The sequence below is a fragment of the Podarcis vaucheri genome (genome assembly GCF_965113315.1).
Source record: "Podarcis vaucheri genome assembly, chromosome: 10".
NCBI lineage: Eukaryota > Metazoa > Chordata > Lepidosauria > Squamata > Lacertidae > Podarcis > Podarcis vaucheri.
In genome coordinates, this window is record NC_138748.1 from 12,634,948 (window position 1) to 13,211,663 (window position 576,716).

Genomic DNA, 576,716 nt, shown 5'->3' on the forward strand with positions numbered 1-576,716 from the left:
TGTGGCGTCTTTATTCTTTTAAGGGGGATTCAAGGAAGGATATTAATAAACAATATATCCTCTTCTGCCACCCTGAACACTCCCACAAATTCCACAGTCAGGGTAACACTAGAGAAGACGGTTTCCTGCATCACTGCATATCAATAATGGCCACACATGTGACAACAAGCAGCCTTTCCCCTGCTGATCTCAGAACATGTGTTTGTCCTCAGACAAGCATAAGTCCCAGGCCACTTAGGGCTTCGTAAGTTAGAGAACTAAGACCTTGAATTGGGCTCAGTAATATAGAGGCAGCCAGTGCAAGACCTGCAAAATGGGTGTTATATGACTTACTAAGACTGCAATCCCATACACATGCCTTGAGTGAGTAACTCCTATTGAACTCAATTGAATTTGCTTCTGACTAGACGTGTATAGACCGTAAAGAAGGCTGATCGCCGAAGAATTAATGCTTTTGAATTATGGTGCTGGAGGAGACTCTTGAGAGTCCCATGGACTGCAAGAAGATCAAACCTATCCATTCTGAAGGAAATCAGCCCTGAGTGCTCACTGGAAGGACAGATCCTGAAGCTGAGGCTCCAATACTTTGGCAACCTCATGAGAAGAGAAGATTCCCTGGAAAAGACCCTGATGTTGGGAAAGATGGAGGGCACAAGGAGAAGGGGACGACAGAGGATGAGATGGTTGGACAGTGTTCTCGAAGCTACCAGCATGAGTTTGACCAAGCTGTGGGAGGCAGTGGAAGACTGGAGTGCCTGGCGTGCTCTGGTTCATGGGGTCACGAAGAGTCAGACACGACTAAACAACAACAACAGACGTGTATAGTATTATACAATAGATCACCCTTTCACACACAAGGAAGAGTCCATTTCTGGAGGTTTATTTCCATCTGGAGAAAAATTCATATATGTTAATACAAATCAATGCTGTTTTTCATATACAAGAGCATATTTGAAGTGCTATTTAACCCTGTTTAGGGAAGTTTTTAATGCTTGATGTTTTATCATGTTTTTAATATTCTGTTGGGAGCCGTCCAGAGTGGCTGGGGAAACCCAGCCAGATGGGCGGGGTATAAATAATAAATTGTTATTATTAGAACCACATGTCCCTTGTAAAATATTTTTAAAGTCTTGCTCCTTAAAAAAAAAAGATAGAAAGTTCACCAGTTCAAAGAGACTTCTGATTTCTACTCTTTCCTCTTTTTTTGCCTCATTTGCTTGTCTTTATCTCTGAAAGAATAATGGCAATATCTTAATTCAATTGCAATCATTTGAAGTGAAAAACTGCTCATCATTAATCTTTTAGTGACAGGCCTTTTGCAATTAAACTCCAAAGATATATAATTTCTTATTAAGTAAGATTCTTTTATTGTACAAATCACAAGTCAAATTTATCTTTTCTTGGGGCACTTCATGGTAATAAATTTGTATCTAATTTTATTTGAGTGTTTCAAATGTGTGGATATTCTGATTCATATTTGTGTCTAAAATTGCCATAATGAAATTAATTCACCTTGCTAATGAATTAACAACAAAATGGAAAGGTGTTTTTTGATTTATTCTTGAATACTCCAGGAATAATGCCAAGAGACAGCAAAGGGTACATGGTTACTCTCAAAACATATTTAAAACCCAGGAATTTCATGCACTAGAGATGCACAACAGCTTTATGGCGAATTGCAAAAAGCAGGATACAGTTCTTGAAATTTATTACTGGGAGTAAGTCTCATTGAACTCAACAAGACTTACTCCTGAGTAAACATGCCTACAGGGGTATCCAACTCCCAAGAGACTGCGATATAATTACAGAGTTAAAAAAAAACTGGCAGTGATCTACCCCCTTTTGGGGGGTTCAGGTCAAAGTCGTTGAGCTTTTTTTTAGGGAGGAGAAAAGCCCTGTTTTTTGGGTTCACGTCAAAGTTGTTGAGTTATTCTTAGGAGGGAAAGCCCTGGTTTTTTTAAGGGGAACCAAAGATGCTGAGCTTCTTGTTAGAATTCCTGCTCCATGATTGCAGTCATGGGATTGTTGTCTTTCACATGATGTGGTATGTTTTGACTCCACAGAGTGGGAAGTGACGGAGACAGGATGTTTGTGTTACTGTGTTCCGTGAAGTGGGACTATTGTCCTTTGTTCTTTCTCTCTTTGCTGTCTGATGCTGGAGAGAGGGGAAGCCATGTTGCAGTCTCCGTGTGTGTTTATATGCAAATAAAGTAGATTAGCCAAAATGCTGAGTTGCTGAGGTCTGTCATGCAAGCTGCGAAGACTCTGCAAATCCCTAAGTGTGTAGATGTCTGTTGGCATCGGTCGCTGTGATGTTCAGGCAGAAGAAAGCTTTTGAAGCTCCCGAGCAATCGACCAGGAGGGAGGGAACATGCCAGTCGGGCATGTGTCTCTACCAGGGTCCTATTCGAGTGTAGGACAAGCTCCTGATGCTTCTTGGGTGGGGAGCCAGTGATCGACCACAGGCGTCCAGTGATCTACCGGTAGATCACGATATACCTGTTGGACATGCCTGGCATACATCATAGCAGCAACAAGGGTAGTAAAGCCCTCTTACTGGTGGGATGGGCTGTATTATGAAAGGGAAGAGCTCAGTGAAAGAGGATCTATTTTGCATGCAAAAGGGCCCTGGTTCAATCTCTGGTGTCTCCAAGTAGGGCTGGAGAGAGTCCAGCCTGAAAGACTACTGCCAATCAACGTCAACAATACTGAACTAGATGAACTATGGTCTGACTTGGTATGCTCCTTTATGGGACGCGGGTGGCGTTTTGGTCTAAACCACTGAGCCTCTTGGGCTTGCCAATCAGAAGGTCACGGTTTGAATGGGGAGTGAACTCCCTTTGCTCTGTCCCAGCTGCCAACCTAACAGTTCAAAAGCATGCCAGTGCAAGTAGATAAATAGGTACCACTGCGATGGGAAGGTAAATTGTGTTTCTGTGCGCTCTGCTTTCCGTCATGGTGTTCCATTGTGCCAGAAGCTGTTTAGCCACGCTGGCCACATGACGTGGAAAGCTGTCTGTGGACAAACGCTGGCCCCATCGGCCTGAAAGCGAGATGAGTGCCACGCCCCATATTTGCCTTTGACTGGACTTAACGGTACAGGGGTCCTTTACCTTTACCTTTTACCTTACAGTAGTTTTCTATGCTCCTATGAAATATACCTTACATACTGAAATCACATGCTGACTCAACTTGCACATTTTGTGTGTGTGTTTTTAGTAAGAGGGTGAATAGGGGGCATGATAGTGACATATCAAAGCATTCACAAATCTCCAGTCCAAAATTAACCCAACCGTGCCTTCCCTATCTAATTGATCTACTTTTCCTGAAAAGTTCCACAAGGGAATATCAGCTCACCCTAAGAATGAGTCTGAAGGATATCTGTATACATGACCACCTGGTCATTCTGTGCACAATGGAAGCACACTACTCTGCACAAAATTCATATTCATTTATATATATTCTGTTGCTGAACAATAGGCGCTGAATAGGAACCACACACACAGCGATCACCTCAGTTGCAACACACATTAGCTTTTCAAACAGCTATGTTGAGTCCAGGTTCACATGTGATTGGACCTTGATTCAATGAATGGTGCTTTAATTAAAATGCCACCTTACAAGACTGCTGCTAAAATTGCACACAGACCTTTCCAGCCGTCCTCTCATTACATCGTAACAATCTGACAAACAGAACATTGTTGGACAATAAATCAAAGAAAAGAAATTCACAAGGCAACACGGTTCTTATTGTATTCAGTTATTCGGAGCCAGCAGGACTGCAGTCTGAAAAGAGAAAATGAACAATGTTGTCTATGATACATATTGCTGTGATATTTACTTTTCTAAGGTTATCACTGCTTTCAGGTAGCTTGATTCCGCACATTACAAAACAAAAGAGGCACAAAGGACAGCCCAGCCATTTCTTGTTTCTCTAACAGACTGGAAAAATGCAGGGAACTAAAGAGTCTCATGCTTCCTTGTTCCTAACAGGCAGTTCCACCTTTCAGAAATTAAAGTACAGTCATACCTCGGGTTAAATATGCTTCAGGTTGAGCATTTTCAGGTTATGCTCTGCGGCAACCCAGAAGTAAAAATCAAAATGATGTCATGTGCATGCATGGAAGTGCTGAAACACGACCCGCGCACGCACGGACGCACAGACGCATGTTACGTTCTACTCAGGATGTGAACGGGGCTCCGGAACGAATCCCGTTCACATACAGAGGTACCATTGTTTAAATCCCTCAAAGAATTTCTGCCTCTCAATAGACAATGCTGAGCTAGAAGGACTATTTATGGTCCTACTAGGTACAATTTAATCTCCTGCTGGCCACATGACCCAGAAAAAACTGTCTGTGGACAAACGCCGACTCCCTCGGCCACTAAAGCGAGATGAGCGCCGCAACCCCAGAGTTGTTTGCGACTGGACTTAACTGTCAGGAGTCCTTTAGCTTTTTTCTCCAGTCCAAGAGACCTGCATCCAAAGATCTGGTGATATATTCTGAATAAATATTACACACCTGATATCTTGGTTTGTTCTCCCCACATTCCACCTGAAGGGCATATGTTTATCATCTTTTAGGTTCAATATGAAGTTTTCCTGAATCCCAATTGATCTACCATTTGCAGCTGTCCTTAATACCAGTTTACCCTTGATCTGCTTTCCGTCCTTCTTGGTCAGACAGTTTATGAATATTCCTCAGCAGCACAGTGGTTACTAGGAACCACTGAGCTAGATCCTTCTTTTGATGAACGAATGCAAGTGGAATGTAACGGTCAATAGCGCTATTACAGCATGAATGAGAATACCATAAATGCTATACTAGTAAGAGTCCTAGCATCAAATGTACATGTACCTTAGCCAATGTCATTCTCTCAAAGACCCGATTTGATTTTGGGAACAGGGCTGGATTAACCATTAAGCAAAATAAGCACATGCTTAGGGCATCAAGGGAAGCCCCACCACCACAGAAATTCTCCATTGCCAGATTTAGCATAGACCATATGTGTCAGGGAACTGCCATCAGAGGGAAGAGGAGAGGAAAGTCGCTCCCGTGATGCAGGGGAGGGAACTAGCAAGGAGAGAGAGAGGGTTCCCACGGGGGAAGGAAATCCAGGGGACACCAGGGCGGAGGGGAGGCTCGGAGACTCTTCCAGTGAAATCAGCGGAGAGAGCACAGGACCTCCGCTTGGCACGCCCACGCTGCGCAGAAAGCTTCCACGCAGGGAATCTAGGAGGAGACTTGGAGTCAAACAACTCCTATGTTGGCGCAAATTTAGGTCCCGCCCACTGACGGATACTGCCAGTGACTAAGACAGTCGCGTTTCAAGGGCTGTCAACCGGGGGAAAGTTTTAGCTACACGGCTAGCTTGGAGCAGTTTGCAGTTTACGCACAAGCAACCCCAATTCCCATTACAATATGGCTCATCTGAACAAAAACAAACATCATTTATGCAAAAATAAACATTATTTTCCATCTTACTGTAGGTTTTGTTTCATTTTGAATTTTTTTATTTTATATTGCAGTTTATTGTTGTTTATATTTTGAGTTAGATACATATGGGGACACCCAAATCTTTTAAGTGCTTGGGGCCGCTAAAGGTCTGAATCCAGCCCTGTATGGGAGATTTGGGATTTATACTACTGGAACAGAACAGGCAGGAGAAAAAATAATGTCTTGCCATTCATATCATATGCGAAGCTTTTCTTAAGCAATAATCCCAGGACTGCTAATGTGAGTGATTTGCAAGCTAAGACAGCACAGCAGACACGATCGCAACTCCAGGATAGTCCCAGAATGAAGGATCTCGTTTTTTAGAAGGGTGAAATGCTTTACTTAAAAACACACACGCTAAGAATAAATTTAATTCTGTTTTAGTAGAGCAGTATGCAGTTAAGACAAGCTCTACAGTATTTAATCCTGTAGCAGATTCATATTCAAAATAGCATTTTGTGTCATATATATGGTTTTAACAGCCTCATCTTGCCAAATTTTCCATACCTTCATATTTAGCAGCAAAAATTATTTAAAGCCTCTAACAGATGATCTATAAATAGGGTTTTTTAATGTTAACGGGGTACATTCTCCGGTAATAACTACAGAAGAGGAGCTGCAACGAATTCTGAAGAGGAAGCTCAGTTCTAGGGATGGCACAATATTAAGCATATCGGTTTCTTAAAAACAACAAATGTACATTGTTTCCCATTTATTTCACACACTCAAGGTTCGCACTTCTGTGCAGGGTTATCATACAGTGGTACCTCGGGTTACATACGCTTCAGGTTACATACGCTTCAGGTTACAGACTCCGCTAACCCAGAAATAGTGCTTCAGGTTAAGAACTTTGCTTCAGGATAAGAACAGAAATTGGGCTCCGGAGACGCGGCAGCAGCGGGAGGCCCCATTAGCTAAAGTGGTGCTTCAGGTTAAGAACCGTTTCAGGTTAAGTACGGACCTCCGGAACCAATTAAGTACTTAACCTGAGGTACCACTGTATTTCCCCCAGCTTTCAAATTACAATACTTTGTAACTAAAAAAATGTATGCCGCCCCTTAGAGAATGTGCAGGACATCATTATTGAGACTGCTACTTGGGTTTTGTGTTGAGGGAAAGGGAACGGTATCTGTTGCACATTTTCTCTGATAACTAATGATGAGCAGCACAAATACACACACACACACACACACACACACACACACTGGGCCAGCTCAATTTTGTGATTTTTTTCTTATTCAAAAGTTTGATCTTGGCATTTTTATTATTATTATTAAACACAAAATTCATTCATTGTACCTAAATTTAAAAAGAAGAGAGCCCCAAAATGGAAACAACAGGACTTACCAACAAAAGAAGAGTGGCAGATGAAAATGATGGACTTTGCAGAACTGGCAAAACTGATGGGAAGAATCTGGAACCAGCGAGATCAAGCATTCCAAAAAGACTGGAATAAATTTGTTTTATATTTGAAAGACAACTGTAAGCAATTAACATCACTAGCAGGGTTGGTTGAAGACATGTAAGATGAAATTGCTACCTATTCAGGTTGAGTAATTTAATATTTTAGGTAATGATAAAACAAGGATAGGAAACGAAGTGAGATGTAAAGATGCAAAATTTAATTTTGTAAACCATTAGTCGGGAGGGAAGGAAGTCGATAGGCTCAGCGGAGCCAAAGAGTTATTATGAGAAGATATGTTACTGTGTAATGTGATTATATGTAAAACTAATAAAAATTATTATTTAAAAAAAATTAAAAAGAAGAGAAACAGCAAGCACCCTTCCTCTTTTGGAATCTTCAGACTGCAATCCTATGCACACCTACCTAGTCTAGGAGCAAATTCCATTAGACTTAATGGGCTTGCTTCCAAGTTGATATAGGATTGCACTGCCAGGCTGCAATGTTGTAGCAAGCTCTCTACACACATTCAGAGCAGCTGCATGCAATGACGAGAATTCATGAGTTCATTGGTCCCATACCTTCCACTATGTCCCTGGTGCTGGCTCTGTCGCCTTCCAAATATTGGGAAAGGAATGTTTGCAGTGGGGAGCCACCATTCTGTACTTGAGGGGTCTCCCTCGGAGAGACAAGTGTCATAATACATGTGGCACTTACATTGAGTACAGCAGGTTCCCATTGCAGAAGTTCCTTTCCCAATACAGTGGTACCTTGGTTCTGAAATGCCTTGGTACTAAAACAACTTGGAACCCAAACACTGCAAACCTGGAAGTAAGTGTTCCGGTCTGTGAACTTTTTTCGGAAGTCGAACATGCTCCATTTTGAGTGTTATGCTTCCGTTTTGAGTGCCACACTTCCGTTTTGAGTGTTACGCTGAGGTCCGTCTGTTTTTGCTATTTATTTTGCCTTTTTGTTTTTGCGGCTCTTTTTGTTTTGTTTTTGTGACTGTGTGAAACCCAGTTCAGCTACTGATTGATTGATAGTGTGACTGCAATGCACTGTTTATTGCTTTCATTTTATGGATTAATGGTCTCGCTAGATAGTAAAAGTCATGCAAAACTGCTGTTTTAGGGGTTGTTTTTCAAAGTCTGGAATGGATTAATCCATTTTTCATTACTTTCTATGGGAAAGTGCACCTTGGTTTTGGAACGCTTTGGTTTTGGAACAGACTTCTGGAACGGATTATGTTTGAGAATCAAGGTACTACTGTACACAGAAGATGGTGAATTGAGAGACCAGGATGCAAGGAGCAGACAGGATGAATGGACTTGTCCCCAGTCTCCTCCTAACATGAGGGAGAATGGCTACAGAGGGATTTGCTTGGGAGTAAGTCCCTTGGAACCAAATGAAATTAGAAGTGAAACAGAATTCTAATAGAATTAAGCATTGGAAGACCCAAGATCTACCCACTTTGGAAGAATGGCAGATGAAGGTGATAGACTATATGGGACTGGCTGAAATGACTGGCAGAATCCGTGATCAGGGGAAAGAGACGGCGGAAGAAGATTGGAAGAAATTTAAAGTTTATCTTAAGAAACATTGTGAAATTAATGAATGCTAAAATGTCGAGATTTTAAGGGGGAAAAGGTGACTACAGCGGTTAAAGATTAAGTAAAAGAAAAGAATAATGGGAAAATCTGATCAAACCAAGTTTTAGGATTTGCCGAAATAATTTTGAAAATTGGGATGTAGAAAGGGGAGGTACGGGGAAGTCGGCGAAGTAAGGTTTAAGAAAAAGGGATATGAAATTATACATGTTTGTTTGTGTGCTTGTTTGTTTGTTTGTGTGTATAAAAATTTTGAAAAACCAATAAAATTTTTATAAAAAAACAAAACAGAATTCTAATAGAATTAGGCGCACATAGGATTGCAATATTAGGATTTTGTTTTTAATTCCTTGGGGGCTGCACTGTTGTCCTCTTCCGTACATGTAATCAGCTGTCTCCTTACAAAGAATAGTAAGCAGCAATATGAATTCCATGCAGCAAAGCTGCAACTGATTTTATCCAATTGCTTTATTACCTTAAAGGCAGGTTCAAAGAATCATAGAATGATCTCATCTTCTAAAAAATCATACCCTAAAGGAAGCCTACATCTGTCTTCGGAGAATGTTAAGTTCACCTGTGGGAGTCATAGCCATGGTAAAGGCTTGTAATATTGCAGGGTGCCCCCTGACCTCGGCTGACCAGCACTCTGAGCTTTACAATGTATTGGAATGCATGACCTCATATGGAGTTATGTCCCCCCCCCTTCTGGGCAGTGTAACCCTATATCGTTTGTGGGTGGGTTAAAGCCTTGACCGGATGTAGGTAACGTGAGACATTGGAATGCAGCCATGCGGCTGGAGAGGACAAAGGAGAAAAAAACGGACTGGAGGAAGGGGAAGAAGTCTGAATTTAGCTGCCCTCTGTCCATGGAAATATTTGCCTTTGTGTGTGTTTTTCTTTGCCTTGCACCCCAAAATGACGGCTGGTTTCCATCAATTGGTTCCCACATTCACCCAGCTTTTATATGCTTGGAAATATTTTTGTTTCATGAATGTAAAGCTCTAAATCAGGGGTGAGGAAACTGCTGCCCTCCAGATGTTGCTGGATTCTGACCATCCCTTATCTTTGGCCATGCTGGAGGGCACTGATGGGAGTTCAAATCCAACAAAAACATCTGGAGGGGCACAGGTTCCCTACCCCTACTTAAATGCTAAGCTGGGGAACCACAAATTAGAGATTTTACTTTCTTGGGCTCCATGATCACTGCAGATGGTGACAGCAGCCATGGAATTAAAAGACGCCTGCTTCTTGGGAGAAGAGCAATGACAAACCGAGACAGCATCTTAAAAAGCAGCGACATCACCTTGCCGACAAAGGTCCGTATAGTTAAAGCTATGGTTTTCCCAGTAGTGATGTATGGAAGTGAAAGCTGGACCATAAAGAAGGCTGATCGGCGAAGAATTGATGCTTTTGAATTATGGTGCTGGAGGAGACTCTGGAGAGTCCCATGGACTGCAAGAAGATCAAACCTATCCATTCTGAAGGAAATCAGCCCTGAGTGCTCACTGGAAGGACAGCTGAGGCCCCAATACTTTGGCCACCTCATGAGAAGAGAAGACTCCCTGGAAAAGACCCTGATGTTGGGAAAGATTGAGGGCACAAGGAGAAGGGGACGACAGAGGACGAGATGGTTGGATAGTGTTCTTGAAGCTACCAGCATGAGTTTGACCAAACTGTGGGAGGCAGTGGAAGACAGAAGTGCCTGGCGTGCTCTGGTCCATGGGGTCACGAAGAGTCGGACATGACTAAATGACTAAACAACAACAAAGCGTCGTCTTAAGGTTGCAATCTTGCATATGTATGTTTATCCAGGAATAAGCCCCATTGAACACAACGAGAGATTTCTCAGCAAACAGGCATAGAATAGGTCCTGTTTCACCCACATAGCTGCCACAATTTTAGTGAATCCATGATGATATCCGTCTGCACCACTGTGTCCAATGTTGCTTATGCACAACATTCCCGTGGGCAGGAATGTGATTAATGTATTTCTGTTTCCTCTTGCCTTTAATCTATCTACGTGGGGTTGATTGTCTATTTGTTTGGTTGTAGCAAAAGCCAATCGTCTTATTACAGAGGAAGTCCATGAAAAAAGTCATACATAACAGAGAATAACATATGACTTTTTTCATGGACTTCCTCTGTAATAAGACGATTGGCTTTTGCTACCCAGTTTCAATCCGTCGAAACACTGGGTTGCCGTCAGGTCACAAAAGATCATCTGTGCCAAGCCACGCAAAGTCAGCACTGGTTCACTTGAAAACCAAGACTTCCACTGGTTTAAAGGTTCACATTGATAAACCTTAGGTTGTATTTTATCCCTCCAGTTTCTCTCGTGTTTGCCCCATACTCCATGCAGTGTTTCCCAAGCTTGGGTCTCCAGCTGTTTTTGGACTACAATTCCCAGCATCCCTGTCTACTGGACCTGCTAGCTTGGGATGATGGGAGTTGTGGTCTGAAAACAGCTGGAGACCCAAGTTTGGGAAACTCTGCTCCAAAGCAAGAATTTGATTAATCTGTTGGCCAATATTAAATGCATGCTTTACAGTTAAACTTCTACTTGTGAATTAAAGACTTCTCCTGGTTTTTAGTATGCCTTTTGAAATTGCTGGCAGCTCTTGTTTCTTTTTTAGCATTCTCTCTCTGCAAAGCATGCCAACACCCTACAGCTTCGTAAGCAATTGACTATATATATCACAGCGATAGGGCTGTTTGTCAGCACCCTTAGTGTCATAGGGAAAGTCAAAAGCAAATATTGTTTTTGGAAGGCAAGACGCTAGTAGCATCAAGTGAGCTCCTGCTGAAACAGCAGCGGCTGCTGGAGAAGCGAATTTCCTGCAGAGAGCACCATGTGTGGCTCTATGTGGAATAAAAGCGTGTAGACAGCTGTCCCAAATCTCAGAAGCCCTGGCTAAAATAAGGCTTAGGGTCCATATGCTAGGAGTTGTGAAGTCATCCCATTGTGTACAGTGGCTAGTGATGGCTCAAAAATTCATAATTACATGGTTGAGCACATCAATTTGCCCAGCTTGTGATACTCAGATGTATGAATGGATCCCCAGTTTCCAAAAAAAAGGAGATGTTTTCTCACTTGGAATATAAATTGACATTCTGGGCCTTCACTGTCAACAAACTAAAGAGCCTCATGGCAGTTGGTTTATAGGAACATGCACAGAAGTCATTTAACGTTAGTGTCTTATACTTGAGTTGTGTACACATGACATTTTCTTCAGAATCATTGGAGACTGAATACTTGGTGGGTTGTTGTTTATTTACATACACCACACACAATCTAGATCTACTGCAGATTGTTTGCCCCAGAAAAGCGTCTCCAGAGAAACTGGTTTCAATCTGAAAATAAACCTTATACGGTATACCGGTATATCTACTCACAGAAATAAAAACTGCCTGTGATCTACCGGGGGTGGGGGTGGTTCGGGGCAAAGTTGTTGAGCTTTTTTGGGGGGGGAGGAAAGAGCTACTGTGATCTACCAGTGATCTACCACAGATGTCCAGTGATCTACCAGTAGATCAAGATGTACCTGTTGGACATGCCTGCAGACAATACTAAAGTGAGCTCCCGTTGTTCAGTCCCTGCTCTTGCCAACCTAGCAGTTCGAAAGCACGGCAAAGTGCAAGTAGATAAATAGGTACCACTCCGGCGGGAAGGTAAACGGCGTTTCCGTGTGCTGCTCTGGTTTGCCAGAAGCAGCTTAGTCATGACCCGGAAGCTGTACGCCGGCTCCTTCAGCCAAAAAGTGAGATGAGCGCCACAACCCCAGAGTCGTCTGCAACTGGACCTAATGGTCAGGGGTCCCTTTACCTTTATCTACTTTTGTATCTCCGCCAACAATTCTTAGACCACCTATGTATCCCAACATGGAAACCAGAGACAGAGGTTATACGCTTCTTATTACAGGGGAGAGACCAGGAGCTCACCAAGACAGTAACCAAGTTCCCCAATTTGATTTTCTGCCTCCGAAGTACGCTACAGGACCCTGCCCTTGCTGGAGTCCCACAGAGGTGAAATAGATAGCTTGCCTCTTCTTCCCTTTGGCAAATGACTGTATTGTTGAAATGGCGACGAGATCGCATTGGCCTCTTTATTCTGAATGTTTGCAAGTGATGCCAATAAAGGTTTGATGATGGTGGTGATGGTCTACTTTTGTAACCAAATAAAATATTTAATAAAAACCATTAAAAAAAAAAACTTAGCCAATTCCAGTTTTAGTCAAGGGAGTTGTCCCATAACCAAATACAGTACAAAGTTGGTGTTAATATAAGTCATCAGTGTCAATATAAGTCAGCCAGTGTGGTGTAGTGGTTAAGAGCGGTAGTCTCGTAATCTGGGGAACCGGGTTCGCGTCTCCGCTCCTCCACATGCAGCTGCTGGGTGACCTTGGGCCAGTCACACTTCTTTGAAGTCTCTCAGCCCCACTCACCTCACAGAGTGTTTGTTGTGGGGGAGGAAGGGAAAGGAGATTGTTAGCCGCTTTGAGACTCCTTCGGGTAGTGATAAAGCGGGATATCAAATCCAAACTCTTCTTCAAACTCTTCTTCATCATGGTGCCTCTCAGGTTTTTTTGGACTATAACTCCAATCATACCTAACTAAGCTGGCTGTGGCTAATGTATATTGTAGTCCAGCAACATTTATAGATGGGGTGGGGGAGCTATTTGTACTAGTTACAGAATTCTGCCCGTAAATATGCATTGGAGGATTAAAGAACACAAATTGAAACCCAACAATTATATAGTTGATTGCTCCTTCTTTTAGACCAGATGAAGGGAAAAGCTCCTAAAAATAAAGAAAGAGTACAGAAAGGACAATTTAAAAAAACCAAACCCTAATGATTTAATATAATGATCTCTCTGAGATAGTTGATTACAATCCACATGCTCTTGAAATCTCACATGTGGCTGCCGAGACCATATAACACCGGTCCTGAAAGACCTACATTGGCTCCCAGTACGTTTCCGAGCACAATTCAAAGTGCTGGTGCTGACCTTTAAAGCCCTAAACGGCCTCGGTCCAGTATACCTGAAGGAGCGTCTCCACCCCCATCATTCAGCCCGGACACTGAGGTCCAGCTCCGAGGGCCTTCTGACGGTTCCCTCACTGCGAGAAGCAAAGCTACAGGGAACCAGGCAGAGGGCCTTCTCAGTAGTGGCGCCCGCCCTGTGGAATGCCCTCCTATCAGATGTCAAAGAGATAAACAACTACCTGACATTCAGAAGACATCTTAAGGCAGCCCTGTTCAGGGAAGTCTTTAATGTGTGACATTTTAAAGTATTTTTAATCTTTGTTGGAAGCCGCCCAGAGTGGCTGGGGAAACCCAACCAGATGGGCGGGGTACAAATAACAACAACAACAACAACTGAGTTTCCATTCCCACACTTCCAGCAGCTTAGAATGTAAATAAGGATGACATGATCCAGCAATGAGAGAAGGAATTACTGACAGTTGTGTCCTTCTCACCTGCCCCCCAGCTGGAGGATGCCATGAGATGGACACAAAAGGCATGTGCCCTGCCAGCCCCCCACAGTTTATGCCAGTCTCGCAAAGCAACACTGGGCTTGCAGGATGTTGTGAGTGTTTCCCTCAAAGTAGGGCAGCATTGGCCAGCCGGGCTCCCCACTGTGTGGTTGGGCAAGTAGTACAGCACAAATGTGCTTTGTTCCAGTGGGCAGAGGTTGCTCTGGCAGTGTGCGCCCCCCAGCCCCCATGGTGCACCATGCGCACCCACCGCAAACAACAGCGGGGCACGCTCCACCAATGATTCTGATTCCAGCTGATTGCAGAATATCAATACTTTACCTGTGCTAAAGGGTCCTGGCATGGAAAGGGCAAAGGTCAACTGGACACAGATCACTTTGGGGGCAGGAGGAATGTTCAGATAGATATGTCATGAACCCTGTGTTGCAGTCATGGGATTGTTTATATCACATGACGGTGCATGTTTTCATTCCACATTGTGGAAAGTGATGGAGACAGGATGTTTATATTACAGTGGTACCTCGGGTTAAGTACTTAATTCCTTCCGGAGGTCCGTTCTTAACCTGAAACTGTTCTTAACCTGAAGCACCACTTTAGTTAATGGGGCCTCCTGCTGCTGCCATGCCACTGGAGCCCAATTTCTGTTCTTATCCTGAAGCAAAGTTCTTAACCTGAAGCACTATTTCTGGGTTAGCAGAGTCTGTAACCTGAAGCGTATGTAACCCAAGGTACCACTGTACTGTGTTTCCGTGGTGTACGACATTTGACCTTTGTTCTTTCTCTCTCTGCTGTCTGATGCTGAAGAGGAAGGAGCCGAGTTATGATGCTCCGAGTGTGTATATAAACATAGTATATATGTAAATGTACACGTCCAAAAAGATTTGGAACGTATGTAAATAAACGTAGTTTAGTCAAAAAGCTGCGCTACTGAGTCTGAACGCCGACTGCCTATACTCTGCTGATCCTGAAGTGTCCTAATGCCTCTTGATATCAGTTGCTGTGATGTTCAGGCTGGAGAAAGATTTTGAATCTCCCGAACGAACAACCAGGAGGGAGAGAACATGCTAGTCGGGCATGTGTCTCTATCAGACCCCTACTCGTGTGTAGGACCTCCTGACACTTGGAACAGTTTTTCAGAAAAAAGTGATGTCCTGTTGCAACTGCTTTAAAAGTTGCTTCATTTGTTTTGGCAAACAACATTAAAAGCCCAAAGGTACCTTTTCAAACAGGATGGGAACATTTTGCTTGAATAACCTTGTTGATTGCCCACATGTTCAATACACAATGCACTAATGAAGCCCATCCCAATCTCTTTTCATCTTTGGAGTTTCAGTGTGTCTCCCTTGTTTGGAATAAATGTTGCTAAACATTCTGTGCACAGCACCGTTCACACACTTCTCAGTCTTCCACCGCAGCATATGCTACCAGTAACACCAACACTCATTACAATGTACAAGAGCTGCTTATTATGCTCCCCATCCTGCCCCCAGTCCTCAAATAACTATTTTCTGGAAAGATTTTGGCTTTCTTAAAAGATAAAGGACCCCTGACAGTTAAGTCCACTCGCGAACAACTCTAGGGTTGCGTGCTCATCTCGCTCTATAGGCCGAGAGAGCCAGCGTTTGTCTGCAGACAATTTTTCCGGGTCATGTGGCCAGCATGACTAAGCTGCTTCTGGCGAACCAGAGCAGTGCGTGGAAATGCCGTTTACCTTCCCGCTGGAGCGGTACCTATTTATCTACTTGCACTTTGACATGCTTTCGAACTGCTAGATTGGCAGGAGCTGGGACCAAGGAACAGGAGCTTACCCCGTTGCGGGGATTCGAACTGCCAGCCTTCTGACTGGCAAGCCCTAGGCTCAGTGGTTTAGACCACAGTGCCACTTTCTTACTAGAGTCTTATTTGCTTACTAACGTAGGCAAATAAACTATTACATGGGCAGGGCTAAAAGTAGTAGGCCAAACAGGCATCAATATAAATCAGTGGTTCACAAACTTTCTTTTTCTCTGGCCACCCTTTCAGAATAAAAATTTGCTCATGCCAATTTTTTTACTGATAAGAAATACGTTGGAAAAGCAGGAAAAAAAACTCCTAGCAGTGCTTGATTTATAATATAGAACTCAACTACTTTATAATAGGACCATGGGACATCCAGAATATATAAAACAATGCAGCTACATAAGAACATGAATCAAAATAATCTTATATATATATATTTTATTTCGCATACCATTATAAATATGAGCCTTTTGCATACGTACCTTACGTATTATATAAACTCAATGAGAGGTGTGTTTTTGCCAGGTAATATCATTTATGTTCGGTCTAATTTGAGACAGACGAACTCTCATCTCATCAACACAAACAAGCCTTTCTCTTTTCTGATCTTTCATATTTGTCAGAGCTGAAAATCCCTTGCTTTTCGCAACAATAAGTCATGGCGAACTGTAGCATAATGGCCTTGAAGACATGCGGATAGTTTCTGGTTGTATATCCATTTTTGTTTTTTGCTACTATACTGCACTACACTGAAATGTTTAAATGTTTCTTCGATTGTCCTTGAATCTTCCTGCAAAACTTGCCATCCCTTTGAGAACCGCTGATATAAATGAAGTAGTGTAAATAAGTTATTTGCGGACCTAGCATGTTAAGTCTTTAAGGTTGCAATCCTACACATCCCTGAGAGAAAGACCCATTCAACATTGTGGAACTTAATACTGAATAAACATGCATAGGATTACAGTGGAGATGTGCTCTCTTAAACCAACTCCTTTATCCCACGTATCCCTGCTGCAGCCCTTATGAGATAGGCGGTCATTCTCTTTATTCTGTGCACAACCATTAATCACATTTAAATAAATGTTCTATCCAGCAACACTTCATAGTATAAATGTCAAACTATCTTTCTGGCAGAAACTGGTCCTTTGAGAATATCAGAGCCAATGCACAAAGACACACCAAAACTTGCTAGAAGGGGATTTATTTATGACGACATACCCATCCCATGTTGGGAAGATGTTTGTGTTCTTTTTACATTTCATTGTTCTTTCTTGTTCTTATATCTTTGAAAATCTAATAAAAATATTTTTTTTAAAAAAATACAACACCAATCATACGTCTGGGTAACTTACATTAAAAAGAGAGAGAAGGAATTCATAACAGTAAGTACCTTATTGGCCCAAATATAAGCCACACCTGAATACAACACAAGACGTAACCGGCTGTACGTTTGAAAAAATAGTATATACTATTCATTATATTGAGATTACAATATTGTATTTATTTGTATTACCTAGAGTTTGCACTACTGATGAAGCCCAGGATGGCGAAACAAGGCTAATAGTCCGGAAATCCGGTACGTTGGTCCATTGGGGGGGGGGAATCTAGACAGGGACAGTTAAGCAATAACTTTACAATGGTACCTCAGGTTACAGACCCTTCAGGCTACAGACGCTTCAGGTTACAGACTCCGCTAACCCAGAAATAGTACCTTGGGTTAAGAACTTTGCTTCAGGATGAGAACAGAAATCGTGCGGTGGCAGCAGGAGGCCCCATTAGCTAAAGTGGTACCTCAGGTTAAGAACAGTTTCAGGTTAAGAATGGACCTCCAGAATGAATTAAGTTCTTAACCCGAGGTACCACTGTACTACAACCAATTTTAAATCAAAAACTGTGAAGTAACTTTCAGGTTACACAGCTTGCTTCCTCAGCTTTGATGTGAACCAAAAAGAGACAGGAAGTGACACGTGAAGTGTTTTCCTTGGTAGATAGAATGGTGGAAGTCCAGATAGTGATCTTTTTTTATATAAAAAAAGTTGCAAACCTGAAAGAGTATCTGCCTAAGTTACTTCCATGCTAACAGTGCAATCCTAACCATGTCTACTCTGGAGGAGGCCCGGAGTGCTGTCTCATGGTGTACAAGAGGGAGGGACGGCCGGCAAGGGAGCTGATGCAGTGATCTGCAAAGCCTGTGCCATGTCTGTCTTCCTGCCTGAGAACATGCAAAACTAAATTTTCAGGAAGTGCAAGCTTGTTGCCTTGCTGGAAGAGATTGGTCTGTGAGCTCCAGCTGCGTGTTCAGACCCAGAAACCTCCCCCTTAAATAAATTCAGACAAGACTCAAATTTTGGTTTGGTTTTTGGCAGAATTTAGGCCACAACTTTATTGATTACAGAAAAGTGAGTGGTTGCATAGGCTCTGGTTTGACTAGCTCCCTATACCCTTACAGGTAGCGCTGGCCCAGGGCACCAGCATAGGTCAGCCTGGGGTGAACACCTGGATAAGTGGAAAGCCAGGAACAGGCTATCTCCGCCACCCAAATGCCCCCCTGGACTCAGGCACAGGCACAACCCCCTCACAGGGGTTGACCAAACTATGGAGTCCCTGAATTCCTTTAACGAAATACCCTTCACATAGGGATGGTGAGAGCGTTCTCCCATCCCTATCACCTGAACCAGAGCCTGCCCGCAACCTCACAAGTTGTGATGATTTGCTATGTGGCAGGCGAAACCCAAATGGCACCAGCCAATCAGCCAAGTGGGGAAAATTCCTGCCGTGCCCCTGTCCCAATGACAGACGACACACGACGGCATAGCAAGGTCAAGCACACAGCCCTAAAAGTAGGCAGAGGTGGGCAGGTGTTCCGATACATGAGCTGAAAGAGGAAGCTCTGAGTCATGTGCATAGGTATATATAGATCCCTTGATCCATTTAGCATGAGTCCCATTGGTCTGATTAAACCCAATGGACCTACCAACTGGGTGCTGTGGCTATTCAATTGAACCAACCCAGAACACAGGGTTTGGTTGCCAGGTCTCACCGCAACACTCTTTAAGGGAAGACCTGATTTTCCATCAGCCCCAGCCAGCATTGTCAATGGTCAGAGAAGAAGCTGTTTGCTGTCCAATGACATTCAGAGTGATACAGATGCCCCATCCTTGGATTAAATAAACACACAAAAAAACCCTGCCTTCACAAGTCTAGGTGCAACAAGATGAAGAGGAAAACAAACCACATACTGGTACTGTACATTTTGTTTTATCTTCATAACACAATGGAGGGTTCTGATATTTTTCAGTTAAGTGCTCATTTGTTTGAGAAGAAAACAAAATATGCATGCTTCTTGTTCAAAAATATGAACAGCACATTTTTTTTTTCTACTTGCAGGTACAAAAACAATCGTTTGAACCTTAAAACTGTTGACTGTAGTTTGGCTCTTTTGCAAGTACTAGAGCTACCCCATAGTGATTGATCTGATAAATGTCACCCAAGAGCCTTTTCATCCCATAGTATTACTAAGTACATTCCTTGGGAGTGTAAAAGCAATAAATCTGTTTGACCCCAAAGAAAAGAACCATCTGATTTTTATAAGTAACCATCTTCTGCTGACTGCATCTGTGACCTTTTCGACTTGTAGGTGTAGCAAAGAAAAGTTAAAAGGCATCTCTTCTCATCTCTGCCTTCAAGAAAAATAATAAGCTCTGGCCCACAGTCAGCTTTGAGTTTTGAGGCTTTCGAGAGTATGATTTCAAGCACATTGTTTCAAAGCCCTTATCACCTCCACCAAAATACTTTTGGCAAAGAGATTCTAAGTCATTACTAACAGCACGGTCCTAAACAGGTCTGTGCAGAAGTAGTCCCATTGAGTTCCAGGCAAGAGGCTATATAGGACTGCAGCTTAAAAGATTCACTCATCACTTGTGAAATTGATTTGTGTTCAATAAAATGGTGACTGCCATAGAATCATAGAATCATAGAGTTGGAAGACACCACAAGGGCCATCGAGTCCAACCCCCTGCCAAGCAGGAAACATGTTGCACACCAAATGATGCCCAACTCAGAACCGTTCTGGAGCAGTCATGTATGAATCAACCTCTCATCGAAAGATATTAGAAATTAGGTGAATATTTATTTGAGAAGTTGTAAACCACTAGTTCATTTTTATAAAATTAAACCAGTGAATATACAAAATCACATAATAAATACATAAAAACGACAGAAGAACATACAAAATTCTTTCATTGTTGACAATGTATAAACACCTTCAACTTTTATGTCCATTGACTTTAAGGCTATAGGTTCATTGTAATACCCTTAGAATCACAATACATAGAACTGGTAATGACAAAAAATCTTAGTCCATAGAAGTGACTGTTTATGGGCTTAAATACTAACTAATGCATAGTAATAGCAGGTCAGGGAAGACTAGTAAGTGTTTTTACTGATAATTCCTTCATAATGTCCAAAGCAGGGAGTGTCCTATCTTTTCTGTGGATGTATGTGTAAGCTCAAGCTGCAAGCAGTGGTTTTCATCATTTTATTGTGGAGAAAATGCAGTGCCCCACTCTTTGGACATGCCCATTATGGTTTGAGAACCTTTGTTTATGCGTCAAAATAAAAAAATTCCTTCCAGTAGCACCTTAAAGACCAACTAAGTTAGTTCTTGGTATGAGCTTTCGTGTGCATGCACACTTCTTCAGAGAGACTGAAACAGAAGTTGCCAGATCCTTCTATATAGTGAGAAGGTGGGGAGGGGTATTACTCAGAAGGGTGGTGGGAATGGGAGATAGGCAGATAGCTGAGATGAGCCTGTTGACGACTCTTTGTTTATGCGTGTGTGTTTTTTGGAGTCTTTATAATAGCCATCTTGCAACTGGGACTTGGATTTGTGGTTTTCACTATGGTGGCCAGACATAAGATTACCCATGCTTAGGAAAAAGCACTAGCTCTTTGCCCTGCTTGGAAAAACTTCACCCGGTCCACTCAACCTCATTCATGCTCATGGGAACATAGGAAGCTGTCTTACACAGCATCATAACATCAATCCATCCTGCTCAGTATCATCTATGCTGACTTGCAGAGGCTGCCCAGGCAGAGGTGGATTTAGGGGAGCACAACCAGTTCGGGCGCACTGGGTGCAGAGCCTTGGGGGCACCACATCTATAATTTGGAATGGTCTGTGATAGGTGGAAGGGTACTGAATTTTGGCGTCACACAGGGCACCACTGAAATTTGAGACCCCAAGATGCGGCACTGGTCCAGAGTTTCAGACAGGAGTCTCTCCCAGCCCTACCATTGGCTAATTAAACAATCTATGGCCTTTTAAACTGTGTGTTTGTGGAAGGGGGTATTGTTTGTTACTATGGTTTGTATTTTTGTGTTTTTTGTACAGTGGTACCTCGGGTTACAAACACTTCGGGTTACAAACGCTTCAGGTTACAAACTCCGCTAACCCAGAAGTAGTACCTCAGGCTGAGAACTTTGCCCCAGGGTGAGAACAGAAATCGTGTGGTGGTGGCGCGGCGGCAGCAGGAGGCCCCATTAGCAAAAGCGCACCTCAGGTTAAGAACGGTTTCAGGTTAAGAACGGAACACCGGAACAAATTAAGTTCATATCCCAAGGTACCACTGTATTGTAAACCATCCTGTGATCCTCAGATGAAGGGTGGTATAGAAATGTAAAATAATAATAATAATAATAATAATAATAATAATAATAATACCCAGATTGAACCTGGGACCTACTGCATGCTAAACAGATGCTCTATCCCTCAGTCACAACCCTTTTCCACTCACCTACAATTGATGCAATGGCCAGACAGGAATTCAAAGGATACTGAACTTACGCATAATGGATGTATAGTTTCCATATCCATACCCATGTATGGAAGCAAACATAGCACAAGTGCAGTGATGCCAGCCAGTTAATGTTAATCCTTTTCATTTTCCAGTAGGAAGTGTACTCATGGTCTTCTGCATAACGGTGCAGTGACCAAACAATAAAGCAACTTGATTTGATTTGACAACTTTGGTGATTTAGCCTTCAAACTGCCTTGTTTTGTTTTGGTGGTGTTTGTTTTTGCCAATAAAAAGAAGAACATATATAACACTGGGCTAGTGAGCTCATTCCTATAAGAGGACTTTACATTTGAAACAGACTGTGTCCTGCTTCGCTTTTTGCCAAATGAAGACCTAATGAGCTGAATCCATAAAAGATAGTTTGACTTTCATCCCAATGGGACATGTTTGTCAGACTTTAAATCCAATTTATTTCAGTGGGACTAACTTGTTCTTGATTCACCCAAATATGTTTTATTCTTATCAAGTTGGGCACTGGGTTTATGGTTTATAGTACATTTTATCTACATTTTGCTCACACAGTCCTTGTCCCCCCCCCCATTTCTTCATTTCATAATAAAGAAATCTTACTTTGCTTTGGATTTACCAGTTCCTCATAGTTCTAACATTTTATAATCTATTTGCTGATGAGAAATAGATGCAAAACAGTATCCTAACTTATTTCACTGGGATGTTTCAGAACAAGGAGAAGAAGAAGAAATGAACCACAATATTTGTTAAAATTGCATTGTCTGTACAAACACACTTCAGAGGGAAAGAAATCCTTACTTTTTTAAAAGCATAAGAAAAAGACAGAATGAATTCCTTCAGGTAATTACTATTTTCAGTTGTCACAAATTCTTGTTGAAATTTTGGAATAATTAAGAATGAGGCAAATGCTGTTTGGATAGGCAGAAGAATAATGTGAGACTCAGCTGAAGGAGAGTTCAGAGAAATTAATAATAATTCCATGTGGATTCTGAATCTCTTTGAATCTGTTCAAATTATAGTACTGTGAGTATTGATGTTAATATTCTTTTGTTCAACGATATCTACCCTGGATATAACTATTCTGGAAAATTAGCAGTGTATTTGTAAGGGAGTGATTCATCAGAGACACAGATCCATGAGTAACCTTATTATATAGAAACTTATACTAAATTAGTCACAAATGCCACATACCTAAGAGAGGCAACACCTAATTTAGAGGATAGAAAACACCCATAAACTTGAAATATGAACTAGAGGTAGCTGGAACACCTTTGTTTGATGTCTCCAATGTTCAGCATATTAGAAATCCATTTCATAAAACTCGTAGGAGTTGGAGCTCTTTACATCAGCACTATTCACTGATAACCATGAATAATGATGATGATTTTATAATTTATACCCCGCCCATCTGGCTGGGTTTCCCCAGCAACAAGTTATCCAACAAGTTAGTTAGTTAGTTATCCAACGAGTAATCCAGCAAGTTAGTTAGTTAGTCCAATCATTTCCATTTGCTCAACAGAACTTCCCATTCCTGTCCTCTCTTCTCATGCCCTCTCCAAATCCCCTTTGGGGGATTGAGAGAATCCGCAGAACAGATTCAGGGGGCATAGGAGTGCATGGGGAAAACGTAAGGAGAGAAAGTTCTGTTGTGCAGCTGGAAGATCTCATGGAGCTACCGTACTTGGCTGGATATCACCCAACAAAGCTGGCAATAGGCTCCTCAGCAAAGCAACCTCTTGTCAGAACGGATAAAATGAACATAAGTCTTTCTCCCCATTTCTTCCAAAAACCTGCTGCTGCCCAGGTGGTTGCCCTGTGGCTGCAGGTTATTGTCTGTGTTTTTAATGGATCTTTTAATAGTATTTTAATTCTGTTAGTGTTTAATTATATTTTAATGATAGTCTTTTTAGTTTGTCCTATTTTATGTGTGTAAGCTGGTGGAAAGGCGTGATATAAAATAGCAATAACAATAATAGAAAGGGCAGTCTGACCCCAGTACAGTGGAACCTTGAGTTGCAGACGTAATCCATCCCGTAGGCACGTCCGCAACTCGAAGCGTTCGCATCCAGAAGCGCCGCGTCTGTGCATGTGCATAGCGTGATTTAGCACTTCTGTGCATGTGCCAGTAGCAGAACCGGAAGTAACCGTCCCGGACGCAACCTGAAAGGGCATAACCGGAAGCAGACACAACGTGAGGTATGACTGCAATGCAAAACTGATCTGTACTCAGAAACACAAGCATAGGGCAATACAGTGGTACCTCGGGTTACAGACACTTCAGGTTACAGATGCTTCAGGTTACAGACTCCGCTAACCCAGAAATAGTGCCTTGAATTAAGAACTTTGCTTCAGGATGAGAACAGAAATCGTGCGCCGGCGGCTGCAGGAGGCCCCATTAGCTAAAGTGGTACCTCAGGTTAAGAACAGTTTCAGGTTAAGAACGGACCTCCAGAATGAATTAAGTTCTTAACCCCACGTACAGTTGTACCTCGGTTTTCGAGCGTCTCGGAAGCGAACATTTCGGTTTTTGAATGCCAAAACCCCGGAAGTAAATGCTTCCTTTTTCGAACGCACATTGGCAGTTGAATTGCTTCTGCTGTGTGTTTTTCCATTTTCCCTGTTGAAATTGAAATTTTCCCTTTGCACTTTGGTTTTCAAATATTTCAGAAGCCAAACGATTTTCTGGAATGGATTATGTTCAAAAACCAAGGTACCACTGTAGGTGCTTTGTTGGTGGTTATATATTCGGTAAATCAATCTCACTGTTCTCTTAATCAGGCCGCTGGCAGTGAAGACTTAGACCTGCCCAAATTTATTCCTAGGTCTCTCTCTATTCCAACACAGAAATTCTCTTTATTTTAGGTTAGGGGTGGAGGATTAGATTGATTCAGTTCACACTTAAACCTGAATCTGTTGAATTCACGATATCCAAAAGAATACAGTGGTACCTCGGGTTACATATGCTTCAGGTTACATACGCTTCAGGTTACAGACTCCGCTAACCCAGAAATAGTGCTTCAGGTTAAGAACTTTGCTCCAGGATGAGAACAGAAATCGTGCTCCAGTGGCGCGGTAGCAGCAGGAGGCCCCATTAGCTAAAGTGGTACCTCAGGTTAAGAACAGTTTCAGGTTAAGTACAGACCTCCGGAACGAATTAAGTACTTAACCCAAGGTACCACTGTATAAGGAATGAAAGTAGCCATCATTTGAAATTTGCACTTATTAAAATTTAGCAATGAAGTTCTCCTACCAATGTTTACATATATATATATATATATATATGGAAAAAGTGTGCATAAAAGTAAGTGTACTAGTCAAAACAAAATAAATAAATGCATTAAAGTAGGAGAAATTTCTTGAAAAATGTGTACATTAGTGAAATACCAAAATGACAGAACCTTCCATCCCTATTTTAGGTGTAAATTTTGCTATCCTTCCTAGATCCTAATCACTCACTGAAATAAAGGCATTTTTGTGTGTTTGTCGTTCTTTCAATCACATTTGCAATAGTATTGGCTTAAATTAATATATTATTTACTTTAGGGTCAAACTAGATATATTCTAGCCTTAGCATGCATGATTTAAAAAATGAACAAATAACTAGCATGTGGGGAGGAGCTAGATTAGGACTATGGTGTAGGGTGTCACTGTGAATTTTTCTCCCATTGCAAATAGCAAATGTGGGAGGCCTAAGTTTGACGAGGGAACTTGGCAAAGAGAAAAGGTAGAATACCCTTCCCCCATGCCATGGTTCCAATCTAACTGGGTCCCACTAGGGTACCTATTTTGAAAAAAACCAGGGGTAAAAAATGTGAATAACACCATGTGTCGTTTGGATTTTAATATAATGATCTACCAGTGAACAGATTCGTAGCTGCTTAACTACTTAATTCTGTTTGTGTGTCAGGTCAAATTCATGCTATCATCCAGACTGAAGCAGTGACTCACTTCAGAATGAACAGGCAATTTGCTAAACTCTAGGCATCTTTTTCAGAATAGAATGTCAGGTACAAAAGAAACAAACCCTTAATTTTCAAAAGCAACTAAGGTTGCTAAGTGATGTACTCACCCATCACTTCACCTACAAAATCGAAGTGCTCGTTGCACAAAGAAAATAAAAAAATATATTAAGTTATTTAAATCTTAAACAGTTTCTCAAAATAAACACATCCAGAGCTTTCTCATTAACAGGAGGTGAGCAAGGATAGTCAGCTTTATACATGTACCTTATGTTGTATCACAGAGATAATGACTCCAATCCAGAAAGGAGTGGTTTAGGCAGTGCTTTTTTTTCCTTAAAAAATATATATTTAGGGGTACTCTCATTTTCCTACTCATATTGAAATAATGCCCCTCAATGAGGCCAAACTTAGATTCACAAAATGTTTAGGGGTATTCATCCCCCCGCATCCCCCCAGAAAAAAAAGAACTGGGTTTAGGTGTATAAAGAGTCTTCTAACACTGGCCAGTTTCCAGAGATTGCGGAACAGGTTGCCATGATGAGGTAAGAAAGGCCTCAGCATCAGAAGTACAATTTACACATGCTATTTTATATGTATAGCTTCAAATTTAGAAATAATTACTATCGTTTGAAAAAGAAATGCATTTCATAATATTGGGAAGACTATATAACTAGGTAACCTGTGCACTTGCTCTGTCTTCTGTCCAGTGCTAACAGCTGATGGGCTATTTCAAGACCTCTGCTCTGCCCTTTCATTATCCTTTATCTTTAAACCAGACTGTCTGTCACGTGTATTGCTATTGGAAGAAGAAGAAGAGTTTGGATTTGATATCCTGCTTTATCACTACCCGAAGGAGTCTCAAAGCGGCTAACATTCTCCTTTCCCTTCCTCCCCCACAACAAACACTCTGTGAGGTGAGTGGGGCTGAGAGACTTCAGAGCAATGGGAGCTCACCCCGTAGTGGGGATTCGAACCGCCGACATTCTGATTGGCAAGCCCAAGAGGCTCAGTGGTTTAGACCACAGCGCCACTGGCGTCCCATAAGTGAGAATCGCTTCCTACTAATATGTTTCATGAATATAATGCACACTTATTAGGTCCAATCTAAATCAATAGCACTCAGTTCCCAAAATGTTTATGATCTGGCTAGCCCAGAGATGTTACTAGCCCAGAGGTAGAAAGAAGACAGAGTCCCTACCAGAGAAGAATGGAAGATTAAGTTGATGGACTATGTCGAAATGGCAAAAAAAGACCAGAAGAATCAGAAATCAGGAAGACCAAAACTTTAAAAAGGAATGGGAAAAATATATTATTTACCTTAAAAACCATTGTAAACAATTAAAATTATTAGTATGATTGGAATAACACTTGTAGCTTAATGTTGACTTTTGGTTATAATGGATATTTAATAGATTTGGCTTAATAGACAAGATGCAGGAGGAATAGGTTAATATAAGGACCCACAAAGAACAGGGGGGAGACTCTTCAGAATTCCCTTTCTGTGTGGGTTGTTTGATAATTGTTTGTAAATTTCAAAATCGGAAAAAACTAAAAAAACATTTAAAAAATGTTTATGATCTGGCAGGCCTTTCCAACAGGACTTAGCCTCATCCCCACTCTATTTAAAAATGTATTACCAATTGCTGTTCTTAAATTTAAGCTACATTGTGCATGCTTTCTGCAATGTAGGCTCTACAGAGTTGATCATAATTTGCTCCAAGTAAATGTACATAGGACTGAAGGCTTGAGCATGTTTCTGGCCCATTAATAATAATATGAATAATAATAATAATTTTATTATTTATACCCCACCCATCTGTCTGGGTTTCCCCAGCCACTGGGTGGCTATTAAATCTCTATATTAATTTCCCATGACCCAGTGGTGTTAACCCAGCTTTCTGTTTTCCATTAACCAAAGAATCCTTTCCTGAAGGTTGAAGTTGTATCCAATTGTATCCACACATACAATTAAAGTCCTGTCAAACTCCCTGGTTTTCTCCTGTTTCCCCTATCCTCTGGCAGGAGCTGTGAAGGAGTGGAGGGTGGGTGCTCACTCCCCAGGAGGGCTCTGCTGTGCCACCCACCCCTGTAGTGCCTTGTCCTCTGCTACTGTCTAGGAGGGGAAGTGTGCAAGCAACTGAAGACAGTGCCCTATCCTATCTCCTTCTTTTTGCTCACCATGCCACCACAGTGGGGAGGAACTGGCCTGTTGTGCTGCCTTGGAAGAGAGTGAAGACGGTCACCAGTGTGGTGTAGTGGTTAAGAGCGGTGGACTCGTAATCTGGTGAACCGGGTTCGCGTCTCCGCTCCTCCACATGCAGCTGCTGGGTGACCTTGGGCCAGTCACACTTCTCTGAAGTCTCTCAGCCCCACTCACCTCACAGAGTGTTTGTTGTGGGGGAGGAAGGGAAAGGAGATTGTTAGCCGCTTTGAGACTCCTTCGGGTAGTGATAAAGCGGGATATCAAATCCAAACTCCTCCTCCTCCTCCTCCTCCTCCTCCTCCTCCTCCTCATCCTCCTCCTCTTCTCTACCCACTTGCCCTCTCTGCTCTTTCTGCATCCTGTGGCACAAAGAGTTGGCCACCTCATCATCTCAATGGTCCACTTGAGTTCGCCCTCTGGGCATCACAGCAGGGAGAGATTCAATCCAGTGTGAGCCAAATTCTTCCTGCCACATCCCCAAGTGTGGCAAGTGAGACAGCATGAGGAGTCCACATTTGTTCCCTCCCTTTCTTACTCCCAGATGGACAAATCCTGCAACCACCATGGCTTCCTGGGCACAGGACCAATCCAGCCTGAGGGTTCTGCCCAGAGAGGACAAGCCAGAGAAAGGAAGCAAGGAGCCTTCTCTTGCTTGCACGTTCCAAAGTGTACCTCCAAGTGTACCTATTTTCTAGGGACAGTCCTGGATTTACAGAAGCCGGTTTCCAATTAAATCCCAGAGTGCCCCACTTTTCCTTAGGATGCCCCTATTTTCACTGGAAAAATGTTGGGTGGTATGGTAGGACGTCCCTGCTTTCGTAGAAGGGTATGGCGTTATGCAACCCCAAGCAAAGGAGATAAGTAACTATACAACCTTCAGAAGACATCTGAAGTCTGCCTTGTATAGGGAAGGGGTTTTGTTGTTGTTTTTAAATCTTTAATGTTCTATTATGTTTTTATACAGTATAGGAAGCCTCCTAGAGTGGGGCAACCTACTCAATCACATTATCATGGAACAGGACGTCTCTATTTTCAGCAGAGAAATGTTGGAAGGGTATGTAAGCGGCAGGCGAGGTGGGGCCGCTGGTTCGATGGACTTCATTTGGGGACCCCCCCCCCTTTAACCAACCCCTCTTTTCCAGTGCTAGGAGGAAAAACTGCTATGCTGGGCGGATCTTTCACTAGCAGCAGCCCCTTTTTCTGCGGCAGGCAGAAAGTGGCAGCGTTGGAGCAGACTTTTTTTAAAACAACAACAAACAGGTTCTTTAAAACGTGCGCCCCGGCACCGAATGCGTCGCGACGCGCGCTTTTGCAAAGGCGCGTTCAACTTTGCGCGCAGTTCGGCCTCCAGGGAGGAGGGGGCCGCTTCCCCATCCGCGCGCACACGCGGTGTGATTCTTTTGAGGCGCCCACCCCCGCCAAAAAAGCCGCAGCCGGGAGAGGAGGAGAAGGAGGGGACGCAGCGCGCGAGGCGAAGCCGACGACAAGCAGCCGCGTGCAGTCCGAATTTGGAGCGCGCGCGCGCGGCGCTTGGCGTCTCTCCCACTCGCGCTCCAGCCGTCGCCAAAGCGGGCGGGAAAAGACAAGAAACACACAGAGACAGAGAGAGAGAGAGAGAGAGAGAGAGAGAGAGAGAGAGAGAGAGAGAAGAGGGCGGGAACGGGACGCAGGCTTCGCCCTCGGAGCCCCCTCCTCACTATATATATATAAAGCAAAACAGTAGCAGAGGAGGGAGAGGCGCCGCCGGGCAAGCGCTCGGTCGACGGAGCTGCCAGCTACGAGGGCAGAAGGAGCGGATAGCTGTAGGAGGACGGGGATTTTCCCACTGCGGATTGAAGACGGAGCGAAGAAGGGCAAGGCGCCCGGGAGAAGGCGGCGGCCAGGGGGCTCCGTCGCGCGCGCCCTGACTTGACCCAAAAGGGGGAGGGAGGGAGGGAGGATACGCGTCCTCGTCGTCTGTTGCGGAGGGCGAGCCAGCACCTGTGGGCGCGGCCGCCCCACCTCCTCCTCCTCCTCCTCACCGAGGACAGCTGCGGCCGCTACAGCCGCCACCGGGATCCGCGACGAGGCTGACGACTCTACAAGTGCCGAAGGGAGGCGGCGAGGGAACGCTGCCGCCCCTCGGATAATACCTCCCGGAGGGGTTTCGAGCAGCTCCGCCAGGTTCGCAGGAAGGATGCGCCCGCTTCTTCTCTTCGCCTCGTGGAGTTACGACGTCTCTTCCCCGGTCTTGGCGTAGGGAGACGCCGCTGGCTGGCTGGTTTGCGCGCGCGCGCGTGTGAATGTGTTCGAGGCGTTTGCGTGTCGGCGTGGGTCCCGTTCCCCCGTCGCAGGACTCGCGAAGACGTGCCTCTCGCTGACGGGGAGGCTGGACCGCGAGGCATCCCCGGCGCACAGGGGAGTCGCCTCGCCGATCTGTTCTGCTCGAGCCTCCCTGGATTCTCGGTAAAGGGGCGAATGATTAAAAATAACGAGAAGATGCTGATTTTGGACACCGAAGCGAAATAACTTTGCCCTTCCCGCGAAACCAGTGCTCGCCCCTTCGAAAGAGAAGGAGGAAAGTTGCAGTGTTTCCACCCCCCGCTTCCTCGCTTCCCAATGAATCGGAGAAAGAGGTAAAAAAATGTGCCATGGCTTCGCTGGGCTGAAGATGCTCCTCGCTGCTTGTGGATGCTGAAGCCGAGATCGGCCTGGAAGATGTTTCTCTTTGGGATTACACGTGGCGAAAGGCGGTCACTCCGAGGGAGAGCTGGCTAGTGGTGAGACTCACCTGACCCGCCTTGCCCTCCTTGTTTTGTATCTGTTTTGGGCTTTTTTTCTGCACTGGGGGACGCAGTGGCTTCAATGGCTCCATCTCCCAGGAGAAGCAGCAGGAAAGATGCCAATGCTTTGCCAAGCGCGTCCTCAACTTTCTGGGCAATTATGATCTTGGTTGGCCTCCTCATCGCCTACTGCAGTAAGTAACAGCCGCAGCCAGATGGCAAATCCACTTCCTTTTTGGCTTGGGCAGTTGGTGGGTTTTTCCTCTTCTTTGGCAGGTGGGGATAACATTATGCTTGAGAGGCCAAGTTGTCAAAACACACACAATGTGTTAATATTAAACTATGGTGCCAAGCAGTCCATCCCACAGAGAGGAAGCTCTGCGAGATTCTCTTCCTTCTCTTTGAAACACTTTAATGCTAGTAATAAGAAATGTGGAAAGCCCGTGTTTCCTATTGGAGGATGTGAGCACACCAGCAGAATTCTTGCCTAGATGGTACTTTGTTTACTCCTGTAATTGCAAGCCTGTTTTCCTTTCACCTGCCTTGGTCCAGCCCCCCACCTGTGCTTCATTGTAGATCGATACCTGCGCTGAGTTTCACTTGCTCTTGTGACATATGTCTTGGTACCACTAGCATCATTTATGGCTCGACACATAGCAATGGAATTATCTGGCTGTAAAACTGCAATAGGACAAAACTAGAATGTCCTTAGCATCATTCTGGAAAGACCAGTGTTCTAACAATTTTTTAAAACATGACTTCTTAAAACTAGGAGCAGTGGCGTAGCATGGGTTGTCAGCACCCAGGGCAAGGCAAGTAATTTGCGCCCCCTAACCTGTGGATTTGCGCCCCCTAACCCTAACCCCCAGATGTTGCGCCCGGTGCGGACGGCCCCCCCTGCACCCCCCCACGCTACACCACTGACTAGGAGCTGAGTATCTGTAAGTGAAGGGTTGTGCATTGTTGATAGATAAGATGTGCTTCATTTATAAAGGCCAGTCTAAGGCTGCAGTCATACACTGTAAAGATTACAGTTCTGACCTGTGACAGTTTTTCTACAAATATGAACATATTTGGTATGGCTGGAGGGGGGAAGCTGTATTTGATCTGAATTGAAATTGATTTGAAATGCAGTTTCTTTGGTGTCTCAGGAAATGATGCAGTTGAGCACTTGTGTCATTCTAAGGCTTTAATCCTGTACACTTACCTGAAAGTAAGTAAGTACTGTGGAACTTAATAGGACTTATTTTTGAGAAGGTAGGAATAGGATTGCTCTGTTGGTCTTCCTTATATTCCCCCCCCCTTAATATTAGCTTTTACAGTATTTTTAATCCATGGTGGTTGCAAAACTCACTCAGTACAGTATGTTACTGAGATCCTTTCATGGAATAATTCTTAGGTTGAAGTACAATGCAGAGTACAAAAGTCATGCTGCAGCCTATGCTTAGGTTATCGGGAATAGAAATAGTGTTGACTTTCAGAAGTGTGTCTATTGTATCCCATACACTTTTCATTTTGTGCACTCTCTCTCTCTGAACCTTTTGTGGGATACGTCATCCAGTGCTGTAAGGAAACTGAAGTGAGCTGTGATGCTTCATGTCTTTGTGATGAATTCCATTACAGTTGGAATCTTCTGTCATTGGCTCTATAAAACAGACTCATCCTAATTTCCAAACATTCTAGTAGCACTTGACATTTCATGTTTTAAAACCATAATGTTCATTCAGTATGCTGATTTCCCTCTAGGCTTTCAGGTAAAAAATTACATTTCCATTTGTAAGCATTCAGCGGCATGATTTCCTGTGTGTTTTCCTGGATTTTCATTGGGACTTACTTCATACTTAGAGTTTATGGGATTGTAGCTCAAGTGTCCTTTGGGACCAATAAATATATTGGAAACTGCAAAGAGTACTCTGCAACACTTTAAATTACACTGTTTAAATATTATGCTAAACATATGTTAGAGAAGCATGGTAAGAAGTGTGGGGGGGGGAATGTAGTATGTAGGCATGATATTTCTAAATACCATTGACCAGGATTTTTTCCTGCGCCAGCAGAAGGAAAAACTTCAATAACTGTGAGAGAGATATTTCCTAGAGATTTGATCTAGATATTATGAGTTTTCTTCCCTTAAAATGTGTAACAATAACATTATTGTTTTCATGTCTTTTCCCAGCACATAGATATAAACTACAGATGCAGTCTCATTTGTTTTTTTGTAAAGGAACAATTCCTGAATAACTTAATTGCAAACAAAACCTACCTTAGTCAACAGGCAGTATATATATTGTGCCATTCAACTCTGAGCGAACACCAAGCAGTCTAAAATATATAGCATTGCAACAGTCTGCCACTTATATTCTTCACTGACTTGAATGCACAACTTTGGAATGTTGAAGCATAATTTGCATATCACCTGACTGCTATAGTGCTTGAAGTACGTTTTTAGCTTGTCTTTATCCAGGAATAATAATAATAATCCTGTGCATATCTACTTAGGAGCAAGCTACTTCTTTCTGTGTAAACATGAATGACTATTCCTCTGTAAAAGTGTAAATAGGGGAAAGGTGTGCTAATTTAACTTCAATAAAGCCCCATCACTGTAATAGTATACATGTTTGAAGATTCCCTTCAATAAGTGAAACAGAGGCAGTTTGTTTTAAATGTCTCTTATTCAAATCATTTAAGAATTAGTCATTGGTTATTACTTTTGTGATGCTTGTAATGAAGAAGTGTAAACAATATGAACATTTGCAGCATCCTTAATGTTATGTTCATTAATATAAACACATCAATGCATTTTAAATTGGACAGCTTTAGTCCAAAGTACACAGGCAGTTAAATTACAGCAAATTACCCAAAATACAGACTTCATATGATGGATAAGTAAAAGATTGAAGTAACCTTTCAACATAATTCAAAGTGTTGCTTCTCTTATTCCTTTCTCTTTTCTCCTATATTAAGATATGTTCCTTTTTTGGGTATTTTTAATGAAGAAGTGCAGTAGATAAATTTAGCTTGTAAAAAAGCATTTAGATCAACACACCACTAATTATAATGCTATTTATTGTTTAATTTATTGACAAGATAGCTGTTACTTGTATACCCTAAGATGATAATCTTATCGTTTCTCTTCTCCCACCCCCTTAAAATTTTGGCTTATAGTTAAGGATAGTGGCTCCACCCAATGGCTGAAGCAGAGACCTGTACTAGACCAATTAGGTTAGTTGCTATAGTGATAAAGCTTTGTCAGGCATTTCCTCTGGAGGGAAAAAGATCCAGAGTTAAGGCGGCTCTAAGTGGGAGGCAGTGGCAGAAACTAGGGAAAAAAATAACTGTGATAAAATATTTTAAAATGTGCTTGCTTGTGAAAGATCCTGTAATATTCCATTTTCAAAAAGCAAAACAATGCACTTAAAACCCTACTCTGTTAATGTGTTGAGTAGCTTATCAGACTCTTAAAGATGTCTGATCTTGCCATGATTAACATATGTTGTAATTGCATCTTGTCTGGGCTTCTGCAATGTGCTTTATGTTGGACTACCTTTGAAGCACTGTTTGGAAACTTCAGCTGCTACAGCCTGATTTTTGACCAGGAACAGTTATAGGGAACATGCTGTTCACTGGCTACTGAATCATTTTAGGGCACAATTTAAAGTGGCTTAACATAGGAAAGCCTAAGCATCTTGGGACCAGGGTACTTTAAAGACCATCTTCTCCCTTCTGAGCCCATCTGAGTATGGAGATCTTCCAAAGGGGCTTTTTCTTCTGTTCTACTATATCTTGAGTTGTGGAATGAGAGGATTTCATCAGTGGCTGTACCCTTGCTTTTGTATCTCTTTTTCCATATGGAGATTTGTTTAGCTCTCTTTGTTTTGTTTTGTTTCTTCCAGCAGAAAAACAATTTTTATTTAGAGAACAAATAAACTATTTTTATTTAGAGAAGGCTTTTGACTGTTGGTTTAATTTGCCTCATTTATTGCTCAGCATATTTTAATCAACTGATATTTTATATGATGACGATTATTGTTCTGAGTAGACTTATCTGCTTCTTATGTTCATGTTTCTATACATCCTGCATTGACTGCATTTTTACTGTATTGTTAGCGGCCTTGAGTGCCATGCATAGAAAAGCAGAATATAAATTGAAATTATAAACATATTAATGTAGATCTTGTGTAGCTCCAGCAACAGATTGCAAGGTGATTGGCAACTGCCCTCTTAAAATAATCTAATTCTACAAGTTCATTAAATTGTAGTGGCTGGAGAGAAATACTTAATTTGGGCTTGTGGTGCAACAGATCAGATATGTTAATAGTGTGATAAAGTACATGTTTGTAAGTAAAACATATCTACATTGTCAATATTTCCCATTAGCCTAGATAATTGACGTTGAACTATATAATCAAATAATATAAACTACTTAATTTACAGTTACATTGCTGATATATTTTTAAGTCCTATCTAGTAAATAAATATTCTGCGTGAGAACAACAGCAATGCTCCAGGAGACAAGACCTGTATGCAACTATCTTTAGAATGCTATAATATTCATCTGCCATGATAGATACTCGTCGAGGGATGCTACAAATCAGTCCTAAAATGAAAGCCCATATTGTTAGATCTGTATCACTGAAGCTCCACCCCATATAGCTGTTTTAACTGGTCTTTTTAATTTTTTCTTATTAGTTTTTATTTATCCATTATTTATGCTTAATCAAGTATTCTATGTATATGTTTTAATCTAAGGCTGGTTTTTGCTCCCATTTATTTAATAATTATTCGCTTAGATTCATACTGTTATGCTGTTTATTTAGATGTTTTGCTTATGCTGGTCTGTGACTGAATAAAGTAAGTTCATTCATTCATCAATCAATCTATCAACCTTTTTATTCGACCGTCAGTCAGAAAAAAGTACATTTGTCAATACACAGTTAAAAGCTCCAGGAAGATTTTAGAACTTAGCCAACACTAAAATGGCTAAACAGATAGCCCCATATCAATACAATCATTCATTCATAATGTTCACAATAAAGTTGCTGCATATAATTAGTTTTAATTGCCCCTGCACTAGTTCTTACAACTTCTACAGCGTAGTTTCTGCAGCTTGCATGAAGTTCAGGATGCTGGTGCTACACACAGGCAGCCATGTGGAGGCAGACATCATGCATAGAACTTAAAACATGATGTTCTTAAAACACATCATTGCATGGGGGGTGAGGAATTCCTTCCTTCCATCATAACTCCAATGTATCCCTCCTATTTTCATCAGACAACAGAAACTGCTAATCACCTACAGTGTTAGAAACTGAAATATGAAAGCTGGGAGCTAAATGGCACCTTAAGCCTAGGTTAGGTGCACAACAACAGAATGTTTAGACGTGCTTTTTTATAACAAGAATACAAAGCTGAAAATGTATGAACGGCAGCTAAAATATTATGTTCTTTTTTCACATGGTCTAGTTCTTCCCCTGCCCATCCCCCTAATATTCTTAGAAAGGTGTCTTTTCCAGTCTTCGGAGAGTAGCTGGAAGTGGGGAGGCAGAAAAAGGTCCTCCTTTCTTTCCCCCTCTGCAGTTTTAATCTGAAATCTTAGGCGCAGTACTGCTCCCAGAGCTCAGAAACTGTTTGCGCTAAGGAAATTCCCGGTCAAAAATGTGCCTAGAACAATGGGAGTTTCGAGCACTGATCATCTAGGAATTGTGGAACTGAACCATCAATTTCCGTGGAATTTTACGCTGTTCTAGATTATAGTGTTTTCATATTTATGGACACTCTGCGGAGCATCTTAATTTCTGGAGTTTCCAAAAAAACCTGTACACACATGCATTTTCTACTTTTGGAAAGCTGCTTCTGTTTCCTGCTTCCCACTTGCTGCAACAATACAGTACTTCACTGCATTATTTATTCCCCGTGAAGATCAGTGATGAAGCTGCAAATTTTATCCCACAGAAGCTCCTTCACCATAGAGATGAAATGGAGAGATTTCGAACCTTTATAGAGCTGGAATTCAGACTCACTGCCATTTCATTGCTATCAGCTGAAGTCTTTGTGCAGATTGTATGTCCAACTGCATCTATTTTCCCTCTTGAAGCATGAATGAAAGTTCGCTACACCCAGCTCATCTTATTTTTTTTTTAAAATGCAGGACGGGAAATTAAATTGGACAGGATCAGACATAAAACAGCTCTAGTATACTTGTTTATACAAGCAACCCTACAGTTGCAACACTGGAAATAAAAACTGGTAATGACCGTAGAGTGAGATTTCCCTTTGTACAATAGTTAAGTGGTGCAGACATTACCAGAGTGGTGTGGGAGCAATGAACACAGAAGCATCTAATTGTTTGGCCTTAAATGGAGCATTCCAAACAAATGTTTAAAAAGGTTCATTTTTATTTTATTTTTTTGAGTTTTCAAAATGAAAAGTAGCAAAAAGCTTGGGAGATGTTAACAGAATGTTCCGTATCTCCACTTTCTTCTCCCAAGACCTGGAAACATATTGGAGCCTGGAAAGCTTAGTTGGTTAGAGTGTGGTGCTGAGAACACCAAGGTTGCAAGTTCCCTGATGGCTCCATATGGAAGTTAGACTAGATGATCGTCAAGGTCCCTTCCAACACTACAATTCTATGGAGCAAGTCAGAGACCATATCTTGCTTGTGACTGAAACAAGTATTACCCTTTTTAGAATCTGTTGCAATTTGGGACTGGATAAAAATGGAGTCACCTTACCTCCCACATTCTTTTGTAGATTACTTGGTCCAAAACTGCAGGCACCACAGGGGTGCCTTTGGGTAAGAAACATGGCAGATTCCAGACAAATCCCTCCAGGGGCTTTTATACCAGACACCTTTAGCATTGATTTTGGGGTGGAAAGTTGTAAAAGAATGCAAGAGCCCTTCCAGATCAGGCCAAAGGCCCATGTAGTTCAGTATCCTGTTCTCAAGGTGGTTATTCGTATTCCCATGGAAAATCTGCAAGGAATTTGCTATCTCAAATAAAACAATTCCCTCTTTGCAAGCTAGACCTGTGAGTTGCAAATGAGGTCTTAATCTCCCCCGTCCCCATCCTAGCATATCTCTTAAGTTTAGAGGCATATTTCAAGTTTTGCTCTTGAAAGCTACCCCTGCCAAAGCATTGGGATTTGAGAGTGCCAGTAAAACAATTCCCTCTGATTACAATCTAGGCCAGCCCATCACAATGGAGCTCTTCCTCTGCACCCTCTCCCTACTCTGTGTTCATTCTCCCTTCCCCATCATCTCAACCTGGCATGATGTCTGGGTTGCTGAGCAGCCACAAAGCTGTCCCTCCTTTCAGTTGTGCTGCCATATAGAGATCCTACTTCACTTCTGGGAAGTACAAAACATTGCTGAGGCATGCCATTATTTTGCGATTCATCTGTATCACCTCTGGGGCAAACAGTAGCTTTCCTGTATTGTACCATGATTCCAGTCCAGAAGAGGCCTCCCAGCTTTCTGTTAAGGAAAATATGAAAACTCCTAAACATTCTATTTTAAACAGGGAAAACTGAAGTTAAGCGTGTTCTCCTTCATGGTGAGCACGTGTTGCGGTGGGGGCTGACAAGTCACCCCACTGTTGCCGGGCGGGCAAAAGAAGTAGTTGGCCACTGTTGTGATTGGGCTTCCCTTGTTGTTGGGGAGAAGTTAATGTTGCCATTTTATGACTGACAGCCTGAAGTTTTAAAACCCCTGCACGCAGCATTGAGCTTCCTCTTTCCGCTGCGGATTGCCTGCCCCCCTCCCTATATTTAGGGTTGTTCATGTTGACCTTGCTATGCCTGTCATGCGGTCGTCTGCTCTTGGGGTAAAGGTAAAGGGACCCCTGACCATTAGGTCCAGTCGTGACCGACTCTGGGGTTGCTGTGCTCATCTCGCTTTATTGGCTGAGGGAGCCAGTGTACAGCTTCTGGGTCATGTGGCCAGCATGACTAAGCTGCTTCTGGCGAAACCAGAGCAGCGCACAGAAACACCGTTTACCTTCCCACCTATTTATATACTTGCACTTTGACATGCTTTCAAACTGCTAGGTTGGCAGGAGCTGGGACCGAGCAATGGGAGCTCACCCCGTCGTAGGGATTCGAACCGCCGACCTTCTGATCGGCAAGTCCTAGGCTCTGTGGTTTAACCCACAGTGCCACCCACGTCCCAAGGTTGTGGTTAGGCATTGGTTTTTTGATTTGGTTGGTGTAGGGCAGGGGTCTGCAACCTTTAAGACAAAAAGAGCCACTTGGACCCTTTTTCCGAAGAAAAAAAAACTGGGAGCCGCAAAACCGGGAAGGTGACGTCGGGACAGTGCGTGACTAATGCACGCACCGCCCCCATGCGACGTCACAGCCAGTACAGCTCCCACCACAGTGGGGAGTTTCGGGGCGCACAATGCACCTCCTCCCCTCGCTAGTATCCGCTCCGGAGCCGCGGCAAAGGTGTAAAAGAGCCACATGCGGCTCCCGAGCCGCAGGTTGCAGACCCCTGGTGTAGGGGCATGGATTGGCTGTGCCTGCCCCTCTAATTGCTGCTGCTGCAAGGGTATTCCATTAAAGGAATACAGGGGCTCGCCATTGCTTTTGTCGGAATCCTGTCAAGGGGCTAGGGTCATGCAGGAGCCCCTGGGAGCATTTGGGGAAGGCTGAGGGCAGGTTCCCTGCTCTGTCGCTATCCCCCAAATATTTTCCCTTTTTCTGACTTTCGTGGCCATGCGAAATGTCAGTCTGTCCCCATCCGGGGTCAGATAGTTGCAACCAATGCCTAAGCAACCACTCACATTTCTTTATATTTTAATAAAGTTGTGGCCAAAATTATGCCGAAAACCTTACACAAAAATTCTGAGTGAATTGTGTGTTTATTTGAGGTGGCTTGGGGACCTCGACATGCAATGCTCTTAGATGTATAATATTGCCAGATTGGCATTGGAAGGGAGTCTGCAGCACTAATTCCCATGTCGCTGAGATGTTGCTTTGGGGGACAGTATGAACGGCCAAGGGATACTGTTATATCTTGTTAGATTTAAGCAAGGCTCAGTTTTGGAAAAGGTGTGGGAAAGGCATAGCATTGACATAGTATATAATGAAATGTGAACATTTGCCGTTTCCAATAAGCTGCACTGAAACTACTAGTGTCCTTTGTGTAGTTTGTTGAAAGGCTTTCTTGATACAAGGTCACCGTTGTCTTATGCCAAATACAAGAAAGTGCTCTAGGAATAAAAGATTGGGCACATAAATCTCTCTTTTTTTTAAGTAACATTTTTGCCTTCTTCTGTGCTACTACCTTTCTACGGGGGAACCCTATTACAATACTTTTGCTATATACATATCCATATTTTTCTTCTCTTTCTCTCTTTCTCCCCTGCCAGTTTTTCCTTTTCAGTCTGTTTCTCAGTCAAGCTTATTATAGATATTATGATGATGATCATTTTATCATATTAGAAAAGCAAATCATAAAAATGCCCATATCTTTTATGAGACATCCCAGCTGCTCTTTTTAAAAATAAAAATAAAAAGGGGGCATACTTTTGAATTAGAAAAGGTACTTTAAAATTAATGACCTCTGCAAAATGCCACCTGTCAGGCACAGCATCCAAACTGACATTCAAAATATTCTGGGGAGAAAGGGCGAAGCAGTTGATTATGTGTTAATGTATAGTATGATAACCAAAGCTTAATTTAAAGAATTCCTTTTGCACATGCCCTCAGTCCTCATCCATCTAATCTTCAGTAGTCGGAAAGGCATTATCTTTAAACAGGTGCACAATGTTTGCTCTTTCCCCCTCAATTACCAAAACTGTTCTTGCAAACATGGCTAAAGAAGGAAGGTTGTGGTTCGAGGACCCGATCCCCGCTTTGTGGAATGAAGACACACGGACACAGTGTATAAGGTTAATGGGCAAGAAAAGGCCACGACTTTATTGATTGTGCTTAGGCATTGGACCACAACAGATTGACTTGCGATGAGAAGGTGAAAAGTGAGGCGGAATATCTGGCGCAGCGGTACCTTAAACCGCAAACCACGCCCCCTCCAAGCCGCCTGTTTGGGCGCTTACCTGTGGGCGTGGTGTGCCAGCCAGGAGAGTGGGGCAGGGGCATAATGCCCCCTGCGTGACGCAGAAATTGCATCGCACCCACAACACCTCCCCTCTTGGAGGAGGAGAGGCTTTTCCAGGGGTCAGGGACAGACTGGCCACTGAGAAGGGGGAATCATTAGGGAGAATCATAGGCATAAAATCCACACAGAAACACATCATTGCTTGTTTTAACTTGCTTGTGGGAACGACTCAGAGGCTGTGAAAGAAGGAAGGTTAACAACAGAAAGAATTGGAGGAACCATCGGAAGTGACTATGAAAAGCAGTATGAGATGATCAGAACCCTCCGAACTTGAAACATGGGAAGTCCTATTAAAATTTTATAATTTGGCAGAATATTCAGATTATTTTATCTGTACAGTGGTACCTCGGGTTAAGTACTTAATTCGTTCCGGAGGTCCGTTCTTAACCTGAAACTGTTCTTAACCTGGAGCACCACTTTAGCTAATGGGGCCTGCTGCTGCTGACGTGCCGCCAGAGCACAATTTCTGTTCTTATCCTGAAGCAAAGTTCTAACCTGAAGCACTATTTCTGGGTTAGCAGAGTCTGTAACCTGAAGCGTATGTAACCTGAAGTGTATGTAACCCGAGGTACCACTGTATATGTATAATTTGGAATATTTCATGTGATTTGATTGGATTGTTAAAGTGGGAAATTTAATAAAAATGATTTTTTTAAAAAGAGAGAAGTGGTGGCATTATAAATACTTTTTAGAACATCTGCTCATAAGCAAAACCATCTATCCTGCTCATCATTTTTTGCTTACATTTGTTTCATGGTCCCATTGTTTCTGCCCTACCTAGAGTAGGTTTAGGAAGTCTTGCCTTCACTCCAATTTGGCTTCAGAAGTGATCCATGCAGAATATATATAAAAAAATGGAGACAAATCAAAATGAGAATCCACCCCTCACTCTTGTTTTGGAATCCTTTGTGTTTTAAAAAGAATGCCACCAAACAGCTGCTGGGAATACAATTGCTGTAAGTAAGCTTGCCTCAGATTTCACCTTTGTTCAGGCTCTTCAATCATTGAAATGTCTCCAACTTTGCACCTTCCAAACAAGGGCTTTTCAGCTGAGCAGTAGCCTGCATAAAATTATAGGGCTTGGGTTTTCTATTTCTGTTCTAGAAGACTGTGTGTTGGTGTTTCTGGATAACTGTACCGTTACCATTTTCCAGACTGTCCTTGCATGAGAATAGGACTTGTTCTACAGCATTGAATAATAGTTAAACATTTTTGTGTGTGAACTGACCTTACATTGTACTGTCACTGTACATCTTACCTTGTATATTTCTATTTTGTGTAGGATTTCATTGCTAATGGGAATTAAGGAATGGTTCACAATGTATGGTCATTATTTGATGCGTACAGTGTCACGTATGAACGAGCGGTTTCCGAATTTGAATAGCTATTTCTGAATCTGAGATGCCTCATTCAGATGTGCAATTTATAACACCAAAGTCATCACTTTAATTTCATTCCATGTGTCCAATTCAGTGCTTTCTTAGAGCATTTTAGCTCACACATTCAGCTGCCACCTCAGTGGTCCTGTGAAGGAAGATCAAGTGATATATGTTCATCTCGCCTTTATAATATTGGTGTGTGTGTGTAAACACTGATGATAGTAGAGAAAATGATTTTTTTAAAAAAGATAAGACTTGTGACATGTTGTAGTACTCTTTTAAAACTTTGCTATATTTATTATAGGCCTATAAATAACGTCTTCATGACACATAGAGGAAAAATTATATAGCCAACCATAGTATTTCTGTTTCTATTTAGGGTTGTGATGAGAAACGAAGCAGTCATACCAGATGGCATTTGAGGTTGTGTGTGCATGAATGACACCATATATGAATTAATCATTTCCACCCCCATTTATATTGAGCCAAATACCTAGGACTGACAATTTAGTTCATTATATGATCATTCTTGCTTCCATGGAAACTGATGCTCCACAGTCTAAGAATGCCACCGTGTGTGTGTGTGTGTGTGTGCGCGCGCATGTTTAGAGATACCTCTTTATTCCTTTTCTATTATCTATATTTATAACATTCCTCACTATCCTATTGCAAGATGTGCATGCACCAATTAATATCAATTTTATAAAAATCACTTGGAAGTATACAGCTTGGTTGCTTAAGCTTATTTTAATTTTTTTTGGAGTGGCTAAGTGAGGGTTGGGTCAAATGTAGACTGAACCTACTACATAGGAAGTCAGGCCATTGGTCCACCCAGCACAGTGATTGGCAGCTGTTCTCCAGGGTTGCAGACAAGTGTTTTCCACAGTCTTTCCTGGACATGCTAGAGATTGTATCTGGGACTTTCTGCATGCAAGCCAGATACTCTACTACTGATGTTCTCCTCAAACTTGGGATTACACACTCCTGGTGTACTGATTAAGAGCAGTTGACTCGTAATCTGGTGAACCGGGTTTGATTCCCCACTCGTCCACATGCAGCTGCTGTGTGGCCTTGGGCTAGTCACACTTCTCTGAAGTCTCTCAGCCCCACTCACCTCACAGAGTGTTTGTTGTGGGGGAGGAAGGGAAAGGAGATTGTTAGCCGCTTTGAGACTCCTTAGGGTAGTGATAAAGCGGGATATCAAATCCAAACTCCTCCTCCTCCTCCTCCTCTTCTTCCATTGTCTTCTGTAAAGCAGTTTCTTGTGGGTGAAACCGCAAGCTATGCTTTGCCTCAAGCCTGGATGAGGAGGAGCAAATTGTTAATATATGAACCTGAGGCTCCTTGCAAGCTCATCAACAGAGCACCATCAGAGCACCGGGCATTATGTCTACACCAGCCCAGAGTGTTTGTCTCACTAAATTTTTTTATAAAGGATGTTACATTCAATTTAAGTGTGCATTTAATCTGGAAATTGAATTTCACCATGGTATCCTATTACCTCTATGTGCTAGTATGACTATTTAGGTTATGGTGTCCTGAGCTTATTGTAGACCCTATTTCATTTTATGTACCACTGCTCTGTATGTTCAGACTGTTAAGTTTTGAAAACTAATCTTATGTTGTAGTTGAATTCAAAGCCTCAACCCTCTTTTTTGCTAAACCCGCTAAGGACTTCGTCTTAATCATGTAGTCTGAGCTTTTCATAAATCCTGGTTTGATCCTATCTAGTAGGAGGGAAAACGCTTCCTCCAGTTTATGCTGTTGAAAATTATTTCCACGGGTAAATCAATGGGCTAAGTATCACTACCCTACATATCTGTGAAATCCTGTGGAAGCTCAGCGCCAGGACCCAAACATAAAAATGAATAGGTCAGAACATACTTTAGGCTTGTTGTTGATCTTTCTTTCTGCCTTGGAAAACTTCCTGTTTCCCTCCAGAATGAAACTTATGTCATTGGCATGTAGGAGAACGTTACGTTTTTGTTTGTAACTTTGTTGTTGTTTACTGTAGTCATTTAGTCGTGTCCGACTCTTCATGACCCCATGGACCAGAGCACATCAGGCACTCCTGTCTTCCACTGCCTCCCGCAGTTTGGTCAAACTCATGCTGGTAGCTTCAAGAACACTATCCAACCATCTCGTCCTCTGTTGTCCCCTTCTCCTTGTGCTCTCAATCTTTCCCAACATCAGGGTCTTTTCCAGGGAGTCTTCTCTTCTCATGAGGTGGCCAAAGTATTGGAGCCTCAGCTTCAGGAGCTGTCCTTCCAGTGAGCACTCAGGGCTGATTTCCTTAAGAATAGATAGGTTTGATCTTCTTGCAGTCCATGGGACTCTCAAGAGTCTCCTCCAGCACCATAATTCAAAAGCATCAGTTCTTCTGCGATCATTCTTCTTTATGGTCCAGCTCTCACTTCCATACATCACTACTGGGAAAACCATAGCTTTAACTATATGAACCTTTGATGGCAAGGTGATGTCTCTGCTTTTTAAGATACTGAAACTCAAAATAGAATCTATACTGAATGTAATGACTAGCTAAAAGAAAAGGCAGTAAATTATTATCTGTTTCTCACTTACTGTACCTTGAACAACTAAATAAAATATACTGAAGTCTGCAGTTGACTGACCTTTTGATAGTTCAGGATTTGCCCACATGTGTGACTAACAGGTCCATGCTATAGATTATAGAGAGAAGTGAGGAGGAATAACAATATTTAGCCTGGTTGGCAGTAACTAACAGGCTTCAAAAGTGACACTTGTGTGCTAAGGCACAGTGAGCCTGTCACTGTGCGTGCTTGCACGCACGCACGCACACACACACACACACACAGCACAACAATCTTTGATCAAAACAGAACACAACATAAGTTGGTCCATGCGACGGTCACCTCCAGACTGGATTATTGTAACTCGCTCTACGTGGGGCTGCCCTTGAGACTGACCCAGAAACTCCAGCGGGTGCAGAATGCTGCAGCGAGACTCCTTACGAGGTCTTCGCTGCGAGATCACATTCACCCAGTGCTATACCAGCTGCACTGGCTCCCGGTGGAGTACAGGATCAGGTTTAAGGTGCTGGTTTTAACCTTTAAAGCCTATATGGCTTAGGACCCTCGTACCTACGGGACCGCCTCTCCTGGTATGCCCCACAGAGAAACCTACGGTCTTCAAATAAAAACATCTTGAAGGTCCCAGGCCACAGAGAAGTTAGGCTGGCCTCAACTAGAGCCAGGGCTTTTTCGGCTGTGGCTCCGATCTGGTGGAACACTCTGTCACAAGAGACCAGGGCCCTGCGGGACTTGACATCCTTCCGCAGGGCCTGCAAGACAGAGCTGTTCCACCAGGCCTTTGGCCAGGGCACAGCCTGACTCCCTCCCTCGGCAATCTTCGCAGAGCTCTGGCCCAATGGTTGCTAGTGGCTTGAATTAATTAATTTTTACAATGAATGATTTTAGAATGTTGTTTATGTTGTACTTTTGTACTGTTTTATTGTTGTTAGCCGCCCTGAGCCCGGCTTCGGCTGGGGAGGGCGGGATATAAATAAAATTTATTATTATTATTATTATTATTGGTGTTCCAAGGTATTCCCTTTGTTTGGGATGGGTTCAGGGTGTGCACTGAGTGACTGGAATGGTTTCATTTCCAAAATGTTGTTCTCATGTGCATCTAAGCCAGGGGTCAGCAAACCTTTTCAGCAGGGGGCTGGTCCACTGTCCCTCAGACCTTGTGGGGGGGGCGGACTGTATTTTTTTGGGGGAAATGAACAAATTCCTATACCCCACAAATAACCCAGAGATGCATCTTAAATAAAAGGACACATTCTACTTACGTAAAAACACGCTGATTCCTGGACTGTCTGTGGGCCGGATTTAGAAGGTGATTGGGCCAGATCCAGCCCCCGGGCCTTAGTTTGCCTACTCATGATCTAAGCCATCCAACTGTTTTGACATCATTTTTATTTATAAATCCACTGCAGCTTTTGCTCCATCCCCTCTTGATTTCTTCTTCACCACAACCTCTTTGATTTCAGCCTGGCTTCTTAGCTTTGTCTTTCCTTACCTGTCTGCTACCATCTTGAGTTTGTGGTCCCAATCCTGTGTGTTTCTCAGGTTCTTTTCTCTCTCTTCATCTTCAATATGTTTGCATTTTCACTTCATTTTTAAAAATCCAAGTATGTATTTTCACCTGATTGCAATTAGTCCAGAGACAATCTCCTATCTCCTATACAAAGCACAATGTGTGTTTTCTCCCTATTTGTGTCAGCACCAATGTTTGGCTAAGTAGGTGCTGTATCCCTTCTGCTTTCCATGTTAAATCTAAGCAGGCTGCATCTTTGTAGAGGCTAAAGGGCCAAGCACTACTGGCTGATTCATTTCTCAGGTGAGCTGCAATTGTCATCAGTTGTTTGTTTCTGAGTTTGTCAAACCCGGCATCTTAATGTTCTCATCTTTTCAATTCATTTTCTACCGTTTAGTATTGGGAAGACAACGCTTTAACGGTCTTGATTATTTTTATTCCAAATATGCATTTACATACAGGTTCATAACTAAAATATCTAAATATTGCAGAAATTAAGGTTTGTTTTCTTTTTAAAAAAATCAGTAGCTGCTGGCAACATGTTAGCTGCAAATTATCAACAGCAGTTACCCCTGCTCAAAGCATTTGGTTCACCCTCTATACCTTTTTCTTTTTATACTGTCAAACTAGGATTATATCTACCTAGTAAATATACAAGTTTTGCTTGTTTCTATTTATAAAAACAAAGCTGCCGGTTATTTAGCAGGAAAAATGCCTATAAAATTGTTGGGAACAAATTCAAATTTTCTCTGAATCCTGCAATGCGTGATCTTGTAATTGTTCATCTCATAATTGCTACCAACCTTGTGGCTAATCAGAAATGTTCTGTTCTTTCCCAAGGTTCTAAATTGCTCGATGTGATTTTTGGGGATGTATGGTTTTTGTGCTGCTGCTTGGGAAGTGTGGCAAATTGTGGGGATGATGAAGGCAGTGTGTTACCTAGTCAGCAACCCAAGATTCTTTCATTCTACAGATGTTATGCTGGGAGGATGAGATAAGTGGAGGAAACCACCCAGCCCCACGATTCAAGACGAGATAATCCACCCACAGAATAAAGACATGCATTACCGTATACATGAGTCTGACTAAAACCACACCTAAGAAGAACCTTGGGGGAGGAAAAAAAATTGCATTGGCAAGATATAGCGCTTACAAAACATTACTGGTTTTTTTTTGCGTGTGTCCAAATGCTCTGGAACTAGTGTACAGTCAAACATGCTGTCAGGGAACTGCCATCGGCTAAGAGGCGAGAGGTGGATGGGTTACAGGGAGTCTCCGAAGATCGTGAGAAGCAGCTCTTCCTCCGGCGAGGAGGGATGCCCCACCTCCAGTGCGGAAGGGATGCAGGGATCGGAAGATGCTTGAGAGAGCCGCAACACGGAGCCTGAGCAAAGCGCAGAGATGGGAGGAGAAGGATGGGGGTCAAAAGACTGTTATGCTGGGGAAAGTTTAAGGACCGCCCACTCCCAGATTCTGCTAGTGACTGAGCAGACATGGACTTGAGATGCTCTGCACTGTAAATGTTTTTGTACAGATAATAAAGCCTGGAAAAGACCGGTGGGAGTCTTGCCTGTTCGTTCTCGAGCAACCACGCCGGCACATAACACATGTTTGTTTGTTTCTCAGCTATCTGCATTTGCTTTTGTAAATATCTCCCTGCTTACATGGCACAGCTACACTCCTTGCTGTTGGGGTGTGTGCAACATTCCCAGCCTTCCATGGGAGGGAAATCAGCAAGGCCTTTCTTCTGTACATTTCAGAAATGAAGCCTTGTCTAAAAGTTGGCCATAGAGAATTAAAGGAAATAAATACAAAACAGCTAATAATTAATTACAAGTGGTTTGCAGGGCAGAGGTGCTTGCCATTCAATACATTCAATATTGCAATCATATCTGCAGTACTAAGCCCTGTGCAAAATGCAACACACAAAAGCTCTGATTTCACCTTTCAGTTTGCATTTAAAGGAGAACCTACCTAATTCACATATTTTTGAATCAACACACAAATCAAAACACAACCATCCTTTCAATTTTGCAGTGCTGTTCTCCAGCCAAGTAATTTGCACTAAGATTCATATACATAAACAAAACAAATAAATTAAAATAAAAAAATCCTTCCAGTAGCACCTTGGAGACCAACTAAGTTTGTTATTGGTATGAGCTTTCGTGTGCATGCACACTTCTTCAGATACACTGAAACAGAAGTCAGGTAAAGGTAAAGGTAAAGGTACCCCTGCCCGAACGGGCCAGTCTTGACAGACTGTGGGGTTTGTGCGCCCATCTCACATTTATTGGCCGGGGGCCAGCGCTGTCCGGGGACACTTCCGGGTCACGTGGCCAGCGTGACATCGCTGCTCTGGCGAGCCAGAGCCGCACACGGAACGCCGTTTACCTTCCCGCTGGTAAGCGGTACCTATTTATCTACTTGCCCCCGGGGGTGCTTTCGAACTGCTAGGTGGGCAGGCGCTGGGACCGAACAGCGGGAGCGCACCCCGCCGCGGGGATTCGAACCGCCGACCTTTCGATCGGCAAGCCCTAGGCGTTGAGGCTTTAGCCCACAGCGCCACCCGCGTCCCGTGAAACAGAAGTCACCAGGCCCTTATATATAGTGAGAAGGTGGGGAGGGGTATTACTCAGAAGGGTGGTGGGAATGGGTGATTGACTGATAGGTGTGGTAAACCTGTTGATGACTGTTAACGACCGCAATTGGTCTTACAGGAAAAAGCAAGGGGTGAGATGGCTAGAAAGAGCTTTATCATGTATAATGAGATAAGAATCCAATGTCTCTATTCAGACCAGGTCTCTCCTTGGTTTTAAGTTTGGTAATAAGTTGCAATTCAGCAACTTCTCTTTCCAGACTGTTTCTGAAATTCTTTTGTAATAAGACATCTACTTTGAGGTGGACCCCGCCTCCCCCAGTCCTCTGTGGTTGGTGACATCTACAGTTAATAGCTAAGTCATCAAGTCAAATTTTGCTCTATACATGTTTAGCTTTTTTGCTTCATATTAAAAACTCACAATTTTATTAAACATTCATAATTCATTCCATCTCATAGGCTTGCAGCAGGGGAACAACTGACAGAATCTGTAAGTCGACTGCAGACTACTTGCCTTGCTGGCTTCTAGTTTAAAACTGCTACATTACATATTGAAATTTCAAAACATTCACTTGTAAAGATAATGAAGTTTTTAAAGGTGACAGTTCAGAGGCAGCATTTACTAAGCAATAGCAGCAATGGGACACAGACACAGAAGGTTGTTACGCTGATCCCAGAGTCAATGGGTTTAGAAGTAATAGCCTTCATTGAATATTGCGATGGAAACATTCATCCTCATGGCTTAGCAACATCATTGCTATTAACTTTATAGCATCGTACCTAAGGAATAATTAAACCAGATGGCATGTTAAACCCTACTGAAAGCATATAGGCATTTTTACTTTTAAGTTGATAAAAATTAAGTAAAACAACATATGTTCTTACACATCCAAGTTCCTTTAACAACATATTAACTGCTTTCTTTAATATTCTTCTTGGTGATCAGAGACACTATGGTTCCTTCTCTAATCTTTCCACTCTCATAACGTGTTACTAAACTGCTCTTCTCTTGATATTCAAGGAATCAGTAGGAAATGTTTAGAACAATTATTTTTAGGCAATATTCAGGTTTTAGAAACCAATGGATTCATTTGCATTCAAAATAATACTTAATTGACTCATAGGAGATACAGCGTGTACAACCAAGCAAATTATATTTTATGCAACAGATGTTTAGAAGAGAATAACAAACATCCTATTTCCTGTTATTGGTAGTGACCTGTCACTTTTAATGCCATAACACACAATAATGCTATGCTGAAATTCTAATTATACTTCGAGTTCTTCCGGATTGCAAAAGAGGGAATGTTGCTCAGTAGTAGACCATATGTTTCCCATGGAGTTAGGAGAGGCTAAGATACAGTAAAACATTTTATTTGTACAAAGATGGTCTAACATGAAGGATTGGAAGTAGACAACATTTTCTGAAAAGCAAGCCTATAACCCTTTGACCCCTTCAATGGCATATACTCTCTCTCTCTCTCTCTCTCTGGTTTGGAATGCCTGTTGCTTTATTTTGTGTCATAAACCAAGTCGAGACTACATTGATATCTTTTCACATTGCAAGCTCGTTCTAAAGTGTGGTGCAGAATTCATCAACAACATGCAAAGGCTGTTCTACCTGTTCACAAAGAATTTTGCTGTGGAATTATTCAGGGATGCCCCCATTTTAGAATGTGTGTAACACCTTTGAAAGTTCCTTAAACTCGTTGAAGATAGAAAGGTAGTATATTTGGATAAAAGACTCAATCTTACATGCATGTTTTCATCCTGGAGTGAGTTTGAATGAAGCATCTTTTCCATTCTCCACCTGCATTTTGAAAAGGATACAGTCCACAGCTAACTGGCTTTCCTGCTGGCTCCTATTTCCCAGCTTTCCCTGGCCCAATGCATTCCTGTCAGCTGAGAAGCATGTTGCCTGTGCTCAAATGGGGTTGGGAGGCTTTTGATGAAATCCACAAGTCTTTCCCCTGCTCCCTGGTAACCTGCTAAAATAGTAGCTGGTTGGAGGGGTCTTTTCAGCTCCCTTTAATTAACTATATACAGCAGTACCTCAGGTTAAGAACTTAATTTGTTCTGGAGGTCCGTTCTTAACCTGAAACTGTTTTAACCTGAGGTGCCACTTTAGCTAATGGGGCCTCCCGGTGCCGGAGTCTGTAACCTGAAGCGTCTGTAACCTGAGGTACCACTGTAGTTCATGACACAACTTGGCTGAGTTGGTTGTTCTGTCCTCTAGGTGCTCTGAGCTTGGTCTGCCTTGATACAGGTGCAGCTGAGAAGATTGTAGAAGGCTATTAGGTCCATGAAGTGCCTGAATTTCTCCCCAGAAGGGAAAGGAAGAGGAGTGTAACTAGAGTAAAGGTATTCTGTGGGGTCTGGAACAAGAAAAAACATCCTCCTTGATTGTTAATCACACCGATGGCTTTTGGGGAAGCAAGTTGTGGTTCGAGGACCCAAACCCCGCAAACCCCGCACAGTGGAATGAAACACAAGGACACGTGATATAAGGTTAATGGGCAAGAAAAGGCCACAACTTTATTGATTACAGCAAGTGAAAAGGTATTGGCTTAGGCATTGGATTACGTCAGCTGACTCCACCCCACTCGGAGAGAGGTGAGTCTAAAAAACAATGGGGGTTTATTCACCAGTAGGTGGAGCCTGTTGATGCTAATCCAACTATAAGCTCTCCCCTGATGTCACCAAGGGTCGTGCCATGGCCTCCCGCCAAGCAGGCATCGGACAGAATACACGACCGCCGGATTCCTTTAACGGAATACCCAAAAATTGAAGGCGCAGGCGATGGCCACACCTAGCCCTTCGACACACCACAACACATTAATCCAATGCCTAACCTACCCACCAATACCACGAAAGTTGTGACGATTGCTACGAGGTAGGCGAAAAAAACAAAAGGCCTAATGTCAAATGGAAAAATTCCTACCAGGCCCCCTAGACAACCAGGGCAACCAACCTAAGTTCCATAGCAAGGCAAAAAAGTGAGGGCTGGAGGCTGGCGCCGCAGCAATTTAGGCTGCAGTACACGCCCCCTTGAAGGCACCTGGTTGGGTGCCTGGCCAAGGGCGTGGGCGCCAGCCAGGTGGGTGGGAGGCAGGGGGCAAACGCCCTCTGCTTGAGGCGGAGTTCGGCTCCTGGCCACAACCACTCCCCTCTCTTGCAGGGAGGGGAGTCTTTCTCATAAACCCAAAACAGTAACTTTATGTGTCAGCATTTGTCTATGTATAGGAACATCACCATTCTGTTGCTTTAAAAATATTATGTGTGCAATTGTTAATCAGTATATAGTTTGTTTCCTCATTGTTGATGAAATCTGAAAGCCCTATCTGTAGAATTGGATCAGGGCTAGTTGAGTAGTTATGTGTTTATACTTCTTAATGGAAATGACATTTAATTCTGCAGTGCTTGCTATATCAAATATCATCCTGGAACTACAAAAAAACCTGAATTGCTCATTGGAAAGGAACCGAAACAAAAGGATAATATACCTTTTTTAATTTTCCTCTGGGCGGTATCCAGAAGGAATTTAAAAGATGAACAGGTTTTGTTGAAATCCCCAATGCTGAAGTAAACTTCAACATGCAGGGTAAATTCAAAGTATCACTTTTGCCCACTTGCTTAATGGTGTCTCAAGGCATAAAGGAGTCTGTGGAAAAAATGATATGTGCTCAAATACTGAAAGTACAGATTTAAAATACTACAGATTACCCACACAGAGCTTGATGCCATCAAAAACCAGTTTACCATAGTGCCCTAAATAAAATGACCACAGGCTACTTTCTTAAAATGGGAAAATTAACATTAAATCAAAAGAGACAGAGTAATTTTTAATGCAGCTTGAGAGGCCATCCATATTCTGAACTGATGGTAAGTATGCTTTTGCGCAGTGACAAAAGGTAAATGATTTTGAATTATATTGAATTTAAATTTCATTACATATTTGCTGGAGACAGGAGGCTTCACTATTCCTCTTTTCTCTCACTTTCACTTCTAATAATTCTAATGCCCTAATGTATTTATTACACTATGATTTAAAAATAACCAAGGGTGCTTCTATTCAAAAATAAACAGATTTGGTTTGTCTGTGAAATAGACTTATGTGTAGACGGAAGCCTTTTAACAATTCCAGAAAGCTCTTGAGTTTCGCATTGCTTATGAAATGATAATGCAAGTGGATTTAGCATTTGTATATCTGCAGGCTCAAGCTTTCTCAGTTGTACCAAGGCAGCTTAAACTAATATCTAATCTTCTTATGGAATTGTTTCGCTATAACAACAGGATAGCTTACAACGGGCTTGAACCACCAGATGGTTGTTTGGGAAGAGCTGAATGGAAGATGGGAGTCGCACAACTTAAGGAATATCTAATTATATTCCTCCATGTGCTTATCATTTTTATGTTTGAAATGGCATGGCAAGAAAGAACGAAGAAACCAGAATTTTCACAGTTGTCCATCTTAGTAGTTTAAAAGCACATTGTCAGGGAACTGACATCGGAGGGAGAGGCGAAGGGGAGGCTCCCAGATGATGCTGGCGAAGGACCCAGCAGCAGGGGGAGAAACAGCTCAGTAGAGGGGGAAGCCAATCAGCGCAACGCCAGGGATAAAGGGGGGCAGACGGGGGAATTGGAGAGAGGGCTCCAGAACTCTTCACTGGACATCAGTGAGGAGAGCCCAGGTCCTCCGCTACCCACGCCTCCCTGCGCAGAGGACTCCCGCGCAGTGAGAGGAGGAGGAGACTGGCTGTCAAACAACTTTTATGTTGGAAGAGGTTCAAGAAACGCCACTGACGGATTCTGCCAGTGACTGAGACAGCCACGATGAGAAGGGGCTGTGCAGTCAGAAAGGTTTAACAAGGCAAATTAACCGAGAAAGGCACCAGCTTACGCACGAGTAACTCATACCTATTACACACATCTTCTGTAATTGTTTGTAGGAAGCTGCAAGGGGAGAAAGAACAGTACTTCAAAGTAAGTACTTTAACACTTTATCAGCATCGCTATGAGTATGGAATAATGATGTGGAAACATAATTTGCTCTTAGTAACAAAAAAGCTTGAATATTAGTGTATTCAGCTAGCATTTCCTGAACTTTATTCTGCTTTTACAATTAAAACTAAAGGTAAAGGACCCCTGACAGTTAAGTCCAGTCGTGAACGACTCTGGGGTTGCAGCGCTCATCTCGCTTTACTGGCCGAGGGAGCCGTTTGTCCGCAGACAGTTTTTTCGGGTCATGTGGCCAGTATGACTAAGCCGCTTCTGGCAAAACCAGAGCAGCGCATGGAAACGCTGTTTACCTTCCCGCCGGAGCGGTGCCTATTGATCTACTTGCACTTTGATGTGCTTTCGAACTGCTAGGTGGGCAGGAGCAGGGACCGAGCAATGGGAGCTCACCCCGTCGCGGGGATTTGACCCGCCGACCTTCTGATCGGCAAGCCCTAGGCTCAGTGGTTTAGACCACAGTGCCATCCATGTCCCGGTACAATTAAAACTAGCAAACCCTAAACAAATCGTTTAAAAAACAAAACATGAAAATAATGACTCTGTTTTTTAAAAAAAATAATTGTAGAAGAAAACATTTAATAATCATACATTAAACTTTCCCAAATCTGGAAATATTTATTTAACCATTTATAATCATTAAAAAAATTGTATATATTAAGATGGTTATAATGTGTAATATGCTAAAACAAAACAGCATACTGACAAAACATGAATACGGTTATGTTTAGTATGTTCTGCTTGATACTTTAATAATGTTGGTACTACGCAAGTCTTCTGGGGAGTAAATTCCACATTTGAGAAATATGTGTTCCTCATTTACATCTGCCTCAAATGCCTTTGCATAAGCCCCTTTGTAATGCACATTGTGACCGTCATACGTACAAGTTATACGTACAAGTTATACAAATTACAATATCTTAGATTATGAAAATGCTATACAGATGGCATCATACCCCAGCAAAACTTGCAAAAATGTATAAAAACAGATCACCAACTTGCTGGAGATATAAGAAAGAGACTGGGTCTTATTTACATATGTGGTAGAATTGTTGAGCTATCCAAGATTTCTGGAATAACATCTATGATGAACTTAAAAAGTTATTTAAAATTAATTTTAAAAAGAGACCAGAAGACTTCCTTCTAGGCATATTGCCATCAGAGATGAGTAAAAATATCAGTCCTCTATTTATGTTATGCATCAACGGCAGCCAGAATATTAGTGGCAACGAACTGGAAGAACGAAACTGTTCCCACAATAGTAGAGTGGCAAGCTCCAATGAGAGAATACCTTCAGTTGTCAGGAAGAGTAAGAAACAACATGAATCAGAGAGTCTACAAGGAATGGAGAATATTTAAAGAATACTTTAAAAAATCATTATAAGAGTGAAATTCTCTTGGCAGAACTAGACTGATCTTGTAAAACAAAAAATGTAAATAATATTATGTTAGGACATATGAAGATAACTGAATGTAATATGAGGCTGTGCGTTATAAAGGAAAGAATAGACACAGTAAACGACAATTTTTGGAAGTCTTTTTAAAGTTTATAGAAATCTTTTCTTGTCTTTTTTCCTTCTTTTTACAAAATTGTATTTGTATGAACATAAAGGACAATTTGTTATTATATTCGTACAGAAAAATTGTATAAAATTATGTACTTGTTTATCCTTATTTTCCTTTTTCTTCTTCATTCCAGCTTTTGTACTGAATACTGTTGTATATATAAACTTCCTTTTTTAAAATTGAAATGAATAAAGATTATTTTAAAAAACCAAAACCAAAAAAACTCAACCAATACAGTGGTACCTCAGGTTACATACGCTTCAGGTTACAGCTCACCCCGTCGCGGGGATTTGACCCGCCGACCTTCTGATCGGCAAGCCCTAGGCTCAGTGGTTTAGACCACAGTGCCATCCATGTCCCGGTACAATTAAAACTAGCAAACCCTAAACAGACTCTGCTAACCCAGAAATAGTACCTCGGGTTAAGAACTTTGCTTCAGGATGAGAACAGAAATTGTGCTCCGGCGGCGCAGCGGCAACAGGAGACCCCATTAGCTAAAGTGGTGCTTCAGGTTAAGAACAGTTTCAGGTTAAGAACGGACCTCTGGAACGACTTAAGTACTTAACCTGAGGTACCACTGTACCGGGGGGGGGGGGGCTGGACTAGACCAGGCTTCCTCAAACTCAACCCTCCAAATGTTTTGAGACTACAGTTCCCATCATCCCTGATCACTGGTCCTGCTAGCTAGAGATCATGGGAGTTGTAGGCCAAACACATCTGGAGGGCGGAGTTTGAGGAAGCCTAGACTAGATGATCCAACTCTACAATTGTACGATTCTATGGCTCTTTATATAGACCCCTTTCAAAACAAACCCCAGTGATTTTTGTGTGAAAGAGACAGTACTCACCAGTAAAGATCACCCTCACCTCTTTTCTTGCTGCCTATGGCAACCATTTTTATAGGCATTCATAAGACAATAAGTTGCAGATGATGTATTGTAACACAAAATATGTATTGTATGTAAACAAAAAAGCCCAAATGTTCCCAAGAGATGTATCCACAATAGAGTTAATTTCATGAAAATCTGTATCAAACTGCAATTATTTATATGATACATTGGAAGCCAATTTACACTTTTTCCAAAAAAAAAGGATAAAGCTAAATTTATCAGAAAATAGGATACTGGAGTCTAGCTCGTTAAGAACAGCTTGGCATAATTTTTGTAGTTAAGCCTGTCAGTAACAAACTAATACATCCCCCCCCCGACTTCAGCATGATGATAATTTTGAGTGAAATATTCATCTACGATAACTGGATCCAGTATCATGAGGAATAGATCAATTGTGAATGATTGCTAATTTAGTGGGAGACATTTAATACTTTTTGTATGCAATATATCTTTACATTTTATCATGTGGTGGTCTGCAGCTTAGTACGAGGGATATTCTAGAGCGATGGTTCTCAACATGTGGGATCCCAGATGTTGTTGGACTACAACTCCCATCATCCCTGAGCTCTGGCCTTGCTAGCTAGGGAAGATGGGAGTTGTAGTTCACAACATCTGGGGACCCACAGGTTGAGAAAGGCTGTTCTAGAACATTTTTGCACATAGGATGGTTTTAAACCTGCAGTATACACCAGTCCTGTACATTTAAATCTAAACATGAAATTTAACTGCTAAGTACAGGCAACTCTCATTTTAGGTGCAGCTGATATGTGCACAATTGCACACACGCACACAGCGGCAAACCCCGAATTGCCCTGGAAATTTAATCAAGCTGTCACCGAAACGTCACTAAAAGGCTGGCTGGGGGTGGGGCGGAGGTTGGGCGGTGATGGAACAGGGTGTTTGCATGTTTTTTCAGTGGGCTTCTGATTTCACGCAAGTGCGCAATGACCTCAGATGCAACCCCCACAAATGCAACTCCCTTGCAAATGGGGAGTTGCCTGTACAGAAAGAGAAAAACCTAAAAGAACTGTCAAATGTGGAAACAGAAGGCAAAAGATAAAAATATTTATCTGACGAGCACGTCTTGGGTGGCATGATGTTAAGCTGATTAAAATAACCGCAGTTGCTAGGTTCAGGAGTTTCTAATATTTCCATCTTGACATTGCAAAATCTGGCATTTTTCTATAGACACCCTCCCCCCACCCTTACTGGGTTCCTAGAGAGGGAAAAGTTGGCATCTTAAGTTAGTTCAGCTTTATGGGAGTTGATTAAAGCAGCCCCCAGAAGCTAATTTGGGTTATGAGAACCTAATAATAATAATAATAATAATAATAATTTATTTATACCCCACCCATCTGGCTGGGCTTCCCCAGCCACTCTGGGTGGCTTCCAACAAAATATTAAAATACCGTAATGCATCAAACATTAAAAGCTTCCCTAAACAGGCTTCTACCGTACGTCGAGAGGTCATCATTGCATCAACGCCCAATGCCTGAGCCAGGGTCTACCCACATCTGAAATATAATAAAGTTGTGGCCAATTTAACCCCATAGCACATTGTCTTGAGTCGTTATTCCACATGACGGGGGGGGGACCGCCTGGGATCTGGGGGACTGCGCCTGTCCACGCAATAGTTGTGTAGAACAGATTGTGTAGATTAGGGAGTGTCAGCAGGTGTGTATTGCTTGGCAAGCTGCATCTGCTTAAATGTCCTCTTTTCCATAACTATCAATGGTGTAGAATCAATGGTATAAAATTTCCAGAAATTTTAAGCCATTCTGAAGCTTTTGCCTCTAAAGCGTTTTTTTTGCGGGGAGAGGGAAAAGGAAAATTTGGGGGGAGGGGGAATGCAATACTTGTTTTTCAGAGTGCTCTTTATATATTGGAAGTCACTTTGTTATGATTAAGAAGCATACAATTCATGATGTACAATTTGGTCTAATGTGTTTCCAGCATATTAAGAGTACAATTTTATGTTACGAATGGAGCCACAAGCTGCTGACTGTAAGGAACCTAGCATTGTTTTGGTTTTGGCAGTTTATGAGGAGTAGGCAAAAAACAATAAAAACAGAAACCATCAACATTCTAGTAAAATTTTTATTTATTCTGAAAATTCTTATGTCTTCACTAGTCCTCCACAGTCTCAAGCAGACAAAGAAAGAGAGACAGAAAGAGCCGAGTGGAAGCAAAACTCATGAACACTATGTAAAATTTAATCCGTCTCATTTTCTAAGCTTTCACTACCAGTTTCTGTTTATTCATATTTTTCTTTGTAGTAATATGGAATTCTAAGAACTGAAGGTTAGCCCAGACTGAAACAAGCTTCTATCCTTTCACAGTTTATTTCTTAATTTTGTGCATTTTAAAACATAGACCAGTTTTTTTCACATGCTGCAAAATATGGAGGAATCTGAAATAAACAAGAGGGAATGGGAAAAAGGACAAGATATTAGAGAAGATAAGAGATGGAGAGAAAAAATTAAGACTGAATCCAAAATCAAAAGAGACTTTAAGAGAAATTAAATTCCACCAGTCACAATATACGAAATTGATCAACCAAGAAGTGGAATGGAAAATCAAACAAATGAAACAAAGATCTTTTGAATCTGCGAATAAATGTGGGAAACTGCTAGCTTGGCAGTTGAAAAAGAGACAAAAATTTAATTATGTTACCAATCTAGAAGTTGAAGGGAAAAATATTCAGAAACCGGGAGAAATTAGAAAGTGCTTCCAGAAATATTTTAAAAAATTGTATACACAAGTGTCCGAGGAAGAAACTGAGATAGAACAATTCTTGAAAGACAATGGCCTACCAGAACTATCTCAGGAGAAGAGATCAATCTTGAATTGTAAAATAACACAACAGGAAATCGAGGATGCCATTCAGAATATGCAGCTAGGCAAATCTCCAGGCCCTGATGGACTTACCTCCAAGTACTACAGGATGTTAAAAGACTACTTGACACAACCGTTAATGGAGGTTTGCAACCAGATTATGGGGGGAGGGAGGGCACCAGATACGTGGAAAGAAGCATTCATCACACTGATACCTAAAGTGGAAACTGAAAAGACTCAACTTAAGAACTACCGTCCCATCTCACTCCTAAACGTGGATTGCTGCTTAAATGGAACACTCAGGATGAGACAGTTAAATCAGCTATGATAAAATGGGCTCAGGACATTGGTTATAATATCATGTCTGAAGACTGGGAGAGGTTATGGACCACCGGTATGAAGTTTACAGCATGCAATGCTTTGAAAGAAAATATTATGAAAATGGTATACAGGTGGTACATGACCCCGGTCAAGCTGGCTAAGATATACCATTTGTCCGATAATAAATGTTGGAAGTGTAAGGAAGCTGAGGGGACATTCTTTCACCTTTGGTGGACTTGTCCAAGATTGAAGGCCTTCTGGGAAATGATTTATAACGAGTTAAAAATGGTGTTTAAATACACCCTCCCCAAGAAACCGGAGGCCTTCCTTCTGGGCATTGTCGGCCAGAAGGTGTTAAAGAAGGATAGAACTTTTTTCATGTATGCTACTACAGCAGCAAGAATTCTTATTGCTAAGCATTGGAAGACTCAAGATTTGCCCACACTGGAGGACTGGCAGACGCAATTGATGAACTACATGGAACTAGCCGAGATGACTGCAAGGATCCGAGATTTGGGAGAAGAAGCAATGGAGGAGGATTGGAAAAAATTTAAGGACTATTTGCAAAAGTATTATAAGTTATATGAATCTTAAGATGCCGTATGACTTGGAATGTTAGCCCCAGCAACGAAAGTGGATTATATATGAAATTGGATAATATTTATGAAAAAATCAAGTTTAAATGGGTAAAAAAGACAATATGTTATATCTTTAGAGTAAATGGAAAACATGAGATTTAAACTTAAACTGCAATTGAAAGTACAAAGAAACACATGAAACAAGGTTATAATTTGCTGATAACTTTATTGTCAAGAATGCATTATGTGGGAGATGTGGGGAAGTCCGATAGAAATCTGAAATAAGTTGTTGAAATGGCTGTGATTCTCTGTTTTTTCCTTCTTTCTATTTTCTATGTTCTTTCTTTTTTCTGTTTTATCTGTAATTTGGAAAAAAATGCAATAAAAATTATTATAAAAAAAATGAAATAAACAAGAGGAGTCAGAGACCATGTTAGGCTAAGACCTTACCACTACGTTGCAGAATGAATATCCTTCACAGAATCCCGTATTGCATTCTTTGGCCAAAGACTTGAAGATGTTATGTACTCTGTAACATTTGAAAATGCATTTCAAATATCCGGGTCCTAAGCATCCTGCTTGTTTTGTAATCCAGTCAAATGACGAAGCAGTTCTAGAATCACTTACATTTTTGGCTTTGAAGCTTGGATCCAGCAAATTTGCAACAACAACAACAACAATTTATTATTTATACCCCACCTATCTAGCTGGGCCTCCCCAGCTACTCTGGGTGGCTCCCAACAGAATATTAACAATATAATCAAACATTTAAAAACTTCCCTAAAAAGGGCTGCCTGCAGAAGTCTTCTAAAAGTAGATATGTAGTTGTTTATTTCCTGACATCTGATGGGAGGGCATTCCACAGGGCGGGCGCCACTACCAAAAAGGCCCTCTGCATGATTTGGATGGGAACAAAATTACATTGCTCTGTATTTCATGCCACTTCTAGTCCTTTGAGGCATAGTTAACAGAACAGAAACAGATCCACCAAGTATGCCACCAAGAGGAAGACCACAAACAAAGAAGGCATTGACTCATTCTATTGTGACAATGAAAGTTCAGTGAACATTGATGACATATCATGGAAATGTATATGACCTCTATCACTTCAGAGGAAATCTTATAATGTACTTCAGAGGAAATCTTATAATGTATTTGCAAAAAGAATATTTGCATGGCCACCACACATCTTATAGCCACCCTTCTATACCCATAAGCACAATAGTGAACATACAAATAATTAGTGAAGTATTAGAATTTCCTTGTTGCAAAGTGTTTTGTTCTTTAGTACAGAGTATATGCATGCTATGTATGTCAGTTGAAAAGTGAATAGATGCGAAAGGCTGGATTGCCAGAAGAAATATCAACAATCTCAGATGCAGATGAAACAACTTCGATGGCAGAAAGTGAGGAGGAATTAAAGAACCTCTTAATGAGAGTGAAAGAGGAGAGTGCAAAATATGGTCTAAAGCTCAACATCAAAAAAACTAAGATCATGGCCACTGGTCCCATCAACTCCTGGCAAATAGAAGGGGAAGAAATGGAGGCAGTAAGAGATTTTACTTTCTTGGGCTCCATGATCACTGCAGATGGTGACAGCAGTCACGAAATTAAAAGACGCCTGCTTCTTGGGAGAAAAGCAATGAGAAACCTAGACAGCATCTTAAAAAGCAGAGACATCACCTTGACTACAAAGGTCTGTATAGTTAAAGCTATGGTTTTCCCAGTAGTGATGTATGGAAGTGAGAACTGGACCATAAAGAAGGCTGATCGCCAAAGAATTGATGCTTTTGAATTATGGTGCTGGAGTACTGCAAGAAGATCAAACTTATCCATTCTGAAGGAAATCAGCCCTGAGTGCTCGCTGATAGGACAGATCCTGAAGCTGAGGCTCCAATACTTTGGCCACCTCATGAGAAGAGAAGACTCCCTGGAAAAAGACCCTGATGTTGGGAAAGATTGAGGGCACAAGGAGAAGGGGACGACAGAGGACGAGATGGTTGGACAGTGTTCTCAAAGCTACCAGCATGAGTTTGACCAAACTGTGGGAGGCAGTGGAAGACAGGAGTGCCTGGCATGCTCTGGTCCATGGAGTCACGAAGAGTTGGACATGACTAAACAACTAAACAACAACCTGCTGTTTGTACCTTATAAAAAGCAACTTCCAGGAAAACATAATAGCCCTCCTTTCAATATTTTCTGTGGACAAAACACTACTGTGCTACATGACTATTTTGGACTTGTGCTTACATCAGAATACCACACTTTGCATAAGAAACTGTGCTAATGCACACCGGTGATAATTCTGCATTAATTAACATGGACATATGCATATGTGGCATATCACTGTGGAATTTACAAACCTCTATTGGTCATTACTCCTCAGCTAAGGTTTTGTTAATGTGTCCGTTAGAAGACATTTCTGCTGTCTATTTATCTTGTAATATGTATGGCGCCATTAGATAAGCTTATAATAGACAATGAAGTGAAGTGTGGGTGGAATAGAAATGGATCGTTTACTGCAGGTATTATCTAGGTTTGTAGCTTATCCTGGGAAGGGGGGAAATAAGTAACTGGAAACTAGAAAATGATTTACTTATATGCTAAACAAGCTATAGCTTAGGGCCCCACTCTTTTGGGGCCCCCCAAAAAATGTAAAGGAAAAAACCAACTGGATGTACATTTCCAAAATATAATACAGTGGTACCTCGGGTTAAGTACTTAATTTGTTCCAGAGGTCCGTACTTAACCTGAAACTGTTCTTAACCTGAAACACCACTTTAGCTAATGGGGCCACCCGCTGCTGCTGCGCTGCTTGAGCACAATTTCTGTTCTCATCCTGAAGCAAAGTTCTTAACCCGAGGTAATATTTCTGGGTTAGTGGATTCTGTAACCTGAAGCATCTGTAACCCGAGGTATCACTGTATAAAAAACAAATAAAATAAAACCGACGTGCAGCAACAGTGTTTTGTGTTGTGTAGGCTCCTATGATGTACATATTTTGTGAGGTCAAATGGCTTTAGATACCTATGAGGTCCATAAATTACAATATAGCATATATTCAACACACCAAAAAACCCAGCACCAATTTGTTGTTGACAAAGGGCAGCTGGACATATAAAGGGCCCCATTACCTTCAATAGATTAGGGCCTCATCAAACCTAAATCCAGTCCTGGCTGGATCCCTCCTGATTTTAATTAATCTTTACATGTAGGGAGTAGACAGGTATAGTTATTTTATCATAGGCTGCTTAATCCAATGCTAGTAGGACATACTCCCCAAGAAAGCATATATTGAATTGCAGTCTTAGAAGTCACAACTTTTTCCTACTGGTCCCATGCCTGTGCCTTCAATAGCAGCCAGGGTTGATGACATGTCTATCAGTAGCAGGGAAAGCAGGTTCCAACCCAGCGTTCATTGGCTTATTGTTTACATATCAGTCTACTACCAAACAGAGGAAAATATTACATTAAGGTGCCTTAAATAATTTCTATGTATAGGTGTAAATTTAGAAAGAACAGTTAATTTTCATAGAATGCAATATGATTTTCCATCCAAATAACCCTGGATAGATGCCCTGTACAAAAAAATAAAAATAAACCCTCACTAGTCCTTCCTACTAGGGATACAGGTGGCGCTGTGGGTTAAACCACAGAGCCTAGGACTTGCCGATCAGAAGGTCGGCGGTTCGAATCCCTGCGACGGGGTGAGCTCCTGTTGCTCGGTCCTTGCTCCTGCCAACCTAGCAGTTTGAAAGCATGCCAAAGTGCAAGTAGATAAATAGGTACTGCTCTGGTGGGAAGGTAAACGGCATTTCCATGCGCTGCTCTGGTTTGCCAGGAGCGGCTTAGTCATGCTGGCCACATGATCCGGAAGCTGTACGCCGGCTCCCTCGGCCAATAAAGCGAGATGAGCGTCGCAACCCCAGAGTCGGTCACGACTGGACCTAATGGTCAGGGGCCCCTTTACCTTTACCTAGTCCTTCCTACTAGTCCCACTTGAGGGACGCGGGTGGTGCTGTGGTTAAACCACAGAGCCTAGGGCTTGCCAATCAGAAGGTCGGCGGTTCGAATCCCCGCAACGGGGTGAGCTCCCGTTGCTCGGTCCCTGCTCCTGCCAACCTAGCAGTTCGAAAGCACATCAAAGTGCAAGTAGATAAATAGGTACCGCTCCAGCGGGAAGGTAAACGGCGTTTCCGTGCGAAGCTCTGGTTTGCCAGAAGCGGCTTAGTCATGCTGGCCACATGACCCGGAAGTTGTACACCGGCTCCCCCGGCCAATAAAGCGAGATGAGCGCCGCAACCCAAGAGTCGGTCACGACTGGACCTAATGGTCAGGGGTCCCTTTACCGAGTCCTTCCCACCAGTCTGATACATATGTTTTTCATTTGTTGAAAATATAATTATTCAATGAAGAATTTTACTTTAAACAAGCAAAACAGAATGGTAGAACATTGGCTGTGAGCCTTGAACCATTCCAAATGTTTTTTTAAAAAATATTTGTTGAATGCTGTCAAAATGGCACTTAGGTTCCGATAGATGGAACATTCTTATTATAGGCATCCTAGAGGTATAGGTCATGTTCACATCGGCATACAAATTAACCTGTAGAAAGTTGCCCTATAAAGAAATCTTCAATGTCAAGACAGTCAATTTGTGCGGGAACACTTGCTATCTAAAAGTTCCAAATCCATACTTGGCTTTCCCAGTTTTTCCATCTCTCACGGTAGAGGTTTTTTATCTTTTTATCATAATTGAAATTATTGCCTCCTGACCTGGCAAAGAGGATTTCAGTAGAGACATTCTTAAATCTACGCTCTGTGTTAATATTTGTACTTCCACTCCTCCCCTCCCTTTCCTGTGGTGTTCTGAAATGCTTGCTCAGTGTCTGAATGCTTTTGTAGAGAGTCTGTACTTACAGAAGTTGCAGTGCGGAGTTTAGCAAGGTTTGTCTGTGAATGTGCTTCCCCTGTGAAATGAATGTTGACAGAGTTGCAGAGGTGATGGTACTTTCCTGTTGCTGTTGGGCTGTGTTTTTTTACAATGCAGTTGAAAGGTATCATGGAGAACACAGGACGCCTTTTGAATATTCTCTCTTGCAGGCAGTCACTCCAGATTAATTCCTGCACTTTAGTTTTCCACTAAAAGCTGAGGCAGTTAAGACACACTTGTTGCTCTGAAGCTAGCCTGTAAGGGAAAGCAAATCAGGGAAATACTTTGGAAGAACAAAACAAAAGCCTACCTCAGGTAACATGACCTGTTTTCTTTTTGTATTCAATTGCCGTACATTTCCAAAAGTCCATTCCAGTTGATATTCTTAGTCTATCGGGAGAAAATAAATGCAAATCAGGGCTGGAGTAGTCAGGAAGCATTTTAACGCTGCGAAACATACATTTTAAAATTAGCTAACCCAGCAGTGTTAGAAAAGAAGAATTCAGTAGTTTCAAATAAAAAAATGATTATATGACATCCTGGGAGCTGAGCTAGACTTGAATGAATAATCCTTCATAGACTGAATATTTAGAGGAGTTCATAATGGTACAGAATAAATGCAGCTCCTTCATGCATGTTTTCTCTAATATTATTCTTTCAGAGAGGTACACAGCGTGTTTTTCCTTGACTTATAAACTGCTTCTTTCAGAAGAAAGCTCTACTTCCAAATCCAGTGTTTCACTCAAAATGTGCAAAAAGTGCTGTATATATCACTGGAAAACTGTTCACAAAGTCATGTGTGAACATGGCACAATATCATTCCGTACACATGTTCAAAAAGCATCATGAGGTGGATCAGTGTTTTTTGTACTAGGTATGGATGTCAGACATACCAGGCTCACTTTATGTTTGGACCAGTCATCTGGCTAGTCCATGAATACATGTTTGGTAGGGAGAATTTACAATTTAGGACCAGAATACATGAAGATTTGCTTCTCCCTGTATGTACATACCTCGAGCTTCCAAGACCATTCTCTAGATGAGAGGTTGCAAGTGGCTATGGGTGAAAGGGTCTTTTTGGTGATGGCACTGTAGTTGAGGAAAAGCCTTTTAAGAAAGTCTCACTGGGCTGGCATGCACTTCAGTGCTTTTTTTGGTGCTAGCCAAAAATATTTTCCCAAGACTTTTAAAACCAAGCTTAAAAAAATAATAATCACCGTAGCTTTCTCAGTCTGTGGTGGTATGGCAAACCTGTTGCATTTACTTTTTATTCTCTGTTGACTTTTTGTGTTGCATTATGTTTTACTGTTTGGTTGTTGTCCTTGGGTTTTAAAATTTTATTTTATGTTATAATCAACTCAGAGATCTTCTTGATATAAATGCTGTAAATAAAATGCAAAAACAAAAATGGCTACAAATCGCAACAAGCTTTCTTCTCCTTATTAGATTCATTACTGCCAAACTCTGTTAACAATCCACCACGTACAGTGGTGCCCCACAAGACGAATGCCTCGCAAGACAGAAAACTCGCTAGACGAAAGAGTTTTCCGTTTTGGAGGTGCTTTGCAAAACGAATTTCCTATGGGCTTGCTTCGCAAGACGACAATGTCTTGCGAGTTCCTGCTGGTTTCCCCCCCCCTTTTCTAAGCCTCTAAGCCGCTTATCAGCTGATCCGATCAGCAGATAAGCCGCTAAAAGCCGCTAAAAGCCGCTAATAGCGCTAATCCGCTAATCCGTCAATGGGCTTGCTTCGCAAGACGAAAAAACCGCTAGACGAAGAGAATCACAGAACGGATTCTTTTCGTCTTGCGAGGCACCACTGTATTCCACTTTCTATCATGGAGTTGTCTAAAAGCAGTTCACCTGTATGCTTTTTAAAAGCTCTGTCTCTCATTTTTTATCACAGTTCAATAATTGCACCTTGAGCTGGGTGAAAATTCCACACCTTCAAAATCTATGCTAAATTTGAGTGGGCCATTTCACTGAACTTTTTTCACTGAACTCTTTTTTTGGGGGGAGGGGGGTCCTTGTTTATTGTGACACCACAAATATTGGCGGTGTTCCTCTTAGTGACCACCCCTTGGCCATTTCTACCCCTGGACTGGTTGCCAGTGGGTGATTCTTCTGAATACTATGAACATGAAAGTGTTTTCACAGAAGCAATGTATCATGTGCTGTGCATGATCTAATCCGAACCAGGAACTTAACCTTCAAAGCATTATTTGGTATGTAGCGCAGAAGATTTGCGTGTCGAGGTCCCCAGGTCCACCCCAATAACTCACACATCACACAGAATTTTTGTTTAAGGTTTTTGGCATAATTTTGGCCACAACTTTATTAAAATACAAATTTGTGAGTGGTTGCTTAGGCATTGGTTGCGACTATCTGTCACCACCATGGGGGACAGACTGACATTCTGCACAATGCGAAAGTTCGGAATGGGGGAATACACTTGGGGGTTACGCGGAGCAGGGAATCTGCCCTCACCCCAAATGCAACCAAGAGCTCATTGCTATGGCCCGAGCCCCCTTGACAGAGTGGACAAGCAATAGTTAGCCCCAATTCCTTTAATGGAATCCCTTGCAGCAGCAGCATTAGAGGGACAGGCACAGCCAATCCATGCCCCTCAACCAACCAACCAAACCATAAACCAATGCCTAACCGCAACCTTACAAGTTGTAACGATTTGCTACGCAGTAGGCAAAAACCAAATGGCCCCAGCCAATCAGCCAGATGGACAAAGTTCCTACCAGGCTCCCGCTCCAAAGCAGACGACCCCATGACAGGCATAGCAAGGTCAAAGCGAACAACCCTATTCTAGGGAGGGAGGGACGGGAAATCTGATGCACGGGCGAAAAGAGGAAGCCCTAGCCTCGTGCAAGGAGTTTTAGCATTTCTGGCTGTCAATCAATAAATGGCAACATTAATTTCTTCCCAACAACAAGGGAAGCCCCAATCGCATCAGTGGCCAACAATCAGTTAGCCCGCCCCCAACTTTGGAGTGTCCTGGCGGCCCCCACCACAACACGTGCTCTCCATGAAGGAGAACACGCTTTACCAGGCTTTCTGAGAGCACAAAAATGATATGAATTTCGATGCTTGATTTTACGATTGTTGTATCTCTGGTTTCTCACAAACAGGCAGACTCCATCTTGTCTTTGAAACAACTTTTATTTAGCCTTTCAGAACTGTACTTCCTTTACAACAGGATAGTCTCTGCCCTTTGGTAGTTTATATATTACAGCAGCCATAATCAAGCAATTTAGATACTTAGTTTGTGAGAATAAAAAGGCAAAGCAGTTGAACAAAAGAAGAGTGCTGACAAACTATTTGGTGCTCTCTGCCAAGAAAAAAACAACACAAAACCCCAACAACCCATAACCACTATTCTTCTTCTTTTGAAAATTCCTAAATGGTAGAACATTCTGACGTGTAGGTGATTGAATTCTTTGTTTCTTTCCAATTAGTCAGGGCCTCAAAAACATGCAATCACTGCTTGTTAAAATACTGCACATAGCACACAGTTTTATCGCTAAGATATTTCGATTGCCAAAAGTTAATAACAGTTATTTCCTCTGCATGCAAAACAGGAATTCAATATAAGTTGTGCTGACATTCCAAGGAAATGAGCAGCTAAAAAAAAAAAAGGCAGGGGGGGCATTTCTTATCTTTTTAAAAAGCCACACACCCCCCCCAAAAAAGTTTGTAATAACTAATGCTGAGTTCCTAGGATAATATCCAAGGAAGATGTTGAACTTATATATCCCCGCTCAGCTGTGTTTATGTTAGTACAGTGGTACCTTGGGTTACATACGCTTCAGGTTACAGACTCCGCTAACCCAGAAATAGTACCTCGGGTTAAGAACTTTGCTTCAGGATAAGAACAGAAATCGTGCTGCAGTGGCACGGCGGCAGCAGGAGGCCCCATTAGCTAAAGTGGTGCTTCAGGTTAAGAACAGTTTCAGGTTAAGAACGGACCTCCAGAACGAATTAAGTGCATAACCAGAGGTACCACTGTACTGCCCCCAGGCAGAAGAGGTTTGACACCGCCCCTTTCCCCCTCTATTTCAGGCTAGGTGAGGGGGGAAGTCAAAGGGGAGTGGGGAAGAGGAAAGTATCCCATATCTTGTAGAGCTGCCTCCCTATCCTCTGGCTGTCTCCTCAGTAGCTGTCACCCATGCCCCTCACTCACGCTCAACCCAACCACCCCTGCATCACACCGCTGGTTTCGGCATCTTGTCTTCCCCGCACCTCTGGTTCAGAATAAGGAAGGATATCCTGCCACCCTTGAAGCTATCCAGTGGCTGGAGTGGACCAAAAGAAAACAAACCCCCATACAGCAAAGAGACAAGCTCACATATCACCTTTTCTGGCCTGGGGCCCTGCAGTAGTGGCAGACCTTTGAGGGTCTCAAATTTCAGCAGCGTCCTGTGCAGTGCCAAAATCCCCCCCCCACTTCTGCACTTCATTCTAGCTCAAGGGTCAGTAAACTTTTTCAGCAGGGGTCCCTCAGACCTTGTGGGGGGCTGGACTATATTTTGAAAAATATAGATCACACTAGACAAGAGTTTCAAAAAGCATGGGGAAAATGCAGAGGAATACTTCACAAAACAGTGCCTTAAAATACATACCTGGACTTGTTTCGATTAATGTCTGCAGGAGACTTTGTGGATATTTTATAATTAGAAAAATATTAAACATTACTCATAAAGGAAACAGTTTATAAGAAGTAAATAAGGAGGCCAGATACAGGATAAAGGAAGTCTTTTATTTCATTGTTTGTATTGTCGTATGTTATGCTCACTGTATGTTATGTTCACGTTTAATGAGGGTGGATTGTGTATTGGGGGGTGGGGGTTATGTTGTAAATAAAATTCCAATAAAAGTTTTTAAAAATATATTTAGAAAATAATAATGAACCAATTCCAATGCCCCACAAATAACCCAGAGATGCATTTTAAATAAAAGCACACATTTTACTCATGTAAAAACACCAGGCAGGCCCCACAAATAACCCAGAGATGGATTTTAAACAAAAGGACACATTCTACTCATGTAAAAACATGCTAATTCCCGGGCCGTCTGTGGGCCGGATTTAGAAGGCGATTGGGCTGGATCCGGCCCCCGGGTCTTAGTTTGCCTACCCATGTTCTAAATCATAGTTGTGGCAACCGCAAGATGCGGCACCCAGTTCCCCTAAATCCAGCTCTGAGCCCTGCCACATGCTCATTGGCCAGAAAAGTGCCACCAGCCAGCCAATGGGACAGGAATTCCCTTTATCATCATCACCTCCTTCTCTTGCAGGTTTCTTTCCTTCTCTGAGCCCGCAAAAAGAAAGGCCTATTGCACAACTCAAAAACAAGCTCCTGTTCAGCTATCTAAGATGTGATGTTGTCAAAAAAATCATGCCCATGCTTGTTTTTTCCAAACATTTTACTAAGAAGCAACCTGGTTATCAAAATCTGACATTTTGACACAGCAGGTAGATTTTTTTTTTAACTATTTAGTTTGCTCGTCAATAGCCTGCTTCTCTCAATTTATCCAGTCTTTGCTACGTTAAGCAAAAGGTTGACATTTGTGTGCTAGCTATTAATGATTTCCCCCCTTATCTGCATTGTAGAAATCTCTCAGTCACAAGTACTCAACTGTATAAATTGTATCGGACGTAAACTATCTGAAAATAATGTATGTGCTGACTTGAGTGCAAATTTTGATGTAATAAGCATTATTAAACTTGTAATCAGGTTTTTACTTGTATTCTGCTGGGTCAACAGCAGATCAGTTAAGATTTAATGCTTCTGATTAAGGCTCAGCATTTGTTATTAAGCAATTATGCTTTAATTTTTTTCCTGTTGTCTAAGACTTTGTGTCTGTAACCTTGAGGATGTCATTCTGATTTTTCAAAACTGTTACAATGGTACCTCCGTTTACGAACAGTCCTGTTTACGAACTTTTCGGTTAACGAACTTGGCAAAACCGGAAGTAGTGTTTTGCAAACTTTACCTCGGTCTAGGAACAGAAACCGAATGGTGGAAGGGCACCGGACTTCCGGAACGGATTAAGTTCGTAAACTGAGGTACCACTGTATTGTTATTTTGTTAGCTTATTGGGGGGGGGGGGCAAACAGATTGGAACCCCAATGGAGTGAGTGAATTATATTCCACAGATTAATCAAGGAATACTCCCCCCCAGCCCGTATATCATCCCTTACTGATCTATATTTTTAGATATGCAAGTGACTTGGGGAGACCATGTTAAAAATTTATACAGGCCTGAGAATCAGTGGAACACAGAAGCAGTTCTAGTAAGGCCATATGCTTTATGTTTCCATCTCAGCTGGTCTATTGGGAACAATGGAAATAACGGCTGTGATAGAAAACAAAGGTAAACCCTAAATTACTTAGTTCCCTGTGCCCATACTGATCACCTCTCATTTATGTGTGTTGCCCAATCAAGAGAGTGTGGTGGGTAAAAGGCTCAGGCCAGAATGAGAATGCGGTGGGTAAACTCCTGATTATTTTCCTTCCCCTTCAGGCACTTATCAATTAATTTGTATAATCTGAAAATTTCCCCTGATAGATGCCACATAATTGGCAACTGATGTTCTCCAGGAGGATGGCATTGGCGCTTGCTTGTCAAACTCTGTTCCCCACTACAGTCAACCCTGAAAAAAAATGTTCTTCTTGGCAGTGCTTTACATGGCAGTGGGATGGCAATGTTTCCTGCTCTCGGGTTGTAAGCTATGCTGCAACTGACACATTGTTAGCTCAGATGCCAGTCATGAAGCACCACCGTTCTTCTACTTTTCAAATTAGATTTTTCCAGGAGGAAGGAGCATGGCATGATAGGATCACAGTGGCTGGCAGATGACTGAGTTCTAAAGCACACAGATGGGCTCCTCATTTCTGCTTAGCCCTCGTATGTGCCCTGTCTCTGGCAGATGACATGAGAAAGCCACGGGGACACATCTGCATACTAATGTGATTATTTTAAAAAGGTAATTTTCCATTCCACCTCTCCCCCCTCCCCTTCCTCTCCTTTTTCCATGACGGATCATACTTCATTTATATAAACTGGTACATCGAAAGCCAATGGCCTTGATCACATCTTTGCACATCACAGTAATAGATTTAGAATAAAAAGGGAGCCGTAATTGGGGCATAAAAAATAATAATCCAAAAGTAGCAATATAGTAGTAGCTTCATTAGAACCAAGCTGCTTCACTTCTTTATGACCCAGTTCCTAATAAACTTGTTACTGTTTTGGATGTTTTAGAATTAGAATAGATTTAGTATTATTAATTTTATTTATATATCCAATTGAAATGTCTTTAGGTCATTTTTTCAGGGTCAAACCTTCTCAAAACAGCTTTAAACATATAAAAAACCCCCATAGAATATTCAATTGAAACCTAATAACTATAAAACAAGAATGGTGGCACACCAGCTCAAACATGTAGGCAATTTTCTCTAGTGTTTTTATGTAGATGTGAAATAGTGTGGTTCAAAACAGAGTGAGGCACCCTGGAAACAGAAGGCTCTAGACTAAAATAAAACTCCCTCAGTACTACCTTCTGGAACTGATTCTGCCAAAAAGAGTAGGGCCACTATACCCATGTTTTCTAAGTTCAACCCAGCAAGGCAGACCAGAAGGATAACATGGTTGAAAGGAGAAGCAATAGGTTGTACAGTGGTGCCCTGCAAGATGAATGCCTCGCAAGACGGAAAACCCGCAAGATGAAAGGGTTTTCCGTTTGTGAGTTGCTTCGCAAGACGAATTTCCCTATGGGCTTGCTTCGCAAGAAGAAAGCCCATAGGGAAATCTCCGGGGACCTCTTTTAAATGCTGGCGGTGGGGAGCAAAGCCTTTCCCCCCCTCCGGCCTTCAGAAGAGGTCCAGGAAGGCCGGCGGGGGCCGAAAGGCTTTGCTCCCCACCGCCAGCATTTTAAAAGCAGTCCGGGATAGCAGAGAAGCGCTTCCCGCTATCCCGGATGGCTTTTGAAGGCCGGCGGGGGGCAAAAGTCTTTGCTCCCCCCTGCCTGCCTTCCCAGAGGCTTTTAAATCACCCCGGGACAGCGGAGAAGTCCTCCGCTGTCCTGGGGCGATTTTAAAATGCCGCCCGCCAGCATTTTAAGATCGCCCCGGACAGCAGAGAAGTCCTCCGCTGTCCCGGGGTTTTTTAAAATGCTGGGGGTGGGAAGAAAAGCCCTTGCCCCCCCCAGCCTTCAGAAGAGGTCGGGGGACAGACTGTCCCCGGACCTGGTCTGAAGGCGGTTTCCATAGGAACGCATTGATTGATTTTCAATGCATTCCTATGGGAAACGGTGCTTCGCAAGACGAAAAACTCGCAAGAAGAAAAAACTTGCGGAACGAATTAATTTCGTCTTGCGAGGCACCACTGTACTTCCTGTATTCACTTCCTGGTGTAAGTTAGCCACCTGGATGGCCAAAGCTGGTAGATTCCTCCTGTGTTTCTTTTGCTTCGGGTTGCCTGCTTAGTGATGCCTATTGCTAATCATTAGAATTTCAATGAATAAATGGTTGGGAATTCTGAGATAGAAAAAATTATACCTGAATAAACTAGCCTAGATTTGTCTCTAGCAGTGGAGTGCATTATCTTCAGCTAAGTCCATTTGCGTACAGTTGTGCTTACTCATAGGTAAATAGATATAGGATTCCAGTCTAAATCAAGAAGTAACATTATTTTAATCTTACTCTTTCCCCTATATAGATTTCCATCTATATAGCTGAGAGTTATAAACCACTAGCGGGTTACATCAAATTTTAGATGTCTGTGACTTCCCCTTAGTTCTATAAGGATGGTGTTCTAGGTATATTTGGAAATTAATGTAAATTTGGGAATGATTAATGTTCCCATATGGGGTTAAACCACAGAGCCTAGGGATTGCCGATCAGAAGGTCGGCGGTTCGAATCCCCGCGACGGGTGAGCTCCTGTTGCTCGGTCCTTGCTCCTGCCAACAGTTTGAAAGCACGTCAAAGTGCAAGTAGATAAATAGGTACCACACCGGCGGGAGGGTAAATGGCGTTTCCGTGCGCTGCTCTGGTTTCACCAGAAGCGGCTTAGTCATGCTGGCCACATGACCCAGAAGCTGTACGCCGGCTCCCTCGGCCAATAAAGTGAGATGAGCGCCACAACCCCAGAGTCGGCCACGACTGGACCTAATGCTCAGGGGCCCCTTTACCTTTACCTTTAATGTTTCTATGTTCCAAGTAGCAAACAGTTCCAAATAGTATGGGATGGGATGGACTTTGATGGTGGTAAGCAAACAGTAATAGTTCAAACAGAGAAATGTTTGGTTTTCCTTGAACAAAAACTTTCTTTCTGGGAACATGTTTGAAATCATATTTAGTTGGTTTTGTTCCCTAGTTTTCCACCCAGATATGACGAGCCTCATTTTTAGAAAACACACACACAAAACCTTCTACCAGTTCTTTTTTTTTCTTCCATATTTCCCCTGCTGGGCAAATGCCGTAGCAGGGATTTTAAAGGTTTTAATAACTTTCCATATATGTTCTTTAGATAATGAGTAAATAAGGATTCCAATTAAAGTAAATAAAATGCAGACTTCAATATACAAATTGCTTGCCCCAGTACATCTACCATATTGCTTCTATTTAATGCTTTTAAAAAATTGCTTGGGCTGGGTCAGTATATTTCACATACTCCCAAGTATTGTGTCTGCTAGATTCAGCAGGATATTAAGGTTAAGAACTATTTCAAAAGCTGCTATAGCTGCAGATCACAATGGAAAGCTTCCTTGGTGTTCAGACCAATAAATAAATTAGAAGAAGGGCTTTAAGCTCTGCATGATAAAACGAACTGAAAGTAGGGCAGAGAAAGAGCAACCTTTGTAACGAGCCTTGCCTGGGGCTAAGAAGAATCAGAAGTTCATTGTGCATTGCTGCACATGGTGCAACAGTGTTGCAAAGAGTTGGTGACTGAGGTTTTGCAGAGCCTTGGGGTACCAGCATTTCAGCTGTATGTAATGATGGTGAATGCCTGGGATGTACTAAATAAATCTTGTTTCTGCAGTTCACATTTCCAAGCTGTAGTTTAAGAAGAGGATGGGAAACCTGAACATGATATGTCCCTAGCTGCCAAGATGAGACGAGGCTCTGTTATTCTACATTTGCCAGAGTATTAGAAATATAAACAGTTAATGATGATGATGATGATGATAATAATAATAATAATAATAATAATATAGGTAAGTTTTTGAGTTACATAAAGTGGTAGAATTAAAACAACAGAATTTATTTTTATTTACAGTGGTACCTCGGGTTAAGTACTTAATTCGTTCCGGAGGTCCGTACTTAACCTGAAACTGTTCTTAACCTGAAGCACCACTTTAGCTAATGGGGCCTCCCGCTGCCGCCGCACCGCCGCAACACGATTTCTGTTCTCATCCTGAAGCAAAGTTCTTAACCTGAAGCACTATTTCTGGGTTAGCTGAGTCTGTAACCTGAAGCGTATGTAACCTGAAGAGTATATGTAACCCGAGGTACCACTGTATAGGGCAACTTCAGGATTGCCCTCATTAAGAACAAGGACTGAATGTAACAAGGTTGACTAGCTTCTGTCTCAATGAAGTTCCTAATCTTCATTAGCCTTCATTGTCTTGTATAGACAGAGCACTTATTGATCTCTCAAACATACTTTGCCCCTTGTACTCTTGCTGGTTCCTGTCTCTCAAACAGTAATTTCCCCCATTTTACAGTTTGCAAAACTCCTGAACATATTGCCTAACTACGTTTACTTCCTCACCACACCATTTTTGTTGCTTTCCCCATCCAAAATTCCTTGATGTTCTGTCCTTTGAAACATCTCATCTTCTAGCTGTTGTTGTTGCTAGTTTCATACCTCCCAGCTTTTTCTCTCCCCATTTTCCCCCCTGTCTACTAAAGCCTGTTTTGGAACTAAACTATTACAGTAGTTTATTTGTAAGGTAAACCAAGGATTGCTCATGCATATGTTACCATGAATAGAACACACATGGGCCAGCCTTGAAACACAATAGGCAGAATTCTGTGTTGTACAGTGGTATCTCGGTTTAAGAACAGCCCTGTTTAAGAACTATTCAGTTTACGAACTCCGCAAAACCGGAAGTAGTGTCCCAGTTTGTGAACTTTACCTGGGTCTAAGAACAGAATCCGAACAATGGAAGGGCACCGGCGGAAGGAGGCCTCATTAGGGAAAGCATGTCTTGGTTTAAGAATGGTTTCAGTTTAAGAATGGACTTCCAGAACGGATTAAGTTCGAAAACCGAGGTACCACTGTATTGTTATTTTGTTAGCTTATTGGAGGGGGGGGCAAAGATTGGAGCAAGAAGAATAAGGGGGCACAATTCCAACAACCGCTTAAGTTGAAGCTCTGGAGTCTTTATTTAGTTTAATATCACACACATTTCCTCTTCGGTGTTTTTTATACTGAGACATTTTATAAAGGCAACACACAGAATGAAAAAAATATATTAGTTTGTCCTGTATTCATCTCCCAATAAGATAAAATAGAAATGTCTGCACCCCAAAATATTAGTGTATAACATTAGTCATTCATTGTTGTGCATACCCCTGATACCCATTCTTTCTTTAACTTTTTTGCTCTTATTAATATTTCAATGTACAAAGATATCTAAACATACAAAAGCTGATTCTTATTGTTTCCTCTCATCTATCCTGACTTTAAAACCTTTGGGCTAATTTCAACCAGTTTCTTTAATACAGGGCTGGTGAAAGATTTTGCTGTAGGAAGGCTTGCTGTCCAATCAGGCAAGCTGAAGAAACAAATCAGCGTTAGTAGTTATGGGGGGAAAGAAATGCAGCTAGAAATCAAATTGGACTCTTTTGTTTACTTGCTGGTTTGGAACTCTATTGGCTTAGACTTGGGTGTGTTACAAACATCTCTCTCATATTTTGTCATTTCAGATGAATTTTCTATTTTGTTGTTGCAGTAGTGCTGCTTCCTTCTTTTTCTGGATTGCCCTCTGTAAGAGCTGCAACTGATTTGATATGAATGTAGCCTCAAGTTACAGTCTATTCTACCACAGTAATGCTGCGTCTGAAAGAGGGGGAAATCCTGATTTGTGCCATTGTAAACAACCATGTAGTTTTGTACAATATCAAAACAATCCCTTTCATACATAAGATGCTTATTTAAAGTCGATTTTTCTCACTGATATTTAGGCAGTGTCAAAGGGAGGTCAAGTGTCAAGTGGGAGAACAATTTGGTACAGAGGCCTGTGTCTGCATAATTTCAGCTGTAAATTCGCAATGGGCTGAGCATATTACTTGAACCGTACACATCGAAGGATCTCCAGAAACATTTTAATATTTGTGTGCTGGAAATGTATCCTGTCCTGTGTGTCCCAGAAAGAGACAGGGGAAAAAAGATGGAAGTCTCTTTCACAGGGAAAGAGAAGTTTTGAGAAACTGGAGGACAGCTTTGGTATGGTACAACTTTCAGACATGGAACTCTTAAGCCTTTAGAAACAAAATCCTAAATTTTAATCCGCAAAATTGTGAAACTGTACTAGTATTTTGACAAGTTAATTCATCAACGGTGTCTCTGAAAAATTTTACACATCACTTGGGAAGACAGGCAAACTAATACCAGTGTACTAGAAGAAGCAAAGATGACCAGTGTTGAAGCAATCATTCTTCAACATCAACTTCGTTGGACTGGTCATGTTGTGCGGATGCCTGATTATCGTCTTCCAAAGCAACTACTCTATTCTGAACTTAAAAATGGAAAGAGTAATGCTGGTGGCCAACAAAAGAGGTTTAAAGATTCTCAAGGCAAATCTAAAAAAAAAAAAAAGTAGTCTAAACACTCACAACTGGGAAACACTGGCTTGTGAGTGCTCCAGTTGGAGAACAGCCTTTACCAAAGGTGTCATGGACTTTGAAGACACTCAAACACAGGACGCAAGGGAGAAACATGCTAAGAGGAAGGCACGTTTGGCAAATCCACACCGTGATCAACTCCTACCCAGAAACCTATGTCCCCACTGTGGAATGATGTGTGGATCCAGAATTGGCCTTCACAGTCACTTACGGACTCATTGTTAAAACTGTGTTTTTGGAAGACAATCTTACTCGGCTACGAGTGATCGCCAAAGAAGAAGATGAAATTTGCAATATTAAAACTGCTCAAATTCAAGTAGCGTGTCAGAACTGGGTTCATAGGTTAGAATATATGTTTCTAAACTAGCTAATTCCTATGATAGTGGAAGTAGACTATGCAAGTGCAAAATTCAACCAGGAGAGGACAATTGAAAAATCAGTTACAATGAACTATGCTGTCTGATAGCCAGACTGGAGATGATCTGTGATTGGAATAGTAATTCTCTCCATGTGCAAAGGAGTCTTTCTTTGGGTTTCAGTGAGAAAGTAGCAGATTCATGGCTTTCCCCTCTCTTCCCAGCATGGATGTTTTATTGGAACAGACATGCCGGTTCTCTCATGGAAATAGCAACAAGTACAGGTGTTCCTTTTGTACTGATTGTGGCAATGATAATGATCAGCTGGGTAACTCAGTGTTCTTATAAGCTATTTACTTTCCCAAAAGTCCCTTTCTTTGAACACTTTAAGGCTTCTTCCATTTCTTATTACCCTTCAGGCTAAGAACAAGAATTAGCACTTGTAGGCAAACTGTCTGCCTTTATTTTATCTTTATTTTGTCTCCGGCCACTCAAGTTCAGTTTGTTCTGGTATCGCCTTTGGCAGGTTTGCTTTGGCACAACTTTAGAACTCCTGAGTTAGGAAATGGCATGCCGAAAACATGTGTTTGGAGTGGTTTGAAAAGGCCGAATGTTCTCCCGAAACAAAATGTGACAGAAGAGTGAAAGACTACCTTGTGTGCAAGGTTTTGAGACTTTAGGGACATAATATTTCGTAGTTGTGGGATAGGCATCAGTAAGGCTTGCTGCCTTTGGTGGCCTACACCCACATGGTAGTATTGAACAATTTTATAATCAAAGTGGGTCTTATGTATATGTCATAAAATGGTCTGAAAGCACATTATGCAGCAATGTTTCAGAAGTTAAGCATATATTGGTCTAGTCTTGAATGGAAAACCAGCTGTGAACCCTATCTAAATTTTCTCACATATCAACCTCAACATGCATTGAGGTACTTTTAGCGGTCCTTCTCCAGTGCCCTCACCATTTTAGCTGAAGTGGGTGATGACCAAATAAAATCTTCTCACTTTTGACGCCCCTCCCCAAAGAGATTTGCACCATTGTGTTCGTTTTGGTGCCATGTGAATCTGTTTTTATTTCTCTGGGCTTTAGAATGTCATTTTTAATATAATCAATCCACATATTTTAGTTTGGGTTTGTACTGTATCTCATTTTTGCAAATTTCTCTGAAAGCACTTATGCTTTGTGCTTGCTGGCAGGCCTGCTCAGACTTTTTAGGCCAATTGGCCTGTTTAGTTTAAATTTATTGAGGAGCAAGTCATTTTTATTATTATTTTGTATTGTTTTTGTGGTATGTTTTGTTGTACACCACCTTGATACTTTACGTGAGAGGGTAGTTTGTAAATATTTTAAATAAATATGTGTGTACAGTGGTACCTCGCAAGACGAATGCCTCGCAAGACGAAAAACTTGCAAGACGAAAGAGTTGAGTTGCTTCGCAAGAGGAATTTCCCTATGGGCTTGCTTTGCAAGATGAAAACATCTTGCAAGTTTGTTTCCTTTTTCTTAAAACCGTTAATACCCATGGGAAACCATGCTTCGCAAGACGAAAAATTCACAAGAAAAAAAACTTGCAGAACGAATTAATTTCGTCTTGCGAGGCACCACTGTATATATGAATGATGGCAGATAAATGTGTATACACTGTATTCGGTTTCATCAGGGAAAAAATGGGGAATCCAGTTGGGTTGAGAAATAAGTTAAGATATGAATCACTTATGTGGAATCTCCAACCAGTAGGCTTAGTATTGTTCCACAGGCCTTCCAGTTTGACCTCTGTGGCTTTCTTGCCCAGGGTAAGTCTACCTGGTTTGCATTGCATTGGAAGTTAGATTAGCTTCAACCAGAGCCAGGGCCTTTTCAACTCTGGCTCCAGCCTGGTGGAACGCTCTGCCTCATGAGACCAGGGCCCTGCAGGATCTGACTTCTTTCCGCAGGGCCTGTAAGACAGAGTTGTTCCGCCTGGCCTTTGGCTTGGAGCCAATTTGATTCCCTCCCTCTCTTTCTTTTTGCTTTTCCTTCTCCTCCTGCGATGAGGCTACCTTTTAATATTTTAATGTTTCAATATTTTAATGTTGTATTTTAATTTTGTTTTTAAGTTGTAATCATTCAACTTGTTTTTATTATTGCTTGTAAGCTGCTCTGAGCCCGGCCTTGGCTGGGGAGGGCGGGGTATAAATAAAAATTATTATTATTATTATTATTATTATTATTATTATTATTATTATTATCATTATGACAATTCTAATGGGCTTTGGGAAGAATACAAAAATCAATGCAATTCATTTTTATCACAGCAACTTACTCTTGATTACTTCTTTCAGAACCACCAATTTAGCCTTTAAAATCAAAGGATTCGCAGTACTTGTGGTTAATAGGTATTAATGTTGGGATGTTAAAGAGCATGGGCTCCTCAACTGGTCATGCCATACAGGTATGGTAGAATCTGCACTGAAAATGGGAAGTATATTGGTAAAACGACTTTCAGTGTTTGCAGCTAGCAAAAAATGGTGTAAACTTTATGTGATTCACTCAGTAAGACCAATGTTAAGTTGGATAAGCTCCTTAAACTTTGCAATTTAGTGAGGAGGTTGTTTTAGCTAATTTAGCTATAAGTGGGGTGACATACTCAAATGAGAACAGAGAAAACAGCAAAAAAAAGAAAGAGATTACAAAGTTCTTTTCTCAAATAAAAGATGTAATATAGAAATAATTTTTAAAAATGCATTGCTGTTTGACCTGAATTAGACAAGGAATTAATGTTGAATTTGACCAAACAGGGCTGGGCCAAAGGTAAACCACCCATGGCTCATGAGCTATATTGTGCATTGATTTCTCAGGCTAACAGGAAAAAAAGACATTTTCTTCCTGTTTTTAGCCTGTAGCCTTTATTAAGTGAGTAAGAGAGACAGGAAGAAATCAAAGCAGCCTGCAAGCAGCACGTTCTTAACACACACTACCATCATAATTCTAATGCCTATTGCATGAAATATTTTGGCTAACTAAGTTACTCAAGTTGAAACGGGGCTACAAAGTTAGCGTTATTAAGCTTGTGTGTTTGAGATAGGCATAAAGAAGCTTCCTAACTCATGCCTTTTATTCTCCTCTACCCATTTTTATAAACCGCAAACATAGTGATGTAACATGCTTTGTGGCCAAATTAATTATAACAGAAAATAGGTAGCTTTGGATGAGCTTTTCACTTCCTTCCTCCTGTACAAACAACATTTTGCCCAACTGCCTGATAAATTTAAAACTCTCATATAGTGTTGTTAAAACTCTCATATAGTGTTGTTTCTAGTACTATGCAGAAACTGCTACTGTAAATTCAGTCTCTCCTGAGGTTTACACAGCCAGCTATCCACACAAAGCCAATCTTTCAGACTTGCTGTGCTTTAATACACCTGCAGCAGAAATTCAATTACATTCTGCTTGCTTCGCAATCACCTTGTAATTTTGTACAAAATTTGATATGCAATTTTGGTATTTATGTTTCAGATACATCCTAGTATGGATTCGGCTGAAAATTGCCGATTTGTTTCTTGCATTCAAACACTGTTGACAACCACTAATCATGAGCGTCAGTTTCTATATAGTCTCTCCTGACAGGTGGATCATCATTGGCAAGTCTTTTTTTTTTCTTCTTACTTTACACCAACCTGCATTGAAATTTCTTGACGAGTAGACTTTACTCTGCATCTAACTCATAAAAATATCATTGGGCAAAGTAAAAAAGCTGACATTAATTTTCTAATTCTCAAAGTTAAAAAGTATGCTGGATCAGAAAACTGCAACCCTAGTATAAGACAGACACTGCCAGCAGACAAGGAGAGAGGGAATAAACAAGAACAATGTGTGAGGTGCATTCATAGGGAGAGCAGCAATCCTTCTGAAAACTAGCTGCTGGAAACCACATTCCTGTTTTTGGATTAACCTTGGATTAACCTTGATGAGCTGGACCAGCTTCTAGGGGCTGATCTGGAGAAAGACTTCTCACCTTCTGATGATGAAGAACTGGCCCATGTGCTTGAAGAGGGAGATGAAGGTGAGGATGAAGAAGTTGAGTTCATGAAGATGTTGAGCTGATCCTCAACTGACAGTTCAGATAATTTGGATTTGGAAGATGACATTCTTTCCTGTATAACCAGGCCTTTGGCCTTTATCTGCGGCCTTTTAGAAGTGGGTGGATGTTTTTAATGTATCCCCCCCTTAGTTTTTTTTTTTAATAAGATATTTATTAAGATTTTCCAAAAAAATTTACAGAATAAAAAGAAAAAAGAAAAAAAGAAAAATGCAAAATAAAAATAGATAAAAAACAGTTCAATCTTTCTATCACATATTTTTCATTTGCTTATTTCCCGGACCTCCTCACGCCTTCCTTTTCTGTATTCCAGTTCCAATTGTTAATTCAGCAAATCTCTCCCCTCTTCATTCATCTTAATCTTCAATTTTTAAATATTATAACATTTATTTATTTTTTACCTATTAATAACCCTTTTCTCATATTCCCTTATAGCATTACAGCAAAAGACCACTTAGTTTCTATCCAACATCATTCTAACATTCATTAATTTTACAGTGTTTCTGTAAATAATCTTTGAACTTTTTCCAATCTTCTTCCACCGACTCTTCTCCCTGGTCTCGGATTCTGCCAGTCATTTCTGCCAGTTCCATATAGTCCACCCCCCCCTAGTTTTAATGTATCCATGTGGGGTTTTTGTCTGGTTGGTTGTAAGTTGCTTTGTGTTGCTCTGGGCAAGATAAAGTGACTAACAAATTTAATAAGTACTACTAATAATAATGGTGTAGGGACGTGGGTGGTGCTGTGGTCTAAATCACTGAGCCTAGGGCTTGGCAATCGGAAGGTCGGCGGTTTGAATCCCTGCGATAGGGTGAGCTCCCGTTGCTTGGTCCCTGCTCCTGCCAACCTAGCAGTTTGAAAGCACGTCAAAGTGCAAGTAGTTACGGTAAATATGTACCGCTCCGGCGCTGCTCTGGTTTCACCAGAAGCGACTTAGTCATGCTAGCCAGATGACCCGGAAAAACTGTCTGCGGACAAATGTCGGCTCCCTCACCCAATAAAGCGAGATGAGCGCCGCAACCCCAGAGTTGTTTGCGACTGGACTTAACTGTCAGGGGTACTTTACCTTTACCTTTACTAATAATAATGTTCTTGTGATAGCAGGCTCCATGGAATAATAGAGTGCCAAAAATCCAGAGCTAGAGTTTGCACAACAGCTAGCTCTTCCTTCCTAGAGGTCTTCAAGCTTGACAGCTGTTGAGCAGCTCTTGCTGTTCTTCTTAATGTTCCACCAAATCTACCCTACGGAAACTGAAGCCGATAGGTGATGATAATGGATAATGATGATTCGATTTATTACTCACTCTTCATCAGAAGGTGCCAGGGCGGGTTACAGCAGTATAAAATACTGCATTAAAGCAGTTTAAAACAAATTGCAATCACAACTAGAGTGGGTCGTAAAAATATATATCTCAAGGGTCAAAGTCCAAGTGTCTAGTCTACAGTAGGAGACCAAGTCTTCCCCTGCTTCTGTGTGGCAGCTCTTCAGTTATTTGACAGTTCTTTAGCTATCAGCCTTCTCTAGGAGTTTCCCTCCCTATCTTTTCTCATATGGTTTCAATCCCACTGACAGTCTCTATTGTCCTAATCATATTGTCCCTTGTTACTTGTATATATCCTTCTGCAGCAAATAATCTTTGTATTAATGTTTGGAGGGGAGTGGAAGGAGTTTGCATGGCATATGAATGTTAATGCAAATAGGTTGAAGGGGGCAATAATAATAATAATAATAATTTATTACGGCCGTAGGCCCATACAGATAAAAACAAGACATAAATAACAGCCTGTGCACGTGGGAAAAAACAGCCGCTAAAACACTACTATAACAATAAAATACTATAAGATGGAATGGCATACTACGCCTTAATTAGCTTGTGGTGCTCCTTGGCAACGCTTTTGGGTAAGGACAGCGACCAGGAAGGGGGCATTGAATAACAGTTGGGGTAGTGATGGGAATTTTGTCAGATAAAGAGAGTGTGGGTGGAAGGTAGAGTGGAAACTAGTTGGATGGGAATCAGTTTAGGAGATTACTAGTTCCAATCACATCCATCCTACACCTCAGCTTCCTCTGAATTTCTTTTCATTACAAGTACAGTGGTACCTCAGGTTAAGTACTTAATTCATTCTGGAGGTCCGTTCTTAACCTGTAACTGTTCTTAACCTGAATCACCACTTTAGCTAATGGGGCCTCCTGCTGCCGTTGCACCGCCGGAGCACGATTTCTGTTCTCATCCTGAAGCAAAGTTCTTAACCTGAAGCACTATTTCTGGGTTAGCGGAGTCTGTAACCTGAAGCGTATGTAACCTGAAGCATATGTAACCCGAGGTACCACTGTATTACTAAGATAAACATTTCTTCTTTAACCCTAAATAATGTCAGTGAAACCAGTGGTGAAGTGATTTGAGCATCTGTCCCAGTGCTTATACCATCAACTGGATACCATGCCTGTGTCCAATTCTGGATGCTACACCTTAAGAAAAATGTAGACTAATTGGAATAGGTTCACAGGAGGGCAGTGGAGATGTTCAAGAGCAAGCTTTCTCTTGTGTCATATGCATTTCTCTATATAAACTTAAGCAACTCATTTGGCCTGAATATTGCATGACGCAGAAACCAAGTATTAGAATTATGATGACTCTGTGTAATTAAAGCTCCTCTTCTTTTGACAACAGGAACGGGGATAAAGGGCGTCCTCGTTGAGTTTCGCTTGAGAGAAAGACATTCTAAATTAACAAAACCTTTCTCAGTGTCTAAACAAAATACCCCACACCCAATATATAGTTACACAAAGAGTACAGATACACATTTTTTAATCAATCAAAAAATTAACTTGAACAGAGCTCATGCATATAGACAATTCCTGATATGATATGGTAGCCCACAGTACTTCTCAATTAAATGAATCAACCTTACTGTCTTTTTTGATAACTTTCCCCCCCTCAGATTATTTTGTAAAGTAAATAATTTTTTAGAAAGAAAGAAAGAAAGAAAGAAAGAAAGAAAGGGAGGAGCTACATTGCAGCTGTAAATTGTTGATATTAATAGTATGCCCAACAGCACTGTCCTTTTTAAAAAAAAGCAGCTTACAATACAAAGATGAGTTCAAGGCCCTAAAATAAATGCTTGATAATGGAAGGTATTTGCATATATAATAATTATATTATTTCAAAGCACTTAATGCCAGTTGAATGTTTTAACTATTCAAAAGCGTGTTTCTCTTTTATAGTGCTGAAGAGAACTTATTATAATCAAAGAGCAACATTATCAGCTGAGTATTTGTGTCCATTAGTCTTTTCCTCCTGTTCCTAGTATTTGACTGCTTTCCTTTTATTAAAAATGTGTACTTATTGTGAAAAGGACAAAAGAAATCCTATTTGATGTGCTTTCAGATATAGAACCTTTTATCATGTTACTATAGAGAAAATATCTCTTTAGATGAAAGACTTGTATAGGTTTGGATAGGTTTTATTTTATTTTATTTATTTTTAATCATATTTGTAACTTGCCCTTCATTAAATGATCCCAGGGTGGGTTGCACCTATAAGACCCAAGTTCTTAAAAACATTAGTAGAGTCTGCTGGATCAACTCACTGGCACATCTAGTCTAGCACCCTTTTCTCACATTGGCAAACCATTATCCTTATATCAAGGATCACTACCTGACCTCCCATAATTACCGTATTTTTCGCTCTATAACACGCACCCGACCATAACACGCACATAGATTTTGGAGGAGGAAAAGAAGAAAAAAATATTCTAAACGAAACAGTGGATGTATGATTTTTGTGGCCACAGACATGTGATCTGACGGTGAGTTTGGGGTAGCTCAATGCAAAAATCCTGAGGATCCATGTGGATCTATGCTTTGTAACCACGTTTTTGCACCACTGCGGCCCCAGGCAACAGTGGGTGCGTGATTTTTTTGGTGCAAGCTGTAGCCATGGACATGCTATGTGATCTGATGGTGAATTTGGGGTGACCCAATGCAAAAATCCTGAGGATCTATGTGGATCCGTGCTTTGTAACCAGGCTCTCTGTCCCTCTCTTCTCCCCACTCAGCGGCTCTTCTCCCGCTTTGCTGTTTCAAAGCGAGCCATGGAGGAGGGAAGGAAGGGGAACCATGGATCCTCTGCTCACGACTGCAGAAGATCCCCCCGCCATCCGTAGGCATTCCCTCCATAACAGGCACAGACATTTCCCCTTACTTTCTAGGAGGAAAAAAGTGAGTGTTATGGAGCAAAAAATACGGTAATTGCACATTGATGCTGTTACTGTTCACCTTCAGTAGCTGCTTTCGTGTTCTATATATCTCTCTCTTTGGCAATCACTCATAGCCGAGTAAGATTGTCTTCCATAAACACAGTTTTCACAGTGAGTCTCTAAGTGACTGTAGAGGCCAATTCTGGATCCACACGTCCTTCCACAGTGGGGACATTGGCTTCCGGGCAGGAGTTGATCACGGTATGGATTTGCCAAGCTTGCCTTCCTCTTAGCTTGTTTCTCCCTTTCGTCCTGTGTTTGAGTGTCTTCAAAGCCCATAACACCTTTGGTCAAGGCTGTTCTCCAACTGGAGCGCTTGCAGGCCAATTTTTCCCAGTTGTTGGTGTTTATACTACATATTTTTACATTTGCCTTGAGAGAGTCTTTAAACCTCTTTTGTTGACCACCAGCATTACGCTTTCCATTTTTAAAATTCAGAATAGAGTAGTTGCTTTGGAAGACGGTAATCAGGCATCCGCACAACATGACCAGTCCAACGAAGTTGATGTTGAAGAATGATTGCGTCAACACTGGTGATCTTTGCTTCTTCCAGTACACTGGTATTAGTTTGCCTGTCTTCCCAAGTGATGTGTGAAATTTTCATTGACTGAACTTGCAGAAGGCAGTAGAATTGTGCCTGTTGCCCCTCCTCTCAACCTCTGCACATTCAGGGGAAGAAAATGGGCTTTACACATGCAAGCTGCATGGATGTAATGTCAGCTTATTATATGTGTGTGCAAGGAAGACAAAACATTATTAAAAAATCGAAACTCGATAACACATTTTGATTAGTTAAAAAATGTCACATACTCGAACTATTACTTATGCTTTGGATTTGTATATCTTGCAATATTCTTATTTTAAGAAATCTTCTTTGTCTTGTTAACAGAAATGGCAAAGCTGTTTTGTTTTTAAGGAAGAGTCTGCAGTGCATGGGAAGTCTTACACAAGCTAGAATCCCTCATTATGTACAGTTGTTACAGCTATATGTGTGTAGAACCCTATTTCCACCTGTTACTGGATCCATAGAAGTTCAGAGGCTTGGGGCAAGGCCAGTAGGTTTGTTACAAATGCGCTGTCTAGCTTCTACCTCCCCCTTTTGAAGCACAGGTGCCTGACATGTAATTTGCACATGGGCAGTACTGCCACCATCCATTAATAACTTAGCTTGAATGTGTGGAGATTCAAATTTGCTGTACCTTAGAGGTGAAAGACACACTTAGCCCTCCTAGCAATTCTGTAGCTTCTGTAGTCACAACAGTCAGTGTGAGATTGTCTAAGTCAAGGCTTATTACTCAATTCCAGCTTTCTAATTTAAGAGCTATATTAAAGATTAAAGAGCCAAATGAATGAGAAAAGTATTAGCTCTATGAAATAGTATTTTCTAACAGATTCCGTATGCTTGATATAAACCCCCAAATTAGTTTCAGTAACTCACCTATAAACATGGTGCGACCCTCCAGTTTGTCAAGGGCATTGGTTTTGTCCTAACAGTGAAATAGGCAGAGCTTTCTTAGGTCAAATAAGGGTGGAGACGAAAGCATATTCAAAATCATTGTTCATGCTATGTTCCAGCAGCAGGACCTAGAATGGAACGGGAGCAAGTGACCAGTCAGATAGGTCACTATCCAGGACCTTTTAGGTTCATGTACACATGGAAGGTGAAACTTACTGCTGTGAACAAAACAAGGTGTTAACTCTAAAAGATGTGTGTGAGGAGACATCTCTGTGTCTGGTTTTGTGGTAGATGCTTTTGATGACATGACTTGCTGTCTCTGCAGTCATGCTGCATTGAACTTCTGGTCAGAGATAGTATTTCTGAAAAGGAAAAAAAGGGGGAACCCAGCTATTTCATCATTGGGTATGAACCTTATACATTTCCAATCTATGCATGGCTAGATTATAATAAGTATATGGATATGGAATAATTTGCAGCTGCCTATTTTTCACAGTTTCAAAAGCTAAAGGAGTGTTTGCTATTTTAGGTTTTTTTCTCTAGATATGCTAGAAATGCAGAACTGTCCTTGAATAGTTATCAATAGATCAAAACCTATTGGCTGTGATGTGTGAAGTGGCAGCTTTCAATACATGGTTCCTTAATATTCATGTGCATGATTTGTGTCATGATCTGGGTTACAGGCAGTCGGAGTCCTGGCTTGGTATGTTGGGACCGGGGTAGAGGTCGGGAAGCAGGAAGGAGCAGTCCAGGGTCAGCAGTCCAGGGGTCAGGAAGCCAAGAGTCCAAGTGTCAGGGTACCAGGAGTCAAGAAGCTGAAGCACAGCTAGGTGGGTAGCGTGTTGCTGTGGCAAAGAGCCAGAGGGAAATGCTGGTCTTATATATCCCTCCGTGCCCTTGCCACCAGGTGCTACAAGCCTTCTGTCAAGCCTCACCTGTGCGGCCGTGCCTTGCCCTTCCAGGCCAAACTTAGGAAGGCCCCAGTCCTACCAGTCACAGGGCCTGGCTCCTGCACGCACTCCTGACAATTTGATGCTATAGAGTAGGGCCCAATTCAGCACTTCAGACCAGGCTTGACCTGGACCCTGAACTGAATTGGTGGCCTTGCACAGTGTGAAGTTGAAATAAGTTTAATTCACCTGTGTTCACCACCGCCACATTATTAAGCATGGTTTTAAACTCTCATAAAATATGTGGGTGGCAGTGAGAAGGATAGGAGACAGTCTGTGTCTGAATCTTCTTCCCTTGCTCTCCTCATGCTTAAGCACTGCATGCTTAATTTGGGTTTAAAACCATGATTAAACATGTAGTTACTATTTCTACTACTATTAATAACCATCACTCCTTTTGACAGCCCTAGAATGCTTCAGGTGGACCCAACACAGGACGTGGAGACTTGGGAGTCCCAGTATTAAATAAGACTTACATTAGGAAGATGTGCTGCGTACAAAAATGTATAACTTTGATAAAACAGCTTTGCATGTAGTGACATACAAAATCTATATATAGGCTTGCACACTCATATGTGGGTGTGGTAATTATCTTTAATGATATAGAATATTATGGAGTTGGTGGCTTGTGGGATGACTGTTTTCGTGATCACCTCTTGTAAACAAACAGAAGCAAGTGAGTTGGCATCATCTTATCTGAAGTTTTAAACTGAGTCACCAGAATGCCCCTCTACTCCCCATTTTCCCTATCGTTTCTTATTCACCAAAATATATTCTTCTCTGTTACACATTCTCCCCATACCTCCTTCTGAGCAACATCCTATGCTTTCTATGTTGTTGTTAACCACCTGGAGCCAAACGCCTTTAGAGGTCCTTTAAAAATTGGCAGAAAACTCAATGGCAGACTCCTCAATGGACACTTAATCCTCTCTTCCAGGGTTATGACTTCCAGTATGGTAACCTACAGGAACCTGTAGATGAAATAATGGAATGTGGATCAAAAGTACAAGGCAAATATGTCTGCCAACCTTTTGCCAGGCAAATCATTTGAGGATTCTCTCATGTATTAGATGTCTTGTAAAAGTCAGATACATGTTTATTTCCTTGACATTGGATGGGAGGATGTTCCATAGAGCAGGTGTGGCTACTGAGAAGGCCCTCTGTCTTGTTCCCTGTAACCTTACTTCTCGCAACGAGGGAACTGCCAGAAGGCCCTTGGAGCTGCATCTCAGTTTCTGGGCTGAACATTGTGGGTGGAGATGCTCCTTCAGGTATACAGGGCCAAAACCGTTTACGGCTTTAAAGTTCATCAGCCCTGGCCATGGGTGAAAGGCATGTCAGAATTATACGTCTCTTTCCTCAATAGAAAGGGACACAGGTGGCGCTGTGTGTTAAACCACAGAGCCTAGGACTTGCCGATCGAAAGGTTGGTGGTTTGAATCCCCGCGATGGGGTGAGCTCCCATTGCTCGGTCCCTGCTTCTGCCATCCTAGCAGTTCAAAAGCATGCCAAAGTGCAAGTGGATAAATAGTTACCACTCCGGCGGGAAGGTAAACAGCGTTTCCGTGCGCTGCTCTGGTTCGCCAGAGGTGTCTTAGTCATGCTGGCCACATGACCCGGAAGCTGTACACCGGCTCCCTCGGCCAATAAAGCGAGATGAGCGACGCAACCCCAGAGTTGGCCACAACTGGACCTAATGGTCAGGGGTCCCTTTACCTTTACCTTTTTCCTCAATAGAACCAAGTGCTCCCTATCCAGTTCAGCAACTATTATATTTGGTGAAATTCTGTACATGGATAAAATCATTTTATCCCAGGATGGGTGGAAGGGGACAATAATATGTCCTGTCTCACAACTTGACCGGCCTCACAAACCTCTCTCATCTTTAGGGTGCAATGACAGCATGTATAAACTCTGTATATCTTCATTCAAGGTCTCTCTTCCAATCCATTTCCCATTTCTTTATGTCTTTCTTCACGAGATATAGAAGACAGATAAAGAAGATTAATAATGTTTAATAACCACCTCTGAACTATTTTATCGCCTATACCAAAATATATATTTTACTGGATTTCAGTCTTATCATTTATACATGCAGTCCCCCCCGCAAGCATGGAACTATAGCTCTTCACTTTCTTTCTCTTTAGCCGTATATCTTATGCTAGATTACTGAGTTACTGAGTACATGCAATCTCTTCGTAATTGAGTCAGTCATTTTAAAACACTCTCAGCATTTTGGCCAAAGATGCTTAAAATATTTGCTGGATGTTACAATGCAGATTAATTGATATTAGTTGGCTTATTGATTTTTGCCGCCTTTCAATTCATTTCAGGAACTGACACCTCGAAAAGGTAACAAATTTAATTACCCCCTTTCTCATTTGGTGTGTTGCATTTTCAAAGTGATACCCCCCCAAAAAAAAGCCTTCACAAATTCTTAAATTTAAACGTAACTCCTATCACAAAGGAATTCATTACTCACATATTATAGGGCCTGAAGAAAGAACAAGGAAAATGGAGAAGCAAGATGGTCCCACTGCTGTGATACTAAGTGTAGAATATATGGACTTTATCCTACTAATGCCAATTCTCTGTGGAGAGGGCTATTGTTTTCATTTGTTATTATGGTATGCTTTGTTGAGTTTTTATATTGTAAACTGCCCTGTAATCTTTAGATGAAGGGCAGTATAGAAATAATAATAAATAATAATAATAATAAATAAATAAATAAAACGGATAGCTCAGTGGCGTAGCGTGGGTTGTCAGCGCCCGGGGCAAGGCAAGTAATTTGCGCCCCCTAACCCGTGGATTTGTGCCCCCTAACCCTAACCCCCAGATGTTGCACCCAGTGCGGCTGGTCCTCCCTGCACCCCCCACGCTACGCCAGTGGGATAGCTGCAATAATTGGAAGATAAACTAAAAAGGTAAAAGTAAGATCAGCTGTAATATCAACAAGCTTAACACAAAGCGGGTTCTCCTTCAGGGAGAGCACGTGTTGCGGTGGGGGAAACCATGACAACCCCCTGTTCCTGGGCGGGTTAGTTTGGATGGCCACAAATTTCTCTAACAGTTTTCCATATCTTCCTCCCCACTCCCCTGGATTTCCCTCATACTTCCATTTTGTTTTATTTCCATATTGTTCATCCTCCATATTGTTTCCCTAAAATTTTCCCAATACATATTATCTTATTTTTATTATTATATACAATTGTGATTGTTTACTCAAATCCTGCCAATGAGTCCAGTTCTTTATGTTGTTTCTTCATATATACTGTAAATGGTTCCCATTCTCTTTTGAGGTCTTTGTTGTCCTTTTCATGTAGTTTATCTGTTAGTTTTGCCAGTTCTGCATATTCCATAAGTTCTGCCATTGTTCTTTCATTGGTATTTCTTCTGTTTGTGTTAATATAATTCTTGCCACTGTTGTTGCGTACATAAATAATTTCCAATTTCCCTTTTTTATATCTTAATCTAAAATTCCTGGGAGGAATGTTTCTGTGTGTTTTTTTAAAAAAATGCTTTTTAAACTTTTTTTTTCAATTCATTATATATCATTTCCCAATAATTTCTAACCTTTTTGCATTCCCACCACATATGGTAAAATGTGCCATCTTTTTTGTTAGATTGCACCAGTTTCAAGCAAGCAAGATCTCACCCAAAATGGATGTGATCTTCCCCAAAATTGACGCAGGTGGTGACTGGGCTTTTCCATCGCTGACGAAGGTGGGCAGGCCAGCCAGAGCACCCACTGGCATGCTGCCAGGGGGCTTTTGCTGCGTGAAGCAGTAGGTTCACCCTGCCTAATGGCTGGGCCAGCTCTGATCATGGTGCAAAAAGAAAAAGGGGAAAGGCAGATGGATTACCGTATTTTTCGCTCTGTAGGATGCACCGGACCATAGGACTCACCGGACCATTGGAGGGGGAGAACGGGGGGGGGGTCTTGTTCTCCCCTCTAAAACAAGTTCTGTGCGTTCAAGGTGCGTTCCCCCAGCGGGAGTTCCCACTGGGCTCCGGAGGCTTTGGGTTCCTTTCGACATGCTCTTTGGGGATCACGGGGGGGGGGGCATTGCTTTCCCCCACCGCCAGCCCCAACGACCAGGTCGGGGAGCAGCGAGAACAGCGAGACGGAGCTAGAACAGCGAGACAGAGCGCTCCGCAGCGCGGGGACAGCCTTTGTAGCCTCTGCAGGGCAGCGGGGTGAAGGCACCCTGCTCCCCTGGGGAGGCTTTGTGCAGCTAACCCCAAGCTAGAACAGCGAGACAGAGCGTTGCACAGTGCTCCGTCTCCCTGTTCTGGCTTTGGGCTTAGCCGCGCAGCCTGCATTGGCTCTATAGGACACACACACATTTCCCCTTAATTTTTGGAGGGGGGAAAGTGTGTCCTATAGAGCGAAAAATACGGTAAGTGCACCAGATGTAGCAAGTTTAGCATTCCTTGCTGAATGAGATTAACAGAGGAGGTGGCTGGTGTTTTTTTTATAGCAACGCTTACACCTCCTACTCCCAAATCAGCCTCCCCAGCATCAGGACACCATCATGCACACAATCTCTATTCTGGCATCACATGAGGAGAGGCCAATCTACTCTTCACGAAATGCATTGGAGCAGGATCATTCTCCGTAATTATGGTCAGAGGTCATTGCAAGCATCTTGAGATGCATAGGTTTTATGCCAGTTAATCATTCGGTAACAACAAGCAAGTTGAACCCTGAAGAATCACCTTAGATATTCTTCACAATGAATGGGGATTTTAGTTTAAGTTGACAGCAAGGCTCCTAATGAAAACTTTTATTTGATTGGGCACTGGCAGTTCATACCAACATTGCTTGTCACATGACATCTCTCCCTTTAATACTGATTTCATGCAGAAGCTGAAGGTATCCAAAGACCTAGAAGAACACTAGTTTTTCTGAAAGGAAACTATATATTATCTTTCTCTAATACCACCTACATTTTTTTTGTTACTTCATCCCTTGTTGTTGTTGTTGTTGTTTAGTTGTTTAGTTGTGTCCGACTCTTCATGACCCCATGGACCAGAGCACGCCAGGCACTCCTATCTTCCACTGCCTCCCGCAGTTTGGTCAAACTCATGCTGGTAGCTTTGAGAACACTGTCCAACCATCTCGTCCTCTGTCGTCCCCTTCTCCTTCTGCCCTCCATCTTTCCCAACATCAGGGCCTTTTCCAGGGAGTCTTCTCTTCTCATGAGGTGGCCAAAGTTTTGGAGCCTCAGCTTCAGGATCTGTCCTTTCAGTGAGCACTCAGGGCTGATTTCCTTAAGAATGGATAGGTTTGATCTTCTTGCAGTGCACGGGACTCTCAAGAGTCTCCTCCAGCACCATAATTCAAAAGCATCAATTATTTGGTGATCAGCCTTTTTTATGGTCCAGCTCTCACTTCCATACATCACTACTGGGAAAACCATAGCTTATACAGGGTTAATTGTAGGGAGCACTCTCCCTTTGTAGATAGCAGAGCATTTAGCATAGAGATAGTGCTTCACTCTATCATTGTCATTTTACGAACATATGGTGGAACATATGATTTTTACTGATTCACCATATGTACTGATTTTACGAACATATCATTGTCATTTTACGAACATATGGTGTACTCCCTGGAAAAGACCCTGATGTTGGGAAAGACTGAGGGCACAAGGAGAAGGGGATGACAGAGGACGAGATGGTTGGACAGTATTCTCAAAGCTACCAACGTGAGTTTGACCAAACTGCGGGAGGCAGTGGAAGATAGGAGTGCCTGATGTGCTCTGGTCCATGGGGTCAAGAAGAAGAAGAAGAGAAGAGTTTGGATTTGATATCCCGCTTTATCACTACCCGAAGGAGTCTCAAAGCGGCTAACATTCTCCTTTCCCTTCCTCCCCCACAACAAACACTCTGTGAGGTGAGTGGGGCTGAGAGACTTCACAGAAGTGTGACTGGCCCAAGGTCACCCAGCAGCTGCATGTGGAGGAGCAGAGACGCGAACCCGGTTCCCCAGATTACGAATCTACCGCTCTTAACCACTCCACCACACTGGCTCTCTACACCACAAATATGCTATTTGTGAGACATCTTGGTGCAAATTGAATTAGTTGCATTCATTGGTAATGCACCATGCATTTAAAGTACATCTTGTATATTTTTCCATGACCTGTGCTATGCCAAGTCTTCACATTTCTACCCCAAACAACAAGCACAGTAAGCAGACCAGGGTGTTCGCCAAACCCTTTATCAAAGCACAGCAGAGCTCCTACTGCATTGTAAATGAATCCTATTCTTCTCTTCCCCCTCCCACATGCACATGAGTGCATGGTAATCCCACATCTTATGCATAAATGAAAACTGTGTACTGTATACTGAAACCCTTGGAGCCACCCAACATCTAGCGGGTGACAGCATCCCCATCACTCCCAGAGCCAAGCAGGCCTTGCCCATCAAACAAACACGAGCACTTAAGAGCTCCTTTTGCACCAGGTAACCCAAGCAGACCCGGCTCAAAAACAGTTTAAAGCTCTCTGCCTTATGGGGGGCAAGCGGGGGGGGGGTGAGTAATGCAGTACCATGAAGACCAGAAAACTGAAGCTCAACTCCAACAAGACACAGGTTGCACAAGTAACATCATTCCTAGTGTATGAGAGCTGGTGTTCAACCAGTTCTGGATAGAGTTGCATTCCCCGTTTGCAGTTTGTGAGAGTTCCTTAATCCAGCTCTGTCACTGGCAGCACAATTGTTTCAGTGACACAGAAATCCGATGGGGAGCAAATCAAGAAGAGTTGGGCATGACTAAACAACTACAACATTGAAGATGAATATGCATTAAATGGAGACGGAGGGAGGGAGAGAGAGAGAATTGTGGTTTGGGCTTGGGAAACAGGAAAGTTTGAATTGAGAATGTTAGATTTCCAGATAATGTATATAAGATTTCAGGCTTTGTCGATACAATCCAATAATATGAAATGACCAAAGGATATATTTTCACTGAAAGTTTGGGGATGTTAAAAGCTAAAGTGAAAATTAGATTGGCTGGTTCTGTGTAGCTTGCTCATACCAGGGAAAGGAAGAAGAAAATGTTTAACATTCACTCTTGGTATTATCCCTCCCATTCTTTGTGGCTGGCAGCCTATTTCTATTCATATCATGGTATGTCTGCCAGCCTTTAAGAGAACTGGGAAGGAAGGTGGCCAGCAAATTTATATCTTTCCTTCTCTGTAGTAATTTCAAAATGTTGCATAGGTAGAAGCTGGTCTGCCAAAACATAGTATAAGGACAAGAATGCTTTTTTGGGTACAGTTTTTTCTTCCTTATGACTGAGCATTTTGGTTCTTCTCCTTTGTCATCAGTCAGGTCAAACAGCCTCACTAGCAGTGGCGTAGCGTGGGTTGTCAGCACCCGGGGCAAGGCAAGTAATTTGCGCCCCCTAACCCGTGGATTTGCGCACCCTAACCCCCAGATGTTGCGCCTGGTGTGGCCGGCCCCCCCTGCACCCCCATGCTACGCCACTGCTCACTAGAGGTGCTTACACAGGTAGTAGTAGTAGTAGTAGTAGTAATAATAATAATAATAATAATAATAATAATAATAAAATGTATTATTTAACTCCCCCCCATCTGGCTGGGCTTCCCCAGCCACTCTGGGCTAAGGTTACCAGATTTTTTCAATGAATCCGGGGACACTTTTCAACTTACTAGACGGGGAACAGGGATGTTTGTTAACCTTAATCTAGGTAGGAACCAATACTATGTGGCTTATACTCTTGCTTCCAGGTTTGTGGCATTGGGGAGCCAAAACATTCAGCTCGCAATGCATTTGGGATCCAAGGTATAACTGTATATATCTAGAGAGAGAGAGAGAATATGTTTGAGGGCAGTCAGCAGTTTTCAGCTTGGTTCCGTTTCTCCTCCATTACATTCCTTATAAGTGAAATACTGTAGTGCCTGCTAAAATGGAGAAAGTTGACAAGCAACCCAATATTGTGATTGTATCATAGAATTGTAAAGTTGGCAGGGACAATGAGGATCATCCAGTCCAAACCCCTACAATGCAGAAATCTTTCCATGGGAACAATTGACAGGAAATCATGTTAAACAGCATCCTTCTGGGCCGTGTTCAGAAAGTGGTGGGGGGGGGATGAGTGTTCAGACCCTTGGGTCCTCACTTGTGGGGTGCCTCAGGGTTCCGTCCTCTCCCCCATGCTTTTTAACATCTATATGAAGCCGCTGGGAGAGATCATCAGGGGGTTTGGACTGGGTGTCCATCAATATGCAGATGATACCCAGCTCTACCTTTCTTTCAAATCAGAACCAGTGAAGGTGGTGAAGGTCCTGTGTGAGTGCCTGGAGGCGGTTGGAGGATGGATGGCGGCTAATGGATTGAAGTTGAATCCTGACAAGACAGAAGTACTGTTTTTGGGGGACAGGGGGCGGGCTGGTGTGGAGGACTCCCTGGTCCTGAATAGGGTAACTGTGCCCCTGAAGGACCAGGTGCGTAGCCTGGGAGTCATTTTGGACTCACAGCTGTCCATGGAGGCGCAGGTCAATTCTGTATCCAGGGCAGCTGTCTACCAACTCCACCTGGTACGCAGGCTGAGACCCTACCTGCCCGCGGACTGTCTGGCCAGAGTGGTGCATGCTCTAGTTATCTCCCGCTTGGACTACTGCAATGCGCTCTACGTGGGGCTACCTTTGAAGGTGACTCGGAAACTACAGCTAATCCAGAATGCGGCAGCTAGACTGGTGACTGGGGGCGGCCGCCGAGACCACATAACACCGGTCTTGAAAGACCTACATTGGCTCCCAGTACGTTTCCGAGCACAATTCAAAGTGCTGGTGTTGACCTTTAAAGCCCTAAACGGCTTCGGCCCAGTATACCTGAAGGAGCGTCTCCACCCCCATCGTTCTGCCCGGACACTGAGGTCCAGCGCCGAGGGCCTTCTGGCGGTTCCCTCATTACGAGAAGCGAAGCTACAGGGAACCAGGCAGAGGGCCTTTTCGGTGGTGGCGCCCGCCCTGTGGAATGCCCTCCCATTGGATGTCAAGGTGATGGACAACTACCTGACATTCAGAAGACATCTTAAGGCGGCCCTATTCAGGGAAGCTTTTAATGTATGATATTTTAGTGTTTTTTGGTTTCTGTGGAAGCCGCCCAGAGTGGCTGGGGAAACCCAGCCAGATGGGCGGGGTACAAATAATAAATTATTATTATTATTATTATTATTATTATTATTATTATTATTATTATTCTCTAAACAAACAGACCTGGGTAGTGCTGTGCCCCATTCATGCTTATTTTTTGCAGTTTTAGATATACTTTGTGTGTATACTTTATGCTTAAGCCATTATGGATGAAGTAGTGATGAATTTACCAAGAATAAAAGTAAAGATAAAGGGACACCTGACCATTAGGTCCAGTCATGACTGACTCTGGGGTTGCGGCGCTCATCTCGCTTTATTGGCCGAGGGAGCCGGCGTACAGCTTCCAGGTCATGTGGCCAGCATGACTAAGCCACTTCTGGCAAACCAGAGCAGCGCACGGAAACGCTGTTTACCTTCCCGCCGGAGCAGTACCTATTTATCTACTTGTACTTTGATGTGCTCTCGAACTGCTAGGTTGGCAGGAGCAGGGACCGAGCAACGGAAGCTCACACTGTCGCGGGGATTCGAACCGCCGACCTTCTGATCGGCAAGTCCTAGGCTCTGTGGTTTAACCCACAGCACCACCCGTGTCCCTTTGCCAAGAATGCAAAGGAGCTAAAACAAAAGCTGCAAAGATGGCAAAAGCATGTGTAAAATAAAGGTTAGTATATACAATTATGAAGGGAGTATGTATCTAGAAGCACTACTAGATGGGGTATAAATGTTCATTTTGACAGTTTTTTTTTTGTGTGTGTGTTACTTAGTAATTCAGACGCAAGGAAGGCAAGGTTCTAGTGATCTGCAGTTTCAGGATTCAGTACTTTGGTCACCAAAGCATGGATTTCTCATTAGCAGTTCTGTGTACCCAATTTGTGCCCAATCTAAACACATTGCCTTAGGAAGAACAGGATGGTTAGTGATTCCGTTGGCAGAGAAGCCATTTAGTTGCTTCGTTTACTGCCTTTCTAGAAATTGGCCGTGACATTTTTCATGCTTCTAAACTTGCATGCGCAGAGAGCAGCACGAAGCAGCATTTTTTAAAATGAAGCAAACGGACATCTTTAAGGAGATTGTAACCCCTGTACTTGACCATATGTCACCAGCAATGAGAAAATTAGACTAGAAAAACTGGAGCGCTGTACATGGTTGCTAAGTTTAGCCCAATAAACTGTGACATTGTAGCCTTCAGTGGTATACTGACATTGGTGGTATACAAATAGGAACCAGTGTGGTATCAGTGTAAGACTCAGTGTGGGAAAACCCAGGTTCAAATTCCCACTCAGTCATGTAAGGGTGACCTTGGGCTAATTTCTTTGTCTTGGCCTACACTCTCCCTGGGTTCCTGTGATGCTAAATAAAGTAGGCGATGCATTTGAGAATTGTTGGTTTTTTAAAATCTATATCTATAGCTATATCTATATGGGACGCGGGTGGCGCTGTGGGTTAAACCACAGAGCCTAGGACTTGCTGATCAGAAGGTCGGCGGTTCGAATCCCCGCGATGGGGTGAGCTCCCGTTGCTCGGTCCCTGCTCCTGCCAACCTAGCAGTTCGAAAGCACTTCAAAGTGCAAGTAGATAAATAGGTACCGCTCCGACGGGAAGGTAAACGGTGTTTCCATGCACTGCTCTGGTTCACCAGAAGCAGCTTAGTCATGCTGGCCACATGACCCAGAAGGTGTACGCCGACTCCCTTGGCCAGTAATGCGAGATGAGCGCCCCAACCCCAGAGTCGGTCACGACTGGACCTAATGGTCAGGGGTTCCTTTACCTTTACCTATATCTATATCGATCATCTATCTCTCTATCTGTTTATAAGTTTTCAGTATAAGATACAATAAAAACCAATCTGAAAAAGAGAAAGCGAAAATAAGAAAGAGAAGTAGATAAAAACACTGTATCTCAGTTGTATCATATCCTTTATCCATATACAGTGGTGCCTCGCAAGACGAAAATAATCCGTTCCGCGAGTCTCTTCATCTAGCGGTTTTTTCGCCTTGCGAAGCAACCCTATTAGCGGCTTAGCGGATTAGCGCTATTAGCGGTTTAGCGGTTTAGTGGCTATTAAAGGCTTAGCGGCAAAAAGGCTATTAGCGGCTTAGCGGCTTAGAAAAAGAGGGGGAAGCGAAAATAAATGGCAAGACTCGCAAGACTTTTTTGTCTTGCGAAGCAAGCCCATAGGGAAATTCGTCTAGCGAAGCAACGCAAAAACGGAAATCCCTTTCGTCTAGCGGGTTTTTTGTCTTGCGAGGCATTCGTCTTGCGGGGCACCACTGTACAGAAAAGTCGATCTTCCCAGTTCTCACCTGGGAACTTCTGTTTCTCCCCCCAGCCTCCAACTCTCAAGGGATCCTTCCTGCCTTGTCTCGCACACAGAGCCCATCATCATCCACCTGTCCCTTTTCTGTGCATGTCCTCATCGACCCAGGACAGAGGTCTTCCTGAAATTAAAAATAAAATTGAGACTATTTTAAAACTATTTTAAAAAAGGAAAGAATACAGAGAATTTTAGAAGCCTGACAGGATATAAATGTAATAAATAAATAAATTATACTTAAAGAAATATTTTTGATAAGCAGGTTTTATTTTTGAGGCAGATTTTGTGGTTCGGTGATGTGTACCATTTCGCCTTCTGACAGTGTCTATCTGCTTCATTTCGAAAGAAGAAAATCAGGAGTGCAGGGTTTGGGAGTATGTTTGCTTTTTCTGCTTCCTGGTGCCTAAGGAATGAGAATGCGCATTTGAATGTGTGTCCTATTGAAAGCAATGGACACCGTATGTGTTTGGGTTTTGTATCCGATTTTCACTTGCAGCTCCTATCAACAAGAAGTTCCATCCTGTTCCATGGGAGGGAAAAGTAGAAAACTGTAGAAATAAAGGAACATATTTTGTATTTCCCTAGTTACTGACCATATAGATTGCCCACCTCTTCTAAGCAAGATCTCAACTAGGCATAAATGGTGTTCTGACATACACTGAGTAATAAGTATGACTGAGCAAAAAGGGTCTATATCTGTTGTCCAAGAAAGGAATTACTTGGGGGGGGGGGTATACAAGTCATTTTCCCTGTTGAGTTTTAGGAATGCAGCGCATCTGTGTTCTGGGAGACTTTGGGACAGAGAAGTTTTAATTGCTGATGGAACTGTTTATTTTATATGGTAAAAAACCCCTATAAATTGCATTTTAATATATTCTTAATTTTGTAATTGCAAAATGTGTTAAGCATTATTAGTAGCCTGGAATATGATGCAGATATTCTAATAATTAGAAAAGAGAGGAGAAAAATGGAAAACCCACGGAGCTTTAATTCAGCAGAGTTAAAACTATAGCATAAAATACGCAAGAAGAACAGGCTTGGTGTCTATTACGATACGCCTCTCCTGTGATATCAGAATCAATTTATATTTAGCGCTAGGGACTGACAATATTAGGCTGCACCCTAAACTCTGAATTTAGAAAATTTGTGTAAGATCACATCCTGGGTTTTAATTTACCGTATTTTTCGCACCATAGGGCGCACCGGACCATAGGGCGCACCCAGTTTTTAGGGGGGGGGAATCAAGAAAAAAAATATCCCCCCCAGCCCCAAAGAGCAGCGTACAGGCTGCGCACAACCTCTCCCTGCCGGAGGGGTTGCGCGCGGCTATGGCACAAGCCAAGGCAGCGAGCAGGACGGATCCCGCTCGCTGTTTTGGCTTCCCCTTTAGCCCCGTGCAGCCTCTCCTTGCCGGGAGATGCTGCGCAGGGCTTTCCTGGCTTTACTGGGTGGTGGGGGGATTCCCTCACCTCTCGCAAAAGCCCGCAGAAGCCGCGCAACCCCTTTAAAGAGATAGCGGCTTCTCCTGGCTTTTCTGGGAGGTGGGAGAAGGGACTTATGCGGCCAGTCAGTCCCTTCTCCCTCCTGTGGAAAAGCCCGCAAGAGCACACAGAGCTTGTGTGCGGCTCTTGGGGGCTTTTCCCGCCTGCCTCCCCCCTGCATTCTCTCCATAGGATGCACACACATTTTCCCTTGCATTTTAGGAGGGAAAAAGTGCGTCCTATGGTGCGAAAAATACGGTATGTCTCTGCTCCCATTCCCAACTTCTTTGCTTTCTTATGGTTAAAATGTCACCACAAGGTGGAGTTCTGGAACAATTTATTTAGAATCTAAAGGTTTAGATCCAGATTGTTGATGGACATCCCTTTAAGTAGATAAAACCCAAGTATTTTTAAGCTCTCCTCTTTCAGTTGTGTCATGAACTTATCAGGGATGCAGTTCAGCATGAAATATTAGCATCTAAGGCAAGCAGGCTAAATCTTCAGAGCTCTTGTTAGAAGGTCAAGCTAGCATCTTAACACGTATTTAGACTTGGCATTAAGCCTGGACTTTTCATCTCTTACTTGTCAGATACAAACCTAGTGAAGCTCTGAAGCCCAGGACAGATTTTGATTTAGCTTTGCTCTCTGATCCTAGATGCTGCTTGGTTCCCCAGTTATTGGAATGCCACGGAGGGGGCCTAACTTTCCAGGTGTTAACACAAACAGCAAAGTTGTGGGGCTTGATAGGCATACTAAAGCACAAAACTTTAGTCTGGCTAACATGCACAGGTTCTTTAATCTTGGCTAAAATTCTAATTGAAAATCTAGAAACAAGATAATATAGAAACAAGGCAGATGCTTGGTTTTCTAGCATAGCTGTCAACTTAAAGATTTGAAAATAAGGAACCAGCAGCCTCGAAAATAAGGGCTCAGCAGCCAAAATAAGGGATTTTCCGGCCACAGGTATGTTCAACTTCTGAGCCCCTCCGAGCCAAAGGCAGAAAGCCCAGCCAGCAGCCAAACGAAGCCTCAAGTGGTGGTTCCCACAGCGCAGCAACCCAGCAAAGGGGATGCAGCAAGGAAAACCACCGTCACCTCTCTGCTGGGAAGTGCTGAGCAAAGGCGAGTCCCCAGGCAACGTGGCCGATTTGATCGGCACAGGCATGCAAGCTCCACCCCCCAGTCGTTCTTAGACTCCTTATTGGGTGAGCAACACAGCCAAGCAACACAGTTGGAGCGTCCCTCCTCCCTGGCCGACAGGGAGGGAGGGAGAGGAGCTGCTTCCTTTGAAACCCGGGAAATTTAAGGGACATCATCAATAAGGGACAGCAGCGGGACACAGCGCTGGGATAAGGGACTTTCCCACCAAATAAGGGACAGTTGACAGCTATGTTTTCTACCTGTGAGTTAAAGAGTGCTATTTTTCTGTTCAGCTTGAAGCATCTGGTGATAAACTGCAGAGTCTGAACACAATGCAGTATGCCTATAACAGCTGTTTATTTCTGGTAGAAGTGAGAGCATAGTATGGAAAATTGGGTTTGGGCTAGTTTGCCCCATACCCGCCTCCCACTTCCATTGGTTCAGGGTTTCCTTTGCACAGAAATATGGGGAAATGAAGTGTATGTGTTGTGTGTAGGTTCTTGGTGGCACATTTAATTCATGGAGGGGCCAGTGGATACAGCTTGAATCTCTCCTCCTCCGCAACCTATTCATTTCAGCCTTGGAGACCTTGGGCTAGTCACTGCCTCTCAGCCTCAACTACCTCACAGGGATGTTGTGCGGATAAAATGAGAAGGGAGAACCTTAGATGAAGAGTGGGTTACAAATGCAGTAAGAAAGGAAGTACTGTTTTGAATATATATTTTATTTTTTCCTTAGCCTTTTTTATTAGGACGGTTGCATAATGCAGAAACTTTTTTCCCCTGTGGATTCCTTTGGCCCACAATATTACATTGGTTTTCAGTGCCCTGTATCTTATTAGATTTTGTATTAAGCTCTTTTTAGACATGCATTGGGAAGGATTTCAATGAATTCATTATCTAACAGCACAATCCTAACCATGTGTACTCAAAAGTAAGTCCTATTGAATTCCCAGGGCCTTATTCCCAGGTATGTTGGATTAGAATTGCAGCCTCTGTCTGCTGGTTTTTCAGTTTAAGGCTCTCTTAAAGTTCTTAACCCTATTATTTCTAGCAAAGAAGGTTGCAGTAGATACTGCCATGATTAAGATGATACACATTTGGTTGGAATTGTTTTTATTAGTGTCTTCCTTATTGCTTTGGAAACACAGATACTAAAAATAAACTTGCTGGTATGGTTAACATTCTGAGTAGTTCACGTACCACAGTTATGTGCACTTTTCATTGTGCAGTCTACAGTGGTACCTTGAGTTAAGAACTTAATTCGTTCTGGAGGTCTGTTCTTAACCTGAAACTGTTCTTAACCTGAAGTACCACTTTAGCTAATGGGGCCTCCCACTGCCGCTGTGCCACTGCCATGCAATTTCTGTTCTCATCCTGAAGCAAAGTTCTTAACCCGGGGTACTATTTCTGGGTTAGCGGAGTCTGTAACCTGAAGTGTCTGTAACCCAAGGTACCACTGTATATTGATTTATTCCAGCATAAAGTTTCCATTTTACTTTTGCTTTTATGTCACTTATTCACAGTATCCCCTGAAGATGATTTTTAAATACGTTGTGCATATTATATATTTAGTTAATTAAAAATATGCATACCCCACCCTCTTGTTGCATAAGCACTGCACAGGGCAGCTTATAACATTTAAAGTTACAATTTCATAAAGACAACAATATAAAACAAGGAACCCAGAAGACAGGAACAGGAGGTGTTGACCCTCATTTTCTTCTGCTTGTAGGGTTAAGCATGATTCCCGGAAATAAGTACCACTGAAGTCAATCGAGCATGCCTCCAGATGAATGTGTTCTGGTTCAGCATGCTAGGAATCACACCGCTCAGTGCTGCAGGTCTAGTATGGCATCATTGTGATGCTGGAATGACAGCATACAAGTACAACACAGAGAGCACATGATAAAATATTGAGACAAGGCAGCTAGACTGTAGTCTCTGTTCAGAATGTTCCTTGTTCCACCTGACAGGAAGCAAACTGATCAGATAATACAAGGGGTTAGAATTAATCCATATTAAATGTTCAAATGGCTGTTCCAACTTTATAAACTGTAGCTGCTAATATGGAAAACAGGAACACTGTTCTGGTATGTATATAATGTGACCACCATAGCAGTTTCTTTTAATAACAATGTATTTCTTATTATTCTTGACACCCATGCTATCTTATGGAGGCATTGTCTCACCGGAGACACAAGGCTGTTTCTATTCAATTAATAACTAGTTGAAAGCTTGAAACAAAGTTATAAATCTTAATACTTGTTATTGGTATATGTAAACATATGAAACACAAATCTCTTTAAATGGGGCGGCTATCTACCCCTGTGCTTTTGTTCTGTTTTTTTGTTTTTTGCCTGTTGTGAAATCAAATATATATTATATGAAATAAGTGCCTTTAAAAGCATAGTTATCCTTTGCAATAGTGTACAAACTGAATACTGGGAGGTGGTCTTCTCATTCAGCTAAAGAATACTAAAGTAAACTAATTTGTTCAAGTTCTCTTCATTTTCCCAATCAGATATATTCATTTGTCAAAGCCACATGAAGTACTGCAAGTTCCCATTTCTCTAGCCATCCTGCTGTACAATCTTATATCCATTATTCTTCAAAAAGGGAAGAAAAGAACCCAGGCAACTACTGAATGGACAGATTGGCATCACTGCCTAAAAACAACATCTAGAACGGATAATTAATCATTCAGTCTGCGCACAGTTAGGAAAACAAACAAACCATAGATATCACAAATATCCAGCATTGATTTCTTAAGGCTAACCAAGATGATCATGCCGTGATGGAGAACTGTGCAAAAGATTAAAATGAACCTTAAAATGAATTTCAGGAGAGAAATGTACAGTTTTCTTTTGGGTTGGAAGAATCAGATGCCCAAATACAGGATGGGTGACAAGATACCTTAGCAGAAAGCAGTACAGGTGAAAAGGATCCAGAGGTTTTAGTAAAGCGTGTTCTCCTTCATGGACAGCGTGTGTTGTGGTTGGGGCCGCCAGGACACTCCAAAGTTGTGGGGCGGGCTAATTGATCGTTGGCCACTGATCCGATTGGGCTTCCCTTGTTGTTGGGAAGAAGTTAATGTTGACATTTGTTGATTGACAGCCAGACCAGAAATGCTAAAACTCTTTGCACAAGGCTAGGACTTCCTCTTTTCGCCCGTGCATCGGATTGCCCGTCCCTCCCTCCCTTCCCTGAAGCCACAGATCTGTTCTTCTGGGGAGTGCAACCGCGTCTGGAACAGGTGAACCCACTTTTTCAAGGAATTACATCCCTTGACACAGAAACTATCTACCAACAGTAAATCTGATTTGCCATGATCTATAGATGTCAGTGAGAATATTCTGGAATAAGTGTGCTGTGCACCAAATACCAATTTAACTTTATTAATTTCCTTAGTGACGCCATGCATTTGTTATACCGTTCAAGCAATCTAACGACAAAGCACTTAGAAATAAACATGTCCTGCTAAGGACTGATTGTATTGCCTTTGGTGAAGCCTTTGAGATTGAAGGTTTTTCATAGCAGAATGTTTGTGCTTAAATAGATTTGCTAGTGATAGGGTGAGGTTAAGTTTATTTTTAGAATGCTGTTTGGTGTGTCTCCTCAGAATGATGTAGAATAGCATTTCCAAAATCAATTGGAAATGGATTTCCACAGTTTCACATGTTGGAATGAGAGAGGCCACCTGGGTCATTTTTAGTTCAAATGTTTCCATGGAGAAGGGTTTACCTCTTTATTTAGAAGACTCACTTACAGAGCAATACTATTCTTGCATTACATTTGGGGTTGAGAGGCAGAGGATATATGCCGCCATTATGCTGATATAATAGCCACCCTATTCCATACATGCTCAGCCTGGGAAGCGAGGGGAAAACACCCAACACAGGGGGGGGGGCAAATTATAGATGTGCCTTGGAAAACTGCCAGTGTCCTCCAAACAGCTGTGGAATCCATGTTTTCCTAGGGAATATGATACATAAGAAGCAGTCAAGTACAACATTCCATGTTTTCCTAGAGTGGACATGCGAGGGAAAGGGCATCACATGGATTTCCAGAGGCCCTTTCCCTCCATGTTGCCAGACTTCCAATAAAGGGAGGCCAATCACTGAAAAAAAGACTGATCTTGGTCAATGGCAGTCTAAACTCAAGAACCCAGGGATGGTGAGCTCTTCATCAGTTGCTGGACTATAAATGCCATCATCCCTGACTATTGGTCGTGCTGGTTAGGATCAGTGGGAGCTGGGAGTTCCAAAAGATCTGCAGAGCCATACATTCTCTACTCCAGCCTTACTGATGGGGCACAGATTGGGGTATGATAAACATAGCTTAATTTTTCAGCAACCTTTCTTATTAATATATCTCTCTCTCTCTCTCTGCCCACTGCTCAGGAAATTTTCATAAGTTCAGGTTCAGTTTCCTTTGGATGAGAATTGGGAACTGCCTTTTATTTATAAAAATGTATTTTTTATTAAATATTTTCTTGGTTTACAAAAGTATGTGCAATCTCTCTCTCTCTCTTTTTCAAGGAACATTTTTTTACAGATCAGTTTCATTTGTTGAGACATTAGGAAGAAAAGGGGTAAAGAGGTGGAGGGGGGAAAGGTGAGGGGGGTGGGGTCGGGTGGCGATGTTTCTATTTTACGTAATATATGTGGGGTTTTGTGTCAGTATCGCTTGTACAGGTTCTCTCCTATTCACTTGTGTTCCTTTGGTGGTGAGAGAGGTTGGGGTTGGCCTAGGGTGTGGTTGTTCGTTTGTGATTGGCTGTGGGGATCTTTGTTTTCATGTGTGAGTGGGGTGGGTGGGTGTTTTGGATCAGGTTAGCCATATTGATTTGTATGCTGTTGGTGGATTGTTGTCATTGTCTTCTTGGGCTGTGTATGTGATAAAGGGGAGCAATACGGAGGTGAAGGCATCTTCTTCTGTTTGTCCCCATGTCAGTTTCAGTTTATTGGTTAATTTTTCTAGTAAGGCTGTATTCTATACTATTTGGTACCATTGGTCCATGCTTACTCCTGAAGGGTCTCTCCAGTGTCTGGCTATGGTGTTTCTGGTTGCTGAGTTATTTGTGGTGTAAATGGGCATTATTGTCTTGGAAGATGTTTAGTAGGGCCAATTCTGGGGTGATTTCTAATACTTGCTTAGTTATTTTACATATTTCTTGTATAGCTGTTGTCCAGAATAGTTGGATTTTGGGGCACTCCCACCACATGTAAATGCTGTGTTTGGGGAGGGACACTGGTTTTCAACACTTGCCCAATGGCATTGCACCTAGTGCTTTTACGTACAGATTCTCACCTTCCTAAATTCAAGGTTGTGGAATTAGTTTAAGGAGAGCTAGCCTTTCTTATTTTTTAGAACCAGGTTAGTTGGTATGTCACCCACATCTTTGACTCCTATGGCTAGAATAACTCTTCTGGGTTTTCAAATTCTAATACGTTTTTATGAAGGGTGATCTATAAATGTCTCAAATAAAATAAATGTGCATCAGAAGTGCAACATGAGAAGAATGTTGCATTTTTGTTTTGTGTGTTTGTGTTTGTTTGTGTGCGTGCACACATGCACACACAGCTTTCAGTTGGCAAATGGTGCAGTAGAAACTGTCAACAGCCTCTTTCTCTTTTCACCTTCTCACTAAGGCTTCTGATAGACTTCCTTGGTTACTTATGTTTTGAAATATAATGTGCAACATGATCTCAAAATACAGTGGCACCCCCTCCTCCATGATGGGCTCCTAACTTTGTGCAGTTGTCCTGCTTTTAATTTGTAAGTTGACTTTTGAATCCATTTCAGGTTGAAAAGTCTACTGGCCTCAATGCAGAAATGTTTCTTAACATTATTAATTTCAGTTATTTAGGACACTCTTAATTATGGTAATTATAGCTTGTTCTTCTGTTATGCCGGTGGATAGTTTCCAGGCACATATTCACATGTCTATGGCCAACATCAGAATTCAGCTTAACTCTTGCTCCTTAAAAGGTTGGAGATATGTGGCAGTTGTAAGAAGCACTTTAACAAATAAGTTACAGAAATCAAGCTCTGCTGTCCTCCTGCGATGATCATGCCAGTCATTTTGCTAAGCAATTTTTAATCCACCTGCACCGTAAACAACTCCTCTATTCCAAAGGGGGAAACAATGTGTGGAGGAAAGACTTTTGTAGTATGAATAAAACAAAACACACACACACACACACAAACATTCAATGGAAAAATGTACCTTCTGGGATATCGCTTCTTATCCTCAAAGACAGCTATTTAACATTTTAGGTCAGGCTCCTTGAATGTGCTATATTCATTCACATAGCTATAGATGGTAATATAAACAGAATATTAATGCATTTGAAAAAGCCATTTACAAAACTCGGCACACCTCTCCACAAAAAAACTCCCCTCACAGTTCTGTTAACCAGCCTATCAGGAAAGAAAACAGTCAGAAATGGATGCAAATAAAAACTGAATATTTTTAGTACAAATGTAAACTATTCCGGGGGGGGGAGGGAGTTACTATCAGCCATAATTGCAGTTTGTACACATGCCTTTGTATTCTGAGATCATACCGCACATTATATTTGAAAGTATAAGTAACCATCAGATGCCTTAGTGAGAAGGTGAAAAGAGTTTCTTATTGCAAGGTAAATTGCTGTAATTTCTCATAGTCAGAGGGTCAGGAGCTCAGATACTGATCTCATCCACTTACTCAGATAGGACAACGTTATTGATAAACACCTTGGTACTTGCAGTGTCTGCTGAGAATTGATGCCAGTCCTCCATGCTTACATCAACAGAACAGCCTCTTTCTTGCTAATCTCCTCGCTAACCTTTATACCTCAAGCAATACTCTTCAATATCGAATTAATCACAGTTTTGCCAATACCATCTGATACTTCAATTTACTACCTGACATTTTCTTTTATTCTAGAAAGGCAGACTCTGAACAAAATAAAAGTAAGTTTCCATTTAAGTGAGGCTTGCATAACTTCAATGGCAAATTAAAAATGAACAGTCATTGTTCTGACCTGCTAAGGCATATTGTAAAACAAAAAAAGAACCCCAATCTCCTAAACTAACAAAGTTCCACTTTGAGTTCTATGAAATTTCCTCCCGGGTTTATAATAATAATTATAAGCAAGTAGGCCATAGAGTAGATTAAAGGTAAAGGGACCCCTGACCATTAGGTCCAGTCATGGCCGACTCTGGTGTTGCGGCGCTCATCTCGCTTTACTGGCCGAGGGAGCCAGTATACGGCTTCCGGGTCATGTGGCCAACATGACTAAGCCGCTTCTGGCGAACCAGAGCAGCGCACGGAAACACCGTTTACCTTCCCGCCAGAGTGGTACCTATTTATCTACTTGCACTTTGACATGCTTTCGAACTGCTAGGTTGGCAGGAGCAGGGACCCTAAAAGAGAGAAATTCACCAAATCCTTTTATGCAAACCACGATTCTCAGTATGGAGGCTACTGTCATTGCCTGGCTGCAATTAACTGAGATTGTGCAATGACAGCACTTGCCAGTTATAACTATTTTTCTTTTTTTTAAGACAGTGAGAATCAAAAGTATGCATACTGTTCTGGTCCACTGCTGTATTTCTGTCTTAACCAGGAAGAGTGATAAACACTGACTCTGTGAAATGTTTCAATCCTGTATCTTCACATGTGTTGTTGCCCTGTGTCTTCTGATGTGTCAGACCCACAACAGGGCACTTGGTTCTGTTCTGTTTTCATTTCCTTGTGCATTTTCAAGAGTGATTCTGATTGAATCATGTATTCAGGATATAATAGCAATTTTGAAATAGATAACTCCCAGTAGTTAGGCAGTGTTAGCTTGCCTGAGGTGTTTTTGGATGGGTTAAGAACTACACAGAGCCTTGACATATACTCACAATTTTGTGCTGTGGATTTAAATTTCACAAAACCTGTTCAAAATCTCCCAGCGTTCCATTATTTCAGGATCATTGACACAACTGGTGGTGTAAAATGAGTTTGTACTCAGGGGGTTTATCTTATGTACCAAATGCAGACCTTGTGCCACAGGAAAATGGAATTATGGAAATAAATCAAAGGGGATGGTTGGTCTTTGTATAAAATTCAATAATAAAAGCCGTGGACTGTGATTTGAATTGCCCTTAAGAATCTAAAAATAAAAATTGGTGAATTGCATCAAAACTCGAATACAGAATACTGCTAGGCTGAAGGAACCTACAACGAGTATTTGGTTTACTGAAATCTGATTGATCTGATTTGAACTTTCCCTCAAAAATAAAGTGGGAGGGATTAGGGACACTAAGTCTTTCAACCTCAGAAACAGATGCCCACACCTCCCATTTTAGCCATGCCATTCATTTAAAAGGAATCTTTTTAGAAAACTAGAAACTTCATTGAAGTCCAAATTCTAGGGGTCATATAATTGTGTGTGTGTGTGTGTGTGTATACAAAGTGTCAAGTGTGAGTTGAGTTATCATAATATGAAGTCTTGGAGTGTGTGTTTTCCCCCCTAAAAAAAAATCAGGGCTGACTAGTTATTGGCAACTATGTGCAGTTGCTTAGAAATTGATTGCTTTTGGGAGAATTTTCACTAGTGCTTTAATTCAGGGATTACCGAGCAGTGAGTTCCTCCTTTGACCTTCTCCAGTTATAGCAACTCTGAGACAAATCTTTGTTATTGTAACTGAAAAGTAGATAAGAATCAGGATGTCTTGCAATAAATTGACTTAAGTAAAAATTACAGGATGGAGCTGAACTTAGTCTTGCCTAGAGAAGACCCATTGAAAGTATTGTGTCTGTTCTGTGCATGACTAAATCCTGATTCAACTCGCAGCAGCAAAAATAAGAACGGAAAAGCAAGTTCAAGATAGGGGACACACAGCTAGAAAAGGTTCTAGCTAACTTTAAGAATGTGCTGTTGTAGAATATGTCATATGTCTCTATATCTACTATACTATCTTTGCAAGTTGAAGCTTAATTGTATTATACCATCCTATTTGAACATGACTGGCATTTTGAAACATTCATTTCTTTTAAAATATTCTAACCATTTATTAAAAGAATATTCTAACCTGGCATATCAAAGGGATTTATTTCTAAGTAATATGGAGAGCTTAGATAATGTGTTTGCAGTTATATTTTTCTGAACTTCAAAATCTTAGATTTCAGGGAGATGAATGTATATATTAAGTCGTACTGTTAATACTATATTGTGAGAAAGGAAAGGTGGCAAATTTAGCAAAGTGGTCTTATGTAACAATGTACTAACTGGGGCTTTTATTGCAAGTGATGTCTGCAATTACAGAATGGTGGTCACATACAACATAGAGGGGGCAAAATATGTATTGGAGGGTCAGCAGTAGAGAGAAGGTAATGATTCCTAATCTTCATATTACTCTACAAGAAGAAAGTTCTTAAGAGCATTAAAATAATTCCTTATATATTAAGTCGTACTGTTAATACTATATTGTGAGAAAGGAAAGGTGGCAAATTTAGCAAAGTGGTCTTATGTAACAATGTACTAACTGGGGCTTTTATTGCAAGTGATGTCTGCAATTACAGAATGGTGGTCACATACAACATAGAGGGGGCAAAATATGTATTGGAGGGTCAGCAGTAGAGAGAAGGTAATGATTCCTAATCTTCATATTACTCTACAAGAAGAGAGTTCTTAAGAGCATTAAAATAATTCCTTAGAGCACAGGTGACTGAAATGATCCCTAGATTATCGGCTGGTAATCCATTTCATCCTGTTGGACAGAAGAAGCTTGTAATTCACCGTAATGCCTAGTCAATGAAACTTTGGGTTTTATTCATAAAAAGAACAACCCAAAGCTTCTAAACTATATTCCATATAGCTTGCTTGTAAACTTTAGCACACTGCCATTCAGAATTGCGCATTCAGTTACTAAAGTATTTGAAATGTAGTTGCTTTTTTTGTTTGCATTGTGGAAAGGAAGATATTTGCGTTACAATTCTGTAATGGATTAGAACAGCATGCTTATATTGAAATAATTTTCAAAAAATAATTTTCAGTTCACATGATCAGGATTTTATCTGTTATGCATCCTTTTTATCAAGCAATATCATCTCTTTAAAGATGTGGGGTCTCCATCTATTCTGTTTACATAATGGGAATACATTTTTGGTTATTTGACTGGCAGTGGCTTGTGTTTTTTCATAGAAGTACAAAGAGCTGCCTGTTCATTTCCTTCCGCGTCACACAGTGTGTCCATAATATTAGATCACTGTATGGCTGTAATGATGTCACAAACTGCAGAACCCGGCCTCCATACATGCATTAGTTTCCTCCTACAATTTCTTGAAAATAACAGGAAGAACTTTATCATACTATTTCCTGCAAACCCTGATCTGTTGCCATCCAATAGTCTCATCAGACGAGACTACTGCACAGCATGGTGTAGTGGTTAAGAGCGGTGGGCTCGTAATCTGGTGAACCAGGTTCGCTTCCCCACTCCTCCACATGCAGCTGCTGGGTGACCTTGGGCTAGTCACACTTCTCTGAAGTCTCTCAGTCTCACTCACCTCACAGAGTGTTTGTTGTGGGGGAGGAAGGGAAAGGAGAATGTTAGCCGCTTTGATACTCCTTAAGGAGAGTGAAAGGCGGGATATCAGGTCCAAACTCTTCTTCTTCTAATTTATTATTAAGGCAAAATATTTTCTTCTAATTTATTATTAAGGCAAATTGGCCTAAATAATATTCTCTATCTATCTATCTATCTATCTATATTAGGCCAAATGATCACTGCCAGTCAGCAAATGTTTCTGAACAGAATCGGAATTTAGATGTTTGTTTTGGAATTTCACATTTACATTATTGCCTGAAACTACTATATACTTTGTAAATGATTTGGCTGGGCATCCCCACCACCACCACCACACTTCTGACCTGCACCCTATCATCATAGCAGTGTTTTATTGCCACTTAGTAGAGCCTGAAAGAAGAAGGTTTGAAATGTAGTTGGTATGAAGTATGGCTAATTTGGCGACAGGACTGGGTGCACAGCTGTAGCTCACAATCTAGCATTCAGATACACTGAACAGTCATTCTTAGTTGACCTAAATCCACATTAGCGCTGCACTGAAAACCTATGATGGGTTCATGCACTACGTCACCCAGCCATAAGGGAATGGTAGGTGTTACATTGAGGATAAAATACTTGTAATGGAGATAGTTAATGTACATGCATATTGTCCCCCCATCCACCCTTTTCTCCTACATGGTTTTGGCTTTGTTATGCTGACTGCCTTCTAGGTCCTTGATACCACTAGACTTGGTTATCACAGAGAGCAAATGGCTTCAGTTTTGATGATGCATGGCTGTTTCTAGGGACTCCTGTCTTCAATTCTGACTTTCCCCCCCAGAGGACGTGATTAATGATGAATGCTTCTGCACTCCTGCAATTATTACTTAACTCTATTTAAGGAGATGTCAGCATGTTAGACAGATATATTCCAGATCATAGCTGTCAATGTTTTCCCCTTTTTAAGGGAAATTCCCTTATTCTGAATAGGATTCCTCACAAGAAAAGGGAAAAGTTGACAGCTATGTTCCAGATTGACAAGGAAGTGATGTTGGAAAGTATGTATGTGCATTGCAAATCTTTTATTGCTTGTAACATAGATCACACAACATATTTATATATGGTTATGAATGAGTTAATTTTGCTCACAAAATAATGAAACTTAAATCACATGACCAAAATTGGGCAGAAATGCATGTTCTTAATTTAGTATGTAACAGAGAATCATCCTACTAAAATGGTAGACAGCCATTTCCCCCCCTTATTGTTACTTTTACAAATCTATGTAAGTAAAAACAATCTATAGCTATACAAAAATCCAGATGGAGCACAGTCTATGTCTACTCAGAAGTTAGTTTTATTGAACTCTCTGGGGCTAACTCCCAGATTAAGCAGGGTTTGAATTGCAGTCTGAGTTCCCTGTTGATGACTTATGTTTCTGATAATAGGAATGGATATCCCACCTGCACATGATAGCTGATTCATTTGTTACAACTGATGTAATTCTGGTGCTATTAAAGTCATGCAGAATAAAATATTCTGTTCTTAATTTCCTTTTGTGTGTGGTTCCTCTGGTCAAGGGAAATTTCCCCCTGACACCATCGTGGCCATTACTGCATAACAAGGGGTTGGAATTGATCATATTGATTTTTCTAGTAAGAATAACAGAAATCTCTGAATAATTTTACCGATTTAAAAATAAATAAACTGTGTACAATGACAATATTAAGAAGGATATAGGCTAGATCTGACAGTTATGTGACTATATTGAATGCAGTAGTACCTCGGTTTATGAACTTAATCCATTCTGGAAGTCTGTTCTTAAACTGAAACCGTTCTTAAACCAAGGCACACTTTCTCTAATGAGGCCTCCCGCCGCCAGTGCCCTTCCACCATTCGGATTCCGTTCTTAGACCAAGGTAAAGTTCGCAAGCCAGGACACTACTTCCGGTTTTGCAGAGTTTGTAAACCGAATCGTTCGTAAACAGGGCCGTTCTTAAACCGAGATGCCACTGTATGTCATTTATGCAGTAATGTTAGAAGAGATCTGATGAGCAATCTAGGACAGCCCATTTGTACCAGTAGAGGTCCCTGTATCTAGACTGAACCAGTTCAGTTCAATTTTCTTCTTCTTTAATCTGTTTTTCAGTTAAGAAGCAATATTTGATAGCCAGGCTAAAGCTGTTTCTTTCAACTTTGGCAGTGTTCCTCAGGACAGAGAAGAGGAAGTTATGGCCATTTCTTTCATATGCTTAAAAATTGCTACTGCATCTTTCCTTCATACCTGTCCTTCATCTAAGAAGGTTTCTGCTGCACTATTTTTATATTGCATGTTACAGATTTTTCTTACTATCGTTCTCATGTTTCCTCCAACAACCAACTGAGGTTTGAACTAGAAAAACAATATGTGACTTAAGTTCACCTCCGAGAAGCTCTGTGTGTACCAACTTATTCAGTTGTATAAGAACTATGTTGTAATTTTGATTTTTCATCCTTTCATACTATACCTCACATTGGCTTTGAATAAATAGTTAACTCTTTGTTTGATTTTGTCAGATTTCAAGGTTTCCAAGTATTCACGTTTTTCACTTTTTTCTGGGGTTTGTGTTTCATTCAGTGATTGGCAATGGGGCAGTTACAAAAATTAAATAAAAATATTGCAGTCTACTCTGCCCTCCTCTTCCCCCTTCACAGAACACCTGGTTTTTAAAATTATGGATTCTACCCTATTCCATAGGTCAGCTAATACATTCTAAGGGTGTTTCTTCACAATGTGGGGGTGGAAGCAAAGGCCATGAGATGAGCTTGATGTAGCAGTTCTGTTCTTGGCTAACCTTGAGGACACTGGAACAGTTATTATGTTTTGTTTTTGGAGGAATTGCTTAGATAAAACAACAACAAAAGTTGAACTATTCTGACCAGGAAAAATTCTGTGCCAACTAGAAATCTGTTCCATCAACACCAGAGCTACTGATTTATAGGGCCTGTACAAATTAGACAGACATGGAGATTGCTTGAGACACTATTTAAGTACCCTGCATCAACTTCAAACTTCAGCTACATGTCTATGCCACAAGCACATCAATTTTATGGGAGCATGGTTCACCTTCCATGGTTCACCTGTTGAATTCTACTAGCGATCCCAATCTTGTTTCATTGCACCACAGCCAGAAACCTTAAAACTTGAGTAAATCTGTGGTGAAGATTTGTCCTGAGTACTGTATCATAAACAACCAGCCTTCCACTCAGATCCTACATATTAAGAAGAAAATCCATTCTGTTAAGCAAAAATGGACTTTCAAATAAGTTGTATAGGATTCCAGCCTTACAGCACTATGCATACCTACGTAAGTTCAGTGAGTTCAGTGGGGCTCTCTTTGTATGTTTTTGCAACACTGAAGAAACTATATACTCTTTCTCTAGCCTCGAAATGCAATTCACATTTTCCAACTCTTTCTGCACCAAAACTGTTCTGCAGTCTTGCTGGGCATAGCGGCACCACTGAAATAAGATCTTAATTATATCTAAACAGACTGAATACTGACTGCCTTGATACCACTGAACCTTCATTTACTGTTTGTTGTAGGGATGGTACTAGTACTGGACAAGCACTAAGTCTATTTTGGAAGATGGGTCAAGAGTACATCAAAAAAATGTGCATGTATGCATATAAAATAACAGAACACAATGATTTTTTTCGCAATATTTGCTTAGGCAATGGAATTGACGAAAATGGTTAGGCAAGTCCCATTAATTTCAATGAAGTAAGCCCTATTGATTTTAGTGACACTTGCTGCCAGGTAGATAGCTTGCAGTGTAAGAAATTATGATAAGGAGATGCAATGCCAATAGTAACACCCCCGGGGAGCCGCTGGATGTCAATAGGTAGTTATCAGAAACAGGTGGTATGCCTTGAGAGGGGAACTACCAGCAAGCTGCAGATGGCACAGTGACATTATCGGCAGAAAAGAAAAGTAATGGAAGTGTGATCTGCAGAGAAGTAAACGAAAGGGAGTGCTAAATAGCAGTGGCGTAGCGTGGGTTGTCAGCACCCGGGGCAAGGCAAGTAATTTGCGCCCCCTAACCCGTGGATTTGCGCCCCTAACCCCAACCCCCAGATGTTGCGCCCGGTGCGGCCGGCCCCCCTGTACCCCCCACGCTACGCCACTGCTAAATAGCAAAAAGCAGCCTGCGCCTCGCATGCCTCTAAGCTGCTCTTCTGTATTTCCCGCACCGTCCCGTGTGGCCCATGTTGCTTCCGAAATGGTCCTTCTTCCCCGTGGCATCACTTACATCACACTTCTCAGCACACAGCAAGCGTACTGTCTGGGATCTCTTGTCGGTCCCTCTGGTACTGTAAATCACACCGCCGCCGCCTCTCCCTACGCCCGTGCGCCCCTGCAGCTTACTCGCCTTTCTGTAAATCGCTACAACCTACTGACATTCAAGCGGCTCCGCTGGCATTCTGCTGGGTGGCTGAGCAGAAGCCTCCAATCTGTCACTCTGATTTTAATAAATATCACCCACATCAAAGCCCGCATTTCGAGGCGGGGTGGGGAAGGTAGCTCTGGCATTCCGAGAAGCTCCTACCCGGCTCTGGCCACCTTTCCTCCTCTGCTCTGCCTTGCGCTTTGGAGTCTCCCTCTCCACCCCTTTCCTGCCGCCAAGCTTCCAGCGGCGCAGTTCCAGCTCGGCGCTGCCAGACTGCCTACCTCCCCGCTCCGCTTGTTTTTCGTAGGGAGCTGCCTGTCGGAGCCCGAGCATCTTGCCAGAGGGGGTTCGCTTGCGCCCAGCGCGCACGCTCGCCTCTCGGGCATGCTCCTTAACAAGCGAGCCAGCCCAGCCTGCGGGGGACCGAGGCGCCGCGAAAGTTGCTCCATGGCGCTACGAGTCTTGCAATAAGACGCTGCTGGGGAAGAGCGCGCCCAAGGCGCTGCTTTCGCCGCCATCCAACGAACGCGCGCAGCCGGCCAGCCTTCCTGCCTCTCCGCGCTGCGAAGGGGGGCGGTGGGGAGGGGGGGGGGAGAGAAGCAGCAGCCCCGAGGGAGGCTGGGTCCCTGGAGTCCGTGCAGAATTGGCTCCGCCGCCTTGGCAGACGAGGAGGCACTTCGGAGCCCGAGCTGCCTTCGTCAGCCTGCAGCCGAGAAGGGAAGATTGCAGCCCCAGCGACACCCACCAGCACCCGCCAGAAGAGGAGAAGGGGAAAGCTCCGGGGGAAGCTGAGGCGGCCGTCTCCGCCCTGTGTCAGCGCACCTCGAGCAAAGCCTCCCCCAAAACCCCTCGCTGCCTGCAGCCAGCGAGCTTTCGCGAGCGGGGCTGGGGCTCCCTGCAGAAGCTACCTTCCTCCCGCCACCAGGACCGAGGAGCAGCCGCGTTTCTCCGCCCGATCCCTCCCGCAGCAGCGGCGGCGTCGCAGCCTGGGCACCGATTTCCGTGGAGAGGGGGGGGGGCAACGCGGCGATGGAAGTGTCAACCTGTGGGCTGCTGCTGCTGCGACCCCTCTCCTAAAACGCTTGCCCGTTTGCCCCAAGACGCTCTGTGGGTGCCGCGGCGGGGGGGTGCTCGGGTGCGCGCGTGTGTGCGCGGTGGAGAAGGCGAGGCGAAGGCGCACGGGGCGCGCGAGGGAAGAAGAGCGAGCCAGCCTTTCCCCGGCCAGGTTGGGAGGCGACGGGAAGGTGGCGGCGAGCAGAGGGGAGGCGGGAAGTCCCCGCGCCCTTCCCGGCTTCGCGCAGCAGCAAGCGCGCAAGAGATGCCCCAGCCGCCGCCAGCTGGCACCTGCGCTGAAAGGATTAATTGAGTTGCTTTGAACCGCGGAGGGGAAGCGGCCGGCTCTGGGGACCGAGGAAGGGAAGCCGTCGGAGGGAAGTTGGACAGCGAGGCAGCCTCCTTTGCACCCTCCCTCCTTCGCAGCCCATCCTTCCCCTCTTCTTCTTTTTTTACAGGGTCGTGCCAAGCGAACCCGGCGAGCGGCATCTGCAGGAGCTTCGTGCCCACAGGGCAGCATCAGCGCTGAGAGGACCGGCTTGTCTCCCGCATTGCTCTCCCTGCTGAACCGAAGCCGTCGCTGAGCAGCAGCAGCAGCGAAAAAACAAGCTCATCAGAGCAGGGGGAGCGATTGCGCAATTCTGCCCAGATTGTCTTCCCTCCCCTTCCTCTCAACTCCCCCCCCCACTCCACCCCAACCCCCAATGCTGCTCAACTCCCGAGGAAACAGAAAGCTGATTCATGGAGCCCAGACCCAGCTTCCTCTGTGCTGCTCTCCTTTTGAAGATCAGGATGCTTGCTCCTGCTGCTTGAGACTTTGTGTTAACCCCCTTGCTCTCCCCTCCCCCAAGCCGAGGGGAGCGAGGGGGAGGGAAAAGGCTTCCTGCGATCTCTAGCCTTTTCTCTGTTTTGGAAGTGTGGTTACTGGCTGGCTCAAACCTGGGAAACATTGATGCATCGCTCTGGAAATTCATTGTGTGACTTTCTGGGTATTTGCTGAGTTCCAACCCGAGATGCAGCTCTTGAAAGCTTTATGGGCAATAGCAGGAGCAGCTATCTGCTGTTTTCTTATATTTGTCATCCACTCCCAGTTCCTTAAAGAAGGTAATTATATCTGCATGCCTGCATACACGGGTGTTCCCCCCCCTTCCTGCTTCCGAATGCTGAGATATTCCTTATTTCTTTCCATTTATTTGCAGTGTGTCCTAGTTCCACAGATCTCTCTTATCTAGTACATTGGTGCGTTATTACCAAAACAGGTTTTTTTAAAACTTTATTTTATATGCAAGGGAGACACAGGGTTTATATTCCTGCTGAGTGCATTCTATGTGGGCAGTGTTGAAATCTCTAGCCTTAGTTCATACATTTATAAGCTGAAAACTGTTGTTTTCTTCTTGATGAATGACCTGCTCTGCTGCTATTTAGAACTTGAAATAACACTAAGCCACTGGTAAGTGTATTAATACACTGTAAATCCCAATAAGTAAAAATATGTATCATTCATATATATATATATATATATATATATATATATATATATACTCGCCAGTCATCCTCTTCTTTTTCTTCTTTTTTTAAAAAAGCAAATTCAATACATTTTCAATAGATGGCACTAAAGTTCTATGATCAGGGCAAGGAAGAGTAGAGCTTGGGCAGGCGGCTTATTCCTCCATCCTCCTTTCCTAAGAGTGGAAGAGGCCTTTCTGCCTTATTTTTAGGGGTTTTTTCATTAAGTGTTCAAATAAATTTTGTCTCAGAACAAAGCAAACAAATAAGCAATACAGCCAAAGCAAAGCAAATGTCATGATTAAATTTCAAGTGGGGAAAAAAAGAAGAATCTGATGCATTTCGTAGTTGAACATAAGATTGTTATTATTATTATTTTTTCTTAAGCCTTTCGGGGGGGGGGTTGCCACCTTACTGAGAATATTAGCGGTTAGTCGTTGGAGAAGGTTGATTTAATTAACTGAATCCTTTACAAGCCACTGCCCAAGGTGAAAGTTTAGCATGTTGTTGATTGAATGTGTGTGTGTTCAGGTGTGAGAAAAGGTGTAGCTGTTTATTTAAAAAAAGAAATGCAGCAAAGGTTTATAGTAGGTTTTTTTGCTACCAGTAGATTAAATGCAGATGATAACTTAGTTGCACTAAGGTCCCATTGAAATCAATGGAGAAAATGAGTCTGGTTTAAGTCAGGTCGCATTGATTTCAGTGGGAATGAAGTACAACTAACTTCATCTGGACCTCACCTAATACTAGCAATAAAAGAGAAAAGAATAAGTGTTCAGGTGTCTCAGGATCCATATTTATTAAAAGTAATCACTTAGTATGATATTGGCTCTTGGAAATATGGAAGAACTTTCAGTGCGTCATTGGCGAAGTGCTCTCCCCAATTGGCCACTGTAGTCTTTGCACATGTCAGTTGCTCATGAACTTTAAATATGTAAGTCATCTAGCAAAAATATTGTTATGTATCTATAAGTATTTAGCAATATATATATATATTAAAATCCCCTTTGTGCACCAGATACATGGAATGCCTTGCTAGTGTTTCCTAGGAGCTCAGTGATTTTAAGATTGTTGTTAATGATAATACTGCTAAGAACAAAGCAGTGTAAAAAAAAGTCTCAGTGCCTATCCAGTTTTAAGAATTATATATAAGTAGATATATTAACATCAGGGGGGGGGGAAATAGGGTTATCCCCCTAATAAGAATTTTCAAATTTATAGACTTCCCTAATGCATCCAGGAAGTAGTCCTCTTAAAACGCTATAGGGATTAGCAATCTGGTTTTACAAGAAGAGGAATTAAATCTCAGCTGTTTACTTTTTTTTTGAGAACAAGAGAATAATGCCTATCCATTTATTATTTTATGTCTAGAGTGTGGTTACTCTGGAAGTTGGTTGAGAGAATTTGTCCTAAGCTTCCTGTGTAGCTAGGCAACTTGAAGCTTAGTCTATTTTAGCATTTTGACTGATTTTTTTTAAGGCCATCATTCGCAGTGATGTACTTTAGCTTCTACAGAAACATCACACAATTAAATAGGTTTGGAAGGAATTCCATATTGTTTATTCCTCCATGTGCTTCAAAACACATTTTTCTTGCCTGCATGGCTGGATCTGTTTTTATATTTGAATGTAGTGATTTTCATATACTGTTCTAAGATTATTATTATTTTTTTGGGGGGGGTAAAATATACCTATGATGCACTCATTTTTAAACAGCGGGGAACTGAATTTTACTTTTTCTTTAGTTCAGTATTAGATGATGGGGTTGCATGTGTTCCCACTTGTAAATCCCTGGATAAGTCCACTTGCTTGTATATTAGACTTACATCATCAGCATAAATGTGGCAAGCAGCCATTTCTTATTGTCATATGTTTGGACCTCATAATTTGTTAGCTTGAGGATGTTAGTTCGTTGGTTGGTGGATAAACTCAGTTGTTTCAGTGCACGGTTGAAGTTAGTACACCTTGCCTTCATTTTTGGTGGCCCCATTGTATAGCCTTATTTCATGATAAAAACCAGAAATCTCCATTTAATAATCTTTTTTTCACGAAGATCTATTAGATGGACCCATAATATCAAGCAAGTTCCTTACAATTTGTTTATCTTGATCAGACTTAATTGCCAGAACTAAGATATAATGATCTGTTCAAATATCACCTGCTTCAATGTTCTTTAGCTAAGAACTGCTGGAAAATATTGTACCCTGTTGGGTGTAATCTTTGGCTAAGTTTTAAGGCACTTACTCTGAAATGGTCTTAGTCATGCTAAGAGATAGCAATGCCTTTGCTTAAATCCAGATTATCATGCATGTTGGTTTGCTAACAAATGCTAGATCTATTTATTAACTAAATGTAGCAACTGTTCAGTTTGTTGTAGCTGTTAACCCCTCCCAGAGCTATCATTTCCACCACCAGAATTCCTGGTGTGTGGGTGTGCTTTAAATATATCGTGTGTACACTGCCTATATTAACTGCAGCATAAACATAATATTTGTGCAGTCTCAGATTTTTGTGATCCTAGAGAATAAAGCAGTTAAGACTGACTTTAATATTGAAAAAAAATCTAGCAAGGTCAGTTTCCTGTGTTGGCTCTCAAAGCTGTCCAGTTAGGTACAGAATAACTATTTTGTTGCTGTGGCAATGGGCTACTCTTGAAAAACACACAGAACAACTATTTTGTTGTGGCAGTGGGCTACTCTTGGAAAATGTACAGAATCAATTCACATTAACAGTAGTACTCCATTACTGTACCATAAGTGGTAAGAAAACAGGCAACACTTGTTCTGAGATGAGTGAGAAAGAGCTGTTTAAATGGCTGTTTCCATTAATACGTTTTTTTTCCACCCAAGAAGTGAAGAATGGCTGACACAAGAGTGCCATTTTTCCACACTTTGGCTTTTGTGTGGAAATACAGGTCGTCCTGTGGCTAATCCATTCCCCTACGTCCAATCTGTCTTTCATTGTTTCAAAAAGATGAATAGAGCTGTGAACCAAGAAAAGGCTATTGTGATATATAATTGCTGTCCCATGCCTGTCTGATCTTCATACAAAGCAGTTTAACATATTCTGGTAGGTTTCTGTCAGTTTGAAGAGCTGCTAAAAATTAAAACACTTAGCAATTGCTATAGAAGATTAGAAGTAGACATGGGATATTGATTAGCTCTTGCTCATTCAAAATGTTCTATCACCTTTTTAATATTATCTTCAATGGAAAGTAGAGCTGTATAAATATTATAGGGTGCTACAACCCTTTCCCAGCAAAACAGAACATCAAATAGTCCCCCCATTGCAATCACTGAATAGTGTGTCGATGATGAAAGGGCATCTTGAATAGGTGGCTGTGTAAAGACTTTAAAGCAGCCTAATTAGATGGAAAACTTCACCGCTGTATACAAGGAGCAATATATAACCACTCTTTTCTTTATCTCAGAGAATGTTGTACAGCTTTGGAATGTCTGTTTCATAATATGGATGTAGACGTTGTAGTACATCCTTATGAATCCTTGTTATGTAAATATGAAGCAAACTTTTTTATATATAATAATTAGGATTTTGAATGCAGTGTTGGGTCAGAATAGAATGATGTGTCTCTGTAAAAGTTAAACTATGAAAAGAAAACACTTGCTTAGCTGATTGGAGCATACCCAAAACCAAAGGAAGTTAAGAACTGCCGCCAACTCTTATTGGCCTGCGGGTTTTAGAATGAAAGGAGTAAGGCGATAGATATTTTTATTTATTGTTTTTGTTGTTTTGTATAGTTAGTGGTATAATGCAGCCCAGTTTCTGGGCAATGAATCTCCTACCACCAATATCAATCTTATTTAATAGTTATATTTTTTTTCCATCATAGATTTTGATCCATTAAGGTCCAAGAACCCCAAATTTACCTTGATCTTAATCTTGAAACTTACTGTATTACCATGAAAACTATACTACAGATGGGGTACACCAAAGCTATTCCTGCAACGTTTCTCAAAGCATAGCATAGCTCAACATTGCAGTGATGTTTCAATGCAGTTATAAGCACCGGCGTTGGTTCAAAAAAGGACACAAGGCTATGGGTGAATTATCATTGTAGATACAGGCTTGTTAGTGGCTTATGTTAGAACTTGTTGAGAAGATTAGTTTTTATTTTGTGACTGAGTGCTATTTGACAAATATTTCAAAGTATATGAAACCAGGCCTGAAACTTTCCTACTGTATCAGAGGGAAGTTTGCATCATCAAACCACTGTCTTTATGGAGACTCTCACAGGACCACAAAGGTTAGAACTGCACATAGTCACAGGTAAAACAAGCATTGTTTCCCTTGAGAATTTGTCCTGCTCTGAGCTTCCCATAGGCAAATGATTGGCCACTGTGAGAAGAGATTGCTAGACCTGATGGATTTTTGATCTGCTCTAACAGAAGTGTTACATTCTTGTGAGGAGGTTATCATAACTGTCCAATATGACGACACAGCAAACAGTTTTATGCTAATATTACAGTATTTACGTGACCTACTTCAGTTCCGACTCTACGCCGTGATACTGTATTGCTGGAGCATGTGGAACTGGCAATAAGGACTCCTGAATCTAAGAGACGATACAGATAAGGAACATGGGTGTGGTCTTGGCACTGCACTGTTATAACCTTCACTTGTTTGCTGTTGCAGTGTAATATGTGCAAGGTCACAAACGGCAAGGGATGGAGATGAGGGCTGCTGTTCCCTTGGGCTGTTGAGCAGCCTTTTACTTGACAAGTCAAGCTCACAAAGACTGCTTTTGCTGCAGTACATCAAATCCTTAAAGCTGGTTTAAAGGATTCAACAACTCAGTTTTGCATATTTCAACTGGGCTAATTCCAGAGTTGGTCTTTTTCAGTTGCAACCTTAAAGTGCATGATGATATATGTGTGCCTGTATATTTCTCCCCACAAATGTAGCTAATGCTCATTTGAGACAGGGGGCATCGTTGTTGTTATTTTTTTGTATTACAATTTCCTCTATGGAGCTGAAATTGGTATGCACTGTTTTATCACCTGTTTTATCTTCACAATAGCTTTGTAAGGTAAGTTCAGATTGACAGATAGTAACTGGCTCAAGGTCGCCCAGTGAGTTCCGTGGCTGAATGGAGATTTGAACCTTTTGCTTCCTCAGTTCTAGTCTGACACTTGAACCACTGTTCCTCAGACTGAGGCATATAAATGACGGATACACATTTAGGAACATGATATATGTGCCAGCTATTAACCAACTGTGAGTTATATGAGGCTTCAAAATCTCTTGGAGCAGATCCTTGCTACTTCAAGTTTCAGGATGCTCGTATGAGGCTGCCCCTGTGGTTTTTAGAAGATAGATTGCATTGTGGAACTTCCTTAATGGGATAAAGAACAACACACCTTTATAAATTTATAAATATGTGCTATCATTGGAGTGCAATGCATGTATTTCTCAGCAGACTAACAAGTCTCTTTCTTTATCCTTAAGTTTCGTAAGTCCAGAACATTTTGCTTTCTGGAAAGGGGTGGTTTTCGCTTCTGTTACTATTTCCAGTTTTTAAAAAACCCTTTTGTATTTTGGCCCTTACTGAATATCAATAGTATGCCAGGTGCTGGATTGTGGCAAATGTTTGTGGCTACCCTGACCTGTCTTGTGCCCTGAAAGACACTGAATTTGAGCTCCCCATATTTCACTGACCACTCATTGGCTTCCATCTTTTAATCAGCATAAAAAATGTAATAGAATTCTTGAGTTGGAAGGGACCCTGAGAATCATCTAGTTTAACCCCCTGCAATGCAGAAATATGCAGGTGTTCCATACAGGGATTTAACCTGCGACCTTGGTGTTATCAGTAAAAAGGTAAAGGTACCCCTGACCATTAGGTCCAGTAATGGACGACTCTGGGGTTGCGGCGCTCATCTCACTTTACTGGCCGAGGGAGCTGGCGTACAGCTTCCGGGTCATGTGGCCAGCAGGACTAAGCCGCTTCTGGCAAACCAGAGCAGCGCACAGAAACGCCGTTTACCTTCCTGCCGGAGCGGTACCTATTTATCTACTTGCACTTTGATGTGCTTTTGAACTGCTAGGTGGGCAGGAGCTGGGACCGAACAATGGGAGCTCACCCCGTTGCGGGGATTTGAACTGCCGACCTTCTGATCGGCAAGCCCTAGGCTCTGTGGTTTAGACCACAGCGCCACCCGCATCCCTTGGTGTTATCAGTACCACACTCTAACCAACTGAGCTTTCTACCAGACTGTTGAGATCTTGAATATACTTAAAAATAAATAAATAGAAAGCGTCTAACTACAAAGCAATAGTTCTGTGCTGTTTGTAATCCAGTGAGAGGATTTTTACAAAAAAGTGTGCTGTTCTTTGTTTTCGTTTTTGGTAAAATGTTTTGGAAAACTTTTAAAAAACAAACAGTCTGCTTTTGCTAAATTTTCTCAGAAAGCACCACTGTTCTTTCAGGTGCAGTGGTGAAAACAACTCTTACTCAGGTCAGACTGAAGCATGAGAAATTTGAATGAAAATTCCAGTCTTGATTATAACTTGGGAATGGGAAGAAGTAAAGTGCACAAAAACTCTTTCATTAAGAGAATGTTGTCTACTGTGTAGTTTATTAATTGTCATGCAGCAATTGTTGTTATGGTAACGACTAGTATGGATCTGTGCTAGAGGAATAGGAAAACACAGTAGCTGAAGCTGGAGAAAATTGTTTCAGGAGAAAGTATGCTGTCTGTTGCCCGAGATGAAGCCACATCAAAAGACCATTTTTAAATTCAGCCATAAGCCCTGATGTGCTGCCATCACCACTCCTTTTACCCAATTTAGCTATTAAGTTCAGGCCACAGTCTTACTTGGAAGCAGAAAACTATTATGCACTGTGTCTAGAAAGCTTTATTCTTGCACAACCTACTTTCTTGAGCTTGGTTTTCCATAACTGCCCAATGGGTGTTAAATTTACTAAGCAAAAGTGCATGTTCAGGGTCGCCAAATAGTTAAGGCATAACTTATCAATTTCAACAATCAGGAGTTTTATATCTCCATTCTTATCTGGAGAGAAACAAATTGCAGTAACTTTAGAGGTTCAAGGCATTAAGAGCAGGGACATCAGAAGTCTCTTTTGAACCACTTAGAAGTGACAAGGTCCCCCCCCTTTATTTAAGACATTTAAATATCATGAAATTATTAGTGTTTCTAAGTGGCATACTTAAAAGTAAACCATACAGAGAATAAAACGATAAAAATCCATCATAAAAATGAACATAACCAGGCATTTAATTTAACATGTATGTTCCCTAAACTTTTACTGTTATTTATGGTTATCAGTCATGTGAAACCTTAACTGCTGACTGTTACAAAACAGCGTGTTTTTACATGAGTAGAATGTGCACTTTTATTTAAAATGCATCTCTGGGTTATTTGTGGGCCATAGGAATTCGTTCATTTATTTATTTTTCAAAATATATTCCGGTCCCCCACAAGGTCTGAGGGACAGTGGACCGGCCCCCTGCTGAAAAAGTTTGCTGATCCCTGACTTAAAATATGAACAAGAGTGTTTCACAGCGCATGCCCAATGTGAAGCATATTGTGCTATTTCTGTTACTCTTTGGAGAAGTGAAGTCAATTGTTGATACAGTACCTTGGATTTTGTTGCTTGGTCTGCATAGCATAGGAAAATGTGCACTGCATGCAGTTAATGACAGATGAATCAGTTTTTAGGCTATGCACTGACACAAGTAACCATATTTTTCTCACCTAGGCTTTCTGTGGTACTGAACACCCAAGGACAATGTATTATTTATTGCTGTAACAATCACAGTTATAAAACTAGACAAAAATAAAACCTAACTTGTATCTGCATCATTATGCTAAACATTTAACTAAAAATATCTGGTATTTAGCTTTCCAAGTAGTAATTCCTTAATAATTCTTAGCTGATCAGTGAAACAACCAGTTAAAAATAACTTCAGATTACTGACCATGTCAATCTCAAAGCTGTCTCTTAATGCTTGTTAACATACCAATTTAGTTAGAATGGTTGCTTAAAATGCTTTTTGAATGTTTTTAAAATTACCTACTTAACAAATTCAATGTTTTAAGGTAATTTGTTTCAATTACAAAAAGACTGTAGAACATAAGCAAGAAGCTACATGCATGATTGCATCAGTTGGCAGAGCCAGAAGTTGAAAAGACAAGAGTGGATTAAAAACTGTTCTTCCATTGTTGAGATGTCTGCAAAAAGAAATTTCTTGTTTGTTAATGTTTGTTTAATCACAGAGACTATCTAAGAGACAGAAGCAGAGAGGTTTGGATTTGAATAATAAATAAAAATTGGCAGGAAAGAGGGTTGCATATGATGAAGGTTGCACACTATGAATAAAGGTAAAGGTAAAGGACCCCTGACTGTTAGGTCCAGGTGCAGAAAATTCTGGGGTTGCAGCACTCATCTCGCTTTACAGGCCGAGGGAGCCAGCGTTTGTCTGTAGACAGTTTTTCCAGGTCATGCGGCCAGCATGACTAAACCGCTTCTGGCGCCACTTAACACTGAAACCAGAGCAGTGCATGGAAACACTGTTTACCTTCCCGCCGGAGCGGTACCTATTTGTCTACTTGTACTTTTTGGCGTGCTTTCAAACTACTAGGTTGGCAGGAGCTGGGACGGAGCAATGGGAGCTCACCTCATCACGGGGATTCGAACCGCCAACCTTCTTATTGGCAAGCCGAAGAGGCTCAGTGGTTTAGGCCACAGCGCCTCCCGCGTCCCACCCATACTATGAATAGGTTGCAACTATTTCTAAGCTGCTACCTAAGAATCATTTAGGGACAGGATATGGCTAAGCAGACTTCATCCTGAAAGTATGCATTCTGTTGTTAGATATGTAGCAAATCTGGAAGGATGTGCCCATCAGGTTCTGGGTGGACTTAAACTTCCTTGTAGGAACAGGATTGTAGTTCTGAAGTACAGTACTTCTGGATCTGGTCTTGATTGTTTTTTAAAGATAACCAGATGGCAGTTGTGGCAGTGATTCTGACTGGTGCACCAACTGTGGTTTTTGCTGTGAGGGGTAGACCTTGCCACAAGCTATGCATTAGTTACTTCCACTTTCATCGAGAGGTCCAGAGGGTGGCAACACAAGAACAGGGCCTTCTCTGCAGTGGCCCCCCATCTGTGGAATGCTCTCCCCAGAAGGGAAGTTCGCCTGGCGCCTTCATTATACACCAGGCCTTTGGTTGATCTTATTGATATCTGACACCCTTTTAGAATGTGGCTCTTTTTGGGGTTTGTTTATTGGGTTATTGCTTTGGGTTTGATTTTATATGTTGTGGTTTTGTGAACTGCCCTGAGACCTCTGAAGGACTATCTTCCTCCCAAAAGGAATTTTCCTCCATACTTTTGTGTAGTGGGGAGACTCTACTGTATTGTCCACTTCCATCAGAGATGTGGCCATTGGTCACAAGCAACAGGGGCTTCTTAGCAATGGAAATTTTCCATGAGGAGTTTGCTGACCCTCTCTATGTCTTCAGACTCCAGTCAAAAACGTTTCTTCCTTAGACATAGCTCCAGTGATAAATACCACAAAATGTATCTGTGGCTGTGATGCTTATGGTTTGTTTAGGTTTATTTTTTTTTTTTGTAGGGGGGAGTTGTTGATGCTCAGATTTTATATATTGGGTTTCTATTATTAAAAATAGGATAGTTTTCATTGAAACTGTTACAGTGGTACCTCGGGTTATGTACTTAATTCATTCCGGAGGTCCGTTCTTAACCTGAAACTGTTCTTAACCTGAGGTACCACTTTAGCTAATGGGGCCTCCTGTTGCTGCTGCGCCACCGTCGTGTGATTTCTGTTCTCATCCTGAAGCAAAGTTCTTAAACTGAGGTATTATTTCTGGGTTAGCGGAGTCTGTAACTTGAAGCGCATGTAACCCGAGGTACCACTGTATATATCAAGGACTGCTTTTCTCAATATGAACCTACGCCGACTGTGAGATTGTCTTCTGAGCGCCCCCTCCCCTTTGTGTGCCCCCTCCTTGAGAGGTCAGGAGGGTGGCAACACGAATACAGGCCTTTTCTGTAGTGCTCCCCATTTGTGGAACCCCAGGGAGGTTAAGCTGGCACCTTTAGGTGCCAGGCAAAAACGTTTTGACATCCAATTCCCTTTTAAATATGTCGTTGGGGGGGTGGTAATTAGTTTGTTGTTCTTATTTTTACTATGTATTTTGCGGTTTTTATATTTTATATATATATATATATATATATATATATATATATATATATATATATATTTGCTTTCGTAGATTTTCACGGGTACAGGAATGCAGGTTTTGGTGTCTTCGGGTGTCTTCCCGTGTAAGAGTCGGGGTGTCTGGGCGACGTTTCGACGAGGTCTCACTCGTCATCTTCAGGCTGGTGCTTTCGGCTTCTTGTTACTGGAACAGAGCAGAGTCTGGTGTTTGAGTTCCTATAAATACTGTTGAGGGGTGTGGTGTATATATATATATATATATAATTTATTAATATATTTGATATATTATATTTTATTTTATATTGTGATTTTTTGTGTGTGTGAATCACCCTGAGATCTGCGGATGAAGATTGGCATACAAATTTAATAAATAAACATAATAATTCTTGGCCAGCTATTGTGAAGTTGAAGACGCAAGATAAAAAAAAAAAATTAATAGAAGCTGCGGTTGGGATAAAATCTGAGTTAGAAATTTAACATTCCTGTCAGCAGCTTTGAGCACTCGGGGTTTTGTGGGAATGGATTACACATTGTTCCATGGAACAGTTGCATAGTTTTATGTAATAATAAATAATAAATTTTTATTTATACCCCGCCCTTCCCAGTTCAGGAAACAAGGCTCAGGGCGGCTAACAACAAATTTAAAACACTTAACTGATGCTACCAAAAAAACAGTAGGACAATCCAGAAAGAAGTTCCTCTTGTGTTCCATCACATCAAAGCCACTTCTTACATTGTGAAGCATGAGATATGTGTTGCAGCAGAACATCAGTTGGGGTTGCTGCTACCATTGTCATTTGGATTGATGAATGTTTGTATAAAATGCCAGCGCTTTCTCCTGGTGCTCCTTAGTTTCTTCATATAACAGCATAGGAAGAGAAATACTTACCCTTCCTCACAATATCTGCACATACCAAAGAAGTTGGGAGAGATTGGTAGCAAAAACAAATAGAAGCTTGCTAGTTGGAATCTGTCTGTCTCAGGAGACATTGGATGAATCCCCCTTTGGGCGTTAAGGAAAACTGTTGGAGAGTTGTAGCGCCTGCTCTGGTGGTAGGGACTGATACGGGAGAGACATGTTTTGTTGCAGATGGGTCAGATGAAGGCGTCCGCTTTTTTGTTGCAGGTGCACCATGGTGCTTCTTCTCTCTGTGTTCCTCCAAGCAGTCGTTCCTCCTCTGGTCACTGCTGTGTATCCACAACCTGTCTTGTCTGTCTCGAGGCACCACAGTCATCTGCAAGAGATGCCTATGTGGTGGAGTTAATGTTGCCATTCTTCATGTCTCATTTGCAGACATATTTGGTCTGGCGGACAGGCCTAGTGCCTGAAGCTAGCTCCTCGTAGAGCAATGTCCTTGGGATCCTGCCGTCCTCTATTCTGGATACATGACCAAGCCAGCATAGAAGTCATGTCTCAAGCCTGAGACGGAAGTGTGAACATACTGGGAATTTGGGCTTGGAAGAGCACATCTTTTTTTGAGACTCTGTCCTGCCATTTGATGCCCAAAATCTTCCAGACGCAGCACATATGGAAGGCATTGAAGCAGTGCTTCTGGTGGGTATAAAATGGTACACCTAGCCAATACTTGTGGGCACCTCCTGTATATTAGTTGATATTCTAAAGCTGTATGCAAAATGCTTCGCTTCACTAGTGGCATGTGGAAAGAGCACATTTTACTGTTGCTCATCATGCTGGCATAGGGAGGAGCTGGAAAAGGCTACCTCTGTGTACTTTGATTTCTGTGTTCTCACTTTATCCTAGTGTAGGGAACAGGTGGCGCTGTGGTCTAAACCACTGACCCTCGTGTGCTTGCCAGTCAGAAGGTTGGCGGTTCAAATCCGCGTAATGGGGTGAGCTCCCGTTGCTCAGTCCCTGCTCCTGCCTACCTAGCAGTTCGAAAGCACACCAACATGAGTAGATAAATAAGTACAGCTGCAGCGGGAAGGTAAATGGCATTTCTGTGTGCTCTGGTTTCCGTCACCGTGTCCCATTGCGCCAGAAGCGGTTTAGTCACGCTGGTCACATGAACTGGAAAGCTGTCTGTGGACAAACGCTGGCTCCCTTGGCCTGAAGGCGAGATGAACACCACACTCCATAGTCACCTTTGACTGGACTTCACCATCCAGGGGTGCTTTACCTTTTTACTTAATCATAGTAATGTGGGAAGGAGCTTATGTCCAATAGTTTTTAATACCAACAACATAAACAGGATGGACCTGTTAAGGTGGATTCATTGCATTTGACAGACATTCATTATTTAAGGTACTTCTGAGTAAGCGTTCCTTGGATTACACTGTGCAGAGAACCAAACTGACATTTCCTCATTGGAAGTCAAATACTCTGTTCAGTTACACCACACCAATTTTACTGGTGTAACAGTGTTAAAAACACTTCCAGTAAGCTTATTTTTAAGGAAATCAAAGTTTCTTGGGAAAGGTGGGGGTGGGGTCAGAACTTCGGATAATTGAGTACTTTCAATGCTTTTCAATAATATTTGTGGATCTATCCCCCCTTGGCTATGCCCATGTCTACTACTACAATTTGTTTGGCAATTTTTTAAAGCAGTACCTGGAACTAGTTTACAATAGTGCAATCAGAGCACCTCTGCATGTAAAGTTCTACACTCCCCAACCTGTACCTTTAAGTATTTCCACTCCTCTTTCCTCTGTAAATGGAGCTGAGGAGTGATGCTATTCTGCATCTCAATTATCTCTTGGCCCCCTATTCCCTGGGCATTCTCTTGGCTATGTAGTTGACTTGTAGTTGGCTGGATATCAATTGAAACTCACCTGAGGAAAAACCTTTACAAGTTGGACCGCAGCTCAGGGTATCCTTCAATTGACCACCTAGCCTGCTACACTTGAAGAAACCCAAAACCTGTTTATATGTAGCCAATGAACTTGAACTGAAACATTTGCTTTCTTTCTAAAGTACCATTTTGCTTTTGCTTTGTCTTCCTGATTTGATTTTTTTAAAAAATCCTAATAAACTTTATAAAATTTGGCTGCTGTGGTCCTGGCTGTAATTGTGCCAAAACGCAAAGGGTTATATCAACCTTCCATATGCTTAAGCACTTGGTTTATGCTATGTGTGTGTATGTCTAGTGGTCAACAGATTAAAGCAAAATGTGTTGGGCTCAAGAAAGAGCTCAGAATGCTATCTCTGCCTCCAGTCCTAAATACTTGCATTGGGTCTTCAGAAATCACTCCCATAGGTAGTCACATCATGAAGTCAATCCTCAAAGCACTTAAGTTGCATAGCACATTTGTGATACGTACAGGTGTTTACGGAGCTAAAATGCAAGCGAGTATCAGGGATGCGTGAAGGAGAAACTAGCTTGGCTTCTTTACAAGTTCTCTTTAAGACCAAACTGGAAGTGAGGGCAGTTGTTGTTGTTTAGTCGTTTAGTCGTGTCCGACTCTTCGTGACCCAATGGACCAGAGCATGCTAGGCACTCTTGTCTTCCACAGCCTCCCACAGCTTGGTCAAACTCATGTTGGTAGCTTCGAGAACACTGTCCAACCATCTCATCCTCTGTCGTCCTCTTCTCCTTTCCCAGCATCAGGGTCTTTTCCAGGGAGTCTTCTCTTCTCATGAGGTGGCCAAAGTATTGGAGCCTCAGCTTCAGGATCTGTCCTTCCAGTGAGCACTCAGGGCTGATTTCCTTCAGAATGGATAGGTTTGATCTCCTTGCAGTCCATGGGACTCTCAAGAGTCTCCTCCAGCACCATAATTCAAAAGCATCAATTCTTTGGTGATCAGCCTTCTTTATGGTCCAGCTCTCACTTCCATACATCACTACTGGGAAAACCATAGCTTTAACTATATGGTAGCCATGTTTATTCATGTGCTTGCACTGCTTGCGATGCACGGTTTCCCATAAGAATGCATTGAAAATCAATTAATGCGTTCCTAGGGAAACCGCCTTCAGACCAGGTCCGGGGACAGTCTGTCCCCGGACCTCTTCTGAAGGCTGGGGGGGGGGCAAGGGCTTTTCTTTCCACTCCCAGCATTTAAAAAAACCCCGGGACAGCGGAGGACTTCTCCGCTGTCCGGGGATCTTAAAATGCTGGCGGGCGGCATTTTAAAATCGCCCCGGACAGCGGAGGACTTCTCCGCTGTCCGGGGCGATTTAAAAGCCCCTGGGAAGGCAGGCAGGGGGGACAAAGACTTTTGCCCCCCGCCAGCCTTCAGAAGAGGTCCTGGACCTCTTCTGAAGGCGGGCGGGGGGCCAAAGTCTTTGCTCCCCCCCGCCTGCCTTCAAAAGGTGTCCCCGCTGCGGCGGGAGGTGTCCCCTGCCCCCCCGCCCGGCTTCGGAGCACCGGGAGAAGCCATCTCCCCGCAGCCCCTTGCTGCAAAAGACGTCGGGGGAAGCGGGGAAGCGAAGCGCTTCGCTTCCCCGCTTCCCCCGACGTCTTTTGCAGCAAGGGGCTGCAGGGAGATCGCTATCTCCCCCCAGCCCCTTGCTTCAGAAGAGGTCCGGGGGAAGCGGGAAGCGAAGCGCTTCGCTCCCCCGCTTCCCCCGACGTCTTTTGCAGCAAGGGGCTGCAGGGAGATGGCTTCTCCCCCCAGCCCCTTGCTTCAGAAGAGGTCCGGGGGAAGCGGGAAGCGAAGCGCTTCGCTTCCCCGCTTCCCCCGACGTCTTTTGCAGCAAGGGGCTGCAGGGAGATCGCTATCTCCCCCCAGCCCCTTGCTTCAAAAGAGGTCCGGGGGAAGCGGGAAGCGAAGCGCTTCGCTTCCCCGCTTCCCCCGACGTCTTTTGCAGCAAGGGGCTGCAGGGAGATTGCTATCTCCCTGCAGCCCCTTGCTTCAAAAGAGAAGACCCGCTGTCCCCGGGGCAAGCTTCGTTTTGCAAAGCAAGCCCATAGGGAAATTCGTCTTGCGAGGGAACTCGAAAACGAAAAAACCTTTCGTTTTGCGAGTTTTTCGTCTCGCGAGGCGTTCGTCTTGCGGGGTACCACTGTAGTTTGGTCCTTCACTTCGTCAAAGAAGCCCGGTGTATTTTGAGCAGGCATTGGCAAACTCAGCCCTCCAAATGTTTTTAGGACTACAATTCCCATCATCCCTAGCTAACAGGACCAGTGGTCAGGGATGATGGGAGTTGTAGTCCCAAAACATCTGGAGGGCCGAGTTTGCCCGTGCCTGGTTTTGCGCTTTACTGTGGTCTTGGAGCAGTAGAATGCATAGCAGCAATGATGCGGCCTAGAGGCAATTCCTCAAAATCACAACAAAACCCAACAAAGTGCCTTAAAAACTGAGAAGCTTGTAGTGGGTCCAGTTTCTACTGGTGTAGGATTGTTTAACCTTTCCCCTAAGCCAATAACAGCAATATATGCAGGAACAAGACTCTTTGACACAGAACCAGACCAGACTCTTTCTAATTAAAACTAGGAAACTTATGGCAACATGATCAACATTTTTAGTAGAGGGTGGTAGCAAAAATGAAGGCCTATTTTTGAGTGCCTTTGAGTGTGAAAATGTTGCATTTTTTTTTGTAAATATACATTTTGCCTCTTTTGTATGTGAGTACTTATTATTGCACTAAATGTCCCTTGTTTTATAAAGGATAATTATGAATGTCTTAAGTTCTGAGATAACAGCAATCACATTGTTCCTGATTTTATTTATTTATTCATATTCTCATGTTTTGCTGTGCTTGCCGGTTTTGGTTTGGCAACTAGATGATAAACTGCAAGAAGCTTTTGTTTCTACCCCTCCTACGCTTGTAAAAAAAAAACCAAAAAAAACCCCCACTTTACTAATCGAAGATATGAAGTGAAAAGCCCCCAGTCTGGTGTTTTTGGTTTTTGTTTTAAGATGTATTTCACAATGGTACTTATCAGTTCTATGTAAAAGCATTAGATTGTGTGAAGTATTGTTGTTTAATAAAGGGATGGTGTATCTTTCTGACATCTGTAATAACTTCTGCTCCCTCACAATCATTCCTGTGAGGTAAAGGTAAAGGGACCCCTGATCATTAGAGTCCAGTCGTGACCGACTCTGGGGTTGCGGTGCTCATCTCGCTTTATTGGCCGAGGGAGCTGGCGTTTGTCCGCAGACAGCTTCCGGGTCATGTGGCCAGCATGACTAAGCCGCTTCTGGCGAACCAGAGCAGCGCACGGAAATGCCATTTACCTTCCCGCCGGAGCAGTACCTGTTTATCTACTTGCACTTTGACGCGCTTTCAGACTGCTAGGTTGGCAGGAGCAGGGACCGAACAACGGGAGCTCACCCCGTTGCGGGGATTCGAACCGCCAACCTTCTGAACAGCAAGTCCTAGGCTCTGTGGTTTAGCCCACAACGCCACCCGTGTCCCTGTGAGGTACTGCAGATCTAATGCTTCACTTGTACCATCCCCTGCCCCACTTCAGCCCGATGCAGATTAGAAGTATAAATAAAAAGCAATGTGGAATTACTAACATTCAGCTGTTTAACCACTACATCGACACAGAGTATTAAAGTCACATTTTTCATGCTGTTGTGGGAAGTTAAGACATTCCACTTCAACACCTTGAATGTTTAGTTCATGGCTACACTATACATTTGTCTTTTTGCCTTGCTTGATGTTTATTTGATGAATAATCAAAGCTTGGCAATGGACTAAGGGATGAGCAGGGCTTTCTTTTCAGCCGGAAGTCACCGAAACTCAGTTCTGGCACCTCACTGGTGGGCGCCATTGCCGAGGGAAGGATTCATTGCTGAGGGAAGCATTTTCCTAGAAAAATAGCACTGGAGGTGCATTTGGAGCTATGTGGACCATTCCTTGTGCCATGCCTTGTTCGTACGATGCCATGTCTGCCTGTGACTCAAATGCTTAAAATAATATATGAAGCTAGTATTGTGCACTGTGGTTTAAAAGAAAGTTAAATTCTTATTAAGAAGCTGTAGCTCCCTCAAATTTTATTAATAGCAGGGGTGGGTAGAAGACCAGAGCAGTGACTATCAATAATTATGCATGGGCAGGTTTGTGGTGGATGCGCGGGGGGGGGGTGTACATTTTATTTATTGGGGTAACAACAAATCTTGCCCCCCCTGCTATAAACCTAACTGGAAAAAACCAATAATTTTCTTTTAGAAAAGCAAGGCACAGGCTTGTTGTCTTTTCTGACCTTGTAGGAATGGTTCTTTTGCTCCTTTCATCTCCTTCCTTTTCTTTATTGATCTAAATGAAGTCCTGGTTCTTAATGCGTCTTAGTTTCCATTTGATTTCATTATGTTTTCTTTTTATTGTATAGCCTCCACCGGCTTTATTGAATTCTATTATTTGAGAGACACAAAAAGTCTTGACTGATCATAATTCACAGTATTAATTATACCGCCCAAGCACTATGTACACTTAATAATTTGAATGTGATGTGTAGAATAATGAAGAAATCAGTACTCTGTACAGTTACATTAACAAGTAATTTGAAAAATGAATTTTGCTTCACGAATGGATGAGGTTTGTAGGCTTCTCTAGTACTTATGGAGATGATGAAAGTCAAATTATAAATGCAGCATCTCTCTAAGATTAATTCCAATACTATTACTTACTAACATTCTGCCTAAGGTGTCTGTTCTGTCACTCCCATGCCCACATAATGTCTATTAGCCGTAATGGGAGTTGCAGGCATGCATACATTTGTAAGAAGATAGCAATACCCATTTGGAAAATTAAGTTATCCAACATTAGACAGGCTCCTAAAAGCATAGTTTGCTACTTGGAAAATGGCACCCATGGTTTTATCCTCTGGAGTTAACACAAAAGGCCAAGCACTAAAACTTAACCACCCAGCAATCTGTGATATAGTTATTCATTTTAATAAAAATATGTAAACAGTAACTAGAAAATATTTCTAAGTCAGGCATATTCTTATTCAGAATATCAAATCCATCTTTAACTGCTTTTTGCGTTAACATGCCAGCAGATCATCAAGCTTATTGTTAAGTTGTGGGTGGACATATCAGACGACACAGCGATTCTTCAAACAGCTCTTGCTTATCCACAGGCCCAGAACAGAACTGAACTGAAGGGTTTAGCCAGCCTGCTTATATAGAGCTCAGCTACAAAGCAACAGTAACAACTTTCTCTAACTATCCAATCACTGAACGTCACTTTCAATTCCTTATTTGCATATGTGGACCTGAGTGAAAACTATCTACAGTATCCCCCTGCTGGTCCAGGGGGAGAAATGCAGTACATAACACTTATTCTACATAATGAAAAATAACACTCTGCAGTTGCATAAATTAGAAGTATTTTCGCAGCATTCGGTGAAAGGATTTGAATAAACTTCACACTATCTCGTCTTACTTTCTCTCTCTTGTCATTCACACATGCCACAAAGCATGTTCCATTCCTCCTATCAGTGCTGGGAAGAAACAAGCCAGGTTCCCTGGTTTAGTGTTAACTCCAAAGAACTGGTTGCTTTACATTTCACTCCCACAAACCGACAAACTCTGGTCCAGGTTTCCTACACACTGTAGTTCATTGGTGTGAAATAAATCACAGTCCTAACACTTAGCCAGGCATCATGGTTTGTTTCCTCAACACACTAGTCAGAAGGAGGAAATCAGCTCTGATAGACATGATCACAATAAATCATTATCCATGGTTTAATGAGATGCTCAAACACACCCCATTTGCTAGCTTGGCTATAATGGCCAGGTCCCACATTGCTTTTTATAGTCCCAAGTGTATGAAAGATTCTCCAAGTTTATATATAAGTTTGAACCTTAACAGTGCACATCAAAGACTTGTAGACAGCCTGAATTTAGATATTGTCAAAACAAGCTGTCACCAGTAACAATTTTTGGGATATATTATAGAAGGGAAAGAGGCTTGCATGTCTTCTCATTTACACCTCAGGACTTGGAATGGTATTATGACTTTTGAAGCTGTATAATTGAGACTAAATTAAATGATAAATGATACATTCCTGTTTTGCTGCTGAAATGTTTCCTGTTTTCTTTATGAGGAAAAAAATACCCAGTTAATATCGTATCCTTTGAAAATCAAGATTACACATTTGTCATCATTTTTGTCACGTACTGGAGTGCAAAATAGTTTGGATATCTAGATTCTCTTTTTTTAAATAATTTTTTTATTGATTTTGCAAATAATTTTTTAAACAATACAAACATATAAAAAGACATACAAACATGTATAATTTCCTAACCTTTCTTTCATAAGCCTCACTTCTCAGACTCCCCCATACCTCCCCTTCCTGCATCCCAATGACCAAAGTTGTTTCAGCAACTTCTAAATAATTTTGTCAAACATATATCTTACTAATCTTTCCTTCAACTTAATCTTATATCGCTATCATCTCCTTCTCTTTCTCAAAACCTCGGCATTTTAACATTCATCAACTTTATAATAGTTCTTAAGGTAGATTTTAAATTTCTTCCAGTCTTCTTCCGCTGTCTCTTTCCCCTGATCACGGATTCTGCCGGTCATCTCAGCCAGGGTCATATAGTCCATCACTTTCATCTGCCATTCTTCCAGGGTAGATCTTGTGTCTTCCAAAACTTTGTGGATATCTAGATTCTCAACTCTGCTCATAGATCATATCAGTTCACATACTGAGAATCCCTAGTAGGTTTCCCAAAACAATAATAATGGAAAAACATTACACTTTAATATCTTGGGGGGCAGGGACCTATTTGGAGAATGCAAATTTATGCAAATGGTATTTTAGTAATATGTATCTTAGCACTGTTCTTAAATGCACAATAACTCCACCTTAATACTCAAACCAGGTCAGCATCAATTCACCTATAACATAATTTATATTTTGCTTTCTGCCTCTTCCTAAGGATATTTTAAACTGGCAAGATGTGAAGGAATGGGATTGTATAACTGTCAAGCAATATTAAAACACAAAGGCAGATGGACCTTTCTTGTGCCAGAGGAAAACTGTGTGTGTAGCGATGCAAGCATTTGCCAGTTATGGGCAGTAAGCTAGGGACTGAACATGAGCCTAGTTATAGACAAAAATGTCTGCCTCCATAAGCAGCAGAGATCACATTTTCCCTGTGCAAGTACTTCCTGCTTAAGTACTGCTACATTCATTTTGCAGCATCCTGTTGAGAACTGATTTAACATCCCCCCCCAACTTGCTGAGGAATAAACTAATTTCCTAAACTGTTCTGAGATCAGAAATGATATGTAATGAAAAATCAAACATTTCCACAAAGATACTTACTAAATAGTTAATGATTTATGCAAACTCTGTGTCTGATCTGCCGGTTTCTTTAGAATCCCGCAGGATGCCCTTATAAAGTGCAAAGGATAACCATTCGGGATGAAGGGTTCTGTGACTCCAGAGCTAAAGCGCCCCGAGAATTGGTCAGAGTTTTTTGCTTCTCTTGTAAAGAACACAGCGAGCCACATTTGTTGTTCAAACAATTTGTTTATAGAGGTTCAGGAAAGCAACACTGTCATGGTTATAACCTTTTGATGTTTTGAAGCTTCTGGTTATGCCCACAGGGAGGCTACTTTCTTTTGTCAAAGAAAGCATTGGTTCTTCGAAGTTCTTAGTATCTCCCCCCGCCCCTCCGGAAAAGCTTTGAGCTCACAATTGCTGAGTGGAATATTTTTAGCCCTATCTGCCATCTCCCGTGCACTTGCTTGGATTTAAATCGCTTTGAGATGAATAATATCTTCTCCTGTGCAAGACTGAGCAGAATTGCTGGTCTTTCCCCATCTTATGAGGATAGTTTTGCTGAAAAGAACAAGATCGGAATGAAATAGGGTAAGGGAAGGGAGATGGACGCGTCTCCTGTCTTTTATGGTCTTAATCCAGTAACACTTGCACACTGCTCTTTGCTCACACTGTGTTGAATTACAAGGCATTGCGTGTCGAGGTCCCCAGGGCCACCTCAATAACTCACACATCACACAGAATTTTTTGTTTAAGGTTTTTGGCATAATTTTGGCCACAACTTTATTAAAATACAAAAATGTGAGTGGTTGCTTAGGCATTGGTTGCGACTATCTGTCCCCACCATGGGGGACAGACTGACATTCCGCACGATGTGAAAGTCAGAAAAGGGGAATATATTTGGGGGTAGCGACAGAGCAGGGAACCTGCCCTCAGCCCTCCCCAAATGCCACCAGGAGCTCATTGCTATGGCCCGAGCCCCCTTGACAGAGTGGACAAGCAATAGTTAGCCCCCGATTCCTTTAACGGAATCTCTTGCAGCAGCAGCGTTAGAGGGGCAGGCACAGCCAATCCATGCCCCTCAACCAACCAAACCATAAACCAATGCCTAACTGCAACCTTACAAGTTGTGACGATTTGCTACGCAGTAGGCAAAAACCAAATGGCCCCAGCCAATCAGCCAGATGGACAAAATTCCTACCAGGCCCCTGCCCCAAGAGCAGACGACCCCATGACAGGCATAGCAAGGTCAAAGCGAACAACCCTATTCTAGGGAGGGAGGGATGGGCAATCCGATGCACGGGCGAAAAGAGGAAGCCCTAGCCTCGTGCAAGGAGTTTTAGCATTTGTGGTTGTCAATCAACAAATGGCAACATTAACTTCTTCCCAGCAACAAGGGAAGCCCCAATCGCATCAGTGGCCAACAATCAATTAGCCCGTCCCCAACTTTGGAGTGTCCTGGCGGCCCCCACCGCAACATGCACTCTCCATGAAGGAGAAAACGCTTTCTGAAATCTGGGGAAGTTTCCTCTTGCAGTATAACATATGCACTGCTAATTTTAGGGGGGGGGGGAGAACTCAACATGAATGCTTCCCCCGCATAGCTGTCAACATTTTCCTTTTTTAAAGGGAAATTCCCTTATTCCGAATAGGATTTTCCCTTAAAAAAGGGGGAACGTTTACAGCTATGTTTCCCTGTTCTCTTAGAAGGCAACGGCACCCACCTGAGAGGTGCCGGAACTGAGTTCTGGTGAATTCCACCTGGGGAAAAAAGCCCTGAATATATGGTGGCTAACGAAAGAAAAGACAGGAAACCCGCTTCTGCAGGTTATATATAAGGTCCAACATGTTTAGAATTAGGAATCCCCCCGTTTGTTTGCAAGTATTCAGTGGTTCATGATCTGTATCATTTTAGCCCGGTTCCTTAGGTTGGGGTGCGGAACTTGTTTCAGGGCTGCACTGGCTCCTGGTGGAGTACAGGATCAGGTTTAAGGTGCTGGTTTTAACCTTTAAAGCCCTATACGGCCTAGGACCCTCATACCTACAGGACCGCCTCTCCTGGTGTGTCCCACGGAGGAACTTACGATCTTCAGACAAAAACATCTTGGAGGTCCCAGGCCACAGGGAGGTTAGGCTGGCCTCAACCAGAGCCAGGGCTTTTTCAGCCGTGGCCCCGATCTGGTGGAACGCTCTGTCACAAGAGACTAGGGCCCTGCAGGATTTGACATCTTTCCACAGGGCCAGCAAGACAGAGCTGTTCCACCAGGCCTTTGGCCAAGGCACAGCCTGACCCCCTCCTTTGGTAATCCTCACAGAACTCTGGCCCAATGGTTGCCATTAATTTGATTGAACTGATTTTAGAATGAATTGATTTGCGAATGCTGTATTATTTTACTGTTGTTAGTCGCTCTGAGCCCGGCTTTGGCTGGGGGCGGGGCGGGATATTATTATTATTATTATTATTATTATTATTATTATTATTATTATTATTATTCAGTGCTATTTTTCTAAAAAAAGGAGTGCCAGAACTCACCACAAACAGCTCCATTGTTCTCTTAGAACGACAATGGTACCCATTGCAAGTTTCCCCTGACTCTGTTACTTCATGTATAACTCTCTGGTGGTAGGTGCAATTGGTATGATTTTTTTGAGCAATATGATATCTTCCACCCAGAGGTTTGTTCTCTCTCCCCCACCTTGTCCTTCCTCATCCACGCATGTCCATTGAGGCAAACAAGAGGCATTAACAGTTAAAGGACACAACTCAGCCATGCAAAAGCAGTTGAGATCACAGAGCAGCAGGTGGGAAGCTGCTCTGGGGAGAGTTCCAAGTACCAGATAGAGAAACCCATTTGGCCCCTAAACCTACGCGTCCCAAGGTGTCACCTATGTGTAGTTAAATTTAACATTCCCACCCGCAACACACCATTAACGTTTAGTCTTGATCCATGCTGAGAGAGGAGCAGGATGGGATGGAAATGTTGTTGTTGTTGTTTAGTTGTTTAGTCATGTCCGACTCTTCGTGACCTCCTGGACCAGAGCACGCCAAGCACTCCTGTCTTCCACTGCCTCCCGCAGCTTGGTCAAACTCATGCTGGTAGCTTCGAGAACACTATCCAACCATCTCGTCCTCTATCGTCCCCTTCTCCTTGTGCCCTCCATCTTTCCCAACATCAGGGTCTTTTCCAGGGAGTCTTCTCTTCTCATGAGGTGGCCAAAGTATTGGAGCCTCAGCTTTATGATCTGTCCTTCCAGTGAGCACTCAGGGCTGATTTCCTTCAGAATGGATAGGTTTGATCTTCTTGCAGTGGGATGGAAATAACCTGGTCCTAAGCTCTTAGCGTAATTCATTCCAGAACAGCAAACCCCATGAAATGACATAAGGAAATGGACTTTGTGACTTACTTGTTGGGCAGATTATTATTTTATTTACTGTTGTACACTGGTCTATCTGGTAATGGCCAATATATATATATATATGAAAATAGCATCAGCAGAGGCTTCCCTTCTCTACTGGTGCCACAATTAATATACAGCAACGTACTCTGTGTGTAAAATATAGCATTCCTCCTGAAATTAATATGTATTTTAAAAGGAACAGTCTTAACACATGGTGTAGATCAAACTGTAAATACAATTTACAAGAAAATATACATTTCACTGCATATGTTTTTGCACCCCACATCTTATAATCTTGTTCTCAGTTCAATGACATTTTCAGACTGTAGGTAAACACTATTGTTTGGGTTTTTTTAAGGGTTTGTGTTTGAGCTGAGACACCTTTCTATCCTTTTATGTGTTTGCATTGATGTACAATAATAGGTGGTGAAAGGCTGCTGCTACACTGATGCTTTAATCATAATGTATACTTCACCAACACAAAAGTAAGAATATGAGAGCTGCTGTTGCTTTTGTGCTTTCTAACTGCAGGTCACTGTTCTGTAGTTCTTTTACGGAGAGAAAAAAATGAATGTATTAAAACACTGAAAACATGATCCCTATACAAATATGCTACATTACATTAATTTCTTACTACCTTAAGAGGGTTGTATTTGGCTGAGGTCTGAATTCAGTTAAACTACTGCTCCTGAAATGAGATTAGAGAAATTCATGTAGAATAAAGATATTATCGCTGGCTGCTAGTCTTGTCATCTATATGCTGCCTCCGGGTTCAGAGGCAAACCAGTTGCTGGAGATCAACGGACTATTTTCCACATGGCCAGGTTGTGGGCTGCTCATATGCATCTGTTTGGACACTGTGGTACTGAAATTCTGGAATATATAGCCCCATGATCTTATCCAGCAGGCCTCGTATTCTCTTTTTATTTCTTTTCTAGAAGAATTATGCACTTGAAATGGACATGCACATGCATGTCTAATTTACAGGTGGTTGTTGTTTAGTCGTTTAGTCATGTCCGACTCTTCTTGACCCCATGGACCAGAGCACACCAGGCACTCCTGTCTTCCGCTGCCTCCCGCAGTTTGCTCAAACTCATGTTAGTGGCTTCGAGAACACTGTACAACCATCTCGTCCTCTGTCTGTCGTCCCCTTCTCCTTGTGCCCTCAATCTTTCCCAACATCAGGGTCTTTTCCAGGGAGTCTTCTCTTCTCATGAAGTGGCCAAAGTATTGGAGCCTCAGCTTCAGGATCTGTCCTTCCAGTGAGCACTAAAGGCTGATTTCCTTCAGAATGGAGAGGTTTGATCTTCTTGCAGTCCATGGGACTCTCAAGAGTCTCCTCCAGCACCATAATTCAAAAGCATCAATTCTTCGGTGATCAGCCTTCTTTATGGTCCAGCTCTCACTTCCATACATCACTACTGGGAAAACCATAGCTTTCACTATACGAACCTTTGTTGGCAAGGTGATGTCTCTGCTTTTTAAGATGCTGTCTAGGTTTGTCATTGCTTTTCTCCCAAGAAGCAGGCGTCTTTTAATATACAGGTTACTATGCTCTATTATTCCACTTCCGTATACCCACTTGGCTGAAATTGCAAATATTTGGGCTCTAGCATTTATGTTAAAAACTGTGTCATGGATATTTAATTGAAGTACAACTGTGCACTAATCCTTCCAGAATTTTTGTCAGAGTGTATTTAAATCATATATTGGATTAAATCAAAATGTTCTCGAATGTTTTCTTTTATATTGCCTGATTAAACTAAAAACTAAAAGTTTGAAAAAGGGTTTGTATATCTTCTTAAATGTATCAGTTTGCATTTTTATACATATAAAGTTGTGTAATTTTACAATGCTTTATATGTAATGCTTTATAGTAAAAGCATTTTCTGCAGCTTGTGTAGTACTTTGATGTTTTGTGGATTAAGCAGTTTTAACTAGGGACAAAGCCAGAAACCTCATTATGTAGTCTTCAGAATTCGCTTGAAATTGATAACTAAAGCAATAGCTAAAGAACAGAAACACAGAACATGATTTCATGTGCTGCCACGGCAAATGTGCTGGACATCTAATCTGTCCCCTGTTCTAAAACACAATATACAATACCTAAAAGCACCATGAGGAATGCTTAACCACACATCACTTTGATCCACTGTTATTTGGACCCTAGAGTTGGTGAAGTTCAACCAAAGGTGATTTATATATAGAGCACCCCGTATTGCTTTTTGTGGGATGAATTTTACTTGTGGAATTTTGCAAATGTAAACAGCAAGCTTGGAGGTATGTGGCTACCACACTTCTGTTGAACCCATTCCCAATTTTGCTACTAACACCCAGCAGGAAAAGTTGCCGGTGTCCAGGAAGTGTTAAATGCCTCATTTTGTATGATCCTAGACACCTTGATGGAGATGGTTCCACTGAAGAAATCCTCCATAGATCCCAAGGACTTTAATAATTATCAGCTGCTTGTGAATAACCTCTTCTTGAAGAAGATCCTTGAATATGTAGTTGCTATGAAACACCAGACTCTCTGGGATAAAATTGATCATCTAAATCAATTTGAATCTGGCTTCAGGCCCTGCCCCACTTTTTAAACTTGTTTTATCTTCAACGTTTCTTTCCTTCCATTAAGTTATAAAATGGTAATTTTGATCCATTTTCATACTGCTTTCTGAATACCATACTTCCACTGAATAAAGCTTTATGTTAATATATTTGCTCACTTTTCATAATATAGAAGGTGGTCTCCGGTAAACAGGCAATATTTTTATTAGATAACTCTCAGTAAAACCATCGGAGAGGGCTAAATATTACCCAGCCATCACAAAATGATGGTGGTGTTTATTTCAGTAATTCCCAGCTGAGTATGACAGTCCTCTATTGCTCTCTAAACCCTCTGTACAATTTCCCAAAAGCTTTGCCATAGTAATTTCCTTTGGGTATTATTATTAGGAGGAACAGGGCAATAGTGAGACTAGGGTGGTTTGGGCACACCAGAGAAGCCAATCTTGTTGTTCCTGCTCATTGTCACAGTACATGGCAGCAATGCCAAGAGGCTTGATTCATGATTCTGCCCATCTGTGCCAGCTGCTACTGCAGCAAGGAGTTGCTGTCTCTTTAAGAACTCCTGAATGGAGAGAAAACATTGCTGACTCTCTGCCAGAAGCAAATAACATAAAAGTTAAGGTGGGGAAAGGCTGTAAATAAAGAATAAGCTGTGTTTTGCCTTTAAAAAATAAAGTCAGCCTAATGCCTGTTGCAATATTCATACAAGCATGTGATAATGAGAGAATCAGCTTATAATGAATCTGAATATTAAAAATAAGGTTGCAAACATCTGAAAGCTAGAAAGTACAGAATTTATACAATTCAAAAACTTGTTAAGTTCAGATTCTATTCTGATGACATGCTTGTACGGCATACATAGCAAAAATGCATTTTGCCACTGTAGTCTTTAGGTTGGCTTTATAAACAGGTGGAAAATATTCTTTATTCATAACTTATTCACGTTGACTTTTGCCTTGTTTGTTTCCTTAAGAATCCCTTCCCTGCTCCTTATGCAGTGGTACCTCGGTTTAAGAACAGCCCTGTTTATGAACTATTCGGTTTACGAACTCCGCAAAACCGGAAGTAGTGTCCTGGTTTGCAAACTTTACCTTAGTCTGAGAATGGAAGCCGAACAGTGGAAGGGCACCGGCAGTGAGAGACCTCATTAGGGAAAGCACACCTCGGTTTAAGAATGGTTTTGGTTTAAGAACGGACTTCTTTTCTGGTGCTCTATGTTGTACAATGATGATCTGATCTGAAATAAATGTAAGTTGCAGGCAATGTCCCCCTTGAATGACACTAAATTCTGCTGGCATCCATCTTTGAACAGTCAGTCTTGCAAGCAGTTACGGAGAACACTCTCTCACACACTTGGGGTGTGTGTGTGTGTGTGTGTGTGTGTGAGAGAGAGAGAGAGAGAGAGAGAGAGAGGGAGGGAGGGGCAGGCTTTAAACACATCTCAGCAAGTCCCTTAAAGCTGGCTTTTAAGCCACTCTGTCCGCACTCTGAGAAGCTATTTTTAAACTTTAATGGAAACTATTGAGCATGGTGATGAAAAACATGGAAAGTGGTATTTAGAACTCTGCTTCCAATGAGAAAACAACCATATTTCTTTCTTAGCCCCCCCCCCCGCCCCCTGCACCTACCATTTTATATAGCCAATATATCAGGGTTATAGTTTGACTGAGACCCCAGCATTTTCTATGTTTCATTTCCTATGTGAGTTAGTGTAGCACAGCAAAAAAATACTGAGTTGGGAATCAACAACTTCGGAATTTATCTGTCATGGAGTCGGTGAGTGGACTTAGAAAGTCTTTCTCCAATTGCCTTAGCCCCACGTCAGTAATAAGGCGATAAAAAGTCTGACCTGAATTATATGGTTGTTGTAAGGATTTCTTAACGTTTACGTACGTGAAGCACTTTGATGTGTTCAAAGTGCTACATAACCACTATTCACTATTACTAATACTATGACATGCTTCTCTTGAGGAAACTAAGATAGCAAATAAGAGCTTATTTCAGTCGCTCCTAACAGTCATGAATGCAACTCATCAGTTTGTTTTCTTGTCCCCTCGTTCTCTGAGGTGGTTTGTTACATATTCATTGTGTATTACCCTGATTCCATTTCTTCTTGCGATACTTTGGAGGCAAGGAGCCGCTCTTCCAGTTGTATTGAATAATGCTAAATATAAAAGTGGATTGCAGAACTGGACACCAATAAAATAATGCAAGTGTTTTGTGGTGATGAATAGAATACTCGTGATTGAAGCTTTCTAAACATATATATTAGTTATTAAAATTGTCCAATTTTCCTCTGCAGGAAAATGAAGATGTATCTTTATACAAGTACCGTATGGAAATCTAAGATTTGCATGATAGCATGTAGGATGAACATGGATTTGTGTTGTGTTTTTAGGCTGCAAATGCATTTCATTGGTGATGGTTCATGCCCTGTGCTCTCTGTCTTGTTTCCTACACCAGCTCTGAAAGTTTCTGCCTTCTTTCTGGTATGCCATTTGTGATTCACTGTGGCTGGAAGGGACTAGCCCATTTTCACAGTGCTAAATGTGCATAAATAAGGCTCCGTTTACGCTTGAGAATTCTGTGCCATAGATCTGTCTTGGACATTTCCTCAGCATTTCCTATCTGCAATATGGGATGAATATTTTCTAGATTATCTATGAGATGCCAAGTTCTCTAATAGTATGCTACATTTGAGAGAGAGAGAGAGACAGAGAGAGATTTCACCTGAGTTGAGTTCTGAGTTTGCTGTTTTGAATTATCAGCTCTTGAGGAATATGGGACAGACAGGGCCAGATTTAGGTCTGATGAGACCCTAAGCTACGGAAGGTAATGGGGCCCTTTGTATGTCCAGCTGTCCTTTGTCAACAACAAACAGTTGCTGTTTTTGTTGCTGTTGTTGAATATATGCTATATGGCAATTTATGAACCTAATAGGTATCTAAAGCCATTTGCACATGCAGAATGTAGGCACCCTATATATATAGAAATGAGCAAACCAGTGATATTTTAGGGAGCAGGCTAGCAGGCAGGGCCCATTACTTACATCATAGGAGCCTACACAATACAAAACACTGTTGCTGTATGTAGGTTTTATTTTACTTGGTTTTTAGCTTATATTTTGGAAATGTACATCCAGTTTTTTCCCCTTTAATTTTTTTTGGGGGGCCCCAAGAGAGTGGGGCCCAAAGCTATAGCTTGTTTAGCTTTTTTGTAAATCCGGCACTGAGCAGTACGAATAGCCACAAACTGCTGTTCACTGAGAGACTCTGTATATGCCTGCAACAGTGGCAGTGAAGCATCAGTTCAGTCTGGTCAAAATCAACAAAGTGTAGAGACAAATGGTTTGGTGAAAGAGCCCTTGGACAAATGATAAATGATTCCAAGCCGTGAGTGTGAGGGCATGGGCAGAAGTGATTCACCTGGTGGAGCAGAGACAAGCCAGTAGCTTCCAGGTAGATGTGCGGCTGCTTCTTACCAGGAGGGAGAAGGGGAAGGACATGGCAAGGCGGAAGATGCTCTGGTGGTACCAATCTGCTGCTTCCACCAGTGCATCATAATCGCCTCTCTGGCCCTCCCACGTTTGCTGATGAGCTGGCTTTGCCACCAGGTTGTATTGCCATTTCAAGTCTCATGTGTAGTCTTCAAAGGGCCGTGTCCTAATTGATAAAAACCTGGAGCAACTTCTTAAGTTTTCGAGGTAATTAGGTAATTCACGGTGAATCAAATATTTCGATGTTTGCCGTTTACACAGTCTGTTGGTGAATCGTTTTCGACAAAATAAATCTGGAGGGAGAACTCTTGCAAATGCCATGATGAGGTTTTGCTAAATAAAGACGACGCTTTCTAAATTTTGGAAATGGTAGTATGATGTTAATTCATAGATTTGTTTGCTTCTCTTTCCTTTTTGAATATGAGGCATTACCGAAATAGTGCTTTGCTGTGATACGGACATTCGTATATCAAACACTTTAGCTGGCACCAATTCTCACAGTTTAATTCCTACAGATCTAATGCACTCAAGTCAAAGAACGTTGCATCATGCATCAGTAAAGCTGGTGAAGCCTCCCTTTTTTTCAACTGCATGTTCTGAGGAAATATGCATTTAATTCATATTGTCTGGAAGTGATCAGAAGAAACTTGATCATCTATCATCTCCCGGCTGATGGGGAATCAAATTGGTATTTTAGTGATCTCTGTCGAAACTTTGGTTAACCACTCCCAACACATATGACATTTACATTTAAAGATAGAAAATAGTGTACAGTATAAATAGTTTGTGCATGGTAGATGTCTATGTTTTCATAGGTTTTCAGATCCGTTAGAACTCTTCATCATTGATTGCCTCTAATATTATTGCACAAATTAATGATCTGATTTGAAAATACTCGACTCAATGGGGATCTTAATCTTTCAGTCCTTCTTTTGCCTCTTACTTAAAAGTGCAAACATTGTTACCACTTCGGGTAATATAAACCTTAATTTCCCATTGCTTCTTTTATTTTCCCCCTCAGATTCAGTCTCATAGAGTATACATGCTTTTCTTCTCCTGCTCCCTCTCCACTCCACCCTAAATATATATACTGTCTTCTTTGTTCAGCGACTTTATTTTCTGAGGTAGGACTCTGTTGTGGGGGGAAAATGGTGTGAAGATAAAATGCAGGCAAAATAAAATGAAGCGCATGGAAGTGATTCGAATGACGTGCTCGCCTGAAGCTCTTCAAAGGCTAGGTGGAATTTTAGGAGGTAAATTGTAATGAACATTGTCAGGCTGACAGCCTGCAGGTTCCATCTTTTTCTCCTGGTGAAAAGGAAGACACCTGCATCTCAAGCTGTGCCCTAGCAATAATCAAATATGTTGCCACCGCCACTCACAATAATGCTTTGGGAGAAAAAGTAGAATGAGGTACTAAGGCTTTAATGTGCTAAAGGTAATTAGCACTTTATTGGGAGGCACATTGGCCTTTGGATAGGAAATCACCTTTAATTCAACATTCAGATGTCGGATAAATGTATACACAATTCCTGCTTGCTTAAAACGAGAGTTTGCAAAGGAACAGGAATACAGTTCCTTACTGTTGGCTAGTGGAAGATTACTGGTAAAGGTTTCAGTGCATTGAGATTGCTAATGCTGATATTACAAACAATGATGTGCGGTTAGTGGGATTTCCTGGCTTAGCGCAGGAAAGTTCTGTTTTATTTCCTTTTCTTTCTTTTTTTGCAATTCTTTTTTTAAAAAAAAATTTGTAAAGATTTTTTAAAAGTTTTTGTGACAGAAAAAGAAGTAAAAACTTGAAAAAAAACTTACAACCACAATCATTCAAAATAATTCAAATTACAAACACAATCATTTTACTTTTATATCACATTCTCAATAATTTTCCAAATACCACCCTCTACTGTTTTATTTCCTTTTCTTACTGGATGAGCTGTACTTCAGGTCCTTCTTGCTTTTCTCCTTCACTCCTGCTTTCTACATTGTGTTATTAATTAGAAGAAGATTTATAAACAAGAGGAAGGCAAGTGTAAGTAATTGATTGTGGCCAATTAATGTAATCAATGCAAGTGTCTCTTTCTTTGCTAACTATTAAAGGGCATCATAAGGGACAATGAATCACTGTGCTAACTTTCTTCTATTGTTTCTGTGTTAGCACTGTATATGAACTGCATTACAACGAGCCCATAGTCATAAGGTTACGGGATACACTATGTTTCTACACAATGGGCAAAACAATAGCAGAAAAATCCAATCTCCCTTAGCTATAAAACACAGCGGCAATGGATGTGAAGTTTCAAGAATGGCATTTGGTGAAGTAAAATTCCATGTGGCGTGCAGAAGGAGATACAGAGAAGGGCGCTAGCACTGAATCTTTAAATAAGCAAAGCAGTCTGCTAAAGTTGAGCATGTCATATGAGGCTACAGTAAGTGTAGAGAACAACCCTTAAGGTAATCTCTAAGTAAGTCCCCTGACTATACTCACCACCTGTATCAGCACGTCCATCTGCCTGTTTCTTCTGAAGAAGAGAGTGTGAGTCTTTTTAGAAGCTACCTACAACCCCTGTTGATTTATTCCTGTTCTCAGTATCAAAGGGAACAGCATACTCTGATCCATCCTAGCTCTGTCAGTTTCCTTCTGCTTCTCACATTTCATAAGAAAGCTGCTTGCCCTGTATGCCACATCCTCACTCTTCATACGCTTGATGTCGTGTGTACAAGCTGGCTTGCAAATTCTTGGAGTAAATTGGTTGTAGGGATTGCTGGATCACTCTGTCTCTCCTCTCAAAGGCTGTATCTTTTCAGATCGAACTTCTGATGTTGAGGATCAAAAACCCAGAATTTATCAATCGGACTTGGACAGGACACCTACTATTTCATTGCACCTCATTAATATGATTTGCTATGAGAAAGATGTTAAATCATGTCAGTGTAGACCTGTATGTAGTTGTCTTTTGGCTGTCTCCCAATTCACCATGTCTGATTGATGCAGCAAGAGTACAGACTTGAAAAGTAAGGTCCTGAGTTAAACTGAAAATGTCAAAAGTTGCTCCACCATGCACTTGCAGTTCTTCACCACAAAATCAGGTTGGAGACGGATCTCTAAGTGGCCTAACTCAGCAAAGTTTAGTGAAGATGACAATAATCAAGGAGCAAAGATGCAAAAACATGAATCAGCATGATAAAATCTCTGCCCTCCAAGAAGGAAGAAGAAGAAGAAGAGTTTGGATTTGGTATCCCGCTTTATCACTACCCTAAGGAGTCTCAAAGCAGCTAACAATCTCCTTTTCCCTTCCTCCCCCACAACAAACACTCTGTGAGGTGAGTGAGGCTGAGAAACTTCAGAGAAGTGTGACTAGCCCAAGGTCACCCAGCAGCTGCATGTGAAGGAGCGAGGACGCGAACCTGGTTCACCAGATTATGAGTCTACCGCTCTTTGCGTGTCAAGGTCCCCAAGCCACCCCCCAAATAACTCACAACGCACACTTAATTTTTGTTTAAGGTTTTTGGCATAATTTTGGCCACAACTTTATTTAAATACAAAACCGTGAGTGGTTGTTTAGGCATTGGTTAAGACTATCTGTCCCCCTGCCTGGGGACAGAACTGACTTCCGGGCACCACCGAAAGACAGTGCGGGGGAAAGCAAGTCGGGGAGAAATGGAGCTGAGTCACAGACCCTCAATTCTCATCCGCATGCTCCCTGAAGGCTTGCCGGCCGTAGTCCCATTCCAGGGATTGGATGAAAAGATGGCAACCCCCAGGATTCCTTTAACGGAATTCCCTTTCCGCAGCAACCATGGAGGGGCAGGCCCAGCCTATCCTAACCCCTCCTCCACCAATTTATAACCAATGCCTAACCGCAACCTTACAAGTTGTGACGATTTGCTACGCAGTAGGCAAAAACCAAACAGCCCAGCCAATCAGCCAGATGGACAAAATTCCTACCAGGCCCCTGCCCCACCAGCAGACGACCCCGTGACAGGCATAGCAAGGTCAATGCAACAACCCCTTACTCAAGGGCGGGTGGGCGGGTGATCCGTTGCACGCAGCAAAGAGAAAGCTCCAGGCTGTGTGCAGAGTATTTAAACATTTTACCCCTCCCACCAAAATTGCAACATAACTTTTACCCCAGCCACCCAGTGAACCAATCACTGCCCCAGGCCATCTTTAGAGACCCTGCCTGGTAACAGAGGGGTGGCTCAGCAGACCCCACCGCAACACGTGCTCTCCATGAAGGAGAACACGCTTAACCACTACACCACACTGGCTCTCTCAATTTACATAACATAAAAGGAATTTACGTAACAGAGGTAATTGAGAGAAAGCTGATCTAGAAACCACAGCAACATGCATATTAAAAACATATAAGATTCAGAATGATACCCAAGACTGTGAACCTGTGTTGATGTGGTGACAAGCACCCCACTGATAATTAGCAAAGTTAACTGATCCTTGGTACACAGATTTCTCAGCAACACTGCCTCCATTTTTTTTAAAAAAAAATGGATTTTGTTTTAGTCTGTTCAGCCTCATCTGTTCAACCACAGATTACAAACTCTAGTTAAGGGCAGAGATTATAGCTGTGCCGACTAGAAATCCAAACCTGAACATCCTGATTGATTTCCAAGAATTTCAGATGATGGCTGGTCCCTCTCTAGTTTGTGCTGTACCAAGTGGCACATCTAATGCCTCTGCAAGAATCTGGAATGCTCAATAGTGTTTAGGACCTGTTCCTCCTAGCAGAAGCTCCTTTTAAGTAGTTCATCACTGGAGGTGCTTGCTGTCAGCTCATTTTCAAGTGTAGTAGTTGAAAGAAACCAACACTGAACATGAAGTGAAACAGCATATCAATCAAAATAATAATCAGTGGTGACTGCAAATAGCTGGTTTGTAGACCCCTGACAATTGAAAGGGGAGGTCCACAACTTGCACAGACAGCGTTCAAACTGTCAGGTGATATTATCCCCAGTGGAAAGCAGATTCCATTGCAATAATAAAAAAGGCAACATCATTCGTGTGATGTAAAATTTAGTATGTGATAAGGCACATTTAACACAACCAAAGGCAGTAACATTTGATTATAGGATTACTGCCACAACTAACAATTACAGGTTATCATCATTCAATTGCTAGGTCTGTACCCTGTGAAAATAGATAGATCTTAGAGTATCAAACCACTTAGCCAACAAAATCCCTCTCTCATTTGTAGGCCCCTTGACAGCATTGCTTGTTAAAGGGCAGCAGCTGATGATTAAATCAGAATCTGAAATAATTTTCTTTTTATCTTCCATAGAGCATTTGAACCCTACAGCGCAAAATAACCTAGATATTTAAAAGCATACATTTTTAACAGTTAGGTGGGGTGCTGTTTTTTTGGTCTCTAACAAAATTATCAGCACACTTGCCAAACCTCAGTTTCTTAGATTGTTTGTGAGGAGGACAGAACTACACTAAAATAATACTAGTATAGTGCATGTTATGGTATGTACTGAGGGCATACCTTGTTGAAGTTAAGCAGGTCTGTCTGGATTGGAGATCTTTTAGTAATTCAATGCTTGCTGCTTCAAGTTTCATGATGGAAGAAAGGTGGGATATAATAAATATATCACTGGAAGTTCTCTCTTGCTAGAGAGTGTATTTAGCCCTGTGCTTTGGATCCAATTCTTTTATTGATCACCCCACATGGGTGATCTATACAATCTCATTCCCTCCCTCGCTTTTAAAGAAGATTTCTCCTCTTCTTGGCTACCAGCTGCTCATTTCCCCATCAGGAGACCAAGAGTAATACTTTGAGAAAATTGGCTGTATAGTAATATAAGAAAAAGAGACACTGAATGTTTAGAATGAAGGATACTGATAACGGCCATGACTATTAAGTATACATTGTGGCCACACCTGCATATCTGTAATTTGGACAAGAGGGCCAAAGCAGCATGTATGTAAGGTTCTTGCCATTTGCCCTAGGAAGAAGAAGAAGAGTTTGGATTTGATATCCCGCCTTTCACTCCCTTTAAGGAGTCTCAAAGCGGCTAACATTCTCCTTTCCCTTCCTCCCCCACAACAAACACTCTGTGAGGTGAGTGGGGCTGAGAGACTTCAGAGAAGTGTGACTGGCCCAAGGTCACCCAGCAGCTGCATGTGGAGGAGCGGAGACGCGAACCTGGTTCCCCAGATTACGAGACTACCGCTCTTAACCACTACACCACACTGGCTCTCTACAATTTGCCCATCTTCTTCTTCTTTGGCGATCACTCGTAGCCAAGTAAGATTGTTTTCCATAAACACGGTTTTAACGGTGAGTCTGTAAGTGACTGCGGAGGCCAATTCTGGATCCACATGTCCTCCCACAGTGGGGACGTTCGTTTCCAGGTGGGAGTTGATCACGGTGTGGATTTACCAAGTGTGCCTCCCTCTTAGCTCGTTTCTCGCTTTCACCCTGTGTTCGAGTGTCTTCAAAGCCCATGACACCTTTGGTAAAGGCTGTTCTCCAATTGGAGCGCTCGCAGGCCAATGTTTCCCAGTTCTCGGTATTTATACTACATTTTTTAAGATTTGCCTTGAGAGAGTCTTTAAACCTCTTTTGTTGACCACCAGCATTACGCTTTCCATTTTTAAGTTCGGAATAGAGTAGTTGCTTTGGAAGATGATAATCAAGCATCTGTACAACATGACCAGTCCAACGAAGTTGATGTTGAAGAATCATTGCTTCGACACTGGTGATCTTTGCTTCTTCCAGTACACTGGTAATTAGTTCACCTGTCTTCCCAAGTGATGTGTAAAAATTTTCAGAGACACCATTGATGGAATCTTTTGAGGAGTTGGAGATGGCATTTATAAGTGGTCTTTGTTTCACAAGCATACAGTAAGGTTGGTAGTACAATTTGCCCATCGAGATGATGCTGAACATGCTGCAGTTTTTATTTCAGGGGAACCCCAGCCCAAATCACTGAGGAGATACTTACTCAAGGGGACTGTGTGCACTAATCACACAACAATGACAGCTGGCATTCTTCTTCTTTTGTGCACACCCTTCCTCCTTTCTCTGTATTACTGTAGGTCTTTCTGAATCTATTTGGTAACACTTCCTCCTTTTGCCTTTCAACTCATGGAATAGGGTGTGTGCTGTTTTCTCCACTACCAAGAAGACGGTCTCCAAATAGAGTGGTGCCTCGCAAGACGAAAAGAATCCGTTCTGTGATTCTCTTTGTGTAGCGGTTTTTTCGTCTTGCGAAGCAAGCCCATTGATGGATTAGCGCTATTAGCGGCTTTTAGCGGCTTATCTGCTGATCGGATCAGCTGATAAGTGGCTTAGCGGCTTAGAAAAAGGGGGGGGGACCAGCAGGAACTCGCAAGACATTGTCATCTTGCGAAGCAAGCCCATAGGAAGTTCGTTTTGTGAAGCACCTCCAAAACGGAAAACTCTTTCGTCTAGCGAGTTTTCCGTCTTGCGAGGCATTTGTCTTGCGGGGCACCACTGTATTCACTATCTGTCACTCCCCTTTCTGTGTTTTCCCACAGATCAGTTCTCCTTGTGCCACAGTTTTTAGTAATCTGTTTCCTCACCCCATAGGTGTCACTGCACCCATCCAGTCTCAAAATCTGTCCCTCTTCTTCAGTTTCTGTGTTTGTTTTGTTAGTTGCCTCCTCACAGAAGCCCAGTCCCTGTGTTTCTGTGTGTATCACTTGTCTGGGCATTCCTGCTGCCTGCAAGGTTGCAATCTTGAAGCAGTGATTCATGCAGACCTGCTGTATTTGCCTCTTCTGGGGGTGACACATTGTGCCCCTCTCTCCATCAGGTTTAAAGGATCCACTCACACCAATGTGGACACAGGCATAATTTGTGCAGTAGTGGAAAGGGCAACTGCCTCTCTTTGTGGATACTTTAGGAGGCAGTCAAGTACAACATTCCTTGTAATGCTAGAGAAGACATGCAAGGGGATGTTTGGTCCAGCCAGTCAAAACTTCCTGTTCCTCCTGGCTGGAGCATCCTTCCTTTCCCATGTGATAGAAGGTGGGCGTGACCTAACCTGTCCAGGTAACAAAAGGACGAGTCACGCAGCACACCTTCTTCTTTTTGACTTCCTTCTTCGTTCGACCAGCTTCTAACAAGGACTGCTCTGCTAGCTCTCAGTTAGGAGAAGCACTGGGATTATTCCTCCATATGAGGTAGATTCACATGTACATATTTGTAACTAAGCCTGCCTTCAGGAATCTAACTCTGAAATGATGTGAGTAAATTTCTTTTATTGACTTTGAATAAGATTGCAGTGTCATTGTTCTTTTAAGAGGGATTCAAGGAACGTACAATTCGATCTAAGACAGACTGAATTGTATAATAGTGAGAGGCTCACACGAGCCTGCAACCAGCTGTTTGCTGTGCATATAAAAGGGGAGGGATGTAATTCTGCTACATAAAGGAACTTGCTAGCACAAGGTAGGAATGATATTAATAAACAATATATCCCCTGCCACCCTGAACATTCCCACAGATACTTGATTTTACAGGAGTCTTTCTTTCATTTATTTCCCATGCCATACCTGCAATTCTCTTGTGATACAATTTTAGAATGACTTATCTGACTCTCAATTATCCTCTCAGCTACAAACCATCAACATGTCCATGCCAGAACTTTGCCACTCGGTCACAAATATACAGAAAGCTGAAATCTACAGGCAGCAAACATTCTTTGAATGCTGACATAGCTTCATTATATCCTCTGTTTTCTCAAAGGATTGTGGGTCCTTAGTTGGCAGAAAATATGTTGTTTGATTCGTTTAGTCTGGCAAGTATTTTCTTCCTCTCCTAGCAAAGTGGATATACAGTTTCATGGCTGCTAGAATTTTCCTGTGCCCTCTACAATAAAGTAAAATGCAAAGATCTGGTTTCCTCACTGGCAAAACATTATTTGCCTTCAAGCTTATATTGAAGATCAGATTTTGTACCCAGCGCTGGGTTTTTAGTGTTCTTTTTGCTGAAAGTGGGAGTTTTATTTTGGTAGCTGGCAAGGAAACATTGTGTCCTTTAGCTGATAGTGGAGATTGGATTCTCATTGACTTTGAAAGAAATGTTTTAGTGTTCAGACTTGCCCTGAAGTGCTTAATTTGAAAACAGGCACTCAGGCGAGGAAAAGTTACCACAGTGCATAAAATAATGCAACATGCTAATAAAAACTTATTATTAATTTCAGTTCAAGCCCTGCCTTAATAAACTTTATTCCACATAATATAGTTTGTTCCTTATCTGCAGTGTACAGAAGATGCTTGGGGTGTGATTTTTCTTGAAATAAATTACTTTTCTTGTACATTATGCATTCTGTTTGTTAAAGAGATTGTTTTAGGTACAGAGAAGAGAATTAAATTTGGTTTTAAAAACTACTTAACAACTGTTTTGAAAATTACAGATCACCTATGATAACCATACTTTATAACTGGCAAATCATAGCTGTGAATTTGCTTGAAAAGCAATCGTGTATGGCATTCAAACATCATTTAACATTCTTACACTTCATTAAATGTACATGTGTTTATCTTTATAATTTGCAAGTTGCCTTATCATATTGCCATAATTGGAAATAATGACTATTTTCCTGAACATAGAGAATTTCAATGTACATAATCAAGCCATGACATAATCAAGCATCAACAAGCCAACAGCCATTTTCTTGAATTTCATAAACTCGTTTTTCCGTTTCATCAAAATGAATCAATAATAATACTTAACAGGAATAGGATGAATGTACCAAAGAGACAGCTTTTACAATCTTTTCAGTCAATTTATTAGTCTTTATGAACTATAAATTGTGAAATTCCCTAAAGAGCTTAGTGATCTGAATGTTTATGTTGCTTATTGCATATTGATTTCTAACTACTTGATTGTTAAAATTCGTGTGCATTGTTCATGTATACTATTCATTCCTTGATAGTCCCATGCATTCAACTTCGAATAATTGCATCTAGAAGCAATGTTTCACCTTTTCTGATTATCAATTTTTACCTTTCTTCCAAGTCATATAGAACTGCAGGATTTGAGGAGAGAGCAACTTCTATCAGGAAATGATAATGTAATATTTTATTCTTGGAGGGAGGAAGCACATGCTTTGTATCTTGGAAACATTTTCTCAATTTGATACTATTATACACATAACTCAAGGTTTAAACACCATCTTTATCACTAAGCATTAGATTATCTCCAGCTTATATAGTTGGATAAAAATATTATTCAATTATTCCCCAGTACAGAATGCAACATTATTTCTGTGTCTGCTGAAAATTATTCATGTTAAACTAAGCTAGGAGATATACCTGCTGAGTATCTCTTTGGCTGTTGAAAACAGAGAATGTTTCTATCTTTAGACACTTGAGGGTTTGCTTTCTATTTTGAGCAAATATCATTTTGAGTCTTAATTAATAACCAAGTCTTAAAAAGGCAGTGTCATCCTTGATTTCATCCCTGTCAAGTGTAAGCTGTGTGTGTGACTAAAAGATTTGGAAATCAAAGATGGATAAGAAGTTGGCCGTGAATCATTCTTAGTATAACAAAACAAACCAACCAGAACCAACAACATTTTTAATGTAAATGTTTACTGTAGTTATTTATTTAATTTTGTAGAAAAAGAAACCAAATGTTGTGTCCATGGCAAGCTTCTTCAAGAGTTGCCATATTACTGTTTGTTTAAGGCAGGCATGGCCAAACTTGGCCCTGCAGATGTTTTGGGACTACAATTCCCATCACCCCTGACCGCTGGTTCTGTTAGCTAGGGATGATGGGAGTTGTAGTCCCAAAACATCTGGAGGGCCAAGTTTGGCCATGCCTGGCTTAAGGGCTGCAGGCACCACTCCACCATGTAGAGACCACACCTGAACCCATCCGTCAGGTCCCCTGAGAAGCTTTCACCAGCAAGGATGGGCAGGGGTCAAGAGAACATGAAACTGTACTAAATAAGCTTTTGGACATTTGAGTTTGAAATTTACTGGGGGTACTCAATGACTCTTGGCTAAACCATCTGGGGTACTTTAGTTATAAAAACATTGATAAATCTTGCTCCATTTGGAATAAAGACAGCTTCTTCCATGCCTTGAGATCTGCGTGGAAGAAAATGCATTTGAAGAAAAACCCTTAATTGTTCAGGTGTCCCCCCCCTTGCCCTGTCTTTTAAATCACCCCGATGATCGTTTGACCAGTCAGATCATTGAAAGGATTTAAATATAGATATTAGAGGAGGTTAAAGTTTTTAAAGATGTACCGGAAGCCAGAATTTTCTCTCTGATGAGCTAGTGAAGTATTTCTACTTCATGATTGTTCTGTTCAGATTCTTTGGAGAGATATTATCCTTTCTATTTTTAAACTAAACTAAATGCACATGCAAATCAGCAGCAGATTTGCCTAATGCACACTTAACACATTTGATCATTAGGTAGAACAGTCAGTTTCAAATATTCGCAAGATCAGATTTCTCGTGCCTTTACATTTTGGTGTGTGCTGAGCGAGAGGGAGAGAGCACGCTAATGAAGCATTATCTTAATTGTGCTAATGCAATAGATTCTCATGCCGTCTCACAGTATATTTTTCAAGCTTTGTAATAATTATCAAATAGCTTTTCATATTTGACCTATTTTTTTAAAGATCTTAAAAGCTATGCTTTAAGAACAATGCCTTAGTGTTCTCTAGGCATTGAGACCAAAGTTGATTCCACTTTCCATTCACATCCTTCATACATTTTTTTCTAACATCAAAAAAAGATAATTCACATTAGCATCAGATACTTACTGGTACAATATCATTTAAAAAAATAAAATGGAATAATTACTCTTTAGAATAAAGCTTGGAGGAGAGACTCATAATTTGCACATTTTTCATGTTTTAATTTCAGGAAAAAGAGGAACACTCTCTTGCTTGATGGTCCAGTCAAGGGGTTGCATCCAGTGGTGGCCTTGCCTTTGTGGGACACTTGGTTTTGAGATGGTTCAGTAGGAAAAGCATGAGTCTCTTAATTTCAGAGTTGTGGCTTCAAGCCCCACATTGGGCAAAAGATTCCTGCACTGCAGGCAGTTGGACTATAAAGGGAAGTCTTCTTTCTGTGCACTGTTGCATTATGGGGAAGCATTGCTTCTTTTCTCTTGCATTCTGGGAACTCTTGTCTGTAAGCTTTTCCCTGCTTTTGCACACACTGCACAACCTGTTCTAAATATCAATACATTCCCTCATTGCTAAGTTCATGAAAAAACACTATGACCTGTTCTTAATGCACAGCTGACCACATCTACAGAATTCACTTATTGTATTCTTTCATGTTATGATCAATCATTAGTAATTGTTTTAGCCATATTCATCTTTAGTTACAATTTAATTAGGAGGTTTCATACCTGTCTAGTTCTAGCTTACTCGTCTGTCGTTCATTTTCAACCCAACAGGACTAGATGACCCTCGTGTTCCCTTTGATTATTTTCTTCTACTCACTTAAGCCTCCTGTCCTCCTCTAAAGCTGCTCTTGAAGCCTTCTAAATTCTGGCCCGCGGATGGTCCGGGAATCAGCATGTTTTTACATGAGTAGAATGTGTCCTTTTACAGTGGTACCTCGAGTTACAAACACCTCAGGTTACAAACTGCCGGTTACAGACTCCGCTAACCTGGAAGTGGTACCTCGGGTTAAGAACTTTACCTCAGGATGAGGAGAGAAATCGCGTGCTGGAGGCAGCGGGAGGCCCCATTAGCTAAACTGGTGCCTCAGGTTAAGAACGATTTCACGTTAAGAACCAACCTCTGGAACGAATTAAGTTCATAACCAGAGGAACCACTGTATTTAAAATGCATCTCTGGGTTATTTGTGGGGCATAGGAATTTCTTCATTTCCTCGCCCCTCAAATACAGTCCAGCCCCCCACAAGGTCTGAGGGACAGTGGACCACCCCTCTGCTGAAAACGTTTGCTGACCCCTGCTGTACACTAAGACTGTCACAGGCCAAGTAAACGTTTTGCTCACTCTCTGTTTTCCAGCGAGGGCTCCTCTCATACGCAGTGGTACCTCAGGTTAGGAACTTAATTCGTTCTGGATGTCGGTTCTTAACCTGAAACTGTTCTTAACCTGAGGTACCACTTTAGCTAATGGAGCCTCCCGCTGCTGCTGTGCCACCGCCGTGCGATTTCTGTTCTCACCCTGAAGCAAAGTTCTTAACCCGTGGTAATATTTCTGGGTTAGCGGAGTCTGTAACCTGAAGTGTCTGTAACCTGAAACATCTGTAACCCGAGGTACCACTGTACATTAGGGGCTGCCAGGCACTCCTATAGGGAAAAGTAAAAGGCTGAAGTTGAATATCCAGACACTATGCGGAAAAGCTTTCCCAATAGCGACAACATGTAATCACACGGGAAAATGCCCTGTTACCTAGGCTTCATTGCATCGACCATCATAGGAAGTGGCATTTTGCTAGTTTATGCCTACATGTGTGTATACGGCAGACTTCTAAATAGCTACTTATTGGCAGCAAACATTATTTATTTATTTATTGTTATATATTAAATTGTAGTAAAGATAAAGGTAAAGGGACCCCTGACCATTAGGTCCCGTCGTGACCGACTCTGGGGTTGCGGCGCTCATTTCGCTTTATTGGCCGAGGGAGCTGGCGTTCAGCTTCCGGGTCATGTGGCCAGCATGACTAAGCCGCTTCTGGCAAACCAGAGCAGCACACGGAAATGCCATTTACCTTCCCGCCTGAGCGGTACCTATTTATCTACTGGCACTTTGATGTGCTTTCGAACTGCTTGGTTGGCAGGAGCAGGGACCGAGCAACGGGAGCTCACCCATCACGGGGATTCGAACCGCCGACCTTCTGATCGGCAAGTCCTAGGCTCTGTGGTTTAACGCACAGCGCCATCCGTGTCCCTTTAAATTGTAACCTGCCTCAAAAGAGCTGAGGGCAACAAATACCAAAGTTGTGAAACATTACAATTTAATGTATTACAAAAATGAGGAAATGGGGGAGGGATTTTTCCTAGTGGTTGCCATACCAAAAAATGTTCCCTTGCATTGGTATGCATCGGCAAACGATCTTGGAAAAAGTTTTGTGGGCTGTTACTATTAAATGGAAGTATTTCCAGAGAAAGAGGAGTTTAATTGATTGTGGAATTGACTATGAAATTTTTGAACTGTGTTCTGAGGGACCCTGAGGTTCCTTGAAAGCTTATAAGGGTGTTCGTCAAATATGTTTATGTTTGGGTTTGTCAAGAAAATGTAATAAGTTAATTTTACGGAAGTCATCTCGAATAGCGCTGAGTGCCAATAGAATGACAAAGTGTTTACTATATTATTCCAGCAAAGTACTAATCATGTGCTAAAGAGTGACATTGAAGCCTGCAGTTTGTGATTTCTAATGCATGTCAAGATCTTCATTAATATGCACATTAATGGAGCATAATTGACTGTAAGCCAGATGGACAGTGGTAAAATACTTAATAATGAACCTCTTCAATGCAGTATTTGCTGCCTCAAGGAGAACAATAAAAGCATCCACATTTCCTTTAATGTCATTCAATAAAATGCTGGCATATTAGCAAGCAAAATGATCGCGTTGTGCAAGGTCTTTAAAGATTTGGCGAAGTGAAATCCATTAAGCCATAAATTGCTGGAGTGCAAGAGTTTACCAAGAGAGAGCAGAGAAACGTATCTATGTCTTACGACTGTGGCGTATATTTATTTATTTTTTTAAAAAGAGAAACAATTAGTACTGCAGATGGCAATGTGAGAGGATAAGGAAATAATTTCTTCAGCTAGGAAAATAACAAGTCACTATGAGCTGAGCCCAATGGTCTCCGAGTTTGAGCCTAGCTCATAAGCAGCATATCAGGAATCAGCTAATCTTAGTACTCAATCCATTATCTCGGGTGTGTTGGGGTGTGTGTGAATATATTAGAACAATATTCACTCTAATGCCAATCCTGTTAGTATCGGGATAAAGCTTTTTTACACTTTGAGAAGTATATAATTGTTATCAGCTTTCAATTTATGACCTTTACTGCTAGAGTGCATAGTAGATGTTAGCATAGAATATTATTATTATTATTATTATTATTATTATTATTATTATTATTATTACAGTGGTGCCTTGCAAGACGAAATTAATTCGTTCCGCAAGTTTTTTCTTCTTGCGAGTTTTTCGTCTTGCGAAGCACGGTTTCCAATAGGAATGCATTGAAAATCAATCAATGCGTTCCTATGGAGACCGTCCGGGGACAGAGGGGAAGCGCCGCTCTGTCTCCTCTTTTGAAGCAAGGGGCGGAGGGGAGAAGATCGCTTCTCCCCGTTGCCGCCCCTTGGTTCAAAAGGGTTCCGGGGAGAGAGGGGAAGGTGCGCGCCTTCTCCTCTGTCCCCTCTTTTGAAGCAAGGGGCGGAGGGGAGAAGATCGCGCCCGGTGCCGCCGGCACCCCCTGCACCCCCCACGCTATGCCACTGGCAGCACATGCAACAAAATGGCATCCAGCATTCAAAAAACCCCTCAGCTTGCATTAACTAGCCACACACAAGGCATGCAAGCTCCACCCCCCCGGTCATCCTTATACTTCTTATTGGGTGAGCAACGCAGCCAAGCAACACAGTTGGAGCCTCCCTCCTCCCTGGCCTGCAGAGAGAGAGGGAGAGGAGCTGCTTCCTTTGAAATTTAAGGGACATCATTTAAGGGACATCCATCAATAAGGGACAGCAGCGGGACATGGCGCTGGAATAAGGGACTGTCCCTTTAAATAAGGGACACTTGACAGCTATGAGCCATAGTATAAAAATACAGGAAAGAAACATATTACTGAAAGCTAGGAATTAAAATCAGCAGCTGTTTGACAAAAATGAAATTAACAGATGGCAAAACAATTAAGGTTGGCACCGGGTCCTGCCCACCCATGAGGCGCAAGGTGAGGCAGCTGCCTTGGATGACAGACTCTGGAAAGTTGGGAGGGGTCTTCGAACCCATCAGCTGCCACTGTCATCACTGCGTCTTGCGCTTCCCTGAGAGGGGAATGCAGAGACTGTGAGCCAACCCCCTTGTGTAAGTACTGCCCTGGCAATAAGGGGAGAGTGAAGATGGGCATGGGGAGGGGGGAAGAGTAAAGATTTCTCCCCCCGTTGCTTGTTTCCCATACTTATCTTCACCCCCTTTGTTTACCGTTTTAATGTGAACATAGCCTAAGTCATACCCAGACTAGTTCCACTGAAACCAGTGGACTTAAGACAGTAATGTCCACTGATTCTCAGCAGGTCCATTCAGAATATCACTTAGCCACATACAGCCTACTGAGATTTATTTTGAAATTTTATCATTGGGCACCTTCTTTTTTCTTTGGCGGTCTGATGCTACTGGCAGTGGTTGCTAGCTCCATGCAGTGAGTTTGTTCCACCTTGCGCCACCGAAGAAGGCAGGACCTTGTGCCTTGATAACTTTATCTGGATTAAGAGGACTCATGCCAGATAACTGAGGGCATAATCAAGTTGCATTCCTGGGTTGATGCAAGCCAATTCAGTGTGCTTTTGTGTGGTGCTGGGGATCTGTTGTTGTGGTGACTAACTACAAAGTGTATAAAATTGTGCACTGTGCCCCATGGGCAAAATTTTCAACTCCTGTGATTAAGTCTTGTGAGACTGATTCATTCCCACTTAATTTAAGTGTGTATTAAGGGCTTACATGCCCACTTGGGATTGTACCCTTGTGAGAACTAACATTCTGATATGGCAGGATTTTCATTGCCCTACCACCATATCTGTATAAAAGGGCGAGGTTAGAAGCAACACATTGCAGTTTCTGTCACAGTGCAGTGACTACGTCAGGTGTGTGATAAATAAAGCCAGTTGATCAATGATCTGGGATAAAATAGGCCACAACTTTATTGATTCCAGATGCAGGTGGATTTTGCCTCAGGAATTGGGTATATATCCATTTTACCCTTCTGCTGGAGGGCAGAGACATTTCAGGGTTGTACCAGCGATTATGGGGATGCGGGTGGCGCTGTGGCCTAAACCACAGAGCCTAGGACTTGCCGATCAGAAGGTTGGCAGTTCGAATCCCCGTGGCGGGGTGAGCTCCCGTTGCTCAGTCCCTGCTCCTGTCAACCTAGCAATTCGAAAGCACATCAAAGTGCAAGTAGATAAATAGGTACCGCTCCGGCAGGAAGGTAAACGGCGTTTCTGTGCGCTGCTCTGGTTCGCCAGAAGTGGCTTAGTTCCTCGGCCAAATCGCGAGATGAGCGTGCAACCCCAGAGTCGGCCACGACTGGACCTAATGGTCAAGGGTCCCTTTACCTTTACCTTTTGCCAGCGATTATGGCCTCTGCAAGATGCCTGACTACCATGAAGGCTACCCACAGACCATCGCTGCAAATTCTCAGACCCATCTGGGCAGAGACTTCCACCATGACCCCTTTAATAGGGTACGCTGAATATGCCACAGGTTTAGTTCAACACCAATTCACCCAACTTCTGATGACTAGGATTATAAAAGGTCATTGATAGGGGAGGGAAGGAAGATTTGCTCTTCCGCAAGGGAGGGAGTCAGGCGTGACTGGCTTTTATGCATCGCTAGCTGGCCGAGTGGGAACAGCCAATACCTGCCGGCCAGCAAGGCACTGCCCATTAGCAGGGGCTTCTGATTGGCATGTTTAAATTTGCATTTTTGGAGGCCTGGCCAGCCAGGAAAATTCTCCAATGGCCAGTTGAACACATGTTTTCTGGCTGCCGCCGCCCACTCAGGAAAAGGGTAACAGTCCATTCTAGCCATAAAAAATAACAGTTATTGTTTAAGTGGAGCATTGCTCTCAAATGCTGGAGACACTCATTGAATTGTTTTGATATATATTAAGGCACACATTGAGTTATCTTTTTTTTTTAACACGAACCATGCAGATAGCATTGCATTTTTGTGTGTAACCCTCCTACTCCATGATATTTAGAAGATCACAAATTAGTCATTGGATTTAAGAGAGTGTCATCAGATATAGTCAATCTATTCACTTACAGTCCATTAATCATCCCATCTGCACGCCTATATTATTTCTTGTCAGTTCAGTGAGAAACATCTATTTCTGTTTTGCTTATAAATGGAGTCAGTGGCCATTTACTTGTTCAGAATTCCTTGGTACATTCCCCCCCCTTCCTTTGGAAACTTGGCAGGAGAAACTTTGAAAAACATGTTTACACACAAGTATTTGACTGTGTCTAAATAAGCTGCCATTTAAAACCCTCAATTAAAATTCAATTACCAGCTTGTAAAATATTGTCCCTGCCAGGTTTATGCATTAACCTTTGGTTTCTTGGGAGATGGTAACAAATTTTCATTTCCAAGTTAGTCTATATCTCCAATAATAAGTACACTATCAGGACCCAAACTCGCATCAAAATCCCCCAGAAGAACAGTATTAGTACTAGGCTTTATCTCCAAGCTCTTATAGCAGATGTCTTGAATCCTGCCAAATGTGAAGGGGAAAAAAAGAATGAAGAGTTTTGGAAGGACAATACTTTTTTAAAAAAAAAAATTCCCACAAACTCAAAATCTGAAATAGTAGCGTCAAATTTCCTACAAGGATTTACCGTATTTTTCTGTGTATAACCCCCCTCCCACTTTGATGTTCGTAACACAGAGGTTTGCCTTCACCCCAGAAGTGCACTCTGTTGTCTCTCGAGACAGACGGATGCCAACAAAATACGCTTGTGAATTGGTTGGCACCTTTTCTCTGTGCTTTTAGGTACAGCAAAGACATTTCTGATTAGATGTGCATTTCAACGATTGCCTTTGTAATTTACTGACCTTATGACTTGGCTTTTTACTACTGCTGTTTTTATGATTGCCTTTATTCCATTGATTTGCTGCTGTTTTTGAGTGTCTTGAGAGACAGATGGGCATACGTATTTTAATAATTAACTGCAATAGATAATTTTAGAATGTGTCAAAAGAGGATATTGTACATTGATTTATAATTCTGTGCATGCTTTAGGAAGACACACAGAGGGTTGTACACCAGGCTCCCCTCCCTTCTCCTTGATTTCAACTGTTCCTTCCATCGCTTATTTTAACCTTGCAACAACGTGGACCATTTCATAGCGGTGGTTGTTTCAGCAAGATATAAATTTTGTTAAATAAAATAAATAAATAGTTTCACTTTTGCATTGGTACTAGCTGCTGTTACCACTATTTAGGATTGAGTTTGCAGAATGTGGTAACTAGAGAATCCGGCTTGCATTCAGCATGGTTATTTCAGATGTAACTTTAGCAAATGTGCCTTGGACCCAGTGGCGTCGCAACGGAGGCAGGGGGGCAGTGCGCTCCGGGTGCCATGTCTGGGGGGGTGAGAAGAAGGCACGAGCAGCCGCATGTGGAGGATCCTCCGTTTGCAGTTGTAGCCACGAGCAGAGGATCCCGGTGCTAGCGGCAAACCGCTATGTACAGTGCATGTGTGGCGTCTCATGCATGCGCTGTACGTAACGATGCCACACATGTGCTGTACATAGCGGTTTACTGCCAGCACCGCTCGAGGGCTGTACGGACAGTGGTGGGATCCCTCCGTCGCTGCTACAGCCCGGGATAATTTTTCAGGTAAAGGTAAAGGCCCGTTAAGTCCAGTCGCGGATGACTCTGGGGTTGCGGCGCTCATCTCGCTTTACTGGCCAAGGGCGCCGGCATTTGTCTGCAGACAGTTTTTCTGGGTCATGTGGCTAGCATGACTAAGCCACTTCTGGCGAACCAGAGCAGTGCACGGAAACGCCGTTTACCTTCCCGCTGGAGTGGTACCTATTTATCTACTTGCACTTTGATGTGCTTTCGAACTGCTAGGTTGGCAGGAGCTGGGACCGAGCAACAGGAGCTCACCCTGTCGGGATTCAAACCGTCGACTTTCTAATCAGCAAGTCCTAGGCTCTGTGGTTTAGGCCACAGTGCCACACACGTCCCATTTTTAAAGTACAATTCAGCAAATTTTTTTAGCGCAGTTGATGCTAGTTTACGGTAGTACTAACAAGAAGTGTATGTAAAGGGCCACAAAATAGTATTGGATTGTCTGTTGGATTTTAACAGCCTTGCTTTCAGAGTGCTGTTAGTGGGGCATGGATAGGGTCATGGTCTTTATGGTCCCATACACATGGCAGCATCAAATATATTTTGTAGCTGAATATTTACTTTGCTGTTCATGCCATAAAATTAGTGAAGAATTCTCTCTTGCTTGGGACTTGCTCATTTTATACCATAATGACTTGCACAGTCACATGCAGCCTCTTGAGAAAACTGTTGAAACTAAGATTCTTGGCAGTTTTCTGTAGCGCTGAAGAGAGTGCACAAAAGCTTTACTGCCTGTCAATTTTAGTTTCATTTTCTCTTTTCTTGGATCCTTCTACTCATCTCCTTGACAAGCCAGAAGACCACTACATTTGCCCTAATTATGCTGTAGCTCCCAGAGATTAAATAAAGTTCTGTAGACCGGTTTAAAAATCTGGCTGAGGTCATTTCTACTGTCTGCATTATCACAGATCGTATATTTGCTGCAAATGAGATTTTATTCACCTTGTATCTGTATTTGAATGTATTTAAAATATTTCAACTATTTCTCTATCCTTGGCTATTTCTTTTCTTTCCTAAAAAGTAGCACTTCCAAGTGATAGAAATTATCCTAAATGGAAATGTCAGTTTTTGTCACAAGCTCTGTCCCTGTCAATCTGCAAATTTACAAAATTAAAATTTACAAATTACCATTAACATAGAAGCAGGGTAATAGAAGGGTATAGAAATTCAACAGATAGACAACTATTATCTATTAGATAATAATTTAAGCCATACAATCTCAATGCATAAAGATTGTGAAGTGTTTGAAATTTGTTTTGGTCATTAAATTTTTGTTTTGGTCATTAAAAACTTCCCTAAACACTCAATTTAAGACAGGGTTTTGTTTTGTTTAAGTATGCAACTGGAAAATAATGTGCAGTTGAAACAGAATTGTAAGAAAATTGGACACATGGGGTGAATGTCTTTATTAAGCACTTGAATTACAGGCAGTGTTAGGGACTAACACTGTTTTTTTGTCGCTTAGGCCTATCTCGCTCACTAGGATTGTCTTGGGTCCCACTCAGCAAATTGTGGCATATTAACAAAAAAATGTCTTTGATGAACCCTATTTTCAAACTACGTTGGAGACTTGAATTCTTGAACATTTTTGCAGTTGGAAAGTTGTCTTCTAGGCTCTGTTTTGGTTTTGTGCTACTTTGCTCTGCCATCCACATTAACTTGGGGTTTGCAGTTAATTCCACCAAAAGTAATATTGCCAGATCTCCCCAAGTCTGTTGTCAGCTAGCCAGCTGCATGCGTTGCTGCACTTAGCAGAAAAACACTCCCGGCAGCCAGCCATAAATTCCTTTCTTTATTTTCTTCTGACAAGATTACATGCAGAATAAACAAAGCGACCCGTCTCTCATGACGCGTTGCTCTAACTACTTTCTCTTTTCCCTCTCTCTCGAGACCAACAGAGCCAATGGCTCAGCCCCTTCCGTTTTCCCCTGTCCTGGTCGGGGCTCTGGTTCAGTTCCCTTCCTGCCTGGCTGCTGCCCCGCCCCATTCCCAGGCAGGCACTGGCGTTTCCCTGCTTTTGGACTCCCCCCTCTCCCATCTGGGAGGAAACCCCCACCATTCCCTGCCAGTTGCGACGTGGATCCCCCTCTCTCTGAAGCACCCCTTCCTCCCCAGACTCACTATCCTCTTCTCTGTCTTCTGAGGAGGACTCAGTACTGAGCAGTGGAGATCATTCCCTCTATCCTCTAATTCTTTCCTCCCTCGCTGCCTGCAGTTCCCTGACATCTGTGCCCAACTTTTTCTGCTAGTTTTGTTCTACCTTCCACCTCTTACTTTCCTCATCTTCTATCTTTGCACAACTATTAATAACACCAGTGTGGCGATCACACAGGGTCCCCGGATGTTTAATGGTCTATTGATCCCTGTGCCATCACTGTGCTTGCTTCCTCGCTGCCACCAACCCGTTACTCTTGGGTAAAACACTGAGTCCAGACAGTTGTTAAAACTGAACCAAATAAACAAGTTTATTTTATAAGCATTAACAAGTTTATGGTTTCTCAGATAATATTCCTGTCAGTTTCTTAACTTTAGTTTCTTTACTGGCCTATACCTTCCTAATACCTTCTGACTGATTATATCAACTGTTTGACTGACTCCTCTTAACAGATTCTCTCACTCTCTCACACCAGACTAGCCCAACTCACAGACTTATCCTCTCTCTGTCCCTTCTGTAACTCCAGACTGACTTCTTAACAACTCTAACTCTAACGCCTCCCCTTGGGTTCCTATTGGTTAGTCATTTTACAATTAGTTAACCCTTTCCTTATGAACCCAGTATGATGTCACACACATAGGAGGGCAGACGCCACAACCAGTATTATCTCATCTGCAACACACACACACACACACTGGTTAAAGTACCTAGCCAGAAAAAAACCTTTGCAGTCATATTTCAAACTATGTTGGAGGGTAGTGAAAAATAGGCAGTCGAAGCTGTACTAGGAAGACTACGATAGACAAGATAAACAAAACATAAAATATATTGTATATATTTTAACATTTTTTTACATCAAAAATCATGATTCTAAAGATGGTACAAACTGAAACAGACTACAGAAGTCTTCATTTCCCCCTTCTAGAGAATTTTAAGGCGTCTAGATACGGCATCAGATGGTGAGTGAAAGATTGATTGCTCTGGTAACTTGAACTTCTCGAAAAAAGCAGAACTTGACCAGGAGAGAAGCCACCATGGGGAGAGAAAAAAGTGGAAATAGTGTGGAAATGAGCAGTTCATAGGGAGAGATGAATTGTTGGGGAGGGAAAAGCTTTCTGGCACTTTGAAATTCTTTGAAGTGGCAAATGCCTCATCCTTTTTTGTGGAAAAGTACTGATTTGAACACAATTGATAAAAGCAACAAAGATATCTAGGTCAAATATTGACTTCAGTAAAGAGGCTCTTTAGTCTTTAGGTCATCATTTAATAGCAGACAGCAACCTTTGTCGTTCACTGTTTCTGATATTTATAAGTAAGTGCAGCGCTGGATTTAGCCCAGTGAGGGTGGTTCCCTTATACAGGGTTTTGAGCCAGGGGACTACAAAATAATTGCATTGAGAAGATCCATAAAAAGGCAAAAGGCATTATAGTGGAAATAATAATTTTTTGGGGGTGGATGCACCCCATATTTTGTCCTCAGGACACCATGTTAGTCTACCCGGGTAAGTAGGCTGCTTAGACCTATGGTAAGGGATTTTATTAATCATTGTGTAGAACTAATACTGGACCATAAAGAAGGCTGATTGCCGAAGAATTGATGCTTTTGAATTATGGTGCTGGAGGAGACTCTTGAGAGTCCCATGGACTGCAAGAAGATCAAACCTATCCATTCTGAAGGAAATCAACCCTGAGTGCTCACTGGAAGGACAGATCCTGAAGCTGAGGCTCCAATACTTTGACCACCTCATGAGAGGAGAAGACTCCCTGGAAAAGACCCTGATGTTGGGAAAGATTGAGGGCACAAGGAGCAGGGGACGACGGAGGACGAGATGGTTGGATAGTGTTCTCGAAGCTATCAGCATGAGTTTGACCAAACTGCGGGAGGCAGTGGAAGACAGGAGTGTCTGGCGTGCTCTGGTTCATATAGGTCACAAAGAGTCGGACACGACTAAACGACTGAACAACAACAACAGCTAATACATGAGTTTCAGTGATATTTTAAGAAAGAAATAATTAAAATATAATTATAGCTTACTCTGGAGAAGAGAAACAAAGTCCAAAGGTGACAAACCTGCAGTTGCTCACATGTAATGGATCACAATAAGTTTATTTTATTTCTAAGATGCTCAGCCTATGCTGGACAGCGCAGGATATTGCATGGAATTATTTGGATATATATTTGACGTTTTTGTTCCGTTATGAAGAAAGCACTGCAAGTAAAGTTTTGAATAATATCTAATGGTTCTGGACGATGCTTCATTCCAAAATGATCAAGGGAAGTAATAGTGCCACTGTACTCTGCTCTGGTCAGACCACACCTGGAGTACTGTGTCCAGTTCTGGGCACCACAATTCAAGAAGGACACTGACAAACTGGAACGTGTCCAGAGGAGGGCAACCAAAATGGTCAAAGGCCTGGAAACGATGCCTTATGAGGAACGGCTAAGGGAGCTGGGCATGTTTAGCCTGGAGAAGAGGAGGTTAAGGGGTGATATGATAGCCATGTTCAAATATATAAAAGGATGTCACATAGAGAAGGGAGAAAGGTTGTTTTCTGCTGCTCCAGAGAAGCGGACACGGAGCAATGGATCCAAACTACAAGAAAGAAGATTCCACCTAAACATTAGGAAGAACTTCCTGACAGTAAGAGCTGTTTGACAGTGGAATTTGCTGCCAAGGAGTGTGGTGGAGTCTCCTACTTTGGAGGTCTTTAAGCAGAGGCTTGACAACCATATGTCAGGAGTGCTCTGATGGTGTTTCCTGCTTGGCAGGGGGTTGGGCTCGATGGCCCTTGTGGTCTCTTCCAACTCTATGATTCTATGATTCTATGAAAATGAGTTACTTTTTATGCACCCAATCACTACTAACTTCCCAATATTAATATCTGCAATATGTCAGTGTATGCTAGCATTCTGTGAGAGAAGAGGCAGTATGCCATGAGAAACAAACAAAACTAAGGGCATGTATGAAGCTGGGTACTCTGTTCTACTCTTGCTTTCTTGTAATCAGCCTCACCTGAAAGCCTCCACTGTAACTGGCCCAACCTACTTCCCATACTGCATAGAATAGTATGGCACTTAGGAGTGATCTCAAGCCAAACTATGCTTTTGATATGAGTAAGGCAACAAGCCAACCAGTTTTTGAGAAATTTATTTTAGGGGGAAAAAATATAATTTTACAGGCTGAATGGTTAGGCATTAGAGCAAATTAAGAAAATAAAATAGGGATAAAAGCTTCCAGCTATACGTATTCTAGACTAAATAAAAATTAAAAAATTAAAAAAAAATGTCCAGTAGCACCTTATAGACCAACTAAGTTTATTCTGGTGCGCATGAAAGCTTATACCAGAACAAACTTATTTGGTCTATAAGGTGCTACTGTACAATTTTTTTATTTTTTTATTTTAATTTTGACTGCGTCAGACCTACCTGTATTGTAGACTGTTTGCCTAAGAAAGCATCTGAGTTCCTTTTGATATTTTTGCTTCTACTTCGGTGCCCATCTATACTCTTAACAATTTCCAGTACTGCAGCTCCCGTAAAAGTGTTTTAGCCCTTTAATTCTGATGCAGCTCTCTACTTTTTCAGTTTTCTCTCTCCACAATTTCCTTGACTTTTCCGTATTTTTAAAATACTAAATACCCTATTTTCTAACTCATATTCAGTATTTTCAATCGCACTCTCAACCGTCTAGTCAATCAGAAGAAGAGGAAAGACCTGGTTAAATTTCTGTTTCCCCTTAATTGCCAGGTTCCTAGGATTAACCTTTGACCCTGCTGTGCACTAAGCCATCAAAAAGCAACCATTTTACTAGCCATGTTCTACAACCAAAACCCCAGCAAAAATAGCTGTAATTCCTATTCCTTCGCATCATGTCAAAAAAGAACTTTGCTGACAGCTTCTATATTTAGAGTGGGCCTCATTAATATAGCGGAAGCAGAGAAAAAATATTCTGCTGAGAAAGAACAATGGTTGTTCATTAGTTCTGATTATAAACTTTATTATAAAGAGTTACTATGGTGAGTGGTATTCTGGTGTCACCAGCAGCATGAATACCTGTGAGCTGAGGCAATTGCAAGAGCTAAAATGGCTTGCATGAAAAGGAATACATTAAATTTGAGACTGCTACAAGTAGGAATTAGGTCTCATAGTTTGTTACAGGAATTATTGAGAGGGGATGTGAATAATAACAAATGCAAACAAATTAGTCGTGGCTGAAGCTTGATATATGACTAGTAAGCTTGTATCTGTCGCTGCTCAGGAATTCTAAGAAACCAAAGATATCCGTGCAGTTTTGAAAAGTTCAGCCTCCCGTATTTATTAAAAATGGTGTCCAGTTGTATCCAAGCATAGACTAAAAACCTGCTACTTCATCTCAGGACCTATTGTGCAGAATTTGGTTATGCCATCTTAAGAGGTTTCCAAATGCATAACAAACAACTTTCCAAATTATCTAAGTTTCTGGGTTAGCGGAGTCTGTAACCTGAAGCATCTGTAACCTGAGGTACCACTGTATACAACCCATGTGTTGCTTGCTCAGGGTTGCACAGAAAACTACATCATTTACCATCATTTCTTAACTTCAAAAATGATGTGAAGTAGCATCTTTGTTAAATGGGATAGCCTTAACTTTAGGTCAGGTTAGATTTTTACCTCTCCCTTCCTCCAATCCTAAAACACCTAATATTCTATGTGAGAAAAACTTTAAACCTGTTATGTACTGAAGTTCTCACCCTGGGCCAGCAGGGGGATACTGTAGACAGTTCAGGTCCACATATGCAAATAAGGGATCAAAAGTGACATTCAGTGATTGGATAGTTACAGAAAATGGTTACTGTTGCATTCTAGTGGAGCTCTATATAAGCAGGCTGGCTGAACCCTTCAGTTCAGTTCTGTTCTGGCCTGTGAATAAACAAGAGCTGTTTGAAGAATCACTGTGTCATCTGATATGTTCACCCACAACTTAACAAAACCCACTTGTATAAATATGCTTCATTGTAACTTACACATTTATCTTACAGTGCCAATATTTAATTTTGCTCATCATATCTACCCCCAGATGTCACCAAATGTATTTCCCTCTTTTTTTGGCTATCGTTGTTGTTGTTTAGTCGTCTCAGTTGTGTTCGACTCTCCGTGACCCCTTGAACCAGAGCATGCCTTGGAAACTCTCACTTTCTTCTCAAAGCTTCTCCCTTTTTTTGTCCATGGAGTTTTCTGGGCAAAATACTGGAGTGGATTGCAAGTTCCTTCTCCAGGTGCATCACATTTAGTCTAAACTCTCGGCTATGATCTGTCCGTCTTGGGTGGCCCTGCACGACATAGCTCATAGTTCCTTCGAGTTATTCATGCCCCTTTGCCACGACAAGGCAGTGATCCATAAAGGGGTTGGCTATCATAGTTGTAGTCAAATACAAAATTAAATTGAATGAAATATTATGGACAAAAGCTACCCTCATATTATTTAAGTAACAGTTTTCAGTGATTCTGAATGAGCAGATTGTATGAGCAGATCGTCTGGTTAATGTAAAATTGTGAAAGCAATTGCTCCTTCATAGTCCCTTACAAATTAGAAGGCCAAATATAGATGCTGTTATATTTTCATTCAGAGTATACCTCCAGGGCTATTTCTATAGACCCTCATTAAATTCTTTCCAAAATGGTTTTCTTTAAATAAGGTGAAGGTCATTGTGGTTGTCTTGCAAATCTCTCATCCTACTGAATGAGAATTCAAAAATCTTTGTATTGGAAGCAAGGTAGCTCTTGATGAGTTCTTGAAATCTTGAGTACATGTAAGAGCAACTTAAATAAATAAAGGATTAGACAGTTATAGAAAATTTTATAACCTTTTGTTCAGTTGCGAATTGTTCTTAAAATAAACCCTCTAAGTGTCGTTTTTGATGGTGTATATCTTCTTAGAGCCGAGTTTTTTCAGATAATATTTTAGTCCGCTTCTCATAAATATGTGTTAAAATATATGACCTGAACAAGCTCTAGTCATGTCTTAAAAAGTACTCATGCCTAATTAGTTCTGACAGAATGCAAGTTTGAAGTGTACCTCTAAAACCCATTGTATTTATAACAGTAGATTTCCACCTATGGTCTCCTCTCTAACAAGACGCCTGCTTTATATACATGGATCTCTTTTGCTGGATGAATAATCTCTGAAGTATAATTATTATTATTATTATTATTATTATTAATATTTTTTTATTTATATCCCGCCCTCCCCAGCCGAAGCCAGGCTCAGAGCGGCTAACAACAGTAAAATAATAAAGCATTCTAAAATCAATTCATTCTAAAATCAGTTCAAATCAAATTAATGGCAACCATTACCAAAGGAGGGGGGCAGGCTGTGCCTTGGCCAAAGGCCTGGTGGAACAGCTCTTTCTTGCAGGCCCTGCGGAAAGGTGTCAAGTCCCGCAGGGCCCTAGTCTCTTGTGACAGAATGTTCCACCAGATCGGGGCCACAACCAAAAAAGCCCTGGCTCTGGTTGAGGCCAGCCTAACCTCCCTGTGGCCCAGGACCTCCAAGATGTTTTTGTTTGAAGACCGTAAGGTCCTCCGTGGGACATACCAGGAGAGGCGGTCGCGTAGATGCGAGGGTCCTAGGCTGTACAGTGGTACCTCGGGTTAAGTACTTAATTAGTTCTGGAGGTCCGTTCTTAACCTAAAACTGTTCTTAACCTGAAGCACCACTTTAGCTAATGGGGCCTCCTGCTGCTGCCGTGCCGCAGGAGCACGATTTCTGTTCTCATCCTGAAACAAAGTCCTTAACCTGAGGTAATATTTCTGGGTTAGTTGTATGTAACCTGAAGCATATGTAACCCGAGGTACCACTATATAGGGCTTTAAAAGTTAAAACCAGCACCTTAAACCTGATCCTGTACTCCACCGGGAGCCAGTGCAGTTGGTATAGCACTGGGTGAATGTGATCCCGCATACCTAAACAACTGCGGCGGTGCATTGTGTACAGAATATTTCTCTTTTTTCTCACAATAACCTTCATATGCAATCATTTTGTATTGTGATTCATTAACAAATGCCATGTACAAAATGCCAGAATGCATGTTGCTGTTGGCATCTCAAGAAACAATGGAATGCGCCTCCGGGGGGAATTCAAAATGCTTGCGAATCACAGCAGTGCAATACATTTGGTACCAGCTTGGCTGCGGGAGTTGCCAGAAGGAGGTGTACAAGACACCACCCAACTGTTTTAGGGACTCTGGATTTGTCTAGTCTTTACTCCTTAGCCTGTTCTTCTGGGTGAGAGCTACTATGGAGAAGATTCGTTTCTGTGTCATCATCAAGCAGTGTGTTATAAAATGTGGTGCCACTAAGCTTCTGGTTTCGACCTTGATTAATACAATCCTTCTTTTATTCTAATAATGTATGAATCTCATTCAGCTCATACTGTCTCCTAGTGTACGGTATGCACTAACAAGGCGACATTGACGTGTGATTCATTTTGTAACATCTGATCACTCTTTGTCCGGGCTTTTGTATGAATGGATATTTTCCATCTTCCTGTATTGTTCCTCTGTACTGCTATTCTGAATATTTTGTTATTAGTTGAATTTGTGGTTTGTAATTTAATTATTTTAATGCTTGCATATTTTGTTCTCAATTGTAACATTTTTGTAGCCATTTGTTGAAGAGTAGCTTATAAGCACAATAAGTTGTTGTTGTGTTACTCAAAAACTGATCATAGGATCAGAGAGAGAGAGGTGGATCAGGTGCCATAGTTTGTATAAAGGTAAAGGTATCCCTGACCATTAGATCCAGTTGCGGCCAACTCTGGGGTTGCGGCACTCATCTTGCTTTACTGCCCGAGGGAACCGGTGTACAGCTTCCGGGTCATGTGGCCAGCATGACTAAGCCGCTTCTGGTGAACCAGAGCAGCACACCTTCCCTTCGGAGTGGTACCTATTTATCTACTTGCACATTGTGCTTTCAAACTGCTAGGTTGGCAGGAGCAGGGACCGAGCAATGGGAGCTCACCCTGTCGCAGGGATTCGAATCGCCAACCTTCTGATCGGCAAGCCCTAGGCTTTGTGGTTTAACCCACAGCGCCACCCACCGTACATAAGAGTTTTTATACTCTTATGTAAATACATAATCATTTAACAGACTTTCTGGTCAACAGGTTGATTCTTTTGCAGTGGCCCCTAAAAACACACCATAATGTAATATATCTATTGTGCTAAATGTTTAGGTTTGGTAAATCTTATGGTTTAATTAGAACTTGCATGTTATAACTGGGATATAAGGTGGCCTCAGTGTGTATTAGAATGGGGTAATGTTACAGTTTTAGGTGTTCAGTTAGTGGTTATGTGTAAAAACCAAGAATGTTCTCAAGATCCATGTTGATTGAGATATGTGTGTGGACCTACTTCTGAGCACCAGCAATTAGCATCCGAAGAGTTAATTAACCTAGACAAATGTCCTAAGTGTGTACCAGCCTTTAATCCTAGTCAGTAAAAAAGTGTTGATGAAGTCAGGTAAACTCCTTTGTTAGGTGACGCCTGGGAGGATCAAACATTAGTATTTCAAAGTATCAACAGAACTGGCTGTTAGAATGCAAATGGTTAAAGGGGGCTTTGTATTTAGAAACAGCAGAATGTGGAGAGATGGGACCAGGAAGCAGAGAATGTTCCCTGGAGACTAAGATTGGCTGTAGAGCAAAAAGGATAAACTGGTGTAAGGATAAACTGCTGTGTTTTGGGATACTCAACAGAAGACTAAACATTGCATATGTGTGTAAAATAAATCATATATCCTGGGTGAACGCTTGGAACTCCCTGGAATTTTGCTATTTCTTGGCAGAGATTGGGGGTTGGCATCCAAGCTTTGTAACAATACATAAAGTGCTTTCTAGAGCATTTATTTTCTTTTTCTTTTTGTATATAGAACATTTAACCTACTTCTGTATATTATCGATTGGTTCTTTATAAGCAGATGTAAACATGTTGTGGGACAGGCTGCCCACAAAACCATTGTAAGATTGCAATACTGGGTTTAAGAATAGTTTTCCCGCCTTCATTTTGTTAACGGAAAATTCCGAGGGCTCTCTTGGACAAAACAAAGACACCAACCAGGATAACTTGGAGCAAAACAGCAGCCTGTAGGCTTGGCCTTTATTGAACTGTTGCAACAGGGTATTCCCTTCACTTGCAAGAGAGAGGAAAGACCCAGAACAATGGGCTGCAAGACCTTATAAAAACTTTTGAAATTCCCCTCCTCTAGGTCAAGCCCACCCCCAGAAACATCATGCATACATTACAGAAAGGAGGGGTTGAGGGAGGAGTTGTGGTGGTAACCTGAGTGTCCTGTCACCTGGCTTTCCCCCTGCCCATGAGTCACTTCCAGGAGACAAAGGAGAGTTTGCAGTTTCCTGCCCCCAGAGGGAAGATCTGATCATTGTCCTTTGTTTCAGTCTGTTCTGAATCCACTACCATATGCAAGTTCTTTGTCATTTTGATTGTCTTCTGTCTGGGATTATCAAGATTGACATAGCAACTGGGCAGGGCTCCTGTGGATGTGCTGGTATGCTGAAGAGATTATGGCTGACCAGAAACCAAGCCACCCTCCTTTGATAATAAAATAAAAATGGAACAGTGCAAATCCGATGTATGGTTGATTTTCTATGAATTCATAACAGAAATGTGGCGTATGTAGTGTGTGAGTGTGAGTGTGTGTGAAGTTTGTGCAAACAGAATGATTGGGGTGGGGGGGTTCCTGCTACAATTTAAATAGTCAAATTTTACACAAAAATTGGGTAGTATGGTTTATAACTCAGTAATCGTTTTCTAAAAAGAATCTGGCATCTGATGAATGTAAAACAAGTCTTCGTGTTGGCTTTATATTTACCTTTTCAGTATTAAGATTTTTTGTAGATGTGAAGTGAAAAGTGCCCTGATACTACATTTTTATATAAATGGAAGGTTTCCTCTTATTTATTCCAAGTATGACCACATCAGAACCTTCTGCTGCTTCTAAATATTTGTATGCGGTAATCTTTGACATATTTCTTTTACCTCTCTGCTTCGCCTCACACACACATTCCTGCTTGCTTCACCCTCCTATGGAATCTCATGACTGCTGTGTGTTTATCATACAGCTGTGCCAAAAGTAAAGGCTGAATGAATGAGATGGAGATTAAAGCCAGTAGTCTGAACCTGTATTCAATCACTGCAGTCGTGCTGTTTGCCTCCTGAATGCTGATGAAGTGTCATGAATGGTCCCATGTACTCTCATTCCAATATATTTCAGGCAGTAGTGATTATTGCTTGTACTCGGCTAAAGCTCGAGATAAATGGCAAAGCCTTGCTTAGCAACAGAAGGCTTCCTCTTATCTCTCATAGGATTGCAAACTTAAGGATGTGGCACTTCGTATAGAAGTAAAACTGACGGAGGAAAGATGCCATAGGCTCTTTGCTTTCCACGAAGATTTGAAACAGCCAACAGCAACATGAATCTTTGCACTTCAACAGGTTTACGTGTACAAATAATTTCTCTCTTTGCTAATGTAGCCCAGCCAAACACAATTTTATCATTCAATAAACAACTGCATTTTTTTAAAAAACCTTATCACTAAAATTGTTTCACTCTGATGTTTGTGTTAGGATTGTACGTATACACAACCCTCCATGCTTTGTTTTCTTTCCTCAGTGATACATAATTGGCTTGTATTTTTTAGCTGCAAAAAGTTCCATAATCTTAAAACGTTACATTATTTTGCCTGTATGCTTGTTTTACCTGCTTGCACCTACCAAAGTTTAAATAGGTGAACAATGCTAAAGCAACACATGGGAGTAAGTAGGAGATAAAAAGACATAGCTACACAACTTGGATTGCAGGTCCTCAGCAATATAACTGGAACACGGTTATTTCATTGTATTTTTAGTGCAAATTAGAAGCCTCTTTTTTGGTTTCTGTTTTCTATCTCCACAAGAGGGAGATAGGCAGAGCATGGGTTCAGTAATAATGTACTCTGCATTCCCACTTCATGTACATCAAAACAGAGCCCAGGCACGTCAGGGGTGAAAATCACTCAGTCTCTCGAAATCAAACAAACTTCCGCAATAATGGCTTTCCAGGGCTAATTGCAGACTTTTAAAAAACAAACAATTCTGTGACTTTTGCATTAGATAGAGTAAAATGTTTACACTGATTGAGCAAAATTCCACTGAGTAAATAGAATAGAATAGAATTTATTATTTATACCCCGCCCATCTGGTTGGGTTTCCCCAGCCACTCTGGGCAGCTTCCAACAGAGTATTAAAATACAGTAGTCTGTTAAACATTAAAAGCTTCTCTAAATAGGGCTGCCTTCAGATGTCTTCTAAAAATCTGGTAGTTGTTCTTCTCTTTGACATGTGGTGGGAGGGCGTTCCACAGGGCGGGTGCCACTACCAAGAAGGCCCTCTGCCTGGTTCCCTATAACTTGGCTTCTTGCAGTGAGGGAACCGCCAGAAGGCCCTCGGTGCTGGACCGCAGTGTCTGGGCAGAACAATTGGGGTGGAGACGCTCCTTCAGGTATACTGGACCGAGGCCGTTTAGGGCTTTAAAGGTCAGCAGATAGAGGCAAAGGGTTCAGATTATTAGATTACAAAACCTATTTTTTGTTGCTTATTTGCTTAACGCTCTAAGGATTCAAACAAGTATTTCCTTGACAAGGGGCTAAATCTCTGCAGGTACTAGTGAACAGTCTTTGCTTCATGATGTGTACGGTGAGGGAAAAAATTATAGGAATCCTGTATCCCCCCCCCCCCGAGTTTATATCCTGCCCCTCATGTGTTATGCTTGCAAGCATATACTACTTGGGTGAGTGGGAAAAGCAAATATGTAATCTTGAAAGCAGCAGGTGTGTGAGGAGGATTCTTGAGTGATGAGTGGCTACAAGATCCATTCAGTGAAAGGAGGATAATGCCATGTTGGCTTTCCCATATGATAAACCAGATGTTTATTGCTTCTAAGAGCCTGTTGTGGTTAAAACTTTTAGAGATTCAAGTGGAGGCAATATTATTATAAGGATAGCAAGCTCAGCAAGGCGGACAGATGATCCTTTGCTGCTTGAAGGGTGAAGTCCAATGTGAAGAAGCTTGAGTAGCTCTCCTTCTTACTTGATAAAAAGAAATCTTCAGTGCAGTAATTTAAACTGTTTTATACAGGGCTTTTTTTTTCCAGCCGCAACTCAGTTTTGACACTTCTCAGGTGGGCACCATTCCCATTCTAAGAGGTGTTCATGGTGAGTTCTAGCACCTATTTTTCTAGAAAAATAGCACTGTTGTTGTTTTTTAGATTTAAACTTCCCTTTAACTTATTGCTGTGTTTATCTGTTCTCTTGTTTCTGCTTTTAGTATCTTGTAGCCTACTTTGAAGGGAAGCAGGTGGCTATGTGGTCTAAACCACTAAGCCTCTTGGGCTTGCTGCTCAGAAGGTCAGCGGTTCGAATCCCTGCAATGGGATGAGATCCCGTTGCTCTGTCCCTGGCCCTGCCAACCTAGCAGTTCGAAAGCACATCAAAGTGCAAGTAGATAAATAGGTACCGCTCCGGCAGGAAGGTAAACAGCGTTTCTGTGCACTGCTCTGGTTTCGGTGTTCCATTGCGCCTGAAGCGGCTTAGTCATGCTGGCCACATGACCCGGAAAAACTGTCTGCGGACAAACACCGGCTCCCTCAGCCTGTAAAAGGAGATGAGTGCTGCAGCCCCAGAGTTGTCTGTGAATGGACTTACCGTAACTGTCAGGGGTCCTTTACCTTTACCTTTAACCTGCTTTGATTATGCTTGGAGAGAGGCATGGCAGAAACGAAGGAAACACTGGATTAAGCCATGGTGTCTTATACAATCACAAAGGATATTCTGGAGGGTTATATATAATCATAGGTATTTTTTGTTTTGTTTTTTTAAGGTAAAGGACCCCTGGATGGTTAGGTCCAGTCAAAGGTGACTATGGGGTACGGTGCTCAACTCGATTTAGGCCGAGGAAGCCGTCATTTGTCCACAGACAGTTTTCTGGGTCATGTGGTCAACATGACTAAACCGCTTTTGGTGCAACGGGACACTGTGATGAGTGCCAGAGCGCACAAAAACGCTGTTTACCTTCCCGCCACAGTGGTGCCTATTTATCTACGCGCACTGGTGTGCTTTCAAACTGCTAGGTTGGCAGAAGCTGGGGGACAGAGCAATGGGAGCTCACTCCGTCACGAGGATTTGAACCGCTGACCTTCTGATCGGCAAGCCCAAGAGGCTCCATGGTTTAAACCACAGCACCACCTGCTCCCCTGCCTTTATCTTTACCTATATATAGTCATATAACCATAGCAACAGCATGGGAAAGTTGGCCTTCAAGTTCCTGCTGAGGTCAGCTTTGCAAATAAGTCCACAAAATCCGTTGGCCTAGAGAAAGGTGAGGAGGAGAATCTAGCCTGCAGAAGCCAGCTGGCAGAAAATGGGTGTAGAGCTCTTCTTCTTTTGCAGCCTACTTCATTTCTGTGCTGGTCCTGGAAGAAGGAGTTTCCTTCTGACAGCCCACTTCATCTCTGCACTGAGACCAAAGAAGGGAGATATGTGGGACTTGCTCACTCACCTGCATAGAGATGAGTGAGCAAGTTGCCTATGTTATTGTTGCCTATGGCTACCAAGCTACTGCTTAAATAAGGTCTGGCTTAGATCATTTGCTTCATTTACCACAGCATATGTTTTCTCTTCTCTCTTTAGAGGATTGCTAATCTGTATGTTAACTTTCTTCCTTTTTCAAAACATGTTTTTTATTAAGTTTTACATAACAAATTTAAATTCCAACATTAAACATCAACACCATCATTTAGGATTCCCTGAATCTTTCGACTCCCCTCTGCGCTTCCATGGTTACCATTATCAATTTTTTTTTTCCAACTGCTTCCCTTATTTTCTCTATATTTATTTACCATAGTTTTTCATCCATTACAAGCATTATTCAAATCCTGTTCAAGTTTTTAGTTGTTTACTGCATCTGTATGTTAACTTTCATCTCTATGATTCAAATGTGGTTTAACCAATCAGTGAGTGATAGGTGAAACAGGTAGATTTTCTGTCAACAGTTTCGTATTTTTGCTGTCAGAATGGGTCTTTAAAACCAAATATGCACAGGACTTGTGCTCAGTCTTTTTGTATGGTATTGTTGAACTGCTACCACATTTATCACCCTGCTAGATTTCTGTTTCCAGGGCCTATGAACTTTATCAAAGAGGTGAAAGAAGCCAACAGTCTTCTTCTCCTTTTTAGTTCCATATGATTGTATCCTTCCTTTTAATCCCACTGTTATCAACTTTTATTTGAGATGGAGCATTATTCCCAATGTACATTTGATTATGCCATCATATGTAATATATCTGGCACAGGGACGTGGATGGTGCTGTGGTCTAAACCACTGAGCCTCTTGGGCTTGCCGATCAGAAGGTCAGTGGTTTGAATTCCCGCAATGGGGTGAGCTCCTGTTGCTCTGTCCCAGCTCCTGACAACCTAGCAGTTCAAAAACACGTCAAAGTGCAAGTAGCTAAATAGGTGCCACTGCAGCGGGAAGGTAAACAGTGTTTCTGTGCGCTCTGGTTTCCATCACGGTGTCCCATTGCGCCAGAAGCGGTTTAGTCATGCTGGCCACATGACCCAGAAATCTGTCTGTGGACGGCCTGAAAGCGAGATGAGCGCCGCAACCCGATAGTCGCCTTTGACTGGACTTAACTGTCCAGGGTCCTTTTACCTTTTTACCTTATCTGGTGTGGGTTAGTGTTTGTGGATGTTAGTAATAGGAGTAAATTGTTCTGTTGCTTGCCCTGAATGTATTTTTGCAGGTAGCCATTGGCAAAGGTGTGTGAATGATAAAGATTGTGTACATTTGAATGCAGCTCCCACCAAGGATTTTTGTAAGTCCTTGAGCATGTTTCCAACTAGTATGTGCAGGGCCTCTCAAAATATGACAGTGAAGTTATTTAATTTGGCCTAACATGATTGTAATTCCACTGATGGAATATTGGTAAAAAAATATAACTGAAAACCCTGTTGGAAAACTAGAAATATGTTCTTCCTTTCCATTTACCCTGTGGAAGATTTCTGTAAATGCTTTCTGACTGCTCTTTTTGAATAATGCTACTTTGGTGTTAAAATTACATCTTCGTTTTAAAAACTCTCAGTACTTTAGGTATAATAGTCTTTGCTTTTGTGTCTGGAGTGCATCTTCCTTTATTTTCTCCAGTTTTCATATAATGCTTTGATTAGGTGCAACCGTACAAGTATATTGCAGTACCTCATTTATGCTGAAACCTGTACGAGGTATGAAAATCCCTGAACAGAATTTGTAATGTATGTATTTGAGCAGTGCAAACCTACCTTTCTTTTCTGTTGCTAAATTCTAGGGAGCCTGTAGGCTTGCTTTTGCTTCCTATGATTCCAGCAGTCATCGGACTCATTTGATTAGAGATAGCTGCATTCAGTTTTAAAATGGAATGGTAATAGAATAAGCTTATCTCATATCAGCTGTGCAGTTTTGTTGGACCAAACTGACATAAATTTATGAAATCTGATGACAGTAGTAAACTGAAGCTGTCTAGCTCAAAATTGCAAAGGAAGTGATGGAGAAGCAGGCATTAATGAGCTGGGAATTTTTTCATCTGGAGCAGTAAACAAGAAACTACACATTTTAGAACTGGGCCTCAGATTTGAAAGCAAATGTTTATAAATACTGTACTGGACACTGCCAATATATTGACTGCCAGTACAGTGGTGCCCCGCAAGACGAATGCCTCGCAAGACGGAAAACCCGCTAGACGAAAGGGTTTTCCGTTTTTGAGCTGCTTCTCAAGACGATTTTCCCTATGGGCTTGCTTTGCAAGACGAAAACGTCTTGCAAGTGTTCCAATTATTTTCCACTCCCCCCTCTTTTTCTAAGCCACTAAGCCACTAATAGCCCTTTAGCCGCTAATCTGCTAAGCCTTTAATAGCTGCTAATAGCCTTTTAGCCGCTAAGCCTTTAATAGCCGTTAAACCGCTAATAGCGCTAATCTGCTAAGCCGCTAATAGGGTTGCTTTGCAAGACGAAAAAAATGCTAGACGAAGAGGCTCGCGGAACGGATTAATTTCGTCTTGCGAGGCACCACTGTAGATTGTGCTTAATGTAACAATCCTTATTCTTGCAAATAGCCACATTGTTAATGTCAAGTATGTGATATGTGGGGTACGGCATACCCCTCAACATTTCTCTGATGAAAGTTGGGACAACAACAGCAACAATTTTATTATGTATACCCTGCCCATCTGACTGGGTTGCCCCAGCCACTATGGCTTCCAACATATATAAAAGCATAATAAAATATTAAACAACTTCCCTACATAGGGCTGCCTTCCGATGTATTCTACTAAAGATTTTAAAGTTACTTATCTCCTAGGCTCGAGAGTTGCATAACTCCATACCCTCCAACATTTATCTGATGAAAATAGGAATGTTCTACCATACCCTCCAGCATTTCTCCAATGAATTTTTCCCAAGGAAAAGAGGGACATTCTTGGATCAAATAATAATAATAATAAGAGCTTGGATTTGATATCCCGCTTTATCACTACCCTAAGGAGTCTCAAAGCGGCTAACATTCTTCTTTCCCTTCCTTCCCCACAACAAACACTCTGTGAGGTGAGTGGGGCTGAGAGACTTCAAAGAAGTGTTACTAGCCCAAGGTCACCCAGCAGCTGCATGTGGAGGAGCGGGGAATCGAACCCGGTTCACCAGATTACGAGTCCACTGCTCTTAACCACTACACCACACTGGCTCTAAATAAAAAACCGGGGTGGCTTCTGTAAATCCAGGACTGTCCTTGGAAAATAGGGACACTTGGATGAGGAAATACCTAAATGTTGAAGAAGAATGGAATATTTCATCAAATTTTCATGTTACTTGTACTGCACTCAGAATGTTCAAGCATTAGAAGTCCTTGTTGTTGTTGCTCAGTCATTTAGTCGTGTCCGACTCTTCGTGACCCCATGAACAAGGGCACGCCAGACACTCCTGTCTTCCACTGCCTCCCACAATTTGATCAAACTCATGTACATAGCTTCGAGAACAATGTCCAACCATTTCTTCCTCTGTCGTCCCCTTCTCCATGTGCACTCCATCTTTCCCAACATCAGGGTCTTTTCCAGGGAGTCTTCTCTTCTCATGAGGTGGCCAAAGTATTGGAGCCTCAGCTTCAGGATCTGTCCTTCCAGTGAGCACTCAGGGCTGATTTCCTTCAGAATGGATAGGTTTGATCTTCTTGCAGTCCATGGGACTCTCAAGAGTCTCCTCCAGCACCGTCCTACTTACTCATTATCTCCACACACTTACTTTTACACAGTGGGAGAGAAACAGGGCCATAGCTACTAGCTCATCCCTGACATAATGTTCTCATGGGCCCTACCTTACATGTAGATATGTCCACAGAGGGACAGCTATGTGCATGCAACTGTTTGTGTGTATAGAATTTCTGCTGCCTGGGTGACACACTGGCTTATTATTATTATTATTTTAACAGTACCCTTCATCCTAGGATCGCAGGGTGGTTTACAATGTAAAAACACAAAAATACATAGCATAGCAACAAACAAAACAATACCAACCCACCAAACAGTTTAAAGGCCACAGATTATTTAATTAGTCAAAGGCCTAACTTAAAAAGATAGGCAAGACTACCACCAACTGGCTATCTTTCAGTACTGTGCAAACAGCGAAAGATGTCACCAAAACATGTAGAATTTGAAAATATCGGAGTGTCTGAGACCTGGCTACCCTTCCAGAGCGGTGAGCACAAACAGAAAGTATATCAAAATTTCTTATCAGGTGTTCATAAAAGCCTGAGTCAGGGCTACTAATGGAATGGTGGCTAAGTGGTTTTACTTGAAAGAGATCAGTGAGCAGAACCGGTCTACGAGATGCGGACCAGAACTTTCTGTTTTGTAGTTTCTTAGCTCTTGCATGCCCCAATTTTTCATATTTATTGTGCTGTTTGTTTATGCATTAATCAATCAATAAATTAATTAATTAATCGGTTTGGTCACTGCAAAATTCTCAACTGGTAGCCAGGGGGCTGTGAGTTGAATTTTCTTTCAGTCCATATTTGGGAGCCTACAGGATCCTTCACCTTATGATGGTGATATCTCATTGGTAAAGCCTTGCAGAAGCCTTCTTTGGTGCTCACGAGGTCCTGCCCACAGCCACTGACATTCAGCTTGAAGCATCCTTTGGTAGCCAATATATACCATATTTTTTGCTCTATAAGACTCACTTTTAAGGGAAAATGTGTATGGAGCGAATGCAGGCTGCACAGCTATCCCAGAAGCCAGAACAGCAAGAGGGATTGCTGCTTTCACTGCGCACTGATCCCTCTTGCTGTTCTGGCTTCTGAGATTCAGAATATTTTTTTTCTTGTTTTCCTCCTCCAAAAACTAGGTGCGTCTTGTGGTCTGGTGCATCTTATAGAGAAAAAATACAGTGATAGGTTGTGGGATGTGTGGGGCTCTCATAACAGTTTGTCCAGTTTGCAGATGTGCCCACAGCCTCCACACCTCAAGTTGGCAATAAGGCTGGGCAATATATCAACGTATCATCCCAAACCAGATTGAAGTCCTTATTGTGATACCAGTTTCATAATTTTTGACCTGGCAATGTATGGTGAATCATGGTGTGTGTGGGTGTGGGTGTCTGCTGTGAAAAAAATCACAATGTGGGAAAAACTGTGAAGCCAGCCAATGCTTCTCTCGATTCCTGCAGCCCCTGTTAACTCTGCTGGCTAAGCTCGCCCCAGGGGCCATCGAATCACAAGAGCAGGCGCCAGCAAAAATCACAATGTTGGGGAAAACTATGAAGTCATCCACTTGCCTCTACATAAATCCATCCTTATATCAGATGTGATGATATATCAGAATATCGTGATGTATAAAAGGTAAAGGGACCCCTGACCATTAGGTCCAGTCGTGATCGACTCTGGAGTTGCAGTGCTCATCTCGCTTTACTGGCTGAGGGAGCCGGCATACAGCTTCTGGGTCATGTGGCCAGCATGACTAAGCAACTTCTGGCGAACCAGAGCAGCGCACGGAAACGCCGTTTACCTTCCCGCCAGAGCGGTACCTATTTATCTACTTGCACTTTGATGTGCTTTCGAACTGCTAGGTTGGCAGGAGCAGGGACCGAGCAACAGGAGCTCACCCCACCGCCGGGATTTGAACCACTGTCCTTCTGATCGGCAAGTCATAGGCTCTGTGGTTTAACCCACAGCGCCACCCACGTCCCAATCATGGTAATAAATCATGATGCTGAAAAGCAGATATCGCCCAGCCCTAGTTGGCAGCCTCTGCTCTGGAGTGTATATGTTGTTCATGCACATATGATATAGGCATACTTCTTAGTCTTCCTTAGCAAATCTGCAAAAATCCTGTATACAGTGGCTACTGGGATTCACTTCTTCATAGCAGATGTGATATCTGCAGGTAAAATTTGTTAGCAGCGAATTAGTCAAATGAACCTTTGTACATTTTGAGTTATAAAAAGAGCTTGTGTTGCTAGGCATCCAAATGACGGCACATGGGGAAAAATTAGTGTGTGAGAGTGTAACATAAGGCTGCATGTGCAATTCAGAGTAATACATTTCTAGATTAATATGAAACAAAGTTGTTTTTTAAAGGCCTCTAGAATGCTAAGTTCAAACAGAACAGAACCTCTTGCTGGCATAGGATCCTGTAAGAAAATGTTTCAATGTTCATTGTGCCTTCTATGACTAAACAAAGGTACCCCTCCCTGTAACAGGACAAAACTGCTTTCAGCCATGCAGGATTGCCCTGATAGTACCTCTAAAGGTAAAGGGCCCCTGACAGTTAAGTCCAGTCTCTGGGGTTATCTCTGGCTCATCTCGCTTTACTGGCCAAGGGAGTTGGTGTTTGTCTGCAGACAGTTTTTCTGGGTCATGTGGCCAGCATGTCTAAGCCACTTCTGGCAAAACCAGAGCAGTGCACGGAAATGCCGTTTACCTTCCTACCGGAGTGGTACCTATTTATCTACTTGCACTCTGACATGCTTTCGAACTGCTAGGTTGGCAGGAGCTGCGATAGAGCAACGGGCGCTCACCCCATCGCTGGGATTCGAACCGCCGACCTTCTGATTGGCAAGCCCAAGGCTCTGTGGTTTAGACCACAGCGCCACCTTCAGCCAATTGCCAATAGGTGCCTGGGATTCACATTTTCACAGGTACAGAATGCAGCATATTCCTGATGGTTTAAAAAAGTGTTATATTTGCAACAGAAGTGCATCACTGAGAAAGTTAAGTGTTCCATAAATGGAAACCATATTTAGAATATATTTATTGGGTTACAGCAAATAGTGTCCATGAACTAGCAGAATGGGCATCCGTTTGCACAATGGAACACCCTCTCTCTCACTTCCCCAATGTCCCTTCCAGATTGCTCCGAAAGGTTAGGAAAGCATGTACTACTGACCTTGTATGTGTCATTTAATGTATTTAATGCCCCCCCACGCTGCTCAAGTATGGAGGGTTCTTATAAATGCCAGAAAGGTGGTATCTGCTCTTTCACGTTCTTGTGCAAATTCAAATTTCTGCTGCTATATAACTTTCAACATATTGCAGATATTAGCATAACTGTGTGATCCGGTCTACTTGCACCTGCACTTCATTCCTATTTTCAGATTTCCCGACGATTAAATGCATTCTGCCTGTGCAGGTTCACATAAATAAAGTTAACATTATATATTCAATCATGAGCCAATAACTGGGGGCTCTGTTCTGTCTTGCAGGAGGCAAACATAAAACACCTGTTTAGGGGGAAAGTTATGTTTTTATCGGCTCTACATTAAGAACCAGGACATAATCTACAATCTAGCAGCTGCAACAAAACAAACAGTGCCATCCTCCATTTTTGTTTTTTTAAAAAGCTTACTGGCGGGAGGGGAGTTACTTTTTTTAAAAAAATAACCTAGTTAAACAATCGCTGCTTAGCCACCATGGTTAGAGAGCTCCAGCAGAAGTGGGACTTTGTGTGCACACTGGGAACTGAGCCCAGTGTTACCCAGGCAGCATGCAGCCACACATTGTGTTGGTGTAGGGTGGGTGGAGCTGAGCAAACAGACTATGGAAGCCAGTGATGGCCAAACTTGGCCCTCTAGTTGTTTTGGGACTACAATTCCCATCATCCCTGACCACTGGTCCTGTTAGAGATTATGGGAGTTGTAGTCCCAAAACAGCTGGAGGACCAAGTTTGGCCATCACTTTCTCTTACAGTGCTGTTTTGATTCTTTGCCTTTCTGAACTAGGTTGATTGGGTTGTTCTGTTGGTTGATTGTTCCTATCATCATCGTCGTCATCATCATCATCATCATCAAACCTTTTACTGGCATCACATCCAAGCATCCAAACATCCAAAACAAATCAATACTGAATTACCACTCCCCCAGTGGCACAAAAGATTTGCTAAAAGAAAGGAGGCAGATTGGTCTATCATCACATCTCTAGGTCTCCGGGGAGATCAGACGTCTGCAGTGTATTTTGACGACAAAAAACCAAATAGAGATATTTAGCCACTAACTTGGTGAGCTCCTGATCATTCCCCAGTAATATAAAATGTATGACCTCCAACTCTAGTTTCCATTTGGGGATGCAGAGTTGATCTAGAAATTGCTGACGGAGATCAGCATATAGTTTACTATTAAGAACCATATGTGTAAGTGTTTCCACCAGGTGGTCTTCACATGGGCAAGTTCTTTCTCCTTCCACCCTGCCTGAGAACCTTCCGCAAAGGAGGTTTGATGGATTTGAATTAAACCTGTCCGGTGAAAATGACCTCCTTTCTTGAGGGTTAAGCAGAAACTCAAGGTAATTGTGGTTAGTTTCATGTGTCCAAGAAAGTTGAAAGTTGAAAATAAAGTGGAGAACATGTTTTCTCTGCTGCTACTGTTAGTTCTTGGCACTCAATATCCTAGTTTTTATTATAGCCTTGGCAGATGGTAGGGACATTGGTCACAAAAGTTCCACTGACAGCCTCAGTTGCTGTACCTTCTTGTTAAACTGTTGTAGCCCTGGGGAAAGAAAGGGGCCTAACAAAACTTCGCTGTTCCTATCATTATCCCTGTTTAGTTGGCCACTTTGGGCAGCAATGTGTTAGAATTTCACAGGGCAGAGTTTGGGCGAGCATCTTTAGGTACCTTTATGGTGAATGGCGAGACCAGGGACTAACTTTCCAGGTTTGCGGGGCCTCTTGTCTTGGTAAGGATCACCTTGGGGGCAAACCCCCCTGAGAGTGAATGGGTCAAGAAGGCCTCCCTATCTACCCTCAGGCATGGGGCTGATAAAAGGAGGTGGTAGTGGAACCTAAGGCAATTCCCCTTTTCATGTAGCAAGGCAGGCTTCACCCAAAAGTGAGGTTCCCACACAGTCACACTGCAGATAATTTGTATAAATTTAAATAAGCATGCCCCCATGTTTTACCCAAACTTTTCTTGTGTCACGCCTTTTTATTTCATAGCTGTGGCCACTACAGGCAACCCCAGTTTGTGTTGGAGTTGTGTTCTGGGTCATTGTGTGCTTGCACGAAATTGTGTGCAATTGAAATATTCTGCCTCATTCCACTCCCATCCCTCCCTGCTCCACTCTTTTAGTAACATCTTTTATGATGTTTCCAGGTGGCTTCTGTGTTCAGTGCTGTGCACATGTGCACAATCGTACACATATCCTTTGCGCCTAAAATGGGGTTTGCCTGTATAAGGTTTTCTGTCGATATAATTTTTTGCCTTAAAATTTTTTTAGAGTAGTAATCCTATTGTTTTTTTTAAAGGAGTAGTAATATAGAAATATTACGGGAAAGATCTCAAGTTGAAGGGGGCGATATTTTATTTCCTGAGTAATTCCTATTGCTTAGAATTGTTTAAAGCAATTACATATTTTATGCTGATGTTTTGTAACAGAAATAAGACTGAAGCAGAGTAATGATGAAGCTTTTAACTGGCTGCAGTTTGTTATTTTTAAACTGTACTGCGTTTCACCAAAGTTGTGGAGGTATGGATCCATAATTCCAGGTATTTTGGATAAAGGATAGGTAATTCTTAACATACCTCTATTCCCTTTGAATACTTTTGTGCTTCTTGCACAAGTGTATTTGAAATACATCTTTTATTTTAATCACTACTAAAGTAGTTCTTTCAACAAAGTAAAAGTGATTTGTTCCATGAAACCATTTATAGAAAATAGTTTTCTGACTGGTCCAGACTGAAAGTTTTCATTTGGCTAGCAAAAGGAGCATATGTTGGTTACCTCTGTTTTTATTGTATCCATAAGCTCATTTTCCATTTGTTGTGGAGTGCCTGTGTGCCTGCTACGACAATGGATTGTGACTTTTTTTTCCTGTAATAGAGTGGCTATGGTGCATTCAGTGACTATGGTACCTGTTGCTGGTTCTTTTTCCAGGTCAATTGGCTGCAGGTACATGTGAGATTGTTACGCTGGACAGAGATAGCAGTCAGCCCCGAAGGACTATAGCCCGACAAACAGCTCGTTGTGCATGTAAAAAAGGACAGATTGCCGGTACAACGAGAGCAAGGCCAGCCTGCGTCGATGGTAAGAGACAAAAGATCATTTAACTTAATATCCGCCCAGCACAGAATTGGTTATCAAGCACTTTATTTGTTCAGATTGAAAAAGGGTCTTGTCAAATATTTGTGCAATCACCAGCCAAGTGAACATGTTGACCCGAGGATTACGCTGGGAATTCTTGTACACATTAACTGTGTGCCTCTAACAGGCAATTGACTCGCTTTCTCTTCTGGTCTGGAGCCTTTGTTTTCTGTTAGCTGATGAAGTTGAGAAATGTCCGGTCATTTCTCCGTGGATCTGTATCTGTGGGATGGTTGTGTGTCAGTTCCATACCAATGGGCAACCAAGCTATGCTGTCCAGATGGCGTATTGGAACAAGCGCTGTACGTTTTCTCTGCCAGAATCCACAGACTTAGAATTGGTTTTGTAATGGTGTGGGAAATGGATGTCCTGCATTGCAGTACTATTGTGTTAAGAGAGAGATTGCTTCTCCAAAACCTTTCTATTGCTTCCTCCGAGCATCAAGAGCTGGGTTCACAGCCAGCCTAACTGGCATTGCTAGTTTAATACTCTACATCTTAATTTGAATCGTAGCCAACGTGACCACTCCTGCATGAAAGTTAATGTGGTTGGGGAAAGGTGGAAGTGCTAGTGAATATGACATTAGAATGGAACTGTTGTATTATACCTTATATTTCTGCTGCCCCTTACCTCATTAAAAACGTCATTCTGTATGATTCACTGCAGATGCAGTGTGTTGCCTGCAGCTTGCAAAAATGCTGATGTAGAGGGAGGATGAAAATATTTCACTTTGAAATCATTTTTATGTCTCAAATGAGCTGCTGTATTCCAACTAAGACACCAGTGGTGCAGTCAGCAGTGTAAGCCTGCTGATGAAAACTTGCCGACAAACATTCAGGTTGCAATTAAACTGAGATAAAACAGGACTCCTGTTATAAATAGACAGCATTAAAAATAGCATGTTTTGATTTAGGTTTTGCAAGGGAAAATACAAACGGATGCTTCTGTAAAAAAAGATAATAAATTCAGCTCTGCTTTGAAAAATGACTCACACTTGAGCCCATTAAAAAAAATAAAAATGCTGAGACTTCAGTACCATTTCATCAGAATTTGACTCCCCCACTGACTATCAAAGAAGACAGTGCAAAGGGGATTTCATTGCCTGCCCACCAAGCTAAATATAAAGCATCACATCCATTCTATTTTTGTGTTTTGCCTTCATTCTTGTTGGTACTCTAAAATCTGCTTGTTCCTTATATTTGCTCCATCATATTTTGCCATGGTATGTTTAGTTGTTTCCCCCTTCCCTTTAGATTTAAATAATGCAGTTCTAAGTCAAAGATCTTAATAGGTCTACTAATTTTGGAATTGCATTTGATTTGTCTGGCATGTTAACTTGCTTTATTTTTGCATAGTTTAAAGATTCCTATCCAACTTTTCCTCTAGTATACTCAGTTTATGATATATTTGAGTTCTTCTACCTGAAGATATAGATGTAGCTTTGGTTCAACCAAAGTCATTATGTGCATATGATTTAGATATGTATTAGTGTTGAGTGGACCCATGTTCTACATTTGCAGACTCATTTATTCTGTACCAATGAAATAAAAAATATATATTTTATTTTGATTTAGGATAGATTTTGTTATGAATCCTGTTCTTTTATTCCCATCGTGCATGTTATTTATTAATACCCTATTTGGAAGTAAACTTTATTACAACCCATATAATTTATAACCAAAAATGTGTATCAGATTCTGTGTAAGTTGTCATTATAAAATATTTATCAGCATCATTTTCTTAAATAATTCAAATAGTGAACTCAAGTGGCTTAGTGTCTATCAGGTTGGTAGTAAAGAGACTACCTCAAATTAGAATATTGATTAGTGCATTGTCAGGGAACTCCCTAGTTATTTAGAAGGATGTAAGTATGTATAAGTAACCCTGAAATGACCTGATAAGGACTTATGAATCTGAAGAATTTAGGGGTTGTTGATGCTATAAACAGTTGAGCCTGTAGCAATGATAAATTCTAGAGCAGTGTTTCCCAAACTTGGGTCTCCAGCGGTTTTTGGACTACAATTCCCATCATCCCTGACCACTAGTCTTGCTAGCTAGGGATGATGGGAGTTGTAGTCCAAAAGCAGCTGAAGACCCAAGTTTGGGAAACACTGTTCTAGAGCAACTGAACTTGTTTGATAGAGCTTCAGACTGCATGCCAAAGGCAGGGACTTCTGCCTTTATTGTTACATTTTATTTAGGCAGAGGGAGAAACCCACTGCTGCACCTCACAGCTACCATAAATTCTGAATTTAGACTTTTTTTCTCCCTTTGTACTCTTTTTGCTTCTGCCACAGGAAGAAGGGCTGTAAAGATACTCAAAGTCAGAAAGACTATAATCTAGCAGTTAATTTTGATTGAGAGCAATTGAGACAGAGAATGTCAATGCATATGTTAATTACAAGAACAAAGTAAACTGAAATGTTTTAAAATATATATTAAATTAAGGTGAAATAATGAATGTAACATTTCAAAAACCATAGTGAAGTGCTATAACTTAATAAAATTAGATAAGGTTTCTGTAACTATAGTCAATTCACTAAGCGGTTGTTCTTGCTAGGGCAGCATACTGTTAACAAAATAAATAAAATCAGAAATAAAGCAAAGTAACCAATAGTTGCTATTAACATGTCAAAGGCAAACATGTAAAGGTAACCTGCCATCTTCAGTGTATCATTCTTAGTGCCATGGGATATTTGACAAAACGTGTGGATAATGACTTTTCAGTTGACTAGCATTCCCAACCTAGATTTGTATTCATAACACTTCATAGTTCATTTCGAATCATGGTTTACCTCAGTGTTATACAACAGCCTCTTAGATACAAGACTTTTATAGGTTTGATTCCCTGTTGCATCTCTGGTTTAATATTCACATATGTTAGTGTTCACATCTGATGACTAGCATGTTTTCACTTGACACTGATTTTTATTTTTTTAGACCAGAATGTTAATCACATTACCTTCAGCTAATATTATTTTCTCTCTTCCCGTCCCACACCCAGTTATCTTTGAAAACCTACAGAGAATAGTTGGGGTCAAAACTGACTGTGAATGAATCCTAGTTCACCAGACTCTTACAAAATTATGGTGTGTGTGCTTTTCGTTGTGTCCTTGAAAGGGAGAATGTAAAATATGTTGCACTCTAAATATAGAAAATAAGAGCAATACATAATTAAATTAATGCACTGCAACTGTGATCCATGAAATAGTTACAGTTGACACTTGGATTTTAGCCATTCTAATTGCATTGACTTCAATGGGTGCAAATTGTTTTAAATTAAAGCACCGGGGCTTAAATAGCTTATCTTCAGTGAGACTAAAATGGCTGCACTCCAAATACCCTGTCTTAGTGTATTCATGAGCTGAGCTGAATAAGTACAGTTCTTATGACTATAAGAAGTTTTATGGATTGGTATCCGTTAAATTCCTGAAAATACTCTGAATGTACTGTAGGAGATCTCAGCCTTTAAATGTCATCCTACTTAAGATATAAGGCTTCTTAAGATTATAAATACTGAATTTATAGTGTGTGTTACTGCTTTCACTGGATATAAATCTAGCACAAATAAAACAAAAAAGGAAAGATCTGATGGATTTGTTACTAGCATGGTGTTGGCTGGTGTGGGGAAACTTTAGGAAGACAGGTGTTTGTTGCTAAAACCTTGGGATTATTCCATATCCGTATTCAGACGAATAGGCTTGGATAATTTATTTCAAGACAGAAGCGCGAACTAGTTTCAGTAGTTATTGGTCTTATCATATAACTGCTAATTAGGTATTGCGTGTTCAGATCCCGAGACCTCCCCAATAAATAAAGACACATTTGACTCAAATTTTTGTTCTGGTTTTTGGCAGAATTTAGGCCACAACTTTATTGATTACAGATAAGTGAGTGGTTGCATAGGCTCTGGTTTGACTAGCTCCCTACACCCTTGCAGGTAGCGCTGACCCAGAGCTCTATCATAGGTCAGTGAAAGGTGAACACCTGAGGCAGGTGAAAAGCCTGGGAACAGATTCTGTTCTCTCCCCAGATGCTTCCCTGGACTCAGGCATGGGCACAACCTCCTACCGGGGGTTGACCAAACCAATTTGAGTCCTTGGATTCCTTTAACAGAATACCCTTCACAGCTCCGCATCCCTATCCACCTTGAACCAGTGCCTATCTGCAACCTTACAAGTTGTGACTATTTGCTAGGTGGCAGGCGAAACCCAAATGGCAACAGCCAATCAGCCAAGTGGTAAAATTCCTACCGTGCCCCTGTCCCAATGACAGATGACACATGACAGTGTAGCAAGGTCAATTGCTGAAAAAACCCTAAATATAGGGAGATGTGTGCGGGTGTTCTGATGCACGAGTGAAAAGAGGAAGCTCTACGACATGTGCATGGGTATATATAGGTGCCTTGAACCGTTTGCCTTTTTTCCCATTGGCCAAATTGAACCCAGCAATGAGGGACCATGAATCGGGCGTTGTGGCTATCCAAATAACCCGACCCACAACCCTGGGTCAGTCACATTGATCTCACCGCAACATGTGCCCTCTGTGAGGAGGACACAATTTGTCAAGTTGCTAAACCAGTACACCTTTTTTTCCCATTTAGGGAAAAGAATAGTAGTATGGTCACAATTCTCACTATTGAGGAGGTGAGACATTGGTCAAAGTCTAACTTTATGCTCTTTAAAGGCTTATCGTTAATTCAACTCTTTCTTTTCACGTACTGTGAATACAGATAGACATAAGGATGCAATAACTTCATAGGTCCCTTCCACATCTGTGTACACAGAAAGATCAGCCATGCATCATAATTGCAGAAAGAAATTCTAATAATACCATAGTAATTTGGATGCTAATGCAGCTTGGCAACCTGTGACTAGTGAAGATTTATTCTAGTTGAATGGAGAACGTTACTTGGATACCACAAGTATTTAATGATTCAAATGAAACAGTCCAAATTATCTTGGAGCACAATGAAGTTCCTCAGCCATGAGGTAAAGACAGAGATACCGGCTGGTTCCAAGCTTTTAAGTTTTTTAATTGTGTTTCAGACAAGTTAGTCTGACACCGTATGTACCCGAACACAGAAGAGATAGTAGACTTTTTTGGAATGTCACTATATGCTGATCTACATGGTAAAACCTGCAAGGAGGACATGACAACACCAGTGTGACAGCTGTCTTATGCAGTGGTTATAAATGCATTGGGTTATATTTAATTATGTCACCCTGTTTTCCTTGCACAATGGAACTTTTCAGCCTTATCTCCCCGTGTCCCTCCACAGTCTGCTCCAGGGTTTGCAAGGAGAGAATAGGGAGGGGAGGTCCAACTGTACTTGCACAAATGGGTTGACTTAAATGGATACAACCAATCAGCTTGTATCACATGGAGAATCGTTGTACCAATATAATACAATAATGATAATGTATGTTAAGCAGGCTTCTTCTACTAGTTCCAGAGATTATGGCCTTAGGATAGTCAGCCATCAAGTGTTATATCCGGAGTTTCAGTGGTGCTGATGACGTCCAAAACAGCTTTCACCATCTCTCCCTCATGAGAAGAATTAATTACAGTGGTACCTTGGTTTTAGAACAGCTTAGCTTATGAACAACTCGGATTAAGAACGCTGCAAACCCAGAAGTAGATGTTTTGGTTTGTGAACTTTGCCTTGGAATAAGAACAGGTTTCACTTCCTGTTGAGTGTGTTTCATTTGTAAATTGAGTCCCCCGCTGCTATGGGAAAGCACGCTTTGGTTTAAGAGCACTTTGGTTTAAGAACGGACTTCCGGAATGGATTAAATTCATAAACCACTGTACATCAAAGGCATACTTGGCAAGCACCATCCATAATTGATGTTAAGGCTAAAGCACCAACATGTATGTGCACCGGCTGCTGTCAAAGGTTGGAAAATCTGAGTGCACTTCCTGTGTGGTGTGGTCACTGATGGTAGACGGGGGAAAAAGAAGTACCTTACAGATGATATACCAGTTATCATATGGACTTTGAAATTAGCACTGTTGGTTTCATACAGCAGTTGCTCTTCATCCATCTGACCAATGTGTTTTGCGCTATAAAGAATCCAAATGACTGCTGGTGCAACTGAGATCTTCCTTCTGTCCAGCACACTGGGTTGGTTTTCTTATCTCCTGTGAAAGTGCTTATACAGTTGTTGGGAAACGGCTGTGAGCCTCTGAATGCAAAAAAAGATTGAAACATTACTGAGGTGGGGGAGAGAAGTGTTCTCTCATGCATTTCTATGGCTCATGTCTACAGTTTCCTGTGTTTTGTGGATAATTTTAAGAGGCAGAATAAGGTATGATGTTTCTTGTGTTTTACAGAGCTGACAGGCAAAGGAAAACATAGGTCGGTTACTGTGCAATCTGTTTTAATGTGCTCTAAAGTGGATGGTGCTGTGGTCTAAACCACAGAGCCTAAGGCTTGCTGATCGGAAGGTTGGTGGTTTGAATCCCTGCAACAGGGTGAGCTCCCATTGCTTGGTCCCTGCTCCTGCCCACCTAGCAGTTCGAAAGCATGTCAAAGTGCAAGTAGATAAATAGGTACCCCTCCAGCGGGAAGGTAAACGGCATTTCCGTGCGCTGGTTTGCCAGAAGCGGCTTAGTCATGCTGGCCACATGACCCAGAAGCTGTAAGCTGGCTCCCTTGGCCAGTAAAGCGAGTTGAGCACCGTAACCCCAGAGTCGTCTGCGACTAGGTCAGGGGTCCCTTTACCTTTACCTAAAGCTGTTGAATGACAGCTACAGTCTCCCCACCTTACCCTGATCAATCTTGTTCCTTATTCAAATTCCTTAGATACTGATGGCGCCATCCTATAGCTTGTATGCACCACACCTCATATTGTGTCGCTCATAAGGGATTTCTCCAATGTTTGTTCCTTTTAAATTTGCCAGTCCTTGATATGCGTGGTCCCTTCCCCTTCCTCATCATTTTGCTTCTTCCATCACCAATCCTTTCCTTTGTGTTGTACTCATCTTTCTATTCTGTCCTATTTCTGTTGCTCCCTGAATACCATTTGGCTGTGGAGGTGATCTCTATTATGTCCTAGAAAGCATCTAGGGGGAAAAATAGGTGTCGCCAAAGCATGAAGAAAGAATTATAGGTGATGAATAGCTATTCATGTTATAGTTTGCTTCTCTTGCTTCCCTGGAAATTATATTTCATCTGTAGCATCCCCAAAGACGTGGAGATTTAACTATAAGCACAAATTACTTCATCTCTCACTTTAATGTGGTCTCCTTTGGGGTCTAACCTGGCAACAACATGGCAGCTGAGGCTGGGAAATGAAAACTGAGAGTGCTGGGAAATTTTAAGATTTAATTATTTAAACTGGAACTTCGCCAGGATGCAAGGTTTAACTCCCTCATGCATACAGACACTGCCATGGGATCTTTAATTACATCAAATGCATGCTTTATTTTACTGGGGAAATGACATGTTCAAAAAACATAGTTCATCAGAAGGGGATGTTTGTTCATTGCATACATAATTCTGCCATTTGCATTCCGTGTAGTTCCCAGGTAATTTTGCCTTAGTGATCGCTAGGGATGTGCCAAACCTGTTTCCTTATTTCTGTTGAATTTTCTGCTTGGCTTCCCTAAGCTCTCTGGTAGCCCCAGGTTCAAAGTTCAGATAGTCTTGCTTTTCTGTGTCTTAGCATGCAGGGTTCTTGTCCCATTGCCACTTAAACACACACACACACACACACACACACACACACACAGTAATTTGCACAAAGTGAAGCAGGCTTTACATCATACATACACATTTTGGCACGGGTGGCGCTGTGGGTTAAACCAAAGAGCCTAGTGCTTGCTGATCAGAAGGTCAGCAGTTCAAATCCCCGTGACGGGGTGAGCTCCCCTTGCTCAGTCCCTGCTCCTGCCAACCTAGCAGTTCGAAAGCACCTCAGAGTGCAAGTAGATAAATAGGCACCGCTCCGGCGGGAAGGTAAACGGCATTTCTGTGTGCTGCTCTGGTTCGCCAGAAGCGGCTTAGTCACGCTGGCCACATGACCTGGAAGCTGTACGCCGGCTCCCTCAGCCAATAAAGCGAGATGAGCGTCACAACCCCAGAGTCGGTCACAACTGGACCTAATGATCAGGGGTCCCTTTACCTTTACCTTTACACATTTTGAATGCACAAAGTGACACTCTGAGCTACCCAGCAAAGGCTTGCATGTGGCTGTATATGTGCTTTGAGTCTACATTCTTTGTAGTGTTTCACTAATGTATGGAAGTACAGTGGTACCTCGGGTTACATACACTTCAGGTTACATACGCTTCAGGTTACATACTCCACTAGCCCAGAAATAGTACCTCGGGTTAAGAACTTTGCTTCAGGATGAGAACAGAAATCGTGCTGCGGCAGCGTGGCAGCAACAGGAGGCCCCATTAGCTAAAGTGGTGCTTCAGGTTAAGAACAGTTTCAGGTTAAGAACGGACCTCCAGAATGAATTAAGTACTTAACTTTAGGTACCACTTTACTCAATCCATATTTTCCAGTACTGCTCCAGTACCCAACCATATTTGCTGTCTATATTCTGTAAAATGATAACAACGAGAAAGTGAACCCTAGCATTCAACTGTTCCTGAAGGCCTCTATTAGTGAGACTTTCTGTCTTTTCTTTAGTCATTGCAGAATTTCATTATCCCACTGGGAAAGAATAAATAGAATGAGTGTAGATAACTAGCAGCTTATAATGGCTGTATCAACAATAGCCATCCATACTCATGTCAAGAAAAATAAGGTAAGCCTATCTTCAAAAACCTTTACTACTTTCTGTGAGAGTTTCAGTAACTATTGAATCCAATTCTTTTCAGCTTTCATAAGAGTTCTTTATCCCCTAGAGCTTATTAACCCCAATTGTAGTCCTACAATGCAGTATTAATGATTTCTTTTTTCAGGTTGTCTTGAAGCATTGTTGACATTACATGGTCACCTTCACTGATGCTTTAACTGAATAAAAGCTTTGACTCTGAATAAAAAGTGGTTGTGGGAATATATAGCAAAATAAACATTCTTCCATTTGCACTCTGTTAACAAAGTAGCTCCTACACTTCCCGTCAAGGTACCTTTTCCATTGCATTAAGCTACAAAGTATTCACTTGGTGTCACTTGGACATGGGTGGCGCTGTGGGTTAAACCACAGAGCCTAGGGCTTGCCGATCAGAAGGTTGGCGGTTTGAATCCCCGCGATGGGGTGAGCTCCCCTTGCTCAGTCCCTTCTCCTGCCAACCTAGCAGTTCGAAAGCACATCAAAGTTTAAGTAGATAAATAGGTACCGCTCCGGCGGGAAGGTAAACGGCGTTTCCGTGCACTGCTCTGGTTCGCCAGAAGCGGCTTAGTCATGCTGGCCACATGACCCGGGAGCTGTACGCCGGCTCCCTCAGCCAAAAAGCGAGATGAGTGCCACAACCCCAGAGTCGGTCATGACTGGACCTAATAGTCAGGGGTCCCTTTACGTATTCACCTGGTAACAAACAAACAAACAAACACACAGTATCTGTGTTTGTATTTGGCCAATAAATTCATTTTCAGTGCCCTAGACAGGGGTTTCTAACACACACTTTTGTTTTGGTTACAAGTCGGTAGCCGTGTTGGTCTGCCATAGTCGAAACAAAACAAAACAAAAAAAATCCTTCCAGTAGCACCTTAGAGACCAACTAAGTTTGTTATTGGTATGAGCTTTCATGTGCATGCACACTTCTTCAGATACACTGAAACAGAAGTCACCATATATAGTGAGAGGGTGGGGAGGGGTATTACTCAGAAGGGTGGTGGGAATGGGTGATTGGCTGATAGGTGTGGTAAACCTGTTGACGGCTGTTAACGACTGCAATTGGTCTTACAGGAAAAAGCAAGGGGTGAGATGGCTAAAAAGAGCTTTATCATGTACAGTCATACCTCATGTTACGCTTGCTTCATGTTACGTTTTTTCAGGTTGTGTCCTACGGCGACCCGGAAATACCGGAAAGAGTTACTTCTGGGTTTTGCTGCTCGCATATGCACAGTAGCGTTAAATTGTGCTTTGCGCATGCGCACAAGCACCAAATCATGCCGTGCACCTGTGCAGATATGGTGCTTCACGTTGCGGGCTTTTCATGTTGTAAATGGGCCTCTGGAACGGATTCCGTTCGCAACCAGAGGTACCACTGTATAATGAGATAAGAATCTAATGTCTCTCTTCAGACCAGGTCTCTCCATGGTTTTAAGTTTGGTAATAAGTTGCAATTCAGCAACTTCTCTTTCCAGTCTATTTCTGAAATTCTTTTGTATTATGACAGCTACTTTGAGATCTTGTATAGAATGTCCTGGGAGACTGAAGTGTTCTCCTACTGGTTTCTCTGTCATTCCATTTTCTGGTATCATCCAACCCCACAGGACAATTAGGAAACAAACATTTCACCTGTTGCTTGAAAATTTCAGATCACAATTGAAATCTCAATAGTATCACACAAATATAGGTCAAGAAGTATGGAGCGTGGTGAAGTCCCCCCGAATATTTTTTATACTTTGGCATAATATTTGGACTGTTTGATTATTGAATAATATGTATAATTCAGAATTTATGATGTGGTTTGATTGGATTGTTAAAATGGAAAATTTAATAAATATAGGTTTGTTTTTTAAAAAAAGAGTATATACTCTACAACCATCAGTTATGTGTTCTCAAATCAGCCTCACTTCTGATACACAGCAACTGCCGTTTGTTCTCTTCTCTGGCAATGGAGCTGCTTGCCATAGCTTTGCACTTTGTTTAATTCCGCAACTGTTCCACAGGGGCTAAACATGCTTTTCTTTTTCCACTTTAGTGCTAGGAAAAAGGAATAAAGGTTGTGAGTGGGATTGGGGTGTGTGTGAGGATTTGAGGCTGGGATTTTTAACACTGACACTTTTAATAGCTGTTCTGTGATGAAATGCAATTTCAAGCTTGCTAAACTCACTGGCCCATTTTTAAGCGTTCTTCTTTATGACATCTGCTTATCTGTAAGTCGGAGGTTGCGTTTAAATGACTCAATCGTATAAGTGGGAGAGTTGCCGATAGGTGACAACTCTTTGGTAGTTTAGAAAGTGGAATTATTGTTATTGTTATTGTCATTGTCATTATAATTATAGCACTGTTTTACCAGTATTATCCCTCAGTGATAAAGATATCACAAAGGTTTTTTTCTGTTTTTCCACTAGGGGCTCTTTAATAGTAATAGGGAGAAAGAGATGTGTGTATTCAGCCCAGCATGAATCACCTGTGTCCCTTTCTGCTTAAGCAACTGTACATGTCCATAGTCCATTTCTAGGTCAATTGAAACTCCTGGTGCCTTTAAAGCTTTTCACAGTTTGGGACCAACCAGGGTCCTTGAAGAACATCATTTAATGTTATTTTTCAGGAGGCCCTACTGTTTGTAGATTACGTTGAGTACAAGCTATTGAAGTTTTTCAGTTACGACATCCTGGCTCATGGTAGATGTGATGGTACATGGTTTTTTTCTTCTTTCTTTTTCTTTAGAGCAATGCAATTGATAATGAAAAGATTTAGGGGGATCAGAAATTCAAGCTTACTCTAGCATATGCCCAAGAACATGAATTAAGCAACGAGAGGTTAGAATACTGAGCAATGAAGTCAAATGTTAGATCCCTCAGTGGAATTATTCATTTTATATAAAGGGAAATTGTGGATTTTAATGCTCTTGGTGGGGAAAAAGGGATCATATGCAACAAGATTTAGAAATAACTTATAAACATGCTGTGAGAGATAGTGAGCTTTTTTATAAACAGCCACCAGAAATACAGGAAGCAGCTAGAGCAACAGAATCTACTATAGAAAAGGGTCAGGATCAAAAGAATGAAGTTTGTAAGGGATATGGAGATATTCAGGATGAAATCAACCAATTTACAGCTAGGTTGTGTTAAAGGAGCTCTTTATAAACGATTTCAGAAACGTTGTTATAAATGAAACAAATAATAATGGCAAATGTATTATTTGCTTATGTTAACTTCAATGGATTAAATAACCCGGTGAAATGAAAAGGAGGTTTACTATACTAAGCAAATAATATACAAGAAACTCATATAAAACAAAAGCACTGTTATCTGTTAAGAAATTCGGGGATGATTTTTTATTGTTGCCTCTAATGTTATCTTCTGAAACTAAAAGGGTATGTGTGTGTGTAATATAGCATATATAGCATATAAAAATTTGAAATGGAAAAAGTAGAGCATGATGTACAAGGCCATTATGCCATCATTTTGGGGACGATGACAGGAACTAAATACACTATTGCAAATATACATGCCCCCAAGACAACGTGATCTATTTTCTATAAATTGTTTTTCTGATTTAATAGCTAAGTTTTCATATGGCCACATTATGCTCACTGGAGATTTTAATGCACCAATATTTATCTCATCATCATGTATTTTAAAAAGTAAACAAAGTACTCCATACTTTATGTTTAACATATATATGGCAACATAAATGTCCTTATGAGAGAGATTACACATTACTCTAAAATAGCCTTTCTCAACCTAGGGGTCCTAGATGTTGTTGGACCACAACTCCCATCATTCCTAAGCAGCCTGGTCAGTGATCAGGGATAATGGGAGTTTTAGTTCAAAAACATATGTGGACTCAAGTTTAAGAAAGGCTTTTCAAAGTATACAATTCATTTTCATGTATTGATTTTTAATTGCTATCTCCTGAGTTAATAAAAAGTTCAGTTTTGCAGATAGCCAACCAATTATGATAACCATTAGGCTTAAGAAGGAGAAAAAAAGTTCAGACTTGGAGATTGAATACTTTGGTTTTAGAAGCTGAGTTTCTTGGTATTTTTTGTAAAATCTTTTAAAGATTTTTAAATATTTTTGGAAATTAAAAATACTATTGCTGTCAAATACACTGCTGTATAGGAAATATTAAAAGCTCATATGAGGGAATATTTCAGAAAGAATTCGGCTATTTTAAAAAGAAAATCAGAATGTTAATATAAATTGGTCTGCAAATAATTATTGGAATTGGGGGGGAAAACTTTCACAATTGAAACAAATTGTTAAATTGCCGAAGTACTTAGGAGATACCAAAGATTTTTTTTGAAAAGGTGATAAATCAGATTATATATTAATTCTTTTTCTATACAGACATCCACCTATAAAGAAAGATGATGGACAATTTGCTTCAGGTAAACAAGAATGCCTGGAATAATTTAGATAGTTCTGTACAAAGCTGTGCTTGGAACAATAAAAAACAACAATATAGTCAGAGATATTTGGAAATATTTATTCGAGAACAGGAATTAAGGGATGCAGTAGCCCATCTTAGCACATGTTACAGAAATCTCCAGGACCAGATGGATTTCCAAATGAATGGGATAAACTTTTACCAAAATAAGTACTAAAGTTATTAGCAAGATATAAGTGAGTGACAAATCCCACAGTCTTGGAATGAGGCCCAGATTGTTTTTCCCCAAAAGCAAGAAAAAACTATATTGCTACTGACAATTTACAGCTTTATTTCTGTACTTAATTGCGATTACAAGACCTTCACCTTAATCTTGGCAAGACAACTGGATTCAGACATGTCTAAATTAATTTACTCAGATCAAGAATTTTTTTTCAAGAACTGAATATTTGTTCACAATATTCATAAAGTGACTAATATCATAAACTATGGAGATCAGAGGGGGGAAACCCTAAAAATGATCATACAGATTGATGAATATAAGGCCTTTGATAGGATTGAATCACCCTGTTTAAGGTTTTAGTCAAATTTAATTTTAGCCCCAAGTTTAAAAATTGAATGCATCTGATTTACCATTCAACTCAGGCATGACTTTTAGATAATTCCCCTACAAATAAGATTTTTATTAAATGCATTTAATACATTTTTAAAATTAAATGTATTCTAAGAACCATCTTACTCAGATGACATAGCTCTGATAAGTATAGACCCAGGTGATTATTTATCTGAAATCATGAGCACCATAAGAAATATATATTTCATAAAATTTATACACTGCTAGATAGTTGTTGTTTTTTTAAAAAACAAACAAACATCAAAGTGGATTACAAAAATAATACAATAAAATCAATAAAAATTTACAATCATACTTTAAAATATACAAACATTAAGATACTAAAATGGATTAAAATGCTAAAACAGATTAAAGTGACCTCTACATTCTAAGCATCTGGGTAGGTTTGTCTAAACAAGAATGTTTTTAGCAGGCACCAAAAAGTATACAGTGCTTGATATTAATAGGCAGGGTATTTCAAAGTGCATTAAACAATCAAGTTCTTACGAATGCGGAATGGATATTATGTGGCACCTGTTTTTGCAAAGTCAATACAGATTAAACAGAGTTAATTGCTCTTTACTAATCCGAAAGCAATTTCTTACTTTGATTGAAAAATAAATAATTCCAGGTTCATAAGAAAATGGTAAAATATTTAGGATTGTATCCAGTGCTACGCAGGCAGTATTGCATTCATGCAAGAGGACTTCTGTTTCCTTTTCCCTTCCTTGCAGAAAATCTCCAGAAATTCTCCAAACTCTTGACCAAATTTTGAGGGTGCATAGGGGCTGTAGGGGAGAGGAGGGGTAATTGATGCTGCACAAACAGAAGTCTGTTTCAGGAGTGGAGTGGCAGTGCTGGAAACAGCTTTTAACAATTATACCATCTAAAACTTCTTTATTGGACAAAAAAATGAGAACTGACTAAGAAAATGGGTATTCCAATTATCAGCTTCGCCACAAATATCTTCAATAAAAAAAGTTCTTTGGGGGGGGGGGAATGCTGCAGCGCTTTCCATTAGCGGCAGCAGAGTAAAAAATATATTAAATTGGCAACATCTTTAAAACAATTTCATACTGAATAATAAACCTGGAATAAAAGATAAAATAATCTACATTAACAGAAATAAGGAAGCCTGTCATTCTCTAATTTAAAATCACACTAGCAGGCTAATGGATTACTATTGATATCTGAATAGTTAGCATCAAGGCTTTCGATGACATCAAATGGATGACTATATGAATGACATCAAAAAGTTTTTGCGCAGATCCTACCAAGTGCCTTACTATGTATAAAAGCAAGGATAGAAAGTCAGAAAAAGGGGTCAAGTTGTATTTTTCTAGCCATGTGAAATAGATAGACGTAAAAATTATTTGTGCCCAGTGTTGGCTTGTTTTATTTCACCTACAATTTAGTAAAAATGGAACTATTGGCACATTTACTAATTCCGAGAAGAGATTATTTCCAATCCTTAACACAGATGAAAAGGCAAAAATGCAGAGCTGAGACATGGAGAAGGCAGGCGGTTGCTCTAAGACAGGGAAATAGGCAGGTGAGCAGAGCAGGAAGGGAATATAATCTGTTACAGTGGTGCCCCGCAAGACGAATGCCTTGCAAGATGAAAAACTCGCTAGACGAAAGGGTTTTTCGGTTTTGCGTTGCTTCGCTAGACGAATTTCCCTGTGGGCTTGCTTCACAAGACGAAAACATCTTGCGCTTTTTTTTAAAGCTGCTTGAAGAGGCGCAGTTGCGACGGACCGTGCTTCACAAGACGAAAAACATTGCAAGATGAAAAGACTCGCGGAACGAATTCTTTTCTTCTTGCGAGGCACCACTGTATTTTCATGGCTAGCTCAGATCCTGAATGTTGAATGTTTGTGAGTGGTGCAGCTATAGCTGGGCGTTGCTGCTTTTGCTGTTACTGTTACTGCTTAGAGTCATTTAGCAGTTATTTCAAGTCTAGCTCCATCCACTAGATGGGCTTCTTTGTAGCCGCATAAGATTGCCTTCCATGAATGTGGTCACACAGGCTATTAGCCAACAACCATTTTCTTTCTTTCTTTATAGACATCTTTATTGGTTTCTCAATTAGTTCACAGCCATCCTTTTCATACACGTCAATATTCACAAAAAACAACAACAATTGGACACAATGAACATTCCAACGTTTAATATGTATGCATAAACTAAAGAGAAAATAAATATTATGTTACTTATCTACTTGTTGGTACGGAGGAGCCAACAACTATTTTCTATGTGATATAATAATGATACTTTTTATACGGCATATTTGTAGGGTCAGAGTTCCTTTTGGATGTCCGGAATATTAGCCTTGTTTTGCCATCCTAGGCTTCATCAGTAGAACAGGCAACCACTACTATGCTATAAGATCCACTATCCTGTAATATTACATATGCCTGTCTTAGACTCTGTGAAAGGATTCTGTGGAATTGTAACAACTCTTCATGTGGATTATTGGACTCTATGAACAGACAGGTGGAATAGACACTTATACATGCTATGGACTGACTAGAGAATGAACTGATCCACTGGGTCTTCTACTTATTTCGTTGAACTTTATGAGACTTCCATTGAAATCTACAATTTGATACAATGAATAGTATACCTTATTTATTCAAAAGTACAGCCGGTTACGTCTTGTGTGTTTATTGAGTATGTTTTACGTAACCATAGGTTTGTTGTTGTTGTTGTGCCACACACACCCTGCAGCGGGGAACACCAGTGGTGCAGAGATATGCCTCTTATTTTCTGTGGCTTAGAATCTATGCATATTGATGTCAACAAAATCTGCTGCTTTTCCCTTATCCAAGAGCCCGTATGGAGTCCTTACATAGGTTCCCTATTGGTAGGAGAAAATAACAGAGGCCAACCAGAGAATACTGAGAAGCAAAGCAGCTAGTAAGCCTGATCTTTATTAAACTGTTGCAACAGGGCCCTCACTTACCACATGCAGGAGGGAGGAGGAACCCTGAAGAATGGTGTGCAAGATCTTATATAGACTTTTGAAATTGCCCATACATACATCACAGAAGGAGGAGGTCTACAACAGAAATCCTGTCTTCTAGGATACCTGGCAATGGCCAGTGATTGCTTACTTGGGCAGTCTGGCCATTCTTTTGTGATGGTAAATACTTTAATTCCTGAATCCAGGTCACAGGCTCGCCCTATTCATGCACAAATACACCCTAAAGACAGGTAAGCAAAAGACAATGGAGAGGCTTTCCTATTTCCTTCCTCCTTGCAGAGAAACAATTGAAGACAATTTGGGAGAGTCAAAATGGTTTCTGGATTGTTCTCCTGTACTATTTCAGACACGTGGTTTACATACTTATGTGTGTGTTTGCCTTGTAAATTTATGAACATTTAATTTATATATTTGAGACCTTAAATTCTTGTAACAGCATTAGCAGGATGCTATAGGTTTTAAAAAATGCTCCTGCCTCAGATTTTTCTGCCCTTTCCTTGCCACTCTACTCCTCTTTCTTCCCCTCATCTCTTATCTTTCTATTCAGCTGACAAAACACTCTGCAGAGCAGTGCGTCATTCTTGCAATTGGCTGGAGGAAGTGTTGGAGCCAGGCAAGAAAGGAAAGACTCTACTATTTCCTTGTTAGCCCAAGGACAATTTGCTACTCTTGCCCCTGTGAGCAAGCGAATGAATATTTGTGCTGCTGGTATGGCTAGTAACATAACAGTATTTGAAGACCTTTCTATTATTTAATGCTAGGTGTTTTTCAGCAGTACTGAAAGTCAGTAGTTCTTGATTACAAAATGTACCCTTACCCCCAAAATAGTATGCATGCACTAGGATTGTGCCATATCCTATTAGTACTAGATCTTTTGTGGCATTCTCTCTTTTCATATTATTTGTGTGCCTGAGGGCTTTTACCATTGAATTAGTGGCCCAATAAAGCTATTCATCACAAATTCTCTGAAAGATAATATGAGAGCCGCTACATTTTGCTATGATCCACAGTCACTGCTTCTGATTAACAGAGACTAAGATGAATTTTAACTTCATTTTAAGTAAGAATCAAATCAGATGAAACAGAAGAGTGGTCAAATGCACATCAAATACCATTCTTATAAAATTTATTTTCAGGTTTTACTCTGAATGTGACACTTTTTACAGCAATGATTGCCAATAATATTTGACATAGTTGACTTCTACAACACACGTAATGTCTCTGCCTTTAGGAAATGCCTGGGGCTCAGAACATTTTTAGTAAGTGACTTTCTGTCAGAATCCAGTGTCATAAATTTAAAATAATGAAAAATTAAAGTTTCTATTGTCTGTGGTTTCTCTACCTGGAAATAGTCAGCTATTTTATTTTATTCATTTTAATTCATTTCTATGCCAGTTTTCAAGAATAAAATTATTTCATGGCAGGTCACATAAAATGCAACAACAGAATGCAATATGTACATCTCCAAAATATCTCAGTAAAGCAGTCCCATATCTTTCATACTAGCAACCCAACAACAATAGTCAAGTGACTAAGACTAGGCCACACAATCAGAGCCCCTTCCCCAGTCCAGACCACACAATCAGGTTATATATTGACAAAAGTAATATACTGATGTAGCACTGGGGTGACAAAGTCCCTTGTTTTAATTTCACAAGGTGACTTTAGGCAACTCTCTATTAGGTCACAAGAGTGCCTGGTCTAAAGAATGCATTATCTATCAAAAACTTCACTCTTGTGATTTATCACCACAACAGCTACTCGCTTTGGGTTTTAGTGAAGCAAACAGTCTAATTTGTCAGCGCCTAAATGATATGGAGCGTCAGAACAACTTGGCCACAGTAAGGAAATTTTGCCCATGGTATGATTATTTTCCACCTTCCCATTTTGACTCTCTGGCACCCTATCTTCATAACCTAGCAATTCCAAAATATAGACATGCTTTTACCCTCGCAAGATTGAACATACTGCCCTCGGCTGTACTTGAGGGACGATTCCAACAGCATCCATGAGAAAAATGCTTATGTCCCTGTGGAGATGGCAGTACCAAATCAGTGGCACATGCCTTTCTGACTTGCACTCTTTATAAGGACTTGAGGAATGAGATTATCACCCCTCTTTTATTGTCAATTCCGGATCGCCCAACCACTGCCACAGTGTCTTTTCTCTTGGCAGATCAAGATGAGCAGGTGATAGCAAAGGTTGCAAGGTTTTTAGCTGGGGCAATCAGAACTATTTGACTGTTGATTCAGGACCCTAAAGTGTGTTTTATATAACTGACTTTTTATTTCTGTCCTTGTATATTGCATTGTTCTTTTGTCGCTATGGCCGATGGCTGACGCAAATAAAGACTGCCGTATTTTTCGCTCTATAAGACGCACCAGACCACAAGACGCACCTAGTTTTCGGAGGAGGAAAACAAGAAAAAAAATATTTTGAATCTCAGAAGCCAGAACAGCAAGAGGGATCGCTGCACAGTGAAAGCAGCAATCCCTCTTGCTGTTCTGGCTTCTGGGATAGCTGCGCAGCCTGCATTCGCTCCATAAGACGCACACACATTTCCCCTTACTTTTTAGGAGGGAAAAAGTGAGTCTTATAGAGCAAAAAATACGGTAATTCATTCATTCTCTGTTAGGTCAGTCTGAGTGCCCTGTATCTATAAAATATGGGGCTTCTCTTAAGACAGGACCCAAAGCTGCAGTTGGTGCAGAACCGCAGCTGTCAACGTTTCCCTTTTTTAAAGGGAAATTCCCTTATTCCAAATAGGATTCCTCGCAAGAAAAGGGAAAAGTTGACAGCTATGTGCAGAACACTGCGGTGAAGTTCTTGAGTTGTACACCTATTGCCCATGTACTTAGGGAACTGCACTCACTGGTGATCGGCCAATAGGTGATGTTCAGTATCTTTTCTTTTCTTTTCTTTACTAACCTATAAAATTCTGACCAATTTGTGACAAAGCTACCTGAAGGACAGCTTGCCCCACTGTGAACATGTACAATCACTTAGATCATCAGGGAATTTTTTACTCTGAAACTCCACCCTACAGAAACCCCACCCAAATTGGGCATCTTTCTCCTTACCTCTGCACTCTGGAATACCCTTCCCTCTGTCATACACTATCCATCGAGCACAGGTTTCACTGGGGCAACCCCACCAAAAAAACCCACTGATGTTTTGTTTAAAAATTATAATAGTTGAGTTCTGCTGTTTTCTCTGGGTTATCTAACATCCATATAATTTTCCTCAAAGGTTTCATAGGGCATTGAAATCTCCCTGACTCCCCTAAAAATAATCATTAGATTTCCTTGATATATTTACCTGCATCCCGTTTGATTTATCAAGATTTTATAACCAGAAAGATGTGTAAAGCTCCTCAATACAGAATGTGGGTCTTTCAGTATCAGAACCACTTTTCTGCATAAAGCAACACCTTTGAGAATCACGGAAATGAAATGAACCCCTTTATTTGATCATTAATTCTCAGACTTGTTGCTAAAGGTTCTACACATAAAACAGAACAACAGAGGGAACATGAGACATTCCCTGAACAAAGTAAATTCCTCTGACAAATACTATCATCACGGATCTTCAGCCAGACCCCAACCCATCTGAGGAAGGAAAATGAGGCCAGATAAAGTGTGCCCCTCTCTTTTTCCTTTCCCATCATCATCATTTTTAATTTGAATGAATGAATGAATTTTATTATTTCAGTCACAGACCAGTTCCAGCCCACATACAATATCAAGGAAGTCATAAAACACAATAGGGATGCATTTGAATTTGCAATACAGATATAGGAACAGTTTAAAAATATATAAATTAAAACTTAGATTTTTAATTTGTATACCGTCTTTCTATCTTACAATACTCAAGGCAGTTTACAAGCTGAAGAAATGTACATCTTATAACAATCTCATGCAATACAAAAATGTGATAATAAAACATAACTTTAAAATAAGCAACCTACATCAAAAAAGTAACATTCAACAATCATTAGAATAGTGTAAAATAATATCAACATATAAAAGTTAAACAGAAATCCACTCAACAATTACAATAAATAATTTCTAAACTATAATCAATAAAACAATGGCAAGCCACAGTACATAAAATAATACAATGCAAATTGAGAAGCAGAGACTAGAGGATGAAGCGAGGCAGGTGGAAGGAGGCCTTGCCTGATGAAGTCTCTCCCTTCAGCATCCTTTGATCTGTCTGTTGCCACCAAGTAGAAGTCTTTATTTTCCCCCTGGCTGCCTTTGCCAAACAGCGTAAGCTCCTTTGGGTCTTGTGAAGGTAGGGTGGGCTTTAGCTTTTAAGTGTCTGGCACATAAAACTACAGACAATGATACCACAGCTTTTTGAAACAAGTTTAAATACAGTGGTACCACGGGTTACATATGCTTCAGGTTACAGACGCTTCAGGTTACAGACTCCGCTAACCCAGAAATCGTACCGTGGGTTAAAAACTTTGCTTCAGGATGAGAATAGAAATCGTGCTCCGGCGGCGCGGTGGCAGCTGGAGGCCCCATTAGCTAAAGTGGTGCTTCAGGTTAAGAACAATTTCAGGTTAAGAATGGACCTCCGGAATGAATTAAGTACTTAACCCGAGGTACCACTGTAGAGTGAATGTGTTCTTAGGGGAAAGGTTTTAACATCTGAAAGGTTACTTGCTCACAAACATCCCTAAGGAATCCGCGCAATGAAAATAAAGCAAGTTAAATACATCTAGCAAAGGATTTCTGCGTTGCAGAAGATTGGACCAGATGACCAATAATAATAATAATAAATTTTATTTATATCCCGCCCTCCCCCAGCCGAAGCTGGGCTCAGGGCGGCTAACAACAATCAAAATGGTCCAACATTCTAAAACATTCATTATAAAATTAATTAAATTAAATCAAATTAAAATCAAATTAATGGCAACCATCAAGCAAGATCTTTATCATCCTCATGCCCTGCAAGCCAGGTTTGGCAGGTGTGTGGGACCAGCCACAAGTCAAAATTCAAGGGAGATTGTTGTAACTTCCAACCAGCTGATTGGTGGTTACAGCAATGTCCTTTGTATATGCTGAGAGCATACCTTCAAAGTGGCTCCCTGTAGCAGATGATCAGATGATCTTCGGTTACCAGAAACCCCTTTGAAGCCTCTGCAGAGCAGAAAATGCTCTTAAAATTAGAACAGTTTTCCCTCTCCAGAGAAAGTGGTTGGTATTCAAAGTGCTTCTTCTAGCACTTGGAATGAAAAATTCTTTCTGTGGAAAAAAGAAAAACACTTTTTCTTGCCACAGGACACAGTTTCCTGGAGGAAGCTTTTAAAATCCATGCTGTTTCCTCCATCCTCTTCAGCTGCAGCGGTTTATTGTGACTAAGATATAATCACATTGATCTAGTAATACTTGATTTATACTGCATAAAGTTCTGTATAAATGGTCCCGAATATAGTTGGAAAAGAGTTGACTAGTGAAGAGCAATTTCAGTTTCTAGAGTCGGGTTGAAGAACAAATCAATAGTATTCATGATATTTCTACAAAACGACTTACCAAATTGTTATTGATGCACAAACTCTTTTCTCAGAAACATACTTAAAAAATAAAATAAGGCAGCATAGATTGAAATTTGTTTGGATATCTTGTGCCTTCACAGACAATAAGTGCAATTATTATCTATGGGAGGTTTTCTGTTCCAGGAGTTTGAACATACCATTAAAAATCATTATGGTTTTGTTCTCTCAGACATTTCTGCTGGTGTCTTCCAAACATCCTCCTCTTAACAACATTTATACTGGTTTCCCCTTTCTGCAAAGTGGCTAAGAGTGAAGACAGACATGTATTCGATAGGATATAGATGTGCTTCAAGTGTTATTTTCTTGACAAAGAATGTTAATGAATGTCTGTCTATATAGCGTGTTCTCCCTAACAGAGAGCACGTGTTGCGGTTGGGGAACAGGCCGCCCAGCCATGACTAGGCAAATTAATCTGCAACCCTGGCCTTTAGGGTTAATCGGGTTGCTGGGGAAATATGATTGTTACCAATTTGGAGGAGGAGTCAGAAGTTATAAATAGAAGGGCCAGACGTAGGGACGTCCTCTTGGCCGTTTTGCATCGGATCACCCGCCCTCCCTCCCTTTAATAGGGGGGTTTTTTATTTAAGCTGATCGCTTGACCTTGCTATGCCTGTCATGGTGTCGTTCGCCTTGGTGCGGGGGCACGGTAGGAATTTTGCCATCTGGCTGATTGGCTGGTGCCATTTGGTTTTTGCCTACTGCGTAGCAAATCGTCACAACTTGTAAGGTTGGCGGTTAGGCATTGGTTAATTGGTGCTTGGAGGGGTAAGTGCCTACCCCTCCAAATGATGCGGAAAGGGAATTCCGTTAAAGGAATCCAGGGGCTTGCCATTCTTTCGTCCTGTCCGTGGAGCCGGGCTTGGGCCGTGCAAGCCCCACCGGAACATGAGGGTGAGAAGTGTTGGATTGATTCCCAGCCTCATTTCTCACCCAATACTTGTTTCCCACGCTGGCTTCCGGTGGAGTCCGGAAGTGCCAGCTCTGTCCTGTGGGGGCAAGGACAGATAGTCACCAATGCCTAAGCAACCACTCACATTTTTTGTATTTGAATAAAGTTGTGGCCAAAATTATGCCAAAAACCTTAAACAAAATTGATGTGTGAAGTGTGTAATTATTTGGGGGGTGGCACTGTGGAACTCAACACGCAATGGTTCCATAACAATGTCTTTCTGTTGGTGAAGTGCTAGTAATCCTTTAGCCCCCCCCCCCAAAAAAAAGTTGAGGGTTTTGAGCTTTTCCAGACTAACCACTTTGCATTTCTGTACTGTTCAACCACATTTTGTTTAAATTCTTACAAGAGCCTTTCTGCTAAGAAAGTGGGCTACCATGGAGCCAGTCAGCCAAATCCCACATATATAAGCATGGCAGACATCCGTTCCTAAGGAAAGCATGAGAAGGTCCTGCCAGGCACTTTAGAGAGACCTTCTCCCCTGAGTCTCTAGGAGGACAGACAATTATTTTCCAAAATAAATAAATGCATAAAAAATTGTCCGGTAACACCTTAGAGACCAACTAAGTTTGTTCTGGGTATAAGCTTTTGGTCTCTAAGGTGCTACTGGACTTATTTGTTTGTTTGTTTGTTTGTTTATTTCGACTGCGTCAGACCAACACAGCTACCTGTATACCTGAATGAGCATCTCCACCCCCATCGTTCTTCCTGGACACTGAGGTCCAGCGCCAAAGGCCTTCTGACTGTTCCCTCACTGCGAGAAGTGAGATTACAGGGAACCAGGCAGAGGGCCTTCTCGGTAGTGGCGCCTGCCCTATGGAACGCCCTCCCAGCAGATGTCAAGGCAATAAGCAACTATTTTACTTTTAAAAGACAACTGAAGGCGGCCCTGTTGAATGGTTTCTTTAAATGTAAAGGTTCATCATTGTTCCACTGCATGTGTATGTCTTTAAGGGGCCAGAGCAAGGGCCAGAGCAAAATAACGAGACCCAGCTTTACAGCTGTGAAACATAGCAGGTGCTGCTGAGTTGTATTGATTAAGCTGTGTCAGCAATTGGGTGTAGTATATAAGGAGCAGCACCTAGCTCTCCCATTACCCTGGGGGATGGGTTGGTGGTGGGGTCTGGTTTGTTGTTGATGTATTTAGTGTGTAAGGAGTTTTTGTAATTAAAACCTTGTTTAAGTTATTTTTGAGTCCCTTTTTAATGCATGGTCTCCCCAGCAAGCTCTCTGCAGCGCTACTATACTACAAATAGCCAACAGGCCCTGATTAGGGAAGTTTTAAATGTTTGATGCTGTATTGTTTTTAATATTTTGTTGGAAGCTGCCCAGAGTGGCTGGGGAAACTTATTATTATTATTATTATTATTATTATTATTATTATTATTATTATTATTTATTATACCTACCTGAATTATTTTCCACTCCTCTCATCCACAACCAACTATGGCACACTTTGGTTGCCCCTTTTGACTGGAATATTTTAGTGGTGTGGATCAGATTTGCCTTTTTATAAATATTATTGGATGAACATATTAAGGTATTGTGTTTTATGACTGATAGGGTCTTTTGTGCCACAGGTTGTTTTGGGACTCACCTCTGTGTAGGGAATGTGACAGATGTAAGTAAATAAATAAATAAATAATCTCACAATATTGATGCACCCCTAAAACCTCAAAGCAGTCTACAAGAATAATTATGACACAGAGACCAATAAAATGTGGTCCGATTAGAGCTAACCAGAGCCTACTTCTCAAAGTAACACAGGTCATGAAATGACAAAAAGTAATCATTTTCATGTATTTGAAAACAAAACCAATAGAGATATTATTGCTACAACATCATGCAAACTAATACAGCATATTCCTAGTGGCTTTTCACAATTATTCAGCTGAAAGCTTCTACAGTGTCAATGAAATATCTGTGTGCATTTCTGTTTTTCCAGGGCAGCTTTGCCAAAACCGTCCTTCTGAAACATAATAAAGAAATAACCATATTTTGTATTTTACAATGTTATATTTGTCCTAATTTCCCTTTTCTAGAATGGAAAAAAAATGTCTTTTGCTCTGCGTGATGGAGCACCAAAATGGTATTTTCAAGCATCCAATCTGAAAAATAGTAATGAATTCATGAGGGTGGAGATAACAGTGTTATTCTCACCTCTGTTGCATTTCTGCTGATGGCTTCTTAATGTAATTATTGAATACTCCAGAACAGTAAACTTGAAGAATGCATTCCTGTTCCTTCCTTCCTGTTCACTTAATTGAATTGTTGTTCAGCTTCTTGCTTCAGAACTAGAAGTGGCAACAATCAAGGTGTTGCTTCCAGTGGTGGCACCCACATGCCAAAAACATGAAGTAATATCATTTCCATAAATGAGATCATCTTAATAGATGGTCCTGGTTGCTCTCAACCTGGTTCCCCCCAATCTGGCGTGGGTGGAACTATCACCCTCACACCGGGGTAGCACCACAATCACCCAGGGCTATTGCCCAATCATGTCAAAGGGTGATAGTGGGGAAAAGTATAAAAGTGGCAGTGCGATGTGTGCTTGGCTCCTTCTTTGCACTGCTGAACATCCACCCACCCTCCCTTTAATTTAGATCCTTTGGCCTTGCATTGGACTTTGATTGGTTGCCCGGCTTGAGTCAGGGGCTGGGTAGGATTTTTTTCCATTTGGCAAATTGGCATGGGCCACTTGGTTTTTGCCTCCCTCTTAGCAATCGCCACAACTTTGTAAGGTTTGGCGGTCAGGCATTGGCTTATTGTGAATGGGGGAGGGGAGGTCAGCCATTGCCTGCCCCTCCAGTGTCAAGGGTATTCCGTTAAAGGAAACCGAGGCCTGTCCGAAGTCCGCTTGAGGGTGAGGGCCATGCCAGGCCTCTGGGAACACCAGGGGGTTCCCCCGAAGCAATTTCCCTTTGGGTGGTTTACCCTTACGGACTTCCTGCAAAGGGGGCAGGAGTCAGATATAGTCTTGCCAATGCCTAAGCCAATACTGCTCTCATTCCTGTACTCAATAAAGTTGTGGCCAAATTTTTGCGCAAAAACCTTAAACAAAATATTCGTGTCTGTGTGAATTTATTAACCCTAATGGGGGGGGGTCTGCTTGAGGGTCTTGCCACGCAACTATACATTGCAAAAGAAGAAGGATCATCATGGGGACAATGAGGTCCTGTTCTTGGGACCAACCCCAACTTTATTGTCACGGTCATGGATTCATTCTTAAATTAGAGTTAATAACAATGTGCATGCAATTTTATTTCCATTTTATTTATTTTGATGCATGCCCTAAGACAGCTTAGTAACTGCTATATTGCTACTGTTGCAGTAATATTTAAAATATCCAGTTACTGAATGTGTCATTGGAGCCTTAAATAAACCATAGTTTCAAGAATTTCCAGCTAGAGGTGAAAGAAATGTAAACCATTAGCTTGCGTTGGAAATGTCTCTATATCTTGTTGTCTTATGCACCTGGCCTTCTTTAAGTCAAGTAAGTCTTCAGTCAGGTTGAAATATATTTCTAAAAATTATTGATCTAGTTTTATTTTTACAGAATTGCCAATCAAGTGCATTCAGGAAAGGCTGTAGGGGAGTCAGATGACTGCGAGTAGAGATTAAATCAAGTATAAAAAGTCTTGCATCGCCCAGTTCAAAGATGCTGAAGGCGCTGACTGTTCTTTATCACAGTGCACTGTTTTAGTTTAAAGAACGGTAATGCAAGCGCAGCTAGCAAGACATTTGCAGCCATTTAATCAAATCTCTGCCTCATTTAGCCTTTGCCAGAGGGGGCCACATGATCAAAGCTGTGTTGTGAAGGAGGCAAAATCCCATATAAACTATTTATTTCTGAAGTCTGCTGAAATAGTTACCACTGCATTGATGGTTTTTGCCACAAGGCCTGGATGTTAAAGCACTTTGGGTATTATTTCCCCCTCTGTTAAGGTTGGAAATGTGCATTGCAAGGAGGGGAAAGTAATGTCATTGGACTAAAATAAAAATGTTTAAGTTAAGTTTAGTTCATTGTAGATGCCTCCTATCTGTTTAATTTAAAATCAAGAAGTGCAATCTGAATTATTTTTCATCCAACGCTGTAATTTGTAATATAGCCACTGTGTTAGTTTCCTTGACTGTGCTTTGAAAATAGCAATTCCTGTGATTAGGGTTTGAAATAAGTGCTGGGTGATATCAGGCAGTGAGTGGCAATTTTCATTTTGCGTTGAGGTGTAAATCAGATATGATTTTCTTTGTTCCGTCTATATTGGTGGGTCTGGATATAATGAAGCATTTATTATCTGAGCTGTGTTAGTGGAACTTGCCTGCTGAAGCATCAACATTTACCACAACTAGTATTTTTATTTAGATATTTGTAAGAAGATTACACAGATTGTATAAGGATCTTCTGAAAGACTTCTTGTAAAACCTGGCAGATTCGAAAGGCTTTTACATGATTGTTCTCTTTCTGTTTGTTTATCTTTGGTATCTTTCAGAGCCATCCTAAACTGCAGTAGGGTGCCACTCATACTGGTCAGGGTTCAATATGGGAGGCAGACATTACAGTGGTACCTCGGGTTACATACACTTCAGGTTACATACACTTCAGGTTACAGACTCCACTAACCCAGAAATAATACCTCGGGTTAAGAACTTTGCTTCAGAATGAGAACAGAAATCGTGCTCCGGCGGTACGGCAGCAGCAGGAGGCCCCATTAGCTAAATTGGTGCTTCTGGTTAAGAACAGTTTCAGGTTAAGAATGGACCTCCGGAACAAATTAAGTACTTAACCCAAGGTACCACTGTATTTCATTCACATTGCCAGCTCCAGGGTAGAATTGCTGCAGACTTGGACTGTGAACAGTGTTGTTGTTGTTTTCCATGGGGTAGGGTAAAGGTAAAGGTAAAGGTAAAGGTAAAGGGTAAAGGACTCCTGGACGGTTAAGTCCAGTCAAAGGCTCATCTCGCTTTCAGGCTGAGGGAGCCAGTGTTTGTCCACAGACAGCTTTCTGGGTCATGTGGCCAGCAGGACTAAACCGCTTCTGCTGCAGTGGGACACCGTGACAGAAATCAGAGCTCATTGAAACACCGTTTACCTTTCCACCAAAGCGGTACCTATTTGTCTACTTGTGCTGGTGTGCTTTCAAACTGCTAGGTTGGCAGAAGCGGGGACAGAGCAACGGGAGCTTATCCCGTTGTGTGGATTTGAACCACCAACCTTCTGATCGGCAAGCCAAAGAGGCTCAGTGGTTTAGACCAAAGCGCCACCCGCGTCCCTAAAGCCCTGCCACTCATACCAGTCAGGGTACAGATCTTATTTCATTCACATTGCCAGCTCCAGGCTAGCGTTGTTGCAGACGTTGACTGTGAATAATGTTGTTGTTGTTTTCTCATGGGGTACTCAAGGGCACGCAGTACTGGCACTTCTCTCTTTTTGGTTGAAAAGTGTGACACTCACTGTAACAAATTCATGGTGAGTACCGGCACCATTTTTTCTAGAAAAAAACAACACTGACTGTGACCCTCTCTGTTGTATGCCACTCCGTTAAGATCCAGTGTATCTATGATGTCATCTGTTCTGTACCTATCCTGTCATGTAATATCCCATTTCAGGACAATACATTGCCTACTACTGGGAGCAAAATGGCCTGCAGGAGCGTTTAATCTGCCACACTTTCTGCAGTTATGGGTGGGGGTTTCTGTGGTGGCAAGGCCTCGCCACTGTTGGAGGCCAGCAGACAGAGGGGTCTACTACATCCCAACCAGCCCATATAGCAAAGATTGGGGGTTAGGATCACAAAATTAGCTTTGATGACTGCTTTGCATTTTGTTATGAAGTTTTGGCTTCGATGTTAAATATTTGCTATTTTACTGGGGATTTTCTTTTTTTATATTACAGTGGTACCTCGGGTTAAGAACTTGATTTGTTCTGGAGGTCTGTTCTTAACCTGAAACTGTTCTTAACCTGAAGCGCCACTTTAGCTAACGGGGCCTCCTGCTGCCGCTGCACGATTTCTGTTCTCATCCTGAAGCAAAGTTCTTAACCCAAGGTTAAGCGGAGTCTGTAACCTGAAGCGTATGTAACCTGAAGCATATGTAACCTGAGGTACCACTGTACAGTAGTACCTCTGGTTACGTAACCCTCTGGTTACACTAACTTCAGGATGCGAAACGGCAAACCCGGAAGTATTTGGCTGGGTTTCACCGCATGTGCAGAAGCGGTCCTCAGGTTACGGAAACCTCGGGATCTGACCGGACCTCCGGAACAGATCCCGTCCGCAACCAGAGGTACCACTGTATTGTTTTGTGTGGTGAATTATAAACTGCTTTGAGCTTAAAATTAGCTAGGGTGTATGTATGTGTATGTGTATGTGTATGTGTATATATATATATATATATATATATGCAGGTTTTGGTGTCTTCGGGTGTCTTCCCGTGTAAGAGTCGGGGTGTCTGTGCGACGTTTCGACGAGGTCTCACTCGTCATCTTCAGGCTGGTGCTTTCGGCTTCTTGTTACTGGAACAGAGCAGAGTCTGGTGTTTGAGTTCCTATAAATACTGTTGAGGGGTGTGGTGTATAGCCTCCAACGTTCTGGGCAGAGAGGAAGTTCCTAGATTAGTGTGCCTTTTCTTCTTTTGTTCCTTAATTACTTGAGGGATATCTTGGGTGATTTCATGAGTGATATTCTGAATACCACTGGGTGGGTCATTAAGTGTAGATTAGTTGCTAAAGCTTTCGTGTCTTGACCTCTTGAGCTTGTGAAGAGTTTTTCTGAGAAGATGGCTGTGCTGCATTTAGTTGTGCTCTGGCTTGGCTTCGTGTATAGGGGCGAGCTGTGGTTTTGTGCCTTGTGCCAGCCAGATCTGTGTAGGGATTGCAGGGGGGTGCAGCATCCGGAGGTGCCACTATAGTTTGGCTACTGGATGGAGTCTGTAATATGTCTGTGGAGAGGGTCTGGGTTTGGGTCTGGTGTGGTTGATTGGTGACGGCGTTCTGTGTGCCTCTGGTTCTGGTGTCGGTTTTTGTGGGGAGGGCTAATTTCCAGATGTCTGGCAGGCGGGACGTGTCGTCACGCTTGTTCATGTTGTGAGGGTGTTTCTCTATCTCGATGGCTTCCATGATTATTCTCTTGTGGTGATGTTCCATGTTAAAGAGCAATTTGGAATCTGCAAAATTAATTTCGTGTCCTGTTTCTTTCATGTGTTGGAAAAGAGAGGAAGTTTTTTCTTCTTTTTTGACGGCATTCTTGTGTTCTGCGATACGTGCATTTATTCGTCTGTTTGTTTGTCCAGCCACGTACATTGGACAAACAAACAGACGAATAAATGCACGTATCGCAGAACGCAAGAATGCCGTCAAAAAAGAAGAAAAAACTTCCTCTCTTTTCCAACACATGAAAGAAACAGGACACGAAATTAATTTTGCAGATTCCAAATTGCTCTTTAACATGGAACATCACCACAAGAGAATAATCATGGAAGCCATCGAGATAGAGAAACACCCTCACAACATGAACAAGCGTGACGACACGTCCCGCCTGCCAGACATCTGGAAATTAGCCCTCCCCACAAAAACCGACACCAGAACCAGAGGCACACAGAACGCCGTCACCAATCAACCACACCAGACCCAAACCCAGACCCTCTCCACAGACATATTACAGACTCCATCCAGTAGCCAAACTATAGTGGCACCTCCGGATGCTGCACCCCCCTGCAATCCCTACACAGATCTGGCTGGCACAAGGCACAAAACCACAGCTCGCCCCTATACACGAAGCCAAGCCAGAGCACAACTAAATGCAGCACAGCCATCTTCTCAGAAAAACTCTTCACAAGCTCAAGAGGTCAAGACACGAAAGCTTTAGCAACTAATCTACACTTAATGACCCACCCAGTGGTATTCAGAATATCACTCATGAAATCACCCAAGATATCCCTCAAGTAATTAAGGAACAAAAGAAGAAAAGGCACACTAATCTAGGAACTTCCTCTCTGCCCAGAACGTTGGAGGCTATACACCACACCCCTCAACAGTATTTATAGGAACTCAAACACCAGACTCTGCTCTGTTCCAGTAACAAGAAGCCGAAAGCACCAGCCTGAAGATGACGAGTGAGACCTCGTCGAAACGTCGCACAGACACCCCGACTCTTACACGGGAAGACACCCGAAGACACCAAAACCTGCATTCCTGTACCCGTGAAAATCTACGAAAGCATATATATATATATATATATATATATATATATATATATGCAGTTCCAGTAACAAGAAGCCGAAAGCACCAGCCTGAAGATGACGAGTGAGACCTCGTCGAAACGTCGCACAGACACCCCGACTCTTACACGGGAAGACACCCGAAGACACCAAAACCTGCATTCCTGTACCCGTGAAAATCTACGAAAGCAAATTATATATATATATATATATATATATGTGTGTGTGTGTGTGTGTGTGTGTGTGTGTGTGTGTACTAAAGAAATACAATTCTGACAGTTTCTTAGAGCATAATTTATTCTGAGGTGTCAGCAGCATACCCCGGAGGTTGCCAACATTGTGCCATGTCCCTGTCTTTGAATTTAGGCTTGAAAGCAGCCTGTTATATCAAATAGAATACTTATTGTGTGTTCTTGGTTGTGAAGTGTGGGTGTGTTGCACCCACCACAGTTTCTCAGGTTTGTAAATGTGCCACAGGAGCAGAATTGCTGGCAACTTCTTATATATCCTATGGGAAACATTCTTTGTAGGAAATGCTTATCTGCATTTGAATCATATTTTATAATGTTTGAATCATATTTTATAATGTTTGCATACTGCAGAGTGCAACTTTAAGGTTGATATGGGGAGGAGGAATCTGCAACAGGAAACTGTATCAACTATCCAAGTAAATTCAGCATTATTCCCTAATTCAGGACCCATGAAGATTTTGTGATTATTGAACAGTGGTGCATTGGACTGCATCAAGATTTAGAGTAGTTGGGCTTACTTGCAGTTGAAGTCAAGGGGGCTTATGCAATGGACTAATGGTTCACATTAATTTCTGTGAGAACTAGCTGCAACTATAGAATCATAGAATAACAGAATAGTGTTAGTATGGCTGGGATCCTAAATTGTTGCTTGGCACATGTAAACAAGGATGCAATTTCTGCCAAGTCTCCCTCTATAGCAATTTCTACATCATTTCCAACTAACCTTCAGTAGAAGATTTTTGTGAATACAGGATTATAGAGGAACGCAGCAGGTGAGAAACACTTGTTAAATAAACGTGAACTATGTCACAGTTATGGAATAAATGTTGGGGTTCAGCCATTGTCTTTTATTTGCAAGCTTCTGAAAGTCACAAGGCAAGGCTTTTGCCAGAATTTGTGGGCTGGTTGTGAATTGATTGCCTCTTTAAAGTTTCATCAATGGTTGAAGATTATCGTTTCCTTCTTTGAGAGTGTAGTGGTTTTAACTCAAAATAGAGAATTGGTAGAAAGCATAATATGAAAGGAAGTTGTCTAGTGAAGTTCACATGATTTGAAGTATTTGCTCAACTACCACTATGCTGGTTTCCACTGAAATTGGAAGGAAGTGAAGAAAAATCACCTTAGTCAAAGAGTTCCCATTGCCTTCTGAGACAAGTTGCTCTGACCTTTTTTGGACATGGTTTCATTTCTATAGAAGTAACAATAACAAATGCAGCATATTATTTTATCCCAGTACAGCTCATCTTTTGTGCATGATTTAAAAAAGGATGGAACACATCTAGTATTGTTATTGTTGCAGTGTTGATTGTGATGACATACATAATTGCAACAGATGTACAGTGGTACCTTGGGTTACATACGCTTCAGGTTACAGACTCTGCTAACCCAGAAATAGTGCTTCAGGTTAAGAACTTTGCTTCAGGATGAGAACAGAAATCGTGCTCCGGCGGCGCGGCGGCAGGAGGAGGCCCCATTAGCTAAAGTGGTCTTCATGTTAAGAACAGTTTCAGGTTAAGTACGGACCTCTGGAACGAATTAAGTACTTAACTCGAGGTACCACTGTACAGACCTATGGCTCCATAAAAATGAAATTGCAAAGAACAGGACAAAATGCAAGTTTGATTTTTCAGTTTAGCTTGTTTGTGTGCTGCTTTTTCCACAGACTACAGTGGTACCTCAGGTTACAGACGTTTCAGGTTACAGACTCCGCTCACCCAGAGATAGTACCTCAGGTTAAGAACTTTGCTTCAGGATGAGAACAGAAATCGCACGATGGTGGCGCATCGGCAGCGGGAGGCCCCATTAGCTAAAGTGGTACCTCAGGTTAAGAACAGTTTAAGAACGGACCTCCAGAATGAATTAAGTTCTTAACTTGAGGTACCACTGTACTGTGTCCAAAGCAGCTCACAATGAATGTTAAATTCATATCAAAATGTACCATATTATTCGTCCCATAGGACGTTCCGTCCCATAGGATGCACCTAGTTTTTTTGGGGGGAAATAAAAGAAATTTCCCCCCTATATTTCCCCCCCCCAAAACCAGGTCGGGGAAACTGAACCAGGTCGAGGAACAGCAGGATGGCGGCGCTGCGCCTCCTTGCTGCCCCCCGAGCTTGTGGGGCTGGCCGATGTCTGTCCGGTGCGTGGGGCGCTCTGCTTCAGTGCGGCAGGCTGCTATGCGCAGCGTGGGGAGCCCTGCGGGAGTTCCCGCAGGGCTCCCCACACTGCGGATATCTGTCTGGTGTGCGGGGCGCTCTGCTTCAGGGCACCCTGCGCGCCGGGCGGCAGGCTGCTATCCGCAGCCTAGAGAGGCCTGCGGGAACTCCCGCAGGGCTGCCTAGGCTGCGGATGTCTTCCCGAAGAAGAAGAAGAAGAAGAAGAAGAAGAAGAAGAAGAAGAAGAGTTTGGATTTGATATCCCGCTTTATCACTACCCGAAGGAGTCTCAAAACGGCTAACATTCTCCTTTCCCTTCCTCCCCCACAACAAACACTCTGTGAGGTGAGTGGGGCTGAGAGACTTCAGAAAAGTGTGACTAGCCCAAGGTCACCCAGCAGCTGCATGTGGAGGAGCGGGGAAGCGAACCCGGTTCACCAGATTACGAGACTACTGCTCTTAACCACAGTGGCTCTTAACCACACTGGCTCTCAGCAAGCCTGGCACTCCGGGAAGCAGGCTGCAGATGTCTTCCTGGAGCCTGGAGAGTGAGAGGGGTCGGTGCGCACCGACCCCTCTCGCTCTCCAAGCTTCAGCGAAAGCCTGCATTCTCCCCATAGGACGCACCCAGATTTCCCCTTCATTTTTGGAGGGGGAAAAGTGCGTCCTATGGGGTGAAAAATACGGTATACTGTGTGTGTGTGTGTGTGTGTGTGTGTGTGTGTGTAATCTGTTTGTTTGTTATGAAGAATATAAAGAATTCAGATGACAAAATTCAGTACATCCATACCAGTCAAGGTGTGAGGCAAGTTCTACAAGGTAAATGCAAAAGATGTTACTAGGAAAGCTTGATGGGTTCCATCACCTCAATGCCATTTCCGTATGTTTCATAGGGCCAGTATTTTATACAAACTAACATTAGAAAGTTTGGCTAATAGACCAGAGGTTTGCCACCCCAGGGTTAAACCTTTCCAGCTGGCTCCTTTCTCTCTCCTCTCATAGACTTGCAGCCCAAATAAAAGGAGTGGGGGTGATTGGTAATGATAGCGATCACCCTTGACCAGACTCCCAAGTGTTCTACCTGCTCCTACAACAAAAAATCCAATGTGATCTTAAAATATTTACTGTCCAAAAAATAGTTTCTTCAAGCTCCATGCACCTTCAGTAAAAAACAACAACAACAGTGCTTGGAAAGTGAGCTTCATCTAGCCACTTTGAACAAATATCCAGTGGTTAAGAATGTTTTGCTTATAAATCTTACTACTAAACAACCCAGATACATATTTCACATTTTACAGTGCATATTCCAAATCTATGTCAATATGGATTAGCCCTGTGCTAAAACCGCCTCAGTTTTCCCCAAAAGATTTCTTCCTTTGTGGAAGAGATTTCTATTTTTCTCCCTTATTCTTAGGCTGCTTTAGAACTTCTTCAGGATTTTGGTGGGTGTATGGATAATGTTAATAGTATTTTTGCAAGCTGGTGTGTTTGTGGTTCCCCATTTCCATTAAACATTTCTCCAGCATTCTGCAACTTCCCTGGGTTTAAATTGAGGTGTGGGAAGCTGGCTGCTGAATGCCTGAGATGAGAGTACTTTCTGATTTATTTTTTTGTAATGGAAGTAATTGCTTTTGAATTCTGGTGCTGGAGGAGACTCTTGAGAGTCCCATGGACTGCAAGAAGATCCAACCTATCCATTCTGAAGGAAATCAGCCCTGAGTGCTCACTGGAAGGACAGATCCTGAAGCTCAGGCTCCTATACTTTGGCCACCTCATGAGAAGATTAGACTCCCTGGAAAAGACCCTGATGTTGGGAAAGATGGAGGGCACAAGGAGAAGGGGACGACAGAGGATGAGATGGTTGGACAGTGTTCTCGAAGCTACCAACATGAGTTTGACCAAACTGTGGGAGGCAGTTTGAGAGAATCCCTTGCAGATGACCACAGTGCCTGAAGACAAGACCGCAGAGAGGAACACAGAGAGAATAAATGCCATGGTGCAGCTGAACGCCTTCATCTACCCCACCTGCAACAAAACATGTCTGTCCCATATTGGTCTCTACAGCCACAGCAGGTGCTGTAACTCTCCAACTGCTTGACTTTACTCTGGATGAAGCACTCTTCCATTGTCTCTCAAGACAGATGGATGCCAGCTAATTCTTTGACTTCCTAGTGACTCTATATATCACTGAGGGGAGAGAGGAGAGTGTTAAATTCAGTTTTGAAAATGGCAGGCTTTACTTCTTTGTATTTATGAACAACACTTGGCTTTTTTGAGGTATGTTGTATACTTTGAGACTGATGCATTTTTTTCATAAAGCTTGCTTCTAGATATTAGGATCACAATCCAGTTTATTGTTATGCATAAATTCTGTTAATATCAATTCACCCATGTGACTAAACTTAAGCAAAAGGTTCCACTACTTACACCATTCCACTACTTACACACCAAGTAGTGGAACGAAGTACCGTTCCACTACTTACACACCAAGGGATGCTTTAATTTTCAAATATTTATTAGCAATTACTAAATATATAGATATTTTCCTGCCAACAAATGTTTGTACTTAAAGGTAAACATTTTAAATAGACTGTGATACACCGAAGAAAATCCCCTGTGTTGCAAAACAGAACACTCTGAAAATAGACTGTTGACAGAAGGTTTAAAGAACATTATCTTCAGTGTGAAAGAACCTCCCTTGGTCAGTATTTATTTATTTAACGCATCATATGCCACATACAAAAATGAGCGGATAAACAAAACAGCAGCTGCTTAACACCCAAACTTATTATTAAAAACAACACATTTTTAAAGTTGATTTAAAAACTAACAAAGACGGGGACCATGCTGGATTCTGTCAGGCAAGAGTTCCAAAGAAATGGGGCCCTCCCTGACAAGACCCTGACTCAATTGCTGGTGATTCTTAATAGTTCTTCTTTGACAGGGACCTGAGGATGTTCATATTGTTTTAGGAAATTCTCCAAATAACCTGTTCCTTTCAACTTGAACCTGAAAACAACTAGGCAACCAGTGCATATTGTATAGTAATGGTGCTACATTCTCTGAACATCCAACCCTTATAGGTATTGCAAGTGACTATGTTCTGCATAGGGACGCGGGTGGCCCTGTGGTCTAAACCACAGAGCCTAGGGCTTGCCGATCAGAAGGTCGGCAGTTCGAATCCCCGTGACGGGGTGAGCTCCCATTGCTCGGTCCCTGCTCCTGCCAACCTAGCAGTTCGAAAGCACGTCAAAGTGCAAGTAGATAAATAGGTACCGCTCCAGCGGGAAGGTAAACGGCATTTCCGTGCACAGCTCTGGTTCGCCAGAAGCAGCTTAGTCATGCCGGCCACATGACCCGGAAGCTGTACGCCGGCTCCCTTGGCCAACAAAGCGAGATGAGCACTGCAACCCCAGAGTCGTCTGCGACTGGACCTAACGGTCAGGGGTCCCTTTACCTTTACCTTTATGTTCTGCATTAGTTGTGAAATTAACAACCTCCCAAAGTAGAGTGGAGTTTTGTAGTCTGACCGTAACCAGGCCATGTGTAACTGACCATGGTTTGTTTTCTCTTAAGAACATGAGAAGAGCCTCCTGGGTCAATCCAGTGGCCCATCTAGTCTAGCCATCACAGGATTAAGTGGCCAGCCAGGTGCCTGTGGTAAACCCACAAGCAGGATTTAAGCTTAAGAGCACTCTCCCTCGTGTGGCTTCCATCATCTGGTATTGAGAAGCATCACTCCATCTGTGGAACCAAAGCATAGCTATGGCTAGTAGGATGTCCTGTTGGCATCCGTCCGTCTCAGGAGGCAACGGAGGAGTGAAGTCAAACTGTTGGAAATTGCAGCATCTGTTGAGAGATACAGGAGAGACATGCTTTGTTGCAGCCGGGGCAGATGAAGGCGCCCAGTTGTGCTGTTGCAGATGCACCACAACATTTCTTCTCTCTGCACTCCCTGCAGCTGTCATTCCTCCTGGGGTTGTTGCTATGGGTATATAACCTGACTGCCTGTCTCCAAGGCAATTATTTTTTAAATCTATCTAGGCTGGTGGCCGTCATGTGGGAGTGAGTTCTATAGTTTAATTATGCACTTTTTTTTTAGATAGAGTGAACCAGACTAAGCTGATAAAAGCCATCCAGGTCATCAACTCCACCTATGGATTCATAGAAACCATCAAGAGAAAGATAATGAATTTGCTTGAACTGTGAATTTGGTCTTTCATGGCAGGTCTCCATTCAGAAAAGGAAACTTCTCTACCCAGTTTTTCCATCTTAGGTGGATTAAGCTTCAGTTTGTCTGCCATCCTATAAACACCTCCAAACACCTATTCATGCTTCCTGCAGCCACATACTGGTGACACCTAAGCCCAAACTTCCAGATGATTTTTTTCCCCTATTGCATGTTAAAAAAACACAGTTGGAACTTCAGACATCCCAATGGCCATGAGGTTGAACGGAAATCCACAAGCCCTACTGTGGCGTTTGCCCATTCTTTGTGATTTTGTTTGTACAGGGGGATGGAAATGGTTAATGTAGAGTGACCAATGAGAAAGGTCAGAGGCGGAGCCTACCTGGTTTTGAGGCTCAGCCCAGGGGTTTTACCATTGGGAGTTAGAGGAGTCAGAGTCAGACAGAGTCAGACAGAGCCAGTACTACTGCAGTGCGCTCTACGTGGGGCTACCTTTGAAGGTGACTAGGAAACTGCAATTATTCCAGCATGCGGCAGCTAGACTGGTGACTGGGAGCGGCCACTTAGACCATATAACACTGGACCTGAAAGATCTTCATTGGCTCCCAGTACATTTCCAAGCACAATTCAAAGTATTGGTGCTGACCTTTAAAGCCCTAAACACCCTCAGTCCTGTATAACTGAAGGAGCATCTCCACCCCCACCGTTCTACCCGGGCACTGAGGTCCAGCGCTGAGGGTCTTCTGGCAGTTCCCTCACTGTGAGAAGTGAGGTTGCAAGGAACCAGGCAGAGGGCCTTCTCAGTAGTGGCACCCGCCCTGTGGAACGCCCTCCCAGCAGATGTCAAGGCAATAAGCAACTATTTTACTTTTAAAAGGCAGCCCTGTTTAGGGAAGTTTTTAATGTCTGATGCTGTATTGTTTTTAATATTTGGTTGGAAGCCGCCCAGAGTGGCTGGGGTATAAATATATTATTATTATTATTATTATTATTATTATTATTATTATTATTTAGTAAAAGACGAACATAGTGGTTGTGAAAGCTAGAGTGAGAGACAGGGATAGAACTGAGAGAGAAGAGTGTGAGATAGTGCCACATCTAGTTAAGGGCGCACATTTGAGAAACCGTTCTGAATATATTTAAAACTTGTTTGTTCTTCAATAAACTTTAATCTTCGTTGTTGACTTTATAACCTGACTGAGACTCACTGTTTCACCAGAAGAAACCTGGTTGGTGGCAGCAGAAGAATAAAGCAGTGGTATACAGGTCAATAAAAGGGACACGGGTGGCGCTGTGGGTTAAACCACAGAGCCTAGGACTTGTCCATCAGAAGGTCAGCAATTCGAATCTCCGCGACCGGATGTGCTCCCATTGCTCGGTCCCTGCTCCTGCCCACCTAGCTATTCAAAAGCACCTCAAAGTGCAAGAAGATAAATAGGTACCGCTCTGGCAGGAAGGTAAACAGCATTTCCATGCTCTGCTCTGGTTCGCCAGAAGCGGCTTAGTCATGCTGGCCACATGACCTGGAAGCTGTACGCCGGCTCCCTCGGCCAATAAAGTGAGATGAGCACCGCAACCCCAGAGTCAGCCATGACTGGACCTAATGGTCAGCGGTCTCTTTACCTTTACACAGGTCAATAGTCTGTGAAACGACCTGGGGCTCTGTATGAATACCACACCTACCTTCTGCAGCTATGTCTCCTGTAAGGAACTTAGCCACTGTAACACTTTTCCCCAGCTCCAGCCCAGGGCAGTGGTATAGCAGGATGTCTTGGTTGATGGTATCAAGAACCACTGAAGGGTCTAGGGGGGAACTTAACAGCGCTGCTCTTCATCAATTTCTGGCATGAGTCGGGTCCTTCCTTTGCAAAAAGCTAGCACCTTGTTCCTGATCGTTCACAGAAATTGCTGCTGTTTCCTAATGGCAACTGCTCTGCCACATTCCTCCTGGTCTGCTTCAGTTTGCTAGTTCTCAGGAGATTGGTAAATATCAGGAGAAAGCAAGGGCTGCTGTTGCAAAAGCTCTCCTTCTGATCACACTGTTCCTTTCTGCTGTTTATGTAGCAGAGAATTTGTGTGCAGACTGAAGATCATGTAAACTTATTCATTCCTAAGCAAATTGCTTAGCAACAGGTAGGGCAATACAGGGAAATTAGCCTAAATTTGGCTACGGTTTCTACACACGTTCCAGCTGACTGTTTATCTTAGGTTTTCATGCATGAGCATGAAAGGTTTTCCTTTTCTTTTTCTTCATGTGTTTATGTTTAGAAAATGTGGGTAGGAGGAATGAGGCAGTATTTGGGAGATGCTGAAACTTAAAAAAAAAAAAAACAAGCCTGAAGTTGTTGCTACTGTGACAATAAAATTCAACTATAGTGGTACCTCAGGTTACATACGCTTCAGGGTACAGACTCTGCTAACCCAGAAATAGTGCTTCAGGTTAAGAACTTTGCTTCAGGATGAGAACAGAAATCGTGCTCTGGCGGCACAGCGGCAGCAGGAGGCCCCATTAGCTAAAGTAGTGCTTCAGGTTAAGAAGAGTTTCAGGTTAAGAACAGACCTCCAGAACGAATTAAGTACTTAACCCGAGGTACCACTGTACAGTGGTTGCAGAAGACAGTCTGCTTAAGAACTCAGGGCAATTATGTTTTTAAAGGTTTTCTCTGCAGCCAGGTAGACTAGATTATATCAAACAACAAGCAGTAGTCATTTTCAACAGAATGTTAGATCAAAGTGTAAATCAAAACTGTCTTCCAAACCTAAACAGATATGTTACAGACTAGAATTCCATGTAACATATTTTTGCAATTCATTGATTGTGTTCTTTGTTGGAACAAGTAGGCACAACATTTCTATATGATGCAGATGTTGCAGTAAACCTATGGCCCATCGTCACATGTTACAACACTAAGCAAACTAAGGTTTGTTCTTGGTTACAGGTGAGAGCTTAACCACAAGCCCTGGTTTCAGATGACTCAGTAAGCCATCCCTTTGCTTAGCTTTCATGCAGAAAATGAGTGAGGATGAACAAAGAAGTTGCGAGCTCATTTCAGGAAGTCACTTGTGTGGTTTTAGCAAGCCATAGTTTGGCTTACTGTGATGTGCACCCCAGATCCTTGTAATCTTCAAGAAATTTATGCAGTTCTTCAACAATGGGGAATTAAAAAAAAACATATTTTCATATGCTTATCGTAAGAAATATATATATAGGTTCAATTTTTTCACATATTACTCTGGATTTTCCATATGCTTTCTATCTTCATAAATATGTATAAAGAAAAAGTTCCTAGCGAACATACATTTCCAGAATGCAAAAATCTGTCCCTGACTGATTTCAAACTTAACTGTACATACAATGAACATAACAAGATTCTTCAATGTTAACACTTGATTGCATTGATACGTTATCTTAGCAGCTCTTATGACTTACTTCATTCAGTTTCTTTTGTATCCTGATATTTAAAGTAAACAGTTCATTGCACACAGTAACACAAATTTGTGATGGGCAATATGGCAATAATTTATTAACCTTTTTAGCAAACTACACTGAGTTGTATCTGCATGGTACTATGATTAACTTACCTTTCCTGGTTTTCATGGAAATTCTGCTGTCAAGGAGGTCTAAAACGTTCACTATAATGGATAAGATTAAAGATAAACTGATCTGTCCAAATGTGTGTTGATTCATTTCCAGAACATTTGGAAATTAAAATCCCACAAAGTGCTGAGCACTTGTAGGTTTATCAGCATGTAAAATCCGAGACAAATTGATTCTTAAAATAGGCTGATAGATTACAGAATCGAGCACCACTTTCAAACTCGATTAGATGCGTTGCTGAAACATGCAGAAAGTCATTTCTCTCTGGGAAGATTTTTATCAAGTTCTTCTCAATAGAGTACAAGTGTTAAATGGGCTTATCACATTGACAACATGTCTGCACTGTATCAAACAAGGCAAACATCATAGAGCGTGCTCCTCAGGAATTGCTGCAGTTCTTATGTGTAGCACAAGGTCGGACACTGTCACACAGCTAAACTGAATGTTGCTCCTCCTCCCCAGGTCATTCTCTCTTTTTTTTAAAAAAAATGAATTTTATTAGTATTTTCCACACAACAACAACAGCATGAAAGATATCAAAAATAATAATACACAACACACCAAAATCAACATTCAAAAACTAAAAAAACCAACAAAAACAAGCAAACGAAAACAAATCCATATCTTACAAGTTAATATTATAAACACTAAAACAACAACAAGACATTGACTTCCACCAGTCCCACAGCACCTCCTTTATCTCTTATTGTGTCTTCCTGTTTTCCTGTTTTCTTTATCATCTCTATCCTAACATCTAGATATAAATCCTTCTTTCATATCCTTTCACTTCACAAGGTTATTCCAGACTCAGCCAGATTTCTGCCCTCGAACCTTGACTTTTGAGGTATTCATTTAGGCACTCCCATTCTTTTTTTACTTCACTTTTTGGTTTTTGTCTTATTATGTCTGTCAATTTGGCTAATTCTAAGTATTCTGAGAGCTTACATAGCCACTCTCCCCTAGTGGGTAACTGATTCCCTTTCCAGTACTTAGCCACAAGGATTCTTGCTGCAGACGTTGCGTATAAGAAAAAAAACTTATACGCTGTATAAAAACTGTAACTTGAGGACTAGGATGGCTCGTGGACCTGATGGCATTGCACAGTCACAGACCATTGGCATGTCCTGTCCTGTACACCTAATCGTATTTTATACATCTTTAACATCTACATGGAACTGCTGGTGGTGGTTGCCTGGGAATGTGGGGTTGGGTGTCAGTAACATATAGATGGCATACATTCTATCTTTGGGAGGCTATGAAGGTTCTGAATTGTTTCCTGAGCATAGTTATATATTGGATGTGCAAGGCAACACAATGACCAAGTACAACAATGCAATATCAATATAAACTGTTTATATAATCTATACAGAACATTGAACAATATGAGAATCCAAATAAACAGAAATCTTATAATTCTCTGAAAGTCACTAAATGTGCACCCTTGATGGATTCTCTTGAAAACATAGAACCAAAAAAACATAAGTCTTAAAAGTCTCTGAAAGTCTTTGTAGACTATGCAAGTCTCTGAAAGAAGCAGTGGGTCAGATTCTTATCTGATGAAAACAAGCTATAAAGCTTTGTTTTATGATGTCCAACTCTGCCGAAGTGGTCCGCAAACAGACGTAGTGAACAGTGATTCTGGATATACCCAGTGTTTCGTAGAATTCTTCTTCAGCACAGCAGAAGGATACAGAAATGCTTCATAAACTGCAAATAAATTATTGAAATGATGACCTGCATATACATGGTTAAAGGTAAAGGGACCCCTGACCATTAGGTTCAGTCGTGACCGACTCTGGGATTGCGGCGCTCATCTCGCTTTATTGGCCAAGGGAGCCGGCATACAGCTTCCGGGTCATGTGGCCAGCATGACTAAGCCGCTTCTGGCGAACCAGAGCAGAGCACGGAAACGCCGTTTACCTTCCCGCCGGAGCAGTACCTATTTATCTACTTGCACTTTGATGTGCTTTTGAACTGCTAGGTTGGCAGGAGCAGGGACCGAGCAACGGGAGCTCACCCCGTTGCGGGGATTCGAACTGCCAACCTTCTGATCGGCAAGTCCTAGGCTCTGTGGTTTAACCCACAACGCCACCCGCGTTATTCCAAACTATACGCATGAACTATAATGACAATTCAATATGAAATAAAACCAAAAGTACATACCCCATCTATATGGTGAATGGAATTGTATAACAACAATATCTGGAAGTGTTGATAGTCAGCGGAAACTGTATGACAGGGCTAGGTATACAGCTGAGGCTGAACAGGATTTTGCTCCTCTTGAAGGATTGGGTTTATAGTATGGGAGTTATTCTTGTCATACATTTGCCCCCGGATTGGATATACAGTTTGCGGCAATGCCAAGGACTGACTTTGCACAGCTTCAGCTAATGTGTCAGCTGCACCTTTTCCTGGTGAAAAGCAGATCTGTCCCAGTTACACATTCTTTGCCACATCCAACTTGGTTTACTGCATGTTTGCCATGGGGCTGCCCTTGAAATGTGTTTGAAAACTTAATCTCCTTCAAAATGCACCGGCTTAAATGAATTGCACTGGTTTCTAAATTGTTTAAGGGCACAATTTAGGGTGCTGATGATTACTCATGAAGTCCTAAATGGTTTGACACCAGACTATTTCAAGGGCTGTCTTCGCCCACATGAATCTATTGGTTTTCAAGCATTATTTCCATTCTATTTCTCCTTTATCATCACTTCCAAACACATTTTGGGCGATATCTAGCTTTATTCATACTCAGAAGAGACCCACTGAAATCAATGGACTTACTCTAAGTGTGACTTAGTTGAGCTCTAGGTGTACTCGTAGTGTTATGTACTGAAGTTCTCACCCTGGGCCAGCAGGGGGATACTGTAGATAGTTATACAAATGAAGGATCGAAAGTGACGTTCAGTGATTGGATAGTTTTAGAAAGTTGTTACAGTAACATGGTACTGGAGCTCTATATAAGCAGGCTGACTGAGCCCTTCAGTTCAGTTCTGTTCTGGCCTGTGAATAAACAAGAGCTGTTTGAAGAATCACTGTGTTGTCTGATATGTTCACCCACAACTTAACACGCAGTCCTTATTTTGCAGCTGTGGCTTGAATTCAGCATTTAAAAAAATATCAAGCTGTTCAGGGAAAGGGGGGGGGAAGGGTGTGTGCTTAAGAGTTCTCTCTCAATTATTATTAACATTTTGCAATTGCAGCTGAAAGGTTTTCCGCACCTGCTGGTGTGTTGGCCAAGGGAAAGGTGGGTGTCGGTTGCCCAAAACAGTTTCAGAGGCTTAGTAGGCCTAATTGGTTTCATGGGCCAAAGGTTCTCACCACTATTTTCACTGCCCTCTGATTGTTTTTAGTATATAATAGTTCCAGCCTACCAACCACAGTTAAATTATCCAAGTTAAGAAGAACTTACCTAAATGTGAACTGTTGATTTGAAAGAGGTTTTGTAGAGTAGGAATAGTAGTAGCAGCAGCAGCTGCAGATATTCGTAATTGTAGAACTACTACTTTGGAGTTCCATATGTTGCATTTTAAAGCTTATTGGTTTTGATATTGTAGCCTACCCTTCCAAGAAGTCTTTAATGTAGAATGGAACCATTCTGTTTAGCTAAATAGATTCTGTAGGGTGGGCATTAAAGGGGAAAAAAAGTCTGGATACTGCATTGATAGATCAGCAAGTCTCCCTCTCCCCTCCCCTCCTCACCTTTGATAATACATAAAATATGGATTGGTTACTCTACAAATATTGATCTGCATTGCTTATACAGCACTTAATTAGTTTTGCTGAAGACCATAGTACTGCATTTATAGCAATAATCTTTTAAAGAAGATGATGTATACCCAAATAATGAAGCAAGAGTTGCCAAACGGGATATCTAAGGACAATTAATTATCATTGGAAAATAAGACTCTGTAAATAATGCTGTTGAAGTTCTTTTAACTGTTCTTTTCTGGAAGTGGTTTAATTATGTTTTATTACTTCTTGTATGTTTTGTTTTTGAGTTCTTTTTGTTTTTACATATCCTTTCCCATCTATTAAGAGGCTCTTAAGGCAGAGAATAAGTAAATAAATATTAATTGAAAGCAGTATTTATTAAAGTTGCCAACATTTTTAAAAAACAAATCAAACTGAGGGCGGCAGAGAAGTTGGTAGACGAGGTCTTCAGGGACATTATAGCCGCATCCTGTTCCCAGGATTATAGCTGCGCTGTTTCTTGGAGAGTAAGATTCTTTAGGAAGGAGAGCAAGACGTTGAGGAAGAGGTAAATGCGGGACTTGACATCTTTCCGCAGGGCCTGCAAGACAAAACTGTTCCGCCTAGCTTTGGTTTGGACTCATTCTGACCCTTATGTTTCTCTCCATTATGGTTTTGATCTATGGGCTACTTTTAAAATAAGGCTGCATTTTAAATTGCATTTTAACCTGTATTTTAAATTGGTGGGGTTTTTTCCCCTATTATGTTTTTACTGTAATTTTACTGGTATTAGCTGCCCTGGGCCTGGCTCTGGCTGGCGAGGGTGGGGTATAATTAAATGTATTTATTTATTTATTTATTTATTTATTATTATTATTATTATTATTATTATTATCCCCTATCTCATAGGTATGTACACACACACAAAATTTGAACAAAATCTGAGATGTGAGACCACGGTCGAGTATTAAAATCAGGTGATTTGGTGTGGAATGACCCACCTATTATTTACAATGGCACACAAAAGGCAGAGTGTGTCTGCTGAATTTTGGCATCGCACAGGGAATTGCTGAAATTTGAGACCCCAATAGGCATTTGAATACCAGTTGTTGGAAACTGCAGGTTTTTGAGAGTGCTGTTGTGCCCAAATCCTGCTTTGTGGTATTGCCATAGGCATGTGGTTGTCTTGGGCTATGTGGTTGGCTTGGGCTAGATATATTCTTACCTGAAATCTTTGGGGAAAGAATAAAATGGAAGTTTGCAAGAATGCAGTGTTGAAATTGAAAATAAATGTGCATTTATTCTATTTTTTTAATGCTCATATAACCCCATTTTGCGTGACAACAGGCCCCAAGGTGGCTGACAATAAATGAACATTAATATGTAATGAAGACAAGCTTTTGTTTTCTTATATTGTGTGGCTTTATAAGTTCTTTTTGTGTGTGTGTGAGTTGTGATGGTAAACAAAAGGTTAATAAATAAAAAAAGGTTGCCTATGCTTGATTAGTTTAAGGCAATCCTGCTACCCCAAAGGCTGCCACAATATGTTGTGAATGGAGTCAACAGTTTGGTTTCATTCTTATTTCTTTCATTGCATTCTATCAAGGTTGCTATGGAAAACAAAGAAAGTTATCTCTGCATGGTAAGCCTTTATTTCCCTCAAAATAAGGAAAGGACAATCCCCTTCGAGCTTTTTAATTAAAGAAAATGTCCTGGTTTGGAAGCCAAGGAAATTTCTGTCAAAAGACGGTTAAGGAATTATAAATAAGGCTTTAATAAAATTCAGAAAAAGATGAATGCTTTGGCATGAAATCAAAACTTTAGTATTGAGCCCACCGTGCTGAAGTCCTGCAAAAAAGACGGCACTAATTTTAGATGCTTCCTTTCTCACCAGGAACACAATATAGGTTTCTTCTACCTTCCACTCAAATCTCATTTTCTTCCTCACTATAGATACGACAGCTTCTTTGCTGACTCTTTGGTTTGTTGTGATGGACTGCTGGCCCATTTGTAAGTTACTTCACCTCACTTAATTCAGCTTGCATAGTGCTCCATTTTGCCTTTATGTTATACGTCATCTTAAGGAATGAATGTATTTACACGGGGAAATTTAACTGCAGACAGGGAAGCTGTTGAAGAGGGAGAATGTGTGCAAACAAAACAGGATTTACCACAGGTGAACACCACATGGCACCTCTGCCTGATTATGAGAGCAATTTTGATTGCTTTTGTATGTGTTTGACGACTGAGCAGAACACAGTGACTTCTCGTTTTAATCTTACATCCCATTACCTGAACGGTGTGTTTATTTTATTGACACACACATTTTGCAACTCTGCATTTGCTTGAGCCATTGATATCTGTACTAATCCATATTAATGAAATTATATGCTGCAAACTGTAACTTAATTATGGTGAATGGAGGAGTAATGCTTTGCAAAATCATCCTAATGCATTCGCCTGGGTCTCAGATATTACTTGCAGCATCTGTAAATTAGCTGTTGTTGTGTTAGTAGTGGTTAGCATTTAAACAACAACAACAACAACAGTGCTGTAACCAGCAGCATATATTTGGGGCAAAATATGCTCTGGAGCTAGGAATAGTTATTGACTAGTAAATGTTGGTAATAATTGTAAACAGAGAAAAAATATTTGTTTCCCCTTCTTCCCCGTTCCCCTCCCTCTCCCTTTTTTGTACAAATGGGAGTTATTTATTCATTTAAAATCTTACTACAACCATCTTGTAAATAATTATTTAAATAGTTGGAATTTTGTGGATGCTGTCTAATGCTACGATATTTCCCTTATATACCCAAAAAATGTATAAGTAGATGTTTCAACTAGGCTAAACTGTGATGTTTCAGGTGTGGACTGCAGCTGTACCAAAGTCTTCTTGTACTTTAGAATTCATTCTGCAATCCTGTCTGTGATGTTAAAATCAGAATAAGCCAAGAGTCCCTAGCGTTGGAGTTAATGGATAATATGTACACAGCAGTTGCATTTAAGTCAACTCTTTGGTCGGTCCCATTGAACTCTTATCATCAGTTGATTATGCATTAATCTATGCTAGAGGTAGAGTCTGTGATTATTTTTGCCTACTACTGAAGGACTTAAATCCTGTGAACCATGAATTACATTTTGCCCATGGGGCCTTCTTCCATCACTTCCCAGCAAATCTCCTTTTTTCAAGGAGCCATTGCTGAGTGTTGGCAAACACTCCAAAACCACAGTTTACTTGCCTAGGGGGTAGGGAAAATAGAGCAGTGTGTGTGTGTGTGTGTTTGTGTGAGAGAGAGAGAGAGAGAGAGAGAGAGAGAGAGAGAAGGGGAGGGAGGGAGGGAGGGAGGGAGAGAGGGAGGGAAAGGGAGAGACAGAGAGTGGGAGTTGGTTAGTGGAAATCAAATTCCCCTAGTACAAGTGGAAGTGCCTAGCGTTATGACTGCACTGGATCAAAGCAATTGGATCAAAGCACTGGATCCACCAATTGCCACAGATGCATTTTTGCATGTGTATACAAGAATCATACGCATGCGAGGTGTTCTTCGATTAGTGTGTCTTTTGCACATGTGAAAAATCCCATCAGTTGCAATGACTGAAACATGTGCACCTTAGCAGATGAGGTTTTTTAAAAAACAAAAACGACAACTATCATGAGGTCTTCGACTAGAGTTGGGGCATGAAACGGATGAACAAACAATGCTTGCCACACAGAGATAATGTCTGTCCTATTAAAAACTGTGCTCCTCTACCTCTGGTGCCCTCTGCGATGGGCAAAACTACAACCATGCTTGGTTCCATGAGTGAAAAAATAGGGCCAGTTAAAGCAATTGCCTAAAAGACTGTGGGGCACTGGTCTGTGAGCAGACTTAAGCAAGGCTGCTCAAAGTACTGTGGTGGGAACAATAGGAAAATTATATGCTGTACATAGAATGGGCACTTGCTTCAGCTATCAGTCCCAGATCTAGTCTGTTGTTGGGATGGGTCTGTATTCCTCTTCTCTCGTCCCAGTAGAGTTAGCAGAGTGGCTGCCATTATGTTTCAGGACACTTGATGCAACAAGTATTTGGAGAGCAACGTAGACAACAGTTTTCCGTGGCAGAATTGAGTATTCAGAACCACTCCGCTTCAGCTTAGGCTAATGGAGTGCTCTGCTTCTTTCGAAACATTCGGTAGCTATGTAAGATTGTTTCCCATGGATCTCTCATTGCCATGCTGTTGCAGATAACACTCAGGCAAGCAGCTCTCCCACAAATAGCATTTAACTTATTAACTTAACTGTCAACTTTCATTCAACATGCCACCACCATGGGTACTCTTTTTATGGCACTTCTCTCCCTGACATATTAGAGCACTTCTCATTATGAACTACTGTGTTCATGTTAATGTATTCAATTTCTGCTTAATGACTATCAAATATAATTTAATTAAGGGAATGCTAATTCATACATAATAGAATAAATATAAATCTGTACAGGCAGCCTTGGCTGATGACTCTGTGTACCGTGAGAAATTTATTTATGCATATTGTAAGCTCCATATAGATGGCTGTGTCGGTGGGTGGGTAGCGATTTTAGTTCTTTAGATGCCTTAGATGTCTATAAATTGAAATAATTCGTCTTTGTATCAAGTCCTTTAAGGACTAGAAGTAGTTTACATTTTGGATGTGTGTTCCTATGGTGCTTTGTTTCACTACAGTAGCACCTCGGCTTATGTTACCCTCGAGTAACGTAAACTTCGGGTTGCGAAAGTGGCAAACCCGGACGTGTTTCACCGCATGCGCAGAAGCGGTCCCCCTGGTTGCGGAAACCCCGGGATCTGACCGGAGCTCCGGAACAGATCCCGTCAGCTACCAGAGGTACCACTGTATTTTAGCATCTACAAATTGCGAGAATTGTGCCAGTTAAAATACAGTTGCAGATGGGGGAGTTTCCTAATGATAAACTCCACTAACATCAAAACCTTGCTGTGTAGATTTGTATGAATTTATTGAGAATTTCTGTTTGCAACCGTTGGACATACCAGGAAACGTTGCTGTTAGTTTTGTTCTCTTGACATTTTTATCCAGTTGTTTTAAATGTCATTTCGCTAAACTGGAACATAAGCTGTAATCAAGGCTGCAGGCTGAAACCCACTGTTAGAATATTCCGTTCCACCTTAAGCGACAGGCATGAGACTGTTGCGGGTCACCTGTCTGTTTACACTCCAGCACGGCTTGCTGGGAACTTCTGTTTGTGTATAGCTTTTGTTTATCCAGTCTTGCTTTGGACATGAAGGAGAGAAGACGCGTTTTCCTTTTGTCCTTATGTATGCTGAATAAACTGCTTGTAAATATGCTCAGCACAGCCTCTCCATTCCACTTCCGTTGCACAGTGTTTTACTCTGCTGAGTATGCGTGCCCAGCTTCTGACGGCTTCTGAAGCTAGGGTCACAGTTTCATGCTGATCCAAGGACCAGCTGGCCCCGGAGGGCTGGGGACAGCTGGGGGCCTGCCAATTGCCCCTGATTCCTTGGCTGCATCCCAATACCCACAACTGGCTGCACTGGGGTGGGTTTGGGTGAAGAGGAGGTGTCTCTCTCCAGAACTGTTCCAGGCTGTGTCATTGGAAAACACCACCAGTTGGAGTGCTGCCAGACACCTCCCCTGACTGTGGTTAGAAACTACCACCAGCAGCACCCCCATTTGAGGTAGCCAGCAGAAATTCCATAAACAGGGCATTTGGGGGGCACAGAGGAGGTCAGCCTGTGGGTTGTTCAGTGAAAGGTTATTTCCCCTGCCCCACCTTTCCTAGCTGAAGCGAGAGGTGGGGTTCTGAAAGCAGGAGTGGCCATACTACCCTATCACGCCCTGTCAATGTCAGCAAGGGGTTTTGACAGAAGCTGGAGTGAACACATGGGATAATAAATGATTTTATGGGGAAAGACGATACAGTGGATCAGCGGCGTAGCGTGGGTTGTCAGCACCCGGGGCAAGGCGAGTAATTTGCGCCCCCTAACCCGGGGCAAGGCAAGTAATTTGCGCCCCCTAACCCCTAACCTGCTGCCGCTGCCAGCTTCTTCTTGCTGCTGCCTGGTCTGGTCTGGTGTCGTTCTCTCCCACGCTCAGCGCTGCGCTGGGTGGCCGCTGCACTGTCCCTCCCCCAGATAGTCCCTCACTCTCTCTCCGCACCGCACGCCTGGCACCCACCCCCTCCACAGTGGGCAGCGACCCGGCGGCTCGGATCAGATTCGCACAGCTAGCACTGCAGTGAGAGAGAGTGAGTGAGCCAGGTAGGGGCAGAGAGCTGCGAGTGCGAGCGCGCCCCCCCAGATGTTGCGCCCGGTGCGGCCGGTCCCCCCTGCACCCCCCACGCTACGCCACTGCAGTGGATTGACTGACTGTTCCTTTGCAGGAGCAGGAAGGAGAAATGGTTCGGAAGCAGGAAGAAGTGAAATCAAGGGGGCATACAAAAAGGTTAGATGAAGAAAACAGGAGGCAACTCAAGTAAAATGGGGGGGCAAGAAAGCATGGAAGAGAGGTGTGGGAGGAAGGTCAACAGAGAGAGGACAGAATGGAAGAGGAATCTGAAATCAGAACAGGTTGTTATATTATTCTATAACACACCCCAAAGGCCATTGAATAAGCATACTACCTGCATTTCTGGGTTTTAAATTTGACCTTATGTGCATAAAATATTTTCAATATTGAGTTTAATACAACAAACATTAAGATTTGTTAATACAAGGTTATTGACTCGATGTTATAGTTTAATACTTCAAAATCTCTGCATTATCAAAAAAGGTAGGGAGATAAAATGATAAACTGAACAACAACAAAAAAAGGTTGATAGTCCCAATTTGAACAAGCAAAATTTATGTAGGAGAGGTTTTGCATAGCTCCTAATAAAATGTTAATATTTTGTTTATATATACACAAACTGTAGCACATTGTTTTTTCCAGCTTAAAGCAAATGTCAAAGAAAACTTGAGTAACATTTTTTTTTAAAAAAAAATATGGATTGTATCTTTGCATTGCAGTGCAATTAGATTTAAATGTGTACATGAAATGTCACGATGACCTTTCATATTCCCTTCTCTCCTTTAGAAAAAAATACTACTTATTATCTAATCCAGGGATTTTCTTTCTTTCTTTCTTTCTTTCTTTCTTTCTTTCTTTCTTTCCTTCTTTCCTTCTTTCCTTCTTTCTTTCTTTTTGACTTGTGCTCAGACACTCAAGCATTATCTCCCAGTGAGAGGATACAACCCTGTATTGCCAACTTGCCCATTCTACCAAGATCACCAAAGAACTTTTGCCAGGAATGCAATTTCAGTCTGGATCATATGAGACTAACAGGAGGGGGGACATTCATATACCTAGGATCAAACACATCCAAGGTCTAAAAAGGTGCATTGTAAGTCATGGTTTATTTTCTTGGGGTTATCAACCAAAGACAGCAGCAGTAATAACTACAACAAATAGGGTTGTGCCTTTGGGCTTGTAGTGTACATCTCGTACATAATCCATTTTGAGATGTAGATGTATCAGGGAAATAATGTCACGTGGTGTGAAAGGTGGAAATGATTCACCCATTGCCCTTATAATTTCTTTATTGTTGCTGTTGCCTTATCCTATATGCTATCATCTGTGTGAATAGCTATGAATACATATTCCGTACTCCTGTTCTGAGACAGAAAAGGGCACCCTAATCTAGAAAACAAAGTACAGTCTGAATTTTAGAAGCAGGTTGTCCAACTTGCAATCTGGTTTTTCTGCTAATTTATTTATAAAGCTAAGGATGCAGTTTCACCTAGGAAATGTGCTTCTTCACCTGCCTCCCCCCACAAACAACAACAACAACACTGCTCAGAATTTAAACTTCACCATGCCTTTTCAAAGGCTACATCTGGAACCTGACTACAGCTTCTCTATCATTACGAGAATGAGATTTGGAGAAACAGTCCTTTCTCTGCCTTGAAACAGTTCCTTGCAACTCTGTTTCCCTGTGCTCCCGGTTTGCTTCTGTCTTTGCACAGAAGGGCTACAAGAAGAAAAGTATGACAGTTGGATAGGTTATATCCCTCCATTCCACGGAGGAAACACAAAACATTGACAAGACGTGAAGCGCTTTGTGCTCACCTAGATCTCAGGAGACCAGTAGCTGGGTGCCAGAGATAACTTGAACTCCTCATTTGTCAAACAGAGCATCTTCAGACAACAATACATACTGAACACATTCCCATCTTGAATAATCCAGGACTGTTTTGCCTTCTGTCTAGAATCAAGTAATGCTACCCCGAATTGTCAGGATAGGAACAGGAATTTTGTGGTTTTTACAGGGGCGGGCGTAGATAGCACGATAAAGGTGTTGTTTTATATTTGAAAATATTTGCTCAGACTTGGCCAAATGTGTCCAGGCGGTTAGTTCTGCTGATGCTATAGCTGCTCTTTGTGAGAAAATTTGTCTGGATCAGACAAATGAATCAGAGAAATTAGCATTCTGTTCTCACAGTGGCGAGCCAGATAACTGTGATAAATCTGCAAGCAGAACCCAAGAATGGAATAAATAATTGAAACTGAATCTCACCCCCCCCCCATTTCTACAGATACAAAACTGTATCTCTGTGATGAAGGTCTCTTAAGACATTGTTGATCAATTATGATTGTCCTCAATGCTATTTTTCTCGAAAAAGAGGTGCTGGAACTCACCATAAACGCCTCCCTTATTCTCTTAATTTGGCAGTGGTGCCCACTTGAGAGGTGCAAGAGCTGAAAAGAAGTCCTGATTGTCACTGACTCCTTTAAATTTTGTTCTCTATTTGAAGACTCCCTGTTTAAAAATCTGCTTTGCCGGCTAAATTGATTCTGATTACATGCACCTTCTATATAGTGCTCAACCAAATATCTAATTTAAAAGATTGGCATCTGAAGATAATTCTTTCTTGGATAGGTAAGAATGTGTTTTTATCACTACTGCTTGTTGAAATGTGTTTTTTGTAATTATGCACTTTAAATATAACATTTTGGTAAAAAAGAAAAGAAAGAAATCTTGATGAGTTCCATGCGGCAATATGCATCTGATTATTGGCAGCACACATAACAGTTATGGAATGAAATACATAGAAATAGGAAGCGACATTTTATGGAATATGATGAGCTAGGATCTTAACATCTCCACTTCCTTGTTATATCTTAGCACCCTTGCCAACCCACTGAAAATGAAATGGATCAAAGTGCAGGGGTAAAGAGAGCCTCTGCATTAAATCTATGAAAATGCAATCAGCCAAGGCCTGCAGAGTTGGTAGAAGTAGCCAACAAAAGTAATACTGCAGCTCTGACCGGTTTTAATTAAAAAGCCTCAAAAATGAATATTGGGACTGATTAACTTTAATCGCTTGTCCCAGAACAAGCGCTAATTAAAGTTATCATAGGAAAATTTATGGAAGTGGCCAATGATGTCTTTGCAAGAACCCAAGCGGAGTCTTGAATCATCCTGATTGCCAAGGCACAAGGAGACGCCACAAATTATAAGAGCCGTAAGTAATTTCTCAAGAATGTCTACAAAATATTGCTATCCTGGGTGTACTCTTCTATCAAACCCAACTTCATCAGCTTTGGAGGTTGTACATATTTCCTTCAAATAAGTCAGCATTTTTTCTTGCTTCTTAGGTTGCCTCCAATGATAAGGTAGCATATGCTGGGATTGAGCCTAAACTTTGAAATGTTACTTTTGAGGATCCTTTCGCTTTGGGACTGAAACTGCCTTGGTTGCACTGGTTGATGATCTCTGGTGGGCTAGGGACAAAGGTGAGAGCCGATTCCTAGTTCTGCTGGATCTCTCAGCGGCGTTTGATACCATCGACCATAACATCCTTCTGGACCATCTAGAGAGGCTGGGAGCTGGGGGCACTGTTATACAGTGGTTCCGCTCCTTCCTCCTGGGCCGTGTTCAGAAAGTGGTGGTGGGGGATGAGTGTTCAGACCCCTGGGCTCTCACTTGTGGGGTGCCTCAGGTTTCTGTCCTCTCCCACATGCTTTTCAACATCTACATGCGGCCGCTGCAGAGATCGTCAGGGGGGTTGGGCTGGGTGTTCATCAGTATGCAGATGATACCCAGCTCTACCGTGAAGGCGGTGATACCCAGCTCTACCGTGAAGGCGGTGAAAGTCCTGTGTGAGTGTCTGCAGGTGATTGGAGGACGGATGGCAGCTAACAGATTGAGGTTGAATCCTGACAAGACAGAAGTACTGTTTTGGGGGGGACAGGAGGCGGGCAGGTGTGGAGGACTCCCTGGTTCTGAATGGGGTAACTGTGCCCCTGAAGGACCAGGTGCACAGCCTGGGAGTCATTTTGGACTCACTGCTGTCCATGGAGGCACAAGGTCAATTATGTGTCCAGGGCAGCTGTTTACCAGCTCCATCTGGTACGCAGGCTGAAACCCTATCTGCCCGTGGCCTGTCTTGCCAGAGTGGTGCATGCTCTGGTTATCTCTCAATTGGACTAGTGCAATGCGCTCTATGTGGGGCTATCTTTGAAGGTGACCCGGAAACTACAACTAATCCAGAATGCGGCAGCTAGACTGGTGACTGGGAGCGACCACCGAGACCACATAACACTGGTATTGAAAGACCTACATTGGCTCCCAGTATTTTTCCGAGCATAATTCAAAATGTTGAGGCTAAATAGCCTCGGTCCAGTATATCTGAAGTAGCGTCTTCACCCCTATCGTTCTACCCGGACACTGAGGTCTAGCGCTGAGGACCCTCTGGCAGTTCCCTCACTGTGAGAAGCCAAGTTACAGGGAACCAGGCAGAGGGCCTTCTCGGTAGTGGCACCCACACTGTGGAATGCCTTCTCACCAGATGTCAAAGAGAACAACAACCAACTTTTAGAAGACATCTGAAGGCAGCCTTGTTTAGGGAAGCTTTTAATGTTTGATGCATTACTGTATTTTAATATTTTGTTGGAAACCACCCAGAGTGGCTGGGGAAGCCCAGCCAGATGGGTGGGGTATAAATAATAAATTATTATTATTATTAGCAGGAAAGGATCATGGCTGTCATTTGAATGGGGAATTGCATAAGCCCTCATTCACCTGCTGTTAGTCACTTAAGAGGTTGAGGAGCCAGAGCGGAAGACAGTTGGAGGCTGCAATTCTAGACACAGCTACCAGGGAGCAAGGTGGTATGAACTCAGTAGTATCTACTTCTGAGTACATGTGCATAGGATTATGCTATGTGCCTAGTGATGTTGGTTGTGATAATTTATAAGAACATAAGAGCCCAACTGAATAATTCAAGGTCTATCTAGTCCGGCACCCTGTTTTTGCAGTGACCCACCAAATGCCCATGGGAAATCTGCAAGCTTCCAACTGGTGGTTGTTACTTTAAAAATCCATGTCAAATAAACACAAAACATGCAGTAGATCCTGCTCGTTGTAATGTGTACCATTCACTTATGAAAATAATTTTCCTGTCTTTATTTTTACGTTGTTTCTGTTTTCTTACACATTCGTGGTACTTCTGCGTAAAGAATGAGGTGTCTGCAGATAAGAAATATGTTAATATCATGACAGCATTGTCCAGTATTTTATCTGGATCTACGATAACATAATTATAAATCTTATATATGCAAAGTTAACACATTTTTAATAACAGTATTGTAGGGTTTCAACTAATCAGCTCGCAACTCAATAATATCATTCAAGTGCTTCTTGAGAATACATACACTTTTCTTTGTAATTTCTCGATAAGAAAAAATAATTATTGTGATACTTGAATTAAAAGCAAACATCTTCAAGTGCAGAAACTATTTAAATAATAGCGGCTAGAAACTTGAGAGATAGAAGGTGGCTGTGTGTAGCATATTGTATCCTTCTTACAAATTGGATTAAAGGGATTTTTGTATGAATGTTTGTTACCTTTATATTCACTCCCTTATAAACTACAAGCAACTCCCCAATTATACGTGTTCAGTCTGGCCATGACCATGTATACTTGCATAGAGCTGAACCCGGAAGTGACCTGGGAACATAAAGGACGTCACCAAAATGGAGGAACAGCGGTGGGGCAAAAAGGGGTGTTTGCAGGCTTTTTCAGTTAACACACGATTTCACAGAAACACCTGATGACCCAGGACACAACCCCCATGCAAATCAGGGGTTGCATATGCTTCATCCATATGCAGTTGTACCTCGGAAGTCAAACGGAATCCCTTCCAGAAGTCCGTTCAACTTCCAAAATGTTCGGAAACCAAGACATGGCTTCCAATTGGCTGCAGGAAGCTCCTGCAGCCAATCAGAAGCCACAGAAGCCCCGTAGGATGTCCAGCTTCCAAAAGAACATTTGAAAACTGGAACACTCACTCCGAACGTTCAAAAACTGGAACGTTTGGCTCCCAAGGGATTTGGGAGCCGAGGTACAACATGTACGTGTGAATTTTCACACATATCACTGACATTTGGATTAGGTTACCACCAGAAATGTGCAGCCAATTAAGACTTTTTGATGCACAACAGAGTCCCTCCTTTTTATATTTAACTGAATTGGAAAAGACTGAGCTTAACTTTACAGAGGTGATATATAAAATTTGTTGCCACTTGTGTGGAGACCTCCAAAAAGTGCTTCATCGTGTCTGTCACTGCACATGACTGTTATAATGTTATCCCTCTTGTCTCATAGAGACAAGAGAGCCAGTGTGGTGTAGTGGTTAAGAGCGGTAGTCTCGTAATCTGGGGAACCGGGTTCGCTTCCCCGCTCCTCCACATGCAGCTGCTGGGTGACCTTGGGCTAGTCACACTTCTCTGAAGTCTCTCAGCCCCACTCACCTCACAGAGTGTTTGTTGTGAAGGAGGAAGGGAAAGGAGAATGTTAGCCACTTTGAGACTCCTTTGGGTAGTGATAAAGCGGGATATCAAATCCAAACTACTACTCCTCCTCCTCCTCCTCTTCTTCTTCTTCTTCTTCTTCATAAACACATGCTGCAGTACACTGGCTAGCAAACAAGGTGTTGAATTCTCCCTAATTCTTTTTCAGTCTGTTAAACAAAGTGGGGAGGAGAGAAAAAAGACGTAGAAGCCATGAAGACTGCAGTTTAGTGACAATCTTAAAATAAAGGTATGACGAGACTGTGGGTTTAATTGGATTAGGCTCTAGATGCTGTGCTGGTTTCAAGATGGCATCTAGGACTCCTGGGACAAAAAGCAAATCCCTCTTCCTTAATTAAGACTGTAACTAAATTCATACTTGGTGTCTTTAACTTTGTCTGCTGATTTTTGCATATCCACTGCACTCTCTTTTTCTTTTCATTTTTTGCTCAACACTAAACATGATGAAAAGTTCTGGAGATTATGAAAACTTGCTTACTGTTTTATGACAAGGTAGTATCCAACTGTGGATTTTGCATTTAATTTTTTCCCCAGTTGACCGTACACATTTGTTTGCAGTTTTGTCACATGCTAATGTGTCTCTGTGAAAGAACTGCACAGCATGTTTGTGAACAGATGCATGGCCTAAATGACTTTAACAGTGGGTTGTATCCAGAGTGTTAAATGTAAAGGGACCCCTGACCATTAGGTCCAGTCGTGGCCGACTCTGGGGTTGCAGCGCTCATCTCGCTTTATTGGCTGAGGGAGCCGGCGTACAGATTCTGGGTCATGTGGCCAGCATGACTAAGCCACTTCTGGCGAAACAGCACACGGAAAAGCTGTTTACATTCCCGCCGGAGCTGTACCTATTTATCTACTTGCACTTTGACATGCTTTCGAACTGCTAGGTTGGCAGGAGCAGGGACCGAACAACGGGAGCTCACCCCGTCGCGGGGATTCGAACCGCCGACCTTCTGATCGGCAAGTCCTAGCCTCTGTGGTTTAACCCACAGTGCAATCTCCTGTTTAAATCACTGGAACTTGTTGTGACTTGCTTATCCAATTTTCAGTGGGAGCTAAGTGCAATGTCTTTAGTTGCCATTTATGTCCAACCAAATGGGGACATACAGGGAAGCATTTTACACTGGTTCCCATGTAGTACTGTAATAGTTACAGCAGTCCTTAGATGACCATATCACTGGGTGTCCATCAAGTAAACAAAGCCGGACACCACATATATTGTATGTAATTTCATTCTTTCATTGCAGTTTTCTGTGCTTGCTTATTCTTTACTGCTGCAAAAAAAAAAAAAACAACAACAACACCTGGATTTAATGTTCAAAACAATAGCAGTCCAGCAGTGATAAAATGATTGACAACCATAATTGCCCCTATCCTTGAGATGTTCGTTGCCAAGTTAAGTGCTCACCTGGAATCATGTGAAAAACCGAAACACTGAATCAGACACATACGTTGACTGTTGAATTAGAAACAAGAGCAGAATATATTTTAATGTATTCCTATGTGCTCAAAACAAAATTCTGTGGTTTTGGGAATTATCGATAAAGAAACAACCAAACTAATTAGAACGTTGTTTTATTTAGCACATATGTTAAGACGGCCCTTCGACCTGCTGGCCCCCAGAGACAGGTTCCACTCTCTCTCCTTTTGCCCATGCTATCATTGTGCTGCCTCTGTCTATGGTGTCTGCTTTGGCCAACGGGTAACAGCAACTGTACACACCTCACTGTTGCCCTGCCTCTCTGGGAGTGACAACGTATCTTTCAACCAGTTGCCCTAGAAAAACCAGCCTTCAGAGAAGATGACAAGACCCACTGACCCTCCATATAGTCACCTTTCCTTGTGACACGCAACAGTTAATGAAAGGAGAGACAGTCATTAGCTGCAGTTGGGTTAGAGCGTTGTGCTGATAATGCCAAGGTTTGCAGGTTTAATCCCTGTATCGGACAGTTGCATATTTCTGCATTCCAACTCTGCAGTGAGAGGCACCCACAATCAAAAAACAGAAAGCACTTCAACATACAACCCCTACCCCCACCCCTGATTTTGCTATGATACATGAATCTGCATGTTTTTGAACAAATGTGTTGCTGCTTTCTGGAGAAATGGGAGGGCAGAAAAAGCAGGAGCAGCAGCAGGTATGTTGTGCTGCTTGCTTTGGCTGAAACCAGAAACTGGGGGCCGTGAGATGATAATTTTATTTTCGCAGCACTGAAAAGCTCTGTGCCCCCCCCCCCAACGTCTTAACCTTGCTCTTTTTTCTTGCTCTCCCAGCCCCTAGTCTTGTTTCCCCTCTCTCCAGCCTTAACCTGTGTGTTTGTGTCACATATTTGTGCCTAATCTCCCCGCCCCCCCCCATGTGCCTGTATCAAGTGTGCTATGTCTGCCCATTCCTGGCCCTGCCCACTCCTACCTCCATCTGCCATTAGCTACCCTGCCCTCTGCCTTGCTTTCCGCCACAGCGGACACCAGCTGCCACTGCTTGCTTCAGATGTAAACGCTTTGGTTGACCTTAAGCAAACTTAATCTCAGTTGGTTTTCACCTTCCTAATATGGAAAGTGTCCTCAACTGCCTACACTCTTAGAAGTTGGGGAAGGAGACTGCTACATTTGATCACTTTCTTATATGAGGACTAGTTTGGGCATCTTTTACCCCAATTGAAAGCCTCGGTCAAGTCTTCATTAGTGCAAAAGCTAAATGTAGGAAATATAATGTTTTAAAGTTCCTGAGATGTGTGCAGCCCACAGCAAGTGTGATGTTCGTGTGCTGGTTCAGAACTCAAGATTTACAGCACTGTAGGGGTGAGCTCCCGTTGCTCGGTCCCAGCTCCTGCCAGCCTAGCAGTTTGAAAGCAGGTCAAAGTGCAAGTAGATAAATAGGCATCACTCCGGCAGGAAGGTAAATGGCGTTTCCGTGCACTACTCTGGTTTTGCCAGAAGCGGCTTAGTCATGCTGGCCACATGATCTGGAAAAACTGTCTGCGGACAAACGCTGGTTCCCTCGGCCAGTAAAGCGAGATGAGCGCCGCAACCCCAGAGTCGTCCGCGACTGGACTGAACTGTCAGGGGTCCTTTACCTTTACCTTTTAGGGCCCTGCTCACACTATTTTGTAATGAATGTTTAAACACTAAAACACAAGCTCAATTCTCAAACCTTCATTGGTATATAGACAAGATTCCAGTGAAGATTCCAGGGATTTATGTATAAATTAGGTTTTACTCAGCGTAGACTCATTGAAACTAATGAACTTGACTAGATTAGGTCAATTAACAGAAAACGAGAAAGCACACTGTTTGTACCCAATGTAAAGTTAAATGATTATCTTGGTATGGAATTATTAATACTTCAGTGACCATCAAAAGTGTTGCGCATTGAGATTTTAATGTACTAACTGGTGTGCTTTGTCTCTCATGAGGAAATATTGTAAGACAGGCAAGGGCCACCAAACATTAATGGGAATTTGTATGGTGCACAACTGCCAATATCATATTGTGTAGTGACTGTATCTGTAGTTGTCAAAAAAAGTTGTGCATTGTTACACTTTTGCAATGGCTTATTCCTTGTGAACTAGGAGAAGATATTCCTTTTTCACCTTTTCTCTGGCATATGCAAAACGACTTTTTGGGAAGGGAGGGTTACCTCTGACAGTTCCTTTTACCACTTTCATTGCCCCTGTCAATAACTCTTCATTAGCTAGGAATCTCTTGGGTGTTGATTAATTTCCATTCTCTCAAGATGCTAGGTCCAATTAGGTATGTCCCAAGGAAATTAGATGAAATGGAGCGGCATTATCCAAAGCACTTACTAACCCAGATTTTATTTTGCTCCTCTCTTTACTAATAGTTATATTTAATTCTGGAGAATTTTTGGTGGGCAGGCACAAGTACTAATAATTTTGTGTCAGTTTAATGAGTAAGAACGGCATTTGGAATCTCCTGTGCCATCTGCATTGACAGATAAAGGTGTTTTTGAAAAGTATTAACACTGAAAAACATTGATGGAAGCTATTTTGGTTTTTTATTTCATTTTTAAAGAGGAAAAGGGCCAGCTTGGAATGTGTACTTAGCAAGGTGATTTGCTAATATACACGGCATTTGTCATTTTCAGTGACAATACATATGGGCAATTACAACCCTAGTGTTTAGAGTTGATAATATGGAGGGATAATTTCCTTATATTGCTCTGGAAGAATGCCTATTATCGGGCTGGGTTTTAGGCTGAGTAGCCTGTAGCTGAAGCAGATTTTAACAATGCATTTATATATAACACACACCACTAGGGATGGAGAGTAACAGAAAAAAATGAGTTTTATTTTCCTACAGAAAAAACCCTATCGCAATATGCAAACTTAGAAAAAAGACCCTATTGCTGCCCCAAACACACTCAAATAAAACCCCATGTGCTACTGGAATTCACCCTCCCACTTGTCACCACAAACAGTTTCTGAGTAGGGCTGGACCTAGACACATCAAAGAAGCATTTCAGTTATAAACACGTTGTAAATACAGAGAAGTAAAATTTTTTAATACAGAGAAGTAAAATTGTAAAGGCTGTGCTTTACCTCTGAGCTACAGCTGTTCCTGTGCATGCTCAAACAATTGGTTAATTACCAATAGGCTTAAACAACCTCTCTATCTGCAATAGTTAATTCTTCCTCTTTATTAGTTCCATTAACATTTTAAGTCTTCTATCTTGTATGTTGCAGCTGTTCCTCTATTTAATTACTAATTGGAAATTCAAAATCATTAACAGTTGGTGTTTTGATTTTTGGCTTCTTTCACCTATGGATGCTGTGATGCAAAATTAGAAACCTCCTTTCTGGGTTATATGCTGTCTTGTATTCCATTTAAAAAACAGGAAAGTTGGCATTGAATCACTTGTGAGTCGCTTGAGTTAGGCAATATGAAATTAACTAGTTCTTATCAACTTTCTGGCTAAAATGATCCACTTTCTGAAATTTTAGTCACCTGGGGGGGGGGGGAAGTATGCACTCTGCTGCTTTTTACGCTTTTACTTGTATTTTGGCGCTGCATTTAAGACAAACAAAGCACCCTGCTAAAGAAAACACAAATAATAAACAGTAAATATGTCTTTTATAATAATAATAATAATAATAATTTATTATTTGTACCCCGCCCATCTGGCTGGGTTTCCCCAGCCACTCTGGGCGGCTTCCACAGAAACCGAAAAACACTAAAATATCATACATTAAAAGCTTCCCTGAATAGGGCCGCCTTAAGATGTCTTCTGAATGTCAGGTAGTTGTCCATCACCTTGACATCCAATGGGAGGGCATTCCACAGGGCGGGCGCCACCACCGAAAAGGCCCTCTGCCTGGTTCCCTGTAGCTTCGCTTCTCGTAATGAGGGAACCGCCAGAAGGCCCTCGGCGCTGGACCTCAGTGTCCGGGCAGAACGATGGGGGTGGAGACGCACCTTCAGGTATACTGGGCCGAAGCCGTTTAGGGCTTTAAAGGTCAACACCAGCACTTTGAATTGTGCTCGGAAACGTACTGGGAGCCAATGTAGGTCTTTCAAGACCGGTGTTATATGGTCTCGGCGGCCGCCCCCAGTCACCAGTCTAGCTGCCGCATTCTGGATTAGCTGTAGTTTCCGAGTCACCTTCAAAGGTAGCCCCACGTAGAGCGCATTGCAGTAGTCCAAGCGGGAGATAACTAGAGCATGCACCACTCTGGCCAGACAGTCCGCGGGCAGGTAGGGTCTCAGCCTGCGTACCAGGTGGAGTTGGTAGACAGCTGCCCTGGATACAGAATTGACCTGCGCCTCCATGGACAGCTGTGAGTCCAAAATGACTCCCAGGCTACGCACCTGGTCCTTCAGGGGCACAGTTACCCTATTCAGGACCAGGGAGTCCTCCACACCAGCCCGCCTCCTGTCCCCCAAAAACAGTACTTCTGTCTTGTCAGGATTCAACTTCAATCCATTAGCCGCCATCCATCCTCCAACCGCCTCCAGGCACTCGCACAGGACCTTCACCGCCTTCACTGGTTCTGATTTGAAAGAAAGGTAGAGCTGGGTATCATCTGCATATTGATGGACACCCAGTCCAAACCCCCTGATGATCTCTCCCAGCGGCTTCATATAGATGTTAAAAAGCATGGGGGAGAGGACGGAACCCTGAGGCACCCCACAAGTGAGGGCCCAAGGGTCTGAACACTCATCCCCCACCACCACTTTCTGAACACGGCCCAGGAGGAAGGAGCGAAACCACTGTATAACAGTGCCCCCAGCTCCCAACCCCTCTAGACGGTCCAGAAGGATGTTATGGTCGATTGTATCAAAGGCCGCTGAGAGATCCAGCAGAACTAGGAAACAACTCTCACCTTTGTTCCTAGGTCGCCGGAGATCATCAACCAGTGCGACCAAGGCAGTTTCAGTCCCATGACGAGGCCTGAACCCTGATTGGAAGGGATCCAAATGGTCCGCATCCTCCAGGCGTGCCTGGAGTTGTTCAGCAACCACACGCTCAATCACCTTGCCCAAGAATGGAAGATTTGAGACTTCCGGTTGGTGCCAGCGCTTAATGGCGGTCCTACCTCCGAGCTCGGGAGAAGGACTGCTCCGCAAGTTTGGGTCTTACCCGCTACGGCGAGCGGGGGACCCCTAAAATCTCAGGCGCTGAAGCCTGAGAACAAGGAGATTCGGTGGGCACCTTTGCGCCCCCGGTACTGCGAAAGAGCCTTTTTAAAGGCTACGGAGCGGCATCGGGAGTGAGCGCGGTGCTGAGAGTCGTCACCCAGCCTGCGGAGTGAAGCCGCGTCGCCATAAGCGGAGAGCGCCGATTCCTTCCTGAAAGAAAATTTGGACTGAATTCCCGTGAGTAGGAACTGAAAACAATTGGGACCCCTCAAATTCTGAAAATCGGACTAAAAGCGGGGAGGTTAAATCAAGGAAGTCTCCCTCCCCCCGACTGCATGAAAATGAAAGCAACGGAACTCTAAATCTGCATCCGTTGAAACTCGCTTTTATATAACTAAACCGGACACTCAGACCTTAGATCTCCCCTCTAGCTAGCAGGGCAGAGGGGAGGTGAAAGAGACTTTAGTAACTGCACGACCTATCTACAGTAAAAATCCTCTGCTGTCTCAGCTAATAAAAGTATGAAACGGTCTGCCTTTTAGGACAATAGAACACTGAACTGACTTTCTCCTGTAAAAGTGATACTGCGATACAAAGTTTATACAGTGCCTGGCTACAGTACATTACAAGATGAAACAGTATATATTGGGAAACTGTGGCAATTTGTAGCTATAAGCCTCCAGTTATACTTGCGTTAACTGCGTTAAAAAACTTTTCTTTTTACATCCTTGGATATTCTCCTTTGTCTTTGTATTTGGACATTTTATTTTTGGCCATTTTGATTTGCTCCCTCTAGAGGGTAAAGTAAACTTGGCACAGCTTGGGACAGTGGAATTTTCCAACGGGGAATAGCTCCTGTGGGAAACGACCTTGACATGAGTGGCTCACAAGAAGAGATAGTTACAAGAGCCAAGACCAAGCAACAACAACAACAGCAGCTGCAGCAACAGACAAAGAAAAGAGGCTCAATTTCAGGCGTAACTATTGGATCTGCAGGAACAACAGGACAAGAAAAAGGGACGGCTGCCTCTATGGATGCCGTGACAGAAGCCCTGCTTAAAATAAATCAATCTTTGGAGTCTCTGACAAAACAGACTTCAGAAAATACACAAAAATTAACAGAAATATCAGTAAGACTAAACCAGAATACAGAATCAATAAATAAATTGGTGGAGGAAAATGCTACTACGCGTAAAATTGCTGAAGATGCCAAAGTTACTGCTGAAGGGACACAAGAGAAATTAGAGCCGATCGCTAAGAAGGTTTATGAACACGACGCAACTTTGGCCCTGTGGGAGTTACAGAGAAAAGAGAGAAACTTAAAATTAAGACTGATTCCAGAGAACGAAGGAGACAATCTCGCAGAATATCTGACACGGGAGTTTGCTGACTGCTGGGATCTTGAAGAAGACGAATTCAAAATTACAACAGCTTTCAGACTGGGCAAAAAGCAGGACAGAAAGACCCCGAGAGATTGCCTGATTACATTTAGATCCAAGGACGAAAGAGACAAAATATTAGGACTACACTTTGGAAAGGCCTTGCAAATCGGAAATTCAGCTATACAGATTTTTAAAGATATTCCAAAATATATTCTGGATTTAAGAAACTTCTACAAAGATTTGACTCTCCTGCTGAAGAAAAACTCTATCCGCTTTAGGTGGGAATTCCCACAAGGACTGTCATTTGATTACAGGGGAAAGAAGGTGAAGATAAAGACTATCCAAGACAAGGACAAATTTTTAGCAAGAAATCAGGAGGACCTACAGAAGGGGACAGTGGACGTACTTGCAGAACAGAGGAGAGTACTAGATATCTTGAATCTCTCGTTTGGACAAAAACCACCACCATCAGAAGAAGAGCAACAACTTGGAGCTGTTGGAGGAGTTTCAGAAAAGTAACAAGATGGCCTTGCAATTCCTTAGCTGGAATTGTAATGGACTGAATGGGCCCTTGAAGAGAAGACAAGTGTTTCATATTTTGAACAGAGAACAACTGGACTTGATATGTCTACAAGAAACTCACATAACCAGAGCCCATAGAAGACTACTTATAAATAAAAGACTAGGACAAGAATTTATTGCATCAGATAAAGTCAAGAAAAGAGGAGTTGTAATATACGTGAAAGAGAAATGGGCCCCAAAAATGATATTTAAAGATGAACAAGGGAGATACCTGGCTGTGGAGATACAAATACAAGGAGAAAAACTTTTAGTTGTGGGAATTTATGCACCAAATGAAGGTAAATCTGACTTCTTTAAGAGACTTCATGAAACTCTGATGGACTATCTGGATTACAATATGATAATCATGGGAGACATGAATGGTGTGGTCTCCACTAACATGGACAAGGCACAAAGACTAACAGTTAGCAAGGAAGGGAGACTTCCTAAGACTTTTTTCGAAATGACGGAAAACATGGATTTGATAGATATATGGAGAACAAGGAACCCTCTGGAGAGAGAGGGAACCTTTTTCTCTCAAGCAATGATGACCTGGACCAGAATCGATCAAATTTGGATTACTAGTGGTATGGCTCCAAAGGTTAAGAAGGTGGAAATCTGCCCAAAAACTTGCTCCGACCATAACGCCGTGAGGATGGAGATGAAACTTACAACAACTGGTCAATTCAGATGGAGAATGAATGACACCCTCTTTCGAGATAAGGAGATCCTTATGAAGGCCCAAAAAACTCTAAAAGACTATTTTGAAATAAATTTGAGGACCGACGTGGAAAAGAGAGTGATCTGGGACGCAAGTAAAGCAGTGATGAGAGGCTTCTTGATTCAACAAAATTCAATAAAGAGGAAAAAACAAAATGAGAAAAAAGAAAAGATTTTGGAAAAGATAAAAGAAGGAGAGAAAAAATTAAGAACAAAACCAAAGTCCCAGGAGATTCTAAGAGAGATTAAGCTATATCAAATACAATATATGGAATTGATGAACCAAGAGATTGAATGGAAGATAAAACAAATGAAACAAAAGACATTTGAATCAGCAAATAAATGTGGCAAACTTCTGGCATGGCAATTGAAGAAAAGGCAGAAATTGAATACGGTTACAAGCCTAGAAGTGGATGGAAAGAATATATCTAAACCTAATGAAATTAGAAACTGTTTTTTGAGTTATTTTAAAAAGCTATATACTCAAGGTTCGCAAAATGAAGAAGATATAGACAAATTCCTTGATAAATATGGATTACAAAAAATCTCTCATCAAAGTAAGATGGATCTGAACCAGAGAATATCAGAACAAGAGATAGAGGCCGCCATTCAGAACATGCAATTGGGCAAATCTCCAGGACCAGATGGACTGACTTCTAGATATTACAAATCGTTGAAGGAATGGTTGACTCAACCATTAAAAGAAGTCTGTAATGAGATCCTTGAGGGAAAGAAGGCACCTGAATCGTGGAAAGAAGCATATATTTCACTCATACCAAAGACAGAGACTGAAAAGACTCAACTAAAGAACTACCGCCCAATATCACTACTTAATGTGGATTATAAAATTTTTGCAGACATTTTGGCAAAAAGATTTAAAAGAGTGTTGATGGAAAGGATTCATAAGAACCAAGCAGGCTTTCTCCCTAAAAGACACCTGGCAGACAATGTAAGGAATGTAATAGACATTTTGGAAAAGCTAGAGGTGAATATAAACACTAAAGCAGTATTGATTTTTGTGGACACGGAGAAAGCCTTTGATAACATTTCTTGGAGCTTTATGATGAAGAATCTTCATGGGATGGGGGTAGGTCAAGGTTTTGAGAATGGTATGGCTGCAGTATATTCTGAACAAAAGGCTAAATTGATTGTAAACAACGTAGTAACTGAGGATCTTAAGATAGAAAAAGGAACACGACAGGGGTGCCCAATTTCCCCATTACTTTTTATTTCAGTTCTGGAGGTGTTGCTGAATATGATAAGGAATGACCAGCAGGTTAAAGGAGTGCAGGTCGGAGCTAAACATTACAAGTTAAGAGCGTTTGCAGATGACTTAGTTTTGACTTTACAAGAGCCAATCACTAGTACGAAAAAGGTTCTAGAAATAATACAACAGTTTGGCCAGGTAGCTGGATTTAAGTTGAATAAACAAAAAACCAAAGTTTTAGGAAAAAACTTAACAGATATGGAAAAGGAGAAATTCCAAGAAGAGACAGGGCTGATAGTGGTTAAGAAGGTCAAGTACTTAGGGGTTTATTTGACATCTAAAAATGTGAACCTGTATAAGGACAACTATGAAAAATGTTGGTCAGAAATTAAAAAAGATCTAGAAATATGGTCAAATTTGAAATTGTCAATGTTAGGCCGAATTGCTGTGATTAAAATGAATGTATTGCCTAGAATGTTATTTTTGTTTCAGACCTTGCAGATTCTTGACAAGTTGGAATGTTTCAAGAGGTGGCAGAAAGATATTTCAAAATTTGTCTGGCAGGGCAAAAAGCCCAGAATTAAATTTAAAATATTGACAGATGCAAAAGAAAGAGGGGGTTTTGCCCTGCCGGACTTAAAATTGTACTATGAGGCAGCTGCTTTTTGCTGGCTGAAAGAATGGATGCTCCTCGAGAATACGGACATTTTGGATCTGGAGGGTTTCAACAATGCTTTCGGTTGGCATGCATATTTATGGTATGATAAAGCTAATAGCGCTTTTAAAAATCATATTGTTAGGAAAGCACTATATAATGTTTGGACAAGATATAAAGATTTGTTGGAAAACAAAACCCCTAGATGGGTCTCACCAGTGGAGGCTAAAGCAGTGAAGAAACTCAATATGGAGGTCGGATGGCCGAAGTATTGGGAAATTTTGGAACAGGATGGAGATAAGTTTAAACTACAAAGCCAGGAGAAACTGAAACATAAAGTACAAAATTGGTTTCAATACCGTCAAATAATGGAGTTTTTCAAACAGGATAGGAAAATTGGCTTCCAGGTGGAAAAATCAAAACTAGAAACTGAACTACTAGAACCCAATACTAAGATTTTATCTAGAATGTATAACTTGTTGCTGAAATGGAATACACAGGACGAAACAGTTAAATCGGTTATGATCAAGTGGGCACAGGACGTTGGGCACAATATCATGTCAGCTGACTGGGAATGGTTATGGAACACTGGTATTAAATTTACGGCATGTAATGCCTTAAAGGAAAATATTATGAAAATGGTTTACAGGTGGTACATGACTCCAGTCAAGCTGGCAAAAATTTATCATTTGCCCGATAATAAATGTTGGAAATGTAGAGAGACTGAAGGTACCTTCTATCACCTCTGGTGGATGTGCCCGAAGATTAAGGCTTTCTGGGAAATGATCTATAATGAAATCAAAAAGGTACTTAAATGTACTTTTCCTAAAAAGCCAGAGGCCTTTCTCTTGGGCATTGTCGGCCAATTGGTGTCAAAAGGGGATAGAACTTTTTTTATGTATGCTACAACAGCAGCAAGAATACTCATCGCGAAGTATTGGAAGACACAAGATCTACCCACGCTGGAAGAATGGCAGATGAAAGTGATGGACTATATGACATTGGCTGAAATGACAGGCAGAATCCGTGACCAACGAAAGGAGACGGTGGAAGAAGAATGGAGAAAATTTAAAAGCTACCTTAAGGACTATTATAAACTTAATGAATGTTAAAGTGTCGTGGTTTTCAGAGACAAAGGGATACAGTGATATAAGGCCAGAATATAGAGAAGACTAAGATGACAGAGGTTGGAAGTAACAATTGGGAGTTGCTAAAAATTATGGACATTGGGATGCAGAAAGGGGGGGGGAGGGGAAGTCCAAGAAAAGAGGTTTATGAAAATATGGTATGAAACTATACGTGTATGTTTGTCTTTTTAAGTGTTTGTTTGTTATTTAAAAACTTTGTAAAACCAATAAAAATTTTATAAAAAAAAAAAAAAGAATGGAAGATTTGAGACTGGGCGATAGTTGGCCATACTGGCCGGGTCTAAAGATGGTTTTTTAAGAAGCGGTTTAATGACCGCCTCTTTCAGCGGATCTGGGAATGTTCCCTCACAGAGGGAAGCATTCACCACCCCGCAGAGCCCATCGCCCAGCCCTTCCCGGCTTGCTTTTATTAGCCAGGATGGGCAAGGATCAAGGAGACAGGTGGTTGGTTTCACGCGTCCAAGCAGCCTGTCCACATCCTCGGGGGTAACGGATTGAAATTGATTCCATGCAACTTGACCAGACAGGGCTCTAGCACTCTCCCGCCCCGGCCCTGCTCCCACGGTGGTGTCTAGCTCCTTCCGAATATGAGTGATTTTATCTGCAAAAAACTTTGCAAAATCGTTGCAGGAGATCTTGGGGTCTTTACAAGGCCCCGGTGGTAAAGGTGGTTCCGTTAAATTGCGGACCACCTGAAAGAGTCTCCTGCTACTATTTTCTGCAGATGCAATAGAGGCGGTGAAGAAAGTCTTCTTCGCCGTCGCTATCGCCACTTGGTAGGCTCGACGTTGAGCTCTAACCTGTGTCCGGTCAGATTCGGAGTGAGTTTTCTGCCACCGACGCTCTAGCCGTCTCAGCGATTGTTTCATCGCCCTCAGCTCCGAAGAAAACCACGGGGCTGTCCGGGCTCCATGCAATCGGAGAGGGCGCTTCGGAGCCAGACAGTCGATAGCCCTGGTTAACTCCGCATTCCAGCGGGCCACCAGGGAATCAGCTGAAAGGCCATCAACATGGGATAAAGCATCCCCTACCACTCTCTGGAAACCATTTGGATCCATTAAGTGGCGGGGGCGGACCATCCGAATTGGTCCCACCTCCCTGCAGAGGGGAAGGGTCGCGGAGAAGTCCAGTTGCACCAGGAAGTGATCTGACCATGGCACTTCTTTGGTTTCACTTTTACTTAGTGTCAGATCACCCACGTCACTAGAGGTGAATACCAGGTCTAAGGCATGTCCATGACTATGAGTTGGGCCCAACTTATTCAGGGACAGCCCCATGGAGGCCATGCTTTCCACGAAGTCCCGAGTGGCCCCTTGTAAGGTCGTGTCGGCGTGGATGTTAAAATCCCCTAGGACAACCAAACTAGGTGTCTCCAGGAGAACATCCGCCACGACCTGAAGCAGCTCGGACAGGGAATCCTTGGTGCAGCGGGGAGGTCGGTACACCAAAAGGAATCCTGTACTGCCCCTATTGCCCAACTTCCAGAACATGCACTCAGAAAACTGGGTCTTCCCAGTAGGACGCCTGGTGCAAACTAATGACTTCCTAAAAATCACTGCAACCCCCCCTCCCCGCCCACATGACCTGGGTTGCTGTGCATAAGAGAAACCTGGTGGGCAAGCGGCAGCAAGGACAGGCCCATCTGCCTCATTCAACCAGGTCTCTGTCACACAAGCCAGGTCAAATCCTCCATCCACAATCAGGTCGTGGATGGCAGTGGTTTTATTCATCATTGACCTGGCATTACACAGCAACACCTTCAGGTTATGTGGGTTTCCCCTGTTGATTCCAGTATCCATCTGGTCAAGGCCAGACCCGGAGGCAGGGATAGTCTTCAAACAACGACTAAACCTGCCTCCTCGGTAATGACATGGTCTGGTCTTAGCGTAACTCCGCCTCCTGCCCATGATCACCGAGATCGGATGTCCCAGTGCTTCCCCCCCTGTGGAGCTTGTCCCAGCCATCGTGTTGGCTGGGGCCCCACTCCCAGGCAGCCCCGATCCCGCCCCTTAAAAACAAAACACAAACTATACAGAACCAATAAGACAAAAGAAAACAAAAACATAACAATTATATTAAAATTAATCCCCAACCAAATATCCATTACACCCACCCACCCCCAACAAGAGAAAAAAGGGAAAAAAGAAATACAAATTTAAATTGCCACCGACTGCTTGAGGACATTTTAAAACACATTGGAACAGGGAAGCAATTGCAGAACACTTCCCAGCTTCCCCAAAAGTTTGTTCCCAATAAGGGCCTGGGCCACGCCCCCTGGGCCAGTTGGAGAAGGCCCTGGAAGGGAGCAGGCCCTGCAGTCCTCACCCAGCCGATGGTCCAAGGCTTCCCTGCAGCAGGAGTCCCCTTATAGCCGGGAGAAAGGGCCTGGGCCACGCCCCCTGGGCCAGTTGGAGAAGGCCCTGGAAGGGAGCAGGCCCTGCAGTCCTCACCCAGCCGATGGTCCAAGGCTTCCCTGCAGCAGGAGTCCCCTTATAGCCGGGAGAAAGGGCCTGGGCCACGCCCCCTGGGCCAGTTGGAGAAGGCCCTGGAAGGGAGCAGGCCCTGCAGTCCTCACCCAGCCGATGGTCCAAGGCCTCACCGCAGCAGGAGTCCCTTTATAGCTGGGAGAAAGGGCCTGGGCCACGCCCCCTGGGCCAGTTGGAGAAGGCCCTGGAAGGGAGCAGGCCCTGCAGTCCTCACCCAGCCGATGGTCCAAGGCTTCCCTGCAGCAGGAGTCCCCTTATAGCCGGGAGAAAGGGCCTGGGCCACGCCCCCTGGGCCAGTTGGAGAAGGCCCTGGAAGGGAGCAGGCCCTGCAGTCCTCACCCAGCCGATGGTTCGAGGCTTCCCTGCAGCAGGAGTCCCCTTATAGCCGGGAGAAAGGGCCTGGGCCACGCCCCCTGGGCCAGTTGGAGAAGGCCCTGGAAGGGAGCAGGCCCTGCAGTCCTCACCCAGCCGATGGTCCAAGGCTTCCCTGCAGCAGGAGTCCCCTTATAGCCGGGAGAAAGGGCCTGGGCCACGCCCCCTGGGCCAGTTGGAGAAGGCCCTGGAAGGGAGCAGGCCCTGCAGTCCTCACCCAGCCGATGGTCCAAGGCTTCCCTGCAGCAGGAGTCCCCTTATAGCGGGGAGAAAGGGCCTGGGCCACGCCCCCTGGGCCAGTTGGAGAAGGCCCTGGAAGGGAGCAGGCCCTGCAGTCCTCACCCAGCCGATGGTCCAAGGCTTCCCTGCAGCAGGAGTCCCCTTATAGCCGGGAGAAAGGGCCTGGGCCACGCCCCCTGGGCCAGTTGGAGAAGGCCCTGGAAGGGAGCAGGCCCTGCAGTCCTCACCCAGCCGATGGTCCGAGGCTTCCCTGCAGCAGGAGTCCCCTTATAGCCGGGAGAAAGGGCCTGGGCCACGCCCCCTGGGCCAGTTGGAGAAGGCCCTGGAAGGGAGCAGGCCCTGCAGTCCTCACCCAGCCGATGGTCCGAGGCTTCCCTGCAGCAGGAGTCCCCTTATAGCCGGGAGAAAGGGCCTGGGCCACGCCCCCTGGGCCAGTTGGAGAAGGCCCTGGAAGGGAGCAGGCCCTGCAGTCCTCACCCAGCCGATGGTCCGAGGCTTCCCTGCAGCAGGAGTCCCCTTATAGCCGGGAGAAAGGGCCTGGGCCACGCCCCCTGGGCCAGTTGGAGAAGGCCCTGGAAGGGAGCAGGCCCTGCAGTCCTCACCCAGCCGATGGTCCGAGGCTTCCCTGCAGCAGGAGTCCCCTTATAGCCGGGAGAAAGGGCCTGGGCCACGCCCCCTGGGCCAGTTGGAGAAGGCCCTGGAAGGGAGCAGGCCCTGCAGTCCTCACCCAGCCGATGGTCCAAGGCTTCCCTGCAGCAGGAGTCCCCTTATAGCCGGGAGAAAGGGCCTGGGCCACGCCCCCTGGGCCAGTTGGAGAAGGCCCTGGAAGGGAGCAGGCCCTGCAGTCCTCACCCAGCCGATGGTCCAAGGCTTCCCTGCAGCAGGAGTCCCCTTATAGCCGGGAGAAAGGGCCTGGGCCACGCCCCCTGGGCCAGTTGGAGAAGGCCCTGGAAGGGAGCAGGCCCTGCAGTCCTCACCCAGCCGATGGTCCAAGGCTTCCCTGCAGCAGGAGTCCCCTTATAGCCGGGAGAAAGGGCCTGGGCCACGCCCCCTGGGCCAGTTGGAGAAGGCCCTGGAAGGGAGCAGGCCCTGCAGTCCTCACCCAGCCGATGGTCCAAGGCTTCCCTGCAGCAGGAGTCCCCTTATAGCCGGGAGAAAGGGCCTGGGCCACGCCCCCTGGGCCAGTTGGAGAAGGCCCTGGAAGGGAGCAGGCCCTGCAGTCCTCACCCAGCCGATGGTCCAAGGCTTCCCTGCAGCAGGAGTCCCCTTATAGCCGGGAGAAAGGGCCTGGGCCACGCCCCCTGGGCCAGTTGGAGAAGGCCCTGGAAGGGAGCAGGCCCTGCAGTCCTCACCCACCCGATGGAAATATTAAATATTAAAGAGAGCCAGCACCAGGGTATCTCATTTATTTCACACCCATACTTCCAAAGGCCTGTAGTTGTCGCTGATGTTACAAAGGGTAGTTTTCTGTTTCTGCAAGCTGTATGTTGGCTTGTCAATAAGCTAGTCTTTCATGTCCCAGTGACTTCTTTTCCTGTATGTTACCAGTGTTCAGGCATTTTAATTAATCTTTTCCATTCTGTTGGAAAACCAACAGCTTTCTCTTAACTGTTTTTAGAAAGTTATTTCAAACCTTTATTTCTTTTACATGTGGAAGGTATAGCATATGATCATCTTTGTACTAGTTTAAAACAAAACAAAACAAAAAACAGTATCACGTTTAGGGTGTATTTTGCTTTCTCTACACTGTACCCATAGTTTATAATTTTTAAGAAGGAATCTGTGTGTGTGTGTGTGTGTGTGTGTGTGTGAGAGAGAGAGAGAGAGAGAGAGAGAGAGAGTTTCACACTGAAATAGGAAGTTTCTAGGCTTGGGAGTGACCACTGTAGAGCTCCAAACTGCAATTTCCAAAAAATAAGTGCCCATTTGTAGGTTGCAGCCTTCACCTGCTCCTCCTCTTTAAGGGGATTCCGTTAAACGGACCCTGGGGTGTGGATCTTGTCCGAAGCCTGGGTAAGGGCTAGGGCCATGCCACGACCCCATCAGGGACCCTGGGGGAGCTCACAGTTGATGTACATCAACAGGGTTGCTAAACTACCTGCATGTGGGCAGGAGTCAGATATAGTCGGTTCAATTCCAATGCCTAAGCCATATAGTCGGTTCATTTCCAAGCCAACACCTAAGCCAAGGGACGCGGATGGCGCTGTGGGTTAAACCACAGAGCCTAGGACTTGCCGATCAGAAGGTCGGTGGTTCGAATCCCGCGACGGAGTGAGCTCCTGTTGCTTAGTCCCTGCTCCTGCCAACCGAGCAGTTCGAAAGCACGTCAAAGTGCAAGTAGATAAATAGGTACTGCTCTGGCGGGAAGGTAAACGGTGTTTCCGTGTGCTGCTCTGATTCGCCAGAAGCGGCTTAGTCATGCTGGCCACTTGGCCCAGAAGCTGTCTGCAGACAAACGCCGGCTCCCTCGGCCAATAAAGTGAGATGAGCGCTGCAACCCCAGAGTCAGTCACGACTGGGCCTAATGGTCAGGGGTCCCTTTACCTTTTACTAAGCCAATACTACTCACATCTGTAACCAATAAATTTTCGGCCTTAATTACGTTATCCCATAAACCCAAATTCTGGTGGCTGTGTGTTTTATTATCCATGAAATGGGGGATGGCTTGGGGCCTTGACATGCAAGGAGACGAGATGATTCTAGGACCCTGTCAGTGCCCTCATGACTCCTTATCAAAGCCCAGCATCTCACTTAACTGGCTTTTGGGAGGCAGCATGAGGACCGGGAATGGGGCGTCCAATGTATTGCTGAGGGCCACCAAAGAAGGCCTTGAGGACCACAGGTGATGGTTGGGCATTTGACAATCCTGACATGGGGTGTGAAAACCTTCAATATTGAGGAAGACCTGCCCAGAGAGAATTTATAATTCCACAGCTCCCTTTGGTCCAGTGAACTATCTGAATGATTTTCCTTTTTTAATCTTGACCAATTACCACAGTTATCCATCCCTACGTGATTAGCAGTTGGATAAATATGACAAGTTCACACATAGGTGTTTTCATTCTGCATCTGTATATCATTTGCCTTACTGTGAGCAAATTCCAGGGCGAACTGGATTAAATGCATTTATTTTTTAGTTTGCTCCTTCCTACAAGCAGTTAACAGGGGGAATTTTTAAAAAGCAGTTTTATTGTAAGTATACGCAGAAGTCAACTAAAAAATTTCCCTAGGGCTGAAAAAATTCTTAAGTGTTTTAGTTTAAATCTAGGTAAATTACAGTAAATAGATAATGTGTGGCACAGATATCTCTTTTTTTATGCTTCAGCAACACATTTCTGCACTTTCACATTGCTATTTCCAGATATGTCCCCCCCCCCCAGACTGCAATGCTGAATAGTTTATAAGTAATGTAACCATTTAATATCTAATTAGATTTGCTTATCTCACAGAAATAGAATTAGAATATAGATTCAGCATGCTTGGTCAACAATTAAAACGTTGTTTTCCTATATTTAGTTTCTGTAATCTCACTTTGAGTTTCTAACTAGAAGTTCTTTTCTGTACAATCTCTTATGTAAAATTACTTTTCCTCAGTGGTGCTTACCCCCAGACTACTGGTGCTAATTTATTCACATGAATATCTTTTATTTGAAAATTACTTCGTATTATATCCATAGTACAGGCAGAATCTGCTCTCATCTTAGCTCTTTGATTTTTTTTATTTAGTAGAAGCGACTCAGATTATTTTAATTTCTAGAATTCTTTATACCTTTTCCACCTGCCTTGCCCCACCCTCCAGTCACTGCTTCTCAATTTGTATTGTATTATTTTATGCACTGTGGCTTGCTGTTGTTTTGTTGATTGTAGTTTCAAAATTATTTATTGTAATTGTTAAGTGGGTTTCTGTTTAATTTTATATGCTGATATTATTCTTCTATACTATTCTAATGATTGTTGAATGTTACTTTATTTGATGTTACTTTATTTCTTTTAAAGCTATGTTTTATTATCACATTTTTGTATCACATTAGATTGTTATAAGGTGTACATTCTTTGTCTCTTCAGCTTGTAAACTGCCTTGAGAATTGTAAGATAGAAAGGTGATATACAAATAAAAAGTGATGAGTGATGATGACTGAATGGAAATTATTATTGGAGTAATATTTTGGGGGTTTTTTGGTTTTGGTTTTTTTAAATGTGCAATCAGATCATCAAACCTTTGTGACACTTATCTAATTCTACTGTGGTGCATATAGAGATGGTAAGGCCTGGGAAAAAACTGGAAAAATTGAAGAGAAAGTGTGGAATATTCAAACTATATCAAACTGTGCTTTTTTAAAATTTTCCAGAAAAAACAGCTTTGGGGGAAAAATGGGGTTTCCTCCCCATTTTTTCTGATTTTTCCCCAGGCCTTCCCATCTCTAGGTGCATAATGTACTTATTAATTTTATGTTGGCTCTGCTTTCCATTAGAGCATATCAGCCAGGCCGAGATGGGCTGGGTCTTGTTTGGGCAGCCCAGCAGGGGCGTAGGAAAAGGGGGCGGAGGCAGGTCACCCCAGGTGCCATCATGGAGGGGTGTGTGTGACAAATTATCAAGGAACAATTACTGCCCTGATATGGCGGGTCATAAAAAACATTTTTTTTAAGAAAAAAAAAGTCTTCTCTTCTCATGAGGTGGCCAAAGTATTAGAGCCTCAGCTTCAGGATCTGTCCTTCCAGTGAGCACTCAGGACTGATTTCCTTCAGAATGGATCAGTTTGATCTTCTTGCAGACCATGGGACTCTCAAGAGTCTCCTCCAGCACCATAATTCAAAAGCATCAATTCTTCGGCAATCAGACTTCTTTATGGTCCAGCTCTCATTTCCATACATCACTACTGGGAAAACCATAGCTTTAACTATATGGACCTTTGTCGGCAAGGTGATGTCTCTTTTTCTTCTTCTTTTTTTGATGGTTAACCACAAATATTTGTCTTGGTCATTTTTGTAAGATTTTGAACACGGAGCAGTAGGAACTGGATGTGGAGAACAGTTGTGGTGGTGAGTGTCCTTTATGATCACAAGTTTTAGTGGCATGCATCCAATCAGTGCTATCATTTCTCATACCTCATCACTAATTTCTTTCATTTATGTCATGCAGTCAGTGCAGTTTGCGGAAAGTAAAGGGCTCATTACTTACACCCCCCCAATTTCTCCCAATTTATTTACAAGTGATCTGCTTTTGATAAAGAGAGAGAGAGAGAGAGAGAGAGAGAATTAAAGAATTAAGCAAGTTTACCTTTAATAGGCTCCCTGTTGTCTTCCCACCACACTTCCACCAAGCAACCATCTATTTCACATGATAGTCTGTTAGTACTTATTAGGCAGCTAATTAAGCTGATTCTGTTTATGTCAGAATGAAGGTAATGGAAGGTAGAAAAGGTTTGTGTGTGTGGTTGTGACAGGCTGAGTGGGACACACTGTTGACCTGATTGCTTTCATTTATCACATCCTTCCACATGCAAATGAGCATTGCATTGTGTGGGGGCTGATGAAACTTTAACCATTCTGGGTTCATTTTGGCTCTGTGGGTGGTTGGTCATTGAGACAGCTGATATTCTGGTAGAGGATTCATTCTCCTTGACAACAACAGTAAAAGTGATTAGTTCAGCTTCTAGGCTGGGTTTATGTTCTGGCTCCTAAGTTTCAGAATGTTTTCCTATTTTTCCATTGTGCTGTCTTTTGGTCTGATCTTTGTATTTAGAAGACATTGTGTATGCCTGAATGTTTTTTTGACTAAATTCCATATTTCTAATGGCTCTGTTGCATGGAAACATAGACATTACTGCACTGATTTAAATAGCACACCTGCTGTTTAATTAGTGTATTAAAAACTAAAACATATCATTATATTTCTAGGCCTTTTTTGGTAGAAATTTCACCAAGGCATACCTAGCACCAAGTTCAAAACTGGCATATTAATTAAAGATAAGCATATGATTATGACATTTCTGTTGCCTTCATTTTCCTTTGTCCTTTCATGAATTCATGCACTCTCTCTCTCTATATATATATAAACAAATATGATCTGCAATATATATGTATCTTTGAAGACAAAACAAAAACCATCCAAATAATTACTGTATTCTTGGGGCAATGATAGATGGCAGATGAAGTAAAAACATATAGCCTTTTCTGGTTGGTTCCTCTGGAGGAAAAAGCCACAAATACAATTTAAGGATTTGGCACTGCAGAAATTCATTTATGCTAAGGTGTGTCTGACTTTTCCTGGGATTGAAGCTACCCATGGTAACAGCTAGGGCTGCATTGTAACAAAAGTGGCTGCTGTTGTGCCAGAGTAGTCATGTTGCTTTCATATATTAATTCTGTTGCTGGAAATTTTCATTTCATGTCCTGACACTTTTCAAATGTGAGAGAATAAGCAGTGCAGTTGAAAGTAAAAGCTTGCAACTGGCATTAAAGTGATGCTTCTTCATTAGCTCACTTTACAAAATATTTCTGCTTGCCATCTGAATCTCCTGATGCAAATTGTTCCAGTTAGCAGATGTGCAGGGCTTGTGTGCTACGGTTTTTAGCAGTTAAATATAACTACCGTTCTGTAGGATTCAATATGGCTTCGTGCAGCTTATGTGCTTCAGCTGGGACACTCTGTATACTTTGAGTATGAATTTCTGGCTCTTATGCTTGACAAAAGTGGCAAAAAGTTTTAGACACAAAAAGATAAGTGAAGAAAAACCCCAAGCCAATTTCCCCTCACCCCCATTCTTTTCTTATTGCTTGAGTGTTTGTATCAATATGCATTCCATGACTGTAATCTAGTATCTAAAAGCCTGATAAATATGACTGTCAAATCATATAAATTGCATGCAACCTTAACTGTCTTCCTTATTCATGAAGCATCTCTTCAGTGTAACATTTATTCTTCTTAGGACAAAATCTGCCAAAGAACTGGACTGTTTTGGTACAACCCTCAGGCATGTCCAAATTCCGTTTCAGGGGTCTAATCCAGCCCGCCAGTCAGTTTAATCTGGCCCCTGTGGCAGTTCCTTTCCTAGGGTAAAATCCTAAAAAAACCTCAATAACATCAACCCTAAAAAAAGCTCAAAAATGTCAATCCTCAACAACTTTGGGGTAAAATCCTTTAAAGAAGTCAACAACTTTGCTTGGCCCGTTGATAGGCCCTCACGGCCCTTCACTTCATCAAATCTAGCCCTCTTTGAAAAAAGTTTGGACACCACTGCTTTACAGGGTCTCCAAACTCCCACCCACCCCTGAAATTCTACTTTTAAATGCTAGGCACAGCCCACAGAGACATACACCCCCCCGCCAATGCTAACAGGTTCATTATGGGTTAGCAAACAGCCACATACCATAGATATGCAACAAGTATTTACCTATTTTCAGGTGTTGCAGACTCACTGAAAAATATTCTGGTTTTCTGGATAGGAACAGTTGCTGAAAGAGGTTGCCTTAAACACACACACACACACACACACACACACACACAAAACACATCTAGGGAAATATGGCTTTGAGGTCATAGACATGGGCTTTGTCACACATCCCATCGTACTCAGATCATGCCTGTGAGAGAGGAGGGGCGATATCCCTGTTAAGAACCAAGGAATCAAATAATATATCATGTATGAAATTGAAAATGATGTCCTTAAATTATTGAAACAATTGCTTCAATATGATTTTTGCAAGGTTATGGCTGCATTAATGTAGTAGTGGACAGCTATGCTATATAATTACTACTCCTACATAGGGCAATTGTGCCTTGGATATCCACAGCTGACCCAATTTTTTTTCCTGGTATTTGTGCTGTGCTGGGGCAGTCCACTACAATTTCATTTCTGTGCTACATTGAGTAATCAGGCTTCCTCACCAAATAATTGGCATAACTTCCACACAGCTATGATGAATAGGAATTCTGCTTGTATGTTTCAAACTAGTTCTCCAACAATCAGAGCATGGCTATATCTTCACAAGAATATCGAGACCATCAGATACCAATTCAATTACGTTATTTATTTCATATATTATAATGTGTCTAAAATTAGAGGAGGTGTTCTTTGATTAACAACAACTAAAAGGATAAGGCTTCTGGTAGAATACCCTATAATTCAACTTTATATTTCGTGGAAAATATTGGACTTTAAAACTGAATGGGAAAACTCACTTAGTCAGGTTCATTTAAGGGAAAAAATTGACAGTTATCAAAGCCACATGAGCAATGACTGTGGAATAGCTCCTTGGGGCCTTCCGCTGAAATCAACCAAACTAATTCCACATTACATAAAGAATATTATATCAAGTCATTTAGTTCTAATGTCTTTGCACACTTAGTGAGCACTATTCCTTACTCTTTCAGCTTCTCCATCCCAGTCTTCTGGTGATTCTAAGTTGCATGAACATCAACTCTTATAATTTGCAGTGGGCTGTGTGCAAGCAAGAAAAGGATTTCAGGGCTTAAAAGCACTGCTGGGAAGTCATATGCTAGATTTCCTCATTTATATTTAACTGTTATCAGCTTTGAAAAGGGTTTCTAATTTTAAACACTGCTGCTTCACCCCCCTTTTTCTCTCTCCAGAAAAGCTTTAATTTGCTTGGGTGCATCTCTAATTTAGCTGCCAACACACTTCAGCCCTAGAGTAGGCTTTGAACATGGAAATTGCTGCCTCTTCCCACCCCGCTCCTTCACAGGAAATGGGGCAAATAGCTAAAAACTAGAGCTGGTGCTTCATCCAGAGATGGTTTGTCTGGTGAGACTGAAGCCTTATACCGTGTGTTTCTACTTTGTGTAATAGTTGACCAAGCACTCCCACATGCGGCTGCTGTCCCCGTGCAGAGGATGGTCGTTGTGTAATTAAAAGGAATTAGGGAAACATTTTGCAAAGCAGAACCGTACCATGGACCTGTTTTTGTCTATGGAGCTTTCTTGGCAGGGATGCTGGAGTGGCTTGCCGGTTCCTGCTCCAGGTGGATCACGTTTAGTCAAAACTCTCCACTATGACCTGTCCATCTTGGGCGGCCCTGCACAGCATAGCTCATAGCTTCTTTGAGTTATTCAAGCCCCTTTGCCATGACAAGGCAGTGATCCATGAAGGATCTGCTTCTTGGGATAAAAGCGATGACAAACCTAGACAGCATCTTAAAAAGCAGAGACATCACCTTGCCAACAAAGGTCTGTATAGTTAAAGCTATGGTTTTCCCAGTAGTGATGTATGGAAGTGAGAGCTGGACCATAAAGAAGGCCGAAGAATTGATGCTTTTGAATTATGGTGCTGGAGGAGACTCTTGAGAGTCCCATGGACTGCAAGAAGATCAAACCAATCCATTCTTAAGGAAGTCAGCCCTGAGTGCTCACTTGAAGGACAGATCCTGAAGCTGAGGCTCCAATACTTTGGCCACCTCATGAGAAGAGAAGACTCCCTGGAAAAGACCCTGATGTTGGTAAAGAGTGAGGGCACAAGAAGAAGGGGACGACAGAGGACGAGATGGTTGGACAGTGTTCTCGAAGCTCCTAACATGAGTTTGACCAAAATGCGGGAGGCAGTGGAAGACAGGAGTGCCTGGCGTTCTCTGGTCCATGGGGTCACGAAGAGCCAGACGTCTTGTTGACTAAACAACAACAATAACCATGGACCTGCTGTCACAACCTTCTTGTTTCCAGGTATGGAGGTTGTTGTTGGTCATAAGCATACACTCCTTATTTCTAAAGGTGTTGCTGGAGTTTGTAGTTACCTTTTTAGGAATATGGTCTTGTCTGCCTCATAATGTGCAGCCTGTATTACAAATCAGGTGTCATTTTCCCCACTTCCAAAATTAAAAACAAAATTGATCTTTGAGTTCAAAATAGATAATATAAATATATTCAAAATATACAAAATATAAAATGAGTTTTAAATATAAAATGGTTTTGGTTCAAATCCAATACACCAATCACAGCTCAGAGAATTCTGCAAAGCCTATAACCAAAACATAGCGTACAAAATATATAAACTATTTCTTTATTAGATGTTTGATTTCTTTCCCACCCTGCATTCAGTAGGACCCCAGACTAGCAAACCTATTAAGAATATAATTAAAAACATTCCCCAAACTGTAAGAAAATACTTTCTACAAGCTAAATTCTCTAAATTCTTCTTCCTTGTTAATGCTTGTGCAATATCGTATGATGGGACTCTTGTTCTAAATGTAGGGGCGCATTATGACCCATCTTTTCTCCAGGACTTTTTCTGCAATTCTGGTTCAGAGTTATTCAGTAACCTCAGGGAAGTGCCGTCTGAAAAACATTCCTTCCCACCGATTCTTCTAGCAGTGTTTCCAAAGTACGGAAGATCTCTTATATGTCAATGTATGAAGGAACAACTTAATTCTGATTCATTTGGGTTTAGTTTATCTGTGTGTTTATGGTCAAATATCTGCATGGGTTTTTCAGTGCATCTTCCTCTTTGTGAAAGGGAGATGTTTGTATTTGTTTTTCTTCATAGAGGTTTCCCGAGGCACTGAAAATTCTGGTGCAATATGTAATAGCAGAACAATTTGTGTTACTATGCTGAAAGACACCGCCCCTCTCAACAAAATCATTTTGAAAACAACAGCAAAATGTCCCTAAACAGAGAGAGAACTCCTAAATGGATGTGGCAAGTGTCCTTGAGGTCTTTTCAGTAATCAAGAGTGTTGCTTGGGTGTGTGTTAGTGGAGAGAATTCAGAATATACATCATTAACCCTCATCATCTCTCTAACTGTGGAGCTCACTTGAGCATACAGAACGTATTTAGCTTGTTCTCTGTTTGCAGGGGCAATTTTTATTAGGTCCTATCACAGGGTACCCACATGCCTAAGAAATTCATTTTGCCATCAAGCAGCACGTGTAAGTCAAGTAGTGTTTTCTTGCAAAGATTACTGCAAATGGATATAGATTAAGGTCTACTTTCTGTGAAGAAGAAAATTAATCGAAGCAGGATTAAGGCTATACATTGCTTTCATTCTGTAGAGGTGCTTCACTGATTTGTTAAATAATGGATTATTTGATGTACTGTAGTGGGACTGATGTAGGTCACTTTCATCTTCGCAAGTTTTAGACTTAAGAAGAAAGAGGGCAATCTTGATGTTCAATTTTCCGACAGAAAAGGTTGGATCCACAAAACATATTTTTTTGCTGGCTTCCTTTGTATTTTTGATTATTTTATTTAGTTTTTTCAAGCCACCTTTCAGGGCACACTGCAACACAACCTACTTTGTATTTTTAGGTTGCCAAAAATAAATAAATCACAATATGCCATTGAGTTATAATCATTAAATTAAACCCAGAAACGATAGCTTTAAAAATTCAAGCACATTGACCAAGCATTGGAATATAGCAGCAGCAGCAGCAACAACAGTAACATTGTCAGAATTTACTAGCAACTTCATTCAATATTTCCCTGAGTAAGGACTTCCAGAAGTATGAAAGCACCGATGAGAAGGTCTTATACCTTGTATTCACCAATCTAACAACTCTTAGAAGAGGACCAAACCATCTTAACGCTCAGACAGGTTGTTAACGTAGTTTGTGATTTAAGCCAAGGAAACAAAAGCTATACGGGTGTATAGTGATTTTTGTTGTTGTTGCAATAACAGTGTTAATAAAGGAGCCCACTGCATACGTTCTGCACCAGCCATTTCTCTCTATATTATTAATGGCAATGACAAGTGGCTGTGTTTTTCTTAAAAGGCCTTCATTTGCATGGAAAATAACTCTTAACAGAGAATGGGTGGGTTGAGAAATGAAGTGTGATGAGTTGGGAATTGTTATGTACTGAAGTTCTCACCCTGGGCCAGCAGGGGGATACTGTAGATAGTTTTCACTCAGGTCCACATATGCAAATAAGGGTTTGAAAGTGACGTTCAGTGATTGAATAGTTTCAGAAAGTTGTTACAGTTACGTTGTACTAGAGCTCTATATAAGCAGGCTGGCTGACCCCTTCAGTTCAGAGCTGGCCTGTGAATAAACAAGAGCTGTTTTAAAAATCACTGTGTCCTCTGATATGTTCACCCACAACTTAACACGAATAGTGGTAATTGTTTACTACCTTTTAATGATTATTTTTTAAAAACATGCAAATCTGGAAAAAAGTACTTTTCCTTTTTGGCTCAAAACACTACAACTCTAGGACTCACTTTTAATTTCTTATTTAACTGGTATTAATTCAAACATTAGCGGTGGTAGCTCAGCAAAAATCTACCCTGCTCCCCAAAACACAGCAGTTTTCAGAGCCCTAAATAAATTGCAAATCTTTGATGAGAATACTTGTAGTTTATAACCTACATGAATGTATAGCTTTTGAAAAGAGAAGGTGGAATGTTACCAAAGAATCCCATCAGATAAATACTTCATTGGCCATTCCCCAAGATATTACAGGAGCAGATATGTATGCTAATTAAAATCCAGTTCTGTACTTCAAATCAAACATATATATTTCAAGAGTAGCAGAAAATTATCTGCTACTTAAATCAGCAGTTTTAAATATAGGCTACAATCCTATATATCCAGTTACCTGGAAGAAAGCCTGTTGGAACTTATTATCTGGACTAAATCTAGCTTTTTAACCATGTAGATTCAGAGCACTCAGTAGATATCCTGTGTTTCATAGCTCCTTTGAGAGTGCAGATATTCATATCTGATGAATATCATATCCTACTGTGCTAAATCTAAGAAAGTGCAGAAATTAAACCTATGTTGGCTTCCTGTTTCCAGTGCGCCAGGAATGAGGTCTCTCCCAACACCACAGAAGAGAGAGATAATCAGATAATGATGGAAGAATTCCGTTTTCTGCATTCCTCTTTGGTTGGATGAGGAACCAGGTTTTCACTTGCGGTTTGCCTGGTGGTCTGGCACTTGCTTCCCCATGGAATGCGAGGGCAGGCAAAGGCACTGGGTGCATGCTGTCAAGTTTACGTTGTCTCTCCCACACAAGACACGGCACGTTGGCAGGTTTATTACTTTTAGATTTATTAAGTAATTACAATTACTCGGCAGTCTGAGCTCTCTTAGTTCAACCTTCACTGCTTGAGCCAGTTGGTTCTACTAGATGACGTGTTCTGCGCCAACAGGATATTTCCCACTTTTTGCCCCTGTTGGGCTTACATTGCTCCAATAGTTGGCTTCTCCTCCTGCTCCCAGGAGATTCAGGTGCAAGCAGCCCTTCCTCCTCCTCCTCTTGGGCAGAGTCTAAACACGTTCTCCTGCAGCCTATTCTGTTGGCTCTGTGCTGCTTTGAGAACTGACAGCCAGCATTCCAGAGAGAGGGGGACTTACCTCACTCTCAGTGTGAGAAGGAATCAAGTTCCTATTCCCCTCAGTCTGCCCTCCCTCCACTTCGGATTTTTCGCTGCCTGTTTGGGCAGGAACATCCCTTGACACACGGAGCACTCTGGCTGCCATGACCCACAATCCTGATCCCGTTCCTGGAAGCACAGGTTATCCTGTTAATTGGATTATAATTGGAGTAAACTACAGGCACGTGATCGCCGAAGAATTGATGCTTTTGAATTATGGTGCTGGAGGAGACTCTTGAGAGTCCCATGGACTGCAAGAAGATCAAACGTATCCATTCTTAAGGAAATCAGCCCTGAGTGCTCACTGGAAGGACAGATCGTGAAGCTGAGGCTCCAATACTTTGGCCACCTCATGAGAAGAGAAGACTCCCTGGAAAAGACCCTGATGCTGGGAAAGATGGAGGGCACAAGGAGAAGGGGACGACAGAGGACGAGATGGTTGGACAGTGTTCTCGAAGCTACAAACATGAGTCTGACCAAACTATGGGAGGCAGTGGAAGACAGGAGTGCCTGGCGTGCTCTGGTCCATGGGGTCGCGAAGGGTCGGATACGACTAAGCGACTAAACAACAACAACAGGCACATGCCAGAAATGATGAGATAAGAAACTGCGAAAACAACCCAGCTACAAGGATGTAAAAGGTTTGGACTGAGAGTGAATTTCATTCAGTGAAAGAGATGATCGGGTGAGGGGAGCCCACGGTTTGCTTACTTAAACTTTTTCTCTGCATTTATGATGAAGCAACCCTCCCCGGAATGCAAGTTTTATTTGAACAAATCTGCACAAGTAAGGATGGAAGAAACTGGAATATAATATGGAATTTAACCAAATTGGAACTGTGCGTGAGAGAGAAAGGGACTGAGGGAAAGGGCAGGAAACACTATGCTTTGAAAATATAGAGCAAAATCATCCCTAACCTCTGTTATCCACAAAGGAATGTGTTCAAGATGTTCAAGATAAGTATAAATGGCCATAAAACAATGGCAGGGAGGAAAGAAATATACCAGCTGCGGAAATTGAAGTTTTTGGATTAACCATCTGCAGTCTGGATTCAGACCGTTCTTCCTTGGCTGGAAAAATGGAGAAGATGGTTTGTTTACTGGAAGCCAAATCACGGGATGAAGCAATGCAGTGACTTTTGGAAACTGTGAGCTACAGCTCATTCCGGGACATGATGGGAACCATCAACAGTTGCAGGAATGAAGAATAAACACCATATATGGATGGGGAAACATCATGGGGTAAACTGTCACATGCAGGAAAGAATAAGGATTATAGCTAAAGTTCCTCACTTGAAGCTTTACATATTACCTATTACCTATTATACCAGGCATAAGGGACGCGGGTGGTGCTGTGGGCTAAAGCCTCAACGCCTAGGGCTTGCCGATCGAAAGGTCGGCGGTTCGAATCCCCGCGGCGGGGTGCGCTCCCGCTGCTCGGTCCCAGCGCCTGCCCACCTAGCAGTTCGAAAGCACCCCCGGGGGCAAGTAGATAAATAGGTACCGCTTACCAGCGGGAAGGTAAACGGCGTTCCGTGTGCGGCTCTGGCTCGCCAGAGCAGCGTTGTCACGCTGGCCACGTGACCCGGAAGTGTCCCCGGACAGCGCTGGCCCCCGGCCAATAAATGTGAGATGGGCGCACAAACCCCAGAGTCTGTCAAGACTGGCCCGTTCGGGCAGGGGTACCTTTACCTTTACCTTTTACCAGGCATAGGCAAACTTCGGCTCTCCTTACATTTGGGACTACAATTCCCATCATCCCTAGCTAACAGGACCAGTGGTCAGGGATGATGGGAATTGTAGTCCCCAAACATCTGGAGGGCCAGAGTTTGCCTATGCTTGTATTATACCAACAGGAATAGAAATCACAAGATTGTATCTGAATGGAATGGAATGGAAATTATTAATTTTTTGGAACACGGAACAAATGTAGAAGAATGAACTCATTAACACTGGTGTGTGAGGGGGCCAGTTTAATTAAATTGTATAATTTGACATTTTAATAATTGGCATCAATAATTTTATTCATTGGGTGAATTTGGTATTGTTATAATGAGGTATGCTATTGGAATGTTAGAAAATCATATATATATATATATATATATATATATGTGAAATTAAATCTATGTTTAAGAGCTGTTAATTACATTCATCAGTATTTCCCCCTTTAATAGGATAGCTGGGTGCATTATGTTACTTTGTTTTGATTGTACAGAACTGGCGCAGGCTAAATGCCTTTGAGGACTATATTCTTACCAAGCTCTGCTGGTTAGAGCAACTAAGGACAGGGAGCTGGGTGCAAAAGCGTCATGATAAGCTTAGGGCTCACAATCTCCAAAAGGAGAAATATTTAGCCCTCAATTCACATGACCTCAGAAATTGAATCTTCGGCCAGGACACACCAATCAAGATAGAAAATCTATTAAAGATGCCTGTTATTATATTTGGTACCCCCAAATCAAGATCACCCACTCAAGACCCTATTACCTTGAGACACTGACTTTCCCATAACTACACAGGTCATTTGTCGAACTCAGGTTCCAACAGATGCCCTCAGCATATTTAGAGGGTAGATACCTGGGAATTTCCCATATGGGACTTAAATGCATTTATGGATGCAATCAGGTCAAAGATATCATGCATTACCTGCTGATTTGCCCCTTATATAAAATGCCTAGAGAAAATTTTCCATTATCTATTCTTAACTGTTTCTAAGGCTGAACCCCCCAGGAAGTGATAGTCAAACTCTTAGCTGATAAAGATCTTCAAATTACAGTGGTACCTCTACTTACATGGCCCTCTTGTTATGTATCCTTCGGAATACGCATGCGGCAAACCCGGAAGTATATTTCTGGGGGTTTCGCTGCGCGCATGCGCAATAGCGCTTTATCACACCGCACACATGCACAGAAGTGCTCTATCATGCCGCTTGCATGCACAGAACAGGCACCTCCAGTTGCAGAAACCTCGGGATCTGACTGCAGCTCCAGAACGGATCCCATCCACAACCGGAGGTACCACTGTACATGTCTAGTAACCAAATTTGCTCTGGCAGCTAAGAAGCTCTGATCTACGAGAATGCTTTCTAATTTTAAAACCTTATGCTGTGAATGATTATGCTGTAAACTTTTACAGATCATGTTGTGTGATTTCAGAGGAAAGCCTTGTTCTTATCCCCTGCTGTACATTGTAAAGGCCTTGGGCTATACACAATTGATTGATTGACTGACTGACTGACTGACAGATTGACTGACTGATTGATTGATTGATTGATTGATTGATTGATTGATTGACTTGTGTATCATGCCAACTAGGTTAGTAACTATCCCACTATTAGATTTATTCTAAATCATTCATGTATTTCTTTATATGGTAAACCGGAATTGCTATGTTGTTGTTTTAGTAGATTTAGATTGCCTAATATTGAAATACACTTCTAAACTACAGTTACGGCATATGTTCTGCCTTCACAATCAGAGGCAGTATGCCAATTGCTTGGCCCAGGGGGAAAGTTTGGTTCACACTTCAACATGCCGTTCCTTAATTTGCACTTCCTGAAACAATACACAAACTGAAACACAGTTGCACTTCAAAATTCACACTTCCCTGAATGTTGCAATACAGTTCTACAATAATTTGCGCAAATACATGTGTACTTAAGTATGCATAAAAAGTCTTATACAACAAAGTAACAATCAAAAACGGATTACACTGGGAGAAATGCTTGCAAAAATGTACATATGGGAGGGAATTTTGTATATATCAGGACAAATTTGCACTACAAGGCTGATGAATTTTCATGAAGCTTCTTTTCTAAAAAATAAAATTCGCAAACTGGTGGGGAAATGGGAAGGACTCTGTTTAAGATTTGGAATGTGAGATTAGAGAGGTCCATGCATTCCTAGCCAGAGTCACAAGTGAGGAAAGTGATATTGCAGTCAGGTTCTATTTGCAGGCTTCCATAGGCATCTGGTTGGCGACTGTGAGACCAGAACGCTGCGTTTGATGGATCATTGATTCATTCAGCAGGGCTTTGTGGAAGTGCAAAGCAGTGTTTCCCAAAGTTGGGTCTCCAGCTGTTGATGGACTACAGTTCCCATCATCCCTGACCACTGGTCCTGCTAACTAGGGGTGATGTGAGTTGTAGTCCAAAAACCGCTGTAGACCCAACTTTGGGAAACACTGGTGTAAGGATCTGAAAGCATGCACACACATTTTTGATCATATGGGTGTTCTACAAAGTGCTGCTGAGCTGTATGTGTAGGCCTCTTCGCTGCTGAAGTGTGAATGGAGCTTTTGCAAAGCTTTCCGAGCATTGCCTATTAGGGCTGGGCGATATCAGCTTTTCAACGCCGCGGTGTATCATCCGCCAAACCAGTGGCGTAGCGTGGGTTGTCAGCACCCGGGGCAAGGCAAGTAATTTGTGTCCCCTAACCCGTGGATTTGCACCCCCTAACCCATGGATTTGCGCCCCCTAACCCTAACCCCCAGATGTTGCACCCAGTGTGGCCGGCCCCCCCTGCACCCCCACGCTACGCCACTGCGCCAAACATTGCGGTTTGGCGATATACTACGATGTCAGAAAAACAAGATGCATCGGCCTCTGCCTACGAGACACCGGGTGAAACTGCCCCAGCTCTCACCTCGAGAACTGAGGAGGTTTCACCCAGGCTCACAGGCCAGGATATTGCCACATTTTTGTGCCTTTCAGTCACGGGAAGGGAACGTTCCCCTCCCCAGCTGAGACAGCCTTGGTTCTCTTGCCGCTCGCAAGCAGGTGAAACATCGGGGCTCCTTTAACTGCTGGTTGCAGGGAGAGGCAACCGTGCTCCCCTCAGCTAAGCAGTTTCATAGAGCCCCCATCCCGCTGCTGGCTTGGAGGAGACAGTACCAGGCGGGGGCTCCTTTATCTGCCTGACTGAGGCAAGGGCAACTGCACACCTCGGTTGAGCAGTTCAAAGATGCAGAGGGAGGAACAAGCTGTATCGGTGTCTCGCTGATACAGCTTGTTTCTCCCTCTCCGTCATATGAGGAACAGGAGATAAGAACTCTTGACTTGCTGCTAGCAGAGGGAGTCAGGAGTGGTGGTGGTTTCACCAGTGATATACCACTGACATTGCGGTCTGCTCCTCATAAGGGTCCTGGGCAATATATCGCCCAGGCTAACCAGAGCTCTGAAGATCTTTGCCACGTATTGCCAACTCAACCAATTAACCATCAACCATGCTAAGTCCAAGATTCTGATTATCTCCAGAAGCCGGAGATTATATAAATGGAAGCTTGGTGGAGCAAAAATAGAGCAAGTCCTAAAATTTCAATACCTAGGAGTTATTTTTCAATACAACCTGGGATGGAAAGCTCAAATTCAACACCTACTTAACAAGGCCAAAACCCTGTCATATGCGCTCCTCCGATTTTTCTTTTCGGACGGAGCTCTGCATGTTCCCTCGGCCCTAAAGGTGTTCAAGGCAAAAGTGGTTGCAGTGCTTGCTTATGCTGCCCCGCTCTGGGCCGTGATGACTGACCTTGCTCCCCTTGAGACTCTGCAAAGCCAATTCCTACGTCGGCTCCTAATGCTCCCCCTGTGCGTAAGCAACGCAGCCATGCGACTAGAATTGAAGATCGCATCCTTAGAGACTTGCCTGTGGAAGCAAGTCTTCAATTACTGGTTATCATTGTGGCATAGATTACCAAACCATTACCTTGTCCAATGCTTATGGCGAGATGAATTCTCCAGCCTTTGGACTAGTAAAATTCATGCCAAACTCCTGAGCTATGGAATCTCTCCCTCAGATTCCCTAAAACTAGACCAAATCACTGCTCAAAGACTGATCCGTCAAAGACTGGATGACATCGACTTACAGCAAAATTATATGCTGGGGGGAGGTGTTTGTTCGCCCCAGAACATTGGTATCACTTTAACTTATTGCGTTCCATCATACCTCTCCTCCCTTTCGACTGTTGCCCATAGTCTGGCCTTCACCAAAGCGAGGTTCAACGTTTTCCCCTCCAATGTCCTGAGACATAGATTCTCAAAGGGCCAAGACCCCGCCACGTGCGAATGTGATAAGGTGACGCCGGAGTCGCTTCAGCACATTATGTTCACTTGCCCCTTGTTCAATGTGCCACGGGCAAATTTGTTGGGATCAATCATACAGAAACTAGAGGGTACCCCACCAAAATTCCACCTAGCCCAAATCTTGCAGGATAAGGATTCCCACACGACCCTGAAAGTGGCTAGATTCCTGGTTGCTGTCCTCTCCCAAAAGCGACGCCAAGGAGCGCTACAAGCTAATTAAGGCGTAGCATGCCTTTCCATCTTATAGTATTTTATTGTTATAGTGGTGTTTTAGCGACTGGTTTTTTTTTTTTTCCCCACGGCACAAGCTGTCACTTATGTGTTGTTTTTACCTGTATGGGCCTATGGCCGCAATAAATATTATCTATCTATCTATCTATATCGCCCAGGCCTACTGCCTATATATAACAATAAGGACCATGTTTATCCTGCTTGGGCATCCAGCCATCCAGGTGCCTATTTTTTATGTGCAAGATATTGGATCACATACTAGGTTATGGTCAGTTGGAGATCTGTGCTATAGTTCTTACCCCTTCTGTAAAATGAAGGAGCCAAATACATAGTTTCACACAAACTGTCCCGGAAAGAATCAAATGCTGCACGCTAAACATAACAGAGGCATGCTTTCATTGCAGATAATAGACGCTTTTTAAAGAGCCTTCTTATCTAGTTGCCTTGTGCCCTCTAACACTCCCATGAAAAACGTGCATGCTGTGTTCAGGAGGATTAGTTTATTCAAGGCCAGGGACGTTTTCTTAAAAAGCACTTGTGGGTTTGTTTTTGTTTTTGTTTTAAACTGAGCGTTTAGATTTCAAGAAAGATTTCCATGTACAGATCAGGTTCACTCTGGAATAATAACTACTTTTTATATTGTGTTTGCTGAAATGGTGCTAAGAAGCTAGAATGATAAACACTTTGACCTTTTATTGAAGTGCTTTTATGTTGATTTGAAATGATAAAAACTCATTCATAGCTGGTGTGTATGTGTGCAGAAGAAAGAAGTCATGCTGGGTTTTTTATGTAAATGTAAACATTTTGATGAACCTTTTATGAACATCCTCTTCATTATGAAAGACTCTCATTTTCTAAATAAAGGTAAAGGTAAAGGTACCCCTGCCCGAGCGGGCCAGTCTTAAATAGTACTCTCCAAATCTGGAAGAGGTGAATAAAGCTATGCCATCTTACTTGAAAGATCCCAAGGTGGGGGACAGTTGCTTCCTGAGTGATGTCTCTTGACTCTGAGTCAGAAAGCAGACTGAGAACACATAGCATGAAGCACCTTAGTATGTTTGCTTGTATAAGCTTCTTGTTCTTTTTAGAAAGTTAAATATTGAAAGGCAAGGCAGGTCTCTAATGTTCATGGCATCCTGCGATGCTAAGTGGTATACAGTCCTACCTTGGATTATGAATGCCTTGGTACTCGAACGTTTTGGCTCCCGAATGCCGCAAATCCAGAAGTGATTGTTCTGGTTTGCAAACGTTCTTTGGAACCCAAATGTCCGACAGGGCTTCCGATTGGCTGCAGGAGCTTCCTGCAGCCAATCAGAAGCCGCGCTTTGGTTTCCGAACGTTTTGGAAGTCGATTGGACTTCCAGAATGGATTGCATTCAGCTTCCAAGGTCTGACTGTATAAACATCTGTCTACAAACCTGAAGGGCAAATATTCCAGCTTCTTGTTCTTTTTAGAAAGTTAAATATTGAAAAGCAAGGCAGGTCTCTAATGTTTATGGCATCCTGCAATGCTAAGTGGTATACAGTCCTACCTTGGATTATGAATGCCTTGGTACTCGAACGTTTTGGTTCCTGAATGCCGCAAATCCAGAAGTGATTGTTCCAGTTTGCAAACGTTCTTTAGAACCCAAATGTCCAACGGGGCTTCTGATTGGCTGCAGGAGGTTCCTGCAGCCAATCAGAAGCCGCGCTTTGGTTTCCGAACATTTTGGAAGTTGATCGGACTTCCGGAATGGATTCCGTTCGACTTCCGAGGTCCGACTGTATAAACATCTGTCTACAAGCCTGAAGGGCAAATATTCAAACTTCATGAATTCCAGTGCTTGGTACCCATTTTCAGTTGGTGGGTGTCTGATATGTATGGCATTCCCCAATTTCCCAGTATGACAGTGAGCATAGTATAGTGGTACCTCTGGTTGCGAATGGGATCCATTCCAGAGGCCTGTTCGCAACATGAAAAGAGCGCAACCCACAGCAGTGCATCTGCGCATGCGCCGATTGCAACTTGCTGCTTCTGCGCATGTGCGTGATGTCATTTTGCGCTTCTGCGCATGTGTGAGCGACAAAACCCTGAAGTAACCCTTTCCGGTACTTCCGGATTGCCGCGGGACGTAACCTGAAAGACTATAACATGAAGCAAACCTAACATGAGGTATGACTGTATTGGAACTGCAGTGGTTGTTTATAAACTTCTGATCACTTTGCCTCAGAAATTTCTACAACCTTTAATTAGATAAACCTGCCTTGGTTTAAATTTTTCCAAGAGTTTCACTGAAGCATAGATTGGTTTGCGGGGCGGGGGCAGCTCTTTCAAGCACATTCCATAGGTAGTCTCACAGTAGTGATTACTGAGATGAAGTGATGCATATTCTGGCAATGGAATATTCATGCTGTTTTGATGCCGGCAAATCTGTCCTGTCAGCAATCCTTTCGGTAAGAACTACAAACAAGAGACAAGAACCCTTTGGAAGTAGTAGCCCTTAATTGATTAAATTTAGTTTTAAAGGTCATTGGTATAGTAAGAAGAAGCAGCAGAAGAAAAACCCGCACATATGGTAGCCTTTTAGTAAAGGTAAAGGTACCCCTGCCCGTACGGGCCAGTCTTGACAGACTCTAGGGTTGTGCGCTCATCTCACTCTAGAGGCCGGGAGCCAGCGCTGTCTGCAGACACTTCCGGGTCACGTGGCCAGCGTGACATCGCTGCTCTGGCGAGCCAGCGCAGCACACAGAACGCCGTTTACCTTCCCGCTAGAAAGCAGTACCTATTTATCTACTTGCTCTTAAGGGTGCTTTCGAACTGCTAGGTGGACAGGAGCTGGGACCGAATGACAGGAGCTCACCACGCTGCGGGGATTCGAACCGCCGACCATGCGATCGGCAAGTCCTAGACACTGAGGTTTTACCCATAGCGCCACCCGCGTCCCTATGGTAGCCTTTTAATAATCATTTATTCTTTGTACCCTGCCCATCTGACTGGGTTGCCCCAGCCACTCTGGGAGGCTTCCAGCATATGAAAAAACATAGCAAAACATTAAACCTTAAAAAGCTTCCCTATACAAGGCTTTTATATTAGGATTGGTAGTGAAATAGTTGCTTCATTGTCAAAAGGAAGGATGTGTGCTTTGTAACATCCTCGATACGTTGGGATCATTTTGAAAGAAAGTTATTTTTTGCCCAAAAAAGAGTGAGTAATGCAGTCCTGCAACAAAAGGCCTCATTCACTGCAGGCTCTACATACAATTGAATGAGGCTTGCAATTCCAGCATTCTATAAAACATTAAAAGTGAAGAATAATCAATGAAAATATAGTGCTTATAGCGATAATTCATCATCATCATTTATAATTTATTATTTATACCCCACCCATCTTAAACATTCTTTGTGTTTGGCATACTTCATCTTAGAAATCCTTACTGTCTATAAAGTAATTTACAGACCTGTCAAGCAGTGCAGTCTGATTATCTGATTGGGGCTAGTGAAAATGGGCAGGTTTTTTTGTGGCTAGCCTAAGATTATACTGGGGATTTCACAGATGACATTCTTAGCTCCTACAGCAGCTCTCAATATAGTTATAAGAATCATAGCATCAGTTTACAAGCTGTTTCACAGCTTCATGCACCCCAGTATTCTTCTGTTTCTTTCCTATAGGCATTAAACACAATTTTCTTATTGATTTCAGGCCTCTCATTTTAAGGTACTTAGGAACATGATATATTGCTAGATTTTTTGTGTGCGCGCACCATTCTAAAATGTGGTTTAACTCAACCATAAGTCACAGGCTTACCACAGAAACTTCTTGATGTTTGTTATGCCTTACCACAACATTTTATAGAACCGCAGAGATTTCTCTTGACCTCCTTATTCAGTAATGCATTAAATACTACACATTGCCTCTCTGGGAAAGGCAATGCATTGAAATGCTATTGTACATCTCTGAATGTTGTTTATCTCGATATTCTGCAGAAGCAAATATGGATAGCAGCCGCATATTTGCACTGGAAAGATTGATTCATTTTTAAAGCTGAATTTTTCATACAAGATTAATGCTTTCTAGAGTCCCTGGAGTCACAAAAACAATGGCAAATATTAACTTCTGTTTAACCAATACTTTATCAATGTAATCATGTGGACTAGAATGATCACAAGGGCAAATTTTGAGAATGAAAGAACAGAGTGAGCTGGGGTTAAATATTAAAATTTGCTATGGGTTGCAGTCAGGATTACATGAGCAGAAGGCAGGTTCATGGAATAAATCCTTCTACCCCCCTTCTTCCCTCTGCAGCTGTTATGGCAGTGCAGAAATTGATGCCCCAATCTTTGCTATACCAGTTTATAAAACTGTACACTCCCTATCTATTATTGGTCTTCTAGTGAGAGAGACCCATGCAATAACTATTTCTAAGTTTTGACTGAGGAGTGTGTAAGTAGTAAAGATGATAAATATTGGAAACCAGACACAATCATACATAATATGAAAGAATTATTATAATACTCATATTATAAAATAATGGTTCTATTTTTGTTTTTAACATCTAGCATGAACAAAGTATCAGCATTATTTTTAAAACAAGGAGTAATTTTTTTTTTAAAAAAAGGAACGCACTTTTGCATTTTGCAATTCTGCTTTATTTATCCATAAAATGTTTCCGCAGCTTGAGGTTGAATCCTGACAAGACAGAAGTCCTGTTTTGGGGGGACAGGGGGCGGGCGCGTGTGGAGGACTCCCTGGTCCTGAATGGGGTAACTGTGACCCTGAAGGACCAGGTGCGCAGCCTGGGAGTCATTGTGGACTCACAGCTGTCCATGGAGGTGCAGGTCAATTCTGTGTCCAAGGCAGCTATCTACAAGCTCCATCTGAGATGCAAACTGAGACCCTATCTGCCCACAGACTGTCTCACCAGAGTGGTGCATGCTCTGGTTATCTCCCTCTTGGACTACTGCAATGCGCTCTACGTGGGGCTACCTTTGAAGGTGAACCAGAAACTACAACTAATCCAGATTGTGGCAGCTAGACTGGTGATGTGGAGCGGCTGCCAAGATCACATAACACCGGTCTTGAAAGACCTACATTGGCTCCCAGTATGTTTCTGAGCAAAATTTAAAGTGTTGGTGCTGACCTTTAAAGCCCTAAACGGCCTTGGCCCAGTATACCTGAAGGAGCATCTCCACCCCCATCATTCAGCCCAGACACTGAGGTCCAGCTCCTGGGGCCTTCTGGTGGTTCCCTCACTGCGAGAAGTCAAGTTAAGGGGACCAGGCAGAGGGCCTTCTCGGTTGTGGCACCCACCCTGTGAAACGCTCTCCCACCAGATGTCAAAGTGAACAACAACTACCAGACATTTAGAAGACATCTGAAGGCAGCCATGTTTAGGGAGGTTTTTAATGTTTGATGTATTATTGTATTTTTAATATTTTATTGGAATCCTCCCAGAGAGGCTGGGGAAACCCAGCCAGATGGGCGGGGTATAAATAATGTTGTTGTTGTTGTTATAGTTTTGCTTGCCTTTTTTTTTTTTTTTTTTTTTTTTTTGCTTTTGCCAAATGTGAAACCACCTTGGATTTTTTTTTAGGAAAAACTAAGAACTCAGCGCTCTGTGTTTCCCATTGATTTCTGTCCCTTTATAACACACATCAAAATGTGTGAACAATGTGACAGGCTTTAGCTGTCAATCAGGAATTTCATTATGTGCATCTATGACATCAGATGCATATCTAACAAGAGCTTTGATTGGCAGGAGAAATAATCAATTCATATCACGTCCATGTCTATCAGTAACTGATATTCCAACACATGGATTTTATTTATCAGCCAGGTATTTTTTTTATTTTAAATTGTTAAAATTTGATTGCTTGTCAAGGGTAGATGGGTGGATGAATGAATGGATAGACAGATGAAGCTTTCAACCTAGATCTGCTTTCCCCCTCATAAATCTGTTGCAACATTGTAAACTTCCAGAAACAAAATACTTTTGCTAGCTTTGTGGGGTGGGGGATGCATGTGTTAATCTTGTGGGAAGGGATTGCATACAGTTCTTTTAGTACAACACATTTGATGGATAAATGAAAGCAATAAACAATGTACTGCAGTCACACAGTCAATCAATCAGTCAGTAGCTGAACTGGGTTACACACAGTCACACACAAAAAAGAGCCACAAAAACGCAAAATAAATAGCAAAAACAGACAGACCTCAACGTAACACTCCAAACAGAAGTGTGGCACTCAAAACAGAGCATGTTTGGCTTCTGAAAAAAAAAAAATTCAAACCAGAACACTTATGTCAGGGAACTGACATCGGAGCCAGAGGCGGAGGCAAGGCTCCTGAGTGATGCTGGAGAAGGGCCCAGCAGGGAGAGAGGCAGCTCATCAGCGGGGGAAGGAAATCAGCGTAACACCAGGGATAAAGGGGGGCAGATGGGGGAATCGGCGAGGGGGCTCCAGGACTCCTCGCCGGAGGCCAGCGGGGAGAGCACAGGTCCTCCGCTACCCACACCCTCCCTGTGCAGAAGATTTCTGTGCAGGGAGAGTAGGAGGAGACTTGGCGTCAAACAGCTTTTATGCTGGAAAAGGTTTAAGAAACGCCCACTGACGGATTCTGCTAGCGACTGAGACAGCCACGAAGTGAAGGGCTGTCCAGACAGAAAAGGTTCAACCAGGCAACCTAGACAGGAGTGGCGGCAACTTACGCACGAGCAACCCCTATTATTATTACAACTTACTTCCGGGTTTGCAGTGTTTGGGTTCCAAGTTGTTTGAGTACCAAGATGTTTGAGAACCAAGGTACCACTGTACTGCTAAAAACATTCCTGCTTAGAGAAGCCTCCCCAGATTCTTCGAAAGTAGAAGTAATTTTAATCTGTTTCAGTAATTTAACTTTTGCATGCTTTAACGTAGGGTTGTATTCCCCCTTCTCTTGATTTCACTGTTTTATCTTTAAAAATCACTTTGAGGTTTCATTTACAATCAAACAGTGTATGCATTTTATATCACGAACTGCATTGATGCCCTTTGGTTTTCTTGGGGGCAGGGGCAGCAAAAATTATTTCACTGATAGCCACAACGAATACCTTTTTCCCCCCTTTTTCATATCAGTTTGCATTTTCTGCTTGCTGTTCACGCAAACAAGTTGGGTTGGGACAAGAACATTTATCAAGGATTCTGGCTCATCCACAGGATGTACCATAGAAGGAATATGATACAGATGCCATCGTTATTCCCCCGTCACTTTATTTTAACATTTTATAGCTTTGTGACATTTTAATGATTTCATTGTACACCACATTGGCATTTTTATGACCTGTCGATGTATGAATATTCTTTTAGAATCTTGCTAACGCTACGTTAATTTTCTCTCGTGAGCGTTTCAAGATTGGCTGGGTCCTCCCACCTGTGTCCTCCCACCTTGAATTCCATTTTGGGAGAAAGACGAGATATAAATACCATAAATGAGCTGGTTTGTTGACTACCCCTATGCTGCCTTGGGTGTGAAAGTGAGGTAATAGCACTAGAAGTCGAGTGAGCTTATCAAAAACCTTTTTTCAGAGTTGTTCAAGAGTATATAGACTTCTTGGAAGATTCCAGAATAAGAGGTGGGTCTAGAGGATTAAGATGAAAAGACTGATAAGAAAGAGGAGAGGTTCCAAGAATGACTCATAATTGGAGCTTGCTCCTAATACCAGAGTGGTGAGGTGGCTAGTCTGACATATCCAAGCCTATGAGTGACTGGTTAGGATCTCTGTTCCCTTCCTTTCCAAACACCAGGGACAAGGATGTGAAACACCAAACTTAGAGTGAGGGAATAGCAGCAAGCTGCTTTCGTACATGACTACCAAGTAATGTCTCCTCTGATGGGCAGTGGCTGTCGACTTGCAGAGGGCCGGGAGGCCAGCTGGCATGCCCCAGCTTGGACGTCTCCTTCCATCGACCCATTCTCCAACGTAAATCAGCGACCCGGACTTCAAAAGCCAGGGCACGCTATTAGCAGAGTGTACTTCACCTTGCCAACAAAGGTCCGGTTTTCCCAGTAGTGATGTATGGAAGTGAAAGCTGGACCATATAGAAGGCTGATCGCCAAAGAATTGATGCTTTTGAATTATGGTGCTGGAGGAGACTCTTGAGAGTCCCATGGACTGCAAGAAGATCAAACCTCTCCATTCTTAAGGAAATCAGCCCTGAGTGCTCACTGGAAGGACAGATCCTGAAGCTGAGGCTCCAATACTTTGGCCACCTCATGAGAAGAGAAGACTCCCTGGAAAAGACCCTGATGTTGGGAAAGATGGAGGGCACAAGGAGAAGGGGACAACAGAGGATGAGATGGCTGGACAGTGTTCTCGAAGCTACCAGCATGAGTTGACCAAACTGCGGGAGGCAGTGGAAGACAGAAGTGCCTGGCGTGCTCTGGTCCACGGGGTCACGAAGAGTCGGACATGACTAAATGACTAAACAACAATTGCACACACAGAATAGGCGTGTGGCTTGTGAAGTCATGCTACAGCTACAGATTTATTAAACATAAGTCAGAACAAAGAAACATGTCGTCTCTCTCTCATGTCGTCTCCGAGAGAACAGCAAAAGCTATGCACAAACGGAAGATCCCAGCATACTGAGCTGGAAAGTAAACAGACATGTGACACGCAACAATCTCATGCCTATTCCTTAAGGTGAAATGGAAATGTCAACAATGGCTCTCCTGGGGTTTTAGGCAGAGATCTGTTCCCGCTCCCTCATCTTTTGAACGGGAGATGCCAGAGATTGAGCCTGGGACCTTCGACACAGGAGGAATGCTCTGCCCCTGAGCTCTTGCTACTCCCAAATGCTATGTGAAACAGGGAGCTGCCTTAAGAGAGCCACAGCTTAAAACTGGCAATTTTTCTTGCTACTTTGACTCCTAGTACTTTGCCTCTTCTCTCCCATGCTCCTTCGATACCTCCACTAGCTGTTTCCTCTGGCTCCCATTAACTCTGACATGCTCAGCATATTGGCAACAAAGCAAGATGTCCCAAAAAACCTGATCCCTGTAGTGGTTTCTGCTGGCATGTCAGAGATCAGTTTAAATTTTACTTTGCTTCCAGTACACTAATTGAATACAGCAGAGCGGAACAGCAGGGGATGGAAACAGAGCACAGTGATTCCTGACAAAGATTTCTCTCTAGAGGCAAGCATTCAATTAACATCCCTTGTTAGACAGCAAAAACTAACTACCCTGAAGCTATCTGACTCTTATTTGTTCTTTCCCCGAAAACTAGGATTTCAACAGTTTGGGAGATATTCTCTTCGGAGTTTCTAAATCTCATGCAAGCCCTTGTGGCCTAGCTTATTCATGCTAGGTGGTCAGCTGATTTAGATATAAATTGGAAGTGTTAATTTGAAACAGGCCAGTGGTTTCATAAACTTTGTGCCTTCAGGAAACTTTACAGAGAGAAATATCTGAAGCAGCCCGGTGGTTTTATCAATATTCAGGAGACTTTGCAAACGGAGTTCTCATGGTTGCTGACACATTTTAGCGTATAAATTCATATCAAAGGTGGGGGACAGAAAGTACAAAAACCTGATAAATACGTGTGTGCACATGTTCACATGTTCTGTCTTAATCCTGTTCTCCTAATCGTAGCCCAGTTTAAGTGTCATAGCATTTTCAGAACAGAGTTGGGTGTTTTGCTTTGTTCAGATCTTCAGAGGAAAGGGATTTCACTCTCTTTATTAAATAAATAAATAAATAAGGGAACAAATCGCTATCAACCCTGTATTAATATCCTTGCTATTCATGCTTCACATGTAAACAGTAAGTGCAAGAAGTCCTTATTAGTCAAAGCTAAATACAGTGGTGCCTCACAAGACGAAAAGAATCCGTTCCGCGAGTCTCTTTGTCTTGCGTTTTTTTCATCTTGCGAAGCAAGCCCATTAGTGGCTTAGCGGATTAGCGCTATTAGCGGCTTAGCGGGCTTAGCGGATCAGCTGATAAGCGATTAGCGGCTTAGCGGATCAGCTGATAAGCAGCTTAGCGTATCAGCTGTTAAGCGGCTTAGCGGATCAGCTGTTAAGCGGCTTAGCGGCTTAGGATCAGCTGATAAGCGGCTTAGCGGCTTGGGAAAAGGGGGGGGAACCCCGCAGGAACTCGCAATACATTTTCGTCTTGCGAAGCAAGCCCATAGGGAATTTGTTTTGCGAAGCACCTCCAAAACGGAAAACCCTTTCGTCTAGCGGGTTTTCCGTCTTGCGAGGCATTCGTCTTGCGGGCCACCACTGTATCATGGTTCAGTACAAGGAATTAAGTACAGTGGTACCTTGGTTCTCAAACACCTTGGAACTCAAACAACTTGGAACCCAAACAATGCAAACCCGGAAGTAAGTGTTCGGGTTTGCGATTTTTTTTAGAAGCCGAACGTGCTCCATTTTGAGTATTATGCTTCCCTTTTGAGTGCCAGAGTGTATGGAAACGCGGTTTACCATCCCACCACAGTGGTACATATTTATCTACTTGCACTGGCGTGCTTTCAAACTGCTGGGTTGACAGGAGCTGGGGCAGAGCAACGGGAGCTCACCCCATCGTGGGGATTCAAACCACCGACCTTTTGATCGGCAAGCCCAAGAGGCTCAGTGGTTTAGACCACAGCCCACCCTAGTGTATGACGTGATCCTACTATATATTTGGATTCCCCACCCATGAATGTTCACAGGGGATTTCCAGTTACTGTTGTTCTTACTTAGAGTATGTACCTGTGGTGTATAATGACAGTTTGTGGCATTATTTCTGTCAGTATTTCCATCTGAGGGAAATTATACAGGCAGTCCCCAGTTTACCCAGGGGTTATGTTCCAAGGCACCGTGCACATGGATGACGTCATGTATAATTGAAACCCATTGAAAAAGATTGTAAACACCCCATTCTGTCCCACCTCCACCCCTATTCTGCCCCTTTAGTGATGTTTCAGTGACGTCTTTATGACATTTCTGGGCCACTTCCGGGTTTAGCGCAATGTGCATATACATGACCGCGCACATATTGAACATGCGTAGACAGGGGCTGCCTGCACTGTATGGGGAGAGAAAAGCCTCGCTAGAGCAGATAACCACATGGCTATGCTTAAAACCCCAGCAATCATATCTTGCTGTGGCATAGATCTATCACTATGATAACATTGACTTCAAAGTTATCAACACACACATAAAGAAAAACGCCTTGTTTGCAAAGGAATAATTCATACCTGTCAGGGCTGCCTCAGGTCTCAGCTCACAAAAGACCAACGCCAAGCTCTTCTTATATACAAGGATGTTTATTGCAGTTCCTTATTGGTTCCACAACCGAGGCGTGCAGCCCTGCGTCTCTTCCTCCTAGACATTAGAAGTCCCCTCTGAATCGGTCCCTCCCCTACACCAGTTTAATAAGCTAACGCTGCTCCACCTCTTTCTCTCTTTCCTTTTCCGCAGGGTCTTTCTGCCCGCCGGGGTTCCCCCCCTCCTGCTTTCTCCTGAAGCGGAGTCTCCAGACTGCTCCTGCCCCCTCCTGCGGGCTTTGGGTCCTGGCCCCTCCTCCTCCGGGCTCCCTGTTCTGCCGCGCGCCTCCTCATTTGAACTTGGCGCGTACCCCCAACCTCTGACCTTCCTTTTGACAGTTATGCTACTCCCCTCACTGCCCTCCTCCTCTTCCGGGAGAACGGCTTGCTCTGATCCCTCCCCTTTTTCTGTAGCCGGAGCTGCTCCCTCTGACACACCGGAACCTCCCCCTCCCTCGCTGCGCTCTGGTGGGGAGGCTGGCCCTGATTCCCAGCTGCCGCTTTGGGGTCCCCTGCTGGCCCCCCGCTCCTGACACTTTTCCCCCCCGGGGCTCCCCTTGCCCTTACCACAGGTGCCCCTTTCTGGGAATCCTCTGATTCGCTGGAGAGACTCATGGAATCCCCTGCGTCATTGCTATCCTCTTCCTCGCTCTCCTGGGATTCCTCTCCATCGCTCTCCATTTCCTGCCTTCCCTGTGCCTCTGTCCCTGTACCCCTGACAATACCCAACACTTGATGAAGAAGGAGAGGAAGTTGTCAGGGTTGCTTGCTTCAGACAGACAATAATATGAACGAATGCTGGTCGTGCCCAGAAATAAAAAAATTCTGGGACACGATCTACGAGGAAATGAAAAAATTACTAAAAATTACATTTCATAAAAAAACCAGAATCATTCCTTCTTGGAATTCTAACTGATAATATTCCAAAAGAAAGATTAAAATTATTTTTCTATGCAGTGACGGCGACTAGGGTATTAATAGCCAAGTATTGGAACAAGTGAAATTAAATAGTCCAGAAGGAATGGGATTGTCTAAATACCTACCTATCGAGTCAAGGTTCAACAACCAATGTTTGGCTGTGCTTAGAATAAACCCATAAGTGGGAAAATGTCTCCTTATACCAAGATAAGGAATATATTGAAACACAGAGAAATTGTACTAGTTATAGGAAATGAACCACCATGAGGTCGACAGAAGTCAAAATCAATAACCAAAAGTGTAATAGAAAGAGATTCACCCCAGAAGAGTCAGTATTCAGGTAAAGAATAGTCTGGGATGACTATTATAGTTACCTTGTATTGTACTTAATTTTTTACTGTTTGCGTTTGTTCTGTTTTCTTTTTCTTTTTCTTTCCTTTTCTTTTTCCTTTTCTTTTTCCTTTTCTTTTCCTTTGCTTTTTCCTTTCCTTGTGTATTCAGTAGAAATGTCTGTATTCTTTGTTTCATTTGTAACTGTATAATAATTCAATTTTTTAAAAAAATTCTAACAAATATGGATGAATGCATTCACTGGATCTGTAAAATCCACAAACCGGAGCCAAATAGGTTCCAAGCAAGAAAATCCACACCCTGGTGCAATTGGTGCATGTCAGCTGCTTCCAGCACTTATGAGCCCATATCAGTTTAACAGCCTTTACAGGAGAGGTCAGCGTGGAGGTTAAGCCAACAAAGGATCCATCTTCATTGATTGCACCTCTTCAGAGATGGATCTTGTGTGCTGGCTCTGCTGGCCCCTTTCTCCCTTGAACTTGGGGCAGCTTATTTTGAGCGAGGACCATATGATTACTCATCTGTCATTTCAAGATCTCTGACCTGGAGTGTCATAAAGACTTTTTTGTATTGTTGTGGTGGAATTTAATTATGGTCACATTGGCAGTGCTCGCAAGGAACACCCACACACATACCCTTCGTCTAACACAACTGCAAGGAAGAATTTCGAAGCTTTTGCTTCCATTTTCGATTAACCATAGCTTGCCTTTTCATCCATATCTGGATAAACTGTGATTAATCTGACCTATAGTTTGTTGAAACAAGCCAACTTCATACCTCATTTGATGAGCTGACCTGTTTCAGCAACCATAGTTAAGATCAACCACAATTTAGGGTTCAGAAATGACATGAAAGTGTGGTTAATCTGAAATGGAAGCAACACCATTCAATCTCCTTATAGTTGTGCCCAAGGAGAAGGGTCATGCTATACATTGGTTAAGCATTTTATTGAAATGGAGCATTGATGTATTGTCAAAATAAAGCGTGTTCTCCCTGAAATGAGAGCACGTGTTGCGGTGGGGTCTGCCAGGCCAACCCTCTGTTGCCAGGCAGGTAAAATTGTGATGGCCTGGGGCAACGAATGGATGGCCGGGTTGCTGGAGCAAATTCCATGTAGCAATTTGGGGGGGGGACCAAAGGCTTTAAATATTGGGGCTCTCAGCTTTTGCTTTCTCTTTCGCTGAGTGCATTGGATCACCCGCCCGCCCGCCCTGAGTTCCAGTTTACCTTGCTATGCCTGTCATGGGGTCGTCTGCCATTGGGGCAGGGGCCTAGTAGGAATTTTGTCCATTTGGCTGATTGGCTGGTGCCATTTGGTTTTTGCCTACTACTTAGCAATTCGTCACAACTTGTAAGGTTGCGGTTAGGCATTGGTTATAAAAATTGGTGGAGGAGGGGTAAGGATAGGCTGGGCCTGCCCCTCCAATGGTGGTGTGGAAGGGAATTCCGTTAAAGGAATCCTGGGGCTTGCCACGATTTTGTCCAATCCCTGAAATGAGACCAGGCCCGGCAAGCCTTAGGGAGCAGGTTAGGTGAGCGGTGAGGGACTGTCACTCAGCTCAACTGATCCCCAATATTGTTTTCCTTTCACTGGCTTCCAAGGCAGTTCGGAAAGTCAGTTCTGTCCCAGGTGGGGGGACAGATAGTCATAGCCAATGCCTAAGCAACCACTCACAGATTATGTATTTTAATAAAGTTGTGGCCAGAATTATGCCAAAAACCTTAAACAAAAATTATGTGTGATTTGTGAATTATTTTGAGGGGTGGCTTGGGGACTCCACACACAAGCAACTCTTGTAGACAGGAAAACGTGAAGTATAAGCTGATTTTTTTCTCTCTTTTGTTGTCCACAGCACGCATTATAAAAACAAAACAGTGGTGTGAAATGCTTCCATGTTTAGAAGGAGAAGGCTGTGATTTGCTAATCAATAAATCAGGCTGGACCTGTACACAACCAGGTGGGAGAATAAAGACAACTACGGTAAGCCTTTTCTGTTCTTTGTATACCTTTGCGTTCCACCTAAACTTTTCACTCATCGAACAGGTGTTTAGCCATAAATCCCACACACAAACACACCATTAATATGTGTGTGGAATCCAATATGCTTAGGTATCTGTCAGTATTTATAAGTTATGCTTTGCCATTGTCATGTGTACCCTGGAACTTGTCGCCTTGCCTGCTGCATGTGGGGTGGCCTTTGAAGACAGCTCAGATACTTCAGATAGTCCATAGTGTGGCACCAGAGCTTCTGTTGTATATAAGACTCTGGAAGCATGTGACACCAGTTTTATGTAAGTGGCTAATTTCAGAGTGGTGCTTTTCCTCTTATACCTAAATAACTGGATCTTAGGCACCTTCTCCTATGTTTGTCCCCTTGAGATGTTGCCTAAGGCATCACCACTGTTTGAAATAAGGTTTTCTTTTACTGGAAATCTGTCGGTTTGGGTGCTAGGATCTGGATTATGAAAGTCTGACCCTAGAAAGCCTTACAAGGTCCACGCTGTTAGATGTCTAGGCATTCAGGGAAGTCAAACCGGTGGCTGGCTTTTTCCATAAGAAACTTTTAGATGAAAATTTGAGTTCTTTTTTGAGCATTCTTGACGTGTTCAGTGAAACTTTTAATACGGTTTTATGATGATTTTGATCTCTTTTTTATTTTGACTGTAAGCTGTTCTTGAGCACCTTCAGGTGGGAAACTGAAATATAAATGTAAATATAAATCAATTAATGCAAATAATTCAGACCAGGAAAGTTTAAGGAAAATGTCACCGTATCAAATATGTGGCTGAAATCATTCTCTGAGTGAGAATCATTTGGCAAGACCATATTTCTGTCTTTACACCTCACTTCCCACCTGATCCTAGCTGTCCATCAGATGCCTAATCACCCTAAGCAGCTTACACAGCTTAGTTTCACTAGACCAGGACAATATTCATTGGCAGCCTGCTCCCCCTTCCCCAGGAAATTTACTTGAGATGTACTTCCTTTGATTGTTGTTCACTCATGTCTGTATTCCTGATCCCACTGGTTCCATGCCATATTTTGTTGCAGAACTAATCAGTGAAAACTGAATCATCATAATATGTGAAGAGAAACCAGAATTAGAGTCTAAAAATAACAAGATGACTGTAATTTGCAAATTTGCAAGTGTATAAACCCCCAGGGATGTTGCAGTGACTTTAAAGTATGTCAGTGTGCCCCACTTTTTAAGGTCAAACTAGACATGGGCATTAAACCATGTTGTTTGGCCTTCTGTTTTGTTCCTTTTTGTTTTTCACAAATAATGGGTGATCTGGATTTGGAACAGTGGCATGGGGAGAGGCCTTAAATCTTTGACTGCTGCTGTGGCTTCATTCAGGATTGTGCAATGTGAAGAAGGTCCCCATCAATCCAGAGACATGGAAGTTCTAGACATGTCTTGCACCCAACTGGTGAATCACCAAGCAGAGTACACCTTCAGTTGCCTGACCTCCCAGGCAATTGGCAATTTCCTTGTTTTTATTTCCCAGCACATATTTATTGAGTCTTGGGGGCGTGGAGGGCCCGTATGTTCTATGGCTGGTGGACTGTGTTTGGCTTGGTGTTCACATTGTACAAGCTTTCTTTTATCCCTCCGAAGCAGCAGGGGTGGTGGTAAGCAGCAGCAGCACTGTGCATATTGGGACTAGGATGGAGTGGGCAAGGTACAAGCAATAATGTCAAGGGAGCTCTGGATTGACAGTGGCAGCCCTGGAGGCGTGTGCATATATTGCCACCACCAAAACTGAACTCACCTAATCTCACCACTGCCATGCCCCTTCGTCTTCCTGGTGAGTGTACCACTACCACCAGGAAAACTCTACTGCTTGTTCCCAGAGAATATTATGTACAGTATCTTTTTTCCCCAATGGACTATTAATTATATATTGTGGTTTCACTCATTGGTCTTTATTATGGCTTTAGTTCCACAAAGATTTGCCCCCGAAAGTATTGTGAGCTGTGCTTGTTAACTGTATCATAAATGATCTAGAGTAAGGGATGAGAAGCAGTTTCCTGATGATGTAAAATTGTTCAGGGTAGCTAAAGCAAATAGGAATTGCAAGGAGCTCCAAAAGGATCTATCCAAACTGAGTGAATGGGCAGTAAAATGGGAAAATGCGGCTCAACGTAAGCAAGTATAAACTGATGTACACTGAGGTAAAAAAAAAAAAAACCATCCCAATTTTACATATACTGTATGCTGCTGGGGTCTGAATTTGTGCTGGCTGACCAAGAATGAGAGAGACAGTGGGGTCATAGTGTATAACTTGATTAAGACAACAACCTGGTGTGTGATATCTGTGAAAAAGGCAAATGCCATCCAATGGATCATTCAGAAAGGGTCTTAACAACTAAACTTTTATTTATCATAATGGTGTTATACAAATCTATTTTGTGACTACACTTGGAATACTGTGTACAGTTCTTGTCTCCTCACCTCAAAAAGGATATTTATATGTTGGGAAAAGGTACAGAAAAGGGCGACCAAAATGATCAAGGATTTGGTTCCAACATTTGGGGTTGTTTAGTTTAGGGTAGCTCACTGGAAGGACAGATTGTGAAGCTGAGGCTCCAATACTTTGGCCACCTCATGAGAAGAGAAGACTCCCTGGAAAAGACCCTGATGTTGGGAAAGATGGAGGGCACAAGGAGAAGGGGACGACAGAGAATGAGATGGTTGGATGGTGTTCTTGAAGCTACTAGCATGAGTTTGATCAAACTGCGGGAGGCAGTGGAGGACAGAAGTGCCTGGCGTGCTCTGGTCCATGGGGTCACGAAGAGTCGGACACGACTAAACGACTAAACAACAACAACAACAGTTTAGGGTAAACGGGAGAGCAGCTTCTCCTTTTCACGTTTCAGGGATATAACTTGGCAGTGTTTTCAAAGCAAAAAATGCACTATCCTGTTGGTGTTATAGGGGAGATTAATTTTAGCACCAAAGTGTATATATATTGTCAATGATCCACCACTACTTAATTGTTACTTAATTAATTCCTTCTTTTACATGATGCGATTATAAGGCATGGAGCTTAACAGAACATTCATGCTCCAGTTCCTCAGCAGCTAACCTTTTTCAACTTCTGCGATTTTACTGCTAAATTGGCTGAAGTGGGAAATTAAGGAGTATGAAGAAGCTAAAAGAGAGCTCACAGTAGATAAAGGGTGTAATTACTCTGACACAGAGCTCAGTGCTTGGCTAGTAAAATTTACTAAGGATCCAGCTTCACCAAGGGATGTGACTTTCTTAATAGAGTTTACTTACACACAGAGCAACTTAGCATCCCCCACTATTAATATAAATGACATGCTGGTTGGGTGGGAAAGGTAATTTGTTCCTTACCATCAGCTTTATTATACTGTAGTTCGTTTCTACTAACTGAAATCCAAGTGAATTTCTTTTGCTACTATTCCGTACAAGCCCAGCCCCAAATAAATAAATCTATGGGCTCAGTTAGATCAAACAAAGGGAGTTGCCTCCATACTTACCTCCATCCTAAATGGTGGTAGATTTGGAAATAAACAGGTTTTTCTTACCATTTTATATCAGTAACCAGTTATCTGAATATGGGGGTGGGTGTCAGCAAATCTGCCAGAACTATAATCCTACTTCAAAAAGTGACTTCACCTGTAAAACGTTTTCCCCCAATTCCAATTGCTATAAAGGAGCAATAAGTATCTCCATGAAATAATGGAAAGGGAGAAAGAAAGAAAAATGTATCTGATATAAGGCCCAAATGGATAGCTGCTACAATCCTGGAAGAAATCTCAGTCTGATCACACAAATATTTGCATTGGTATCCCATACACTCCAACATCCCACTGATCAAAATCAAGACACTCATTTTTTTTTTGGTCCCAAGCTCTCGTGGGAGCTAGTGTGACGCGGCAGCTAAAAAAGCCAATGCAATTCTGGGCTGCATCAATAGGAGTATAGCATCTAGATCAAGGGAAGTAATAGTGCCACTGTATTCTGCTCTGGTCAGACCTCACCTGGAGTACTGTGTCCAGTTCTGGGCACCACAGTTCAAGAAGGACACTGACAAACTGGAACGTGTCCAGAGGAGGGCAACCAAAATGGTCAAAGGCCTGGAAACGATGCCTTATGAGGAACGGCTTAGGGAGCTGGGCATGTTTAGCCTGGAGAAGAGGAGGTTAAGGGGTGATATGATAGCCATGTTCAAATATATAAAAGGATGTCATATAGAGGAGGGAGAAAGGTTGTTTTCTGCTGCTCCGGAGAAGCGGACACGGAGCAATGGATCCAAACGACAAGAAAGAAGATTCCACCTAAACATTAGGAAGAACTTCCTGACAGTAAGAGCTGTTCGACAGTGGAATTTGCTGCCAAGGAGTGTGGTGGAGTCTCCTACTTTGGAGGTCTTTAAGTAGAGGCTTGACAACCATATGTCAGGAGTGCTCTGATGGTGTTTCCTGCTTGGCAGGGGGTAGGACTCGATGGCCCTTGTGGTCTCTTCCTACTCTATGATTCTATGATTCTAGATGATTCGTGCCACAGCACTGGCCAAAAAATGAGACAATCCAGGATCCAATCAGAAGCCAGGATGGCTCCTGTAATTCTAGGGTGTCCTTCTTAAATTGGAATGGTTGAGGGACCTGCCATCCAGTCTGAAACTCAGTGGTACAATAGTTCTTTTGGATGGATGGGGGCCTGAACTAACATCACATAGCTCTTCCTGGGACAATGGTTCAATGACTACTGGTGTGTGTGTGCATGAGAGAGGGGGGAGAGAGAAAGAGAGAGAGAATCCTTCAGCTCAGTTATAAATGGCATGCTTTGCATTTCTCAGGTTTAATCCCTAGCAGAGGCGTAGAAAAGTCAGGTGGTACCCTGTGCAGAAAATTTCTTGTCACCCCCCACCCCATGATTTTTATTTTATCTTTTGCCTGCAAAAATGGTTTTATGTTATTTCATATTTTCTTACAAAGGAATGTGGATTCTGGGCCCCTGATAACAAGTAGGTGACTGTGGACAGATACCTAAATCTACAGGATGGATTGCGTTTTGGCTCCACTGAATTGAAAGTTCAGCCTTCACAACATGTGAAAACGGCCAAGTAAACAGTTATTTTCATGGAGGAGGGTCAAGATATTAACTGATATGCATGAAATTTCAGATATAGCTATATAATCCCTAGTGTAGTAAGATAAGAGCTTTGGAGCAGGCATTTTTTTAAAAAAGAAGTTTTTTGTGAACCACCCTAGTAGGGCAGTAATTGTTCTTTGATAGTTTGTCACCTCCCTCCATGATGGCACCTGGGGCGAACCCTCTGCCCCCCGCCCCCCTTCCAATGCCCCTAGTGTTGTTGTTGTTTAGTCATTTGGTCGTGTCCGACTCTTGGTGACCCCATGGACCAGAGCACGCCAGGCACTCCTGTCTTCCACTGCCTCCTGCAGTTTGGTCAAACTCATGCTGGTAGCTTCAAGAACACCATCCAACCATCTCATCCTCTGTCGTCCCCTTCCCCTTGTGCCCTCCATCTTTCCCAACATCAGGGTCTTTTCCAGGGAGTCTTCTCTTCTTCTCTTCTCATGAGGTGCTGACCCCTAGTATCTTCAGCTTTTTTTATATACTGCAAACCTTGGTTCCCGAATGGCTTAGTTGCCGAACAAATCAGCTCCCGAACGTTGCAAACCCACAAGTGTTCCAGTTTGTGAGAGTCTTTTTGGAAGCCTAACATCTGACACAGCTTCTGTTTGAGTACAGGAAGCTCCTGCAGCCAATCGGAAGCCACACCATGGTTTTCAAATAGTTTTGGGAGTCCAAGGTACCACTGTAAGAGACCACTGCCTATGGTCTCTTATCATGTCAAATTATCTTCAGTTCTTCACTCTTTTCGTGTGTGCTTTTTGGGTGGAGATTAGTTTATAAAGTGGCATTAACACAATCCATCAACCAGTTCAAAAAGGAAAAAAAAAAGCACCAAAGATCAGCTGTTACAGAAACAAATCTGCAGAGCAATCTGTTGAATTGTTGAGATTAAAATGTCAAAACGACACTTCCAGTTGCTGGGATATTAACTTGTACCTCTTGCTAATCCTATATATTCATTCAAATCCCTGAAGCTCCATAAAAGAAAGCTACCTCTTTATGTAATATTACTTTAATGATCAGCAAAGGGTGCACCCAAGTCAAAGTATGTAAAAGTGATGAGATATTAATACTAAGTTTGAAAATATTAATTTTTCCCGTTGCCTTTTCTGAGTACAGATGTCCTGCAGGAAAAGGGTTCTGGCCATGGACTTCTAATTTTCATCTGTTCTTCATCCCCTATAGGATTAAGTCGGTTTTCATTGCACATGCGTAGATTACAGAGCCAATCAATAATGCCAGTGCAAACTTTTTGCTCCAAGCTTCTGTTTAATAGTATGCTCTTGAAACATTTTATTTTAAAGCTTTCCCCTTCTTGCCCAGAAGTTGTCAGTGGGTGATCAGTACAATTCTCAAGATTAGTAATTAACTGTTACTTATCTAGTAGCTGGTATATGCTACTTATGCTAAATGAAAAAGAAGGACATTGAAGACGAGTCTAGATATAAGCTTCCTGTATAGTTTATTCTAAAGTTTATTCGGTTTCTAAGTATGTGTTTCTTTGAAACTCCCTGTCTTTAATATGAAGCACATGCCTTTGATGTAAGGTCTGTCACACCTGTGGAAAATATTTCTTGTTGCTAAACCTAACCAGGCAAGCAATTTTGCCGCAAGTATTTATTTTTTAAGTTGTTGGTTTTATATCATTTTGGTTAATTTTATCATCGCTACTATTTCTAAAATCTGCTTTAACATTGTGATGTTAAATGAATGTTATGTAAACCACTTTGAAATTTATTATTATTTAAACAAAAAACCAAAGTCTTAGGGAAAAACTTAACAGATATGGAGAAGAATAAGTTTCAAGAAGAGACAGGTTTGACAGTGGTCAAGAAGGTGAAATATCTAGGGATAAATTTAACATCTAAAAATTTGAACTTGTATAAGGACAACTATGAAAAATGTTGGTCAGAAATCAAAAAAGATCTAGAAATATGGTCAAATTTGAGATTGTCAATGTTAGGCCGAATTGCAGTGATTAAGATGAATGTATTGCCTAGAATGTTATTTTTGTTTCAAACTTTGCAGATTATTGATAAGATGGACTGTTTCAAGAGGTGGCAGAAAGATATTGCGAAATTTGTCTGGCAGGGCAAAAAGCCCAGAATAAAATTTAAAATACTAACAGATGCAAAAGAAAGAGGGGGATTTGCCCTGCCGGACTTAAAATTGTACTATGAAGCAGCAGCGTTTTGCTGGCTGAAAGAGTGGATGCTCCTCGAGAATACAGATATCTTGGACTTAGAAGGTTTCAATAACGCATTTGGTTGGCATGCATATCTATGGTATGACAAAATCAAAGTGCATAGTGCCTTTAAAAACCACATTGTTAGGAAAGCGTTGTTTAATGTCTGGATGAGATATAAAGATCTGTTGGAAAACAAAACCCCTAGATGGTTGTCACCTTTAGAGACTAAGGCACACAAGAAAGTCAATATGGAGGTCGGATGGCCAAAGTATTGTGAGATTTTGGAACAGGATGGAGAGAAATTGAAATTAAAGAGCCATGAAAAACTAAAACCCAAAGTACAAGATTGGCTCCACTATTATCAAATAATGGAGGTTTATAAACAAGACAGGAAAATTGGCTTCCAGGTGGAAAAATCAAAACTTGAGACAGAATTATTAGAACCCAATACTAAGAATTTGTCAAGAATGTATAACTTGCTGTTGAAATGGAATACACAAGATGAAACAGTTAAATCAGCTATGATTAAGTGGGCACAGGACATTGGTCATAACATTATGTTTGCTGACTGGGAAAGGTTGTGGAACACCGGTATTAAATTTACGGCATGTAATGCCTTAAAGGAAAATGTGATGAAAATGATTTATAGGTGGTACATGACCCCAGTTAAGCTAGCAAAAATTTACCATTTGCCTGATAACAAATGTTGGAAATGTAAGGAAACTGAAGGTACTTTTTATCATCTTTGGTGGACATGCCCGAAGATTAAGGCTTTCTGGGAAATGATATATAATGAAATGAAAAAGGTATTTAAATATACTTTCCTTAAGAAACCAGAGGCCTTTCTCTTGGGCATTGTCGGCCAATTAGTGCCAAAGAAGGATAGAACTTTCTTTATGTATGCAACAACAGCAGCAAGAATACTGATCGCAAAGTATTGGAAGACACAAGACCTACCCACCTTGGAAGAGTGGCAGATGAAAGTGATTGACTATATGACATTGGCGGAAATGACTAGCAGAATTCGTGATCAGGGAAAGGAGACTGCGGAAGAAGAGTGGAAGAAATTCAAGACTTATCTTAAGGTCTATTATAAACTTGATGAATGTTAGAATGTCGAGGTTTTCTAGAAAGAAAGGGCTGCAGTAATATAAGATCAGATTAAGAAAGGACTATGATGAATTAGGGCGGAAAAAACATTTATAAGTTGCTATAAAAATATGGACATGAGGATGCAGAAAGGGGAGGTATGGGGGAGTCTGAGGAAAGAAGTTTATGAAAGGACATTATGAAATTATGCTTGTTTGTTTGTCTTCTTATATGTTTGTTTGTTTTAAAAAAACTTTTGTAAAACTAATAAAAATTTTATAAAAAAAAAGAAATTTATTATTATTATTAAGCATTATATAAATCTTGTGCATCAAGGCCCTGAGGCCTCCCGCATATGTTGAATAATAACACTTGGAAATGGTGTTTTAGGTTAATGGGCAAATAAAGGCCACCACTTTTATTGGTTACAGAATGTGAGTGGTATTGGCTTAGGCACTGAAACTGAATTGACTACATCTGACTTCTGCCTAAATCTTGCTAAACAAAAGAAAGATACTCTGCACATACTCAGAGGCCTTATGGTCCTTGACAAGTGCTTGGAGTAAGGCCTGGCATTCACTGAAGTGAAACTGGCAAGTCTTGCCTCAAATTTAGCCCTGGGGGGTATTTTATTGTTTTGCTACTTTTATGGAAGTAGCACTTGACCTATCTGATTCAAGTTTGGCCATGGTGTTCCTTCATCTTTTTTTACCTTTATGTGCTTCAAGGTGAGCTCTGATGTTGAAGTCAGGGGGTTGTATTTCATGCTTCTGTCTACCCAAGGGAGCTTATGGGAGCTTCAACTGTAGTCCGCTGTGCTTCCCAAAAAGCTTCTCCTGAATATTGCTTATAATAAGCAATTAAAATATACTGAGAACATGCAGTCTACCCACACCTTTTTATGCAGCAGATGGATTGTGTTGGTGGGGCTGGGGACTACTCCTGTGTGGATGCACACATGTAGATGTTGTAAAACACAGTATGGTCTAGGCTTCTGAATGCCAGGCCACTGTCTGAGTCATCATAAGAATATTCTTCATCTGTTGCTGCTGGATTGTGACTTTCAAAGTCACAAAAATTAGATAGATAGATGATAGATAGATAGATAGATAGATAGATAGATAGATAGATAGATGATAGATAGATGATATAGATATATGCATTTTAAATACCACAGTTGAAAGCATGACCTACCAATAACACATTTAATCCCTCCTACTGCTAACCTATAAGCTAAAAGCCTTTTAAGGTTTACATTTCTTCCTGAAAGTTGGAGGAGAACTACATGGGCCCACATCTTCTCAAAGATCATTTCATAACCTTAGAGCCAAAGTTGTAAAGGATGGGGGATGTGAATCCTGCATGTGTCCAGATGTTTGAAAATTCCCCAATTTAGATCCTCCCTAACCAGCGTGGTCAGGGCTATCTGCAGAAGCTCTAACAAACGTGGCCTGATCAGATTGTAACAAAATGACTAAATAAATAAATAAAATGATGTTATGCCCATGAGAGCAATGTTGAATAACACTTGATCCTTATGAACAGTCCTTTAATTTAGCTTTTCAGCTATCATGGGCCCAGTTGCAGTGCAGCCAGCTTTTTAACCCTGGCCAGTGGACCAGAGGAAACTTTGTCGCTCTGGTCTATCTTCCAAACCCCTTTCACTTGGCTGCCCCTGATAGGGCAGTTTAAACATTTGGCTTGGCAGGGTTTTAATCTGGCAGTGTGGCTGGACCAGGGCACTTAAAACAGCTGACAATGGAGAGCCTACTGTGATCCAGTCATATACCAATTTACCTGGGAATACTGAATGCAAGATACTTCTGAGTAGACATATATAGGATTTTGTTCTTGGGTTATGCCTTAATAATTGTAGTTTTTGGTCTGGATGAACATCAAGTGTGTGCTCTTAGTAGCAATCAGTGAAGGAGAAGCCAAGGTTTCTCTTTGCAGGTATTGGGGGAAAAATCAAGTTGCCCACGATGAAGGATTTTTCTACATACATAATATCATATGTATGAAACATAATATCATAGTACAATGCAGCATAGAAAACTTCCATCAGAAAAAATGCTCTGCTATCTCCATTGACTACTTGGTTATATAATACATTGGCTGTATACAGTGTTTTAGCATGTTAGTAAATAATATATAATAAGAAGCAGTTTATAGATGTAAAGAATGCATAAATAAATAACCATCAGTATTATTTTATGAAGTAGTATTTATGTTGGCATAGGGGTGTGGGTGGCGCTGTGGTCTAAACCAAAGGGCCTAGGGCTTGCCGATCGGAAGGTTGGCGGTTCGAATCCCTGTGATGGGGTGAGCTCCCATTGCTCGGTCCCAGCTCCTCCCCTCCTAGCAGTTCGAAAGCATGTCAAAGTGCAAGTAGATACATAGGTCTATTTATCCAGCAGGAAGGTAAAAGGCGTTTCCATGTGCTGCTTTGTCATGCTGGCCACATGACCTGGAAGCTGTCTGCGGACAAACGCTGGCTCCCTCGGCCTATAGAGTGAGATGAGCACCGTAACCCCAGAGTCATCCACGACTGGACCTAACAGTCAGGGGTACCTTTACCTTTATTTATGTTGGCATTAAGCAATCTATGGTATAAAACAGGATTAAAATAAAAAGTCAACAAAAGAAACAGACCAAAAAGAGAGAGGAAAACACACTTTACCCCTCAGACAAGCCAGTCCTTTGAACAGCTCGGTTAAAACTCAATACGAAAAGCTGTTGAGAGCACAAAATTAGCATGTACTAAACAGAAAAAGCTAAATCAGATCCAACCCTCATCTATTTTAAGCTGTAAAGCCGGGTTAGCTCTTCCAGACATTGCAGGAGTACAGTTCATGTTAGTCCTGATGATTAGTTATGCAGACTGGGGCTGATGGAAGTTGTAACTCCAATCAAATTTGTGGGGGCACTATAAATTCCCCATTTGTGCTACAAAGCAATGTATATTGAGATTCTTGCATTGCAGGGGGTTGGACTAGATGGCTCTCAGTGTCCCTTGGAATTCTACAATTCTATAATTCTATGCATAGTTGTATTAAATGTCACTGTGCAATCATCACAATATCTGAGCAAATGGCACATTTCATGTTGGCTTAGAACAATTTTTAAGAATGGCACAAAGTACCTAATGGTGATTTAGAGTAAGAAGAATCTGCTTTGCTTATAGATTTCTCTTTGTTATAGCTGCCAAGAAAAGATTTTTTAAAAAATGGGTGAGAGGTTAGAAAGTCTTTGAGGCTAACATGGTATAGAGAAACAATTCTCATTTTATTCTCAAGATATTCAATAGCAGACATTGTTCTGTTTAACCGTTACAGCAAAGAGTGCATCGTGGCTTAAGGTGATATTCTGTGGACCAGTGACTGCATTTTGTCCCTAGTAATTTACTTCAGCCCCCTCCCTGCCAAACAACAACAGCAACCTATCACTATCACAGATTCAACATTGACTTTATTTTATTGCTGAAAATTCAAACTTTATATCAGATTCCAGTCACCTGACTGAGAAAGCCAACAATGTCAGAAATCCAGAATAATTCATTTCCAAGCTCTCTTCCCTGCTTGATAGCTCAGATTATGGGAAATGCTAGTTGATAATACCAGAGGTGTCTGTGACAGTAAATTCTTGAACTATAATAAATGATGCATTTGGTACTGAAGATTTCATTTCATGACGTGTATGTTCAATTTCAGGTGGTGCTGGTTGTTTATGTAGTAGTCTAATTATCACAGTGTAATTTTACTGCATTGTGTGAGGAGATATGGAATCTCTGTTAATGCTTGATTGGTAAAAGCTCACAAGAGATCCCTTGATATTCCAGTTGCTGAGTGATGAACCATATACTTAATTGCTTCCCATGCAAAAACAACACTGTCACCTCTAGTGACTTTTAACTTCATTGAACCAAGTAAAATGGGCAAGGTTTGCTGATAGAAGGGGGCAGGTTGATAATTTTGTAAATCTAAGGATTTGGGTCTTTCAGTCAATAGCAATCCTTGTGGAAGGGTAAAACTTTTCAGGGGTGTCTTAATAGGACCTGACTTTAGGAGGAATAAACACCTGGGGAGGGGATGTAGTAGCAACGCAACCTGTTTTTATAAGGTTCAAACAAGAAATTTGCAAGAAACAGCACAATATTACTTGAATAAATAGCAACAATATAATAACAACATTAAACAGCAAGTTGCAATACATTTATCAAAAATAGCAGCATGCAGTAATTAATAAATAAAAATGCCAGTCATCTATTTTAAAGGACCCCAATATTTAGGGTTGCCATATTTCATAAAGTGAAATTCTGGACACAAAACCTACTCTATTTCTCATTTAGGAGAAAAATTACTCCATGTCATCCTCACCTACCCATCCCCCAACATCTAGGGCACTTTATAATATTACCACCCTCTACCTCTCCTTCCCAAACTAAATAAGATACCTTCAGGTGTGGTTGATGGTGGCATCTTCCATTGTAAACATTTCCAGGGAGGTAGTCATGTTTGGTTCTTGAGCAAAAAAATAATGAATTATCTCGTGACATGCGAAAGCCTAACAAAAGTATGAATGGCATTGGCTTTCATGGACAGATGCACAACATCAGATGCACATGACAAATACAACCCAGAAACATGAGGAGTTAGGAGTCCATCGTGGTTTATTGCAAAGCAAGAGGTTACAGTCGGATCATTCCGTGAAACCTGCAACCCCGCCTGGTGGTTCAGGCAGTGGTATTTATAAAGTTTCAAACAAAGCATTTCAGTTTTCACCAATCATATACATCATCACCTCATTTCATGTTTAACACACATGCTCAATAAGCACTGGTAATTTTACTGATTCAGCGTGGTTCCCATCGTATTCTGTTACACTGTTACAGTGGATGCTCGGGTTGCGAATGTGATCCATGCGGGATGCATGTTCACAACCTGCGGCGTTTACAACCCGCAGCTGTGCGTCTGTGCACACGCGGGTTGTGATTTGGCACTTCTGCGCATGTGCAAAGCGTGATTTAGCACTTCTGCGCATGCACAACCGCTGAAACCTGGAAGTAACCTGTTCTGGTACAGTGGTACCTCGGGTTACATACGCTTCAGGTTACAGATGCTTCAGGTTACAGACTCTGCTAACCCAGAAATAGTACCTCAGATTAAGAACTTTGCTTCAGGATGAGAACAGAAATCGTGCTGTGGCGGCACGGCGGCAGCAGGAGGCCCCATTAGCTAAAGTGGTGCTTCAGGTTAAGAATAGTTTCAGGTTAAGAACAGACCTCCAGAACGAATTAAGTACTTAACCCGAGGTACCACTGTACTTCCGGGTTCCGGTGATCCATAACCTGAAAAAACGCAACCTGAAGCATCTGTAATCCAAGGTATGACTGTAAATGTTGGGAACCTGTGTTACGTGTAGCCATTTGCACCTTGTAGCAACTTAGGTTCCAGCTTTCGGCTATATCTTTGTGATTCACATATTAGCTGTATTCCTGCCCCAATGTGGTGGTGGCGAGGGGTGGGGAGCAACTTGCAAAATCATCAATTTCATAAAGCAGCAGGTTACCATAACTTTCTCTATTAGAAGCACACTCAAGGATTTCCAGGGGCACACATTTTCACATTCCTTGTGGCTCTTTGGGCCACCACCACATCCCCCCCCCTTTCAAGCTTAAAGGTGTGAGATTACTCACAACATTTAATTTGACCCTTAGGTAACTCATTTTGACCCTCTTGGGGCAGTTGGTGGTATTGCAAAAGTAACTGCTTTGGGGCTATGTTTGAAAGCATTTCAGAAACCAAGCAACGGACTAAGGCAAGTTAGCAAGGACTCATGGCCACAGCAAGCTCAGCGAGATACACCCATCCTGGAAGATGTATGGTACATTCAGTGGTCTTGGCAACTCCCAGCAGTGGGCCAGTGGAATCACTGGGAGGTTACATTCCTTGAGAGCCAGTGTGGTGTAGTGGTTAAGAGTGGTGGACTCCTAATCGGGTGAACCGGGTTCGCTTCCCCGCTCCTCTACATGCAGCTGCTGGGTGACCTTGGGCTAGTCACACTTCTGTGAAGTCTCTCAGCCTCACTCACCTCACAGAGTGTTTGTTGTGGGGGAGGAAGGGAAAGGAGATTGTTAGCCGCTTTGAGACTCCTTAGGGTAGTGATAAAGCGGGATATCAAATCCAAACTCTTCTTATTATTATTCTTGATGCATCTATTTACATTGTTCCTTCCATTTCCTCCACTTTCTCCCACTTTCTTTGCTCAAAGCAGGTTCAAGGACATATTTCACTTTCTTAGAAACTGCTGGTCAGTCCATGGGGAAGGCTTTCCCAGCTCTACGCACGGGGAGCAATGGGAAATGTTGTCACCGCTACTGGATTTCCAGTAGGTTTGGCATTTAATCCACTTTGAGAGACGGCTTTTAAAGAGGGGTATAAAATAAATGAAGAAAATAAATAAATCCCAGTACACTGGTACAAACGTACCAAACGTGCCCCTTGCAACCCTCACTAATTTATTGACTCCTAACTATATAAGAGGTGAAAGGAACATTTTCAAATTATCCGTACGATTTTGCTTGAATATTGGTATATATGTTTTTTCTCCCCCTAACTTTAATTTGCTCAGAAATGCAAATGAGAAGAGATTGCAAGGTTAGGGAAGTTTTCAGATGTAGTCAATAAAGTACAAATTATGCATAATATGGACGTTTCCAAATAGCCAACACATTACATTAGCAAAATTGCAGTGCAGATTCTGTTATGCATTAGTCCATGAATAGCCTCATAAATCTGTGTCTAGAAAGAAATGCTTATTACTAACAAGCATCTCCCCAAAGACCTGTTATTTTTTTAAATAAAAAACCCAAACTTCATTTTGTGCTTACTCAAAGATATAGGATAAGCACACACACACCCTTTCCTGAAATGAATATAACATCAGAGGTTCTCTCAGTTCTGTCTAGAGAAATATGTGATTTATTTTTTTTACATGGTTCATGCTATTTCATTAGCATGAAAAATGCTGAGTGGTGTGTTTTGACTAAATACGTTTTCATTACTTCTGTATATAAGTCATCAGTTCTGAACTGACTTTGGATATGTTTATAATGCAAATGATTTCCAACAATCCCAGAATCCCTACTGTGAAATCACACTGTACATGTGATTTTCCTCATGGAATTCTTATGCATATATCCTTGAATTTGTATATTTTCACCTTGAATTCATGTATGGGGGTTTAAAATCTTTAATAGCTGAACAACAATCACACAATCTATTGTTGGTGAAAAACTTTAAATACCCTGTGCAGTGATACTTTGGTTGTCAAACTTAATCTGTTCCGGAAGTCCGTTCAAAAACCAAAGCGTTCTAAAACCAATGCACGCTTTCCCATAGAAAGTAATGCAAAATGGATTAATCCGTTCCAGACTTTTAAAAGCAACCCCTAAAACAGCAATTTAACATGAATTTTACTATCTAGCCAGACCATTGATCCATACAATGAAAGCAATAATGAATGTACTGTACTATGAACTAAATAAAACACTATTGTAGATGATAAAAATTAAAATTAAAAAAAATTCTTACCTGTACTGATGATAGTCATTGTTTGGATGGGGGGCTTTTATCCATGTCCACAGTGACACAATCAATGAATGAATGAATGAATGAATGAATCAATCAATCAATCAATAGCTGAACTGGGATCCACACAGTCACAAAAACAAATTAACTGAAAAAGCCTCAAAACAAAAAACGCAAAATAAATAGCACCTCGAAACACTGCAGTCGGAAACCGAAGGCTTGAATTACAATTGGGGGGGGGGCAAATTAGCAGCGCAACAGGAAACACAGGGGGACTCAAAACGGAGGACGTTTGGCTTCCAGGAAAAAAAGTTCCTGTTTTGTAGCGTTCGGGTTCCAAGTTGTTCATGAACTAAGCTGTTCGAAAACCAAGGTACCACTGTGCATGATTGATCCATCATTTTGGTATCACAGTGCCTTTAGACAAATGGACTTATGTACACAATCCTGCATATGATATATTACAATTGTTTGGGAGTCTTGGGCCATTTTTTTGTAGACCTCAATGCTGTAGCCACCCAGTAATTCCTCACTTGGCTGTCCCATCCCCATGCCACAGCCTTTTGGTTGGACCAATACAAGAACCAGCAATTCCTTGCATGCTGAGTATAAGTACCCAGGAGACAGACCCATTCAAGAGGGAATGAAGGAAGGTCCTTACTCAGCTTGTTTCCATATGTGTCTGTCCATTGGCAATGGAAGATACAGTGGTGCCTCGCAAGACGAAATTAATCCGTTCCGCGAGTCTCTTCGTCTTGCGGTTTTTTCGTCTTGCGAAGCACGGCTATTAGCGGCTTAGCGGCTATGAACGGCTTAGCGGCTTTAAGAAAAAGGAAACAAAGTCGCAAGAACTCGCAAGACGTTTCGTCTTGCGAAGCAAGCCCATAGGGAAATTTGTCTTGCGGAACGACTCAAAAAAGGGAAAACCCTTTCGTCTTGCGCGTTTTTCATCTTGCGAGGCATTCGTCTTGCGAGGTACCACTGTATCTGATTCGTGTATATTGTACATGCCACCCAATCATGATTGATACATTTCATGTATCCAGTTTGCCAGTGTGCGCTGTTATATGGAGACATTTTTAATTTTTTTGGTCATTGTGGCTATAGTATTCATTTTATACAGCTATCGTTTTAAGTTTTATATTGTATCTATCAAATAGTTATGTACTACTTACATTCACAGGCTACCTTGTCTCCTTTGTATTCATATATTATTGATCAGGGAACACTTACTCTTGTTTCGTTTTTTGTTTTCACTTAGTCGTAAATAATAATTTCAGGATTGGAGTTTCCAGAGAGAATTCAAGTATCTCGTTGCAAAAGTAAAATGTACGAGAGATGATGGAGCCAATGATTTCACAAGGCTGCTATTAAATATACAGTGGTACCTTGGGTTAAGTACTTAATTCATTCCGGAGGTTCATTCTTAACCTGAAACTGTTCTTAACCTGAAGCACCACTTTAGCTAATGGGACCTCCTGCTGCTGTTGAAGCAAAGTTCTTAACCTGAAACACTATTTCTGGGTTAGCAGAGTCTGTAACCTGAAGCGTATGTAATCTGAAGCGTATGTAACCCGAGGTACCACTGTAAATCTACCAAAATTATTATTATTTTCTAGTGTGGATAGTGTTAACACTACTAAAGAAACTACCAGGATATGCCTGACATACTTGGAGGTTTAATTTCTCCCCTTACAAATGATGTGAACTTTTTTTAAGCAGACTTTAAAATAAGCATATTTTGTGGTAGGGGAGGTTGCACAAAGAGATTTCTTTTTCTAGCTGCTATTCCATATCTCTGTGAAGCTTTGGTTTTGAAGTTTGATTGTATGGTACTTTGTTTGAATTTCTGCTGTCTTATGTATGTGACCAAAACTGGGACAGGAGGAGGAAACTGTCACAATGTGAAAAAGGTATTTTTGAAGCAAGAAACCTGGAGGTTTCTTTTACTAGATGAAACCAATGGTCTATATTGTCTAATACTATATCCAAAAGTGGCAGTGGTGCCACCAGAAAAATAAAATACATGCTGAGGAGAACACAAAAGGAACAAATTCCATTTTGGGAAAGGGTGGGAGAAACATGTGAAAAGTGCCTTCCCTATAAAGGGAGGCCCAAGTATTGGTTGTTATTGATGAGCTACCATATTTTTCGCTCCATAAGGCGCACTGTACCATAGGGCGCACCTAGTTTTGGGAGGAGGAAAACAAGAAAACATTATTCTGAATCCCAGAAGCCAGAACAGCAAGAGGGATCTGGCTCCTGGGATACCGTCTGGCTGTTCTGGCTTCTGGGATAGCCGCACCAAGCTTCTTCAGGGCAGTGGGATGAAGGCTCCCCCTGCCCGAAGAGGCTGCGCAGGGCTAAGGCAGAAGCCAGGACAGGCGCGTCGCTGCACAGTTCTCCCTCTCTGAGAGGGAGAACTGCGCAGCGCCCCTTCAGCGAAGCTGGATAAGGAACAGAAGGAGACCCTTCGGTTCCTCCTCTGGCTTCCAGAACGCTGCGAAGCCGGAGGAAGAACACCGACCCCTCTCACTCTCCAGGCTTCAGCGAAAGCAACGTGTAGCCTCCGGAGTGCGGAGGGAGCGCTCCCTCTGCGCTTCGGAGGCTTCGCATTGCTGTCGCTGAAGCCAAGGAGCCTGCATTCGCTTCCATAGGACGCACACACATTTCCCCTTCATTTTTGGAGCAAAACATATAGAGTGAAAAATACGGTATTTCCATGGCGAGGCCCCAAGGCCCATCCCATTTCTTAGATAATGAAACACACAGACACCGATACTTTGGGTTAATGGGGCGAATAAGGCCACAACTTTATTGGTTATAGATGTGAGCAGTATTAGCTTAGGTACTGGAACTGAACCAACTATATCTGACTCCTGCCCATCAGGCAGGTAGTCTAGTGAGGGTCAACCACCAGTAGGGGGAGCCCTGTTCATGTAGAGCAATTGCGAGCTCCCCCAGGGATCATGGCATGGCCCTAGCCCATACCCGGGCTTTGGACAAGATCCACATCCCCAGATCCCTTTAACGCAGGCATGTCCAAAGTCCGTTTCAGGGGCCTAATCTGGCCCACTGGTCAGTTCAACTGCCACAGGGGCCAGATTAATTTCCTGGGGCAAAATCCTGAAGACACCCTTCAATCCTAAAAAAAAAAAGCTCAACAACTTTGGGGTAGAAGGTCCACAACCTTGGTTGGTCCTTTGGTCGGCCTCCACAGCCCTTCACTTCATCACATCTGGCCCTCTTTGAAAAAAGTTTGGACACCACTGCTTTAACCCTTAAAGAGGAGGAGCAGGTGAAGGCCACAATCCCCAAACCAGGTTTTACCAATGCCTAACTTCCAAACTTTACAAAGTTGTGATGATTGCTACAAGGCAGGCGAAATCCACATGGCTGGTGCCAACTTGCCAAGTGGGTAAATTCCAACCCGGCCCCCTCAACAGGTGACCAACCGTGGTCCATAGCAAGGCCAAACATTAGGAAGAACTTCCTGACAGTAAGAGCTGTTCGACAGTGGAATTTGCTGCCAAGGAGTGTGGTGGAGTCTCCTTCTTTGGAGGTCTTTAAGCAGAGGCTTGACAACCATATGTCAGGAGTGCTCTGATGGTGTTTCCTGCTTGGCAGGGGGTTGGACTCGATGGCCCTTGTGGTCTCTTCCAACTCTATGATTCTATGATTCTATGATTCTAAGATGGCGAACACATGAAAATAGGGCGGGAGGGCGGGAGATCCGTCGCAGGAGGAGAAAAGGAGACTGAGCCCCCAGCCGCGCGGATATTTAAACCAGCTAAGCAATGGCCCTGGTCAACCAGACTGGTCGGCTGTGGGGCATGACACAGCCAGGATTCCCAACAATGAAGGCGGCATCGCCACGCCCCTGTACATGGAGTGTGCTTGTGGCCAGCCTGGGAGGGTGAGCATTTTTGTCAGAGCTGCTTGGCCCCGTGCAGCACACTTATGGCTACTCACACAACTCTGGGAAGCTCCTAAGCAAGGCATGAAAATGGCAATCATCTTGTGTTCTTTATTCCTACCCTGTGCTGGTATTCAAGGCATACTGCCTCTCTATATTAGCAAAGCCAGCCCACCCATGTGGCAAGGTGAGGCGACTGCCTCGGGCGGCAGAATGCAGAGGGGCAGCAGATCCCAGTGTAGATCTTTATTCCCCATTTTTCCTGGTGTAGATTTTGACTCAAAATTCTTCCCTGGTGGGGAGGAAGGCGCCATTTTGAGGTACTTTGGGGGCCAAAATGTCTTGGGCCAGCCCTGTACATAAGATAGACTTTTCACCTGATGGAAAGCAATCTAATCTCCTGTGCTCTTCGCAAAGACTTTAACTTCTCGGTTTCATATTTCCCAGACTGTTTGCTTTTTAATGTTTTCTATTAGTTTTCTATTAGCAAACTCTAATGGGATTCAATGAATTGTAGCTGGATGGAAAATAGAGGAAAATCCACTGATGTATTTGTTGTACTACAGAAGAAAACAGGTTGCTTCTTTTTAAGCAGAAGGCACACTTCCCTTCCCTTCCCTTCCCTTCCCTTCCCTTCCCTTTCCTTTCCTTTCCTTTCCTTTCCTTCCCTTCCCTTTCCTTTATTTTTTTTTACCATTGCAGATGTTTGCAGATCTGTGGCATGAGAATTGCTCATGGTAATGATATTCCAAAATATTCTAATCAGTGTTTATTCTGCCACGTTTTATTTCTGTTTGTGTTTGAAGGCAAGCTGGATGCAGAAATCTCTGAAATTGTAATGAAGCAGCTAGATAAAAATAAATGACCAAATGCCTATAATTTGAAAAAATTGTGATAAAATCACTGCCAGTTTATGGAAAGTTGCTTAACCGAGTCTCTGTGTTAAAGAGTTCCGTTTTATTTGACAACAGAAGCACATTCTACAGTAAATTTGGAAAGGCAAGAATGGTTGGGAAATTTCACCTCGGGCCTGCTTAGATAACATTGTAAACTTTTTCATGCCTCCATCTTGACAACAGATCTTCAAAGTCGTGGAAATACCATGACAACTGTCAAACTGGAGGCAGAGTTGTACTTTTTCACGGTAATCCACACCCAATATAACATTCCGCCATTTAAGTTTCTGTTGTAATTTGCTGCCCCCAAACAACAAGCAAGGAACCTTTTTGCTTTTCTTCTTTTTGCTTACCCACGCAATGCAGTTAATTGGTTGTTTCTCGCTTCCCCACAAAACACTCCTTAAGGGCACGCTTACAAGAATGCATTTGAAATAATATGTTAGTGTTTGTATTTAATTCTGGATTAATTAAATTGACATGGTCCCCAAAGTATAGTATTGTGACTTTAAAAATACAACTACGCACTATAAATTCCTTTGAGGGTTGTGGAAAACTCCACCCATTGCGTGTGGAATATGCGTTCTCAGATTTGCCAACTGTCTATTATTTTGCTGGTTCAATTAATAAAATATTGTTATGGCAGGTAATACAAAGCCAGGGAGCAATGGAGCCAGCTTGATAGACCTCCCCCTTCCCCTGATATTGACCAATCTGTCTGTTTATGGTCCACCAAACTCCATTCTAGTTCAGCACTTGACCTAAAAAGTTTTGTCTTGCCTCTATCTCAGATTCAGAATTACCACCACCCACAAAGTCCTCCCTTTCTCCACTTCTGTAATGCTATCCTGACACCTATCACTACATAAACAATATTCTGGCTAGAATATTTGAATGGGAACACTACACATTCTATGTATCCATATATGTGTACATAACTGTGATGTTCTGAATATCCCTTTCCATTTATTATGCAATATAATTTTAATTGCCTCGGGACGCGGGTGGCGCTGTGGGTAAAACCTAAGTGCCTAGGACTTGCCGATTGTATGGCCGACGGTTTGAATCCCCACGGCGGGGTGAGCTCCCGTCGTTCGGTCCCAGCTCCTGCCCACCTAGCAGTTCGAAAGCACCCCTAAGTGCAAGTAGATAAATAGGTACCGCTTTATAGCGGGAAGGTAAACGGCGTTTCCGTGTGCTGCGCTGGTGCTGGCTCGCCAGAGCAGCTTCGTCACGCTGGCCACGTGACCCGGAAGTGTCTTCGGACAGTGCTGGCTCCCGGCCTCTTAAGTGAGATGAGCGCGCAACCCTAGAGTCGGACACGACTGGCCCGTACGGGCAGGGGTACCTTTACCTTTACCTATATATCTATATCTATATAGCCCAGTAGCACTTAGTTGGTCTCTAAGGTGCTACTGGACAATATTTTTTATTTTTTTATCCATTCACTGGTGTCACACACCTATTCACTTTCCGGATGCACTTTAATCTGGTAATGAAATAGTTTTAGTCTGTTTTTCCTCCATCTTATAGAAAAAATGGCTTGCTCACATACAAGGTTTGTATCACAGCTGAACCTCTGAAATGGAAAATGGAAATAAAAACAAGAGAGATCTTAAACTGTAGTGGATTCTGCTTTGGGGATCTAAACTACACATGATGTGGGAGATCTGTGAAGATTTCCCACGTGCTTAATTTTCTGGGGAGGGGAAGTCCAATTTGGATTATATCTGCAGCCTTTGAAGAGAGAGCTTGTTGTTTCCCTCTTCTCATGTTGTTTTCCCAAAAATTGCCAGTTCAACTAAACATGAATTAAGATTATTTTGGACTTTTTGGTGTAGGAGTTTTCTAGTTCATATGCAAATTCATTTTCTTACATGTGTTTTTATCCTGTAGATAATTTTGGCATTTAAGCTTAAAGTTGGGAAAAATAAGCAATTCACATTCCTCTGTGTGTGTGCTTTGATAATTTAGCATAGTAGGTTGCAATATTCCAAGTGCTGTGTGTGTATGTGTGTTTCTGCTTGTTTCTTTTTGTTTGCTTTTGCCTAAGATTATTTGAATGATCTTGAAATGAACTTAACAGAGGGACAAATGTGAACTTGAATTAGTTCCTTTTGGGACATGTTTTGAACTAGATTTTTTTTTCTATTTTTCTTTTTGTAAATGAACTTTCCAAGGTCTGATTGACTATTGTTCTGATACAGATTGTGGTATTTTAAAAACAGTAACTTTGCAAGGTGATTAGTTCTTGAACAACTTTGTCAATGCAGTAGACACTAGGAAAGTGTGACAGCATAGTGTATAGCAAGTCACCTGTGTTGAGTGGAGCCATAATGTTTTTAGTGTCCAAGTGAAGAAAAATGCCACCCTGTATTTACATATGTTTTCCTCTCTACTACCCATTTACTTCAAGGGACATGGGTGGCCCTGTGGGTTAAACCGCTATACAGCGAATGTGCGGTGTTGCCACGTACGGTGCATGCATCGTACATAGCGACGCCGCACATGCGCCCTACGTAGCGACACCTGCCCCAAGTGTCACAACGCCTTCCTTTGCCCCTGAAGACAGGCAAATGCCAGAAGCAACAGGTATCTCTTTCACATATACGTAAGACAGCGTAGCATAATTTGGGTTGGCTCAATGGGACACAGGTGGTGCTGTGGGTTAAACCACAAAGCCTAGGACTTGCTGATCAGAAGGTCGGCGGTTCGAATCCCCATGACAGGGTGAGCGCCCGTTGCTCGGTTTCTGCTCCTGCCAACATAGCAGTTCAAAAGCACGTCAAAGTGCAAGTAGATAAATAGGTACTGCTCCAGCAGGAAGGTAAACAGTGTTTCCGTGTGCTGCTCTGGTCCGCCAGAAGTGGCTTAGTCATGCTGGCCACATGACCCGGAAGCTGTACACCGGCTCCCTCGGCCAATAAAGCGAGATGAGCGCCGCAACCCCAGTGTTGTCCGTGACTGGACCTAATGGTCAGGGGTCCCTTTACCCTTTACCTTTACCTGTTTACTTCAGTCCCTCTGGCGCGTCTTAAACTGTTGCTTGGATAAAGCATGCAGTCACTCAAGACTGACATAGGAACTGTTCTGATTTTTGTCCAAGAATACACAAAAACAAGGCAACAGGGAGTTAAAGAGAAGTGAAAAATGGCAGACTATGCATCCCTTTCCAATTGCAGAGCATTCTCTGCTGTGGCACTCCAGAACTACCTCTCCATAGAGAGCTTGTTTTTCCCCTACACTACCTAGTTTTGGGTGTCTGCTCCAGACACATTTATTTCCCCAGGCTTACGGATTTGCCTTGTGGTGGATTGTCTGGTGGTGGATTTCCTGTACTGTACAATTCTAGTTCATTCTTTTTCTTGATATATTGTTTTAGGCCACATGTTTGCGTGTTGAGTCCCACAGTGCCACCCACCAAAAAATTCACACTTCACACATGAATTTTGTTTAAGGTTTTTGGCATAATTTTTGGCCACAACTTTATTCAAATACAAAAAATGTGAGTGGTTGCTTAGGCATTGGTTATGACTATCTGTCCTTGCCCTCAAGGACAGAGCTGGCCCTTCCAGACACCAACGGAAGCCAGCGTGGGAAACAAGTATTGGGTGAGAAATCTGAAACTGGGCAACAGTCCCTCACTTCTCACCCTCATGTTCCGGTGGGGCTTGCACGGCCGCAGGTCTGACTCCGGGGACAAGGACAAATTGTATGGCAAGCCCCTGGATTCCTTTAACAGAATTCCCTTCGCATCATTTGGAGGGATAGGCACTTACCCCTCCAAGCACCAATTTAACCAATGCCTAACTGCCAACCTTACAAGTTGTAGGCTTGCCATTTGCTACGTAGTAGGCAAAAACCAAATGGCACCAGCCAATCAGCCAGATGGCAAAATTCCTACTAGGCCCCCGCACCAAGGCGGACAACCCCATGACAGGCAATAGCAAGGTCAAGCGAGCAAAACAAAAACCACCCTATAAAAGGGCGGGAGGGTGGGTGATCCGATGCAAAACGGCCAAGAGAGCGTCCAACGTCTGGCCCCTGTATTTAAGGACTCTGACCCCTCCCCCAAACTGGCCACAATTCAAAACTCCCCAGCAACCCAATTTAACCACTTAAAGGCTTGGGTTCCTTACCAAATTTGCCTAGTCACTGCAGGGTGGCCTGTTCTTCCCAACCGCAACACGTGCTCTCTGTTATGGAGAACACGCTTTGTTCGTTCACACTAAACCATGCTTAGCATTGCATGCAAACCAGGCCACAGTGTGTGCTAAGCTCTAGTTTGCATATTTGCAGCCCATTTTTCTGTGCATCTGGCAGACAGTTGGTCAGTTCTCTAGGGAACTAAAACCATTCAAGTATTGGTGTTCAATGTGTGTTATCATTTTGTTACTTCAGTCTATAAGAAATTGACTGTTTTTAATCTCTGTCTTCTTTGTAGTCCAGCTGCTGGCATGTGAGTTTGCTGCACAGACAGACTGATCAATCGCCATATGCAAACAGCAGTTGATTGTTAAGCCCCCACTGGGGTTTTTATTGTTCTACCATTTGTGTAGGATTTTTAAAAGCCTCCCCATCCCAGTTTTGATCTTTTACTTTCAAGGGAAACTGAGTCTACGATGTTGTCATGAAGCAGAATCAGATATCAGATTTGGAGGAAGGAGTGTTGAAAAGTTGACCTACTGCTTACAGGGGAATTTGTTCCCAAGGTTATGCTATCTAAGACAACCATCCCACACTGCTTATTATCCTAAAATAATACTTGCCTAAGAAGACAGCAGTGCAGCTCCCTTCCTTGCCATATCTCTCGCATGAGGTCTCCAAAATGTTGTTTTCCCCAGAAGATAAATAGTACCACTGTCTTTAAGCAATTATGCATTCATGTGTATAAATAAGGAACAAGGAAATAATAAGCTGTCTGCTAAATAGAAATCTTCAGTCATGGGCTCCTGCAAGCCATGGTTCTAAATCACAGACTTGGTTTCTGCTTCAGATATTTCTAGTGTAACATTAAGTTGCCATGACAGCTGCCTTTTGTTACTGTTTTCTCGGCGTTGTTTTAATTAACTCATTCTGCTAGAACAGCAGAAAAGGTAGCTAGCTAATGATGGTGTCTTGTCATCTAAGAAGAGCAGGTGACATAATGGATGTCCAGATGAGGTTTTTGGATTACTTCTTTATGTGGCTGTTAAATTGTCTCTAGTTCTCAAATTAAAAATCCAAATACAATGAAGCAAGTGTTTGTGCAGGTATTTTTAACCCCTGATCTGATGTTTACCTAACTTTAACATGACAGCTATTATCCTATCCGAAATTATAGATTGCAGATATTAATGTATTTGAATAGCAGAATCCTGACTTTTCTTGAAGGGTAACAGTCATCATAATGATATTTAATTAACTATAGAATAGATGCAGATTCATGTACCAGCATTTTACTAGGCAGCAGGAGGGAAGGTCAAATCCTTATTCTATAAATATCCACCCGTGTATAGTATAGTGTCAACCCAGGTTGAGCACGTTAATAAGTAAACTAGTCATCTATAGAAATATTGATTGATTAATCTGGAGGGGGCATTTATTCAGTAAGGTAAAAGTAAAGGGACCCCTGACCATTAAGTCCAGTTGCGAACAACCCTGGGGTTGCAGAGCTCATCTCGCGTTACGGGCCAAGGGAGCCGACGTTTGTCCGCATACGGTTTTTCCAGGTCATGTGGCCAGCATGAATAAGCCGCTTCTGGTGAACCAGAGCAGTGCACAGAAACACTGTTTACCTTCCCGCCGGAGTGGTACCTATTTATCTACTTGACTTTGACGTGCTTTGGAACTGCTAGGTGGGCAGGAGCAGGGACCGAACAATGGGAGCTCACCCCATCACGGGGATTCAAACTGCCGACCTTCTGATTAGCATGCCCTAGGCTCTGTTGTTTAGACCACAGTGCCACCCACGTCCCATTTATTCAGTAGGCCTTCATAAAATAGCTCTTGCCTGTTTTTCAAGTTGTTTTAGTTCTGATTTGACACCATACAAAAGAATAAATACTAAAATATTTCAGATGATATTTCCTGCGAACAATTTATTCAACAATATACTTCCGCCCTGCATTTTAATAGAAGGTGCTTATGAAAACTATGAAGTTGTATACTTTTTACCAGGAAAATGTTAAAAACAGACCACTTTGACAAGGATCAGATTAAAAATGTAAGTATCTAAGAATATCCCAGCCAGATCAGGCCAAACGTCAGTCCCATCCAGCAGTTCTCACAGTGGCCGACCAAAAAATTGCCCATGGGAAACCCCCAAGAAGGACTTGAATGCAATTGAACCCTCCTGCAGCTGGTATTCAGGGAACAGTGTCCTTGATACTGGAGGTAATACTCTGTCATCATAACTAGTAGCCATTACTAGCCTTGTCCTTCATGAATTTGTCTAATCATTTTTTTAAATTTTTTTTTATTAGTTTTACAAAATTTTTAAACAAACACACACATAAAAAGACATACAAACACGTATAGTTTCATAACAATTTTTCGTAAACTTCTTTTCTCGGACTTCCCCATACCTCCCCTTTCTGCATCCCAATGTTCATAGTTTTTTAACAACTTCCAAATATTTCTTTCCAACCTCTTTCATGTTAATCTTTTCTTTAGTCTAGTCTTATATTACTGTAACCCTTTCTTTCTGAAAACCTCGACATTCTAGCATTCATCAAGTTTATAATAGTCCTTAAGATATATTTTAAATTTCTTCCATTCTTCTTCCGTCGTCTCTTTTCCCCGATCACGGATTCTGCCAGTCATCTCAGCCAATGTCATGTAGTCCATCACTTTGATCTGCCATTCTTCCAGGGTGGGTAGATCTTGTGTCTTCCAATACTTTGCGATGAGTATTCTCGCTGCTGTTGTAGCATACATAAAGAAAATTCTATCTTTCTTTGACACCAATTGGCCGACAATGCCCAAGAGAAAGGCCTCTGGTTTCTTAGGAAAAGTACATTTAAGTACCTTTTTCATTTCATTATATATCATTTCCCAGAAAGCCTTAATCTTCGGGCATGTCCACCAAAGATGATAGAAAGTGCCTTCAGTTTCTTTACATTTCCAACACTTGTTATCAGGCAAATGGTAAATTTTTGCTAGCTTGACTGGGGTCATGTACCACCTATAGACCATTTTCATAATATTTTCCTTTAAGGCATTACATGCCGTAAATTTGATACCGGTGTTCCACAACCATTCCCAGTCAGCAGACATAATGTTATGACCAACATCCTGTGCCCACTTAATCATAGCTGATTTAACTGTTTCATCTTGTGTATTCCATTTCAGCAGCAAATTATACATTCTTGACAAATTCTTAGTACTGGGTTCTAACAGTTCGGTCTCTAATTTTGATTTTTCCACCTGGAAGCCAATTTTCCTGTCTTGTTTGTAGATCTCCATTATTTGATAATAATGGAGCCAATATCGTACTATCGGTTTCAGTTTCTCATGACTCTGTAATTTCAATTTATCTCCATCTTGTTCCAAAATTTCCCAATACTTTGGCCATCTGGCCTCCATATTGAGCTTTTTCACTGCCTTAGCCTCCAAGGGTGACAGCCATCTAGGGGTTTTGTTTTCCAAGAGATCTTTATATCTTATCCAAACATTATAGAATTTGTCTAATCATATTTTAAAGCCATTCAGGTTGGTGACCATAACGACGTCTTGTAGCAAATTCCCTAGTTTTACTTGAACATATTTAGGGAGGGCAGAGATCAATAAAAAGCTTGACAGAATGAAAAAGGTCACAGAGAGGCGGAAAGGGAATTCTCAGGGGAGGAGATTTCCACCAGTGTGAGATCAACACTGAAAAACCCTGTCTTGGGTACCATGGTTGTCCAAATACACTTTGGCTCCTGAGGTGAGCCACAAAATGGCACTCCACACCACCAGCTGAGTGGAGATCTACCTCAGGAACAAGAGAAGAATAAAGATCTACACCAGGAACAAAGGGGTAAATCAAATAAAGCTTACCTGAAGTAGGAATCAAGGGCTATTGTTTTGTTCTGAATCACACCAGGCAAATGTCGAGCCCAGGAGACCCCAGAGGGCAGACCCTGCCATTTCCTCACTACCAATAGGAAAAGACCAGCAGTGCCTCCTATTTGTCAAGAGTCAAGAAGCTACTGTTGAGGAGCCAGCAGATCCAGCCTCCCAAGGGATGATGATGCTTTCCTTGGAGGCTGGATCTGCTGTCCCTGTGGGTACTGCCACCTGAGGCAGTTGCCTCACTTTGCCTCATGGGTGGACTGGCCCTGCCTGGAAGCAGCCTACTGGATTGACTTTAGTGGTGGACTTGAAAGCAGGGCAGGTTCATCATGGTTTAAGTCAGGGTGGGGAACCCGTGATTCTCCAAATGTTGGAGAATCTCCAATTGTTGGCAATGGGGTCTTCACTTTGCTGGCGCTAAGCAGATCTGGGTCTGGTCAGTGCCTGGAAGTTTGACTGTGTGGGAGCCACATGCACACCTGCTTAAATTCCATGATAGAAAAAAAAGGCAGAATATAAATGGAAATAAAAGGAAATAAACATTTAGAGCACGTCAATATAGTCATCCATTGTTTAAATTATCCTTCAGATAACTTAAACACAAACATTTAGAGTTTTAAAGGTTACTGCTAGCACTTTAAATTTGAGTTGACAATGACTGACAGCTTCTGTTCTTTAAATTACCATTTGTGTTGCACAACACAGTAGCCTGATTTGTAAAATTAGTAGCTTGATTTGTAAAATTAGCAGATTTCATTCTGTGATTGCTACTCTTGAGCTTCAGTTTACTTGCTTATATCACAGCTATACATTTATACTCACACCTACACCAGCACTGACTTCTGGCATCGAAGGAAGCTACCAATTACACAGCTTAATGTTGATAATGTTTACTTTTCCCATTCAGATCAATTGGTCTAGATTCAAACTTTGGGGCTTCAAAGGGTATTGTGGGAGTGGAGGAAGCTGTGAAAGGGGTATGTTGAAGGCATTGTGAAAAGGGCTGTAGAGAAGCTGGGTAGGAAGATATGAGGGTTGGAAGGAGCTGTGGTGTGTGTTTGGAGCTATGGGGTGGAAGGAGCTATGGGGTTTGGGGGGGTGAGCTGTAAAGGGTGGCAAGTGGAGCCCCTAGTTTTACATGTTAAGCCAAATCATTCCAGCGATGGTAAGAGTTCTAAAGTTCCACCAGGGCTAAAAGCCATTATAAAAAAATAAAATAATCTAGAAAACATTGCATAGAGGAATTGCATCCTGACTCATTTTGTGACCTTGTACATTGGTACCTCGGGTTACAGACGCTTCAGGTTACAGACACTTCAAGTTACAGACACCGCTAACCCAGAAATAGTACCTTGGGTTAAGAACTTCACCTCAGGATGAGAACAGAAATTGTGCGGCGGCGGCAGTTGGAGGCCCCATTAGCTAAAGTGGTACCTCAGGGTTAAGAACCGTTTCAGGTTAAGAACGGACCTCTGGAATGAATTAAGTTCTTAACCCAAGGTACCACTGTACAAGATAATTTTCTCTCTCAGTTGCCTGTTCATAAAAGAGAATAATAGTGAACACTATTGACTTTGAAGGCAGGCTCTGGCAGATTGAGCAGACAAGACCAATAGTGAGTCCAGTGGTCAAGAAGGTGGTTTCTTCAAGTGGTGTAGAGGGAAGTGAGGGGTAGTTGAGGCTTGTCAACCTGGGAAAGTAGCTCATCTAGGACAAGGAAAGCACTGCTTTCCTTTAGAACACACCTGAAAGTCTGAGAAGAGGGTCTTGTCACCTGGGCAGCCCAGGACCTCCATACACAAAGCCCAGGGAGGTCACTTTGGTGCTGCTAACACAGTGGTTTGTCTTTACCCCCAGAGGTGCACTCCATTGTCTCTCAAGACAAATGGGTGCCAACAACATCACCATTGATATTTAAACAGCTTAAACTGTTTATGTGGAATACAGTCGTACCTTGGAAGTCAAACGGAATCCGTTCTGGAAGTCTTTTCAACTTCCAAAACATTTGAAAACCCAATTGCGGCTTCTGATTGGCTGCAGGAAGTTCCTGCAGCCAATCAGAAGCCGGAGAAGCCCCGTCGGACGTTCGGGTTCCAAAAGAACATTCACCAACCGGAACAGTCACTTCTGAGTTTGTGGTGTACGGGAGCTAAAAGGTCCGAGTTCCAGGGCGTTTGGGATCCAAGGTATGGCTGTATTTCTTTGCCATCCTTCAGTAAAAACTGTAACAAAATGATTAAAAACAATAGATACAAGAAAACCATTATGATTTCAGATAGGGATGCCTCTGCCAGTCACTGCCAACAATCCTCATGAACGACTGGTCTGAATCACCATGTTGCCTTCCTTGATCTTGCAGCTAATCTGCCTTTGATTGCATACTATTGAATCAAATCGTCTAACACAGTGGTTCCCAATTAGCTAAGCCAGGCTTCCTCAACCTCGGCCCTCCAGAAGTTTTGAGACTACAATTCCCATCATCCCTGAACACTGGTCTTGCTAGCTAGGGATCATGGGAGTTGTAGGCCAAAAACATCTGGAGGGCCAAGGTTGAGGAAGACTGAGCTAAGCACTATGGGGCCCCCCACCGGTTTTTCAAAAGCCAATCCATGGACCTCCTACTTTTAAATTTCTTGATAGCTTTATGGTAATATATGAATGGTGCCATGGAACCCCCAGGAGCGTTATGCTGAGTCCCTGGGGTCCACAGACCACCAGTTGGGAACCACTTGGTCTAACAGAATTGGCCGGCAGATTTCAGTGAAGAGCGTCGTCAGTAAACTGATTTACTTCTTCAATAGGAGTCTTGTAGAATACAAAAACACTATTATTTATTCCTTTGGGCAGAAAATAGGCCGTACATGAATGCAAGCACAGTATCAGTTAATTGGTCCTATATTTCAATAAAATGTATGTGTTGGATAATTGAGCAGTATGAAAATGATGTGTTTACTTTTTGGTCTAAAATGAAAACCAAAAATTGGATAGACCAAATTCACATTGTTTCTGACAGCAATCAGCAATAATGCAGTCCTAGAAGAACATTGCCATTACCCTCCCAATGGCTATTTACAGTAATTGCACACCATTACTCTCAATTCTCCTTAAAGCAGTATTTCAGAGGACTATTTTAAATACGCAAATGGTAAATAATTGAAATAAACGAGGACTTTGCATAACTGCTTATTCACCAGTAGGCTTAAGAAGAAAAGCTTCTGGAGAAAGCCGTGCGCATATATGGTACTTAGCTCTCTAAATGAAGAGGGATGATATTTTGCAGGAAAGTAAATCTTGTTTGAAGTTATAATCATCACTGTACTATCCGTACATACCCCAGCTTACATACAGCAATATATGGATTAATGGATTCAAAATATGAATCAATTGAGTCTATTGATATACTGTCAGTATGTATATTGATATATCTATATACATATAGATATACTGTTTTCAGTGGTGGAAATAAACACAACCTGCTTGAGTGTCTCAGAAATGGCAGGTGTGTTCTTGTTTAGATTAAATATCTGATTGGTACCATTGGGACGTGGGTGGCGCTGTGGTTTTAACAATGAGTCTATAAGTGACTGTGGAGGCCAATTCTGGATCCACATGTCCTTCTACAGTGGGGACATTGGTTTCTGGGCAGGAGCTGATCACGGTGTGGGTTTGCCAAGCGTGCCTTCCTCTTAGCCAGTGAGATGTGTGGTGTAGCCAGTGTGGTGTAGTGGTTAAGAGCGGTAGTCTCGTAATCTGGGGAACCGGGTTTGTGTCTCCGCTCCTCCACATGCAGCTGCTGGGTGAACTTGGGCCAGTCACACTTCTTTGAAGTCTCTCATCCCCACTCACCTCACAGAGTGTTTGTTGTGGGGGAGGAAGGGAAAGGAGAATGTTAGCCGCTTTGAGACTCCTTAAAGGGAGTGAAAGGTGGGATATCAAATCCAAACTCCTCCTCCTCCTCCTCCTCCTCCTCTTCTTCTTAGCATTATTTTTCCTTGCGTCCTGAGTTTGAGTGTCTTCAAAACCCATGACACCTTTGGTAAAGGCTGTTCTCCAACTGGAGCGCTCGCAGGCCAGTGTTTCCCAGTTGTCAGTGTTTATACTACATTTTAAAAGATTTGCCTTGAGACAGTCTTGAAACCTCTTTTGTTGACCACCAGCATTACGCTTTCCATTTTTAAGTTCGGAATAAAGTAGTTGTTTTGGAAGACGATCATCAGGCATCCGCACAACATGACCAGTCCAACCAAGTTGATGTTGAAGAATCATTACTTCAACACTAGTGATCTTTGCTTCTTCCAGTACAGTGGTATTAGTTCACCTGCCTTCCCAAGTGTCTTAATGATGTAGTAGCAGCAGCAGCAGCAGTAGTAAACCACTGGGCCCTATCTGGATGACCAAGCTAAGTAGTTAAGCTTGTTTGGTTCAGCCTTGCAGATAGATGAAAAAAAAGGCACTTCTCCTGTTGTCTGTGTGCATGTAGCAAGCATTTTGCAGTAATCAAGATTAAGAAAAATGGATGCAAAGAAATAAAATAGATCAAAACCAGGCTATTTGGATCTATATATATTTGACAGTGTATCTCAGTACAGATCAACAATCTCAGTCTTTACACCACACAGCATTTTTCTCAAAAGTTGTATCTTGGGTTCTTCACAGGGTCAGACACTCAACCGTGTTCCTCTGAGAGTAAGACACAGCCTTGTACACTATATTTATATCTGCTTCAAAATGACAGGATGTGCATTTTAATGTAATCTTGGTACACCCTGTTCACTTTATGTGTCTTTGCAAGTAATACAAATTAAATTCTGAATGCAAGAAAGGTCCTTGACATTTACTACTGAAACAATGCTTTGATGAGGGGAGAGGGTGGAATCTGCAGTACACCACTTCTCCTCAGATCAAAATGGACTGTTATGACCCTCTTTACAGAAAAAAGCACCAGATTTACTTTCACACTTCCATTGTGGATCAATATTCTGAGGTACAACTGCCACTTGAATGCTGAAGTAGTTCAACCCACACCTTTGCCACCAACAAAATAGTATAAACTAGCAACAAGGATGGCGGAGGAAATACTTCTTCTTGCAGTGCTGTAAAATTGTGCAGCCTTTGGTCTGAGAATTATTCTTATTGGCATAATATCCTCAACTCTCACCACATGTAGTAAAGGTAAAGGGACCCCTGACCATTAGGTCCAGTCGCGACCAACTCTGGGGTTGTGGCGCTCATCTCGCTTTATTGGCCGAGGGAGCAGGCGTACAGCTTCCGGGTCATGTGGCCAGCATGACTAAGCCGCTTCTGGCGAACTAGAGCAGCGCACGGAAATGCCATTTACCTTCTCGCTGGAGTGGTACCTATTTATCTACTTGCACTTTGACGTGCTTTCAAACTGCTAGGTTGGCAGGAGCTGGGACCGAGCAACGGGAACTCACCCCGTCGCGGGGATTCGAACTGCCGGCCTTCTGATCAGCAAGTCCTAGGTTTTGTGGTTTAACCCACAGCACCACCTGCGTCCCATTGAGCCAACCCAAATTATGCTACTCTGTCTTACCTGTTATGTGAAAGATACCTGTTGCTTCTGGCATTTGCCTGTCTTCAGGAGCAAAGGAAGGCTTTGTGACACTCGGGGCGGGCGTAGCTACCTAGGGCGCATGTGCGGTGTCACTATGTGTGATGCATGTGCCGTATGTGGCAACACCGCACATGCGCTGTATAGCAGTTTGCAGTCAGCGTTGCTCCAGCGCTGTACGGACGGTTCCGGGATCCTCTGCTCACGGCTGCAGCCACAAATGGATGATCCTCCATTCACGGCTATAGCAGCGATGGAGGGATCCCAGTGCCATCCATACAGTGCTGGAGCAGTGCCAGCGGCAAACCACTATACAGTGCATGTGCGGCATTGCTACATACAGCGCATGCCACGCATACAACAGTTTGCCGCCGGTGCCCAGTTCCTCTGCTCATGGCTGCAGCTGCGAACAGAGGATGTTCCACATGGGGCTGCACCAGCACGTTGGCTGCTCGCACTGCCGCGAGCCCCCGCGGGGTGACTTATTGTCACCCCCGCAGACATGGAACCCGGGGCGTACCGCGTCCCACCCCCACCCCCTGTTGCGACGCCACTGCCTGTCTTGGGAGACATTGGATGAGTACACCTTCAGCCTGCTGTGGCTGTAGAGATACAAACGACATCCTTTTGAGTGCAAGAGATGCCCCACCCCAGTAGTAGAATAAGTTCCACCCAAGATGGACTACCACAGTGCACTCTACTTGGAGCTGCCCTTGAAGATTTTTGGAAGAAAAAGAAGAGTTTGGATTTGATATCCCGCTTTATCTCAAAGCGGCTAACATTCTCCTTTCCCTTCCTCCCCCACAACAAACACTCTGTGAGGTGAGTGAGGCTGAGAGACTTCAAAGAAGTGTGACCAGGCCAAGGTCACCCAGCAGTTGCATGTGGAGGAGCGGGGAAGCGAACCTGGTTCACCAGATTACAAGCCCACCGCTCTTAAACACTACACCACACTGGAGTTTGAGATACTAGGGAGATTTGCATTGGAATCCCTGCTCAGTCACAAAATGCAATGGGTGGTCTTAGGCAAGTCACCAATTCTGAGTCTATCTTGCATCTCAGGGATATTTTGCAAGCATAAAACGAGTGCCAAGCTTCTTGGAACAGATAGGATATGAAAACAATACATGCAGTTTGTTTGGTAAGCCTATTCTGCTCCCTCTAGCTGGGCAGCACTGTGCTCACGAGCGCCACTTGTGGCCACCCAGGTGAGGTGCAGCAATGCCAGTCCCATGCATCTGTGTCCAATCGTATTTTAGTGTGGCAGCACCAGCACATCTCTAGCTCTTGTGTCTCAAAAGGACCAATATGCTAAAGGAAGGTGCAGGTAATGACAACTCCAGGGAAACCAAGGGTCAGAACAGATCGTGGGAAAAGAAGGAGCAATTCAAATGAAGTGAGGATAGAAGGAGGAAAGAGTGGTTAACTCAAAGCTATCTTCCCAATCCTACTTCTTCGTGGAAGGGTGCTAGTTTTATTAATTACTTGTTTCCTTCATTTTTAGCATCCAAGGACATCTGAAATTGTAATTCTATCTAAACCGACCCACAGTTTCCCTTTTCCTATTCCATGCTTCTAAGTAAGTGGTTATAGGGGTGAAGAAAATACACCACTTAATTTTTATAACCTTGATTGCAATTCACTTCCCCACAATTCATGGGAATCTTAAGATCTCTTAAAGGGTCTTCAGATATCTTGTAAACAGTCTGTGTGCCAGGGATCGAAGGTGCATGCATATATTTCTACGAGACACCTTCCAGAATATAATAGTCAGCGCAAAGTCAAGGAAAAGAAGAGAGGTGAAAAACCAATGAGGCATTATATGACAGTAGCCTCACATTTTAAAAAGATAGCAGGGTCCGTACAAACAGACCAGTAAGTGGTGTTTCGTGGACTGGAGTCATATTGGCATCAGCAAATATATATGATGGGAAATCAGTCTGATTATTTTAGAAATACGGGCTGCATCAACCTTTAATAAGTCATGTTTTGAAACATTTTAGGGATTGCCTAGCTATGTATGGAAACAGAACGGTTTTCTTTTCTTTGGGTTATGCCTGACTGACTGACTTAAATACCGAACCAGCTGCATGTGAACATGAGTAATTCTAAAGCTTGCAGCAGAGGGATGTAAAGTGAAAAACACGTGTCAGCTCTTCTTGCAAAATCAGTAAATTATAGCAACAATAAAATGATTTCTTAAGCATATTTTCCAGCTTAGTATTCACCACTGTTTTATTTGATGTGGCACTTCAAAATGCTCTTTCATTTCTGGATTAAAATAATAGGATAACAGCAGCTTTTGGCTACCTGACAAAAAATTTTAAATGTGCAACAGCCCGATTGATTGGTGCACTTGCCCATATCTTTAATTCCAGGAAGAGTCAAGTCTTCCTTTTTCTTATGTTACAAGGATTTCCCCAACTCAACTAAATATAGTTAAGAGTATTCTGTTTGCTACTCTGAAGTAGTTGTAGCTCTGGTGCTGGTAATGTCAGTTTATTTAAATCAGTCTGCTCTCAAGAGTTGTATAACTGGGAGTCTAGGGAGCCTTTAATACTGCAGTACCAGTGAAGTACCAGTACTGGCTAGTACTACAGCATCCCTGGGATCCACATAAGCAGGTCTGAACTTTGCTTTGCAGAGGAGGAGTGGGGTGGGGGTCAAATAGTGTCTTAAATGTCCTCATTTGTTCATACTTTTTTTCCTGAACATCAGTGGCATAGCGTGGGTTGTCAGCACCCGGGGCAAGGCAAGTAATTTGCGCCCCCTAACCCGTGGATTTGCGCCCCCTAACCCTAACCCCCAGGTGTTGCGCCCGATGCGCCCAGCCCCCCCTGCACCCCCGCGCTACGCCACTGCTGAACATATGTAATAGCTGCATTCATCAAGCAGAGCAGAGAGAAGAAAAAAAAAAAAACAGGAGTGAAGTCCTTTCCCCTCAAAAAAGCATAAACTACAATTAACAATGACAGCATGTAATAATTCATTATATATCTTTAGCAAGAAAATAATATCTTTAGCAAGAAAATAAGAAGGGGGAATAGAATGAAGTCATTTCAGAAAATAAACTCTGAACGAAAGCCAAGCTGTCCAAACCTTGAAAACAAAAACAAAGAACAGTCTTTGAAATTCTGTGGTGCAAGACCTCTGCAAGCTATTTCAGATTTTAGATCCAATGTTCGGGATGATCTTCTGCGATCTGAATATTTTATTAAGTGTGATCACCTTTGACACAAAAATCCACTTTGATCCTTCCAAACATTCACTTAGCTACTAACTCAGAAAGCTTTTTGAATATTAACTTGGTTGTAGACCATTTGTTCAGCACTGATAGCGGCAGTAGAACATCTTAGAAGCTGGGGCCCAAGGATCTAACTGCTGGTGTAAAAGTGGTGTAGGACCTTGATGAACAACCACTGGATTCCATAGCTGATCTACACATTTCCATTACATTTAATTAACAAGCTACCAATTCCTGTAGCTCACAGTGTTGCACCTCTCAGTGCTGTCTCCTTCCAACATTCAGAATTGCCAACAGAGAATACTTGCAATACCAATATGCATTTTCTCTTCTCTTCCTATTGGTTCAAATGGTCCAGGAACCCATACAGGATATCAGTCTCTGACAATCTTTGAAAATTCCAGTATGCAGAAGCACAGTCCTAGAGAGAAAATTTGAGTGGACATAATTATTTCCTAACCTTTATTAGGTTATTCTATTTAAGCCCTGCAGTTCAAGGTTTCAAGTAAGTGCCCTACAAAATAATAACCCATATTCTCAAAGCAACACAACTATTCGCACAAGGTGACTCCATACGTTTTGTAAGATTACTCTTAAATGGAAATTAATTTACTAAGTAGAAACTCTTAGGAAGGTTAGTTGAAGGGAAAGCGATTAAAAACAGAGAAATGTGTCAACATGGCGCCAAAAAAAGAATGAAGATCCTTTTCTCTGAAGATGAACGACTTTACAAATCTGAGAAATTTTCTTACTCTAATTACTGGTATATATATTTTAAATTGTAATGAATGTATGGATATTATTGTCCTGTTAAACCATGGCTAAGTGTTTACAGGGATAAACTAACGCAAGCCTTGTCCTTACATGCCCCACTCCAACTGCTGCCCCTTCTCAGCCAGAAGCACCTTGTTTTGAATGCCAAACTTTCCCAAGGTAAAGGGACCCCTGACCATTAGGTCCAGTTGTGACCGACTCTGGGGTTGCGGCACTCATCTCGCTTTATTGGCCGAGGGAGCCGGCATACAGCCTCCGGGTCATGTGGCCAGCATGACGAAGCCGCTTCTGGTGAAACAGAGCAGCACACGGAAATGCTGTTTACCTTGCTGCCGGAGCGGTACCTATATATATACTTGCACTTGACGTGCTTTCGAACTGCTAGGTTGGCAGGAACAGGGACCGAGCCACAGGAGCTCACACCGTCACAGGGATTCAAACCGTCAACCTTCTGATTGGCAAGTCCTAGGCTCTGTGGTTTAACCCACAGCGCCACCCGCATCCCTTTCCCAAACCATTTGTTGTTGTTTAGTCGTTTAGTCGTGTCCGACTCTTCATGACCCCATGGACCAGAGCACGCCAGGCACTCCTGTCTTCCACTGCCTCCCAAACCATAGTTTGTATCAAATAGGTTAGTGGAAACAAACTTGCTTCAAACCATGGCTATGAGCAGAGAGCTTGTTTTTGCTAACCATGGTTAAGACTGACAGTAGTTTAGGGTTCGGTTCTGATGCTAAACAGTGGTAAATGTAAAACAAATGTGAAAGCTTCTGATCTGATGTGACTACACGAGAAAAAGTGAGAGGCTGGGAAGAGGTAGGGAGGAAAGCCAGAGGCAGTCTTTTTTCCAGGACAGGTTTATTCACCTTTAGGCATTTTCTGTACATCCTTGTTTATCCTGCTTTAAGTTGTCCATGATATGAAATTTCTGCTTCTTCTTTTCCAAAAAGTTTGTGCATATTGGTGCAATTAAATTTTTAATTGCATTACATGAGGTTTGTTTGTGGCACAAACTCTCCCGTAGACAATTAAAACAATATAGATAGTTGCTGCATTTGCAGAGTATAGACAAAAGCTCTTTTCTATCCTCTGCAGTTACACAGCTAGCACAGGGAATTCATTTCGCTAACCAAGTGCAGCTCCAGAGCTGTGCTGACATAGGGATCTATGCAGGTGCAAAAACAAGAGGATAAATATATATAAGCAACAATAATGTCCAGCATCATTAGAAACAGACTCCAATGAAAACTAAATGCTTTCCAAATGGAAAAACAAATGCATTTTAAAGCATCTGATAAATTATTGCAGGCAGGGAGGAAAATAAAACTATTAAAATGTAATTCGGAATGTAATTAAAATGTACATTGTTGCAGACTACCAGTGCTAAATTGAGTAATTTAACTAAGGAAGCAAGTAAAGATGATGGATTTTTTTGTGGCATTCTCCCTTCAGTCTAAACATTAAGAAGTTCTTCTCTCAGTTACATTGATGCAATATGGAATACATATATTTAGCTAGCATTCCACAGGCAAAAAGCAACAACACCATGAAGCCAACCCACACCCTATTAATTGGTTTACGATGCCTCATTATTTTCACATAAAGTATATTTTGGCATGCTTTTAGAAAACAATCTAGGGTAATCTCTTTACATCTCGCTCTGAAAAGCTGGTAGTTGCTAGAGCAAGTTCTCCAATAATATTAATATATAGAACAGGGCCTCTCAGCCATATTAACTCTTGCAATGTCAGGGGGAATACTCTCTTTAACACCTGCCTCTTCTTGCCATTACTCTGACCTCAATAGTGTGACCCATTTGATTCAGTGGCCCACTTCAGGCAATGATAACTCATTTTTTAAAAGCCAAGAGGAGGTAAGGTAAAGGTAAAGGACCCCATGGCAGTTAAGTCCAGTCAAAATCGACTATGGGGTTGCGACGCTCATCTTGCTTCAGGCTGAGGGAGCCGGCATTTGTCCTTCAGACAACTTCTGGGTCATGTGGCCAGCATGACTAAACCGCTTCTGGTGCAACAGGACACTGTGGCAAGTGCCAGAGTGCATGGAAACACCGTTTACCTTCCCGCCACAGTGGTACCTATTTATCTACTTGCGCTGGTCTGCTTTCGAACTGCTAGGTTGGCAGAAGCTGGGACAGAGCAATGGGAATTCGAACCACCGACCTTCCGATCAGCAAGCCCAAGAGGCTCAGTGGTTTAGACCACAGCGCCACCCGCTCCCATCCTTTTGCTCCTCCCTCCACAGCCTAATTAACTCTAGTTCCTTCTTTCATCAGAAAGACTAGTTCCAAAGCTGGTAACAATGGTTTTCTGGTAAGACTTTGGTTTGTTAGGGACGTCATGATTTAATCATGGCTCATGTGAACAGAGCTGTATCCTGTTCCTTTGCTCCGACAAAATGATCATTCATACATTGGCTCGTTGAGATATTATAATCTAAAGTGAGCCACAGAGAGCCATTGCAAAGGTAAATGTATGTGTACATGAAACCACCATAAATTGATCACCACAGCCCATTTCCATCAGCAGTCCATTAAATCATAACTACATTTACAAGACCGTTCGTGGTTATTTTTAAAACATTTGCTCATTATGAACATCAAGGATACTTTAAAAATATAGCAATAACTATCTTTGAAGTCATGTTCATTCAGGGAGTGAGAAAGTATTTTGGCACGGTTCCCAGAGCACTGCAGAGTTAGTCGGTGTGTAAGACATTGTCCCATGGGGAGAAATTGTAAGGCTGAATCACTGTGTTTTAATTCTTAGCCATTGTTCTTGCATGGTCAAGGGGACACATGGCAGTACTGCTCCTATTTATTACTTACTGCTGTAGCCATTGGCAGTGAGCCCATTTCCATTAGTCATCAATACTCAATGCTTTTAAGCTGTTATTTTAAGTCGAGTACCAACTTAACCAAACAATGAGTCTATACCAAGCCTCAACTGTAAATGGCCAAAGTGGATGGTCACTGACTTGCTCAAAGAGATCTTTGAACAATTTAAGGCCACTTCATTAAACTATGGAATTTGCAATCACAAGGTGATGTGATGGCATTTAAAGATAACTTTTAAAAGGGGGTATTAGAGTAATCAGTGACAGATACATCTATCAATGGCTGCTAGTCATGGTAGCTATATACTACCTCTGGGAAAGAAGAGTTGGAGAGGGCTAGTACCCTTCTTGGCTTCCTTAGATACATCTTGGTTAGCCACTGTTGGAGGATGGATGGCAACTAATGGATTGAGGTTGAATCATGACAAGACAAAAGTACTGTTTTGGGGGGGGCAGGGGGCAGGCAGGTGTGGAGGACTCTCTGGTCCTGAACTGTGCTCCCGAAGGAGCAGGTGCGCAGCCTGGGAGTCATTTTGGACTCACAGCTATCCCTGCAGGCACAGGTCAATTCTGTGTCTAGGGCAGCTGTCTACCAGCTCCATCTGGTACGCAGGCTGAGACTCTATCTGCCAGACTGTCTCACCAGAGTGGTGCATGCTCTAGTTATCTCCCGCTTGGACTACTGCAATGCGCTCTATATGGGGCTACCTTTGAAGGTGACCCAGAAACTACAACTAATCTAGAATGTGGCAGCTAGACTGGTGACTGGGAGTGGCTGCCGAGACCACATAACACCGGTCTTGAAAGACCTACATTGGCTCCCAGTACGTTTCCAAGCACAATTCAAAATGTTGGTGCTGAACTTTAAAGCCCTAAACGGCCTCAGTCCAGTATATCTGAAGGAGCGTCTCCACCGCCATCGTTCAGCCTGGACACTGAGGTCCTTCTGGCGGTTCCCTCACTGCAAGAAGTGAGGTTACAGGAAACCAGGCAGAGGGCCTTCTTGGTAGTGGTGCCCACCCTGTGGAATGCCCTCCCATCAGATGTCAAATAAATCAACAACTATCTGACATTTAGAAGACATCTGAAGGCAGCCCTGTTCAGGGAAGTTTTTAATGACTGGTGTTTTAATGTATTTTTAATCTTTTGTTGGAGAGCGGCTGGGCCAGATGGGCGGGGTATAAATAATAAATTATTATTATTATCTATGTGAGAAGGAGGGTGCTGGATGCAATAGGGTTTGGTGTCATCCAGAAAGCATGTGTTATGTCCAGTACAGGCAACTATTGTGATGACATAAAATACATTAAATACTGAAACATTGCTGTTTTAGATGTCAGTGGGACATAGGGACGCGGGTGGCACTGTGGGTTAAACCACAGAGCCTAGGGCTTGCTAGAAGGTTGGCGGTTCAAATCCCCGCGACGGGGTGAGCTCCCGTTGCTCGGTCCCTGCTCCTGACAACCTAGCAGTTCGAAAGCAGGTCAAAGTGCAAGTCGATAAATGGGTACCGCTCTGGCAGGAAGGTAAATGACATTTCCGTGCACTGCTCTGGTTCACCAGAAGCAGCTTAGTCATGCTGGCCACATGACCCGGAAGCTGTACGCCCGCTCCCTTGGCCAATAAAGCGAGATGAGCGCCACAACCCCAGAGTCGGTCACGACTGGACCTAATGGTCAGGGGTCCCTTTACCTTTACCTAGGACATAGGACATAGGACCAGACATATCATTTCATTTTAATTTTCTTTCCAAATTTGTTGAGAGCCCAACCAAGCAGTGTTTTCGAGCCTTAAAAAGAGTGGTGTTTTACCTGAAGCACACACTGCATTACAGGTTACATTTTAGGGTGCACAATGACACAGGTTTTGATATCTTTTGTGCCACATCTCACACGTCTGAGCAATTCAAATATAAAGGTGTGTCCAGTTTTGTTTACGGATACAATGAATGCCCATTTGAGTGGCAATCACGCAGACAGAACATAATTTGTCTGTCAGCCACAGAAAGCGAGCTTTGTGCATGCTCTCAAGCTATCGGAGACATAGAATGTTTTTTGCAGTTGTTTGCCGACCTAAAAATAAAAGTAAAATTCCCAGTAACCATGCCCATTGATTCCCAGAGTGGGACAGCCATTTTGACATCGGAGAGCAATACACGACGTACCAGAACATTATGGTTACGTTTGGAGTTTGCAAAACAAATGTTTAATGAGGAAATAGTTAATTTTGAATACATAGCTGGACTAGAGCAAATTGCTGATGTCTTCACAAAGGCTTTGCCAACAGTTAGGCATCTTAAACATACAGGGAAAATGCTAGATGTTTCTGTTACGCATCATTGACCAGCAGGGGGTTGCTTATTTTTCTTTATCTTAAAGTGGTCAGTAATGCTACCCAGGTTGGTTTCAGAGGTGTATGCTTGCAGTTTGACCTGCTTAGCTGCACACCTGTGGTCACTCGACTTTTTGCCTAATTAAAAGGGGAGTTACTTTCTGCACTGGGTGCGGGAAGGGATGGGATGTGATAGGATAATTGGTTAATTGAAACTGTATTTAGTTTGACCAAATGTCTTGCAAGTTGCTGGTAAGGAGGAGTGTTGGCTTGCAGCATTTGGTGGTTCTGTTTTCAAAAATAAAACTTAAGAAAAGATATTGTGGACAGGTTTTTATTTCTATGCTCCATTCACTGCGCACACTCTGTGTTGATGAAGAAGTTCAACAGGAACACCAGATTACCTAATATGACTAATAAAACATTCACAAAGCCACTGTTGATATATGCTCTTCATTCATCCATTGCCTTCCTCTCTGTTTTCATCATCAAGCACAAGCACTTATAATTCAGCCTTTCTCAACCTGTGGGTCCCCAGATGTTGTTGAACTACAACTCCCATCACCCCTAGCTAGCAAGGCCAGAGCTCAGGGATGATGGGAGTTGTAGTCCAACAAACATCTGGGGACCCAAAGGTTGAGAAACTCATTGCTACACATGTAGATGTGATTTTGCTTCTTATTTAGAAGTGTTTTCATCTGCATAAAACCAATGGAGATAGCTAGAAGGCAATGCCTTTGTGGTTTAATAGACATATACTGTATCCTGTAGTAGTTTGGAGAATACTGCCATCAACAGTTTTTGTCGTCATCTTACTGATAAAAGCAGCATTTATACCTAACTTTGAGCTATCGATTAAAATTGAACAAGACCAATTGAAACTGGATAGATGTTAAAGACTCCCAAATCCTGCTGATGAAGGAATTGTGCATTTGCCATTTAACTTGTTCTATCTTTTTTTGCCGTGAGGGAAGGAAAGTGGAGTTTTTAGAATTCTGCCTTGCTTGGAATAACAGGAAAGGACAAAAAGTAAAAAGGGCACGGGCTCCATTTCCTCCAAGGCAGGTGAGTGAATCAATAGCAATGGAGCTGAGTGTTCCATTTCACTTACTTTTTTGCCTTTTCCTGCCATGTCAGGGTAGAGAAGAGGTAAACTAATGAGCTCTGGTAATCTAATGTGATTCAGAGTTTGGGTTATCTAATCTCATTGGCTGGGATCAGAAGAGCTGCTGCATTTGGATGCTGCTTTCAGTTTTAAAAGTGCTCTGCATTTTGGAATAAAAGGCAGCTCTTCCTACAAGCCCCTTGGGAATGCAAAGTGAGTCACGTGGTTCTTTGTACCTCAGTCATATTGTTTTGCACAATAGCTTCTTATTGTATTCCTATTTGCTCCTTAACCTCATCCTTTTTTCCTATGCGAAACTGAAGCTTTTAAAATCTGCAAGTTCACTCACAAAATAGATTTTCTTTGAAGTACAAATGGCAATTGCTGCTTATTAGAGGCTGCAGGTTCCTATAAAATTAGGAAAAAAACAAATCCTTAGGGTGGTATCCAATTAAGTCAAACTCAAGAGTAGACCCACTGAAAACAGTTGACAAGTTATTTACATCCATTGATATCAAGTGAGTATGCCTAACATTGGCTATCATCCTTAATGAGCTTTATTCTTTTGGATAGATCATCATACACAGGAACATATACATTTTACTGGCCTTTTCTCCAGTACAATGGACCCTCCAGATATGAACTTAATTTCTTCTGGGGCTCCATACGGACCCAGAAAAGTCCACAACATGAGGCACCGCTTCTGCGTGCACAATAGAGCACTTCTGCACATACGTGACGCATGCAGAGTGCTTCTGTGCATGCGTGCTCAGCGAAACTCGGAAGTAGGCAACGGAGGTAATGTAACCCGAGGGTCCACTGTACATTCCTCCAACCTGGTACCCTCTAGAGTTCTGGTCCAAATCATATGGAGGACAAGCTGGTTGGAGGAGACTGCCTCATACGAAGTTAGTCCATTGGTCTATCCAACTCAGTAATTGTTTTTACCAACCGACTTTGCCCCAAACCCAAGATGAAGACTCAGCAACAGGTACTGGTAGGAAGGTTATATGTATTAAAACATAACAAGGAAAACATGTAAAAGTCTCAAATGCATGTATGGGCAGGTAAAACTTAACAGGCAGTTACCAAATATGCTGCCTGAGGCTGAGGGCCAGACCACATAATAATAATAATAATAATAATAATAATAATAATAATAATAATAATAATAATAATAATAATAATAAATTTATTTGTACCCCGCCTATCTGGCTGGGTTTCCCCAGCCACTCTGGGCGGCTTCCATAGAAACCAAAAAACACTAAAATATCATACATTAAAAACTTCCCTGAACAGGGCTGCCTTAAGATGTCTTCTGAATGTCAGGTAGTTGTTTATCGTTTTGACATCTGATGGGAGGGCGTTCCACAGGGAGGGCGCCACTACCGAAAAGGCCCTCTGCCTGGTTCCCTCTAGCTTTGCTTCTCGCAATGAGGGAACCGCCAGAAGGCTCTCGGTGCTGGACCTCAGCGTCCGGGCAGAACAATGGGGGTGGAGACGCTCCTTCAGGTATACTGGGCCGAGGCCGTTTAGGGCTTTAAAGGTCAACACCAGCACTTTGAATTGTGCTTGGAAACGTACTGGGAGCCAATGTAGGTCTTTCAAGACCGGTGTTATGTGGTCCCGGCGGCTGCCCCCAGTCACCAGTCTAGCTGCCGCTAGATGAATGCCATCCCCCAAGCTAGTATGATGGAAGTCAAATAATGATGATGATGATGATGATGATAATAATACAATTTATTTATTCCCTGCCCTCCCCGGCCAGAGGGTGGGCTCAGGGCAGCTAACACCTGTAAAATTACAGTAAAAACATAAAAGGGGAGGGGGGAATGCAGGTTAAAATGCAATTTAAAATGCACCCACATTTTAAAAGTAGCCCATAGATCAAAACCATAAGGGGAGGGAAACATAAGGGTCAGACTCAGTCCAAACCAAAGGCCAGGTGGAACAGTTCTGTCTTGCAGGCCCTGTGGAAAGATGAGTAGAATGTGTTTTTTTATTTAAAATGCATCTCTGGGTTATTTGTGGGGCATAGGAATTCATTCATTTTTTCTCCCAAAATATAATCCAGCCCCCCACAAGGTCTGAGGGACAGTGGACTGGCTCCCGCTCAAAAAGTTTGCTGACCCCTGGCATAGTGTGTGGGCCCATTTTTTGTGTCAGCGTCACGTGGATAGGTTATGTATGTATGTATGTATGTATGTATGTATGTTGGTGGTGTGAGAGGTTGGAGAGCCCAGAACATGGTTGGTTGCATTCGGTTGATTGCAGTGAGTTGTGTGTGTGTGTGTGTTTGTGTGTGTGTGTGTAGGGGAGGGGGGTTGTTGGGTCAAATTAGTCATATCAATTTGTATGCTGTCAGGGGGGGGTGAGTGTTCATTGTCCTGTTGGGCTGAATATGTAATAAAGGGGAACCACACCGGGGTGAAGGCATCCTCTTTTGTTTGTCCCTGTACTAATTTCAATTTTTTGGTTGGCTTTTCTAGTAGAGCTTTTGCCCCATACATTTTGGTATGGGGTCTGTGTTCACTCCTGATAGATCCCTCCAGTGTCTAGTTATGGCACTCCTAGCTGCTGAGAATAAGTGGGTTCTGAGTTCTTTGTAATGTGAGTACGCATTGTTGTCATGGAAGATATTTTATAGAGCTAGTTCTGAAGTTTCTCCTAATACAGCTTCTGTTATTTTGCAGATCTCTTGTAGGACTGATGAATATGTAATGTCTTGTTATGTTTTTATATATGTTGGAAGCCGCCCAGAGCGGCTGGGGCAACCCAGTCAAATGGGTGGGGTATAAATAATAGAATTATTATGGAATAGCGCGTCCCTATTTTCACGAGAAAAATGTCGGCGGATATGTTGTAAGCCGGTATAGATCCTGTGGATAAAGGCAGGGCCAAGCTAGATGTGATGGGGGCATTTTCCAATGCCTAAATATGGAAGCAACCCATTCGGTAAGAAAAAAAAAGGTAAGAAAGAAAGGGCAAGGGGAACCACAGGAATGAAAAGTACATGCCCCCTCCTTCTCTGACTGGTGGCTTATCTCACCCATGGCTCTGCTTTTCAGTCCCAAATGCGCCTTTGCCTTGGGTAGAAGAGCTGTGGGTAACTAGGAGCTTTTCCACACATCTACTTGTTACGTGCCTAGAGAGGTTTTTTCATTCGCCCCACTGCTTTTCCTGGGGAAAACACGCTGCTTACCACTGAATTGGAGCAAACCTCAATCCACCTAAAAACAGATTCAGCAGTAAATGGTGGGTTTCCCCTGGGGGGCGGGATGGAAGAAGTGTGGGTGAGCCGTAAGCAGCAGCAGAGGAAGCCACTTGGGCGCCTGGGATTTCGTGCCCAGGGGCAGGGCACTCTGCGGGGCCTCCGGAGTCTGCCTGCCTCCTCCCCACTCAGCCTCCCTACAGCTGGGGGAGGAGGGGAGGCAATGGGCAGACCGTTTGGGCAGCATGGAGCCTGAACGGTCCTGAAAGATCTTCATTGGCTCCCAGTACGTTTCCGAGCACAATTCAAAGTGTTGGTGCCAACTTTTAAAGCTCTAAATGGCCTCAGTCCTGTATACCTGAAGGAGTGTCTCCACCCCCATCATCCCGCCCGGACGCTGAGGTCCAGCGCTGAGGGCCTTCTGGCAGTTCCCTCATTGCAAGAAGTGAGGTTACAGGGAACCAGGCAGAGGGCCTTCTCGGTAGTGGCACCCGTGGAACGCCCTCCCAGCAGATGTCAAGGCAATAAACAACTATTTTACTTTAATAAGACAAATGTTTGGGAAGTTTTAAATGTCTGATGCTGTATTGTTTTTAATCTTTTGTTGGAAGCCACCCAGAGTGCCTAGCTGTCAACTTTCAGATTTGAAAATAAGGGATCAGCAGCCTCCAAAATAAGGGATCAGGAGCCTCGCCTGTCCTGGGGACAGTCTACAGGATATCTAACAATCCGGGATAGCAGCGGGAAATGGTGCTGGAATAAGGGAATATCCTGCGAAAAAAGTGAAGGTTGACAGCTATGCCAGAGTGGCTGGGGAAGCCCAGCCAGATGGGCAGGGTATAAATAATAAATTATTATTATTATTATTATCTTACCCACTGCGTCTCTCACAGGAGAGATGCATGGCTCGGGCACGTGGCAGGCCCCGCGGTGAGTGCCGCCTGGCATTTTGTCACCCCCCTCAGTGATGACACCCAGGGTAGCCCACACCCACCGCACCCCCTTGCTCTGCCCCCTGGCTCCCCTCAATTAAAGTCTTGCTTTTAAGATCTTGTGTTTCCCACACTTCTCTCCGTAAGCGATTAGGGCATTTCCCTGTTGAAACGCACAGAACTGTGGCTGTCTCCTCCAACGTTGACCTGAGCATCTTATTTGAAGTGGGACGAGGAGGGGAGGGGACTGCAAATGCTGTCGCGCCGCGTAAACAGAAAGTAGAATTCCAGCCCACAAATTCCAACCGGATCATTCTCTTTTCTCCCTGAGCATATGTCGATACGCAGCACAACAGAGCAGGGAAAGCTAAATAAATAAGTGTGACATGAGGTTTTAGTACAATAACAGCAAGGGAGGAGGCAGGGCACTTCAATTAATAATGGAGCGCAGAGTTCCTGATAGAGCCGTTCTTTAATAATGTTTAAAAGAGGTACAAGGAGCCCTGGGAGAAGCTTTAGAGATAACTGCAATGGGCATTTTGCCCAGCAGTGCCCATGAGGCACAGCTCCTCCTGCAGAATAAGTTCAAAAAGGAAATGGAAATTGCTTCCTTTGACGAGAATGGGTATCTTTTGAAGCAAGGTTTCAGCCGGCCCTGACGCAGGAATAAAGGTGGCCTGATACCCCACAATACTGAGAAAAGGAGCAGGCAAATCTCCGCTTTTTCAGAGGGGTTGTGCCTGTTGGTGGTTTGATGGAGATTTAGGCTGCCACACTGAATCTTCCGCAAAAGTTTGTTTGAACTAGATGGACGCTCGATGAAAATTAGCTGCTTCTTCCATACACTCGCAATGTTTCTCCTTTTTTCCAGCGTAACTATGATGACAAAAACTTCTCTGAATATAATTGCATTTGGAGGTAAGCAAAATCTAAAGAAAAGGAAAAAAAAACAGTTCATGTTATATCTTAAAATGAACAACCCTGTAATGAAAAGAGAATTACAGTGGTACCTTGGTTTGCATACGTCTTGGCTTGCATACTTTTTGAATTACAAACACGTTTAACCCAGAAGTGCATGTCCCAGTTTGCAAACTTTTTTTGGATTACAACCCTTTTTTTTTTTTTGGATTACGAGCAAATTTTTTGGGGAAGCCCCATTGGCAAATGTGCGCCTTGGGTTACAACCTGTTTTGGTTTACAAACGGACCTCTGGAACGGATTATGAGTGTAAACCAAGGTACCACTGTACTAAATTGTGGCGGGAAATCAAATTGCAGGTAAATAGCAGTATGAGGTTACATATTTTAAGCAGTATACCTGTTGAGTGGTTCGTATCTTATAAGGAAGTGCCGTTTATAAATATTTAAATAAATAACTACAGTGGGGACATATCTAAGCAGTTGTCGTAATGATTAGATTAGCCTGGGAGACCTAGAAGTTCAAACCCCACTTGGCTATGAAACTCACTGGGTGGCCGTGGGCCAGTCATTATCGCTTAGCCTAAACTATCTCATAGGGTTGTTATGAGAAATAAATGGCAAGAGAGAGAGCCATGTGCACTCCCTTGTGCTCTTTGGAAGAACTGAGGGAAAAAAGTACATTAAAACAAATAAATGTATCTTAACAGTATCTTTGCCAGAGTTCTAGTCTCAAAAATCTCAGGTTTATTTTTTTATCTTGCCTAGCCTAGAAGGGCTGGTTCCAGGTTGAGTTCGGGCTCAGCATTTTCTAAAGACAAGCAAAGGCCCAGCACCTGAACAGGATAAGATAAAGTAAGACACATTCTCTCCAACTCTGAGCACAGTACTTACTATTTAAATTCCCCTTGCCACTATTGCTTGGATAAGTTCAAGTCATTTCAGCCTAAGAAAGTTGGAGAGCGCTGCCTGTCATCTGTTTGCTTGCCCATTTTCCATTGTGTCTAATAACATCTGAGGGGAATTTGTTGTTGTTGTTTAGTCGTGTCCTACTCTTCATGACCCCATGGACCAGAGCACGCCAGGCACGCCTGTCTTCCACTGCCTCCTGCAGTTTGGTCAAACTCATGTTTGTAGCTTCGAGGACACTATCCAACCATCTCGTCCTCTGTCGTCCCCTTCTCCTTGTGCCCTCCATCTTTCCCAACATCAGGGTCTTTTCCAGGTAGTCTTCTCTTCTCATGAAGTGGCCAAAGTATTGGAGCCTCAGCTTCAGGATCTGTCCTTCCAGTGAGCACTCAGGGCTGATTTCCTTCAGAATGGATACGTTTGATCTTCTAGCAGTCCATGGGACTCTCAAGAGTCTCCTCCAGCACCATAATTCAAAAGCATCAATTCTTCGGCAATCAGGCTTCTTTATGGTCCAGCTCTCACTTCCATACATCATCACTGGGAAAACCCAAACACTAAAGTGTTCTAAATTTTGGATTGGTCCTGCACACCTGAGCTGACCAGTGGGTCGCCCTAGTCAAGAAGAGCTATAAAAGCTTCATAATTCAAAAGCATCAATTCTTCGACGATCAGCCTTCTTTATGGTCCCGCTCTCACTTCTATACATCAGCTGAATCTTTGAACATTAAAAGAGAGAGTGGTCCAGGCATTCTGAAAAAAATGTGTTTGCAGACACATTTCTCTCTCTCTCTCTCTCTCTCTCTCTCTGTGTGTGTGTGTGTGTGTCATATATATATATATATATATATATATATATATATATATATATGCTTTCGTAGATTTTCACGGGTACAGGAATGCAGGTTTTGGTGTCTTCGGGTGTCTTCCCGTGTAAGAGTCGGGGTGTCTGGGCGACGTTTCGACGAGGTCTCACTCGTCATCTTCAGGCTGGTGCTTTCGGCTTCTTGTTACTGGAACAGAGCAGAATCTGGTGATTGAGTTCCTATAAATACTGTTGAGGGGTGTGGTGTATAGCCTCCAACGTTCTGGGCAGAGAGGAAGTTCCTAGATTAGTGTGCCTTTTCTTCTTTTTGTAACAAGGTTACGAAGCTAATCCAAAAAGAAACACCCCCCAAAAACCAAGACACAGAAGAAAACAATGGCATGGCCCTCCTTCCTTATATCAAGGGCACTACAGACAAAATTAGCAAAATCCTCCATAAACACAATATCAAAACAGCCTTCTGCACCAACCAAAAAATAGCCAATATCCTCAGAAACCCAAAAGACAAAATCCAGCTGGAAAACCAAGGGGTCTATGAAATACCCTGCAAAGTCTGCCCAGCCACGTACATTGGACAAACAAACAGACGAATAAATGCACGTATCGCAGAACACAAGAATGCCGTCAAAAAAGAAGAAAAAACTTCCTCTCTTTTCCAACACATGAAAGAAACAGGACACGAAATTAATTTTGCAGATTCCAAATTGCTCTTTAACATGGAACATCACCACAAGAGAATAATCATGGAAGCCATCGAGATAGAGAAACACCCCCACAACATGAACAAGCGTGACGACACGTCCCGCCTGCCAGACATCTGGAAATTAGCCCTCCCCACAAAAACCGACACCAGAACCAGAGGCACACAGAACGCCGTCACCAATCAACCACACCAGACCCAAACCCAGACCCTCTCCACAGAAATATTACAGACTCCATCCAGTAGCCAAACTATAGTGGCACCTCCGCAAGCTGCACCCCCCGGCAATCCCTACACAGATCTGGCGGGCACAAGGCACAAAATCACAGCTCGCCCCTATACACGAAGCCAAGCCAGAGCACAACTAAATGCAGCACAGCCATCTTCTCAGAAAAACTCTTCACAAGCTCAAGAGGTCAAGACACGAAAGCTTTAGCAACTAATCTACACTTAATGACCCACCCAGTGGTATTCTGAATATCACTCATGAAATCACTCAAGATATCCCTCAAGTAATTAAGGAACAAAAGAAGAAAAGGCACACTAATCTAGGAACTTCCTCTCTGCCCAGAACGTTGGAGGCTATACACCACACCCCTCAACAGTATTTATAGGAACTCAAACACCAGATTCTGCTCTGTTCCAGTAACAAGAAGCCAAAAGCACCAGCCTGAAGATGACGAGTGAGACCTCGTCGAAACGTCGCCCAGACACCCCGACTCTTACACGGGAAGACACCCGAAGACACCAAAACCTGCATATATATATATATATACACACACACACACACACACACACACTGTTTATTTTACTTGATGGGGCTGAGCCCTGGTTGCTCTAATAGACCATATCCTGGTAGTACCATTCCTTGATCAGCTTCCCAACACTAGTTCTGTCGATGCGATTTATAGTTTGCACAGTTTTCCATTTCCTGTACCTGAGATGCTATGTTTGTTTTTCCATGGCAAACCATCAGTATTCAGAAGTTCAGAAGATTGTTGGATTCAGCTGAATTTGTGTGTCATTATGCAAGTGAGATTGGACATTAGTACTGACGCAGTTCCCCAGCTTGTAACCAAGATGGAATATTTCACATTTGACTGTATAAATGCAATTCCAATCATACCCTATATAGGTCATGTTCTATGGTGGAGGTTTGCACAGAAATCCCATTATTTGTGCCCTACTATTAACATATCACCCTGTGCCACAGAGTGACATTTCTTTCAGTGCATGCTCTTGATACCAGCTATCCTCGTAAATGTACTGTAGCTTTCACCCTATCCATATCACGTTTCACAAGTCAGCCCGCGTTTCAACTCCCAAATCGTGATAAACGGCTATGTATAGTGAATACATATCTACTTTAAAAAATTTTCACCTATGATCCTTTTCTTTTACTTCTTTATTTTTTTCTTTGTTCTTTTTTTTCTTTTTTCCGATATCTTATCTTTCATTTCACTCCTTTATTGTGAATAGCATTTTATAGAGGTATAAATAACTGTAAATATGAAAAGAGAAAAAGTATTCTCTAATTTTTTTCCCTTGGTTATATGTATTTTCTTTTTCTTTTGTATTTTCTTTTGTTGTAAATATGCATGTTTTCTAATTTGTACTTAATATAAATAAATAAATAAATAATACCAGGCTCATTGCAAATTTTGATTACCTGCAAACCAAGGGTTCTAATCTGCAAATTCCAGCTTTCTGTTGCTGTTCATAGGAGCATGGTATATTTTTTCACCTTCTATGATGTTTTAAATAAATTATCAGCAGGCTTGTTTGGGGCATGTGCCTTTATGCATGTCTTCATGTCCAAGGAACAGAAATAATTGGAGAGAATTCAATTCCAGATGCTAGGGAAACCATTTCCTACCGCTACCCTGACTCTCTTTTGCCAGAGAACGCTCTGCTGCCCTCCAGTATCCTAGGAGTTCAGTTCAGTTTATTGTTTTTACTGTGCAGCCATCACCAATAATGAAGTAAGGTGTTAGGTTTGCTGGTAGGAGATGTTATTAGATGATGGAGGCAGGCGTTTGCAGATGTTAGCCTTTTTTCAACTGTTCAATTGGAATATTCGTGAAAGACAAAGCAAAGAGTTCTGCTTAAGGAAACGGTAAACATATGTCCTTAAGCAGAACAGGAACAGACCATTGAAAACTGTTGCCAGTTGAAAATGAACTGTTGCTACTAGAATAGAAGAACTCATGGTCTCAGTCAGTATAATGACCTATGTTCAGGGTTGATAAATAAGGCATCTCTTCATAACAAAGGGGGAGGGAGCGTGCTTCTACTATTTATCAACCTGGATGTAGTTTAAAACACTACTCATAAAACTATTTACTTCTGCTTCCATTCTATGTGTCCACAGTTTTAAGTTACTGGCAGGTGAAATACTTTTAACATTCTTCTTCTATTAAGAAAGATACATAAAGAAAACGACATTTTCACAGGAACAAGCTGCTTTTTATTACAGCCTTAAAAGTAAAAACAGCATGGATGTAGGTGGAGAGCATTTCTTGAAAGCTATAGATAATTTGTCAGGCCAGCTGCAGCTCTTGATAGCTATTCAGCCATATCCAAACAGTTTTAAATCACACCTGCCTTTTTTGTGTGAAAGAAGGTAACATGATAAATGCGACTGCTTCTGGTTTGTACTGTATCAAAAACGGTTTGATAACCCAGATTGTTATGGCTAGCCCTAAAATCCTATTCCAAATATGAAGCTTTTATAGCTCTTCTTGACTAGGGCGACCCACTGGTCAGCTCAGGTGTGCAGGACCAATCCAAAATTTAGAACACTTTAGTGTTTGGGTTTTTCCCAGTGATGATGTATGGAAGTGAGAGCTGGACCATAAAGAAGCCTGATTGCCGAAGAATTGATGCTTTTGAATTATGGTGCTGGAGGAGGCTCTTGAGAGTCCCATGGACTGCAAGAAGATCAAACCTATCCATTCTGAAGGAAATCAGCCCTGAGCGCTCACTGGAAGGACGGATCCTGAAGCTGAGGCTCCAATACTTTGGCCACATCATGAGAAGAGAAGACTCCCTGGAAAAGACCCTGATGTTGGGAAAGATTGAGGACACAAGGAGAAGGGGACGACAGAGGACAAGATGGTTGGATGGTGTTCTCGAAGCTACCAGTATGAGTTTCACCAAACTGCGGGAGGCAGTGGAAGACAGGAGTGCCTGGCGTGCTCTAGTCCATGGGGTCACGAAGAGTCGGACACAACTAAACAACTAAGCAACAAACGTCTGGGGAAATGCGCCAAACTACAGTTCCAGTGGCAACTGCACACAAAACTAAGAGTTCCTAGGCATTGTCGTGGTTGCTCCTGACACTAGGTTTAATTTGTTACAGACAGTTTGAAGTTTCATTATTACACTAGAGTTGTTTTTTATCCTCATCATCATATTCAGGTGCTCAAAGTGCCTCTCATGCATTAGCTCCCAGCTCCCAGCTAATACAACTTGTGCGGATGGCAAATGTATAGCTAAATCACCAGGATTTGTAAGGTACAGTGGAGATTCCCAGCAAGTGAAGTTTTATGTGCCCCTCGGGGCAACCATCTGCCAGCTACCTGACAGCATTGTTGTGACTGCGTGAGATAAGATAGCGTTAGTGTTAAAGCCGAAGGATTGATTGTTAGGACTGTCATCTAAAAGTAAATGGGTTAGCGGAGTAGGAATAATTTAGTCAACTGATTAAAAGAAATCCTACGCCAGGTAAAAACATTGAGGACATTAATTAAAAACTGTTGTGTGATCAAGATTTTAGTCTTTGGAAGAATTATGTGGATCTTATTACTCAACATTTTCAAATTAACAGATGTGCAAAAGCTTAAATGGGCAACACATGTTCGTAGGGTAGCTGATTAAAAATCTTAGTTTTATCCATGATTATCCATGCTGATTAATTTATTAGAGTTTGTTGTTGGCCTCTTTCTTCTTTGACCACTCAGCTACTCGCTTGGTCATCCTTTGACTGTTAGTGATGCTTTCTATCACTTGTGCAGCCTCAAACACACACACACACGAACAGGTTCTGTTGTCTAGCGATAACAATATATGTAAGGAAATAAATAATCTGTAAATCTGTGAAGAACCCATGTGTGATGTTGCCTTCATGAGATGTTAGACTTCAAAGTATAGAATTCGTGTGAAAATTCCATTGTTGATCAAGATAAATTCACTGGAGTATGTTTTTTTTTTGGTTTTTTTTAAAAAAGCCTTTAGCTATACTTGGCAAGCGTATTACCCATACTCGCCCGTCTCTTGGAAACATATCACAGAAATACTTTGGGAATTACAAGAAGTAGAAGACTTGGGGTGGGAAGCCTTCTAAATTGTACTTTCAAAAGGTAGGATGAGAGATGTGTGAACTACTAAAATAGGAGTGGATTTCACAGTATGCTGAGGGAAATGAGATGGGGGAAATATGTTTGAAGCAGGCAGAAGAGTGGATGTAGAACAAAAAGCAATGTTTGGTGGGTATGGCTGTAGCCATTGGAGGTCCTCTTCAGAGCCCAGCCCATCAGAGATATACCAGACGCCTACCTGAATTTTCAGCTCTCTCTCTCTCTCTCTCTCTCTCTCTTTCTAAAGACCATCCTTATTGCTTTGGGAGGAATGGTGAGTGTAGATGTGGAGACATGAGGGGGTCATTCTATCCAGATGTTCAGTACAAAGTTACCTTTTCCACTTAAGCTCCCTGTGCAAAACGAAAAGCCTGGGTGACCCTTCTGAATGGTGTGGGGGAACGTCAAGAAGAGAGAGGACTGCCCTTAAGTGAGAGAAGAGAACTGGCAAAAATCAGCTGCAGGCACCATGCATAAGCAGGATGCAGGCACCATACGGTCTCTGGGTAGTGCCACCGCTACTGAAGAGGTGCTTTAACCCAGTCACATGTTGCCTTTAGTTCAAAGAGCAAAGGCACCAAAAATAGTTGAAGGAAGGAAGGAAGGAAGGAAGGAAGGGAGAGAGAGGGAGGGAGGGGTAGCCAATGTTGCATAAGACAGAATGGAGATTCAAGATGATCTTAATAGATTGGAGAACTGGGTCCATACTAAGAAAATGAATTTCATTAGGAACAAATGTAAGCTTCTACACTTAGGCAGGAAGAACCAGCTGCATCAGTATAAGATGGGGAATGTCTGGCTTGCCACAGTACATGTGAAAAGCACCTAGGGGTCTTAGTAGACCACAAGTTTAATATGAGTCATCAAGAGTGCGGGGGGGGGGAGCTAACGCTATTCTAGGCTGCATCAACAGAAGTTTCCAGGTCGAGGGAAGTAATAGTCACACTCTATACTGCCTTGATCAGAGCACACCTGGAGTACTGTGTGGGCACCACAGTTTAAGCAGGATATTAACAAGCTGGAATGTGTGCCAAGGAGGGCGACCAAGTTGATCAAGGGTCTGGAAACCAAGCCTTATGAGGAATGGTTGAGGGAATTGGGAATGTTTAGCCTGGTAAACAGAAGACCGAGAGGTAATATGATAGCCATCTGGAAGTAACTAAAGGGCTGTCACATGGAGAGTGGAGCAAGCTTGTTTTCTCCTGCTCTGGAGGGTAGGACCCAAGCCAATTGCTTCAAGGTAGAAGAAAGGAGATTCCAACGAAACATCAAGAAGAACCTTTTGACAGGAAGAGCTTATTCGACAGTGGAACAGACTGCCATGAGAGGTGGTGGACTCTCCTTCCTTGAAGGTTTATAAGCAGAGGTTAGGTAGTTATCTGTCATGTATGATCTAGTAGAGATGCATTGCAGTGGGTTGGACTAGATGTCCTTTGGGACCCCTTCCAAATCCATGATTCTGTGATTCTATACCATGCATAGTTTGCTTTTTGGTGGACATGGTGTATTGGATGCTGCTAAGCACTTGCAAAAGATGTAGTTTATCCGCATTGGCATTACCAGTCAAGTGCATGTTTGCCTTTGAAGAGCTCATCTTTTTAATTTAGGAAAAGTGTGTATGATTGATGAAACGTGGCTTTTAATGTTTGTCTTCTATAAATGCAAAAGCTACACTGAGATATTCATTTTAGATATATCAGGCACGTCCAACTCCCAAGAGACTGTGATCTACTCCCACTATTTAAAAAAACTGGCAATGATCTGCCCAAGATGGTGGCTAACCGCCCAAAATGCTGAGCTTTTCTTGGGGGGGGGAGGCCACAGTTTCTTGGGGGGGAGTGATCACTTTCTGTCATCCTGCGATCTACCTGCAACAGCCCAGTAATCTACCTGTGATGGCCCAGTGATCTACCAGTAGATCACGATCTACCCATTGGACATCCCTGAGATATATCATTGAGACACTGTAAAGTGGCATGCATACAACATCCTGGGTACCAGATCTTGCATCTGAAGATGATATTTGCGCCCCTTGTGAATTAACATGCAACACACGAGGTCATTGAACTAGAATGCACTTTGTAAAGCACACCTAGGATACTTTGCTGTGCCTCAGAGAATATGGTTGTCCAAGCATCTGTGCCATTTTGCAGGGAAGCAGAACCTCTGAGCAAAACTCTGATTCTGTTTTGAACATGGTGATTTCCAAATTATTCTCATTTGCATTCTTCATAGCTGAAATTAACTGTCAGTCCTATTTAGAACAGTAAAGAATTTAATTTGTATTGCCCTACCCCAAGTTCACAATTAATTTCACAAAGCCAATAATAGCCTACACTGTGATGATAGTTTCTATCACCTTTGCAGCCATTGCGATTTCTAACTGAGTTTATTTAATGCTGATTAGTTTCATTTCCTTCTGTCGCTCAAAACTTAAAACTCTCATATGGATTTGTAGATAGAACAAATGTTGTATGGATGGAGAGATGCTACTTGATAGGCCTGATATCAATATATATTGGTAACTTTTCAGCATTTTATTTGTTCATGGCAGGGCGGATTTGATTAAAATCAAATTGATTTAAATCGAGATTTAAATCACAATTTAAATCACTAGTCAGTCAGACTTGATTTAAATCAATTTTTTTTAACAGAAAGACTAATTCTTGCTGGTATCATCTTAATATTGACAACCAGATGAAGGTTTCATTTTTGGAATAATAAATTTTCAGAGTAGTTTTTACAGTTATATCAAAAATTACTGATTTTGTTATACTATTAGAAATACATAGACAGATAATGATGAAATTATTGTGAGGTTTAATAAGTTAACTGTTTATATTTGGACAACTTTTATGCTGTACTTTACTGGAAGGTGAAAAATAATCATTTCCTCAGTAACAATTTAAACAATTTATTTAACTAAAACAATAACATTATAGCATATGTATCCATGTTTGCTAACTGATGTGTTTAAACAGTTTTTTTTTAAAAAAAAAACTTAGAGTTTTAGCACACAAATCATTTTCTGATGAATAGCCTTTGGACTATAATGTAACTTAAATAGAAGACTGTCTTTAGAAAGATTTTTCCTCCAAAAGCATTTTATTTTAAAAATCCAATTTAAAATTTAAAAAATCTGATTTAAATAAAAAAAATATTATTTTTAAAAAAGCATTAATTTTTATCCACCCTGGTTCATGGTTTATTCTTCTTGTTAGTTGAAAATTCTATGTGAGGTTGTACTATTTCTGACTGCAGTTGAGTCTTTAAAGGATTGGATATTTTTCCATACATCCATCCATCCACATAAGAAAATGAGCTTATCTGGGAATATGGCTTGAGCAGAGTTTTACCTCCTCAGTTAACGATAACCTGTTGATATGCTTTGATACAGTGTGTGTGTTTCTTAAAGCCCAAATAATGAAAATGCTGGAATTTCCCCCAACAAGATTTCAGCTTACCCTGTAGACTGCTTCTGAATGAGACGTCAGCAACATTCTTACCAGCTTGTAGACAGCCTATAGTTAAACAGGAAGGTATGCTTCCATAGTTCCACAGCCTGCTTCAATAAATGGTCAGGGAAAATAATATTCTGCTCAAGAAAACAGATGAAATTATAGGGGAAATGGAAGGTTATTTTCTTATGTTTATCCCTACTTCTAGAGACTCGGTTCCTCCTCCATATGGCTTTTATCTCCCAGCTCATGAATAAAAGTGCCTTTGGGACCCATCTATGTTAATACTTGTTAATTAGATTGTACCTGTTTATGGGTATTTATTTGGATGAAGGTTTGGTAACAGGTTGCCCTGTTTGAACTGGGAGCATTGTGCTTCAGCCCTTGATTCCTGTGCCACTGAGTTTGATGACCAGGGGATGGAAGTAAAGGCAGTACCAGGCAGAATTCTATTCCCACATTCCCACTACCTCTTGCTCCTGCTGGTCAACAGTTGATGACAAAACTAGACCCCATCCTGACAAGTAGGGATGCGGAAGAAATTCGATTCAGTTCACATTTACAGGCAAATTTACTTTATTTGCACTTTCCATAACAATACAAGAACTGAAGCACATCCATCCTTCTTCAAATTTTGCAACGAAGTATACCAGCCCACCGGTGCGTGTGAATATGCACACACCAGAGTACAGTGTGCACATATAAGTGGAGGAAAAAACATACAAAATGCATTGTTTTGGGGAAAATTGCTTGGGGAAAGTGTGTATATTAAGACAATATTGCATACAAATGTTTGTACAGTCGTACTTAGGATCCTGAACGCCTTGCGAGTCAAACGTTTTGGCTTCTGAACGCCGCAAACCTGGAAGTGAGTGTTCCGGTTTGCAAACGTTCTTTGGAACCCGAACGTCCGGCACGGGTTTTGTGGCTTCCGATTGGCTACAGGAGTTTCCTGCAGCCAATCGGAAGCCGCACCTTGGTTTCTGAACATTTTGGAAGTCGAATGGACTTCCGGAACGGATTCCGTTTGACTTCAGAGTTACAACTGCATTAGGAGAAATCGGCAAGAAAATGCTAATGAATTTATATGAGACCATCTTTTTTTAAAAAAATGCAAACTAATGTGAAAATACGGTTAACTTAAAACTGGGGCGGGGGGGGGGGAGAGAGAAATGAAGCAAAACTGAAATGGACACATTTACCCATCCCTGCTGCATAGCCAGGTGTCCTACTTTACAGACGACAGTCCTCCTTCTTGAAGGGATATCATAGGTTAGTCTTCTGTTTAAAGGTGTTCACTGTCTGAAGAGGTGTCTGGTCCAAGTCTGAATTAAAGATCCTAAGAAGGGAGAGCAGGAGGGGCCTTGAAGCTACTCATCAACAGTTAGCACCCGGACAGCAGACTGAACAGAAACACAGGTCACCCGGTCACAGTCTACGCTACTATGGTGAGATGCCCTGTATTTCTATTTAAGTTTTAGTAGTTATTTCCAAATAAGTGTCTATACATAAAAATCAACACATGGATTTTTTTATGCAAGTATGTGCCCTCTTTTGCCCTCCTCTGTGTTGACTCATTTCCTCTCTTTTGGTAATGCATAACTGGCATTCTGTGCCATGTTCTTGCAGGCTGCAAGATACTGTATTTTTCGCTCTATAAGACGCACCAGACCATAAGACGCACCTAGTTTTCAGAGGAGGAAAACAAGAAAAAAAATATTCCGAATCCCAGAAGCCAGAACAGCAAGAGGGATCGCTGCGCAGCGAAAGCAGCGATCCCTCTTGCTGTTCTGGCTTCTGGGATAGCTGCACAACCTGCATTCACTCCATAAGATGCACACACATTTCCCCTTACTTTTTAGGAGGGAAAATGCGAATCTTATAGAGCAAAAAATACAGTATACTGCTTTCCTGTAGGGCTTACCCACACATACCTTTTGCTCCGCTGTTTGCAGACACAGGTCCACACTTTAAAGCTCCATCCCTGAGTGCCTTTTTTTCCTCTGGAGTTTTCCTCACAAAACCCGGTTCTTAAGGCTGAATTGGAGCAAACAGCACTTTGGGTTTTCAGTGTTTATAGAAATTACAGAGGAAACGTAAGTGTTCATAAGCACTTACTCTGGGCAATGAATTGCTGAGCTAGCAGGCTATTCCTGAGTTGCCAGGCAATGTGAGCTACCTGTTTGCCCCAGGCATTTGCTAGCCCTTGAACATGATCTCCTGTCACTTTGGACATGTGTTAAGAAGGAGATTTCAAAGGGACTTAGCAGTATTGAATCAGGTATACATATATCTGTGTTTGCACCTGCATCCAGTATGCATGAAAACTACCGTTGCAATTGCATTATACATTTTTCGTTAATGTGATGCATCCCAGGTTTTGAAGAAAATTGTGTTTATTTCCTTGCAAAAGTTAAATAAAAAGACTTAAGGAATTCCCGTGGAGAAACTCCCACATCCTCTGTATATGAAGGGAAACATCAGTGAAAGAACCTTATTACAAGTGTAGTCCTGTTTTTACATGTTCCTTTGAAGTTACTGCAAGATAAACAAATAAAAACAACCTCCTCAGATATTTTTTTTGCTGCTGAGTTTTCTTTGTCTTGCTTTAATTTTGGGAACCTAGAACAACTTTGCATTATGACTCATTTTTCTAAGGAGAATTGGACTTAATGGCTAGAAGAGGGAGAGAAATGATTTAGCTTATGTATTAGTATGACTAGTCTCCTGTTCTTTTCTTTTTATTACAGACACAGTAGCTATTGTGAACTTGTTTCTAAAGCTCGATCTGTTCTATAAGGACAGATGACATTGTAACAGTTTGTGATAACATTGCTTTCTGAAGTTGTTGCTGAATCTGAATAGCTGAATGTTTCACTGCAGTCTGGGTTATTTGCCATAAATGCAACTCCCAGCACAGAGAAAAGATGACCTCTGGCAAAGCAATGGGTTTGTTGGAAGATTTTCCCCCACCTTCCCTTTGGAGACAACCCAGGAAATTCCAGGTGTCAGAATTTTTGGCTCATTGCGCTGCCAGGTTTTAACAAAAGTCCCAAGAGTAGAATGGGCAGAATGTTGCTGTTCAAGAAATTCACAAATATATATATATATATATATATATATATGCAGGTTTTGGTGTCTTCGGGTGTCTTCCCGTGTAAGAGTCGGGGTGTCTGTGCGACGTTTCGACGAGGTCTCACTCGTCATCTTCAGGCTGGTGCTTTCGGCTTCTTGTTACTGGAACAGAGCAGAGTCTGGTGTTTGAGTTCCTATAAATACTGTTGAGGGGTGTGGTGTATAGCCTCCAACGTTCTGGGCAGAGAGGAAGTTCCTAGATTAGTGTGCCTTTTCTTCTTTTGTTCCTTAATTACTTGAGGGATATCTTGGGTGATTTCATGAGTGATATTCTGAATATCACTGGGTGGGTCATTAATTACTTGAGGGATATCTTGGGTGATTTCATGAGTGATATTCTGAATATCACTGGGTGGGTCATTAAGTGGGTCACTTAATGACCCACCCAGTGATATTCAGAATATCACTCATGAAATCACCCAAGATATCCCTCAAGTAATTAATGACCCACCCAGTGATATTCAGAATATCACTCATGAAATCACCCAAGATATCCCTCAAGTAATTAAGGAACAAAAGAAGAAAAGGCACACTAATCTAGGAACTTCCTCTCTGCCCAGAACGTTGGAGGCTATACACCACACCCCTCAACAGTATTTATAGGAACTCAAACACCAGACTCTGCTCTGTTCCAGTAACAAGAAGCCGAAAGCACCAGCCTGAAGATGACGAGTGAGACCTCGTCGAAACGTCGCAGACACCCCGACTCTTACACGGGAAGACACCCGAAGACACCAAAACCTGCATTCCTATACCCGTGAAAATCTACGAAAGCATATATATATATATATATATATATATATATATATATATATATATGCACACTTTTATGAACTTTTTTAATGTTATAAAAGAGAGAGACTCTTGTTATTATCTGGTTACTATTTGTGTATAAATATTGTGTAAGAATACTGGATTGAATGGAGCGAAGAAGGTATGCAGTTGGATTGTAAAATATGAAAACTGGCATCACTGCTGCAATATTGTAGGCATAACCCCATCTCTTGCATTCTCCATCCCATGAAAATCTCCCCTCCTTTTCAGATGGTGTAGCATCAGTGGCGTAGCGTGGGGGGTGCCAGGGGTGCCGGCCGCACCGGGCGCAACTTCTGGGGGGGCGCGCTCGCTGCCTCCGGAGTCGCCGAAGAGCCTCGGGCGCAGGCTGTAGCGGAGCCGCATGTCTCGCAGCGCCCGGCTGAAGGCGCCCGGCAGGCAGCGGCTCTCAGCGCTCGCCGTGGAGGACGCGCCAGGCAGCCCCTCCTCACAGCCCCGCCTCCGCCAGTGCTGCTGCAGCTGCTGGGCCGTTGCATTTTCCTCGCCTCTCTGCCCCCCTCCTCCTCCGGGCAAGCGGCGTCGTTTGGGCGGCAGCGGGGGGCGCAAATTACTTGCCTTGCCCCGGGTTAGGGGGCGCAAATTACTTGCGTTGCCCCGGGTGCTGACAACTCACGCTACGCCGCTGTGTAGCATAACATCCGCACTGATGCTAATCATAGCTAGCGTTATCCAGGATTGCCTTTAATCTGGATTTGCAAGCTAGGAATAAAGTTTATCATCTTGTGAAAGTTTCTCTCAAGATATGATCTCCCCTGTTGATTGTCTTCATTCTGTAAGTCCATGGCAGTGAGTAAGATAGTTATTATGACTATAGCCCTGAAATCATAGCATTTATGCACATAGACCTAGTCTAGGTGTGGAAATTGGTTTTTTGAAAGAAGGCCGAAACTGTTTACTAGATAAGAGCAGTTAACTTGTAGGAATCAGGTGCTGCTAATACATTGTGTTTTGGACTTTAAGACAGTAGTCTGGTTTGTGCTGCATACTTGCCAAACCACTGTTTAGTGTGAACCCACAGGCTCTAGGAGAGAATGTTACAGCTGTGTGGCTGCTCCCTGGCTTTTCCACTGCCACACAGTGCCAAGGGATGGCCTGAGTTAGTTTGTCGTCTGAACCCAGGGTCATGGTTTAGCTCTACCACAAACCACAAGCCATAAACCATAAGCTGAACCTTGGTTGCAACTAATCCAGAATGTGGCAGCTAGACTGGTGACTGGGAGCGGCTGCCAAGACCACATAACACCACTCTTGGAAGACCTACATTGGCTCCCAGTACGTTTCCGAGCACAATTCAAAGTGTTGGTGCTGACCTTTAAAGCCCTAAATGACCTCGGCCCAGTATACCTGAAGGAGCGTCTCCACCTCCATCGTTCTACCCAGACACTGAGATCCAGTGCCGAGGGCCTTCTGGCGGTTCCCTCACTTCAAGAAGGGAAAGTACAGGGAATCAGGCAGAGGGCCTTCTTGGTGGTGGCACCCACCCTGTGGAACACCCTCCCATCAGATGTCAAAGAGAACAATAACTACCAGACTTTTAGAAGACATCTGAAGGCAGCCCTGTTTAGGGAAGCTTTTAATGTTTGATGCTGTACTGTGTTTTTAATATTCTGTTGGGAGCCGCCCAGAGTGGCTGGGGAAACTCAGCCAGATGGGTGAGTTATAAATAATTTATTATTATTATTATTATTATTATTATTATTATTATTATTATTATTATTAGTCTGGGGAAAGTTAAACCATGAGCTACAGTGAAACCAAACAATTTCTTAGATCAGTACTGCTGCAGAATGAATGAGAAGGAGCAAAGTGACCATGATCTCATATCCAGGAAACCACACGCTTACACTTAGCATGATCTGTTAACTATTGCATTCAGGCATAATTACTGTTAAGAGCTTACAATTACTGTGGTTTTAGCCTTTTATTAGCAGGAATTTTTCAGTGCTGAGAATTTGAAGAAACAAAAAAGTATGTCATTGTATATATATATATATATATATATATATATATGCAGGTTTTGGTGTCTTCGGGTGTCTTCCCGTGTAAGAGTCGGGGTGTCTGTGCGACGTTTCGACGAGGTCTCACTCGTCATCTTCAGGCTGGTGCTTTCGGCTTCTTGTTACTGGAACAGAGCAGAGTCTGGTGTTTGAGTTCCTATAAATACTGTTGAGGGGTGTGGTGTATAGCCTCCAACGTTGGAGGCTATACACCACACCCCTCAACAGTATTTATAGGAACTCAAACACCAGACTCTGCTCTGTTCCAGTAACAAGAAGCCGAAAGCACCAGCCTGAAGATGACGAGTGAGACCTCGTCGAAACGTCGCACAGACACCCCGACTCTTACACGGGAAGACACCCGAAGACACCAAAACCTGCATTCCTGTACCCGTGAAAATCTACGAAAGCAAATATATATATATATATATATATATATATATATATATATGAATGATAGTGTAATTTATGAGTTTTAGGGCCATGTGCCTGTTGTATATGCATGTATACACCAACCCAGGACTCTGACCTGACCCAGCTTCAAATCAATCTGCGAAGAGAGAGCTAATGTTTAATCAGGGAAAATTTGGTCCGCCATCTTTATTCAAAATGATGCCCAGCATCCAAACATAGATGAAGTCCATCACCTCTTCTTCAGGAACATTTGTGCCAAGTTTGGCAACCATTTCTTGAGAGGCATCCAAATTGGAGCAGGTTGGAACTACCCCCACCAAACTGGGGAACATCTTCAGACCTGTCCAAATTGGTGCAGGTTCGAACCCTTAATGGGTCTGGCCCTGTAAACCTGAAGGAGTGTCTCCATCCCCATCGGTCAGCCTGGACACTGCAGATGACAGTACAAGTGGCTGAGAAACTTTCTTGTTGTGTTATATGTAGCCAGAGCAATTAGAAATCTAGACCATTTTCATGCAATCTGGTATAAATGTATTGAATACACGAATGAGCCAGAAACTGAATACGCACACCGAATATACATGGAAGACTCTGGGATGATTTAATTAGATGAGAAGGAAAAGAAAGGTGGCAGACCCTTCAAAGCATTCTAATGTCAAGTGGTGTTCTTGTTCTTGTTGTTATCATGACTCATTACATTTATATACCACTCTTCATCCACAGATCCCAGGGTGGTTTATATCATACAGTAGTCCACTCCACTGTTGTAACCGTGTATATTGAGAACAATTAGATTATCTTTCTTGCATTGCACCATGACACATTGCTTGTACAGTGGTACAGTGGTGCCTCGCAAGACGAAAAGAATCCGTTCTGTGATTCTCTTCGTCTAGCGGTTTTTTCGTCTTGCGAAGCAAGCCCATTGACGGATTAGCGGATTAGCGCTATTAGCGGCTTTTAGTGGCTTTTAGCGGCTTATCTGCTGATCGGATCAGCTGATAAGCGGCTTAGCGGCTTAGAAAAAGGGGGGAAGGGAAAAAACCCGCAGGAACTCGCAAGACATTGTCATCTTGCAAAGCAAGCCCATAGGAGATTCGTTTTGCAAAGCACCTCCAAAACGGAAAACCCTTTCGTCTAGCGGGTTTTCCGTCTTGCGAGGCATTCGTCTTGCAGGGCACCACTGTACCTTGGTTCTCAAACTTAATCCGTTCCAAAACCAAAGCATTCCAAAACCAAGGCGCACTTGGTCACAGAAAGTAATGCAATACGGATTAATCCATTACAGACTTTCAAAAACAACCCCAAAAACAGCAATTTAACATGAATTTTACTATCTAACGAGACCAGCGATCCACAAAATGAAAGCAATAAACAATGTACTGCAGTCACACAGTCCACCAATCAGTAGCTGAACTGGGTTCCACACAGTCACAAAAACAAACGAAAAGATACACAAAAACAAAAACGCAAAATAAATAGCAAAAACAGACAGACCTCAGCGTAACACTCAAAACAGAAGGGTGGCACTCAAATGAAAAGTGTAACACTCAAAACAGAGCACGTTTGACTTCTGAAAAAAGTTCACAAACCAGAACACTTACTTCCAGGTTTGCAGTGTTTGGGTTCCAAGTTGTTTGAGTACCAAGGTGTTTGAGAACCAAGGTACCGCTGTATTACTGTAAATATTTTCCTGAAAGGTACTGTTTTTTGTCTGTATGTTGATAATGTTATTTCTTGCAAAATGTTTTTGAAAAAACAGAACAGTAGAATACAGCCCCCAATCAGGTGCCTTCTTCAGTTCTCTTATAGCATCAGAATAGTGTGTCTGTGCTTTTATCATGAAACACAGACATTGGGTGTGGCTATTTTCTGCTTCTGGGGTGTGGGTGCGTGTCTCTGTGTGCATTCGTTTCTGTAGCCAAAACTTCAGGCATTCCAAGCATGTGTCTTTTCTTGAGGGAAATCTTTGTCACTGCCATGTGTACAGAGAGATCTGGGTTTTCACCTTCCCATGCCATCTGGACTGCAATTATTTCTTCAGACCCTAGCCATTTAATTTGGTAGTGCATTTTATAACTGCTAATACTCGGTGCTTCTATAGTTCCCGAGAGATTCTCTCTTTGCTCATAGCCTCAAAAAGGGGGGGGGGAGATTAAATGCCTTGTAGTTTCTCAACAACTTTAAACATTAAATTTATTCTAGTTTTCTTAAGTATGGCCAAAGCTGGAAAAAGGAAAAGGAAAACCTTGTATGCACTTAGCACTAAGAACAGGATTCCAAAATCTTCAGGTAGCCTTGGTAGCCAGGCTAACATTTGTGTTTGCCAAAATCTCTGCCCCTTCAAAGGACAAGGGTTTTGTCTCTGACATATCACACTGTACTTTGAGTCCTAGCACAAATGTGGGGAATGTGGACTTGTCTCTCTCCTAGCCCCGTTATACAACCTTTAGAAGTTATTGAGATGTCTCCAGTTCAGTTATGACTGTCTTCATCCTTGTCATGCTATTCTGAAACACTCAGAAGGCAGTGAAATATTGCATTCTCTTTTTAAGCGCAAGTTGTGATTTGCCAAGGAAATTAAGCATGGTTCGGTTTATCTCTGCTGCGGTTTATTTATGTCCGCATTGTTTTCTATTTATGCTACCTTATTTCACTTTTACGCTGTTAAACTTTGTTTCGGAATGGCCTGATGGCTAGAAATCTCACTGCGCTCTGATTGATTTCAAAACCTGGTACAATGTCAAGTAAAGCCCAATCCTTCTCTAGGCTCCAGAAAATGGGACTCTCTCAAGTTGAAATGTTGTCGGGAGAGTAAACACTGTACTCACAAACACAACTGTGAACCCCTTACCAAGAATCAGAGCTTTGCTTTTAGAAAGCAAAGTTCTGAAGCGGAGGACAAGTTTAGTGCTAATGGGTTCTTGTTGAACTGCTGCATGTGATTATCAGTTCAGAAATGGCACAATGATAAATAGCAGATCGTGTATCTCACTGGATTTGACTAATGACATTGCCACTGCAGTACCCTGGCTTCTCTCTTCACATCAGGCTTGTTTGCTTTTCCAGTTCATTACATTTCTTCTGTGTAGCAGTTTTATGACCCCCTAAGGTCAGTGTGATACCTGTTATTAGAAGGAGCAGGGAAGAGAATGCAAACTATAGTGTTAATTTAAGCTGGAAGTCCATTTTGATTTCAGTATTTACTAATGTTGAGATTAACTATTTGGGAGGGGGGAATATACAGTGATTGCCAAGTTGTGCATTCGTGGGACTCTGCTACATTAGTCAAAAGACAGTGTTATAAATGCGTTATAACACTGTGACATCAGATGGCGCTGTAGAGCTGAAATCGCAACTGTCAGCTTTCAGTTGTCAGCTTTACAACTTTTTTTGCAAATCGTTTTCAGAGCGTTCTTTATAGCTGTGTAGATCTAGCCTTGGCTCATACACTATTAGTAGTTGAACAACTTGAAGCAGATTTAACTTTACTGCGGAGTATGGGCACACATCCAGTCAAAAGATCTTTGCCCAGACAACTATGTTTACTACAAAGAATACAAATTCCAGGCAACTGGGACAAATAAACAGCCTGATTTTTTAAAAAAAAAATTAAACAAAGCAATGGACCAGAGGTAATTTGGATTCATCAAGAGTTCAACGAATTGTTGTTGATTTTGGTAGTTTGACTATCTTTATAAAACCAGTGATTGGTTTCTAGAAGAAAACCAAAGGTAAGAGTCCTACAAGGAGTAAAAGCATGATTGGTCAAATGTTCTGACCAGGAGGCAAAGAAGTAAATTGGACTTAGAGATTTAGAGAATGAGAGAACCCTGATGGGAGAGGACCTGAAATCCAGTGGCGACAACTGAGGAGAGCAAGAAGCCATGCTGTGAGGTGGTAGTGAAATTTCCATAGGCAACTTGGTTTTGCATTAGTCCCATTATATAAGAAAGGATAGAGGCATTTTATCGTTGTTATATTTGTTTAGAACATTTCTGAGCTGTTCCTTGCAAGATTCCTCATAATAAATCAAAGTTCAGTGTGTGTGTGTGTATGTGTGTGTGTCTAGTCCTGCCCTTAGTCCCTCTGTGGTGAAATCTAAACAGAGCAGAATTAATTTTTGTTTGTCCAGCACTCCCTTTTGAGATTAACATTCCTGTCAGTAATTGTTTTGCAGTACTTGATTCACATGCTACAGTGTTGGCAGTGGCCTCAAATCAAATTGCTATTTGCTTACCTGTGGCATCAAAACCTACATTCAAACCAGATTGTTCTGGTTGTTGATGGGATCAGCTGTAGATGAGTGAAGACTGATTTTTGCATGTTTTTTTCAAAAATAACTAGTAATACCTTTTCAAGTAAAGCAGGGTTGTGGGGGTGGGGATTTGAAAAAGTAAAGAAGCCAAGAGGGTGGAGAATGAGTGTGGCGATCACACAAGGTCCCCGGACATTTCACCGTCTATTGATCCCTGTGCCACCACTTCATTTCTTGCTGTCGCCACCCAGGCCCTACCTGGTAAAATACTGAGTCCAGTCAGGGTTACATTGGAACATCAACTTCTGTTTATTTATTGCAGTTTAACAAGCGTGTGGTTTCATAAACGGTATCGGTCAATTATAATCATGGGGTGCCTATCCAGACCTATAACTTCCGCTACCTGCTCTCACTCACTAAAACCACCTCTCAGATGTTTACTTGTCTTCCTAGCTCCTAACTGTTCCTGACTCAGCTTATTTCACTACACTAACTCAACATATCGACAAACTCTATCCCAATTCACTCCCACTCCAACCAACCACCCAACTCCCAACGAATTCCTCCCTTTGCCTCCCCCATTGCTGCTTTTATAGTCCCTCTGACTCCACCCCCTGGGTTCTGATTGGGTAACCTGTTTAACTATTTCACCTCCAGCACTCTCATATGTTAACATCACAGAGCTTCACATGAGGTTTGAAATAAATCAGCTTTTCCTTTGATGCAGGCCCTCTAGTCCTTTAAGGCTGCAATCCTAAACATAGGTAAAGGTAAAGGGACCCCTGACCGTTAAGTCCAGTCACGAATGACTCTGGGGTTGTGGCGCTCATCTCGCTTTACTGGCCGAGGAAGCCAGTGTTTGTCCACAGACAGCTTCCGGGTCATGTGGCCAGCATGACTAAGCCGCTTCTGGTGAACCAGAGCAGCTCACGGAAACGCTGTTTACCTTCCCGCCTATTTATCTACCTGTTTATCTACTTGCACTTTGATGTGCTTTCGAACTGCTAGGTTGGCAGGAGCAAGGACCGAACAACAGGAGCTCACCCATTGCAGGGATTCGAACCATCAACCTTCTGATCAGCAAGCCCTAGGCTCTGTGGTTTAGACCACAGCGCCACCTGCTTCCCTTACTTACTTACTTACTTACTAGCTAAAAAGTGTCACTGAACTCAGTGTAACTTACTTCTAAGTAAGCATAATGAGATTGTGTTGCACATGATTCTAATTATTCCCCATTTAAATGGTCTCTTTTCTTTATTTAATTCCCATAAAGAGAATAATAGGCTGATTCTTTTTTAGAAGTCAGTCATTTGAATGATTAGTTCAGAATTTATAGAGCTGCAATTGAGAAACTATTTCTTTTTTTAAAAAATCTTTTTGTAATTAAGAAATAATAAACCTTAGTTGCACTACTCTTGTGTATAGCAGACCAATGTACTGCAGATAGCAACATCCAACAATGCATAAAGGATACTAGAAAAAAATTGCAACACTTTGTTTTGTTGTTGAGCAGAAATGCCAGATGTACTAAGAATAAAGTTTAAAAAAATGAGAACACACAGTAAAAATGCTAAAATTGACAAACAACACAAAATTTATTACTGTATAGTAAAATTGCAAGACTGCCATCGTGCTACAATTTCAATAGTTGCCAATAGGTGGCGATGGCAAATCCAGCATGACAACAGCCATACAACAGGCAGGTGAGCATGCAGGCGGCAAGTGGCCAAGGTGAGCTATATAGAGGAGAGGAGAGGAGAGGAGAGGAGAGGAGAGGAGAGGAGAGGAGAGGAGAGGAGAGGAGAAGGAAGGGGTTATGTGCAAGCTGTGAAGGGATAGATGAGGTGTAAAGAAACGGGATTTTGGTCAGGTGCAAAGGGAGGGGGGAGTGGTTTTCCAGGTGTGAGGCAAGGTAGATTGGCAAGGGGTTGGTAGGTGGGGTTGGCAAGAACAGCAAATGGGGTGGCAGCGCTCTAGTACATTACCAAAGTAGCACTTGAACTATGTCAAACAAGCATAGCTTAGATGCGGTCTCAGGTTTTTTCAATTTTAGTACAGTGGTACCTCAGGTTACAAACTTAATTCGTTCTGGAGGTCCATTCTTTACCTGAAACCATGCTTAACCTGAGGCATGCTTTCACTAATGGGGCTTCTCGCTGCTGCCGCGCCGGTGGCGCACAATTTCCATTCTCATCCTGGGGCGAAGTTCGTAACCCAAGGTACTACTTCCGGGTTAGCGGAGTTTGTAACCCGAGGAGTTTGTAACCCAAGGTACCACTGTGTATAACTGTGACAACTGATGGAGTGATATTATTTGCATATTAGTAGGTACTGTATAAGAAATTTCGTTGTGATTAACCAGCAGCTTACTTGGTTGTGGGGGTAACTGAGTGATTATATCAATGTAATAATGAAAATTGGGGGATAAGGCTGGAGCCATATATTATTGACGGTTAGCTCCTCCGTAGTCCTGTCTGTTGCTGTGTTGGTTTTCGTTTGTTGCCTATAAGGCACCTCAGTGGTACCTCGGTTTACAGATAAGTATGTACCTTCAGGTTACATACGCTTCAGGTTACAGACTCCGCTAACCCAGAAATAATACCTCGAGTTAAGAACTTTGCTTCAGGATGAGAACAGAAATTGTGTGGAAGCAGCAGGAGGCCCCATTAGCTAAAGTGGTGCTTCAGGTTAAGAACAGTTTCAGGTTAAGAACAGACCTCCGGAATGAATTAAGTACGTAACCAGAGGTACCACCGTATTGTAATTTGCAACAGAAGTTTAATCCATAACGGAGAAACAGCAGGAATTATTCCAAGCCTAGCTATGAACCAAATGGAAACATATTTTGCCTTGTTGACATTGGATACTTGATAGGGTCTGATCCATCTCCCCATTGCTACTCTCCATCAGGCTAGTCCATGAAATAGTGGTTGGCTGGATAAGCAGGTTGGAGAAAAGGGCTTAGAGGCTGATGGGTGAGCCAGAGGAGGTTGAGTTCTTCTCAGTCATTATCTAAACTTGCATGACTCTTTTATGACCTTTGCCCCCCCCCAAAAAAATGGTTGCTTAAGCCTCTCCTCCTTCCGGAGGGGAGGGATTGTGAGTGGGAGACGATTCCCGTGTCATGCAGGGGGCATTTTGACCCCTGCCCTCTCATCATCGGTGGCACGCCACGCCTCCCAGTTGGGCACCCAATCGGGTGCCACTGCAGGGGGCATGGTTTAGCCGCTCAAATGCGGCCGTGCCAGCTCTCCCCCCCATTGCTCTTCAGATTTTCCACGAGTCACCCACCCACCACTCCCTTTAGGGCGTAGCTTCTCGCTCGACCTTACTATAGACCCATGGTTGGTCACCCTGGTTGCCCAGAGGGCCTGGTAGGAGTTTTTTCCAATTGGCAAATTGGCACCGGCCTCTTGGTTTTTTTTTTTTTTTGCCTATCTCGTAGCAATCGCCACAACTTTCTTGGTATTTGGTGGTTAGGCATTGGAATGTGTTGTTGGTGTGTGGAAGGGCAAGGTGTGGCCATCGCCTACCCCTTCACTTATGGGTATTCCGTTAAAGGAATCCGGCGATCGTGGATCCTCTCCGATACCCCGTGGGGCGGGGGGCCATGGCACGGCCCTCGGTGACATCAGGGGAGAGCTTATAGTTGTATTAGCATCAACAGGCTCCCCCTACTGGTGGTTAACCCCTCATCAGACTCACCCCTCTCTGAGTGGGTGGAGTCAAATTTGCTGTGGTCCAATGCTTAAGCCAATACCTTCTCACATGCTGTAATCAATAAAATTGTGGCCTTTTCTTGCCCATGAACCTAATATACTGTGTCCACATGTCTTCATTCCCCAAGCGGGGATTGGGTCCTCGAATCACAATGTAAGATTCTATGGAATATATATTTGCGTGTTGAGTCCCACAATTGCCACCCCAAAAAATTCACACTTCACACATCAATTTTTGTTTAGGTTTTTGGCATAATTTTGGCCACAACTTTATTCAAATACAAAAAATGTGAGTGGTTGCTTAGGCATTGGTTATGACTATCTGTCCATGCCCTCAGGGACAGAGCTGGCATTCCGGACACCAACGGAAGCCAGTGTGGGAAACAAGTATTGGGTGAGAAAGTGAAGCTGGGCATCAGTCTCACACTACTCACCCTCATGTTCCGGTGGGGCTTGCACGGCCGCAGGTCCGACTCCGGGGACAAGGACAAATTGTATGGCAAGCCCCTGGATTCCTTTAACGGAATTCCGTTCGCATCATTTGGAGGGGTAGGCACTTACCCCTCCAAGCACCAATTTAACCAATGCTTAACCGCCAACCTTACAAGTTGTGATGATTTGCTACGCAGTAGGCGAAAACCAAATGGCACCAGCCAATCAGCCAGATGGCAAAATTCCTACCAGGCCCCCGCACCAAGGCGGACAACCCCATGACAGGCATAGCAAGGTCAAGCGAACAAGAAAAGAACCCTATTAAAGGGAGGGAGGGTGGGTGATCCGATGCAAAACGGCCAAGAGGAAGTCCAACGTCTGGCCCCTGTATTTAAAGACTCCAACCCCTCCTCCAAATTTGGCAACAGCAAAACTGCCCCAGCAACCCAATCGTAACCCCTTAGGAGGCTTGGGTCTCTCACAAATCTGCCTAGTCATGGCAAGGTGGCTTGTTACCCCAACCGCAACACGTGCTCTCTGTTAGGGAGAACACGCTTTAACAGTTCAAACAGTGAATATAACTGAGAATATTAGTGTGAACTCCCTATATACAAATATTCTGTACAGGCACCATACAATAGAGAATACCCTGTAAAAGAGACACCTTAGAACCACCTACACATGTTCTAGCAACCCTGTGGAAATTGCTTCAATTAAATACTTTGATTTTAATAAAAATGTTCCTAGCAGGTTTCAGAAATAGCTATGAGATCCCCCGGTGGCTTCAAAATCACCAGTTGGTATGCAGCTGGTTTTGAAAACAAATTCGTTCTTTTGAAAACCCTATTTTTGTATTGCGGAAATACATTACTGTTTGTGTAATACAAAGTGGGACTTCGTCAAAATTGCATTCTTCATTTCTTTGGGTTATTATAATCTGAAACAAAATGCAGTACAACGCAAGTTTAATTTGAAAGGTTTTAATCAAGAGAGAGAGAAGTGTTATTTAGCAAGCATTTAAGAAAATCTACAGATAAACAAGGATCTCGCTTTGCTGTTGACTTGCCCTCAGTATTTGAGAAATGCTTTATCATATGGGCATGTTTGTGTGCATCAGAACTTGAATTAATATTTCTGCTTTTTGGCTCTGTTTTAAAAGGCGGGTAGGGGCATGGTAACTTGTTTAGCAGAGGTTAGTTATTGCATGACTTGCTATAATAGCAAGTTTTTTAAAAAAAACAACAACAACAACTATCCAATAAACACGTGTACCTTATTTTTTGAAAGTGCCAACATACCTTTAAACAAATGCTAGCACATGTCGTAAAATATTTATTTTTTGAGATTCTTTTTAACCATTAAAGAGAAATGAAAACCTGCAGGTTTGGCCTACAAAGCCGCCCCAAAATTGGTTCAAATACAGTACATACCTGATATAATACATGGGCCAAGGATGTGGAGCACGTGTGTGTGTGTGTGTGTCTGTGTGTGTGTGTGTGTGCAGTTGCCCTTCAGTTTCCTATTGTGTGGTATGTGAAGGGTGTCTGAGTGAAAGATCCTAACTACCAAACCAAATCCATTGCTTGGAAATAAGTTTACTGAATTGCATCGGATCTTTCTTCCATTCAGGATCATGGTGTAAATACTGCAGTTCAGCAAATAACCAATTTGCTGCTGAAAAATACATGGTTAGTTTTAGGGAAAGCTGCTGTTGATGTTTTCGTGGGATATCTAGCTTCACTGCAGATAGTGGTGTAGCCATCATTCCTCTCTTTACATGGGTCCCTCAGAGGTTTTATTGTCTAATGTTTGGGATGTAAAGCTCAGCACCTGGGGAATTTGATATTTCCTGAGGGATGCTGTTGGCTTTTGAAGGTATCTGGTGCTGACTGACTGCTGACAGAAGGGAATCCATCCGAGGAACAGGGAAGGAGGTAATTATTGGCGCGTGCGTGCGTGCGTGCGCATGCACACGCACACACACCATGCCTCCTAGAGCATCCTGCAGCTCCATCTCAAAGCAGTCCCTCAATTCTCCAAACCAGACTTAGAGTTGTGGGGGATCACCAAAATAATAATAATAATAATAATAATAATAATAATAAGAATAATAATAATAATAATAATAATTGTTAAGTTGTGGGTGAACATATCAGACGACACAGCGATTCTTCAAACAGCTCTTGTTTATTCAGAGGCCAGAACAGTTCTGAACTGAAGGGCTCAGTCAGCCTGCTTATATAGAGCTCCAGTACAACGTTACTGTAGCAACTTTCTAAAACTATCCAATCACTGAACGTCACTTTCAATCCTTCATTTGCATAAAAACTATCCAATCACTGAACGTCACTTTCGATCCTTCATTTGCATAACTATCTACAGTATCCCCCTGCTGGCCCAGGGTGAGAACTTCAGTACATAACAATAATAATAATAATAAATGCTAATTGAATGCTGTAATTGCTCAAGAAGACAGCTCTTACCCTGGTCAGAAAGAGGAAGGAGAGGGTCACAATAAATGGATCGTTTCAGCAGTTGTTAAACACGAAGCCACCAGTGTCATGTGAGAAGAATATAGTGGTAGCAGTTTATTTATTTCAGTGGGTTTGTAATCTTAACAAATACATACATACATACATACATACATACATACATACACGCATACATACATACTTCAATTTATTTGCCTCTCCACAGCTCAAACACTGCTCAAGGCAGCTGGCAGCATAAAAAGAATACATAACTACAACATAACAAAAGTGGACACAGACAGTAAATTAATCATTAAAAAAGTACAAAACCATGCTGGACAATTTCCACATGAATCACAACAAAATCTAAAATAAAGATACAAAAAAGAAACAGCAACACCTGTCCCTCCTAAACAAACCCCCACTCTGCATAGAAAGATCTTACCCATCTGGTATGGGCACCATAAAATATTTAGAAAATTCTTCATGGATAAGTTATTTGTTTTCTAAAAAGGGGGAAAGGGTGAACCTTCTGGTAACTCGAGGCAAAAACTATTGACGTTGGCGATTCTTTAGCAGTATTGGTTTGCTGTACAAACAGAGACAATACAAAAATACAGATTTTTATGCACCTGTTAGTGCAGATATTAATTTTTCCATATGAACAATGATCTTTCAATCCCAGCAGCTTAAGGTTTCTAAATCTAGCAACCCTTTGATTGTAAGCTACAGGATTTGTGTAGTGTTGCTGTAATGTTATACGATTCAAAAGATCAAGTGAGAGAACCAAAATAGAAAGGCTGGGGAGGGGACAGGTACAAATGATGTTTTCTTGCTAAATGTATATATGTCAACCAGGAAAATATCACAATAACCAACCCAGTTTTTTGCCTTCAGCCTGTCTGAGGTCATGTGGGTTGGAGTCTGACCACTAGTCCGAAAAGGAAAGGCTGTTTGCAAGAGTTCTGGGGTGTGTTTTCCTGGAAAAGGTGAGAGGATAAAAGCAGAACTCTCAAATAAACCTCATGCCCTATGTGAGACTTTATACACAGACCTTTTGTTTAACTGCTGGAGGCAGATGTTCTTTTCATTTACCTCTCAGATTGGTAGGTTAAAAAACATATAAATTTCATGCTCTGCTTGAATGAAGTGAAAGTAATCCTCTTGTTCTCTGTTTTGCTTGCTAGTGTTTGCTGGTTAATATTTTCTTGACCGTCAATAGTAAACATTCTAAATATTGAGGAAACGTGATAATACCAAAGGAATTATTGCTTTACTGTTTAGCATTCGGGTTTGCATGACACAGCTGTAATCTACCGTTATGCTGAGGTAGATTCTATAAACTGAGGGGAATGCTTTTTTAAAAAAGCAAGCCTTGCTTCATTAGTGTTCCAGTAATCAGTTCTTTTAATTTTCTAATATCTATATGGTTTTTTTGGTTCTACCTTGTGTATATGCATTTTAAAATGTTTCTTGTCTGCTTCCCTACAATCTTTTATCTGTTTTTAATAAAATAGGTTATATTTTGCCTTTATTTTACAGTAATTTCTATTGTTTTTTTATTAGCTTCCTCCTTTTAAAAAATCGATATCTACTTATATTGATCATAAATACCTGTTTAGTGATGGTATCACTAGAGGGCAGTATTGATTAAATTAGTCTACTGAATAATCAGAACATGACCTTGCATCTTAAACAGAAAACACCTGTTATAAATCATATTTATTCACTGCGCTGTACTATACTGTGTCCAAATGAGGCTGCATTTCAGAGTATTGTGTGTACAATATGTTAAGAGCTTCCATTCTTTTTTCTGAAAATGTTTATTGAACTTTCTTTACCCAGTTAAGGCCAAGACAAATATTTTATATTTTTGGAGGTGATGGCAGTGGGGATCAGTAAATAGCCGGCGCTAGTCTAAAACGTCTGTTGATCAAGTTTGCGGTTAAGATATGTACTCATTTGTTCTTATTGACTTGCAGGTCTCCTGACAAATGCATCAACAGAGAAGCCTTGTAGGAGTTTTTAAGCTCTGCGTGGGCTACATTCCCTAGTCAAGTTTCACGGCTGTGGATCATCCATTATATGTCATCAACTCAACTGTCTGTTTCTCTGTATTTCATCAAAGACAGCATAATTCTACGTTATGAGCTAAAGTCTGTTCTACCATACTAAAGAGCACTGGACTAAGGAAGAGAGAGAGATAAATGCTTGGGCATTAGCAATACAAAAACAAAACAAAACACCAGTTCACAGTTAACGTCTCATCTGCGTTTTGCGCCACTGCTGAACTTGATCTGTGGTCATGTTTCAACGGGACGAGTCAACTACACTGGAGAGTATTCATCCCAATCAGCCTTAGAGAAGACTGTTTTGTCTACGGGAGGACACTAAGGTGCAGAAGGCAATTTCTTCTTGTGCCCTAGACTGCCTAATTGCTTTTATTTTCTTATGTTTCAGTATATACAATAGACCAAAGAGCAAAATCTATTTTAAAGTGGACACGATGTTACTGTTAACAAGGTTATTTGGGTTCAGTAGTATGGGGACCACCTTGCACGGATTCAACTCGCCCAGTGCTGCAATATTGCCGTCCAGCAAAAGTCCTTGTGGAACACTGCAGAAAAGGCTTGAACTGCTCTTGGGGAAAGGTACACGGAGAAACACGAGGGAACAAGGAGGGGAAACGCCCGTTCTTCAACAAGAAAACAGAACTTTGATCAAAAACAACACAAACTGTCTACGCACCACCTTTACTCCTCTGTGCTTAGATTGACTTCTCGTACTAAAAATCATTTTGAGTTTAACCAGTTCAACATGCCTCTTCTATGGTTCCATTTTTTGATCGTTAAAAGTTGGATAATACAGTATTTGCAAAGAGCATGTTTGGTCATCTGTGGCCTATGTCTCATCTGATACACCATTTAGCACCAGAAAGCAAAATCCAAGGGGTAGGGTGGGGGGGAAGTAACACTTGTTTGAAAGAGATCATTAAATGTATTTTGAAAAGCCTAAAGTTATATATTTAACAGTTTTTATATGTTGTATATTTGTAGAAAATCCTATTTAACAATTAACGTGGTAACTCTGACAGTCATGACAAAAAAGAAAAAAATATGGGATCAGAGTTGAGTTGTTGTTTTATTACTTCAGTTGTCTCTGAAGTGACTGGTGTAGTTTGCTTTCTTCCATTGGGACATTCTGGATGTAAAGCATGACCAGAGAGGACTCTGTAGAAAAGCAAAGAATAATGTTGTTTATATTACATAAATGCATTCAACCATTGCACTGTTAGAAGGCTTTCTCTCTCTTTCTCCCCCCCCCCTTTCATTTTCTCCCTTTTTTCTTTGAGGGGGGCGGTCTTTTGTATACCAGTCAAAAACAGTGTAAAATATTTTAATCATTTACTTCCCATACTGAGTTTTCTTTTCTCTCTCTCTTCTCTCCCCCTCCTTTCCAATTTGGTATAAGGGTCAGCTTGCTCCTTGACAAGATATAGGTGGTCTGTTTGTTTTATCTCATACTTTAGGAAGTCCCCTTGTCCAATATTATATAGGGCAGTGAAGAGTGCTATTTAAGAAACGAGAGAAGGAAAGAAGATAGAGTCTAGACCAATAACCTCCAAACATGGTACCTTTTTGTCTACTACAAGTATTGCTCACAGTGATATGACGAGGTCAACAAATGAGCTTTCCTCCTTCCCCCCAAATATTTGCCAATATTAAACTTTCCCCCCAGTGTCCACTGTAGTATACTACCTAAATACTCCAATTAACTTTTAGTGTTATGCTAGTTCTATGCTACTAAAGAAAAAAAAATATATAGGGATTGTTCAAGCAACCATAGATGAGAGGTATGAAAAAGAAGTTCGTTTATTTAAGACCTCTTCCAATTTTCAGGATTATTTTAATGCACAGGTTGAAGAAACCATGAATTGTAGGTGATAGTGTCTATGAATAAAACATGTACATGGACGGTCTTATTTCATCCTAAGGGTTTTGATCAGTGTCCAAGTAGCAATTAAAGCCTAGCCGCTTGAAAAGCATTATGAACTGACTGCACTATAAATGACCAATGTCTGATTCAAAGTGTCATGCAATAAATGATGGCAGATACTTCACCTATATTACAAGAACTGGAGAGCCAGATTCCCCCACTCCACTGATTTTCTCTTCTGTTGTGGTTTCATTTTTTATTTTTCAAGGGAGTGTAGCAGCCTTATTTAGTAAATACTGAACAAAAAATTAAAATGTTTCAACATTTTTGTTGCTTTACAGTATTCAGTTTTGTGTTGGTTCAGCTAAATTATGAAAAAAATAAAGAAAACCCTTTTATAAGTGAGACTTTTGTTCACTGCTTATGACATGAGACAACTTTCTCAGGAGGGAGGGAGGAGGTGGGTATGTGAGGCGAACGAATCATTACTTTATTTGGAAAATGGTAGTTCGGTCAGGACCATTTCTGGACTGTGCTGAAGTGGAGACTGCAACCATCTCCTTGAAATGGCGCTCAACACAGAAGGATTTGGAAAACACAGGCAGATAACTAGTTTTCTGTTTTCTAAAGTTAACTACCAGATGATTAGCTTCTAATCAAACTGACAATTATGTGCATAAAAGTTAACTTTGATCATAATGGGGATTAAAAATCGTTGGCTACGTAAGGTCATAAAAACTTACCCAAGCCTCTCCAGGAGGCATGGGGGCCTTTCTGAACAATGTAGGATGGGGGATGCTGGAGAAGAGGAAAATTGCTCTGCATTACCTAATGACTAAGGATGTGGGTGGCACTGTGGTCTAAACCACTGAGCCTTTTAGGCTTGCTGATCAGAAGGTCGGCGGTTCAAATCCCTGCGATGGGGTGAGCTCCCGTTGCTTGGTCCCAGCTCCTGCCAACCTAGCAGTTCGAAAGCACACCCCCAAAAAGTGCAAGTAGATAAAAAGATACCAATCCAGTAGGAAGATAAACAGTGTTTTCATGTGCTTTGTTTTCCGTCACGGTGTTCCATTGTGCCAGAAGTGGCTTAGTCATGCTGGTCACATGACCCGGAAAGACTGTCTGCGGACAAACGCCGGCTCCCTCAGCCTGTAAAGCGAGATGAGCGCCGCAACCCCAGAGTCATCTGCGACTGGACTTAACAGTCAGGGGTCCTTTACCCCTTTTACCTAATGACTACAGTTTCAGGCATTCAAATGCATGGTTTTCTCACACTTACCTATGGGAAAAAATGTTTCCTGTACATCCCATGAAAGTCCCAGGATTTGAATGAAAAGCATGACTGTATGAATCAAGGTGCATACCATTCTTTGGCTTGTGGAAATGCCTTAGTACAGACAGCTAGTCATTTCAGTGTGTGAACAAGATGGAGTAGTAGCTTTACTTACTTACTTTACTTACCTTGTAGGCTCTGAAAATAAGTTTTTAGTTTACATGGACCCTACCCAGAAAATTTTAATTTACATGGACCCTACCCATCATTCAACCCTACCTAGGTTGAAAGATGATGCCCTTTTAATGAATTTGGATCTTCACCATAGAAGGGTTAATTTAGGTTGCAAATCTATCCATACTTTACCTGAGAGTAAGCATTACCTGAAAGTAAATGTGCATATGATTGTGTTGTTAGTTAGCAATACTTCTTTACTTTATCATATGAACTCAATATTACTTTTTTATGTAGTAAAGGTAAAGGACCCCTGACAGTTATGTCCAGTTGCAAATGACTCTGGGGTTGCGGCGCTCATCTCACTTTACTGGGAGAGGGAGCCGACGTTTGTCCACAGATAGTTTTTCCGGGTTATGTGACCAGCATGACTAAGCCACTTCTGGCAAAACCAGAGCAGCGCACGGAAATGCGTTTACCTTCCCACTGGAGCGGTACCTATTTATCTACTTGCACTGTGATGTGCTTTCGAACTGCTAAGTTGGCAGGAGCAGGGACTGAGCAATGGGAGCTCACCCATTGCGGGGATTCGAACCGCCAACCTTCCGATTGGCAAACCCTAGGCTCAGTGGTTTAGACAACAGTGCCACCCGCTGTGTATGTAGTACCTGTGGTAATTGGCTTAATTTTGTAATTGGCTGAATTTGTTCATTGAGCTGAATGGAGCTCTGCCTTAGTAAAATCTGTTTCTCCTTGCTCTCACATTACACTGGTACCTCGGGTTACAGACGCTTCAAGTTACAGACTCTGCTGAGCCAGAATTATTATCTCGGGTTAAGAACTTTGCTTCAGGATGAGAACAGAAATCGTTCAGCAGCGGCACAGCGGCAGCAGGAGGCCCCATTAGCTAAAGTGGTGCTTCAGGTTAAGAACAGTTTCAGGTTAAGAACGGACCTCTGGAACTAATTAAGTACTTAACCCGAGGTACCACTGTACTTTATAATCTGGGTAATCCTGACTGAACCACAATTCTTCCATCCTTGCAAGACTGATGTTCTCTGACTCCAAAGAAAAGAAAATGCACAAAAAATAGGCTAGGAAGCAACCCAATGTGCTCTAATTAGAAATGAATTTCTGCCTAGTTTTCTTTGACAGCAGCCTCAGGCAAGTTCCAGAGGCAGCTCCTTCCAAACTGTCTTTCCAAAATGTAGAATTTTGAATGCACAGCCAATATTTGCTTGGCTGTATGAACTGAAATCTGCACTTAGTGTTGTAATGGGAATGAAAGTATTTATTTCCTATTCTGTACGATGAAGCACATATTTTTGCTTCAGAAATGTGTCCCTTTAGATAGCCTTACCTTTTGAAAATGGTCAAAGACACACCGGCAGTTAAAAAACATATTACTAGTCATACTCCCTTTTCTTGGCTGGGAAATTGGTGTCTAATCTGCCATTATGCCTTTGAAATGATTGTGTTTTAAACAGCAGGCAATGGGAAATCATACGGCAGTTCAAACAAAAATGAATGTGAGTAAATGTAGCACTTAGTCAATGCAACTTTTAAGAACTAAAAAACCTGACTTGCTGGATAAGATTGAGAGCCATATAATATAATATTGTGTTTTTGGAAGCTCTTAGCCTTTCTGAACAAGCTGGATTTTTAAAACCATTATTTTAAATATTAATTTACTACCACAGCTGTTTAATTCTGTCCCACTAATGACATTCGTTATACTCACAGTGGTAAGTATTCTTTATGTATCATATGGAGTCCAAAAGGAAACCATAGCTGAATATATGAATTCTGAAAGGCATGTCTGATTTATTTCACTGAACTTGAGAGAGGGAATGAGACAGGATTGTATGTCTGATCGAATCCAGACATAATTTGTTTCTTCCCTCCTATGAGGCTCCCAACCATTCGGTGCAACACGAAGAGAGCTTATTAGAAGTATCTTTCACAGGTATGTATTAAACAGATACCCATCACAAATGGAATTGAATCATTATAACAGGTCTTCCTGTTCATTAAACCCTGTTGCCCCTTCAGTATCCAGCCCCAATCTTCTCCCTCTGAGCTCTCCACAGTGACCCACCACCAGTCTCTGAACCTTCCTCCCCTGGGGTTTCTCTTGGGGGTTCCTCCTACCATTCCCCTTCGTCTAGCCAGTCCCTGACATTGGTTGCATTTTTGTTAATAATGCGTAACAGAACCTGGCATGTGGCATGGTCCTTTGCAGGCTTAGCAACAGAAGAATGAGTGGATATGTTAAATCAGTGATGGCTGAATTTTATGTCACTTTTGGCAATGCACACAGAGGAGTGAGATGTGGTGATGGATTCTCTGTTTTGCTGTTTCCCAACTGGAGTTAAAAATGCTCTATCAGTCTGGATCTAGCCCACAGAGCATGGGTAGGAAAACTAAGTCCCGGGGGGCGGATCCAGCCCAATCGCCTTCTAAATCCGGCCTGCAGACGGTCCAGGAATGTTTTTACATGAGTAGAATGTGTCCTTTTATTTAAAATGATCTCCAGATTATTTGTGGAGCCTGCCTGGTGTTTTTACATGAGCAGAATGTGTGCTTTTATTTAAAATGCATTTCTGGGTTATTTGTGGGGCATAGGAATTCGTTCATTTTTATTTTTATTTTCAAAATATAGTCCGGCCCTCCACAAGGTCTGAGGGACAGTGGCCCGGCCCCCTGCTGAAAAAGTTTGCTGACCCCCGCCATAGAGTACTATTGTTTAGGCAATGAGACGTTGGCAACCATTGATGCCATGGTCTCCAACAAACTTGAATCAAAGCGCCGTGAAGACAGAATGAGTTTCCCTGCTGAGTATATACTAATTACAAACTTGAAGGTTTTGCTGTGAAAGTGTGAACTGGAATTAATCAGTTAAGGGAGGAGTCACAATTACGGCACCCACAAGTCCCCACATGCCCACAGAGGGTTCCCTGGCTCTTGCAGGGATCACTCCCCGCCCCCCTGCTGAAATTAGGCTTGGAAGCAGCAATTTTTAAAGTAACAAATAGAGTCCACTGTGGTTTGAGCTTGACTGAAGTGTGTTTGGGTGTGTGACCCCCATGGCAGTTTCTTCAGTCTGCAAATGTGCCCACAAGCCCAAAAAGGTTGGCGACCTCAAAACACATCCCACAGCAACAGCTCCAAGGTAACCGTAAGTGTTTATTAAATCATGAGACTCATTTAGTCCCTGTGGCTTGAAAAGCATACCTGTGTTATGCAGACATTTTCAAATGTTAGATGGTGATATTCATTCTTAACACTTGTGGGTATATACTTTAAAAAATGATAGTGTACCTCTGAGAGCCTCTACACAATAGGTTTCTATAAAAAAAGCAAATTGATTCCCCAACACATATGGTAGATGGATTTTTTTTTAAAAAAAAAAGAGCTGTAGTTTGGCTAATTGGATCAAACTGCAAATCCCATATTTCTTGTAAGCTAGTACAGCCTTGTGGAGACTGTGAAAAACTCCAGTAACTAGACTTCCATGATAGCAAATGAATTCAACATACAAAATAGGCAGGTTCCCTGGAACGCATGCAACATTTATAATCGTCTTGTGTGCATGGCTACATTTTTTCTCCCCAGTGAAAAGATAGCTGAGGCATTGCTGAGGACAGACAGATCTGTCAATGTGCTTGTTCAGTGTGCAAAAACACGCAGCAATGCAAGTAAAGTGTCAGGCTACATTAAGAAGTGAATATAGTAACTATTGGAACTCAGTTGTCTAGATGCAGCAAATGCCTCCACATTGATGTTGAACATGGTCTGCCCAATGTATTATGCATATTAGCAACAAAAAAAAACAGTTTGATGTGCCACAGCATAACCATTACATCATCTCTCCTATATATAAAATACCTAGCGTTTCCTGAAATGAAAGCTATTCCGTTCCTTACTGGAGGTGAACCAGAGACAGCCAGCTCTTTGGGCTCTGACTTTGCAGACAGTTAAGTCAAAGATGGTTGAAGATAGTCCCTGCAGTTGGCTGCTCATTTATTTGGAGATTCTCACTTTCTCCTAGACCCTTAAGGCAGAAAAACAGCAGCAACAGGTAAAATGGAGGTAAGTAGTGAGGTTAAGTGTGCATTTGTTTGTTCTTGTCTCTTTCAGCTGCAAAACATAATATTGACTTTTAGTAGTAGCACAAGAAAAAAAAGGAGTAACCTAAAGGCTGACCGTAGGATATTTCCAACCTAGAAAAGGAAGCTGAGGGCCTATGTTTATGTATGTTAATATACAACAGCCTGAATGAAGTGCACCCATTTACGACTGCCAAGGCAACACCACTTACTGTGAATTACTAACATATTTTGCTAGTACTTTTCTTTCTTCTCTCTCTCTCTCTCTTTGCATCTTTGTCAACAACAGAGTAATATCCAAAGAAGTGACCGAGTTTAATGTTCTGGTACTGAATTAACCTTTTCTTTTCTCCCAATAAAGGTTACATTGTTGAATTAAGCAAAGGCATGCAACTAAAATCCATCCTCCGAACAAGCTCTGAACAAGATTGATTGGAATGATTGATTGCCCTGTCGAGATTTTGAAATGCTTACTGACGTACTCCTTCTTTGTTCAGTGTTCTTTCACATTTAATAAACTCTCAGGATCTGGCATGCATGTATGTACGTTTGCCATAGAAACTAAGCAGGACTACATTTCCTAAGCTTAAAGCCCGACTGAATCTATAATTTTTCAGCGTTCTGTACTTAGAAATGCTGATGCCATCCACACACTCAGCTCTCTAAAGAGGAATGGTCCCTGAGCTCCCAAAAGGCGAAGGTGCAGATTGTACAAGTTCCCAGGTTTTCACACTGCTGCATTGAAATAATGTATGAGATCTGACAAGATGTTACCCAGAATCCAGCCAAGGCTCCACGCTGAACTAGCCATATCAAGGGACCATATATATACAAGGAAATCTTAAGGAAATCAGCCCTGAGTGCTCCCTGGAAGGACAGATTCTGAAGCTGAGGCTCCAATACTTTGGCCACCTCATGAGAAGAGAAGACTCCCTGGAAAAGACCCTGATGTCGGGAAAGATGGAGGGCACAAGGAGAAGGGGACAACAGAGGACGAGGTGGTTGGACAGTGTTCTCAAAGCTACCAGCATGAGTTTGACCAAACTGCGGGAGGCAGTGGAAGACAGGAGTGCCTGGCGTGCTCTGGTCCATGGGGTCATGAAGAGTCAGACACGACTAAACGACTAAACAACAATATATATATACCCCTCAACAGTATTTATAGGAACTCAAACACCAGATTCTGCTCTGTTCCAGTAACAAGAAGCCGAAAGCACCAGCCTGAAGATGACGAGTGAGACCTCGTCGAAACGTCGCACAGACACCCCGACTCTTACACGGGAAGACACCCGAAGACACCAAAACCTGCATTCCTGTACCCGTGAAAATCTACGAAAGCAAATATATATATATATATATATATATATATATATATATATATATATATATATGCAGGTTTTGGTGTCTTCGGGTGTCTTCCCGTGTAAGAGTCGGGGTGTCTGTGCGACGTTTCGACGAGGTCTCACTCGTCATCTTCAGGCTGGTGCTTTCGGCTTCTTGTTACTGGAACAGAGCAGAATCTGGTGTTTGAGTTCCTATAAATACTGTGGAGGGGTGTGGTGTATAGCCTCCAACGTTCTGGGCAGAGAGGAAGTTCCTAGATTAGTGTGTCTCTTCTTCTTTTGTTCCTTAATTACTTGAGGGATATCTTGAGTGATATCCCTCAAGTAATTAAGGAACAAAAGAAGAAGAGGCACACTAATCTAGGAACTTCCTCTCTGCCCAGAACGTTGGAGGCTATACACCACACCCCTCCACAGTATTTATAGGAACTCAAACACCAGATTCTGCTCTGTTCCAGTAACAAGAAGCCGAAAGCACCAGCCTGAAGATGACGAGTGAGACCTCGTCGAAACGTCGCACAGACACCCCGACTCTTACACGGGAAGACACCCGAAGACACCAAAACCTGCATTCCTGTACCCGTGAAAATCTACGAAAGCAAATATATATATATATATATATATATATATATATATATATATGCCAGGAAAACTGCATTTAGGGACCATCAGGATCTGTTAAAGCAGATGTTGGGAATTGCTGACTCTCCAGGTGCTGTGGAGTTCCAACTCCCATCATACCTGGCGGTTGGGCTGGGGACGGTGGGAATTGTAGTACAGCAACATCTGCAGGGTTAAAGGTGTCTTGTACCATTTACGCAGAATTTCTTGACTCTGAATTCAAATGAGGTTCTTCAGAACTTGCAGATGGACTAGCCAGTTGTCTCTCACATGCAGTGGCACCTCAGGGCAAAAGATACTTGCCACCCCTCTTCTTCCTTCTTCGTGTGAGGACAGATGAGGGGAAAGGAAGGGAAGAGAGGAAGGTTTGTTATATGTTGCAAGGCTGCCTCCTGATCCCTCAACAGCTGTCATGAAGAAGAAGGAGGAGGAGGAGGAGGAGGAGGAGGAGGAGGAGAATTTATTATTTCTACACCACCCATCCAGCTGCGTCTCCCCAGCCACTCTGGGTGACTTCCAACAGAAGGTTAAAAATACATTAAAACATCAGTTATTAAAAACTTCCCTAAACAAGGCTGCCTTCAGGTGTCTTCTAAATTTCAGATAGTTGTTTATTTCTTTGACATCTGATGGGAGGGCATTCCACAGGGCGGGCGCCACTAACGAGAAGGCCCTCTGCCCGGTTCCCTGTAACTTCACTTCTTGCAATGAAGGAACCACCAGAAGGCCATCGGAGCTGGACCTCAGTGTCCGGGCAGAACGATGGGGGTGGAGACGCTCCTTTAGGTATACTGGGCTAAGACCATTTAGGGCTTTAAAGGTCAGCAGCAACATTTTGAATTGTGCCCGGAAAAAATACTGGGAGCCAATGTAGGTCTTTCAGGACCGGTGTTTTGTGGTCTCAGCAGCCACTTTCTATGCATAATAATAATAATAATAATAATAATAATAATAATAATAATACAGTGGTACCTCGGGTTACAGATGCTTCAGGTTACAGACGCTTCAGGTTACAGTCTCCACTAACCCAGAAATAGTACCTCGGGTTAAGAACTTTGCTTCAGGATGAGAACAGAAATCGTGCAACGGCAGCGCGAGGCACTATTAGCTAAAGTGGTACCTCAGGTTAAGAACAGTTTCAGGTTAAGAACGGACCTCCAGAACGAATTAAGTTCTTAACCTGAGGTTCCACTGTAATAGTTTTATTGGTTTTATTGGTTATATGCCCCCCATCTTACTGGGTTTCCCCACACACTCTGGCTGGCTTCCAACAAAACATTGCTAGATTCACAGCAACATCAGTTCTAGGCTTCCAAATCAACTTGTCTGCTTGGCAAGTCTGCCAGCCGAAGATCAAATCTCCCCTTAGAGCAATTTTGCATTGCTTTCTCTCAGTTTGATATGACTTGTCAAAAGACAGTCCATCCATGGTGACGGGAAAGAGCAGCATAACTGCTCAGCAATGTCCACTATCACATCTGCAGGCTTTGTGAGTAATGGCTCACCATGATTTACAACCATGCAGAATAAATGCCGGCATCCCCACTGCCTGCCCCATCCCAACTCTGGCTGCAGCCCCTTGTTCCCCTCTCCACACAGCTCAGGACATGGTTTCTTCCTTTTCTGGGTGGCTAAAGTAGTTTGGAAGATGCTACCACCCTGGAGGGAGGGAAGGAGATCCCAACAAAGGAAGCCCCCATACACAGAGACTGGAGCTCGAGCTCCAGGGTTTAAGAGGAGCACATAGAGACTAGGAAACATGAAGGGCAGAGAAACATAGAAAAAGCTTACCTGAAAGCTGTCCCCTCTCACTTAGAATTAGACTAGAAGCTGGATGGAAGCATGCCACAGAATCAGACTACAGGCTTTCCTAAAGCTGTCCATAATTGCATTTGCACCAGGTTTCCATTGCAGAAAAATGCTTTGAACTGATCCCCCAAAAGTTGGTTGAATTGTTCATGTATGCTACCAATGCAGCCAGAATTCTGTATGCGCAGAAATGGAAAGAAGAAGTTGCCTGTTGAGGACCACCAGGACACCCCCAAATAAAGACACAGTTCATACAACAATTTTTGTTTTGGTTTTTTGGCATAATTTTGGCCACAACTTTATTGATTACAGTATGTGAGTGGTTGCTTAGGCATTGGTTAGTGACTATCTGTTCCCACTTAGAGGTAGGAACAGAACTGACAACTGCAAGCCTGCAAAAGTCAGTAAGGGTAAACATTTTTGGGGAGACAATAGAGCTGGGCGCCAGGCTCTCACCTCTCCCCAAATAATCCCAGGGGCTCTTGCGTGGCCCTAGCCCCTTGCTAGGGATTCGTACAAGAGCATGGTGAGCCCCTGGATTCCTTTAATGGAATACCCTTGCAGCAGCAGCATTGGAGGGGCTGGCACAGCCAACCATACCCCCTCCACCAACCAAAATTAACCAATGCCTAACCACAACCTTAGAGATGCGGGTGGCACTGTGGGTTAAACCACAGAGCCTAGGACTTGCCGATCAGAAGGTTGCGGTTCGAATCCCCGCGATGGATCGGTCCCTGCCAACCTAGCAGTTTGAAAGCACGTCAAAGTGCAAGTAGATAAATAGGTACCGCTCCGGCAGGAAGGTAAATGGCGTTTCCGTGCGCTGCTCTGGTTCGATAGAAGCAGCTTAGTTATGCTGGCCACATGACCCGGAAGCTGTACGCCGGCTCCATTGGCCAATAAAGTGAGATGAGCGCCGCAACCCCAGTCGGTCACGACTGGACCTAATGGTCAGGGGTCCCTTTACCTTTACCTTTATAGTCGATTACTTCTCGTTTCAGGGATTTTCACGGCATTTCATTTGTTTTGTGTAACCTACCTCACAGGGCTGTTGGGGGGATTAATGAAGGGGGGGAACCATATACTTATCATAAGCATCTGCAGCTACAGACACCAGTGCTGCTGCCCCCACCCAAGCAGAAACAAGCTGCGACTGTCCACACACACAACCCAGATCTTGCCAGTCCAGCACTTTGGCGAGCATAACCCGATTATCCTTCAAGAGGAGGGAGATGTGATGTCAACACACATCTGGGTGGGAAAAAAGGAGGAAGGGAATGACTCCTATATCAGGAGGAAGAAGGGAATGACTCCTATATGTCATTTTAGGGGGCAAAACTTAATTTTTGCAAATTTCTTCTGTAAAGGGTATTATAAATTTTTTTGGGTGTGCGTGAGGATTTCAAATCTGCTATTTTTGTGACTGGACAACATTTAGTTTGGAAAGCTCAATGTTTGATGAAAAAGCACATAAACTGCTTTGGGAAAACCAAGGAAATTCAGTTTTGCCTTCTGAAAATGTCAAGTGATGTTAATTAATAATAAACAGTATCAACATGCACTATATATATATAATATAATGGCAAGTACTTTGCAACCATTTTTAATGATTTCTGTGCAATTTCACATACATTTTACCTACCAAGAAAAATTTAATCATATTAATTTAACCAAAATAGCTTTTGAATTCCCAAGTCATGTTGCAATTTTCTAGCACCCCTCATTTTTTGGAATTTGAAAGTTGAAAAATTCAACACGCCATACTCATACATGCACCCCTGCCTATAAGGTCCTTGAGATACATTACTAGTTAATTAACAATTGTTAGGCACTCTTATTTAGCTTCAGTGGGATTTCCCCAATGTTCCCTTCAGCCATACACACTCAAGAGTTATTTTCCATTTCAATGTACAATTAAACAATTATATTTAACAATCCCTATGCAGAAGTAAATGCCACGATTCCTTGCAAGAAAAATAAAATGTAAATCTTGAGATATGCCAGATTATTAAAACAAAACAAAACACTACTTTTCTATGCTTCTATGGACAATCTTTGGTTATTCCTTTTATTTCTTTCACAGATTGCTGCACAACTTCCGAGCTTTGAGATTTATACACCAGCTACATTTTCCCCCTGTTATAATAACATAGTTCGCATTCCAGGGAGACCAGCCTAGTAGGAGGAACCAATAAAGAAAACTGATTCTTCTGTGTTGTTAAGTTGCAAGAAAGAGTATTTTTCTTATTCTTCTCCCTTCTGAAAAAAGGAAAAAATCTGGATGCAATAAGTTCCCATTCATGTACGGAGTGCAGCTTCTTTCCTTTTTTAAAACACAGAATGGAGGAAAAAGCCATATTTGGGGAGTAAACGTGTTTGGATGCAATGCCAACTATGACATCACAACCGCCTGGTGATTATTGTGTTAAATTTTAATCTGTGTATTATAAAATCAGTGTTGCTCATTAATTTTTCATTGTGAGAGGATTTTGTCCACATGTCATCATCAAAAGGAAGAAGCTGCGGGCCAATTCACATGTTCTATATTCCAGTCATGGAACTGTTCCCCGTTCCTACTTTCCCGCTGCAACGCAATGAATAAATTTTTGATGCATACGAATGGCTTCACTGTCTACCTGTTCTCTGTGGGTCTCTGACTGACTAAAGATTATGGCTTTTAGGTAGAACGTCTATAGCTGACTTATGCGAAGACCATTGGTTCAGCTAGCTCAGCTAATGTCTACACCAGGAATAGTCAATGTGATTGCTCTTGGACTATTGGCTGTGTGATAATGTGCATTCAGTGCTATATGCAACCACAGCTTTGGGCTTGTTGTACACATGATGCCTTCTCCATGCCACCCCTATTTCTCAGTCTAAAGCAAATTCTGCTGGAAGAGAATTTCCAGCAGAATCTGAATTTCCAGTCATATCTGAAGAACTGTGCACGCACACGAAAACTTAAACCAAGAACAAACTTAGTTTGTCTCTAAGGTACTACTGGACAATTTTTTATATATATTTCGACTGCATCAGACCAACATGGCTACTTACCTGAATCTGCTGGAACAGTTAGAATCAGTTTTGTGCTAATAATATGCTACCTACAAATGTGTGCACACAGAGAGTGCTTTCTTGGGTTGCCTCCTATTGAAACAAACTTACTGGTGTTGCAGGACTTTGCCACTCCCCCTGAAGGAGCGTCTCCACCCCCGTCGTTCAGTTCAAACACTGAGATCCAGCACCGAGGGCCTTCTGGTGGTTCCCTCACTGCAAGAAGTGAGGTTGCAGGGGACAAGGCAGAGGGCGTTCTCAGTGGTGGCACCCTCCCTGTGGAACGCCTTCCCATCAGATGTCATCAGACTATACAGCCTTTAGAAGGCAGTTGTGTAGAAAGCATTTGCAGATGACTTAGTAATAACATTACAGGAGCCAGAATCTAGTACAAAAAGAGTTTTGGAACTGATACAAGAATTTGGTCGGGTGGCAGGATTTAAGTTGAACAAACAAAAAACTAAAGTTTTGGGGAAAAACTTGACGCCTTTAGAAATAGAGGGGTTTCAGAAGGAAACAGAGTTAGCTGTGGTTAAGAAGGTGAAATACCTGGGGGTAATCTTGACGCCTAAAAATTTGAACTTGTTTAAGGATAACTATGAGAAATGCTGGTTAGAAATTAAGAAAGATTTAGAAACTTGGTCACGATTGAAGCTTTCCTTGCTGGGCCGAATTGCGGCTGTAAAAATGAACGTTTTGCCAAAGATGTTGTTTTTGTTTCAAACCTTGCAGATCGTGGACAGAGTGGAATGTTTTAGAAAGTGGCAGAAGGATATTTCAAAGTTTGTTTGGCAGGGCAAAAAGCCCCAAATTAAGTTTAAAATACTAACTGATGCAAAAGAGAGAGGGGGGCTTGCCCTGCCAGACTTAAGGTTATACTACGAAGCTGCAGCCTTCTGCTGGATGAAAGATTGGATTTTATTAGAGAACACAGATGTCCTAGATCTGGAAGGTTTTAATAACTTGTTAGGCTGGCATGCGTATTTGTGGTATGGCAAGGTAAAAACACATGGAATGTTCAAAAACCATATTGTCAGGAAAGCAATTTTTATGGTTTGGATGAAATACAAAGACTTATTGGAAAGTAAGACCCCGAGGTGGTTGTCACCAATAGAGGCCAAGGCTCGGAAAAAACCCAATATGGAGGCCGGATGGCCGAAATATTGGGAAATAATAGAAAAAATCGGAGATAATTGGAGGCTGCAGAGCTTTGAAAAATTAAAGGATAAGGTGCAAGACTGGTTTCACTATGCCCAAATTAATGAGGTGGTTAAGCTGGACAAAAAAACAGGTTTCCAGGTGGAAAAATCGAAACTTGAGACAGAGTTGTTAGAACCAAAGACCAAGGTTTTGTCGAGAATGTATAACTTGCTGCTTAAATGGAACACTCAGGATGAGATAGTTAAGTCAGCCATGATAAAGTGGGCTCAAGACATTGGGTACAACATTATGTCTGATGACTGGGAAAAGTTATGTACCACTGGTATTAAATTTACGGCATGTAACGCCTTGAAAGAAAATATTATGAAAATGATATATAGGTGGTACATGACACCAGTCAAGCTTGCAAAGATATACCATCTGTCCGATAATAAATGTTGGAAGTGTAAGGAGGCTGAAGGGACATTCTTTCACCTTTGGTGGACTTGTCCAAGAGTGAAGGCCTTCTGGGAAATGATCTATAATGAGTTAAAAAAGGTGTTTAAGTACACCTTTCCCAAGAAACCGGAGGCCTTCCTCTTGGGTATTGTCGGCCAAAAGGTGTTAAAGAAGGATAGAACGTTTTTTATGTATGCTACCACTGCAGCAAGAATTCTGATCGCCAAACATTGGAAGACTCAAGATTTACCCACACTGGAAGAGTGGCAAACGCAACTGATTGACTACATGGAGTTGGCCGAAATGACTGCCAGAATCCGAGACCTGGGAGAAGAAGCAATGGAGGAGGACTGGAAAAAAATCAAGAATTATTTGCAAAAATTTTATAAGTTGTATGAACTATAAAATGACGTATAATTTGAAACGCTAGCCCCAGCAATGAGAGTGCAATATTTATGAAATTGGAAAATAATATTGAAGGGATCAAAGTTTAAATGTTAAAAAGGATAATATATTCTGTTTTTAGAGTAAATGGACAATAAGGGATTTAAACCTAAATTGTAATTGAAAAGTACCAAAGAAACACATGAAACAAGGTTACAATTTGCTGATAAATTTATTATTAAGAATGCATTGTGCGGGAGATGTGGGGAAGTTCGATGGAAAGTTGAAATAAGCTGTTGAAGGGGTATGATCCTTTTTCTATTTTCTTTTACATTTTTCTTTCCTTTTTTTCTTCTTATGTCTTCTGTCTGTGTCTGAAAAAATGCAATAAAAACTATTTTAAAAAAAAGAAAATAGAAGGCAGTTGTGTATAAGGAAGTTTTTAATGTTTCATTAAGTTTTTGTATATGCTGGAAGCTACCCAGAGTGGCTGGAGAAACCCAGTCAGGTGGGTGGGGTAATAATAATAATAATAATAATAATAATAATAATAATAGGCAACACAGAAATCAGAGCAGTAACTTAGCCTCCTCTGTATATATCCTCTGTATATCAGTTGAACAATATACCAGTTTCCAGCCCCTCTCAAACGAGAACAACCACAAACCACTAAGTACAAAAATGGCCAGTGCACATTTCAAAGACTATGTGCGTACACAGTCTACAACTCCCATTAATCCCAGTTAGCTTGACAAATGATCACGGATGATGGAGTTGTAGTCCAGCAACATACAGAGAGTGCTATGTTAGCTGACCCTAGGCTACACTGGTTAGCAATGGCTCTTCAAGATCTTCAGCAGGAATATTATTATTATTATTATTATTATTATTATTATTATTATTAATACCCCGTCCATCTGGCTGAGTTTCCCCAGCCACTCTGGGCAGCTTCCAATTGAGTGTTAAAAACAATACAGCATTAGTCACGTAATCTGGGGAACCGGGTTCGCGTCTCCGCTCCTCCACATGCAGCTGCTGGGTGACCTTGGGCCAGTCACACTTCTTTGAAGTCTCTCAGCCCCACTCACCTCACAGAGTGTTTGTTGTGGGGGAGGAAGGGAAAGGAGAATGTTAGCCGCTTTGAGACTCCTTAAAGGGAGTGAAAGGCGGGATATCAAATCCAAACTCTTCTTCATTAAATATTAAAAACTTCCCTAAACTGGGCTGCCTTCGGATGTCTTTTAAAGATAAGATAGCTGCTTATTTCCTTCACATCTGAAGGGAGGACATTCCACAGGGCGGGCGCCACTACTGAGAAGGCCCTCTTGGCCCTCTGTTTCTCAGCCCAGCTAGAGAAACTGAGTGTTGACATTTAACATGGAAGCATGTGCTGAGCATAGGTGCTGGCTCCCTGGGGCCCTGGGTGCCCAAGGACCCACAAAATTCCCTATGAAGGAGCCGGGCACCCACAAATTTCAGCGCCAGGGCCATGCATGCTGCACAGAATCCGCGGCCATGGGGCCAATTTAGCACTCCTGACTCTGAGCTATAGCCGTCCCCCTTTTGGGGAAGTTGTGTGTTTATGTGTGTTAGCTTTAAGAACATAAAATCATAGAATTGAAAGGGACAATGAGGATCATGTAGACTAACTGTACATTGTATTTTCACAGAGAGCTTGTAGAAGTGTCCCTGTGCATGGTGAATGTGGTTGCATTAAGGATGCCATGCAACTCAAATGTTTGGTCAGCAAGATTTTGTTGTTTGTTGAAAGATCAGGTCAATACCCCTGTGTGTCCTTGAATAATTCTTATTCCTAGCTATTCTATCAATAGCTAATTATTCAATTTGTGTGCTTTTGTCCGCAGCCTCTGTCGGTATATCCCTACCATTGCTAAGAATCTTGTGGCTGTGAAACAAGAGGCAGTTTTGTCATATCACAAATAGAGAGGCAGGGCCTTCTTCTCCCCTGTTTAGGGAAGCTTTTAATGTTTAATAGACTACAGTGGTACCTCGGGTTAAGTACTTAATTCATTCCGGAGGTCCGTGCTTAACCTGAAGCATCACTTTAGCTAATAGGACCTCCTGCTGCTGCCATGCTGCCAGAGCACAATTTCTGTTCTCATCCTGAAGCAAAGTTCTTAACCCGAGGTACTATTTCTGGGTTAGCAGAGTTTGTAACCTGAAGCGTATGTAACCTGAAGCGTATGTAACCCGAGGTACCACTGTATTGTATTTTAATATTCTGTTGGAAGCCGCCCAGAGTTGTTGTTGTTGTTGTTGTTGTTGTTGTTCAGTTGAGCAGCTGGGTAAACTTTAAGGTTAGGATTAACAGAAGAGTTTCCACCCTCCAGAACACTTCCCTTTAGCAATCGTAAAGGAATCCTGGGGCAAGATTTACTTGAGACAAGTCTGATATTGGCCCCCAGTGTAGAACTAGTGAGACAGTTTGACTGTTGCTCAATTTGAAACCTAAGACATTTTGCATTATCTCTAGAGCTTTACAAAATAAGGTTTTCTTCAAGGATGCATGTCATGAGAAGAGAGAATTGGTTTCATGCAAAATGTAGACTCTGGAAGAAACCAGGACATTCCTAATACAAAAAACCCCAACCCTGATACTTTCCTGACAAATCTAATGTCTCATCTAGCTATGGCTTGAAAGTACATTTTGTGATACAGCTGAAACCACACCCACCGATTGCATCCATCCATATTCTCATTTTAGTGGCAGGAAATCCCTCAAGAAAGGGTTAGTTCCTTCAGCTAGGCATGGTCAACCAAATGTATTATTTGATTGGAGACAAAAAATATTTGATTTGCTTTTCAAGGAAGAGGAGGACTTGGATGAGTTCCTAAACTTTAGCCCCTGCTAGCACAGAAAGAGAAAGAACAAACACTTCCCCTCTCCTGTTCATCCAGATCACATCATGTTCCTCTTGTTAAGTGAACAAGAAACAAGAGTTTTAATATAGGCACCTTCTGTTCAGCTAGTGTCTCCTTCCTCAGGACTCTACAAAGAGTCTTGTGATGATTATGGCCACACAACTCCCTGATTCATGCCCCATCACGTATTCAGCCAGGTTCAGAGTCTAGATTCTTTCCTTGTTGACAGAAAGAGATTTACTCATTTCAGGACAATCCATCCAACTCCTGGAGGTGATCCCAGACACCGTTCTACGTCAGATCGTTCTTTCTCTAGAGTGGATGAGGTCAGATTTATGCTGCCACTGAGTGTTTCTGCCAACCCCCTCAGAATACCTGATGCACCTTTCAAATTTACAGGGATCCCTGATCAATTCTGCACACCTCATTCAATCTAAGAACTACAGGATGCTCAGAGGCTCTTCATGCAGATGATGATCCAATCATTCTCTTTCCTGTTGGACCAGTTAGAGCAAACTTATGACAGAATAGCCTATTGAAGAAGCCCACCAGGGTCTACCACAATGGGCACAAGGATGTCAGGGTAGAGAAATGTCTAGCAGTCTAGTTGTCCCTACATACTGTATCTCAGTATGGTTCTGGTTGCTCACATGCTGAACAATATTGTGATTCGAGGACCCGATCCCCTCTTGAGGAATGAAGACACAAGGACACAGTATATTAGGTTAATGGGCAAGAAAAAGGCCACAACTTTATTGATTACAGCATGTGAGAAGGTATTGGCTTAGGCATTGGACCACTGACAATTTGACTCCACCCACTCGGAGAGGGGTGAGTCTGAATGAGGGGTTAACCACCAGTAGGGGGAGCCTGTTGATGCAAATACAACTATAAGCTCTCCCCTGATGTCACCGGGGGTCGTGCCATGGCCCCCACCACACAGGGCATCAGACAGGATCCACGACCGCCAGATTCCTTTAACGGAATACCCAAAAGTGAAGGGGTAGGCGATGGCCACACCTTGCCCTTCCATACACCAACAACACATTCCAATGTTGCTCACATGCTGAACAATATAACCACCAAGGCTCACATCAACTGCTTGAGTAGACACAACACTGAGAGCAGGGGTGGAACTACATTGGTGGCCCCCTGAATCTTGAACTGTTATGGGAGCCCCTTCACACCAGTTACTACTGTTACCTTGTGGTGTTGTTCCGTGACAGATCATGACAATTTTTTTCCAAGGGATTGCATTCTTGGTATCCACTTGAATACTTTCTTGAACTCATTGTTATTCCTCTAAGCCAGTGTTCCCCAAACTTATGTCTCCAAGTGTTGCTAGACTACAACTCCCACCATCCCTCACTAGCAGGACCATTGGCCAGGGATGATGGGAACTGTAGTCCAAAAACAGCCGGAAACTCAAGGTTTAGAAACTCTGCTCTAGGGGTCTTGACGTCTGTTTCAAAGAGGGGAAATCACTTTAGTCACAGCATAACACCCAAATTAGCTGAGCATCTGCAAAGAGACTTTGGTGTGAAGGCAAATTGGTTAAACTGAGACAGAAGAAGAGTCCCTCCCTGGCAATTTTGCTCTAATTTGGGAACACTTCAGACACTCTCACCGAAACCCTTAGAACTAATTTCACCCGTAGTTCTATGCCACCCACAGCCCTCAATATGAAATGCAGATCACGCCTCTCTGAATCACAGAAATCCTGCATACAGGTGTAGATCAGTGGAGGAGCAATTGTGTTGCATGCAGAATTCCTTCCCCTCCTTCTCTCTCTCACACACAGAGAGAACAGCAGTCAAGAGGCTATATGAAAAAAGCAGCTTCCCACCCTAACCCACAAGGAGGTTAATTGGCTTCTTTCAGTTTCAATTTTGCATTGCGGGGTAAAAGCCTAGTGTGGAATTATCCAAATGGGGCTTTCTTCTGAACGGACATAGACGTAGGCTTGTACTACCAGAGTCCTAGAGAAAAACACAGGGTGTTAGAAAAGTATGTCATACTCAAGAGTAGACCCATGGGGATTCATGGAGTTAAGGAAGACTCACTTGTGTGTCTGTCTGCTTCTTCTGACATAGTTGGATACTGCCCAAATACTATAACAAGCTTGGAGACTATATAGCAAAATAATACAGTATTCATTTCAGTCTCTATATTCATGCCCGATGAAGGTATAAGAACATGCTAGTGGCTTTGTTCTAGAAATTAATAGCTGAACATTGGAGGGGGAGAAATGACCTGGACTGCCTGTCTTTAATTATTGCAGATTCCTGGCTGAATTCATGCTCATACAGAGGGATGTCATTTAGCCTATAAGACTTCATAGCCCTACCTAGTAATAAAGTAGGGTTACATTTCTGGACTAAAGTGATAACATGACCAAATCGATTTCATTAGTATATCTGTCATATATCCTGTTAATGATGGCTAACAGTGGAATAGAAGCTGACAACAATCTTTGAAAAACTGTGCAGATCAAAATTACATTACATGGACATTCATGAATTTTAATGTCATCCTTTTCATCACAGGTTTTTTTTTTTTAACCCTCTTGAAATTCTAAGCTCAGAAGAAAAGAATTAAACTTTTTGCACCTGCCTTGGCGGCTGTTATTTCCCTCTATTTCTGATGTTCAGGCACGAGTGCTGATTTTTATTTAGCCGAAACAGCAGCACCCATGCACAGGGGAGAAGTGCCGGCAAACTCTCTGAAGCTCTGAGGTTAGCAAAAGCACAAAACAAAATATTTCAGGGAAACAAACTAAAGTGGAAATGTCACCTGGCTTGTTAGGGAGCAGAACAGAAGACCAGATGGGAGGGAAACGTAATAGAGGGCACTGCTGATGGACTGGTATAAATAATAATAATAATAATAATAATAATAATAATAATAATAATAATAATAATATATTTATATTTATATTTATATTTATATTTATATTTATATTTATATTTATATTTATATTTATATTTATATTTATATTTATATTTATATCCCGCCCATCTGGCTGGGCTTCCCCAGCCACTCTGGGCGGCTTTTAACAAAATATTAAAATACAGTAATGCATCACATGTTAAAAGCTTCCCTAAACAGGGCTGCCTTCAGATGTCTTCTAAAAGTCTGGTAGTTGTTGTTCTCTTTGACATCTGGTGGGAGGGCATTCCACAGGGTGGGTGCCACTACCAAGAAGGCACTCTGCCTGGTTCCCTGTAACTTGGCTTCTCGCAGTGAGGGAACCACCAGGAGGCCCTTGGCGCTGGACCTCAGTGTCTGGGTAGAACGGTGGGGGTGGAGACGCTCTTTCAGATATACTGGACCAAGGCTGTTTAGGGCTTTAAAGGTCAGCACCAATACTTTGAATTGTGCCGGGAAACGTACTGGGAGCCAATGTAGGTCTTTCAGGAACAGTGTTATGTGGTCTCGGCAGCTGCTCCCAGTCACCAGTCTATCTGCCATATTCTGGATTAGTTGTAGTTTCCCGGTCACCCACAAAGAGCGCATTGCAGTAATCCAAGTGGGCGATAACCAGAGCATGCACCACTCTGGCGAGGCAGTCACTTCATGCAACAACACTTCACACCGCAACTTTTTGTTGTAGGTCCCACTGGTTATTTCTATTGTCACAAGTTAACAGCCTGAGCATGGAAGACGTTTCTACTAACTATAACAGGAGAGAGTCTTGCTGAATGTCTCCAGTGACTACTTATGGAAGAATGGATGAATCAAGTGTTGACGACGGACTCATTTCTTTTGAATGACTTGAGAGGTTTAGGACACCCAAATTGCTGTTTAGGAGACTGTTTGTGGAAGCTGCTTTTTGTATTAATAGACTTCGGGATTTAGTGTCCTCTTGCATCTAGTCCCTACCTTGTTTTAATGCTAATGAAGGTTCTGCTCTGCTGCTATCAGAAGGCGAATGGATCTCTTTGAATATCATGAATCATCTGATAAGCAGAGCATAAATGCATGAGAATTAATGGGGAAGGAGGGTGGATGCTAAAACTCAACTTACAGCTACAACAGATTTTTTTGCGCGTTCTTCTAAAGGGAACCTAAAGCGCAAAGAAGGCAAGGGGGGTCTTCCATATAGTGCAAGGATCTTTCAGACAGATAGACAGATATTTGTGTGTGTAAATAAAGCTTTCCAAGCTTCCTGCCTTGGAGCTAGAAAAAATGAAAATATTTTAAAAGTTCCTATCAATACCAAGGAAATTCAGACTTTATCATTAAGCCTTCAATATTATGCATGCTTACCTGTGAGCAAGCCTCACCAGACGTAGTGGTACTTTACTGATAAGTAAACATGGATAGGTTTGCACTGCAAAGCAGTGTGCCTAATGGACTGAGCTACCAATCAGAAAGTATATGGTTCAGATGTCAGATCCAGTATACCTCAAGGAGCGTCTCCACCCCCATTGTTCTACCCGGACACTGAGGTCTAGCGCCAAGGGCCTTCTGGCAGTTCCCTCACTGAGAGAAGCCAAGGGAACCAGGCAGAGGGCCTTCTCGGTAGTGGCACCCGCCCTGTGGAACACCCTCCCACCAGATGTCAAAGAGAAGAACAACTACCAGACTTTTAGAAGACATCTGAAGGCAGCCCTCTTTAGGGAAGCTTTTAAGGTTTAACAGACTACTGTATCTTAATACTTTGTTGGAAGCTGCCCAGAGTGGCTGGGGAAACCCAGCCAGATGGGCGGAGTATAAATAATAAATTATTATTAATAATATACATCATCTTTGCCACGAACTTCCTATATGGCCTTAGGTAAGACACACTAAGCTCAGCCCCCACCTTCTGCATTATGGGGAAAGGATTGTACTGGCTTTCCTTAAAAGGTTGTTCTAAGGATTGCAACTAGATAATGAAGTTGAGGTGTACTGAACACTTGAAAAGCACTACACAAATGTGAAGAGGTGATCGTACTAGCTGAAGTACTATCCTTACCTGCTTAACAGAAACTCAACCGCTCCCTCCCACTTTGAATTCAATTTGCATCCAGGCTCTTTCATGTAATTTGCTGTTAATACTAGAGTGGATACTTGGACACTTTGAACATGTGCAGAACCCATTCATCTCACCGCACTTTCTAAAGTCTGCTCCTTCCCGCCTGATGCACTTAGAATTAAGGAAGAGGGATTCCTCCTTGGCTCCCAAGGCAAGTTATCTTTGAATAAAATGGGGAGGGATTGTAGAGTGGGCATGGTTGTTGAAGTAAGGGTAGGAAAACACAGATAGGAACCTCAAATCGTGTATATGACTGACACTCTTCTTTGGAAGTTAAACCAATATCCAGACTTCAACATTCAAAAACTTTACATATAGAAACTTATAGATGAATTAAAACATAATATTTACAGTCACATGCTTCTCCAGGCATGGGTTTACAGTCTCGTCTTCTAAGTTTCAAACAACTGTATTTTCTTCCCTTTCCAAAGCTCAATACTCAGTCTTCTGTATCTCAATTAGGCCATGTCTTGCAGCTCCTATGAGAGATTTCCTCTTTTGCCTTCTGTAGCTTTGCTCTCTTTCAAGCAGAAAAGAAGCACTCCAACACTCAATTCAACTTAGCAGTGTTCACAGTGGATTCTAAAATGCAGTCATCTTGATTCACAAAAAATGGAGTCTCTCCTTCACTAGATCAGTGTTTCCCAAACTTTTTTGGGCAACGGCACACCTGTTTAATGAAAAAAATCTCGCGGCACACCACCGCGGCACAGCCCCGTGACATCAGCGCGCAGCGTCACGCCGGGAGGGACGCACGAAAGTGAAAGTTTTTTCCCTCCCCCTTGCCGGGGAACCTCCAAGCTTTGGGGGTGGGAGGAGGCAGCAGAGCGAGGGACTGAGGGATGGCGGCAACTGAGGCGGCGGCGGCTGTTGTGGTGGTGGCGGCGATAGCGGGCGGAGGAGGGGGCGGCGGCGGGGCTTGAGGAGCCGTCGCCGGGAGTTGCTGCTGCTGCTGTTGCTGCTGCTGCCCGGACATGCCGGCCTCCTCCTCCTCCGCTGTCTCGCGCTCCTCCCTTTTGCACGCGCTGCCCCGCCGCTCGGCACCACCACCGCGGAGCCGCCCCCGGCTCGACGCGGATCCTCGCCGCCGCCGCCTCTCACCGCCCGACTCGCCCGCCTCCCTCCCATGGCACACCAGCCAATGTCTCACGGCACAGTAGTGTGCTGCGGAACACCGGTTGGGAAACACTGCACTAGATACCTCCCATGTGACCAACGTTAGCCAGTCCCATGAGAACTACTAGAAATCAGTTACCAACCAAATTTCAACACATAGTAATGCATAGAAGCATTTCAGTGAACTAAATTACTTAACAGATTTTGCTTATGGGAGATCCTGGTTTCAGTCTAAACCCTGGATGGATCACTGAAAGGCATCAGCCTCAGTGTGTGTGTGTGTCAAAATTTCTGTCTCTGCTTAGAATCAGGAACGCTTATCCAAAGCAGTGTAGGTGAGCGGCAAGAACCTTGCCCTCAGCAACTATGTTCTTTAACAGGAGATTAATAGCTGGCCAGATAAGAGGAGGAAAACATATTGGAATGTAATGAAAAAAGAGTTAGCACAAACAAGGAGAATTGCCAAGGACAAGTTTGGGAGGGAAAGGTAACTTGAGTATGCAAGCCAAAACCTGCTGAAAAAGAATGATTGAGGATGACAACTGTATAAGATAACAAGAGTTCCTAAGTGGAAAACAGCTCCAAATATGGTGTGTCCAATTGGAAGACCAGGTAGAGTGTCCATGAGTTGTTCACGCATTGCTTTGGCCAATAATATTGCATAAATGATATGAACACGAGGATTGCATGTATTTACCTGATAGAAGAAGAGTATATAAGGCCATGTACCGTTGTCAGACCACACTTGTGGCAATAGCCTCATGGCTGACCATTCAGCACAGTCTTACTGATTAATAAATGTATGTTGAGCCTACGCCAGTGGCCAGAATTGTGGAAACCTTTTGGGGAAAGTGTATTTCTGAGGTTTGATGGATCATAACACCTGATTGGCCCTCTAAACACTCATGCTCATTGGCTACATTCAAATGAAGGAAAGTTACTGCATACGAACCTAAGCAAGTTGTGCTTCCTTTTTCTGGTTATTTGGCTATAACCTTTGATAGAATGCAGATAATTGAGCAAACTTTGTCGCATTACATTCTTCATTACATTATCTTTCCCTTGATATGTAATGTTATGGTATTACTCCAAAAAAGTGGGGTTATGAGCCATCAAACCTTGAAAACACAATATTCCCAAAAGGTTTCCACAATTTCGGCTACTAGTATACCTGACTCCTCTTTCCTTGGGAGCTTTTGGCAGTCTACTCCAAGGAAGGATCTCTAGGAATTTTCCTAAAAATGTGCACACATGCCTCTGTCTAACACACACACACACACACACACACACACACACACACGCACACATACAACTACCCTGCCTTCTTGCACATCCAACCAAGAAAGGAACAAAAAAGCTTCAAGCACTATGAACTGCCCTATCGCCCATTAGTCTTTGCCAAGCTCAGTGTATACGTGGTACACTCAATTGAGTGGTTATTCCACTCTCGTGCAGTATAAGACCACCAATTGCTACTAGCCGCTAGCCTTTATTCTACCTCAACTGTCAGAGGGATTAGGCCTCTGAATACCAGTTGCTGGGAACTGCAGAGAACAGAGTAGCACTCTGGTCCTGAGTTCAGGTTTCCCATGGACATCTGCTTGGCCACTGCAAAAACAGGCTGCTAGGCTAGATGGAGGAGTTTGGATCTGATATCCCACTTTATCACTACCCAAAGGAGTCTCAAAGCGGCTAATATTCTCCTTTCCCTTCCTCCCCCACAACAAACACTATGAGGTGAGTGAGGCTGAGAGACTTTGAAGAAGTGACTAGCCCAAGGTCACCCAGCAGCTGCATGTGGAGGAGCAGGGAATCAAACCCAGTTCACCAGATTATGAGTCCACCGCTCTTAACCACCACACCACACTGGCTCCTTGTCTCCTTTTGCTGGGCCCTTACATATGCTTATATATGTACCAAATCTCATATTTCATGCAGAAGCACGTTGCCAATAAAGTACCATTTGCTAAATTCCACATTTATTTTGTGCATGCCTCAATTCAGTGCTAAAGAAGAAGATAGGGTTGTTTGTGCATCGCCCTTTCAAGGTAATCAGCAATAAACGGTTGCCAGAAGAGAACCAAATTAAACTTTATATTGAAGCCCTGTGAGAAACTATATTTCAGTAGTTCACGATCTTGCACAGTGCTCAGCTATCTACAGTTTGCAGAGATTTTAACTGTAAAGAAATAAAACCCAGTGAAGTTTAAAGTTTAAGGGCCCTAGGCACCCTTTTGGCGGACTGAAATTTTGGTTGATAAAGCTTGCTTTCTTGGGAATCATCACTCTTGGAGATTGCCGGTTTGTCTGCAAACCTGCTTCTTTTATTCCTCATCTTGTGTTATATTTCTTGCTGGAGTTTGAGAAACAATTTAAATATTATCTTAAACGGATTAAGTCGAGACAGAGGTGATGTTTCGGTGTGAGTGGAAGCAAAACATCTCTTTCAGATGGAGCAGGGGCTGGATAACTCCAAACACTCCAACATTTCTCCAGTGAATATAGGGACCTTCTACCATACTCTCCAACATTTCTCTGATGAGAATAGGGACATCCTAGGGAAAAGTGGGACGTTCCAGGATCAAATCAGAAACAGGGGTGACTTCTGTAAATCCAGGACTGTCTCTGGAAGATAGGGACACTTGGAGGGTCTGTGATAGCAAACAGGCAGGAGCTAGGGGGCAGCCTCAGGTGTCTTCAATGCAAGAAAGGGCTATCCCCCTAAGCTGTTCTGTCTCTTCCCTGTGGGCTACAGATCTCTTTTTGGAGTCCCCGAGGCTGAACAGAGAGTGGCAGGTTGCAGCTGTGCCTTAGGTGTGCTCAGCTGGTAAGCCGCTGTTGTAGTTAATGGCATATGTTCAGGAGTTTAAACATAAACAGGGAACTTTTAGCGATCCCACCGCATAATTGCTGGTGAACATCATCCATCCATGCTGCAAGTTCTCTTTTACAAATGCACAGACATCATGTTAAATCCCCTGGTTGACCCACGGTTCCTGGCGGCTGCGCTAGCATTGTTTACAGTCTAAATCTAATTATGTTGTATTTGGGAATGAGAAGGAAATCAATATCTAATATTTATTTCCCCGCTGCTTTCCTCATCATGGCTAGCATGGCAGAGCAAATGCCAATATTGTGAACTCGTACCTTTTGCTTTGTTGCATTTCCAATGGCAGCGACAAGGTCGGTCGTGACGGAAGACATGGCAAATCCCCAAGATGTTCGACAATTAATAGGTGGTTATCAGACAGTGCAATCAAAGTCTGCAGGCAAATATCAATGCAGAGCAAATGATAACTGCAGGATCTCCGAGTATAAATGCCACCCTTTGATTTTAAGCAGAGAACTGTCACCTGATTATCTGTAAGTGCTTGACAGTTCACAGGCTAAATGCTTGTTAGAAGTTATTTTCCCCCGTTTTTTTGTTTTGTTTTCCTATAAATTACCTATCTAAAACCTGTCACTTCTCTAAATTATTTTCTGCTAATATGACCTCATAATAAATCAAGGGAAGTGTTGGGTGGATTGCATGAGAATAAGAATTGCAATCGTTATCTTCGCTGCTCTTCATGCTTAGGATTTTATAACTTTCTTAACCGGCCATGGAGGAGGTTGTATTTTCTCCATGACTTATTTTATGCTCCTGTTTCACCTCCCCAGTGGCTGGGATCCAGAGAGCTCCATGCGCATGCTTGAAGGAAATGAGGTTCTGTGAAGGAGGGTACTTCCATACTGTCACCGTTTCGGGGTGGGATTCAGTCACATACTGGCAAATTCCAGCCGTGCAATTTAAGTTGGTTTGCAACTCCTGCACAACAAATGCACCCCCTCAGAAAAACCCCAACTTCTTGCAGTAAAGTAAAGAAATGGGCAAACACACTGGAAAGTAGGAGATAGCATTTGCTTGGTGCAACATCATCTCATCTCCCAGCAAACCCATCAGCATGAATGCCCATTAAATAGCTGACATTGTCTAATCTGCCTGCAGACAAATCAGAATGAATGCTCAATAAGCAGGTCATCTGGAAGTGGCATGAGTCTCTCTTTTGACTGCAGTTCCTCATGCTCCATTGATTGCTGCTCCAGAGGGCTCCTTTCTGGAGTGGCTTTTTGGGCGGCTGAAAAAGAACAGGTGGGAAGGGATTTCAGAAGCCCAATGTACACACTGAAGCTTTCACTCTATCCCCGAGGTCCCAGCCCATGAATATCTCATGCCCAGTCCTGAGCTGGTATCAGACATGAAGTCCTCTGAGGATGAACCAGATTTCACTTTATTTAATGGTTCCTGGTTGTAGTTCCCTCTTTTTGTTGTCTTGTACCTTGCCTGACCCTCTCTGTGATATTGGACTATTGCCCAATCTTTCTTTTGGACCATGTTTTGAACTTAGACTCTTTCTCCATGCTTGGCATGTTTGGACTGGGGTACACCTTCAACCCTCTTCTCGATGGTGGGTGTTTTGCTGAGGCTTATAGCCCCTGAGTTTGGGACCCTAGTTCCTGATGGCAACTGCTGGAGTAGCCATGTGTTCTCTTTCCTACATAGACCAGTAACTGGGCATGTATTTGAAGATGAGCACAAACAGAAATTCCCAATGTGGTGGAAGGTTTCGAAACACATCCCATTCATGTGTTACTTATGCAAAGGTCATTCACATGTAGGTGAAGAGCCAAAGTCTCTGCCCATGTTTATTTGCAAGCTGCAATGGGTCAGGCTGAACTATAAACAAGCCTACATTTACATGTGCACATTAAATGCACTCATATTTTTGGAAGCTACCCAATGTCCCCTAGATGTTAAAGCATCATTGGTTGCCTAAAAACTTTGGCTAAGGATTCATATTTATAACAATGTCTCAATGTTCATTAACTCTCATTCCAAAATGGCATCTATTATAAGATATGGATGAAAGCTCTCTCCTGGAACGCCAAAAACATTGGACTCTCTCCCTCTTTTCTAATCTCAGCTGGTCCTACTGCACAATAGAGGCAATCAGTTAGAGACTGAGGATATGTACATCCCCCTCCTCAATCAATGGAGACTGCGCACTTGCTTTTTCTATGTCATTTACACACAATACAAATGTGCTGCACTTTTTAAAAAATTATATTTTGTCCCGGAAAAACACCCTTTGAGAAATTGGTTTCATTCTGAAAATAAAAGCTCACAGGGGATTGTTTCTGCATTGTTCCACAGTGTGTCCATTTGAAAACAGATACAGGCAGGACTGGTAATACAATGTGTGTCTGTGTTTCCACAATTGCCCAATGGGTGGGCATATATGGGTGGGCATATATCAACAGCCTTCTTCCTTCACCTGAGGCATTTGCAGGAAGGAAAAAGGTGTGGATAACCTAATCAAGGGGATGGTTTTCAAAAAACGCATCAAGTAACCACACTGTCAGGGGCTGGACTGAGGAGGAATGGTGGGGGCCATCCCCCTTCTCTTGAACCTTCCCGAGAACAGGAGGACAGTATAGATTTAGAATAGTGGTTTGCAGAAGGGCATAGTTCAGAGGCTGCAGAGGGGAGAAGCTGGGAAATATTGGGAGAGGAACAGCAGGAAGAAGAAGCACCAAATATTATTAATATTTTCATATTGAGATATTTGTAGAATAAATTTGGAAGAAATTCTTCCAACTTTTCTTCTTCTTCTTTCTCTCTGTTTCTTCTTCTTTTTTCCTTTTCTTCTTTTTTCTCTCTTTTATACTTTTTTAATATATGTGTGCTTATCTGAAATATATATGTATCTATGTATTTGCAATATTTTGCTTATATTTTGTAATAATTATGTGAAATAAATTAATAATAATAACAACAACAACAACAACAACAACAACAACAACAACAACAAAATGGAGGGAAAAAAGAAGCAGCACCAGGAGAGAGACAGCTGACAGACTCAGTGTCTTTGGAAAGCATTCCTGACCCCTCCTTCTCCCAGGACCAGGCGGGCATTGAGGGTAGTAGACGGGGGCATCTTACCTACAGAGCCTAGTGGCGTGGGGCGCCAGGAGGCAAAGTTCTGGAAGGTGCTAGGGAAGAGGCGGAGGCTGGACGCGGTGCCTCCCAGCATCAGCTCACCACCCTCGCCCGCCTCTGCCATGCCGCACCAAAGCAGCACCGTGCCCGGAGCCTCCATCTGCCGTGGCCTCTGTGGCACGAAGTGGCCAGCTAAGCTGGGAGGCGCCGTGTTCAGCCTCCACCTCTTCCCCGCTGGAGGAGCTGCCTTCCAGCCGCTGCCCGCCTCCTCTAGCCCTGCTAGCAGCGCCATCTTCCCTAAAAAAACCTCTGGGAAATGGGAGGGGCGCTGGAGGGATCTTTGCACCACAGCACCGGATATGCTTAAGATGGCCCTGGTGGTTGAATAGAGAGCTCAGCCGCAGAAAGCTCAGATTAGCTGACGCAGGAGTGACATCGAATAGCGGAGATGTAGGGGTGCTGGGTTTTACTTGGAGCAAAACCTTCCTTTGTTACTCTCTGTGAATTATTGAATACCATAGATTCCGGTGTATTAGGCGGCTGGATGTATTAGACGACCCTCCAAATTGGCAGCTCCCAATTTGGGGGGTCGTCTTATACGCTTCGGCAGCTTTGCTGGGCAGCGGCAGTGGGCGGTGGGCTCCACGCCGGGAGGAAGCTGGCCGGAGAAGCTGCCCAGCGATGCTAAGCCTGCCATCCACTGCTCCTGCCCAGCAAAGCTGCCGCTGCTGCCGCAGTGAGCGGCGGGCTCCGTGCCGGGAGGAAGCCACCCAGTGAAGCTGGCTTAGCATCGCTGGGCAGCTTCGCTGGGCAGCTTTCTCCAGGCGGAGCGGAGCCCACCGCAGACATACCTGGTGTATAAGACGACCCCCGGCTTTTTAACCTCTTTTCCGGGGTTAAAAAGTCATCTTATACGCCAGAATCTATGGTAAATCAGTTGGTAAGAACTTTTGTTGTTTCTCTGATTCTTGGCTGCCACTGTGGGAGGAATCTGATTCCACGTAGTACGACACACACTCATCCTTGTGGACAGCAGGATCTAAAAGATATTTATTGGGATTTTCAAAATATTACCAAAAGGGGAAAAAATAAAATAGAGACAAGAGAAAAATTCCAAATGAAAGGGGGGGAAACAAATAAAAATAAAAATGCAAAAAACACAAAATTTTAAAAACATTTAAAAACAAATTCATTATTTTCAAATCCTTAACTGTCATTACCTTCTTTCTTAGACCTCCTCCTCCTCCCTTTCTTTGTATCCTAGTTATTAATTATCCCAGCAAATCCTTGACCTTATCTTTCTATAATAAAATAAACCTTAACACTTAAAACTTAAATCTTATCCTTACCAACTTCTCATAATCATAATATTCTTTCATAATTCTTTAAACATCTTTACTAAAGCCAAGTATTTTCATTCCAACATTTCCCTATCATTCATCACTTTTATAAAACAGTTCTAATAGTAAGAAAAAGAGGCATAAACAAATCCAATCTTCATCCAGCGTCCCTTCCTCCTGGTTCCGGATTTCATCAGTCCTTATTCCCATCAGTCTAGCCCATTAACCTGGCAACCTTATGTCCGAGGCCCTCAAGTCTCTTCCATGACCCTTCTGCGGCTCTTCTTCATATTTGTAACTGTATTTTCCCTTATCTCTTGCTCGTGATAACTCCAGCTCGCCAGATCAGCCCCTTTTCCATGTTCAGTGGACAGCAGGATCTAGACTCTACATTGAAAGCAACATGTTGAGGATGAGCAGGAATGATGCCAGACTGGGGGAGAAACTACACTTTTTGCACTACAAATGGGTTACCTGTTCAATGCTTTCTTTTCTTTTCTTTTTTTGGACTTCCATATGACAAACATTTTCAATTAGCCGATTATCTTAAGAATCTTTTTGATGCAATATACCATATAGCTTCTGCTAGCCTTGTCCTGTGATCCAGTATATTACTGCTGTGGTATGCAGCTGGATCATATCTTACTTTTCTGTTATTTTAATTCCAGAATTCATAACCAACCAACAAGGCCGATTCTGGCCTTTTTGCCTGGTACATCAGTAACATTGTATGAAGACAGGAACTTGCCTTACACAGAGACAATTGGCCCACCTAGTTTGGAATTGTAAAAACTGGCAGGCAGCAGCTCTGAGACCTAAATGAAGATGGCAGAGATTGAACCTGAGACCTTCTGCATGCAAGGAAGGTATTCTACCTCTGAGCTACACCCCTTCCCCACTTTAGTTTAACTGTTTTTGCTAGCAAATAGAAGCCCTGGGAGGGACGACGGTGGCGTTGTGGGTTAAACCACAGAGCCTAGGACTTGCCGATCAGAAGGTTGGCGGTTCGAATCCCCGCGACGGAGTGAGCTCCCGTTGCTCGGTCCCTGCTCCTGCCCACCTAGCAGTTCAAAAGCACATCAAAGTGCAAGTAGATAAATAGGTACCGCTCCGGCGGGAAGGTAAAATGGCGTTTCCGTGTGCTGCTCTGGTTCACCAGAAGCGGCTTAGTCATGCTGGCCACATGACCCGGAAGCTGGATGCCGGCTCCCTCGGCCAATAAAGCGAGATGAGCGCCGCAACCCCAGAGTCTGTCACTAATGGTCAGGGGTCCCTTTACCTAGAAGCCCTGGGACAGTATTAAACACTATTGGGGGGGATTGGGATTTCCTCTATCTTCTTCACCCTTGACATCTCCAAATGTGCTCCCCAGGGTGCAAGGGGGAAGGAGAGGAAAGAGTGTTAATGTTGAATACAACCCCTGGTATTTCTTTGATGGTGGCAAAATGCCTGGCAGTGAAACGATTGATAATAATTTCATTATTTATATGCCACCCATCTGACTGGGTTGCCCCACCAACTCTGTCGGGTGGCTCCCAACAAAATATTAAAAACACAGTAAACCATCAGCCTTTAAAAACTTCCCTGAACTTGCCTTCGGACGTCTTCTGGAAGTCAGTTGTTTATCTGTATGACATCTGATGGCAGGGCGTTCCACGGGGTAGGCGCCACTACTGAGAAGGCCTTCTGCCTGACTCTATTTTTATTATCCCACATATTGTCCTTGAAAATGTTATCTGGGTTTGGTATTGTTGTTGTTTTTTAAATTCCCCCAAGCATTGCATGCTATCTGTTATTTTGTTCTTTGATATTGCACCTGAAGCTGAATCTGTAACGCTTTCAGTTTTGGTCTGTTGGCTGTAGAACACACCCACACCCACACACAAACACAAGCACACCCCCAATGGAATGACAGTCATTTCGTACCACTGAGTTTCGGCATCTATCGGTATTCCACTCAGAGACACCAGTGGATGGAGCTAGCCTGGCCAGGCAACCCCAGTCGTGTGACACTGTTTCTTCTATACATGAGTACTTGATCCATGAGTGTGACCAAGGTCACACACCCCACTATGTTTGAAGGCATTTGTTTTCAGTGAAGAGAATGTGCACTGCAGCCTTTTCCCTCACACTTGAAATAAATGTTTGCCTTCACCCTTTTTCAACTGCCCTTGAGGGTCGGTGGATGAAATGGCAATCTTACTTGCTTCTATCCTCACAAGTCCCCCATCCCCGCCAGTTAAGATATGTGCCTCTCTGCAAATATCCATAAGAGAGAAGTATTTGGAATCATTCTAATTTTAACCATTTTTAAGAGAGATGATTATCAAGAACTGCCGGCCCCCATGAATACTTGACAGGCAGCATTAACAGCAATATTGTTCTTCTTGATTTATAATTATAAAAGAACATGCTACCTGTAAAACCGTTATCAGGTTTTCAATAGAATCTGATTACAGTGTGAAATATACATATGATGAGGCTGGTTTTATAATACGGGGTGTGTGTGTGTGTGTGTGTGTTTTGGTTCTACAGATTGGGTTTCTCAAACTGTGTTAACCGAGCAAAGCTCCAAGAATTCAAAATAATACTACCACATCAGAGTCCCAACTATCTTGGCAGAAGGTGTTAGCATGCCTTCTAAAGGGCCCTACAGAGCTGGTCTGATGAGCTTTGCATCTACCCACACAGTGAAAATAGCTACTACTTTAACCACTACACAATACAGTTTTCTCCTTCTAGCCACCCAGTGCTCCAAACAGAACATTGTTATTTCAAGCTTCAGCAGTAAACAGTCCATGAAAGGCAAAAGAAAGAAGCTAAGGTGAAGATCTGTGAAAGTGGTATAAATGGATATGGCTGTAAGGGAAATTAATTGGTATACTTCCATCTTAAGGTTACCATTAACCCATGAGATTGTTATGGATATGAAATAATAAAATGGGCCATTTGACTTTATTTTCTTTTGACCTTGGGTTTGCCTTTAGCAACTCATGTGGTTGTCAGCAAAGTATTTTAATAGCCACTATTAGTTAATTTCTGGCAGCTGTTTCTTTTCCAGATTCTTTCTTATCCTGGGATGGCAGGAGTATCACATCAGGGTCGGGATTAGGGTCAGAGAAACAGCCTATTCTTTTGTCTGCTTTTCAAAGTTATTTTCACAAAAGGGATGTCTTTCAAAACAAAGTCCCTCATGACGTGAGTCTTAAAAAAATAATTATTCTATTTTAAATATCTGTGTCGTTGGAAATATAAATAACTTACATTTATTGCTGCTATGCGTGGTTGATTCTCCTGAATCTTGCAGAGATCTTCAGTACCGTCGACTATAGTACAATGGTACCTTGGTTCTCAAACTTAATCCATTCCAGCCGTCCATTTGACTCCCAAAACCGTTCAAAAACCAAGGCGCGGCTTCCAATTGGCTGCAGGAGCTTCCTGCAGGAGTGTCGGATATTCGGCTTCTGAAAAATGTTCGCAAACCACAGCACTTACTTCTGGGTTTGCGACGTTTGGGAGCAGATTTGTTCGACAACTAAGCTGTTCAAGAACCAAGGTACCACTGTATCCTCTGGGTCATCAAGCTGAGATGGAGATAACTGGTACTTCTCTTCAGTGGCTCCAGTCCTGTCTGGAAGGATGGACCCAGAAGGTGATGGTCAGTTGTGAATACCAATGGTCCATCCTGTCTCCTATGCATCTTAGCAAGTATATGAAACTACAAAGAGTTTTTTGCTGGTGTTATCAGTATGTAGATGAGACACAGCTCTGCTTCTCTTTTCCATCAACCTATCCCAACAAGGCATAGGAAATGATTAGCCAACACCTGAAGTCCCATTTAGGAGCAGATGGAAGTGAACCAACTGAAACTTAATGTAGGTAAGGCAGAGGTACTGTTGGTCGAGAATACTGGTACTGTAATCGGTCCCAGGCGGGTAGTCATCCTCCTAAATAAGCAGGTATGTAGATTGGGGGTAATCCTCAATTTTCCCTGAATGCAACCACTTTTCCTGGATGCTCAACTATGGTGGCAATTGCAAGGAATGCCTTTTATCGGCTCCAGCTAATAAGCCAGCTGCAATGTTTCCTGGAAAAGTTCAACTTGGTCTCAGTTGCACCCAAGATGGACTACCACAGCGCACTCTACTTGGGGCTGCCCTTGAAGAATTTTGGAAGAAGAAGATGAAGAGTTTGGATTTGATATCCTGCTTTATCACTACCCTAAGGAGTCTCAAAGCGGCTAACATTCTCCTTTCCCTTCCTCCCCCCCAACAAACACTCTGTGAGGTGGTCTTTTCTTTAGAAGTGCTGTGGCTCTGGAATGTTATTTCCATTTAAATTTGGCAAGTTTCCTCTCTGTGTTCTCTCCACAAGAAACTGAAGTGGCCTTCTAATGCACAACATCTTTTTGCTGTTAATTTTGAGCATCAACATTTTGAGCATCAACATTTTGAGCATCACCACTATTGGTTTATAATGCTACTAGCATTAAAAAAATAACAACTATCAGTCTTATTAGTAATATTTGTATATCATATTTTATCGGATGCCGTAAGCAATTTGAAAAGCTCTTAAGTTAACATATACTCCTAAAACAATCCTGCAATGGGTGTAGGTTGCTCAATAGGTTTAACATAGCTGGGATCAGATACAGGCTGACTGAAATTAACAATGTACTGTGGCCAGAATTGTACCCTTATATATAATCTTCCCCTTGTAAAAAGGTAAAGGACCCCATGACAGTTAAGTCCAGTCAAAGGTGACTATGGGGTTGCAACGCTCATCTCGCTTTCAGGCCAAGGGAGCTGGCATTTGTCCACAGACAGTTTTCTGGGTCAAGTGGCCAGCATGACTAAACTGCTTCTGGTGCAACAGAACACCGTGACGGAAACCAGAGCACACAGAAATGCTGTTTACCTTCCCGCCGCAGCGGTACCTATTTATGTACTTGCACTGGTGCGCTTTCGAACTGCTAGGTTGGCAGGAGCTGGGACAGAGCAACAGGAGCTCACCCTGTCGTAGGGATTTGAACCGCCGACCTTCTGATTGGCAAGTCCAAGAGGCTCAGTGGTTTAGACCACAGCGCCACTTGCTTCTCTTTTATTCATTATTCACACAGTGACTGTGTGTGGCTTTGCATGTTAGGGGAAGTGCTAATAGCCAGATTGGTGAATGGCTTGCCCATCCACTCTTGGTGTTTCCAAGGTAATGTGCATGCAAGCCTTGCTGTCTACTCACATGTTCTGCAAAAATTCAGTTATCCAAACATAAGCAATTATGCCCAAACCTTGCTATAAACACTTCAAATTTAGATGTCTGAACAGCCAGTTTGCCCAATTCCTTATTTCCTTACTTGTTTGTGCTATGCTGGCCAGAGGCAGCCATGTTCAGTTAGAAACCGAACAAGGAGCAAGGAGGCAGTGGAGAGACCAAATAAATCAGTGAGCGAGAGTGATTAGGCAAATCTGTTTTTACTTTGGCTCTCTGTCGCTGGATGGCCATGAAGTGACAGGAGAGATCAGACAAATGGTGGACTGGAAATGCTCCCATAGGAATCGGGGAAATTGTGGACTTCTTGTGCAAACGCTTGCCTAACAAACCATTTCCAGGGAATGCATTTACAAAATGGGACTTAATATTGGGAGTTCTGCATATCTCTAGTACTTAGGTTGGGGGCTCGTCAAAGAGCAAATACTCCTGAACCCCAGGAATAACCTTAATATAGAGTAAAATGCAAATGAAGTCAAAAAGCCAGGTCATGGAACTAAACTGGCTGTGCTGTGCTTGCTTTAGATGCAAGCCAGGAAGCTCATTTGCTTTTGCAGAGAGTTTAGTGCTGCAAGCGGGTATACATTTGCAAGTCGGCTTCCTTGTGGCTTAGATTTTAAAAGCTGCCACGTGGCTGGTTCAGAAGTGTGAAAAATCCAAATGTGACTCAATGCAGAATTCTGATTAATTGCCAATGCCAGTCACCTTCCAGGGTGGAAGCATGAATTAATGTTTTACTAGACATTGCTAAATGCAAAAGGGCTTCTTTTATCCCTGGATAAAATAGATTGCTACTGCCGTGTCTCAGGTTCATTTCTGTGAGTAATTAACTTGTTGACAGACCATATCCCTACGTAAAAGAATAGATTCCATTTAATTACACTCGAGTACCTAGCTTTGGAAAAGGCAGCTGAACAATGGATTGTCTCTGCACTGGATTAATTTCAGATATGGAAATAAAGATGAACATCTTCCCACGCAGAAACTCCTTGCTTGTTTGTGACTTGATTTTGGGTTTACTCAGGACTGGCATGAGGCATTGTGCTACTGAGATGAAGTAATTTGGATCATCCATCAATTGCCTTCTTGTGGCCTGATCTCATCTGCCTCCTCTCTTCCTGCACACACACCGGGCAGTAGTTTTTACTGCTGCATCAGTAGTGGTAAGGTAAAAGGTAAAGGACCCCTGGATGGTTAAGTCCAGTCAAAGGCAACTATGGGGTTGTGGCGCTCATCTCACTTGCAGGTTGAGGGAGCCGGCATTTGTCCACAGACAGTTTTCTGTGTCATGTGGCCAGCATGACTAAACCGCTTCTGGCACACGGAGGACGGTGACAAGTGCCAGAGCGTACGGAAACATCGTTCACCTTCCTGCCACAGTGGTACCTATTTTTCTACTTGCACTGGCATGCTTTTGAACTGCTAGGTTGGCAGGAGCTGGGACAGAGCAATGGGAGCTCACCCCGTCATGGGGATTCAAACCGCCAACCTTCTGATTGGTAAGCCCAAGAGGCTCAGTGGTTTAGACCACAGCTCCACCCATGTCCCTTACATCAGTGGTGGTAGTACATGAACGCCTATGGCCTTCTGTGCTCTCCCCCCCCAATACCACACCCTGAAGGAGTTATGCGTGGGTCCTTCCTTGGAGGTGAGTGGACTTGGAAAATTCTTGTTCTGCTGCTGCTTTTGGAGAGCAATTAAAGTTTAATTGTAGTAAACGGCAAAACTTTAAACAGGCTCTGTGTGGCAGAGGCACCACTGGGGGGCTCAGGGCCCCCCAATCTTTCAAGGAGGGGATAGGCTCCCCTCAATAGTACCCAGCAATGTATGCATGCCACGCGAAGTGCTTACATCACCCATTCATGCTGCGCGGGACGTGAGCATGTCACACGGTCTCCGTGTGTGACATAAGCATGTCGTGAGGTGCTGACCCCCTCGATCATGGGGGCAAGCCAGCCCACCTGCTGTGTGGCCACTTCATTGCTGGGGAAACGCAGGCAGATGGGTCGGATATACATACTAGTAATAGTATTAGTAGAGGGACGCGGGTGGCGCTGTGGGTTAAACCACAGAGCCTCAGACTTGCTGATCAGAAGGTCGGCGGTTCAAATCCCCACAATGGGGTGAGCTCCCGTTGCTCGGTCCCAGCTCCTGCCCACCTAGCAGTTCGAAAGCACATCAAAGTGCAAGTGGATAAATAGGTACCGCTCCGGCGGGGAGGTAAACAGCGTTTCCATGTGCTGCTCTGGTTCACCAGAAGCGGCTTAGTCATGCTGGCCACATGACCTGGAAGCTGTACGCCGGCTCCCTCGGCCAGTAAAGCGAGATGAGAGCCACAACCCCAGAGTTGGCCACGACTGGACCTAATGGTCAGGGGTCCCTTTACCTTTAATAGTATTAGTATATTGCAACACTTTAATCTAAGGAAGGAGCTTTTCTCAGAGCAGGAACAAGCAACACAGAGAGCTCTTTAGGAGTGCTGCCAGCCACTTACTGCAGTGGTGTGAATGGTCATTATGTCCGAAACAGAAGCTGCTAGGTCACGCTAGGGGTCAGTTCAGCAGCTGGTGTAGTGGCCAGTTAGCTGGCCAGTGAGCATCATGGTGGCTGGTAGCTCTGCTAGTGGGCAGAGGCAGGAGAAACAGATGATCACTTCTGATCTTTCACCTGGGACAAGGAGCTTGACTTGATCTAAGGGGTGGACTGGCCCTGGGTTGATACCATGGGGCATTTATGTTTGCTACTCCATATACAAGTAACTAAGTTCTGCTCGGGAAAAGAAAACATCAATTATTTACATCTCCACAGACATGTGCAGCTGACAAATTTCTGCAACTAACTCCCAAGAGAGCAATCAGCATTTCTGCCACCGAAAATGTTGACACACAAGTACCTATTGGATAGCGCCAGTGATATCATTGACTATTAATGAACTATAAAGTCCTCTTAACCCATACGATATTTAGAAGGTTTTTTTCCTTGTCCCAGGTATTTCTAAAAATTGGAAATATTTTTAAAATGTAGCACGAAAACTAATTACCCATTCTGTGCACATGTATATGTAGTTTGCATCACTCCCATGCCCTGCACTCTAGATTTGGCTTGAAAGCAATTGGTTTCATTCCAGATGTTTTTGAACCTGTCTCGGCAGTGTTAAGGGTTTCCCCTTTGGGCTACTAACGACTAGTAAATTCTGATATGTAATAAAAAATATAAATGCAGATTGAGTAACACATTTCCCCCTCTGATATGTTTGGTCTGGTGGTTGGGCAGACCTTTGACCCAGCCAACAGTGGCAGGGGGAAATCAGCAAAAGGCTTACAATCATTTAAAATATTCTGCGTATAATATAAAACTTTGGGGGTTATGAAGCATAATCTAAGAGTTAGAGTACTCTGGGCTCTACTGTTACCCACAGCATGCTACACTTTGTTTTGTTTTGAATGGAGAAAGCACATTCCTGCCTGCAGAGATGTGCTCATTTCAGAATTAAGGGTACTGGCATGATTAGCATATGGTATGGCTTGAAGCTATGGTTCCGTATAGTTAAAGCCATGGTTTTCCCAGTAGTGATGTATGGAAGTGAGAGCTGGACCATAAAGAAGGCTGACCGCTGAAGAATTGATGCTTTTGAATTATAGTGCTGGAGGAGACTCTTGAGAGTCCCATGGACTGCAAGAAGATCAAACGTATCCATTCTTAAGGAAATCAGCCCTGAGTGCTCACAGGAAGGACAGATCCTGAAGCTGAGGCTCCAATACTTTGGCCACCTCATGAGAAGAGAAGACTCCCTGGAAAAGACCCTGATGTTGGGAAAGATTGAGGGCAGTAGGAGAAGGGGACGACAGAGGAAAAGATGGTTGGATAGTGTTCTCAACGCTACCAGCATGAGTCTGACCAAACTGCGGGAGGCAGTGGAAGACAGGACTGCCTGGCATGCTCTGGTCCATGGGGTCACGAAAAGTCGGACACAACTAGACGACTTAACAACAACAATGGCTTGAAGGATAGAAAAACAGAATTCCCTCCTTTGCAAGAGGGAGTAGGGGTAGGGTGGTAGGAAAGGGAGGGGAGGGGTAGGGAAGGGAACTGAATGGAATGTGGAATGTGGAAGTGGGAGATAAGAATTGGGATGGTAGGGGCATGGGAGGAGGGGGCTAGTTGAATGTGAGTCAAGGAAATGGGGGGCGGGATAGAGAAAGAGCACGAGGTTGGGGGTTGGGTTAAAAGCCAACCCATAACCAGGATTCCGTTCTCCTTGAGGTTTGGTTAAAGTCACAAGTTAAGTGCGTCATCAATATCTGGAGGGTCTAGGACGTAGGAATCTGCATCGTTTGTTGCAGTGATCTACTCTGACATGTGTTAGGCATTTGCAGGATATTTCACTCCTGTTTGCATCCTTCCAACCTTCCTTGGAAAGTCTCTCTTCCATTGTCTCTCTTACCATTGCAGAGGTAGGTCAATTCCAGGAGTGTTGAGGAGATCTGCTGCTTCCAGTCTACTTGTAGCTGTGAGCTGACCCCCTCATGACGCTTAGATGGAAAGGGAAGCCTCAGCAATACTTACCGTATTTTTTGCTCTATAAGACTCACTTTTCCCCTCCTAAAAAGTAAGGGGAAACGTGTGTGCATCTTATGGAGTGAATGCAGGCTGCGCAGCTATCCCAGAAGCCAGAACAACAAGAGGGATTGCTGCTTTCACTGTGCAGTGATCCCTCTTGCTGTTCTGGCTTCTGAGATTCAGAATATTTTTTTTCTTGTTTTTCTCCTCCAAAAACTAGGTGCTTCTTGTAGTCTGGTGCGTCTTATAGAGCGAAAAATACGGTAATTCCAACTTCTTGCAGTTCAATCATGCAAGCACAAGGAGGTCAACAATCACCCATGGTGTTAAAATTAGGCTATGAAAAAAGGACAATATTCGCACCGCCAATAGTCTGAGTAGTATAAATTTGTAGACACATTACAGAATCAAGTATGCAAATATAATGCAAACAGATATAGCTAGTGCAATCATCTCGCTCCCCCAAAGTATTATTATTAAATAACAATGCACATTCAAAAAACCTCTGAACTGATTCATTCAGTTATGTTGTTCTTTGGGATATCTCAAGGATAGGCCCTAAATGAGCAACAAGGTCTTGCAGTTAAGCATAATTTATCGCCTAGGAAGGGGTCTGGTCAAACCACATTAATTATATAATTGCTTTATATCTAAAGAAGAGAGAAGGCACAGGTCCTAAAATGCTTAAATCAGAATCATTTAGAAGCAACTTGATAGATATTAAACACCTCTGAGAAGGAAAAATGCTGCAGGCAGTTTTCTTAATAAGTCTGGTTTGGTTAATTATTGCCTAAAGCAGTTCTGAACTAATTATTTACTCCCCAAGGGGGACTCCACGTTTTCGGCATAAAAGTGCCAGAGATTGATTTTCCTTAATTGACAGCATACAGTACTAGGCAGACCACATGGAGCTGAAGGTTAAACCATTTATAGAAAGCAATAGCCAGGCCCCTACAGAGTACCAGGCAATGCATCAACGCGGATGGGAGACCCGAGTCCCAAATCGCGGCACTTTCAGAGAAGAGGCTTATTTGTCTCTGTCATCTGGCCTTTACGGTTCATTTAACATCTTAAATAGCCTGAATAAATTAACTCGGTTTCATAGTTACACATCTTCCCCCACATCAAAGACTTGCATTCCCATTCAACAGGGGATTTGGGAAGGTTTTAATAACTTTTTCAGCACGCAGGTAATAAAGGTTAGGTATTTGTCACTCTACCTGAAATGCTGGTACTGGTAACATGCTTAAAACAAGTTCTTACTTACTGCTAAAGGTTCCTGTTAAATTACATTCTAGTAGAGGAGTTTCTGTGCGCCAGAAGCGGACCCAGAAAAATTGTCTGCAGAAGCGAACAAACGCCGGCTCCCTCAGCCTGTAGAGCAAGATGAGCGCAGCCCTGTTTAGGGAAGTTTTTATTGTTTAATGCTGTATTGTAGGCTTCCTCAACCTCGGCCCTCCAGATGTTTTTGGCCTACAACTCCCATGATCCCTAGCTAGCAGGACCAGTGGTCGGGGATGATGGGAATTGTAGTCTCAAAACATCTGGAGGGCCGAGGTTGAGGAAGCCTGCTGTATTGTGCTTTTAACATTTGGTTGGGAGCAGCCCAGAATGGCTGGGGAGACCATAAATAAAGTTGTTGTTGTATAAAGTTGTTGTTGTTGTTGCTGCTGTTGCTGTTGTAATTTTATTTTATTTTATTTTATTTTATTTTATTTTATTTTATTTTATTTTATTTTATTTTATTTTATTTTATTTTATTTTATTTTATTTTATTTTATTTTATTTTATTTTATTTTATTTTATTCTGTCTCTCACTGAGGCCCTTTGGTGCTTTTTTCTCTTAAGGACTCATCACCCAGGGCTTACTACCTTAAGAAGAAGCAAGCCTGGCATAATTAGCTTTTAACACTTGTTTTGTTGTTGTTTAGTTGTGTCCGACTAAGACACGACCAGAGCACGCCAGGCACTCCTGTCTTCCACTGCCTCCCGCATTTTGGTCAAACTCATGCTGGTAGCTCCAAGAACACTGTCCAACCATCTCGTCCTCTGTGGTCCCCTTCTCCTTGTGCCCTCCATCTTTCCCAACATCAGGGTCTTTTCCAGGGAGTCTTCTCTTCTCAGGAGGTGGCCAAAGTATTGGAGCCTCAGCTTCACGATCTGTCTTTCCAGTGAGCACTCAGGGCTGATTTCCTTCAGAATGGATAGGTTTGATCTTCTTGCAGTCCATGGGACTCTCAAGAGTCTCCTTCAGCACCATAATTCAAAAGCATCAAATCTTTGGCAATCTTAACACTTGTTAGATCCAGGTATATTAGAGTAGGCTTGCACTCAACTTATCATCCCAAGCCCTAACTAAACTCTAACACTTACTGGTTCCAGGAATGTAGAAGTGCCTAGCACCCACAAACTTATAATAATGGTTTATAGAGGTATCAGAACTACTTGTTATGGCCACAGGCAATTTCTCAGTGCTGGCCTGTCTCTACAAGCAACTAAGTGAGCCCCATGACTTTTATTCATTTTTTAAAATCTGCAATATGCTGCAGAATATGCTCGCTTTATTTCTATCCCAAATGTATTTGCATTGAGAATTTGTGAAATAAATAAAATACATGCACGCATGTGAACTGTTGTGTCCTAGGAAGGCTTGCCCTTCTGAATCTCGTGCATGCCTTAGGAAGTGTTACGCTGAGAGCTGAATGCTTCTATTGATACGCATAGGAGTCTTGGAAATTTGCTACACTGCTCTTTGAAGACTAAATTAAAAACAATAAAATGGCTGTTCAGAAAGCTCTTACACATTTACTGGCTTTTGGAGAATTTGCCCTGCTTTAAGAAGGCCATTGGTGTCACAACAAAGACCTCTGCGCCTCTGATTTACTTTCTAAGCAATATAAATTCCCTTTTAAGCTGTTGCAATTCAGTGAAAGTTCAGGGTTTTTGGAACTATTCAAGCCTGTTGATTGCTATTCTCTTTCAATGAGGTGCCCACAGTATCTGAAACAATACCCGGATTAAGAATTCGATATGGTCTATTAATAAGTGGCCATATAATTGCAAAAGGATTATTCACACAACAAAGGATTATTCATATAGCTCTGCAGTGAAGGTATTTAATATGTTTCTCAACTAATATGTATTAGGGGGAAAAAACCTACTTCAAGAAGCTTAGCAAACCTTTGTAAGAAATTGACCCATGAAGCTCCTTTATTGAGTTGTACCTTTTTTAAAAAAAATAGAGATGCTCAGGGCTGTGCTTTGTTGCATAGCTCAGTTAAGAAAAGCTGTCACTCGATTCAGGTTACTGGGTATTCATACACAGTGAAATAACAGCTGTTCAGAGGTGTGGTCTTCTATCTACTTGCTTTCTCTGTGCAAGATATGCAGAAATACAGTCTATCTCTTTGTGCATATGAACTGCCACCTGATTAAATAAACTTTAGATAGCATAGGAATTCCATTCCATTAATTGGCAAAATATGCATCGTTTGCATATGAGAAGAAGCAGTAGTTCAAAAGGGAGTTGGGAATTGCTCTTTTAAGATTTGTCATAATCTTAAAAGAACCATTTTCTTCTTCTCTCTTATCCAGGATGGAACATCTCTCATAATGTGTGGCTTCAGTTTTAGAAGTTAAAAAATTAAAAATCTTCTGCCCAATTAGAAGGGAGACCTTTTCAGTGGATAAAATCATTTCAACTGATGCACCTGATAAATTAATCTAAGAGATTAAACAATGGGAAATTGCAGCCTTAGTGTCAGTGTGTGTATGTGTGGGGAGGGAACAGAAATAATATTTTGTCTTGATAATTAAGCTGAAGAATTAAAGTATTGCTTCTTGAGTTCTGGCTGCTAAATTGGGGGGAACGCCATTCAAATTAGCCCAAACATATCTTTATTTCAAAGTCAGAAGAAGAGGGAACGAGCCCAAAAAAGAGCTAATCTCTGTTTATCCAGGCAATTTACAAGTGGCAGCCGACATTCTGCCTTTGTCTCCCTTGAATTGTCCTAAAAAAGACACGTTCAGAATTTTTAGGCCGAACACAATATTTCTGAATAACGTGATCTGGAGAGAACTATCATTTCAGCATTTGGCCTTTGGATATGTGTATGTGTGAGAGAGTTTTATTTTGCTGGCTTTGAAGAGCCTCAGTTTAAAGATAGACAGAAGTCATACATTTGTTAACAATGTACAGATCAAAACAGAACAAGCAGCTACTATTCAAGAAAATTGTTTGAAGCCCACATTAATTGGCAGCCTGCTTCTAGGGCCAGTTTTGTTGCAGAAGGCTAAAGATGTGACAGGCACTTTTACAGCCGTAGCATGTATTTTCTGTGGGAATGCTAAGGATAGTAGGAGAGGATACAGTGATTAAATATTATCTTTCCTTCACTCACACTAGTGAGTCATGTAGCAGGGCAGATTCCCTTCAATACAGCAGGAAACTAGTTTGAAGATTCGTTTGAATCGCTTTAGTTAAGCACTCCAGTCTGGCTTGATCAGACTGGATTATTCCTGGTGTCCCCTTTGATCCTTCTTAAAAGACTAAAGGCACAAGAGTCTTTCCTTAAAAGTAACAAGAAGTTTACTTACTCACATTCAGTTCACAGTATGATCCCTGAAGGCAGACTTTAGCTTGTAGTTACAACACATAGTGCGAGTTCATCCCTTATGGGGATTGAGCCCATGTGCTGCTGCCTGAGAGCCAGCAGACAGCAAAATACATTAAGAGGACAGCATCAAGAGAACAAAATGGCTGCAGGAGAGCAGCGTGGCATCAAGAGGAAGATGGCTGCATGACTCGGCTCTTTTATGGACTCATGCACATCTGCCTGATCACATGCAGGGGAAGGACACTCCAGTCCAGTGGAACAGGAAGTTATACTGGCTGGAGTAACATCCCTCTGCCTGTGTCCACTCTAGGGAAACAAGGAATGTTGTATTTGACTGCTCCAATGGATTACATCCCACATTTTCAACAGAAGGGATTAGAGGAGGACATTGTGAAGAGGCACCCCTAGGGTGGACTATGATAGGACCAAGAACATTGAAAGAGAATTGGAGAACTCTGGAGCCTAAGATCCTGAGGGAATGAGATGTTGCTCATGGTAAAGCCTACCACCCCATGATCTTACTCAAGAAATACAACAGGGGAAATGGAGGCTGCGTGAACTGGGAAAGATTATAATTTAGTACATAGGGTTCTGCCATGAGCTCCATAGGGAAGCTGGGTTTTGAGGGATGATTTGAATCAAGTAACAGAAAGCAGGAGGCAATGTCTTCAACTTTGTGCTTCCCACCCATTGTTTTTGTAAGTAGTTCTATAAAATGGCTTTAATTGTTTAATCTAAGTGGTTAATTAGCTAAATGTTGCAGGTCTAATGAAGAAGGATGGAAACATTTAGCACCCCGCCACCAGCTAATAAGTCGACAAGTCAACACTTACACCTCCAGTCTTGTTTTTAAAATAGTCAGACGTGTCACTGCAATGGGAATCAGAATTCGCAATCACATTTTAGCACATGCAAAAGACCCAATTAGAGCAGCCAGATGGCCAGTGAACCTGCTGGCATGGCCATGGATGTCTGTTCAGAACAACAAGGTTGAGGTACTTGAACTTTGGATGGCAAAAAATATTCTCGATATTATGCAAAACTGAAAGGAGAAACCGTGTAATTGAAGCATTTCATCTTGTACACACATTGGTCTGGGCCAATCTGCCTTATCTTCCTCAACCTGGAGAGAAGCATTCTACATTTCTATTGTCTCTGTGAGGTTGATGATGGGGTCCAAGCTTGTTCCTTAAACAAATTTTGATGGTTGCATTTTCTCTAAAACTGATAAAAATGTAAGTCAGAACGTCTTTTTAAAAAATCTCAGACCAAGATCTTATCTTTGACAATGGCCTGTAGTGGATGTGACAGACCAGTCCAGGAATTATCATTTCACTCTGAAACTTCCCACAGCAGTTACTTTATTTTCATCTGTTCTCCAAAAGCAAATCTTGCACTTATTTGTACATCTGTTTCATTCATTTCTTGTATAAGAGTGCAATGCATCTGGATATATCCCATGTGGGCAATACATGGGGGGAAAGGACCCTCCCCCCCAAAAAAAACCCCTTACACTTACTTTGGTTTATTTTGCTGTCTATATGGAGGAGTCCTGGATAGCTCAATTGTGGTGCTGGTAACACCAAGGTTGCAAGTACAATCCCCATATGAGACAGCTGCATATTCTGGCATTTCAACTCTACAATTCTATGGCTCTATGTGTGTGTGTGTCCACAGTGACAGTTAATGGCAGAATATCTTGTTCTAATACTAGGGCTGTTTTTTTTTGTTTTTTTACAAAAAGCTTGCCTAAGATCCAGGACAAAGCACCACCTTTCAGAAATTCGATAATGTCCAGGAAAATCTGGACGTATGGCAGCCCTATCCAATACTAGTACATTTAAGCAGTTACACTGCTTTGCAGCAGTTAGATTCTCTCTTTCTCCCATTATTGCTCTCTATTGGCCATGTTAAAGGTAAAGGACCCCTGACAGTTAAGTCCAGTCTCTGGGGTTGCAGCACTCATCTCGCTTTACAGGCTGAGGGAGCCGGCGCTTGTCCACAGACAGTTTTTCTGGGTCATGTGGCCAGCATGACTGAGCTGCTTCTGGCACAACGGAACACCGAAACCAGAGCAGGTCGTGGAAATGCCATTTACCTTTCCGCCACAGTGGTACCTATTTATCTACTTGCACTGGTGTGCTTTCGAACTGCTAGGTTGGCAGGAGCTGGGACCGAGCAATGGGAGCTCACCCCATTGCGGGGATTCAAACTGCCGACCTTCTGATCGGCAAGCCCAAGAGGCTCAGTGGTTTAGACCACAGCGCCACCAGCGTCCCTCATTGGCCATGTTGGCTACTCCTAAAAGACCTGCAGACTCAAGGAGACTCTGGAAGCACTAGCCATCCAGAGATAAGGGAATTTTTGATAGTGCAAGTGAATGGTTTCACACTGGATAGTTCTATTGATCCCCCCTCCCCCAGTAACTAATAAAATATTTCTAGCCTGTTACGGTGTCTTGTGTTCCTTTTCTGTGATCTCAGTGCAATTGGTGGGGTCCAATGTAGTCATTCTGTGAGCAGAACAGGCAGTTTTGTTTGCAGGAAGAAGAAAAATCTGCTCTCAAAAGAAGGGGTCTTTCCATGAGCTCAGTTCTCCTTCTGTGAATTGATGCTCCTTTTTAAAATAAAAAAATAGTTTTTATTGAGTTTTACATTTTTATCTTGATAATAAAAAGGTAAGGGTACCCCTGCCCGCACGGGCCAGTTGTGTCCGACTCTAGGGTTGTGCGCCCATCTCACTTAAGAGGCCGGGGGCCAGCGCTGTCCGGAGACACTTCCGGGTCACGTGGCCAGCGTGACGAAGCTGCTCTGGCGAGCCAGCACCAGCGCAGCACACGGAAACACTGTTTACCATCCCGCTATAAAGCGGTACCTATTTATCTACTTGCACTTAGGGGTGCTTTTGAACTGCTAGGTGGGCAGGAGCTGGGAACGAAAGACGGGAGCTCACCCCGCCACGGGGATTCGAACTGCCGACCATACGATCGGCAAGTCCTAGGCACTGAGGTTTCACCCACAGCGCCACCTGCGTCCCCCTTATCATGATAATAACATGTCATAGAATAGAAAAAAGTGTCATTCCCCAAATCCCCCCCCCCAACTTCCCTCAATTCCCTCTTCTGGTTTTTAGCATATTAACTTCCCCTGCTTGCTATATTATATCTTCATATTGAGTTCTTTATATCAAATATTGCTCTTCTCTTATCATTTTGACATCCTCTCCATCATTCCTGTATTTATTTTGTTAATTGTAAGTGTTTACTCAAGCCCTGCTAGTGAATCCATTTCTTTGCATTGTTTCTGTATATACCTCATAAATCAGGGGTCAGCAACCTTTTCCAGCCAGGGGCCAGTCCACCGTCCCTCAGACCATGTGGTGTGCCGGACTATATTTTGAAAAAAAAAAATGAACGGATTCCTATGCCCCACAAATAAACCAGAGATGCATTTTAAATAAAAGACACATTCTACTCACGTAAAAACATGCTGATTCCCAGACCGGCCGCGGGACGGATTGAGAAGGCGATTGGGCCGCATCCAGCCCCCGGGCCTTAGTTTGCCTACCCCTGCCATAAATGGTTCCCAATCTTTTTTAAAGTCTCTATTGTCTTTGTCTCTAAGTTTTTCAGTTAGTTTTGCCATTTCAGCATATTCCATCAATTTTTCTTGCCATTGTTCTTTAGTTGGTATTCTGTCACTTTTCCATTTTTGGTCTAGCAGTATCCTAGCCGCAGTTGTAGCATACATACATAGTTTCTTCTTTTCTTTTGGCAGATCTTGACCTGAAATGACTAATTAAAATGCTTCTGGTGAATTGGTTCTCCTTCTGTAGACAGAGCAGGTACCGTATTTTTTGCACCATAACACTCACTTTTTTCCTCCTAGAAAGTAAGGGGAAATGTCTGTGCATGTTATGGAGGAAATACCTACGGGTGGCATGCCTACGGATTTTCCTCCTCTAAAAACTACGTGCGTGTTATGGTTGGGTGCGTGTTATAGAGCGAAAAATACGGTATGTTAGATTCCTACCCACTAAGCTGCACATGCATCAAGAACCAACTAACAAGTCAACACTTGACCCTGATTTCAACAAACATGCATGTGGAAGGGAGATAAACGCATGCCAAGAAAGGACTGGTGCGGACAACAAAACCCCAAAAACAGGTTAGGTTAGGTTTATGAATGGATGAATTGCTTCCCATGGAGTCCCAAAGTGATTTACAACATATTCAGAGTACAAACATCACCTCTTCGGTCCTGCCCAAATGTCAGCACAACTTGTTTGCTGCATTATAGAATTAGCTTATCTTCATATTCTCACCTGCCCAATTAACGCCTCAGTTCCTCTCAGGTTTCACTTATTAGATTAGTTGCAGTGTGCTGATAGAAATAACATGGGGCCTTCGCTGTTGGATGAAGCTGCCAAATCAAGCATCTTGCGCTCATTTGCATGTGTGATTCTCCATCCAGTTAGGGATATGTGCCTGTAGTTGTATCAGGGCATATGGCTGAAGATTCAGCATTCTGTTCAATGTTATACATGGTGTAGGAATGTCACTTGATAGCTGCATTTGTCTGCATTAAGGAACACAGGACCTGTTGGCAAGGAGTTCTACACTTCAGCCACAGGGAAATCCTCGGTTTGTGTGTGGTCCATTCTGTTACTTAGAGCAAACAGCACAGCCCAGGTTTGGAATTAAAGCATGTCATTTATTCAAGATAAAAAGGAAGGAAAGAAAATTCCTAAATAAATTCAGTGATGTAGCATGGAATGCCAGTGCCCAGGGCAACGTGGAAGTGGGTGGGAGGGAAACAGACAGGCCACACATTTGCATTCAACTGCCTAACAGTGTCTGCATCAGCCAGGAGATCGCAGCCGCAGAGATAATAAAATAAGAGTCGTTTCATTTTCTGGAGAGGTCAACACCTGGCTCAAATGGAGAAGCCATTTTCAATGGAGCCCAGCAAAAGAAGTGTAAAGCTGTACGGAGGCAGCACCAGGTGTTGAAATTTTGCACCCCTAACAATTTTGTGCCTGGGACAACTGTCTCTGTTGTCCTCCAAAACCCCCACTACGCTACTGCATAGATTGCAAAAGCGCCTGCAATTTGTGGCTTTCTGGTCTGGACTTCGGAAGTTGAGCACAACCTCGATACCCCTTGGTATCAAGAAGTGACAATGGCCATTGTCTTCCTACACCTTAGATGTTTTATTCAAAGCTCTATATATCACCCCAACCAGCAAATTTGGCTAAGATGCCTCTCCCGATCATAAACTTACCTCCTGACCCTTTGTGGATGTCCTTTGGGGCATCTGCAGAGTCTCTACTCTTGGTGAATGTGAGTTTCCCCTCTTTTCTCAGCTCTTAACATTACTACATATTTTGTTTAGCTTTGTTCTTTTAGTCTAACCATACATCTGACTCCTACCCACCAAAATCCTCTTTCAGAATTTCCCTAGTTCTTATACTTCCTTTGTTTCACTCAAACCAGCTTAGCTCTCTAGTATTGCTATTGCTTCATGCTACTAAGTCTATACAGTGGTACCTCAGGTTACATACGCTTCAGGTTACATACCCTTCAGGTTACAGACTCCGCTAACCCAGAAATAGTGCTTCAGGTTAAGAACTTTGCTTCAGGATGAGAACAGAAATAGTGCTCCGGCAACACAGCAGCAGGAGGCCCCATTGGCTAAAGTGGTGCTTCAGGTTAAGAACAGTTTAAGGTTAAGTACGGACCTCTGGAACAAATTAAGTACTTAACCCGAGGTACCACTGTATTATCTATATTTTGTTGTTTAGTCATTTAGTCATGTCCAACTCTTCATGACCCCATCGACCAGAGCACGCCAGGCACTCTAGTTTCCCACAGCCTCCCACAGTTTTGTCAGACTCATGTTCATAGCTTCGAGAACACTGTCCAACCATCTCTATACCCAGTGCTTTATTTTCTAGAAAACTAGGTGCCAGTACTCACCATGAAGTTGTTATAGTAAGTGCCACACTTTTCAACAACAACAAAAAAGAGGTACCGGTACTGCGTACCTTTGGGTACCCTCTGGAAAATCCCTGTCTATACCTGCATAATATGCCTGTGATATGTGCATATAAACAAGCTCCATACCTCCTTCTCAGTCCTACAGTGAATAACTCTGAACTTCTGATGTGCAATCCATAATCCAAAGTTCTGAAGTTCATGCCTGCAAATGGAGTTGTGTATTAATAAGGCACACAATACATTAACCCGTGTATAGAGTTATGGAAATGGTAATTCCCCTAATGTCTGATGTTACTCCCCACCCGCAAATATTTCAAGTATAAAACTTAGGCCATGTAAAGCAGCATTGTTAGCAGATCTATGGGGGCTCCTGTTAATTAAAGCTGAGCCAGATAACTAATGCCCTTTAAAAATAATTAGAATATATGCACCCAAATGGTATATTTATAGTTCATTATGCCAGATAATTTGAGTGCATATTTTTGTCCCTTTCAAAGAGATTAAATCAGTGTAAGTTGCATGATGTATGTTGCAACCTGACCATACTGCATAGCAAACACCATTCATACTGATTTGTTTACACATTTATAAACTTAAATTCCTTCTGGATATGAAAAGGAGAAGATTTACAAATGTCTGTATGTAAATATAGGCATATATATTCTCCCAGTGCCTGAGTCCATCTCTGCTGAATATTAATAGGAGCTCCAGATTGGCTTGGGAAGAGGATATTTCTAGTAAATATGAACATGCCCACCCCTCCCCCTTAAAAAGTAGGGAACAATTATTTGGTCAGCCAACCTTCGCTGTACTTGCCTTTTCATTGTGATGACATATGTATGTTTTTTACTGGCCTCAAAAATTGTTGTCGTCCCCCCACCCCACCCCGATCCTATTTGTAACAGAGATTATTTCTTTTTTAGAAATCTTCCTGTGAGCCAAAAGATTTGTCACTGACTCTGGTGTCTCACATAATCAAATCACCATTCTTGGTAGGAGGCAAAGTTCTTTCTTTAGTGATGTTTTTGCCTTGTTCACAAGCTCTGTCCTGGAGGCAACCTGTCTGGTTTGATCTTTCTGTACGAAGATGCAAGGAGAAGAAGAAGAAGAAGAAGAAGAAGAGAGGAGAAAAAGGACTTTCCTTTTGACTGTTTTCATATTTAAACCAAAAGTTCGAAGCAAGAGGAAAGAGTACAAATATTTTTAATATCTTGCGTGAGACTAAGATGAGGAGGTCCACTTCTGTTGCTTGCAGAAGGAACAGCCATCGCTTGGTGCTAGAGCATTTGCTTAGCAAGCAGAAAGTCCCAGTTTCAACTCCAAGCCTCTCTAGGTAGGCCTAAGAAATCCTGGACTGCCGTTGTCAGTCAGTGGGGGCAATACCACTAGTCTGACTTGGTATGAGGTCCCTGTGAAGGAGCCCTTGGGATCTTCAGCTCTGTCAAGCTATTTTACAATTCCACTTATATGTGTATGTGCAGGTTGTATGGACTACATCTCCCATCATTCTTGACCACTTGTGATCTTCTCCCCGTTGCCGCCCCTTGCTTCAAAAGAGGGGACAGAGGGAAAGGCGTGTGCCTTTCTCTCTCTCCCCGGACCCCTCTTGAAGCAAGGGGCGGCAAAGGGGAGAAGCGATCTTCTCCCCGTTGCCGCCCCTTGCTTCAAAAGAGGGGACAGAGGGAAAGGCGTGCGCCTTCATCTCTCTCCCCGGACCCCTCTTGAAGCAAGGGGCGGCAAAGGGGAGAAGCGATCTTCTTCCCTCCGCCCCTTGCTTCAAAAGAGGGGAAGGCTGGCGGAGGGCGAAAATCTTTGTCCCCCCTGGCTGCCTTCCCGGGAGGGCTTTTAAATTGCCCCGGACAGCGGAGAAGTCCTCCGCTGTCCGGGGCGATTTTAAAATGCTGCCGTGGGGGGGGGAGCAAAGACTCCCCTCCCCCAGCCTTCAGAAGAGGTCGGGGGACAGATTGTCCCCGGACCTGGTCTGAAGTCGGTTTCCCTAGGAACACATTAATTGATTTTCAATGCATTCCTAAGAGGGTTCCGGGGAGAGAGAGGAAGGCGCACGCCTTTCCCTCTGTCCCCTCTTTTGAAGCAAGGGGCGGCAACGGGGAGAAGATCGCTTCTCCCCTTTGCCGCCCCTTGCTTCAAGAGGGGTCCGGGGAGAGAGAGAAAGGCACACGTCTTTCCCTCTGTCCCCTCTTTTGAAGCAAGGGGCGGCAACGGGGAGAAGATCGCTTCTCCGCGTTGCCGCCCCTTGCTTCAAAAGAGGTCCGGGGAGAAAGGGGAAGACGCCAGCATTTTAAAAAACCTCGGGACAGCGGGGGATTTCTCCGCTGTCTGGGGCGAATTTAAAATGCTGGCCGGCGGCAGCAAAGCCTTCGCTGCCGCCCGCCAGCTTTTTAAAAAACCTCGGGACAAAGGAGAAGTCCTCCGCTGTCCCGGGGTTTTAAAAAAACCTCTCCGCCCCCCGCCAGGCTTCGGAGCAGCCTTCCAAAGCCTGGCGGCGGGAGGAGGTCCGAGGACAGTGGGCAAGACGCCCTGTCCCGGAGATTTCCCTATGGGCTTTCGTCTTGCGAAGGAAGCCCATAGGGAAATTCGTTTTGCGAAGCGTCTCCAAAACGGAAAACCCTTTCGTCTAGCGGGTTTTCCGTCTTGCGAGGCGTTCGTCTTGCGGGGTACCACTGTACTGTAGTCAGCACTTATTTTGGTTAAGCCTGCCAGATAGGTGATTGAGCCATTCTGGTAAAATTGTAGGGTTGCCATCTTTCAAAAAGTAAAAACCAGGACACCCCAAAAATTGTTGAGTGATTTTTCGATTGACGTGCCTAAGATCCAGGACAAAGCTCCGCCTTTCGGAAATCCCCCGTGGATGTCAATTCCGCCTTTGAAATCCCAGTAATGTCCAGGAATATCCAGACATATGGCAGCCCTAAAAATTGCCCATTCAGCATATTGAGAATACTGCATTGGCCTGAATATAAGCCACACCCAAAATAAGCCATACCTTGGGAGCACTGGGTGAGCTGCGTGCCGTTGCCCTGCGCTCCTGGTCTGCTCTCGGGGGGGGGGGCTACACTGCTTTGCCAGCAGCCTCCCCCCTCTCCCCTTCTTTCTGATGGCTTGGGGGAGGCTTGGGAGCAGCAGGCAGGCTGCGTGCAATTGCCCCGCTCTCCTGGACTGTTTTCAGGGGAGGAGGGGAGCCACGCCGCTTTGCTGGCAGCGTAAGGTCACAAATATAAGCCGTACTTTATCTTTTCACAGTTGGAATTTGGGGGGAAGTGTGGCTTATATTCGGGCCAATACAGGAATAAGGTCTATTCCTTATTCAGGAATAAGAGCTATTCTGCCTGGCTTTCAATTTGAACTTAACCTGATCTTTTATTCTCCTCTCTTCCCTCCCCCGCCCCTTTTTATGAAGATTACCTGCTCTGGGATCCCACAGCTAATCCTCCCCTGATCTCCTCGCTGGCCCAAATAGGACTAATTTAGCCAGCTAGCCCTGGTGATCATCTAATGTTTATTGAATGGTCCCCCCCCCCCCAAAAAAAATGATTTTTGAATTCTGAATTTATTGTTATTCACATTTTATACTGTATTTTATGCTGGTTTTTTTGTTGCATCAATTAAGTGTTTTAAATTTGTTGTTAGCCACCCTGTGCCCGGTTTTCTGAACCGGGTAGGGAGGGGTATAAATTAAAAAATATTATTATTATTATTATTATTATTATTATTATTATTATTATTATTTCATTGCTTTTTACAAAATGTGTCAGAGTGGCTTACAAAATATTAAAAGGCAGAACAACCCATCAAACATTTAAAATCTATGACACTCAGTAAAATGAAGGATCATTAAAGATATTTATCCTTCGACAAGAACACAAAAAAATAAGACAGTTCTGGACAGTGGCATCTTGCCTTGCCTGAGTTTGGTAGCGATAGGATAACAGAGTGATTCAGAAGCACAGGGTCTTAAGGCCAAGCACAGTGAGACAGCCTACGATGAGATGTCATCCAACAGCAGAGTCCTGAGGCAAAGCCAAGATCACACAGCAAAACAGGTTTTCAAGAGCAAGGTATTAGCAGGGGTCCAGGGGTCAGTAGCACAGGGTCAGTCAGGATAGATAGTAGTAACAAAAGGCTGAATCTACAGAACCAAGGGCTGGTGTTCTTCCTGCAACATACAGGGAGAAACTCGAAGCTTATGGAACAAGACTCAGCTGCAACTTGTTAGCCCCAGCCTTTAAGGTTCACTGTTTCTGAAGAGGCTTCATACACCTGAAGAGCCTGGTTCTTCTGGGCATTGAGAATTGAGTCCTGCCTCCTTGATGCTGGCATTCTCTGGGCCCAGGAGGCAACTCAACCTCCCCCCCCCCCAGGTAAAGGATGTGCTGCAGGTGAATAAGGAAGCTCATTCTGAGGTCCTCCTGAGTCCTCTGCTGCACACGGGATTGGCATCGCCTCTCAAGAGATTAAAAAAATTCATTCCAGTAGCTCAGCGGTTCTCAACCGGTGGGTCCCCAAATGTTGTTGGACTACAACTCCCATCATCCCTGAGCTCTGACCTTGCTAGCTAGGGATGATGGGAGTTGTAGTCCAACAACATCTGGGGACCCACAGGTTGAGAACTGCTGCAGTAGCACCTTAGAGACCAACTAAGTTTGTTATTGGTATGAGCTTTCATGTGCATGCACACTTCTTCAGATACACTGAAATAGTGTATCAGCCAATCACCCATTCCCACCACCCTTCTGAGTAATACCCCTTCCCACCCTTTCACTATATATAAGGGTCTGGTGACTTCTGTTTCAGTGTATCTGAAGAAGTGTGCATGCACATGAAAGCTCATACCAATAACTAACTTAGATGGTCTCTAAGGTGCTACTAGAAGGAAATTTTTTATTTTGTTTCGACTAAGGCACACCAACATGGCTACCTACCTGTAACTAGAACTTCTCAAGAGATTGTTAGCCACTACCCTACTCCATAGGGTAGTGATAAAGGGATGCAGGTGGCGCTGTGGGTTAAACCACAGAGCCTAGGGCTTGCCGATCAGAAGGTTGGCGGTTCAAATCCCCATGATGGGGTGAGCTCCCATTGCTTGGTCCCTGCTCCTGCCAACCTAGCAGTTCGAAAGCACGTCAGAATGCAAGTAGATAAATAGGTACCGCTCCAGTGGGAAGGTAAACAGTGTTTCCGTGCGCTGCTCTGGTTTGCCAGAAGTGGCTTAGTCATGCTGGCCACATGACCAGCTGTATGCCGGCTCCCTCGGCCAATAAAGCGAGATGAGCGCCGAAACCCCAGAGTCGTCTGTGACTGGACCTAATGGTCAGGGATCCCTTTACCTTTACCTTTACCTTTACCTTTAGGGTAGTGATAAAGCAGGATATCAAATCCAAACTACTACTACTACTACTACTACTACTACTACTACTACTACTACTATTCTTCTTCTTCTTCTTCTTCTTCTTCTTCTTCTTCTTCTTCTTCTTCTTCAAATGCTGGAAGTGTCTGGGATAACACCAGAGTCAGCCCCAAGTCTTCAGTCTTATCTCTTTTTTTCATAACAATTATGCATGGCTTGATTTCAACAAGCCAACCAACCTCAAAGTAGTTTGTTGTCCTTTCGTTCCCGAGCCACTACTCCTGCCTGTTTCTCGATTCGCCTTTCCTTCTCTTCCTTTGCCCTTGTTGCCCTTGGTTGATTTGTCCATTCTGCCGCTGAATCCACTTCACTATAGCGACATGTGCCACTTGTTTTACAGCAGAGTTGGGGAACCACTTTGGTCTAGCAAGCTGGATCAAAACGTGGCCAACACTCTACAGGCAACATCTGACAGCCGGGCAGGGGCTCTCCACCTGTCAATCACCTGACATGATGTCAGGTGAAGCCAATCCTTTCCCAAAGTAACAGAGCTTGTATTCAGTGCCAAACATAAACAGCACTGGGTGCAATCCAGGGTTGCAAAGGAACAACCAAGAGTGCATGGCTTAAGGTATGCTTCCAGTTGTTATTTTTGCCTCTCAGCATTTCAGTTGTTCCTTCTTATGATGTCGGGTGAGTGACAGGAGGGTGGGGCCAGCTGGAAACAGCCTGGTGGTCCTCATTCGGCCCATGGGCTGAAGGTTCCCCATTGCTATTTTATGGGTATCGATGATATCATCACTTCAAATGTAGCATTGTGAAGTCATTGAGAAAACTGGGCAGGCCCACTCGTAATGTTGAAAGGAAACCACTGAATATGCAGCTAGCTTTGAAAGACTCATTTTACCATGAAAATGATTCAAAGAGTTTCAGTTCAGCCCTAGTTTCAGGTATAGCTTGGCTCCCACAGTCTCCTCCATTGTGAATGGGAAAGCACCAATGCTTTAGGAAACACATCAGGGCTCCTTTGCACCTAAGGCATGCCTGAAAAGATGTCCTGGCAAGGAAGACTCTCTGCTGGCCATCCTGGTTTTCTATGGTATGAGTTAAAAAGGCTAGAAGCTCTGTGATCACTCCTCACACTATATATTGCTATTTCCCTCCGTGTCAATAATTTGTAGCTCCTATAAATGAAGCTTTTTGAAAATCAAGTTAGCCATGTTTATCATACAGATACACTTAATGGATGTGATTTACTTTCCCTTTATGGCTTCAACCTTGGAGTAACAAAATCCGAGTCAATTGGGTTGCACTATACATTCTGATTCCCCTCATTTATTCAGCGTTGATTGTGTGAAATTTCAGCATATGGGATTGGGAATGAGTCATGATTGGACTCATCAGTGTAGTTCCTAGGCTTTCTGTGGATAATATTATTTATGCAGGGTGATGCTATAAATGCAACATGGCTTTTCAATCAAAAGAACTCATTTTGAATACAAAGAGAACTCTCGGAAACAACTGCATCACAGTGTAGCTGCTTATAAGTGCTCTCTAAGAAAAGGGGAGATCTTTTCTAATACAATGAGGGCAGGCCAACATGAAATACACACACTCCCTATGATATGACAATCTCAGTGGGGTTTATTTGCCAAATAATCTCAGTGTGGTTTACTTGACAATCCATAGTTTCGGGAGCAGGGAGTTTTGGCAGGTGATAACTGTCTCTAATAATTTGCATAACAATCTTATTAGATGATCTCATTCCACACTTCCATTGGTGTCCCCCACACCAGAATTCTCTCCTATTTTATGTGCTCATTGATCTGCTCTTGCCAGATCCTACGCTCATTGGATCCTGAATGTTTCAGCCCCCAAACCTTTCTTGAATTATTGGATGCATGAGAACGAATGATAAAAATCAGAGAGCTTCTGATCATATACAGAGAGATTCTATTACAGTACAATACTTGGGAACCAGAGACAGCAGCTATGATCTCAGGGCTTGCAAGTACAATGAAGGCTTCTTTCCACACCTCCCTTTTTAGGAATTCACCAATTCATGCAAAATCTTAAAAAAATTACTTACATATTTGCAGTGCATTAGAATGGAGTTTTAATAAGCCAGGGACTGCGGCTCAGTGGTAGAGCATATTATTTGCATGCAGAAGGTCCCAGGATTAATCTCAGGCATCTATATGTAGGACTGGGAGAAACCCTAGAAACCTGCTGTCAATCAATTTAGACAATAGTGAGCTAGATGGACAAATGGTCTCTCTCAGTACAGCTTTTATGTACTCCAATGAAATGTGATCAAAGATTCAAATAAAGAATGATCCATGGTTGGCATTCATGGTTCATATGTAGGGCCAAGCTACACAAAGCGTGGGAGATGTGTGCTGGATTGGCCCACAGTTAGATTAATTACAAATAATCGCGAAACTGGAGTGAGAGGCTGGTGTTTAACCTTTCCCCCATTGTGTGATATTTTCTTGTTTTACATTGTTCCTGCAGTAGCTAGCAGGGGGGTACTTTGGCCTTTCAAATTTCATTGGCGCCCTGTGTGATGCCAACACTCATCCCCTGGCCTATCGCTTTCTGTTCTGCTCAGTTCACTGTGTCATAGTCGCAACGCTCTGTGACACCCCATAGGCTTGTCACCCAGTGCAGCAGAACCAGTCGTGCTGTCGTAAATCTGCCTCTGCAGCTAGGAACAGGCAGCCTACATCTGTGTATTTTTAGGCTGTGAGGCTATGAGTGGCTTGGACAGGGCAATTTTGAGTGGAAATAAAAGTAAACATTGACAGGCAACATAAAAAGGCAAAGGGACCCCTGACCGTTAAGTCCAGTCGCGGACGATTCTGGGGTTGCAGCACTCATCTCACCTTATTGGCCGAGGGAGCCAGTGTACAGCTTCTGGGTCATGTGGCCAGCATGACTAAGCCACTTCTGGCGAACCAGAGCAGCACACAGAGATACCATTTACCTTCCCACCAGAGCGGTACCTATTTATCTACTTGCACTTTGATGTGCTTTTGAACTCCTAGGTGGGCAGGAGCTGGGACCGAGCAACAGGAGCTCACCCTGTCACGGAGAGTCGAACCGCTGACCTTCTGATCAGCAAACCCTAGGCTCTGTGGTTTATCCCACACAACATACATGTGTGTAGTTTTAGGCTGTGAAGCTATGAGTGCCTTGGACAGGGCAATTTTGAGTGGAAATAAAAGTAAGCATTGATGAGTGGAGTTTGGGAGGTGGGTGGACAGCTTTACACTTTCATATGTCCTCTCCTCTCTTAGCAACAACAATAATAATAATTCCGTCCATCTGACTGGGTTGTGCTAGTCACTCTGGACAGCTTCCAACAAATGAAGCACATTGAGCATAGTAGAAGAAGAAGAAGAAGAGTTTGGATTTGATATCCCGCCTTTCACTCCCTTTAAGGAGTCTCAAAGTGGCTAACATTCTCCTTTCCCTTCCTCCCCCACAACAAACACTCTGTGGGGTGAGTGGGGCTGAGAGACTTCAAAGAAGTGTGACTGGCCCAAGGTCACCCAGCAGTTGCATGTGGAGGAGCGGAGACTCAAACCCGGTTCACCAGATTACGAGTCCACTGCTCTTAACCACTACACCACACTAGTAAACCATCAAACATTAAAAACTTCCCTATACAGGGCTGCTTTCATATGTCTTCTAAAAATCAGATAGTTGTTTATTTCCTTGACATTTGATGTGAGGGCGTTCCACAGGGCAGGCACAACTACCAAGAAGGCCCTCTGCTTGGTTACATGTAACCTCACTTCTCTCAGTGAGGGAACTGCCAGAAGGCCCTCAGTGCTGGATCTCAGTGTCTGGGCTGGATGATAGAGGTGGAAACGCTCTTTCTGTTTCTGAGCTTCATGAATGACTGCTGTTCTTTATGTAGCCAAAGCAGCACTATGTCAGCAGACTCAGTGAAACACCAAGGTTTTCCCTCCAAATTATTTCAGGGGGAAAGGCTCTCTGTGGCCATGGCATGCTGGCAGATGGGAGAGGGCTGGAAAACTGGGTGGGAGGGGGACTTAAATAGCATATTGTGGAGGGTAGCATGGTCATCTAGAACAGTGAACAAGAGCATCCCACTTGGCCACATTTTGTTGCAGGTCCACATACATAGATGAAACCATCTTCGTGTGTTGAACTGTGACCTCTGTTATTAATTCTCCAGCAGGAAACCTTGTCATCAGCATCAGCTAAGCATCAACACCTGTAATAAGGACTACAATTGATATATATGATGCAATTGCACATATATCCTATTCCATCAAAATTACAACTGTGGTGTTTTGTTTCAATGCACAGGAATAAATGTGCAAATCGGTAAAGCACCACACAAAATGAATGCTTCTGCGATCATAAGAAACAGATTGAGGGAGATCTGCTCAATCCCAGTTGAACACAAAGCTGGTGTTTTAAAGGTTTACATAGACATGAGTGAGAAACCTCCTTTTTATATATAGGTGAAAAATCAATGTTATTTGTATTCTTGTGCACATAGGTGAAATTTGAGGAATTGCCAATCTATGGTCTTATGCCTACATGAAGGTTTAGTCTGATTACCAGTAAGAAATGAAAAACCTCACAGAAAAAGGGACTCCGGGCAATCTAGAAAAACGAGACAGACATCTATTCAGAGTTCTCTATGATGGAGCATATCCATTAGATACATTAACTAATTAAAAAGATAAACGACTATTACTTACCATTGCAAATGGCATTTACCAGCCCTGCAGGACTGGGAGAGTTTCCGCCTTATGTCTGAATCCATGATCACACTTAATCTGTAGCGCCCACATTTATTTTGAAAGTGCTACTCAGTATAGTCCATAGATTACTGTCAGACCAAGATCTTGCAACCAGTTCAGAATAGTTAAGCCAAAGTAGTTCATTATAAGCCATCTAATGACATCCTAGAGGGACGCGGGTGGCGCTGTGGGTTAAACCACAGAGCCTAGGGCTTGCCAATCAGAAGGTTGGCAGTTCGAATCCCCACCATGGGGTGAGCTCCCATTGCTCGGTCCCTGCTCCTGCCAACCTAGCAGTTCAAAAGCACATCAAAGTGCAAGTAGATAAATAGGTACCGCTCCAGTGGGAAGGTAAACGGCGTTTCCGATTGCTGCTCTGGTTCGCCAGAAGTGGCTTAGTCATGCCGGCCACATGACCCAGAAGCTGTACGCCGGCTCCCTCGGCCAGTAAAGCGAGATGAGCGCCGCAACCCAGAGTTGGTCACGACTGGACCTAATGGTCAGGGGTCCCTTTACCTTTAATGACATCCTAACTACGTTTTACAAATGGCGTTGTAAATGTCCATGCCAGCAGCAACAGCCCTGAGGGAGTTTTGCCTCTGGAATGTAACTGTACCACTTTATAAAATAAAACCCTTTTGGAACAGTGATTGCCAGGGCTGTCTTAAGCATATGCCCAGCCCCAGATGCGCAGGAGGGCGTAGCCGGCCAGCTGCCTCAGCGTCTTGCTGGCTCGGTCGCCCCTGAACTCACGGCGCAGAAGAGCCCGCAGCAGAAGAGTCCGCCGCGGTGCTTCGTCTGACAGGCGGACACTTCCACGGACTCAACTCTCGCACCCCCGATTTGATGCCTGGCACCCCTGAGAGCCCGGTGCCTGGGTGCCCTGCACCCGTAGCGCCTATGGGTAAGACGGCCCTGGTGATTGCATTACTTATGGCTGCTACATGTGGGCAGGAGCTTTTGGTCTGAAGGGATTGAGTCTGCTAGAAAGTTCCCCATAGGGAATTCCTTTCCACACCTGATGCCTGTCAAAAGCAGGTTTTGGTTCTACCACGCATCAGATTTCTCTCTGGTTTGCAGTATTGTTTATTGAAACAAGCCAAGATCGGAAACCATAAGTTTGATTTGGGGCTTGTTTCAATAGGTGAGAGTTCAAACAAGCCATGGTTTGACCTGGCTCAGATCAAACTACAAACTGTGGCTAATTTAAAACAGGAAACATCATTCTAATGTCCTTACAGTTCAGTGAAGGAAGCAAGGGAAGAGGAGAATCTTTTACCAGATACTTGAGTAGGCTTGTTCCATAGCAGTAAACTATCGTCCAGAAAAAATATTAGGAGCTGGCTAGGATGGTGCACTGACTAGATTTTCTTTTGGTGGTTTTCTTTACAAAAGTAGGCTGCAGCCTTTAACCCTATTCGTGTCTCCTCATCTTTCTTCCTGTAATCTGCAATAAACTGCTGAAGTTGAGTTTGCCAGAAGTGAGTCATGACTATATGATCAAGGGCAGACAAATGACACAGAACTGATTTGTTTGAAGAAAAGGTGATGACAATCGCCGCATATCGCAAAGGTGTGATGGGGTTATATCTACGGCCCCAAAACTACATTCTCAACAGAACTGTGCTGTTTTCCTTGCAATCCACAGAAAGACAAATGCAGATCAGGTTTCTACAGTAATGCAGCCAAATAAAAGCACTGTAAGGAAACTTCTATTTGTAGACCATGTAAGAAAACTGAAAAGCAGGTTTTCATTCTTGAAGCTAATGACTATCACCCACTCACTTGCGCTAAGAATAATCCCTTAATGGCATCAAGCTGAACACAGACTGTACTTTCACAGAGTCTTTGCCATTGCATTCTGAAAGCACTGGGCAAAATAGAAGGTGGACAATGAGCAGGTGAAAGCACTATCTATACAAAACCTGAAAGTGATTGCTTGTGCCATCTTGCCACCCGAGTGTGATTCTAGCAACCCTTGTCCCATAGATGAATGTACAGTGAACCCTACATGCTATATTTGTTAAACTATGATCTCAAAACCTTTTGACCCCAGAAAAATCCTTGTTAATACATGAAAAGACCCTCTGGTGATAAAACAACACTGAATGTCAATTGTGTGTTTTGTTTGAGCTCCTTTTGCGTGGACAGGCGGAGTCCCCAGATCCCGAGCGGTCCCCCCCCCCCCGTCATATGAAATAACGACTCAAGACAATGTGCTATGGGATTAAATTGGCCACAACTTTATTAAATTTCAAATGTGGGTAGACCTTGGCTCAGGCATTGGGCGTTCTCCCTCCCCAGCCCCCAGCCGGGGACCTAGGGAGCATTAGGGTTATCCAGTGTGTGGGGGGGGGATGGGCCGGCTCTGGAGAACATATGTTCAAGCAGAGATAGCCGCCGCAGGGGAGAGCAATGACGACCTTTCACCGTACGGTCAAAGCCTCCCTTCAGAAACCCCTTTAACGGGGAACCCTGGTATCGCCGCCGCAAAGAGGAAGATGGACTAAAGGATTCCGCCCAAGGCCTGATACCGCCAAAGTTGTGACGTTTTGCTACGGGAAAGGCGAAACCTGCCAATGCAGGGAAATTCCTTTCCGGCCCTTTAACAGCGACCTTATCGTCGCAGCGCCCACATACCTGTGAAGAAAAGTTAACCTGCAAAACCTATGAATAAAAGTTAACCTGCAAAGGAAGACATTAACTGAGGGTGGGTAGGGTGGGAGAAGCTCTGGAGCCAAGTGAGGATTCCCAGGTAAGATCCTCCCTCTATTGTGTGGGCAGGTAATCCCTCCCCCTACCTGGCCTGGTCTCCTTGGCAACGCTTCCCCCAGGTGGGATTGGACTGAGGTAGGCAGAGACCTCCAGGTATCCCACCTGAGGGAAGGCAAAGCCAAGCCTATGCTGATGGGGCCGCTCCAGATCCAGGGCTGCACGCATCCACGCAAGGGGCGCCCTCTGTTTTAAGCGGGGAGCGGTCATTACACAACGCTGCAGAGCTAAGGGATCGCTTCACGTGCTACTTCAATTGTTTCAAATGCAATAACCAGAGTAGTTTAGCAGTCAAACACTGCTGCGTGCCAAGGCCTCGTGCCAGGCTTATCTTGACCCTTGCCCACCTTGAGTTGAACTAAGGATAAACCACCAATAGGGAGAGCCCTATGACTTACAGTGATCTATGCGACAGTCACCTATAGGCTTGACTACTGTAATTCGCTCTACGCGGGGCTGCCCTTGAAACCCCCAGAAACTCCAGCGGGTGCAGAATGCAGCAGTGAGGCTCCTCACGGGGTCTCTGCCATGGGAGCATATTCACCCAGTGCTTTTCCAGCTGCACTGGCTCCTGGTGGAGTACAGGGTCAGATTTAAGGTGCTGGTTTTGACCTTTGAAGCCCTTCACGGCCTAGGACCCTCGTACCTATGGGACGGCCTCTCCCGGTATGCCCCACGGAGAGCCTCAAGGTCCATAAATAGCAACACCCTAGTGGTCCCAGGCCCTAAGGAAGTTAGATTAGCTTCAACCAGAGCCAGGGACTTTTCAGCACTGGCTCCGGCCTGGTGGAGCACTCTGCCTCATGAGACCAAGGCCCTGCAGAATTTGATTTCTTTCCGCAGGGCCTGTAGGACAGAGTTGTTCCGCCTGGCCTTTGGCTTGGAGCCAATTTGATTCCCTCCCCCTCTTTCTTTTTCCTTTCTCCTCCTGTGATGAGGCTGCATTTTAATATTTTAATGTTTCAGTATTTTAATTCTTGTATTTTAATCTTGTTTTTAAGTAGTATTCATTCAACTTGTTTTTATTATTGCTTGTTAGCTGCCCTGAGCCTGGCCTTGGCTGGGGAGGGCGGGGTATAAATAAAAATTATTATTATTATTATTATTATTATTATTATTATTATTATTATTACATCAAATAGGGGCACCCCGAGGGGTCCCTGTTGGGGTTGTGTAATGGCCCTAATCCATGTCTACGCTTTGGACAGGATCCACACCCCAGGACCCCTTTAACAGGATTTTCTTCTTCTTCTTTGGCAATCCCTCATAGCCGAGTAAGATTGTCTTCCATAAACACGGCTTTAACGATGAGTCCGTAAGTGACTGTGGAGGCCAATTCTGGAGCCACACGTCCTTCCACAGTGGGGACATTGGTTTCCGGGTGGGAGTTGATGACGGTGTGGATTTGCCAAGCATGCCTTCCTCTTAGAACGTTTCTCCCTTGCGTCCTGAATTCAAATGTCTTCAAAGCCTATGGCACCTGTGGTAAAGGCTGTTCTCCAACAGGAGCTCTCACAGGCCAGTGTTTCCCAGTTGTCAGTGTTTCTACTACATTTTTAGAGATTTGCCTTGAGACAGTCTTTAAACCTCTTTTGTTGACCACCAGCATTATACCCTTATAGAGGAGGGGCAGGCGGAGGCTACAACCTCCCCTCCATTAAACAAAGGCTTAAGGTAATGGTAAAGGGTAAAGGGACCCCTGACCATTAGGTCCAGTCGTGACTGACTCTGGGGTTGCAGCGCTCATCTCGCTTTATTGGCCGAGGGAGCCAGCATACAGCTTCCGGGTCATGTGGCCAGCATGACTAAGCCGCTTCTGGCGAACCTAAGCAGCGCACGGAAACGCCGTTTACCTTCCCGCCAGAGTGGTACCTATCTATCTACTTGCACTTTGACGTGCTTTCAAACTGCTAGGTTGGCAGGAGCAGGGACCGAGCAACGGGAGCTCACCCTGTCGCGGGGATGCGAACCAGAAATTGTGTAGCGGCGGCGCGTCTGCAGCGGGAGGCTCCATTAGCAAAAGTGGTACCTCAGGTTAAGAACAGTTTCAGGTTAAGAACGGACCTCCAGAACGAATTAAGTTCTTAACCTAAGGTACCACTGTATTTATTGTTATCCTCTTAGAAAATGTGTGCCCCTCTCCACTTCTATTGCAGTTTCAGTGTTCAGAACAACATAGAACACTTAAAAACCATCCACATAAGACACCATGATTAATAATACCGCACAACCTAAAAGAAGAGAGACAGGTAAAGCAGATAAAAACCTAAAAAGAACCAGGAGATCAGCCTATTAAAACTACTGAACCCAACAGGCCGATACAAAATGCTATGAGATGGCATGATATCTGTCACTGGATCCACCAGTAGTGTATGGAAGAGTCAATTGTTTCTGTTTCACAATAAAAATAAATAAATGAAACTCAACGGGATCTGGTCCCTCATGTGACAAAGTATTTCTGTATGGAGACAATCATTATTTGTGTTTCATGAGGATGACTCATGGCAAGAAAAGTTAAGCTGCAAACAGGTCAGTCATTACCTTTTAAGTGAATTCCATTGAAATCAATAGGACTTTTATCCCAATAAATGGATTTAGCACTGAGGTTCGGGTCCCTAAATGGGGCATCTGTCAGCGCAGACTTTTATTTCACCTTCAAATTGACTTTAAAGTGAGGATTTCTGACCGAAAGAGAGGTTTAAGTGTTAAGTAGTTTTAAGTAACTACACAAGCAGATTATGCTGCACTCTGCCATTCCTTTTAGTGTGTTTTCCCCCTTTCCTTTTATTGAGCCAAGCTGCATTTGATAGTGATTTTTACTCAGAGTCTCCCAAAAACCTCACTCAAACCAATAATCATGTGTTGATAGGTGAAATTAGTTTCAGAATTCTAATGAAGCTCAGCATCTGGGAGACAGACAGCTCATCTGAAGATTAAATGAGAAAAATTGCCACTTTTGCTGGTTCCTTTAGAAACTCATTTACATTCTGTCAGCTTCCATTAGGAATGGGAACTGCAGATATCGAAGGAAATATGCATGAATTCAGCAGTCATCCGGCCAATCGGAGTCGGTTCCTCCTTGCTTACAAAGCTGCCGGGAGACATAATGTACTTACTCCTTCTGGAAATAGTAGGTGATAACACCTTCATCTGAAATGGTCAGGAAACATTTTGAATTTCACACCTGACAAAGGATGACTGAAAGGTAAATCTGGTATTCTTTCATGTCTGGGTAAGTCTTTGACATATTTGGGATAACATGTGAAGGTACAGGAGTGATCTTTTCATCCACTTAGGTTTAGAAGTCTGTCCTCACCATAAGAGACACAAAGAATATGTACTTGTACTTGCAGCTGTTTGAACGTGGCATTGCAATGTGGAAAATGCCTGCTTTGAATTCAATAGAGAGCCCTAGAAAAATGTTACTTAGCCCTCTTCAGACATTCTTGTTCTGCTCTGTGTTGGGTTAATGTCGGAGGGGAGAACATTTGGATGTGCACTGGCTCCATCTCTGGTCACCATTCTGGTCTCCTTGCACAAGTTGGAAGGGGACTTCTGATTCATGGAGCACCCTGCATTTGTATAGTCTTCTGTGCATTTTAGAACCCTGTATCTTAAACCCCATTCACTCCGAGTACAGGAGTCTTCCTGATTGAGATGTTCACTCTCCAACTTGTCAGAATGTCAAAAGTGCAGGTAGAGCTAACATCTTTGTTAGGGTAGTCATATTTCAAGAGGTAAAAATCTGGAGACAAAAAGTTGTTGAGCTTCTTTAGCACAATTGTCTTCCATAAATACGGTTTTAACAGTGGGTCCGTAAGTGACTGTGGAGGCCAATTCTGTATCCACATGTCCTTCCACAGTGGGGACATAGGTTTCCGGGAAGGCACTTTTTCTAGCCCTTTCCCCTTTTCAGGGTGAGCAGAGTGGATCCTAAATAGGACTTCCCAGCCATGGATAGAGCTGCCGAGCTGCTCAACTGCCTCATTCCTTGAGCATCCACATGTCCTTCCACAGGTTTCTGGGCAGGAGTTGATCATGCTGTGGATTTGCCAAGCGTGCCTTCCTCTTAGCACATTTCTCCCTTTCATCCTGAGTTTGAGCATCTTCAAAGCCCATGACACCTTTGGTAAAGGCTGTTCTCCAACTGGAGCGCTCGCAGGCCAGTGTTTCCAAGTTGTCAGTGTTTATGCTACATTTTTGTAGATTTGCCTTGAGAGAGTCTTTAAACCTCTTTTGTTGCATTACGCTTACCATTTTAAAGTTCGGAATAGAAACTCAATATGGAGGTCGGATGGCCAAAGTATTGGGAGATTCTGGAACAAGATGGAGATAAATTGAAATTACAGAGTTATGAGAAAATGAAACCTAAAGTACGAGACTGGCTCCATTATTACCAAATAATGGAGGTCTATAAACAAGACAGGAAAATTGGCTTCCAGGTGGAAAAATCAAAATTAGAGACCGAACTGTTAGAACCCAATACTAAGAATTTGTCAAGAATGTATAATTTGCTGCTGAAATGGAATACACAAGATGAAACAGTTAAATCAGCCATGATTAAATGGGCACAGGACATTGGTCATAACATTATGTTTGCTGACTGGGAAAGGTTGTGGAACACCGTGATAAAATTTAGGGCATGTAATGCCTTAAAGGAAAATATTATGAAAATGATTTACAGGTGGTACATGACCCCAGTCAAGCTAGCAAAAATTTACCACTTGCCTGATAATAAATGTTGGAAATGTAAAGAAACTGAAGGTACTTTCTACCATCTTTGGTGGACATGCCCGAAGATTAAGGCTTTCTGGGAAATGATATATAATGAAATGAAAAAGGTACTTAAATGTACTTTCCCTAAGAAACCAGAGGCCTTTCTCTTGGGCATTGTCGGCCAATTGGTGTTAAAGAAAGATAGAACTTTCTTTATGTACGCAACAACAGCAGCAAGAATACTTATCGCAAAGTATTGGAAGACACAAGATCTACCCACTCTGGAAGAATGGCAGATGAAAGTGATGGACTATATGACACTGGCTGAGATGACCGGCAGAATCCGTGACCAGGGAAAAGAGACGGCGGAAGAAGAATGGAAGAAATTTAAAATTTACCTTAAGGACTATTATAAACTTGATGAATGTTAGAATGTCGAGGTTTTGAGAAAGAGAGGGCTACAGCGATATAAGATTAGATTAAAGGAAAGATTAAGAGGACAGAGGCTTGAAAGAAATATTTAGAAGTTGCCAAAAAAAATTTTGGACACTGGGATGCAGAAAGGGGAGGTATGGGGGAGTCTGAGAAAAGAGGTTCATGAAAAAAAGGTTATGAAACTATACGTGTTTGTATGTCTTTTTATATGTTTGTTTGTTTTTAAAAAAAACTTTGTAAAACCAATAAAAATCTTTATAAAAAAAAATAAAGTTCGGAATAGAGTAGTTGCTATAGTCTCTCTGTTGCTCCTCAGCCTGAGCCACCCATGCCAGAGCCCGGGTTGCCCACACCAGTACACAGGCTGTCCATGCCAGAGCCAAAACTTAGGGTTGCCCATGCCAGAGCCCTTGCCAGAGCCTAGGCCACCCATGCCAGAGCCAGAGCCAGAGCCTGGACCGCCTATACCAGAGGCTGACACAGAGCTGCCCATGCACATATTTTTAAAAAAGAAAACCCAAAATCCACATTTCCTTTAAAATGTAAAATTCCCCCCAGATAGGCATGTAGGACCCCTAAAAGAGGACATGTCTGGGAATTCCTGAACGTATGGCAACATGTGTTTACTGAACACAGACCAAGAATGCCTGAACAGAGTACATGCCATTCTAATGATCAGGTGATTCAACGATTAGTCTGCAACTCAATAAATGGAAAATGAGCATGTGGAGGAATAATGACGTTCTGGGAACACTTTCCTTTTCATGCGAACAGCTTAAGAATGTACAGTCACTGGTCGCTGACAAGCGTTTTGGCTTTAGTTCAAACATGGTACAGTACAGCACTGTGGAGGGAATCAGTATGGCCCTCCGCAGACCGCAAACCCACTGATAGTGGCTGGATAATTCATGGAAGAAACTGGGAGTGAGCAAAATGGATGAAAATAGGCAACGGAGGAGTTTGGGCTCTCATATTTCAGTGGTGCCCTGTGTGATGCTAAAATCCTGTGCCCCTACCTCTCATGCTCCGTTCTACAGCATTGTTGTGGTGCCTCCAGTGTGGCCAAACCAGTCACACTACTCTAAAACAGCCTTTGAAACAGGTGGTCCATCAGATCTTCTTAGTGTTATCCATTGACCTAGTCCCAATGGGTCATTTGCACAATGTAAATGTGTTTCTGCAATATGGCAGAAAATTCTGTAGGGGACTTGTGCACAAAGATTAACAAATTAGTGAAAATAACATACAAAATGCATTATATTAGGAGAAATAGCTTGCAAAAATATCTACATCCTTCAAAAACTGCATAAAAATGAGTTTATTAGGAGAAATTCTCATTAAAATGCTGAAGAATTTCCATGAGCTTTTTAAAATAAAAAAATCACAAATTGGTGCAGAAATGTGCAGAATTGAATTTAAGGTTAGAAGACTGAGAAACAGAGAAAACCAAAATGGACAAATTTGTCCATTCTTATTCACAATCCTATTGAGATCAGGCTTAGATAAGCATATCAGGCTTCCTTTTGCTTTTGAAACTTGCAAGGCATTTATATTGATCAACATGACCGATTTGCATTGATGGCACCTTTTATGCTTCTTTGACATGCAAACATGATGAAGCTTTCTTCATAAATTTCCACATAGGTCACTGACCTATATAAGAACTCGGTACTGTAAGCACTTTTAAACTCTACAGAGTGCATTTCATATTAGGAAGATTATCTTTGCACAGCAAACTATCACTTAATGAACAGTTGAGTGAAGGAAATGTATGCTGAAAAATGAATAAAGATTTCAGAAGGCAATTAAGCTGAGCATTATGTTTGTACCCCCCCCTTTATATCTGCATTACAAAAGAAGTTCCTACAACTGGGGAAACGCTATAAAGACAGATGTGTGATTACTGTAGAACTCAACAGACTTTGTCACTGAAGTTTTATATTAAAAAAAAATCAACTGTTCCTACCACAGTGATGAATAATTTGTTTAGGATGTAGTCAGGATGCTTCAGCACATTATGACAAATAAGTATTTATAAATATGTTACCCGTCTATAGAAAAGAGGATGACAAGAATGGGGAGACATATTGGTGATTTGGGCTCCACACTTCTAAAACCAAAGTAAGAACATAAAAACATAAGAAGAGCTTGCTGCAATGGCCAATATTGTCCAGCATCCTGTTTTGACAGTGGTCACCAAGATGCCTGTGAGAAACCCACAAAGATATAACAGGATCTTTGCCGAAACAACTTTTCAAAGCTGTGTTGACCCGCTTGCATTTCATATGGGCTTATCTTTGGTTAAAATGTTCATGTTCATGAGTGTGAGGTGCAGGCTCAGAATAGAAATGAAATAAGGCATGAGATACACATGAAAGCAAGTGTTTTGGCTTCAGATCCAACACAAGGACTGCTGGCAACATTTTTTGTGATGTGTGAAGACATGAGCTAGATCAGGGTTGGGGAACCTTTGGTGATGTTGCTGGAGTCCACCATGACCAAAGTCTTGAGCCCTGACCATTGGCCATGCTTGCTGGGGCTTATAGAAGATGGAGACCAACAATATCTTGAGGGCCACAGGTTCCCCACTCATACACTAGATAATGGCACAGTTAATCCATAGTTTTACACAGGTCAGAGGTCAATGGCATGATTTTGACTGAGACTCCCAAGCCATAAGATAAATATCTATACAAGCTTTAGAAGACATCTGAAGACAGCCCTACATAGGGAAGCTTTTTTTAAAAAAGTTAATGTTTTATTATGTTTTTCTACATGTTGGAATCTGCCTAGAATGGCATGAACAACACAGTCAGATGGGCAGGGTATAAATAATAGCATTGTTAATGTTATTATGGAATAAAAGGTAAAAGTAAAGGACCCCTGGCAGTTAAGTTCAGTCACAGACGACTCTGGGGTTGCGGCGCTCATCTTGCTTTACAGGCCAAGGGAGCCGGCATTAGTCCACAGACAGTTTTTCCGGGTCATGTGGCCAGCATAACTAAGCCGCTTCAGGCGCAATGGAACAGTGAAACCAGAGCAGCGCACGGAAACGCCGTTTACCTTCCCACCGGAGAAGTACCTATTTATCTACTTGCACTTTTTGGTGTGCTTTTGAACTGCTAGGTTGGCAGGATGTGTGACTGAGCAATGGGAGCTCACCCTGTCATAGAGATTTGAACCGGCAACCTTCTGTTTTTTTATATAAAAAAATTTATTGGTTTTTCACCTTTTATATAGGCAAATACACACAAAAAAAGACAAAAGACAAAAACATGTATAATTTCAGAAAATCCTATTTTCCTAACCCTGTTCCCTGACTTTCCCCCACCCCCTCTCTTGCATCCCAATTCCCAAAATTATGTCAGCAAATTGGTATTTCTCTTCTTAACCATCTTAATATTACGTCTTTTATAAAGAAAAATAAATTTTTTCTAAGTTGGACCCAAGTTCCCTTCCATCGATTTCCCATTTTGTCTTAGATAAAGATCATATTAACTAAACCCCATGGTCTTGAGTGTTTTTAAAATTCCATTCTTCCCTCCCTCCCATCCCCGATTTTCGTCCCTTCCCAATACATGTCCAAAATGACAGTTTTTAGCCTGGGTTCCTCACGTCCGAGGCTCTCAAGTCTCTTTCAGTCCCTCTCCGCCGGTCTTGTTGGTAATCCTTTATGTCGGTCGTCGAATCTCGAAAGAGTTCTATCACCATCAACCCATAGTCTCTTCCCATAAGGGTATTTGGAAACAGCTGCTGGAAAATTTCCACAAAGCCTGCATCTTCAGAATCAGAGTCAGAGTCAAAGTGGAGGCCCCAATTATATTTCTTTATTTTAAGTTCCTGTATTCCATAAACTCCCGGGACCTCCACCTTCGTCTTTTGCATCTTTCGCAGATTTGTGGTAGATTTAATCCAAAAGTCTCCTTGCTTATATTCCACAGGTGTCAATTTCTGGTTGGTACTTTCCAACTTTACTTTCTCTTTTTCTTGTTTAGTCTCTTCCACTTCTTTAGATATCATTTCCGATTCAGCTGTGAATTCTTTCTCATTCAGGTCCTCACTACATTCAGCAGAGCTGCTTGTTCCAGAAGTCAAGGTCATGAGTTGTTTATTCATAGCCAGACTCTGCTCTTGTAAGATTCCCACCAAATGAAACATTCTTTCGATTTCCACTAGTAACTTTCCATCCACAGTCATTGTAATTTCGCAGAGTTCCCCCTAGAGGGAATCTGGTTACTTGGTGTTCTTTTTTCCAACAATCCTCTAACTTATTGTTATTACTTTGTTTCCAACAATTTTAGTTCAATTGTAACTCATTTTAGTCCAGAGGGATCTTAAATAACAATTTTTCCACTCTAAACTGTCCGTTTGACAGCTTTGACAGCTGTCAAACTCTGCACCTCTTGCACAAGCTCCAAAACAGGACGCTCCCGGGCCCGGGAGGGGGGGTTGTTTACAACGGAAAAGAAAACTTCCAAAACTCCACTCTCCTACTCAAAATTTCTTTTTTGCCAAATCTTGGAAGTTAATGTCTTTTTTAACTCACCCCTCAAAGGGTAGGCTCTCCAGCTTAGTTCTTATATCGTTGCTCTAGATCGTCTGCAAAGGGGGGGGGGTGCGGACTTCCTTTTAGCACACCCCCCGGTCGTCTCAAATTCACAGGATAATATTCTTAAAGTCCAATTCCGTCTTACTCACGGGTTATTCTTTTCAGTCCGAATTTCAAGGAAGGAAGTCAGCGCTCTCCAGTCATGGCTCGCGGCTTCGCTCAACCGAGGTAGCGATCGACTCTCAGCGCCACGCCGCCCTCCGTATCCTCTCCGCAGCCTTTAAAAAGGCTCTTCGTGAATCGGGGGCGCTTAAGGCGCCCACCGAGTCTTCAGTCCGCAGGCTTCCACGCCTGCGGTTTTTAAGGGTCCCCGCGTCGCCGGCGCGGCAAAGACCCGTCCTCAGTTGAGCCGATTCCCTCCGCAGCTCGGAGGGAATCCGCCATTTCCAGATCGCGCCAACCCGGAAGTCCGAACCGGCAACCTTCTGATCGGCAAGCCCAAGAGGCTCAGTGGTTTAGACCACAGCACCACCTGTGTCCCATTATGGAATAGGACATCACTATTTTCATTGGAGAAATGTTGAAGGGTATGCTAACTGGCAAGTATAAGAAATATGTTTCATGGGCATGGCCTAGTCAACAGCAAGCTTTCATGCCAGTGTCAGAGTTTTTATGTTCTTTTCCACATACATACATGTATAGGTGCCTAATAACGACATCCTATCAATCAGTAAAAGTGTTCCCAATGCAGGATCTGGGGAATGAGGAATTTTCTGCGTATCCATCTTTTAAAATATGTCTAAATGTGCATAAAAAGGTAAAGGGACCCCTGACTGTTAGGTCCAGTCACGGCCAGCTCTGGGGTTGTGGCATTCATCTCACTTTATTGGCCGAGGGAGCCGGCGTATGGCCAGCATGACTAAGCCACTTCTGGCAAACAGAACAGAGCAGTGCACGGAACAGAGCAGTGCACGGAAACGCCGTTTACCTTCCCGCCGGAGTGGTACCTATTTATCTACTTGCACTTTGATGTGCTTTCGAACTGCTAGGTTGGCAGGAGCTGGGACAAAGCAACAGGAGCTCACCCCGTTGCGGGGATTCAAACTGCCAACCTTCCGATCGGCTAGCCCATCTTATAAAATATGTCTAAATGTGCACGAGGGGTGGAAAATCAAAAGAAATTTGACTTTAAATACAATTCTAAAGGTTATGTTGTCCAGCTGCATGAGCAGAGGAGGCCATTCAGCGCAGCAAGTCATTTTGTGCACCAGTGACTCATTTCCCCATCTCTGAGCTCAGGTTTGTTGTGTTTTTTACTTAGCAGGTCACCAAGAAGCTACAGGGTTTTCATTAACTTTAGAGATACATTCCTGCCCCTTATATTTAAATGAAAGCGTTGTGCTGAACCTCATCCTTGAGGCAGAACTCCAAAGAAATAGAATACCCTTAATGCGGTATTGACCTACTGTCTGTTAGGGCTGAGAGAAAAACCTGGTCCCGCATAGAATGATAAACACATTAACAAGGAGGATGGAATTAGTATGGCTGCCATGAAACATTGTTCCTTGTTCCTCTGTTGTACTGACTGGGATTATAGGCATCCAAGTATTGTGCCATTCTGCCTTTAATTAGATTCTCTGTGGGTTTTCTATGAACTGAGATATGGCTCACAGCTCTATAATTAGGAATTCTGAGTAGAGGTTTTAACTGAAAAAAATACTGATGAAAGACCCCTGATATAGGAAGGAAGAAAATGGAAAAGACTAGACAAGGCTGCTCAGCTTATATGGACTTTCTGCTGTTCAGCTTGCTTATTTTATATAGGTTAGGTTGGAATACCTAAGCACTGGAAAGTAGAATGTGTTAAATAAAAAAAAAAACAGGACTGCATACAAAACTTTATTTTCCGTAGAATCAATGGTGACAGAGTCCTTTGTTTCTAGATTTATTGCATATTTTTTGTCCCTGAAATTCCAAAAACAAGAGCTTATTGTGCCTTGATTCTGTAGTACCGCACAATGTGTCCATTTGAATACAGATGTACGTGATTCTGGCAGTGGTGTGTGTCTGTGTGTACCAGCACCTGCCTAATGACGTTGTGGATAGGCATCTACCAATATCCTTCTTCATTTATTTGGGCCATGTTCAGGAAGGAAAAGGATTGGATAAGCTAACTGTGATAAGGATTTTGAAACACTCGCCAAGTAACCACACACATCCTTGTGGATGGCAGCATCTGGAGTCACTCTAGATTGAAAGAAACATGTTGAGGATGAACATGAATGATTCCAGATTGAGAAAAAACTACATTTGTGTGTGTGCTGCAAATGGGTTAGTGTGTACACAGGCCAGAAATATAATAAGAGGGGTTAATAGGATGAACCATGAACTGTCCACGACTGAGACCACAACTTTCTGGGTATCTTTCGGCAAGCCAGTCACTCTCATTCTTGATGTCCCTCTCAATCTTTAACAGCAATAAATTGATAAGGCTGGCTTGTAAGAATGAGAAATTCAATGCTTTCTAAATCTAGAATATTAAGTTACAAATAGCTGGTAAATTGGTGTGATGAGTTAATTTTTATTTTTATGTTTGCATTTTAACTGGATCTTTTGTCATATTCCCTGAGCACTGTAAAATGCCTGAAAATTTAAAAAATAAATTTTAAAACATAATTTTATTAATCTAGATTTTCAAGATAGCCTACAAAAATGAATCATAAAACAGATCAAAAACATCAGAAACAAAAGCAATTATCAAGGCAACAGGAAGAATACAAAAAAACAGTAGATATAAAACCAGTTAAAATCCTGAGCAAATTGCCTGAATTTGAAGTTGACTCACCATGTATCACTCACAGTTGCATTGCATGTTGGTTATTCCCCAGTAAAACCCAAAACATACATTATGTTCAGTTCTTGTGCCAGGGTAGTGGGCCTAATTTTTTTCTTTTTTTAAATTAATATTGATATTTTATTGAAATAGTTTCACTTATAAAGTAATACCAAAAAAAGCTACCAAAAAAGCTACCAAAAAAAGACACAAAACTGTGTAAAGGGGGGAAAACATTATATGGATGTATACAAAAAATACCCTAACCCATACATTCTTTTATAAATTTGATATTATTATCCTAATACCAATGTAAATATTAATAGCCTACTACATTTTGAATAAATTCGTTCCAGATATTGTCTTATTTATCTAAGCAGAGTCTGTAAGCAATCGATTCGTAAGTTGCAAGTGTTATCATATTATCAATCCACTGATTAAAGGCAATCTAATGTTTGCTATTAGATATAAAAGCATATTAATTGTATACATGCAATTAATGTCATGTTTAGTTTGGCACTAAGAATGGGTGTAAAACAGGCTATTTTCAGTCTATAGCCTTTAGTTGCTTTCTTGGCAATAGGAAACCCAGGGCAGCTTTTATATTGTTGATTTATTTCGGAGGAGAAGACAGCAGTCTCTTATGATTCTTTGTAAAAATCAGTTTATTTTTCAAGCACAAGTAGAGCTAGGTGATAGACAAGGAAGCTGTCCACTTATCTGAATTTTTCAATGCAGCTCACCAGTCAAGTAATGTGTACAAATGTGCATATACTAGTTAAAAATACATATTTTAGTGGGGGTGTGTGTTAGGCTAAATTGCAAGCAAATGTTTATATTAGGAGAACGTTTCACTAAAATGGAGGTGAATGTTCATGTGGACTTGTGGAGAACTGAATTTAAGACTGGGGGAAAAGGAGAAACTGAAATTGACAGATTCACTCATCCCTAATCTGGACCGCTTCTTCCAGCTATCGAACCAATAGATTTTTTGTTGAGTATTTCTAGCTTGCCCTACTTGTTTTCCTGGAGCTTTGTTTCCTGTAATGGACCATAATCTAATTTGACCATGCACTCATTAGAAGGTGTGCTTAGGTATGGTTCATTTAGTCACTTGTTCAGTCAATTGACTGAGTAGTCATTTGTCTATTTTGTCCAGCGATTTAGTGACTTTGTGATAAAATGCCCATGTAATATTCACTTAGACGTTTGGAAGGTAACGGCAGACTACATCCAGATTCGGGGTCAGTTCATATGACCAGTTTCGGGTTAGTTATCATGGGACAGCATATTCAAACTGACACAATGCGATCAGTTTGAGCATATGTTGTGCCTGCAGAAAGTCTCAGATTTAGTTTTAGGGATTTCATGGAGCAGGGCGATGGTGTATCTCTACAGTGGTACCTTGGTTCTCAAACTCAATCCATTGTGGAAGTCCGTTCCAAAACCAAAGCGTTCCAAAACCAAGGCGCTCTTTCCCATAGAAAGTAATACAAAATGGATGAATCCGTTCCAGACTTTTAAAAACAACCCTTCAAACAGCAATTTAACATGAATTTTACTATTTAACGAGTCCATTGATCTATAAAATGAAAGCAATAAACAATGTACTGCAGTCACATGATCAATCAATCAGTAGCTGAGCTGGGTTCCACACTGTCACAAAAAAGAACCGCAAAAACAAAAAGGCAAAATAAATAGCAAAAACAGACAGACCTCAGCATCACACTCAAAATGGAAGTGTGGCACTCAAAACAGAGCACGGTCAGCTTTCAAAAAAGTTCACAAACCGGAACACTTACTTCCAGGTTTGCAGTGTTTGGGTTCCAAGTTGTTGAGTACCAAGGCATTTGAGAACCAAGGTACCACTGTACATGAGATCCTGGAAGAGCACTGGGCTAGGGATTGCCAACACGAGCAAGTTGGTCCTGTGGCCCATGAAAAGTCTCAGGAAATACCCTCTCAAAAATCCACAGTGCAGAGGAGACTGCTATTCCTGCTCAGATCCTGGTTTCGTCACCTCAACCTCTCCTACATTCTCCTTAAACATGTCCCAGTTTCAATGGATCCCAGGACTGGACACTCATCCTCTTGTTCTGAACAGAGGATTTGTGTAAAGAGCAAGCACAACAGTGACTGATGTAGATCCCCTTTCCCAATGATGGTGCAGCTGATGTGGGTTCGTGCCCATCTAATTTTGTGGTCTCCTCTCTTTTTCAAATGTGGCCGCCATTTTGTGTTAGGCCACAGCACAAAAGCAGCCATTTTATGCCTGGTGTTCAGGGTACTTTCTTCAAATTTCAATTGTGTCCATTGTCTCAGAAAAGTTGTCGACCCTCAGAATAGAAAATATCAAGATGGATGGACACATCTATATCCTTGTTTTGGCCCAGCCAAATTCCACCTAAAAACCAGAAGGCAGACACAGCTTCTTCCTTAGCGTATAACTTTCTGTTGAATATGTGTTGCGTCAAAAACTCTTCCACCTTGAGAAGAATTCATAGGTAACTGCCAAGAGATTGCTGCCATCCACTGCTTGCAGATTTATTATTTGACCCATCCGCATCAAAATATTAATACATGATCCATTTCACTTTTGACCTGAATTAATATATATGATTCGCTCTGTCGTCCACTGTCACCTTCTTGCTACATTTGCTAAAGCAGCATTTCTTTAGCATTAGCAAAATTTAAGGCGAAAGGCAGTTGGAATTTGAAACAGAATACAGTTGTCTAGCAAATATTGCTAATCCATCAGAATCTGCACCCCCAAATTCTTTAATAAAATGGATATATATATATATATACACTAGTATATATTTTATGAAACTTGACAACATTAGCAGATTACAGCTCTCACAGGGATTCACTAATGACAGCCAGCTTCAATAGAAGAAAGATTTCATCTAATATTAGTGTCTGGCAAGTCAATTTGCAAGGTTATTTTTGCAGATTAAATTAGTTAAATTGGGAGGTCACCCTCTTGATTCTAAATCAAGAAAGACAGAGAGAGATATAATAGCATACCACTATAGCACTGCTATTATCCAATAATTTGCTATAATGAAGTTAGTCCCCTTCTCAATGATGACAGGATAAAGAAATTTTGTAGCATCACAAACATGATGAAAGACCAACTGTACTGTATATCTCAATTTTCATGCTCTAGGTGGAGCAGTGTTCTCTTGTGAATGGCATAACTGCAAGTTCATTATGGATATGTATATATGTATGTATACACACACACACACACACACACACAGAGAGAGAGAGAGAGAGAGAGATATGTCAACCATATAGAAGCAATCTGATTTTAACTTAGGATCAAATCTCACTTTATTTAATACACAATCATTTATACATTTGATAATCTATGATTTCTTCATCAGTAATTAAATATCAGATTTCATAGTGGAAAAAATAAACAATTCAAAAGACAGTGTCCATGTCAAAGGCATTTCGAGGTCAACATAAGACTACTGAACCTTTCAGTTTCATAAATTTATCTGATACCCTAGTACAGTGGTACCTCGCAAGACGAATGCCTCGCAAGACGAAAAATGCGCAAGACGAAAGAGTTTTCCGTTTTTTGAGTCGTTCCGCAAGACAAATTTCCCTATGGGCTTGCTTTGCAAGACGAAACGTCTTGCGAGTTCTTGCGAGTTTGTTTCCTTTTTCTTAAAGCCGCTAAGCCGCTAAGCCGTTAATAGCCGCTAAGCCGCTAATAGCCGTGCTTCGCAAGATGAAAAAACCGCAGTACGAAGAGACTCGCGGAACGAATTAATTTCGTCTTGCGAGGCACCACTGTACAATGTTTCTTAGATTAACATAATTAGCTGATAGAACAGAAGCAAGTATTCTGCTGATCTAACAATTTCAAATCATAAGGATGCCAATTTTACAATGTTATCAGACTATGAAAATATTAACCCCCTCCCAAAAATGTTTCATTTGCCAAGTATTGGCTAGATAATTGAAAATTTCAAAAGTCCCAAAATTTATTTATTAAAGCAATACATAGACCACTTACTACCAATAAACCTCAGTAGTTTACATTTTAAAAATCCAAGCATATACACTACAGCACAGTATCCACATATTTAACAATATTCACCTTAATGTTCTTGGGGAGACTCTGCCAGGAATTGCATATATATATATATATATATATATATATATATATATGTATTTTAATGGTTTTTAAAAATATTTTCTTTCCTGTAATATATCTATTTCTATCTATATCTCTGATGTGGTTGTTGTTCTGGGTTCCTTTGGGTTGATGGGATACAAATTAACTAATTAGTTAATTATTTCAGAATTGAAATGCCATAGGCATATGAGATGGAGTGAATGATAGCTGGTTATGACACCTAATTAGTTATACATTAAGAGCATAAAAGGATAAGAAGAGACTGCTGGATTAAGCCAACAACCCATCTAATTCAGCATCCTTTTCTCACAGTGACTAAACTGATGCCTGTGAGAAACTCCCAAAGACCTGAATAATAGAGAGTTCTCTAGTAGTTCTCATGCGATTGGCTAACGTTGGTCACATGGGAGGTATCGAGCAAACGGGAGACTCCATTTTTGTGTGAATCAAGGTGACTGTGTTTTAGAATCCACTCTGAACACTGCTGAGTTGAAGAGAGCGTTGGAGTGCTTCTTCTCTGCTTCAAAGAAAGAGAGCAAAGCTGCAGAAGAAGGTAAAAGTGGATATCTCTCTTAGGAGCTGCAAGACTTGGCTTAAATGAATGCAGAAGGCTCTGGAAAGAGAGGAAAAGAAGTTAGAAGAAGAGGCTATAAGCCCATACTTGGAGAAGCATGTGACTGTAAACACTGTGTTTTAGTTCATCTATAACAGACATGTCCAACTTTCACGAGCCTGCAATCTACTCCCACTATAAAAAAACTGGCAGTGATCTACCAAAGCTGTTGAGCTTAGCTTTTTTAGAAGACAAAATTGTTGAGCCTTTTTTAGGAATCCAGAAGTGTTCAACTTTTGGGGGGGTCGTCATCCCGTGATAGACCATGGACCTCCCACGATCGACCAGTTGTTCGCGATCAACCTGTTGGACATCCCTGATCTATAACCATAAGTTTCTGCACGGGAAGTCTCTGAATGTTAAAGTATGGACATTGGTTTAATTTCCAAAGAAGGCTGTCAGTCCTATGTATGATTTGAGCTTATCAGCTGCATTTTCGCTACCCTTACTTCAACAATTACTGCCTCCTACATCAGTGAAACCAATGATAAGAAATGGCATGGATTATTTGGTGTGTATTATGGGTGAAACCAATAAACTGATGAAATTGTAGCATTTGTTTGGTTTACTGTGCCACACATTAAAGAGCTTCGTGGAACGGGACCAACACCTTGTACCCTTTTTTCTTGTTCAGACTTGAGAGGAACAAAAGTCTGGCATCTATAAAGCTCTGTAAATCACTGCAATAATAAGCACAGTGTGTCCACTTGTTCCGGCTGTCGAAAGTACAGCCATCCTACGCTGTGTCCAAGCGTTCCATTTTACGCCTTATATCTGTTGTGCGATTCTTTTGTTTCCCCTTCACAATGCAAAGGACTTTGGGGGCTGGCCTTTCCCTTTCTTTTGCAAAGTCCTTTCCCCCCACATCAAGCACATCACCTTGGAGCCACGTACAGCAGTTGCCTTCTGCAAGCTGTGATTAGTGGACTTGCCGCAAATGTCGGTTTTTCTGGAGGCTTGAGAGCTCATTTAAAAAAAGTGAAGGCTGAGGCGGCCTGTGAGAAAGCACCAATTTGTCTGATAACACCAACAAAATATTAGGAAGGAAAGATAGATAAGCCAATGATGAAACAATAATGAGGAGGCCAGGAAAGCCTTTAAAAAGCACTTAGAATTCACAGCTTTCACTCATCTCTCTCCTCTGTTTTGCACTTTTCACTTTTCTGTTTAAAAGGCAATTTCCCCCTTACTGCTTCCAGCTAATTTTTATATTGCTGTTTGCATTGGTTATGTGTCGCCCATTCTCGTTCGTCTCTCCTTTCATTATAATTTCTCCGTTCATTAAGCTATCATCCTTTTAAATGTAATTATCTGCATTCTCTGTCCTTTCAGGGAGTCTATATCTTGTACTTGTCTTAATAGACTGCTTTATTATGCCGCGTTTCTAACACATTATGTTTCCCTTTGCCTAAACTGGTTACGCGGAGCGCAGTTTAAAAACCAAAGGCATCAGATAGCTCTTCCTGTCCCCTTCGCCCCAAGCCATAACAGCTCGAGCTATTGCCATCGCCAGTGCCAATCCCTTTGCTCCCATGGTTTCACCATGTGCTCACTGAAGACTCTAGAGAGCGTTAACATATCATACCACCATCATATTGCTTAGCTGCTACATCACTGAGAGATACAATGCACCAGTGTTTCCCAAAGTTGGGTCTCCAGCTGTTTTTGGACTACAACTCCCATCATTCCTAGCTAGCAAGACCAGTGGTCAGTTCTGATGGGAGTGGTAGTCCAAAAACAGCTGGAGACCCAAGTTTGGGAAACACTGACTAGACTTTTTGTTCCATTTTGCCTGTTCAGAATAATCCCACCTCATGAATAGAAAGGGACTGTGGGACCATCACCTTGCCAACAAAGACCCATATAGTTAAAGCTATGGCTTTTCCAGTAGTGATGTATGGAAGTGAGAGCTGGACCATAAAGAAGGCTGATGGCCGAAGAATTGATGCTTTTTAATTATGATGCTGGAGGAGACTTCTTGAGAGTCCCATGGACTGCAAGAAGATCAAACCTATCCATTCTGAAGGAAATCAGCCCTGAGTGCTCACTGGAAGGACAGATCCTGAAGCTGAGGCTCCACCTCATGAGAAGAGAAGACTCCCTGGAAAAGACCCTGATGTTGGGAAAGATGGAGGGCACAAGGAGAAGGGGACGACAGAGGATGAGATGGTTGGATAGTGTTCTCAAAGCTACTAGCATGAGTTTGACCAAACTGTGGGAGGCAGTGGAAGACAGGAGTGCCTGGTGTGCTCTGGTCCATGGGGTTATGAAGAGTCGGACACGACTAAACGACTAAACAACAACAACAACAACAGTGGGACCATGACCCTGATGCCATCCACAAATTTGTGCTGTGTTCCTCAGACCTTTTAGGGGCAGCCCCAGAACCCCATTCTAAGTGACTCCTTTGTATTAGGCACATGGGAAGGGAAATCTATGAGTGCTATGTAGCAACACACCTCTGAATAAGTGGGCTCATTCCATAAAATCATCATCATCACTCACACTTTACCTTGTGAGTCCCCTTTGGGGGATCGCGCGCGGTGCTACAGTTCCCAGGGAGCTTAATGGCAAACAGGGACTGGCCTGCCTCTCAGTGTTAATTTTTGGAGGTTCACACCCAGCCTCTGTAGTCAAGCTTCATTGCTGGGAGGTGGGGCCTGTCCCATTTATATATGGGGGGGGGGAGACGACAGTAGCCAGGCAGTCGGCTCTGGAGAGTCACCTTTCCCACTCTCCCTTTGTTTAATGTTTCTTGTTTGCTGGTTAACTTTTTCTTCCTGTTTAGAGGGCGCTGCTACTGTCTTTGACAGGTCGCTGTTGAAGGACTGGGAAGAAATTTTCCAGCACTGGCAGGTTTTGTCTTCTTCGTAGCAATTTGTCACAACTTTGCTGGTTAATGGCCTTGGGTGGAATCGTTGTCTTTTATTCCCTATAATGGGGAGCGGGCATGAAGTGATGACTCCCCCCCCCCGTGGCGTCGATTCCAGGGTCCCCTCTTATAAGGGGTTATATAACGGGTGTGACTGGCCATACACCAAAACGTTGTCAGTGAACTACCCTGCGTGTGGGGATATGGGCTGGGCTGCCTGCTACACTTACGTCTCACAGAGCACCCCCATATCCCATTTACCCTGATGTTCCCCAGTACCCCCTGGCTGGGAGGGATACACGCCCAAGGCCTAAGCCAAGGTCTTCCTACATTCAGAAGTTTAATAAAGTTTGGCCTAATTTTAATTCCATAACACCTTATCAGAGTATTTATTCCTTTCTTAAGATCCTTGGGGGCTGGGGCTGTTGCTGCCTGGTCACACAATATTTATACCCCGCTCATCTGACTGGGTTTCCCCAGCCACTCTGGGTGGCTCCCAACAGAACACTAAAAACAGAATAAAACTTCAAACATTAAAAACCTCCCCAAACAAGGCTGTCTTCAGATGTCTTCTGCCTTACAAGATGTATTTCAATAATGCCACCAGCAGTGGTGGGAGAGGTTTAATGACATATCTCCCTTAACTGCTCCCATAGGCCTGGGTGTTGTGGCTGCCACAACATTTTAAATGCGGGGACCAGGCACCCACAAAGTGCGGCATTAATAATGTTTCTAAACAACATAGATTGGCTCAGATATGTTATTTCTGGAATAAATAAAGGGATAATAAAAATATCTGTTTAAGACAAACTTTGGAGAGCTTGCTCACCCCTAGGGAAGTTTAATCATCTAACTTCTGTGTTGGGCCAAAGGAAATATCTGAAGCATACGTAAGGCACCATTAAAATGCTCCACCAGTGACAAGAGATCTGCAAGCAGGCACATTGAGTGCTAATTGAATCCTTCTACTGCGCCCCTCATGAATCTCATGTTCAGACAAATATCAAAGGCTACTCATCATTTGACCACCCTAACTGTTTCATCAAAGCAGCACAAAAAGGTGGGTGGAATGTAAATTCTGATTCATTAACGATCTGTCAAAGAGACACCGAAACCTTCTTAGTTTGCAAAGAAAAGGGAGCTTTGCGATTTATTTCACATTCATACATGGACACGATGACCTGATCTTAGAAGCCTCTATTCCTCTTTACGTCTCTGTGCAAATGCGCCCACAAGAGCCCAGAAACAATGTGCATAGGTCCGGAAAAAATGTGACATTTAATTCTGGATTTAAATCAGGAAATAGGTACAAATTTTCAAATGCTTTAGCAAACATTAGGCTGAGGGACAGAGATTTGCCATGGAAAGCCAGGCACACATAAATGGTTCTAGGAACAAGAGATGCATTTTCTAATGTAAGTGTTTACTATTTCTGTTGCAATGTTGGCTACACAAAGTGTTTTACAATATGAATTTTTAATTACATTTTAATCCTATCCTTCTTCCAATATCTTCAAGGCAGCATACACCTTCTACCTTCCCCAAATGTTAGCTTCGCAATCATGTGAGGTGGGTTACATGGAAGAAGAGTGACTTGTTCAATACCAGGGGTGCCAGCTTGAACAAAATATTGGGGGAGGCACATAAGCTCCACCCAGCACAATTGATCACATGACATGGTGCACACACCATTCAAATGGCAATTCCCATCAACTTTGGGGGCCCCCAAAGTTGGGGGAAGGCAAAGGGTGAAGGGAACTCAGTCTCTAGGAATTGGCTCCTATGTCCAATGCCCTTTAAAGATTTTCATAGCTGAGTATGATCTTTGAACAGAGGGGACATGAGGTCTCACTGGCCCTTTCACCAGACTCTAGCTGTGTATCTACAATCACTGATAGGTTGTGGCCTCTGGTTTCTGAAACCATGGTGGTGGTTTCCAAAAATGTCATTTGAACCGTATGAACTTTTGAGTTAATTCCACTCCAGGACTTTGTTTCTAGCCATTCCTTCAAACCACACTTTCAGATGCACTTGTTTTAGCTTCCAGCCTCCAATCCTTATTTTAAATCGTTTCAAGTTTTACATCGATCTTATTTGAGCTTACTATTTCCATTGCTCATTTGGAACTGCATCAGTTTTTTGAATTGCTTTTATTTTCCCTTTCTGCTTCAATTTCTAGGCGTAAATCACATTGGTTTTACATCAACTTTTCAATCATTTTCATCTGAGAGACCTATTTTTACTCCTCACTTTAAATCACATCAACTTCCATATTCTGGTAATTTATGTAACTGTAAGCCATGTCCCATTCTTTTAAAATGCCCTTACGTATATAAATCTTTGGCTTCCTGAAAACCCCTATACAAAATTTGTTAGGATCCTGAGTAGTTGTCATCTTTGATGAAATTGTTTCAATATGTCTTCAGAAGAATTGTTCAGTATATCTTGGAAAATGTCCAGGAATGTGCACTAAGTAGAAAATCGTGCAGAAGCGACTTGGAGGTTTAAATTAGTAGGGAAAAATCAGGCATCTCCACAGAGAACATGAGAAAATGATGTCCTGGCATGAAAAATAACAACCCTCAATGCTATACCAAGTCAAAGAAGTGTACACACAGTTTGGGTTCACCTGCTTATGGAGGTAATAATAATGGATGAAAAAAATCTTGAAAACATTAAAACCTTCTTCCAAAAAATTTGGGTGGGTATACAGCCTGGGGTTCATTGCAGGATTTACACATAAGTAGGCCTATAATGCAGTTCTCATAATTCAATGTCTGCTGCACAATTGTAAACAGTGTTCCCACATGTCAGTCGCCTATCATTTACAATTTTCATTTTGGAAATGTTAGAAGCAACAACCAATCCAGGGAAGCAGATAAGTGCTTTTCTTTTGAAACACTACATATGGCTTTTTCTTTTCTTTTTCTTTTTTTTTTTAAAGGGGTGTGTGTGTGACATTTTACCATCTCAAGGGAAGTAATAATGGAGATCTATTCTGCCTTGGTCAGACCACACCTGGAGTACTGTGCACTACAATTTAAGAAGGATATCAGCAAGCTGGAATGTGTGCAGATGAGGGTAACCAAGATGGCCAAAGGTCAAGCCAAGTAATGGCCAAAAAGAGCTGGCTGTTGAGCAATTGTATGCATGCAACTCCGCTAAAGCAGTTTTAGCTATAGAACTGCAATTTAAGGGAACGGATGAAATATTTCATTTATGTGTCTATACTCCCAGAGACCGTTGAATAGATCAGATGTAGTACACCAGTGTTGGAGACCGATCCTTGACAATGAAGAGAAAGATCTGAGGTTGAAGCTTCCCACCTTCTGGCCATTAGCTGCTCTGATACTTGGTCCAGCCAACATCAGAAGGGCCAAAAGTTGTCCCTCCACTCTCACTTCAAACCTGGCAGGTTGCTGGATAAGGTGGTAGGAGCACCTTCATTTTCTCACATTAGGATGCAACTGTAAATGCATTTTTCTCTTCAACCTTGCGATACACGTCAGCCCTATGCAGAATATAGCTATATATTGCATTCACCACAAAATATAGGGAGGCATTTTAAAACGGCAACTCTTTAAATCTCAACTATATTTCTAACATTCTAAATATTATCGCACATACCCAAAACGTTCTCCTATATATCACACCATTTATGTATATCAACCACAATTGCAAATGTGTAATTAGGGACACAATACAGGCAGACACTAATTGAAATTGGTTCATTAGTGTTCTTTTAATATATGATGAGAGATATAAATTGCCATTTGAAATTGTTCAAAGACCTTAATTTTAATGTTTTTAAAAATTAAAACAAATTGAAAGAGAGTTCTAAAAATGAAAATGGAGTATTGGGGAAAACATTTTGAACATCATATGCATTAAGCACTGACAGCTAATTTTAAACATCTGCTAGATTGTGGTTAGAATGTTTAATTCTCATGATCTGGTAAACTGGAAGTAATGAGCTTAATATGCTACTTTGTTCCTTGTTGGGGCAGAGTTCTTTCAAAACTCTTCATCTGTTATGTTGACTCTCTGTGTCAAGGGGCTGAAAGGACGAGCAGGTCATTCACAGGTCAGAGAAGAAGAAACGAGGCTAACATGCAGTTAGTTTCTTTATTGCGTGTCAAGACCCCGAGGCCTCCCCCTTATGTTGAATAATAACACGTGGACACCATGTATTAGGTTAATGCACAAAATTTAGGCCACAACTTTATTAGTTACAGAATGTGAGTGGTATTGGCTTAGGCATTGGAATTGAACTGACTATATCTGACTCCTGCCTGCCTGCAGGAAGTCTCACGAGGATTAACCACCAGTAGGAGGAGCCCTGTTGATGGACAAGAAGGGAGATCCCCAGGCTGTGCGGCTGCTTAAAAGGGGTAAGCCATGCCTCTGGCCAACCAGATTGGCTGGCCAAGAGCGTGAAGTGGCTGAGGACTCCCTGGTGATGTGAAGCTTTGCCCAGCCCCTGCTGAGTGTGGAGGCCACGTGGCTTGACCGCAGCACCATCCCACCCAGAAGTGGAGCAGGGGAATACACAAATGCTCATAAAGGCAACCCTGCCAAGAAAGATGCTCCTCAAACTGGTGTGTAGCACCTCCTTCTTCCTCTAGCCCTCTGAGAAAGGCCTCCTTCCCTGTAATCTTCTGCTATGGTGGGCCTCAGGAGGCCTCTCTCTGTGCCTAGCTAGCCTGTTGCTCAGAAACATGCAACATCTTTCACGTTATAGGAGAAAGTGGTGCTGGAGAGCAATCAGCCTAGAAGCTATCAGGGTGGATCTGCGGGAGAGCTGCAGGGTCTGGCTCCCGTCTTTCATCTTTGTTGGTGCTTTGTTGGAAACCTCATCACCCTGCCCTTTGCTGGGCCACTGGTCTGCTTCTGCCTCTCCATGATCCCTCAAGCTTCAAAGTGTTGGTGCTGACCTTTAAAGCCCTAAACAGCCTCGGTCCAGTATACCTGAAGGAGCGTCTCCACCCCCATCATTCAGCCCAGACACTGAGGTCCAGCGCCAAGGGCCTTCTGGAGGTTCCCTTGCTGCGAGAAGCCAAGTTACAGGGAACCAGGCAGAGGGCCTTCTCGATAGTGGCACCCACCCTGTGGAGCGCCTTCCCACTAGATGTCAAAGAGAAAAACAACTACCAGACTTTTAGAAGATATCTGAAGGCAGCCTTGTTTAGCAAAGCTTTTAATGTTTAATAGACTATGTTTAATAATGTATTTTAATCTTTTGTTGGAAGCCGCAGAGAGTAGCTGGGGAAACCCAGCCAGATGGGCGGGGTATAAATTAATAATAATAATAATAATAATAATAATAATAATAATAATAATTTATTATTCCTCCTTGTAGAACCTCCCGGTTCTTCCCCTCCTCTGAGGTGTGGCCAGTATCCCACTACGAGGATCCGGGATCTAAGTTAGTCCCTGACCCTCTGAAAATGTTTGCATTGCCATGGTCAGAAACAAGCCGTGATCAGCAAGCTAACAACAAACCATAGCTTGGGATTTCCTAGCAATTATTGCTACTTAGGGAGCAACAATCTCTGGTTCAGATAATAATAATTATTTTATTATTTCTTCCCCATCCATTCGGCTGGGTCGGAAGCCACTGCTTTCGGGTTTGTTTATCCCACCCACTCCAGAGGAGGAGGGAAATGGGAGTGTTCACCGCTTGTTTCCTTGCCATAAGCCACAATAAGTCAGAAAATCCGATTTATTGTTACATGTGAATGCAGCCACCGCTAATTTCACTGCTAACAGAAGTTTGGGTTACCACAATTGTTTTGTTTGATTTTTCATCTGGACTTGAATTAGCACCTGTGTCCAGAAGCATATGAACCAAACATGCTTTTCTACTGATAATTGCTAATGTTATTATTATAGAATACTGTAGGAAAATTGTATGTGTTGTTGCTGTTGCTGATTATTTTATTTTATTTATACCCTACCCATCTGGCTGGGTTTCTCCAGTCACTCTGGACAGCTTAAAGCACATACAAAATTGTAAAACATCAGACATTAAAAAAAATTCCGATACAGGACTGCCTTCAAATGTCTTCTAAAAGTCAGATAGTTGTTCATTTCTTTCACATCTGATGGGAGGGTGTTCCAAAAGGCGGGCACCACTACCAAAAAAGCCCTCTGCCAGTGAAAGCAACTGGCAAATTAGTTGATTATCAGTAACGTTTTATCGTGCATGATGATGGATTGCTAAATGTCCTGCAACATTCAAACTCAGTAACTGAAAACCCGTAGTTTTGTTAAACAAAAATGCCATTAATTAAGAAGACAGACTCTGATTTCTCTCTTATTTCCAAAGTATATTGTTGCCTGCACAAACCTCCAATTTCACTAGCTGTTAAGAACATAGACGAAGTCTTTTATTGTTAAGCAATGAATTTGTAGTGAGTGTTTTTTGTTTTGTTTTACTGTGGCTTTAATTTTGCCACTGCAGAACCTTACTTGATCATTCTTGTGAAACGGCTGGTGCGCTTTCAGCCTCTAGAAATGTAATGTGGAATCACTGTAAACAATTCCAGGAAGGTAGACAAATATAAACACCCTAATATTACTGAAACAATTACCTTAAGGTGCACCAAGGCATAATGTGTTGCTTACTTCAGGAGGCTAATCAATGCTGCCTGCATTACAGTACACATGACTATACTATAATCTTTCCTTGGATAATTCATGGGACAATTTTTGCTAACTGTAAAGAGATTGGAACAAAAGTGATTCTGGTTGGGTTCTTGTTCCTTTGTCTGGAGTTGTGCTGCATTCCCTCCCCTTCTTATACAAATATAAAGAGAATTCAGAATAAGCTTTATTTATGACCCCTTAGATTGATACTAGAATTGGAAGTAATTACGATTACTGGATCTGATTGGAAACAATGAAATGCCTTTAGTTTCCTCTGTTTTCCCTCCCTAGGGGTCCAAAACACATCAGATATAGAGATAAAAAGGTAGGCTTGTCACTTATAGAAGATTGCACTGTGCAAATAAACTGATGACAGCTATTCTGGCCTAGAGTAGCTCACTTGGTAGTACATGAAAGTCATACTCACAAGGCTGTGAGTTCGAGTCTCACAGTGGGCAAAAGATTCCTGCATTATGGGGGGTTTGGACTAGGTGGTCCTTGTGGTCTCTTGAAGCTGAGGCTCCAATACTTTGGCCACCTCATGAGAAGAGAAGACTCCCTGGAAAAGACCCTGATGTTGGGAAAGATGTACAAGGAGAAGAGGGCAACAGAGGACAAGATGGTTGGACAGTGTTCTCAAAGCCACTAACATGAGTCTGACCAAACTGTGGGAGGCAGTGGAAGACAGGAGTGCCTGGCGTGCTCTGGTCTATGGGGTCACGAAGAGTTGGACACAACTAAACGACTAAACAACAACAAGCAGAGCTTATCCATTCAAACCTATCCATTCTGAAGGAAACCAGCACTGAGTGCTCCCTGGAAGGACAGGTCCTGAAGCTGAGGCTCCAATACTTTGGCCACCTCATGAGAAGAGAAGACTCCCTGGAAAAGACCCTGATGTTGGGAAAGGTGGAGGGCACAAGGAGAAGGGGACGATGGAGGATGAGATGGTGGGACAGTGTTCTCGAAGCTACGAACATGAGCCTGACCAAACTGCGGGAGGCAATGGAAGACAGGAGTGCCTGGCGTGCTCTGGTCCATGGGGTCATGAAGAGTTGGACACGACTAAACAACAACAACAAAACAATCCACACATTAGAGAATCACGCTAGATGGCAGAAGAAGTTGCATCTGCTATGTTTCTGTATACTGAGTTATTATGGTACTCAAACATTACATGTTTAATTGACTGATCTAATTGTTTATAATTGCGGAATTTGTATTGTATTTATTTTTGGTATGTTTATGAATGGGCACGACGAACTTAGACTGATGAATTTCAAAGGCTCTAATCTCAGCAGCACTTAGCTGACCCCTAGAACACTCCCCATCCCCTACAGTAATTTTTTTAAAAAATGGAGGGGAAAATTGTACCCTGCTACACTCTCACCCCCCCACCCCGATTTCCAGCAGATTTATCCATTTTCAGTTCACACCATAAGGGAATGCCCTCTAAACTGATGCTGATTACTTGGCCCTTTTGTTTTCAATTTTAAAAGCATGATTATTACAGTGGATTAGAACTCCTACCTGAGCCATAGGCATGCACCTAAAAGTGGCAGAAAACCCACAGTTTCTGCACTCTTAAAGCTATTCTTAATGCATTACAAAAGCAGCATTTTCCATTATTTTGAAATGTTCATTCTAGGTGGTTGAAATGGGCTCATTTTAGAGGTGATTCCAGGGTGTAAATTCACAAACAAATGCAGACCTGAGTAAAAATAATAAGGCATAGAATCCACTTTATTTCTTTGAAGGGTTTCGTTGGCAATTTCCCTGATTCCCCATCATGTCTCGATTATGCGGGGCGTTCTGGTTCAAATTCAACCTCCTTTGGGTCCAAAAGATAGCTGTGATTAGGTATTCTCGGCCGTCTCTCCAAAACTAATGCAAAATCCCATATTCATGCTTTCAAAGGGCTGTAGTTTGCCTTGATTACAGCAGTGCCCTGTGATGCGACCTTTCTGATGATGCTACACATGTCCTTTTCACTGGATCTAGGATATGGTAATCAGGCTCCTGACACAGCCTGCAATTTATTGATCACATTGTCCCTGAGATACTTTTGTTGCATTGGCTCAGCTCTCAACTGATTTGAAATTGTTATTCCACACCAAGCCGAGCTTTCTGTGACTTGGCGCCATTTCATTTCTACAGGCCCAAGTTGGAAAGTCACAGAAGGCCTTGCTTCTTTTCTTGGTACCATCGTATACACATCCTCTCCTAGACGGATAACCCACTTCAGTTAAGTTGAAGTAGATGGATTTAAGCTGCTGTGGCCCCATTTATTTCCGTGATAGCTGACCACCTTGCAAACTTTACCTATCTTAAGGCACATATACACATATCCACAATGAACATCTCCAACAGACCCTCCAAGTGTCCCTGTTTTACAGGGACAATCCCAGATTTACAGAAACTATCCTGGTTTCTGATTTGATCATGGAATGTCCCACTTTTCCTTAGGAAAAATTCCTATTCATCTAAGAAATGGTGGAGTGTATGGTAGAATGTCCCTATTTTCATTGGACAAATGTTGGAGGGTATGGAATAGGACGTCACTATTTTAATCAGAGAAATGTTGGAGGGTATGCTCTGATCTTTGACACCACCCACCATCTGCCCTAACTGTGCACTGATACCCTGGTAGTATGCATGGCAAGCTGGAAAAATTGTGAAAGTGGCAGGAATGTGTCCCCATGTTGATAAAACAATGTTTTGTTTGGTTTTCCTTAGTGCTGTTCTGAGTTATATGGGTTGCATCCATATGGGTTTGCAGCAACAAATCCAAGATAAATACAAACATTTCATGAAAAAATCCAGCCCAGACACTGAGGTCCAGCGCTGAGGGACTTCTGGAGGTTCCCTTGCTGCGAGAAGTGAGGTTTCAGGGAACCAGGCAGAGGGCCTTCTCGGTAGTGGCACCCACCCTGTGGAACGCCCTCCCAGCAGATGTCAAGGCAATAAGCAACTATTTTACTTTTAAAAGATGGCCCTGTTCAGGGAAGTTTTTAATGTTTGATGCTGTATTGTTTTTAATATTCGGTTGGAAGTCGCCCAGAGTGGCTGGGGAAACCCAGCCAGATGGGCGGGGTATAAATATTATTATTATTATTATTATTATTATTATTATTATTATTATTATACCATTAAATAAATAAATCTATTATCTGAAGAAGAAAATGCCTCTGATTATAGAGTGAGTGCTCCAGGTTATATTACTGGGTGAGAATGTGCCAATTTGGCTATCATGCTGTATTGTTCATCTTGGGTTATGTCTTGTGACCGTGGTTCTGGTTTTTATTTGCCTGCAAATCTTGCACTTACTGTGCTTCAATACAAATATTAAATCTATGACTTGAATTGATATTGGCTTTGCTGCTGCAAGAAAGGGGCAAATAAGAGGTTTAGTACTTTATATTTCTGCAAGGCACCAGCAGGTTATCACTGGGGAATGTCACATTGTTGCATTATACAACATAATATAGTAAAACGGCACAAGCAGAACCTGTCTGATATCTTATGCATAATAACTAGTTGTTGTGAGCTCCCCGAAGCAGTAAAATAGGAGGATGTGATGTTAGCCTTCACTTAGCTTTTATTTAATTGATCCCTTATTCCAATATAAGAGCATATGAAATTGCATACTGACTGAAGAGCATTTTGACACTCTTACGACATGTACTTTGCGATTAAGGCACTTATTGAATTTTCAGCATTCAGAGCTTAGTGGGTAGCATGTAAAACAATGCATTTGGGACCATCTGAATTCAAGGATGTGAAAATAAAGTGGCTGTACTGTATTATCTTGTGCGCACTTATTCCAAGAGCAAAACCCTTCTGTTTTGGCAATGTGACTATTGCCAAAGCATAAATATCGAACATAATAGGAGACTTTAAAATGCTGAGATCTAACAATTGCAATTCAGCTTGTTCAAGGCAAAGCAGCCCTGAAAAGAGCACTCCTTTTTGAAATTTATTTGGGGCACCTTTGACCCTTATGGTGGCTGCAAAAGATGGTATCATTTAAGAAAGAGAAGCTGGCAGGTTTAAAGGCAATTTATATTTCAAATCCCTCTATTTTCAGCATTTCCCCTTTCATATGTACAAAGCAGCGAACAGCTTCGGAGATCTACATTTTACAGCTGTTGTTGCGCAAGGACTCAAAGGCAATCATGAGACATGACAAAATGCAATGTCCTCCTCTTTATATTCAAATATTTTCTGTTCAGAGGAAAACAGATGCAATGAAATTTTGCTCAACGTTGCTGCTGTCCAATCACAGTAAGCTTGGCTAAAGGGGCTTCTGGTGTGACTCCAGCCTAGGTAAAGGTAAAGGGACCCCTGACCATTAGGTCCAGTCGTGACCGACTCTGGGGTTGCGCCACTCATCTCGCTTTATTGGCCAAGGGAGTCGGCGTACAGCTTTCGGGTCATGTGACCAGCATGACTAAGCCGTTTCTGACGAACCAGAGCACCACACGGAAATGCCGTTTACCTTCCCACCGGAGTGCTACCTATTTATCTACTTGTACTTTGATGTGCTTTCGAACTGCTAGGTTGGCAGGAGAAGGGACCAAGCAACGGGAGCTCACCACCGTCACAGGGATTTTAACCACTGACCTTCTTCTGATCAGCAAGCCCAAGAGGCTCAGTGGTTTAGACCACAGCGCCATCCGTGTCCATGTTATGGTAAAGATGCCTAGGGAAAGGCAGGGCAGGGCAATTTATTGAGTAAAGGTAAAGGTAAAAGACCCCTGGATCGTTAAGTCCAGTCAAAGGCCACTTTGGGGTTGCGGCGCTCATCTCTCTTTCAGGCCAAGGGAGCTGGCATTTGTCCACAGACAGCTTTCCGGGTCATGTGGCCAGCATGACTAAACTGCTTCTGGTGCAATAGGACACTGTGACGGAAACTAGAGCATACAGAAATGACGTTTACCTTCCTGCCACAGCAGTACCTATTTATCTACTTGCACTGGTGTGCTTTCAAGCTGCTAGGTTGACAGGATCTGGGTCCGAGCAATGGGAGCTCACTCATCGCAGGGATTTGAACTGCCGACCTTCTGATTGGCAAGTCCTAGGCTCTGTGGCTTAACCCACAGTGCCACCCGCGTCCCTGACTCTAGCCTACCCCTAGCTTATCTCTTTAAAAAGTGGGAGTTCACTCAGATTCTGTTCGCTGGAGGTAGACAGGCCACGTGGTTCTTGCCAAGTCTCAGAACACAAGCCTGGGAGAAGCTTTTCATCCAGCAGAGAAGTCAGGCAATTCCAGTATTCATGAACAACATGATAGCCCCATCTCCCAACTTCCAAATGGTTGTAACAGCTCATTTTCTGGCCACATCGTAGTCATCCAATTAGCTGCTCAAAGTCACCTGTCAACCAGAGCCCACCTGAATCAAGGTCTCTTAAAAATGGGATCTTTGTTCCTAAATGTCTCTCCTCATCCATTCAACAGTTCAAGATGCTATATTACCTATGAGAAAACCAGAAGCCTATATATGTGAGTCGTTGCATAGGATAGGTAGATTTGAAATGTACAGTGGTACCTTGGGTTAAGTACTTAATTCATTCCGGAGGTCCGTTCTTAACCATGAAACTGTACTTAACCTGAATCACCACTTTAGCTAATGGGGCCTCCTGCTGCCGCTGCGCCGCTGCCGCACGATTTCTGTTCTCAACCTGAAGCAAAGTTCTTAAGCCGAGGTACTATTTATGGGTTAGCAAAGTCTGTAACCTGAAGTGTCTGTAACCTGAAGCGTATGTAACCCGAGGTACCACTGTATCTTTATTTTCTCTCATTCACTATTTTGTCTGTTCTCTCTTGCTCTCAAACATTGCTCTCATTAAGTCTCTGGAAATTAAGTCTCATTTGAGGTGCATTTGTGACTTCTCACCAGAGATTGCGTCTTCCGCACGCTAGATCTCTTTGGCCCATGCTACACACTGTATGTCTAGGGATAACTGGAGGAAAGCAAACTGCTCTGCTTTCCAGGAGAGGAATAGGCATGGGCTGGTTGCTTCCTCATCTCAATAACTTGTATTCTTTACTTGTGACCTTGAGAATGGCCCTTGCCTCATGGTCAGAGGAAAACGAGGGCTGCTGGCAGCATATTTCAGGGTTTCGAGACTGGAGCAGCTCCAGTTCCCAGGCACGGGTACTGAACTGTTGCGCTCTCCACCACAATAATAATAAATAAAATAAAATAAAATAAAATAAAATAAAATAAAATAAAATAAAATAAAATAAAATAAAATAAAATAAAATAAAATAAAATAAAATAAAATAAAATAAAATAAAATAAAATATTGGCTGGGAAACAGAGAAGTGGTGGTGGAGATACTTAACCATTTCTATGTCAGCTACTTTCCCACTCCAAATTCTCATTCTTACCCCATGCTTTGACTTTGATAAGTTTTCCATTGACAGGGCATCCAGGCATGCTAGCTCTTGTAATAATAATAATAATAATAATAATAATAATAATAATAATAATAATAATAATAATAATATTCCCCAGCCACTCTGGGCGGCTTCCAACAGAATATTAAAATACAATGGTCTATTAAACATTAAAAGCTTCCCTAAACAGGGCTGCCTTCAGATGTCTTGTAAAAGTCTGGTAGTTGTTTTTCTCTTTGACATCTGGTGGGAGGGCGTTCCACAGGGCGGGTGCCACTACCGAGAAGGCCCTCTGCCTGGTTCCCTTTAACTTGGCTTCTTGCAGTGAGGGAACTGCCAGAAGGCCCTCTGTGCTGGACCTCCGTGTCCGGGCTGAACGATGGAGGTGGAGACGCTCCTTCAGGTATACTGGGCCGAGGCCGTTTAGGGCTTTAAAGATGTACATGCTTAGGGTTTGTTTCTCCAGTAAAGCAAATGGGGACAGCTACTATTGTGCTTGCTTTATGCCAGCTTCACCGTGTTTTTTATTTGGGAAAAGTAGAATTAGCACCCTTTTCATTCCGTGTGAGTTTGACTCAAAGCACTGGCTGTTTGCAGGCTTTCATTTCTAATCCTCCTTTTGGTCAGCTCAGTTTTGAATTGAGATGAATCCGCTTGTGTTTCAAGCTGCATTTCCGAAGCAAGTAAGAATAGTTTTTTGGGGGAATTGTTCTTCTGAAACATCATGTTAACTTAGGTCCCATGAGGTTAGATCAGTCATGTTGCACGCCCTATCATATCTGAAATGCCAAGGAAATAAAATATGAAAGGTGCCTCAAATAACACATTACAATACAGCAGAGTGCAAACCGATACATCAGAATGTGGCAGCTCAGGAATCAATTTGTCTACTTGTTTGCGTAATCCGCCGCAAGCCCAATTTATTTAGGTTGTTTATTCTTTCCTTCTAGAAAAAAAGATAATAATTATAGGGGTTTAAAAGATTTTCCACTACAGCGAGTTTCACTCCCCCTCCCCCACCCCCTTCTTTTGGACATTTGGACACAATTCTTTTTCTCGGCACAAAAGTGGTACCAATCTCTCAAATAGATGCAAATAGTATGCAGTGATAGCAATGCTACAAATAACAGAAACTGACAAATCCTGAGAACCGAGAAGGTCACGGACTCAAGCGATGGGGGGTGGGACAGTGCCTCTCTTTCGTTGTGTTTCTGCTGCTTTCTGGGAGGGCAGGCTGTTGTGTGGGCAGCACGGGGCAAAGAACTGGAGCCAATCTGTCTGTCTTGCCAATAAGTTAGTAGCATGCCAACCTTGCCTCTACATCGCCCCTCTTCCTCTGTCTCCTGGTAAAGGTAAAGGTAAAGGGACCCCTGACAGTTAAGTCCAGTCGCGGATGACTCTGGGGTTGCGGCATTCATTTCGCTTCACAGGCTGTGGGAGCTGGCGTTTGTCCGCTTCTGCAGATAGTTTTTCCGGGTCATGTGGCCAGCATGACTAAGCCGCTTCTGGTGAAGCCAGAGCAGAGCATGGAAACACCATTTACCTTCCCGCTGGAGTGGTACCTATTTATCTACTTGCACTGCGTGCTTTCAAACTGCTAGGTTGGCAGGAGCTGGGACCGAACAACGGGAGCTCACCCCGTCACAGGGATTCGAACCACCGACCTTCTGAACGGCAAGTCCAAGGGACACAGTGGCTTAAACCACAGTGCCACCTGCGTCCCTCTGTCTCCTGGTATGCAAAGATAAAAAAGGAGAAGGTAAAGGATGGTTAAGTCCAGTCAAAGACGATTATGGGATTGCAGTGCCCATCTCGCTTTCAGGCCAAGGGTGCCATCATTTGTCCTTCTTTCCAGGTCATGCGGCCAGCAGGACTAAACCGCTCTGGTACAATGGAACACCATGATGGAAGCCAGATAGCATGGAAACAACATTTAACTTCCCGCTACAGCGGTACCTATTTATCTACTTGCACTGGCGTGCTTTTGAACTGCTAGGTTGGCAGGAGCTGGGACAGACCAACGGGAGCTCACCACCGTCACAGGGATTTTAACCACTGACCTTCTTCTGATCAGCAAGCCCAAGAGGCTCAGTGGTTTAGACCACAGCGCCATCCGTGTCCGCGTTATGGTAAAGATGCCTAGGGAAAGATGCCTAGGGCAGGGTAATTTATTAGGTGACAACACCATATGGACTGGATGTGCACTAGATGCCCTTCAAAGCTGCTGCTTTGAGCTCCATGAAGGAATTCTGGACAGAGAGAACTCCATTAAAGAGGAAGCCATCTATTTAATGCTTAGTCAAAGGGAGTACCTAAAACACAGACACTATGAATCAATGACATGATGAACATCCGGCGGCAAGTGATTAGTCTCTTCCATATTTGTGCATGTCAGTGAGAAGCAGAGACTCATGAAGCATGAACAGAAAAAACCTTGGGATGGCAAAGGAGGACAACAGCGTGACACCGAAGACAGGAGAGTGATGAATGTGCCCCTACATATGATGACTAGTTTAAAGGGAAGTAAAAGGCATTTACAAAGCAAAGGGTGTGTGTAGGTTCACCATTGCAACATTGTTCTGCCTCGGTTTTACTTATGAAAAGTGTCTTCAGGGGTCTTGGGTGTTAGATAAAGCGTAACGAGGAAAACAGATCCTTTCTGGACTCTGGAAGGAAGATAGAAAGGCCCAAGGCTAGCTGTGACATTTTTTATTTTATTTTTTGCATCAACTTGTTAATTTATGAGGTATCATTTGTGCCATCGTTGTTGTTGTTTATTTTAAAAGGCCCTGCGTCAAAGATGGGAGTATTCTTTGCAGGTTAAGATGGAATAATCAGTGCCAGAGAACCCCTTATACCAAGGGTCCAAGTAGGTAATTTTAGATGCTGGAGTAAATCCTTACCACAAGGGAGTGAGCTTTTCTTATGGTTATGTGTAGTGCGTAGTGTGTGTGTGTGTGTGTGTGTGTGTGTGAGAGAGAGAGAGAGAGAGAGAGAGAGAGAGAGAGAGAGAGAGGTCTGGGGGAGAGATATTTACTTGCTCACAACAGAGTTAGGCACAATGGTGATTGCTGCAAGCACCTTAAAAGTTGATTAGATTTACATCTGCCCTCATCCACTTTTAAACAAACATTCCTCACAAAAATACATAGACTAGATTGAATCACAGATGCCTAGGTTGGATCTACACATGGGGGGGGGAATGCTATAAGCAAGTCAGAAATTAAATCGTTACAACAAAAGGGAAAAAAAGCTCTTTGGAAAATCATGTAGATTTTCTCTCTCTCTCTTCTGCCATCTGCTGTTGCATGTTTATAACACATTCAAAATGTGTACATTTTGTTCACAGAGTTTCCAGAAGTTACATCAAACATGTCTCCATCTGCGGCACCAGAGGCGCCAGCTTGCAAGGGTGACTGTGGTGGCTAACTTGCGATTCCTATTGTACTCTGTTTTTGCTCAGATGTTAGTCTAAAACATCCAATCACTGTCTTTCAGTTTAACCTACCGTATTTTTCGCTCCATAAGACACACCAGACCATAAGGCGCACCTAGTTTTTGGAGGAGGAAAACAAGAAAAAAAATATTCTGAATCCCAGAAGCCAGAACAGCAAGAGGGATCACTGTGCAGTGAAAGCAGCAATCCCTTTTGCTGTTCTGCCTTCTGGGATAGCTGCGCAGCCTGCATTCGCTCCATAAGACGCACACACATTTTCCCTTACTTTTTAGGAGGAAAAAAGTGAGTCTTGTAGAGCAAAAAATATGGTACCTCAAAGGGTTGATGTGATTATACAATTGAAAGCAGGGAGAACAATGCATATTACCTTGAGATTCATGGAGGAAAAGTGGGATAGAAATGGGGGAAAAGTAAGTTCAGCCATTTCTAAAAGATGTGTCCATTAGATAGAAATTAATCATTTTTTCAATGAAAATATTTGACATATCTTGCTGGCTTAGGGGTTAAACTGTTAGGCAATGTGCTTTGTCTAAATCCTAGAAGTATTCTATTCTGCTGGGTGAATATATTAATAAGCACCTATACAATAGCAGTAGTGGCTTGAGGCAGACTGACTTTTCACCTGAAATGATACAGACATATTTTAAAACTTTTCTTCCACATGTTTCCACTAGAAGCATAATGAAACTCTAAATTTAATATGTAAAATGCCATTCAGTTACATTACATTATTAGCTGTGAATTGAGAAAATTGCTACCATATAGGCACTGTAATTTTTCCTACAATGTTTCACATTAATTTTCTTCTTGATTAAATTTTGTGCAGGTGGTATACTGTGCTGGGCGATGAGAAGGTATCAGTTCTGTATAAGTAGTTCATGGAGATTTATAAAACAGAGCACCGACATAATTAAATAAGTATTAAGTGGATTAGCTGGTTTGATCCCAAATCCCCAATATGGTTTTTCACAAGGACGGAATGCAAAATGAATGCAGAGCTGATGACACAAACATTGTGATATCTTATTTTGTGCTGTACACACTGTTATTCCATAACATTTATGAAAATGCAACTATGTTATACTTATTCCCCCCCCCCCAAATTTTGTGTGTGGATATAGGAAGGTCTAGCACAAAGGGGATATCCTAAGCCAGAAATTGAAATAATTGGTGATAAAATCAGGGCTTTGGAAATTCTATTTCCCAATTTCATTCACCAAAATCTGTATTATGTCTTTAAGTTGAGGCATGGATAGAATATGTGAAACAAAGAGAGGTTTCTGTATTCTTTGCATATACAGGTCTATCAGCAAACATTAGGGTACTTTTGCTAATGTGAGTGCGGTCGAAAGAAAGGACTGTCACCAATGCTGGTTCATCATTTAAAGAATTTATTCGATTTATCTGGAAAATATATATATAAATGGCTTAATCAATATATATGTATGCATATATGTATGTGCAATCAATGAGCATAAAATAATATGAAATAATACAGATAAAACCAGCAACATTTTAAAAACAAATATACATTATTAAAATTTCTGAAATAAAATGGGGAAAAGCAGGTGTCTAAAAAGGGACGCTGGTGGCTCTGTGGTCTAAATCACACAGCCTAGGGCTTGCCGATCAGAAGGTTGGCGGTTTGAATCCCCGTGATGAGTGAGCTCCCATTGCTCGGTCCCAGATCCTGCCAACCTAGCAGCTTGAAAGCACACCAGTGCAAGTAGATAAATAGGTACTGCTGTGGCAGGAAAGTAAACGTCATTTCCGTATGCTCTAGTTTCCGTCACGGTGTCCTATTGCACCAGAAGCAGTTTAGTCATGCTTGCCACATGACCCGGAAAGCTGTCTGTGGACAAATGCCAGCTCCCTTGGCCTGAAAAAGAGATGAGCGCCGCAACCCCATAGTGGCCTTTGACTGGACTTAACCATCCAGGGGTCTTTTACCTTTACCTTTACTCAATAAATTGCCCTGCCCTGCCTTTCCCTAAGCATCTTCACCATAAATGGTAGTGATTGCAGTGTTCCCAGAAGCTATCAATTCTGCATGATCTCTTAGATCAGCTGCAAAGCTCATAATCTGCAGGTAGGGATAGTTGGGAAATGGACTTGACAGATGAGGCCTTCTGGGTCCTTAGTAGAGATGGGCAAATATTTCAATTTCATTTTTTCATTTTTCCACCCATCAGCTCAGTTCTCCATATTTCCAAATCACTTTGTGATTGTTGTTGTTGTTTAGTCGTTTAGTAGTGTCCGACTTGTCGTGACCCATGGACCAGAGCACGCCCGGCACTCCTGTCTTCCACTGCCTCCCGCAGTTTGGTCAAACTCATACTGGTAGCTTCAAGAACACTGTCCAACCATCTCGTCCTCTGTCGTCCCCTTCCACTTGTGCCCTCAATCTTTCCCAACACCAGGGTCTTTTCCAGGGAGTCTTCTCTTCTCATGAGGTGGCCAAAGTATTGGAGCCTCAGCTTCAGTATCTGTCCTTCCAGTGAGCACTCAGGGCTGATTTCCTTACGAATGGAGAGGTTTGATCTTCTTGCAGTCCATGGGACTCTCAAGAGTCTCCTGCAGCACCATAATTCGAAAGCATCAATTCTTCGGTGATCAGCCTTCTTTATGGTCCAGCTCTCACTTCCATACATCACTACTGGGAAAACCATAGCTTTTACTATACGGACCTTTGTTGGCAAGTTGATGTCTCTGCTTTTTAAGATGCTGTTTAGGTTTGTCATTGCTTTTCTCCCAAGAAGCAGGCGTCTTTTAATTTCGTGGCTGCTGTAACCATCTGCAGTGATCATGGAGCCCAAGAAAGTAAAATCTCTCATTGCCTCCATTTCTTTCCCTTCTATTTGCCAGGAGGTGTTGGGACCAGTGGCCATGATCTTCGGTTTTTTTGATGTTGAGCTTCAGACCATATTTTGTGCTCTCCTCTTTCACTCTCAATAAAAGGTTCTTTAATTCCTCCTCACTTTCTGCCATCAAGGTTGTGTCATCTGCATATCTGAGGTTGTTGATGTTTCTTCCGGCAATCTTAATTCTGGCTAGGGATTCATCCAGCCCAGCCTTTCGCATGATAAATTCTGCATATGATAAATAAGCAGGGAGACAATATACAGCCTTGTCGTACTCCTTTCCCAATTTTGAACCAACCAGTTGTTCCATATCCAGTTCTAACTGTAGCTTCTTGTCCCACATAGAGATTTCTCAGGAGACCGATGAGGTGGTCAGGCACTCCCATTTCTTTAAGAATCTGCCATAGTTTGCTGTGGTCGACACAGTCAAAGGCTTTTGCATAGTCAATGAAGCAGAAGTAGATGTCTTTCTGGAACTCTCTAGCTTTCTCCATAATCCAGCACATGTTTGCAATTTGGTCTCTGGTTCCTCTGCCTCTTCTAAATCCAGCTTGCACTTCTGGGAGTTCTCGGTCCACATACTGCTTGAGCCTTCCTTGTAGAATTTTAAGCATAACCTTGCTAGTGTGTGAAATGAGTGCAATTGTGCGGTAGTTGGAGCATTCTTTGACACTGCCCTTCTTTGGGATGGGGATGTAGACTGATCTTCTCCAATCCAATCCTCTGGCCACTGCTGAGAAGAACATCCTTCTTTGGTGTCACACTTTGTAATTATCATTTCTTAAATTCGTTGTGGAAAATTGTCAGTATTTTGTTGCACATTTCTCTTCATAGACCCATTTTGTATGCAGTTGTGCCTAATATACATATTTTTGCAACTTTTTTGCATGTTATTTTCAATAACCTATGCATTGATTTTCTTACTTTCCCTTAATATGCGTGTTTGGATGCATAATTTTTTTTTGATTAGAGAACTGAATTGCAACATTCGTAGAAGAGAAAATTTAGAAAGATGCCCGTGTTTTGGTTCATGTATTGTTCCATCCCCAGTTCTCAGAGCTACAATGGGCTCCCTCTCTATTTTCATTAAAATGAAGACATTTTAATTTTAGTCTGCTTTTAATTAATGCTTTTGTTGCTGTATGCTGCTTTCAACGGGTGAGAGTTAGGGTTTTATATTTTATGATCAGCGAGCTGTCTTGAAATGTTTTTATTGATTTAATTGTTATAATTGATGTTAGTTTTAAAGTGTTTTATTATATTTTGTAAGCCATTTTGGAAAGATAAAGGTAAAGGGACTCCGGACCATTAGGTCCAGTTGTGGCCGACTCTGGGGTTGTGGTGCTCATCTCGCTTTATTGGCTGAGGGAGCCGGCGTACAGCTTCCAGGTCATGTGGCCATCATGAATAAGCCACTTCTGGCGAACCAGAGCAGCACACGGAAATGTCGTTCACCTTCCCGCTGGAGCAGTACCTATTTATCTACTTGCACTTTGACGTGCTTACAAACTGCTAGGTTGGCAGGAGCAGGGACTGAGCAACGGGAGCTCACCCTGTCGCAGGGATTCAAACCACCGACCTTCTGATCGGCAAGTCCTAGGCTCTGTGGTTTAACCCATAGCACCACCCGCGTCCCTAAAAAGCAGCTTAGTAGTTTCTTAAATAAAACGAGCTTCCCAACAGAGGTGCTTTGTTTAAAAGTTTGTTTATTCTTTCATATCTGGTAGTTCACCACAGGAGTCTTCATATATTAGAAGAAAGCACTGAAACATGGTGCGCAACTCATCCAGTGCTCTCCTTTGGTTTCAGTGTAATGCCTGAAGGGGAGAGGTGGTCATGTTCCTCCACATATTTGTGAGCTCTGCATATGAGGTTCACTTAAGCAACTCTCTCATTATGAGGGAGACATGCCAGAATGGAACAAATTCAATTATTTTACAAAAACACTTTTCAAGGCCCTTTGAATAAGGTACAGGAGGAGGTGGTCATATTTTCACTTTTAAGATTGCTGGATTGATTAGGGAGTCTTTTCTGATGTATCAAACAGACTTTTCAAAGCAAGCTTAAAGTTCTGTTTCAAGTACAGAGTCTAGGGCCCCTCTTTCCTCAGACCTGAGGAAATCGGGTGTTGGTCTTCGACAGACTCCTTGATCCCCTCTTGCCCCCCACGACGGTATGCCTGATCTTGTATTTTAATGCAATACGCTATATAAACCATATAGGTGAAGGATATTACGTTAAGAAGGTAGGTAACAAAGCAATTCCCCACTTCAACATCTGAAGAACTTTCATCCTGAAAGGCACTGCTGAAGAAAGACTGATTTGATGAGGGAAGAAAAGACAGTGTTGGAGCCACGATAGGGTGGGTACAGGAAATAAGTTTATAAAGTGGATATTTTATAAGGAGGGGTCTACCAAGTTAATTATGCCTCTGGTTGATCAGCAGTAACCAGTGAAGTTAGCATTCTACTGAATTTTCATGTATTTGTGTATGAAAATATCAAAGGTTTTGGGCATGTCTGAAGATCATTGAACATCTGGCAACGTTGGGGATGGTAACTGGCTCAAATGCTTCTCTTTTGGACATTTAACCCATTATTGTCCTTAGAATAATTTACATCACCTTATTCCTTAGGTAGAAAAATTCCACATTGTAATTGTCCTTGCTGCTTCAGTAGTTATCAGACACCAATGTTTGTCCCCCATGGACCCTCAATATGATCTATAAAGCCTCCCAGTCGACGATTAGGAGCAAAGAGCACCTGTCATTAAGTAACTAGGATGCATTAACTGATCACGTACTTTCTGTATAATAAACAACATTATCTTTACATGAGACAAGTTAATTATTTCTCGGAGACAATGCATCTTGTTTTATAAGCAACATTAAGATGGAATTATATGGGAAACAAAGGGATAAATCACAAAATAGGATAATCAAACAAAATCGATACTGATAAATTGCAGTAAAATGGCACACTTGAGGCAGCACGTTTTTAGAGAAGCAGGCAAAAATGGCTATAATAAATTACACTATTTTAATCACTTGGTAAATAACTGCAAAGTTTGTATAGAATTTATATTGTCTTTGGAGAGGCATTTTGATAAAACACATGCACATACCACCCAGCTCATTAATACTGTACCATGGCAGTGTTGTAAAAAGATGTTATCTTCATAGTGTGTACTTCAGTTGGTGTGTTTTTTTTTAAAAAATATAGCTCATTATTTGTTTTATAGATCAATTTCTGAAGTTACTTTCATGGTTCTAAGTAATCACTTATTACTTGCTCTTTTGTTGAGAAAGAATAATGTGCAAAAGGAATTCTGGAATGTTATGAAGCGTGAAGAAAAGTCTTCTATTCTAGGGGACTTTTTATGGCTTCAAAGACCAAATGGATCAGCCCATTCGTAATCTAGATCAATACATAGGATTCTAAAATCTCTCTAATGTGTGTCAAATGCATATTCTCCACTATGCCATATAAAAAGTTGATGTTTATAGAGGTAAAAAGTATGAAAAAACGATTACCCCATCAATAACTTGAATACCTGGTTCACACCTTAACTGTGAGCAGCCACTCCATTCATTTCGCTGACCTCTTGGTAATCCCAGACATGCTTCTCTTTAATGTGTGTCTAGCTTCTGTCATTTCTGATTCCCTTTTCTGGTGTTTGTTCATCTACATGGAAGATATGGCAGTAATGTGGATGAGCGTGCATACCCCGCCCTCTCTGTTATGTCCCTGGTCATCCTCCGTAAGTCGGAGGGTAACTCGTGCAGGGAGCCCTCTCTACTCGTGTAGGTTTCCTGTGAATTTTAGAAGCCATTTTGAAAAACAGATGGTTGCCTGCCAACTCAAGGAGGATGACTGGGAACACAGCTGAGAGTGCGAAGTCAGCACATTTCAGCTTCGTCCTCCAATGTTGTCCAATTCTGGGCACCACAATTTAAGAAGGATGTTGACAAGCTGGAAGGTGTGCAGAGGAGGGCAACCAAGATGACCCAGGGTCTGGAAATCAAGCCTTATGAGGAGCGCTTGAAGGAGCTGGGTATGTTTAGCCAGGAAAAGAGGAGACTGAGAGGAGACACGATAGCCATCTTCAAATATCTTAAGGGCTGTCACATGGAGGAGGGAGCATGCTTGTTTTCTCCTGCTCTGGAGGGTAAGACTCAAATCAATGGCTTCAAGTTGCAAGAAAGGAGATTCTGAATAATCATTCGGAAAAGCCATGGAGCAGACTCCCACCAGAGGTGGTGGACTCTCCTTCCTTGGAGAAGGTTGGGTGGCCATCTGTCATGGATGCTTTAGCTGAGATTCCTGCATTGCAGGGGATTGGACTGTCAGAGCCTCCGTATGACCAAGCTGTGATGGCTCCTCCTCCGACCGTATCCTCGGAACCCCACCCAGGCTCTCCTCCAATGGTGATTAATGAGATAAGCTTTTGAATGAGACTTCAGGCACGCTCTCCATTGCGCAGAATACTCAGACAGCAGCAGAAGGAGTCAGAAATATGTGCTACATTGCTACTTTATTTCTAACTACGCATGACAGAAAAGAATATGCCTCTGCTCTCTGTGAGAGACAGAAAACAACAGTACAAAGAAACAGGAAACCAGTAACTTCAACATCTGTCTCCCATGAGACTTCCTACAGTCTGGAATGTCAGTAGAGTCTTGTGACTCCAAGAACTGCACAGTGGCATAACAAAAACCTAACATGGACTAGATGACCCTAGGGATCCCTTCCAACTCTAAGATTCTTTGATTACAGTGTGTGGAAGAACACACATCTGACTAGAGCTCTTATTTCTAATGTGCCCATCAGCACCTGCTTGTGCATTTGGGTCCCCCCCTTCCTCTGCAATCCATGAAATGGAGTGGTGATGGGTGGGGACAGGAGAACTTCCAGAGCAGGGTGTGGGCAGAGGAAAGAAGCAATCATTCCATCTGGCAAACTGCAATGCTTCAACGCACAAAATGTTCATAATAGCCCAATGACGAAGTCCACCCATGGATTCTAGATTTATAGCTCCATAGTGAATGCACATTAGAAATTGGAAGTGAGAGCTGGACCATAAAGAAGGCTGATCGCCGAAGAATTGATGCTTTTGAATTATGGTGCTGGAGGAGACTCTTGAGAGTCCCATGGACTGCAAGAAGATCAAACGTATCCATTTCTCAGGAAATCAGCCCTGAGTGCTCACTGGAAGGACAGATCCTGAAGCTGAGACTCCAATACTTTGGCCACCTCATGAGAAGAGAAAACTCCCTGGAAAAGACCCTGATGTTGGGAAAGATGGAGGGCACAAGGAGAAGGGGATGACAAAGGACGAGATGGTTGGGCGGTGTTCTCAAAGCTACAAACATGAGTCTCACCAAACTGCGGGAAGCAGTGGAAGACAGGAGTGCCTGACATGCTCTGGTCCATGGGGTCACGAAGAGTCGTACACGATTAAACAACTAAACAACAACAACAACAGTGAATGCATGCAAAAATTCCATTAGACAATTTTTGCTTGGGGGTATCTACAAGTTGCAGCCCTGGCTTTCAAAAGGCTGTGAAGACTACCAATAGCAATTTGCAACTTCAGTTATCTGAAGTACAGTGGTACTTCGGGTTACAAACACTTCAGGTTACAGACTCCACTAACCCAAAAATAGTACCTTGGGTTAAGAACTTTGCTTCAGGATGAGAACAGAAATTGTGCGGTGGCAGTGGGAGGCCACATTAGATAAAGTGATACCCCAGGTTAAGAACAGTTTCAGGTTAAGAACGGACCTCCAGAATGAATTAAATTCTTAACCCGAGGTACCACTGTAATAAGCTCTTCTTGCTCAAAGAAACCAGACATTTTCCCTCTGGCCTCTTGACAACACTTGAGAGTCCCCAATGATAATTGGATCCAATGACAGAGGAAGAGATGATTCCTGTCTGAAAACAACCTGAGATACTGGGCTTGTGCTACACAATAATAATACACTGTTGTCGGCAGAAGAGTGCCAGCTGGCTGCCAGCAGCAAATGGCATACTCGGATGTGAAAGAAGCACTGGCCATTCATCTTAAGTAAACAACCTGGTATCACTGATCAGAAATGAAGACTGCTTGTAGCAAAGGCCAAGGTCTATGTATAATTCAAGGAGCGTAGTTGCACCTGAACCACTGATAACTTTTGTCCGTGCTTCCTCCTGTCTCCCGTCTCTTGCCTGTATGAAATTTATTCAGCACACTGGAAGTGCTCTGAGCAGTTCCAGCACAACCGAACTAACGGCTTTCAAATGTCAGCAAGGAAACCCAGCTCATTCACAAATGACAAGTGTTGGGCATTGTGGTCCGCTCTGTTAAACTCCAGATAGGCTGTTTTGGCAGCGTCACTCAAAAACTCGTCAGTAACAAGTCTCTGGTCACACATTCTAGGAATCATCTTTGAAGTGGAGCCCCTTATGGCTTCCCGGCTCACATTTATATTCTTTCCAGATAATATTGCCTCCATTTGTTTTGCTGCTAATCTCAGCTGACATTTCCATGTTGTGCTAAATGCGGATAAAGCCTGTCTACAATTCTGAATCACAGACTGAGTATTCTAGCTAGCAAAGAAGGATATAAGCAGTGACCCAACTTGATTCTCCTTCCCCGATTGAGAGGTGCTTCAACACACTGACAATACACAAAAGTACTCATATTGAGTGATAATAGCTTATGTACCGGTCATGCTTCTCAAGACGTTTTGGAGAACAACATGCACACTTACTGCACCGCAGAGCTAAAAAGTATACAGTCTTTTTGTAGGAAATGATGTCTGATTCATAGATGGCCTTATTTCAGTTTGGAAACAGAAGGGAGGAATTTGTCATTTGACTTGTAATCAAAACTCATTTGGAATTATCCACATCAGTGCTGCTCTGTTGCTACGCGTTTACTTTTTGGATTGATCTGATTGGCCTTTTTTCTTTTTAATCTTTAGAGGGGTTTTTTAAAAATCCTGCCTTTCTATGTATATGCATTACTCAAGGTGGCTTATAATGGTTACAGTCACAACTTAACAATAACATAGAATTATGAGGGCTGAGTTGAATGCACTACCCAGGTGATATTCTGTGGTTGGGAGGGGAACAGAAGTATGGGAACAGGGAAAACCTCTCTGAAGACAAGGAAGAAGTGATGTTTGTGGGGTTGGGGAGAAACTAAGGCAGGTGTGTGGTAAATCTATAGTACCATGAGATGATTTTGTCCATTTTTTTCCTTTAAAAAAATCCTTCAAAATAAGAGACACACCAAGAATCTAGGAAGCCTGATCGCCATTGCACTCTTGTCCCACTGATTTCAATGAGAATTAAGTTCAGGATCTAACCCAGGGCTTTACAAACGTTTCATGTTGGCGACAAACTTTTTAGATGTGCATCATTTCGTGACACAGCAATTCAGTTTTATTAGCAAACTAGAGGTTAAATCAGGGGTCAGCAAACTTTTTCAGCAGGGGGGGGCAGTCCACTGTCCCTCAGACTTTGTGGGGGGCCAGACTATATTTACGGGAAAAAATATGAATGAATTCCTATGCCCCACAAATAACCCAGAGATGCATTTTAAATAAAAGGACACAATCTACTCATGTAAAAACATGCTGATTCCCAGACCGGCCGTGGGCCAGATTGAGAAGGCAATTGGGCCGCATCCAGCCCCCGGGCCTTAGGTTGCCTACCCCTGTCATAAATGGTTCCCAATCTTTTTAAAAGTCTCTATTGTCTTTGTCTCTAAGCCTTTCAGTTAGTTTTGCCATTTCAGCGTATTCCATCAGTTTTTCTTGCCGTTGTTCTTTAGAGACTCTCCTCCCTGGAAGAGAGGGGAGTGGTTGTGGGCGGGAGACCGAGCTCCGCCCCTGGTAGGGGGCATTAGCCCCCTCCCCTCCTACCTGGCTGGCGCCCACGCCCACCGGAGGTGGCCAACCAGGTGCCTCGGGGGGCGTGTGTAGCAGCTTAATGCTGTGGTGCTAGCTCCGCCTCCTCCTCATTCGTCGTCGTCCCTCAGCGAGTCACCCACCCTCCACTCCCATTTAGCTCAGGGTCTAGGTTTTTGGCCTTGCTATGGACCTTAGGTTGGTCGCCCTGGTTGGCTGGGGGGCCTGGTAGGAATTTTTCCATTTGGCATTAGGCCTTTTGGTTTTTTTGCCTACCTCGTAGCAATCGTCACAACTTTTGTGGTATTGGTGGGTAGGTTAGGCATTGGATTCATGTGTTGTGCTGTGTCAAGGGCTAGGTGTGGCCATCGCCTATGCTATCTACCGTGGGTTATTCCGTTAAAGGAATCTGGCGGTCGTGTATTCCGTCCGAAGCCTGCTTGGCGGGAGGCCATGGCACGACCCTCGGTGACATCAGGGGGTGAGCCTATAGTTGGATGAGCATCAACAGGCTCCACCTACTGTTGAATAAACCCACCACCTATAGTCATCCAATGCCTAAGCCAATACCTTTTCACTGCTGTAATCAATAAAGTTGTGGCCTTTTCTTGCCCATTAACCTTATATCACGTGTCCTTGTGTATTTATTTCACATAGCGGGGTCGGGCCCTCGATCCACAACTGGTATTTTGTCACTTTTCCATCTTTGGGCTAGCAATATCCTAGCTGCGGTTGTAGCATACATACATAGTTTCTTCTTCTCTTTTAGCAGATCTTGACCTGAAATGCCTAATAAAAATGCCTCTGGTGAATTGGTGCTCCTTCCGTTGACAGAGCAGGTATGTTAGATTCCCACCCACTAAGCTGCACATGTATCAAGAACCAACTAACAAGTCAACACTTGACCCTGATTTCAACAAACATGCATGTGGAAGGGAGATAAACTCATACCATTAAATAAAAGGACACATTCTACTCATGTAAAAACACACTGATTCCCAGACTGCCCTCAGGCCGGATTTAGAAGGTGATTGGGCCAGCTCCAGCTCCCGGGCCTTAGTTTGCCTACCCATGGGTTAAACTAACCCTCTTCAGCCCCTTCCAGGAGTGTGGGGAGCTTTTGTGCTACACACCTACACACTGTAACCAACACACTAACATGTCACGACACACAGTTTGGAAAGCTCTGATCTAACCCATGGTATCCACAGCTATGTGTTAGATGGAAATGGACTGAAATCATTATATCCACACTTCTACCAATGAGGATAAACAGGGCATCCACAAACATGTAAGTCAGGGTAAGATTCAACAACTGTTGTTTTTATACTTACAGGTCATTTTTCCCCATCTGGCCTTCACTCCTCTGAATGGTGTAATGCTATCCAATGCTGGATCTTTTCCGTAACTGACTCATGACTACCATTGTACTGTAGCTTCCCTTATATGAAGGCTGAAGTGACCAAAATATTTTATGATATGTGATATTCTAGAGAACATGCAGGTTAAGTTCATTGTGTATTTTTTTCAGAGACATCTTAAGAATATGTGCATTGTTTAGTCAGCATTTCATCACTGGTTTCTGGGATTCGCACATCACAAAACAGCTCTAGAGTCTGTTGTGAGACTGATCTGGACCCTCTCTCTCTCTCTCTCTCTCTCTCTCTCTCTCTCTCTCTGGGAATCTGAAGTCCTGAGGAAATTTCATACACATTTACTGATGCTCATATATCTACAAGGAAGTTAGAAGTTTGAAAAGTGTGTGACACTCGGTGGGAGAGAGGTGGGGAGGTGGGAGAGAGAGCGAAAAAGAGAGGGAGTAAAAAACTAATGTTGGGTCATTAGTTAAACTGAGGAAAGATCTAGCAACTTTCCATGCATTCACAGAGCAATCTGGTAGTAAGTAGTGATTTCACCAAGTGATTTCAGAGTTTAATTCACCACTTTAATCTCACCAAATTCACATACCCCATTCTTGTTGCAGAAAGTTTGAGAAAGTTGTGAAGAACTTTCCTCTCTCTCCCCCCCCCCTTATTTTTTAGTATATTGTGATAAAAGGCTCCCATTATTTAAAGGCCAGAACTTTCTTTTGAAAAAGTTTTCATTCTGGGCTTGCTAAGCAGTGATGAAAGAAGAACATTATGGGGTATATAAGATAAATGATGCAATACTTCTTAATGGTGGCATTGTAAAAGGAAGAAATATGCTCACCTGTGCACCACATCTCTATAATAAATCACTTAGTTTTTACAGCCAGATCTTCCACCATTTTATACATACGTATAAGAATTATTATTTTTAAAGAAGATACTTTTTAGTTGCCTTCTCCTCATATTCCCTGGCTCCCTGATCCAATAGTCCTACACACTAAAATAGATGCTTCGGTTAAGAAGAATAATGGGGCATGCGCTGGATCCTTTGTAATAATCCCTGCTTCAGAAACAGTGTCTGACCTTGTCATCTTACACAAGGCCTCTTTTCAGATGTTACAGGCTGCAGGAGCTTATTACTAGAGCTATCCATTGGCAAGGACATCTGTTCTCAAATGCTCTCAAGCAAGAGGACAGAGCTGCCCTCAATTTCCACACACACACTCATATATACACAAGAGAGATTTGTAGATTTAGGTGATGTTTTTAGTTACCGAAATGTGTGTGTGTCTCCATGTGTTTTAAATGCATTTAGTTTTAATGTTGAGATTTTAATTCCTCTTAGCCACCTCGAGCATAGGATGAGGCAGGACACAAGATGCAGGGGTTTTAAGTAGACAGATGAAAATAGAACAAACTTTTGTGTAAATGAAAAGCTTGAAGCCAGAGAACAGGCTGGTTGGTTCAGTGAGGGAAACTCTATTTTCTCATCCTGTTGTGTTTTGGTTATGTTATTGTTCCTTTCACATTGCCAGATCACAATGGCGTAGTGACATTAGATTAAAAAAAATGGAAGATCTAGTGATGACATGCATAGGTCTCTCTACATTTCCTTCCTCTCTAGCATGCAGCTATAGCAGGATATAGGGACGCGGGTGGCACTGTGGGTTAAACCACAGAGCCTAGGACTTGCTGATCAGAAGGTCGCGGTTCGAATCCCCATGATGGGGTGAGCTTCTGTTGCTTGGTCCCTGCTTCTGCCAACCTAGCAGTTCAAAAGCACATCAAAGTGCAAGTAGATAAATAGATACCGCTCTGGTGGGAAGGTAAACAGCGTTTCCGTGCGCTGCTCTGGTTCTCCAGAAGTGGCCTAGTCATGCTGGCCACATGACCTGGAAGCTGTACGCCAGCTCCCTCGGCTAATAAAGCGAGATGAGCGCCAAAACCCCAGAGTCGTCCGCGACTGGACCTAATGGTCAGGGGTCCCTTTACCTTTACCTATAGCAGGATATACACAACTGGCTTTCCTGCAGGCCTTGTGTGCAGATAATGAGCTGCATTGCAAGGAAAGTGAAGCCAAACCATGACTTAGTGTGGATGTGAAGGTTTCTGGAGAGGAGCTTATGATAATTTTGCCCCTCCCCTGGTCTTTCTGCTGCTGCTGTGAGTTCAGTTATAGTTTGACTTACTGTTACATGCAGAACACCTCAATGCACCTGCCTCCAGAACCTCTAACTGCCCCTATTTTCCAGGGACAATCCTGAATTCACAGAAGCCATCCCACTTTTTTATTTGATCCCGGAATTTCTACATCCTAAGGTCCAACCTTTCCTTGTTGTTGTTGTTTAGTCGTTTGGTCGTGTCCGACTCTTCGTTACCCCATGGACCAAAGCACGCCAGGCACTCCTGTCTTCCACTGCCTTCTGCAATTTTGTAAAACTCATGTTGGTAGCTTCAAGAACACTGTCCAACCATCTTGTCATCTGCCATCCCCTTCTCCTAGTGCCCTCAATCTTTCCCCGCATCAGTGTCTTTTCCAGGGAGTCTTTTCTTCTCATGAGGTGGCCAAAGTATTGGAGCCTCAGCTTCAGGATCTGTCCTTTCACTCAGGGCTGATTTCAACAGATTCCCTCCAGATGTTATTGAACCACAATTCCCATCCTACTTGACCCATGGTCGCTTGAGGCTGTTGGGAGTTGGAGGACAATAACATATGGAGTCACTTGCTAGCCACTTCTGATAGAAACACTTAACTAGGTCTAAAACTGGGGTGCACCTTTGCTATGCATGGAACTGCACTGAATATTAATAATGTGAGGATGCTACTAAAAAACTATATCCTTTAAACTACAGGTTCTTTTTTAACTTGGCCACACCAAAGTTTTCACAAATGAAGCTAGCGTAGAGTCTTTTGAACAGACAGCAGTTCTGCATTCTCTGAGTCAAGCTGTGCTGTATTTGCTTTTAGGTCTCAATTATTTTTTTGCTTATTTGTGTTTCATCTAAGGGAGGGGGAGAAGATGCTTTTCTTCATGGTTGTGAGTACAGGAAAGTGGTCGCGCAAACGTGGCACACAATCAAACCAAATACAATAAAAAGCAATTTTACAGCCTTCTATCATGTTGTGCCATGCATTTCTGTTTCATAAAAGAAAATAAATTAGAGAAATGCTTTCAGCGGGATAATTTTTGATGACGATAAGAGCGAGTCAGGCAATCTTTTGTGCAGAATCCCTTTCCCTCAACTCCTCAGTCTTCTCTGTCATGGCTCAGGCCATGAATATAGAGAATCTGTACTTAACGTATTTTAGGACTGGTCTTGCAGAGCTTATGTGAATTATTCCATTGACTTCCTTCCCATGACTCAGATCAGCTAAAATCAGTATATTTATAACGCATTCATGGTGAGTTAATCTCAATAAAAAAAATTCCTAGTCCAACTTCGGATACTAAATTTGGACTCATGCTGGACGTGAGTGGGCGTTTGATATAATGTAAGGGAAGCAATGCATGCTTTAAAAAAGAAGAATGAAAGGCTGCTTTAAAGCGAATAAGATTTATCAGCTATTTGAACATGACTGGGATGAGTTCAGGTAGGACAGGAGATTGGTATGCAGGGTGAGGGAGGGCCTCATAAACACCATAGCCTCAATGTTCAATCACAACAACAACAACAACAACAACAACAGTTTATTATTTGTACCCTGCTCATCTGGCTGAGTTTCCCCAGCCACTCTGGGCAGCTTCCAACAAAGGTTAAAAATACAGTAAAATGTCACACATTAAAAACTTCCCTAAACAGGGCTGCCTTCAGATGTCTTCTAAATGTCAGGTAGTTGTTTATCTCTTTGACATCTGATGGGAGGGCATTTCACAAGGCAGGCGCCACTACCGAGAAGGCCCTCTGCCTGGTTCCCTGTAGCTTGGCTTCTCACAGTGAGGGAACTGCTAGAAGGCCCTTGGCGCTGGACCTCAGTGTCTGGGCAGGACGATGGGGGTGGAGACGCCCCTTCGGGTATACAGGACTGAGGCCATTTAGGGCTTTAAAGGTCAACACCAACACTTTGAATTGTGCTTGGAAACGTACTGGGAGCCAATGTAGGTCTTTCAAGAGTGGTGTTATGTGGTCTCGGTGGCCGCTCCCAGTCACCAGTCTAGCTGCTGCATTCTGGATTAGTTGTAGATTCCGGGTCACCTTCAAAGGTAGCCCCACTAGTGATGGAGAAGAATTTAGGAAGTGTGTGAGAGAGACTGAAAGAGTGAGTGAGAGATATAGTGACAACCAGACCTCCCCTCATTTTCAAACACTGCACTTATTGCGATCCAAACTCAAATCTCTTTGAATTGCACCTTCTCACATAGGATGCTCAGACAGGACCCGGGGGGGGGGTGGAGTCAGCGGGTCTATAAAACTAGTTCTGAGAGGAGTTCGTTGGGAGTTGTGGGTGGGTAGTTGGTTGGATTTCATGGGTTGGCTGGTTGGGAAAGGCAGTTGGTAATAGAGAAACAGTTAGGGCAGTTGGTCTTTGAGTGTGGGGGAGGTAGCAGAGATAGAGAGAGGAACATAAGACTAAGAAAGTAAAGAGGAACACCGTTTGGTGTGCTGTAAAAGTTTTGTGTTATGTCTGAAATAAAATACACTCTTCTTTATTAATTGGAAAAAAAATGAATTGCACCTTCTCTTCTGAACAACCGCTTCTAAAAAATATTACCTTTTACCGGTAGATGCGAAGAAGGGAACTCACAAGGGCAAGGAAGGGCTGCTCTTTGGTCTTCTTTAGTTTCAGCCAGGACCTTCCCAGGGTAAAGTTCCCTGGGAATTGCAGTTTGCAGTCCAACTGCAGGAAGCCAGAACCCCTGGAAGACTATAACTCCCAAAGATCTTTGCATGGGATGCTGTTGTTGGCATGGTATTAAAGAACAAGGGACAGTCTTGGAACTCTCATTACCTCCGGAAGGCAAGATTTGAGTCAGAGGAAGGGAGATAGGTGACTTTCAAGGAGGTTGAGCTAGGAAATGATCTGGGAGTTGTCTTGTTCCCAGCGGTGTAATCAGTAGCATAATGAAAGAAGATCGTCAAAATGGAGTGGACTTTCCAATGAACTAATACAGGCAAATTAAGTCTAAACAAGGATCATTTTAAAGTGATCAGAGTGAACGAAGCTTACAGGGTGACCTTGGGCCAGTCACCAACTCCCAGCCAAACCTGCATCACATGGTTGCTGTGTGGATATTATGGGATGGGATGGGAGCCATGTATGGCACCTTCAGTCTTTGGATGAAAAGTTTGGCAAAGGGTTTAGGGCAGTTAGATGTAGAGTACAGGGATCCTGAAGCTCTTTAATAGTTGAGCAGAAGAGGGAATTTCATCTGGACAAGCTATACCTGCTGAAATCTCTCCCCCCCTTACGAAAAGGGAGCGGGTGGTGCTGTGTTCTAAACCACTGAGCCCCTTGGGCTTGCCAATCAGAGGGTTGGCAGTTTGGATCTGCATGATGGGGTGAGCTCCTGTTGCTCTGTCCCAGTTCCTGCCAACCTAACAGTTCAACAGCATTAAAAAAATTGTCCAGTATTGAAATCAATCTAAAGGGCGATGTGGAAAAAAGAGTGATCTGGGACGCAAGTAAAGCTGTGATGCGAGGATTTTTGATTCAACAAAATTCAATAAAGAAGAGAAAACAGAATGAGAAAAAGGAAAAAAATTTGGAAAAGATAAAAGAAGGAGAGAAAAAATTAAGATCAAAACCAAAGTCCCAGGAGATTTTGAGGGAGATTAAGTTGTATCAAACACAATATATGGAATTGATGAACCAAGAGATAGAATGGAAAATAAAGCAAATGAAACAAAAGACATTTGAGTCGGCAGACAAATGTGGTAAACTTCTGGCATGGCAACTTAAGAAAAGACAGAAATTAAATACAGTCACAAGTCTAGAAGTGGATGGAAAAAATATATCTAAACCCAACGAGATAAGAAATTGTTTTGTGAGTTACTTTAAAAAACTTTATTCCCAAGGATTACAAAATGAAGAGGACATAGATAAATTCCTTAATAAATATGGATTACAAAAAATCTCTCATCATAGCAAGGTGGATCTAAACCAGAGAATAACAGAACAAGAGATAGAGGGTGCCATTCAGGACATGCAATTGGGCAAATCTCCAGGACCAGACGGACTGACTTCCAGATATTACAAATCTTTAAAGGAATGGCTGATACAACCGTTAAAGGAAGTTTGTAACGAGATCTTAGAGGGAAAAAAGGCACCCGAATCGTGGAAAGAAGCATATATCTCACTCATACCAAAGACAGAGACTGAAAAGACTCAACTGAAGAACTACCGCCCAATTTCGTTATTGAATGTGGATTACAAAATTTTTGCAGACATTTTAGCAAAAAGATTTAAAAGAGTACTGATGGAGAAGATTCACAGAGACCAAGCAGGCTTTCTCCCAAAAAGACACCTCTCAGACAATGTTAGGAATATAATAGACATTTTGGAAAAGTTAGAGGTGAACATAAATACTAAAGCAGTTTTGATATTTGTGGATGCGGAGAAAACCTTTGACAATATTTCGTGGAGTTTTATGAAAAAGAATCTTCATGGGATGGGGGTAGGACAAGGATTTGAGAATGGTATGGGTGCAATATATTCCGAACAAAAAGCTAAGTTGATTGTAAACAATGTAATAACTGAGGAACTTAAGATAGAAAAAGGAACACGACAGGGGTGCCCAATTTCCCCATTGCTTTTTATTTCGGTCCTGGAGGTGTTGCTGAACATGATTAGAGACGACCAGCAGGTTAAAGGTGTAAAGGTCGGAACTAAACACTATAAGTTAAGAGCGTTCGCAGATGACCTTGTTTTGACCTTGCAGGAGCCAAACACTAGTACAAAAAGAGTGTTGGAAATAATCCAACAATTTGGACAGGTAGCTGGGTTTAAATTGAATAAACAAAAAACTAAAGTCTTAGGGAAAAACCTAACAGATATGGAAAAGAATAAGTTTCAAGAAGAGACAGGTCTGACGGTGGTTAAGAAGGTGAAATATCTAGGGGTTAATTTAACATCTAAAAACTTGAATCTGTATAAGGACAATTATGAAAAATGTTGGTCAGAAATTAAAAAAGATTTAGAAATATGGTCAAATTTGAGATTGTCAATGTTAGGCCGAATTGCAGTGATTAAGATGAATGTACTGCCTAGAATGTTATTTTTATTTCAAACTTTGCAGATTATTGATAAGATGGACTGTTTCAAGAGGTGGCAGAAAGACATTGCGAAATTTGTCTGGCAGGGCAAAAAGCCCAGAATAAAATATAAAATTTTAACAGATGCAAAAGAAAGAGGGGGATTTGCCCTGCCGGACTTAAAATTGTATTATGAAGCAGCAGCATTCTGCTGGCTGAAAGAGTGGATGCTCCTCGAGAATACAGATATCTTGGACTTAGAAGGTTTCAATAATGCATTTGGCTGGCATGCATATCTATGGTATGACAAAATCAAAGTGCATAGTGCCTTTAAAAATCATATTGTAAGGAAAGCGTTGTTTAATGTTTGGATGAGATATAAAGATCTGTTGGAAAACAAAACCCCTAGATGGTTGTCACCCTTAGAGGCTAAGGCCCACAAGAAAGTTAATATGGAGGTCGGATGGCCAAAGTATTGTGAGATCTTAGAACAGGATGGAGAGAAACTGAAATTAAAGAGCCATGAAAAATTAAAACCCAAAGTACAAGATTGGCTCCACTATTATCAAATAATGGAGGTTTTTAAACAAGACAGGAAAATTGGCTTCCAGGTGGAAAAATCAAAACTTGAGACAGAATTGTTAGAACCCAATACTAAGAATTTGTCAAGAATGTATAACTTGCTGTTGAAATGGAATACACAAGACGAAACAGTTAAATCAGTTATGATTAAGTGGGCACAGGACATTGGTCATAATATTATGTCTGCTGACTGGGAAAGGTTGTGGAACACTGGTATTAAATTTACGGCATGTAGTGCTTTAAAGGAAAATGTGATGAAAATGGTCTATAGGTGGTACATGACCCCAGTTAAGCTAGCAAAAATATACCATTTGCCTGATAACAAATGTTGGAAATGTAAGGAAACTGAAGGTACTTTTTATCATCTTTGGTGGACATGCCCGAAGATTAAGGTTTTCTGGGAGATGATATATAATGAAATGAAAAAGGTATTTAAATATACCTTTCTTAAGAAACCAGAGGCCTTTCTCTTGGGCATTGTCGGCCAACTGGTGCCAAAAAAGGATAGAACTTTTTTCATGTATGCAACAACAGCAGCAAGAATACTGATCGCAAAGTATTGGAAGACACAAGATTTACCCACCTTGGAAGAATGGCAGATGAAAGTGATTGACTATATGACATTGGCGGAAATGACGAGCAGAATTCGTGACCAGGGAAAGGAGACTGCGGAAGAAGACTGGAAGAAATTTAAGATTTATCTTAAGAACTACTATAAACTTGATGAAGTTTAGAATGTCGAGATTTTACAGAGAGAAAGGGTTGCAGTAATATAAGATTAGATTAAGAAAGGACTATGATGAATTAGGATGGGAAAAAACATTTATAAGTTGCTATAAAATTTGGACATGAGGATGCAGAAAGGGGAGGTATGGGGAAGTCCGAGGAAAGAAGTTTATGAAAGGACATTTTGAAATTATATTTGTTTGTTTGTCTGTTTTTCTTTTATGTTTGTTTGTTATAAAAACTCTTGTAAAACCAATAAAAATTTTATATATAAAAAAAAATTGTCCAGTAGCACCTTAGAGACCAACTAAGTTTGTTCTTGGTATAAGCTTTCGTGTGCATGCACATTTCTTCAGATACACACAAAAGCTTATACCAAGTACAAACTTAGTTGGTCCCTACTGGACTTTATTTTATTTTATTTTTATATTTCGACTGTGTCAGACCAAAATGGCTACCTACCTGAATCTAGTTCAACAGGACACCAGCATAAGTAGATAAATAGGTACCACTGTGGCGGGAAGGTAAACGGTGTTTCTGTGCGCTCTGGCAGTCGTCATGGTGTCCTGTTGTGCCAGAAGTGGTTCATTGATGCTGGCCACATGACCTGGATAATGTCTGTGGACAAGAAGAAGAAGAAGAAGAAGAAGAAGAAGAGTTTGGATTTGATATCCCGCCTTTCACTCCCTTTAAGGAGTCTCAAAGCGGCTAACAATCTCCTTTCCCTTCCTCCCCCACAACAAACACTCTGTGAGGTGAGTGGAGCTGAGAGACTTCAAAGAAGTGTGACTGGCCCAAGGTCACCCAGCAGCTGCAAGTGGAGGAGCGGAGACTCAAACCTGGTTCCCCAGATTACATGACTACCGCTCTAGTTCAGCACTGCACCCCATAGTCAAATATAACTGGACTTAACCATCCAGGGGTCTTTTACCTTTACCTCTACAAAAACTCAAACTGTCCTAATTGCAATTTATTTTTTATTCCTGCAAAATGACACGTGGTGCTATCACTGTTGAGAGAATCAATGGTGCACTGGGCTTCTAAGAGTCTCTGGGGCATTCTAAAATTCAGTTTCCCCAATCTATCTAGGTGATACATGCAAAGGAGAAGCTTACATACACAAGGTATCCAAAGGTGGATGAGAAATCATGTGCAAAAAACTGTGGTACATGGATGGTTCCTTTCATTAATCCAGTCATGCAAATGGAATAGAAAACATCAGCAATGTACATATGGAATAGAAAAACAATAATCAATTGTTCAGGAGAGAGAGAGCAGGGAGTTAAATTTAGAACCTGCCTGCTTTACTCTTCCATACTTGCTGAATAACTGTTCAGCACGATTACTGGTTTTCTGGAAGTGCTCTGCCTGATAACCTGGGCTGCTGTGTTTATATACTATTGAATTTGGTCCAGTATTATAGCTTCATTGGACCTGTACGCATGTATGTAAGTATATACTTTGTCAGATGATTATAATTCCAGATACTCTTTTCATTCCTAGGATATTCTAGGTTTGTACTTTTGTGAATATCATTCCTGCCTGGCAAAATTAATGCAGATGCCAATATACTACACAAAATTCAGGAGGTTCATGGCTCAGACATAGATGAGGAATTAATGTTGGTCGCAGACGTCCCATATTTCTTTGGATGAAAGTCTACAAATGCCATCTCTTTAAGAACAGCAGACTGGAGCGTCTGACAGGTTGGTGTCATTCGGAAGCAGAGAGGGCTTAATTATCATTCAGCTAATCCCATAAGGAGACATCATTTGATTTCATTAGTGAAGTATAATTTTGCTCACTTTATAGCAGCCGCTCAGCTGTGCCCCGTAATCTGCTGACTCTACAAAGTACCTCATGCAACATATATATTTAACCTTTTCCCCCTGACAACGAAAAGGTAAAGGGAATGAAAAAATGGGTTGAGGTGAAGAAGTCTAATTGAGAAGATGCTGTCAATTTCTTTCGGATACACGTCTTCCAAGCAGTGCAACTGTTTTAAGTGAGCGCTGCTCTCCCATTTACATTGCCCCTTTCAGAACAGCTTGCGAAAAGAATTGACAGCAGTTAAATAAAATAAAGCATACAAGGAATAGTGTACAATGTAAAAATAGAAGAAACAGTGTCTGTGTAATTATTCTGCTACAATACCAATTAGTCGCAGTCATGGCTGACAATGTATTTTATTGTATCGCAAAGTGTATTGCAAAGTGCTCTGGGAGTTTGAAGATCCTGAGATCTTGACGAAGAGCAGGGTATAAACAAAACTGAGGAATAAATTAATAAATAATACCGTGGAGCTGAATCATGGCCAATAGAACTGCACATTGTGCTGCTCATAGAAAACGCAAGATTTATTGGAATATGTTATCCCTACAATATAAGGAATGAAAATATTATATATAGTCTCTCTGCAGTTCCCCCACAGCACTGACACCACTACCAACACCACAAGCCTGATCACATAACTATGAAAGGCACACCAAGTGGTGTTGAGGTTGGCACTGTGTGTGGCGATCACACACAGGGCCCCCGGACGTTTGATGGTCTATTGACCCTGTGCCACCACTGCAATTGCTTTTTCCGCTGCCACCACCCAGTATCTCACGGGGACACACGGAGTCCAGTCAGTTGTTAACATAAACAAATAATAAAGTTTATTTTTAAATGCAGGAACAAGCTTATGGTTTCAGTTAATTTTTCTCTTGTCAGTTTCTTTCTTAGTTCCTAACAACTCCAAACTGATTATTCCAACTATCTATCTGACTCCACCTAACAATTCCTCTCACTCTCTCACAATACAACTCTACCAACACACACCTAAACCTCCCTCTTCCTTCTTCAACTCCCAAACCTCAACTCTCAACTGACTTTCAAAACCTCCCACTCTAACTTTTATTCTCCCCTTGCATTCTCACTGGCCAATCACATCACACCTATTTTAACCCTTTCCTTATGACCCATCCTAGGAGGCAAACGCCACACTGTACGGGCACACTGGTGGGAGTAATGGATAGACTCCGATGGTTGGCCTATAACAGGGAGGTCTAACAGGTTGATTGCGATCTACTGATCAATCCCGAGGAGGTTTTTGTAGATTGCTGCCAATCGCTGGCTCCTCCATCCGGCCCCTCGCCCTGCCCTGTAGCTCGCTAGAATGGAAGATGGAGCTCTGTTCTTCTTCTTCGTCTTTGGGTGTATCTTTTAAAATGTTTTTATTAACAATTTCAACATAACAAATTCTCAAAACATATAATATTCATTATTTTCCCCCTTTCCCCCTTTCCCCCCATCAAACCCTCCCCCCGAGACTTCCCTCAGCTCCGCTCTATGATTTCTCAACGCATATTATTCTCTGCGTATTATAAAATTATACATATCCTTATATTGTCTATCTACCATGTTATTCCCCCCCCAAAAAAAAAATTGGTTTTCTCTTATAACACACAGGCAAAAACACAAAAGAAAAACATTACATTTGACACAACATAAAAACTTAACAATAATAAAAACACACAAAATAAAAGAATCCCCCCCTTCTTGTTCCCTGGTGAATTTACATTGCTAAAAGACTTCCTCAACACCCTCCAATCTGGATTTCATCATATCACATATTTAGCAGTTCCCAATTAATCTACCATGTTATCAACCAATAAGTTTGTTTATGCTTATTCAAAATCTGCCAAGGAGTCCAGTTCATTTTGTTGTCTTTTTAGATGAATTGTAAAAAGCTCCCATTCTTCCTTAAAGTCACAGTTGTTCTTGTCTGCAATTTGTATGTCAATTTAGCCAGCTCTGTGTAGCTCATCAATTTTTCTTGCCACTGTTCTTTCGTTAGGATTTCCTCGTTCTTCCATCCTTGTGCTATCAAGACTCTTGCCGCTGTTGTAGCATACATAAATAAGTTCTTTATTTTCCTTGGCAGGTCTTGTCCTACAATCCCTAACAGAAATGCTTCTGGGTTTTTTGTGTTTTTTTACAAATGTCATTTTAAACATTTTTTTCAATTCATTATATATCATTTCCCAATTTTTTTAACTTCTCTACATTCCCACCACATATGATAAAAAGTCCCTTCTTTTTCTTTACATTTCCAACATTTGTGTGACCCAGTTTTGTACATTTTTGCTATCTGTAGTGGTGTAATATACCATCTATACATCATTTTCATATAATTTTCAGAAGACCGAGCTCTTGCTGCGAGGCTAACTCTTTAATTAGCAATCTCTTGGTGAACGGCTTTTTAAATTTTATTCCTTTGCCTCCTTTCCTCCCTAAATAAAGCTCAACAACTTTGACCTGAACTCCCCCGAAACAGGTCTTTCCTCCCTAAAAATAGCTCAACTACTTTGTCCTGAACACCCTCAAAAGGGGTAGATCACTGACAGTTTTTAATTGTGTGAGTAGATCGCAGTCTCTTGGAAGCTGGCTGTCCCTGGCCTATAAGACGCCAACCCCCCTTCAACCTCGTCACTCTCCCACCAGCTTCTGTTGACTACAGGAGTCACCCCAGAGTACCATAGCTGTCAAGCGCCCTTTATTTGGTGGGACAGTCCCTTATCCCAGTGCCATGTCCTGCTGCTGTCCCTTATTGATGATGTCCCTTAAATTTCCCGGGTTTCAAAGGAAGCAGCTCCTCTCCCTCCCTCCCTTCTGGCCAGGGAGGAGGGAGGTTCCAAGTGTGTTGCTTGCCTGCATTGCTCACTCAATAAGAAGTCTAAGAACAACTGGGGGGTGGAGCTTGCATCCCTTGTGCTGATCAAATCGGCTGCGTTGCCTGGGGACTCGCCTTTGCTCAGCGCTTCCCAGTGGAGAGGTGGCGGTGGTTTGAGGCTTTGTTTGGCTGCTGGCTGGGCTTTCTGCCTTTGGCTTGGAGGGGCTCAGAAGTTGAACATACCTGTGCCCGGAAAATCCTTTATTTTGGCTGCTGATCCCTTCCTTATTTTTGAGGCTGCTGGTCCCTTATTTTCAAATCTGTAAGTTGACAGCTATGCAGAGTAGATTACCGTATTGGCGTGAATATAAGACTCACTCCCTTCCAATTCCGACCGTGAAAAGTTAAAGTGCAGCTTGAATTCACAACCTTACAAAAATTGGCTTTTACGATACCGCTGCTGAAACAGACATATGGGTAAAATGAAACGGGTGTGGGTGCCTGCGGAATTTTAAGGGAGCGGCTTATATTTGGATATTGTCTCCCCCCCCCCCGAATTTTAAAGGTGTGGCTTATATTTGGGTGAGGCTTATATTCGGGCCAATATGAGAATTCCACCAAACTGTGAGCAAATTGAGGGAAAGCAACAACAGCTCAGCCTTCTCTGTGGGAATGGGGCTTTCTGGTCTATATGTGAGCTTCAGGCAGATCTGAACTCCATAATCTCTCACTGTGGAAATTAACTAGTGGCCCTTTCGGGAGCCACTGACAACCGCTGATCTAAGTCAGTGCAATGTGTGGGGCTCTCCAAGACCAAGACGATGTTAGAACATCATAAAAAGAAAAAAAGAAAAACTGGCAAAAATGAGGCAAAATTTCTGGACTAGGTTTCCCTACTATTCTCACCTCATTTTATTTCACATATGTGTGCGTGCGCACGCAACTTTGCAGGGACATATCTTAGAAGCATAAATAAATAAATAAATCCAGCAACATTTCATTCATTCATGCATGGATCTATTGTTTAATACATCATTTCCCCATTATAATGAGCCACCAGAAACAGAATTTCTACATCAGCTGCCAGGAATATGGTTCCATTAGCCGAGCAAGTGAAACATGAAAGAAAATCCCTCAATAATACTAGACTCTGCTCTTTAGCTTGCAAAATAATGTTAAAGAAAACACAAAGCTAGGACAATTCCTTTTGATTATACATGGCAGCACGCCTGAAAGTGAGTTCCTAAGGGGAATAAATAGGTGCATGTTTATTTTCAACGCTGTCATGAAGACAAAAATCCTTTTACTTAACAGCGGGGTATGTAATCCCAAAGGGTTTCCCTATGGCTAAAATTACTACTTGATTGCTTTTTGATAGCACAGTGCATATGAAACAGATTACATATGTAAGATCTCTCTTTACACCTCTCAAACAATAAGCAGCATTTGGAAGGGGGGGGAATTAATCCCTGGGGGTCATAGTAGATTCTCCAGTAAACGCTGATTACCTCATTCTAAATACTTTTATTTTCTTTCTATCTTATTATATTCATAGACCTACACATGAGTTAGAATTTTTGGCTTTCCTCTGCTACGGAAAGCACACAGCTAAAATCCATCGTTCCTCTTTCACTCCACCCCCAAATTCAAATTTAAATGTAGGAAATCGCCAGACTTCAGAATATCTGTAAATATGTGCCTTGTTTCTCGGCAAGAGTGCACACCGGGAATCCTTGTTGCGAAGCAGCGAGGAGGACCAAATGACGCCGGGAAATGTGTTTTCTATATAATTCCACCACTTTCAACCACTTAACACTGTAGCATCAGTGCTTGGGCCCAGCAGTCAAGAATCTTACAGTCCCCTTGGAGAAAATAAATAAATAAGTTCTGATGGAGCTACCGAAAGGAGGATGGTAAATTATTTGAAATCTCCAGAGTCCTGTTCACTTCAAATGGCTTTAAAGATGAATGATAGAGTCTTAGACCTGGACAATCCCTTTTTGTTCCCCACGGAAGCTGCTGCCCAATAAAGGTAAATAGCTGTGGTGAAGTACAAAAAAAGGGTAGTTGTCAAGAGCTCCTGTAAAAATTTTGTTTATAAGACTGTGTTCGGATTTCAGCCATTACTCTGGGGCAAAAAGGACCTGCTGAGGCGATTATCATTTAAAGTATCTGAAGGGGCTGCCTGTTGGTCTCCTCATGCCAGTGATATTTTTCATTTACCAAGGACATATTGAGGACTCAATTTACAAGAAGACTAGAGGAGGAAAGAAAAAAACATTTATGAGATGGGATGCTCTCTTGCTGTTACTAAATAGCAGACCCATTAATATCTCCTTGCTGGTATTCAGCTCAGAGGTTGTTTGCCCCTGTGATGCATTACTTGTGTATTTCAAAGTTGAAATTACTAATGTACAGATGAATGAGAGGCATGTGTTATTTTCTGCACTAGGGGTGTTTAATCTCAGATACGTGTGTCTAGAGTTTCATACATGTTTGTTTTTCTGCTTTTTCACAGAAAATAGGAGCACTCCCTGTATGAGCTTCAAACAAATGTCTGAAAACCAGAGCTTTAATGACTTGTGTAACCATTTGGTTGTCAGGATAAAAAGAAAAAGAAAAACGCAGAAGGGTTGAATGAATGAATTTATTATTTCGGTCATAGACTAGTTCCAGCCAACGTACAATATCAAGGAAGTCATAAAACACGATAGGGATACATTTGAATTTGCAGTTAGGTATAACAGGGACAATACAGATATAGCAACAGTATATATATATATATATATATATATATATATATATATATATATATGCAGGTTTTGGTGTCTTCGGGTGTCTTCCCGTGTAAGAGTCGGGGTGTCTGTGCGACGTTTCGACGAGGTCTCACTCGTCATCTTCAGGCTGGTGCTTTCGGCTTCTTGTTACTGGAACAGAGCAGAGTCTGGTGTTTGAGTTCCTATAAATACTGTTGAGGGGTGTGGTGTATAGCCTCCAACGTTCTGGGCAGAGAGGAAGTTCCTAGATTAGTGTGCCTTTTCTTCTTTTGTTCCTTAATTACTTGAGGGATATCTTGGGTGATTACATGAGTGATATTCTGAATACCACTGGGTGGGTCATTAAGTGTAGATTAGTTGCTAAAGCTTTCGTGTCTTGACCTCTTGAGCTTGTGAAGAGTTTTTCTGAGAAGATGGCTGTGCTGCATTTAGTTGTGCTCTGGCTTGGCTTCGTGTATAGGGGCGAGCTGTGGTTTTGTGCCTTGTGCCAGCCAGATCTGTGTAGGGATTGCAGGGGGGTGCAGCATCCGGAGGTGCCACTATAGTTTGGCTACTGGATGGAGTCTGTAGTATGTCTGTGGAGAGGGTCTGGGTTTGGGTCTGGTGTGGTTGATTGGTGACGACGTTCTGTGTGCCTCTGGTTCTGGTGTCGGTTTTTGTGGGGAGGGCTAATTTCCAGATGTCTGGCAGGCGGGACGTGTCGTCACGCTTGTTCATGTTGTGAGGGTGTTTCTCTATCTCGATGGCTTCCATGATTATTCTCTTGTGGTGATGTTCCATGTTAAAGAGCAATTTGGAATCTGCAAAATTAATTTCGTGTCCTGTTTCTTTCATGTGTTGGAAAAGAGAGGAAGTTTTTTCTTCTTTTTTGACGGCATTCTTGTGTTCTGCGATACGTGCATTTATTCGTCTGTTTGTTTGTCCAATGTACGTGGCTGGGCAGACTTTGCAGGGTATTTCATAGACCCCTTGGTTTTCCAGCTGGATTTTGTCTTTTGGGTTTCTGAGGATATTGGCTATTTTTTGGTTGGTGCAGAAGGCTGTTTTGATATTGTGTTTATGGAGGATTTTGCTGATTTTGTCTGTAGTGCCCTTGATATAAGGAAGGAGGGCCATGCCATTGTTTTCTTCTGTGTCTTGGTTTTTGGGGGGTGTTTCTTTTTGGATTAGCTTCGTAACCCTGTTTTTCTGGTATCTGGTAAGAAACACCCCCCAAAAACCAAGACACAGAAGAAAACAATGGCATGGCCCTCCTTCCTTATATCAAGGGCACTACAGACAAAATCAGCAAAATCCTCCATAAACACAATATCAAAACAGCCTTCTGCACCAACCAAAAAATAGCCAATATCCTCAGAAACCCAAAAGACAAAATCCAGCTGGAAAACCAAGGGGTCTATGAAATACCCTGCAAAGTCTGCCCAGCCACGTACATTGGACAAACAAACAGACGAATAAATGCACGTATCGCAGAACACAAGAATGCCGTCAAAAAAGAAGAAAAAACTTCCTCTCTTTTCCAACACATGAAAGAAACAGGACACGAAATTAATTTTGCAGATTCCAAATTGCTCTTTAACATGGAACATCACCACAAGAGAATAATCATGGAAGCCATCGAGATAGAGAAACACCCTCACAACATGAACAAGCGTGATGACACGTCCCGCCTGCCAGACATCTGGAAATTAGCCCTCCCCACAAAAACCGACACCAGAACCAGAGGCACACAGAACGTCGTCACCAATCAACCACACCAGACCCAAACCCAGACCCTCTCCACAGACATACTACAGACTCCATCCAGTAGCCAAACTATAGTGGCACCTCCGGATGCTGCACCCCCCTGCAATCCCTACACAGATCTGGCTGGCACAAGGCACAAAACCACAGCTCGCCCCTATACACGAAGCCAAGCCAGAGCACAACTAAATGCAGCACAGCCATCTTCTCAGAAAAACTCTTCACAAGCTCAAGAGGTCAAGACACGAAAGCTTTAGCAACTAATCTACACTTAATGACCCACCCAGTGGTATTCAGAATATCACTCATGTAATCACCCAAGATATCCCTCAAGTAATTAAGGAACAAAAGAAGAAAAGGCACAGTAATCTAGGAACTTCCTCTCTGCCCAGAACGTTGGAGGCTATACACCACACCCCTCAACAGTATTTATAGGAACTCAAACACCAGACTCTGCTCTGTTCCAGTAACAAGAAGCCGAAAGCACCAGCCTGAAGATGACGAGTGAGACCTCGTCGAAACGTCGCACAGACACCCCGACTCTTACACGGGAAGACACCCGAAGACACCAAAACCTGCATTCCTGTACCCGTGAAAATCTACGAAAGCATATATATATATATATATATATATATATAGTCACTAACATATAACTTGAAATTATCATTTAAGGCCTTAATTATTATGATAGCACAGCTTGTTCCCTAAGTTTTATGGCAATCACACAGAATTTGGCTACCCTTAATGTGATCTCAGGATCCTTGCCCTCTACCAGGGATTTTAGACATTGAATTTCAGATTTATTTGGAGATTTTTGCATAGCAGGGGTAATAAATGCCGAGCCTAAATCCCTGTAGAAACGGCAGCGTAACAAGGCATGAGAGACAGTTTCTACCTCCAACAAGCCGCAGGGGCAGACCCGTTCTGCGTATGGTTTACCCTCGAATCTACCTTGCAATAAGGCAGATGGCAGCACATTGAATCTTGCGAGGGTAAAGGACCATCTGTCCGCAGAATGGTTGTAGCCAGTGGCTACGTGAAGCATAGAACTGTAGGGCTGGAAGGGAATATGAAGGCAATCTAGTCCAACTCCCTGCGATGCAGGAATCTTTCACCCAAAGTGGGACTCAATGCAATTCTGGGCTGCATCAATAGGAGTATAGCATCTAGATCAAGGGAAGTAATAGTGCCACTGTATTCTGCTCTGGTCAGACCTCACCTGGAGTACTGTGCCCTGTTCTGGGCACCACAGTTCAGGAAGGACACTGACAAACTGGAACGTGTCCAGAGGAGGGTAACCAAAATGGTCAAAGGCCTGGAAACGATGCCTTATGAGGAACGGCTAAGGGAGCTGGGCATGTTTAGCCTGGAGAAGAGGAGGTTAAGGGGTGATATGATAGCCATGTTCAAATATAGAAAAGGATGTCACATAGAGGAGGGAGAAAGGTTGTTCTCTGCTGCTCCAGAGAAGTGGACACGGAGCAATGGATTCAAACTACAAGAAAGAAGATTCCACCTAAACATTAGGAAGAACTTCCTGACAGTAAGAACTGTTCGACAGTGGAATTTGCTGCCAAGGAGTGTGGTGGAGTCTCCTACTTTGGAGATCTTTAAGCAGAGGCTTGACATCCATATGTCAGGAGTGCTCTGATGGTGTTTCCTGCTTGGCAGGGGGTTGGACTCGATGGCCCTTGTGGTCTCTTCCAACTCTATGATTCTATGATTCAAACCCACAACTCTGAGATCAAGAGTCTTCAATGCTTTAAAAGAAGATGTGATGAAAATTAAGTATAGGTGGTATATTAGCCCTTTGAAATTAGCTAAAATGCATAAAACAAGTAACAAATGTTGGAAATGTAAAGAAGGAATTTTTCATCACATGTGGTGGGAATGTAAGAAAGTGAAAAACTTCTGGGAAATGATATATAATGAGATGAAAAAGATGTTGAAATATACATTTACTAAGAAACTAGAAGCATTTTTACTTGGCATTGTAGGGGAGGATATTAACAGACAGGACTGTATGTTGTTTTTATATGCAACAACAGCAGCAAGAATATGGAAGCAAGAAGAATTACCGAAGAAAGAAGAAGGGTAAATGAAATTAATGGACTATGCAGAATTGGATAAATTAACAGGAAGGATTCGAAACCTGTGGGATCAGATATTCTTAGAGGACTGGAGTAAATATTTGAATTATTTGAAAAGCAATTGCAATAAACAGATTATGCTGGTAGGATTGCAAGAAATTCTTTAAGGAGGATTTTGTGAAATATTGCAAGGAAGACTTTGAAAAGAATTATTAGTTCATGACAATTAAAGTAATAGAGAAATTAAGAAATGCAGAACAAGTAAAGAACGGAAAATCTTCAGAGGTTGTTGACGGAAGTCTAAAATATTGTATAAGATAAGAAGTTATGTTAAATGATTGTTGGAAATGATATATATATACATATAAACTCTAAGATCAATAGTCTTATATTCTACTGACTGAGCTATCCCACCACGTCATGGTTGGAAGGGAGCTTGGAAAACTGATATCTTTGCCCAAATACCCCCTCAACCTTCACCAAAGGGCGAGAGGCCTCTCCTGAACAGTGGAGGCTGTGTTTTCCTCCGATGCTGGGGAGTGGGGAGTCCGATATAAAAGAAGAACATATGTATTTCTGCTGACTGGAAATGCCTGGCCAATACTGGACTGACATGCTGGGATGGCCTGGCCTGTCTGTAATCAGAAATATTAGGCAGCACTGCTGGCATTCATTTTACCTGGTGAGCATGTCAGAGCAACCCGTTCATGGTTTCACGATTTTGCACGCTGTCCAATTTTCTCTAAAGAATCAAAGCGTTTTCTATTAAGAATCATTTTCTTTTATCAATTTTAAATGTGTTGCCTTTGGCTAATTGCCAAGCACATTCTCTCTTAACTTTCCTAATTGCTATTATATCTTCTTCCCCACTCTGATATAAATTTGTTTCCTTCTTCTCGGCTTCTAGTGAGCTCCGTTTTCAAGAGCTGGAGATGGTTTCCATTAAATGTACCACTGAAAAAAGATCTCATAATGATTGATAGAGGGCGATACAATATCTAGGGAGAAGAGAGCATTCTGTCCCAAGCAGCCTTGCAGAGACTTGCAACCCTTTCCTAAAGCACAAGATTTTGCACCTATTTCCTTCCCCAATAAGAGGACACACATTGTTTTTGTTGTTTAGTCATTTAGTCGTGTCCGGCTCTTCGTGACCCTATGGACCAGAGCATGCCAAGCACTTCTGTCTTCCACTGCCTCCCCCAGCTTAGTCAAACTCAAGCTGGTAGCCTCGAGAACACTATCCAAACATCTCGTCCTCTGTCGTCCCCTTCTCCTTGTGCCCTCCATCTTTCCCAACATCAGGGTCTTTTCCAGGGAGTCTTCTCTTCTCATGAGGTGGCCAAAGTATTGGAGCCTCAGCTTCAGGATCTGTCCTTCCAGTGAGCACTCAGGGCTGATTTCCTTAAGAATGGAAAGGTTTGATCTTCTTGCAGTCCATGGGACTCTCAAGAGTCTCCTTCAGCACCATAATTCAAAAGCATCAATTCTTCGGCGATCAACCTTCTTTATGGTCCAGCTCTCACTTCCATACATTACTACTGGGAAAACCATAGCTTTTACTATACGGACCTTTGTTGGCAAGGTGATGTCTCTACTTTTTAAGATGCTGTCTAGGATACACATTAGCAGATTGTAAAATATGCTGCATGTTGCTTTTGCTGCTCATGCAAATATCAGTAACAGATTATGCCAAAACGACAACAACAACAAAAAACCAGTGTCTGTTATTGTGTCTTTATTTTAGGTTGGACTTTCATTAGGACATTTAGCCATCAATTAGAAGGTTCAGAATTGCCTTTCATGCAGCTCCATTGTTCACTTCTAAACCGAAAAGCCTTCAGAAGTCTTCTAATTTCCTTGACATCTTATTTCCTTGACATCTGATGGCAGGGCATTCCACAGGACGGATGCCACTACTGAGAAGGCCCTCTGCCTGGTTCCCTTTAGCTTCACTTCTCGCAGTAAGGGAACCACCAGAAGGCCCTCGGAGCTGGACCTCAGTGTCCTGGCTGAACGATGGGGGTATTATCAAATACTTCAAAGCACTTGATGCACAGGACAGCAGTTGCTAACCTCCAGTTCAGGGGCCTGATCCAGCCTCCCAAGCATCTTCTCCCTTCTGGAGGAAGACCCCCACTGGTTTGGTGGTGGCAATAATATATGTATTTAAAAGTAGACACAGTCCTAGGATGGGCGGAGCCAAATGCACTGAAACAGATACACACTGCCCTCCTGCTGGGTTATCAAATACATCATTTGATGAGCAGAGATGTGACAGTAATATCATCCTGATCATCAGCTGAACTTCATAGGCATTTGGCTACCCATGATATTGTTTTAGACTATTTTAGTCAAGTTTCCTCTTGCTGTAATATATACAGTTGCGGTAATATATACAGTTATAATACATTTTATTTTATTAGATGAATATATATTGCTTGTATCCATACAGTAGTCTTTATGGCATGAATCTGAAAACCTGCTTTATTGCATAGGTTTATCTCTGCATTTTTCTGAACAAGGAGCATACATATTTAATGCTAATGTATCCTCCACAGAAATACCCAGAGTATATAAAGACTTTAAAGTGGTATGAGTCTGTTAAAGATGGGTCTCCTGGGCATGCTTGAGTGAGGTCCAAGGAATTCCCCCCCATCTCTTCAGCCTTTTCTCACTTTAATTATTCTAATGCAAAATACCATGTGCAAAAAGCCTTATACATCTTTTAAATGGTCCATGCATGCACTCGGTTGCAATAAATGTGATTTGCATCTTGTTAAAAACAACAGCAATGGCAACAAATAATTGCATGAAAGGTGCAATCTAGATCTTGCAGGAACAATTTCATACCTTAATAATACAATTGTAGGGACCTTTTTAAAAAGGTTATACAGTGGTACTTCAGGTTACAAACACTTTAGGTTACAGATGCTTCAGGTTAGAGACTCCGCTAACCCAGAAATAGCACCTCGGGTTTAGAACTTTGCTTCAGCATGAGACCAGAAATTGTGTAGCGGTGGTGCGGTGGGAGTGGGAGACCCCTTTAGCTAAAGTGGTACTTCAGGTTAAAAACAGTTTCAGGTTAGGAATGGACCTCCAGAACGAATTAAGTTCTTAACCCAAGGTACCGCTGTATATGATGCCTAAATTTGATTGAAATCCGTGCACAATAAGGTAGGCATTATGCAGATACACACCATACATTTCAATGACATTATTCCCTCCCCCATATATATATATATATATATATATATATATATATATATATGCAGGTTTTGGTGTCTTCGGGTGTCTTCCCGTGTAAGAGTCGGGGTGTCTGTGCGACGTTTCGACGAGGTCTCACTCGTCATCTTCAGGCTGGTGCTTTCGGCTTCCAGTAACAAGAAGCCGAAAGCACCAGCCTGAAGATGACGAGTGAGACCTCGTCGAAACATCGCACAGACACCCCGACTCTTACACGGGAAGACACCCGAAGATACCAAAACCTGCATTCCTGTACCCGTGAAAATCTACGAAAGCAAATATATATATATATATATATATATATATATATATATATATATATATCCTGGGAATTGCAGTTTACTTCTCACGGAGCTGCAATTGCCAGCACCCTTAGTTAACTACAGTCACTACGAGTCTTTGGAGGAAATAATGTGCTTTGAATGTGCTTTAAATGTATGGTGCGCACCAGGGCCAGATTTAGGCTTGATGAGGCCCTAAGCTACTGAAGGTAATGGGGCCCTTTATATGTCCAGCTGTCCTTTGTCAACAACAAATTGTTGCTGTTTTTGTGTGTTGAATATATGCTATATGGTAATTTATGGACCTAATAGGTATCTAAAGCCATCTGCGCATAACAAAATATGTATTTTATCAAAGTAATTGTTGAATTGAAATACAATTAAGAAGTATATTAATAGTGAAATACAATTAAGAAGAAGTATATTGGGGGGGCAAGAGAGTGGGGCCTAAGCTATAGCTTGTTTAGCTTATACGTAAATCCGGCACTGGTCTGCAGTCTATGTCTTGATATAGTGCCTTCTTCCTTTCCACATACAGTGGTGCCCCGCAAGACGAATGCCTCGCAAGACGGAAAACCCGCTAGATGAAAGGGTTTTCCGTTTTTGAGCTGCTTCGCATGATGATTTTCCCTATGGGCATGCTTTGCAAGACGAAAACGTCTTGCGAGTGTTCCGATTTTCTTTCGCTCCCCCCCTTTTCTAAACCGCTAAGCTGCTAATAGCCTTTTAGCCGCTAATCTGCTAAGCCTTTAATAGCCGCTAAGCCTTTAATAGCCGCTAAACCGCTAATAGTGCTAATCCGCTAAGCCGCTAATAGGGTTGCTTCGCAAGACGAAAAAACCGCTAGACGAAGAGACTCGCAGAACAGATTAATTTCGTCTTGCGAGGCACCACTGTACATCGGGTTGAAGCCTGAGAACAGCTAAGGCAAGATTCCTTTAGTGAACTGTCTACTTTGGACCATTTCCCATCTTTCTCTGCATGGTGGGCTACCTCTGTACCACCACCCACTTCCTTTGTATCACTGCCCAGAAGGAGAGGATGAGCTTTCTACTGTCTCCCTCATCTTATTACGGTTTGTACATCAGGGGAAGGCAGGTGAACAGGTAACAATGATAAACAGAGAGAGCTGTTTTGTTGCTAAACTGTCACACCCTACCCTCTGATGTGTCCAACAAAGGAAACCCTGAATGCCACATCTACGATCAAGTCTCTACGTACACACATTCCTAAATGTTGATGATGGGTGGGGCATGTACGAGCATCAATGTGTGCATGCAGATGACAAATCACACAATACAATGGGAAAACAATGGGCTTGCCAGTAGAGGGGTCCGTTTAAACATCCTCATTTATTCCTTCTGTAGGAATGGGGTTTGTGAGATTGTCCTTGCTAAACCTGCCCCTTTACATTGACCAGCTGCTCAGTTGGGCATCATTGCATGTTCAGACCCAGAAATCTCCCCCCTAAATAAATTCACACATGACTCAAATTTTGGTTTTGGTTTTTGGCAGAATTTAGGCCACAACTTTATTGATTACAGAAAGTGACTGGTTGCATAGGCTAGCTCCCTGCCCTGCAGATAACACTGACCCAGCGTTCCAGCATACATCAGCCAAGGTTGAACACCTGGATAAGCGGAAAGCCGGGAACAAGCTAACTCCACCACCCAAATGTCCCCCTGGACTCAGAAACAGGCACAACCCCCTTTCGGGGACTTACCAAACCATCGAGTCCCTGGATTCCTTTAACGGAATACCCTTCACATAGGGATGGCGAGAGCGTTCTCCCATCCCTATCACCTGAACCAGAACCTATCCACAACCTTACTAGTTGTGACTATTTGTTATGCGGCAGGCGAAACCCAAATAGCAACAGCCAATCAGCCAAGTGGGGAAAATTCCTGCCGTGCCCCTGTCCCAACAACAGATGACACACGACGGCATAGCAAGGTCAAGTGCAAGCCCTAAAAGTACGGAGTGGTGGGCAGGTGTTCCGAATGCACGTGCCAAAAGAGAAAACTCTGGGTCACGTGCCTGGGCATAAATAGGTCCCTCGAACTGTTTGGACTGCATCCCATTGGCCAGATTGCACCCAGCTTCGAGGGACCTACCAATTGGGTGTTGTGGCCAACCAATCGTACCCACCCACAACACAGGGTGTAGTTTTCCAGGTCTCACCACAATACGTGCCCTCTTTAAGGGAGGACCCAATTTGTGCTATGGTGATCATTCCATGGGAGCAAGTATTTCAGCTTGTCAGATGGAGAGATCCCTCCCTTCTCCCCTATGTTCTGGGGGCTCTCTTAACCCTGCGAGAGCCAATTCTAAGGGGGGCTCCAGTGGCGTGGGGTAAAGCACCATTGCACAAGCAGAAGCTCTGTTAGGTGAACCCCACACTATGTGTTCAACAGCTCAATGAAAGCGCTGAAAGCAGTTACCAAAGTATGCATCTAGACCTCTTACATTTGAGGAATAGGCAAAGGTAAAGGGACCCCAGACCATTAGGTCCAGTCGTGGCCGACTGTGGGGTTGTGGCGCTCATCTCACTTTATTGGCCGAGGGAGCCGGCGTACAGCTTCTGGGTCACGTGGCTAGCATGGCTAAGCCGCTTCTGGCGAACCAGAGTAGCGCACGGAAACACCATTTACCTTCCCGCAGGAGCGGTACCTATTTATCTACTTGCACTTTGACATGCTTTCGAACTGCTAGGTTGGCAGGAGCAGGGACTGAGCAACGGGAGCTCACCCCGTTGCGGGGATTCGAACCGCCGACCTTCTGATCGGCAAGTCCTAGGCTCTGTGGTTTAACCCACAGTGCTACCTGCATCCCTATTTGAGGAATAATTCTGCGCTAATCAGGATTCCCCCTTCTATATAGGAGAGATACATGTGCATTCTGAACTTGAGGTCTCAAGTGATCCTCCCTATGTGTGTCAATGGGCTGGTGAACATGTTTAGCTAAGTGTTTTAGGCAGATTTCAAGAATCCTTGGGTATGCCTTAGATTTCCTGATTCCGAACACTTCAGCAGGACTCTCTAGAGTAGGTGTTTTCCTTAAGTACACAGGAAACAAGAGAACATATCTCGGTTTCTGAGTTTCATTCATGTTATTTGGTTCAATAAAATGTTATACACTTGATAGTAGGCTAAGACAATACTCCAAGCAACTCTGACAGATAGACAGTAACTGAAATGTTTTATGCCACATACAGTAGAAGCTGAAGGTCAGCTTTCAGATTTGGCTTTCTGTGTCATGAGCCTTTGAATCCAATTCGTATATAAGTGACAGAAACACAGTGTGTCACAACAGCAAGATTGTTGAAGCAGGTACATGGTAATGAATTTGTCAGATAAAGTCAAAGGTAGACAGAGCCAATCCCAGGCATCATAATATGCTCTCATTGCCTAGTGGAACATGTCCTTGGGCTGGGGAAACTTTGCACCATGACTGGTTCTGAGGAAGACAGCAGGAGACGGTTCCAGGAGAATAGCAATGTTTCTTATTTACATAGGACATTTGAAATGGAACACCAAGAATTTGATAAATTACCATTCATTAAACTCCACATCATGTATTCATGAGTAGCAAGCAAAAATTAAGGAAGTGATTCCCATTTCACCCTATATTGACTTAGAAATAACAAAGTTGCCTTTGCACACAGCCGCCAGCTTAGAAAATATCGTGACACTTGTGGGGTTGACTTAAGCACTCCCTGTTTTATAAGCACTCTGAGAGAACGGAACTGGGTATTTGTGTGACAGAGAAGGTCGTCAATACTAGTAGCATGGCATAGAATGCAGAAATAAAATAAAATCCTGAGTTCTCTCAGTCATCACAAATCAGTTCCAAAAAGAACTGAGCATTCCAAGCACATTTGAGTTCAGAAATGACCCAAGAATGTACATTTCAAAGGCTCAAAATGAAAATATGATCATGCCCACACAGCCATTCCCTGCTCTCCTGATTGGTCCATGCAATGCCCAGTATTTGTAGTAAGTTTTTCATTTCTGTTATGAGGTTTAATGGCCAATTGCCCAGGATGGGTAGCTAGATCTGCTAGGGCTGCTAGCTGATGTAGCCAATGCAGTTTTATTGTTTTAATGCAAGCCACTTAATGTTTTTCAAAATTATATTAAGAAGTCTACATTTTTAAAAGAAAAAAATACATAAATAAATAAAACTATTCACTTGGCAGGGCAGTGATGAGGGGTGGAATCAATACAAGAAAACTATACATTACCACCAGCAAATTAATATACTGATCACAAAAAGAAATCCAGAGGTTCATTAGAAGTACTAACAAGCAATAGCTTTAATGAAAACAGTGAATATAAACCACAATTAAAGCAAGCAACAAATTAAATTTAATGCATTTATTTATTTAATAAAGTTTATACACTGCTTGATTGTCAAACAAATGAACAAACGAACAAACCTCAAGGCAGTTTACCTGTCCAGATCCAACATTTGAAGATTATAAAGCTTTTTTCCAGCTTTCTAAGTGCCCAGGCTTTAGCAGGTAAGGCATATGAGTTCACATCAAGTAAGATCTGTAAGGTTATTACAATCCTTACATTGCAGATGAAAAGCAGCTGGAGGTGAGGCTAAGGGATACTGCAGAAAGTCTGTGGTCCACTGGATATTGTCAGACTCCAACTCCCATCACCAATGGTCAGGGATGGTGAAAGTTATAGTTATAGTAACACAATATCCAGATGAGGAATGTATAACAAATGTTCCTTAAAAGGTTGGATATGTTTCTCATTGGAATACTTTAATGGGAAGCCATTTGGTCATAAAACTGCATTGTGAGCAGACTTTCCAAGGCCACTATGCAGTTGATGGTCATGTGAATATAGACTTTTAGTGCACAATCACTGATTGTAATGCACTGTTTCAAGAGTGCGCAGTCTATCCATTGGTTTCCTCCACCCATCCACATGAATTACAAGGATCTTTCCATTTGCATGCTTCAAATGTGAATGGTGAATATGAGTAAAACTGTTGAAAGCTGTAGGGACACAGGAGGATGCCCTGTATTGAGACAGACTATTGAATCGTACTGCTAAGTACTATCCACAATGACTGCCAATGGTGCTCCAGATGTTCAAATGGGGCACATTTCGGATCCAACATGAAGATGCTGGGGACTAACTCAGCAGGTGCTCAACCACTGAGGTATATCCCTTCCCTACAGCTCATGACAAACTGCTTTCATGTACCTGTTAGGATTTCATTCCTCCACTGCTGATGTGTGATTGCTTTCATCACATGTCTGTGTTGACATTCCATACCATTGGAGTCATGAGAATGGAAGTTCAGTTACACTGTTCCATTATGTAGTACTGTTGTCTTTTCCTGTTCTCTCTCGGAGGAGAAGAAGAGAGGAGCCATGTTTGCTTTGTTCTGCAACACTTGATCTTGTACATAATAAATTATGTACAAAGTCTGCCCAGCCACGTACATTGGACAAACAAACAGACGAATAAATGCACGTATCGCAGAACACAAGAATGCCGTCAAAAAAGAAGAAAAAACTTCCTCTCTTTTCCAACACATGAAAGAAACAGGACACGAAATTAATTTTGCAGATTCCAAATTGCTCTTTAACATGGAACATCACCACAAGAGAATAATCATGGAAGCCATCGAGATAGAGAAACACCCTCACAACATGAACAAGCGTGACGACACGTCCCGCCTGCCAGACATCTGGAAATTAGCCCTCCCCACAAAAACCGACACCAGAACCAGAGGCACACAGAACGCCGTCACCAATCAACCACACCAGACCCAAACCCAGACCCTCTTCACAGACATATTACAGACTCCATCCAGTAGCCAAACTATAGTGGCACCTCCGGATGCTGCACCCCCCTGCAATCCCTACACAGATCTGGCTGGCACAAGGCACAAAACCACAGCTCGCCCCTATACACGAAGCCAAGCCAGAGCACAACTAAATGCAGCACAGCCATCTTCTCAGAAAAACTCTTCACAAGCTCAAGAGGTCAAGACACGAAAGCTTTAGCAACTAATCTACACTTAATGACCCACCCAGTGGTATTCAGAATATCACTCATGAAATCACCCAAGATATCCCTCAAGTAATTAAGGAACAAAAAAAGAAAAGGCACACTAATCTAGGAACTTCCTCTCTGCCCAGAACGTTGGAGGCTATACACCACACCCCTCAACAGTATTTATAGGAACTCAAACACCAGACTCTGCTCTGTTCCAGTAACAAGAAGCCGAAAGCACCAGCCTGAAGATGACGAGTGAGACCTCGTCGAAACGTCGCACAGACACCCCGACTCTTACACGGGAAGACACCCGAAGACACCAAAACCTAAATTAGCTTAGTTTCCACACCTCAATGCCTAGTTTCTGCTTGGACTCTGCTCCATTATTGTTTGCACGTATCTTGGGATATGTGTCGCAGAAGCGCATCAGGACAGAAGAGTGATGAAGTGATGAATCATCCCGAGGGGCGCTCCACTGGGACGCACACAACTGCCTGGTGTTTTCCCAACAGCACCCACCAAATAATGGGTTGGAACACTACTGAACAATGGTGCTGCTCAAGAGTTTTCTGCGTTGGTTCCACAGCTCTGAAATTAATTGTCAGTTGACCTCCAGAAATCCAACACACCCACACCCACTCTAATCATTTAGAAGTGCTTTAGGGACTGAAATTTTGTTTTCTATTCTGGGATGGATGTGTGTGTTTTAGTATTGCTTGTTTATTAAAGTGGTGGGTGTCTTGTAGAAATGGTGTATTTTTACTCTATTAATCTATTTATTTTAATGTTTTTGAAGCTGCAATGTTGAATTATCGTTATGTAAATGACCTTGGGATTTACTCAGAAAGGCAGCCTATAAATATTGTAAGCAAAAAAAACAACAACAAGCAAACATTGGTAAAAAAAACCCTGAATATTGCAGTGGATTCCCACAACCACTTTGTCGCATTTCACAATAGGGCCTGCACGGGAAGCGCACTACATGCACAAGAGATTGTGCAAATAGTACTTTATACATTGATGCATGTTTGCGCTTCAAGGCCCCCAAGCCCCTCCCCAAAATAACTTCATACTGGCACATAAATTTTAGTTTAAGTTATTGGGCAAAATTTAGGCCACGGCTTTATTGTTTACAGCAAAGTGAGTGGTACTTGCTTAGGCATTGGCAACAAACTATAACTGACTCCTGCCTCTCTGGCTGGAAGTCTGAAAGGGTAAACACCAAGCGAGGGAGCAACATCGATGAAGATCGATCAAAGCTCACCTTGGGGTTCCTGTGGTCCTGGCATGGCCCTAGCCCTTCAAGCGGACCTGGACAAGATCCAAGACCCCCAGATTCCTTTACCGGAATACCCTATTCCTGGAGGGGCAGGTGATGGCCGCACCTCCCTTCCTACACATTTCAATAAGCCAATTACAAAGGTGTGATGATTGCTATGGGGGTAGATGAAAACCAAGTGGCTACAGCCAATCTGCCAAGTGGAAAAAATTCCTACCCAGCCCCTGGTCCAAACCAGTCGGCCAAATATGAAGCAAGGCCAAAGCAGCACAACCTAAAAAATGTGTTTGGCAGGGCGAAGCAAGTGCCCCGATTGCGTCACGCTGCCGCTTTTATACCCCCCCCCCATGATTGCACCGCCTGCCATGATTGGCCCAAAAGGGTGGAGCGATCGAGGAGGCCAATAGAGAGGGGTGTAAGAAGAACGGGAACCCTAACCTGACGGAGGGGGTGTCTCAGGGGCCCGCACGCAACCAGGACCCTCACTAAAGAGGATCCCATTTGGCGAACTATCGCACGGTTTTGAACACACTATTTTTGATGCAGAAAGTGTGTGTAGGAGAAGAGGTGACAGAAGAATAGTATAGGCATACAATTGGCCGTTAGCACAAAATGAAAGCAAAACATGGCATTCATACATTTGCTGAAGATCAGCCCTTTCAAAATTCATGCATGCATTGTCTCCAGTTCATTGTTTCCAATGTTCATTTTCTTTCCCCCCAACCCTAGTTCCCTCAGCATGATTTGAAGCCATTGGGCTGTCTGCTTATTATCTTCCGAGGGTGAGCATTAAGACATTTGCAAGAAACAAAATTAGGGCAGGATGAAAGGACCGATAAAATTTCAGTGATGAAAATGAATAAAGGCAAACTACAGGCAATATAGTAAAAGAACTCAAATAACCATCACAGGGGAAGAAGACACTACTTTTTAATAAAAAGCCATTTCTTTTTAGTTTGAAATACAATTTTCTCAGCATTCAAAACAATAATAATGGGCCTTTTCTCTGCTTTATACAGCACTTTTACAAGGACAATCCTAGGGCTTTATGAGGGTCTCCTGCTGCTCTACTGCTGCCGTATTAAACTCAATAGCCCTGTTTAGAAGATGCATGGATTTAGCTTGCCATATGAGGAAAGGGGAGATGATAGACAGATGATAGATAGATAGATAGATAGATAGATAGATAGATAGATAGATATAGATAGACAGATGATGATAGATGATAGACAGATGATAGATAGATGATAGATAGATAGATAGATAGATAGATAGATAGATGATAGATAGATAGATAGATAGATAGATGATAGATGATAGATAGATAGATGATAGATAGATAGATAGATAGATAGATAGATAGATAGATAGATAGATATAGATAGACAGATGATGATAGATGATAGACAGACATAGATAGATGATAGATAGATGATAGATAGATGATAGATAGATAGATAGATAGATAGATAGATAGATATAGATAGACAGATGATGATAGATGATAGACAGATGATAGATGATAGACAGACGATAGATAGATGATAGATAGATGATAGATAGATAGATAGATAGATAGATAGATAGATGATAGATAGATATAGATAGATAGATGATCGATAGATAGATAGATGATAGATAGATGATAGATAGATGATAGATAGATGATAGATATAGATAGATAGATGATAGATGATAGATAGATAGATAGATAGATAGATAGATAGATAGATGATAGATGATAGATAGATGATAGATAGATGACAGATGGATAGATAGATAGATAGATAGATGATGATAGATAGATAGATAGATAGATAGATGATAGATAGGTAGATAGATGACAGATGACAGATGAAATTGAGATAACTGTATGTGTAGTGCTTAGGGGCAGTTATTTATAGTTACCTATGAATCTTAGAAATGATTATCATTCCTGGTATGAAACACCTGCTTTGAATTTCAAATGCACCCTGATCTATTTTGTCCAGTTCATGGGCTTGAGAGATTCACACATTCCTTCAGCTATAGAAGAGAGATTTTAGTAGCAGGCCGTTCTTGATGCTGACACAGCAAATGCAAATAAAACTGGTAGTCTAAGATTCAACTGTACCCTTGAAAGCTATTGCATCCTAGGTTCTCTGATTCATGTAGGAGAACTAAGAGACTATTAGGATCATTTATTTCTATTCTAACGAGCTTCTGAATACTATGTGATTTGCTTAATAAGGTTCTTTTTACTTAAGATACAGGATTTGGGTCTGTAACTTTGTGAAGTTCATTGCACTTATGCCTTGGAATGAGACTGTCTAGATTTTGAATGAGATTTCCTAATGGCTTGGTAATGTGCTCCTCATATATGCAGTAAGGCTAACTGAAGATGACCCATGCAGGAAGGCCTAAAAATACCTAGGCAGGCCTACAAAATGCATATCAAGCCATTATCTATACTTCAGGCTTTATGTTTCTAAAACAACTTGTTTCTAAACAACTGGTTCTAAACAATTGGTGGTACCAACCATTATCTAGCCAACCTGGAGATGACTATCTTTGAGGGTGGGACACCAGATCAGTTATGCATGATTGGTAACCATAATAGATGGGAGAACAAGCATATTGTGTTGGTATTATTACTAAAATCTGCAATCCAGTGTAGTTGGCCCCAATTGACCATTGGCCAATGCTTACAATATTTTAACAGCCTTGGCTTTCTCCAAAGAATGCACTTTGTTAAGGGTTGTTAAGAAACCGTTCTGTTTTATCACATGTGGTGGAATTGCAAAGTAATCAAAAGCTATTGGGAAATGATTTATAATGAAATGGAAAAAAATTTCTTAAGACAATCTTTGTTAAAAGACCAGAAGCTTTCTTGCTAGGTATTATAAGTCAAGACTTGCCAAAAGAATGGAAGAAACTATTTATGTACGCTACAACAGCGGCAAGGATATTCCAAAAATGGAAAGATGACAAGATACCAATGAAAGAAGAATGGCAAGCAAAACTGATGGAATACGCTGAAATGGCAAAACTCACTAGAAAACTCAGAGACAAAGAGAACAGAGACTTTTAAAAGGATTGGGAACTGTTTATGGTGTACAGTAATACCTCGGGTTAAGTACTTAATTCGTTCCAGAGGTCTGTTCTTAACCTGAAACTGTTCTTAACCTGAAGCACCATTTTAGCTAATGGGGCCTCCTGCTGCTGCCGCACCACCAGGGCCCGATTTCTGTTCTTATCCTGAAGCAAAGTTCTTAACATGAAGCACTATTTCTGGGTTAGCAGAGTGTGTAACCTGAAGCGTATGTAATCTGAAACGTATGTAACCCGAGGTACCACTGTACTTACAGAAACATTGTAAAGAATTGGACTCACTACCAGGGTTCGAGTAAACACTTACAATTAAGAAACCAAGTACAAAAGTTAAGATGCAATAACTGGAAAATAATAAAGTGTAAGATGTAATCTGGGAATGATGATTGTGTTGAATATAAAATTGTAAAACTTAATAAAAATTATTTACAAAAATAAGAAACCCTTCTGTGGAGCTACAATTCCTAGCAGCTTTCTATTGGGGAAAAAGCAGAAACTATGCATGAGCAACATGGCTTCCCAGTAACCAAAGAATACACCCTATTTGAATTATTCCACTAGTGAATACTTTCCTCATATTCAGTCAAGCTGATCAGATGAACTATTTAGCTAAATGCTACCTATTATATTAAGAATAAGAATGCAAACTTTCTTAAGCAGGACCTAAAAGGTAAAGGTAAAGGGACCCCTGACCATTAGGTCCAGTCGTGGCCGACTCCAGGGTTGCGGCGCTCATCTCGCTTTAGTGGCTGAGGGAGCCAAAGTACAACTTCTGGGTCATGTGGCCAGCATGACTAATCCACTTCTGGCGAACCAGAGCAGTGCATGGAAACACCGTTTACCTTCCCACCAGAGTAGAACCTATTGATCTACTTGCACTTGACGTGCTTTCGAACTGCTAGGTGGGCAGGAGCTCGGGCCGAACAACGTGAGCTCATCCCGTCGCGGGGATTCGAACTGCCGACCTTCTGATCAGCAAGTCCTAGGCTCTGTGGTTTAACCCACAGTGGAACATAAAACAAGCCCCTTTGGGCAGGTGTTGGCACAAAACAATATTAAGGGAGCCCGTTAATATCTCCCAAAGTTTAAAAGTTATAGTTCAAAGCTAACAATGTACGTAACATAGACTTTAGTTACTGTATAACAAAAATGCATTAAATTGACTGTGCATTGCTGTAGTTAAATATTAGTATTGTTCCATCACCAATGCTAGGTACTTCTCTGGTAAGTAAGAAGACAAGGTCTCTGCCCCAAGAAATATTCCATCTACTTAAGCATCTTCTGCAGATCTAAGTAGCTTGGAAATGTCGCAGTAAAGAAATGCTTGACACATCTACACTTTATATGAAGACTGAGAATGATGCCAGAGTATGATCTGCAGCCAAAGGTCAAGATGGAGTCAATATTTTGATACAGCAGTCATTATTTTGAATGCGTCATGGATAGTTTTTATATATTTGCTGTTAGTGGTACTAATGGAAGTATGGGTCAATGGAGTCTAGCTGCTGGGTGTCTTGGATACTGAATGCATGATGTATGATGCCGTTCAGAGACGCACTTATACAGTAGTTGTAGACAGCTCAGTGCTAGCAGCATCAGTGGTCAACATCAGTGGTCCATAGACGAAATAGCAGCGGCATGGACCTGTCTGTATTAGGGTATTTGATTCATTCTCCATCTATTAATTAGAACTGATCGGGGGAGCTAAATCAAATAAGACAAGAACCAGAGAAATGAGTCATTGCTCCTTCAAGCACATCAACTCTTTGCTTCAGTTCCTTTGACGCTTGATTGTTAGACCAATGCTAATGCTCCAGACATGCCAAACCGTCCCATCTGCTTCATTCCATTTTCTTTAATGGTTACAAATGACAATCAAGGAGGGGTGTCCAGGACTTTGACACGGAGACAAATTCTTCTTGCATAAGAATAATATTTGAAATTATCTGATCTGTAATGAGCACTCACACTTTACATTGTAAGTGCCCTTTGTGGGATTGTGCGCGGTGCTACAGTTCCCAGGGAGCTTAATGGCAAGCAGGGGCTGGCCTGCCTCTCAGTGTTATTATTTGGAGGTTCACGCCCAGCCTCAGCAGTCAAGTTTCATTGTTGGGAGGTGGGGCCACTCCTATTTATAAATAGGGGTTGGAGCCAACAGTAGCCAGGGAGTCAGCTCTGGAGATTCACCCTCCCTTAGTTTAATGTTTCCTTGTTTGCAGGTTAACTTTTTCTTCCTGTTTAGCAGGCACTGCTGCAGTCTTTGACTAGTCGCTGTTGAAGGACTGGGAAGAAATTTTCCTGCATTGGCAGGTTTTGTCTTCCCCGTAGCAATTTGTCACAACTTTGGCAGTTTATGGCCTTGGGTGGAATCCTTTAGTCTTTTCTTCCCAATAATGGGGGGGGGGGGCATGAAGTGGTGACTCACCCCCCTGCAGCATCAATTCCAGGGTCTGCTCTTAAAAGGGGTTATATAATGGGTGTCACTGGCCATACACTGAAAGTGTGTCATGGATAGTCTTTATATATTTCCTGTTAGTGGTACTAATACAACAGAAAGGTTGTCAGTGAACTACCCTGTGTGTGGGGATATGGGCTGGGCTGCCTGCTACACTTATGTCTTGCAGAGCACCCCCATATCCCATTTACTCTGATGTGCCCCAGTTCCCCCGGGTGTGTGTGTGTGTGCTGGGAGGGATACATGCCCAAGACCTAAGCCAAGGTCTTCCTACATTCAGAAGTTTAATAAAATTGTGGCCTAATTTTAATTCCACAACACGTTGTCAGAGTCTTTATTCCTTTCTTATGATCCCTGGGGGCTGGGGCTGTCACTGCCTAGTCACACAATGAAGTGAATGACATAGTCTGCAACACATAGCCATCCTTCATACTCACCCATGGTGTAATCCTGTGTGGCTGTGTTCTCTGTGTGAATCACACCACCATATAGGAGAGGTCATGTGATCAGCTACCTCCATGTGGTTCCATAATTAATGTGCAACCCACAACGATCTAAGATCATGCAATGTGGTAGTGGCACCTTTGCTTCTGTCGCTACTTGTGAAGATGGCCTAAAATTTGAGTTCATTTAGTCGCATTAAAGTCCAGCTCAAGAAAAAATAAATGAACAAAAGCAAGAAAGCAGATGACATATCATTTTTAATACAGTCTGCAGTCACATGACATAGCAACCATGCTGGAAAGCTAAGCAGGTCAGGGTTGGGTCAGTGCTTGGATGAAAGACTCCTTCGGAATCCTGTGGACACTGCATTGATTTCTATTGAAATATAATGAGTTTTTCTTGGCTGGTGCTGCTGGTCTCACTACAATTCTCTTACTGAGCCAGAACTGAGGAGCTGATTTTTCTCAGGTCATCAGTTCAAGACTTCCTACCCACATTATGAACTCTTCAGTCTGATCCTACAACTGGTACCTATTCTAATAAATTGCAACTCTTTGGCATTATTTGCACATAATCAATAATTATGTAGTCATGGCAGCATCAAAGATCAAACTCTGCCAATAGTGTCCTTATAGTATTTTGACATAAATGGAAAGCAGTCGGAACACTTATTTGCCAGGTCATTATTTATTTATTTATTTTTTAAAAAAATTCTTCTACTTACAGTGTGGCACACAAGCTAATGTTGCATACCTGTTAGTGTTACAAAACTTTGCACATAGTAATCAACATTTATTTTGTCATGAACATCAAGGAATCAGGGTCATTTCGGCTATAGCATGCGTTCATGCTTTTCACAGTAAATACATAGTGATTTAATTTACTGAAATTGGGAGTGCTTAAATGCATTAGGTAAAGGTAAAGGGACCCCTGACCATTAGGTCCAGTCGTGGCCGACTCTGGGGTTGCGGCGCTCATCTCGCTTTATTGGCCGAGGGAGCCGGCGTACAGCTTCTGGGTCATGTGGCCAGTATGACAAAGCCACTTCTGCCGAACCAGAGCAGCACACGGAAACGCCATTTACCTTCCTGCTGGAGCGGTACCTATTTATCTACTTGCATTTTGACGTGCTTTCGAACTGCTGGTTGGCAGGAGCAGGAACCGAGCAACTGGAGCTCACCCCATTGTGGGGATTTGAACCGCCGACCTTCTGATCGGTAAGTCCTAGGCTCTGTGGTTTAACCCACAGTGCCACTGTGTGCTTAATTCTGGAATGTTCCCCAGTAACTCTCATGCAATTGATTAACTCTGGTCACATGGGGTGTATCTTATAACACTCTCCATTATTGTTTTGCGTGTGAGTGACGTGAGTGTAATGGCTGCATCTCCATGAACACTGAAGAAGAGACAGAGTTAGATCGCTCTTCTCTCTAAATGCAATAGAGGAGAAGAGTTCTAATGTTTCTGTGTGAATGTATGAGACAGAAAGCACAGAAGTTGATGTTCTCCTAAAGAAGCAGGGGAAGTCTGTTGCAAGGAGAAAATAGAAATCTCTCAGAAGGGACTGCATGCCCTGGCTGGGTCACATACAAAACTGCAAGTATAGAAAGAAAGAAAGAAAGAAAGAAAGAAAGAAAGAAAGAAAGAAAGAAAGAAAGAAAGAAAAGCACTACAGTGGTACCTTGGTTCTCAAACTTAATCTGTTCCGGAAGTCCGTTCCAAAACCAAAGCGTTCCAAAACCAAACCCATAGAAAGCAATGCAAAATGGATTAACCCATTCCAGACTTTTAAAAACAACCCCTAAAACAGCAATTTAACATGAATTTTACTATCTAACAAGACCACTGATACATAAAATGAAAGCAATATACAATGTACCGCAGTCACACAATCAATCAATTAGTAGCTGAACTGGGTTCCACACAGATACACACACACACACACAGAGAGAGAGAGAGAGAGAGAGAGAGAGAGAGAGAGCCACAAAAACAAAAAAGCAAAATAAATAGCAAAAACAGACAAACTTCAGTGTAACACTCAAAACGGAAGTGTATTTGTTTGAATGTTTAAGGAAGAAGCTGTAGTCTTCAGTTTAGAAAAACTAAGTCCATGCTTGGATAAGCATGTGAATGTAAATACTTTGCATATATTCCTCTTTAGCTATACGTTCTGCAAGTGAAAGCTTTTTGAATATTTTAACAAGTTTCAATTTCAAGGAAAGAGTCAGTATTGCACCAGATTTGGCTTCCTAGCTGCGATTGAGCTACTCTGCCAACAACTGGCTCTGCCTCCTGGACAACCACATCTTGCCATGGATGTCCGTGGGAACAACAGTTTCGCAGGAGCAGTTTGCTGATGTGTAGGTTTCCAAGCAGTTGGAACTGACATGCAAACAGGACTCCCAATTAATGCATGTGGATGAGCAATCACTGAAACCCTTTTCCAATGTTACAAATTAAATTAATGTGTGGGGCATGGAGTAGGTATGGAGCACCATCTTGGCAGCAAGCTGCTCCCCCATTCAGCAATGCATTAATTGGTAGAGAGCATTCATACATAAGTTTTAAACCTGAGACTGTCTACACATCCTCTCCTTGTTAACACTCTGAGGTCTGGAAAGGATCCTGAAAAAACAGATTTACCCATCCTGCACAGAAAAGTTATCCATCTATTTTAACACATGCTCTTCTTATTGCCTTCAGAACTACACATATCTGTATAATCAGCTCAATGAGAATAATGTCATTTTAAATGGAGCTCGTGGTTGGTTCACATATGCATGCATGCATGTCACTTTATTTCTTTTGAAAAACTTTTTAATTTTAATTCAGTGGGTATGCCATTTGGTTTCTAATCTCTAGATTATTCAACACTTGATAAGTCTCGGCTAAAAGTATATGCTGCCTCATTGGAGAGTACTAAGAATGAATTAATCTCTTTTCAAATTTTATTAAGGGCTAAATGAATGTGCAGGGTTTGAAGGCATTGTACTGACAGGCTCATCTTCAACCCCAAGGACATGAATTAAAAACTGTGTTGATAGACCCATTTGTGTAGTCGTGGGGCTCTTTGCATGTGTGCGAGCCAGTGTGGTGTAGTGGTTAAGAGCAGTGGACTCGTAATCTGGTGAACCGGGTTCGCTTCCCTGCTCCTCCACATAAAGCTGCTGGGTGACTTTGGGCTAGTCACACTTCTCTGAAGTCTCTCAGCCTCACTCACCTCACAGAGTGTTTGTTGTGGGGGAGGAAGGGAAAGGAGATTGTTAGCTGCTTTGAGACTCCTTAGGGTAGTGATAAAGTGGGATATCAAATCCAAACTCTTCTTCTTCTGATGCACGGGTGTGAAACTATTTTTCAGCCCAAGGCTGCATTGCCTTATGGGCAACCTGATATGGGAGACATGCTAGCGATGGGCAGAGACAGAGATAAAAGTAGGTAGGGCAACAGATATGAGTCTTACCTTTGTACAATCGGATACACTTCAGCCATGCAAAAGTTAGACGTTCCTACATACAGATCTCTCCATCCAGGCAAATCCATCACCGTTCAATGACACTTTCAGCCAGGCAAAAGAACCTGAGGAACACATGGAGCAGGGTTAGTGAGAGGCACGGTTTGGGAAAAGTACATGGCCTTTGGAGAGTCCCAAGGGACATATTAAAATGTATGGAGGGCTATATTTGCCCCACCCCCACCCTGGGGGTAAAAAGGTAAAGGACCCCTGACAGTTAAGTCCAGTCGAGAACAACTCTGGGGTTGCAGCGCTCATCTCGCTTTTCTGGCCGAGGGAGCAGGCGTTTGTCCGCAGACAGTTTTTCCGGGTCATGTGGCCAGCATGATTAAGCCACTTCTGGCGAACCAGAGCAGTGCACGGAAACATCGTTTACCTTCCCGCCAGAGCAGTACCTTTTTATCTACTTGCACTTTTTGTTGTGCTTTCAAACTGCTAGGTTGGCAGGAGCAGGGACCAAGCAACAGGAGCCCACCCTGTTGCGGGGATTCGAACCGCTGACCTTTTGATCGGCAAGCCCTAGGCCCAGTGGTTTAGACCACAGCGCCACCTGCATCCCTTGAGAACTTGAGGAACACATAGAGCAGGGCTAGTGAGAGGCGCAGTTTGGGAAAGGTGCATGGCCTTTGGAGAGTCCCAAGGGTCATATTAAAATTTCTGGAGGGCTACATTTGCCCTGCCCCCAGCCTGGGGGTACCCAGCCCCCATTCTAATGACTGAAGATCAGTGGAGAATTCTGCCATTGCAATTGCCATTTCAATTGCCCCATTAGTTTAGCTTTCAATGATACCTGAAAAGGGCTTCGTTGATTCACGTGAATAACCTACCACTTACAGTCAACATGATGAACATGCATTGTTGACGGGGCCCATGGTTTACACACAAAAGCAATATTGTTCTGGCATAGTGTTACAATTTTCAACAAACACTTAATTGCTGTTGCATGTTCTCATTTGATTAGTCACTCTGTGTATTGTTTAAGCCAATGGAGCTGAATTGACTTCCAGCTAACCAGTTCTCCATAACTTGATTGTTGAATGGGCTGTTGTTGTCTTGCTATTCAAGAAACTCTACATTAGATGAAGCATTAGATGAAATAATACAAACAAATATTACTAAAAATGTTCCGTGACCTTGAATCATGACCTAGCTTCACAGTGACTTATTATTTGTAAAACAACACTTCCTGTATTGTTGTGCGTTATTTACATTGTTGTGGGTGAGAGAGATTCATCCATTTTATGGCAAAACCCAAAATGGGGGAAAAAAACCAAAACCCCAGAATAAGACTTTGATAGTGTGCTATGTTACTTTGAAAAGTAAAGACTTTAATCGCCATATTTTCTGAAGGATTTGAGATAAATAAATGATTTAGGTGGGGGTGGTTGTTGCTTTTTGCGAAATGAAAAAAAAAACATGTAGGACTTAAGTATTATTTTTAAAAGTTTTGTGGCTTTGTTAAAGGTAAACTGAGAACAAGACATTTTAAACAACAAGCTTAAAAGGTTTTGTAGTTTTCCCCTTATTGATTTTTCTCCCCTGCAAACCACAGATACTTCCTGACTCTTCCATTTCAGTGCTTTTGACAGACAGCAGATCATATAGATAACATTCTGACCTAGAGTAGGTCACAAAGATAAAATAAATACCTGCCAGAGAAGACCCAGTAATCTTTGTGTTTGTACTGTTTGTTGTTTACTCTGTACTTGTGAACCTTTGGACCTCTTCATGCTGAGAGGTTGACCGAGTTTTCTTTTGTTTCAAACATAGTCTGCTCAGGCTAATCCATACAAGCTGTGGTGAACTGAATTTCATTATATGAACTTGGACTGAACAATTTTGACTATTCATAATGATGCTTACATGCATAAATTTATTTGTATGCCACCTTTCCATAATTCAAATATTGCTCAAGGTGGTTTACAACATGAAAAAATAATAATCACATCATAACGAAAGTAGTCATAAACAATAATTAAAACATCAAAATACTTTGTATCATTCTCAGTTTGAAGGACAGGTGTCTTATTTCCCCACTGTATCCTCTTGCCTTTTTCATAATATGTTTTCTGTCTTGCAGAACCTTCATATTCTGTACTGAAGCTTTTACGTTGCCCTTTCTTTGAGCATTTTCTTAACAAAAGTCCAGTTTGAATAAAAGTTGCTGCCTCGCTGGTCTCTGGCATCATTTTTTTGCAGGGAGACCAACAAGTGTAACTCTCATCTTGATGAACAGGTTTTGGTGGACATGACCCAGCAGCCATTGCAGGCATAACACATTCTGGGGGCAATGGCAACAGCAAGACTATAGATGTCATGAATGAGCCAGCCCCCAGTGAAGGTTTGCAACCAGCTGAAGAAAGCAGTCAGGAACAGAGAAGGTTAACTGCCAGGCAAGATGAGCACTGGCAAGTGCCAACTCCCCTGCCCCTTGGAATGCCAGGTGATAAGGGAATGGCTAAGAGCGGGCTGGAACCCTGCCAAAGCTCTTGTGAGTTTCAAACAGGAGTGAACAGAGAAGGAAGTAGTGTCTCAGAAAGGGAGGAGGGAGGAGCTGATCCAATCCCTTCTGAGAGAAAGCTAAGGGGAGGACTGTTGGACTGGAAACAAAGTAAGCGTCGCAAGACACAAAAGTTCTCTATCTTCTGTAGAACCCGGAAGAAGTCTTCAGAAGGGTCATCTTGATTGATGAGGTTGGAGGCTGTGTTAGAGCCATCCAGAGCTCTCTGTTTTGACAATAAATCATCCTTTTTAATTAAATACACTTACTGTGTGATCAAGCCAGGGACTGGACTCCTGACAATAGAGTTAGTCAGCAAAGCTTAGAGAGTCTGTGGTGACCCTCAAGCTACCAAGGGAGGGCCAAGGATGATCAAAGCAACTTCTGATGTTAAGGCAACAACTCACTATTGTTTAATTCATGAAAACTGGATCCAGAAAAAGGTACAGATCTTTTCTTGACTTGTGATGCTCATCGACCCTGAGATCTTGTGATAAAGAGTGGTATAAAAATCTAATTTAAAAAAGAACAAAGTTATTAGTCAGGATTCCCCTTAAAAGAACAATATTCACAAATTGGGCTCACTCACACAAATAGGACTTCCTCTTAGGCCTGCCGCTATTGCAAAATATACATGCTGACAGAAATGGTAAGCATCTGATGAAATAAAAATACATTTACAGTGGTACCTCAGGTTACAGATGCTTCAGGTTACAGACGCTTCAGGTTACAGACTCTGCTAACCCAGAAATAGTACGTTGGGTTAAGAACTTTGCTTCAGGATGAGAACAGAAACTGTGTGGTGGTGGCGCGGCAGCAGCGGGAGGCCCCATTAGCTAAAGTGGTGCCTCAGGTTAAGAACAGTTTCAGGTTAAGAATGGACCTCCAGAATGAATTAAGTTCTTAACCCGAGGTACCACTGTATTTGCCTTCAAAATCCAACAGAAGATGCAATATTGGAAGAGCTCATAAGAGAATTGATTCAGAGGGTTTGGTATAATGACCCAAAAGGCTGTGCTGTGGATGTTAAATGAATGTCACTCACTTTCAGCTAGAAGTTACATGAAGGAATGAGTGAATATGTCAATTCTTGTTTCTTTCCATTTCTCATTTTTCAACTCTTAAGTTCTCCATGTTGCTCCATCAGTCTGTGATTCGCTTTTTTAAGTCTTCGAGAATATTCATCAGCATTTTAGTGCGAATTTTCCCAAATATACACATTCATGCAAATCAATTTTTGTGCGTTATCTCCACCAATATATTCATTTATCTACACACCTAGCCCTTATTTATGCATTTTGCACGCATTACTTGGCTGAGAGAAACTGCACTACAAAGTTCAGAGATGTACGAATTTGGAAAGATGGCTGTGTTTCAAAACACATCTTGTTTTGGAATGTGTCAATTATGCAAGTTCACTTTTAAATATGAACTGAATCAAATTCTTCCCCTGCCTCCATCCCTAGTTACATGCAACCGGATCTCCTTAGTAGATCTTGGTTGGACCTGGTTTGCAGTCATTCCCACAACCCAGTAGAAGAACCAAAGTACCTACATTCCCAAATAGCTACCATTTCCTTGGCCTGGCCTACATATCTATGGAAATTCTTTGCTGTTACTCAGCAGAATCCCACTTAAACTGGTAATGACTATATTATCTTACACGCTGCAGCATCTCCTGGGATAAATTAGTCAATCCATCTTTTCATTCAAGGAAACATCCTTCTAATTTGTGCTGCTGCGGTTTTATTTCACATTCATAACAAACACACACACACATGAATAATTTAAATTCCTGCTTAATCCATTCTTTGTATTTGTGCTATGAAATGTCTTGTTTCATTTTATGATTTATCTCAGATTTTTATTTGATCTGCTTTAGCATTAGGAGATAAATCCATTCTAATAAAAAAGCACATGCTTTAACTTCATTGCACCATGCTGGTTGCTGCTTTGGGATAATTTGTGTAACATTAATGATCTATTTCCTTGCACGTATTATGCTTCCCTTGTGTAAAATCTGCAGATAATCTTGCCATCTCAAGCTACGTTAAAAATGTGCTGTGGGAAATATCAGTAGTATTTCATAAAACCGATGCATAGAAACTTTGTACAACAGAAATATATTTATGCAAAGAGAAGGAACAAAGAATTTTAGTTTGTCCAGAATTTCTTTCTGTGTAATCAAGACTTGGCTCATATATAATGTTTAAAATATTTTCTCTCTCTCCCTCTCTCTCTCTCTCTCTCTCTCTCTCTCTCTCTGTGAATAATGCTGCAATCCTGTACACACTTACCTTGAAGTAAGCAAATTCAGTGAGACTGACTTCTGAGTAGGCATGTATAGGTTCGTTGCAAATTGCAAATGAGTTTTGTTTCAGAAGTGTAAGCCAGATACACTTGTAAATGTCATAGTGGGAAAATGTAATTTAGATTATTTTAATTTGTGAGGGGGGGCTGTGTAATTGGATTTGGGATCTCTGAAAAAGACTGTTCATGATTTCTGAATATTCTGATCTTACATAGTAATAAATTGTTTTGCATTACCAATACATTATTCATTATCTTTACCAGCAAACCTGTAACTCAGAGGAAAAATGTGTTCTGTATCCCCATAGCTATTAAGGAGTGACATGCTTTCTATGTTGCTCTCATGCAGAAATTCCCCTTTGATTATTAGATTCCTGGAGTTTTAATCTGTAAGCTTCATGAGATGCCCAATCTTGAGTCCACAATGAAACCCACAAGCAAGTTCTGAATATTGTGAAATTCCATGCACCCTATTGCAACCCAGTTGGGATTGTCTCTTGTCAGGGGCTGATGGATTCTAATGGATTTCCATTAGCTCTGGACAATTTCCAAAAGAATAGAGCAAGTGATCCTGTCAAGGCTGTTGTTTTGCTGTGGAACAGCAAGATGCCTAGGACCATTGACACTATAGTTCTCAAGGATACTCTCTGGCAACATGAAGACTACATTGCTGCTTGATATTCTGAGAAGCTACCATTGATGAAGTGGGCTAGATGAAGACTGGAGAAGAAATGGTGGAAATCTCTCACTGAAGCTGACCAAACATGTGTTAGGATGCACAATGGTGTTACTCACATGGCAGTGAAGGCAGCAAAGAATTAATACTCTGCTGCATCCATGGGGTTCTTCAGGAGTTGGCCAGGAGCGTTGTTGTGTATGGTCCAGATATTAGTTACCCCAGACTCTCAGCGGTCTTTGACCATGGAATCCTCCTCAATCAGTTGTGTGGGATGGGTGTTAGAGGCATTGTATTACAATGGTTCAGCTCCTACCTGCATTGTCAAGTCCAGAGAACAGCATCTGAGAGTGTTATTTGCTCCCCTGTAACTTGAGCTATGGGATTACATAGGGCAAGATGTTTCCATAGCCCATTTCCATAGCCCGTTAATGAAGCCACCAAGTGTAGTCATTAGGAGCATGGTGTTGTCAGTATGCCAATGACACACAGCTCTATTTCTCCATACCATCTTAACCAGAAGAGACTGGGAGAGCCCTGGACTAGTGCCTTAGTGCAGTGCCGGAGGGCCAAAATGCTGCGCTTGAATCCCGTGAAGACAGAAGTTCTGTTGAACTTTAAAAGGAAACAATCTAAGGACATGGCAATCCAAAATAATCGTAGCCATGGTGGCTAATCTGCAGGGCTGATTTTTTTTGCCCTAAAGTAATGTGGCTTTCTATTCTGCTGTGTAACATTTGGATGAGTAGGTCCAGTGTGAGGGAGATGACATAGCTACTTCCTCTCCTAAGCATGGGAAGTAGAACCACGTCTTCCATGCTTCCCACACAGACCTCACCACCATTATAAACTTTACTAGGACACTGTGAGCTATAACCAACCACTCAGAAGTAGGAACTGTGCCACCCTCTCTTAATGTAAGACTCAGACCTTCTATATGTAGCTAGCAGGGAACAATAATCATGCAATGGCTTTCCATAGGCTCTGTCCTTGAACCTATATTACTAATACACAGCTGGTGTTCATGTTAATTCATAGTCAAAAATGTACATACGCACATACAGATGCCATCTGTTTGGCAACAACATTGTGATCCTTCAAGTAATTCTCAAATATTTTGACAGACTCTGAATCAGCTGTGGCTATACCTCAGTAAAATCCAGAGAGTGTTATATATGTTTTTCTTAAATAATAAGCAAGCCTTTGGGAAGCCTGTGGTTAGAGTATTAAGCATGTCTGCTATCACCGGGGGGGGGGGGCACATCTAAGGGGGGGAGCAAGGGGCTGAGAGACCCCCAATTTTTCAAGGAGGGTTCCGGGCCCCTCAATATTCCATGGTAATGTGCTCACGCTATGCACACAAGCCACATGATATGCTAACTCCACTCACACATGCCTCATGGCATGCGCACGACAGGTCAGCATATCACATGGCATGTGTGCACAGTGCCTGCAAGTCACATGGCACCAGCCCCCTCAATTGCGGGGGCAAGCTGGCATGCTTGACTGTCACCTCCCCCCCCATACACACTGCCGTATCTGGGACTAGATTTTTATTTCATTCCTACCACAACTGCTACTTAACATGCAGCCACGAGCATCTTAACATTTATTTACTGTTCACAGAGTGCCCAGTGAATCCATGTGATGAAGTTCCCACTAAAGATGTTTGTGCAAACTGTATTAGACGGAATGACCTGCACCTCTACAGTTTAGAGACAGGTTTATAGGTAGAAAAGGTTGAAGTCCCCTCAAAGGTGACTATGGGGTTGCAGCACTCATCTCGCTTTCAGGCCGAGGGAGCCGGCGTCTGTCCACAGACAGCTTTCTGGGTCATGTGGCCAGCATCACTAAACTGCTTCTGGTGCAATGGAACACTGTGACGGAAACCAGAGTGCACGGAAACACCATTTACCTTCCCGCCGCAGTGGTACCTATTTATCTACTTGCGCTGGTGTGCTTTTGAACTGCTAGGTTGGCAGGAACTGGGACAGAGCAATGGGAGCTCACCCCATCATGGGGATTCGAACCACCAACCTTCCGATCACCAAGCCCAAGAGGCTCAGTGGTTTAGACCACAGCGCCACCCATGACACCCAGTGACAAATGCAGCAGCAAGAGAAGGACAAACTGCTGCTGTTTGCTGGACATAGAGCAAAGTGTGTGCTTTAAAGTTTGTAGTCCTAGCTGGCTAGGCATGGCCAGATATGTTGCCAGTTTCCATCACTTCAGGTTAGCAGATTCTTCCCTTGCAGGGCCTTATAGTAAGCTCTGTCAAGCATCTCAAAGAGTTCCCAGAGAACTACACACAGCTTTTTCTGTTCTATTCTCCTATCCTACACAAAGCCTCAGCTTCACCTCTGGGGCTGAGTATTTTCTTCAGATTCTTCTCTTACCTCAGACTTACACACTCACTGACTGAACTCTTCCTCACCCCTGCAGATCATGATGTGCTTTGTTGCCTTGGCAACTGGCTCTTGACCATCTTCTGCTATACACCGCAACATTACATGTTTCTAACAAAAGGGACGGTTTGGGGGGGCAGTTTGCACCCAGTGTTGATATGCTGATTGGATGTACGGTGGGGAAAGCCTTAGTTTCATATCACTTTCTCCACTTTCCACAACAACTTTAAGGTGAAACGAGGTTTGGTGCATAATTCAAGTAAGTGAAAATGGCCCCACTCACACATTTTGTGGTGATTAGATTTCATGGGCAGTCATCGCTATTCATTCAGTATGACTTATTTTTGTTTATTTAAAAGCATTTTTAAAGCACTTAATATTTCAAAAAATCTCTGTGTGATATACAAAAACAGAGAAACAATAAAACAGTATAAAAACAGATAATTAACTTTAAAGCCCGTAAAACATTATTATCAAAACAGTATTTATAAAAATGGATAAAAGCAGGGCTTTTTTTTTTTCAGCCAGAACTCACTGGAACTCAGTTCCGGCACCTCTCAGGTAGGTGACATTGCCATTATAAGAGAACAAGGGAGGCTTTCATGGTGAGTTTCGGTACCTCTTTTTCTTAAAAAAACAAACAAAGGCCAATTGGATAATTAATTTATTGGATTTTATTGTGCTAGTCAAGGACCACAGTCACAGCAGTTGCTACATAGGCAGTAAAACTATGGTCAGAGCAATTTGATCATGGATAAAAGAATATGAAGGATATAACCAAGGCATACCTACTTTGGTGTAAGAATACAGTGGTGCCTCGCAAGACGAAATTAATTCGTTCCACGAATTTTTTCGTCTAGCGAATTTTTCGTCTTGCGAAGCACGGTTTCCCATAGGAATGCACTGAAAATCAATTAATGTGTTCCTATGGTCAAAAAAAGTCCAAACAAAGCCAAATTTGGTACAACAAGAGTTTATTAAGTGCTCTTTAAAGTCACACATACTGTAAAGAGCATTTCAAAATTCAAACCCAGATTTTTTTTAAAAAAAACAGCAGAGTGGCCCAATGGTCACAGAAAATCATAAAAATGCAGGAAAAAAACCCACAAGCTTCCAGATTCTTTTAAACCCCTCCCCAACTGTTCCCCCAGCCACCCAGCACACAGAAATTCAAATCCAGAATTTTTTTTAAAAAAAAACAGCAGAGTTGCCCAATGGTCACAGGAAATCATAAAAATGCAGAAAAAACACACACAAGCTTCCAGGTTCTTGCAAACCCCTTCCCAACACCAAGTCCTTGAATTCCAAGCACCCCAACCCCAAATCCAAAACCCCCCAAAAAAGTTTTAAAAGCTTAACTTACCAAATGGCTGCAAAAGAAGTTTTGGAAAAGCTTCAAAAATCGCCAAAGTCTTTAAAAACCTCAAAAAAGGCTACTATGTACACTGAGTTCTATGAGTTGCTCCTCGAAGTCAAGTTGCAACTGTATTAATGGTGTCAAGAAAAAGGAAACAAACTTGCAAGACGTTTTCGTCTTGCGAAGCAAGCCCATAGGGAAATTCGTCTTGCGAAGCAGCTCAAAAATGGAAAACCCTTTCGTCTAGCGAGTTTTCCGTCTTGCGAGGAATTCGTCTTGCGGGGCACCACTGTAAGTGGTGGGAGCTTCTTTAAAAAAAAAAAAAACAATGGTAGGACCAGGCAGTGAGACAATAAAAGTTAAGACCAAAGGTGAGATCCAGCATTGCGCTCATGTATGTCATAGGACCCACCCCCTTCCCCCCTTTTCCTTGCATGTTTCTGCATATCCTCCAGATGGTCCCCAAGTCCTGGTTGTGCAAATAGAAGTGCATTGCAGAAGTAGGGCACCAGAACTGGATGTCATCTCAAAATAAATAAATAAATAAATAAATAAATAAATAAATAAATATTATTTATATCCCGCCCTTCCCGGCGAGGCTGAGCACAGGGCAGCTAACATCAAAATATATAATACACTGAAACATTAAGTCAAACAATCGATTAAAATACAGCTTAAAATTAGATAAAAAGCAATATAGAATCATATGGCAACCTACAAATTATACCTGTGGGTTGCATCACTAGCTGAACGTTTATCACTGCTGTGGAATTCCCAGTTATGTATTTTAGCCCCAGTCCAAGTATAGCTCTTTGAAAACAAATACTATTGAAATCAACAGGTGTTAGTTACGACTAAGCTATAAACCCCCTTGCTTTCAATGTGAGATAGCCATAACTACCTTTGGGGCCCTCAAATTCCATGCCCCAAGTTTGTGCATTGCAAAATTCTCAATGGCTCGGAATGCTTTCACAATACACTAACGAGAAATGTACGAGGCAGTCTATTTTAATAGGGAATATCACTTGTCAAAAATTAAATATTGCGACTTATTGCACTCTAAATGGCAATTAAGCATTCTCTTTGCCTCCGGGTCAGAAAGGTTAACAACATCTAGGAACGAAATGTTCCGAACGAGGTAGAGATCTGTATTGTTACTACTAACGAACATGTCAAATGTTATAGCTTCAGTGAGCCATAGTGCCTTCAATTTTAGATGAGATAAAGGTACACAATCAGTAGCACTATTAGAACTCTTATGTTCTCTTTGTCAATCCACGGCGCCCATTTTTGTAGACCTCACTGGGAAATTAAATAATCCTGACTGACAACTGACACATTAATTGCCTTTGAGGGAGCACACCTTTAAAAAGTAGTAATTTAAAGTCTTCTGCTTTGGTGGAAGAACCAATTTACAGCATCATCAGTCAGGGTTTTGACATGTAGCTCTGCACTTGCCATTTTGTTAATAAAGAATCACACTCAAATCCTGAGAGAGAGTTTCCCCGAAGAGAAACTTAGATGTCTTTGTGAAATTAAGATGACTTTGATAGGGACATGTAATGAATGTTTAAATGAGTTATTAACCTTTCATGCCTTCAGTGAGTGCGACTGCGAGACAATTCATCATTGTATTGTCATAAACTGCAAAGGGGTGAATATCACCATACAATTTATTTCTCGAAACCTTTTATTTCCTGCTTTGTATTTCAGTACATTAAAAATACTAACAGCGCAGTCATCTTCCTGTCTACTCAGAAGTAAGCTTCGTTCAATGGGGCTTACTCCCATGTAAGTGTTTATAGGATTGAAACCTAAATAACACACATTAGAACAAAAATGAGTTTATATTTATTCTAAGTACATAATAGCATGCAGTAAAAAAGATTAATTTTTCATATCAACCCCATTACGAATTTTATTAGGCAACTAGTAACTGATCTGGATAAACTGCCCAGCTATATAGCATATGAGCTATTAATTCAGAGAAAGGATTATAGAGAGACTGGTCATGATTTAGTCAAAGTTGAGCACTTTTAGGATTTGTGTAGAATGAAAATGTTCTTCTGTCTCTCCATTTGAAATTTTGGACTGAAAAGTGCTTAACTTTGTCTGAAACAGACCTTTTTTCTCTTTTTGGAACACTTATCCCAATTATATAATATAATTTTGTAAAAAAAACACACCAACAACATGCATTTGATTTTAATTAAGGCGATAACTTAATAACCGTGTAAACCACCTTAGCCCTGTCTCAGAGTTAAGAGTCAGTGAAACGACTTTAAGATGCTATTTTGTGATATTGTACGAACTTCTTTCTACATCAGCAAACAATCAAGGCGAAATCTCACAGGCCTTTGTGAACCTGGAGGTCATTCTACAGAATTAATGACTGAGAACTGTATAAGCAGCATCATAACTGCGTAAGTAGCTATTTCTTCAACAAAGCACAGATTATATAATGTAGGGACATATGTTATCTAGGCTGAATACCTCCATTCAGGTGCGCAAGAGACAAGAACAGTTCAAGGACACATTCCAACCAGTCAAAAACACTTGAGGAGGGCATGGAGTGGGACTGGTGAGGGGTGAGGGGGTGGAGACTGGCAATAGATCAAAGGTGATGCCTGATGTTAGGGGCTGGACTGAGGAGGAATGGTGAAAGCCACTGCCCCGCTCTCTACACCTTCCCAAGAAGAAGGTTTAGATTTAGAACAGTGTATAGTTCAGAGCAGGCATATGCAAACTCAGCCCTCCAGATCCATAGCTAACAGGACCAGGGGTCAGGGATGATGGGAATTGTAGTCCCAAAACATCTGGAGGGCTGAGTTTGCCTATGCCTGGTTCAGAGGCTGCCGAGGAGAAAAGCTAGGAAATATTGGGGGAGAAGAAGAAGAAGAGGAAGAGGAGGAGGAGGAGGAGGAGGAGGAGGAGGAGGAGTTTGGATTTGACATCCCGCTTTATCACTACCCTAAGGAGTCTCAAAGCGTCTAACATTCTCCTTTCCCTTCCTCCCCCACAACAAACACTCTGTGAGGTGTGTGGGGCTGAGAGACTTCAGAGAAGTGTGACTAGCCCAAGGTCACCCAGCAGCTGCATGTGGAGGAGCGGGGAAGCGAACCCGGTTCACCAGATTACGAGTCTACCACTCTTAACCACTACACCACACTGGCTCTCAGCAGCAGGAAGGAGACGCACCAGAGGAGAGAGAGAAAACAGGCTCAGTGTCTCTTGAAAGGATTCCTGACTGCCCTCCTCTCCCAAATCCAGGCGGGCCCTGAGAGTAGCAGAACAGGAATCTCAACGACAGGAAGCACTGACCAGCCAGCATAGGGATGAGGTAGATTAGGAAGGACTGTAGGGGTGGGACTTTACTTGGAGCAATGCCATTCTTTAATGGAGACAGCATTCCTTTCTCTCTCTTTGTGAATACTGAATAAATTACGTGGTAAGCACTCTTCGGTTATCTGCTTTTTTGCTGCCACCGGGGGGGGGGGGAGTAATCATATTTCCCTGAAGCCTTGATACCTGGAGGGCTTCATACCTGAGGCTTCCCATCTTTTGATTTATTGATTCTCATTCATTAGTGGTTCTGGAGGACAATAGCATGATGAGGCCACCATTCCAAGATGATACAATCCCATACCTTCAAACTTCTGGAGACCCCTCACCAGAACATGGGTCTTCCAGAACGTACGCCTGGGCTAGTCATGTGACCCATTGCTTGCTCTCATCCCCTCCCCCCCCCAAAAAATATGCTTTTTCGGAGTAAGATCATGCACAGCACCCAAAAATGCATGCATGCATGTAACTTTTTATTAATGTAACCTTTTTTATATGCATCTGTTTATTTTTGTAATATTTTCTTTAATTTGTCTGTTGTTGCTTCCGTTTTTGTACACTGCTTAGAGATATTTTAAATATACTAAGTGGTATAGAAATTGAATAATCCATCCATCAAAATAGAGAAACCATTCCTTTGTTTGAAGCCTCAAAGTGGGGGAACCGGGAACGAGGCTTGAGATGGGGTTATTGGACAGCAGGCAAGCTCTCTCATATTTGGTTGTCCTGTGCCTTGCCAGCCCTGCATATTTATTGTTTTCTATAGTGACCTAATTTTGCCAATAAAGGTAAAGGTAAAGGCCCCCTGGCAGTTAAGTCCAGTTGCGAACGACTCTGGGGTTGCGGCGCTCATCTTGCTTTACTGGCCGAGGGAGCCGATGTTTGTCCTCAGACAGTTTTTCCAGGTCATGTGGCCAGCACGACTAAGCCGCTTCTGGTGGTGCACAGAAACACAGTTTACCTTCCCGCCAGAGCAGTACCTATTTATCTACTTGCACTTTTTGGTGTGCTTTCGAACTGCTAGGTTGGCAGGACCTGGGACCGAGCAATGGGAGTTCACCCTGTTGTGGGGATTCGAACCGCCGACCTTCCGATCAGCAAGCTCAAAGCTCAATGGTTTAGACCACAGCGCCACCTGTGTCCCTTCAATTTTGCCCAAACCTGACTCTAACTGCCCTTCTCTTTTAAACAGGGCACCTTGTATATGACACACAAATACTCATACAATTATACCTTGGTTTTCAAACAGAATGTGCTCCAGAAGTCTGTTCGACTTCCGAAACATTTGGAAACCAAGGTGCGGCTTCTGATGGCTGCAGGAGCATCTTGTAGCCAATTGGAAGTCATGGAAGTCACACTGGATGTTTGGCTTCTGAGGCAGAGTTCGCAAACCGGAACACCTACCACTGGGTGTGCGACGTTTGAGTTCTGAGTTGTTCGTGAACTAAGCTGTTCAAAAACAAAGGTATGACTGCATAGTTATGCACATTTGGAAGTAATTTAGCAATCATCTGAGTGTTTAAGATGAGGAAAATAGGCTGAAGATTGGGCTGCTTCGATGCCATAGTGGCAGTGGCGAAGCGTGGGTTGTCAGCACCCGGGGCAAGGCAAGTAATTTGCGCCCCCTAACCCGTGGATTTTAGCACTCAAGTGCAAGCGCCCCCCCATGTTGCGCCCACCCCCTGCACCCCCCACGCTACGCCACTGGGGCTGGGGGCGAGCGAAGGAGCCAAGGACCCCCCCAAAAGGCTCAGCAGGAATTTATTAAATTTATTATTTGCGGAGCCCCCGCGGGCCGAGGCAGCTGAAGCCCCCTCCCCTCGGGCGCCTCCTGGTCCCCTCCTTTCCTTGGGCTGTAGGTGGAGCTCCAGATCCGGGCTTGGCGAGCGCCTCTCCTCCTCCCGGCCGGGTCTGGGGGCTTCCAGCCGTGCTCCGTCCTTGCCCCCCCCCGCGGCTGAGACACGCTGAGAGCCGGAGCCAGCGGCGCCCCCTTCTGCCGGGAGACCCTCGCCCACCCGCCGGCTTCCTCTCGGAGGGTTTTGGGGAGCGCAGGGCACGGCGAGGCCCCTCGGAGCTCTCCTCCCTCCCAGTCGGCAGAAGCAGCCGCCGCCTGTGGCGGGGCCGAGGAGATTGCATCGGCGTCGGGGTGCGGAGGCTGCCCGTGCCCGGCCAGGCGTCGGTGGCATCGGCGCTGCTGCAGCGGCTGCTGCTCCTGCGAGCAGTGAGTGGAGCGCAGCCGCCGCAGCAGCGGCGGGGGGCGCGCGCGCGCTAGGGCGCAAGGCTGGCGGTGGCGGCGGGGAGCCCGGCGGAGGAAGGAACTTGTCCCTTCCCTCTGGACTCGCGCCCCCCCCAGATGTTGCGCCCGGTGCGGCCGGCACCCCTGGCACCCCCCACGCTACGCCACTGCATAGTGGTAGTGGGCAAGACTATGCTGATGAATTCACTCTGACTCTTCTGAAAGATGTACTGTGGAACTTTCCAAACTTCACTAACAAAGGAAGATAACAAAGAATAGATTAAACAGAAGAAGCCAATATTTGATCCAATAAGAATTGGCAGAGAAGAGGTAACAGGAGTTAATTCCCAGGCCTCTGAATAACAGGCATAAGAAAAATGTGTGTCAAATCAAAAGGCCACACATTGATCATATAACTGCAACATTTCATTTCAAAAGAAATCATTTCCAGTATTTGTTTGAGAGGGAACTGCATGAGAAGTACAGCACATGCTTTTTTTTTGTAGCATCGGTGCAGATGTGTATTCAGGTCTGCATTAAGATGAAGATATGTAGTTGCCCTTGGAGTAATGACAGATTGGTTGTCCATATGGATTTGTAACTTCTTCTTTGGTGATCACTCGTAGCCAAGTAAGATTGTCTTCCATGAATATGGTCTTAACAGTATGTCCATGAGTGACTGTTGAGGCCAATTCTGGATCTGTATACCTGAAGGAGCGTCTCCACCTCCATCGTTCTACCCGGACACTGAGGTCCAGCACCGAGGGCCTTCTGACGGTTCCCTCACTGCGAGAAGCCAAGTTACAGGGAACCAGGCAGAGGGCCTTCTCGGTAGTGGCGCCCCCCCCCCCTGTGGAACGCCCTCCCACCAGATGTCAAAGAGAACAACAACTACCAGACTTTTAGAAGACAACAACTACCAGACTTTTAGAAGGCAGCCCTGTTTAGGGAAGCTTTTAATGTTTGATGTATCATAGTATTTTAATATTCTTTTGGAAGCCGCCCAGAGTGGCTGGGGAAACCCAGCCAGATGGGCGGGGTATAAATAATAAATTATTATTATTATTATTATTATTATTATTATTATTATTATTATCTGCACATCCTTCCACAGTGGGGACCTAGGGAGCTGATCACGCTGAGGATTTGCCAAACATGCCTTCCTCTTAGCTAGTTTATCCCTTTTGTCCTGAGTTTGTGCTTCTTCAAACTCAAGGACACCTTTGGTAAAGGCTGTTCTCCAATTGGAGCACTCGCAGGCCAGTGTTTCCCAGTTGTTGCTCTTTATACTAGTTTTCTTTTTTTAGTTTCTCCTTGAGAGCATCTTTAAACCTCTTGTGTTGTCCACCAGCATTACGCTTTCTATTCTTAAGTTGGGAATGGAGTAGTTGTTTTGGAAGACGATAATCAGGCATCCATTTTCACATGCCCCGTTCCTTGCCACATGGAAATGGATCTGAAGGTTGACATGGGCTTCTGTTGTGTGTGTGTGTGTGTGTGTGTGTGTGTGTGTGTGTGTGTGTGTAGAGGTGGATTTAGGGCATCATGACTTGTTCCCCTGCACTTTGCATTGAGCTGAGGTGGGTGCTGATGGGTGCTGCAACTACGACATAGTGCATGTGGAGTGTCAACACAAGGGGGCTTGTGAAGAAGGCGCAGCAGAGACTGTACTTTTTGAGAATACTAAGGAAAAACCATCTTCCGCAGAAACTGCTGCTTGCCTTCTATCACTGTGCCATTGAGAGCGTGCTCACTTATGGCTTATGTGTGTGGTACAGAAGCTGTACTGCCCAGGACAGGATGGGGTTGTGCAGGGTTGTTAAGGCAGCAGAGAGCATTGTTGGCTGCCCACTCTCCACCTTAGAGCAGATTTATGCCACAAGGTGCCATAGGAAGGCACTGGACATAGTAAAAGATCCATCACATCCTGGTCACTGTCTCTTTGAGCTCTTGCCGTCGGGACGGAGATACAGGACGATGAAGACAAGAATGAGCCGTCTTAAGAACAGCTTCTTCTCCAGAGCAATCTCGGCCCTGAATGGGAAGCCCGGACTTTGAAAGTCATCTAATCTCCCTTGCGGTATTATATTGTATTGTTTAATTAGTGTTTTTATGGAGCAGTCAAGTAATTTCGTTGTCACCAAAGGGGGCAATGACAATAAAGATATTCTTATTCTTATTCTTATTCTTATTCTTATTCTTATTCTTATTCTTATGTGCAGAATGGAAGCTGAGAGCCACGAAGTGCTAAATTTGACCTCACACAGGGCACTGCTGAAATTTGAAAGACTAAAGTCTGTCCCTGGTGTGTTTGAGAGAGAGATAGAGAGATAGTATGGATGAACTAGCTTAGTTGGTAGAGCATGAGACTCTGAATCTCAGGGTTGCGGGTTTGAGCCCCCTATTGGGTGAGATTCTACCATTACAGGGTGTTGAAATAGATTATCCTCGTGGCCCCTTCCACCTCTCGGGTTCTCTGATTCTAAATAGGGAAACTTGAATATGATTCATGACTGCCTTCTAACATGAGTGTTATGTACTGAATTGAATAGGATCCAAAAAGCAGCAGTCTGATTGGTCCTAGAACAATAGGGTACAGAATGCAGCAGTCTGATTGGTCCTAGAACAATGCAGCAGTATGATTGGTCCGCAGGAGCCACCCAATCCAGCTCCAGGTGGAAGTGAATCCGCAGCCTGATTGGCCTACAGGAGAATCCCAGAATTAGCCAATCACGTGCGACCCATTGTGTAAATAATGTATATAAAGCAGCTATTTGGGGGGAACTTTCATTCCTCACTACTATGAGCTGAATAAAGAGCATGAAATCCACACTCGACTCCGAGTATATTTCAATGAGTAACTCTCACTATAGGTTTGAAAGGCACATTGACTCAGTACCTTAAGATGCATCAGTGTTGAGGAGACCTTTCCCCAAGATTTGTCAGACATGTCAGCAATACCATTCCTGATGACATCAGACCTCCCTATGGTTAGTCACGTCGTATGGTGAGGATTCACTAGAGGAAGACTTTGAACGGTAGTGGGTCCTCAGCAACCAAATAAGATAGGGAACCATTTGAACAGCAGACTCCTTGGGTCAGCTTTTCACTAAATCAAACAGAAAGTTCTGGTTCACCACTGAGCCTCCAGCTCAGACTCCTTCTCTCCAGGCTGAAGTTTATGGTCTCCTTTCTTCCCCTCAAACTAGCACTGCCAGTTCCAGGTTCCTGTCCAATCCTTTCAACTCTTCTCTTGAGCTTTCTTGCTAACTCCAACATCTTTCTTGTACCTCTTGAGAGTCCTGAGCATCACTGTGCTCAGATCATACTGAATAATAATAATCAGTGCCGGATTTACATATAAGCTAAACAAGCTATAGCTTTGGGCCCCACTCTCTTGGGGGCCCCCAAAAAAATTTAAAGGGGAAAAAAACATGGATGTACATTTCCAAAATATAAGGGGAAAAGCAAATAATATAAAACCTACATACAGCAACAGTGTTTTGTGTTGTGTAGGCTCCTATGATGTAAGAATGGCCTCCGCCTGCTAGCCTGCTCCCTAAAATATCACGGGTTTGCACATTTCTATATACAGGGTTGCATTTCACTATTAATATACTTCTTATTAATTGTATTTCAGTTCAACAATTACTTTGATAAAATACATATTTGTTATGTGCAAATGGTTTTAGATACCTATTAGGTCCATAAATTACCATATAGCATATATTCAACACAAAAAACAGCTACAATTTGTTGTTGACCATGGACAGCGGGACATATAAAGAGCTCCATTACCTTCAGTAGCTCAGGGCCTCATCAAACCTAAATCCGGCCATAATAATAATAATAATAATAATAATAATAATAATAGGTGGTACTGAACTAAGTGTTCCACAGAGCAGACCTATTGAAATCAATAGGTCATGTTCCTTAATTTCAAAGGTCTACTCTAAGTAAAACTTAGTTCAATACTACCGAATAAATAGTTTCAGGTGACATATAGTGAAATGCTTTTAAAACTAAGAGGACTTTCAAAAACACTTTGCAATATGGCTCATGACACTGTGTTCAAGGGGGTGGGGAGTCAGAAGTCTCACTGGGAATGTTTAAGCCGTACTCTGAATCCCAGTTTATATTAATTATACATGATGTCACTTGAGCCTTGGGAAAGGGTGATTAAAATTAATAATAATTGTAATCAAAAGTCAACTCTGTTCAAAAGCTTTGTGTATTTGTCCAGTAATGAGCTACTGAATGTTATATAAAGGGTACGGAAATTAAATTTAAGTGAGTGCACTAACAAATAACAGCTCACATATATTGTCCTATTAATTAATTTTCAAAATACTGTGAGTTTTGAAAATGTGAAGCAAAACTGAAGTGGATGACGAATGGACAAGATTCGGCATAGCTTCTAAAGAAGATGTTCAGCGTGTGTAATGGGGGCAGAGGGGGGAAACATATTGGGGAAAACACTGATATTTAGAAATGAAAGTATTAAACAATAATCTAGAGAAATCAACAGGATTATAAAGCAGGGAAGCATTTTCAAAGAGATGTAAAATTATGCTACTCAGTTGGAAGTGAGGCCTGAACAAAGGTGCAAGGCAATTATGAACAACAGGGAGTGTGTGTCCATTTGACACAATCCTGTGACAATTACATGAGGAATGTTGCCCTTTGCTGAAATGCGTTTGTTCTTGTTATTTGTCATTTTCGCCATCATGTCAGCGTTTTCAAATTTAAAAGTTAAATCATGGCAAATTGTCACAGTGGTAGTTCAGGCAGTGTTAGAACTACATTTATGTGATTGTTTTAGTAAATGGCTCATTGGAAAAATATTTTCTGCTCAGTTGAAAGTTTTGCTGCAGGGGCAACAGCATATGAATCTGAAATACAAATTCAAGCCATTCATGTGTAAAGATTGACCTTTCCCTGATATATACTTAACTAAAATATTCTCCAAGTTACCTCCACAAGGAAAGTTGCATCCAGTGAAGGAAATTCAAGCATTTTTTCTTTACTCCCACCAACTTTAAATTCTTACAACCTGTTCTGCTTGTGATTTATTGTTCAGAAGAAGATGTATAAAGTCTATAGCAGTGACTCAAATATTTAATTAGATCGTCCTTACATTATTGTAGACATTTCTTGCCTAAAATAGGTTCCACCAAACAACAACGTTCAATCATACGCTGAATATTTCTACAGTTTTAACTCCTTCTCCACCATTTTCGTTTGATACCAATAAATTTATAGGTAACCCCTCAATATTTTAGTGATGGGGTGTGGGAAAATCCCAGCTACCCATGATTTATTGGAGGGAGGGAGGGTTAGCACACCCTGAAGACCTAATGACTTTTGTCACAAATGTGTGTTTGTGTGTGGTTGGGTGAATAAAATTCTCCTCCTTTTCCTTTGCCCTTGAAAACCTTTACAGGCCACTCAACTACAGTGGTACCTTGATTCTCAAATGCCTTGGCTCTCAAACAACTTGGAACCCAAACACTGCAAACCATGAAGTAAGTGTTCCGGTTTGCGAACTTTTTTCAGAAGTCGAATCTGCTCCGTTTTGAGTGCCACGCTTCCATTTGACATGGCACACTGAGGTCTGTCTGTTTTTGCTATTTATTTTGCGTTTTTGTGGTGTGTCTGTGACTGTGTGAAACCCAGTTCAGCTACTGATTGATTCTGTGAGTGCAATACACTGCTTATTGCTTTCATTTTATGGATCAATAGTCTCGTTAGATAGTAAAACTCAGGCTAAATTGCTGTTTGGGGGGTTGTTATTAAAAGTCTGGAATGGATTAATCCATTTTTCATTACTTTCTATGGGAAAGCATGCCTTGGTTTTGGAACAATTTGGTTTTGGAACGGACTTCTGGAACGGATTAAGTTTGAGAACCAAGGTACCACTGTACTGGGCTTTATATGCAGTGTATGCTGCTACTACTGCTTCTTTTGTGCCCTGAAATGACTCAAATAAAAGTAATTAAACCCAACAGTCACTGTTGCCTCATGACTGTTCCTGCCAGTGCTGGTTGACAGCTTAGATTGATGGTCAAAATGTTGGTGGGATATTGGCCCACAGAGACTCCTGAGCTATACAGGAGTGGATTAGCCATTAGGATGGCTCATTCTTCACAAACTGAAAGATTCTAAGGATTTCTGGATAGCCCTTAGGAACATCCTATTAGCGTGGTGGTTACACTGAATGATTTCCTGGTGGCACTTGGGAGACTCCTATTGGCAAAGTGGTCATTGCAAAGCTCTAGTTGACCTTGGGAATGAAGAAATGTCCCAGATGTCTGACATGATTTGTCCTAGGCAGCCTTTCCCATTGACAGGAGTACTCATAGAAAGCCACTTGGTTCCATGCCATATTAGGAAGGGTAATGAAAAAAGTGGGAATGGTAGTTAGAGCATCAGTAGAGAAAATATCAGGAAACATCAGGTTAAATCTGATCAAAATTAGGCTAGAGCTCATTTTAAGACCAAGTCAATGGCATTTATGGCAAATGAAGTTTAATTGTGGGCTACTACACTATCAACACAATACTACCCAGTACAGGAGGATCTTTGGTGACCCATTGTTACTTTTTCATGGCAGTAAAGACCGATATGGAAGAGACATGTTTTATTGCAGGTGGGGCAGATGAAGGCATCCAGTTGTGTTGCTACAGGTGCACCATTGAGTTTCTCCTCCAAGCAGAGATGTCCTCTCCCAAGCCCAGATTCCCAGCAGGTTCACACTTCTATCTCAGGGATGTCTATGCTGTCTTGGTCATGTACACAGAAAGGAAGATGGCAGGACCCCCAGGGATGTGCTGTTCATGTTTGGCACTTTATATATAATTTTAAATATCTGAAACCTCAAAAGCAGAGTAGCAAAAACCACCCAGTCTTAGTTCTAATGTATTGGATATATTATATACATTAGCAAGTGAGCTGTTAGATTTGTTAAGTTCATTGCTATGCTTAGTGTGAAAGTATTTCATATTCAAAGTTCTGGTTATGACTTACAAAGCACTACACGGCTTAGGCTTAAGCTGTCTGAAAAACCATATTCTCTCGTACATTCCCTCATTCTGAGTTTTGAGGTCTTGGGGGAGAGAGAGAGAGAGAGAGAGTTTGGATTTGATATCCTGCTTTATCATTACCCGAAGGAGTCTCAAAGCAGCTAACAATCTCCTTTCCCTTCCTCCCCCACAACAAACACTCTGTGAGGTGAGTGGGGCTGAGAGACTTCAAAGAAGTATGACTAGCCCAAGGTCACCCAGCAGCTGCATGTGGAGGAGCGGGGAAGCGAACCCGGTTCACCAGATTATGAGTCCACCGCTCTTAACCACTACACCACACTCTTCTCTTGGTCCCACCACCATCACAGGCTTACTTGGTAGGGATGCAGGACAGGGCCTTCTCCGTGGCTACTCCTTCTCTAGAGAAGCAGGACTGCCTCCCTCCTTGCTGTCATTCCACTGGCAGGTGAAGACTTTCTTGTTTCAACAGACATTTGGGAACGGGCTGCTTTTCACGAAAGGGCTGGTGCCATGCTGCTTCTATTGTAATTATTTGTATGGTTTAAATAGATTTTATACATGTATGTAGTTTAAATTCTATGAGTGTTTTGAATCGGTGGTGCATGTATGTCCTTCTGGCTTGCACTTTATAAAGACTTGAGGAATGAGATTATCACCCCTCTTTTATTGTCCATTCCAGGTTGCCCAACCACTGCCACAGTGTCCTTTCTCTTGGCAGATCAAGATGAGCAGGAGACAGCAAAGGTTACAAGGTTTTTAGTTGTGGCAATTAGAATAAGATCAACTATTTGACCATTGATTGAAAACCCTAAAATGTATTTTATATCATTGACTTTTTACTTCTATTCTTTGTATATCATATTGTTGTTTTATTGCTATGGCCGATGGCTGACAGAAATAAGGATTCATTCATTCTAACAGTGTTTAATTGTTTTTAATGATAGTTTTCTCCCATGTTTTATTGGTTCTTCTTTTTATATATAAGCTGTCTTGAGTCCTGGCAGGGAACAAGGTGGGCTGTAAATGTATACATAAATAAATATTTTGGGCTTTGGCTTGTTTTTTTTAATTAAAAGAATAATCTAATTGGAATTCGGCTACTGGACCCTACTGAAGTCTAGACAGCAAGGTAAGGTTTTCCTAGATACAACATTCAGGAGGATATGAACTTGTGTTCTGGTTGTAGGTCTTTGTTCTATATTGTATATATCCCCCCAAGGCAGACAGGTGGCTGCATTTTAAAGTCAATTGACAGGTTCAGCTTGCTGAAAGCATTTTCTGCTGGGAGTTCAAAGACTTGAAAATACAGGAGACTATTTTAGGTTTTCTCTAATAAGTCACCTCTCTGAACTGTCTTTGGAACTCTTCTCGACCATATAACATCCAGAGATTCGACAAAGTCGTTTAAACATGTACGTGGAGCTAGACTCTTAAGAAGCTCTGCTCTGAACGTAGCTTCCATTTCATTTTGCCCTGCATAAAATTCAGACACCCAAAGCTGAAACTCACACTTAAATATTTACCAGCCATGAAGAGTTTTGATGTGTTTTCAGGACCCTTTAAATCTTGTATTGAATGAACTATGTTGAAGGAATACAAAGGCATTCAATGCTGTATTAATATCCACACAAGATATTAGAAAAGGGATGGAACAGAAAGTTAACACCGGTCTTTCTCAACTTGGTGCACTGCAGATACTGTGAACTCCAACATCCACCAGCCCCAAATGCATTCTGCCCAGTTATTTATCCGATTCATAACTCATGTTGGTGATATGGCAAATTTTGTGACCAGACTGTTATTTTGATAGCTTCATGTTAAAACTAACATGAAGGAAGCAGGAGGCTCTGGGTTTTTAGTTGTATTTCACAGAGGTGGAAATAACTCTAAGATTTCCAACTTTCTGAGATTTTGAACAGGATGTACAATACCAAAACAACAGCAATGTTCAGGTTACCCCCACCCCCCGACAATATATTTGTGTCAAATGTGCTGAACATTGAAATTTGAGAATACTCAAGAAGTTGGGCTGTGGAACAGCCTTTGGGTCCCTGTGTTCAATAATGTTCCATTAATGCTAAGAATACAGTGACTGCTAAATATGGTGTGCAATTTGTTGTTGTTTAGTCCTTTAGTTGTGTCCGACTCTTCGTGACCCCATAGACCAGAGCATTCCAGGCACTTCTGTCTTCCACTGCCTCCCGCAGTTTGGTCAAACTCATGCTGGTAGCTTTGAGAACACTGTCCAACCACTGTCATCCCCTTCTCCTTGTGCCCTCAATCCTTCCCAACATCAGGGTCTTTTCCAGGGAGTCTTCTCTTCTCATGAGGTGGCCAAAGTATAGGAGCCACAGCTTCACGATCTTTCCTTCCAGTGAGCACTAAGGGCTTATTTCCTTCAGAATGGATAGATTTGATCTTCTTGCAGTCCATGGGACTCTCAAGAATCTCATCCAGCACCATAATTCGAAAGCATCAATTCTTTGGTGATCAGCCTTCTTTATGGTCCAGCTCTAACTTCCATACATCACTACTGGGAAAACCAGTAATGGAAAACCACTACTGGGAAAAAGCAGAGAAATCACGTTTGTCAGCAAGGTGATGTATCTGCTTTTTAAGATGCAGTCTAGGCTTGTCATTGCTTTTCTCCCAAGAAGCAGGCGTTTTTTTAATTTTGTGACTGCTGTCACCATCTGCAGTGATCATGGAGTCCAAGAAAGTAAAATCTCTCAATGCCTCCATTTCTTCCCCTTCTATTTGCCAGGAGGTGATGGGACCAGTGGCCATGATCTTCATATTTTGCGCTCTCCTCTTTCATCCTCATTAAGAAGCTCTTTAATTCCTCCTCACTTTCTGCCATCAAAGTTGTGTCATCTGCACATCTGAGGTTGTTGAAATTTCTTCCGCCAATCTTAATTCTGGCTTGGGATTCATCCAGTCCAGCAGTGGTGTGCAATATCACCTAGAAAATCTGGATACAAATAAAATTGAGAGCTATAGAACAACACAAATATTGTTGCCAATAAATGTAAGAACATTTCTAAAAACCCAATCCTAGGACTGTAAAATTAATTAAAAGGTTAAACAACGGCACCAGCAAATTGGGCCAATTTCCACCCCTTCCCCCTTTTGCTTTGCTTTGTTTCCTTTTTTTAATCTGATCAATTAAACTACTGAATAGTATATTGATCATCTATGTTTACCTATGTTGCAGCAAGGTTAAAACAATGCCAGCCACAGGACAAAGTGATAATACTTATTGACTCATTGTATCTACTTCGAGGTTTTGAGGATTTCTAAATCACTTGGGTTGTGTGGAATAAATTCTGCTGTGCCCTAAATTAGTGCTATTATCCCAAAGTAATGGGATACATTATACTAAATCAGAGTGGAATTAAGGCCACTAAGACAGGATCTCAGAAAAAAGCTCAGTGCAAGTTAGCAATCTTTGGATATTAATTGCCTTTTAATTAATTCAGCTAGAAACTATTTTGGACAGTTACCTCAAAGATAGCATCCCATGCAAACTTAGTTAGCAATATCCCCAATGTGACAATATGAGATTTGCTTCTGAGTAAAGCTGAAGGGTATAAGGCTATGAACAAACACATCTGGGTTTCAGCTAAACGAAATTGAATCATCGTGGGAATTGAAACCATTCGATTCTTGGTAGATGGGGCTTCAGCCCTGCACAGAAGTTCAAATTGTGAGCTCAGAGCCTTAGTACATTGGGGTATACACTTGTAGAAGATATAATCAGCACATAGAGGTTGAGTGTAGAGCAAGGATGTGTCATTTCTGCTTTTCCCAGAAGTATGCACTTCTACAGACCTATCTGCACAGGACTTAAATCACAGCTACATTTAGTTACATGGGAGTCATGCTGTCTATACCCATTGCAGTATTTCAGTATGACTTAAATGTTATATAAACATATAATAATTTTATAGATGCTACAAGGACAGTTTTCATGGGGAGAGGTTTTTCAAAAAATGAAATGGAATGAAACTTCCTCTACCTACTAAAATATTATTTTCAACACAACTATGAAAGATAAAAGATCTCTTTTTCTGTATTTGCTCAGCCATCTGTCTCTTACCTCCTTTTTTAAAAAAGAAGGTCATTGTAGTTCACTTTAGCTTAGCCTACAAACCCCTTGTAGGTTCTGACTCTCTTCTCTTTGGCGATCACTTGTAGCCGAGTAAGATTGTCTTCCATAAACATGGTCTTAACAGTGAGTCTGCAAGTGACTGTGGAGGCCGATTCTGGATCCACACGTCCTTCCACAGTGGGGACAGAGGTTTCCAGGCAGGAGCCAATCATGGTGAGGGTTTGCCAAACGTGCCACCCTCTTAGAACATTTCTTCCTTTCGTCCTGATTTTGAGCATCTTCAAAGTTCACGACCCCTTTGGTAAAGGCTGTAATCCAGTTGGAGTGCTTGCAGGCCAGTGTTTCCCAGTTGTCAGTGTTTATACTACATTTTTTTAAAGATTTGCCTTGAGAGAGTCTTTAAACTTCTTGTTGACCACCAGCATTACACTTTCCAAAGGTTCTGACTAGAGATGTGGACAGAAAGAAACTCATTTCAGAATCTGCTTTGGATAGTAGGTTGCTTTGGTTTGGTGCTTGGGACTGACATCTTAGTTTATAATAAAAAATAAAATAAATAAATAAATAATAAATAAATAAAATTAAAATTAAAAAATAATATTTTTTTAAAAAAATATTATTTATACCCCACCCATCTGGCTGGGTTTTCCCAGGCACTCTGAGCGGCTTCCAACAAAAGATTAAAAATACATTAAAACATCAGTCATTAAAAACTTCTCTAAACAGGGCTGCCTTTAGATATCTTCTTCTAAACGTCAGATAGTTGTTGATTTCTTTGACATCTGATAGGACGGCATTTCACAGGGCGGGCGTCACTACCAAGAAGGCCCTCTGCCTGGTTCCTTGTAACATCACTACTTGCAGTGAGGGAACCGCCAGAAGGCCCTCGGAGCTGGACCTCAGTGTCAGGGCTGAACGATGGGGGTGGAGATGCTCCTTCAGGTATACTGGGCCGAGGCTGTTTAGGGCTTTGAAGGTCAGCACCAACACTTTGAATTGTGCTTGGAAATGTACTGGAAGCCAATGTAGGTCTTTCAAGACCAGTGTTATGTGGTCTTGGCGGTTTGGATACTCTTTGAAACTGGTATCTAAATTATATGAAGGAAGACCAGGTCTCACAGGGGCTGCTTTTCCCCCTAATCAGCACAGACTTGTTTTGTATGTGGACTAAATGCATCTGTGACAAATAAGCCATATGAATTACCTGCAACCAGGGCAAATTACTGAAATATGTATGGAGAGCTATGTGCAATTTTCATTCAGTTCATTATATGTATTGAATATCTTCCAGGCACCATAATCCACTATGGTTGCAGACCTAAGGTGTGAGCGTGTGATTTCAAGGCAGTTTAACCACCCAATCCAAAGTCCTGTTGCTTGTAGGGCACTGTCAGAGACTAAGCTGAGGAGAGCTACTCTGATGAGGAATGGTGGGGGCATCCCCCTCCCCTTCCCCCTGCTCCTGACCAGGATCCTGAAACTGCCCAAGATCAGTGGAGCAGTATAGATTTGGAGCAGTGGTTTGCAGAGGGGCATAGTTTGGAAGACAACAGCTGGGCAGAACTGAGTGGGGAACAGCTAGGAGAAGAAGCACGAGGAGAGAGAGACTTCTTTTCACTGGAAAGTGTCCAACCGCTCAGTCCAAGGACAAGGAGAGCAGATAAGGTAGCTACACAGAAGGCCAAATGTTTGCGAGATCAGGTTGCCAGACGAGGAAGTGACGAGGGTGGCTCGAGGAGAAGTGGGTGGAAACCTTAACTGGGAACACCTTTCCTCCAAGAATGGAGTCTTTGTTTTTTCACTGTGAACATTAAAATCTCTTGCACTGGTAAGAGACTATTTTTGCTATGTTTTGCTTAAAGTAAAGGTATTCCTGACCATTAGGTCCAGTAGTGGAGGACTTTGGGGTTGTGCTCTCATCTCGCTCTAGAGGCCGAGGGAGCTGGTGTTTGTCCACAGACAGATTCCAGGTCATGCAGCATGATTAGGCCACTTCTGGCAAACCAGAGCAGCACACGGAAATGCCATTTACTTTCCCACCAGAGCGGCACCTATTTATCTACTTGCACTTTGATGTGCTTTTGAACTGCTAAGTTGGCAAGAGCTGGGACCAAACAACTGGAACTCACCCCGTCACAGGGATTCGAACCGCCAACCTTCTGATCAGCAAGCCCTAGGCTCTGTGGTTTAGACCACAGCACCACCCTTCTGTTGTTATGTTTATCCTTGGCCAAAGGGAGTGAGGAAGCCACTTCCCTGAAGCCTGACAGGCACAGGTTAGATTGGAAGAGTACCCTTATAATTCTTTGCTCTTTTACTTTTGGGGTGTGCATGTCAGGTGTCTGGGAAGACTATGGAATGCATGACATCCCACTTTTCTCCCAATTGCCTCTAAACCAATGCCACCCCTGCCATACTTTTTTTTTTTTTTTTTTTACTCTATGCTTCCATAGCTTTGAGGTAGGAGAGATTCAACTTTGGCTCTCCAAAGCTGAAGAAGGAGACTTGATGTTTCTTTGCAGGCTAAGAAAATAATGTTAGTTACTACTTGAACAAAGTTCTAGGGGAAAGTGAACCTGTCAATATATGTTGGAAGTTCCTGTTTACTGATATTACGAAGAACTGGATAAACAAATAGCAAATTCCACACCATTAACATCCATAGCTACTTATTCATTGTGTTTTCTTCTGGAAAGGAAAAAAGGATTTCTAAAGGTTTTAAGAGGAGCTTTAAAAACAAGTTAAATTGTTTATTGGTAAATTAAATATGTTGGTAAATAGAGAGGCCAAATATCCCAGTGCCACTATCCTTCTGAGCCAATAGGGAGTCTTGAAAGAGGTTATGGATTTTCAAAGTAGCCTCTGGAGTTTCATTTCATGTTGAGAGAGAGCATTTTCTTACCACTGCACTTAACATGTTCTCAAGTGTGCTTGCAACATTTGATTTAACATTCTTGTCAAATAAAAAGGTTTTAGAGTCTCTGCTACAGATCCAGATGTCTACTTTATTCATTAAATGCCCAATCTGACTAGCTGTTTCCTTCTGGGAATATGAAATCACACTTCCTTTAATATTTCATTCTAAAGACCAAATTACACAGCCTAAAATTTTTGCTTATTAACTGAGGCACCACTCTTCCCAGTGTTAGCTGGCATCTGTTAGACATAGCCAGCCATGCATGGATTTTAAAAAGGCAAGACTGGAAGAAATGTGGGGTTGTTGACATTGGGGTTGAATAGACCTAGGACCCTTTCTGAAGTTAGTGATGTGTCAAATCTTGCCCTCAGATTTCTACATAATCTTCACCCAATGCCTTTGTCGATTTCCTTCTCTGATGTTTGAAAAAGCTGCTCCGCTTCCTGGCAGGGTGGTATTGCGCGCTGGCCATGGGCTCTCCCTGGGCACTGTGGGGGCATATCAATGCCCCCGCCTCAGAGGGGATTCCTGGCCGCATGGCCACGTGGCCAGGAATCGCCCTCTCAGTTTCCTGCTTCACAGATCTCCCACCCTCTTTTCATGCATCGTCATATTGGCCTAGCTATGGACCTCAGTTGGTCACCTGTTGAGGGGGCCCGGTAGGAATTTTTCCACTTGGCAAACTGGCACCAGCCACTTGGTTTTCGCCTACCTCATAGTAATCATTACAACTTTGTAAGGTTTGGAGGTTAGGCATTGGTAAAACCTGGTTCTGGGGAGGGGAGGTGTGGCCATCACCTGCCCCTCCATTTTAAGGGTATTCCATTAAAGGGATCCAGGGGTGTGGATCTCATCCAAAACCCAGGTAGGGGCTAGGGCCATGCCACGACCCCATTGGGGACCCCAGGGGAGCTCTCAATTTATGTACATCAACAGGGGCCCCCGTACTGGTGGTTAACCCTTACTGGACTTCTTGCAAGGTGGGCAGGAGTCAGATATAGTCGGTTCAATTCCAGTGCCTAAGCCAATACCACTCACATTCTGTAACCAATAAAGTTGTGGTCTTAATTCGCCCATTAACCTAAAATACTGGCTTTCTGTAACCAATAAAGTTGTGGTCTTAATTCGCCCATTAACCTAAAATACTGGCTTTCATGTGTTTTATTATTCAACAAATGGGGGGAGCTCGGGGCCTTGATGTGCAAATTATTTATATCTTCATTCTGGCAAAGTTTGCACTTACCTTATTTACAAGGTGGTTAAGGTTTCTGTGAATGAGTGTCCTCTTTCAATGAACAATCATGGAAGTGTCCCTTTAAGGTATTACCAATATGACAGATCACCATACTATTTTCCTTCCTTTCTCTAGTGAAATCTCAGTCATTTTGGTATGATTAATTTCTGCAGCCAACTGCAGTCATCTCCACGATTTCCAATTTTACAAATCCATAATGTTTCTTTTTCAAAAAATAAAATAAAATATGGATCACGCAATTTACAATCATACAACCATCCATCAAGGAATTACCCTTCTTTTTCATGCTACATATATTAGAATCAGTGGATTGTATGCAAACCAGAGCTTTAAAAGTTAAACAGGAATTACTTCAAAGTGAAATTTTGAGTGAGACGAGGAAATTTGTAAATAATATGCACTAAATGCTGTTGCGTCCATACTAAATTACTTTCACCCAGTTCCCACTGAAATCAAATGAATTTAAGCAATGACTAGCTTTTCACGCTGACATTAATGGAACCTAATTGAAACTCCCATAAGTCTGGATCTAGCCCATTTCATTTAGCAGAAATGTGCTCATCAGCCAGCACTGATTGCACATGTTTTATAAATAGAAACAAAGCACCAACTGAGAATTTCTGGTCAGTTTAACCTGCTGGATACATTTAAAAAGAAAATCTTGTTTAGCTCCTGTTGTTCGGTAGACTGGTAAGCAGGTTTCCAATTTTGATGAAACAAAATAAAATTGTAGTTGCCTTTTGCAGTGAATACAAGGTTTTCCTAATGAAAAATCTAAGGCTCTTCCAGATAAATATTGTGGCATTGTAGAGCATTTTCAATCCTAATGATGCCAGGACATTTAACTTAGGTTTGTGGTGTTTTCTTTTTCATTTTTACTTGACCAGTAGTTTTAAAAAGTTGTGGGAGTCATAGCCATGGTAAAGGCTTGTAATATTGCAGGGTGCCTTGCTGACCTCGGTGACCAGCACTCTGAGCTTTACAATGTATTGGAATGCATGACCTCATATGGAGTTATGTCCCCCCCCTCTGGGCTATGTAACCCTATATGGTTTGTGGGTGGGTAAAAGCCTTGACCGGATGTAGGTAACGTGAGACATTGGAATGCAGCCATGCGGCTGGAGAGGAACAAAGGGTAATAAGAATAAACGGACTGGAGGAAGAGGTGAAGTCTGAATTTAGCTGCCCTCCGTCCATGGAAAGATTACTGGCCTCTGTGTCTTTATTTTATGCCTAAAAAGCACCATTTGTAACGGCAGGCTCCGACAAAAAGTATACAGAGAAGAGGCTGAATTTTCAGCAGGTGAGTACTGGCATATTTCTCCTGCAAATAAAACTTGAATGAGAAGCATTTCACTTCAATGTGACGCACTCACATACCTGCCAACAAATCCAAGAAGTAGCAAGCCAGTTTTCTTTTTCTTTTTTCTTTTCTTTTTCTTTTCTTTTATGCAAGTTACAGTAACATAAAACAAACAAAATAGGCAATGTCAAAATTATTAAAAACAAAGGTAGTGACCATATTAAAAAAAATGACAAAATTCTGCAGAAACAGAAAAAGAAAAAGAAAACATACAAAGAATACACAAAATCTCGACTTCCCTCCACCCACGTTTGGCTTCCTTCCCTTCAATTTATTTTAATTGTTTTGTTATTTGTATTACACTGTTTTTAAACCACATATCCGATTTTTCATTCTTTCTACCCTGTAAGCTTCATTCATTACATATTGATATGTTTATCCCAGAACAATGTTTTTTCCATATACGCCTTTACACAATCCCACTCTTCAATTAGTTTTTGGTCTGTTTGTCCTCTTATCGCTGCCGTGAGTCTTGCCGAAACTTTGAAACTTGTGAAACTTTGCAAGCCAGTTTTCTTCCACAGTACGTGCAGTCTTCTCTTTTATGTGTGTGAGAGTAGTGATTGTGGCATGAATTATTGTCTTGTAACGCCAGCTGTTCCTGGAAGACAAAATTTTAGTGACCTAGTGCCGGTCAGTTTGCCAGCCTTTCTGTTGATACCAGAATGTTACTCATGGCTCCAGCTAATCAATGATCTACAATCTACAATCAATGATCATCAGGGGCAATTATACCCTTCTGCTCTTAGAAAAGGGTTGTAGATCAGTGGCAGGGTTTTCTGCAAATATGCCCGGTTTCCATTCCTAGGATCTCAAGATAGGATTGGAAAGACTTCATTTGGAAACCCTGGAGAACCACTGCCAGGGGAGATGACACACACAGGCCCAATGTTCTGACTCAGGAAATGGGAAGCTTCTAATGTTCCTACCCTGTTGGTTTTCCACCATTTTCTATGAGGTTGGGAGACTTGACAAGTGTGTTGGCAGGTGCTTCTAAAACAGAATTTTCAGTGAGAATTTGTGGGAAATTAGCATGCTCTTCCCCTCAGATCCCACAAGAGGAGCCCGCTCTAGAAAGTTCACGTGGTTCAAAGACTTTTCTTTTCCACCCTCCTTAAACCTTAATCTACTACATGTGATGTATATGTGTGGGGAGGTTTCTGAAAAGCAAGATGAGGGCAAGATGTCTTGCATTACCTTGATCCTAATCTCTATCTTCAGAAACCTTATTGCATGGCAAGACCCCAAGCCCTCCCCCAATTATTGGAAATAAAACACATGGACAACTATATTTGGGGTTAATGGGACAATTAAGGCCACGACTTTATTGGTTACAGATTTGAGTGGCATTGGCTTAGGCATTAGAACTGAACTGACTATATCTGACTCTTGCCCTCCATGCAGGTAGTCTTGTAAGGGTCAACCACCAGTAGGGGGAGCCCTGTTGATGTACATCAACTGCAAGCTCCCCCAGAGTTCCTGATGGGGTTGCGGCATGGCCCTAGCCACTACCCGGACTTCAGACAAGATCCACATCCCTGGATCCCTTTAATGGAATACCCTTAAAGAGGAGGGAGAGGTGAAGGCCACAACTTTCCTCCATAAACCAGGTTTTAAAGGTAAAGGTAAAGGGACCCCGACCATTAGGTCCAGTCGTGACTGACTCTGGGGTTGCGGCACTCATCTCGCTTTATTGGCCAAGGGAGCCGGTGTACAGCTTCCGGGTCATGTGGCCAGCATGACTAAGCTGCTTCTGGCGAACCAGAACAGCGCACGGAAACACCGTTTACCTTCCAGCCGGAGCGGTAGCTATTTATCTACTTGCACTTTGACGTGCTTTCGAACTGCTAGGTTGGCAGGAGCAGAGACCGAGCAACGGGAGCTCACTACATTGCGGGGATTCGAACTGCCGACTTTCTGATCGGCAAGTCCTAGGCTCTGTGGTTTAACCCACAGCGCCACCCGCGTCCCAAACCAGGTTTTACCAATGCCTAACCACCACTCGAGCCAAATGGCTCGCAACCAACACCTGATGCCTTCCATGATATCAGCCAACCAAACATCGTTTCCCCAATTGAAAAGATGAACACCTCCTTGCCAAATGTTATGGCGGGGTGTGGAATCACCCAGCCCTTAAACATTTACACTTGCCATGCCACAGCTCAATTCACGAGTTTCCTGGCCTTATTAGTAGCAGCCGGGCAGAGGCTGGTCTCGCCAAAAACACCTCTCTAGGAGTTGCGACCAAATTAATGTCATGTCTGGGAATAGGGCAGCCAACACAACAAAGTCCTTTTTTAATGTTCCATGGCCTTTTCTAAAGGCCAAGTCGTTCTCCCCAAGCTGGACCAAGTTATAGCGTTGGGAGGGCCCAGAGAAACCACTTTGGCTTTCACGACTGGCAAAAATGCTTCCCATCTCATTCCATGTCTGGAGATCCAGGAAACTCTGATGTATTCAGGTAAACCCTGCCTCTGCCCTAAGCCGTTCTCCAAGGAATGCACACGGGCCCAGTGGACAATGCTGTGTCCCATGATCCAAATATGGACTCCCAATGACGTGGGTGGCTTAGCCACGCCCCCCCCCCGCAGTTCATGGGGAGTGCATAAGGCCCTCCTACAGCTCTGCCCCTCTGGGAAGAGGAGCGACCTTATAAACTTAAGGGCTTGAACAGGCCAATTCTCTCTTCCTACCCATGGTTCCTTTTAAAATCTGTTTTTAATTGACACCTTCAACATTCTATGACTTCCCTCAATATCCCATCAGTCCTAGCATCTCAGAGGACCTTGTGGGGCCATATTTGTGGGGGGTAGGGGAGTATACATTTTTCTTTATTTTATTTTTTTTAGGGCTAGTGCAAAGCAAATATAGGAAGACCATGTGGTTTGGAACTTTCAAAGACTATGTCCTGGTGGTGGTATGCACAGTAGAACGTACCCACAAAGCTTGGATTTTATTGCAAACCCTTCAGGGGAAAAACAACATCATAGTTAATATTTATTAGGCCTTCACTTTGTTTTATAGCAACATATCGGATGACCTTTTTCACTAGTTCCAATGACATTTTACAAGCCATTTGGTTCAAGGATTTTATGCATCTTTGGAAGACATAATAAAGATATGCACAGTCTTCTTCAAAATAAACAAATGGAATATAGTGTTTATGGTGAAAAATTGAACACCAAAAGGGGGAAAAAATAAAAGCCCCACATTTTCAACTGACGAGCATGGGCATTCAGGAACCTTCTGCTAATGAGAAGACTGTAATTCATGAATAACAGAGTTGCAAATGTTCATCATTTTTAGCTCTCCAATACATATCTGCCATTTTAGTTCCAGCACCTGACATTATCTCCTTGTTTTCACCTTTTTGATTTTAAAATTTACATCTTTCTTCTATATCAAAAGGTTGCACATTTTGAGAATAAAATAGAAGTTGTTCATTTAACTTGGGTCTGAAGCAGACACAGACAGTTGATAGAATAGATGGTTTTAAGATGACATGTGAGTATCAGGAACAAACTTATTTCTGGGTGGCTCACTGATGTGATAAACTATTGCTTATTAAAGGGTATAAGATGCCAGCTTATTTTACTGCTTTCAAAGAGACAAGTGGCCCAGTATTATGCGTATTCACTAGTGAGCAAGTCCTACTGATATCAGTGAGACTTACAGATAGGATTGTAACATTTGTCAATGTCTTTCTGAATTCTGTCCATTATGTAACAAGATAAATTTAGAAAATTTTTGCATCTCTGCTCACAATCCTGGGAAATTCTGTTTTAAATCAATCAATTCCTTTTAAAGCAAAATAATATGATATATTTATCTGGCCAATTTATCTATCTTTCTCAATAGGAAAACCGTTATCAAAATTAACATTCATCCATTCATTCCCTGTACTCACTTATACATCCTGCAGCACACTTACACCAGCATTTTAAAAATCAGTTATAATAATAATAATTGTATTATTTGTACCCCGCTCATCTGACTGGGTTGCCCAGTTAAGATTCTTTCTTGAAGATCAAGCAAATGCCTAGTTCACAATATTCTTAGTATTTAATGAACCCTGCATGGATTCATTGATTCATGAAACAAGGAGACATCTGCCTGTATTTCTACAATTGGGCTAGCAGAGGATAAGTCCATGACGTGACGTATTCTATGATCCCTGGTTCAATTTTGTGCAGATTTATTATTGTGTGTTCTGGGAAATGTTGTTTTAGGTTAAGAGGAATGTCAAGTATGTGCTTTACCTATGATTTTGTAATATGCCTGAATTGTGTAACATGTTTTTAGCTTTTATTTTTAAAAAGGGCATTTTGGTTAATGTTAATCAATGGACTTGTTTATTCAGCTGTTGCCAGGCAATGATTTCTGACCAAACTTAGCCTCTGGAAATGTATGTGTTTGCTGTTCCTAGGCAAGTTTCTCATAAACTAGGGCTCCGTATTTACAGTTCAGACACAGTCTTCCACAGTCACTTACGGACTCACTGTTAAAACTGTGTTTATGGAAGACAATCTTACTCGGCTATGAGTGATTGCCAAAGAAGAAGACTGCCCATGAAATCTAATCACCACAAAATGTGTGAGTGGGGCCATTTTCCGCTTACTAGTTACAAACTTAATTCATTCCGGAGGTCCGTTCATAACCTGAAACTGTACAAACTAGAGGCGTGCTTTCACTTATGGGGCCTCTTGCTGCCGCAATCTTACTCGGCTATGGCCAAAGAAGACACCAATCTAGGACAGGTCCACTACTCTGACTCGTGACTGTTGGCTATTTGCAGTTTAGTTGCGCTGCAGAAAGCTTGCTGGGGAGACCTCGCATTACAAGGAACTCAAAAATAACTTCATCAAGGTTTTAATAACAAAAACAATAACTCCTTTTACACTAAGCATATCAACAAGCATGACCCAACCACCAACTCATCCCCCAGGGGACTGAGAGAGCTAGGTGCTGCTCTTTATATACTATACCCAACTGCTGACACAGCTTAAGTAACACAACCTCTCTTTTAAATCAGAACCAGTGAAGGCGGTGAAGGTCCTGCGTGAGTGTCTGGAGGCGGTTGGAGGATGGATGGCGGCTAACAGATTGAGGTTGAATCCTGACAAGACAGAAGTACTGTTTTTGGGGGACAGGAGGCGGGCAGGTGTGGAGGATTCCCTGGTCTTGAATGGGGTAACCGTGCCCCTGAAGGACCAGGTGCGCAGGTTGGAAGTCATTTTGGACTCACAGCTGTCCATGGAGGCGCAGGTCAAATCTGTGTCCAGGGCAGCTGTTTACCAGCTCCATCTGGTACGTAGGCTGAGACCCTATCTGCCTGCGGACTGTCTCGCCAGAGTGGTGCATGCTCTGGTTATCTCCCGCTTGGACTACTGCAATGCACTCTACGTGGGGCTACCTTTGAAGGTGACTCGGAAACTACAACTAATCCAGAATGCGGCAGCTAGACTGGTGACTGGGGGCGGCCGCCGAGACCATATAACACCAGTCTTGAAAGACCTACATTGGCTCCCAGTACGTTTCCGAGCACAATTCAAAGTGTTGGTCTGACCTTTAAAGCCCTAAACGGCCTCGGTCCAGTATACCTGAAGGAGCGTCTCCACCCCCATCATTCTGCCCGGATGCTGAGGCCCAGCGCCGAGGGCCTTCTGGCGGTTCCCTCATTGCGAGAAGCAAAGCTACAGGGAACCAGGCAGAGGGCCTTCTCGGTAGTGGCGCCCGCCCTGTGGAACGCCCTTCCAGCAGATGTCAAAGCAATAAACAACTACCTGACATTCAGAAGACATCTTAAGGCAGCCCTGTTCAGGGAAGTTTTTAACGTGTGATATTTTACTGTATTTTTGGATTTTATGGAAGCTGCCCAGAGTGGCTGGGGAGGCCCAGCCAGATGGGCGGGATATAAAAAATAAATTATTATTATTATTATTATTATTATTATTATTATTATTATTATTACAACTTAGCAGCACCTGCTAAACTGTTTCACAGCTGTAAAACTGGGTCTCATTATTTGCTCTGGCCTCAAAGACATACACATCTTGTGGAACAATAATGAACTTTCACATTTAAAGAGACCATTCAACAGTGACAACCATCCAGATCCATGGTAGTGATGAAGCTGGAGCTAACCAGCAGACAGAATATCACACTTCATCAATATTGCTTAAATGACACATTTGTTAAGTGCATGTCCCTTAACAGCAGTAATTCCCTGGCATTTGGGAGCTTGAATGGACATGGAAAGCCCTTAACACAACATGTTAAAAACAAAGGTTCCCTCCCCCCACTAATTAAATATTTCATAGATGAATGAGTTGCTAGAAATCTATAAATGGAATGAGTAAGCTCTGTACAACTGGGAAGGGCTTTTAACATTTGATCTTTGGTTCTGGTTCAAATAATATTGGGCCTAACTCACTCACACAAATAATCACTTGTGCAAGTCTTCTCTACAAGTAAGGTTAAAAGAGGTGGCATTTGCTAGATCACAGCTCTTCCCTAATTGGAAAAATGTGATTTTACATTGTTCACAAAATCCCACTCTGCACTGAGCAGTAATTTGAGACTGCAAGCAGCTCAAATATTGTGTGAAGCAAATCAAAATTTCTTCTCCCTACTTTTTTTTTTTGTAATAACAAGATAATATTTCTGCTGCCTTTCCAGAGTGTTGTAAAAATGTACAGGTTGGTAAAATATACAGAAGATTAAAGAACTGTGTAAATTCCAATGATATTGGGCACCAAATGAAAAGCAGTGAAAGATAGATTTCTTACACCAACGAACTCTGTCATTTCTCTTCTTGACTAGTAAAATGTACACTTTCCTCCTGGGATATTGTATTTCCAATGAACAAGGTAATGAATTTTTGCAGAATTCAGCAGGGTTCACCCAAATTTTACCAGGGGAGCTTATTAGGGGAACAGATACAAGATAATGAATAATACATTTTTGTTACTGAAGTTGAGTTATAGCTCTGTGATCTCTAAACTTGGAATTCATGTTTGCGTTGTTGTTTTCCTGTGATGTCTCTTTTAAAAAGTGATTCATTTGCAGCTGAGAGAAGGTTAGCAGACATTTATTATTAGCTTCTACATGAATGGAAAATAAAGGCAAATACTAAAAATAAAGTGCTAACATCTCAAGGGTCGTGTTAAAAATGGCAGCCAGCTTGCTTGAAATGCTCGGCTGCTTTCCCCCTGTAGTGGTTTAATAAAATTTACTTTTCCTACAATGAATGATTGAGAACGTGAAAGCGCAGTTAAATATATACCCTCGTACCCAAATGAGATGGAGTAAAGGTTTGAGAGCAAATTGCATTTGTGAAGACTAATGACCAAATTCTATGCACTGATGCACTAGCAAAGTAATGTGCAGGTTTCAATACAAGACCCCCGACACTGACATATTACAACGCATGTAGCTTTCTGCCAGCACTTGGCATGACTGTGGAAACAGCACCAAGTCTTGGGCATTTCTGGTGCTCCTGAAGTAGCCATTGAAAACCACAGCGGACTA

At 42.3% G+C, this 576,716-nt stretch overlaps 1 protein-coding gene across 11 annotated transcripts; it reads left to right on the forward strand.

Annotated features, from left to right (window-relative positions):
• The first annotated feature begins 29,937 nt into the window (after positions 1-29,937).
• On the forward strand, positions 29,938-384,186 carry TAFA5 (TAFA chemokine like family member 5). Of its 11 annotated transcripts, XR_014223828.1 has the most exons (8): positions 29,938-30,731; positions 195,451-195,600; positions 243,013-243,069; positions 303,324-303,451; positions 353,212-353,258; positions 364,800-364,956; positions 380,170-380,228; positions 382,748-384,186. XR_014223828.1 is itself a non-coding variant. In XM_082239904.1 (6 exons), the coding sequence occupies exons 1-6, from the start codon at positions 30,620-30,622 to the stop codon at positions 382,782-382,784; spliced, it is 531 nt and encodes a 176-aa protein (XP_082096030.1). In that variant the 5' UTR covers positions 29,938-30,619; the 3' UTR covers positions 382,785-384,186. The 11 variants fall into 11 exon arrangements, 4 of the variants coding, with proteins under 4 accessions (XP_082096030.1, XP_082096032.1, XP_082096029.1 ...); XR_014223829.1 differs by lacking the exon at positions 380,170-380,228; XR_014223833.1 differs by lacking the exons at positions 29,938-30,731; positions 380,170-380,228 and adding an exon at positions 117,913-119,999.
• Positions 384,187-576,716: the final 192,530 nt, after the last annotated feature.

Bases quoted from the DNA above. Each gene is read 5' to 3' on its own strand.
- TAFA5 (XM_082239904.1), top strand. From the start codon at position 30,620: ATGGCTCCATCTCCCAGGAGAAGCAGCAGGAAAGATGCCAATGCTTTG. The intron at 195,601-243,012 runs GTAAGAGACAAA...TCCTCACTATAG, and splicing joins AAGGCCAGCCTGCGTCGATG to ATACGACAGCTTCTTTGCTG. The intron at 243,070-303,323 runs GTAAGTTACTTC...TGTTGTCCACAG, and splicing joins GATGGACTGCTGGCCCATTT to CACGCATTATAAAAACAAAA.